Source organism: Sus scrofa, chromosome 17 (assembly GCF_054392235.1).
Source record: "Sus scrofa isolate SSC_HxYL_T2T_F1_AM1 chromosome 17, Sscrofa_HxYL_maternal_Yorkshire_Landrace_v2.0, whole genome shotgun sequence".
NCBI classification, from domain to species: Eukaryota; Metazoa; Chordata; class Mammalia; order Artiodactyla; family Suidae; genus Sus; species Sus scrofa.
In genome coordinates this window covers 51,294,777-51,868,358 of record NC_139399.1, presented here as the reverse complement: position 1 = coordinate 51,868,358, position 573,582 = coordinate 51,294,777, and the positions used below count along the sequence as shown (strand labels likewise).

The following is a 573,582-nucleotide window of genomic DNA, read 5'->3' as shown; positions in this document are numbered from 1 at the left end:
TTTTTCATCTTTTTAAAATTCTTATGTATATTTTGATTTTTGATTGATTGATTGATTGATTGTCTTTTTGTCTTTTTAGGGCTGCACCTGCAGCATATGGAGGCTCCCAGGCTAGGGGTCTAATCGGAGCCACAGCCGCTGGCCTACGCCACAGCCACAGCAACTTGGGATCTGAGCCACATCTTTGACCTACACCATGGCTCACAGCAACACTGGATCCTTAACCCACTGAGCACGGCCAGGGATCAAACCCACAACCTCATGGTTCCTAGTCGGATTCATTTCTGTTGTGCTACAACGGGAACTTCTTAAATTTTTTTAATTCAGTGAATTTTTTTTAGAGTTTTCAGCCATCATCAGAACCTAATTTTAGGAGTTCCTGCTGTGTTGCAACAGGATTGGGGTCATTTTAGGAGCCCTGGGATTTCAGGTTCAATCTCCGGCCTGGCACAGTGGGTTAAGGATCTGGCATTGCCATAGCTGTGGCTTAGGTCACAGCTGCAGCTCAGATCTGATCCCTGGCCTGGAAACTCCATATGCCATGTGGTGGCCAAAACAAATAAAAAGAGAGAACCTAATTTTAGAACATCTAAAACCCCCAGTCCTTCCCTCCCTGCAACCTGTCTCCTTTGGTAATCATAAGTTTTTCAAAGTATGTGAGTCTGTTTCTCTTCTGCAAATAAGTTCATTTGTATCCATTTTTTAGATTCCACATGTAAGTGATAGCATATGATGTCTGTGTCTCACTGTCTGATTAACTTTACTTAGCATGATAATTTCTAGGTCCATCCATGTTGCTGCAAATGCCATTATTTCATTATTTTTTATGGCTGAGTAATACTCCATTGTATATATATACCACAACTTCTTAATCTACTCCTCTGTTGATGGAGGAGTTGCTTCCATGCCACAGTGAACATGGGGGGGCATGTATCTTTGCAAGTCATGATTTTCTCCAGATTGATGCCCAGTGTGTAATGGTTTTGTTTGATTTTTATTTTTTATTTACTAGGATAATACCATAAACTTGTATAATCTTTGTTTTGATGTTGCTAGTGAGATGATTAAAGGGACTGAAGATAGGGAGATAGGATTCACATTTTGCCAACATCTGCACCAAAACCATTAGTTTTGGGTGTTTTTCATTGTTTTCTTTTAATCACTATCTTTAAACATCTATCTCCAACTCAGTTCTCTGTGCTGAACTAATACGGGCATCAAGTAAAAGTTGGATTAACTGTGCAGATGAACTCTCTGAAGTAACGTCCATGTTTTCAGTATTGTACTTTGGGGAAGAGGATTGAATCCTGTGGCAAGGCCTGGATTGGAAGCCTTTCTGAAGTGTTGTTCCCCAAGTGGCTGGTGGTTCCCGGGCTGGGCTCCCTTGATGCGTGAATGTCTGTGAAGGCGGTAATTGGCATCAGGAGTCATTTTAAATCATTCTGAATTTGGGGATTACGCCAACACACTGTGGCAGTAATTGATTGTTTCCTGCTAAGACTTTGATGGACATTTTATAAGGTTTAATTTTAAAATGAAAAGATAAGTTATTTTGAAATAATTCAGTTTGTTCAGTAGGTAAAAGATTTCAATACCTGGAATCCATGAGGGCAAAGTAATAAAAGACTCATAATAGTACCATGCTGTGACGGGGACTTTTCTCCTCACACGCAAAGCAAGCTCTGAGTAACTAACTCTCCATTCTAGCAGAGGCAGCTGGCAATAGAGCTGGGAGAAAAGTTTGAGAAAGTCTTTCAGTTTAGTACCTTAGTACTGTAAGTTCCTATGTAAAAAGCAAAAAAGTTACCTACTTTCGTAATACAAACTTCGGAAAGTAAAGATGTATAAACTCTTGGCTGAGGAAGTTGTGTAGAAGACAAGGGGAGAGAGCGCTTTGGGGCTGAGGCCTCTTGTTGGTTATACCTGACAGTTTTCCTGCATGGATGGTATGTATGTATGGTTTATATGTTGGAAGAGTCCTGCATGTCCTAAATACGTCTTAGATGCTTTCTTTAAAGTGGATATATGGATGTATGTTTTATTATAAAAGCAAGTTGTGTTTTGTTACTAAAAACAGGTACTTTGAGCCTCTAAAATCTCGTTTCTTTTGGGTTTGGTTTTTTTTTTTTTTCTGACCTGTACATTAGTTTGTTCTAACTCTGAAAGCTGGAAGAGCAAAAATTATAAAGATAAGACTGCTTTGATCCAGCCTCAAGTGCCATTAAATGGTGAGCATGTTAGGCATTTGTGTTATTTAGAACTCTCTTGGTTACAAGTGTCATAAACCCAACTTGAATTAAGTTAAAAACAACAGCAACAAATGGATTCACTTGTTTAAGGAATCAGAACCAGGAGCTACAGTTGAGGATTCCACAGAGGTCTGTCTCACAGCCTTCCTGTGCCTCTTTGGGCATCCGGTCCAACCTTGACACCTGCTTTCATTCTCAGGGTTGAGCTGTGCCTGCCTGCAACTGTAGGTTCATAGCCTAGCGGCTTTATGACCTAGAAGGAAAACAATTCACTTTCCCACCCACTTCTGCCAGAAATCAGTCTTTTTTTTTTTTTTTTTTTTTTTTTGCTTTTTAGGGCCACACTCTCAGCATGTGGAGATTCCTGGCTAGGGGTCCAGTTGGAGCTACAGCTGCCAGCCTACGCCACTAGCAATGCCAGATCTGAGCTGTGTCTGTGACCTATACCACAGCTCATGGCAACACCAGATCCTTAACCCACTGTGTGAGGTCAGGGATCAAACCTGCAACTTCATGGTTCCTAGTCAGATTCATTTCCGCTGCACCATGGTGAGAACTCCCAGTGTTTTATTTATTTATTTATTTATGTATTTATGTATTTATTTACTCTAAGGAAGGAGTCCCAAGTTGACTTCTCTGGGCCAGTGTGTCCATCCCTGGACCAATCTCAGTGGTAAAAAGACTAGAATACTGTAGCGCAGCCTGACCTTCTGCTGACTCTCATGGCTTGAAGGATCATGGTATTGGTTATCAGCAAAAAGACGCTGAACACACACAGTATTCACTTCAGTTATGGAATAGATATATATCAGAATAATTTATATTTATGTGTATTTATGTTTTTTTCCTCAACCTTTGAAAATGAGTCACAAATATGCCTTTTTTTATCCCTAAATGTTCCACTGTGTCTTTCCTAAGAGCAAGGCCATTTACTTATATAACCACTGTCTCGTTACTGCTTTTGCTTGTGTGCAACTAACAAGCAGTCTGTGGAGAGATACTTTAAGATCAGACAAATATCCTGTTCCCCTTCAAATTGTTCTCTCCCTAGATTTAGCATTCCTTAATGATTCTGGACTGTACCTATCTTTGCTGCAGTGGTTACAGAATGACTTCCAACTCTACCACTTCCTCTGTATTTCCTGTTTGGATTCTGTAGCAAGCACAAGCTTTCCCTTCTCCCTCGTTTATTCATTATTTATCTGTAATCTATCGTTGGTATGGATTCCTCTTGTTTTCCGTGGCTTATAATTCGTTACTGAGCTTAATTACTTTGGTGCTCAGATGGCCCCAGTTTTGACCAATGAGAGTTCTTCATTCTGATGCCTGTGCCTTTTCGACATGCTGCCTTCATTTTGTTGAGCACTCCCTTTACCTTCTGATGTAACAAGGTGTTTCAGGCTGAGCTTATAACTTCCCCATCTTGGAATCAGCTATTTTTATAAGGAACTTCAGTATTAGAAACCAAAATCTGAGTGTGTGTGTGTGCACATTGCGAATGTAGCATCTTTGCTTTTCGGCTCATTCAGTTGTCAAAACGAGGGGGCAAGTATAAAATAGTCATCCATTCAGCAAATGTTTATCATGCGACTGCAGAGGATCCCAGGTACTGTGTAATTTCCTGCGTGGTGTCACTTTTAATGACTAACTTTGGTGAGAGGTCAGAGTTTGACTACCTTAAGCAAAGAACCGTTGAGGTACTTAGGAGTGTAGAAAAGAGATTTTATTAGCTAGGAGGGCCAGAAAGGGCTTACTAAAGGAGATGTTGCCATCTCAGCAGGGCTTGCAGGGCGGACGAATTTGCCCATTTCCACCTCTCTTAGGAGGCATCCATCTATTGCCATGGCTGCGGCTCTAGGTGGTCTGTGGGAATTTTATCCTTGTAACCTCCTCAAGGGCTGGGGCAGTGTTGTTTTCATTTTTGAAGTCCTGGTCCTCACTCCAAATCTTATACAGAGACCATACTCAGTGGAGGAAGATGATGGATTAGGGAGATGGCTCTTCCCAGGAGATTGGAATTGGATGATTCTGAGTATCTGTGAAGCAATTCAACTTCCTAGAGAAGACATTTAGATGAAACTGAGGTTTTTGGAGATGTCCATATTATTTTATTTTACTTTAATCATATCTATAGTAGTTATGATAGTATAAAAAAAAGTGAATTCTAGATCAACTCATATAGATAGTTCTTCCCGTATTTATGGGAAAAAACTTTTTTTGGCCTTTCCCTCTTTTCAGTTGTCAGAATCAACTTTTTAATGATTTTTTTTTCCATTATAGCTGGTTTACAGTGTTCTGTCAATTTTTTGTCATACAGCAAGGTGACCCAGTCACACATACATATATACATTCCTTTTTCTCACATTATCCTGCTCCATCATAAGTGACTAGATATAGTTCCCAGTGCTATACATCTCATTGCTTATCCATTCCAAAGGCAATAGTTTGCATCTATTAACCCCAGATTCCCAATCCATCCCGCACCCTCCCCCTCTGGGAACAAACTCTTCTGGATTTTCCATTAAAACCTGTCCTGGTCCATGAATTGCAGGATGTGCTCTCCTAAATTAAATCACATGAGGAATCTTAGTTTTAAAAACTGCCCAACAGTTTTAATTCTGAATTTCTCCTTGTAGCAAGGAGCAAGGACCAACCCCTGTGGAGAAAAAGAAGAAAGGAAAAAGGAAAAGTGAAACCACAGTGGAGAGTTTAGAGCTGGATCAGGGCCTGCCGAACCCATCCCTGCGGAGTCCTGAGGAATCCACTGAGTCTGCAGACAGCCAGGTACAGGTGTGCCCGGGACCCCTGGGGGGCATTAGGGCTGCAGGGCGGGGTCTTGCCGACACTGATCCTGTTGCTCCTCTCTCGTGTCTGTAGCCTGCATCCCCTGCACACAGACCTGGGCTGGGCTGTCACTGTGTTAGTGGGTGAGCACCAAAAGACCATAGGCATTTTCTCTAGCATCCTGATCCTTATGCTAAAACATCCTCGGTGTTTTCGTCCTCCTTGGAAAGTAACATGATATTAGGCCACAGAGAGAGTGAATGTGGAAAGTGGAATTGTGAACCAGGCTAGGTAAGGCTCAGAGGTCCTGTTTTGCCATGTAGGTACTGTATTTAGGGCTCAGAGTACCGGGCCAGTCTGCACAAGAACGTTTTCATAATCCCAGATACTGGAAAAGCTAGGGATGTGTTCATCATGCCAAAACAATAAGGAAATTTTGTCCAAACTTGGAAACAAGGAGTTGCCCACCTAAGTGAGATGTCTAAAAGCACACCAAAGTGTGCTCATGACGTTAGTAGGAATCTTCTGAGTTGAGGCAACCTCTCTTGGACTTGACTTCTAATATTGAAAGTGCTCTTTCCTCTGATATCCACAGCAGTTTATCTGGGCTGAGCTATTGCAAGGGGACCCTTTAGAATAAGACCCAGTAACTGCGTATTAAGACTCATCTGGACCCTCGTAGATTTCTAGGTGAACTTCATTGTAGTAATAAGTAGTATTGTTGGGGGTGTCAGAGCAGAGACCCCCTTTCACTGCCTGTAAACTTGGGTTTGTGGCTTTTAAGTATCCTGACTGGCAGAAGAGCAAGTACATCGGGCTGATGGGAATTGGCATGGGCTGAAGTGTTTCTAGCATGGTAATCTGCTTGTGGGTTTGGGGGAGAGCTTTTAATGTGGACCCTCCATGTAAAGGTAAACACCGTAGAGGTGACGTAGTGAAGAAATGAGGGGAGCACAGAGAGAAGCCCAGGAAATAGCTTTAGATGGTAAGGGAGGTGAGGTTTGGCTTTTAGTTTTGTTTCCTGAGGTTTAAGGATTTAAGAGTAAGCTAGCTGGTGAATGGTTTCTAGAAGTATTTCTACTGCTAGGATAGCACGTGTACATAGAGATGAACCATGTGATTTCTGTATGAGGAAAGCCACTAGGTTGCTTTGTTGCGGAATGTTATCTCTGAAAGGTCACAAGCTTCTTAATTATAGATGAGTCCTTAAAGGATGAGTCACAAATCTTATTTTGTCACACTTAGGATGTTCCTTGCATTTCAAAGGATGTTAGGAGATTCTCAGAGTAAGTCCTAATAAAATTGGTGCTATATACTTGTTTAAGAGTACATATTAAGTATTGTGGATTTGGCAAACAAACAAAAAACACTATTAAATCATTGTCAAAAATTCAGAGCTTCTAGCTGTTCTGGCTTCTTTAGACCATACCTTCTTCTCAGTGGGGTCCTGGTGACACAGATCCCCTCCCTCAGCTGGGTCCCATTTCAAGTGAATCTAGTTCTTAAAATAGTTGTGTTTAGAGAAGATTCTTCTTGTCAGGTTAGAGAGAGCTCCTTGGAGTGTGAGTGAGTGGCGGTGAGGGTATCCTTGTACAAGCTTTTCCCTCTGACTCACAGGGCGTCTCTCTGGCGGGTGTGTTTGTCCTGCAGAAACGACGCTCGGGGCGGCAAGTGAAGCGCAGAAAGTACAACGAGGACCTGGACTTCAAAGTGGTGGATGATGACGGGGAGACCATCGCCGTCCTCGGGGCCGGCCGCGCGTCCGCCCTCTCAGCTTCCACACTGGCTTGGCAGGCGGAGGTACAGCCTTTAGGTTGGACTGATGGCCTTAGCTGAACAGTTGTTTTAACTACTCGATGGAGTTGTGCTGTGGGTCTTTTTTTATTTGTTTTTTTGGCCACACTTGCGGCATGCTGAAGTTCCCCAGCCAGGGATCGAACCTGTGCCACTACAGTAACCAGAGCCACAGCAGTGACAACGCCAGATCCTTAACCCTCTGAGACACCAGGGAATTCCCTGTGGCTCTTTTTTTTTGGAGCATAAGTTAGATCATTTTAATTGCTGGCTATATTCTTCAAGTGGCTCTCTATTGCACGAAAGTTTAGGCCACTTGCTGTGCCCAGCAGGACCCTCTGTTATCATATTCTCCATAAGTCACCAAATTAATTTTCAGATAAATGATGTTTCACCATCTCTCTTGTTACTCTACAGCCAAATAACTTGCCTTCTTTAATGCCTTGAATTAGCCATTCTTTCCCACCCACCACCTTTGCCTGTATAGTCCCTGTTGCCTGGGATGCTCTTTATCCACATGCTTTTTATGACAAAGTAGATCCTGCTCCTCCTCTTAATGATTCTTTATTTCACTCCTGTATTCCTTTCATAGCACTTACTACAACTTAGAATTGTGTTTTGATTTCTTATTTCATTTTGTTTGTTTTTCCCATTAGAATGTAAAAGTCTAATACTTAGTAAATAGTTATTCAACAAAATGGAATGGAATCACATGAACTAGTAATTATAATTGGACTTGGTTACAGCTGTGTATTGAGAATCCATTAGGAAGCCTAGGATACAAGGATGAGTGTCAAGACATGGTCCCTGCCTCCAGGGAGTTTTGTCCGGGAGAAGGGGCACATGGCTGGGCCGATATTGTGGTAAGTGCACTCTTGGGAGTGTGTGCTGGAGACAGTGGCTGCACAGGAGGAGAAGTGGATAGGAAAGGAAGGTCAGGGTTTTAGGAGAAGCTTTTGTGACACGAACTACGGCTCCATAGCCGGAGTGGTACCGGAGGTTGTGGTGTGACAAATTGCTGAGCTCAGTTGGGGTCTGACTTGAGGAATAGTAGGAAGAGTTAAATTATGCAGGGCCTTGGGTGTCAGCTAATTACTTGGCCTTTACACTGTGGATTGAACGAGGGGCAGGGGACATCAATGGTTTCAGTGGCACGCTGCCCATATATATGCAGTTTAGGAATTTCCACTGTGGGGAAAAGGGCAGCATTAGGACCTGGTACCCAGATGCTAGAAAGGAAGAGGAGTAAATGTTACAAAGGAGGAAGTCTGTGCCAAGGAGCTTACCGAGGAGAAATTAAAAGCAAAAGAAGAAGCAGTCTGTGCACGTTGGAGGGCCCTCATTGCCAGCTGCACTTTCTGGGACATAAGCTGTCTGTTACGGGGTTACTGTGGCTGACTTGGCAGAATTCACATTCTGCAAGTGTAGCAATAGCACAAATACCTGTCCTTTCCCCTGGACACCAGTGTGCCTTTCCAGAGCTGATAATGCTCTATCTGTGTAAACCACCTTGCTGCCAGCTTAAAGCATTTTCACATGTCCTTTTACTCTGTGTTTGCATGGGAAGTAGCTAGGAGCAGGGGCCGTGGACCCTAATTTAACCATCAAGAAAGAAACAAGCATGAAACGATCCGGGTCAGAGGGTGATATAGCAGCGGTTGATCAGTGACTAGCCTGTGAGAGTTGCTTTCAGGTCTCTGTCAAGGATTATCCAACTAATGAATAGAACACTTAATAGGAACAATAATTTGATGTATTGTCATTGCAGTACCTTTCAAGCAAATAGTTATGAATAGCCTTTGCAAGATTGCTGTGAGGTGATAGAATTATATTGCTTGACAATGGGTTTTCCTCCCTTGGAGATGTTATGGTTGGTTTGGTAGTTAAAACACTGTAAGAGATTTTATTTTCTCCTAGTAGCCATTTGGCCCAAATCATTAACCATATTTCAGTTGTTGTTATGACGTCCCCCCCGGTACCTGAAGGGCAGCATTAGCTGATCAGACAGAAATAATTTGGTAAATTGCTATGTATCTTAGCAAGGCTCTTTTTATCCTCTTCCGGGTATAGCAAAGAGAACGTTTATATGTGTTGAAACATAAGCTAGAATCTGAATTTGCATTAATTATGCCTCAAAAATTATAGAAATTTAAGCAAGAGGCCGGATATGTAGTTTTGATGTTGATGTTCAGAAAGGCAGCCATGTGGGTCCAACCTCCACACCGCAGGACAGACTGGACAACCTACGAGGGGTCAAGCGGGCTTCACCGTTCTCCCCTTACATCTGTTTTACATGGTGGGTTTACGGGGGTGGGGGTGGATACTGAACAAAAATTTCCCAGGCTAACGCAAAGCTTGAAAATCAGGGCAGTCTTCCAAGAGTCCAGTGCACAGAAAATCAGTGGAAGAAAATGAGGCCTTTTCTTCTGTCCTTCTTCCAAGGCCCTTTGGGAGGGTGTCTGCCCACTTGCTGGCATTAGCTTGGGGCAGAGAAGGGTGTTCAGTCAGCACCAGAAAGGCCTGGCTGCTACCTCCCTGCATTCCTATGCAGTGTCTTATCAGCTTGCTCAGTCCACTTGTACAGCTGCTGGCCTGGTCCCAGCCCCAAATTGCAGTCTCAGCAGTGGATACCTAGTGGTGAGTTGCTAGAAACATCTTTACACATGATTCATTCTAGCTCAGGACTGGCAGATTAGCACGGCCCTGCTTTGGAGTCAAGAGTCTCCTGGCTGGGATATGGGGTGAGGGGTGGAGATAGATTTCCATCCTAACTGACTCTTTGCTTTCTTATTCTTTGTCAAACTGATGTCAATGCATAGAATGAAAACAGGCTTTCACAGTGTGGTCCATTTACAGTCTATAGATTGTTATAAGAATGTCTCAGTTTTTGCCTGCTACAGTTTGTGTGGTTTGTATGATTTTGCCTTTGAGATACAACGACTTGAACTTGAATGAGTTATCAACTCACTGTGCTCTCCTGTGCCTCCTGTGTCTTTGCGGGCAGTACCCGCCACTTTGTGTGGTGTTTTCCTGTGCCTCGTGGGCCAGCTCAGTTGTTAACTTCCCCCGGGAAGCTCCCTGAGCTTCTGTCTCCCCCAGCACTCTAAGGTGTAAGGTGTTTCACTTTGTCCCTGTTCTTAAACACCTGCCAGTTGTTTGTTTCCTTCTTCTAAGCCATGAACTATATGCTTGTAATCTTGTTGTCATTTTTGGTTTTTTTGTTTCTTTTTTGTTTTAATGAGGCATGAAAAAATTTCAGTAAAGTAAAATTTATGTTAACCCCCAGGGACTGTTCCAATGTTAAGTCCCTATGGCACTTCCTTCCTCTGTTTTATGGTGTATTTATTATTCCTAAAGTCACCCGGAACCCTCACACCACTAGGTTGACAGCCTGTGACTGTTCAGATGTGTCAGTGCCTCTGCCATGCTGTTCTGAATATCTCCCCAGATTGTTCCCTCTGTCAGATTGTAAACTTTTGCAAAGCAAGTGTCACTTTTTAATTTGTCATAATTTCCACCTGACATGGGTAGTACTTTATGTTGGATAGTAGCTAACAGAAAAACTTGCATTCAGTTGAACTATCATGTATTTATATAATGCGTGAATAATGAATGGATATGCTTAAAACTTACCATGCAAACAGGTATGATTTTTAACTTCTGGATTATAAAGACAAGAATGAGGTATTTTTCTTTGTTCTCGGGCTCTTGATTTCTCCAGCTCTTCATACCAGCATGTTTTCCCTGCTGGTATTTATCTGCTCTCACTCCAGCTCTGACACCAGCAGGCAGGCTCCTGGGCAGGTGCTCCTGGCTGGTGTTGCTCTTGCCCTGTACCAGCCAGTGTGACTCAGTGCTTAGGCTCCCATTCCCTTGGCCTGGAAGGAGGGTTTTCATTCTTCCCATTTCTTCATTGGCCACACCACTGCTTCCCACCCCGTGCCCTTCCTCACATTGTCCCCTGTCTTTGTTTCCCTTGGTTTCTGTTGCCACGCATTGAGACCAATGTTCATACCACTGCAGTTCGCACTTTCATTGTCCCCCCCCCCACCCCCCCCCCGTCTCTGTTCTTCCCAATCTAGTACTAGACTCATTTCCCCCAGAATACCGGAGAAGTTGCTGGTTTTTCTCAGTGTTCTGCTCAAGAATCTTCCATGGGTACGACTTAACTCCTGTTTTAGATGAAAACTGGTGCCTGATTTTTTAAGGAGTGTGACTGCTACCACCTGTCTCCCCTCACTCACCCCACTCCTTGTTCCAGGCAGTGCCTTATTCGATTGGGCACATCTGCATCTGCTTCCCCTGCACTTGTGCTTTCATCCTTCCGGTGCATGTCAGCACTCCATGCTGCTCATGGTCCTCTTCTTTAGGGTGCAGCTTAAAACCTCAGTATTATGTGGAGTTCTCGTCATGGCTCAGCAGAAACAAATCTGACTAGAATCCTTGAGGACACAGATTCAATCCCTGGTCTCACTCAGTGGATTAAGGAACTGGCGTTGCTGTGAGCTGGGATGTAGGTCACAGACACAGTTTGCATCTGGCATTGCTGTGGCTGTGGTGTGGGCTGGTGGCTACAGCTCCAATTTGACCCCTAGCCTGGGATCTTCCATACGCCACGGGTGCAGCCCTAAAAAGACAAAATAAAATAAAATAAAACCTCAGTATTATGTGAAATCCAAGCTATTCTTACTTTCTACACTCTTGCTGGACTTACAGTTACTGTCACAGATTAGAATTTACCCCATGACACTTCTAAGAAAGAAATGTTTTATTTATTTATTTTCTTTTTAGGGCCACACCTGTGGCATATGCAAGTTCCCAGGCTGGGGTCAAATCAGAGCTACAGCTGCCAGCTTACACCACAGCCACAGCAACACCAGATCCAAGCTGTGCCTTTCAGCCCGCATCACAGCTCACAGCAACCCTGGATCCTTAAGCCACTGAGCATGGCCAGGGATCAAACCCGCATCCTCATGGATGCTAGTTGTGTTCATTACCACTGAACCACAATGGGAACTCCTGTTTAATTTTGTTTTCACTGAGTGGAAGCCCTTGAGACTGGACACCTTGTCCGATGCTACTTTTGTCTTCTCTATTTCATTTGGTAAATACTTGGTGTTTTGAAGTGAACTGCTTCTTGCTAGAGCCTCTCCTTGTGGCTAGCTGAATAGACGTAGATCAGGCGGTTGGGTGAGGTTAGGGGTCACATGGGTTGAAAATTTTTGAAGTTTTCCCTAAGGAAAAAAAAACATTCAGGATTTAGTGAGTTTCTGACATGAAAGTGAATGAATTAAAATGGTCTTCTTTGAAGGATAATTTGAGAAAATTCCAAGCAGTTGAGACCAGATGGCTGTTATGGAAGCGTGTTTGGCAAGCAGATTTAGTTTCTCTCTGTGTGTATCTGTATACACTGAGTGTTTATACACACATGATCATGCTTATGCACAATCTCTGTGTAGAAAAAAAATCCTGATTTTCCAGTTTTCTTCCTACTTTGATGTGCATTTTGGAAACACTACTCTTTTCCCCCCTTTTATTAGGATAGAGTAAAAACTCCTTGTCAGTATTTTGATGATAACCATTTATTTATTTATTTATTTTTCTTTTTAGGGCCGCACCCACAGCAAATGGAGGTTCCCAGGCTAGGGGTCAAATTGGAGCTACAGCTGCCAGCTTATGCCACAGCCATAGCAATGCCAGATCCAAGCCTCATCTGCAACCTACACCACAGCTCACGGCAATGCCAGATTCCTAACCCATTGAGCAAGGCCAGGGATCAAACCCACCAACTCATGGTTCCTAGTTGGATTTGTTTCTGCTGCACCACTAAGGAAACTCTGATTTTTTTTTTTTTTTTTTTTGATTCTAGTGTTATCCCCTATTCTTTAGTGCCAAAAAAGTTAATTGAAATTTTATTTCAAATTCCTTAATTTTCACTTGGAAAATTTCTATAGCAAAAAGAGCTTTAAGCCCTCCATCCTTTTAATCCTCAGAGTAAAGTCGTGTGTTTTTTTCATCCATGTGTTAACATTTCCTTGGATTTGGTCCTAGTTTAAAACCGAAGAGCAATCAGAATGCTACTATCATCAGAAACCATCTTTTTCTGCTCTTTGTGATGGATAAAAAATAAGAGGCTATTTGAAGCAGTCTGCTGGTGAGGAGAGATGGTTGTTCTTTCAGCGTGGGTGCACTATGTGAACGCTTGCTTGCTGGGCTGGGTTAGACAGACTTGGGCATAGTAGGAAAGGTACTCGGCAGTTAGGAAAGTTTAATGCTAACAGACATCCAGCTGGGGTGTCACTTCCTTTCCAAAGCCTCTCCTGATCTGCCCAGGTGCTCTGGCTTCTGCGTTCCCATTGCACTTGCTTTATACTGCTGTTGCCACGTACTGCAAAATCTCTTCTGCTGTGTGCCCAGGACTGTTCTGAGAGCTGGAGATAACATCAAGGAAGGAAAAGAAGCGGCAAAAGCCCCTGCCCTCCTGGAGGGAGCCTTCAGCAAAGGGAGAGTAGGCCTGCAGCAAACACATAACTGATCTCTTCCTCCAGATAGTTGCCAGATTTTGAAACTATGTGGAATGGAAGTCCAAAGGGATAAGCTCAGAACTTCCAAAGGTAGAAAGAATGAGGGAGAGGCTGGTAATCCACCTAAAAATAATACAGTTGTATATGTCAATAGTGGTAAGTGCTACGAAAGAAAAAATCGGAATAGGAATGCTACAGAATTCAGGTAATAAGGACTGCAGCTGCAAGTTGGGTGGCCAGGGTTGGTCTCACAAAGGTAATATTCGATTCAAGAATTGCAGGAAGTAAAGGATAGCGAGGGAGTCATGTAGGGGAGAGGGCGTTTCAGGCAGGGGGGGTAGCAAAGTCCCTGGAGACCTGAAAGGTAACAGGGGAGATGAAAGGCTGGGTACACATCCCCTTGGCTTTTGAAGACTTTGGAAGATCTCTAGTTTTACACTGAGTTAAAAGGGAAACGTTTTAAACAGTTTAAACAAAAGAATGAGTTAATAAAAATGGCCATTCTGAATGTGGTATTGAAAATAGACTAGTGGGACAGGAGTGCAAATGGAGACTAGAGGAGGTGGTTGGAAATAATCTGCTTGACAGATGAAGGTGGTTTAGACCATGGTCGAAGCAGTGGAGGTGGTGAGAAATGGCTGGATTCTGGACATAGTTTGAAGGCAAAGCCGACAAGATTTCTTGGCTGATGAGATACGGTGTTGGAAAGAAAAGAGAGGAGTCAGGATTACAAGAGCTTTGGTTGGAACACCCAGGGGGGTAGAGTTCCCTTTATCTCAATTGAGGGAAAACTGTAGGTAGAAGGGGCAGGGTAGGGTGTTGGCTAAGAGACCAGGAGTTTAGTTTGTGGGTATTTTAAAAAGGGTAAAGTATCCCTTGAGATACTCAAGTAGAAGTGGCAAGTAATGATTAGATAATTGAGTCTGTAATCATGGGAGAGGTTCTAAGCTTGATAAATAAATATGGCAGGCATCCCAATGTAGCCAGTATTTAAAAACCCGATACTGGACGAGATCACAGAGAGAATGAATATAGATGGAAAAGAAAAGGAAACCCCACAACCAGGCCCTAGGGAGCTCCAGAAAAAAGAGTTAGCATTGGAGACTTTCTATTTTCAGGTATGATATAGTAGGGCATGGCAGGCCAACAAGAGGACAAAAATAAATAAGTAAATATATATATATATGACAAATTGCGAAGGAAAATAGTTTTAAAACATCATTATATCACTGTGGAAGCAACAAGAATTAGATGAACCAAAATTCCAGACAGTGAAGGCTCCTCCTAGTTGAACTGACAGTTGCTGACTGTTTCTTCTTGGGAGGAATCCTGGCAGTTTTGAGCGTGAGCTGAGGATCAGGCTGGGCCCATACAGAGACTGTTCTGGGTTAGAGAAACTGTCTGACCCCGGTGGTGATTGATTATACAGTGCTGGCGGAATGATTGGAAACTAAAGGAATCCCCAAAGCAAGGAGCTTTCCCCCAGGAGATGTTGCTGATTTCTGGGGTTGCCTGAGAAATTAGTGGCTCAGCCAAGAAGGCAGATTGAAATCTCACCATCTCTTGCTACTTAGATAAAATCTCACTAAAAGGATGGGTCTCCTGTGCAAAAAAAACAAAAAACAAAAAACCAAAAAACAGATTCTCTGTTAAGAGAGATTTTTTTTTTTTTTTGGTCTTTTTAGGGCCGAATCCGTGGCATATGGAAGTTTCCAGGCTACAGGTTGAATCGGAGCTGCAGCTGCTGGCCTACGCCACGGCCACAGAAACATGGGATCTGAGCCGTGTCTGCGACCTACACCACAGCTCACAGCAATACCAGAACCCCGACCCACTGAGCAAGGCCAGGGATCAAACCAATAACCTCATGGATACTAGTCAGATTCATTTCTGCTGCGTCACAATGGGAACTCCCGTTAAGAGAGATTTTTTTTTTAACCTGCTTGGGATTGGAGACTTCAGGATTCAGGAGTAAAAAGACTGGCCAGACTCACAGCCCATGACCTTGCACATTCATACTTGAGGAACAGATAAAACAAGACAGACCAATCCCTGATGGACCAAAGGGACCCATTCTCTCTCTCTGTTTGTCTAAGAGAAAATAGGAAACACTTGTAGTGGAAGATATTGTATAGAGCTGCTGTAATTCTTATTCACAGTATCCATCATATGGTAAAAATATATTAGGTATCCAAAAAAGCTGAGAAATGGACTAAGTCAAGAGAATAAGCATATTAATAGAAGCAGACCCCAGATGATCAAGATAATAGAGTTAGCAGAAAAGGACTTTAAAATAACTATGATTAATATGTTAAAGAAAATAGAGGAAAAGATGGGCAAAATAAGTTTTAAAGAATTCCAACAGATAATTGATCTTTAAAGAGAATCAAATTAACACTCTAGAGGGAAAGTTTCAGTTTATAAAATTCAGAACATAGTGGCCCAGTCTAAAAGCAGATTAGATACAGCAGAAAATAAGATTAGTGACTTTGAAGACAGAGCAATAGAAAATCTCTAAACTGACACAAAAAGAGAATGGGAAGAACAGAGCAAAGTATAAATGCATCAAAAGACATTTGAAATGCAATGAAAAGGTGTAACATATGTTTGATTAGTCCTGACAAGGAGGAGAGGGTGGATCAGGGGAGTGTTTGTAGAGAAAGTGAATGGTCAAGAATTCCCATAAACTGGTGGAAGATACCAAGCAGCGTGTTCGATGTCAGGTAACCCCCAAGCAGGAAAAGTGCAAAGAAGACAACCAGGAGTTCCCTGTGCTGTGGCACCGTGGGATCGGTGGCATCGTGGGAACTCCGGGATACAGGTTCAGTCCTTGGCCCGGCACAGTAGGTTAAGGATCTGTCATTGCCACAGCTGCAGCTTGGATCTGACCCCTGCCCCATGAATTCCATATGCCGTGGGGAGGCCAAAAAAGAAAAAGAAACAAAACCATACCTGGGTATATCTTAAACTGTAGAAAACCAAATACTAAAAGGACATCTTAAAAGCCAGGAGATAAAACTTGACAGCTAGTATTAAATTATGAAAATGGACTGCTTTCCCTCTAAATTTGGGAGTTAAAAAAAAAAGATTCCATTATTCTCTCTCTCCCTCTTTTTTTTTTTTTTTTTTTTTTTTTTTTCTTTCTGCTTTTTAGGGCCACACGTGCAGCTCATGGAAGTTCCCACGGTCGAATCAGAGCTGCAGCTGCCACCCTACACCATAGCTCACAGTAATCCTAGATCCTTAACCCACTGAGTGATGTCAGGGATTGAACCTGTGTCCTCATGGTTACTAGTCAGGCTTGTTACTGCTGAGCCGCAATGGAAACTTCTATTCTCATTTATATTCAGAAGTACACTGGAAATCCTTGCAACTGCACTAAGGAAAAAGAAGAAATACAGGCATGCCTCATTTTATTTTATTTTTTTATGACTTTTATTTTTTCCATTACAGTTGATTTACAGTGTTCTGTCAATTTCTACTGTACAGCAAAGTGACCCAGTCATACATATATACATACGTTCTTTTTCTTACATTATCCTCCATCATGTTCCATCACAAGGGACTAGATGTAGTTCCCGGTGCTATACAGCAAGATCTCATTGTTATCCACTCCAAATGTAACAGTTTGCATCTATTCACCCCAGACTCCCAGTGCATCCTACTCCCTCCCCCTTGGCAACCACAAGTCTCTTCTCCAAGTCCATGAGTTTCTTTTCTGTAGAAGTGTTCATTTGTGCCGTATATTATATTCCAGATAGAAGCATTCCTCATTTTATTGTTCTTGCTTCACAGATACTGCATTTTTTTTTAATTGAAGATTTGTGGTAATCCCATCCTGAATGAAAGTATTGGCACCATTTACAGAATGCCCCTCCCAAAATCTATTTATCTTTATAAACTAGCAGTATCAAATCAGGAAAGGAAAATTGTAGAATGTCATTTTTGATTGTGTCAAGGTATCAGCTCTCCTGGAATAAGTCTCAAAATCTTAACAAGCCCTCTCTATATGAGAAACATTACTGGAATAAATTTTTAAAAACCTAAAAAATGGAGTGACATATGACATAACATGTATTCAGTATTGTTAAGATGTCTATAATTCAATTCCAGTTAAATCTAAGCAGGTGGTTTTTTTGGTGAAAATTGATGATGGAAACAGAGAAGACCTAAGTTAGCCAAGACAGTCTTGAAGGAAGAACTAAGCTGCAAGACTTACTATAATCCAGACTTTGTAATCAAGCTACAGTAATGAAGACAAGGTAGTGTTGCCATAAGAGCAAATAGACCAGTGGCACAAAATAGAGCTTTATGTCCTGCCTGGCATGGCTTGGACTTCGATGCTTGAAATATGCCCAGTCCGAGTTGAGACGTCCAGTCAGTGTCAGGTACACAATGGAGTTTAAAGCCTTGGTATGAAAAAAGAATGTAAACTATTTCATTAATAGTTCTATATTAATTCCATATTGAAATAATATTTTGGATATACTGGTTTAAATATTGTTAAAATCAAGTCCATCTATGTTTTAATGTGGCTACAAGAAACCTTTTTGAAACTACGTATGTGGCTTAATGAATGACTTTGGTAGCAGCAAAGATTCCTTAAACAGGACACAAAATACTTAAGAGAAAAGATAGATAAGGTAGATTATATAAAACTTCTGTCCATCAGAAGACACATTTATAGATTGTAGACGATCTATTTTTTTTTTTTTTTTTTTTTTTTTTTTTTGTCTTTTTGCCTTTTCTAGGGCCGCTCCCACGGCATATGAAGGTTCCCAGGCTAGGGGTCCAATTGGAGCTGTAGCCACCGGCCTACATCAGAGCCACAGCAATGCCAGATCCAAGCCGGGATCGAACCCGAAACCTCATGGTTCCTAGTCAGATTCGTTAACCACTGCGCCACGATGAGAACTCCCACATTTATAGATTGAAAAGGCAAACCATAGATTAATAGAAAATGTTTGTGTGTGTCGTGACAGAGGACTCTTATTCAGAAATATATAAAGATGTATTTTAAACTCTTGCAATCATAAAGAACTGCAAATCAGAAAAAACGGCGGTTTTTAAAATAAGCAAATGACTTGAGCGTTCCCATTGGAGCTCATGGGTTAAGGACCTGACATCTCTGTGAAGATACCTGGTGTTGCTGTTGCTGTGGTGCAGGGCCACAGCTGCAGCTCCAGTTCGACCCCTAGCCTGGAAACTTCCATATGCGACAGGTTCAACCATAAAAAGAAAAAAATAACAATATTAAAATAAAATTGGCAAATGACTTGAAGCTTCGCAGTGAGGATATCCACATGGCTAATAAGCATATAAAAGGAGGCTCAGCATCTTCAGTTACCAGGGAAAGTGAATGTGGATTTAAAAAGTACTACACAGTAATACGGAAGATGAAGCACACACTATATGATTCCATTTACTTGCAGCTTAATAAGAGTCAAAATTCAATGGTAATAGAAGTCTCAACAGTGGTTACTTACAGTGGGGGTGTGAGGGTCTTCTAGAATGTTGAAGATGTTATATGACTTGGTCTCAGGTGTTCTGAACACGTGTATGTAAAACTTTGGCAGTTGTACACTTGATCTCTGCCTGCTATGTCTGCACCATCCCTCAGTCACTTAAAGTGTTATGTTAGCATGTCCAGCAGTTCCTTGATGATGAAGACTACAGCTCATTCATTTCTGTGAGAGCATTGCATAAACACTAAACACAATAAGTAATGGGGAAGACATTTAGGAAGGAAAGTAGGAAGTTGGGAAGGAAATTGGTTCACTAATCTATTTTTTTTTTAAGCCAGCCCCTGTTCCTTTGCTCACTGCCTACCTGTCTTAGTTAGTTTGTTGGCTGCATGCTTAGGGTAGTGGTTTTACTTCTCAGGAAAGTACATCTAGTGAGGCCCTTTGCTGCTAACCACGCAGACAGTAGAAAATAAATCTGGGTATGTGGAAGGGGGGGACTTTTAAATTACATGATGCAGGTTAAGAATCACCATCTCAGAGGTCCTTGGCAGCCTAGTGGGTTAAGCATCTAGCGTTGTCTCTGCTATGGTAAGGGTTTGATTCCTTGCCTGGGAACTTTGTGTGCTGCAGTTACGGCCAAAAAAAAAAAAAAGAGAGAGAGAGAGAGAGTTGCTGTCTCCAGTCGGTGACCCTAGTGAGTTTGATGCTTTATTTCCTTGAGCATTTCTGTCTGTCTCTCTTTTCCCTGTTATTTGGCATTTAGCCAGTCATTGATCACTCACTGTTGCCTGGCCTTTTTAAGGTATCTCACGGCACCAGTGAGTGAAACAGATAAGGAACCCTGCCCTCACAGTGCTTCCATGCTGGGCAACCCACAGTAAACTGCCTCCTCCTTCTTTTCTTCTCTGTGCATAGGAATCAAGCAGAATGAGTGTGCTTACAAGAAAATGGAAGCTTAGGGTGTATTCCCACCTTCTCTGTATTGTATAGCAGGCCCAGTTCACTGATCTTGTTGAGCACTGAGAAGAGCCTTGTCATTTTGGATTAATATTACGGTGCCATGTGTCTAGGAGGACATAATAAATATTTGAAGCCTTTGGGAGCATCTGTCAGCACCTGCTGATTTCCATACTTCTTTTCTACCATCTGCCCTACTCATCTTTTTCTTACTATCACTTTTCTGGGAAAACATTGATTTAAGTTCTTAGAAAAAGATGTTTTCCGTAATGGCCTGACTTTGGAACAGTTGAGCCTTAGAATGGGGTAGACCGAAGGCAGTGATAAGCAGTAAAATCATTGTTGGAAAGTTTTTCTTAGGAAGCCAAATAGTTTTTTTGAGAGTTAAGGTTGTATTGATGAGTGTTCTTTTCGTATATGCTTCTGAGTCTCATAGTGTGATAAACACTAGATCTGAAAGGTTGATTGTGTGTATGAAGCCACTGAAATAAAATTGCTCAAATAAAGTCCTAGAAAGAACATCTAAACGTGACTCAATGCATCCTTTTTTAAGTTAGTTGTTTTTTGTTTTTTAAGTTGTTTTTTAAAAATGTATTAGAGTACAATTGGTTTACAGTGTTGTGCCAGTTTCTGCTATACAGCAAAGTGACTCAATCATATATATCTATATCTGTATCTATATCTATACTTTATTTTTTATGTTCTTTTCCATCATGGTCTATCCTAGGAAATTGGATATAGTTCCCTGTGCTATACAATAGAACGTTGTTTATCCATTCTAAATGTAATAGTTTGCATCTAACCCCAAACTCCCAGTCTATCCCTCTTGCTGGTTTTTATTATTTATTTATTTATTTATTTATTTGTCTTTTTGCTATTTCTTTGGGCCACTCCCGTGGCATATGGAGGTTCCCAGGCTAGGGGTCCAATCGGAACTGTAGCCCGCCTACGCCAGGGCCACAGCAACATGGGATCCGAGCCGCGTCTGCAACCTACACCACAGCTCACGGCAACGCCGGATCGTTAACCCACTGAGCAAGGGCAGGGACCGAACCCACAACCTCATGGTTCCTAGTCGGATTCGTTAACCACTGCGCCACGACAGGAACTCCTCTCGCTGGTTTTTAAATGCAGGTTTGGGGTTTTTGTTTGTTTGTTTTGTTTTGTTTTGGCTGTGTTTGAGGCATGCGGAAATTCTTAGGTCAAGGATTAGAACCTGAGCCACAGCAGTAACAGTGCCAGATCCTTAACCACCACACCAGCAGGGACCTCCTCAAATTTTTTTTTTTTTTCCCCAAGCAAATATGCTGTAGAAAGATTTCATGGAGATAGGCACCTAGAAAGGTTGATAGGCATCTAGGGTAGAAAGGAAGGAGTTACTTTGTTTCCAGTTAGGATTTGTAGTCAAAGGATGATCAGTGAAACAAAGCCATCTCCAGGTACAGAGGGGAAAGAAAGATGGTACAATTTAGTAGAAAATACTTGTACCTTGCATTTGCATAGTGCTTACCGTCCGAAAAGTATTTTCTGTTCCATTTTATCTTCCCAATAACCCACTGAGAAATGTGTCTTTGCCTCCTGTTTTAACAGACTGGAACTAAAGAGGTGTTAATTGATTTACCCAGAGTCAATAGCTGGTAGGAATTGAGGCCCTCTGATTCTAAAGGCCTCAGACTCTTTTATGTTGTGCCTTTTTGAAAATTTTATGCCACAACATGTCAGCAGTTTTGGCAGAGAAGGGAAGTCTTAGGACCAGTTTTAGTGAGGCTGGAGGCAAGTATGAGAGCAGGCATCTGAAAAACAGAGTAAGATCTCTAGTCACGTGGGAGGGGAAGGCAATCAGGTTGTGCCCAGAGGTTAGCATGTGGGTGACCCTTTGGTCGCTCTGCGGGCTGAGAGGAAGGGGCCTCAGTTCTCAAAGATGACCTCTTGGATGAAGTAGTACCTATTCTTCTAGAATTATTTCATAGCTTCTGTGGTGCCAGGAACTCACTCTCTTTTTAACCTCCATCTCCAGGAGCCTCCAGAAGATGACGCAAATATCATTGAGAAGATCTTGGCATCTAAAACTGTCCAGGAGGTTGGTGGCTGATGTTTCTGGCTCTTATATCACTAGCACAGATTATACCCTCTGTGAAGAGATATTTGGTGAGACAGCCTGGAATAGTCATTCTTAGCTGAATGACAGCCAGGCAAGGGCACTGTTTGGCTAGTTTGACACTTATTTTTACCTCCAATGGAAGATTTTAGGACATAAAATTCTTTTTTTTTTTTTTTTTGTCTTTTTAGGGCTGCACCCATGGCATATGGAGGTTCCCAGGCTAGGGATTTCATCGGAGCTACAGCTGCCCACCACATCCACAGCCACAGCCACAACTCAGGATCTGAGACACATTTTTGACCTACACTGCAGCTCATGGCAATGCTGGATCCTTAACCCACTGAGTGAGGCCAGGGATCAAACCCGAAACCTCATGGTTCCTAGTCAGATTTGTTTCTGCTGCACCACAGTGGGAAGGAACTCCCAGGACATGAAATTCTTAAATATTTGAGTATGGCTCAAACCAGTTTTTTCCCTTCATTATGATTCTAGCAAAAGGTATTTATCCCTCAATTGTTCTAGACTATTGAAAGTTATCAGAGGGCCAAGAGGAAAAAACGGGAAAAGACTCCCAACGAAAACATCTTTTCCTTTAAACACCTCAGGGCCGTCGTAGGGATCCTCTAGAGAAAAGTCCTGGAGTGAAAGAGTATGTTGGTGCCAGTGAAAGCATAGTTTTATCTTTGCTTCCAGTATTTGTGGAAGTAAATTTCCTTGCTTTGACAGGGAACACCACTGGTGTTCGTGGGGGACGGTTGGGGGGATGCCAGAAATGCATGTTGTCATTTCTGCCCTAGGCTGTGGTCCGCCAGCTCTCTGAGCCCTGGCCCAGTTTGGCTTTATCAGCTGAATGCTCTCCCAGCCTGACCTTGGAAGGACACCCGGAGGACCATTTTTTCACCTTATTTAGCCAGCTGTGTTTTCAGCCTTTAGAAAACCTGCTCAGTAGCCATCAGAAAATGACCTGGGAAAATGAAAATACCCTTGAGAAATACATTCTAAAACCAGGAAGAACTGTTGATTTACCTGTTTTCTTTTGGGCACCAATGGTGATCTGTGGGGATCTCGGCTGATAACTGCTTGCCTTTGGTTACAGGTTCACCCAGGAGAACCCCCATTCGACTTGGAGCTGTTCTACGTCAAGTATAGAAATTTGTACGTCTGTTTAATGTTTTATTTGTATTTGGATTTTATATGAATAAAACTTGTTTCCTTCATCACATCCTTATCTTCTGTATTTTCCAAGAATGGCCCCTAAGGCATGACCCACAGACCTTGATTGACTCGAGTTCACTTTAGGCAACAGTGCTCAACTTTGGCTACACATAGGCACCTGGAGAGCTTTTAAAAACCACTGAAGCGCTTGCTGCCCTCAAGTATGCTGCCCAGTTGGCTCATACTCTGGGAGTAGTTCCCAAGGATTGGTATGTTTTAACAACTCCCTCTGCAGTTCCCACTTGCACCCAGAGTGGAGAACCACGGTTCTCTAGCCTATACGTTCTTCCCCTCTTCATTTTTCTTTCTTTCTCGGCTGTGTGCCCTCCTTTACTAATGTGTATGAAGGATAGCTTGCCTGTACCTGCCCTCCCCCTGCTCTGAGACAGTTTCTGTAGAAGCTACAGAGTGACCAGTTGCTTGGAATTGCTGTATTGTTTTGTTTTGTTTCCTGTTTTTGTCCTGGAGGGCGAGGCCCTTCTAAGCCCAGTCTCCAGCAGTTTCACAAGCCACTCCACTGCTGCTGTGTTAGATGGTCATCCTGGTTATTGAAACACTTTAAAGCTTGATGATCTGCAGGTTATGCCCTTGTCTCACGATTTATGTGTCTTTGGATAGTTCCTACTTACACTGTAAATGGGCCACAATGGAGGAGCTCGAAAAGGATCCTCGCATCGCACAGAAGATCAAGCGATTTAGGAATAAACAAGCCCAGATGAAGCACATTTTTACTGAGGTGAAGCAATATTTACTAATTGCTGCTTTTCTTGCAGTATTAAATGCTTGGTTTAAGTTTCTTCAAGTTGAAGTCCCATGTAGCTCTGTCATCAAGTCAGGTTGCTGAGTGTGCACTGGTTTGTGACTAAACTTGTCCAGATTTAAGCCAAAGAAAACAAATTTCCACTAAGGAATAAGGATCAACCTTATAAACTGACAGCTCTAAGAATGTGCATTTTGGTCAGAGTACCTGTAAATAGCCAGGGCAAAAGGAATGTGCACATCGTTCTTTCATTTCTTCCTCCCACCCTCTCTTACTAGGGCAATTCCAAAAAGACGTAAAGATTGAATGTAAAAAAGAAAAAAAAGTAAAATGTTAGAAAATAAGTAAATGTGTAAGCTTGGGAGTTCTTAAGCGTGGTACCTATAGCAAGAGGAGAAGGATTGATGGATTTGGACTTGAGAGTATTTGTAGTGTTCTGCAGAAACAGAAATGCCATAAAGAAACCTTAAAAGTACATAATTGGAAATATGTATATGTCACTAATGCAAACAGACATACCAGGCATATGTCCTTCTTATCTGGTATGGAAGCTGCCTTATTTGCATATAAACACATTGTACGTGCACACACACACACACACATATATATGACATGTAGCTTTAATGATAGACATGCTCTTATAATTCAAAAAGATAAATATAGTCCCAAGTAGAAAAAATGGACAGTTAACAGGGCATTCAGAAAAGAAGGGGGATATTAGTCACTAACGATACAAAAGTATAGTCAATTTCACTAGCAAAGAAATGCAGATAAAAACAGGAATCTTCTGGAGTTCCTATTGTGGCACAGTGGAAACGAATCCGACTAGTAACCATGAGGTTACAGGTTCAATCCCTGGCCTTGCTCAGTGGGTTAAGGGTCCGGCGCTGCTGTGAGCTGTGTATAGGTCACAGACACAGATTGGAACCCGCGTGGCTATAGCTGTAGCATGGGCTGGAGGCTTCAGCTCCGATTCGGCCTCTAGCCTGGGAACCTCCATATGCCGCAGGTGTGACCCTAAAAAGCAAATATTAAATAAAACGGGAATCTTTTTTTTTTTTTTTTAAAGCCATTTTTTTATCTATTGCTGGTGAAGTAGGGAAGAGACACTGTCCTACATCACTGTTTAGGAGCATAAGTTAGGGTGACCTGTCAGGAGAGCAGCACGACAACAAACTTCAAATGTCTCAATATTTTCGTATCCTTTGTTCCAGCAGTTCTAACTCCATCATTTATTTTAAGGACATTTTCGAGTCTTTGTGTGAAGACTTACTATGATAAACAGTTGTTGGTATTGGCAAAAAGTTGAAAACAAACCAAATAGGTAATAGACATTTGTTAAATGATGATATATTTCACAGACTGCGATATAGTACAGCTAATGAAGACAATATTGGAGGACAGTTATTAATGATACAAGAAGAAGCTGAGTGTTAGAACACTCAGCTTTTTCTTAGAACACTAAACTCTTGTTAGTTGAGGATGCCAAGCTCTTACAGTGTACGAAACAGTTTCCGTTTAGGGGGTGGTGCAGGAGAAAAGAATCATCGTAATAATGCATAGAAAACGTCTGAATGTACATGAAAGTGCTGACATGATTTTTTGCAGTTGATGGGATCGTGGGTGATTTCTGTTTTTTCTTAAACCTGTAATTTTTCAATTTTATGCATAATAACTTAAGAAGAAAGCAATGCAGGGAGTTCCCGTTGTGGCTCGGTGATTAACGAACCCAACTAGTATCCATGAGGATGCGGGTTCGATCCCTGGCTTTGCTCAGTGGGTTAAGGATCTAGTATTGCCGTGAGCTGTGGTGGAGGTCGTGGATCATGGCTCGGATCCCACGTTGCTGTGGCTGTGGTGAAGGCCAGCAGCTGTAGCTCTGATTCAACCCCTAGCCTGGAAACCTCCATATGTAACAAGTGCGGCCCTAAAAAGACAAAAAAAGAAAAAAGCAATACAAATTATTTTTTAAATGTAGTTACAAATACTAGACCTTAAGTGTGCTCTCAGATGCCATCAAGTTACGGGAAATTGCTACACATACTTATGAATTCATTGTTCATATCATACTCCTCCGCAAGAGACAAAAAATTACGATCATGTCAAACAATAAAGGGCCACATCAGCCTAACACCCAAAGTGGGGTCCTTTCTCTTTAGCCCTAAAGAGAAAGGACTCTTAGGGCTCTCTCCAGGGTGGCCGTAAAGCCCATGAGAGCTGTTTTCATAGAGCATCAGGGAAAGGAAGGACAAGAATTGGAACAACCATCCTGAAGCGCGCTGTTGGATACGCTCCCTCAGTTCTCGGAACATCTCATTCGCACCTCTATTTTAGCATGTATTTGCAGCCTAGCGACTTGTTTACATGTCTGTGTCTTCCATCTTGAGCCCTGCAAGACAGACAGGGCTGTGTGGGCCTCGTGTTTCTACCCGTGGTACTAGGTGCAGGGTCTGTGCTCAGCCACGCTTGGCTGTGCCAGGTAAGAGAGGGGGGTTGCCTTATGCCGCCCCTGCTCCAGACCTCTCAGCACTTTCTGCCGTCTTGGAATAAAGTCCAGAGTCCTTAACATAGCTTACAAAGCCCTGTGTGTCTAGTTTCTGATTTATTCCCACAGGAGTGATTTATTTTTTCCCCCTTGGTTGGGAGTAGAGAGAAAATTGCCTTAGAGTGTGTAGAAATAACACAGCATACTCTCACGGGCAGGAAAGGCTTTTGAGAAGATGGAGGCCATCGTGAAAGGAAGGAGGAGTAAGAGAAGGGAGTAGTTCCTGTAGCACCGTCTTCAGTCTTGACCCATCTGACGTTTTTGTGAATTAATGTGCATTAATGATACTGTTATGAAATAAATAATAGCCTCGTTTTGGGTAGAACTTGGTCATTCCCATTATTTGCAGCCGCTTTATGAGGTAGCCGGGGCACCTGTGAAGGAGAGTCAGGCTGGAAAGGCGGTGAGTTCCCACACTCCCTGGGGGTGGAGGCCTTCTCTTAGACCCTGACGCCAAAACCCCAGACCCAGTGCTGGGGGAATAAATGACAGGATCACAGTTTGGGTTTACCTGGTCAGGCAAGGGTGAATGAAGTGATAAGGGCAATAACTAAATGTCAGGTCATACATTGGTATTTTTTAAATCTTTACAGCTTTGGAGTGGGGAAAATGACTGCATAGCAGTTCTAGAGCGAAAAGCTCTTGTTCATTTAATTACAAGTCTGCTGTGAGCCAAGAGTAGGGTTGGGCTGCTTAAAAGGTACCACTAACCCTAGGTGGCACCATGGAACAGCCCTGCTGTGCCTTGCTTTTTTCATTCCTAAGTGTTATGTTGATGTGGGTACCAGGATTCCGTGAGGGACTTTGAAAAACCTGAGGGCACCTGAATGAGGACGCTAGCAGTGGTCGGGGGCCGAGGCGTGTCTGAGTGCTTGAGAGCAGAGGTAGAAAGTGGATGCACATGTTAGGAACCTGGGCTCTGGAACCACACCCCTAACACACACGCACACAGCTGGGTGGCCTTGCGCCAATTGCAGGAGCTCCTTCAGACTCAGTGTCCTCCGTTTTTGTAAAGCAGAACTCCTGATAGTATCCCCCTCACAGAACACCTGGGAGAATTAAATGACACAGTCTTGGTAGAAGTGCTTAGCATAGCGCCTGGCCCATTGTCATTATTCCACAAAGGTAAGCTCTCTGCATCACCAAAGGATCTAGAAACATGGCATCTGAGGAACACTGAACACCTGGGGTTAGGGAGGTGTTCAGATAGGGAAGAGATAGGCTTGGCCAGTGCTGCTGTGGAGGAAGCAGTTCACACCCATGAGTCACAGTTACAGGAGGAAAACCAGGCTGTAATTTAATAGTAATAATGATAGAGATTGTGACGCTGTGACTGAACAGGAGAGGTAGGTCTTGGCAGTGGGTTGGGTCTTAGAGGGCAAGAAACTCCTGATAAAAAAATTCCTGAACACAGGAATAATTGAATCAGGGTGGATTTGCTAGGGATGCTATAAAAAAGTATTCTCTATGTTGGTTAGAATTTAAAACCAGACAGCTCCTAAGGTGCCTTCCAGCTTAACAGGCAGTAAGAACATCCCTGCAGTTCAGGAGGAGAGCTGCTGGGCAAGAAAGACCTGGGTAAATGTTCCCATTCACATGGCTTTGCGACCTTGGTCACGTGCTCATTTTAACCTCTCAGAGGCGGTTTTCTCCTCTGTAAAGTGATTTAGAGCACTGACTATGCCATAGTTTTGAGGCTTAGGTGAAAACGCTTAGCATAACTCTGGACACACATTACATATTTCTAAATGCTGCTTATTGTTGTTTGGTGAGTATACTTTTTTTTTTTTTTGAAGTGTAGTATACTTAACAGTAAACCAGACGTGAGGGTACAGCTCAATGAATTTTTACAAAATAAACACTCCTGCGTAGCCTAGATCAGGACGCAGAATGTTATCTGTACTCCTCAAGCTTCCCTCATGCCGCCTTCCAATGTCAGCTGCTGTCGTTTTTCTTCTTTAATAAGAAGAACGAACTGTAATTCTGGGTTTTCAAAGCTTTTCTCCAGAAATCCTCCTTGTGCTGATTTTTGTGCTATGTAAGTTGTGGTTATTCCTTTAAATGTAGTCCTGAGAGGAGTTCCTTGTGGCACAGCAGGTTAAGGATCCGGTGCTGTCACTGTGGCAACTCAGGTTGCTGCTGTGGCAAGGGTTTGATCCCTGGCCCAGGAACTTGCACATGCAGGATTTGGGGACAGTGAAGAAATGTCAGCGAGGCGACTTATTTTCACATTTTCATTCTGTGTTTCCTATCAGGCCCGGAGTTGGGGGGGGGCGGTCACTTAGGAGAAAACTGTGGATGTTGGATTGGATGGAAGGCGTCCCTTCTTAACTCTTCTCTTCTGTCTGCCTCAGCCTGACGAAGACTTGTTCAACCCAGACTATGTGGAGGTCGATCGCATCTTGGAGGTGGCCCACACCAAGGATGCAGAAACAGGAGAGGTGCGTATTTGACTTTTTGACTCTCCTCAAGTGTCTTCCCTTCCTGCCTCATATTTTGGTTATTTTGTTAACATGTGGTCTTTGTTTTAATGGCATTTGTGTGCTGCATTGTAGGGAGGTTTTCACAGGTTCATCAGTGTAGGATCGACTCCTTTAATCTAGGAGAACGAACATAAGTTTCTCTCCTGTTTCCCACCAGGAAGTGACGCATTACCTGGTGAAGTGGTGCTCACTGCCTTATGAAGAAAGCACGTGGGAGCTGGAGGAAGACGTAGATCCTGCAAAAGTGAAAGAATTCGAATCTCTGCAAATTCTCCCTGAAATTAAGCATGTGGTAATGTGTCCATGTCACTGTTTGGTGCCTCTTGGATGGTGCAGTCTTAGGGACTTGGCGATTCTGCATGTCCACTGGGCTATGTGCTGAGCGGCTCCTATGATATATTAACCTTGGTCGTGCCTTTGAAACTGCAGTTCAGGGTGTGTTTATCCCCACATCACACTTTGCCAGCACTCAGGTCAGCATTAGGTCTGGGCTCTACTTTGATTTATGTGGCATCTAAGAAGCTTAGGCATGAGCCGTGATGTCTTGGTTTTTGGCTGTCATATGGAGACAGTAAGATAAAAGGTGTAAGAAATGCCTGGCTTGGGAAACAAGCTTAGTAAGTTGTTAGTATCTTTCTCATTTCCTATTTCTTATCTCTTGCTCCATCAGTAATCTCTTTTCTTTAGTTTTCTCCTTTTACTCAAATGGAATATTCTTAAAGGGAAGAACTATTCTTTATCAATCTCTGGGACTTTGTAGAGAAAACATAGGTTTTCAGTATATGTTTGTTGAATTGGTTTTTCTCTTTTTTTTGTTTTTTGTTTTTTGTTTTTTGTTTTTTGTTTTTAGGACCGCACCCATGACATATGGAAGTTCCCAAGCTAGGGGTTGAATTGGATCTGCAGTTGCCGGCCTCAGCCACAGCCACAGCCACAGCAATGCCAGATCAAAGCCGCATCTGCTACCTACATTGCAGCTCATAGCAACTGGATCCTTAACCCACTGAGTGGGGCTAGGGATTGAACCTGCATCCTCATGGATACTAGTCGGGTTCGTTACTGCTGAACCACAACAAGAACTCCTGGTTTGTTTTTCTGATTCTGGATTATTACCACAAAGCTGCCAAAAATGATCCAGGGTACCTGACAATTGGCTAGGGCCCAATTAAGATGAACTAACAAGAAGCAAAAGTTGTTAAGGAAGGTGACTGTGGACTGGAATGATCAGTTTCTATCGAAAAAAAGAAACAACACTTTTTCTATGAAAAACTCTTATTCTTTACTGTTGTTTTTACATCACTGGAATGTTTGGGTTCAGAAGGCAAGACCTTGACATTGAACTTAGATCCCTGTCGGAGTCTATCCAAAGGCAGTTTTCATTTTTGTTTTTTGGTTCTGAAGGTTATGGAGGTATCTTGGGATGAGAACTATGTTAGAAACCTATGTATTTTATAGTGCTTTGTCTACATGATTGATAAATAAATTTTTCTTTTAGCCCTGTCCTATAAGTATTGTCTGTTTTTAATTCACTTTGTCGGTCATTTACTGAGCATCTTCAGTAGGTTGATTCTTGTGTGAGATAGAGTAAGAAAGAAGGTGCAGACTCTGCCCCTTGAGCTCACAGGCTGATGGAAGAGGCATGTGTGTGCATGACAAATATGGCACCAGGCCAGTTGGGGCATGTGGCACAAAGCAGAGACAGACCAATGGGGGAGCAGAGAGTTGAGAGAGTTTCATTCTGAAGCTCCCTGTAAGTTATCACCTAGAAGTAATCAAGATTCTTACTCTCTCAGCCCAACTCCCAGTTATTTCTTCAGGTGGACTATATGCACTTGGCAAGAATATGAATTCAAGTGCTTTCAGTCAGTTTCACTCTTCCTCTCCTTTGTCCTTGTGCTACTCCTGTCTTCATCTCCAATGAGCTGTGACACCATTTCACACCTCTCTCTCGCGCGCTCTCTCTCGCTCTCTCGGTTTCTAGTTTATTTGTTCTCTCATTTAGAAGGTTATTTTTTCTCATTCTAAATTGGAATGGGAGCTAAAAATATAAAGTTGTCTTTTTATATTTTACGGAAAGGGCTAGCTCCAAATGATACTTTATCTGAGTAATTTTTAAACAGGGATTTTGTTCTGGGCCTTAAAGGGTAGAGATGACTGTCAGTCCTGATGTATAGGACATTTCATGCCTAAAAGCTTTTTGGTAAAAAGTAGTTGCTTGTAAGTTAGATATAGAATTTTGGGAAAGCAAGAAATGTATGTCCATAATGATTGTGCAAAGAGAGTAGCGGTCATTTAATAGACAGGACCCACCTTGGAGACGCCAAGAATCATTTCTCTTTTGAATTTAACAGTAGCTACTGAAGGTTGTGGGGCCCTGGGGTAAGTTGTTTCCTGTGGTTATACCAAGAGCCAACCACACAGGCATCAGGAAATCCTAGCTGATTTCAGGTCTAGTCCGTAGATGGCTAAAATCTCTGTTCAGTAGGTGATGTAAAAACTAAAACATTTAGCAGTGAAAGCCCAGAGGAGTGACTGAGTTAGAGTGATGCCTCTGCATCTGGAGTGTTACCAAGGCAGCAGAGTAGAAACCTGCGGTGAAATTCTGTCCTACAATATCTGTATTGCTAAGAGTGTACCACTTAAGTCACAAGAGGAGAGGAACATTCCAGAAAGTCCCCATCGTATCTAATAGAGTAGAGGGCCCAATTCTTGTGAGTCACATGGACTTCGGGATCCGGACTGAATGATTCTTGTAGGTTAAGAAGGATGTCATTTCTTTAAGGGAACAGAGCAAGAGATTTTATGTAGGAATATCTTTGCTTAAAAGTTTTCTCTTTAAAATGAATTATTTTGACATAATAAATTATTTTCTCTTTTATTTCTGAAAACACTTGTACCTATGTGCTGATACTAATACTCAACAGAGTTCTATTTCAAAGGTCTTAGCCTAGGCGTTCCCTGGTTAAGAGTTTGGCATTATCACTGCTGTGGGTCGGGTTTGTTCCCTGGCCCAGGCTCTTCCATGTGCCACAGGCATGGCCAAAGGGGCGGGGGGTGGGGGGGGGAGGCGGGAGCAGGGGCTTAGCCTCACTACAGCTGTAGTAATTTTGTAGGTAGATTTTGGTATGTAAGTTTCTGAAAGACCATGTGGACAGATTACGCTTATCTCCAAATATTAGTGATGTGATTGGGAATATCTTACTAAATTTTACATGCAAACGGCTTAGTTTTAATTAATAACGTAATTCAGAAGTACTCTTTATTGTAGTGTCCTAAAGAACTATCAAAGACTAAAATTGCTGTTGGAAAACCTGCATTCTCAAAATTCTTACTTATAACCACAGGGATAGCTAAGAATTTTTAATTTTTAAGACCTTAAAGTGTCACTTTAGGGGCTCAGTTTGTCTGTAAGCAAAATAATCAAGTCTATGTCTAAATAATATAAAACTAAAAATTTAACATTTCTCCAGTTTAGCTGAAATTCCAGTAGAATTTTAAGAGAACTTGAAATTGATTCTATACTTAAACAGGATACTAAGATAAAATGGCCAGGACATTTTTGAAAAATTATTTTTCATTAGCTATAAAGCTGTAGTATAAAGTGTGGTTTCTGTTGCAATGAGACATCTGGTAGAACAGTGAAGACTCTGGATATAGCCCCATGGATGTATTAGGGCCTAATAGATGATAAAAATGACGTTTTATCATAACCATAACCATCATAAACATCAATTACATTTTGAAATTGGTGTTTCATATGGAAAATGAAGTAATAAGATTGCTGTTTTGTTCATGGTGAATTTGAGGATTTACAACTTTGATTATACAGGTTTTTTGCTTTATGTATTGACTCTGGAAGCTAATGAACAAAATATTTGACTCACTGTGCTTTCCTGAGCTGATAGCACAGAGACAAATAACAAAAAGAAATTCTGCCTGTAGAAAAACAAAAAAAACCTGACTAATACCGGCTTGTAGGGAAATTAAAGTGTAAGTGGGAGTGATTTTTCCAAGAGTCTAAGTAAAGCAATATACCACTTACCAAGATATTAGGTGGCTCTGTTTCTCTTCTATGTTAATTGCTTGCAAATTCTATAGAGCTGTCATTAGTTTTCTCTGGGAAAATATAGAAAATACAGGGCCTGCTCATTAGTCAGAAGATGTGACTGCAGTTTGCTGCCAGCTCTAGGGCAGTGTTCGGCGGTGGATTTGCCACCCTCCTCATCGTTGCACTGTGTTCCTCTCCACGTTTTATGCCTGAAACATCATTCTCTATGTCTTGTGCCCTCTGCTTCCCTCCATAGGAGCGCCCTGCTTCAGACTCCTGGCAGAAACTTGAGAAGTCTCGAGAATATAAGAACAGTAACCAGCTCCGGGAGTACCAGCTAGAGGGGATGAACTGGCTTCTTTTTAACTGGTATAACAGGTGTGGAACCAGAACCAGTCTTGTCTTCAGGGATGGTTTTTCTACCAAATGTTTGTGCCTGGAGGGAGATTGTGGTTGGCCCGCTTGGAGTAGCACCGGCAGAGTGGTTAGGGTACAGCAGTTTGGTGACTTTGCACACAACGCATACCAGGACTTTATTTTTAATATCAGATTTGGTTTGGTTTCTCCAACCAAGAGGAATGATCTTTAGACGTCTTTGCACTTTTTTTCCTTTGCCGCTCTAACCAAAAGGTTAGGCTCAACCTAGATGAAACAAAATCCAAAAGATCCTTTAAAACTATTTTGTTTTGGAGTTCCCATCATGGCTCAGTGGTTAACGAATCCGACTGGGAACCATGAGGTTTCGGGTTCCATCCCTGGCCTCACTCAGTGGCTTAAGGATCCGGCGTTGCCATGAGCTGTGGTGTAAGTTGCAGACGCAGCTTGGATCCCGAGTTGCTGTGGCTCTGGTGGAGGCTGGCAGCTGTAGCTCCGATTAGACCCCTAGCCTGGGAACCTCCATATGCCGCGAGTGCAGCCCTATAAAGCAAAAGCAAAAAAAAAAAACTTTTTTGTTTTGTTTTGTGTTGTTTGGCCACACCTGTGGCATGTGGAATTTCTGGGGCCAGGGATTGAACCTGCACCATAGAAGTGACAGAGCCAGATCCTTAACCCGTTGAATTACCAGGGAACTCCTGAAACTGTTTACCTCCAAGTCTAGAAAAATTGGCTCTAAAAGGGAATGGATTCTACCCCCCAGCTCTGCTACTTGTTTATGAGCATGGGTGGCCCAGACTTGTCACACTCAGTTTTCACCTCTCTGCTTTAGTTCCTGTCCGAGTCTAGAGGAAACATTCTAGAGTATTACCCCCAGTACTGATTTTAAGGACAGCATGTAGTGGAAAACACAGCAAGCTGGAACTCTGGAGACCCCTGTCCCCACCTTCCCTCTGCTGCTTGTTCACAGTGTGGCTCAGGGCAGAGCTCTGCAAGCACTCCAGGTCTGGGATTGCCCTCCTACAGTGAGGAGCAGGCCTGGGCAGGGGCTACCCTCTTCAGAGCTCGCTGCAGTCTGGGGTTCTGGGTCACCGGAAGAGACCAGCATTTTTACTGATACAGAATTTGGTTAAACATTTGTCCTTTGATAACACAAGTGATAGACAATGAGAATCACATAACTTATGTTTCTGTTCTTGCTTGGCTTCCGTGAAGTTCATCAGGTACAGAAACTGGCCTAGGTTTGGGGCAGGATTTTTTTCTCCTTGTCTCAGTAACTTTTTTTTTTTTTTTTTAGGACCACACCTGCAGCATACGGAAGTTCCCAGGCTGGGGGTCGGGTTGGAGCTACAACTGCTGGGCACCACAGCCACAGCAACACCACATCCAAGCCACCTCTGTGACCTACACCACAGCTCGTGGCAGTGTTCATTAACCCACTGAGCGGGCCTGGGATCGAACCCACGTCTTCATGGATACTCGTCAGGTTCTTGCCTGCTGGGCCACAGTGGGTACTCCATCTCACTATCATTTTAATTATTAGTGTTTTTAGTTTATATTTAAATGGATCTATTTCACATATTTTCTCACAAGTTGCTATAGTTCCTTTTTGGGGAGATCGCCGAATCCTAACCACTGGACCACCAGGGAAGGTAATAGTTCCGTTTTGGAAGTAGGCAGGGAATGAATAATGGTAATAGAAACTTGCCTCAGTTGCATCTTTGGAAAATGCTGATAGAGGCCTCACTGATGACCTTACAGGCCATGGGATGCTTCTGAAATATCTTTTTCGTTATAACCTACCTCTGCCTCTCTCCTGTAATGATGATGAGTTATGTGTATTTCTTACTCTGCAGAAAAAACTGCATTTTGGCTGATGAGATGGGCCTGGGGAAAACCATCCAGTCCATCACATTCCTTTCAGAAATATTCCTCAGGGGAATCCACGGCCCTTTCCTCATCATCGCCCCGCTCTCCACCATCACCAACTGGGAGCGGGAGTTCCGGACATGGACAGAGATGAACGCCATCGTGTACCACGGCAGCCAGATCAGCAGGCAGATGATCCAGCAGTATGAGATGGTGTACAGAGACGCACAGGTGAGCCTGCCACGCATCCCAGAGGCCCGGTGACAGCCTGAAGTCATAGTTGAGGACAGCCTTTCTGTCCCTTGTCTTCCAGAGTTTAATACCCTGCCTTGGGTTTCTCTTGACTTATCGATAGTCCTGTGTTTCTTGAGACAGACTTCTTCCTGCTCCCTGGTCCTTTAATTTATGATAAAACAGAATCATAGGGCATGCTTTCTTCTCTGACATGTACCAGAGGCTCTTTTTAAGACACTGAAGGCTTAGCTTCTTGGTTGGCTTATGAAGTTGCTTTTACATGCAGAAGATTTTACCTGAATTGGTATGTGCTCAGTGAAGAAAGTCAGCAGAAGGATTCATCTGCAAAGGAAGAGTTCTCAGCCAGGGAATTCGGAGAGAGGGGAGGTTAACAGACTTGTTAGGAAAGGATAAAGAAAAAATAAATTGTAAAAAGCACAACAGAATTTTTTAAAATGTTTTTGTTAAGTTCAGTCACTTCACTGAGTATGCTTGTATGCTTGTCCAGAGCACTGGTTTTTGTAATTAAGTATGGTGAAAATTAAATGAACTCAAAGGTAGTGCTCTCCCTGGAGGTGTTACAGACAGCAGGAGGAGATGCTTGGAAGAAATTTAAGCTATACTCTAATGACCACAGCTGCTTTTTAAATGTGATGGCAACACTAAGGCTGAAAGACAAAGGTGTGTCCTGTCTGGTAGCACTTATCCCAGGTGAATCAGGATCATGACATTGAATCTCTGTTAGAACCCAAGTTACAAGGTAAATTGATTATACCTGCAAAGCAGCAAAGAGGATTTCCTTGGGCATTTATGCCATGCCTGATTTAGACCAACTCCTGGCTGGCAATGTGTGAATTAATACCCATCTGTTTCCTCACCACGGTAAGGAATAAGTAAGAAGCTTCCTGGCTCGGCCTTCTGTCCTGCCTCTCTGCCTAACTTCTGTGAGGGCACGTGCTCTCTTGCTTTTGTTCCATTGATGGAACTGGGTCTCTTCCCTTTTTCCTTCTCAGCGTCTCTCTTTTTTCAAATGAGGAAGACAGTGCTTATTGGCTTCTCACTAGGTCACAGCTTTAGTAGTACTGCCTCCTGCGGTCTAGCTGGGAACCCATTAGTGGGACTAGAGCCTCGCATAAAGCTCTGCCTTTGGTTGTGTCATCCTCAGGGAAACCCCCTGTCAGGAGTCTTCAAGTTCCATGTTGTCATTACAACATTTGAGATGATCCTGGCAGACTGCCCGGAGCTGAAGAAGATTCACTGGAGCTGTGTGATCATTGATGAAGCCCACAGATTGAAGAATAGGAACTGCAAGCTTCTGGAGGGCCTGAAGCTCATGGCCCTGGTGAGCGCTGGCAAGCTCTTTCAATAAACACAGGCCCCTTCCATTCATGGTGGAGCAAGGGTCCTTTAGCCATCTGCATGCGGCTTACTTGTGCACAGTCTGTGGACCCTAGATTTTCTTTCTGCCCTCGATAGCTCTGATAGTGCAGGACTCAGATTTTTTGGTTATGAACTTGGTCAACAATTTGGCCTTTACCACAAATTGATTCCCAGAGGGACCCAGGGGAATCTTAAATATCATGAGATTTGTGACTTGGAAATATAAGATATTTTGGCCAGTTTCCAGGCCCCTGGATGACCTGGTACCAAAAACAATGGCCTTTTACATTACTGCCTTGGCACAGTGCCCAGTGTGTGGTGGGCAGGCGCTCAATCACATCGAATGAATGAATGGTTGCTTTAATTAACAGGAAGTTGCTGCTGGACTCCGGGATATGAAAGGAAAGTTGATCTGTTTATTGGCTGTATACCTATGACATGTTGTCACCCTGTCTTGTCATAAATGCAAAGCAGAACTGCCCCAGATTGAGCCTGGCATGCCCTGGCTTCATTTTCCTACCCAGAGCTCCCTTTTGGCGGCTCAGGCCTTATCGCATGCTGTGAATCTGTGCAGGAACATAAGGTGCTGCTCACGGGGACGCCCCTGCAGAACTCGGTGGAGGAGCTCTTCAGTCTGCTCAACTTCCTGGAGCCGTCTCAGTTTCCCTCAGAGACTGCTTTCTTGGAGGAGTTTGGAGATCTGAAAACAGAGGAGCAGGTAACTAGGGGCCTGAGGATTTGAGGAGGCAATGTGATGATCACCTTCCCCATCCAGGGGAAAACCGATCACCTGGGGGACAGGATTTAGCGAGCTCTCACATCCCTGGTAAAATGAACACTGCCCACTTTACTTAATTTGTTTGTGTTGAGAGGGGTAAACTGATTGTTAGCAGTTCTTGTTACTCCAAAGGATAAATGGATCAACATCCCAAAACACCTTATATCTGGCCTCCTGCCTTCACTGATTTCATATGGAAGTTGAGTGGTTTTGTTCGTAGCTCTGGCCTCTGGAGCGTGCTTCCCTCCTCCTCTGCTCCCTCATCCTTCATCCTTCCTCCTCCATCATTAGCGGCATGTTTCCAGGCTCTTTTTCTTGAGTACAACAGAATACACAGGTAGTGAGGAAAGAAACGGCAGACATATACTAGAGTAGTTGGTAAGTCCAGTTTTGTCCAAATCAACTAAATTTCCTGTTTTCAGAGATCCAGTCCTGAGTCTAGCTTATTGGACTGTTTCAAAACCTGGTAGCATCATATTTATCTACTTCGGGTAGAAATCTCAACTGGACATTACAGAGATAAGGCAGACAAGTTTAAATGCCAAAAGAGGATCAATTAATAGAGTTGAAGACTTTAAAGGCGAGGAAGGTCACTCTGGGAAATAGGAAAGACTTCAGGGAGGGAGTAGGATTTGAGAATTGACTTTTAAGGGTGAGTCAGTTTCCAATAGATGGAGATAGAGATGGTGACTACTTTCATAGGAAAAAAAATCGTAATGAGTGGAATTTATTCAGTAGTAGGGAATCATCTGGTTGAGCTGGAAAAAGGATGGATGAATTGTGTAGTACGAAGCCGGAGGAGTTTAGTATTACATTGTGGGAAGATCTTAAAAGACAAGTTGAAGAATTTGGTAGGTATTAGAGAAGCAATGGAAGCCTTTGACTACAACAATGACATAATTAGTTCTGCTAAATTAATCCAGCAATGGTGTGAGAGTAGGTTGGGACAGAGAATTTGGAAACTGAAAAGGTTTGGGAATTTCACTAACAGATGTTGAGAGTACACTCTGTGGTTCCAGTCTGTTTGTTTCTACTTCTGTGGCGAGTCAGACTTTGAGAGCAGTGAATAATCAAACTTAATTCCACTTCTTGACATTTGCAGTATCTATTGATCTTTCAAAAGCCAGCTCCAGCCTTCTCTCCATTTTTGGACCATGAGAAATGCATCCTCTTCTCCCATTGCACTTATTTTGTGGTATGCATTTTTTCTTCTTCCTAGACAATGACCTCCTTGAGGACAAGGCCCACACCTTCTCCAAAGTTGTGTTTGTTGTATTGACCAGCACAGTGTCTGGCATATAGTAAGCTCTAAATGATTCAAGGTATGAACCAAGTGAAGGGCAAAGGCTGAACCCAGCATGTGGCAGATTGGCATTTGTCCCTGTCTTTAACAATTTCCTAGCTGTGTCTTCCCTCTTTGGGCTCTTAGATAGGAATTCTGTATCCATTTGGGGGATTACATTCCTAAGTACCACGGTTGGTAAAATAAAGTGCTCATTAAATGGGTTAGATTTAAAATTGGGGTTGGTTAGGAGAAAACCACAAACATGGCACCAAATACTTTAAACCAGAGTAAATGAAAATTCTGTAAATCACTTCATATTTTATCAGGAAGCATGGGTAAGCCCACAACTTATTTATGCAGAACCTACCCCTTTTAAAATTTTTCAGCAGCTCTTTATGACTTGAACCTTGATGTTCAGCCCTTTCCCATCAGGATTAATCTTACTGGCATGGTGTTTCAGCTCAGGGTTAACCCAGGTGCCTTGACGTCCAGTCCCTTCTCTGCCCTCTCTTTGGGAGAGTGAGCAAGTCACCTTGCCGGTGCAGTCAAGTGTGGAGAGGTCTGCTGTCCAGGCCTGGGCTCTTAGGAGAGGAACAGACAAACCATAGCGAAGAACACGGCCAGGCTCAGAGCGCCCCTGAAGTGACAGCTTGCATGATGGGGGGGTGTCCCCTTACCACATTAACTGTACATATTGCTACCCCCAGCCATGTTTGTTGCCGATGTTATTTAGATGTAGGAGGAATCCGTCTCCAGATTGCCTCTGCTTCTTTTTATTTTAAATTGAGGTGTAAATGACGTGTAACATTATACTGCTTTCCGATGTATGTCAGAGTGATTCAGGACATGTAGTGTATATTGTAACGTGATCACCACGTCCATCACCACACACAGATAAATATTTTTTTCTAGTGATGAGAGCTCTCATGATTTACTTTCTTAGCAACTTTCAAATATACAATATCGTATCATTAACTACCGTCAGCTTGTTGTGTATTATTACATCCCCAGGACGTATTTATTTTGTGACTGAAAGTTTGTACCTTCTGACCACCTTCATCCATTTTGCCCACCCCCAGATTCCCTCTGCTGCTTCCCTTGTTCTTTCAGCATATACATCTTCCCTCGGTAACATATCATTCATACCTCCTAACATGACGTAAATACGCTCAGGTAGTTGCTGCACATGTGTGCATGTTAGAGAGAGGTTTGTTCTCTCCATCCTGGAGAAGAGGACCTGTCTTTGGATCTTTCTCCCTTTTTATCTTGGAAGGTCTCCACACAGGTTCTCAGAAATTCCTTGCAAATTAAAACCAGCTCCCTTTTTTTTTGTTTCAGTTCTGTTACAAGCTCCTCACGTTCAGGAGTCAGTCAAGACCTTTCATTTAGTCTCCTCCCACAGTACTGTGATTAGATGCTCAAGGGATGGTAGTGAAGGTTGGAATCCCCTGTAACCATTGTGGACTCAAGATCAGGGCAGGTAGTCAGGTCTCATTTTTCCTGGACAGGTGAAGAAACTGCAGTCTATCCTAAAACCAATGATGCTTCGGCGGCTGAAAGATGACGTGGAAAAGAACCTTGCTCCCAAACAAGAGACGATCATCGAAGTAGAGCTGACTAATATCCAGAAAAAGTACTACCGCGCCATCCTGGAGAAGAACTTCTCCTTCCTGACCAAGGGGGCCAATCAGCACAACATGCCCAATCTCATCAACACCATGATGGAGCTGAGGAAGTGCTGTAACCACCCCTACCTGATCAACGGTGAGTGGGGACACGGTGGCAGCGCAGGCCCCACGTCAGCCTCCCAGTAGCCCACGACCTTGCGTACTGAGTTCCCGTGAAATGCTAGGGTGTGTGTTGTGATGTTTTTACAGAGCATCAAACTAGGGTTCAGAGAGGTTGATGGATCTGCGTCAGCAGCCCAGCCAGTGAGCACACAGAACCCCATCTTGAGCCTGCCTCTGCCAAGTCTGCCCATCAGGAGACGGATGTCCTTTGTCTACTTGCGGTCTAGTCCACACTTTCCACTTTGGGGCAGGGAGATGTGTTACTTCATTGAATAAAAGAGATTGAAACTCTCCAATAAATTAGTTTACTAAGTGAAAAAGGTTTTTTTTAATCTTTTTTGATAAAATCGTAAATCAGAATGTGGCTTGGATTTTGCTGATGGCTGGTTTTTATGTTGAGAGGTACATCTTTCTGTCAGCTTTCTGTGAGGGTTTCTTTCTTTCTTAAAAAAATTTTTCTCTTAAAGTATGGTGGTCTCCTTACTTGCGTGAGTCATCCAGGTACTTCACAGGAAAGAAAATCCCCTTCATTCTCGTCAGGACAGCCCTGCCTCGACTGTAGAGCCCTCTGCAGAGGGCACAGGCCAGGGAGGCACATGCAACATTGCTTCATGGGACTGTTGGTTCGGGACCTAACACTTCACGTCCTCGGTTCTGTCAAGCCGGGAGTAGCTTTTGACCTTAGTGTTTGTTCAAGGAATAGTTTTGTTCCATACTTTTTCAGGAGCAGAAGAGAAAATTCTGGAAGACTTCCGGAAAACCCACAGCCCCGATGCCCCCGACTTTCAGCTGCAGGCCATGATTCAAGCAGCGGGGAAGCTCGTGCTGATTGATAAGCTGCTCCCTAAGCTGATTGCTGGTGGCCACAAAGTTCTCATCTTCTCCCAGATGGTGCGCTGTCTCGATATCCTGGAAGATTACCTCATCCAGAGAAGGTGAGGCTTGTGTCACAGCTGTACATCAAATGCCGCAGGCAGTGCCTTTTCTATGATGCCTTTTTGATTCGTTCAGAAATGATGTTTTAACAGCAACAAAGCATTAAACAATAGAGAAAAGGAATCTTCTTTTAAAGAATTACTTAAATTCAGAATTAAATTCTATGACCAAGTATACCCAAGTTTAACTCTATAGAGTGGAATTTTCTCTCTTGGAGCCCTTGCTTTGATTAAAAACGAAAATTTACATGTTTATTTATATTCTCTTTTGTTGGAAGAAACAGAATTGAGTAGCATTATATAAGGTTAAGAAAATATTTACTGTTTTCCCCCCTTAATGATGAGAAAATACATTCTGGAAAGCATCACTATTTCAAGTTGCTGATAACACCCAGGAAAAAAAAATTAGGGATGTTTTATGTCCTTTCTCAACAAATCCTCTACACTAGCTATGGCATCCCAATTTATTTTCTTGTTTGTACCCCTATAATCCCTTGAAACTAAGTTCCATTCCTCATGCAGGTGAGAGCCTGGGGGTTATGTGGGTTATTGGCTTTCTGTGTGGGTATTGCATTTGTTACATTATACACTGCGCTTTGCATTTCTATTCATGGGGATATGTTAATGACCTGAAGATGGCAAATGGATTTTTAAAATTTATTCCTAATGCTAAAAGACTTTTAAGATCATAGAAACTATTAGCCAAGGCATGGCTAAGTTTAAAGGACATCTTTATTTTTATATAATCAGCATTGCAAATCTCAGTTTTGTTGAATGTCCTGATCCTTGAGGATTCTGTTGGTACTTATAACATGTAATTTATACAAAAAGTATTAAAAGAAATGACCAATTTAACTATGGGTTATGCTGACATTTAACATTACATAAATCTCCAGAATTGGATTAAGCAATAAAGAATTTCTCAGAGCCCTGCAGTAGGGATCTTTAGGTAAAGAATTCTTAAGACTTACATTATTTTTTTCTTTGAGGAATATATCTGAACTAGAAAGCAATTTCATATTTCATAAATTCACCATAGATGATTGCCAGGACACTTGCTTCTCATACAGATATATTTCACTCTTCAAAGTATACGTAACAACTAGTTTGCAGTTTTTTTAAAGATCCGCCAAAATGAGTAATAGTGTAATTCACAGATTTTTGCTAAGTATAGATGTCTTTATTTAGCTCCCTTATATGCTGTTTTTCTTTATCATTTATTGCTCATTTTCTTTTCAAATTATCTAAATATTATAGTGTCTGTTCAAAATAAGGACACATGATAATACCACCACCTGCTCAAAACTCCCATTACTACTTAGGTGTTTATGTTTTTCGTCTTTTTTGTTCTTTGTGCATACATGTATTTGCTTTGTTGTTGATATGTTTGAATTGGAATCATATTCTACTTTCTACCTTGTAACTCACCTTTTCACTTAATATGAAATTTTTTTCTTTATTTTTCTATAACAATTTTAATGATCTGGATGAATACTGTCTTAAAGGTTGTTCCACTTTTTCAGCATTTTAAGGAACTCTGAATATCACTTTGCATATCATTGAGAATGTTTCCAGATATTTCTAAGGATTTATGTAAGGATAAATTCTGATGTACATTTTTAGAAGTATTTGATACGTATTTCCAGAACATCCTATAGAAAGACTTTTTTTACCATGTCTTTTAATGGTGTATTGAGAATGCTTTTCTCCCCAAAACTCTTAACAACACTGTTTTTGCCTTTTAGTCTTTGCTAATTCAGTAAGCCAAAGTTATGGCCTTTTAGTTTAATTTGTATTTCTGATCATGAATGACAATGAATATATTTCATATTTACTAGCTGTTTGTATTTCCTTTTTGTGCATTGCTTATTTATGTTCTTTATTTTCTGTTGCTCTTTGCTTTTTTGTTTATTAAATTATAAGAACTGCTTGTTTACATAAGAATATGGTGTGACTGGAATTCCCGTGGTGCAGCGGAAATGAATCCGACTAGGAACCTTGAGGTTGCAGGTTTGATCCCTGGCCTCTCTCAGTGGGTTAAGGATCTTGTGTTGCCATGAGCTGTGGTGTAAGTCATAGACTTGGCTCTTACCTGGCATTACTGTGGCTGTGATGTAGGCTGGCAGCTGTAGCTTCCATTAGACCCCTCAAAATGCTATAGGTGTGACCCTAAAAAGACAAAAAAAGACAAAAAAAAAAAAAAAAAAGAATACGGTGTGACTATTTCCCCAGTGTTGTTTTTGACTTTTTCTTTATGGCTATGGGTTTGTTTGTTTATTTTATTTTTAGATTTTGTTATTGTTGTCGTTGTTGTCTTTTCTCGAGCCGCTCCCGCAGCATATGGAGGTTCCCAGGCTGGGGGTCTAATCGGAGCTGTTGCTGTAATCACAGTAAGGTAGGATCCAAGCCGCGTCTGCGACCCACACCACACAGCTCACGGCAACGCCGGATCCTTAACCCACTGAGCAAGGCCTGGGATCGAACCCGCAACCTCATGGTTCCCAGTCTGCTTCGTTAACCACTGCGCCACAACGGGAACTCCCTTATTTTTAGAATTTTTAAATTTGATCATAGTCAAATCTCTCAGTCTTAAAAAGCTTTAAATAAACTTAAGTGCTTATTTATGCTTAAGTTTAGGCTTAATGCTTTAATTAATATGCTTAAAAATGCTTCCCCCACCTCTCAACCTTGCAGTCATATAAATATTAAGCATTTTCTTTTAACTCTTTTATGGCTTCTTCACCCTACCTCTGTATCCAACAGGGTCTTCTGACCTTAGTATCATCATTACTTTTCTCTTTTTAATTTGTTTTTTTATCTTCATCAGAATTTTACATGCACATAATTTAAGAAGCCAAATTATACTATTAGACCTTTGAAAAAGAGCATTTCCAGTTACCACCACACCCCCCCAGTTTCCCCCTGCATGAAACATTTGCTTTAAACTCTTTATGCTATTTCTTTTGGTATTTCTAGTTATATCTCTAAATAATGTTAGTAGTTGTAATTTTTTTTTTTTTTTTTTTTTTTAGTTTTAAATGTTATCTGTCCTTTACTACAGAAGATGAATATTCCCTTCTTCCACTGCTCCTCATAAGTACCACATATGAAACTCCTGACGTCCATTTTCCCAACATGCTGTGTAGTACTTTGGGTTAAATTAATCCTCAGGGTTCATTATGACTTATTTAAATGCTGTTACTGCTCAGCCATGTAGTGTGCTGTTTATCATTTCTTTCTTGTACAGTTTTTATTTTTCCTAAAGCTAAAAATATTTTCTTTCTATTTTTCTATATACTTATTATAATTCAGCTCCAAAATTTACTCTTGTCTAGATCTCCTCTTGTTCGGTCCCAGCACCTCAGTTTCCTGTCTGAGCCATCTCTCCTGGGACCTTCTGTCTATCCCTCTCTGGCCAGTTGCCATCTGTGATCTCCCTTCCTTCATCACACTGACAAGTTTCTTTTGCCTTCTCTTTTGAATCAAATCTTGTTGGTGGATCTCATGTACCTCTTCTGGGAGCTTCTGAGAAAAGGTGAAGGGTAAGTAAGTTTAGAGACTTTGTCAGTTTACTCTCATTCTCGAGAGCAATAGTTTGGTGAAGTTTGAGATTCTAGGTTAAAATTTTCCCACAAAATTTTGAAGGTGTTAGTCCATTGACTTCTAGCTTCCACGATTGTTTGGAAGTTCAAAGCCCTTCTGATTCCTAGTCTGTTGGGGGGGGGGGGGAGGATTTTTTTTTTTTTTTTTAAGAAGCTTTGATTGATCCTTTTTGTCCCTGTGCTGTGAAATTTTACAGTGAACTGGGTTTCATATACTGTCTGTTGAACCGGAGGCTGAGTAGGTCTTTCCCATCTGAAATCTATGTTCCTTCTATGTTTCTTTGTATTTTATCTTCCTTATTTCTTTCTGTTTTGCCTTCTCTTTGTGGAACAGCTGTTACTTGTATGTCAAATCTTCTAGACTGATCACGTAATTTTCTCTTTTCTCTACTTCCCCTCTCATTATATTTTGCTCTACCTCTGGTAGAGTTCCTTTACTCTGTCTTTCAGCTTTAACCCCTAGACTCTCATTATGTAATTGTTTTTAATTTCCTAGTTTTCTTCTGTAATTTTTCAGTTTTTATAGTACTCAGCCAGTTATCACACAGGTGTAGTGTCTTCTCTTTCTGAGATCAATCATGATAGATTTTTTTCAGTCTTCCTACAGTGTCTGTTTTCTCTATCAAATTTTTTCTTTTTGCTTGTTTATGTTTCTGTCTTTCATATTAGAATTCTGAGTTGCCTTCCCCTCCCCTTCAGCACTTCGAAGTGAGTGGGTTTTTTGGTCTTTTTAGGGCCACACTTGCGGCATATGGAAGTTCCCAGGCTAGGGGTCAAACTGGAGCTGTAGCTGCCAGCCTACACCACAGCCACAGCAGTGGAGAATCCGAGCCATGTCTATAACCTACACCACAGCTCATGGCAATGCCAGCTCCTTAACCCACTGAGCGAGGCCAGGGATCAAACCCTCACCCTCATGGATACTAGTCAGGTTCATTACTGCTGAGCCACAACAGAAACTCCTGAAGTAAGTGTTATTCCACTGTGTTCTTGTCCCCATGGTTTCTGATGAGACGTTTCACATTTAAGTGGCTCTTCCCCTGTATAAAATAAGTTATTTTGGAGTTCTCATCCGTGGCACAGCGGAAACAAATCTGACTAGCATCCATGAGGTTGCAGGTTCAGTCCCTGGCCTCACTCAGTCGGTTAAGGATCCAGTGTTGCCGTGAGCTGTGCTGTAGGTCGCAGATGAGGCTCACATCTGGCTTTGCTGTGGCTGTGGTGTAGGCTGGCAGCCATAGCTCCAATAGACCTCTGGCCTGGGAACCTCCATGTGCTGTGGGTACAGCCCTAAAAAGCAAGCAAGCAAACAAACAAAAAGTATTATTTTACTCTATCAGGATTTTCTTTTAATTTTTGATTTGCTGCAGTTTGACTGTGATGTGTAAAATTCATCTTGTGCAGAGTTCACTGACCTTAAATTTGTATATGTACATCCTTTGTCAGATTTGGGAAGCTTTTGATCAATATTTCTTGATTTCTTTTTTTTTCCATTTGCTCTGTTTTCTTGTTTCTCTGTGAGACTCCAATCACCCGTATGTTTGACCTTTAGATATTATCTCACAAGTCCATAGGCTCTGGGGTTTTTTTAGTCCTTTTTCCTCTCCCTTCTTTTGATTTGTTTATCTTCAGGTTTTGCTGACTCTTTTGTCTGTCATTTCCATCATGCTTATCAAGCCTATCTACTGCTTGCTTTATTTTAGATATTGTTTTTTAGTTGTAAGATTTCCGTTTGCTTCTAAGTATGTTTTGTTTCTCTGCTATGATTTCCTATCTTTTCATTCATTGTATACATTACTTCCTTGAATATAATTTTAAGAGCTGCTTTAAAGTTCCATCTGATAATTAAGATATCTTAGGTTTGATATCTCTTGTCTTTTCCTTTGAGAATGTGTCAGATTTTTCCACTTTCTTTGTATATTACATAATTTTGGGTTACCCCTGGATATTATGAATATTTTGTTATGAAAATTCAGGATTTTTTTTTTATTGCTGTGAAGATGTTAATGCTTTTTATATGGAGGCAGTTGACTAGGTGAGACTCGAAATGCAAATTGTCCATGTCTAGGATAGGTGGCAGCTCCAGTGGCAGCTCCGGCTGCTTTAAGTGTGCCACAGCATGTGTGAATAGTCAGAGGTCAACAAGAGCCTTAGATAGGGTTATACCCAGAGTTTGGGGTTCACCGTCTCTGCCTCTACTTTCTGGAGATCCCCTCTCACCCTCTGGCAATTCTGGTTGCCCCAGATTTCTTCCCTTGGTGCTTCTGGTCAGAAAAACAGTGGCTTCTTATCAAGATTTATAACTGCCCTCAAACTTTGCCATAACTGTGGCTTCCCCTCTGGGGAAATCCCCACCACAGTTTTCTGGTGCTCTCCAAAATCTGCCTGTTTTCCTTAACTCTGGAGTGTCATCAGGTGGGTTTTTCTGTTCATTTGTTTTGTTTCGTATTTTGCCCAGATTTTGTGGTGGTTATCTCCTGGAGACTTGGTGTGTTAAGACCTTGCCCCTCCGCACCAGAAGCAAAGCCTTTGTGTTTCAGGTCAGAGGCTTTCATCTAATGTTTGGTTTTGGCTGCCAGATGGTAGGCACTACCTAGAGGTTAGAACCTAGGGATCGAACCAGCATTCTCACGGATACTAGTCGGGTTCATTACCGCTGAGTCACAACGGGAACTTCTCTCTTCTCTTTTTTAGTACAGTACCTCTGCCTTTATCTGTGTGGCATCTCCTAGGGTAGAGACAGGTATATATTTTTTATCCTTTCAAGGCAGGGGTGAATGGCCTATAGGCTAGTAGATACTTCAACAAATACTCAACTAGTAAGTTCCCTTGTTTTTAGACTCTTTGTACCCCCATTTTCAGGGGTATCTGGTGCCACCAGTGCCTAATTCCCTTGGGATATTCTGCTGTACTGAATTAGGTTATTTCTCACCTGGGATCTGGTTTCTCCAGATAAGATACCACTTGGTGTACTTTGCAACTTCCAGAATCTTATTATGGCTTCTCCTGTTCTGTTTATAGGTTTACTTGGGGGAGGGCATTATTATGCGTTTAAAAAAAAAAAATCCCTTTGGAGTTTCCATCATGGCACAGCGGAAACGAATCCACTTAGTAACCGTGAGGTTGCAGGTTTGATCCCTGGCCTCGCTCAGTGGGTTAAGGATCCAGCATTGCTGTGAGCTGTGGTGTAGGTTGCAGGTGCCACTCGGATCTGATGTTGCTGTGGCTGTGGCATAGGCCAGCAGCTGTAGCTCCGATTGGACCCCTAGCCTGGGAACCTCCATATGCTGCGGGTGCGGCCCTAAAAAGCAAGAAGCAAAAAAAAAAAAAAAAAAAAAAATTCCTTTTCCTGTCATTTTGTTAGACATTTGAGGAGATAAAAGAATGAAGTGTGCATGTTAACTCATAATCTTAAGCTGGATTTCTTTCTTTCTTTTTTTTTTTTTATATTTTGGTCTTCAATCTTTCTATAATTTTGGTAAATGGCATATAATGGGGGGGTCTAATTTAATTTATTTCCAAATATGTCTGATTTTCTGTTAATTAAATAGCAGTCCATCTTTCTCCCATTCATGTAAAACACTGTCCATAAAATATACTAAAATATTACATATGCTGGGTATGTAGTAACCTTTCTATTCTTCTGATCAATATTTCTGTTCCTTTGCTCATATATTATTGTAGGTGGACTTCAGAATTCTTGAGAATTATTTCTTTTCTTTTTTTTTTTTTGTCTTTTTTTTGTCTTTTGTTGTTGTTGTTGCTATTTCTTGGGCCACTCCCGCGGCATATGGAGGTTCCCAGGCTAGGGGTTGAATCGGAGCTGTAGCCACCGGCCTACGCCAGAGCCACAGCCACGTGGGATCCGAGCCGCGTCTGCAACCTACACCACAGCTCACGGCAACGCCGGATCGTTAACCCACTGAGCAAGGGCAGGGACCGAACCCGCAACCTCATGGTTCCTAGTCGGATTCGTTAACCACTGCGCCACGACGGGAACTCCGAGAATTATTTCTTTTTAATCTCTCCCTGACTTACTCCAGTTCTCACTACAAGAAAAAAAAAGATATATAGATAGATAGATAGATAGATAGATAGATATGTATGTGTACACACACATTTACATATCAGTGTTTATCTATGTGTACTTACATACATCTGGTGGGATTTTGATTGGCTTTTATGCACCTCAGGTTGGATTGACATCCTTGTGCAGCTGAAGAACGTGGTACTGCTTATTCAGGTCTTTTCTATACACTGTTGATGCAGTAAATATAAGATGCCAACCTTGTGCTTGGACCTCTGTGGGTGTTAGGGACATGGTGACCAAACCAACATGACTCCTTGAGTCATGTTGCCAAGTCCTGCATATTTCTTATTGGGGTTAATTGTAAATATTTTATATGTTTATGGGGATTGTGAATGTAATTTTTTTCCCCTACTCTTTATGTTTTCCAGCTGGTTATTGCTGGGAGACGAGAAGTTTGTTCATTTCCCTTCAGGCCTTGTGAGGTCAGCATCTTGTTGTGCCAAAAACGTGTCATTTCACCCCCGCCCTCCCCACCAAAGCACCCAGAGGTTTTCCAGAGTGCCACCTGCTTCTCGTTGATATTTGACAGTGACTCAGAACTACATTTCAGTGAACCACATCAACTCCTAGGGATTCTGTTCAGAATACAGTTGACGCAGGGTTAATTGCTGCACTGACGTTTGGTGTGGAAAATTTCATGATGTCTGATTTCCTCATTCAGACTTACTAGCCCTCAAGATTTTCTTTGTTCTTGAGCCTTGTTGCCATACCTGCTGTCAGTTTGGTTTGGGTCCCATTTAATTTCATGCCATCCTCATACAGGGGTGAGGGCATAGCCAGAGGATCTGGCTCAGAAGCGAGGGGAGTGAGGAACAGTTTTAAATGCACTGTCAAATCACTGGCTTTTTATTTTAGTTTTGCGTTCTTCGAAGGCCCTCCCTCAAAACCGAGTAAGTGCTAGAAATGAGGATTGACATTCCAGTCGTCCTGCACGGTTTCTCAGAGTATGTTCTAGTATAGCTGGCCAAACACTATCTAATTTTATGGGAGTTATTTCCCTAGATGGTTGCCAAGCTATATCATCGCTATTTATTGGTTTCTCCTCCTCCTCAACACTAAGCGTATTCCCTGTCTCACTCAGATCCATGGGCATCTGGCTCCTCTCTGACGGTTTAGGGGTATCTTGTCAAAGAATGCTGAGTCCCCTGTGCCTACAGCGCTAATTGCTCACATGTGTGGTGGTGGGGTGGTGGCAGCTATTGTTTAATTGAATCTCAACCCTGTCTTATGACTCCAGATCCTGTGCTGCTCCTACTGCATCACATATGTGGCCAAACTTCTGGGAATGACTCAGTACAGATGCTCGGTGCACTGATCCGTTTCCGTTCTCACCTCCTACTAGAGTTACAGGTGTCCTAGGTTTACCAGTGTCTCTTATTTACCTTTACTTTTCTCTTTTAAGTTTTTAGGGAAGTCTTTCTACTGCATTGAAATGTAGGGTACGATATGAAGGCCACACAGCCAGCTGGTTAAGAGTGTGGACTTTGAGTCAAATGGATCTCACTTACCAGCTAGGTGACTGCACAAATTATTTTTGCTGGTGAGGGTTTTTTGTTTCGCTTTTGTTTTTGAGGTTTTCTCAGGTGTAAAAGGGGGAACTACCTCGTAGGATTATTGTGAGAAGTGAATGTGATGATGATACATAGCATGTATCACAGTGGCTGGCACAGAGTGTGACACTTAAGAACTTGTTGCTAATATTGCTGTGGCTCTTATTAAAAATAATGACAATTAAAGCTAATTGCTTCGCAGTGTTATGGAATTCAACATATGACCCTTAGCCTTTAGCTTATGACACAAAATTTTCTTAGTCTGCCTTCATGACAGTCCTGTCACCACCACTGGTTTTATTTGCCACTTGGTATCATGTATTGCATTAGAAAAGAAGAAATGAAAAATCTGCAGTAATAGTTCCAGGTGTGGGTGCCCTGTAGCCTTCGAAAGGCAAGACAGTCTTGTCAGCTTTGGTTGTTGGCTTTGTACATGGCCCTTATGATCCTGAGCTGGTCTGGTGTCCCTGCCTGCGTTTCCTTGGGTGATTTGTTCATGTGGATTTTTCTTTTCCTCAAGGAAGTCAGGATTATATTGCCAGATTTAATTATCTAGATTCACCCCCATCCAGAGTCATCTTCCAGAGAATCTATCCTTAGGCTCTTACTAGTTGTTTATCTGAATTTTTACAGATCTGACTTCCCGGATTCTGGGCTGCTGAGGTTTTTGTCAGGATTTGTATTCTTGGCCATTAGGGGGTCCAGGGTGACTTGGTCCTTTTCTCACATGGGTCCTGTTACTTCTGCTTTACCAACCAGTGCTCACTTTTCGGTTGAGATTGGGCCCAGGATAACATCCCCTTATTAATTTGTTTTTTGTTGGGGGTGGGGCGAGGGGCGTGCAAAGATGAGGGAATGAGACTCAGCAGCCTTCCGGATTGGTCGTCTGATTTAATTCTGTGCTAATTACAGGATTGCCATCATAAAGGTACCTTCTGTGTTTTCTCATTGGAGGGACAGATGGTGATAGGCTCCTGTAGCAGTTTCATTTCCTGTTCTCTTTTCTTTTACCTTCTCCTCCGTCATGCCTTCCTCCCTTCTTTCTTAACTGTCCACTGAGGTACGTCTTCTTAATGACATCCAGCTTTGCTTCATCGCTTTATTTTCCTCTAAAAATTCTGGATTCTCACCAAGCCAGCACTGCGCAGAAACCTTTCTTGTGATTGCTCCGTACTTGCTTGGAAATGTATTGTCCAGAAGACCTTGAATTCAGCTGTAAACTTGGAGGTTTTGCTGTCTGCCTCTAAAGCTTTTGAGGAACTAGTGTTAGGCTGGAAAGGACCAACTCAGACATAGAAAGACTGCCTGTAAGGATAGTCTTCTTCCCATTTTCAGTTTATTCAAAAATAGATGGAGCCTGATTTGAACTCTGATTCTGTGTTATGAGCTTTACCCAAAGTAGATAGTTGAGGCTTTTATTTGCTTTTCCCTGGTCTTATGATTAGATTCAGTGCAAGAAAACGGGGAAAAACTTGAGAGTAAGTTGCCTGGGCAGTGGGGGTCGATATTTTCTGTTTACAGGTCCTCTCCTCTTCCTTAGTTTGTAGCTGGTTTTTTTGTTTTGGTTTGGTTTTTGTTTGTTTTGAGAGGGGGGATATTTTGCAGTGCAGTTTTAGGTGTCCGCCCTGCCGCGTATGTAGAGGGGGGATTCCGTCTAGACTGCTAGCATTTGGTCCATATTTAGAGGTGAGGGGTATAAGGCCATCCGTCAACAGCTCCCTGCGTTGTTTCCTGTTCTCCACTGAAGTCATGATTAACACCTGGGCTTTCGTTCGTTTGGGTCCCCTCAGATACACCTATGAGCGAATTGATGGGCGAGTACGGGGAAACCTGCGCCAGGCAGCCATCGACCGGTTCTGTAAGCCAGACTCAGACCGCTTTGTCTTTCTTCTGTGCACCCGAGCGGGAGGCCTGGGGATCAATCTCACAGCTGCCGATACCTGCATCATATTTGATTCAGACTGGAACCCACAAAATGACTTGCAGGTAACCATTAGGATGATTGCTGTTTGCCTTAGCTGTCCCTCAATCCAAGAACATCATGACAGGGCCCGGCTTGGCTACAGAGAGTGTCTGCCATGCTCATGTTATTGCTGTGGTGTTGGCCAGATGGCAGGCTCAGGGCCCCGGTCACCAGGTACAACTGAATAAGAAGTAAACATCAAGCCTTCCCGCTAATCAGAGTGGATCTTTCCTTTACTGTAAATCTAATGGAATTTCACAGTGGCAGCCTCCAAATGTAGACGAGAACTATACTTTATTGTTATTATCAGATATAAAGAAAGAGACTAAGCCTGACTAATTCTCTAATTCTCAGTATATGGATTGATTCTGGCATTTTCACTCACTTTGTTTGTGCGTTGGGTATAAGTCACACAGAACATGAGATGACCCAGAAGAGAGGGGAAGTCCCCTGGTGTGGTGGGGGTGACTGAGGCCGCCTTACAAGTTTGTCTGCTCTCCACTTAATGCAGCACATTGGAGTGAACTTGTGCCCAGTTAAGTATATTTACAGGTTAAATTTGCTAGCTTTAACCAAACTGAAAAACAGTAGCTTTGAAAGATTACTGCAGAGATTGGAGTTAATATATGTTAAAAGCAGACATAAACAAAGAAATGACAGACCTGAAACTTCTGGTTCAGAATTCCTCATCAACCCAGTTTGAAAGTAAAAACAATGACACGCCTGCCAGATTGCACAATCAGTCAGTCCAGGGAGTTCCTGTGTGGTGCAGCGGATTAAGGATCTGCCGTTGTCACTGCTGTGACACAGGTTCAGTCCCTGGCCGGGGAACTTCCACATGCCGCAGGCACAGCCAGGGAAGAAAAAAATCCAAAAGATTCTAACTTGTCAAAAAGGCTACTTTAGAATACAGATTTGCATCCATTATTATTAATGATGAGCTTCATTCCAAGAGTGTATTGGAGCTTGGGATATCTGCTAACACTCGGAGTGCGAGTGGGCTATGGGGGCCTCAGAACCTTTGTCATGATACAAGTGATTGATGAGAGAAGTCTGAAGCCTGCTGTTTCACAGAACTGAGGAGGTGTTCGGGGATGCTGCCAGGGCAGGGGTGCAGGGAAGGGAGCTAAGGTGATGGGTGTCCGGGCTTCTTCCCTGCCCACCACATCCCATAGACTCATTCTGCTTTGTCTTTTTCGTGTAACAAGTTTCCAAATAACATTATATTTGACAAAAACTGTCTACTAGTTGAAAAAGTAGTGCTCTAAATTATTATGTTGGTGACAAATGGGTAAAACTCAGGGAAAAATATCATTTTAAAGCAAATTCTGTGGCACTGTGTTCAAAATCCAGCTTGAAAAATCAGTGGCTATGACTAGCTCACCATCAGACCTTTCTGCTGGTGATGGGATATTTGGGTCAAAGATGAGTTGCTAGATATAATGAATAACTAATTTTTAAAGGAATTGGTGTACACTCAACACCAGAGTAATAATAATAAGGAGAAACTAATAGCTGATCAAGTCACCAGGAAGAAACTAATTAGGAGAGTGATGGAGATCAGGGGTTGGGAAGCTACTGCCAATGGGCTCACCCCCTGATTACCCCCGATCTTTAAATAGTTTTATTGGAACCCAACCACACCCCTTTGTCCACATATTATCTCCAGCTGCTTTCCTGTCACAGTGGCAGAGGTGAGAGTTGCAACAGAGACCATAGCCCACAACATGTGGAATATTTGCTGTTGTAGAAGATGCTGGCCAATCCTTCTGCAGATGGTGTCTTAAGTCATAAGTTCCTGACAGCTGTAAAGTTCTGTGCTCTTTGGCAGTGCTCACCTGACTCTGAGGCTTGTTACCTGAGACATTGGTGGTACGAGAAACTAAAATTGGGTGGCCATTTGGATGCCATGTTTGCTGGGCATGCCTGAAGGAATTCCCAGGAGGAAAGTTGGAAATGTGGGGCTGGCATTTAGACACAGGTCAAGGCCAGAGGCACGGATTTTGGAATCATCACGCTTCCCCTAGTGAAATCTAGACGTTGAGTAGGTGCAGTGCCAAGAAATGGAAAGAAAGAATGAGAATCCTGAAGGAGAAGATGAAGTCATCCAAGGTCATCGAGTTGTATGTGTACCAGCCAGATGGGGGGGCGGGGCTTCCCAGAATTAGGGTCTGAGGGAAGGGGAGAAGCCTGGGAATGGTTGGTTGGTTGGTTTATTTAATTGGAGTATAGTGGATTCACAACATTGTGTTAATTTTAATGCCCACTGCTAGGGGACTGGCAGGAGATAAACAGGGGAGTAGCAGTGAAGTCCAGACTGAAATGGGATGGTGTGAGGGTTTTGTACTGAGTCGGTTTCTGCCCTTCCTCTAGTGCTCAGCCTCAGTGGAGAAACATAGACCATCAGCCCTCGGGGTGAGTCAGGGTGGGCACTTGTACCAAGAACATAGCAGAAGAAAAAGGAGTGGCAGTAGCGGTGGCCGTGATAATGGCAGCCCCAGGCCAAGTTAGAGTTAGAGCTCCTCATCTTTTGGCTGCTTTTTGGGTTATTTTTATTTATGGCTTTGTAACTTAGAGAGAACTCCTTTATTTTATTTATTTATTTATTTATTTATTTATTTTTACTTTGTTTTTGCCCTAACTTCAGGAAAAAAAACTTTTCCAAATATATAACTCTGTGAGATATATATTTGAACTTATTCTAAAATGTTTCAATGATTAAGAAAGTGATAGCTCTTAATTTTTTGTGAGAATTCTTTTTATATATGTTTATTTTCTCAAATAAAAGTGTTAAAATTGAGGAGTTCCCATTGTGGCTTAGTGGAAACAAATCTGACTAGCATCCACAGGGACACAGCTTCAATCCCTGGCCTTGCTCATTGGGTTAAGGATCTGGTGTTGCTGTGGCTGTGGTGTGGGCTGGTGGCTGCAGCTCCGATTCAACCCCTAGCCTGGGAATCTGCATATGCTATAGGTGCAGCCCTAAAGAGAACTCCTTTATTTTTGAGATGGCTGACTAGACTAGGTAGAAATGAAAGAATTAGGAAGAATAGAATAATTTTAGGGCAGGGAATTGGGTCTGCGGTTATGGTGGAGTGGAATTTGTGAGCTGTTCAGAGTTGTCACGGAGATGGAGCAAGGTTCTGTGGGGAGGCGAGCACGAGGGCTGGACTCCCCACCAAGCACACGCTTTCCCCAGCAATTGCCCCTCCTTCACCACATGCCGTGAACGTGATATAGAAGACAGAGTCTGGAGACTAGGGCCCTGAGACCATTACGTGGTGCAGAAGACTGCAGCCGAATCAGCTGTGAAAGTTGGTGAACTGCATTCCTGTCCTTAACAGCAGAAAACTTAACCAGACCCGTTGCCTGGTACTGTCCTTGCCAGTTGCTTAGGTCAGGCTGACTTACACACAGCCTTTCACACATATGCACATATGCTAATTTTTTGGTAACCAGCCAAGACTTTCAGTCCTCTGTGATTCTTCGTGGTTATTGAAGAACCGCAACTCCTGTTTTGATGGAAGATGCCCATATCTTCTTTGGAAATTGGGCCTGGCATAGCATATTCGTCTGTGAGTGGATTGGAGCACATACTATCTGCTTCAACATCAGGGCCACAGAAGGCGAGTCCCATCATGAACATAGTCTTACCTTTACCCTGGTGGAGTTTTCCCATAGCGCCTGAGGTCGAGTTCAGATGGTAGAAAATTAAGTGCTCACTCTGATTGCAGGCAGCCTGGACAGATCTGATTCAGTCCATGCTTATTTGGAGTTGAGACTGCCTGGGGAAGCAGGGACGGCCAGGACAGTGCTTCTTGCTGGATCCTGGGCAAACCCCCTCAGAGCCTCAACAGGGAAGCCGCCCATATTCGGGGGAGGCTGGGCACGGCTGACAAGCTGCAGACAAGCCAGCTTCCGTGGCTGTGGAACAGAGCTCCGCCCTGAAAGTCAGCTGCAAGTCAGCAGTGTTACCTTTTCTGGTGCTTTTTAAAGTTCATTCATTCAGCCTTCTGATCATTTTGCTGGAGTTCTCTGTCCTTTGGGGACAGGATTAAGAGAGGCTCAGGACTTGGCTAGAGAAATATACATGTATTTTAAAAATCTAAGTCTTCGTAAAACAAATGACATTGACTGTCACCCTCTGTTTTCTTTGGGCTTGTTAGAATCCGAGTCTAATAATTACATTTCCTCTCCCATGCCTCAATCCGAACCAATTAAGAAATAGACACAGGAATGCAAAGGATCAAAGCATCGGCTTTGATAAACTGTGATGGTGGATTAGCAGATAGCTTGACCTATAGCCAGAATTAGCCTCCCTTGGGCTCCTGCACAGGCACACCCTCAGCCTTGCCCACGCAGAACTGCTGGCAGTCATCTGCTGGCAGATGCTGTTCTAGGAAGCCTGCGGTAACAGAGGGGGACTCCCTGTCCTCCGCAAGGGGAGGGATGAGTCTGCGGGAGCTCAGACCTGGTGTCCTGCTTTCACTGATCAGGTCAGTCCTTCCTTTGGAGCAGAGAGGGAGGGGGATGGAGAGACCCTGCGGTGTCCCTGCCTGGGAGCAGCCGGTCCATCCCGAAGCAAGAGGACAGAGAACTAGGTGTCCCGCTCTGGTATCTACTCCATCAGCCCTTCCCAGATCCTCCTCCCCTCTCCAGAAGAGTGAAGGCACAGGTTCCAGAGGGTCCAGGACAGGAACTGGGCACTGCTTAGGGACAACGAAGAAGAAAGGTGATGCTGCAGGACCTGCACAACACTGTCTTGCTGTGCAGGCTGTGGGTAAACCAACCTAGGGTCCCTTTATGAGGGAGAGCTCCCTGGAGGCATCAGGGGAGTCCTGTGTTGTCTCTCACACCTTGCACATCTGTGTCAGCGTCAAAGGGTGTGAAAAAATCAAGCTTTGCCTTCCTCCAGAGGCTCAGCTGTGATTCAGTCCTAGACCGTCAGCTGCAGCAGGTTTTGTGTAGATGTCCTGTAGTACCTGTAACTCCTGAGGCCGAGAAATGGCAGAGGGTGCTGACAGTAGCCTGAGAAAGGAGAATAGCAGTGAAAAACTGGTCTCTTACTTCCCTCTCAGAGGAAGCCACCCCTGTTGCCATCTCTGAGTGTAGGGTGGCCTGAGGGGATAGCAGAGGCCACTAGGCAACAGTGGGAGGGCTGCCAGCTCCCCTCCCTTCTGTGGATAATGTCCCGGAGGAGAATGCAGAATGCCTGTGCAGAGGATTCTGGAGGGGAGGAGGGAACCCCGCACACTCTGCTCTGAGAAAGGAGACGTGCCACTTCCCCTGCCACCACCATCTCCTAGCTCTGCCTATTCCTTGGGGGCATGTACGCCTGGAGCTTGGAGGACTAAACTGTTGAGTTACTCTTCGCTGCTGGAAGAAAGTAAGACTCTGTGACTGCCCACTCCATAATGTGGCCCCGGCATTCAGCGAATGAATGTGTCGAGCGCTGTTCAAAGTGCTGGAGACGCAGCAGTGAGCGAGACCCATGGTTTGTGCTCTCGTGGACCCTTCATTTCAGTGGGGGAGGAAGACAATAAACAAGGAAAAGTGAGTGAGATCACCCCAGACAGCAGTGCTTCTGTGAGGAGTAAAGCAGAGTAAGAGGATAAGATGGATTGGGGAGTTCCCGTCGTGGCGCAGTGGTTAACAAATCCAACTAGGAACCATGAGGTTGCAGGTTCGGTCCCTGCCCTTGCTCAGTGGGTTAACGATCCGGCGTTGCCGTGAGCTGTGGTGTAGGTTGCAGACGCGGCTCGGATCCCGCGTTGCTGTGGCTCTGGCGTAGGCCGGTGGCTACAGCTCTGATTCGACCCCTAACCTGGGAACCTCCATATGCCTCGGGAGCGGCCCAGGAAATAGCAACAACAACAACAAAAAAGACAAAAAAAAAAAGACGGATTGGGCACCCTGATTTAGAGGGTGGTCGAGGAAGGCTTCTTTAACAGGGTGACATCTAGGCAGAGACCGACATGATGGGGAGGGGTCTTAAGCTATGGAATCAGTAGGAAGAAGGTTCCAGACGGGGAGCAGAAAGTGTGTCTGCCTGGAGTGGGAATGAGCGTCAGTGGCACATCTGAAGCATGTGGGATGGGGCTTATGTACAGCATCGGCCCCTCTGTTTCTCACTCTCTGTTCCATTTCCCTTTGCCCATGCTGTCCACTCCTTCCTGTTCTCAGCCAGCCCGTGACTGACTTCCTGACAGATTTACTGAGCCCCAGACAGCAGGCCAGGCCCCGGGGAAACAAAAGTACTCAGGACTTTTGAGTCACACTGTGGAAATACAGTGCAAGGAGCAGATTCTGCGCCCTTTCCCCGAAGTGTTAGATGGTAAGAGGCGAAGATACCTTTCCCCCAGGAGTAAATGTGGAGCTGGACGTCCCAGATGCCACAGTTGGCCTTTGAAGGAGATGGTTGAGGGAGGGTAGCTTCCCACTGTCCCCCGACTCAGCTGCATTGAGAGCCCCTGATCCCTCTTCTACATGAGGAGGTGGCCTGCGGGTACAGACCCTTCGACACAGGAGAGATGTAAAATTGCTGGGCTTGAAGTAAAATACTTGTGCAGAGAAAACGAACTGGGAAACTATGCTAGCATGCTAGAAGTGGTTGGATTCAGGTAGGGCTATAGGTAATTTTTTTTTTCTTTTTATGGCCACACCTGTGGTTTATGGAAGTTCCCAGGCTAGGGGTTGAATCAGAGCTGCATCCGAGGCCTAAGACATGGCCACAGTAATGCCAAATCCGAGCTGCATCTGTGACCAATGCCACAGCTTGCGGCAATGCTGGATCCTTAACCCATAAAGCAAGGCCAGGGATCAAACCTGCTTCCTCACAGACACGGTATCAGGTTCTTAACACTGAGCCACAGCAGGAACTCCTAGATAATTTTTTTCATCTCACTGACTCTGTAGATTTTCGCTGAGGTACAAATAGTTTTAACCTCTTAAAGGAAATGTACCTTTAAAATGTAGTAGAAGAGCTAATCCTTTGAAAAAGTGGTGTCAGAGTCAGGAGAAGAGTCAAGGTTATGCCTGGTTCTTTGTACCGGCTGTTTAATTTTCACATGATTGTAAAGACATGGTGTAAGGTTTTTGCCAACATCTGGGCTTAGACCTGACAGTTCTGAATTGAGGGCTGGAATCAGTTGGAAGTCTGTCACTGCTTGGATACTTCCTGTTGCTTCCCATTGCACTCACTGGGATCTATACCTGTTTCTCAAAAGTTTTCTGGATATTACTATTTGTTTCTCGTAGTCTTTTGTTCACCTCCAGTGTATTAAAAAGTAAAGAAGAAACTGTGTGCCTACAAGTCATGTGGGAGAGCATAGGAGCTCTGTGATTCCCCCTGGCTGGGGGCCGGGGCCAGGGGCGGGGGGCACCCCACAGCCTGCTTGTGGCCTGAGTCCAGAGGTTGTGTTTATACATTGGCTCACGTGTCTTGTTTGGACTTCATCTCAGTTGCCGCCTTAGTTCCGAATGTTCCTCTCCCTACGACATTTGTGTGTGTGTGTGAGTTCAGGTTAGGAAATAACGAATATGACTAATTGAGAGTTGACTGTAAAATGAGGACTGTCTTAAATGTGGCAGGACTCATCCTTTTATCCTTCAGGTAAGTCTTCTTGGCAGAGTGTATGTTTTTCTCCTGGGACCATGTATTTTTTATTTATTTATTCATTTATTTTAGGCATATGGAGGTTCCCAGGCTAGGGGCTGAATTGGAGCTGCAGCTGCCGGCCCACACCACAGCCACAGCAACGCCAGATCCAAGCCACATCTACAACCTACACCACAGCTCGGGGCAACGCCAGATCCTTAACCCACTGAGCAAGGCCAGGGATCGGACCTGCATCCTCATGGATGCTGGTCGGGTTCATTAACTGCCGAGCCACAATGGGATTTCCTCCTGGGACCATTTGGCTGCTTGTGACCCCCGCTCACCCCCACCCCCAGCAGAGGTTGGTTTTTCTCACCTAATGGGAAGTCCAGAGATAGGTGTCCCTGGACTAGTGAGGTGGCTTCCCAGTTTCATGAGAGTCTCAGGTTCCTTCTGTCTTTCTGCTCCACTGTCCTCCGTGAGTGTGCTTTACAAATTCTCTTGGCTCCAAGACAGATACATCAGACCCCAGGTGGGAAAAATAAGGAAGGCAGGCGTGATGCTCTTTTCAGGAGAGCAGAGGGCCTCAGGATAGCCCTGGAGCTGCTCGTCCATGTCACTGTTGGGAACTGTATTACCTTGCCAGCCCTGGGAGGCTGGAGATGGTTTCAGTTGAATACATTGCTGCCCTCGTATAAGAATCAGGGTTCTAGTATTGAGAACAAGTGGGGATGTGGATTTCAAGGGGGTGATAAGGTAGTGGTGTCAGCAGCTCTCCGCTATTAGACTTTTACTCTGGACGTTTCTTAAAGTCCCTCTTGTAATTTGCCCTCAACACCAGATAAGCCAAAAGAAGAAAATCAGCGTCGGTACCTAATTGCCACCTACTGTCGCTGCTTTATAGGTTCCACAATCCATGTTACTTACCTTGATCACTTGCTTTGTTTATCAGAACTACCCACTGGATTTTCTTCTAATAATAGAGATGTCCTACCACTAAAGAGAGTAAAAGAAGGTGTGGCAACTAATTATAACAGCCAAAAAATGGAGTTCCTGTCGTGGCTCAGGGGAAACAAATCTGGCTAGTATCATGAGGATGCAGGTTCGATTCTTGGACTCTCCCAGTGGATTAAGGATCCAGTGCTGCCATGAGCTGTGGTGTAGGTCACAGGTGCAGCTTGGATCTGGCATTGCTGTGGCTGTGGTATAGCCTGGGAGCTGAGGCATGCAGCCCTAAAAAAAAAAGAAAAGAAAAAGAAAGAAAAAAGAAAAAGAAAAAAAAATAGCCAAAAACTGAACAACTTGGTTGATAAGAGAGAATGAGCGATATCTCTACATACTGCTGTGGAATCATCTCCTGAATATATTGTTGGGTGGGAAAAATCTGTATAGTATGTTAGCATTTATTTAAAGAGGCTGGATGCCTATGTCTGTCGCTTGTCTCCCCTTCCCCAACCCCGGAAACAAAAGCCTTCATTTAAAACGGTTACTTATTCGGGCAGATGGTGAGGAAACAAGGAAGTAATAGGAGTAGAAGCTAGTTTTTCTGAATATGCCTGTTTGTATTTTTTGACTTTGGAACGATCCTAAATATTTTACACCATTGTAAAACAATATTTTAAAACTTGTTATTCTGAAATCACTTAAAACTTTTTAAAAGTTGAAAAATAGTGCAGAGTTCTAGGATCCTTTGCCCAGTTTCCCTTAATGTTAACACTTTATAGCCATTGTATAATTACGGGAACCAGTATGGTATGGAAACATCGATACAACACTGATCTATAGATCCTGTTCATATTCCTTCAGTTTCCTACAGATGTTGTTTTTCTGGCCTGGGATCCAGTTCAGGGTCTCTCATTTCTCTTAGAAGACTCCTTAGTTTTTTCCAGTCTGTGACAGCTCCTATCTCTCCTTGTCTTTTGTGACCTCGACACCTTTGAAGGGTACTGACCAGCTGTTTTGTAGAATGTTTCTCACTTTGTTTGCCTGATGCTTTTCTCATGACCAGGTTTTATGCATTTGGGTTAAGAATATCAGAGAAGTAATGTTATATCCTTCTCATGGGGTATATGATGTCAGTATGTCTTATTCCTCGTGATGTTAACCTTGATTACTTGGTTGAGGTGGTGTCTGCCAGGTGTCTGCCAGGTTCTTCCTCTATAAGATAACTTTAAACTTTGTCAGTACCTTGGGAGGAGATATTTTGAGGTGCTGTAAGTACCTGTTTCGTATCATACTTTTGCCTATTAGTGTTAGTTAGCATCCATCAGTGGTTCTTGCTACCACAGTGTTCAGCTAGTGGTAATTTTCTATTTCAGTCATTCCTTCTACATTTATGAATTGGAATCCCACTGTAAAGAACAGCTGTCCTTTGTCCCTCATTTATTTATTATCTACGTTAGTATATACTCCTGGATATTTATTTTATTTTATGGGTTATAATCCATTACTCTCATTGTTTACTTTGCTGTTCGGATTTGGTCATTGGAATGCCTTTCAGGTTGGCTCTTCTGTCCCTTTGACATGCTCCCATCAGTTTTGAGCACTTCCTTACACTCTGGCACTATGAGACATTCAGGTTCATGTTCTTTTTTCGACTTCTCCAAGGCTCACTGGTTCCTTTCAGTTGAGAGTGGCATTTAGAAACCAAGGTCTGGCTACTGGGTGTGCCCACTGCTGCTGGAGGATAACTGCCTCTAAACTCCCTGAGCGGACAGAACTCGTAAATATATGTGTGTCCATGTCACACAGTTTCTCGTACTGCATATCTGCGTTTATGCCACATCCCTCCCTCCGTAGTGAGATTTCTGATACCAATTCAACACCACAAGGGTCCTTCTGGCCTTCTCATTTCTTCTGTACATGTACCTCCTTTGTCTGGCTATGAGAAGTCTGGGTCTTGTTATTATAACACAGTATATGTTTTCATTTGTTCAGTCTTAGTACATACATAAAAAAGTTTTAGAATTACTAACCCACATTCTGTGAAAAATAAATTCATCGGTGTATAGAATACTATACTAAAGCATTTTTTAGATCATCAGTCTTAAAGTCCATGATCAAAATGTCATTTTCCAAAGTTACTTGAGTTTAGTTTTTTTCTTTCCCATCCCTTTCATTCTGGTTAAATTAATGTGGGAAAAATCAATCCCTAAAACTCAAAAGCAAAATGAAACAGTTGAATCTAGCTGTATGTGAAATGGACGCATAACCCCAAGAGAGAAATTATTTCAAATATCAGCCGTGTTTAATTTTTTAATATCTTCATTGTGATATAATTTTAGTTTGCAGCTCCAATATACCCTTTATCCAAATTCACCAACTTTGTACACTTTGCCTCATTTACTTTATCATTTTTACCCTTTCTAGCTCTCTCTCCTGTCTGAGTATATATGTATAAATACATACCCACACACACCCCTTTCTCTCTGGGCCATTTGAGAGTAAGTAGTCCCCTAAGTGCTTTAGTGTGTACTTCCTGAGAGCAAGGAATACATATATAACCTAATAATATATACGAGTCCTAATATAACCATGGTTCAGTTCTCAGAATCAAGACATAAGAATTGTATCCAGTCCACGGTCCACATTCAGATTTTGTCATTTCCTTAAACATCCTCAATAGCTCTTAGTCCCCTAGTCCTCAGATGCAAACCAGGATCACCCACTGCATTCAGTTCTCAATCTCTTTGGTCTCCTTTAATGGATCAACCCCTTGATCTTTCTTTTTCTTTCATGACCTTGATGTCTTTGAGAAGTACAGGCTGGTGGTTTTATAGATTGTCGCTTGTTTTGTATTTCCACAAGATTGGGTTCAGGTTTAGTCATTCTGCAAAGTGATGGGTCCTCCTTAATGTATCACATCGAGAAACATGACGTCCATTTGTTGATAATAAGCACTTTGAGCTTAGTTAGTGGTATATGCCAGATTTCTCCACTATGAAGTTGCTGTTTTTCCCTTTGAAATTAATAAGGAAGTTTGGAGAGATACCTTGCGACTTTGTAAATATTCTTTCCCTCATCAGAGTTTCACCCACTGGTTTTAGTTTCCATTAATCATATTTGCCTGGATCAGTCATCACTGAGATGGTTGCAGAGTGGTGATTTTCTAACTCTTTGTTATTTACTTTCTACTATAAGGAAGAGTTTAGTTTCCCCTTTTCTCCCATTAGTTTATTTGTGTTACTATGTACTCATTGGTTCTTCTTTTATTCAGTAGGTTATGTTCCATTACTCTGTTTATTTGGATGTTCAGGTAATTCTGGACCCAGCCAGCGGAAACCTCTTCAAGTTTGAGTTGTTGTTTTGAGGTGTCTCCATCATTCTTTGAGTACTTTCTGATGTTCTGGCACAGTCTTATGCTCATCCTCTACTTTGACTACCCTGGCCTTCGAATTAATCATTTCTCTAACATGTCTTATTCTTTCTTATGGAAAATGGAAATCAGAAACCCAGATCTGAGTGCTGCTCTATGTTCTCTGCTGCTGGCATGCTTTTGCTCCTAAGCCCTCTCAGTGGATATAGCTAGAATACATACACAGGGAATCTCAATATTCATATGTAAAAACATACATTCATATGTGTATGTGTGTATATACACACATGTGTTAACAGAAACGTATAAACATAAATACACACATAGCTATATCTATTTCTGTGTCTGTATGTATGCATGATTATAAACACACCTGTGCCCTAACCACTGATACTTCCAATCCATTCTAACACCGCTGTTAGTCTAGTTTTTCTTCTTTCCATATTTGTAACTTCCTTCTTCAACAGTGAAAACCCTGACTCCTCTTACCTTCAGTGTGTTTATTCATTTGCTCAATCCTGGATTACACAAAAAGTGTTCTAGGAGTTCCTGTGGTGGCTCATCGAAAACAAATCTGACTAGTATCCATGAGGATGCAAGTCCAATCCCTGGCTTCGCTCAGGGGGTTAAGGATCTGGTATTGCCATGAGCTGTGGTGTAGGTCGAAGACACAGCTTGGGTCTGACGTTGCTGTGGCTGTGTAGGCCAGTGGCTTCAGCTCCAATTCTACCCCTAGCCTGGGAACCTCCGTATGCCACGGGTATGGCCCCAAAAAAGACCAAAAAAAAGAAAAAGAAAAAGTGTTTCTGGAACTGCAAATCCTGCCACTGTGAAAAAGAAACCTATCTGTAGGTGTGTATTTAAAACACTAATTTATACATGCTTAGTGGGCTATAACCCTGGGTGAGGACATAAATCTTACATTGTTTTCAATAGTTATGTTTGGGGGGGGATCATAGTGGTACTGTTTTTCTGAGACGATTGTGTATATTGTGGAATCAATCAAATGAGTAATGATATTGGCATGGTTGAGGACTGAACTTTTCAGCATGGTTAAAAAGAGATACAGATGTGTGGTTAATGAAGTTAGAATCCCGTAGTCCCAAGTTTGAATTACAAATATCAGGATGATCTCATCATGTGTTTGGTCTCATATGTGCACATGATCCTGCACACCACACACACAGCAAACACTTCTACTTTTGCCCACTGAATGGGCTTCGGAGCAGTGAGCATGCCTAGAGCACCCAGACCATTGTCTCTAACTGCATTTCCCACTGAAGGAAGCTCTTGGACTCCTTGAAAAAAATGAGCGAGTCCAGGTCTGGGCAGGAAATATACAGTGGGAACGTGAATCAGGTCATACAGAAAGCAAGGGAGCTGTCAAAGACTGCAGGTCTTTGCTATAATGTACAAACCTAAGTACAGGCAGTTCCATATCTTTATCCATGTGTTATATATGAACTAATGCAAACTGACACCTCCAAATATAATGCCAGAGTTTACTGTAGTCTTCTCCTTTTCCATATTCGATTGAATCATGTTAAAAAAAAAACAAAACTCAGCAGCCAAACCGAAGAGGCTCCCTTGGACCATATTTGAACAGTATTAAGAATAATAACAGCAATGTGGGAGTTCCCGCCATGGCGCAGTGGTTAACGAATCCAACTAGGAACCATGAGGTTGCGGGTTTGATCCCTGCCCTTGCTCAGTGATCCTTGCTAAGGATCCGGCGTTGCCGTGAGCTGTGGTGTGGGTCGCGGACACGGCTCGGATCCCGCGTTGCTGTGGCTCTGGCGTAGGCTGGCAGCTGCAGCTCCGATTGGACCCCTAGCCTGGAAACCTCCCGTATGCCACAGGAGCGGCCCAAGAAATGGCAAAAAGACAAAAAAAAAAAAAAGAATAATAACAACAATGTAATAAAAGGTAACACATTTTTTTTTTTCTTTTTTGACTGCGCCCGGCGCATTTGGAAGTTCCCCAGACAGGGAACAGCTGCAGTAATGCAATGCTCATCAATTTGAAAGAAAAACAGCCAGACGTCATGTGCTTTTTTGATGGAAATTTGTACACTACCTATGAAATACACTTGCCAAAAGTAAAATCTTAACCTCAAGGTATAACTCTAATATAGAGGAGATACAGAAAACAAGTGAACCTATTCAGAGATGCACCAAAAAACAGGCGGCAAAATGTAGACTGTGAGAAACCATAGAAAAGATGCTTGGTCTCTTCAACAAATTGGTTGTATTTGAAAAAAGGAGAGATCAAAGGCAGGGAGTACCTGAGGACCACAAGAGACATGAGACATATGAACCAATTATAATGCATCTGCTTTATTTGGATCCTGATGCAAACAAGCAAACTTAGAAATGTACATATGAGACAAGCAAGGGAAATTGGAACACTGACTCAATCGTCCTTAATATTAATTTTTTGAAGTACAGCAATGGTAATATGTTTTACAAGAGTCCTTATAATTAGAAATACATATTGGAATGTGTGAGGAGGAGACAACATGATGCTTAGGGTTTGCTTCATGATAATCTCGGAGGGCAGAGGCATAGCAGAGATGCAGCAAGAGTGACTGGGAGACAAAAGAGACTACTTTTGTCTGTGTGTGAAAATTTTGATAGTACAATGAAAAAACTTAAAAAGTGGTGCTGCTTGCTGTGAGACGTTTCTCCAAAGAGCAGGCCAGCATCCTGGAATGAGTTCCTGCACTGAGACCACAAGCTGGGAAGGGTGGGAGGCCAGGTCCTTCTCATCACTTTATCCCAGCACACAGCAGTCACTCACTAAGTAATAGGCAATGAAATGAGTGTCCTTGAAAGGGCAGCTGGCATTTGGGTGAATTCTATTCCAAAACCAGTGCCATGACTCATAACCGTACGAGCCAGCTACTCACACCACATGCAATGCAGCATTTCCCTGTTCCTTGGGCTGCCGCCATTGTATCTGCTGACATGCCGTGTATGGTCCTCCTTCCTGCCCAGGCCCAGGCCCGATGTCACCGGATAGGCCAGAGTAAAGCCGTGAAGGTGTACCGCCTCATCACTCGGAACTCCTACGAGCGGGAGATGTTTGACAAGGCCAGCCTGAAGCTGGGCCTGGACAAGGCTGTCCTTCAGGACATCAACCGAAAGGGCAGCACCAACGGAGTGAGTACCCAGAACCTGCTCCAGGGCCTGAAGAAGAGTTTATCCCTGCCCAGCCACTCTCATTCTTCACTTTCACGGCTTTTGCTACGTGCAGTCAGACCTCGTATCTTTGGTGGAGAATTCCCTGCAGTAGAGGGTAGCCCAGGTCAGGTCTCTGCATTTTATAGGTGCATAAAGGAAACCTGTAGGAGCAGTGAGGTGGTTGGATTGCCTGACCTGCAGTAACATTTCAGTGACGTTTAGACATTGCCCTTTGGAAATCAGTGGATCTTAATAGTCTTAACTCTATCTGTTGTCACCATGCTTCATCTCATACTCCAGACTTTGAGCTCCCTGAAGATGAGCTATTTTATTTCGCTCAATGCCCCAATAGTGACTGGCATATTAAAGATGTTTGGTGCATAATAGTTGGTAAATAAATGAACGAATAAATTATCAGCTTGAAACATGGCAGTTAATAAAATCTTTTTTCCCCTTCTAGAGGGGATAAAAATTGTTGCTAAGATTCCTAAGTCATATTAGACTATAGGCAAACAAAGCAGAATATCTCTCTCTTCGAAGTGGGTTATCTTTCATCTGGATGTTCTGCATCCTCTTAGCTATGCGTATGTTGCTAAGTATAATACTTCAAGTTACCCGTGCTGGGAGTCACGGAATTCCCGCTTCTGATTGATATAAAGAGAACCAGATTCTTAATTAGAACCAGGAAAGGGTGTTTTGAACTCCCATTTCCTGTTTTCAACAAGCAATTGAGAAGATCACACTTGGCCTGGGAGCATTTCTTTAGTTAAGAAATGACATCATTTCCAATACTAATGTATTTATTTAATAATGAATAAATCATTATTCTTTAGCTTGTTTGGTACATCTAGAGGTTTTTAAAGATAGAGACTCAAACTAAAACATTAAATATATTCTCTTCAGGGTGCATGGTTTTAATGGTTTGTGACATTTGATAATAACCCATATCCTGAGGAACGTTAGGGCCGCTGGGTCATGTGCTGGGTTTTATCCAGAGCTCCCAGTGATTGTCTGCCTGCCCTCCCCAGAGTTCTCGCTCTCTTTTTATTTTATTTTATTTTATTTTTTGCTTTTTAGGGCCCCGCCCACAGCATGTGGAAGTTCCCAGGCTAGGGGTCGAATGGGAGCTACAGCTGCCGACCTACGCCGCAGCCACAGCAACATCAGACCCGAGCCGCGTCTGTGACCTACACCACAGCTCACGGCAGTGCCGGATCCTTAACCCCCTGAGCGAAGCCAGGGATGGAACCTGCATCCTCACGGTTCCTGGTCGGATTCGTTAATCACTGAGCCATGAAGGGAGCTCCCCCAGAGTTCGCTTGAGTGTCTTTATCTGGGTTTTCATTTTCTAAGGCTTGTTGTCCATGTCTTTATTTTTCCGATGTGCAGTTTATGGAGGAACTGTGTAGTGAATCATGAAGGTCAGATTTGAGGCTGTTTTTCTCCTGTGCATTTGCCACTTTGTGAGTAGCCTTTGGTGACCTGTCCAGGTACAGCAGCTTTCAAAAATGGAGGTAGAGGACTTGCTCCGGAAAGGTGCATATGGTGCCTTAATGGACGAGGAAGACGAAGGCTCCAAGTTCTGTGAAGAAGACATAGACCAGATTCTGCAGAGGCGAACACACACCATCACCATCCAGTCTGAAGGCAAAGGATCCACTTTCGCCAAGGTATAGAGCCTTCTCTGCAGAGCCCACGGGGGTGGCTGTGAAAGAATATCCTCTCTTCTTTGACTCTCATTAGCCAGGCTCCTGTTTCTCTACATGCAAAACCTTGAGATTGGCTACATTTCTGTTCCATGTGCACTCTAAAGATTCTTAGAAGGTTCTTAGAAGAGGCCTGAATAATGGATCAGAAATAAACGAAATCACTGCTCCGAATCCTCAGAGCTGATCTTCAGCAGTCAGGTTGGATTCTTGGGTTTGCAGTTTGCCTCCACTGTTGGCACAGACTGACCCCAAACCCTCAAATTGCTGTCTTGGATTCCTTGCCGAGCACTCCTTGATCGGTGTCAGAGAATGAAATTCCAGTGACCACTCCATGCCTCAGTCAAGCAAGCATTTTGTTCATTTCATGAGACGAGATTTTACTCAAGATTCCCAGTTTCTAGTCTAGGTGCCTCTTTCCTCTGCCCACCAGGTCACTGGATTTAGAATTCAGCTTAGCAGCCCCCCGACCAGGTCACTTTTGGGCTTCCCTGGCCATGGGCTCTGTGAGCTTCATGACCTGTCGGATTAAATCACCTGTTTGATGACTTATGGGGGAAGGGAGGCTTTTTCAGGAGGATATTTTGTGCTTTAGAGGTATAGCTCATCTCTGTACACCTCGTACTGCCCAACCCAGGGCCTTCCTCAGAGCGGACACGTGGTAACTGGTGAATTGAGAGGAAAATTATATCCAGAGACGTTTTAAGAATCAGTGCTTTCATGAGCAACTGGACATACGTTACCATTGTCTTCAGGGGTTGTCCTCATGCTTCCAAGTTCAAGTTACAAAAAGTGATCCTGTAGGTTGAAACTGTAATTTCCTCACCCAGCCTTTAAAATAGAATTTTAAAAGAATAGCTTTGAGATTTTCGCTTTCATTTGGAGGCTCCGTTAGGGGTTTTGATTTTGAATACAGGTAGTTCCTATGCCTGAGTCTCTGTATGTGTGAGGTCACACAGGTGTTTAAGTGATTTCTCCTGTGTTCAAGCACAGTTTATTGGTTCTTCTTCACAGGCTAGCTTTGTGGCTTCAGGAAACAGAACGGATATTTCCTTAGATGACCCAAACTTTTGGCAGAAATGGGCTAAAATAGCTGAACTGGACACTGAAGCAAAGAGTGAAAAGGTACAGCATTGAGAATATTTTATTTCACTGAACATTTCATTGATGTCTTTTGGGACCATAATTCCTAGCTCAAATCATCATTTACTCCTGAGCCTTAGTTCTTAAATGAGATGCCATGTATAACCCACTTTAAAGCATGCCGGACTCTTAGATCTTGATAAATGTTAACTGTTATAATTTAAAGTGACCTAATGGGGCATACAATCTGCTGAGTGTCTGGGAGATTCGACAAAGATAATTATAACTGAAACTGACCAAATAGGTCAGGGTCAGCCTTCTGACCGAAGGCAGTATTCCATCCTTGGCATGTGACTGTTTTACCTCTGTTTCAACACTTCCCATGAAAGGAACCTTAACTCGGAGGAATATTAGAGGGGAAAGTATGATGAAGGAAAGTTTGTTGGGTTCACCTCCATTCTTTTAGTATCTTGAATTTTTCTACTTCTGAACACAAGAAAGAGAATGGCCTTGGAATAAAAGCAAATTTGCACCCTGGCTCTGCCACTAATTAGCTGAATGCCTTTGGGCTTGGCCCCTGACCTTACAGAGAGGTTAGAGAGGGCATGTGGATGAAGGGGGTGCTGATGCCCACTTTGCGGAGCTGGTGGTACCATGTGAAAATAGCTGCCCAGCCCGTTGTGAGGCACCCCTTCCCTCCTTCTCTGACCCTGTCACCTCCCTTCGGGCTGTGCATATCCTTTCTCCATCTTGAGTGAGCATTGACCTCTCATGGGCCCATAGACCCCGAAGGCAGTCGCTGAGTACATCTGTCTGATTCAGTCCCCAGCATCCAGTCTTCACCCTTCTCTAGAGTTGCCAGAGGATGCTTAATCCACCCTCTTTTCTCCTAATAGAAGGATTCTGCAGTCCCTTTAGTAACCCGTGTCTACTGTTTTACAGTGTCGCAATCAGAAAGTTACTCTGTGCAGGACAGTAGGCTGGAGGGGGAAGAAAAACCTCTTGCCCTGTAGACAGTACGAGGCAGTCAGAGCATGTAAGGGGGTGGGAGTGGGGTCAGGTGATCAGAGCAGGGGTGACACTAGACATTTATCTGGGCTGCATAGGGGAGTATTCTTAGCTGAGCTTTGGGTCTAAGAGGTAGGGGAAGGGGCGAGAAGCATGAAATGATGGAGTCCAGGAAGTGATGGTTGTAGCCGGGGAGCCCCCAGCATGGGTGAGTTTCCAGAGCCAGAGAGATCTTTTCCAGAAAAGACAAAAGGTTAGTGGTGCCATAGGAGACAGAACATGAAGCAGCAGTAATTTGTGTTCATCTTCAGAAAGTCGCTGAGCAGATGGAATTCTCCGACTCTGCTGTCTCCAGAGCACAGGCTGCCTGGCATGCTGGGCAGAACAGCTGGGCTGCGAGAACTCCAGTCTTTCTTGGCAAGAACCGGCTGCCCCTTGGGGCTCTGGGACATCTTGCCTGCCCAGGCCCCTGTTAGGAAGACTGCAGAACCAGCAGGTGGGGGCAGCCAGCACTGGGGGTGGGGGAGCACACCAACTCCAGCAGGTCCTGGAGAACCCCCCTCTGCCTGCTGTGGACACAGCAGGTATGCAGGGAAGGGCCTCTCCTGCTGGAGGATGAGACAGGGGTGAGCTTCCCAAATGCCTCCTGAGGAAGGGCAGCAGGGTGGCCTGTGCGTTGTAATCAGGGGAAAGACCAGGGGCTTTCTCCCCCAGCAGTCTTCTTTGTTTCTAGGAAAGCTTGGTGATCGACCGTCCACGCGTGAGGAAGCAGACCAAACACTATAACTCTTTTGAGGAGGATGAACTCATGGAGTTTTCAGAGTTGGACAGTGACTCTGATGAGAGGCCCACAAGGTCCAGGCGCCTCAATGACAAAACCAGGCGCTACCTCCGGGCTGAGTGCTTCCGGGTGGAGAAGAACCTGCTCATCTTTGGGTGGGTGTTGGCTTTGCCGCTTCGTTCTTGTTGTCACTGTTTTCCCCACTGGTTTGCTGTCCCTGAGACTGGTCCGGTGTGTTCTCCTTTCACTTCGGGTTTGGGCTGATGGAGGGTCTGCTAGGGGAAGAGAGAACTGTGCTTTCTTCCTGTCCCCCCCGCCCCGACCACAGTCCCTACACTCTGCTGCCATGCTGTAGCCGTGCCATGATTTTCTCAGATGCTTGTCACAGCAAATCTCTGTTACTAATTTGCTGCCTGGTACTGATTTCCTGCCTTTTCCCCCCAAGGACATAGAAGGAATCAGCGCAACAGATGTTACCATTAAGGCATGATTCGTGCAGGGCCCTGGCTCTGGTTGAAGTAGGTTTAGCTTCTGGGAGCTCACCATTGCTTTCCAATACTGCAGCTGGACTGTGTTTTAATTCCAGATTTACTCCTTGCTCCAAATATTTTCTTCCTTTCCTTCTTAACATTCTAGTGGCCGTGTGAAAGTCTCAGTGTCCAATGTCCAGATCACCCTAGTCCTCCAGGGTCTTTCGGGACAAAGCCCTTGGGGGACGGGAAGCACTCTCAGTTCCTGCTTGTCCTGCGGGGTTGAGGGCACGCCTGGCCCTTCCTCCCGCTGATGCCCTCCTGTATCCCCCTCTCAGCTGGGGCCGGTGGAAGGATATCCTGACTCATGGGCGATTCAAGTGGCATCTGAATGAGAAGGACATGGAGATGATTTGCCGAGCCCTGCTGGTGTACTGTGTCAAGCACTACAAGGGGGATGAGAAGATCAAGAGTTTCATTTGGGAATTGATCACACCTACTAAAGACGGGCAGGCCCAGACGCTGCAGAACCACTCAGGTGAGGGCTGGCAGGCCTGTTCCTGAGGAGCGCAAAGCCCTCAGACCTCGTTCCGTCTTCCCGTGTTGATCCATGTTGCTGTGCTTTGGGGACTTCTTTCTCAGGTCAGAATGTGACCTGTGGGAAACGATGAGGGTTCTCGCCTTTCTCCTTCAGAATCGTCCCGCGTTACCTGAGTTGGTTTAAGTGCAGTTGGGCCCTCTTGAAGTTCCCCACATGCCAGTCCTGCTACTGACCTGGGTGTCACAGGGCTCCTCCTCTGATTTGGGGGCTCAGACGATGTGCTCTGTGGCTTGCCTTTTGCATCTCCATGTCCTGTGCATTTTCTTGTGCTGCTGTGCTCTGTGCTAGGCCACAGCTCACCTTCATGTCTCAGATGGAGTGCTCCTTTCTCCCCACTAGGGTGTGAGTTCCCCAGGGCATAGGCACTCATACAGCCTTCTCGATCCTGTGGGGTGCTTGGTAGATTTTTACTGCCTGCCGATTGGTCCTGGGATTTCAGGTGTGACTCCAGCATCACTGGGGGGGTTGCTGAGGAGTGGGGCCCATCATCCTGAGCCCCGATGCGCAGCCAGGCTGCCCCTTTGCCACCCTAGCCCAGCTCGGTTCTGATCCCGTGGTTAAGCCACATTGACTCACCTACCTGCCCTTCTGCCTCAGGGTTGTCCGCCCCAGTCCCCCGAGGGAGGAAGGGGAAGAAAACCAAGAACCAGCTGCTGCTCCCAGAGTTGAAGAACGCAGACTGGCTGGCCACCTGTAACCCCGAGGTGGTCCTGCATGACGATGGCTATAAGAAGCACCTCAAACAGCACTGCAACAAGTGAGTGTGCCCATCATTCCTGGTGGCAGCGCTTTCTGGGACCCCCCAAGGGGGGGGTGGGGGTGGCTGTGGGAAGCCACTTGATGCCCCTGTACCACCCTGCAGGGTCTGGAGAGGCAGGCTGTGTGCTCTCAGCTGGGTCAGGATTCATTGCGTTGAAGCCTATCTCCTTTCCCAATCTCTCTTGTCCTCCAGCAGTTTGTACAGGATCTTCTGACCTCATAGTCAAAATCCACTGAGGACACTAGTGATTTGACTGCCGGCTCTCCTTTTCCTTCCTTCCTTCCTCTAACCCTGAGGGCACATTAGCAAGAGCATAAGGTTGGCCTTGGTGGCCACTACTCTCAGCTTTGATATTCATGGCCTCTCGATGTTTGGTGGACATGCATTTGAGATAGTATTCTTTATATCCCAAGGCTGGCTGGGGTGGATGGGGCCAAGACAAAGGAAAAAGTGATAGAAAGTGAAACTGTTCTTGTGAAGGTTAATTTTGGGGAGTTAGGGTACCTAGCCTCAAAACAACCACAAGTTTGCACATGGATATTGCATCACTATACAATGTATCAGTTAGAAATAAAAGTCCCTTGGAAACCATCTAACCCAGCTTCCTAGGCCATGTAAGAGTTACACCTCCCCAGCATTCCTGATAGGCAATGAGAAGGCCTCCGCTTGGAGTTCCCCACTGGCTCAGCAGGTTAAAGGATCCAGTGTTGTCAATTGCTATGGCTCAGGTTGCTGCTGTGGTGTGGGTTTGATCTCTGGCCCAGAAACTTCCACATGCTGTGGGTGTGGCAAAAAAAAAAAAAAAAAAAAGGCATTTGCTTGCATATCTTTGGTTATAAAGAATTTGTCATGCTACAAATTAAGATTTTTTTTTATGTCTTCCTCCCCAGTACCAACCTAATAGTTCTATAGTTGTGGTTTTTCCTTTTTCCTTTACAGATAAAGCCAGATTCTTTCACTTCATCCTTCCAAATATTGAGGCTAGGTCTCATGCTCAAGACTGTAATAAAAACTTCCTCATACAAAGTATAAGGTCCTTGGGGACAGTAGAGTTCAAGCTGAGACTTAAAGGGCACTTACCATTGGAGTTCCCGTCGTGGCGCAGTCGTTAACAAATCTGACCAGGAACCATGAGGCTGCGGGTTCAATCCCTGGCCTTGCTCAGTGGGTTAACGATCCGGCATTGCTGTGAGCTGTGGTGTAGGTCGCAGACACGGCTCGGATCCTGCGTTGCTGTGGCTCTGGCGTAGGCTGGTGGCTACAGCTCCGATTCGACCCCTAGTTTGGGAACCTCCATATGCCGAGGGAGGAAAGGAAAAAAAAAGCTCTTACCGTTGACAGTAGAACCTGGCTGGAGCAGGGCCAATAGCATGTTCACTGTGACAGAATCCAAGCCCCTGTGTGAGAGCAGAAAGAGGAGTCTGGCTAGGTACAAGGGCTTGTTCATGGCAGACGAGGTACACAGGTGCACTGAGAATTCTGTTGCTAGTGCTAGTTGCCATATTTCTTGAACAAGTGAGATGTGAGGAAAAGTGAAATGGGGTGGGACGGGGGGAGTTAATCTGGTAACAGCTCGCAAGATTGAGTAAGCGTTTACCTGGACCTGAGTAGCCAAGTTCTGCCGTAATAAGTATTAATCATGATGACCTGGCTTAGGGTGCTGTCGAATTTCAGGGAAAGGGTTAAATAAGAGAAAATAAGAGACACTGTGATTAAAGGAAAATCCATCATGTGTGATAAGGAGTCAAGAGCAGTTAACTCCATGGTCATAAACCTCCAAGGCTGGGAGAATGGCGGAGCCTGTGGCCATGACAGAATCAAAAACATTGTATTCACTAAACATTGAACAGCTAGATGGAGGAGGAGTTTCACCTAATTAAGTTACAGCAGCATTTGGCTGTGGCATCCCCAGCTGCAGATGTGGGTCTGAAGCCCTAGAAATAGGCTGAGCTGGAAAGGTTGATAGAGAACTTCCCTTGACACCTGCACAGATGATCACAGATGGTGAGCAGAACCGCTTGTGACCTTTGAGGAGTTCCTTAACATTTTTAACCACAGCCAAGACTTTCCTGAGTGCAAGCCCCATCCAGGGAATCAAGGAATAATGCAGTAGAGCACCTCTCCGGGGTCAAAGGAGCTGACTTGTTTATTATCCTGAGCCTAGTGGAGACCACTGTCCTCTTTAGTTCTCGCTCAGAAGGACCTGGAGACTCAGAGCCAACAGGGCTCTGGCAGCCCCTCCCATGCAGCGTGCGAGATCCCTGGGCAGTATCCTGACAGGGGGCACCCCAGCCTCGGCTTGAGCCTTCTTCCTAGGGATGACTAGCCTGTCATTTCTCAGCAAGGCTCATTTATTTACCAGGTGATCCTAATTAATTGTCCTTCTGTATATTGAATCTAAAATCTGCTTCCTGGAAACTTCCACCTTTTGATCTTGGGACCTGGTTCTGTCCTGAGATACAGTGGAGAACCAGCAGAATTTCTTCAGTATAACTGGACTGTGAGCTTCTAGAATTGTGAGCCCTGTTAATTAGCAAATTTAGCTGCCCCAATATCACATGAGGATCAGGACGGGCTCTGGAGTTAGGATTGTCTAGACTTAAATCCTGGTCTCCTTACTTACCTGCAGGTAATTTTTTTTTTTTTTTTTTTTTTTTTTTTTTTTTATGAGCAGTGAACATTTCTTTCTCATAGTTTTGGAGATGGGAAGGCCAGGGTCGTGGCACTGGGAGAGTTGATATCTGGGGAGGACTCTGCCTCCTTGTAAATGGTGTCTTCTTGACATCACCTCGCCTGTTACAAGGCTGAATTATTTTTAAAATGAGGATATTAATAGTTCCTACTTAGCATTGTTATGAGGAGCAAATACATTGTTAAGTGAGCTTATACATGCTGGCACATAAGTACGCAAAGCATTTAAAAAGCAGCTGTTTCTGGAGTTCCCATTGTGGCACAGCGGCAACAAATCCAACCTAGTATCCATGAGGACAAGGGTTTGATCCCTGGCCTTGCTCAGTTGGTTAAGGATCCATCGTTGCTGTGAGCTGTGGTATAGGTCGCAGACATGGCTCGGACCCCGTGCTGCTGTGGCTGTGATGTAGGCCGGCAGCTGTAGCTCCATTTCAACCCCTAGCCTGGTAACCTCTGTATGCCACATGGGTGGCCCTAAAAAGTCAAAAAAGTGGGGGGGGGCATTTGCTTCAAATCTAAACTCTAAGGAGTCATGGGCAGTCAAATACCAGGGGGCCTTCTGGGGAGAAGTTCTGCTTCCTGATCTGGAGACTGGGTACTGGGTGTATATGTTCAGCATGTGGAAATTAATCCAGCATACATGTAGGCAAAGTGTGCTTTCTGCAAGTATATGTCATATCAAGAAAATGATTTTTAGAAAAAGAAGATGAAAGAAAAAGTAACACTGCCACTCAAAATATTACTAGGTTTTGTTTGGCTAAAGTTAAGGGTGTTACAGACCAGCTCCAGCTCTCCTTCCCTGTGAGCTCAGATGCCACCTGGGTTGTTGTCTCAGTCTGGGAGGACGAGACTCTAAGAGGAGCTGTCCATTGGTCCTCATTTGTTTGCTTCTCACTTAGGAAACAAGTAAATACCATGGGCTTTCAGTTCTCTTCTCTTGTACTATGGATATTGCCGAATATCAACACATTGACTTCTCTTTCGAGAAATAGAAACAGCACTATCTTACATCTTCTGGAAACCTTCTTCTGATTGAGATAAGATATAAGCAGGGAGGAATCCTGTACCTAAGATACTGTTTTTCTAGTTCTTACTAAGAGGCTATCAGCTACTGCCAGCCAGGTAGAAGGATCAGCTACCATTGCAAATTCTTAGAGTTCTCATTCTCTGAGCCTTGAAAGAACATCTCGAATATGAGTATGAGATGAGGAATGGTATGCCACACAAGTAAGGGCACTTTCTGATTTTTTTTTTCCCCCCAGGGCCGTTCCTGTGGCATATGGAAGTTCCTAGACTAGGAGCCTAATTGGAGCTGAAGCTGCCAGCCTACATCACAACCACAACAATGCAGGATGTGAGCTGTGCCTGCGACCTACACCACAGCTCATAGCAATGCCAGTTCCTTAACCCACTGAGCGGGGCCAGGGATTGAACCTGCTTCCTCATGGATACCAGTTGGGTTCATTCCTACTGAGCCGCAACAGGAGCTCTGGTTCTTTCCTATCTAAAAGTTCTAGCTTTTGTATTGCCGCCTACAACTGGAGCCCACAGTGGTACTTTCTAGCCAGGGCTGAGAAATGATGCTTTTTCAGAGGCCTCCACCCTTCATTATTGACACCTGTCATACATGTGTTAAAAAATATTTTGTCAGGAGTTTCCATGGTTGCCCACCAAATACTTAATTGGCTCCTGTCAGACATGTTGAGGTTTTCCCGTGGAGCCTGAGTGTGGAATCACAGTGACCTGAGCACCTCAGGAGAGAAGATGTGATCACTCCCCAGCAGTACGGCCGTGAAAAATACCTTTCAGTATGCCCGTAACCATGAACAAGTCAAACTCTGCAAACAGCACCATTCAGCAGACTTCACTCATAAGCAAACTAGGAAGCCTCTCGGAAGGCAGCTGGGTCTGAGAGGGGGTTTTTGTGGCCATGTTGAACGGGGTGAGTACAAGTACTTTTTTAAGGACCGGGAGTAATGCTGTTTCTGCTGCCGCCCCTCTCAGGGTGACCTTCACAGAGGCCTGATGAGATGATACATTTTCTTGTGCGAAATGGGAATAATCACAAGAATACCTGGGGTTTGGTTTTTCCAGTGCTTCCCCCGATGTTACTTCATTGCCATGATGACATGCAGTGCCCAGAATCCCCCAGCTCGCGGGCTCTAATGAGTTTCATTTCTGTGTTCATCTTTCATAGGGTACTTTTGCGAGTCCGGATGCTTTACTACCTAAAAGCTGAAATACTGGGGGAAGCAGCTGATAAAGCATTTGAAGGAACTCCCGCCAGGTAAAACACATCAACCTTGGCTCCCAGTGTTAAAGAATTGCCACGAAGTGCCTGTTGATGGCATTGGACAAACCTGCCTGTTTCCAGAAGCCAGTGTTCCCTCCCGCCCAGGATCAGTTACTGGCCGAGCAGGCAGGTGGAGTAAGGATGGCTCAGCCAGGTCATCTACAGGTGAAGTAAAGGAGAAAACAGTTGCTTCAAAACACAGCTCTTATGGGAGTTCCCGTCATGGCTCAGCAGTTAGCGAACCCAACTAGCATCCATGAGGATGCAGGTTCAATCCCTAGCCTTCATCAGTGGGTTAAGAATCCAGTGTTGCCATAAGCTGTGGTGTAGGCACAGACTCGGCTTGGACCCCGCATTGCCGTGGCCCTGGTGTAGGCTGGCAGCTGCAGCTCCGATTGGACCTCTAGCCTGGGAACCTCCATATGCCGCAGGTGTGGCCCTAAAAAGACAAAAAAAAAAAAAAAAAACCACACACACACACACAGCTCTTAGGAGTTCCCACGGCGGCACAACGGGATCAGTGGCGTTTTTGGAGCTCTGGGACGCAGATTTGATCCCTGGCCCAGCCCAGTGGGTTATAGGAGCCTGTGTTGCTGCAGCTGTGGCTTAGACAAATGGGGCTCAGATCTGATCCCTGGCCCTGGAGCTCCATATGCTGCAGGGCGGCCAAAAAAGAAAAAGAGGGGAAAAAAAAAAAAACACCACAGCTCTTAATGAGGTTCTTGGTTGGTTCCCCAAACCCCATAGCTTTGTAAAATTGCTTTTGAAGTGGTCAATTCTCGGAGTTGCTGTCTTGGCACAGCGGAAAAGAATCCAACTAGGAACCATGAGGTTGTGGGATCGATCCCTAGCCTTGCTCAGTGGGTTAAGGATCCAGTGTTGCTGAGAGTTGTGGTGTAGATCTCAGACACGGCTCAGATCTGGCATTGCTGTAGCTTCGAGTGGACCCCTAGCCTGGGAACCTCCATATGCCACAGGTGCAGCCCTAAAAAGCAAAAAAAACAAAACAAAACAAAATGGTCATTTCTCTACCTTAACTAATCATTGTAGGGTGGATATTAATGACTTTGATACGCTTGACCCAGTAGTTGCAGAATGAAAGCTTTACTTAGAACCGCACTCTTGGCCTTCAGTCCTCTTCTACCTTTGAGTGGTTCTTTTTTATTTGCCTGTTGTATTACTAATACCTCGTCACCTGTTTGATGTGTTGTGCCTTAGTTTTGTAAGTGGCTATTTCCAAAGCTCTAGAATCCTGTGGGAATATCCCAAGATTTGAGGGAATGAGGCTGCCAAGCCCCCAGTTACCGCCTGATTGAGTTGTCAGGATCACAGTTTACCCGAGTGAGCTCCCCAGGCAGCCTTCTGCCCCTTCCCCACATCAGCAGTTTGCTCCCCCCCTATACAGCGCTGGTCGTTCCCAGAGGACGCCGGGAGTGTTAGTGTTTGAACTTTGCTTTGAGATTTCCTGGGGCTGCGGTTTCTTGCTCTCTCTTTCCGTTGGGCAGTGCTAATGGCTTTCGTGGTCACAGGAGCACTAAAGGAGAGAGGTGAAGGGCAGCCGCAGTCCTTGCTTTGGGGCATTTTGTAATCAGGACCAGTCATCACAGTGACTGTCGCTACCTGATATGCTTTTGGTAGTTACTGTGGGCATTTCTGGTAGGAGTGGGGGAGGTTGAGTGTTTTGGTAAAAAGGTTCGGATTGTGAGTCATAAACGCAGCAGAATTCAAGCTGATCATTTGTATCAGCTGGTACCTGGCAGAAGTAATCTACCTGAATCTACTTATTCCCCCCGCCATGCGCTTCCTTAGATAGGGAGACATGGAAGTTAGTAGAAAACGTGGAGAATAAGTCCATTGCCCTCCCTCATCCCTCCTGTCCTCTGCCTGCCTCAGTCTTAGCTCTCACCCATCCTGATCAGGTTAAAGGCCTTATTGTGGAGAAATTTCCACGAGGAATGAATAACGGTTCATCTCCAAAAAAGTTGGTCTGCCCAGGGCATCATGTGGGCGGAGCAGTGGGCCCTTCAAGTCTAGCCAGATAGGGAGCACTGCCTGGGGAGGTGGGACCAGGGAACCCATCCCACAGAGAGAGCCAGGGCTGGCAAGGGGCAGTCAGCCTGTGCTCCAAAAAGAAGAGCCCGATGGAAGAAGAGACTTGAGATGTTGCAGAGGAGCCACCCAGGAAGCTGGGAGGTGGGAGAGGGGAGCCATCCAGGTGGATGTTCTGCCCCAGACCTCAGAGCCTTCAAAGGGTAAGGACCATGTTTAAATAAAGCCAGTAAGCTATGGCCCCATGAGAGCTCTCGGAACATGGACAGAAACTCAGAGAGGGGCTGACGGCAGGGCCGTGATTCCCTGCATGTCTGCTTCCTAGGGTGAGCTGTCTTTATCCCTTTGTCCAGGAGAAGTGCAATTTATGGTCAGTTTGACCCAGCAGACCATTAGCAGACCATTGTCAGGAAGTCCCTCCTGTTGGCCTTTTATGCTCCGAAAGGCTCTCTTTGTGTTCTTGAGACCAGCTTCTTCTCAAATGGTGTTTGAGATCTCCACGTGTTGACCCAGGACGATTCAGGCACCCTTCAGTACTAATTCAGTCTCTCAGGGGATGTGCTGCCTTTACATAACCCGTATGATTGTAGGCTTTTGCTGCAGCTGTCGGCTGAAGGGACATAGTAGAACCACCCTCCACATGTAGATGCCACGGCTCCACCCAGACTGACGGGCAGCAGGTCCTCCAAGAGGTGCTTTCCAGCTTCTGCTTCACTTAGTCTTAGTGGAGCCCGGACATCAAGTATATCTGCTGAAATAGCTCCCTCTGCGCACCTGCTGCAAAGCCCTGGTTAAGAGGCCTTAGCCCCCAGCTACCTGAGTCCTCCCATATGGTGTCACTGCAGCCTCTACATGTGCAACTAGATGTGGCTTAAGACCAGGTTCAGGCCAGTAGCTCTTGGGTTGTTTTCCTTCCGTGTTGAAGGAACTCTGAGTCCGTGCCCTTTCTTCCACAGGGAGCTGGAAGTGCCTCTGCCCGACATTGACTATGTGGAGATCCCAGCAGATTGGTGGGATGCGGAGGCCGATAAGTCACTTCTGATTGGCGTGTTCAAACACGGTGAGTGTGTCATGAATGTTTTCTCTCTGCTGAGAAACTCCATAGGCCTGTTGCTCATCTCTCTTAGAAAGTGGAGCTTCATGTCTGTCCTCTCAGAGATTTGGCCAGATAATGTGTGAGTCGTGAAAATACAGCCAGTGAAAGGGTGGCCACAAAGGGTTTGTTTGGTGTGTATCTTCCTCACTAGCCTGTCATACCTGGGATCTCCCTGCTCTCGCTCACGTCTGTAGTCCCAGCATCTGGCCTGGTGCCTGTCATGTGGTAGGCCCCAGGCCAAGAAATTGAGTGAAGGCATAAACAAATGGGGAAAATGTTGGTTTTAGCATTTCACATGTATGCAGAATTCTAAGGTCATTCTAGCTGATCTGCATATTCCTAGCGTGTATCTTTTGCTATGTTAGTATAAAAATTTAAGAATAGAAGATGGCATAGACATTTAAAAAAAAAAAAAAGGTAACCTGGAGAGTAAAGGGGACTGAGGGAGGGGTTTTTTTGTTTGTTTGTTTGTTTTGTCTTTTGTCTTTTTAGGGCCTCACTTGAGGCATATGGAAGTTCCCAGGCTAGAGGTCTAATTGGAGCTACAGCTGCCAGCCTATGCCACAGCCACAGCCATGCAAGATCTGAGCTGCATCTGTGACCTACACCACAGCTCACAGCAACACCGGATTGATCCTTAACTCACTGAGTGAGGCCAGGGATTGAACCCACAACTTCATGGTTCCTAGTCGGATTTGTTTCCACTGCGCCACGATGAGAACTCCCGAGAGAGGTTTTTGAGTAGCTTGGAAAAACTGAAATAAATGCCCTGTTTTTTTCACTTCTGGCCCTGTTTTAAACACCCGCCCTTGCATTCAGCCAGCTGTTGAAATGAATAGTGGCAGCCAGATAACGGTCACTGTAGAGTACCTGACACACACCTTCCCTGCCAGGGGAATTAGCCACAATTTTGAACCAGAGAGCAGGGTTTAAAGTGGGGAGCATTAGGAGCTCCTGTCGTGGCTCAGTGGTTAACTTACCCGACTAAGATCCATGAGGTTGTGTGTTCGATCCCTGGCCTCACTCAGTGAGTTAAGGATTGATTCGGTGTTTCTGTGAGCTGTGGTGTAGGTGGCAGATGTGGCTCGGATCTGGCATTGCTGTGGCTGTGGCTGTGGCTGTGGCCAGCAGCTATAGCTCCAGTTTGACCCCTAGCCTGGGAACCTCCATGTGCTGAGGGTGCGGCCCTTAAAAAAAAAAAAAAAGACAAATAAATAAATAAAGTGGGGAGAATGAGGTGTACCTGGCTTTCACTGTCAGCTCTGCTACTTACTAAAATGTGACCTTGGGCAAGTCATAAACTTCTCTGACCCATTTCCTTGCCTGTACACTGGGGAGACCATCCAGACAACCTTCCTGGGGGGGTTGTTTGAAGATTAAATGAGACAGTGTGTGTGGGCAGCTTAGTGCATAATGGGTGCTTGGTGCTGGTCCACTGTCACTTAGAAGGTTCACTTTGGAACATATTCCCTGTGGGTAGAATTCTTCAGCATTTGCAAGCCAGCCAGCTGTATTTACATAACAGCCATGCCTGTCCCTATTTTAATGAGGAACCCCTTCAAAGCATAGCTTCTGGTGTTAGAAATGCAAACTTTGGGAGGCCTGGTGCTGTTGAGAGCCCTTTGTCAAATCACTGGGGTTGGGAGAGTCAGATCAAGATGGCAGAGTGGGAGGTTCCCCCTCATGGCTCAGTGGTCAACGAATCTGACTAGCGTCCATGAGGACGCAGGTTCAATCCCTGTCCTTACTCAGTAAGTTAAGGATCCAGCATTGCTGTGAGCTGTAGTGTAGGTTGCAGACGAGGCTCAGATCTTGCGTTGTTATGGCTGTGGCGTAGGCCAGCAGTTGCAGCTCTGATTCCACCCCTAGCCTGGGGACCTCCATATGCCATGGGTGTGGCCCTAAAAAAACAAAACAAAACAAAACAAAACAAAAAACGATGGCAGATTGGGACAGTCCTGATAAGAAGAACCTGATAGAAGAGGAACCATCCCCGGCAGCTGGGAGGAGGGAGAAGGGAGCCATCCAGGTGAATGAATTATGGCAACAGTGTTAAACCACTTAGCTGAACTTGAAAGAAATAAAGGAAAATCCCCAGATGAGAGGTCACTTCAAGCCAGAGCTGAAAGCTCAGGGGCTGCTATGACAGCAAACCAGGGGAACTAGGTTTTTAATAATCTCACAGAAATGGGAGACATGGCCTCGTGCCCCCATGACCACACAGAAATGGGAAGCAGGCCCCTTTGGGAAAGGAGGGCAAGAGAAGGCCCCTTGGCCCAGGCAAGCAGAGCTGGAAGAACATACCTCCGGGAGATGAAGAAGGGGAGCCATGAGGGAGAAGGTGAGATGAAGGCAGAATGAGGTGGACCCCTAAGGGAGAAGACGAGACACCACCAAGATGGTCTCTGCAGCCCAGACAAACCAAACCAAAACCTGGGAGGCAAAGGCAGTATCGTACAAAACCTTTAAGGCCAGAGCATAATTTGGGATGAAGAGGGTCATTACTCAGTGATGGTAGGTGTCACTCACCATCAGTCCTGAGTGTAGCCTCAGAGGGTGCTCAGGAGGACAGGCCCAGAGGCCCAAGCCCCCTTCTGTCCCGTGACAGGCAGGCTAACACGGGCTCCATGCCTGCTGGTGCTGGGATCCCTCCTCACGGTTTAGGCTAGTGGGAGTAATCGATGCATCTCTCTTAGTCTCACATCAGAAGTGGTAGAGGGTCAGTCACATGAGGTCTGAGCTGACTTCCAAACCTAAAACTCTGCTGTTCTGTAGCAGTTGGGGGGGCAGGGGGAGGTATAAGTTGATAATTTCTGAGCACCCCTGTGAGACCCTAAGCTCATACATCACCCATTCCATTCAGACCCTCCCTGATCTCCAGTTGAGGTGAGCTCAGATATTCAGAGTCAGGGCTGAGGGGCAGGTGCCAGTAGAGTGCCGTGTGCAGTGCCTGGAGTGCCTGGTCGTCGTGTATGATGAGCTGAGAGGGCACACTCTGAAGATGGGGGAAACCCGGCCTCTGTGCCCTGTGCTGGGTGAGCTGTGTTAAGCCACACATGCAGACTAGTGCACTTTTGGATTGGACCAGACCCTTGTGGTGGGAACAGGAATACTGGAGTCAAACCTGGGTAGGTTGGACAGATGCCTGTGGTTGGCTTTATGGGCCCATCCTCCTTGGTGTCTCGCAGAGTCCAAATCAGATCCTTCTCCTGGCTGGGTGCTCCCATCAGATAGTCCATGGGCCCAGGCTTAGCCCTGTCCTCATCCGGGTAACACACCTGATGCCCCATGTAACAGCCCTCGCCACAGGATAAGCAAACCCACAAGGCCTATCTTACCAGGTGATAAACTCCCAGACACCCAGCAGCCGGTGGAGATGTGGCATTTTCAGAGAGCCAGACCGTCTGGTTTCAAGCCTCCATCAGGGGCTGTCTCTGCCTTGTCCCCGTGCCCTGGAGGCATAAGTAAGAGCTGTCATGATGCAGCCATACTCTTTGTTAAGAAACACACAACTCTTCATTGTCCAAGGTTTTGTGGATCTTTTAGTCCAGCCCATACGCAGCCTGCTAACCACCCTGTTTAGATCAGGGGGCTTTAGCCTGCTCCAGTTAATTCCAGTTCCAGTTAGTTCCAGCTCTGAGCTGACTGCCCGGGGAAGACTTGACTGAGTCTTTGGTTGGGGCTTCTGCTTATGGCAGGACGGGCCCTGCAGCAAACCTGTTCTGAAGGATGCTCTTGACCGCTTTTAATCGCGGTAAGAGACCACCACCCCTCCAGCACAGCTTGGATTCACGAAATGTTCATCATGATACATATTTTAGTATTTCTGTTCATATTCCTCCAGAGGGGCTTTCAGACTAAGTGGAAAGAGGCGGGCAGCCTATGCCACCTGTCGTTCCACCCTCTATGTCTTTGTGTTGCTGTTAACAGCTCCTACTACCCTCTGTTCAGGACAGTTGTTCAGGTTTTCTCAGGAACCAAATCAGTCACTTCCTCGCCTCCAGCTTCGTAGCTGGTTGAGAAATAGAAGCACAGAACCTGTCTAGACTTCAGACCCACACATGACAAGAAGTCTGCAGAAAGCAACTCACCAGGTGGTGGATACCTGGGGGAAGTGGCGTGCTTCACGGTCTGGCACAGCGTGCGTGAAGGCAGGACAGGCACGGCCGGTTAACCTCCGTCATAGTAGAGGGTCCGCGGAGGAAGCACTTGCCACCTCAGCTGTCAGATAAAGCACCCTCGTTCCAGGGGGAGGGGCAGGTGGGGACACAGCGGGCATTTCCTCAGGCCAGCAGGAGCCTAGAGGACATCTCAGTTCTGCTGTGAGCTGAGGCAGGACATGGGGGAGAGTGAGAATGGTTCTTCCTACAGCGATTATTGGGGGAGAATTTGAGCCAAATGGACACACCCAGTCCATTGTTTGTTGAGTGTATACAGTGTCAGGCCCTGTGCTGGGAACCGAATATATAATGATGAGTGAAAACAGATACAGATTCTGTTCCTAGGGAGTCCATGTTCTCATGAGACTTCAGTAATCAAATAATTGCCCTAAGGAATAAGTGAATAAAGAACATAAGGTGCCACAGTTTCTCCTGCCATATGCCTCGTGCAGGCAGCACCTGTCGTGGAGATGGCAGACGAGTCACTTTGGATTAAAAGATGAAGTACCTGCAGTTCCTCAGAGAAAGTAACAGGTGCTGCCTGCACACGAAGGCTAGAGCAGCATCAGTGGTGGTATTGGAACCAAATCCAGCATGAAAGTGAAATACTCAACCAAGTAAAATTGTCATTAGCAGCCAAGCCAGTTCTCATTTTAGACACAGCATCTTTCATCACCTGTGACAGGGGCTCTCCATGTGTATCACAGAGCCAGAAATTGACTTTGTTACGAGCAACATGGAAAAAGGGTTTTAGGATCATGAAGGAGTTTCCTTCAAAGTAGTTTGATATGACAGGAGATGTGAGCAAACTCTTCTGTCCCATTACAGGATTACATTAGGTTCAATAAAATAATAACAGATTCTCATGCATGGCTTTATCAAATTAAAGTAATGTTTTTTCATTGTTCCGCCTTCCTTTTTGAGATCTGGGTCAGAAATCCTCCATCGGTTTTGACTGGGGTGTGGTGAGGGGCAGTTCCAATTCCTGAGCAGTGGTGTAGGGTTTCATACTGGTTTTGAGACTATAGAAGCAACAGGTCCATTTTAATCCAGTTGACAATCACAGTGGTCTTTATATTTCATCCTTTGCGTCCATCACTCTGCTTCCCTTTTTAACACTTGGGATAAAAGTGGACTATAAGAAAACTAGGCCCATTCAGAAGATGACAGGGTAACAGAGTGTCCAGAGTTGGGCATGGTGGTCTGGGGAAAAAGTTGCAAAACTACCCTGCCTAATTCCCTCGCTGTCCAAAGAAAACAAACAAGTGGGAATTGTCCCTGTATCTTGTGTCTTCACAGACACAGAATATTTACATCAGCTTTCATTTTTTGTCACTACTCAGAGGTGTCCACTTTAGCTTAAGGATCTTCCCCTGACAGGAAATCTTCCAGAATCCAATTATTCTCAAATAAGTATTGTTTGTTTGCTTAATGAGGAAAACAGAATGACCGTCCAGGGTGTAAGGCAGATTCCGTGAGTTCTGCTGTGACCTCTCTTGTTTCCCATTGCCCTGGTCAGGTTACGAGAGGTACAACGCCATGCGAGCGGACCCGGCTCTTTGCTTCCTGGAGAAGGTTGGGATGCCGGATGAGAAGTCCCTTTCTGCAGAGCAGGGTGTCACGGATGGGACCTCGGACATTCCCGAAAGGTGAGAAGACATACCCCACCACGAGTCTCTGACCACCTCCCCTCCACCCAGAAATCTCAGTCTTCCTCATGGTCTGGCATCTCCCCGAGCCACCCCCCAAAATTGCTGCTTTGGTTACATCCTGTGATGCCACAGGCCTTTCCTTTGACTTCTAAACACTTTGAACCAAATGTCAGTTCCTGTCCTTCATCGGTTCCCCCAGCTGCCCACCGTCTTGCCCCCCTCCTTCACCAGGCTCGTCTGGTCAGTGGATTCTCAAGGAAGAATTCAGGCCTCTCATAGCTTCTCTTACTTGACAGAAATTTAGGAAAAGACACAGCCAGTTCAGGCTTCCTGACCTTGAAATGCCTCATGAAATCCCAGCATCATCTAAGGATTGCATTGTTCATGTGTGAGGTAGATTTGGGAGCCACGGCTCGATGGCGTGGCATTCAGTCTTATTAGTCCATTGTGTGCAGAAAAGTAGGGAAGTATCCACACTTTGTCTGAGTTTAATTTACTTTTGGCATAACCCCCAAATTCATAAATTCATAGGAAAGCTAAATAAATAGCCAAAAGCTGTGGTTTTCTAAAATACATACATGTTCGGAAAATATTGCATGTATCTCTTAGCTTGTGTTTGGTAAGCTTTTGGCCTAATCTTCTCCCCCATAGTAGCAGATACTACTTCTCATTGCCTTGGGCCATGGGGCAGGCCTGGGCATGAGGGCATACACTACCCAGAGCCCCTAACCACCTGTAGCTGAGGAAAGGGTGAAATGCATTTTCCATCTGTCCTTACCCACTAAGGAACACTTCAGCTGCCATAGCATTCTCTGCCTCAAGGTCTTTCAGATAATCAAATGCTCAAGGGATTGGGGTTCCCTAACATTGGAGTCGCTGGGTCAGGAAAAACACTACCTGAGGGAGGTCCCTGAATGTGTCATTAAGCTTATATTTTTGTCAGTGGCTTTCCTTTCTGCAGTTAAGCTGTGAAGGTAGGAGGCTCCTCCTGCCCCTAGGACCCGAGCAGCAAAGAGGAGAATATTTGAGACAATAATCCTTCAAGGTTGATTTTAAAAGGAATCGTGAAAAACACACGGGCATCAACACACGGGATAAGCTCACGAGAGAGAAGATGTTAGGCAGCTAACCTACAGGCCAGCAGCTGCTGGTCCAGGGGGCAGAACGTCCTTCCGCAGGCACCGCAGAGCTCCCTTTCTGGGACATGACTGCTGCCAGATGTGAGTGACTGTGTGCAAAGACTTACTGTGAGATCTGGGGGCTGGCACACCAGGGCTCTCGGTTTGCACAGCCTCAGACTCTTATTTTTTTTATTTATTTTTTATTTTTTTGTCTTTTTGCCTTTTCTAGGGCTGCTTCTGCGGCATATGGAGGTTCCCAGGCTAGGGATCTAATCGGAGCTCTAGTCTCTGGCCTACGCCACAGCCACAGCAACGAGGGATCCTACACCACAGCTCACGGCAATGCCAAATCCTTAACCCACTGAGCGAAGCCAGGGATGGAACCCGAAACCTCATGGTTCCTAGTCGGATTCGTTAACCATTGAGCCACAACGGGAACTCCCGCCTCAGACTCTTTTAAAGTCTGTTCTTTTATCACAGCCACAAAGTTCCCAGATAATTCTTGATAGGCAGAATTACTTTTTTAAAGACGTTGTTGACCAATGTCATTGTTGAACAGCCAGCCCCTGAATTTGCCAGAATAAATCATAGTCCCAAACCAGAGTCTCCGGTGAGTCGAAGTCCTTGCTCCTAGAAGTTATAACACTGGAGAAACCAAGATTTTGAGGCCTGTGGGGAAAGGGATCTGCTGATATTCTCTTCAGTCACTGATCCAGGAAGTTTTCTTTCAAGCATCCTGGTTGCATGCAAAATAGCTCCTATTTTTATTTTTTTATTTTATTTTTATTTTTTAAAATTTTTATTTAGAGGCAACATGGATAAAGAAGACAATACAGAAGACAAGGTGGATGGCCTCCAGAAACAAATGGTGAGTCGCACGTGCTATGTGGGGAATCCCCACCATCTTTAACATCAAGGGAAGAAACCCCCATCTTGGTGTCGTGGTCTTGGGAAGCTTGATTGCATTACATTTTCCACAGTGTTTTATTGTGAAAATTGTAGGCTCACAGATTGTTTTGCAGTTTCATTCTATTGCAACTTTTGATCTTGAGGTCACTGTAGATTATAGATGGAATTATAAGATTCAACACAGAGTGAGCCCATGTACCTTTTCTCCTGTTTTCCACCATGGAAACATCTTGCAAAACTCTGGTACGGTGTCATAGCCAGGATGCTGACTTTGATGGAGTCAAGACCCAGGACGTTTCCATGACCACAAAGATCCGTCATGTTGCCCCTTTACAGCCACATCTCCGTCCCTCCCTCACTCCCTTCAAATTTTTAATTCCTGACAACCTCTAACCTATTCTCCGTTTCTATGGTTTTGTCATGTTAAGAATATTACCTAAATGGAGTCATATAATATGTAACCTTTGGGGATTGGCTTTTGTCACTTAATATAAGTCCCTGTTGATTGATGGAGATTGCTCTCTGTTATCAGTAATTCATTTCTTTTTATCACGGAGTAGTTTTTCACTATTCATCTGTTGAAAGATATCTGGTTTCTTCCCAATTTTTTGCTACTGCAAAAACCTCTGTAACATTTGCATACAGATGTTGTGTAAACGTATATTTCCATTTCTCTGGGATAAATGTCCAGAAGTACATTTGCTGAGTTGTATGGTAGTTACATGTTTGGTATTTGCAAGAAACTGAGCATCTGTTTTCTAGAGTGGCTGTACCGTTTTACATTCCCACCAGCATCAGTAAAAGATCTCCTTTTTCCTCATCCTCACTGGCTTTTGGTTGTTGCCGATAATTTTTAATTGAGCCATTCTGATTGGTGTGTAATGGTAACTCATGGCTTTAATTTGCATTTCCCTAACATCTTTATATGTGCTTAATTGCCATATGTGTACCTTGTCAGTGACAGTTTCTTCATGTCCTTAACCCATTTTCTAATTGCGTTCTTTCTCTGTTTTACTGTTGGACAGTTCTTTATTTAGTCCAGATACCAAACTTTTGTCACATACATAATACCTTCTCCCAGCCCATAGTTTTTTATCCTCTTCCCCTTGTTTTTCACAGAACATTGTTAATTTTGATGAAGTGAAACTTACCAGTTTTTCCTTTTATGGATCACATTTTTAGTGTCGAATCCAAAAATTCCGCCTATCTGTAGATCTTGAAGATTTTCTTCATTTTTTTCTGAATTTTCATAGTTACGCATTATAAGTCTGTGATCTATTTTAAGTTAATTTTCATTAAATGGAGAGAATTACATTGAGGTTCTTTTCTTTTCTTTTCTTTTTTAACCTGTCTGATTGTTCTGAAACCACTTATTTTAAAAAACTGGAGTTCCTTCATGGCTCGGTGGGTTGAAGATCCAGTGTTGTCACTGCTGTGGCTCTGGTTACAGCTGTAATGTGGGTTTGATCCCTGGCCTGGAGGCTTTCACATGCTGTGGAAAATGTCAAAAAAAAACCCAATAATAATTAAATTAAAATTTTAAAACAATGTTTTAAATAAAAAGCTGTCTTTACTCCATTGATTCATTTTTGATCCTTGGGCAAAAAATCAGTTGGACATATTTGTGCGGATCTATTTCTGGGTTCTCTACTCTGTTGCTTTGCTCATAGCATATACTAGTATCAGTTACGATAGTTATAAGTCTTAAGATTGGGTAGACTGAGTCTTCCCATTTCTTTTTCAAAATTGATTTAGCCTTTCTTTTTTTTTTTTTTTTTTTTTTTTGTCTTTTTGCCTTTTCTAGGGCCACTTCCCTCAGCATATGGAGGTTCCCAGTCTAGGGGTCGAATCGGAGCCCTAACCACCGGCCTATGTCAGAACCACAGCAACCCGGGATCCAAGCCACGTCTGCAACCTACACCACAGCTCACAGCAATGCTGGATCCTTAACCCACTGAGAGAGGGCAGGGATTGAACCCACAACCTCATGGTTCCTAGTTGGATTCATTAACCACTGCGCCACGACAGGAACTCCTGATTTAGCCTTTCTTGTTCCTTTGCCTTTCCATATAAGTTTTAGAATAATCTTATCCATATCTACAAAAATTCTTGCTGGAATTTTTATAGGAATTGCGTTAAACCCATTTATCACTTTGGGGAGAATTGACATTTTTACTATATTGATTTTTCACTGTATTGAAGCTTACTGTATAGCTTTCTGTTTATTTTGATCTTAGATTTCTTTCATGACAGTTTTGTAGCTTTTCAGCAAAGAAGCCCTGTACATGTTAGTAGATTTACATCTAAGTACTTCATGTTCTTTGAAGTGATTGTAAATGATGTTATATTATGTTTATCTTGTATCCTGCAAACTTGCTGAACTCAGTTACTAGTTCGAAGAGATTTTTTTTAGGCTTCTTGAGATTTTTTTTTTTTTTTTTTTTTTTTTGTCTTTTTGCCATTTCTTGGGCCGCTCCCGCGGCATATGGAGGTTCCCAGGCTAGGGGTCCAATCGGAGCTATAGCTGCCGGCCTATGCCAGAGCCACAGCAATGCAGGATCTGAGCCGCGTCTGCAACCCACACCACAGCTCATGGCAACACCGGATCCTTAACCCACTGAGCAAGGCCAGGGATCAAACCCGCAACCTCATGGTTCCTAGTCAGATTTGTTAACCACTGAGCCACGACGGGAACTCCCTTCATGAGATTTTTTTACATCAATAATCATGTCGCCTACAAATAGGGATAGTTTTATTTCTATTTGATCTATAGTCAGAAAGACTGTAGAAGAAAAAATTCAGTCTTTAATCATTAAGTGTTATGTTAGCCCTAGGCTTTTTGTAGATGTTCTTTATCAAAGATGAAAACCGGAGTTCCTGTTATGGCTCAGTGGGTTACGAACCTGACTAGTATCCATTAATATCTCTGGCCTCGCTCAGTGGGTTAAGGATCCCACGTTGCCTCAAAGTGCTGCAGACGCAACTTGGATCTGGTGTTGCTGTGGCTGTATCTTAGGCCAGCAGCTGTGGCTTATTCAACCCCTAGCCTGGGAACTTTCATATGCCGTGGGCGTGGCCCTAAAAAGACAAAGAGTAAGAGAGAGATGAAAACATTCCCCTCTGTTCCTAGTTTTCTAAGACGTTAATATGAATGGATATTGAATTTTGTCAAATATATTTTTGTACTTCTTGGAGTTCCCGTCATGGTTCCGTGGTTAACGAATCCGACTAGGAACCATGAGGTTGCAGGTTCGATCCCTGCCCTTGTTCAGTGGGTCAAGGATCCGGCGTTGCCGTGAGCTGTGGTGTGGGTTGCAGACGCAGCTTGGATCCTGCGTTGCTGTGGCTGTGGCGTAGGCCAGCGGCTACAGCTCCGATTGGACCCCTAGCCTGGGAACCTCCATATGCCACGGGAGTGGCCCAAGAAACGGCAAAAAGACCAAAAAATAAAATAAATAGGAGTTCCCGTCGTGGCGCAGTGGTTAACGAATCCAACTAGGAACCATGAGGTTGCGGGTTTGGTCCCTGCCCTTGTTAAGGATCCGGCATTGCCGTGAGCTGTGGTGTAGGTTGCAGACGCGGCTCGGATCCCGCGTTGCTGTGGCTCTGGCATAGGCTGGCAGCTCTAGCTCCGATTAGACCGCTAGCCTGGGAACCTCCATATGCCGCGGGAGCGGCCCAAGAAATAGCAAAAAGACAAAAAAATAATAATAATAAAAATAAATAAATAAATAAATAAAACAAATATATTTTTGTACTTCTTAATATGATCATGTGACTCTTCTTATTTAGCTTATAAATACGGTAGATTACATTCATTTCAAATATTGAACCAACCTTGCATCCCTGGATAAATTGGGATGAACTCTACTTGGTCATGGTATATAAATCTTATTGTTGAATTCTGTTTGTTAGTATTTGTTAAGAATTTTTATAGGTATATTCATGAGAGCTGTTGGTCTGTAGTTGTCTTTCTTTATTAAAAATAAAGAAAGCTGAGCTCCAATTCAACCCCTAGCCTGGGTTGTGGCCCTAAAAAGCAAAAAAAGAAAAAAAAAAAAAAACTTTTTATTTTTTTTCTCCAATTTTTAATACTTTTTTTATGTAACCATGAACAGTTTATTGGCTTCCTAAAATCTGTTTACCCATTTAGAAAACATCTCTTTACATGCAAATATTACTGTGGAAAACTCTTAAAGACTAACCCATGCCCAATATGAAACATAATTTTTTACCAAAAAAGCCAGTTTGGCAGCTGGGACTTTCATCCCTGATAGGAAGTAATGAGGCCCTCAACCCCACCCGTGGTGTCGGCAAAGACCATGTGGACACCTGAACTTTCATACCTGCCCAATGGTAATGAAAAGCGTAGTTTTGGAAGTCCTAGGCATAGCAATTGGAAGAAGAAGAAATAAAAGGAATCCAAGTTGGAAAAGAGGTACAACTGTCATTGTTTACACATGACATGGTATTACACATAGAAAATCCTAGAGATACAACTACTAGAGCTCATCAGTGAATATTGTAAAGTTTCAGGATATAAAATTAATAAACAGAAATTTCTACATTTCTATACACTAACAATGAAAGATCAGAAAGAGAAATCAAGAAAATAATCCCATTTACCATCTCAACAAAAAGAATAAAATATCTGGGAATAAGCCTACCTAAGGAGGCAAAAGACCTAAAGAAAACTCTAAGACGGTGATGAAAGAAATCAAAGATGATACAAACAGATGAAAAGATAAACCATGTTCTTGGATTAGAAGAATCAATACTGTCAAAATGACTATACTACCCAAGCAATTACAGATTCAATGCAATCCCTATCAAATTACCAACTTCTGCAGAACTAGAACAAAAAATTTTTCAGTCTCAGAGATCTCGGCACTGAAGTGGAGGTGATGGCAGAATTGGTAAAAATAGCCCAAGTTTCCTGATGGTAGTATCAGACTCCTTTTTTTAATTCATCTAGGAAATTAATGCCTTTATTACTTATTTTGCCCCCATCCTTAAAACCTGGGCTATAGAATATAATCAAAAGTAGAAGGATTAGGGTGTTGTTTCTTTCAGATCTTGAGGTAAATAGATTATAAACAGATTAATCTTGACTTCTAGTCCATATGCTAAAATAACAAACGTGGAGGGACAGCCAGCATCTGAACTAGGCCTGCTGTGCCCCCTGTTGTCTCCCACCCCCTGTCCTGTGCTGAAGACACTGGTTGGGTGTTCGCTTCTCCCAGTTCTGTTCTCGGGCAGCTCAGCAGCAGGGCTAAAGAAGCCCAAAGATCCTTTCATCCATAACCGGGATAATTCCTCTACATTAAACAGACCTGGGCATAGGAAGGGGAGTGGTTGGTTGATGGAGAAGCTCAGCACTGCAGGGACCCTAAGGCATGTCTGCATGGCCTCCGTGTTCTGTCCTTTCTGCAGCATCACTGTTGGGGTCATTCCAGGCAGGTTTAGGTACTTCCAGGAATGGGAGGGGGACGTGCTCCTTCCAAGGACGCCCGTGTCATCTCTGGGCGACACTTCCTCATACTAACCCAGAAATCTCGCTCCATGGATTCTGTCTAGATTTAAGATCCCGCAGAGGACAGAACTTCTTTCTTTCCTCTCTGATAGGATTTAAAATTTTTGAGTCCAGCTAACTAGCTACCTTAATCTCTTTAAATCTCTTGTCAGGTGAAATATCCATGGTTTTTCTGCCTTTCTTCAAATCACGTCATCCCCAGACCCCTCGCTTCTCTTGTGTCTTCCAGAGCTCACTGAGCTGTTGTCTTAAAAGGTGACGGTCAGGGGGGTCAGAGAAGCCTAGAATGTTAGCATCAGAAGGGACATTGGAGATGATCTAGTCTAGTCCTTTCCCCCACCCTTTCTCTGTTTTAATGCTGTCAAAAAATGCACAACCTAAAAATTGAGAATTATATTTTATTTGGTGGTGGACTTGGCTGATGACGTAAGCCTGGGAGACAGCCTCTCAGATAGCTCATGGGGACTCTTCCAAAGAGGTTAGGGAGGAGCCAGGCTATATAGGGGGCTTTGCTGATAAACCAGATAGTTAGAACATCAAAAGATTACTGTTAATTAAAGCAGAACAGATATTTCAAGTTAATGAATTTAGTGCCTTTCTGTGTATGTGGAGATGCCTTCATCAGGGCTCATTGAAATCATTCCTTGGATATGCACCTGAGCTATCTAGGGCCAGTATCCTGTTTTTCTCCATCCTGAATCCTCTCAGGGTGCACAGTCAGGTGGCTACAGTGGCTGATGGCTTGATGGCTGCAACATCCTTCGTTTATTGATATGGCAGGTGACTTTTTTGTCCACAGTACTTTTGATTGGTAAACAGTTCACAGATTTCAGATACAGCTGCAGTCAGTGAACCTACAGAGACCTTCCAAGGCAGTTGGTTTGAAAGGTTTTTTTGTTTGGAATGGTCTGGAGCCAAGAGTTGTAAAGGAATTATCATTCTCTATCAAACCTATATAGGGAGATGAATGTCTTTCAACAGAAATAGTAACAAGTATCTGTGTCCTCGTGTTGCCATCAGCAGGTCTTGTCCCTGCTCTGGGCAGGTCCTCTTCCAGGTGCTCCCTGAAGTGGGAGGTCTGTAAAAAGAAGATGAAGTCATACCCGAAGTCAGCCAGGGAGAAACTCCTGTAGGAAAATTTGATGCTTAAAATGGTCAGATCCCATTGTAGGAAAATCAGGACCTGAACAATGACTCTATTCTTGCAAGTTGAGAATTTGAGAGTCTCTCAGCCCAAGTAGTGATTGATGTTCGAGTATAGATGGAATACATCCAGGCTTGCAAAGCACCTCTTACTCTTAGCCCCATTCTAGAGAAAAGGAAGTTCAAGTAGTTTTAATGAGCTACAAAAAAAAGCCATACTAGCCAGAGGACGCAAGAGTGGCTCCTCCTTGCGCAGATCTTTTTCTAAATCCTGTAGTTTTTTCATAATAAAATCTCTGAATTTTATGTCTATGACAGTTGATGTGTATCTACTTTCTACATGAAAGTTATGGAGGTAGTAGGAGACTTGATTATCCTGCAAAAAGAAAAGTGCTGCAGGATCTTTCTCACTGGCTTTTATATATCCTGTTACCTCTGCAAAGAGAGGTCTAATGTCCTGGAGATCTCCATTTCCTTCAACCTGGAACACAAACTTCACCTGGCGGATTCTTTCCCCTGTCTGATTAGGGTCTGGCAGAGTTGGTGACTTTCTTGGTTTCCAACTGTGTTTTAGGAGCACTCATCACACTGCATGGCTAGTGTGTAATTCTGTCTTTCATAACCACCAGAGTGTGGGCTCTACAATGATAAGGATTTCATCTTTTCCATTGTTGGAGCTCCTGAGCGCAGCAGTTCCTGGCAAACAAATGTAGGAAGGCAGCTCTCCCTCTCTCTGTCGGCCTTAGGGTTTTATAACAGCTTGGAGGAAGTTGCCTGGGTCTGTAGGTCTCGGTCTGTGCTGTTGCTGCCACTCATACCCAGACCAAAGAGGAGGGCAGCCAGGCCTGGAGGACCAGCCACCTGCAAGGGAGATCGGCTGTTTTCAGATGAGGAAACAGCCCTAAGCATGGAGCTAAGTTACTCTTAGTGACTAACAGTGATGGATTCAGCCTTGTGTGTCTTCGCTCACCAGAGGCAACATAACACTGTGATTAGAGCTTCTCGCCCAGAGTTAGACCTTCTAGGTTTGAATTCCATCTTCACCACTGAGTAACTGTATGTAATATTAGATGAGATTACCAACTTCCCATTCTGCAGTGTCCTTCTGTTTAAAATGGGTCATTTAGTCATTGAGCATAAAAAAATGAAAAATGCATACAGAGGACTCGGTACAGTATCTGGCAGTTTACTTACCTGGGTCTCAATAGACTTTTGTTGTTATTGTTCCTGTTTGATTGCGTCCTGAAGCCATACTCGGAGAACACACTCCAGTTGAAAGAGAGAAATGGTGATCGGTCATCGAGCCGTTGGGCCTGTGTCTGCATCTCCTCAGTCCCAGCTGCCATATGGTGGGCATTCGCTTTGTGCCAGCATTTGGTTGAACACTTGGCGTAATCAACTTATTTGTGCCTCACAATCACCTTGCAAAGTACTTTTATGTGTTATCTCCCTTCTGCAAATGAAGTAAGCTTGAGAGATTGAAAACTTGCCAAAGGCCAAAGAACAGGCATGCTCACAATGGAGAAATTGCAAGTTCGAGCAGTTTATTGCCTCTGCTTTGACATTCTTCCAGTCAGCACCCTGTGGGACCCTTCACTCTGAAATGATTGAGTCATACCTCTTTTGAGATGAACGCTTCCTTCGGATTGATTCACATAGGCAGAAGCTAGGATACTGAGTGTTCAGCTGCATGCTACAGAGGCAGGCCTTTCCGTGTGTTTCTTACAGTGTTGGTCTGTCACTGCTGTAGCACATCACACATGTTAAATTGGTTATTTGATGTAAGGTTACAGCATCTTTTTCACTTGGATTCCTGGTAAGCCTGGCGGTCTTCTCCTTTCTGTCATTGCTGGAGAGGGGACATACCTCCAAGAGAGGACAGGAGACAGAAAGGTACTTACTGACACCAGAATCTTTCCTTACTTGAGAGTTTGCCCAAAGCCAACAGAAACTGTTTGGGAGACTGGAAAGGAAGCCTGCATGTTGTGTGTGTCTGCCTTGCATCAGGCCAGGAGCCACCCCTGTGGGTTTGAGGTGTGGTGATGCCCACGTCAGCCACCCATACATCAGAAGGAGCACAGTGGCCCTGGCACCTGACTCCTGCCTTTTACAGGCTATAGAACATTTCTCAGTCTGAAGGTGTCTATAACTATGACTTTCAGCCTTCAAAAGGTCTTCATGGATATTGTGAGGATACTCAAAACTGTTCTCTGGAGTTCCCGTCACGGCGCAGTGGTTAACGAATCCGACTAGGAACCATGAGGTTGCGGGTTCGGTCCCTGACCTTGCTCAGTGGCTTAAGGGTCCGGCGTGGCGTGAGCTGTGGTGTAGGTCGCAGACGCGGCTCGGATCCCTCATTGCTGTGGCTCTGGCGTAGGCCGGTGGCTATAGCTCCGACTCGACCCCTAGCCTGGGAACTTCCATATGCCGCGGGAGTGGCCCAAGAAATAGCAAAAAGACCAAAAAAAAGAAAATAATTATCTTCTCTATGGCAGGAAAAGATAGGGTGTGGTTGGTTGGTCTTTGCTTATTTTTAAGGTACCTAAGTAGTAGGAAATGAAATGATGGCATATTCAAGTGCCACTTTAAGATTGGAATGGTTTCCACTCTTCACTGACATCTTATGGTAGGAAACAGTTGTGGCCAAAGAAGAGAGATTAAACTAGTGTTTTCCAATTCTAAATATGTTTTACTCTCTAAGACAGATTTTCACCCAGGACTGTCTTTTGGATAGCTTAGTGGTTAAGAGTGCAGGCTCTCATCAGACTACTGTGTTTGAAACCCAGCTCTGCCCCTTGATAGCTGTATGACCTTGGCAAGTTACAGAACTTCCCAGGGCATGTTCTCTGTGTCTGTAAAGTGGGGATAGTAATTCTTTTTACCTGGTAAAGCAGTTCAAATAACTAAAGAAGATAAGCCATGTAAAGGGCTTTGCACAGTAATGCAGTTCTTGGTAATGTCCACTATTATCCCTAGTCTAATAAGGAAAAAACACATTGTGAAAATGCTCCCCTGCTCCTCTTTGCCTTTTCAGGGTTTTCTCTTTCAGGTCCTTCCACGGTACTGGGGGCCCAAGAGAGTGGTTTGAATTTTAACTATTGCCAGTCTTAGGTGTGTGTCCATCCCACCTGTACTGGGTGACTGCTCTCCTGTGCTGTGTGTTCAGTTCTCTGTGCAGGACCAGACAGTAAATATCTCAGGCCTGAGGGCAAATAGAGTCTCTAACACAGTTTCTCCTTCGCTTCCTTCTCCCTTCACTCTTCCTCCTCCTCTTCTTCCCTGTAAAAATGTAAAAACCATTCTTCGCTTGAGGGCCACACAGAAACAAGCTATAGGCTGCAGGTTGTTTCCCCTTCCTCTGATCTGACCCTGTGCCTGCTGTGGCCAAAGTCACGTATCCTGGGGTTATTCTCACCTGTCATTCAGCTCAAAAGATGCTAGTCAGAGAAACAGTGTCAGGTGGAAGGGTGGGTGAAGTACATGGAGGGGAATTAAAAGGTACAAACTTCCAGTTATAAAATGAGTACGTCGTGGGGATGTGATGTACTGCGTAGGGAATTTAGTCAGTAATACTGGAATAACTGTGGTGACAGATGGTAACTGCCCCCGCGGTGGTGGTGGTGGTGGTGATCATTTTGTAATGTATAAAGATACTGAATCACTGCCTTGTACACCTGAACTGAATGTAATGTTGTAAGTCAACTGTACTTTGGTAAAAGTACAAAGTTTTTATGTTGAAAATGAAATCCAGTTGAAGACTAGCACTATCTCTTCCACATGCTTTATGAATAAGGAGCTTTTAAAGTTCCATTCCTGAGGCCAAGAGAGGGTTCCTTAATCCATTAGAGCCAGCTTGACAAATACTCCAACTTGGATAAGCTCTGTGCCTGTAATATTACTCCAGATTCTGGAGCCTCCGTTTGTGATTTTAATTTTAAATTCTGGAGTTTTGCACCATCAGGTCTCACGTCTGGAGCAGTCATGTTTTAGGAAAACAGCATCCATTACTATGAAGTAAACGCAGCATAATGAACTTGAGCATGACATTTTTCTCACAGCAAAAATCCAAAAATGCGGGCACATGCTTTGTGAAATGACAGTATTAGATGGCGGGTAAAGCAAATATTTAAATTAACAACTGAAATAGTGCATGTGAAATGTAGTTGCCGGGGAGAGCATGCCAGTTCATCATTCTTCAAGCTAATGCTCTATAGGCAGAATCACTTCAAGCAATTGGGGGCGGGGGGAATGCTTATTTTAAATGTACTGCTTTCTGGCTCTCTTAAGACTGGGGGTAAGTAAGCTTCATCTATCAGGGACCGTCTCGATCTTTGAGATGTTCCTGGGCAGGAGATGTCTCTTGTGCATCTCTCCTCTTCCTGTAGAGGGGCTGGCTGTCTGCGCTGGTTTCTTCTGAGTTGCAGTTTTGCTGATGGATTGGCTTCATTTATCCCTAGGAGAGTTCCAGTGATGGAGTTGATGGCCTTTTTGGTGAAAAGAAGGATGACAGCCGGGCAGGTGAGACTGTGTCCTTCTGAAGGCAAAGAAAAGTAAGGTCCCCATTTGTATAGTTATCCTGGAGTTCATGTGTAATTAAAAAAAAAAAAAATCTGTTTTTAAGGAGACTCTTTTTAAAAGTCTCTTAAGTTAATCGTCATCAAACTCTGCCGCGGTCACCTATGGAGCTATAACATGGCCCTGGCTCACTTCCTCCACCCAACATTGAAGTTCAAAGAGAAATGAGGTCAGAGTGGAGGCTGAGAGAAAAAGAAGTCATGGTTTCACTGATGCTTTTCTTTTTAAAGGAAAATTGGGGGTATTTGGCTTGCTTTTTTGTTTGTTTTTCTGAACTCAGACTGAATGGGGGCTTTGGCATTTGAAGGCCCAGCTACACAGAAACCTGTAGTCTAAATGGAGAGGGCCACAGAGGGTCCGCTTATTCCGATGCCTTAGAGCAAGGTCCTGGAATTGGTTCTGCCCCCGCAGACGGGCACGTTTGAATTTGAGGGTGAACAGAGCCAGCCATACCTAAAGCTGCTTCTCAAGCAGAATTGCAGCCCTTGTAAGCTCTGCCTGGTTCCCAGGCTGATTATTAAGCAGCAGCTACTTCCATTAAGTTACCGAATCAACTTTAGTTTTATTTACACATAGTGGAACAACCACCACTGCAAAATCAGTCACCTTTGTTTTAGTTCTGTTTGTAAATACTAATATCTTCACTGATGTTTGAAGCCCAGGATGGCTCCGACCCAGACAAATCGCCCTGGCCAGTTCCATCTGCCCTCACAGCCCGTCTCCGACGCCTAGTCACTGTCTACCAGCGCTGTAACCGCAAGGAGCTCTGCCGACCTGAAATCCTGGGCCCAGGAAACCAAGGATACTGGGTCCAGGAAGAGATGTTCCGGAGAACCTCAGAGATGGATCTCATCAACAAGGAAGCTCAGAAGAGGTAAAAGCCAGTGGCCAAAAGGGCGTGCTGAGCTGCCCACTGGGTAAAGGTGACAAAGGGAATGCTGACAGCTGGAGTGCAGGTGTATCTGATGTTCTCATATGAATTCAGGTTATCTCCAGAACCTATTAATTCCAGCCTCCAACTGCAGGGGTAGCGTCACTCTGACCGGGGGTCTGGAGAGCTCCAGGACACCCTCTGTTCACAGTTTCCATACTTGAGAGATTTTCCAACTTGACCCTCTGCCCTAAGTGGGACCCCAGTCACTGGGGATGTGGTATAAACACCACACTGGCATGTATCAGGTCCTGTTCTTTTAGTAGCAAAGTGCAGTGTGTGCATTGACACGGTCTTATTGTAGCCATCGGTCCTCATCAAGCCTTGGAGAGAAATAAGTACCATGAAATGCCACCCCAGAAGGAAGGAGTTACGTACCCATCTGAGGGTTAAACTAAAAACAGCTGCCGAGGCCAGCATAGGCTAGGCATGGCTCCATGAGCAAAGCTACAGTTCTTTGAGCCTTTATGGCTCTCCATCCTTTTGATGTACAATCCGGCGAATTAAAAGGACACCACATAGTGAACTCAATTACTTTTGTACACGCCTGGCTTTATGAAATTTGGCAGTTGAGGGAGATTTCTCCCACCTAGCCCCAAAGAGAAGAACCAGAGCCCCTTCTTTCCTGCTTCTCACTCTCCCACTGACCCCCTCACCCCACTCTTAGCCAACACCCTCTTGGGGTAGAGTACCGTGCCCATGAGCCCCTGGTAAAGACTGGTGGTATATAATAATCCAGGTCCCTTAAGTTATTATCTCAGTCCTACAGGATATAAAATCTAGAGGCCTGGAGTTCCCATCATGGCTCAGTGGTTAACGAATCCAACTAGGAACTATGAGGTTGCGGGTTCGATCCCTGGCCTTGCTCAGTGGGTTAAGGATCTGGCGTTGCCATGGTGCAGGTAGCAGATTCGGCTCAGATCCCACTTTGCTGTGGCTCTGGCGTAGGCTGGCGGCTACAGCTCCAATTTGACCCCTAGCCTGATAACCCCCATGTGCTGTGGGAGCGGCCCAAGAAATGGCAAAAAGACAAAAAAATAAAATAAAAATATAAAATAAAAAAAAAATAAAATCTAGAGGCCTTTCTGTCCTAAAAAAGATGCATTGTGGGAATGTTCCCACAAGACTAGGAAGAAAGCCAGTGTGAGGTGGCGGTCGATTCCCCTCTTTGGACCAGTTTCTCCGTCTGTAAAATGAAGGATGTGAATTTAATGGTCTGAAAAGTCCCTATAGGATTCTCTGGTTCTGTGTTGTCCTACAGGGGGGAAAATAAGGCAGAATATTTAAGCTTATGTAGTATTTTTAAATTAAAATCTTTATCTCCCACAAGAGGAAATGAAGTAGATAATTTCTAAAATTGATGTACAAATCAAGTACAAACACATCATTTAGAAATGGAGAGGTAAATTCCAGAAAAAAAAAGTTGGAAGTGGCAGTAGGATGATGGGCTGTTTTGTTAGAAGCCACTCTGCCGAACTTAAATAAACCCCAAGACAGACCGGCTCTCTCCTCTCTTGACTTCATGGGATCTCCAGGTAGGCACTCAGTAAGTAGTTGTTGGCTTTTTGTAACAGCCACAAAAAAGGAAGCAGCTCACTCTCCCTTTCTGGTTGAACACAAGGTGGACCAGGAGAGAGCAAGCGGACTTCTGCAGAGCAGTATCCTCCTTCGGTGTCGTTTATGATCAAGAGAAGAAAACCTTCGACTGGACTCAGTTTCGCATCATCTCCCGTTTGGACAAGAAGTCGGACGAGAGCCTGGAGCACTATTTCCACAGCTTTGTGGCCATGTGCCGCACCGTCTGCCGTCTGCCAGCGTGGAAGGATGGTGGTGAGGAACCTCTCTGTCACTTTATCCCAGGTGGGACAAGGAGAGAACCTGCTTAAGTTCAAGGTACAGAGTTACTTTAGGTGTCACTATAGCTGTGGAGCCTACGTGAAGAATTCAAGTAAAGGCAGTGGGTTTTGGCAGGCCCTAGTGGCCTAGTGGGTTTAAGGATCCGGCATTGTCACTGCTAGGGCGTGGGTTCAGTTCCTGGCCCTGGAACTTCTGCATGCTGCAGGCACAGACAAAAAAAAAAAAAAAAAAAAAGGCAAGTGGGTTTTTATATATCTATGAACTTCTAATTGAATCCACCCTCATAAAAATCTCTCTCCTAAAAATGATGTATCTCCAAAAATTGAAATTTAGATTAAAATGTCACAAATATCAACAAACTACTATTACTTACCTTTTCCAATGTGTGCTTTTTAAGTCTCAGAAATGTATTCTCCTGTGAGCTTTGCACCTTCCTTAGATAAAATCTCAACTGTTTTCTTATGTGTGGACTTGACCTGTGGCAAATAAGTGGCTGTCATGTTTTTAAACATCCCATGCTCCTATAGAGAGCCCTTCTGAGCAGTTTCTTCTTGGTTGGAATTTGCAGCAGCTTCCTCCTAGTCCCTCTTCTGCCTCGTTCTAATAGATGAACTCGCTCTGGACCATATGACTAGGACACCTGAAACAGTCATTGAGCCCACTCGGGGTGGGTTCTGGGCTGGCAGCAGCACGTACACCTACCCCTGTGTGGCCCATTTAGGCTGTTTTCATTAAAAGCAGGCAGCTGCATAGGGAAAGATCTGGACCTTGGAGTCAGGCTGACAAGACCTGGGCTAGAATCCTGGTTCTGCCACCTTGAGTAAGTTAGCTTATCTGAGCCTCCTTCCTCATCCTCGAACAGCAGTGCTGATGGTATAGCACAGAGTTTTTGTGAGAACTGAATAGCATACATAAAGTACCTGGTAGAACATGCTTACTGACGGGGGACTAATATTTCCAGAACCGGGTTCTCACGCCCTTCCTTCACCCTCACTGAGTCTGTCTTTGTTTCATAAACACCGTCCAAAAGCTTTTCATTTTAGCAAGGCTACACATTTAAGGCCGCCTTGCTGAGGACCCAGGGGGTTAAGCTGTGGGATGACAGGTGCAGGGGCTCAGGTGGGCAGGAAGCGCAGGAGGGCCTCCTTAGTGACAGGCTCTATGCTTACTTCTCCAGGCCCTCCCGATCCCAGCATCTACGTTGAACCCATCACTGAAGAACGGGCCGCGAGAACCCTGTACCGCATTGAACTGTTACGGAAGATTCGGGAGCAGGTGCTGAAGTGCCCTCAGCTGCACGAGCGCCTGCAGCTCTGCAGGCCCAGCCTCTACCTCCCCGTCTGGTGGGAGTGCGGGAAGCACGATCGGGACCTGCTGATCGGCACTGCCAAGCACGGGCTGAGCCGCACGGACTATTACATCATGACTGACCCCCAGCTGTCCTTCCTGGACGCCTACAGAAACTATGCCCAGCACAAAAGAACCGACGCCCAGGCGCCAGAAAGTCTCTGTTGCCTTTACCAGACCAACTCCAAACTATATGAATCTCTTACGTATACTCAAATGAGCAGGACTTCTGAGTCCCTTGAAAATGAACCTGAGAATCTAGTGAAACTCGAAGGTAGGGATGATCATCTTGGTCTGCCCAGGAACAGCTTATCTGACATGACTTGTGAAAACTTTATTTCTAAAGTTCAGGATGTCATTTCCATCACCCATGAGGAAAGTCTGCTGCCTGAGTCCTTGGAGAGCATGATGTATGGCAGGAAGGCTCTGGGCCAGGGGCCAGGCCCTTTTCAGGAGAGCCCAGGTACCAGTGCGGAGTCCAGACAAGAAGCTTTGGCCATCTCGGCAAGCAAAGATGGGAACTGCCAGCCCGGTGGCCATGAGGCAGATATAGCCTCAGGCCCCTCTTTTATGGATACTTTAGAAGCAGGAGTTGCTCAGATGAACATTAAAAATGGAAAACATTTGTTGATGTCTCTCTCAAAGGAAGGGGAACTCTGCTGCAGCGAGGCAGGGCAGAGACCTGAAAGCATTGGGCAGCTGGAGCCCAAATGCTTAGCCTCCCCTTCCTTGGATCAAGGAAGTGAGAGCGGGTTTGTAGACATGTGCAATCTGAGTGTCTGTGACTCCAAAAGAAACCTGTCATCAGATCAGCAGTTAATTGATTTATTAGAAAACAAAAGTTTAGAAAGTAAATTGATTTTGAGTCAGAACCACAGTGATGAGGAGGAGGAAGAGGAGGAAAACGAGGAGGAAAACCTAGACCTGGTCACCAGCATGCGGGAGAGGCCGGAGGTGTCACCTCTCACCGAGCCCGCTGCTCACAGGGCAGGAGAGAAGAGCCGCGGCTTCCTTGCAGACGAAGCCAAGAAAGCAAGCCTGGAGGCCAGGAGCCAGCACCCTGGGCCGCAGGGCACTTTTCTCCCTGCAGCCTGTCAGTGTCACTGCAAACACACGGAGAGGTGGATGCATGGCCTGGAGAGCGACGAGTTTGAAGTAGAGAAACCCCCGGGTTATAACCCAGACCCGTACAGAAGCAAAGCCAGCAGTGTCACAACGGAGGGTGAGCCCCCTGCCGTCCCCTCAGAGCTGTTTCAGGTGAAGCATGAACTTCTAAAAGAACCCTGGAAGGAAAGTGCAGAAGGAAAGCAAGGGTTTCCTGCGTATCCCGAAGGGAATGAGCTCAAGTTGGAAGATATGGATTTTGAGAGTAAAGATGATTATGATAGAGACGGAAACTGCCAGAGTCAAGGTACAGTGGGTAGGATCTTATATTTTGGATAAGCCAGTTCTCACAAGACAGGGCAAGTGAATGGAGGATGTTAAGAGTTTTACAGCTTCTGGGGAGTTCCCACTGTGTTTCAGTGGGTTAAAAACCCAAATAGTATCCACGACGATGCAGGTTTGATCCCTGGGCTCACTCAGTGGGTTAAAGGATCTAGCATTGCTGTGATCTGTGGTGTAGGTTGCAGATGCAGCTCGGATCCTGCATTGCTGTGGCTGTTTCAGAGGCCGGCAGCTGCAGCTCCGATTTGGCCCCTAGCCTGGGAATTTCCATTTGCCACGGATGTGGCCCTTAAAAAAAAAGAGAGAGGGAGAGTTTTATACATGCTGAAATGGGCCTTCTGACACTCACCATGCATTTAGAACCAAAGGTCTCAGGTCTTGCTCTGAAAATGAGAAGAACGGCTTGACTGATCATTCCAGAAAATCGAAGGTGATTATAGACGTGGTAGCCCCTTTGCTGCGTCAGCTGTGTGGTCTGGGCCTGGGCTGTGTGCTATCACTTGATGGATGCCAGGTGCGGCATCAAGGGGAAGCAGTTAGTTCTTCCACTAGGTAAGGTGCTTCAAACTGGGTAAAAGAGAACAGCCTGGGAGTGTCAGGAACTTGTAAGTTAATATAGGTGCAGTTAATTTTTTAGGAATGCTACAAAAATACAAATCAATGTGTCCTTTATTAATTTAAGCAAAGATAGTGCCATTTATCCACATTGTCGTCAAAGCCCTGTAGTGTAATGTCGGTACATTGAGCTGAGAGTTCTTTTAGTAACTCAACAGAGAAAAGAATTACCAAATTACAAGCAACTCAACAAAAATAATAGATTTGATCCTTTTTTAAAAATTAATTTCAGCGCTTTATTTTCTTTATTTTAATAAATGTTATTGGACGGAGCATAGGTGAGATGAAATCTTGGATAAGGGTTCAAGGTAGAAGGGACTGAAATGTTGAGGATCTCGGTGACCCGGAGGTGTGTCTGTACCTTTCAAGGATCTGAATACAGTGGTTGGAGATCCTGAGCAACAACAAATGGTCTTTCACTTTTTCACTGTGTTTTCCTGTCTTCAGGCCCAAAAGGGCGTATTAGGGTGAACAAAAAAACAGTTCTCTTTATCCTGGGAAATGCAGACAGTCAGGTAGCACAGGGTGTAGAAGAGCGTGGCTGAGGGAGAGCCGCCCCAGCGCCTGGGTCCCTTGGTGGCCGTGCTGGCCTTGCTACGCAGGGGAAGGCAGCAGGGAACTGCCTAAGTTCTGGTGAGCGTCGTGCACACTCAAGGTTGGGGGGCTCCCATGTACCAGTGCTTTTCAAGGGGCTTTTGCAGACCCCACAAGGGGTCTGCCACACAGGAGATGCGGAATAGGTGGGGCGGAGAGGGTTCGCCCTATTTCTGAGACTAGAAACCCACAGCTGAAGCAGCAGCAATTGGCACGGCTGTCATGTCCAGCCCCCTGGTCTCCTGGCTCCTCTTCCAGGGTTTTCTCACTCACATTCTGCTTTTCTCTTAAAACTTAAATTCAGCTTCTCTGCTTATGTATAACTTTCAGTGGCGCTCCCCACAGGATCTAGAATGAAATTTGAATTTTCTGCCATGGCCTACAGAGCTTGGCGTGACTAGGTGATCCTGCCCTCCAGCCTCCTCTTTGTCCCTGTCCTGGGCTGTCCCTTTCCTCTGCGTGTCCAGAGCACCCTTCCCCCGCTGCCTCCTCATCTTCCTAGGTGGTCTTTCTGTCAAGAGGCCCTGTGTACCAGCCTGTGCTCCTATCAGTGGGTTCCCTCTCATCCCCCACCCTGGCACCTGGTTTCTTTCCCTTTGTAGCCCTCCCCCGGTTTGTAATTGTAACTCTTCACTTATTCTTAGTGCGTTTTCCTGTCTTTCCCTCCTGAAGCTGTAGGAGCCTTACAGCATCTGTGCCTGGTTATCCTTGAATCCTCTGGCCTAAAAGGCCCTGCGCCTGCCAGCCCCCCAGGAGACATGTTGCTCAGTCAAAAGTGCTATCTGCACATTTATTTATTTCAGAGGTGGACATTCCTTGTCATTTCATCACGGAGAGGTTCACAACTTCTCTGGGGTGTTGCACTGTGCTCAGTTCACTCCCTGTCGTCACCGTTAAGCGGATCTTTGCAGTTTTCATTTCACAGTGATAACAGGCCTTCACCACTGAAGAGTGAAAGAATGAGTCGCATTTCCGTTTCTTCCCATCAGTGAAGTAATTTAAATGTTGTAGGTTTCTTTGCAACATTTTTTGCGGAAATGGGGTCCATTTTACCTCGTTGTCAGTTTCAGGACTTTTCATCCTTCCTCATTAATATCAGCCACTTGCTGTGTTCCCGTTCCTGGATTGTCCCTTCGAATGTACCAGAGTATAATTTTTGCACTCCTCGTCCACTACAGCAAACGTGAAGCTTCTTTGTGGTCGTTAAACTTTGTTGTTGTTGTTTGTGAATATAAATGCCTAAATGAGTAGCCCTGGAGAAAAATCTGCCTGTATGGCTGAACTGATACAGTTCTCCTAGAAATAGAAGCCATGGTAATTAGGGAATCTGGGGTTGGTAGATGCAAACTGTTACATTTAGAATGGATAAGCAATGAGGGTCTACTATACAGCACAGGGATCTATGTCCAATCTCTTGGTATAGAACATGATGGAAGATATTGTGGGGAAACGAATGTATATATATGTGTGTGTGCATGTGTTTGACTGGGTCATTATACTTTAAAAATAAATTATAATTTTATACTTTATAAATTTATAGCAGAAATTAGCAGTAACTCTGCGACTCCACTATAATTTTTTAAAAAATCAATTTAAAATAAATCAGTGCTGAGTTCTCCTGGGGTGCAGCAGGCTGCAGATCAGATCAGCCATCCTGATCTTTCAGATCAGTTACCTCCCAGGTGCCAAATTCATTTTTGTCGCTTTTCTTCCCAGATTATCCAGGGAAATACTCTGAGGAAGAGAGCAAGAGCTCAGCCTCGGGCATCGCGGGAGACCTCGGGGAGGACCTCCAGGAGGTGCGGGCTCCCACCATCGCTCAGCTGCTCCAGGAGAAAACCCTCTACTCCTTCTCCGAGTGGCCAAAGGTACCTCCCAGAACCGGCCTTCTCCACCCCAAGCATCCTCAGCTTTGCATTCTTTACTTTAAACCACTTAGGATAGGTCTGAGTAACAGGCGCAGAGAGGTATTAGTTATGTGCCGTTAAAGGTTTATGCACCTAATGAGACCATAAGACAAAAGTGTTCACTTGTCTTCATATTTACAGTGCTGTGGCTTTAACCGACATTGTCCAGACTGTAGCATTTATTTTAAGACTTGTGAAGTGAGTACATTTGTCTGTGCCCTTTGCTAATCAACTCCTTCTGGTTAGAAAACTTGCCACTTGATTTCAAGGGACTTTGTGAATTTGGGTAACTTGGTACTTATTCCCCTGAGCTTTCGTTCTTTTTTATAGGATCGTGTGATCATCAACCGCCTCGATAATATCTGCCACCTGGTGTTAAAGGGAAAGTGGCCCTCCACCCAGCAGTACGAGCCCTCGGCCATGCTGCCCACCCCTGTGTTAACCAGCAGTGCTGGTTCCCGGAGCAGCCTCTCGGAGCCAGAGGCCACAGAACACAGCTTCAGCAATGGCGCAGCGTTGGTGGCCCAGATGCAAAAGGTAAGGCCGCAAGAATGCTGGTGACCTTGAAACAAGGAAGGGGGACACTGTACTTGATTGAGTCATTCATTCAACAAATGCTTACTGAGTGGGTAGGATTTTTTTTTTAAATAAAGCAATGGTGTTAATGGAGCCATCTAGATTTTATCCAGTAGGCAGAAGAGGCTATTAAAGGTTTTGGAGGGGGATGTGCTTGATGAAAGTACATCAGCAGCTCAGCTGGGGTGGTGTGCAAGTTCATGAGGGAGGAGGGTCCGGAAGGAGGTGAACCTCAGGGGCTGGGAGGCAGGTGGGCATCTGAGAGAGCGATTAGGTCCTAGACTAGCCCACTGGCCGAGTGGATCCAAAGAAGAGAGGGAATTGCCAGGCGTGGCGTGAAACGGATGAATGCGTGAGGAAAGGGAGGCGTGGATGGGTTGGGATGTTCAGCACTTGGGCAACTGAAAGTAGTGGCAGCAGATGGAAATTAAGGAAATCAAAGCAGGAAAGAGTGCTCTAAACTCACACCTAAAACTCAAGTTTGAGGGACATGATCACACCAGCTCTCACTCTCAGCCGTGCGTTGGACTCCACTGGAGACCTTGAAAAGCTATAGATTCTGGAGTTCCCACTGTGACTCAGCTGGTTAAGAATCCAACTAGTATCCGTGAGGATGCAGGTTTGATCCCTGGCCTTGCTCAGTGGGTTAAGGATCCAGCATCAACACAAGCTGCAGCATAGGTCCCAGATGCAGTCCAGATGCGGCACTGCTGTGGCTGTGGTGTAGGCACTTCCATATGCCATGGGTGCGGCCCTAAAAAGGAAAGCTACAGATTCAGAATTCTTTTTTTTTTTTTTTTAGGGCCACACCCGCAGCGTATGGAAGTTCCCAGGCTAGCGGTCAAATCAGAGCTGTAGCCGCCAGCCACAGCCACAGCCACAGCCACAGTAATAGTAATGCCAGATCCGAGCTTCGTCTTCAACCTACACCACAGCTCACAGCAATGTCGGATCCTTAACCCACTGAGCGAGGGCCAGGGATTGAACCTGCGTCCTCATGGATACTAGTCAGATTTATTTCCGCTGAGCAATGGGAATTCCTGGGAATTGTTTTTAAACTTTTCAATTGATTCAGAGGTACCGCTGAGGCTGAGATTCCTTACACCAAAGTCTTTTAACAAACTGCCCAGGTAATTTAGCACTAAAGTTTGAGAAGGCTTGAGTTAGAAGATCTTCTAAGAAGCTGATTATGAGGCCTAAGGAACTTGGGCCTGGAGAAAGAGCAGACAGTCAGCCACAGAGTTGGATCTCAAACCTCTCCTGTGTGTTCGCAGGAGAGCTTCTTGGCTCCGGTTTTCGCAAAGGATGAACAGAAGCACCGGCGTCCTTATGAGTTTGAGGTGGAGAGGGAGGCAAAGACTCGGAGCCTGGAGCAGTTCTCTGCCCCCCATGGGCACCCCCCCATTGTCCTCAACGGCTGGCATGGAGAGTCAGCCATCGACCTGTCCTGCACGTCGGAGGGGTCCCCAGGAGCCACACCCCCTTTCCCAGTGAGCGCCAGCACCCCTAAGATGGGGGCTATCGGCTCGCTTCAAGGAGCCCTTGGCATGGACTTGTCTGGGATTCTGCAGGCTGGCCTCATCCATCCAGTGACCGGACAGATCGTCAACGGAAGCCTCAGGAGAGACGATGCTGCCACGAGGAGGCGGAGAGGGCGACGGAAACCTGTTGACGGAGGGGTGGACCTCATCTTCCTGAAGGAGCAGACACTTCAGGCGGGAATCTTGGTGGGTATATGAGGCCATTAGGTACAGCTGGCGACCGCTGTACACTGAACAGCAAACTCCTCTTCCTCAGACACAACGATTTTTCATTTGTAAATCTCTTATCCCTATTTCGGTTGTCCTACTTACCTTTTGTTGTCAACAGTTGCTCTCAACTTTTCTAGAAATAAATAGGTATTAGTCCATCGAGGACTCTTAACCCACACGCAGCCCAGAAAGACGAGCCAGGAGTCTCTTCTTTTCAGAAAGCAGCAGCCCAGCTCCAGTGTCTCGGAAGAGCGCCTGGGGAGCGAACGAGCAAAGCCAACAGCAATCATTACATGTGGCGGCTGTGCTCCAGGTCGGCGGGCTTTCCAGGAGCTGGGATTTGGGAGCAGGAACAGGAGTCGGGGAGTTCTGAACGTTAACCCTTGATCACCGAGCCCCACTTGGCTCCTCTGTAAAGTGCGGTCGCAGCATCTCCCTGTGAGGGTCACCGAGATTCACTAAGACGTTCTCAGCTCAGAGATCTTCATAAAACAGGAAAGGTCAGAAGCTGCACACCTGGCCGGAGAGGCCCTCCGACGTTGCTTCATGTGTCGGGGGTTTCTGACTTTTCTCTGTATTTTGGTTTTTTCCATTTACTGAATTTTGAGCTCCAAAACAGGAATCATATTTACCGTTTTCTTATTTTAAAGGGAATAATAACGAACAGTATTTATCGAGTGCTTCATATGTGCCAGGCACCGTGGTCAGAGTTTGACCTGATGGTCCTGTATGTTTTTCACAACAACCCTGCAAGGTGTTGTTACTATTCCCATTTTGTAGATGAGGAAACAGAGGCTCACAAGCATTAAATACTTTGCCCAAGATTGTGCACGTAGTAGATGGCAGATCGGGACACCAAACCAAGGACTTGATTCTCTAGAGCCGGAGAGCAATGCTGTGTTATCTGGTGTATGTCTCCCTCTTCAGCTTCCTCTGTAATTTAGGAAGCTAAAATGTTAGGTTCTTTCCCAGTCCAATTCTGTTAAGTCTCTGTTTTTTAATTTGTTTTTTGGTGGTGGCGTGTAGCGGCTCGATGTGGGATCTCAGTTCCCAGATCAGGGATTAAACCCAAGTTGCAGTGGTGAAAGTTCTGAGTCCTAACCACTAGACCACCCAGGGAACTCCCCAATCTTTCAGGTCTTTAAGAAGCCTGTCTCATTGTTTCAGAGGGGCAAAGCCATATTTCCTGTAATGATTGTAGAGTTCCAGTAGAAGGAGTGAACTTTCTTTCCTTGGGCCTGCAAGTATTTTGGAACACATGTTATGCAGACGTTTATTTTGCACCAACAGTGTACTTTATCAGTAGACCCAATACCTGGACAAGGGCCAGTAGGGCAGGCGTTTGCAGTGTGGAGCAAGGACCAAGTGAGTCGGATGCCATGTGGCGTTCTCTGTTGTGTGAATACCTGTGAAGAGGGCCGTGGGGGAGCAGGAGTGGAGTGGCCCATGTGGCCGGGACTGTCAGTGACAGTGACAAAAGCAGCAACGTGGAACCTGAGCCGATGAGATGGCATGAAAGTCTAGGACGTAGACGAGAGGGGAGAGGAGCAGCCCTGTGGAGGGGACCCCCGACGTGGACAAGAGATTGCGTGGGGGATTGCTGTTCAGGTGCAGGCGGGTAACAGCCTGGGGACAGATTCAAAGGGCCTCCGCGTTGCCCTTTGAGAAACTAGCTTTTGTTCTGTCATGACGAGCTGCACATGCTTGTTTTCCCTTTGCCCAGGAGGTCCACGAAGACCCAGGGCAGACTCCCCTGAGCACCTCACACCCCCCTGAAGGGCCAGTGCCTGCCACGTCGACCCCGGAGCCAGCCCCGGCAGCCGGCAGCCAGGCCGAGAAGGCCATGCCCGGCAGGAGCCTGCTGGACTGGCTGCGGCAGCAGGCCGACTACTCCTTGGAAGTTCCTGGCTTCGGCGCAGTAAGTGTGTGTCGGGCTGCAGAGACCCCCCATTTACTTCCCGCCGGCCGGTGCCGCTTTGACAAGGAGGATGCTGAGGAAGACTGGGGCCTAGCAAGTCCGAGAAAGCTGTGTCTGCCAAGAATGTCATTTTAAAGTGGAGGGAAAAAAGTTTTAAATTCTGATTAAGTTTTCCAGTAACAGAAATTACATCCCACGTCAGAAATGCTGTGCCAGAAAGTAGACATGCAACATCTTAAGACGATAGAACTTGCCTAAGCTCAGACCTCTCTTCCCTCCAGAATTACCACATCCATAAGCTCACAGAGAATTCTTTGGGTTGCGTAAGTGCTGCCACTTCATGAAAACGTTCCTGTATATTCCTTCAAGTTAATGGTGGTATGTTAGTTCTAGTTACTGCTTTGGGATTTTTCCTCAACTCCTTTTACCGCCTCTGCAGATGAGGAATCTGAGCACTGGAGTCTTCTCGTTTTTCTTTTCTCATTTGCTTGTCCACTCCACCACCATCTTTGTCCTGGGTTCATCTCATTAGTAAGATAAGGAGGTGGAAAGCCCACCAGAAAAGGAGAACGCATTCACAGAGGCACAGCCTCCAAAGACAGACGAAACCCACCAGGGAGGTAGCAGTGAAGAGAATGATTCAGAGGGGAGGGCTAGGGATTAAGCTGTACCCAGAGACACTGGTGGGTCAGCCAGGCGCTCTAGGCTAGGCTGGAGGGCCGGGAGGCCCCCACCGGAGGCCTGTTCTCCAGCTTGCTTCAAGGAGAGAGCCTAGGTGAGGGCCGGGTGGCTGTTTCCTTCAGCCTAACCCGATGGGTCCTGTGCAGAGGGCCGTGAATGAGAGAACAGCAGAAGCGACTGAAAGGCACTGTCCTCATCAGAAGAATCAGAGGCAGAATGTTCTTGTAATGTTGGTTTCCATTTACCTCCTAGAATTTTTCAGACAAACCAAAGCAGAGGAGGCCACGCTGTAAGGAACCTGGAAAGTTAGACGTCAGCTGCCTGAGCGGGGAAGAAAGGGTTCCTGCTGTCCCCAAGGAGCCAGGCCTGAGGGTAAGGAACAGGGACAACCGGCTGGACCCCAGCCTTGCAGCAGCTCCGGCTGGGGCGGGGGAGGGAGGTAGCTGCGCAGCCTTCTTCCTGAGAGGGCAGGGGCAGCACGGGAGGCTGCCAAGTAGTGATGAGGGGTGATGGGTGTTCTGACCAGCAGTGTGACTTCTGTGACATTTGTGTTCAGTCTTTACCTCTGAAACTTTTGGTTTAAGTTGTACTTAAACCATCCTCAAAGCTTAATCCCCTGCCCCTTCCCCCCCGCAATTTTAGAGAGTTCAGGGAAAATTACCTTTAACTCTTATCAGGAGTCTGTTTCCAGTGTTTTACAAACTGTGCTATTGGAAATTTTCATTTTCCAACCTAAGTTTCTCTGGCTACCATTTAAGACATTTCCTCCTAGTCTGTCCTCGCTGGCAATGAAAAACAGCTGACTCCAAGCACTGCCCTTTTCCTATTATAGAATCATGAGCCTGGAAGAGACTTCAAAGACATCTGCAGATACTTGTAGTAGAAGGAATCTGAGTTAATTATAGTTTACAGATGACTACAAATTTGGACTAGAAAACTCACAACCTCTAGGGGGCGGTAATAACATTTCAACCAGAAAATGTGTTGAGCTTGGGCAAATGATACACAAATGTGCTTTTAACCTCCTTGAAGTGCCTTCTGCCCAAATAGGGTGCTTCTAAAGAGCCTCGTGGGGATCTGCCCTTCCTGGGTTGTCCTTGAAGCTCGCTGGCTGTCCTGAACTCCTTCCTCAGTCCTCTGCCAGCTCCAGCTTTCCTGGGTATGAACTCCCTCCTTGGTGGGATTTCCTGGATGCGGTTTCTTTTTTTAGCTCCAAGAGACCACCCACCCTAGTCATTTCCTCCTTGGGCAGAAAGAAGTTGTTACTTAATGTTCTCAAGGAGCTTGTTTCTGATTTGGCCCCTGGAGGATTGCTCTTCTAGCAGCTCGGCAAACATGACCGCCCTCGTACTGCTGCAGCCACTCAGGGATGGAGGTGGAGCCGGGCTACTTTTGAGAAAGTTTGGCGTGATGGAAAAGCTGTCCTCTCTTGCTTTATTCTCCGCAACACACCACCACCGCCCTCAGACGCAGTTACACAGTCCAGGCTGGTTGCACATTGGTTCCCATCACTCTGTCTTGGCCCCTGCACATGGCCTGCCCGCGCTGTCCCTTTGTCATAGCACACAGGGTCACGCTGGTCGTCCAGGAGAGCCCTCCAGTTCTTACTTGGTTGAGTCTCTGAGCTCTTGGTGTAGTGACTTGTCAGAAAAACCACAGGGTTTCCCCCTTGGCTTCCCATTTCTTACAACACCTCGAACAATTTCCCTCACACTCTCTAGAAATTAACGTTCATCACCCCCTCCCCCCAGAGATGCTGATCCTTTGCCAGAAAACTCATTTGTGAGCTGTTCTCGCAAGCCAGCTTCTTACCAGAGCTGGGCTTTCCCTCCTTTGTTAAGTAAACACAACAACAAGAAGCCCTGCCTTGGGAAGGCATGGAACCGCTTGTCCTCCTGGTCCTCGGGACTGTGCAGCCTTCCCGCGTCCCCTCAGCCGTGTCTCCCAAGGTCCCTCCACCCCCACCCCCCCCAGGACCAGAGCCTCTGAGGTGTGCTGCACTCCTTGTCTCTCTTAGAGACCCTAGCATTTCTTCTAGAAACACATCCGGATCCCACAAGGAACTTCTGCCTTCCTTCAGCCCCTTCTGCATGTGTGCGCTGGAGCTCGGCTGGCAAGTCCCAGAGACTTAGCATCGCACAGGCCACAGTCAGGCTCAGGGATTCAGCTTTAAGAAGGCCCAGGACATGTGGTTGCTCATTATTAAGTGTGTGTATGCACACACACATGCCTCATGTATGTTATGTGTGAAATTAGATTTGTTTTATGTACTTGGGTGTGGGGTGTTTGGGGGGCTTGTTTCTTAGCCATTTGGCGGTGAGTTGCAGAGGTGTCGTGTCATCCCTACAGAAGTACTTCAGCTGTGACTCCTGAGAATGTTTTCCCACATAACCAGTACCGTTCTCGCACACGTCAATATGAATAACATCTTGTAGCTAGCCCACGTTCGTATTTCCTCACTTGTCCCCAAAATGTCTTTCAGAGCTAGTTTCTGTTGTGTTCGTTTTTAGGAGTTTAACCCGGGATCCACATGCTGCATGTAGTTGTTAGGTCTCTTTCCATTCAGGGGTATTCGTTGGCTGAACCTGCTCATCTTCCCGGGAGGAGTAAGGAGATTTCGGTTGCCACCTCCTTCTCCACCTCTACCCAGGAGTGAGGTTTCAGAGCTGGAATCGCAGGCCTTGGAATCAATGCTGCCATGAATTGGTGAAGAAGGCTGTCCTTGGGTCGGAGTGCCCAAGCAGTCCCCTGGAAGGGCAGACCTGCCCCCAGTGTTGCTGAGTGTCTTCCTCTCCTTCCCTTCCATCCCCTTGCCCTCCCCCAGCCTCCCCTGGGAGAGGAAGCAGGTTTGTTCCCAGGGAGTAATTACCAGGAGGGAGAGCTGCCAAAGCCCAGCTTGGCCGCTGTGTGTGGTCGCCGAGCTGGCGGGGTGGGGGCACCTGCCGGGGCGGGGCAGCCATGGGCCAGCTAGAGTGACTGCCTCCCACACGAGCAGTGGGGCAAACCTCCTCTGCCAGCCTGCCACGCTCTCCACCGTGGAGGAACCCCTGCTCTTCACCCCAGGGGCCTTTCTGCTGCCACTCTCCCCTCTGAAGGGGAGGAGGCGGCCAGCCTGGGCCTGCTGGGAAGTTCCCAGGTCTGCACGGGCCCGGTGTTGTCTGCATCGGTGGTTCCAGACAAGGGCGGAAACGTCCTGATGCCTGAGGAGCACGACCTGAAGTCGACGAGCAGGACCACGGGGACCAAAGGCTGCCTGGAGTGAGCGCTCCAGCTCCAGATGCCCTGATGAGCTCAAGAGAAAGTATGCTGAAGAATGTCTGCCTTGTAGTAGAGAGTTTGAAAAGAAGATGAAGGCATCGTTCCTCAGGCTGGCGTTTCTTTTCTCCCCAACAGAAAGACTTCTGAAATTGAACGTGCCCTCCCACTGGAAAGGGAAGGGGGGAGTTAGGACAGAGCAGTTGGAGGTCGCAAGGAGAAAGACACACCTGGGCCCTGTCCCTGGCTCTTGGCTATGGCTGTGCTGCAGGGAAGAGGGCTTGGGAAGCCTTGTGGTCAAGTTGTGGTGACTGTAACCGGGCCCCAGGCTGAGGATGTGCCCAGCCGGGGCCTGAGGCTGTGGACTCCCCAGAATGAGGTGCTCTGCACTAGTGGGCCAAGATAGACTGGTAGGAAGTGGTGCCATTGGCCTGGCCCCGATCCGTCACATCTGACTGTCTCTCCAGAAGCAGGAGCCAGGCGGGAGTTGTTACCAGTCATCATCCCCAGTCCCAAGCAGCAGCTGCCCGGCACCCTGCTGAGCCAAGCTAGCTTGGCAAAGTACTGGTGGCCTCTCGGGAGTGGGAGTAAGACGGGTGGGCTGGGGCCACAGGGCCTGGGCTCTCACGCCGCCTCTGTCCCTGACCAGCTGTCCCTCAGGGCATGTTCTGCCCCCCTCGGCTTGGCGGAGAGAAGGCAGACTGAACACGACAGTACCAGAGGTTCCTCCCCTTCAGCTTTGCTAAACCAAGGCTTTTTGAAAAGTGTTTTCTTCTTTTTCCAGAGTTGAGCGTCCTAAAGCTTTTTTCCCACGATGACCTGGCTTTTCTTTACTATCCTTTGGGAAATTGAAGGGCAGGTATAGGACCTCAAAACTAACATTATTTCTGGGGAACTGAGAACATTCAAGTGCACGTTTTTCACGTATCCGTGACCCTGTGAACTGCCTGTAAAACAGCTGTGATAATAGCACTGACCCTGTAGGGTTGGGGTGACAACTGAGATCCCGAACGTGGAGCCCAGTGTGCGGGGTCTGCTCTGTGCAGATGCTTCTCTAGTGGCCGCATCAGCCCTGCTGCTCTTCTCACGGCCCAGGAAGCAGCGGTTCCTCGTTTCTGAGCCCACCACACGCATGTGTACACTGCTAGCTAACTGGAACCCGTGTCGCCCGCTAACCTGTCTCTGTGCCCGCCCCTTCAGCAAAGATCTGTGGGATCATTTAAGAGTTGGACTTAGGTACCGTTGTCCTTTCGCACCAAAACTCCGACAGGTGAACTGAGCTGTCCCAAGTCCCACCGCTGGGGGTTCCAGAGTCAGGACAGAGATTCAGGTCTTCTGCTTCCAGACCCCATCTTCCTGCTCTGCTTTGTGGCTCCAGTTAAAAACCTTCCTGTGTCAGGAGGGAGGCGAACGTGGGGATCTGGCTGAGGGCTCGCAGCCACAAGTCTCAGCTGCTGGCCTCAGCAGCACTTGCGCTAAAATCGATGAAACTGAGAAGACAAATGGCCCTGCACAAGGATACCATTTGAACTAGTGAAGCGATTTTTTTTTTTTTTTTGCATTTTGTATTTTGTACTTGAAGCTAATATAATGGTACATCAGTTATCCCTCAATAAAAAGTCTCTACTGAGAGCTAAGGCCTCTAGCCAGTTCCAGCACAGAGGGCAGATCGGCCTGTGCGCTGTGAGCTACTTGGGGGCTTTAGGCTGTCATCCTCGGGAAAGGAGACCTTTGGGGTGCAGCCCCAGGAGGCAGGAGGGGCCACTCCAGAGTCCCTAGCTGTTTGCTCACCTGCCATCCAATAACTTGCAACATCCCGTGTCTCTTTGTTCTTTTTCAGGGGTTTCTCCCAGAAAACAAGTTCAATCACACCCTGCCTGAGCCTGTTCTCCGAGACGCGGGCCCCCGCCGCAGGGGCAGGCGGCCCCGGAGCGAGCTCCTAAAGGCTCCCGCCCTCGTGGCGGACTCCCCCTCTGGAATGGGGCCTCTGTTCATGAACGGACTGATCGCCGGGATGGACCTGGTCGGACTTCAGAACATGAGAAACATGCCAGGCATCCCCCTCACGGGGCTGGTGGGGTTCCCGGCTGGCTTTGCCGCCATGCCCACGGGCGAGGAGGTCAAGGGCACGTTGAGCATGCTGCCCATGGTGCTGCCGGGAATGGCCACCGTGCCCCAGATGTTTGGGGTCGGGGGGCTCCTCAATGCCCCCATGGCCACCACCTGCACTTCGACTGCACCCGCACCTCTGTCAAGCACAACAAAGAGTGGCACGTCGGTGGCCGAAAAGACTGCAGAAGACAAGCCCAGCGGCCACGATGTAAAAACGGACACGTTAGCTGACGACAAGCCTGGTCCTAGTCCGTTTTCCGACCAGTCCGAACCTGCAATAACTGCGAGCAGTCCTGTGGCTTTTAACCCGTTTCTCATCCCAGGAATGTCCCCCGGACTCATTTACCCATCTATGTTTCTCTCCCCTGGCATGGGCATGGCTCTGCCAGCCATGCAGCAGGCCAGACACTCTGAGGTGGTGGGTCTGGAGAGCCAGAAGAGGAAGAGGAAGAGAACAAAGGGGGACAATGCGAGCCCCAACCCGGAGCCTGCCCCCGGGGCCGAGAGGGAGCCGGGCAGTGACCAGAGCTGCCCCGAACCCAGGGCCTCTGTGCCCCCAGATAGAGACCACGTGGCACAGGCCAGGGAAGGGGGCCCCCAAGACTCAAATGGCGACACCAATTAGAACTTTTTCATTGAAGAAATTATTGTGACTTGTAAGTTTCTTATCCCATAAAGGTTTGTTACTTCCCTCACTTCACTGTCATAAGAACCTGTGTTTCCATGAGTAATATTACCTGCCTGATTTCCTGTCTGAGAACTGTGGTAACAGATGTTCATAGCCACGTCATCAGCTAAGTGTCGTTGACCTAGTGTAGGAGGCACAGAGTCCTCACTCTGTTATCCAGTCCTTCATTCCAGCAGCCGTAGTTAGTACAGGCGTGGGGACACGCCCTACCCCTTCTCTTCCAAGTTTCCCACTTATTTGAGGAGGAAAAATGGCAAAAGAAAGCCGTCTAGGGATTTCGTCTAGGGCCGAAGAAGAGAGAGCAGCTCTTTTTTCCAAGAGCTGTGTTGAATGGGAAGAATGTAATGGGGGAACCAAAAAGCACAGAAAAAGGAAGTACTGGTGCATATTTTTCAGTTGAAATATTTCCCTGTTTTATCATGATTACTAAGTGAGTAGGATAGGCAGAAGTATATAACTAATGGTTGAAACTGCATATATTCATTTCTTTCTAAAACAAACCTTACTGGTAGTAACACGACTTCCCCCTTTGTGGGTTTTCAGACACCTGCAGCCAGAAGAAATACGGACAAGGCATTTCACACACACGCATCCTCCCCTCCTGAGGTAAAAGGGGATTCTCAGTACACGCCTTGAGTTGTTGTGGTGATTGATGGGCGAGCGAGGGGCTCGACCCCGAAGAGCTGCCCACAGGGAAGCACGAAACTAGCACCCTGCCCCCACCTCATCCTCCTCAGAGCTGCCCTGGCCACTCAAGGGGCCTCGTGGGTTTCTTTGCATTTCCTTCACCCAGACGCAGTGCAAGAAAATAGTCACTCAACACTACACTCGCCAGGGCCTCCTGTCAGGGTTGTTTGAGGCAGTCAGGCCATGTGTGTGCCCCCTTTTAGAATGTGACTGTGAAGTTTTTTTCTCCTCTCTGGATTTTTGTCTATTCGGTTTATATGTTACAGTTGGACCCAGATCCCAGATTATCAAGTTAGCGGAGGAGACTACGTTGCAGATAAACATTATTCCCTCTTCCTCCGCCCCCCAGGCTGGGAGAACCCTGCAGGCCGAGCCGCACTCACCCGCTTCCCTGCATCCTCCCACTCTTGGGCCCTCCCCTCTGAGGGTCTCACTCTTCATCCACGGTTCACACTCTGAAACTTGAAATAAGCTCGTGGTTCAGAACTCGGGGGCAAGGGCGCGGGGCTGTGCAGGAAATGTTGGAAGTGTTACTAGTACCAGTTTCACGTTTTGTTGTCACAATTTACTGTATTTTTTTATTTTTTCTGTTACAGTTTTGCTATAATTTATCAGAAGGTCCAAAAGTTTGACATAACTATTTCAGTTTGCATTATTTATTTATGATGCTTTTGTCAATGTCTTTTATACATTTGGAATTATAAATTATGTAAATGTTAAAATGAGCATCTCAAAGAAGTCTGTTAAATCTTGGCCGGGAAAAAAGAAAAAAAAAATCAATCAGCTGTATTTTCAAAAAGTGGCGTCCCAGTTTTATGAATCAGAGTTATAAATCAGAAATTCTATAAACTGATCATATAAGAAAAAAGAATCCAATAATCGAACATATCCTAATATTTAATGACATCTTGTAGCATAGGTGGTCTCTAATGCTGACAACAGATTTCTTAGAAATGCTGCTCTCTCTATTTAACTAACATTTTGTTCAGTTTTGCCTCCAGTGGAAGCAGAAAGGGTTTTTTCAGCTGTTAAATCCTAAAAATCAATATAATTTATTTATGTAAAAAAAAAATCACTCAATTGATATATTTTTGAACCTTTTAAGTACTAATTTTCTTTTTATCAAGTAGAAAAAAAAATGTATTTGCCCTAAATCCTTAAAATACAAATGCTATAAAAATTCATGTATCTTGAAAGCCTTACTGCAAATGAGTATTATAGACATCCAGCAGAGCCTGGGTTTTCTTTGTTGTCGTTGTTGTTGTTTTGTATGGAAAAGCTGCTTTCCCCAGGTTCCACTTAGAACCTCCCGTAGGTCACAGGGTTCAATATGGATTTGATTTGAAAACCCACCAGCATGCTGAATCCCTTGTTATATCTTATCGAACCTGTATGTTAACCCTCTGGGTGTTTAGGCTTCTATTTGACTGCTATTGTGTCCCTGTTTGCAAAATGAAAATGACACTCTGTGGATTATTTGCTCTGTAAGGCATAAGTGCTTCTTATGATTTTTTTGACGTTTCCAAGAGCAAAAGCCAAATTTAAACTCTTCAGCAAACTCGAGCCTTTTCATCTAATTCCATTCACTCACAGCCATAACTTTTCTTGATCATTCTTCACCCCATGTCTTACATAATAAATTGTCTGTGGTCTTGATCCTGGATTTAAAAAAAAAAAAAAAAAAGTTTAAAAGTCACATTTGTCCTTGAGGAATTCAGTGGCACTCGGATGTCTCCTGCTGCCTGGGCATTTTGTGATTTCATCCTCTGCACACAGGGATCCACTGTCTTTCCTAGGTGCCCAGTTCATGCTGGGCACCCTGTTGGGGGCCTGTGAAATAGAGATTCATGAGGGTTGACTTGACTTAGCTCTTGATCTGCCAGAACACCCGGTTAAAACAGACGCCGTAGAATAGGGCACAGTACAGTGCCTGCTCCCTAGACGTGGGACCTGAACGCATGCATCTTATGCCTCCACTTCTTAGGCCCCGTTCGAGAAGTCACACTCAGATCACACACCTGGAGCTTTGGGGGAGGAGGTTCTGTGGGTTGAAACAGGCCCCCAAACACAGGAATGCCTCAGTAGCTGAGGCTTAAGGCTTGTTAAGAATTTTGTGGTCCTTAGCTTTAGGAAGCATCGCTTCCTCAAGCCCTAGCTGGGCCATGTCAGAAGGTATCAACAAGGCTGGCAGGAAAGCACTAGAGTCTCAGTGAGACCGAGCAGGGGCCCACCAGCCTCACCCTTGCTGGGTCCCCACGAAGTACCAGTAGATGGTGGATGAACGGCCTGGACGATGGCTGGGGCATGGTTCCGTAAGGCTTTACAGACCTCTGCTGCGGTTTTTCAAGTAAGGGTGTACTGCCACCTTTGTAGCTCTTTAGTCTTGGGAAGACTTCCTTCTGCATAGAAGAATAATTTGTGCAAAATAAGCAGAAAAGAGCCTCAGTTTCACTCTTGACCTCAAATCCTGCCCCAGTAGATTCTCCCTCCCCGTATGAGGGTGGGAGAGTACAGTCAGTCACGTACATGGGGCTAGCGTTTTAGTGTTCTGTGTGCGTTTGCCATGAGTGACCTCATTTGTCCTCAGAGCATCTTGGTTGCTGGGTAGAGGGATGCTGGCATCCAGTCCGCCTAAGGAAAGCCAATGCAGAGGCTGCAAAGCTCTCATCCGTCACAGAGAACAGAGCTGGGGTTGCCCCACCCCCTGGCCCCACCAGCCTGAAGCCAAGACACTCCAGCCTTTGTGATACTAGTCCAGGACCCTGCAGCCTCAGAGACCAGATACGACTGAATTGCACTTGGAAAAATTGGCACTGGGAAAAACAGAACAGTTGTGTCACACCCCCTGGAAAACTTGATGCCTAATTTATTTATACCTTAAAATGGTTTTTTGCAAGAATTACTGTTCCTTTGCCCAGTCTAGAAACCACAAAAGGATCTCTTTCTTGGGTCAGCAGTGGGGCTCACCCAGCCCAGTGACAAGCACCTTGGTTCTGAAGCCCAGTCTCTGAGGGACAGGGGCATGAGGGCAGAAACTCAGGACACATGGCTTGCGCTGCCGAGTGGCTGGCATTGTGACCACTTCGTGAGCCACATTCAGCAGAGTATCTGTGGGATAAGAGAGGAAATAAGGCAAAGGGGTGAACTTAGTACTGCCTCCTGCAAGGAAGTTGTTCCACGAGATGGGTTTGGAATTGACGAGTTGGTGCTTTGGAGCTGGTCTGGTGTCTGAGCTGTGGCTCAGGCCTTGGCCAAGGCCAAGAGGAAAAAGGGAGGAACTAGGACGAGGGTGTGCAGGGAAAGTGAAGAGCTGTGGCTCCCCTGATGGGGGGGGTTGGTTAGGATCGGCATGCCCACCTTCTCTAAGCCTCTCAGTCTCCTCATCTGTACACAGGGATCATTATAACTTGAACCTCGGGGGTGGCTGATGGGGTTGACTGAAACAATCAGTGTCAAGTGCTTAAAACTGCTTGTTATATTTGAGTCTTATTTCTTGACTCCTTCTAAACAGCTGGTGAGGTGAGCATTGCCAGTCCTGGAAGGAAGAGGTAGTCCAGTCAGGGATGAGGCGAGGAATCAAGGGTGAGGAAGACCTCGCTCCAAACCCTGAGGCAAGTACAGAGTGGATCTGGGGTTGGACTCAGAGCATTGCCAAAACAGGTCTTCTGACTGGCTCTCTCCCCATGACCCTACCTGCAGGAAAGCAGGGACCTTTCACGCAGGCGCATTGGTCAGAGGGAGCTACAGAGACAGGAGGCTGTTGTGGGGCTGGGGGACAGGGCAACTCTTGGATCTGTGAGGCCTCCCTCAGGGCAGGGTTGCCAGATTAAAGAGAAAAAAGACACCCAGTTAAATTTTAACTTCCGATAAGTTCATATTCTTGGTATTAGTATATTCCATGCAACATTGGATACATAATTATACAACAATTTTTTGGCTTATCCAGATTTTTAAGTTCCAGCATCCTGTCTTCTCTGGTTCCTTAAGGTAATAACACACATTTCCTAGGAATGTCCTTGAGTGCGGCTTGTCCTCTTTGCTTTATGGCCATATTCCCAATCCCCACAATGACTGAGGTTAGACCCATTTTAGAGATGAGAAAACAGAGACCCAAAGAGGCTAAATAATACCCAGGTCACCCAGCAGATAAATGGCAGGGCTGGGATTTGGGGACCCAGCAGGACTGCTTCCAGAGCCATGAACTCCAATAATGGAGTCAGGGTGGGTCTCTGGTCTGATGCCTAGAGTAGGCTGCCCCTCTCAGCTTTGTGAAACAGCAGTAAACAGATGATGAGGAAGGGGAATGGGGCTCTTCTAGCCATTGCTGCCCCCCGGGTTATAGCAGTGGCCCTGAGGCCAGAGGAGCCTGGTAGCCCAGAGAAGAAGGTATTTCTTTCCCATCCTGCTGTGCAAGCCGAGGGGCAGTCTAGGTGCTCAGACTCCTCAGCCGGGGGCCAAGAGGAAAGGGAATCTGAGAAGGTGGGAGAGGAGGATGGCGGGGGTTGGGTAACTGCTCAGCTAGAAGGGCCTGGGGGAGTGGACAGGAAGTCCCCCAAGACAGAGGAGAGGGACAACTTGCAAACGGCGTCAGCTCCAAAGGCCAGAGCCTCCGTTCAGCCCAAGGCTTAAGTAAGGGTCTGGAAGTGAACTAGAAACCCCAACTGAGAGTTCTGACCCAGCTTTTTCGTGCTAAAACTGCTCACCTCTCCTCCTAGGGTGCTGAGGATTGTCGTCCTGGGTGCTGAGGAACTGCCAGAAAGGGGGAGGTGGCAGTTCTGGCTGGGACCTCCCTCCACCAGCACGGCCCAGCCCCATGCCCCCTTCACGGTCCCTGGCGCCGCCTCCCGGCGCCCGCTCTGCAGACCCCTATGCCCGGCCTCCACAAACAGGATCTCTTCCCAAATGTGTTCTCCAGACCAGGACGAGGCCCAGGTGGCTGTCACCTCTTTCAGTGACACAGTGACTGAGTGGAAGCACAGGAATTTAGAGGTGAGTCTGACTCCAAGCCCACGAGCCCCACATGCTGTCCTGGAGTGTACAGCCCATAAGCCAAGAGAGCTTTTACATTTTTTAATAATGGAAAAGTCCAAAGAATGATATTTCACAACCCGTGAAAACCATACCAAATTCAGATTTCAGAGGCCACGAACAGTTTTATTAGAGCCTAGCCACGTCCCTTTATGTATTGTCTGCGGCTGCATCTGCCCCACAACAGCGGGGCTGAATGGCTGTTCCAGAGCCACCGTGGCCTGTAAAGCTGAAAATATTTGCTCTCTGGCCCTTTACAGAAAAAGTTTTGCAGACCCCTGCCCAAGAGCATCCATTGTATTCTCAGATTCAGCACAAACACTGAGTCATTTAAAATATTTGTGTGTTCATTCAAACATAGTTTTGTGTAAATACGAACCATACACGAGCCTAAAAGAGTGACATCTACTTCTGAGATAAAACAGACCTCAAAGAAGCCCGGAACTTTGGGCTTCAAACCCCCAGGGCATCCTTTCACGTCAGAGGAAAATTTGGAGCCCCCTGCCCTGCCCTCTCCGCCCCATGTCCTGTTTGGGGCAAAGAAGAAGGGAGCCAGAGGACAGATGTGACGCTGCGAGCAATAAAGAGGCAAGTTTTGGAGAAAGGAGTGTTCGGAGGAGTCAGCAGAGGGAGACTCATGACGTGGGTTTAAGGACCAGGAGGTTAACACCCGCCCCCTGGGCCTTAGGAAGGGGCCTTGGAGATGATGCTCAGTCAGGGGCTCTGGGCTGGCTCCGTGCTGGGCGGGCAGAAGGTGGGCCTGACGGGTAAGCCAGCATGGGTCACGGTCCCTCCTGGAGCTCAGGCAACAGGAAGGCCAGGTGTGGGGGCTGAGTGGCTGGGAGCCCCTCCACCCCGGGGTGAGGGGGCCCCGGCCAAGGCCGACTGGCAGCCACATCCTGGAAGCCAAGTTCAGAGGAAACAAGAGAGAGCGCTGGGACCGAGTCTATGTGGGGACACGTGAGTTCCGATCACACACCCTCCCACGCTGTACCTACGAGCAGCCGGCACACCTCATCAGGCTCAGACCTGTGGCCAGCTCGACCCCCATTTGATGGAGTGCTGGTGAACTGGCCTCCCAAAGGCACTGGGCCTTTGGGACACTGCCTGGGGACTTCCAGTCCCTCCTGCTGTGTGCCAGTCTGGGCTGCGCTCTGGGACACAGATCCCATCAGGCACCACCCTGCTGTGGGGGACCTCGGAGTCTAGTTGCAGGCAGGACAGCCCAACAGAACTACTGGATCTGCTGGATGTTGCCCTCTCCTGACTCAGCACCAGGCAGACAGACGGGAGACACTGAATGGATGGCTGCCCTGCATCCCAGTCTCCTGCCAGCGTGGACCGTGCTGGGGGATCTGGGAGCAGGAGCGGTGGAGCTGCTGTTGGCCTCTGAGCAGCCGTGGCCGATGGCAGGAGTGTGGGACATGGGAGGCAGGGAGTGCCCCAGGTTTCAGGGAAGGAAACCTCGACAGCTGAAGTCTGACATCAACGCTAGTGGGCAAAATTGTAGGACGAGTTTTAAAGATGTGCCAAGGGTGTGTCTAGAGCAAATCAAGCCATACTCACCTCTGTGCTTTTGGGGGGAACGACTGGTGGGTGAAGAGAACTGTCCTGGGTGTTCTTCACAGTGATGGCAAAATGGAGCACCGGGGGCATTTGTCCTGACCTGAATGGCCAGACCCAAAGGGAACTAAGTCACAGGAACCTGTCTCTCTGGGGAGACCTCAGTGGCTCATGGGCCCTTTTTTTTTTCAATATATAGCAGTGGTGAGGCAGGTGACATACATGAGTGGCACAGGCTAGATTTAAGGCAACACATTTAAGATCTAAGACTTAAGGCAGGTTTGAGACATGGCAACTAGGAACCTCTTGCCTTGCCTAAAATGTGCAGCTGCTCCCTGCTCTAGCCAGTCGATGCCACACAGGAATGTGGGCTCTGTATTACCCAATGCCCTGATTTTTTTTTCCTTTTTTTTGTTTTTTTTTTGTTTGTTTTAAGGCCACACCCACAACATATAGAAGTTTCCAGGTTAGGGGTCAAATTGGAGCTGTAGCTGCCGGCCTACACCACGGCCATAGCAATGCTGGATCTGAGCCACATCTGCGACTTAACACCACAGCTCGCAGCAGTGCCAGATCCTTAACCCACTGAGCAAAGCCAGGGATTGAACCCACTTTCTCATGGATACTAGTCATGTTCGTTACCACTGAGCCACAATGGGAATTCCACCCTGATTTTTTCTTTCAACAGAGGATGAAAATTCAGATATTTATGTAAAATCCCCAGATTCTTAAATGTATGCAATGAAGTCAAATTTTCACAAAATCCAGGAAGCAGACACATCCAGGGGGCAGGCTGAATCCAGGGCACTGGGAACAAGTCTGTGACTTGAGTGACCGCAGAGCCGTGGGCGTTGTCAGGTCCCCGGTACAGCCAGCAGGTGATGTGAGAAAACAAAATCAAGAAGCATTTTAAGGGAGGTGACTCTCCTGTCCCCCAGGGGGGTATTCAGCTGGCTCGCAAAGCAGAACACTAGGCAAAGCTCTGGAGTGCAGGTCCGTGCAGTGCTGGTGGCTAGCGGCCCCCAAAGGGGTGAGTTCTCCTGGAATGTCCAGGGAGGCAGTGTAGTCCCACGTGGGGGCGACACTGGGCACTGGCTAACATCAGATGCCTGCCCCTGCCACCCCCGACCCCCAGGACTGAAGCAGCTGAGCAAAATCTCAGTCTCCTCCCTAGGCCCGGGAGCTAGGGTCCTGGCTGGGTGTGGGGACCTGCTGTGTTGACACTTGAGCCTCACCCTTCTCTGTCCCCAGCACATGAGGGTTCCCGAGACTCTTCAGGGGCTTACAAAGAGTGAGTAATGTCACCTGTGGCCACCCAGCATGTGTGAGTGGGGGAGGGGTCCAGGCAGAGGGGGCGGGCAGCGACTAGACTGTGTCGGTGTTAAGCCTCCTTCCAAGCCCTGACCAAGAGGAAGCCAAACCAGGAGAACTAGACACTGCTTCCACACACACACACACACCCCCATCCCCGCTCCAGCTCTGGTCCAGGCTTTTCCATTCATAGATCCCAAACTTTCCAAGCTGGCAAAGAGCCAGAGGGGCTGCCAAAGCCCCAGCGAGTGCCTTCAGCCAGGCCTGGGCAGGATGTGCAGACCTGTCAGGTGGGTTATAGAGGCCTGAGGGAAGCCCCCAACCCCGGGGACCTCTGGTTGGAAGACCCTCCCACTCTCACCGCAGTGTCCTGTTGTCGGACTTCCCCATCAGGAAGCAAGATGCGGGTACACCGGGCACGGCCCTCAACCGGGTCCTCCTAGCGTGGGTGTGTCTGAGAGAGACGGGGAGCGCTGGCAGCCGGCAGCCCGTGAACAAGAGCTCTTGCTCGGCCACCTCCTTCCTTTCCCCAGTCATTCGGGGAGAGTTGGCGAGGCAGCCCCCGCCCCATGAACCAGGGGCCGGGGAAGGTTTGGGGCCTCCTCCAACAGCTCTCTCAGTGCACAACCCAGCACCCCAAACAGGCCCCAGGAGCGGCGGCCACCTTCCACTGCCCGATGCCACTGGCCCAGCCGCCCCAGGCCTTTTGAGGAGTTTTAGGAGTTAGGAGATTAAACATCCATAAACATCCATCCAAAGCGGAACTGCCTCTGCCGAGTCAGCTGTGGGGCACCGCGTTCTTCAAATCTGCCCTTGTGCTTTTTGGTTCGCGGTTATTCTCTGTGCCCTTCGTTCTCCCTTTCGTGCTCAGCCAGTCAGCGGGTCTGTGCACACCTCTCAGGAGGAGACAGGACAACAAGCAGAAAAAGAAAAGGCAAGAATCTCTGCCTGGCTTTTGAGTAGCAAAAGCAGCCCCTGGCCTGGAAACCACCTGACAGGTGAGAGCAAAGCTTCCCAGTACTGTCCCTCCCTGCATCTAGAAGATTCCTGAGGGGATGAGGAGGGGAGGTTGATGGGAACCATGAGGATTAGGCCAAAGGAGCCAGCCTGTCTGATCCCAGCCCAGGAGCTTCTGGAATCCAGTCCACCCCGCAAATGTCTGGGGTCCTCCCTGGGGGCCCATGGCCTTGCCCTCTGATGTGACTATGGCAGCAGCAGCCACATGTCTCCATGGACAGACAGTAAGAGTGGCTGCCACAGGTGCCTTGAGCTTCACTCAGGTATGATCTTCTTGCCCCATTGGACAACCCGCTTTTCAACACCCAGGACCCCCAAGGCCCCTGCGCCTTGAGAGGCCGGAGCCCCCAGTCATGGGGGGAGAGCAGTGCAGAAAGCTTTGGTGCTTTGTGAGCCCGGGAGACGAGGGCCCTGCAGCCCAAGTCAGGTGGGTGCTCAGAGAGGCTTTGGGCTCTCTGCAGGCCAAGAGGGAGGTGCAGCCAGGCCCGCGAGCCTGGGAGAGAGGGGGGCACGCCCACCTCCCTGAAGGTGGCTGGACTCGGCCTCATCCACAGAAGGGTCACCGGGGTAGCAGGATGCCCAGAAGGGACTCAGTTCCTAAATGGCCTGGGGCACCCCTGTGGGTCTCGCCTTCCCTGTGCGTCTCTCCTTCCCTGTGCTCGGTGGGATTCCTGTGGTCCCTGCCAGCTCTGCCACCCTGGGCATGAGACCCTGAAATGCCGTGGCCCTCTCCCTGGGGGTGGAGGGTCCGCAGACTGAGTTCAGCCTCAGGACTCAGGGACCCCTGTCTGGCTGAAGCTCAGCGGATTGGCACTTCCATTTCCTCTTGGAGCATGGAGCGGGGGTCCTTAGCCCCCTCGGCAGGGTCCCCAACTTCCTGTTAGGCTATTCCCCACAAGTCTTTTTATAAAGAGTTCGGCTGGGATCCAGGGAACTTTGGGAAAATATGTATAGGCCAAGCCAAGCTGTTCTAACCTGTCTTCCTCCCAGAGCTGAAAGGGGCCAGGTTGTTCCTAGACGAATGCAGAGGCGTGTGCTGTGTATACAGAAATAGGCACCAGTACATATACCAAGGCTGCAGAGACGAGAGCAGACATGTTCATGCATACGGAGCCACACAAACACGTATGCGCATGCACACGCACACAAAGGATGCAGATTGAGAAAGGCCAAGCCAAACCCAGGGTGGGTGGGAGAGGGTCTGACCATCGTGACAAACCAGATCACGCGCACCCAGCGTGCATGTGCTCGTACACACACACACACCCTGGGGGGAACCACTTCCTTCATAGGAGCTTTTGGATTCAGGGCAACATGCAATCAGGACCTCATGCTTGGAAAGAAAGCGCCTTTGTGTGCTGGGAACAGGGCTTCGGGAGCAGCTGCAGCAACTCCAGGATAAGGGCCAGGCCCATTCCCTGCCCCAGGGAGGAAGGCCAGGCGGGGCCAGGGTGGGGGGGGTTGGGAGTGGGGCTGCCAGCAGGCCCTGCACCAGCCCTGGGACACTGTCTCTGGCAGGCTGCACAGGGCCCAGAGAGCCACTCTGACCCCCGGCCCTGGTCTGGCCTCGCCTCTGCCCCCAGGCCTGGTACTACACTGACCCAGACTGAAGCTTGGCCCTGGCCTTGGGCTCCACGCCCGCCTCATGCCAGTGGCCTTGCTTTTTTTCTCCCCCTGCAGAGTGAAAAAAAAGGTCAGGCTCTCGAATTAGAATGACTTGAAGTTGTGACTCTCACCAGCAGGGTGACTTTGAGATGTACCTAACTTTGTGAGCGCTAAATCTAAGCTCTTATTATAGTGCTCAGAGCCTGGAGGCAAACCACCCTCCCTGTAGCATGATCTCCAGGCCTGGTGCGGCTGGCAGAGCACCATGCTGGCTCCCATTGCTCTGGCCCAGAGAGGAAGGCAGAACCCAGGCCTAGTCCCGGAAGCTGCCACCTCTGAGCTCCTTCCCCCCTCTGCCCTCCCACTCTTGGGGTCCTTGCCGCAGCCCACAGAGGCCTGGTGCCCCTCTGAGCCCCCTCATCATGCTCTGAAGGTGCCTCCCCCTCCTTCCTGCTCCCCAGGCCCAGCCTGCCCTCTGCTCTCTCCAAACTGGGCCCTCTGCAGGCTGAGCCTCCAGCAGAAACAGCCCTGTGTTCTAATTCAGGAGGATTCAGCTCCGGGAGAGCCACCAGAGCTCAGAACCATCTCCAGACACTGTGCCAGGACTGTCTCCAGTCTTTCAGTCAATAGATAATTAATTGAAGGTCTGCTATGTGCCAGATGCTAGTTTAGATGCTGGACATACAGCAGTGAGCAAATAGACAAAAACCTCTGGTCTTGTGGCGTTCCCGAAGTGGCTCAGCAGGTTACAAACCCAACTAGGATCCATGAGGAGCAGGTTTGATCCATGGCCTTGCTCGGCGGGTTAAGGATCTGGCATTGTTGTGGCTGCTGTATAGGCCAGCAGCCATGCCTTCTATTAGACCCCTAACCTGGAAACTTCCATATGCCATGAAAAACAACCAACCAACCAACCAAACCAAACAAACAAACACAGACACCTCTGCCCTTGTGGGCTCGGGTCCCAGTTACTGTAGCACACGCTGTTGCAACACATGGTCCCCCATATCTGCCCCGAGAGCTGTAATCATCCTGCGGACCCAAATTGCACGTCCTTCCTGTGTCACCAGAAAATTTGGGAACGTCATTTTCATAGCTCTTTCTCCCCACATAGGTATCTCAAGGGCAAGGATGTACCTGGCAGCATGACTGGTATGAGGCCATCATTGCCAGACTCAGCAGTGGCTTCCAGGAGTCCAAGTGCATTCAGCTACCACTGCCCTCTCGTGCGTTTTTCTTTTGCTCTAACTCTAATTTGGCACCTCTCTTCCAATGTATTTTATTATGTATAATTACATAATAGTCAAAGGATTTGTGTCCCTATTGTTAATAAAACTGTTCTGTTTTAGGAAATGACTGACCTTGAAGCTTGACTAGCCTCGTGTGGGCATGTCAGGTCAAGTGCTCTGCTCTGCCACCCTTGGTATGATTCATCTATTCCTGGAGTATTAGTTGAATATCTGCCCTGTGGCAGACCAAGAGCAGGGGAGCAGGAGCCCAGGGAGACCCCTATCTAGAGAAGCCCATCACCTTACAGGGGGACCATGACAGGTAAGCAGAAAAGTGCAATTCGGTGGATGGAATGATGAGTCTGTGCTGCAGGAGCCTGAAGGGAGATCCTTGGGAGGCTGGGTGGATCCAAGGTGATTTTGTAGAAGTGGGGATACTGAGCTGACTTCAAGGAGCAGTTGGATTTTTTTCCAGTGGAAATGAGAGACACGTGAGCCAGACAGGGATCAGCATTTGCAAAAGTCATGGAAATGGGAAGTGCCCAAAGTGTGTGAAGGAATGGGGAAATGTCAGATGCGCCCGTCAGGGCAGGTGTGTGTCAGTCTGGGCTGGAGAAGAAGCTGGCACCTGATAGGACTGTGTGTGCCAGGGAGACTGGGAAACCCCTGCCACATGGAGGGCACCCAACCTGGTCCTGGAGAGGCCCACAGGGTTCTCCCCCTTCCTATTTGGAATCTTCTGGCTCAGCCACGCCATCCCCACCTCCAGCCACCCTAGGAAACTCAGGTTTCACTGTGGTCAGATTCTGTCTATTCTTGGCTTAGATTTTTAAAAATTATGGGCAGGAATTTTTTAAAGAGCTCTTTATATTTTGAAATTCTCAATTCTTTGTTACACAGCTATCTTGTCCCCCCCCCCTTTTTTTTTCAGTTTGGCCTTTATTTTATTTTGTTTTGATGGAAAGAAACCATACATATTTTTGTTGTCTAATCCAGCCATCTGTTCATTTCATGCATCTTAGAAAATTATTTCCTATCCTAAAATTATACATGAATTAGGATTAACGGCTAACATTTAAATCTGTGAACCATCTGAGGTTTATTTTGGTGTAAGGTAGAAATCTATTTTTTCCAACTTGTTAGCCAGTTGTCTAGTCTCGTTTGGTGAGTAATCCATCATTTCTGCACTGGTTTGTTTATCTTGTTCATAATTCATTTCCCCTCTTCTCGATTTTTAGTCATACTTGCATCTAAAAACTTAAAAAAAAAATTTTTTTTTTTAATTTTAAAAAAAGAGGAGGAGGGACCTGCTGTTGTGGCGCAGCAGAAACCCGAATCGACTAGGAACCATGAGATTGCGGGTTCGATCCCTGGCCTCGCTAAGTGAGTTAAGGATACGAGTTGCTGTGAGCTGTGGTGTAGGTCGCAGACTCCACTGGATCTGGAGTGGCTGTGGCGTAGGCTGCCAGCTGTGGCTCCAATTGGACCCCTAGCCTGGGAACCTCCATATGCCATGGGTGCGGCCCTAAAAAAAGCATAAATAAATAAATAAATGAAAAAAGAGGAGGAGGAGGTAGAGTAGTCCCAACATCCTGAAAATGTGTGCAGTAGAAGTGAGAGCCCTTCCCTGGGCTCACTAGTTTGTTATATATCATTATTATTAGCTTTATAACTCTTATTATAATTCTCTTTAATGCAGAGATGGACAAAAGAGAAAATCCAAAAGGAATCGAAATCTCTAGATAACATACACTGACATAAAATTATGTTGACATTTTAAAAATAGGAACACGCATGCGCGCGCCCCCGGCCGCCATCACCTTGCTGCGCCGGGCCTGGGCGCTCGGCCCAAAAGCGCGGTCTTTTCGCTGGTGCCCGACAGGAATGGGGCTCACGGTCCCGGGGACACCGGCGCAGGTCGTCCCTCTGGGATGCCGGCTTGGGCTCAGTGGGGACCGCATCCCGCCCTCCCAGAGGCGAGCGCCCAGGGCCGCCCGGCTGGCGCCGCGGGGGCTGCGGCTGATTGTGGGGGCTGCGGCTGATTGTGGGGGTGACGGGCTGATTTTTGTTCTCTCCCCACGCCTCACACCCACCAGGAGGCCTGTTCTCACAACTCCCAGAAATGAATGCGTGTGGGAGAGGGTGTGGGAGGTGGTGGGGCCTCGAAGTGAGAGCTTCCTTTCCATCCCGCAGACGGGGAGGGGCCCGGATGCCTGCGCTCTGGTGCCACAGCGTTAGTCCCCAGCCAGGCGCCCCAGGTGTGCTTGATGGACGAGGGATGACAGGCGTCTCCATAACACAGGAGCTGTCCGCCTCCCAAAGGAAGGACGTCCCCACAGCGGCACCACACCAGGGGACCTCGAGGACATCATGCCCGTGAAGGGAGCTGGTCAGGGAAGGACCAGTCCTGTGTGATTCCAGGTGTATGAGGGCCCTGCAGCCATCAGGTCACAGAGACGACAAGGTAGGATGGTGTGCACCTGGGGCTGAGGGTCGGGTCCGGGAATTCGTTTCTAATGGGGGTCAGGGTCAGGTTTTCAAGAAGAAAGGACTTCTGGAGAAGACGTCTTTGCCCTGAGCTGTGGTGTAGGTTGCAGACGCGGCTCGGATCTGGCATTGCTGTGGCTGTGGCATAGGCCAGCAGCTGCAGCTCCAATTAGACTCCTAGCCTGGGAACCTCCATATGCCACCAGTGCAACCCTAAAAAGACAAAAAGACCAAAAAAAAAAAAAAAAAAGAAGAAAAATGGTTAAGATGGGGAGTTCCCTGCTGGCCTAGTGGGTGAACGATCCAGCGTTATCTTTGCTGTGGCTCTGGTCACTGCTGTGGCTCGGGTTCAGTTCCTGGCTCTGGAAACTTCCACATGATGCAGGCAGGGCCAGAAAGAAAGAAAAAAAAAGTTAAATTAAGATGGCAAATTTAAAGGCTAAGATGGTAAAATTCAGTATTTTACCACCACTGAATTTTTTTCTTCTCAGACCATGTAATTCAAGCTTTAAAGGTTATAAACATTTTTAAAAAAAGAAGTAAAAAGTGCATTATAAGATTGGAAAATTCAAACAATCCTGAAAGATACAAAATGAAAAATCAACACCTCTCTCACTGTCTCCCCTTCACCCTAAAGGTCACCAGTGAACATGCTTTATTGCTTGAGTTTGAAATGCACTTCTTCACCGCATTTCACCTTCATTTGACGGGTCTATTTCTGGACTTTCAGTTTTCTCTGCCATTCATCTCTTTGCTATTCTGGTGCTGGTACCGTGCCGTTTAAAGTGTTAGCGTTTTACCATATGTCCTAACAGCTGGGCAGGTAAGGCTTCCTTTACTGTTTTTTATACGCGGGGATGTCCCCATTGTCTCGGTCCCTTGGGGCTGCTGTAACAAAGTACCTTGGACCAGGTGGCTCCAACAGCAGACGTTTATTTCTCTCAGTTCTGGAGGCTGGGTGGCGGCGTGGTCCGGTTCTGGTGGGGGCCCTCCTCCAGGCAGGCAGTCTGCCAACTTCTCAGTCTTTCCTCCCAAAGCAGAAAGAGGACAAAGGAGCTCCCTGGGGGACCTTCCATGAGGGCGCTGATCCTGCATGTGAGGGCTCTGACCTCCGTTCCCATCATCTCCCAAAGTCCCCACCTCACACCATCACACAGGGGACAGGATTTCGACACTTGAAATTGGGGTGGAAGTGGGACACAAACATTCAGTCTGTAACAATAGCTAATCTCCACTTATTTTCCATGTCAACTTTATATTGTCCCCCTCTCCTGCATTTATAGAAAATTGGTTGGACTTGCATTATTTATTTATTTATTTATTTATTTTGTCTTTTTGTCTTTTCCGGAGCTGCTCCCACGGCATATGGAGGTTCCCAGGCTAGGGGTCTAATCAGAGCTGTAGCCACCGGCCTACGCCAGAGCTACAGCAATGCAGGATCTGAGCCACGTCTGCGACCTACACCACAGCTCATGGCAACGCCGGATCCTTAACCCACTGAGCAAGGCCAGGGATCGAACCCGCAACCTCATGGTTCCTAGCTGGATTCGTTAACCACTGCGCCACGATGGGAACTCCTGGACTTGCATTATTTTTATGAGTTAATTTGGGGCTGGTTATCTTCTTTGTGGTCCTAACCATTCCTGTCTTAAGGGCATGACTGTCTCCTGGGGCGACATCAAGGTCCTGTGGTCTTTTTTGTTCAGGGTCTTGAACATCCCTCCTCAGGGCACCTTAACCTTAATCCCCGGGATGCTAAAAGGACCAGGGGCTTGGTTGCTGTGCTCCCACACCTGAGGGCCTTCATGTAGAAGATGGAGTGGACATGCTGGGCAGGACTCCAGGGATGGACCTTAGAGGTCACGCAGAGGCCGCCTTTGGCTCCACAAAGGGAAGCGTGTTCTGTCTATTGGAGCTGCAGGGCCACGGAACAAGGAACAAGCCGCCAGGGAAGGTGGGGAGTGCTCCACTGATGGCACTTTTCCAGCGTTCCAGGGAAACCGTCGCCTCTGCTGCCCAAAGGCTTGCTGGCTTGGTGGGGGCCCTGGGGGACCCTTCCACTCTAACCAAAAGCCAAAAGGTCCAAGGCTTCCCACTGGCCGCTCTGTGCCCTTTGCCTCACTTCACAGTTCACAGTGACCCTTCGTGATGGGATGGTGTGAATCCACTTCACCTCCAAGGACAGCGGGGCTCAGCAAGGGTGAGAGACCTAGCCAAGGTCACCCAGCAGCACTTGTGCACCTTGGATTCCCAAGCACACGCGCCCTCACGCTGCCTTCCCATGATCGTCGCCTGGGAGCCCTTCCTCAGGCTGGCCAGGGCTGACCAGTAGGAGGTGGATCGCCCTCGCTATCCCACTCCCAGTTGAGGGCAGCTGCTGGGCAGGTGAGTGGCCCAGTGGGCAGCCAGAAGGCCCTGCCAGCTCCTCTCCTGTGCCTGGTCCCACACGTAAGTCTGACTCTCTCCCCCAGGCCGCCCTCAGCTTGGCTCACAGTGTCCTCAGGGGGCCAGTGGGCTTCTTGATTCCAGGCTGCACATCTGGAAGTTGATGCTATTAAAACAAACCCCATTATATAACAAACGGACATCTGGAACCCGTTAACGCCGAGTTTTTAGAAAAAGAAATTGTTTTGGATGTGCTCTCTCCTAAGAATGTGGCAAGGAGCCCTCACCCGGGCTGTCCAGGAACCTAGAGGCCAGGCAGCCTCTCCTGGGCCCATTTCTCAAGGTATCTCAGGCCAGGCCCAAGGTGGGCCCCAGCAGAGGCAAGCTTTCCCCACCGGACAGGCAGCTTCATCATCTCCTGGGGGCTACACCTTCGAAGGCCCCGTCCACTGTCATTCGAATATTTATTCGGCACTTATGGGCCTACTGTGTGTGCGAACGCCACATCATTGACATCCCTACCCCAGGACCCCCACCAGCCTAAATACTCCACCACAGCTCAGTCTCTTTGAGTTCTACACAGCCATGCTTCAACAGCTCTGCACCTCGGCTTCCTTGAACACAGGGACTGGACACCCTGGTAGTCCCTGGAACTCCTTAGAACCCTCCCTAGATTGTCTTCCTATCCTTCCTCCTCGGACATAGGCATACTGGGGCCAAACCATTACGGGGGCACTAACCCACAAATGATTGCCATAGGGTCGTGGTGGTTCCCTCCACAAGTGGACCTTGATCTAGCAGTGGACAAGCTTTATGAGAAATGTCTGGCTAACGTTTTCAAGTGGAAATTTTATTTTTATTTTTTATTTTTTTTTGTCTCTTGTCTATTTAGGGACACACCCACATGGAGGTTCCCAGGCTAGGGGTCGAATTGGAGCTACAGCTGCCAGCCTACACCACAGCCACAGCAACACCGGATCTAAGCTGCATTTGCGACCTACACAACAGCTCACAGCAATGCCAGATCCTGAACCCACTGAGCGGGGCCAGGGATCGAACTCCAGTCCTCATGGATACTAGTCGGGTTAGTTAACCACTCACTGAGCCATGACAGGACCTCCTGGAAATTTTATTTTATTTATTTATTTTGTCTTTTTGTCTTTTCTAGGGCCGCACCCACGGCATATGGAGGTTCCCAGGCTAGGGGTCTAATCAGAGCTGCAGCTGCCAGCCTACACCACAGTCACAGCAACGTGGGATCCGAGCCTCCTCTGTGACCTACACCACAGCTTACAGCAACATTGGATCCTTAACCCACTGAGTGAGGCCAAGGATCGAACCCCCAACCTCATGGTTCCTAGTTGGATTCATTAACCACTGCGCCACGATGGGAACTCCTGGAAATTTTACTTTTAAAGTATTTTTTCCCCAGCATTTTGTGATGAAAAATTTCAAACATACCAAAAAATTGAAAGAATTGTGCAGTGAACATCAAACATAAAAGCACCACCAGCCAGATTCTGCAGTTGTTAGCATGCTGCTGTATTTTTCCATCTATTCTCTCATCAGTCAGAGTCTGTGGACAAATCACTACATTTCTCCCCTAAACACTGTGCTTGTGTATCTTTAGCTAGACATCAATCAATATCTGTTTCTGGTTTTCTTTGGGGGTGAAATGGAGATACAATGAAATGAATAAGTCTTAAAACTTGTAAGATTCCAGTGAGTTTGACAAACACAAATGCAGTTACTGCTGTTACTGTATGCTTTTCACTCCCAACCCCAGAATGTTAACTATGGCTCTTCCCGGTCAGTCCCCACCAACCACTCCTTCAAGAGGCAACCACTCTTGAGGTATTTTCACCATAGGTTAGGTGTTAATGGGCTAAACTATGTTCTCCCCAAATTCATATGTTGATGTGCTAACCCTAGCACCTCAGAATGTGGCTCTCTTTGGAGGTGGGACCTTTAAAGAGGTGATGAAGGTAAAATGAGGTCATACGGGTGGGCCCTATTCCGGTGTCACTGGTGCCCTTGTGAGAAGGGATTAAGGGCACAGCTATACACATGCATGGAGAGAAGACCACATGAGGACACAGGGAAGATGGCCATCTAGAAGCCAAGGAGAGAGGCCTCAGAAGAAACCAACCATGCCCACACCTTGATCTTGGACTTCTAGCCCCCAAAACTGTGAGAAAATAAAGTTCCATTGTTGAAGCCTCCCAGCCTATGGCAGTGCTAGCAAACTAATATGTCAGGTTTGCCTTTTCTAGAATTTCATACACTACATATTCTTTTGTGTCTGCCTTATTTTACTCAGCATAAGACTTTGGGGATTCATCTAGGTTACTACAAGAGTTGGTACTATTTTCTTTTTAATTACTGTGTAGTATTCCATTATAGAAACATACCATATTTTGCTTAGCCAGGACAATTTTCTTTCTTTCTTTCTTTCTTTTTTTCCTTTTTAATTTTAGAACCACACCCATAGCATATGGAAGTTCCCAGGCTAGGGGTAGAATCGGAGCTGTAGCTGCCAGTCTGTGCCACAGCCACAGCAATGCCAGATCCAAGCCGAGTCTGCAACCTACACCACAGCTCAAGGCAATGCCCGATCCTTAACCCACTGAGTGGGGCTAGGGATCAAACCTATGTCCTCGTGGATACTAGTCAGATTCACTGAGCCACAGTGGGAATGGGACAATTTATTTATTTACTTACTTACTTTTGTCTTTTGTACTTCTAGAGCTACACCCACAGCATATGGAGGTTCCCAGGCTAGGGGTAGAATCGGAGCTGTAGCTGCCAGCCTATGCCACAGCCACAGCAATACCAAATCCGAGCCGCATCTGCAACCTACACCACAGGTCATGGCAATGCCTCATCCTTAACCCACTAAGAAAGGCCAGGGATCAAACCCGCAACCTCATCATTCCTAGTTGGATTTGTTTCCTCCATGGCATGATGGGAACGCCTATTTTTTAATTAATATTTTTACTTTTTTAGGGCTACACCTGCAGCGTATGGAAGTTCCCAGGCTAGGGTCGGATCAGATCATACCTATAGCTGCCAGCCTAGGCCATGGCCACAGCAATGCCGGAATTGAGCCACCTCTGTGGCCTACACCACAGCTCACGGCAAGGCCGGATCCCTGACCCACTGAGCAAGGCCAGGGACCGAACCCACATCCTCATGGATACTAGTCGAATTCATTTCTGCTGTGCCACAATGGGAACTCCCGATAATTTATTTTTTAATGACAGAGGAACTGCTGTACAATATTTCACTCTAATGTATGTTCTTTATGTCATCCAGCACAGAGAAGACATTCTGCAGCTAGCCCTACTCAGCAGGGAGCTGTAGAACTACGTGCAAATGTCTAATCATATTGAAACATATATAAAACACATTTGCACTTTCCGAAGTGAAAAGTTCTTAGAGATGAGATTAAAGAAACAATGCATCATTTTTTTAACACCATTATCTACACTTTTATTAGCTAGAACTAAAAGGACCGCCATAATTCTGTTTCTTCTAATTTATAGCACTTAAACTACGCCCCCCCCCCCAAAAAAAAGCAGTATGCATTATTGGAAAGCCACTGTTGCCATGTCAGAATTCTGAATATAAGATTCTACATTTGGGAGTTCCCGTTGTGGCACAGCAGAAATGAATCTGACTAGTAACCATGAGGATGCAGGTTCCATCCCTGGCCTTGCTCAGTGGGTCAGGGATCCGGTGTTGCCATGAGCTGTGGTGTAGGTCGCAGATGTGGCTCAAATCCCGAATTGCTGTGGCTGTGGCATAGGCCAGTAGCTGTAGCTCCGATTTGACCCCTAGCCTAAGAACTTCCGTATGCTGCATGCGTGGCCCTAAAAAAATAAATTAAAAAATACAATAATAATAATAATAATAGTTCTGTGGGTCAGTTGGGTGGTTCTTCTGGTATGGGCCAGTGCTGGATTGCTCTTATAGATAGCTGGTTATCAGTTGAGTTGGCCAGAGGATGGAGTGCCTTCTTTCTAGGAGGGCATCATTTTAATCTCAGAACACAGACGAATCCATCCAGAATGCAGTTCACCTGTTTGGTTAATGACACTGGCTTTGGTGCTGGAGGCTCTGGATTTGAGTCTTACTTGCTGTGTGATGTTGGACAAATCACTCAACCTCTCTGAGCCTCCCTTTACTCACCCTAGAAGTGAGGTTAATGATCCCATCCCTAAGGGTTGCTTGGCGACTGAATGAACTAATGAGTTTAGGGTGTTCTCAGCAGCTGGAAAGAGTAAGGACTCAGGAAGTGCTCCCCGTTGTGCTTTGTCCCATTCAACAGCCATCAGAGCTGGGACTGTCTCACAATAAGGCAGAAAAAGTGGGTTTCTAGGCCACAAAGGGTAGAAAATGAGCTGCATGCACTGCCATGTCTAATAGCTGAGACCAAGGAGCAGGGTGGTGAAGACCACATCAAATCAACGAGCCACCAGGATGGAGTAGGCTGATGCAATCCCTGCAGAAGTGGTGCTTTCTGAGTTTCAGAAACATGCTCTGAACTGTGGGGTGCAGACCGCTTCCAGTCTGCATGCGTCTTACACATGTTTGGCCGTTTCTCTTCCTCATTTTATTCTATCTGAATGGGGCAGTTCAGAACTTTGTTTCGCTTGGTCGTGATTCTTTCTAGGAAAGTGTCCATTTAAATCTGATAATCCAGAAACCTATCCTTTATAATAGATGGTAATTGAATATTTTTCTTCTGACCCAGTAGGAGAAACACATAATCCAAATTGCTGTCATTTTATTTTATTTTATTTCAGAAGCTTTTTTCCCCCTCCTGAAAAAAAATACTTTTCAACTTTAACGTCCTTAGGAATTGTTTTTTTGGCATAAGTTATCCACTCTGTCCCAAGTGGCTTTGATAGGTTCATAATTCCTCTCAGATGATGATCTTTTTTGGCTTTTAAAGACAAAGAAAATGTCCATAGTTTCACTCTGAAGCTCTTGAGAAGAAATTCCTGGGATGCTTACCATGTGCTAAAGAAATTTTAAATTAAAAAGATCAATTCGGATTTGGAAACAAGGCTATCAGTTGGACCCACTGAGCACCTGCAGGATGAGAAGAATCATCTATTACAACTTCCTGTGGCCTAGTGGCATCTGAATATGGTCTGTAACCGTTGCAGGTGTTTTAAAGAAATCCCCTTTCGGAGTTCCCCTTGTGAGTCAGTGGTAATGAACCCAGCTGGTAGCCATGAGGACTCGGGTTCGATCCCTGGCCCCACTCAGTGGGTTAAGGATCCAGTGTTGCCATGAGCTGTGGTGTAGGTCACAGAGGCGGCTTTGATCTGGTGTGGCTGTGCCTGTGGGGTAGGCCTGTAGCTACAGCTCTGATTTGATCCCCAGCCTGGGAACTTCCATATGCCGTGAGTGCGGCTCTAAAAAGACCAAAAAAGAAAAAGAAAAAAGAAATCCCCTTCCTCTTGCATGTTTCATCAGCGCCCTGCTTCCAAAGGCTTGGAAAACTCTTTCGGTACATACAGCGTCTTGAGCCCGAGACAGAACTGAGAGCCCTTGAGATCCTTTCCTTTTCTCACAAAACCTGGTCATCAGAGACCCCAGAGGTGCTCAGCCCAACCCAAACCTCCTTCCATAGTGCTCAGTGTTCACACATTCTGCCTGTTCCGTCATAGGCTGAGTGGGGCATTTTATTCAATTCCACTCGGTTGCTTTTTTTTCTTTTTTGCTGATGTATTTTTATAACCCCGCACAAGATGATTGATCGACTTCATCTCTTCAGCATCCCTGAAACCTGAGACCCTCTCTTTAATTAAACCTCCTGGAGGAGGCCCAGCCTCCTTCCCAATTCCAAATGTGCTACTACAGCAGATCTTGAAGGGCAGCCGGCAGCCAGGCCTGGCTGGGTGGGCAGGGCCTCTGCACTGGGCGCGCTGGCTCCCTCCAGGCCGGAACGTAAGGACCCACAGCAGATTGAGCCTTGGGTGAGAATCAGGTCTGCTCTGTTCAAGGTGAGGGCTTGGTGCAGGGATCCACCAGAGAGCAGAGGTCAGCAGCCTTGAGCGGTCCTGGCAGGACCTGCAGAATCCCCTACCCCTAACCCCGCACTCTGTCCCTGGGAGATGGCGGCACAGAGCACTCCCTCAGCCAGCCTATCTGTTGAGCCACAGGGGTGATCAGAACTGCAACAAGGCACGAGGATAAACTTCCTTCTTATTTCTGCTTTTGCTGCATCCTGTCCACTTGAGTATGTTGTGTTTTCATTTTTGTTGTCTCAAGATACTTTTTAAAAAATTCCGTTTTGGTTTCCTGTTTGACCCAATGGTTGTTCAAGAGTGAGTGTGTCATTCAATTTCCACGAATTTGTGACTTTTTGTTTTCTGACTGTTACTGCTTTCTAGTTTCATTCCATTGTGGTCAGAAAAGATGCTTGGAACCATTTCAGATGAATGAATAAAGATGTGTTCTGGGGAGTTCCCGTCGTGGCTCCTCGATAACAAACCCGACTTATATCCATGAGGACATGGGTTTGATCCCTGGCCTTGTTCAGTGGGTTAAGGATCTGGCATTGCTGTGGCTGTGGTGTAGGCCAGCAGCTGCAGCTCCACATTCAGCCCCTAGCCTGGGAACCTCCATGTGCCACAGGTGCGGCCCTAAAAAGACAGAAGAAAAAAAAGAAGGTATAGTCTATTCATACCATAGAATATTACTCAACCTTTAAAAAGAAGGAAATCCTGCCTTTTGAGACTTGGTTGAACCTGGCGGGTATTCTGCTAAGTGACATAACCCAGGCAGAGAAAGACAAATACTGTATGACCTCACTTATATGTGGAGTGTAAAAAAAGTTGAACTAGGCAAAGCAGAGAATAGAGCGGTGGTTGCCATGGGCTGGGGGGCAGTGGGAAGATGGTGGTGGAATAGCACCAAGTTTGTTACGCAGGATGAATACATTCTGGAGATGGAATGTACAACAGTGTAGTTATAATGAAGAATACTGTGGTATATACTTGGAATTCACTAAAAGAGTTGCCCTTAAGTGTTCTCACCACCTCCAACAGCCAAAGACCATGTGAAGTCATGGTCGTGTTAATTAGCTTGATTTTGGTCATCATTTCACAATGTATACATGTATCCAAAGTCACGTCGTACACCTCAAGTATACAGTTTTTGTCTACCAGTTCTATCTCTGTAAAGTGGGGGGAAATATAGAACTTACATTTATATTGAAGTTCGGGGGGATTGGGACAACAAAGGGAAAACAAGAGCCACCTAAAGGAAACAAGCCACCAGGTGTATCTGCAGTTCACTCAGAACCATGGGAGGAGGGATTCCCGTTGTGGCCCAGCAGAAACGAATCTGACTAGTATCCACGAGGACACAGGTTCGATCCCTGACCTTGCTCAGCAGGCCAGGTGTTGGTGTTGCCATGAACTGTGGTGTAAGTCACAGACACGACTCAGATCTGGCATTGCTGTGGCTGTGGCGTGGGCTGGTGGCTATAGCTCCGATTCGACCCCTAGCCTGGGAGCCTCCATATTTCTCGAGTGTGGCCCTAAAAAGCAAAAAAAAAAAAAAAAAATCAGATGTGAAAGAAAATACTTCCCTGAACTAGGAAGCGTGGTTTTAAATTTAAAATGGATTGAAGGGAGTTCCCTTCATGGTGCAGGGGAAATGAATCCGACTAGGAACCATGAGGTTTCAGGTTTGATCCCTGGCCTCACTCAGTGGGTTAAGGATCTGGTGTTGCCTTAGCTGTGGTGTAGGTTGCAGATGTGGCTCAGATCTGGCGTTGCTGTGGCTGTGGTGTAGGCTGGCAGCTACAGCTTCTATTCGACCCCTAGCCTAGGAACTTCCACGTGCCACATGTGGCCCTAAAAAGACAAAAAGACAATGAATGAATAAATAAATAAATAAAGATGGGTTGGAGGAAAAGCTGGAGACCTGGGAAACCAAATGGAGGAGAGAACGCAAAACCCAAAGCAAAAATCTCGATCAGAAACCACGCAGGGAAAACCAAGAGCCTAGGAGGAGAGAGACCCAGAAGACATCAGATGGGAATAATACAAGCCTAGAAGGAAAAAAGCAACACACGGAAGAGAAGCCATAATTTTAAAACGAGAAAGAAATTTTCCGTGGTTTGAAGAAAGACTTGGGTTTGAAAGGGCTCGTGGAGTTCCAGGCAAGAATGATGGAAAAAACCAGACATCTAGGCATAGCCTGGGAAGATTCCTGAATTCCATGATTAAAAGGAAAACTCTTAAGAGCTTCCCAAATGAGAGAACAAGAGACCAGACTGAAACCACACATCTCATTCGCAAAGTTAGAAAAGAGAAAAGCATCCTGTGCCAGCCAAGGTGCCCTTCACAGATGCCAAATAGAAGACTTACAGAAGTCCAGAATCTTCCTGGACCCCCTGGAAAACATGGAAAATGCCTGAGAATGGGATCTAATCAGTAAAAATGGAGTCTGTTTGGAGACAAGGGAGGTGAAGAGGAAGCCATCCGTTGTGGCCAAGAACTCACCAGTTTATGTGTAGTAAGCCCCAAATGGATAATGGTGATGAGATGGAATTTGTAATGGAACCACTCACTAAGTTTTGGTTTTTTTTCTAAATAAGTTTTTCTTTTTTTAAAGAGATGCCATAAAACCTATTGCTAGCCTACAACTGAAATTACTAAATTATCTTGGCAAAAGGAGTTAAGGAGGCAGAAAAGGGCCAGCAAAAGCATTTGTAATAGCTCTTATTGGGTTGGAGAGAAGGAAGAAGGAAAAAGAGACCCTGGATGGGAGGAATTGATTGGTGCCTTGTCGACATGTAATAGAAAGGTTTTTTTAAATTATTATGAAAACCAGAAAAGGGAAGGTCACTAGTGGAAGGCAACATAGAGTAAAGCTTCCAAAATGAGAAGGAAAAAGAGGAACAACCGGTATCTATTGTCAATTGTTCCATCCTTTCCTTCTTTTTTTTTTTTTTCTTAAATTAGAAAAAAATTTATTATGGAAACTTCTAAGCACACACTGCAAGAAAGGGAACAACACCAGGAGTCTCCATGGACCCAACACTGGGGTTCAGTACTTTTTTCTTTTTTAAAGCTGGGGAGATAGTATTACAACCCCTGCGACATTTCGGTTTTTATTTTTCTCAGCAGTTTATTTAGAATTTGCACATTTTGTAGAAATCATCACTCCTCTTCACTGATCAAAAGATTTCGTCTCCTTTAGTTCTTACTCTGATCTCCAACAACTCCAAAAATACACCATCAGAAAAAGATGTGGAGTTTCCACTGTGGCTCAGTGGGTTAAGAACCCAACATAGTGCCCGTGAGGATGTGGGTTTGATGATCCGGTGTTGCCATGGCTGTATCATAGGCCTGCATCTGCTCTGATTCAACCACTAACCCAGAAATTTCCATATCCATATGCTGCAGGTGTGGCTGAAAGAAAAAAAGAAAGAGGAGTTCCCGTCTTAGTGCAGTGGAAACGAATCTGACTAGGAACCATGAGGCTGCGTGTTCGATCCGTGGCCTTGCTCAGTGCGTTAAGGATCCGGCGTTGCCGTGAGCTGTGGTGTAGGTCGCAGACTCAGCTTGGATCCTGTGTTGCTGTGGCTCTGGCGTAGGCTGGCAGCTGTAGCTCTCCTTAGACCCCTAGCCTGGAAACCTCCATATGCCGTGGGTGTGGCCCTGAAAAGACAAAAAAGAAAGAAAGAAGAAAAAGATTTACAAGGCATAATCCTGGTAAACATGTTAGCTTCTCCAAGATTGGCTTTTTTGCGGTAGAAACTGGCAAACACAAAACGCTAGATATTTCTGATTACCAGGACTCTTAACAATCCTATGGTTTGCACAAAACATGTGCTTTTTTGTTTTGTTTTGTTTTGTTGATAGGCTGTATTACTCAGCGTTTACCTTCAACTCCGTAAGTGACCCCTGGCTTGGAATGGTGTCAGTCACTTGATTTTAGTGCCAGGTGTTAATGATTCTGGAAAAATCTGTACCATCTCTTAACTCCTTGGATAGCCTCAGTTCCCTGATGGAAAATGACAATAGACTGTACTTAAATAATCACAATTACTAAGAAAGAAACCACAGCCAACTTTGGTCAAGACGTCAAAAACTGAAGAATAGTGAGACATGTTTGCAACCATAGAGAGAGACAAGCTGGGCAGGTGCGCAGGCTGATGACACCGGCTGGGTAGAAAGGGCCACAGAAATGCCAGCATCAGTTAAGGTGTTCCCTAACATTCATATTTCCCTTTGTTTTTTTCTTTACTCTCACCCTGAAAATGTGTGCTTTTTTTTTTCTTTTAGAGTGACACAAAGCGAATAGCAGAGCCATGTTTAATAATTTACACTTATTTCAGATAATTTTTGAAGGTGCTGTCATGTTTCTGCCAATTCTAAATTTGTTCTCCTCGGGGACCTGGGTGGGGGAGCACCCAATCCTTATGCCCTCAGGTCCCTCCTCTCCCTCCCCAGATCTGCACACAGCCCTGGATAAGCCTGATAAGCTGAGGTTTGGCACCCAGCCTGCAGCCATGGAGGGCTGTGCTCAGTGGGAAGTCATTGGGGCCTGGCAGCCACCACACACTCTGTGGTCCAGTCTCTCCAGGGCCCCTTCCCTGCAGCCCTTCCTCAAACCTGCACTTCTCCGTGGCGCCGGCTACACATCCCTCCATCCTCGCCCCAGATCCCGAGAGAGAACCTCACCCTTCAGCACAAGAAGCCCCTCCTCCTCCTCCATTGCACCTGCAGGCTCTCAGCTTCCCACGTCTTCTCATCCTCCTCCTCCTTCCATCCTCCCACTTGGGCCTGGGTCCCATCCCTTTAGGGGCCTGGCCTCCCTCTCTCTGGCTCCTTCCCCTCACCTTGAAACAGGCTCAGCTCTTCCAGCCTTCTCTGGACCTTCTCTGGACTCATTCATCCTCTGCCTTTGTCCTCCCCCACCTTCCTGCCATAGACACTGTCCCCTCTCCTCACCACCTTCTCCCTGTTTCAGCCCCACTAGGTCCAGGCCGAGGGCCCCACTGCCCTCTTCCTTGGTCATAAATCAAGTCCTGTGGCTTCTCTGAGTCTCTTCCCTGGTCTCAGCTGGCACCTCTCCCCACCCCCACCCGGGGTCCTTCTGCTCCTCTTACTACACCCTCCTCATCTCCTTCACTGACTCTTCCTCGGTTTTCACCATAAACCTCCCGGCTTTCTTTCCGTACCACACAGACCCTTTTGGGGAGGGATCTCCTCATTGCCACAGTCTTAACTTTGGCCAGTGAGTTCTCTTCTCTCCAGCTTTAGACAAACCAGGTAGGGCAGGTTATGAACCTTCACTTTGTTTCATTATGAGAACCTTTTTTGAGGGTGGGAGTCTTCATTTCCCCAGTATTCGGAGCCATCAGCTCATTCCAGGGAGGGTGGCCATCTCCCATCCCCTCCTGGGAGAGCCACCCACCTGGCAATGGGTAATCGAGGCTCTTCCTGATTATGGGGAATAGAGAAGGAGGTTTGAGGAGGAGAGAGAGAGGGCTGGTGCACAGGCGGCCTGGAGAGATCGAGGGGAGAAGGAAAAGGATGGGGACACAGGGACCCGAAGCAGAAAGGGTAGGCGGTGGTTTGCCAGGCTGGAGGAACAAGGGGTGGCTGATGGGAGGCATCTCACCCTCATGACCTCTGACCTGCTCCCCTTCCCCCTTATCTGGGAGGAGCGAGGCCCCTGGGACCACTGATTGGCACTTCCCTGTGGATCCTGCGGGAATCCTAGACACCAGTGGAATGGTGTGTAGGACTGGCCTCCTGACCTAGCCCTAGAGGCCCACGCTGAGCACACGCAGCCCCACTGCCCCTCCACCCCTGCTGGGAAGAGGCAATGGACAAATGGGACACCCAGCTCCTCCAGGGTACCTGACCTGGCTTCCCTCCACACTGTGTCTTCCCCCTCCCTGTTCCAACAGAAAGGACCCCTGAGCTGGACACCTGGAGTCATCCTGGAGCCCAGCCCCTGGAAGTCATCAGTTCTCCTTCTAACCTTCCTGGACACTCTCCTTCCCATCCATCCTCGCCTACACAGCAGCAGCTCTGGCCTGCACCGTCAGTGGGTGCCCTGTCCCCCTCCCCTCTTCCATCCAGGGTCTCTGTGAGGGGACAGAGGGAGGCATGGGAGGAGGAGGTGTGAGGGAAGGGGGCTGCGATTGTAGACATGTTCAGTAATTGGCAGACAGACAGCGTGGGTAGTGATGAGATGCAGGCTGCGGGGGAGGAGGCTGCCCTGACCCAGCCCAGCCCCCAAAGTGGGGGAGGGGAGGGAGGGATAAAGTCCCACCGTGGGAGCCTCCTGCCGGCCCTTTCCCAAAGGAATTGGGGCTGCCGGCCAACGCCAGTGCAGCCAGGAATGTGGGAGCCCCCGGCTGCAGAGTCGTGACCTGGGGAAGGTCCCATGGGTCACATGGTGGGTGGCAAGAGCAGGTGGGTGGGCTGCTCTGTCTGGGGGTCAGAGAGGTCAGGCCCTGGCTGGAAGCCATTTGAATAGATGCCAAATGTATTTCCTAGTGCTAAGTGTGAAATGGGCAGGGAGACAGCCTGGGACCCTGCCAGGGTGCGGGCCCATGACTCTGACCTTGGCCCTGACCCATCTCTCTAGCAGCTCCTGGAAGCCTGGCAGCTCTCCCTCCAAATGCCTGTCCGTTCTCATCCTCAGCATCTCTTGCCTGGATCCCTGGCCTCCCCAGTTGCACCTGCCGCATGGCTACAAAGGGACCCATGGTTCATGTTCATCCATTCAGCAAACACAGGGAGGAAGGGGCCCCTGCATCAAGGACTGTCAGTCGGGAAGGGAGCTCGAGGCAGAAAGATGACAGCATCCAAGAGAAGTGGCAGGTGAGTAGATCACGGGGACAAAGACCAAGTATCTCCCTGCACCACCCCCAAGTCCTTGGCCTGCATGTGGAAGCACCCCCTCCTGCAGAGCTCCACTCTCACTGCTTCTCTTGCCCCTCTCCCCTCTCCAGGCCCCTTTCCTGACCCCCCCGTGGGGCCCCTCCCAGCTCTTAGCCACCTCTCCCCCCAGTCCCCGATGCCTTGAGCACAGAGTCTCAGCCCACCTGCCTGTGCTTCCAGCAGGGAGTGAGTGCCCAGCAGACGTCCTGGAGAATTAAGGAATTCAGGCAGAGCAGGTTTGAGATAAGGGCAGTGTCTGGGTAGAGGTCAGGTTCTGCCCATCCAAGCGTGAGTTTCCATGGCAATGACCACCACCCATCCCCCACTTGGTGAGGGTAGCCCCCTCCTCCCTGCCCTGGCGTGGCCGCTCTGCACCCGCCCATCGTGCCTGCCTCCTCTGTCCCCAGCGGTAATCCTGTGTAGTTTTTACTCTGGTGCCCATGAATAGAAGAGAGAGAAGGCGAGTCCCTCCCAGGGCCTTGCACCCGCCCCTTCTGTGGGAGCAGCTCCTAGGCTGCTGATGGCTGGCACTGGGCCAGCTGTGCCACCCACTCTCATCAGCACCCACCTTCACCCAGGCCTCCTGCTCAGGATGGCCTGGCTGTGGCTGCCCTGTGGCCAGCATGGGGGATGCTGACCCCTGCCCTGCACAGCTTGTTGCACCCTCCTCTCTCCCCACACCTGACAGCACGTGGTCACCCAGCCCCATCCTGACATTTTCTCTGGCATTTGGTCTGCCTGGCACCTTCCAGAATCCTTCCCACCTCCATACCCTGCAGAGCAGCTGCTAACACCACTCAGCTCCCTGTCCTGAAAGCCTCTGGGATTCACTTCCTATCCCCCCACTCCTTCTTCCATGCCTGTTGTTGATCATTGCAGGGGCTGCCTCCCAGGCCCTGCTCCAAGCTGTGGCAGCCAAGGGATATTTTTGGGGATACCTCTATATGTGTCATTCCCCTGCTGAAAAGCCCAGACTCTTTAGGGGGTATTCAAAAGAGTATCCCCTCTTTTCTGACCCCACCAAACTCTTTGGTGGCCAGGCACCTGCTGAAGCTCTGTAGGATTCTCCAGACCCCCAGGCTGTCTCCTGTCCCCATGGCTTGCACGTGCTGTGGCCACCACCTGGCTGCTTTTTCTCTCTTCTTTGAACTCTAGTGGTACCTGTCTGTGGTGACGTCTCCGACCCTGTCTCCAACTCTGGTCACTTCGTCCTCTGTGACCCCATGCCGCCCTGTGGTCCTTGACCTTAGTGAGCATCACAGTTTTTGTTTGTTTGTTTGTGTTTTTGTCTTTTTAGGGCTGCACCTGCGGCTAGGGGTTGAATTGGAACTGTAGCTGCTGGGCTACACCACAGCCACAGCAATGTGGGATCCAAGCAGTGCCTGTGACCTACACCACAGCTCATGGCAACACCAGATCCGTAACCCACTGATGGAGGCCAGGGATTGAACCTACGTCCTCATGGATGCTAGTCAGATTCATTTCCACTGAGCCATGATGGGAACTTCGAGCACCACATTCTTATCCCTCTCTGATTGCAGGGTTGTCTCCCTGTCTTGGGTTGGGTTTCCCAGAAGCAGAGCTGGAAACAGGGATTCAGGAACATGCGATTTATTAAGGGAGCGCTCAGGAGAGATACAGGTGAGAGGAAGGAGGGAAGCAGGAGAGGAAAGGGGCAGAGCAAGAACGGGATCTCAGGTGGAGTCTAGATGTGGCCAAGCCAGGGGGAGCTCGGGATCTAACCACGCCGGAGCTGTCCCCTTGAGGCAGGGAGGCTGGCTGCTTGCTTCCCTGTATCAGCCAGTGGGAGGGTTTGGGACTTCCCAGGGCAGGTGGCCCTCACCAGCCAAGGGCAGGGCAGTCTGCAGGAGGGGCTGCTATGGGCATTAGAGCAAGGTGGGGGGTGGTAAGCTAAGCACACTGACCGGACACAGGGTCTGGCAGGGTACTGCCAGCATCCACCACATCCCTGTCAGGTGGGACCGTTGACAGAGTCTAAAAATGGGAAGTATGTGGATTCTTGGCCCATCTAGCCCTGACCCTCCCCAAGCCCACAGCTGTGCTGTTGCCCTTGAAGACCCTGCTTTTCAAAGAATCCCAGCCGTCCACCACCCAGGGAAGGACTCTGAGCCTGGCCCCAGGCCATGCAGATGAGACCTTTAGCTGATGTTCTCAATTAGTCCTTGTGGTCAGCCGTTTTACAGATGAGAAGACAGAGGCTCAGCAGGGTGAGGTGACTCCATGAAGGTCATGGAACTTGTCACTGGAGGTCTGATCGACTCCCTGTCTGGTTCCTTCACCCCCAGTGTATGAAGGGATGAAGGGCCTCGGAACTGAGCCCCTCCTACCTACCATAAGACACTGTCAAGTCCTGGGTCATCTCCCAGCCCCACAGCCTGGCTCAGCCAAACTCAGGGTCCCCAAGGGCCACATCTGGCATTTGCAGTGGTCAGGAGGCCCATGCATGTATTTGCATGTGATTTGCATAATGGCTGCATCTGGTTTGCATGTGTCCATGCTGAGGCCTCATCGGCGCTGCACAATTTTTAAGTTGCTTCTAAGCAACTCCCACTCAATGAAAGTTATCACCTGGGCTCATCAGTTTCCCTGATGTCTGGACTCTCAGGCCCTCACCTTGGGGCTGCCCGTCTACCCACTCCAGGGTGCCGAAGAGGCCACGCTTCTGCCCAGCTGGCAGCAGTCACTCCAAACCCCTGCCCTAGAAGCGCGTGTGGATTTGATAGTAACCTCTTTTGATGGTGTGAGTGTAGTCAAGGTGCTACTTGGGCTCTGAGTGCACTGATGTTTATGTGGCCAAGTGAGGGGACACAGGCAGGGCCTTGCTGCACAGCACTTGCCGGGGTACCCCCTGTGCAGAGAGGCTGAGCTGCGCCAGGTGGCTCAGGGAGGTGGGTGTGCTTCTCCCAGCAGTGGGGCCTCCCCTGTGATGGGAAGGACTTGTGCCAGAAAGCCAGCAGTTTCAGTGCTTTCTATCTCTGTCTCTTTCAGGAGAAAACGTCTCAATGATCTTACACAGTAGGGCCTCAGTCAAAAAGGAGAGCACATCCTGGGGTGACTGTGGAGCCTGGAGAGGCGACAGGGACCACCTTGGGTTCTCAGAAGCACAGGGAGGCAGGGAGGGGCTGCCGCAGGTGACTGGGACACCAAGCACTGGAGCTCCAGGTGAGCTCACCATCTGTCTTCCTGAGACCCATTCTCTGTTTCAAGGAGCCAGTTCTTCCTTCTTCCCCAGGGAGCCCAGGGAGGAAAGAGGGATGCTGGAGTCCAGCAGATCTGCCCACTCATGACCCCCCCCAATGGACTCTAAAGGCAAGATCTCACTCATTCCTGTCCAGGGTTATCTTGTCACCCCAATGACATCCTCCATTCTCCCAGAAGAGAGAGGTGGCACGTCTGTCACCAGAGGCTAGTGAAAGTTGGGGGAGATATGCTTCTGCGTGTGTGTCTGGAAGTGGAGAGGAATAGATAGGGTGTGTCTGGATGTGGCCCTGCGTGTTCCCATGAACAGAAAGTGTGACCCTGTGTGTGCCCCTCAGCCCGTCTCCATCCAGGTGTGGAAGGTCCAGTCTGAGAAGGGAGGACATGAGTGCCTTCCTCCCTTGCCTCTGGCCTCCCTAGGTTTCCTGTCTGCAGCTCCAAAGTGGCCTCATCATCTGCGGGGGAGACCCCAGTCCCTGGTTGGATACAGCCAAGAGCCCAAGCATCTCCCCACCCATGTCCTCCTCCCCTGCCAGGATGGGGCCCCAGTGCTGGCTCCCCAAACCTTTGCAATTAGAGAGGGAGCATGGTGTTTGATGTCAGCCACCTGGGGAAGGGGGGAGAGGGCTCCATCTGTCCTTTCAGCCCCTTGTTATGTAGGCTTTTCCAAGTTCAGACAAGGTCCAGCCTCCTCCCTCTGAGTTGTGGGTCCCACATCTGGGCTGAGGAAGGGAGTGAGAGGAAGGGGTGGGACCCCTTGGAAAAGGATCACAGCCTCTAGGGCAGGGGGCGGGGGGAGTTCTTCCCAGAGCCGGCTGGGCAGTGCTGCCAGGCAGTCAGAACCCAGTTTAGCGTGAAGAGCAGGCTCTGCTCACCCCCCACTTTGATAGCTCTTGCTTTCTCAGAAGTGGAAATTCAATGCTTACAAAGATCGTGTTATGGATACTGTGTATCTTGCCCGGCAAGATGGATGTCTTTGTTAAAGGCTGGAGCACATTTGGTGGCTTTGTGGCTGTGGATGAAAGGCTGTCTTGGACAGGCATCATTTGCTGGGATCAGAAACCCATTCAAGGAGCTCAAGTGAAGTGGGTTATTGGAAGCAGACAGAGGAAGCCAGTCACCAAATGAACTCAGCACATTTCTCCCTGAGTATACAGTCCCTCTACTCCACCCCACTCTCCTCCTGAGAGCTTTTCCTCTGCTTCCCCATAGCTCCTGCAGAGCTGTGGCTTTGGCATGCCCTGGTCTGTCCTCTCACTACCCCTCAGGGACCTGCCATGAATGGAGTTCCCCCCAAATTCATGTCCACCTAGAACCTCAGAATGTGACCTGATTTGGAAAAGGATCTTTGCAGATGTAATTACTTAAGATGAGGTCATTCTGGATTAGAATAGCCCTTAAACTCAATGACAGGTGTCCTCATAAGAGAAAATTACCCAGAGACACACAGACAATGGCCACGTGAGAAGGCCACAAAGAGACACAAGAGAGAACGGCACATGAAGACAGAAGTGGACATTGGGAGATGCAGCTACAAGCCAAAGAGTGACAGGGCTGCCAGGAGCCACCAGAAGCTGGAAGAGACAAGGAAGGATTTTTCCCTGGAGGGAAGTGTGGCCCAGCTGATACCTTGATTTCAGACTTCAAGCCTCTAGGACTGTGGGAGAATACATTTCTGGGCGGTTTTGTTTATTTTTTGTTTTGGCCACGCCCATGGCATGCAGAAGTTCTCAGGCCAGGGATCAAACCCATGCCACTACTGTAACCAGAGCCACAGCAGTGACAATGCCAGATCCTTAACGCACTGAGCCATGGGGGAACTCCACTTTGTTGTTTTAAGCCACTGAATCTGTGGTAATTCATTACAGCCGCCCTGGGAAACAAATACAGCTTCCACCTGGAGCCCAGACCACCATCAGCCTCTGTGTTCCAATTCCAGATCCCAGAGAGGGAACAGCTGGCCTGCTTGGCTCAGGTGCGTGCCCCCAGGACCCACAAACCAGCATAGCATCGCTTTTCCCAAGAGGTGTGAATTCACGTCTCAAAGTCCTGTTGGGGGATGGGGGGCTTTCCAGGTGTGCCTCAGCATCCCGCGCCTTCTGCACACCTTGGGTAAAGACACAGATGGCTGTGGTCACCTGCGTAGGAAAGTGCTCCTTGGTAGGATGGCAGAATCGGGATTCAAAAGGCTTCTTGCAGTTTAGCCAGTCAACAAGATGGTACTGAGTGAGGATGACTGTGAGGATCAACTCAGCTTCCAGGAGTCAGTTTCACAAGGGAAATGTGAAGGAAGCCTTACCTTAGCTGCCTGTGAGAAAGACCTAAAGGTTTTCTTTGACCAGACACTGAAAGTGAACCAGTGCTTCCGTCCAGCCGGTTAAGAGCTTTAGTTACACAAAGAGAAGCAGAGCATCCTTGGCTGGGTTGAGAGGTGACTGGCCTTGGGGGCTGGGTGCAGCCAAGACCTGAGAGAGATGAGAGTGACTGCACCAGGAAACAGAAGGACAGCCTGGCTGCTGGACTGGGTGACAGAGGGGGCAGGAAGGGGTTCAGATGCCCTGGGAGGGGCCGGCAGAGTTATCAGCTGTCCTGGGCACCTGGGAACAGTGATGCTGCAAGGAAGCAGAGCTAGCCAACAGGGACCGTCTGGGGCCTATTCCAAGGAGGTGGCTACAGAGGTGTTGCCCCAACTCCAGAACCCTGGATCGTGCCCCCCCGGGCGCACACGGCTTTTAAGACCAGAGTGTCCCGCAGGTGGGCAGCTCTTAGAAAGCCCCATGCTCAGGCCTGCCCCAAGGGTCTGACGACAGTAGTGGACGCATGTATTGGGGGACCTCCCGGGGCGCGACGGCCTGCGCCCCTCCACTCCGGGGCTGCTCTTGTCTTAACCTCTTGCTCTCGGGCGGCCCCTCGGGCGTCAGCCCTGAGCTGGGGCGGGGGGCTGGCGGCGGTGAGGGGGCCGGCGGAACAGAGCGACGCGGCCCCAAGTTTATGCTAATCCGCGCAGAGCCCGCCTCCCGCCTCCCCTCGGCGGCCCCAGCCGCGAGCAGCGCCGGCCACTCGGCGGGACGCAGCAGCCGTGAAGCGCCAGGCGGCCGGGCCAGCGAGCTCCGGGGGCCGCGACCGGCGGCGGGACCCGGGCGGGCGAGCGGTGGGGCGGCGAGCCGACACCCGGCGGGGGCCCCGCGCGGGGCCAGGTGGAGACCCGGGGGCCGCAATGGGCCGCCGCCGCCTGCCGGTCTGGCTGTGCGCCGTCGCGGCGCTGCTCTCGGGGGCGCAGGCCAAGGGCACCCCGCTCCTCGCGCGGCCCGTGCAGCCCGGTGCCTCCCGCTACAGCCTCTACACGACGGGATGGCGTCCTCGGCTGCGCCCGGGGCCGCACAAGTAAGCGGGCCATGCCCCGGGCGGGAAGCGGGAGGGATCGGCCCAGGCGGCGCTCCCACCTGCCCCGGCCGCACGCGGGGGCACCGGGCACCCGAGGCCGAGCCCCCGCCGGGGCGGGCTCCCCACGCTCCGGGGGGCTGCGGGACTGGCGAAGGAAAATAAGCCGAGGGGAGCCGGCGCGGCGGCTGGGGTCCTGGCAGTGCCCGCGGAAACCTTTCCAGCGAAGTAACATTTTCCAGCTGCGCTGTGTGCAGACTCCCGGCGCAGCGGACCAGGTGGAGGGAGGGCGGGCGGTCTGCGCACGGAACACGCGGGGCCACCCCCATCCCACGCCAGGCGTTTCCTCTCTCCCTGGCCAGGGCCAGGTAGGCGATGGAGCTGTGTGCCCAGCGGCTCGCCATCCTCCACGGTCACCCTGGACCCCGCAACCCTTTGGGAGCCCCAACTTGGCTGGGCCGCAGAGCCGGTGGGGGCTCCTGGGTCCTGGACCCGTGTTGTGGCTCCAGAGCCAGATTGCAGTAGGTGGTACACTTATGCCAGGCAGCCACCTCCCCAGCCCAGGCCAGTGAGAGAGGCTACAGGCCCTCCCCTGCCTTAGCGTCTAGTCTTCAGTAGCTTCAGGTGAGTTTGGGGCCCTGCCTGGGCTGCTAACTGAATTTGAACTCTAGCTGAGTTTGAGGGCTATTCTAGGAGTGTACCCAGTTTGGGGCCCTGCCTGGGCTGCTAACTGAATTTGAACTCTAGCTGAGTTTGAAGGCTATTCTAGGAGGAGTGTACCCTAACCCTAACCCTAACCCTCAGTCAGCCTGGGCGTGTCAGAGCAGGCTTCCTGGAGGAAGTGGTACAAAAAGTGACCTGCGAGCAGGGAACCAAGAGCCATGGCCTGGGCTGGAAAACTACAAGGTGGGATGCATTCCCCAGGAGTCAGTCAGGGGAGGAGGGATGAGATGTGTGGTCTCAAAGGCACTAAGTTGGGATCTGAGAAGATTCCATGTCGAGATAAGGAGCTGGGCAGCCCATGAGGGAGTTAGAGAAGGGTGAGGAATGTGGCAAGGCTCTTGGGGGGAACCTAGGGGAGGCTTTTTCTCTAGGCAGGGCGAGCAGAGGTAAGACCTCAAGAAGGGCAGCTGCTCTGGGCTCCTGGTTCAGTATAGCACTTACAGTGACCAACCCACTGGGGAGCCTGGGATCAGGAGACCAGCAGTGGGGTTGGACCCCAGGAACAAGAAGGGGTAGAGGAGAGATGGGAGTCTGGTCTCTTGCCAAGGCCCACAGTTGGTGGAGGGAAGGAGCCAAAGCCTCGGTGGGCCTGGCACAGGTCAGATATTCCAAGGATGCCATTCCCCCCGCAGGGCCCTCTGTGCGTATGTTGTGCACAGGAATGTGACCTGTGTCCTACAGGAGGGAGCAGAGAGCTACATAAAGGCTGAATATCGGCAGTGCAGATGGGGGCCCAAGTGCCCCGGGACAGTCACGTGAGTACACCCCTCATCCCACCAACTTAGGATCCCTGGGCACAAGCCCCCAGCCTTCCTTCAGCTGAGAGTAGCAGCCAGCTCCACAACTCCTTGGACTTCAGAGCGCCGAACGCTGTCACCATACAGGCCGGATGGAGGGGGCTGGGGAGAAGCCAGGGCAGGCTCAGGTTGGAGCCCACGGGGGAACAGGGGAGGGTTCCTGGGGGAGAAGCACACAAGGCAAGAAGGAAGCAGCAGAGGCAAAGGGAGCAGAGGAGAAAAAGCAGAGGAGAGCAGAGGGTCAGAGTTATGATGGCTGATCTCAAAGGGGGCCCTGGGTCAACCCAGGGAGGGTGGTGGCGATCATGGAGAAGGCAGACCAAGGCAGAGAGGACAGAAGCCAGATGTGGGGGCTTTAGCTAGAAAGCTGGGGGTTCTCTGCGGGCGTGTGCTATCACACATAGGTGCAATGCACAGGTCTGTACTTGGAAATATTCAAACGCGTATGTGAAAACAAACGTTTTTGCTCCCATGTGTCAGTGGGCGAACAGGTACACAGCTGAAGAGGTGAGAGAGTGCCAGCGGTGGGTGCTGCCCTGCGCCCCTGGGCCTTGCCCACTGTGCTCACAATCAGAGGTGCCCTTCAGCCAGCCTCTGGGCCCAGGGCTGAATTCCCAGAGGAGGCCAGGGAGGAGGGGCCCCCAAGTAGGGAGCGTGAAGGGCTGCCTCCCCCAGCTCCAGCACGGTCCCCTCATCCACCCAGTGGAAAAGGGCTGGGGTTTCATGAGGATTTTTCAAGGGACCATCAGTGGCAGAGTGGAATTTCTCTTCTTTCTTTTTTCTTTTCTTTTTCCTTTTTTTTTTTTTGGCTGCCCCACAGCATATGGAGTTCCCAGGCCAGGGATCAGATCTGAGCCACAGTTGCAACCTAAGCCACAGCTGCGGCAACACCAGGTCCTTAACCCATCATCCCGAGCCAGGGATTGAACCTGCATCCCAGCGCTTCCAAGATGCTGCCAATCCCATTGTGCCACAGTGGGAACTCCCAGAGTGAAACTTCTGATGGTAGTCTGAGCCAGAGGGGGTCCAAGTGGTCTTGGGAGTCTTGGGCTAAGTTCCCACTAGCCTTTTCCCCAAGCAAACAGGATGGGGCAGGACTTCTCTCTGCTCCCTTCCCCAGCCCATCTCTGAGCCTCTGCAGGGCCTGCTTCCACCCCACCTCCCTGTCACCTTAAGCACAGAAAAAGGAAAAATGCTGATGGTGTGGTTACAGGAGGAGACATCTAGACCTTAGACCTTCTGCCAGTGTCTGAAAGTGGCCCTGAACCCCAGCCAGGGGCCAGGGTCACCTGCCAGGAGGCAGGAGCCTCAGGCCACAGGTGCAGAGCCCTGCCCTCTTCTCATCCCTGGCCCAGGTACCGCACAGTGTTCAGACCCAAATACAAGGTGGGCTACAAGACGGTGACGGACCTCGCCTGGCGTTGCTGCCCTGGCCTCACTGGAGAAGGCTGCCCCGAGCACCTCGCGGATCACGGGGCCACCCCACCTCAGCCGGCGCCCGAGCCCCAGATTCCCTCAGGGCAGGTGGGCCCAGGCCCCAGGCCCCTTCCTTCCAGCAGAGTGGCCCCCAGCCCCCATGGTGAGTGTGCCCGTGGAGACCCTTGCCAAGGGATGGGACTTCCGGGGATTGATCTAGGCTGATCCAGGCTGGCTGCTTGAGCAGGGCTGGAGGGTGAAGCCCCCAGAGCCCCTCCCACAGCTGAGGAGGCAAGGTCCCCAGCAGGGCTGGCTTGGGACAAAAAGTCTCAGGCGGCCCAGCAACAGGACAGGCTGAGAGGGCCAGGCCAGTGATGCCCTGGGGTACTCTCCTCTTTCCCAGGACGGAAAGCCCCGGGGCTGTTTGGCGAACGGCTGGAACGCCTGGAGGCTGATGTCCAGCGCCTGGCACAAGCATATGGTACCCTCAGTGGCCTAGTGGCCAGCCATGAAGACCCCAATAAGAAGACTGGTGGCCCCAGGGTCCCTGCCACCCCCGTGGGCTTTGGAGTCATCCCCGAGGGATTTGTGAACCCTGGAGAGACAACTGGAGGACTGCTCACACCTCCCCTGCACGAGATCTTGAGCAAAGTCACAGAGGTGAGCAACACACTTCGGACCAAGGTGCAGCTGCTGGACGAGGTGCACGGATTGGCCCTTGGCCACGAGGCTCACCTGCAGCGGCTGAGGGAGGCCCCCCCATCTCCGCTCACCTCCCTGGCACTGCTGGACGAATATGTGGACCGACGGCTGCACCGGCTCTGGGGGAGCCTACTGGATGGCTTCGAGCAGAAGCTGCAGGGCGTCCAGAGCGCGTGCGATCTGCGGGTGCAGGAGGTGCGGCAGCAGTGCGAGGAGGGCCAGGCGGCCAGCCGGAGGCTGCATCAGAGCCTGGACGGCCGGGAGCTGGCCTTGCGCAGGGAGCTCTCACAGCTGGGTACTCGGCTGCAGGGCCTGAGTGTGGCTGGTGGGGGCAGCTGCTGTGGTCAGCTGGCCTTGCTCAGTGCCCGCATGGACAGCCTTGAGAGGAACCTGCAGGTGGTGACCGAGGCCCAGAGGGGACACAGCCCCCCCAGCAGGGATGACCTCACGCGGCTCTCTGCTGCCATGCTCGAGGGGGGTGTGGCTGGGCTGCTGGAGGGCTTAGAGACCATCAATGGGACAGAGGGTGGAGCCAGAGGCTGCTGTCGGGGGATGGGGGAGGGGGGCTGGGGTGTGCGGGGCTACCAGGCCATGCTGGAAGAGCGTGTGCAGAGGCTGGAGGAACGCCTGGTGACACTGGCTGGGGACCTGAGCCATGACAGCGCCCCCCCAGGCAGGTCAGCTCGGCCCCTCGTACAGACGGAGCTGGCCGTGCTGGAGCAACGGCTGGTTTCACTGGAGACTTCGTGTACACCCAGTACCACCTCAGCCATCCTGGACAACCTCGTGGCCGAGGTGAAGGCCTGGCAGAGCCGGAGCGAGGCCCTCCTGCGTCAGGTGGCAAGCCACGCAATCCTGCTCCAGCAGCTCAATGGCACCGTGGCTGAGGTCCAGGGGCAGCTGGCAGAAGCGACGGGCAGCTCCCTCCAAGGCGAGATCACCCTGCTCAAGGTCAATCTGAACTCTGTGAGCAAGTCACTCACGGGCCTCAGTGACTCTGTCAGCCAGTACTCAGATGCCTTCTTGGCTGCCAACACATCCCTGGATGAGCGGGAACGCAAGGTGGAAGCCGAGGTCCAAGCCATCCAGGAGCAGGTCAGCAGCCAAGGTTCTCAGCTACGGGCTGGCCACAGGCAGGTTCTGAGCCTGCGGGGGGAGCTGGAGCAACTCAAGGCTGGTGTGGCCAGTGTGGCTGGCGGGCTCAGCCGCTGCCAGGACACAGCCCAGGCACTCCAGCACGCAGTGGGCCACTTCGACCAGAGGGTGGCCCGAGTGGAAGGTGCCTGTGGGAGGCTGGGCCTGCTGGCTGCAGGCCTGGACAGCTTGCCAGCCGACTCACTTGGGCCCAGGGAGGGCCTGTGGGGTCACGTGGACCAGCTGAACCGCACGCTGACACAGCACGCCAAGGACATCGCCCGCCTCCGGGATGACCTGCTGGACTGCCAGGCCCAGCTGGCCGAGCAGGTGCGGCCAGGGCAGGCCGACTAGGTGGGCTGGACAGGACCCAAGCCCCAGGTCCTGCCAACCCTGGGGCCCTCCCCCAGAGCCCAGCCTTGCCCAGCAGGGCCTCCCAGCCTCCCCTGGCCAGCGTGGATGCCACTGCCGAGGGCCCCGAAGGAAGTCTTGGTCCAGCTCCACCCAACTGTCTAGGCACCAACATCCACACTCAATGCTGCACCAGCTGGACAATTCAAGATAGCGGTCAAGGCCAGTACTTCATGCCTGAAGGCTGAGGGGGGGGGGGCGAGGGGCAGGCTCTTAGAGACCTCGTGATCCATAGTCTGCAAATTGCTTTTCTGCAGACACAACAGCCAGCACCCTTGCAAAGACCTTCAAATCCCTTCTCTGACAGCAGCCTTTGCCTGTGGACAAGAGCCCCAAGCCCATGGAGGGTTCCAGTTTCCCTGTCCCCTGGCTTCACTTCTCAGCCGTCTGGGCTCACTTTCTTCAGGAAGGCGGTGCCCACTGGCACTGCCCTCCTCCTGGCAGCTTCACGGATGCTGTTTCTGCACCAAGGACCAGGGGTTTCCACCACCCCACGGGTCCTTCAGGACTGAACGGAAACACAAGGACTCAGTGAAGAGTTTGTTCCTTTGGATCTTCCCCCCAGGCGAGTGCCGGGGCTGCCATGGATGCTCAGAGGAAAGGACGGGGACCATACGATCTGCTTGGAGACCCTACCCTTTTTCTTTCCTTCCCCAAGGATGTTTTTAGGGTACTCCGGTCCCCACGCAGTCCTCTCCTTTCCATCTGGGGGGAAAGCTGCTTCTTCCCCCCACCCCCAGGTTAGGGCCTCTCTCCTAGAGGGCAGCCCTTGTGTACGTCGTGGCCAGAACGAGGCCAGATCCTGGGCAGGAGGCCACAGCTGGAGGAAAAGGGCTCCAGGCCTAGTTTCCAACATCCTTGGAAAACCCCAGCCCTGCCTGGATGTTCACAGAGTGGTGAGAAATTCAGGTACGACAACATGAGGACACAAGTGTTTGTCCGGCCTGCACACTTCCCAGAGACCCATCCCAGCCGAGGCTCCTGGCCTCCGGTTCCCCACGACAGCACGGGCTCTCCTGCGCTGTGGTGCAGGTCCCCGCAGCCTGGCCTTCTGGGTTCTCAGCATTTGGGAGCCTGCCCTCCACTTCAGTGCTGGTGGGGAGGGCAGGCCTGGATTAAAGCTTGTAGCCTGTCCAAAGGTTCTTTCTTACCCCGAGACGGTGGGAGGGGTGTCGGCACTTCTTCCCACAGCATCTTGGGCAAGAGCTCATTCAGCAGCTGGGCAGGCAGTGAACGGATCAGCAAGGGAGTCAGGGAAGGTCAGTGCCCATCTGCCCAGGCAGGGTTTGGGATTGGATCTCAGCAGAGGTGCAGAGAGGAGGTGGGTGACAGTTGAGTGGGGCTGAGCCAAATGGGAGCCACACTCCAGTCTGGTGCTGCCTGGGAACCTGCTCTTCCCAGATGGTGGAGGGGGCCTGGAGCATCTGGGGTTGGGATGTGCTGATATCAAGGCACAAGCACGGGGCAGCCATGACGTCTGGCTCCAGAGCTGCGGGCAGGGGCGAGGGCTGCGTAGGGCCCAGCTTCAGAGGGTACGGTCCAGGCTCCCCAAAGGGGAGTGCCTTCCCACAGCTTCCACAAGCCCTTTCCTAGGTGTACAGGACTAAAGCCTTGTAGAGGCCTCCTTCCTCTTTCTGTCCCATCAGGAGTTAAGGCAGGTCCCGGGGTGACAGGGACAGAGACAATAAGGGTACAGAGAACTCTGCAAGGACACAGTCATTTAATGGCTGAGGCCTGGAGAAGCTGTCCCAGCCCCCGCAGCTCAGCTGGCAAAAGCAGGGGACAAGAGAGGCTACGACTTAGGCCTGAAGCCCCCTCCTCCCCTTTGGTGAGTTGGCCTCCAACCGCCAGGCCCTGGGATGTGCAGTTTGTTCTGGGCTAGCGGCAGGGGGCGGGGGGCAGGGGGAGGGCAGGCAGGGCAGGTTCAGGCCAAGGCATCGAGGTCCACAGGGGCCAAGGGCTTCCGCCAGTAGCAAAAATTGCTGTATTCAGGGTTGGCCAGGTCTGCGCTGGGGCCACGGGCTACAGGCGGGAAGAGGAGTTCGACCACATCGCTAAGCCGCTCATACCTACGGGCAGAAGGCACCAGACTGAGAGCCTGAGCTTCCACCAGGCCGCAGCCTCCATCACAGCAGGTGGAGACTGCATTCTGCCTGGGAGCCCTGGATCAGGGAGGGGGGCCGGGGCAGGGGGGAGGGGAGCCAGGCTGGGGTACGTGGCAGGGCTGGGCCTCACGTGGACTTGTGGTTCTTCAGGAGCTCCTGGCTGAGTTCTCCCCGGGGGTTGACCGTGAAGATGCGGGATGTAGGCAGGCCAACCTGGCGGTAGGCAGTGACATCCTGCAAGGGACAAGGAGAGGTCGGTGGGTGGGGAGATGGGGAGGAGGTGGCTCAGCCCCCGGGGAGGGACACTCACATTGGGTCTGTTCCCAAAGGCAGCGTAGAAGGGCTGTTCCTGGGGCAGAAAGAGCTGCTGGATGTCACTCAGGCAGGCGATCTTGAATACCTCTGGCTTCTTCTCAATCACCTCCCTGTAGCAGCCGGGGCCGTGGGCAGGGAGGGGGTTAGTGACCAGAGGACGGCAGGGTCAGGTGACAGAGGCACAGGGTCTGACCCAGAGGACACTGGAGTCAGGCCTGGCGCTGGCCCGGCCTGGCCTGGGCTGGAAGTGGGACTGTGCTCCCTGCCCCTAGTGTGGGCTCACATGGTGTGGGGGTGGTTACCTGTGCAGGGCGGAGAAGAGGCTGCTGGGAGACAGCAGGATGGGGCCCTCAGGGAGGCTGCAGCCCCGCTCGCTCACCCACTGCAGGTACCCCTTGGTGAGGTCAGCCATGCCGATGGCCCGGGCCGAGCAGTACAGGAACTTGTACCCGTTTCTGGGGGCAGGCACAAGGGCAGCACAGAGCCTTCAGAGACCAGCCACTCCCCCCTGCCTGTGTGGCTTTGGCCAGTTCAGCCCAACCCTGGGGCCTCTGCAGGGAAAGGACTTAGGAAAAGAGCTGGGCCAGGCCTGAGAGGTGGAAGGAGAATGAACAGTCCTGAGGCCCAGGTGGATCAGGAGGGATGAGAACTCGGGCAAGTCTGCAGGCTTGGGCTACAACAGGAAGGCCAGCAGTTGGACTCAGAGCCCAACCATAGCTCTGACTGGGTCTCAGCACTCCAGGTTCCTTCCCCGGGCTCCTTCCCTGCAGGTCCCCAACCCTGGCTTCCCGGGGCTGAGACCAGGATGGCCTGAGACATCCGGTCACCCCCTCCCTGGGGGTCCTGGCCCAGCCCAGCCCAGGCACTCACAGGTGGATTTTGTGGAAGAGGCTAGTGATGCCCTGGTGTGTCCAGTCTTTCCCCAGCTGGGGCAGGATGTGTCCCAGAGCGTCAGACCTAGAGCCACAGGTCAGGGGTCACTTGGTCCTCGTGCTCTGTGGGTGTGGCCCAAGGGGGCCTAGCCTTCCACCCCCAAGATGGCCCATGGGGAGGGGATGACCTCTCTCCCTGTCCCCTCTCCCCCAGGCCTCCCCTCCCCTCATGGCCCACCCGGCCTCACTTGGTGATGGTGCCATCGATGTCAGAGATGACCACCTTGTCGTCCCACTTCCACAGGTAGATGGTGGCTCTACAGCGGCAGGTGCCCTGGTACTGGGTGGTCACGCTGAAGACCACTTCATTGGCACCTTCTTGCAGGTTCAGGCGCCGCTGGGGCCAGACATGGGGGAACTATGATCTGCCACAGCCAGACTCTGTCCACCCCCAGAGACAGCCACATGGGCAGAGGTACCACAAGGAGGAAGTCAGGGCTGCTGGTGGGACCTGCCCGGTGCCAGGCACAGAAGCTTTGAGATGAAGGTCACGGACAAGGCCTGGCCCATGACCCCTGCCCAGGTCTCTCAGGTCACCCTCACGGCCTGCACTGCTCTTGGCAGGGAGACACGCCACTCCATAAAGGGGGCCCTGTGGGGACCTTCACAAGGAGCGAGGGTACCTGTGACATTGCCCTGAAGAAAGACCCAGCCCCGTCCTTAGTCTATAGAGAAGGATCAGGACAGTTCTTAGCCACGGCCTGTGACCTGGCTGACCCTGAGCTGGGGGTGATCCCCAGGGTACCACACAGATGGCAGCTACTCTGTGCCAAGCTGGCCAGACCCTCCTGGGCATCTCCCTGACCACAGAGTCACACTCAGGAAGAAAACATTCTTATTACAGGACCCACCGTTACTGAGCTCAAAGATGTGACTCGGGGGCCTGGGGTCGCCAAAATCTGAGTGGCTGTCATCAGCGTTTGATTCCTGCAGCTTCCAAAGGCAGACCCGGAGCCAGCCAACCCACTACAGGTAGATATTTTAAGATGATGTTGGAGGGGCTTTGCCAATAAAAGCATCCAGCGGAGGATAGGCTGGCATTTGAAGAAGTGGCACAGAAAGCTGTCCCTGGAGGATTCCAGCAGGACTGTAGGGTGGCTGCCAAGGGGATGGAGTCTGGGCTTTCGTGAACACAAGCCATTCCTTAGCCGGGCCCTGGGGGCCTCTAGGATAGAAGCATCTCAGCTCCTCCGACTCCACCCCCCATAAGCACCACACTCACACACTTACGATCTGACTGGAGGAGAGACGGAGGGACTTCTTGTAGGCAGGACTGTGGGCTGGCGGTGAAGCGGGCAGGGAGGGGGCCTCCAGGATGATGGGGCTGTCGAGGACATCGTCCTCACTGCTCGGGGCTCCGGGCTTCTCCCTGCAGGTAGCCGGGCTCTGAGGCCACCTCTCCCAGAGGAGGCCTTCACCCCTCACCCAGGCCACAGGGCTTGGCCCTGCCCCTCTAGGGACCTCTCCTTCGAGGTGCCACCATTCGGGGGGTGGCTGCAGACATCAGGATACAGGCCAGTGTGCCACACCCAGAAAGGTGACCCAGTATCTGCTTGGGAGATACTGGCCTGAGAAACTACAAGTGCATCTTGGCCAAGATGCTGTGGGAGCAGCCAGCCCGTCCTTGATCACCCCCACCCAACCCTGGACATTCTGGGCCACTTCAGATATGAAAGAGGGAAGCAAGGTGGGTGCGCCCTGGTGAGAGGAGATGCCCTACTCCTCCTCCATGTGGCAGCCACCTGTCTAGGCCAGGAGTCCGGGTGTCTGTTCCAGCTCTGCCATCTCCCAGCTGTGGGACCTTTGGTGTATCTAGGTTTTCTCATCTGCGAAATGGGGCAATTTCCCAGGAGGCATGTAGAAGGACTTGTGGGAGACAACCATGGCAGAGGAGGGATCTGGCTCCACCTGGGCCCCCAGACTCCAGCTCCAGCTGCAGAACCCCAGCCAGGAAGCCCAACTTACACCCGCTGCTCCCTTGCTGTGGTTTTCTCGCTCTGGGCGCTGCCCTGTGGGAAGAAAAGACACCTAGTGAACTGCGCATCATGCCTGTGCTGTCCTCGCTCTGTGACCGTGACCACCTACCTCCTTGGCCGGCAAGTCCCTGCGTCGCCAGGAAAACCACCACCGCCCTCCCTTCCGGGGCATCTTCTCCTTTTCCAGCTTGTCCACGGTGCTCTGTGGGGAGATAAGAGCCATGGCATTTTCCCTATACCACACAAACCCACCTTATATCGCCCTTGGGACCCCCGTGAACCCAGAGTCTAGGACTGACCCTAGACCAAGGTGCTATCAACATCTGGAGGCTAAAGAAGACTACTCCCCCCCACCTTGGGATGCTGAGCAATGACTCAAGGAGATAAGCATGGGTGGCTAAAGGCCACTCCACCCCAGCCCCGACCCCCTGGCTCTAGCCCAGCCTTGGCCTGGCATCCAGATCTTGTTGATCAGTCTCCCTGCTCCAGTAACTGTGGTACTTTGGGAGTTTCTCAAGATCTGATTCTCCCTGCACAATGCCACCAAGTAGCAGCAGGGGCAGTCTCCATCAGTACCACTCTCAACCTCCAAGACCAACACAAGCAATTCCTAAGGTCAGTGATCTATCCCAAGAACAGCCTCCCTCCCTGCATGTTACCATCACTGTCTGGTGGGGACACCATGGCCCTATGAAAAATTCCCATTGGATCTGTGCTAGATAACCCCAGGAGAGCCCGGGGCCCATCTAGGAGACATATCAGCTTCCTGCAAACACAGAATGGAGACCCCACATCAGGAGGATAACAGCCAGGGTGTCCGCTTGGGCTAGGATCAGGCTGGGGGAGTTTCCCAGGGGCCCTAAGTGGTGGGTCTGTCTAAGGTGACGAGAGCCAAGCAGGAGGGGACCCTCTCCCTTCCCACAGGCTCTGGATCCTAACTCAGTCCCAGAACCAGCCAGAGGACAGAGCTGAGCATCACCAAAAGGGAGACACCAGCTGCCAGCACCCGGTGAGTGATGTTCTTTGGGCAAAGCCTAACCCAGCCAATAACAATGGGCTGTACCGGGGTGGGGTCCTGGATGGCTGGGGCAGGAGCAGGTCAGCCCTGCACAGGGTGAGGTTCTGGGAGGGACAGAGGCCAGAGGCTGGACCATTCCACCTCTGAGCATCTGTACATGCTATTCCCCACCCCTCACCTACTCATCCTTCAGACCCCTGCCCAGCAGCACCTGGTCAGCAAACTCCCTATTAGAGCCTCTTAAGGCACCTTAGACCTCTCCTTCCCAATCCTCACAGTTGAAGTGCATGTTCATTTGGCTAAGTCTTTGATAAACTCTCTTCCTTTGAGGGCATGACTGTCCCCAGGCTGGGCCTGGCACACAGTAGGTACTCAACAAATGTGCACTGATAAAGCAAAAGTACCCGCAGCCCAGCCTGGAGAGGGTCTCAGGTGAGGGGTGGGACCGCCATCTTCCAAGATCCAGAAACCTCCTGTTGAAGGCACGTCATTGTCACGTTTATCCCCCTCCTTTGAAGTAAAGTCCAAATCCAATCCAAATGGGTTCAGCCATGCCAGGAAACTGGGGGATGGGTGGGGCTTCATCCTCACAGTCTGGGGCAAGCCTTCAGGGGAGCTCAGTCTCTTCTCCCAGAGTGGGTTCCACAGCCGGTCAGCCCCAGGCCGTCTCTGCCCACCCTCCACTTCCTTGCCAAGGGCCCTCCCCCCCCCAAGGCTATGGCTACTTCCCCTAGAGGCCCAGGGGTGCTCTAGCCATTACCTTGGGCAAGTTTTTCTGGAAGGCTTGCAGGGAGAGGATCATGGGGGCGGCTACAGCCCAGTTGTAATGCCTGGAGAGACAGGTGGGGTGTTAGGGCAGTGGAGGGTGGGGAAACCCAGTGGCTGCCAACGGCCCTGCCCCAGGACCCACTTCTCATTGATCTTCACCACCAGGTTCGGGTCGTCCAGGAGGCCAGGGTTTTGGGCCAGGTCCAGGTAGGAGACAACGTGCTGGTTGAACCTCTCTGGGTACAGAGGCAGAGGGCGAGAGGTGAGGTCGACACATCCCACATGACCTGCTGCCCTGGTCCCTCCTGGCTTCCCTACCCTCTGCCACTTGGGTCTTTGACTTAGCAGGGCTCTTCGCTCCCTAGGGCTCTGACACTGCTGATCTCCCCGCACCCCGGCACTTGCCATCCTGCATCCACAGCAGCTTGGCATCAAGCATCTGCCTCACAGGGTCTTGGGGATGCCCAGCGCTTGCGGGCCAGGGCCCAGCCTCACACACACTTCCACTGCTCCGACCTCTGGCGTCTCCCTCCCCTCTCCCGTCCCCTGCTCAGGGCCAGGCCTGAGAAGGCAGAGGCCATAGTCAAGCATACCCACGGAGATGTCCCCGCTGTCAGCCAGGCCCCCACAGAGGGACAGCACCACTGTGTCCACTGTGTCCACTGTGTCTGGAGAGGGTTCTGGCTCCTGCTGGGGGCTGCCATCCCCCAGGGACTTCTGGCTGCCAGGTTCACTCCAACTCCTGGCCCCCAGCCCACAGTCGCTAGGGACAGAGGGGCCAAACAGTGACATGAATACAAGGAGGCTGGGAGGAAGGGTCCCAACCCTCCCAGACCCCTGAGCGCCAGTCTGTGGCCCCACAGGCTCCAATCCTGACACTCTGGCATCCAGAACCCGGGCACCTCTGCGGGAAGTAGAGGGCTGCGTTCTCAGAGTCCAGGGAGGGCAAGTCATCCAGGTAGATGTCACTGGGGCCCAGGTGCTGGCTTCTCTTCAGGGAGCCTGAGGGCAGAGGAGGGAAGACCTGTAGACCTAACATGTGCTCTGTATCATGAGCGTACACCACCCCTTCCCTTCAGCGACCCAAGGCAGCACTGTCCAGTAGAACTTTCTGCAACGCTACCAAGGTCCTACGTCTGCACTGTCCAATATAGTGGCTGCCGGTCACATGTACTTAAAATATGGTGTGAGGAGAAATGGAATTTCAAATGTTATTTAATTTGAATCCATTTAAATTTAATTTTAAATAGCCACATCTAGCTGGAGATGCCCCACTGGACAGTGCAGACTGGTGCCTTCCCATGATCTTAAGATAAAGCCCAGGTCACAAGCCAGGGATGACCAGCCTCTGCTATCTTGCCGGCTTCCTCTTCCAATCCTTTCCCCAGCCTCACTCAAGACACAGCAGCTGCTCGGTTCCCCTCTCCCTTCTCACGGCCTTGACATGTGCTGCTCCCTCTGCCTAGAATTCTCTTCCCCTGGTCCCCACTCAGCCAGCCAAGTGGCTCTTTGTGGTCCACACCTCAACTCAGGCATCACCTGCTCCGAGAGGCCTTTTCTGGTCACATGATTTAAATTGCCCCCAAGTCCCCACATCACGCTCTTCCTGGTTGATGCGGGTGTCATCTGTCTGTCACCGGACTGTGAGTGCCATGAAGGCGGGGGCCAGGCAACGCCTGGCACACAGTAGGTGCTCAAAATGGGCTTGAAATCTCAGAGTCTAGCCAGGGGAGAACATGAGGCCAGGGGAGCGGTGGGAGGGGTCCAGCCGTCACTCACCTTTCCTCCCAGAGGTGCCTTCTGGCCGCCCAGTGGGAGGGGGGGCTTCCAAGGCAGCCCAGCTCCATGATTTAGAGGCAGGAGGGTGGCCGGTGTCCCTGGAACTCTGAATCTTGGTTTCCTCTCCCTCAGGGGTGGGGAGAGGAGGATCCACCAGAGTGGGCGCCCCCATGTCAGGCTGAGGAAGGCCAGTGCCGGCCCCTGTTTGCAGGATTGGGGGTCCTGCAGGGTCCACGCCAACCACAGAGGCAGAGGGAGAGGGGATGCTGAGCACCCCCTGAGGAGGAGAGGCTGTCCTAGAGCTGCCATCAGGGACCATCGAGGATGCAGGCCACTCTGCTTTGCCCACCTGCAATCAAATAAATGGCCAAAGATGTGGGCGGTGCAGGGCCTGCCTCCCACGGCTTCGGGGAGTTGCCCCAAGTCTCAGTCACTGGGGTCCTAACGCCTGAAAGGTGGGGATGAGGGGTTGACACGGGAACTCACCTTAGGTAGCCTCCCCCAGGCCCACTGCATGTGAGACTCAGCTCTCATGGAGCTGGGTTCTGGGCTCCGCAGCTCCAGCTCCGAGTCACTCTTAGGGGATGTTAGCCCACTTGACGAGAGGCTGCAGGGAACAAGAACTGAGAGACACCTGATCCAGCCTGCCACCCCCTGCTGCCCACCCCAGCCTAGGAAAAAATTTTTTTGCAACACATATTTATGCTTGTGTGGAGTATATAAAAAATAAATAAATATATAAAGAATTCCTATAAGTCAACACTAAGAAAGCAATCCAGTAAAAAAAAAAAAAAAAAAAGTGGGACGTTCCCATTGTGGTTCAGCAGGTTAACACCTGCCATAGTATCCATGAGGATGCAGATTCCATCCCTGGCCTTGCCCAGTGGGTTAAGGATCTGGGATTGCGACAAGCTGCAGTGTAGGTCACAGATGCGGCCTAGATCCAGTGTTGCCGTGGCTGTGGCGTAGGCTGGCAGCTGCAGCTCAGGTTCAACCCCTAGCCCAGGAACATCCATATGCCACAGGTGGGCCCTAAAAAAAAAAGGGGGTGGCAAGATTGTGACTTTTTTTCTTTTGTCTTTTAGGGTCACACCCGTGGCATATGGAAGTTCCCAGGCTAGGGGTCGAATCAGAGCTACAGCTGCTGGCCTACACCTCAGCCACAGCAATGCCAGATCCAAGCCTCGCCTGTGACGTATACCACAGCTTATAGAAATGCCAGATCCTTAACCCACTGAGCAAGGCTAGGGATCGAACCTGCATCCTCATGGACACTAGTCTGATTTGTTTCTACTGAGCCATAATGGGAACTCCCCAAGGTTGTGACTTCTTAATGGGCCTAGGGTTTCCATTAAGAGTGATGAAAAGGTTTAGAATTAAATAAGGGGTGATGGTTGTACAACATCATGAATATACTAAATGCCACTGCATTGTGACCTTTGAAATAGTTAACATGCTAGATTTTTTATTATGTGTATTTTACCACAATTTAAAAAAATGGGCAAGACTTGAATAAACTTTACAAAAAAGATATAGAGTTCCCTGGTGGTGCAACGGGTTAAGGATCTGGAATTGAAACTGCAGTGGCCTGGGTCAATCCCTGGCCCAGGAACTTCCCCATGCCATGGGCCAAAAAAAAAAAAAAAGATATACAAATGGCTGGTAAATATGTACTATGTCATTATTCATGATAAAAATGTAAAAGAAGACCACCCTAAGACCTTGGCCTTGAGTCTCTGCCTGCAGCCCACCTGGATGCTCACCTGGCCTGGGGGGCCCACTCGCCATCCGAGTAGGGGTAGATGTCTTTGGGCTGCGTTGAGAATTCTCCTTCCAGCTGGACATTGCTGAGGAGCCACAGGGAAATAAATGGTCACTGACAGGACAGGGAAGGGCATGGAAGCCTGGACATCAGGGGCTTGAGGAAGTAAAGCAACTAAAGCCCAGAGAGGTCAAGGACCTTGCCCAAGGTCACAGAGCATCAGCAGAGGAAACCATGTGTGAACCCCACTTCAGGTTGAATCCCATACCCTCAAACCCCACCTGGTCCCTGTATATCCTGGGGGCTCCGGCCTCGGCTTTTCCAGCAGGGACGGCTCACTCTCAGCGCCTGCCTCCAGCTCCTCTGAACTAGAATCAGCTGCCATGTCCTCTTTCCGCCTGGGTTTCCTCCTGCGACGCTTCTTCTTCCGCCCAGTAGAGGCCATGGCGATGCTGGCCTCAGGCTCACTGGCTGTGCCCAGCGGGGAGTTGGAAGGGAACTCAGACAGGCCCCCCCAGGGGATGGGTGATGTGCACAGGCAGGGGGGCACATGTTCCTGTGGGACAGACCAGGGGCAGGGCTGAGGGGACAATAGGGGCCTGGAAGACAGGCATGGAGGCTGGACAGAGGCTGTGGCGACATGGCCTTGCAACTGCTGCTGGCCTCAAGGCGCCCTAACGGGGATAAAGCAGCCTCAGGCCCAGGAGTGTATGTGCACAGTAAGCGAGCATGCCACATGAGCCACACCATCCAGACACCTGGGCATCGGCCTCTCAGCTCCTCTGCCCACACACCCACCACAGCAGACACCTACTTGCCCTTTAAGACTCAGCCAGGTGTCACCTCCTCCAGGAAGCTTGCCCTGACTTTCCTCAACCTCAGTTCCCACCCGCTTCACTGCAATGACCAAATACTTCCATCATCTCTTGTTTACAAGTCTGTCTCCCAGGCTAGTCAGGAGCCTTTTTTCAAGGCAGGGGTCACCCTTCATCCAGGTCCACCGCACAGTGTCTGACATACAGTAGGGACTCAATTAAAGCTTGTCAAACAGTTTCCACACCTCTGCTGGCTTATGCTGGGCCTGCCTCCCTTCTGTACACACCCCTCTGTCCCTCCCCTGCCCACACGCTTCCACCTCCCAGCTGCCCTGAGGCAGGACCAGATCGAGAACAAGTCTTTTTTTTTTTTTTTTTTGTCTTTTTGCCATTTCTTGGGCCACTCCTGTGGCATATGGAGGTTCCCAGGCTAGGGATCTAATCGGAGCTATAGCCACTGTCCTACACCAGAACCACAGCAACACGGGATCCAAGCCGCGTCTGCGACTTACACCACAGCTCATGGCAATGCCGGATCCTTAACCCACTGAGCAAGGCCAGGGATCAAACCCACAACCTCATGGTTCCTAGTCGGATTCATTAACCACTGAGCCATGACGGGATCTCCGAGAACAAGCCATCTTCTGCTTTCCAGTCCCAGCCATTGCTCAGCGCCCTACTCCTCTCCAGGGAAGGCCTCTCTTTCACCCTTTAGGGACCCAGCTCGAGCATCCTCTTCTGAGAAAACTTCCCCAAGAGCAGTCAGCCCTTCCTAGCCCCTACCCCCCCAGCAGCACATCTCCGCCAGCATGTCACGGGTGCTGGAGGGCCAGCCTTGCCTGCAGACCTTTGTTGGTGGGGGACTCCCTGCAGTAGGGACCGTGACCAACCCCATGGTCCTGCCCTGGGGGAGGTGCACTAATGAAGGAACAGGGCCAGAGGCACTTACCTCATCGCTGTCCAGCTCCTGGACGAAGAAGGCCTCCCCACTGTCCCCCAGCTTCATGTGCAAGTCCACGGGCTCCCCGTTGATCTCAATGTCTACCTGTAACGGGGTGTGGCGGGGTGGGCGTCCCCTCTGTTGGTCCTCACTCCCATGCTCCAGTCCATCCACTGGCTTCCCAGCTGGTCCTGGAGACCCAGGCTCTCTGCTGCCCCAGAGCACTGCGCTCTCTGGAACTCTCTCCCCCGCAGACCTTGGGGTGTCCTGCTGCTCCCCACTCTGAGGGTCTCTGCTCACCATCTGTATATTCTTGTTGATACCATGATTTCTGTGTTGTTCTCTCTTCCACAGCCCATAAGAATGAGAACATGATCTGTCTTGTCACTGATGTGTCCCCCAACCCCCAGGAGAGTGCCCAAATGTTTGTGGATGACATGAACAACAGTAAGAGATGCTGCTTGCTGGGGGGCACTTAATGTGTGTGATATCTGCCTTGTTCAGTCTTCACAGCAACCCCTGGCAGTAGCTGCTGTCATCGTCCCCGCTTTATAGATGAGGTTAAGTCATTCTCTGGGAAGTAGCCAAGTGAGGCTGTGAACCCAGCAGGTCTGAGTCCAAACCCAAGCTCTCAACCACTTAGCTACACTGTCTCTTGCAAGCTTACATTCTCCTATTAGGATTCTGGCAAGTTCACAATCACCCCAGTGTGAAGGGAACTTGGGCCACCAAACCTCCAGCCACACACCGTCAGTGCTAACAAAAACCTGTCATGTTCGCCTGAGCCCAGTGAAGACAGGGCTAGTTTCTCTTTTTTATTTTTTTTCTGTTTTAGGGCTGTACCTGTGGCATGTGGAAATTCCCAGGCTAGGGGCCGAATTGGAGCTGCAGCTGCCAGCCTACACCACAGCCACAGCAACGTGGGATCCGAGCTGCGTCTGCAACCTACACCACAGCTCAGATCCTTAACCCACTGAGTGAGCCAGGGATCGAACCTGCATCTTCATGGATACTCGTTGGATTTGTTTCCGCTGCACCACGACAACTCCAGGGCCAGTTTCTTAAGGAGAGGAACTCATTTTTGAGTATCACCCACATGCCTGGCCTTGGGATAGCGTTATTCACCAGGCAAATGAGCCTATCCATTTATGTGAAGCAGCTAAGACTGCACAGGCAAGACCTTGGTAAGCTGGAGCCTGGTCCCATGGCCCCAGGGCAGGAAGAAGCACCCCTATTCCCACCCCGTGCTGCTTCCGGGGGAAAATAGGGACCCTTCTGGACCAGAGCCCCCAAACCAACCTTCTAAGAAAATGCAAAAGAAGGGAAGCCTGTCCAGAGGACCTGACCCCACCCCCAGAGAGGTCGGGGTCCTCTCCCGGGACTGCAGTGGCTGCCCTGGCTTCAGCAGCCCACCCTACAGGGGCTCTCTCCCAGTCACCACTCACCACCTTCTCCCGAGAGCGCAGGACGCCCAGCTTCCCGAAACGCACGTGGAAGGGTGAGCATCGGAAGGAGCCGTCCACCTGCTTCACCACCAGCACATCAATGCCCCCACTCAGAGTGGCCGGGTTCAGGCCCCGATAGAGTCCCTTCACTGTCCCAAACACTGTCTCCGCCAGCTGCCCCACGTAGTTCATGGCTGTGCTGGGAAACGGAGGCAGTGCTGGGACCAAGGCCTGGCCCCACCACCCTCCGAGGGGAGGCTCCATGGCCTGAGGCCTGACCCTCCCAGGGCCCCAGACTCACGGTGCGTGGTCCTCGGTACGCCTCCACAGACGGGCAGCAGTGATGCGGGCGGAGGAGTACCTGTGGATGCAGGTTCTAATCCAGTCTAATCTTGGACAGCCACCTCCCTTCTCCAGGTGCCGACGCCTGCATCTGTCAAATCAGGGCACTGAGTAAGGCAACCCCCAGCACCGTGAGCCTCTAAATGCCATGAGTAATGACAATGACCATGGTGCTCAGTGGCACGGCTCATTTCATCCTCCCCACAACCTGTGAGGCTGGCTGGGAGGGTGGCATTATCCCTGTTTATGGACAAGCCAGCTGAGGCTCAGAGGGGTGGAGTGACTAGCCCGAGATCTCACAATTAGTCAGGAGAGGAGGCAGGATTGGCACCCAGGCCTGTGTGATTGCAGAGCCCTCAGTGGGAACCACTGGGATGGCCCAGTTGGGGGAACAGGGAGTTGGAGGGTGCAGCAAGGGGCAGCCTGAAGCTAGATCATGCCCAGGGCCCTGCTGGGTAATAGGCGACAGTCCTGAAAGCTGATCTCTTTCCAGGAAGTGGAAAGGAGGGAGCCTCTCTTTCCATCTGAGAAATGGGTTCAGCTGTCTTGCTGCCTCCTGGTCCTAGGAGTTGGGAGGGGCCTTGCTGGGCCTTGGTGGCTGATCTGTGGGGGGAACCTAAAGCTCTGCCCACCTCTCAGCTGCTTGACATAGGGCATCCCCTATAGGTGGACCCAAACTCCAAAGCCCTTCTCAGTTTCCCTGAGATGTGTGGGAAGCCCATCCATGGCCACAACATGACCCCAGTGTCTCTAGGTCATAGTTCTCAGCCCCGACTCCCACTCCCAGACCTGCATTCAGGCCTTGGACTGGCCCCTGGTTCATCAAAGCTGTTCCTACTTCCCCAAGCCAGACAGACCAGTCCCTCCAGCTCTCCCACACCAGGCAGAGCCCTGGGTGAGCCAGAGGCAGCTGGGTGAGTCAGAGGCAGGAGGCTGTAGCAGCTGCAGAGAAGAACCAGGGCCATGATGAGAGCCACCTCTGTGCTAGCATGCTGCCACCCCGCCAGTTCCGGCTCATCGCCCCTTCCCTGTGGGCCATTCTACTGCCCCTCTGGCTTCCAGGACCCAGGCTGTCCCACAGGAGCACTTCCCTCTGCTCCAGCACCAGAACTGCTGGAGGTCTGCCTGCCACACAAGATCACCCCCCAAAGAAGTCAAGTGACTTGTCCAAACCCTATTAAGATGATGGGGGGAGGGAGCGATGACTCATAGCCTGGTTTCCTGACTCCATACCACGCTTCCTTCCACTCCATGGGCCCCAAAGCACACCACAGTTGTCTTCAGAGAGGGCCGCCCAGCCGCAGCCCACCTCTACACAGTCTTGTAACGCCTCACCACTCAAATGCGGTCCAGGGCCCAGCATCACCTGGGAGCTGGTTAGAAACAGAGCTTGGAGTTGTGGCTTAGCCAATTAAGAATCTGACTAGTATCCACAAGGATGCAGGTTCGATCCCTGGCTTCACTTAGTGGGTTAAGGATCTGGTGTTGCCTCAAGCTTCAGCATAAGTTGCAGATGGAGCTCAGATCTGGTGTTGCTGTGGCTGTGGTATAGGCTGGCGGCTACAGCTCTGATTTGATCCCTAGCCTGGGAACCTCCATATGCTGTAGGTGCGGCCCTAAAAAGCAAACCCCCCCCAAAACAGAGAGTTTCAAAATGTAAGGTCTCATGAGAATTGCTAAATGGGATAAAATAGAACTCTTTGGATCCCTAAAATGTCACTCAGATTGAATAAATCTTTTATCTGCAAAGCACCTGCTATGTGCCAGGTGAAAATTCCTACTTTGGTTTCTCCATCCCACCCAAGTCTGAATATGGGTCTGAGGAGACAGACCAACTGACAAGGAGAGATGTGTGGTGGGCAGGGCTTTAGACCATTGTGCCCAGGAAATGCAGAGAAGATTCCAGAAGCTTCTGGGGATAAAGGAGCAAGCATAGGAGGGGCACCCTAGATGTGGGGACAAAGATCTGCCCAGTTGGATTCCCAAGCCTGAGCTCTCTGCCCTGCTGAGGGCCAAAGAACTGGTGGTGGGCAGGTGGGGAGGCAAGTGCGGGGTGGGGGGCAGGCTCAGCTTCCCCTCATCCAGAGTTTCTCAGTTTCAGCATCACTGCTGTCTGGGGCTGGATAATTCTTTGTTGCGGGGTTGGCGGCAAGTGCTGTAAAATGTTTAGCAGCCTTCCTGGTCTACCCGCTAGTGGCCAAGTAGCACCCTCTCTCCAGCTGTGACCACCACATCGTCTCCAAACTTTGTCGAATGTCCCCTGGGGGACAAAACTGCCCCCATGTGAGAGCCACTGAAGTAGAAAGGGCTGAAGGGCAGAGGTGGAACCTGGGTCCTACTCTGTTCTACCCATGGAATGTCCTCAGGCAAGGTAACTTGCCGGCCCCAGCTTCCCCTTCTAGGAAACAAGGCCAGGACTCCTCAGATCCTTCTCAGCTCTGCTGTCATGGAAGCCAAGAATTCATTCCTCCGCTTGTTCTCCCCCCTCAGCAAGTGGAGGCCCCCATCTCTGCCTGCTCAGCATTTGGGTGGGGAGGTGGGAAGGGAACTCCTGTGAGCCAAGCCTGGGCTCCTCCCCTCTACCTGTGCCCATCCCTGAAGGCGTCGCCCATCCCAGGACCAGCTCTGCCTCCTCAGTCTGCTCCAGAGGGAGGCGAGCTCTGCTTGGCTCCCCTATGGTGCCTTTCACCCCCAAACTAACATGTCTAGAATCTAACACCTCATCTTTTCCTGGGGGACCTGGTCAGGTGAATTCCTCCAAGGATTCAGGGATACCCTCCCTCCCAAGCCCTCTGCATCCTGTTCCCCAATTTCCTGCTCATCCAGCCCCTCCTCTCACCTTCTGCTGTCCTAGGGCAATGCTTTATTACCAATGCCCACATCCTGGGTGGCAGCGGACTGTCCGGATTCTTTTTTGCTTTTAGGGCCACACTTGCCGCTTACAGAAGTTCCCAGGCTAAGGGTCGAATCGGAACTCTAGCCACCGGCCTGCGCCACAGCCACAGCCACAGGCACATGGTTTCCAAGCCATGTCTGTGACCTACACCACAGCTCACAGCAATGCCGGATCCCTAACCCCGTGAGCTAGGACAGGGGTCAAACCTCATGAATACTAGTCGGGTTTGTTAATGGCTGCACCACGACAGGAACTCCCAACTGTCTGGATTCTAATCCCTTCTCTGACATTAGCTGTGACCTTGGGCAAGTCACTTCACTTCTCTAAGCCTGGGTTTCAGCCTCTGAAATGGGGATAACATAAGGGGTGCATGAGTAATTGAGGACATAATGTGTGTAAAGCAGCGGCACACAGTCAATGCCCACCCGCACCGCCCATCAGGAGCAGCATTATTCTTGGAATCTTTACAGCCCCACTCACACAGGCTAGTCCTGAGGGCACTACAGGTCAGACTCCAGTGCACTGCCCCTGCCCTACCTTGACCATTTAGACTTCTTAACTTGGCATTCAAGGCCCTGCACCCAATGCCTGTTTGCTCCAGACAGGCCTCACAGTCCACTCTGGGTGCATCCACACACCTCCCAGGCCTGCAGACAACCCCACCACAGGGAAGGTGGAACAAGCTGCCCTGGATGTGAGGCCTCAGCCTTTCTGGGCTCCCAGATTCAGGGAGGGGTATGGGTGCGGCCCTCTATCTAGGACCAGAGAGGGGAGCAGCAGGAAAAGCCCTGCCATGGTCCTGGAAGGGAGAACGCTCCACCCAGGATTGTCAGCACCCTTCACCGCTGCTGCGTCTGCCCTGTCCAGTCTCCCGGCAGGAGACTGCAACTGAGGACATTCAGTAGCAGAGAGGATGGGTGTCTTCCCCAAAGTCACAGTCAGCCTGGGGTGAAGCTGGGGTGATACTCTTCTTTCCTTTTTTTTTTTTTTTTTTTTTTTTTTGGTCTTTTTGTCTTTTTAGGGCCACACCTACAGCATGTGGAGGTTCCCAGGCTAGGGGTCGAATCAGAACTACAGCTGCTGGCCTACACCACAACCACAGCAAAGCAGGATCAGAGCCACATCCGCGACGTACACCACAGCTCACCACATCGCTGGATCTTTAACCCCCGGAGCGATACCAGGGACCGAACCTGTGTCCTCATGGATACTAGTCAGATTCGTTTCTACAGAGCCAGGACGGAACTCCGATACTTTTCTTCTCAGAGGTTTTCACATGGCATTTTCTCCTGATCCCACATTCTGAATGTCCGGGGGCCTCGCAGCCACTGGGTAGGGGAGAGGGGTGAAGTCAGGCCGGCCCCTCCACCCTGGAGCTCCCTTCTGATGGCTAGATCAGGTCCGGGCCTGGCAGGGCAGATGGGCGGGGCAGGGGAGGGGTACTTCGTCTCTGGCCCTGGTTGGGCCCTACCTGGGGAGCTGCCCACTGGACCTCCGGACCCCGAGCCGCGGCCTCTACCTGAGTGCACAGGGTCAGCGCGTAAGTGTCTTCGGCACTGCCCTCACCAGGCACTTCCGGCTCCTCTCGGACTGGGTGAGATCCCGGTTCCGCCCCTTCCATGAGCCAAGGGCGGCCTCCGCTGGTCCCAATCCGTCTAGACTCCACCCTCCGAAGAGAGCCCGCCCCGCCCAGTCCCCCCTCCCCCTCGCCGCCGGCCTGGGACGCCCTTTCACCTATAGAAGCTGGGGCCCCGCCAGGCCCCGGGCCCCGCCCACTCCGGCTCGGGCTCCAGCCGGCCGCGCCCCAGCGTTCCTGGACGGAAAGTCTCAGAGGCCTGTCGCCGGCCCCACCTCCGGGAGCGGCGGGAAAGCGGGGACTTTCGAAAGCTACAGACCAAAGAAAGCCTCCTCGGCTTTGCGGGAAATTCTTTCCCCAGTCTAAGTCGACTTTCGGCAAGGGAGAGCCACCTTGCAGGATTTTCGAAAGTACATGGAATGACTTTGTGAGGCACCTGGCGCTCCAATGTCCCCTCCTGGGAGCAGCTTTGACACCCAACCCCACCTCCCAAGCTGGACTGGACCCCGTATCATACACTCACATATCCCATGTGGAATTTCATATTTGTTTGAATAACTGTTTGGTTATTGTCTGCCTCTTTGAATTTGTACTCCCTGAGAGCTGGTTGCGTTCATCTTACACCCCAGCGTCCAGTTCAGTGCCTAACATACAGCAGGAGCTCAATAAATGCCCACTCTCCATTCCATCCAGCGAATCACACTGGTAGAGTGGAAGCGGGGGCAATACTTCCATCGGCCAGATGAGGGCAGGCGATGACCAGTCTTCTGGCTCAGCTGAGCAGCCTCTCTGCTGGCAGGCGCCAGGAGGGGAACAGGTGAGCCCCGACGCGGGAAGATTTGAAGAATCGATGGGCCCACAAACCACGTGTGTGGCTTGGGCCAGGGGACGGTTTTATCCTTTGGATCTATGGCTCGCGGCTTGTCCCGGATCAAAGGCGTCTCCAGAAACCTGTAAGGATATAGTCTCTGCTAAGAGGATGATGTGAGAAAGGTCAGGAGGTGAGGGAGTTTGCAGTAAAAGAGGGAGGGATCCCAGGAAAAGTTTAGAGGGTTGGGGCACAATCAATGGCAAAGAACCAGGCTTAGAAAGTACTGGGTGATGGGGAGTACTGGGTGGTGGAAAGGTGGCTGCTATTGTTCTGTGACTCAGGATGACAAGACCTGGCTGGAAGTGACAGTCCTCAGGGGTCCTTGCTTTAGCAAAAGTCATATGGTGTCAGTCCTGAAGCCAGGCGGTGTCTGGCTGGTATCTCAGAAGAGCCTGTTGGGAGTAGAGCTATCTCAAGGGGCCAGAGGGCAGAGCCATGCCACTAACGTGGCTGTGGAAGCATGTTGTATATGACCACGATTATTCAATGGCAAAACACCAGAAACATCAGGAATGCCTCCAGGGAGCCTGGGAAGGAAGGATCAGAGTTTATGGCTGCAGATGCTGCAGTAACTCTACCACTTTGAGCCTCAGTTTCCTCATCTGTAAGATGGAGATAAAAATCTACCTTGCAGGATTGTATTGTGAGGATCAAATAGGATGAACGAAATCAGTGGCTCTCAACCTTGACTGCACATTGAAATCACATGCCCTTGGCAAATATTGATGCCTGGGTACGGAAATTAAAAAAAAAAATTCTCCACGTGATTGTAATGTGCAGCCAAGGCTGAGAACTCTGGAGCTAAATAAAACTGAACACAGCGCAGGGCACACACTCGGTGTTCAACTGTTTATCACATTAAGAAAAATGGAGCACAAGTTGTTTTTATTGATTAGAGAAAAAAAAGTTGATATAAAGGTTTTTGCAGACATTGGATTTCTGACAGGCTTGTTTCCGGAACGATGCATCATCTGGGATTTGATGATTCTGGGGGTGGGGAAGGCAGAAGCAGCCTCTGGTAGTATGACTTGTCCTAACACCCAACTGCGATGAACGAGGCAGGGAACCACCCTGTTCTAGCTTGTGGTTTATGTCACCATCTCCAAGGTGTCCACTGAGCATGGAAGCAGCATGAGCGCTTGTGTCTGTCCATTTCTGGGGTTAAGGATAGAGGCAATGTTCTCTTCTCCCTTGATACTCTCCACTGCTTGTTTTTTGAAGAACCCATCAGTGTAGGTGGCACCTCCTTCTTTATGGAACTTGGTCGCCATATGTGCTTTAAGTCACAGACCCAAGGATTATTCACTGTGCTCCACTACTTTCTTGCTGGGTAAAAACTGGCATGAAGTGGGAGGACCCTGAAGCTGTGACCACTTGTCATGGGCAGCACTGGGGGCTCCGATGAAGGTGGGGAGAGAGGCAGAGGAAACCGCACTTGCTGCCTCCAGGATCCAGGCTTTGGGTTGGGCCCTGGGCAGTTGATGTTTGGCCAGGATGGTCAGATTTAGCAAATAAAGGATGCCCAATTAAACTAGAATTGTAGATAAATAGCAAAAAAAATTTTAGTGTAAGCTGTCCCATGCAATATTTAGAATATACTAAGAAATTGTTCATTAACATCTGAAATTCCAATTTAACTGGATATCTTTTTTTTTTTTTTTTTTTTTTTTAATTTGTTAGAGCTGGTGTCCCCGTGCCTGGCCAAACAGCCAAGGAGGACCCAGCACATGGGGTTTGCTGCTGGCCACAGCCTCCTGCCTAATGTTGCCACATTCAGCTTCCACTTGTCACTGCCCTGCTCCAGAACTATGTGTGGCTCCTAGATGCTTCCAGAGAGCAGTGTGGACTCCCTGGCTGCTGTGCTGGGCCTTGCTCTTCTGCCAGGCCAGCTGCCCTGCTTGGGCCTTTTCCCACCTCTGTCCCTGCTCGTGTTTTCCCTGCCTGGAATGTCTCCTGCTCACTCCCGGTAACAATTGCAAACACTTACTGAGCACCTACTGGGTGCAGGCAACATGCTGTGTTTTTCATCTGCATTGTCTCATTAGATTATCACAAAACCTAGCACAGTAGGGACAGTAGTTATCCTATTTTGCCAATGAAGAAGCTGATGCTCTAAGATACGATTTTTTAATTTTCATTTTTATTTTATTTATTTATTGTCTTTCTAGGGCCGCAGCCACAGCATATGGAAGTTCCCAGGCTAGGGGTCTAATCGAAGCTGCAACTGCCAGCCTACACCTCAGCCACAGCAACATGGGATCTGAGCCATGTCTGTGACCTACACGACAGCTCACTGCAATGCCGGATCCTTAACCCACCTAGTGTGGCCAAGAATTGAACCCATGTCCTCATGGATACTCATTACAGCTGAGCCACCATGGGAACTGCCTGTGAGTCTTTTTTTTTAATTAAAGTGTAGTTGATTTACAATATTGTGTTGGTTTCAGGTGTACAACAAAGCAATTCTGTTATATATCTTTTTTCAGATTCTTTTCCATTATAGGGAATTACAAGATATTGAATATAATATCCCTGTGCTATACAGTAAATCCTTTTTGTTTGTTTTATACATAGTAGTGTGTATCTGTTAATCCTATACTCCTAATTTATCCTTCTCCCCCCCTTTCCCCTTTGGTAACCATAGTTTGGTTATGTTAACCTTGAGTTTTCTGTGTCTGTGAATCTGTTTCTGTTTTGTAAATAAGTTCATTTGTGTTGTTTTTTAGATTCCATATATAAGCGATATATAATATATCTTTGTCTATGTAACTTACTTTACTTGGGATGATAATCTCTAGGTCCATCCATGTTGCTGCAAATTGAAATATTTCATTCTTTCTCATGGTTGAGTAGTATTCATTGTATTTGTGTATTTCATCTTCTTTATCCATTCATCTGTTGGTGGAGACTTAGGTTGCTTCCGTGTCTTGGCTATTGAAAATGTTGCTGCAGTGAACCTTGGGGTGCACATATCTTTTCAAATTGGAGTTTTCAGAGTTTCTGTCGTGGCGCAGCGGAAACGAGTCCAATGCATACATGAGGTTGAGGGTTCGATCCCTGGCCTTGCTCAGTGGGTTAAGGATCCGGTGATACCATGAGCTGTGATGTAGGTCGCAGACATGACTCAGATCTGGCATTGCTGTGGCTCTTGTGTAGGCTGGCAGCAGCAGCTCCAATTTGACCCCTAGCCTGGGAACCTCCATATGCCATGGGGGCAGCCCTAGAAAAGACAAAAGACAAAAAAAAAAAAAAAAAAGAACTGGAGTTTTCATTTTTTCTGGATATATGTCCAGGAGTGGGATTGCTGGATAATATAGTAATTCTGTTTTTAGTTTTGGGGGATTTTTGGTCCACACCTGTGGCATGTGGAAGATCCCTGGCCAGGGATTGAATCTGTGCTGTAGCTGTGACCTGAGCCCCTGCAGAGATAATGCTGGATCCTTAATCTACTGTGCCACAAGGAAACTCCCTATTTTTAGTTTTTTGAGCAATGTCTATACTATTTTCCAGAGTGGCTGTACCAATTTACATTGCTACCAACAGTGTAGGAGGGTTCCCTTTTCACCACACCTTCTCCAGCATTTGTTATTTGTAGTCTTTTTGATGATGGCCATTCTAACCGGTGTGAGGTGGTAAATCATTGTAGTTCTGGTTTGCATTTCTCTAATAATTAGTGGTGTTGAATATCTTTTCATGTGCCTGTTGGCCATCTGTATATCATCTTTAGAGATGTGTCTGTTTAGACCTTCTGCCTGTTTTTTGATTGAGTTGTTTGGTTTTTTGTTGTTGAGTTATATGTGCTCTTTGTATATTTTGGAAATCAAGCTCTGCATCATTTGCAAGTATTTTCTCTTAGTCCACGGGTTATAAGTCATGATTCTTCAAGTGTGGTCCCTGGGCCAGCAGCTGCAACATCACCTGGGAACTTTTTAGAAATGCATATTTTCAGGCCCCGCTCTAGACCTACTGAATCAGAAACTCTGGAGATGGAGCCCAGCAGTCTGTATTTTAATAAGCTCCCTTTTGTGGCACTGAAGTGTCTCTGATGCTTGCTCTAGTTTGTGACCTGCTGCTCTAAGAGATGAACTAACTGCAGAAGCCTGCCGTCCAGGTAGAGGTATAGGAAATGGTAGAGGACCACCGGACAGGACGCCTGTGATCATTCTGAGTACCATGCCTGGGCCAGGCTCTGGAGATACTGCAGCAACCCCGTAGTCTAGGTGGGGGGAGGGGGAAGGGGAGGAAGAAGAGGGAGGAAGGAGAAGAACAGACAGGCAGTCAGGCAATTGTGATGTAAGATGACTGGACTGGGGGGGCCGAGCCCACAAGCCCACAGCAGGATGGGAGGGTCAAGGAATGCTTTCCAGAGTAGATCTCTATCTAAGCCTGAAAAATAGGTTGGAATTAGATGAAGAAGGGTGGGAACAGTGTTCCAAGTGTAAGGACTAGTTTGTAGAAAGGCCATGCGGAGCTACCTGGGGGTGGTTCTGTCTTGATGATGGAAGATGAGACAAGGTGAGTAGGGAGCAGGGGAGGAATCAGATTGTGTGTGTGGAGGGGGGAGGGTATTCTGCCCTCAAAGCAAAGTTAGAAGCTTTAGTGGGCCATGAGAAAAAGCCTCTGGCTTCCGTGTAGAGCAGGTACTAAGGAAGATTGTGGTGGGCAGGGCGGAGAAGAAACCCGGGGGTGTCAGGCCTTCTTTTGCCCCTAGATCCAGGCTGCCTCTGCCCTCCAAGGCAGCTGCAGAGACTCAACCCCCAATCAGAGCTTTGGGCAGGTGGTGGTTCCAAGGCCCGGCTTGCAGCTTCCAAGGCCAGCTCCTTTCTAGCCTAGGAGGTGGGGCTGGCGAAACAGCCCCTCCGACCCCGCCCACCACTACCGGCCCGGCCCCCGGTGGTCCCGCCCTCCACCGCCGGCCCCGCCCCCAGCCCAGCTCCCCCCTCCCAGCTGTCGGCTGGAGGAACAGGCCTTGGGCCACTGACGTGGGTCGCTTTTCTCTTCCTTGTTCTTTTCCCCTGGTGATGTGGCTAAGGCTGCAGTGCTGCTGGGGCCTCTTCCAGCCTTTAAGGGACAGGCTCTGAACGTGGTCAGGGATCCCTAGGCTGAAGGGCAGGAGAACTTCCGGTGCTGTCCCCTACTTCTGCCAACCAAGCTGTTGGTGCCAGACAAGGACTGACTTGGCCTGGCCAGGTTATCTAGCAGTGTGGGCTGCGGCCAGGCAGCTTCTGGCTCCAACTGTCCTTCCCAGAAAAACGTCAGTTTGACTGAGCCCCTTTGGAATCTATTTGCAGTTTCTAGCCTAAGAATACTGACAGATCATGAACCACTCTATGAAATCGAGCTTTCTCTGTGTTCTAAGATCCCTGCAAGACTTACCAACTGTCCCATGGGCTGAACCTTGAGCAGGGGACCTCCTGTTCTTCCTCTTTTTATTTAGATCTTCATTCCAGCCCTACCCCCTCTACCTAGCATCCAGAAATCATATCTCAGGCTTTGCAATTCCAGGAAGCTCTAGCATGGATGTTCAAAATATTTAAATGTTGTTCACAAATAGAATGATAATAGATGTTCAAAAATACTGTTTAGAGATCATTTGATGCTGGGCCTTGACTTATCTATAGATGGAGTATATATCATAAATAGAATGATCATAGATGTTCAAAAATATTGTTTAGAGATCATTTGATGCTGGGCCTTGACTTATCTATAGATGGAGTATATACAGGAGGGCCAGGGGCAGTCTACGTGGGTGGAAGTGATGAGTGAAGCCACCACTGGAGAGGACACTGGAGAGAGACAGTGAGTGCAAGGACATGGCCTATCTGGCTTCGAATATAGGGCAAAGTTGTGGGTCTTGAGGAGCCACTGATGGTTGTTGAGCAGAAGAGTGATACAGTATTGCTAGTCACCATGCTTGATCCTTTGTAAATGCTGTATGCGCGTCCTGCCCGCTTGTTCTCTCAACCTGGTCAGTGCTTCCTCCCCCATCCATATGGTTAGTTCCTTTGTTGGATTCCAGCTCCATTGTTCCTTCCTCGGGGAAACCTTTAGTGGCAGACAGACTCTAAGGTAACCCCTTGTATCCCTGCCTCCTAGTTTTCATGCCTTTGTGTGAGTGGGATGTGTGACGTGCTTTTAACCAATAGAATATGGCAAAGGTGATGGGATGTCACCTCCCGTGGTACGTTGCATCATACCAAAGTCTTGCTAGGAAATTCCCGTTGTGGCTCAGTATTAATGACCCCGACTAGTATCCATGAGGATGCAGGTTTGATCCCTGGCCTCGCTCAGTGGGTTAAGGATCCGGCATTGCCATGAGCTGTGGTGTAGGTTGAAGATACAGCTCAGATTGGATCCTTGCTGTGGCTGTGGTGTAGGCCAACAGCTGTAGCTCTGATTCAACCCCTAGTCTGGGTTGACTTCTATATGCCACAGGTGCAGCCCTAAAAAGCAAAAAAAAAAAAAAAGTCTTGCTCTTGCTAGAAGACTAGCTCTGGAGACTCTCCCTGCTGACTTGATAAAGTCAACAGCCATGTTGAGGAAGCAAACATGGCAAGGAGCTCTGGGTGGCTTCTAGAAGCTAATAATCAGCAAGAAGCCGGGGTCCTCAGTCCCACAGCCACAAGGAAATGAATCCTGCTAACAGCCTGAGGGGGGCTTGGGAGTGATTCCTCCCGACTTGAGCCTCCAGATGAGAATGCAGTCCAGCTGTCACCTTGATTACAGCCTCGTGGGTCCCTAAGGCAAAGACCCAAACTAAGCCACGCTCAGACACCTGATTCACAGAAACTGAGATAATCAGTGTGTGTTGTTTAAAGCCCTAGGTTGGTAGTCGTTTGTTACACAGCAATAGCTAACTTATACACCTTCTGGCTAGATTAAATTTCCCTTACTTAGTCTCTCCTAATGTCATGTGCTTTTTCATTTTACTCTTTTATGTGACACTTTATATATACCATTTGAGGAATGCTATGTCTTCATCACTACACCCCAGAGCCACACTTGGCACCTGGCACTTAGAACAAGACCCATAAGAAGTAGTTTCATGTGTTAGTGAGTGGATGCTCATACTTAATCTTGACTCAACCTAGTGAAGTGGGAATTATTGTCACATATGAAGAAAAAGAAACCAATTAATAATGTATACTCAAGTAAGTGAATAAAATGTTATTATTTTATACTTAATAAAATTTTGGTTGTGTATGCCACTCTATCCTAATTTGGAGTATGACTAAAGAGTAAATCATTTGGGAGCAGGGTATAGATTGCATGGTATGAGATCCTTCCTGGAGCATTGCATTTTCTGAAAAAGCACAACTCTGCAAAAGAGTTTCTGGGCTCCTTTGGTTTTCCCAAAGCCTTCTCTTAAGCCTGACTTAAATCATTCATCTGAAATCCTTGCCCTTTCACTGTCCCTTTCTAGCAGTGATAGGCCCTCATCTTCTAATACTTTGTGTGATTCTACCTGTCCTCAGCATCACTCATTGACTTCATAAATTCTACATTTATGAACTTCTACAAAATTGCACTTTTATTTTGCACTCCACTTGTGCTGTACTTTCATTTTGCACTCCACTTGTGCTGTACTCTCCAGGACATCAGAGCCATCCTCCAGCAGGGTGTCAGTTCTGGTTAGATCTCTGCTCAGGACCCTCCCACCACACACACCCTCCCCTGACTCTGCAGCTTCCACAGTCACCTCCCCTCAGATTTTTAAGCACACTAGGCAAAATCCCCCAGGCCCTGGAGTTTTCCTCTGCTCAGAAGGCTCTTTCCCCACATGACTCACTCCCTTACCAGCCTCAGGACCACTCAGCTGTCACCTTTCTACTGTGACCACTCCCATCCAATTTTCCCTGTTCTGATCTTTTCCAGTGGCACTAACCACATGCTATACAACTGACTTATTCCTGATATTTGATGTTTGTCTGTTTCCCCCTATGAGAACGCAGACCCCATGAAGATAAGACACTTGATCTGTCTCCACCAATGGGGTGTGGCATGAAGTAGGTCTCCAGTAAAGAAGAGTGGGTGAGAGTGTCCACATTGTTAATGATCTTGTCTTTTCCTGCAAGTCTCCATCCTTTGCTTCTGGCTTGTCTCCCTCTGGCCTCTCTCTCCAGTGCCCTGTTCCCTATGCAGATGATAGGACTTGTTGCCAGTACCTACCTGACTCAATAGGGCCTTCCTGGGTTGGGGGGGGTGTGTGTGTTTGGGTCTTGCTCTGTCTCTGCCTTGTCTCCCATTGGTGTGAAATACTAAATTCCAGATTTTTCAATGTCTTTTTTTTTTCTGTCTTTTTAGGACCACACCCGCAGCATATGGAGGTTCCCAGGCTAGAGATCAAATCAGAGCTGTAGCCACTGGCCTACGCCACAGCCACAGCAATGCAAGACCCAAGCCTTGTCTGCAACCATCACCACAGCTCATAGCAACACCAGATCCTTAACCCACTGAGTGAGGCTGGGGATTGAACCTGTGTCTTCATGGATGCTAATCAGGTTTGTTTCCATTGAGCCACCATTGGTACTCTGATTTTTCAATGTCTTTACTTTTTTTTTTTTTTTTTTTTTTTTTTTAATGGCTGAACCTGCAGCATGTGGAAGTTTACAGGCTAGGGGTTGAAATGGAGCTGCAGCTGCCAACCTATGCTGCAGTCACAGCAATGCCATCTGAGCCGCATTTGTGACCTATGCTGAAGCTTGTGGCAAGGCCGTGTCCTTAACTCACTGAGCAAGTCCAGTGACTGAACCCACATTTTCATGGATACTAGCCAGGTTCTTAACCCGCTGAGCCAGAATAGGAACTCCAGATTTTTCAGTGTCTTTATTTGTTTATTTATTTATTTTTTAGGGCTGCACCGGCAGCATTTGGGAGTTCCCAGACTAGGAGTCTAATTGGAGCTGCAGCTCCTGGCCTACATCACAGCCACAGCAATGCTAGGTCCAAGCTGTATCTGTGACCTACACCACAGCTAATGGCAACGCTGGATCCTTAACCCGCTGAGGAGGGCCAGGGATCGAACCCGTGTCCTCATGGATACTAGTCAGGTTTGTTACTGCTAAGCCACAATGGGAACTCCACAATGTCTTTAAAAGGTAGAAAATTAAAGAGGAATGAGCGAGGAGAAAAGAGATGATGAGGGAAGCCATGGGAGAGGGTGGAAGGGAGAAGATAGTCACGGATTTTCCTGGGGTCCCCGCCCAGTCCGATTTTCAAGCAGTTTGAGGAGCAGCCAGCAGTGAGGGCTGCGTGCCACATACTCTGAACTGGAGGCCACGTATTCTGAACTGCGTGCCACGTATTCTGAACTGGGGAGGGCATGTATCACGAGCTGGGTGCCACGTATCACGAGCTGGGGACCATGTAGCAGAAGCAGTCCTGTTGAGTCATGGACACAGCCACACTGCTTTGTAAAGCCTGGTGTGTGGAGTATTTTTGTTTTTTACAACACAGCTGTCTGTGTAATGACTTCCTTCCCTCGGCCTTGTTCAGCGAGGTGTCCCTGGGCGACCAGCTGAGTCACCACATTCCTTGCAGCTTAAAACACTGGCCCAAGCACAGGAGCCTGGTTCCTCCACGTAGGTGGGACCTTTGAAGGCTGCCTGGGAGTGACGTGGAAAGACAGGCCACAGAGCTCCCATCTCTTACCTGCACCTCTCCCCAAAACATGATTTAAAACACAAGTGAAAATAGAAATTCCATCTGTTAAACACTAGGGAATGGCCACAGCCATGTGTCACAGTCTGAAAAATTATTTGTCGGCAACCATGAAGTCAGTACCAAACTGAGTGGCAGAGGATGGGGGGGGGGCACCAGGAATTGATATCCATGCCCTCTGTCTGATGCAGTGTGAAGGGTCAGAAATCCAAGTGCAGAGACTGGGAACTCTCATGCCCAGTTGGCAGGAATGGAAGCTTGCTCAACCCCTTTGTAAAATAAGCAAAATAAGCAGGCAGTTTTCAGTAAAATGTGTAGGGGGCACATAGTTAGCAGTCTTACTCCTTGAAATGTGTTTTAAAGAAAGTTTGCTCAGGAGTTCCCATTGTGGCTCAGCAGTAACAAGCCTGACTAGTATCCATGAGGATGTGGGTTCCATCCCTGGCCTCGATCCGTGGGTTAAGGATCCAGCCTTTCTGTGAGCTGTGGTGTAGGTCACAGAAGCAGCTCAGATCCTATGTGGCTGTGGCTGAGGCTGTGGCTATCAACTGTAGCTCTGATTTGACCCCTAGCCTGGGAGCTTCCATATGCTGCAAGTGTGGCCCTAAAAAGCAAAAAAAAAAAAAAAAACAAACAAACAAACAAAAAAAAAACAAACAAAAAAACAAAAAAAGAAAAAGAAAAAAGAAAAGTTTGCTCAGATATATACAGAGGTAAGGAGGTTATTTATGATAGCCTTGTTCATGGCATAGGTGAATAGGAGGCAGAGTGCTAAAGAAATGAGTTAGGCAGTTCACTTCCTAGCTCAGCAGTTAATGAACCCGACTAAGATCCATGAGGACATGGGTTCAATCCCTGGCCTTGCTCAGTGGGTTAAGGATCTGGTGCTACTGTGAGTTGTGGTGTAGGTTGCAGATGTGGCTCAGATCTCGAGTTGCTGTGGCTGTGGCTGTGGCCGGCAGCTGTAGCTCCAACTCGACCCCTAGCCTGAGAACCTCCATATGCTGCAGGTGTGGCCCTAAAAAGACAAAAAGACCAAAAATAAAAAAAAAAATGAGTTAGTAAACCATGGATGCAGAGTATGAAGTAGATTTGTGTATATTAAAATGAACAGATGTTGAACACCTGTAAAGTCAGAAAAAGGTTCAGCAGCGTGTGTAACATGATTCCATGGTCAGAAATAAACAAAAAAATGCTTAGGTACCCTGAAAACATCTGAAAGAACGTATACCAAACTAAATTAAATTTGTTATTGGGCATCTTGCAAAAACTGCATCGCCCCATTGCACCTGAAACCCCGGAAATTTCCCCCCATACCTGTTAGACCATATCGTGGCTTCTGGATGCCCAGTGAAGGTTTTTGTTTTGTTTTGTTTTGTTTTTTGCTTTTTAGGGCCGCACCTGTGGCACATTAAGGTTCCCAGGCTAGGGGTCCAGTTGGAGCTACAGCTGCTGGCCTACACCACAGCCACAGGAACTCGGGATCTGAGCTATGTCTAACCTGAACCACAGCTCACAGCAATGCCAAATCCTTAACCCACTGAACAAGGCCAGGGATCAAACCTGCAACCTCATGGTTACTAGCTGGATTTGTTTCTGCTGCGCCACAATGGGAACTTCCCCAGTGAAAACTGAACACACTGGAAAATTGTCATTAGAGTCCCCTAACTTTGAGTGACTTTAGTAAAATGTCACTGAGGCCGTCACAATTGACTGATGCTCTCGTTCTCTGTCCTCACATAAGAGCTGTGTCGGTAACTTCCATCAGCTCACCTCCAGATCATTTTCTTTTGTCATCTCTCAAACTAGGAGATATTCCAGCAGTGAGCTGATTGTGGCTGGGGGCAAAAGAGTGATGCCTTAACTTGTTTTCAAACCCATCTTTTAGTACCGCTCTTTGTATACTCATAAGAATAGGAGTGGAGGAAGATTGTAGGGGCAGGGGCATGTTTAGTTTGGTCTGGTTATGGGTTTTATATAAAGGCCATCACTTTACTGTGTACTCTTTTGTGTCTGTGTTCTTTCATTCCACCTTATGTATTTGAGGCTTCTATGTTGTTGCATGCCCCTTTTCATTCACTTTTAGTGCAGTTTATAGCATTCCATTGAGTGAATATACCACAATTTATTTATGCCTTCAACTACTAATTGGCATTTAGGTTGTTTCCAGCTTGGGGCTATTATAAATAATGCTGCTGCAAACATTTTAGTGTATATCTACTGCTCTACCTGAGCATGTATTTCTCTAAGGTATATGCTTTGCATTGGAATTGCTGGGTTATTGGTATGCCTACGCTTAATTCTAAAAACTAATGCCAGACTATTTTCCAGAATGATTATGCAAGTAAATCCCCCCCCCCGGCAATACATAAGATCACTCTTTCTAATTCACCAGCTGTTCTCAACAGCAATTGGTACTATCAGACTTTGTACTTTTAGCCATCTAATGGGTCTATAATAGTTGCTCACTCTGGTTCATTTTCCTGATTACTAAGGAGGCTAAGCACCTTTCATATATTCATATATTTGGATTTTCTTCCTTCCTTTTTTTTGTTTTAAGGGCCGCACCTGTGGCACATGGAGGTTCCCAGGCTAGGGGTCTAATTGGAGCTACAGCTGCTGGCCTACGCCACAGTCACAGCAACTCCAGATCCAAACAGTGCCTCCATCCCACACCATGGCTCATGGCAACGCCAGATCCTTAACCCACTGAGGGAGGCCATGGCTGGAACCAGCAACTTCATGGTTCCTAGTCAGATTGGTTTCCGCTGAGCCACAACGGAAACTCCTGGATTTTCTTGATGTGAAGAGACTGTTCTTGCCCATTTTTCTATTGGGCCGTCTTTTCATTATTTATTTATTGTAGGGTTTTTTTTTTTTTTGTGAATTCTGGATATAAAGCCTTTGTCAGTCATTTGCATTGCAAAATCTTTTTCCTCTGTGGCTTTCTTCTTCACTCTGCTAATAATATTTCTTGATGAACAGGAGGTCTTAATTGTAAAGAAGTCCAATTTATCAGTCTTTCCTTTGTGGTTAGTGCTTTTTCTATCTTGTTTGAGAAAATCCTTTCTACCTTAAGGTCATGAAAATATTAGTGTGTGTTATCTTCTAAGGCTGTGTTGTTTTACCTTACTCCAATAGAAATTGGTTTTGTGGTTTATTGGATAAATGAAGTTAATAACATATCCTGTGTATATATACCCATTCATTCAAGAAATGTTTATTGAGTTCCTTCTGTGTGTCAGGCCATGTTTATTGTTTTACTTTTTATTTTTAGGTCCATAATCCATTATAAGTTGGCTTTTGAGTGTGGTGTGAGATAGGGTTCCAATGTCACTTTTCCCAGATGAATATTAAATTGACTCAACACTATTTATTCCAAAGATCATTACCCCCCACTGTTCTCCAATGCTATCTTTATCATTCGTCTTTTTTTTTTTTTTTTTTTTTTTTGGCGGGAGAGTTATCTCTCTTTTGTCCATTAGTTTTTGTCTACGCTTGTGCCAGTACCATACTGTCTTAATTACTAGAGCTTTATTATGCATCATATTAGCTAGCTTATAGAGTAAATCTTCCTACCTATATTTCTTCAAGAGTACCTTAGCTGTTCTTGGCTTTCTGAAATTTCACATACATTTTACATTAAAATCATCTTGTTATAGTCTATATGTAAATCAACTGGGATTTCTTTGAATCCACAGACCAATTAGAGAGAATGAGAGCTTTATATATTGAGTCTTCTAAACTGTTAACATGGTATTTTTCTCCATTATTCATTTATTCTGGAATATCTATTAAAATGTTTGTGGTTTTCCTTTATAGAGGTCTTACATATCTTTTGTAAGATCCATCTGTAGGTACTTGCTATTTTTTTTTCCTATTTAAAACTATTGGGACCATTCTTTTTTAAAACTCTTTTCTGATACTTACTGGGATGTAGAAATAAGGTCAATTTTGGTATATTGATTTTGCTACCCAGAAGAGGGCCTTCCTCAGAACTTGACCATGGTAGCACCCTAATCTCAGACTTCCTGCCTCTAAAACTGTGAGAAATAATTTTCCATTGTTTATAAGCTAACCTTTCTGTGGTGTTTTGTTACAGCAGCCAGATGAAGACAGTCATTTATTAGTTCTAAAAGTTTGAGATTGCTTAGGATTTCCTAGCTATACAATCATGTCCTCTTTGAATAAAGATAGTTTTCTTTCTTTCTTTCCTGTCTTTATGACTTTTTTTTGTTTTCTTGCTAGGACATCTAGTCAGATGTTGACTGGAAGTTTAGGGAGGTGTTAGCCGATATCCTTGCTCTGTTCCTGATGTTAAGGAGGAGAATGTTCAATATTTTACCATCAAGGATGATGTTAGCTCGAGGTTCCCTACACACACACACACACACACACACACACACACACACACACACACACACACACACACACACAGTACCCTGTATCAGTTTGAGGAAGTTCTTTCCTATTCCTAGGTTACTGTGAGTTTTTATGGTGAGTAGATGGTAAATTTTATCAAATGTTTTTTCAGCATCTATTCACATAATCAAATTCTTTTTCCTTTTATGCTATGAATGAGGTTGATCATTTAAAACATATTAAACCAATTTGGATTCCTGGGATAAACTGCACTTGATTGTGACTGGTTATCCTTTTTATTTATTTTTGGATTTGATTTGGCTAACATTTTGTTAAAAGCTGTTGCCTTTATGGTCATTCCAGATATTGGTGTGTGATATTTTCTCTCTGTCATGTTCTTATAATGTTTTGGTAGTAGGATTATGCAAAATCCTTGTAAATAAGTTAGGAAGTATTCCTTCTATTTTCTGAGAAGATTTGAATAATATAGGTATTTTTGCTTATTTAAATGTTAGCTAGAATATTTCTATTCTTTTATCTTTTAAAACTAAATGTCTTTAAAGTGTGTCTCTTATAAACATCATATAGTTGAGTGTTGTTTTTTGTTTAAATTCAGCCTATCAATCTTTTTATTTAGAATATTTAATATGCTTACATTTAACATAATTACAGATATGGTTCCAAATTATGTATATCTATAATCTTATTTCTCTTCTATTGTCCTACTGGGTTTTGTTCCTGTTTTCCTCTTTTTCTTCCTTCTTTGGATCAGTATTTTTTTATTATTCCATTTTGTCTTCTGTATTATTTCTTTTAATTGTCGTAAAATACACATAACACAAAATTTACCGTTGTAACCATTTTTAAATGTACAGTTTACTAGTTTTAAGTACATTCATATTTTTGTGCAACAAATCTCCAGAATTCTTTTCATCTTGCAAAACTGCAACAATATATCCATTAAATAATAACTTTCCATTCATCCTTCCCCAGAGTCCCTGACAACTACCATTCTACTTTCTATTGCTATGAATTTGACCAATTTCTACTATATAGCAAAGTGACCCAGTCATACATACATACATATATATACACATACACATATATATATATATACACACACACACACACACATATATATATTCTTTTTTAATATTCTTTTCCATCATGGTCTATCCCAGGAGATTGGATATCATTCCCAGTAGGACCTTGTTTGTCTAAAGCAGTGTGTTTGTATTCTGAAAAAAACCTCTTAGGTCCATACAAATGTTGCTTGGGCTGTGGAGCTCATATTTCTCCCATCAGCACTATGACATTTGAAGAACATTTGTTAAGAAAATTTTGTTTTCTTCCTTCTTCATTAGCTGTTGTGCTTCCTTTTCCCTTTTCTTCCTTTGTTTCTTTATCTTCTGCAGCCTAAGAACATCTTCGGCTTGCCAGACCACATCTTCTTCCTCCCATGCGTTGGTATTTTCCTGCCAGGTATCCAAGTCGCCTAATTCAGGAGACCGATGAGTAAAAGGTATCTTTGTGAAGTCAATAATCTACTGGTAAAACCTGTGCTACCAACTGGGATGCTAAAAGGTCATGCTTCTCTCTTCCTAATGATTTTCTGCGTTTTCCTTTTAGCCGATGGCATGTCTTTAAAAGAGTCAGGTTCCAGTTGTTCTAAGCATTTTGTTTGTTGCCACATTCCCATTTCCTCCTTCAGTCTTTACCCTTGTGGATGCGTCTTCATCCCAGAGGCCCACTCTTCAACAGCTGTCCGTTGAGGAACTGATGAGTTATCCACTGTAGTTGGCAAAGTTATTCAGGCTCCCCTTAAACTCAGTCCCCAGCCAGATCTGCAAATTCATCTCTTCAGAAATGAGAATACTGTTGCTAGGCAAGTACTAACTTTTAAATAACTGAAAACTGTGAGATAGCCATCATGGCCATTGTGGAACCCAAAACTTGTCCCTTCTCCCTGCCCACCCAGCAAAGGCTCTGATGAAATTACTTTTATCTTAGACGAGTTTGATATGTCTTTGATTTTCTGTGTTTTTGTTGTGTTGTCTAAGTGTAAACTTATTTTTATTTACCCCAATTTGAATTTATTTGGCTTCTTCAACCCATGACTTGATGCCTTGCATAAATTCTAGAAAATTCTCAGGCATTATCTTTTCAGTGATTGCTTCTGTCTCATGTTCTCTCTTTTCCCTTTCTGGGACTCCAGTGGGAAATGTATGTTAAACCCCATGGAATCCTCGGTGTCTATTACTTTCTCCTATATTTTCTATCTTTTCGTCTCTCTGTATTTCATGCTGGGTGTTTTTTCTTTTGCATAATGTTCATGGGCCTCTGCATTACTTCCACCTTTTCACTATTGTGACTAGTGCTGCTATGAAAATGGGTGTACAAATGTCTATTTGAATTCCCGCTTTCAATTCTCTGGGGAATATTCTCAGAGGTAAAATATCTGGATCGTATGCTAATTCTATGTTTAATGTTTGGAAGGACCATCATACTGTTTTTCATAGCAGCTGCTCCATTCTACATTCTCATCAATAGTGCACAAGGGTTCCAATTTCTCTACATCTATCCCAAACTTCTTTTCATTTTCTTTTATTTCTTGTTTAGATAATAACCATTCTGATGGCTGTGAAGGGGTATCTAATGATTTTGATTTGTCTAAGCTCAATTTTTATTTCCTTGAATTTAGTAAGCTTGGTTGTTTTTGTCTGTCTGATAATTTCCTGTATTTGGTGTCCCTGTGACTTTGTTTCTTTGTTGTTTTACTCATTTCCTCTTTTTTGGTTGCACCTATGACATTCGGCATATGGAAGTTCTGGGGCCAGGGTTTGAATGTGAGCTGTAGCTGTGACCTATGCCACAGCTGCTGCCATGCCAGATCCTTAACCCACTGTGCTGGGCCAGGGGTCAAACCAGCCACAGAGACCACACCACCTGCTGCACCACAGTGAGAACTCCTCTTTTTTTTTTTTTTTTTTTTTTTAATAAACAACAGACATTTACTTTTCATGGTTCTGGAGGCTGAGAAGTCTAAGATCAAGGCACTGACAGATTCAGTGTCTGGTGAGAAACTGCTTTCAGATGTCTTCTTGTATCTTCACATGATGGGAAGAGGCAGTGAGCTCTTAAAGCCCTCTTTTATAAGGGTGTTAATTCTGGAGTTCCCATTGTGGCTCAGCGGTAACAAACTAGTTTCCATGAGGACGCGGGTTTGACCCCTGGCCTCTCAGTGGTTTAAGGATCCGGCACTGTTCTTGAGCTGCGGTGTAGGTCACAGACTCAGCTCAGATCCAGCGTTGCTATGGTTGTGGTGTAAGCTGGCAGCTAGAGCTCTGATTCAGCCCCTAGCTTGGGAATTTTACTGTATGCCATGGCTATGGCCCTAAAAAGACAAAAAATAAATAAAAATTTTAAAAAGGGGCCTTAATCCCATTTATGAAGGCTCCCCCTTCATTCCTTGTTTCCTCTTAGGGTGTTTTATCTTCTTATGTGTCTGGCTGTATTTGATTTTGCATTTAAGCATTGTAGTACATTTAAAAAAATTGTTTGTAGAAACAGTTTTATGGTTCGGATGATGTAAACTTCTTCCAAAGAAATTAAAAAAAATTTTTTTTTCTTTGCTAGCTCCTTGGGAATGCTAAGGGTCCAGAATCCCTTTAATCTGTCTTCAGAGTTTGTCACTATCAATACTACTCAAATGACTTGAAACCAGACTGCATCTGTGAAAGGAATGGATCACTTCCAGTTCACGTCTTCTCTTAAAGTTCTTCAGGATCCTAGAGTAAAGTGTAAAGAGTTTCATTGTCTGGGGACTTGCAGGTCCCCCTGAGGGGTCTGGAGAAGGGATGGGCTGTTGTTGGATTCATCAGTCTGATTGGTCAGAAGGCAGCATGTTGAATCTTAGTACTGTGATCCAGTGCAGGAAAAGGAGGGGGCAGGCTGGGCCAGACTAGGGCTAGGGAAAGGGAACCAGCCAGAGATGGGCTGTCCTGGCTGAGGTGGTATAAGACACAGGGTCCACCAGGTGGAAGAGAAGATGGGAGAAGCCAGGACCGTAGAGAAGCTGAGACTGTGACTTGAGTCAAGGCCTCTGTTCACCTGGGCCAGAAGCAGGGTCTCTTCTCTTGCCCTGGACAGCTTGGCTGGCCAATGTCTCCTCCAGACCAACTGATGCCCACTTGTATAGCTGGGGCTGAGCCTGGACCCTCTGGGTAACTTCATTACTGTTATCCATTCTTAGCCCCCCAACCCGATCTGCACCCAGCATTTTGTCCCTACTTAGATCACTTCAATAGAGCCCTTTATTGAAGGGCTCTTAGGATACAACTCAAACTATCGCCAGGATCTTCAAGGCCCTGCATGATCTGGCCACTGGCCTCCTCTCCAGCCTCGTCTCCTCCCATGACCTATCTCATTGTCTGTGTTCCTTCTTCCCCTGTGTTTAAACCACCATGTACTGCCACAGGGCCTAGGCATGCGCTGTTCCCTCTATAGGGAGCACTTTTCTTTCCCATATGGACTAAATGTATGTGTACCCACAAAATTCATATGCTGAAGCCTGACTCCCTGAGTGGTTATATTTGGAGTAAGGAAGTAATTAAAGTTAAATGAGATCATGAGGGTGGAGTCCTGATCCAGTGGAATTGTGTCTTTATAAGAAGAGATACCAGAAAATTCACTCTCCTTCTCTCCCCATGCACATATATAAGGACACAGCAAAAAAGTAGCCATCTGCAAGGCAGGATGAGAGTTCTCACCAGAAATTGAATTGGCAGGAAACTTGATCTTAGACTTCAAGTCTCAAGAATTCTGAGAAGGAGTTCCTGCTGTGGCACAGTGGGTTGAGAACCTGGCTGCAGGAGTTCCCGTCATGGCACAGTAGAAACGAATCTGACTAGGAACCATGAGGTTACAGGTTTGATCCCTGGCCTCACTCAGTGGGTTAAGGATCCCATGTTGCCATGAGCTGTGTGTAGGCCACAGGTGTGGCTTGGATTCAGCGTTGCTGTGGCTATGGCATAGGCCAGCATCTGTAGCTCCAATTAGACCCTTAGCCTGGGAACTTCCATATGCCGCAGGTGGGGCCCTAAAAAGAAAAAAAAAAAAGGAATTATGATTGCAGTGATTCGGGTTGCTGTGGAGGTACCGTTTTGATCTCTGGTCCAGCACAGTGGATTAAAGGATCTGGTGTTGCTGCAGCTGTGGTGTAGGTTGCGGCTGTGGCTTGGATTCGATTCCTGGCCTGGGAACTTTCCTAGGCTGTGGGTACAGCCATAATACTTAAAAAAAAAAAAAAAAAAAAAGAGAGAGAGAGAGAAAGAGAATGTGAGAATATTGATTTCTGCTGTTCAAGCCACCTAGTCTATGGTATTTTGTTACGGCAGCCTAAGCAGATTAGTTTAAGCCCTCTTTCTCCCATTAGATCTCACACTAACTATTTCCCTTAACATCTTTGAACCAAAGCCTCCTATTTCTGGACCTCATGGTACCACGCACTATGAAAGATTTATGGTTTTGGTTATTTGACCCATGTCCACCTGACTTACCGGACTATAAATTGCATAAAGGTCTCTGGTTTTATTTGGGGCTGCATACCCAGAACCTGACACACAGCCAGGTACATAATAGGCGCACAATACATACATACTGGGAAAGTGTGTGGTGGGTGGGGACAGACAGTGTCTTGAGCTGGGAGGGGTTTATGGCCATTCAAGTTCATCTCTGATCTAGCAGCATCCTTCTAGCACTCTCTAGTGACAAAGCCTAACATTGTGCAACTGACGAAAGAGAAACATTGACAGAATTCAGCTCCAGTATCACAAAAGAAGGCAAGGAAGCGTGGATTTAGAGCAAAGAGGCAATAAGCTGGCACAATTGGATTTGGAACTTTAAAAGATTGCTGGGTCTTCTGTTTTAAGCTTTGAGTGCTTATCATGCATCAGACACCATGTTAATAGCAACATGTGGATTATCTCATTCAACTCTCATCACAGCCTTAGGGGGTTAAGTCAGTTACTCAAGTTCATACAACAAGTAAGTCAGGGAAAATGATTCAAACCCAGGAATTCTGGATTTAAATCCTACTTACTTATATGCTATATTACACTCACTGCCTCGGGGATTCTTTTCACTCCAGACTTTATAAAGGCAACATGAGGATTAATGGAGAGGACCCTCTCCATGAAATGAACTGCGTGCTGCCAAGTAAGCTAAGGGGTCTGTCACTATCCTGGGCCTATGGGATTTTTCTCCTTCTAATCCTCAATTCAGAGCTAGTTACTGCTCTTTCTCTGTGCTCTTCCTGCATTGTGATGTTATCCTTGACACGGAGCTGGCATATACATCACATAGAATTTTTACCTTCTCTTCCTGCCATCGTTCAAAGCTCAGACTCTTTCACACCTGTGATTTTGTGGCTCTGGCTGCTACTCAGAGCCGTGCAGTGAATAGCCATCATTGGAATGCTTTTGATTTCAGGTAATAGAAAAATCCAATTCAAATTAGAATCAATAAGAAAAGGAATGTATTGATTTATGTGAATTGATTGGTAGATGGGATTCAGATCAGCCTTGCTTGGCACGCCACCTGTTTCTCTTTCATTCTTTCCATGTTTCCCTGTTCCAGGTGTTGGCTTCATCTTTATGTTCTGCTCATTGTCACAGAATAGCTATTAGCAGCACATGGCTCCTCACTAACATCCAGGGAGGCAGTGAAGGTTTTACCCAGTTACTGTAAAGAGGTAAACACTGACTACTGATAGACGTAGGCCTGGAGAAGAGGTCTATTCCTGAAGCGATCAATACAAGATATATGAGATTACTTCAGGTGACAGGCCATTGAATGGTGTCCATCACACCCAAACTGTCTCAAGGCTGTACAGTGAGGAGTGAGATAGATTAGAGGTGAGGGAGATGCATCTGTCAGAGATAGGCTATGATTTGCTTTGGTAACAAACAAGCCAGCCCTGATCTTGTTTTCATAACAGCAAAGGTTAATTTCTTGCTCATCCTATGTATCTGCTTGGGTCACTATTCCAGGTTTTCTCACTCCGGGACCCAGACTGATGGAGCTGTCACCACCTCAAGCGTTGTCTAGTGCTGTTGCCGAGGGAAAGAGAATACAGAAAATAGCTCTTAAAGTTTGGGCTTGAGAGTAATGAATTTTTATTCACATACTATTGACCAAAGTAAGTCACACGGCCGATCCCAACTCTAAGCTATAAGGAAGCACAATCCTATCACATGCCTGGGAAGCAAACCAGAAATAGTTGGTGGCTTAGCATTAATGTCAACTCCCACAGATGGCTAATGGAGACCGCCCCAGTTTTTGTCTACTTTTTGTTGGGAAAAAAACTTCCTGTTTTTTTGTTTGTTTTATTTGCCACATGTGCAGCATACGGAAGTTCCTAGGCTAGGGGTCAAGTTGGAGCGGCAGCTGCTGGCCTATATCATAGCAACACTGGATCCTTAACCCACTGAGCGGGGCCAGGGATCCAACCTGCATCTTCACAGACACTATGTTGGGTTCTTTGGGAACTCTAAAACTTCCTGTTTTGATTGCTACATTAAAAAAAGAGACTTCCCAACTGTGCAGAAATCAGGAATTCAATAATCATTACCTGAGTCCCTATCAAATGTCTCCCAAGGATTTTGCCATTAAGTGGAGTCAACGGTTCTGTGAGGGACTTCTGTCAAGATATCTCCTCAGCTCAAAACGATTCCCCTTTTTGTGGTCTTGGTCAGCAGAGGTGGGTTCCTGGTGGACTGCATGACCTGTCAGCTGGCCTCACTTCTGGGGGTGGGAAGCACCTGACTCAGGCTGGGTCAGTGAGAGCCTCTTTTCTGAGATCTTGGAATTGGGATAATTAGGGGGGTTTCAGTCTATCTCTGGGCAACTGGAATTATATTATGTCTTTGGGAGTGGTTGGGAGATAGATTTCCCATTGGAAGCAGAGGAAACAAGTTTGCAGGGAGAGTCTTTTTTGTTTGTTTGTTTTTGTTTTTTGCTTTTTAGGGCCACACTCTCGGCATATGGAGATTCCCAGGCTAGGGGGTCTAATTGGAGCTACAGCTGCCAGCCTATGCCACAGCCACAGCAACGCCAGATCCGAGCCTTATCTGTGATCTACACAAGAGCTCAGGGCAACACAGGATCCTTAACCCACTGAGCGAGGCCAGGGATCGCACCCGTGACCTCATGGTTCCTAGTAGGATTTGTTCACCACAGTGGGAACTCCTGCAAGGAGAGTCGTACTGGAAACCCTTGTTCTGCTCTCATCCCATCCAAAAGTCTAGTTGGGTTCTTACTGTTGTCTTGGGAATCCTCCCCCATTCTCCCAGAAGCCTTAAGATAAATTCCCCTCTTGTTTTTCTTAAACTGGGTGGATGGGTTACTGGTACTTGCAGCCAGAAAACTCCTATTACATGTGTTTTGCCTCTGCAACCAGCCACAAAAAGTCACAGATGTAGCCCATTCCAAGAAAATAGTGGTCGGGTTGTAATTCTATTGCATCAGCTATACTTCTGGCAGTTTCTTTTCTGCTTGAGAAAGCGCATCAGAATGTGAGTGAGTGCAGGGGATATTATTATGCGGTTCACCTGGAATTTGTTTAAAAACATATATATCTTGTCCACATCCATGGCATGTGGAAGTTCCCCAGCCAGGGATCAAGCCCACACCACAGATGCAACCAGAGCCACAGCAGTGACAACGTTGGATCCTTAACCCAATGAGCCACGAGGGAACTCCAAAAATATTTTTTTTTAAAGGAAAATGATTTGTCTTCCTGGATAAACATTACTTGCCACATACCTTCCAACACTGGTATTAAGTGCATGCTGTTTCCTCTGCCCGGAGTCTTCTTCTCATCAACTCATTAGACCCAGCCCCAATGTCACCTCCTCTGGGAAGCCTTTCCACACTCACCTGTATTGTATTAATGATGTCCTTCTGCTTCCCAAAGCAGTTGACACCTACGTTTAGTGTTACCTATTTTTTTCCAGGATTATTTCTTTATGCATCTGGCTCCTCTGAAATACTGAGTTCCTCAGTGGTTAGAGAGAGTCTTGTTTATCTCTGTATCCTACAGTGCTGGCTCCGAATAGATGTTCAAAAAAGTTTGTTGACTAAATGAAGCTAAATCAGAGCAATGTGGAGTTCCTGCCATGGTGCAGCAGGTTAAGGATTCTGTGTTGCTGAAGCTGTGATCACAGCTGTGGCTCAGATTTGGTTCCTGACCTGGGAACTTTCATATGCCACAGGTACTGGGAGAAAAAAAATCAGAGTAATGTATTCCATATCCAGGTGTCCCTCAGTGTCTGTAGTGGTGTTGGTTCCTGGATATGCTGCAAATATGCAAATCCATGGATGCTCAAGTCCCATAGTCAGCTCTCAGTACTCCTGGTTCCACATCCTCAAATTTAACCAACCTCAGATCATGTAGTACTGTAATATGTCTTTACTGAGAAATATCCATGACATGTGCAGTTCAAACCTGTGTTAAGGGTCAACAATATATATTCTCTTATTCATTCAAGAAATATTTATTAAATACCTAAGCATGCTGCAGATGAGTAACACAAAGTCCTTTACAGATGCTATTCAGCTCATAAGGGCTATGAGGAAAAGGAAAGCAAGATGATGGGAGAGAGTGATGGAGGTCAGGACTTGACATTTTAATAGAGTGTTTTGGGAAAGCTTCTGGGAGGTGACTTTTGGGTAGAAATGTGGATTAAGGGCACATGCCTTTCTGGTGTCTGGGGGGAGAAACACCACATGCAAAGGTCCTGAGGTAGGAGTGAGCCTACATGTTTGAGGAGCAGGAAGGAGGCTAGTGTGGCTGGAAAGGATTGAGGGGGGTCAAGTGAAGAGAGATACAGTTAGAGGTGGGAGAGCAAAGAGGGGGAGGAGATCACATAGGATCTTGGAGGCTCCTGAAAAATTTTTTTTGTCTTTTGCTCTGAGTGAGATGCAAAACCATTGGAGGCTTTAGAGAAGGAGAGAAGTAGGTTTTGACTTAGGTTTTAATGGAATCTCTCTGGCTGCTTGAGAAAAGCTCTATGAGAGCACTTTAGAAGTTATTGCAATATTCTAGAACAGGGATGATGAGGGCTGAATTGAGGGTATTTTAAAGGGAGGGTTGACAGACTTTGCTACTGAATCACCTGTGGGATATGAGAGGAAGAGAGGAGTCATGATGACCCCAAGTTTGGCCCAAGCCACCAAAAGGATGGAATTAAACTTAAGTGAGTTGGGGATGACTGAGAGAGGGGCAAGTTCCACAGTTTGGCTTTGGACATGTCAAGCTTGACATGTGGCTCAGCACTAATGTACACTGGTTTTCAGGATATGAAAGTTATAACCAACCTGAAGTTAAAGTCAGTTTTACTTATTGAATACCAGGCACGGTGCAGAAAGTTGCACATGTGCTGTCATTGAAGCCTTTTCAATCATTCCTATTGGCTTATTTTTATGGATGAGAGATTAAATAGCATGACCAAAGTCACTCAGCCAAATAGTAATCTGCCAGAATAATGCAGATCTGGGATTCCAACCCAGGTATGCCTGACTGGAGAGCAGTTGTTGTTTATTAATCACTAGATTCTAAAGGTAGGGACCACTTTCTGAGCACATGTGCTACAGACTTGGGCTCCACAACAAAACAGGTGCCTGGAACGTGTGACAAAAACTCACAAAAGGGCCACCCTCATCGCAGGCGTTACAGGTTACACAATAGAAGCTGTGGAAGAAAAAAAAAAAAAAAAAAAAGCAGTTTTATTGTACTTGAGGAGGACTGACGCTTGAAAGCTCTCAAGTACCCAAAGAGTTAAGGTTAAGAAAGCAGTCATTGGAAGCTGTTGTTTAGAAACAGAAAGAAAAATACGGTGAAGTGTTGGTGGGATAAAAGAAAAAGTAACTGGCAGGCGATGCTCGTTGGGAAACACTGCAAGTGGGAGGAGAGGGGCCGGGCAATGGCCAGGGTCCCTGCCCTGCCAGCATCCTATTGAAAGTGCAGCCTGGCGTGGCCTTCCTTAGGTGGTCCTCGGAGGATATGGAATACAAAAGCCGGGAACCTCCGGGGCCACAGCATCCACCCCCTTTCCCCTACTTCTCCGCCCCCTTCAGCCTCCACGCGGGGAACAGCGGGAGCGACGCCCGCGCATGCGCACGGGGTAAGGTCCTCTCTGCGACGTCAGGGGGCTTGCGCCCGCACTAAAGCCCCGCCCCCCGGGCGCCAGAGGCGACCTGGGCGGGGGGCCTCGGGCCACGCCCCCAGCCGAGCCGAGCGGTGCCGAGCGGAACCGAGCGCCTCCGAGCGAGGCCGAGCCGAGCCGAGCGGCCGGGAGTCGGTTGGTGCAGCTGCGTCCCCGCCGCCCAGCAGTCCGCGGCTCCGGCGTCGCCGCCGCTGCCGCCTCCGCGGGGCCTGCGCTGGCCGGCCAGCCGCCCGGAGGGAGCCCGGAGCTCAGGGAGAGTGGCCCGGCCGTGGGCGCCGCCGCCGCCGCCGCTGCCAGGTGAGCGCCCGCCGCGGCCCGCCGGCCCCGTGTGCCCCCGCGGCTGTCAGTCCCCGTGTGTGTGCCTGTGTGGGTGTGTGTGTGTGTGTGTCTCCGCCTGTCAGCCCCCTGTGTCTGCGCGGGCTACTCCCGCCACGCCTGGACCCCGGCCCTCCCCGCACTGTCCGCCACCCCCTCCCGCCCGTTGCCCCGGGTCTTTCTGTCAGCAGCCAGCACCCCCTGGCTGGGAGGCTCCGCCCCTTCCCCCCGAAGCCCCGCCCTCCGCCTCATCTGTCATCACCCCCCCCCCCCCCCAACTAGCTACAGGCTCCAGCGCCCTGGAGGCGTGAGGGTGCCGCGGCTCCCGGGGGTCCGAGTATCCCCTACCGGCCACTCAGTTGCAACGAGAGGGTTGTGGCGGGGCAGTGAGTGTCCGTCGATGCCCGCCAGACCATGTGAGGGTGCGTGTCCGCCTGTGTGCCGGTGTGAGCACCGCGTGTGAGCCTCAGAGCCGGGAGGGGGTCGCGGGGCGGGGGGCTGCCTGACAGGCGTGGGGCGGAGATGCCAGACGGCCAAGAGCCACTTGCTCCAACTCTCGCGGGTCCCCTGCGTCCTGCGGGGATGGGGCAGCCCCTGTCTCTAGTCCGCTCGGCCAGGGAGGCAGCTGAACGGGAACTCAAACCTTTCGGGGTACAGTAGACTCCTCCATCCTGGGACCCTCATTTGCCCACGCGAAGGCAGTGAACCTGTTCTCCGGCTTCCCAGATGCGCGTGGCACGTGAGCCGAGTTTGGGACTTGTTAAGCCTTCCCAGCTTGGGATTTCCATTCAGGGAAGCCTGTCGGAAGTGATTGAGGAGTGGGTGGGATGTGGAGCTTAGGTGGAAAGTGTTTTGAGAGCTTGACTCATTTTGAGTTGCGTGGTTTGCATTTCTGAGCAGTGATTGCCCTGGGCTTTTGCCCGGTGAGAAACTGTTATGTGATTGGGATGGGGGTGGGGGTGGTGGAGGGAAGGCGTACTCCTTTCTGTTTTTATCTGTGTCATGTGAACGTATAGTATATTTATTCATGAGACCTCCACACATCCTCATTTTTTAAAAAAAGATTACAGTAGTTTCCACTTATACATGTTCTTATATGCTATTATCTTGATGTTCTTTATTTGCAGTAACTTCGTATTGCAGTATTTCAAAACTAAGAGAAAATGCGTCCTAAAACAATTGGTATTTTGCCGAATAATTCTCAACTGTGGGGAAAGAGCCAAAGGCGCACTTCATTAGCTGGAACAACTTATTCGGGCTTAATTTGTTTCTAAGAGACACACAGTGGAAAAATCCAGAAGCAGCATAGTAGTAGGGAAGAGTGTTAGGAAATTAATGAAAAGGGCCCTTCTATTGCTGCCTTGGAAAGATGGTATCAAAGTTGCTGTAGAGGACAGAGCTAGTATGTAATGATAAACATATTAACCAAGTTGGTTTGGTGACCTTGATACATGGCGCAGTGCTTGATTTGTACAGTGCTTCGTAGCAGGAAAACATTGTATGGAAAACAGGGTAATTTTTTAGGAGAAAATGGTCCCCATTTTTTTTTCTCGTTTTAAGTGAGATTTCAGACTAGAGTAGTGGCATGATGGGAGTGAATTTTTTCTTTTGTAAGATAACATCAAAAATTACAAAAGTAACTCATGTTTAAGGCAGAAAACTAGACTAAGAAAAGCATAGGAAAAAACCATGATCCTACAAATTATAGTAAACCATGGCTTATTATTTATCCCCTTAGTTTTTGTTCCCATATGTATTTTTTTCTTATAGAAATGCTACTGTACTATAAGATTGTTTTACTGTCTGCTTTTTTACAGTTGTACATAGATTATGAGAGCTGTGTCTTGTTTTTATTTATTTTTTTGTCTTTTTGCTATTTCTTTGGGCCGCTCCCGCGGCATATGGAGGTTCCCAGGCTAGGGGTCCATTCGGAGCTGTAGCCACTGGCCGACGCCAGAGCCACAGCAACGCGGGATCCAAGCCGCGTCTGCAACCTACACCACAGCTCGCGGCAACGCCGGATCGTTAACCCACTGAGCAAGGGCAGGGACTGAACCCGCAACCTCATGGTTCCTAGTCGGATTCGTTAACCACTGCGCCACGGTGGGAACGCCTGTGTCTTGTTTTTATAAGAATTCATTACTTTTCTGATCCATTAAAAAAAAAAAAGTTTAGATCCTTTGCTTAGAGTGCTCCAATGGCTTCTCAGCTAAAAGTGACATCTTCCTTGCCGTGGCCTACAAGGCTCCCTCCCTGTTTTCACTTCCAGCCTTGTGGGACAGATCTCTTTGCTGCCCCTTAAAAATTCCAAACATACACCATCCTCATTGCCTTTGCATTTGCTGTTGTGTCCTGTTGGAACTCTGTTCCTTGGATACCATGGTTCTTGCCTCAGGTCTCTATTCAGATGTAACCCTATAAGGCTTTTCACTGACCACTCTGTGTAAGATACACCCCATTCCCCTGTCCTCCTTAACTAACTTTTCTTTAGAGCACTCACCAGCACTTGGTAAATCCATATTTATTTGTTGGTTTATTGTTTCTTTCCCATTAGTCTTGAAGTGTGAGGCTTTTCTCATTGATGTATCTTTAGGGCCCAGAACAGCACCTGACACATTATGGGCACTTAATCAATCTTTGTGGAATGACCAAATGACTGAATGCTCATTATGCATCCATTCCTGCTCCCTTCCTGCTAGCCTTGTAGGCTTTTAGGTAGCTAGATCACGATGTGGGATAACAGTGCTGTAAAAGTCAGGGTAGTCCTCTCCTGTATATATCTGAGAAGAATTTACAAAGTGAGGCTTATGATCTTAAAAAAAAAAATTATAGTCTTGGTTTAACTTGAACAGTGAGGGAAGGAACACTTTTGGCAAATGTTGCTGACTTTACTCCTTATGCACTATCTCTTGTGTTATATTGGAAATCCTTGAAAGATAGAAAGTATCCCAGTTGTGTTTACAGCTATGATTCAATTTGGTAGTTCTCAGTGATAGTATTAGCCTCAAGAGCATAGTGAGTTTTTTTATGTCAACAGATATGCAGAGATATAATTACAATTTTAATGCATTTTCGTTTGAGGAGTACCTGTTCTATTTACTTAATTTCCTGGCAATTTTATCCTTTTCAACTCTCTGCTTATCAGCTATTGGATGGCCTAGTAGGTAACTTAGGTTTTTGTTTTTTTTTTTTAACATTTTAAAATAAATCCTTGCTCTCTTGAGCGTTTTACAACTCTCACATGACTCCTGAACTGTTTGAAAGTACGTTTCATTTTTCAGGATGGAATGATATCTGTGGTAAAACATATAATTGCATGTTCATTATAAGGAAGGAAGAATTTGTATACTGGGGTAGAATTTTTGCAGAGCGAATATAGTGTGAGTGTAAGCTTTTTAGAGGCTTGAATTTCAAGTAGGCAACTTTTAATTTTAGGGAGTTTTTGAAAAAGAATCCTTGCTTTTTGCTCTAAAGGAAAAGAATTCCTTTGAACACAATCCAGACCTTCAAAAACTTTTTTCTTATGGCCCAAATATATGAGAACTTGGGGAAAAATCCTAAATGAAAATCTGTATTCTTTTAACGGCCTAAAGGGAATGTGTTAAAAATTCATTTTTATTCGTTCCACAGGCAGTTATCGGAGCTTGTGGTTGGGGCCGCAGTTCTGTGTGTTTTTCTATGGGCTATATCACCACATTTAGTTTTAGATTACTGACCTGATTTGTCATTATTTCTTCTCTTTTCTTGCTTGGCTACCTCCCTTCTCTCATCTTACTCTCTTCCTAAATGGTCTCTTCCATTCCCAGGACTTGATTACCCTCTGGATGCAGATAACTTCCTTGGTTACACCTCTCTCCAGGACTTTTCTTTGGTTCTAGGCTTGGATTTTAATTTTTTAATTTATTTTTTCACTGTGGCCCATGGCATTTGGAAGCTCCCAAGCTAGGGGTGGAAACCACGCCATAGCAGTGACCTGAACCACAGCAGTGACAATGCCAGATCCTTAACCACCAGGCCACCAGGGAACTCCTAAAGCTTCATTTTTAATTTATTTTTATTTATTTATTTATTTATTTGTTTGTCTTTTTTTTTGCCTTTTCTAGGGCCACACCTGCGGCATATGGAGGTTCCCAGGCTAGGGGTCGAATTGGAGCTGTAGCTGCCAAGCCTATGCTAGAGCCACAGCAATTTGGGATCCGAGCCGAGTCTGCAACCTACACCACAGCTCACAGCAACACCAGATCCTTAACCCACTGAGCAAGGCCAGGGATTGAACCCACAACCTCATGGTTCTTAGATTCGTTAACCACTGAGCCACGATGGGAACTCCTAAAGCTGCATTTTTTAGCTCTCACCTCCCTGCTATCTCTATCTGCAGGCTCACAGTGATTTCAAATTTCACATGTCCAAAATTGATCACTCAAACTTCCAGCTTTGTATTCCTCAATCTTGACCCTTTTCCCTCCCCACTCCACCCTTCCCTGTCTCAATGGCATTATTGTCCATTCATTGTTTAGCCAGAGACCTGAAAGTCAACCTTGATTTTTCCTGATTCCTCACCCCCTATCCAGACCATCAGCATGGCCTGTTGGCCTGGCCTCCAGGGTACTTCAAAGCCTTTCTTCCTTGCATCCTTCTAATCCAGCCACCATCCTCTCTCAGCTGGATGACTGTCCCTGCCTCTTACCTGGTCTCCTAGCATCCACCGCTACCTTCTTCTTTTTTTTTTTTTTTTTTTTTTTTTGTCTTTTTGCTATTTCTTGGGCCGCTCCTGCGGCATATGGAGATTCCCAGGCTAGGGGTCGAATCGGAGCGATAGCCTCCGGCCTACACCAGAGCCACAGCAACGCGGGATCCGAGCCGCGTCTGCGACCTACACCACAGCTCATGGCAACGCCGGATCCTTAACCCACTGAGCAAGGGCAGGGACCGAACCCGCAACCTCATGGTTCCTAGTCGGATTCGTTAACCACTGCGCCACGACGGGAACTCCCCACCGCTACCTTCTTTAACCCTTTCTCCCCACAGCAGCCAGTGTGCCTACCAGACCACATCACCCACCCACCCCTGCGCACTTTGCAGCTTCCCACTGCCTCGGACCCACATCCACAGTTACTCAGGTGCTGGCTTCTGCCTCCTTCCTGTCCTCTGCTCCCCACTCACCTTGCTCCTGCCAGGTGGGAGCACGGTTGGTTCCTTACAAAGCCAAGTTCTTCTCCTCTTCAGTACAGCCCTTCCCTCTGCCTGACACTCTTCTCCCAACTCTTCCAGTAGAAGGTCCTTCTCCAACATCTGGTCTCAGCTAAAATGTCCCTCCTCAGAGGGGTCCCTTCCCTGATCACCCCTTTGTGGTAGCTTCCCATTGTACCCCACTCAGTACATGTACATTTCCTGCTTAGCACTTCACCAAAATTCAAGGTATTTCATTAACATCTTGGTTTTCATCATACAGTCTACTGGGGAACTATCGTCTTCTTTCCTAGTAGACTGCAAGATCAAGAAGACAGCCTTGGCCTGTTTATGGTCCAGTCCTGGCCCAGTGCTCTGCCTAGACTCCACTAGGTGCAGGTCCCCAGTACTTTTTGGATAATAATAATTATTATAATTTAACCTCTTTTGAGCCTATGTGCCAGGTCCATGGCTATGTGTGTTTACACTTTAAATCTCTTGGAGAACCTATTAAGGGGTGATGGTTAATACATTATCATTTGTCTTTGTTATTTTGAGACAATTGAGCTTCAAGAAGTAATTTTTTTTTTTTTTTTGGTCTTTTCTAGGGCTGCACCTGCGGCATATGGAGGTTCTCAGGCTAGGGGTCTAATCGGAGCTGTAGCCGCTGGCCTATAGCACAGCCATAGCAACATGGGATCCGAGCTGCATCTGCAACCTACACCACAGCTCACAGCAATGCCGGTTCCTTAATCCACTGAGTGAGGCCAGGGATCAAATCTGCAACCTCATGGTTCCTAGTCGGATTCGTTAACCACTGAGCCATGATGGGAACTCCCTCAAGAAGTAATTTTTAAACTTACGTATCTAAGAAAATGGTAGAGCTAGAATTTGGATTTATATGATCTGACTGTAGAATATTCCCTTTTACACATTACTGCCTTCTCATACGAATGTAGGAATAGCTGAATGAATGTGGAATATGCTATAATGTTAATATTGGATAGTTCCTCATGTTTATGCTTCTGAGCATATGCTAGAGTATAAAAAACAGTGCTTGGATTAGGCTGGTGCATTTCCTGTGAAGTTTCTGTTAATAACCACTATACCAAAGCACATAGATTAGTGTGCTTTTGGGCTCTGTGTTTTAATTTTACCTCTGCCACTTTCTGGCTGCAAGCCCTTGGGCAAATTCTTTAACATGTCTAAATCTGTTTTTTCCCCCCATAAATGGAGAAAAATAATAATTCTTATCTCAGAGGGTCATTGTGAGTAGCATAATTGTATACAAAAAACAGTGACTGTTAGCTATCAATGTTATAAGGAGAAAAAAAAAAAGTTAGGAAAAGCCCTTTAGTTCCATCAACAAACTAGAGCTTAGTTTGTTGTTAAGAGTAGAAGATACTCTGTGGCTCATTGGGTTAAGGGCCCAATGCTGTCTCTGTGAGGATGGGGTTTGATCTCTGGCCTTGCTCAGTAGGTTAAGGATCCAGCATTGCCACAAGCTGCAGCATAGGTCACAGATGCAGATTGGATCTGGTTTTACCCTGGTTGTGGCTGGGGTGGCAGCTGCAGCTCTGATTTGACCCCTAGCCTCGGAACCTCCATATTCTGCTGGTGTGGCCATAAAAAGGGAAAAAGGGGGAAAAAAGAGTGAATGATAGACCGTAACTAATATTATTGTTTCACTGACTCTGGTTTTGAGTTTATAAAAATTATTAGAGAATTAACTCTTTGGCTTGGGATTTATAATCATTCTATTGATAAATGGCAACTTTATGTTTGTTTTTAAACTTGTTAAATGCTTATAGGTAAGATAGCTTTGTTTTCCTCTTCATTTTAAACTACTCCCAATCTTAAGAAGATTCTTAGGGTAGAGTGATCTTTTGAGAGGTGAGGGTTTTTTTGTTTGTTTGTTTGTTTGTTTTTTGCCTGTTTACCGCAAAGGTACTCACCACCATTACTGCTTACTTCAGTAATGATTATCACCACGGAGCGATCCTCAAATAACCAAGCAAACGCCAGGCCCAGTGTGGGCACGGACGGGCTTGGCAGCCTTCACGGTGGAATATCTGGGCACAGTTGGATTTTCTTTTGGGATAGTTTATGAGCAAGTACTAGTCTGGTCACTTCCATCATTTCTGTGAAATAGAGGGTGAGGTTGTCTGCTAAGAGTAAGTGGGAAGAGGTCAGAGAGAAAATAAGATTTCACATGCAGTGTGGTCAGGAAGAGGAAGGGTGAATTTGGGGCAGTGACTGTGACCTCTTGGCAGTCTGCAGGGCTCTGTTGAGGTGGGAGACCAGGGATTGAACAGCACGCCAGGAGCCTTCAGCTCTCTGGCTTTAGGTGCTAAGAAGGCATGTGGTTAGGCTGAGCCAGGGTCGCGGTGTGCTGAGGGTGAGCAGCAGGAGGACAGCGGAGCAGAGGAACTGATGGTATTGGCCAGGGAGTGATTAACGTGAGTGGTTAAGGGGGTCTCTGCTGGACTTGGAGGAGAAGGGGACCAGAGGTGTTGATGAAATCAAGCAATGGTGTGCTGGAGCGATGGAGTGGTAGGAGGATGTGGTTAGGGTTTTTTTTTTTTTTTTTTCCTTTTTTGGCTACCCTACAGCATATGGAGTTTGTGGGCCAGGGATGGGATCCGAGCCGCATTTGTGACCTAAGCTGCAGCTGTGGAAATGCCAGATCCTTAATCCACTGTGCAGGCTGGGGATCAAACCTGTGTCCCAGTGTTTCCAAGACACCATCGATCCCTTTATGCCACAGTGGGAACTGGAGGATGTGGTTAGGGAGGTACATGTGAGTGAAAGATTTCAGATCTGGGGCAGTTAATTACTGGACATGACAGGCTCCACAGACGTATGTGGCTGAAGTGAAGCAAACTCGTGAAGATGAGTGAAGTCAAGGAGGTCAGGAGCAGACTGGAGCGTTGTCTGGGTCATCCATGTGGTTATCCAAGCCATCAAAAGGATGGCAGGACATTTGGGGTGGAGAGAAGGAAGGTGTGCCAAGTCTTTGGTGAATGATGTACCAGCAGTGAAAGGAGGTGTGATGGCCAACCTACAGGAATCTCCGAAGGTCAGAGTATTTTTGCCCGAGGGCAGTGGAAGAGCAGTGCCCTGGAAGCTTTTTTGCTTGCAACGTCTCTTTGGAAGAAATTGGCTTTGGGCCAGGTTCACTATGCTTCTGAAGGAATCCCAATTCCAAGAGGGCAGCATGGATGACATGTAGTATGGGAAATCTTCTGAGGGTCTGTGGTAAGAATATAGATTCCAGGGCTCCACCCCAGTCCACTGAATCTAATTAGAATTTCTAGGAGAGGGGACTGAGAATGTGTATTTTAACACCCCCCCCAAATTCTTTAGAATTAGGGAGGTTTGGGAATGCGGCTATAGTGGATAAGAACATAGGGTCTGGAGGCTGACTGCCTGGGTCGGAAGTGAGGCTGGTGACTCTTGAGAGCTTGCCTTTCTGAGTCTGACTTCAGAAGCTCTGAATTAAAAGACCCTCCATTAGAGGCAAACACCCTGATGAAAGCAAGGAGAGATTGCTGGTGATGACAGAGACAAAAATGCTCTACAGAATAATTCAAAGTACAGTGATATGGGGACATTCATGAGGAAACAGACTTGTTTGCCCCAGTGGTCTCTGAATACATTAATCACAATTACTGTTCTGGTCATCAGGAATAGGTCAAATTATAGTTTGGTTAGCTCAGAAAGGTGGAGAAGGAAATAATACAATTTAATTTATAAGCTTGCATGTTTTAGTGCTTTGATTATGAGTAAAATTACCTTATGTGACACAGCTCTGTCTCTGAAGATACTGGATTAAAAAACCTTTTACTCTGTGACAAGCCAGAGATACGAGCAGTTATTATCCTGGAGGGGCTGCGTACATGACCAGATGCTTAATGCCATGATACCAGCAGCCCCACCACCCCATTCTCCCTATTTTCATGAAGAAAATTCTGTTCCTTTCCATGACAAGGAAGAGGAATCCAAAAAGAGATTAGCTGCTGGGGAGGGAACTTAGAGGTTGCCATGCTTGTATGACTCCTTGTCTGACCCTGTTGTAAGGAGGGCTTGAGTTTAAATTGAGTGTTTAGAATATTAAACTATACTTACTGCCTGGTTTGTCAAGCCCAGACACCACTGCTATGGGAAAACAATATTGTCAGCCCTGCTAGAAGTGGCTGCTTTAGGACCTTCAGCTAAAACTTGGGTGGCTCTATCATGTGCTGTATTTCTTAATTCCTTGTAGCACTGTCGGTACTGAGGAGACTGGCTTTCAAACTGATGAACTGGGTGCCAGACATGGCACAGCATCTTGGCTATATCCCTGCCACTTAGCGCTTTCCACGTGGTCTCATCTCCCTGGTGAACTGCAGGCAGCCATTTCAATGCACATTTTGAGATTTAGAAAGTGTGGCAATGGAGGTTTAGCAATGCCAGCTCCACCAGAACTTTCTGTTTGCAAGTTGAGACTTTTAAAAAGTAATATCCTTAAAAAAAATAAAACAGGAATTGAGAGTATTTTTCTCTTGTAGAAAAACATTTTCTTCTAAAGCTGAGAAATACTGAACAGAGGCCAAAGAAGATTTTTAATGATACTACCATGCTATCTAGTATCACACTTTCCTACCCTCCAGAGCCTTGAAGCCTCTGCAGTGTCATGGTGTCATTTATAGTGTCTGAATTACTAGGAGTATTCAGCCTGTGAAGTGTATGCCTGCTTTGAACTAGGCACCTTGGGGTTGAAAAAAAAGGTCTCTGGTTTCAAGGAACTTACTTTTTCTTAAGTTATATGAGGTTGCATTTAAATCTCTAACCTCAGAGTTCCTGCTGTGGCACAGTGGGTCGATCCCTGGCCCTGCATAGTGGTTTAAGGATCTGGCATTGTTGCAGCTTTGGCGTAGGTCGAAGCTCCGGCTCAGATTTGATCCCTGGCCTGAGAATTTCCATATGCCTCAGGTGTGGCTGAAAAAGAAAAAAAAAAAAAAAAACAAAAAACCTCTAACCTCAAGCAGACCATGCAGTGTGCTGTGAAGGAGGTATAATCAAAATGTGGGATTATAGATAAAAAGAGAGCTTATTTCTGGTTTGGGTGGAAGTGGCAAGAGGGAATATATGTAATCAGTCTGGATCTTGAAGGTTAGGTAGAGTTTTAAACTTTTTTTTTTTTTTAATTCTCTGTTTACTATGGTATCATTTAATTTAGCAAAACTATAGAGATATTTTGGTGCCTAATGAATTAGCTTTTGGTTATCCAAATGACTCACTCATCCTGAATGCCTCGGGCTATAATTATTTTGGATAACTTATGTCTCTGTAACGTATGAAGTACTAAGGAATGTATGGTAGAGAAGGGCTTTTATGGAAGCCGTTAAAGATAATCTTGGGATCATAGCAGACATCTCAAATCCCCAAGGAAATGGAAGCACAGTGCTGTGGTGGTGAATAGAAAACCAGACTGGTAGGGGAAGGCATAGGTCTGGGTGTGTGGTTTAGGCTCTGGGGGAGGATGGAGCCCTGAGTGATACTGGTGAGGACTTGGTGGGAAAGGAGAAGTCGGCCCATTAGGAGTCACTGTCTCGTTTCTGAGTATCCTCGGGAAAGGTGGGCAGGGAGGGTTGGAGAGCCCTGTAGGATGGGACCTTAATGAATCCAAGGCTGCCAGCTCCTCCTGGTTCTCCCCTGCTCTAGTGTGGCTGAGCACACCGTGTTTTCCCGGAAGGCTGTGAGGCCATGCCCAGAATTCCTTTTCCTGCCCTGAGCCTCTGTGGTCCTTGTTACTGGGCTTGTCCTGCCTCAGACCTGTGTCTTCCTGCCATAGCGTGGATTCTGTCTTGTTGATGTGTATCCCTCTGTGTGAATCCTCACTCCTTTAGCAAGCCCTCTTCTTGCCATGCTAAGTTAGTGATGGCTGAGCTGTTGTACCAGCCTTGCAAATGGTTATATTATGCCCAAGACTTTGCAGTTTTTACTTTCCCATGTGAAGCCTCCATTTTCCGTCTTCTACTTCCTCCATCAAGCCAACATTTAATTTTCTAGGAAGCTGGAAAAATATACAATCCTGGGGCCCTGGCTCAGAAATCTGATCCCCTTGGGAATCAACATATACAGGTTTGATAAGATAATGTTTCCTTTTTTGTTTATTCCTAATAATGCCGATAACATCTTAAAAGCCAAGGTATTTGGCAATACCATATGCTCCATTCTACCATGCAGGTGACTAAAGTAACTCTAAGAAAATGAATTCAGTTGCTCACCAATAATGTACTTATTGTGTGTCTGCTGTGTGTCAGGTACTGTGCTAGACACCAGTGGGGAGCAAGTCAGACATGGCCTCTTTCTCTGGCCTCATGCCACAGACAGTCTGGTGGCTCCATGGCCAGGAGGCCATGATAGATTTGCAAATTCACGGTAAGCCCGAGGCAGGAAGGCCCGGTGTTTAGTCCTGCTTTTGCCTTTTATCAGTTACACGACCTTAGGTGTTTGCATCTCTTCTATCAACTGGAATAAACCTTTTAAAAAGGTTTTGTAGCGCTTAAATGACAGTACCTCAATAAGAGTTTTAAAAAGGTTAAATTACTGTATATGCAAATATAGGTGGAATAAATCAGCCCCTGCCTCATTCAATAGCAATAGCTAGTGGGGGTTTTCCACTACTCTGTGGCTTCAGAGAATCACTAAAATCAGTATTTGGACTATGTGTTATTAATATTTCACTGTTATAATGTTTATTAATAATAAATAAGAAAACCAGGAGTTCCCGTCATGGTGCAGCAGAAACGAATCTGACTAGGAATCATGAGGTTGAGGATTCTATCCCTGGCCTCACTCAGTGGGTTAAGGATCCGGCGTTGCCGTGGCTGTGGTGTAGCTCGCAGGCGTGGCTCGGATCTGGCATTGCTGTGGCTATGGTGTAGGCCGGCGGCTACAGCTCCAATTAGACCCCTAGCCTGGGAACCTCCATATGCTGCAAATGTGGCCGTCAAAATACAAAAAGACAAAAAGACAAAAAAAAAGAAAGAATGAAAACCAGCTCTTTTTTGGTACCTGGGGTTAATATAGGCTACTTAGTCAACCCTAAGGAACTGTACATTTAATACGTATTGGCATTATTTTAGAAAGCAGTGCTTCTAGATATTTATTATATAACCAGAAATTTATTACTACTGTGATAGTGCTAATAATCTAATATATACTATGGAATTATAGTACAGTAAGAAAAAATGTATTTGAATAGTAATTATAAAATAAAAAGTATCCTTTGTAAGTAGAAGCTGTTTTTGGTTTTTGCAGATTTGGGTAAATAGTTTTGACCTGCATGGGTCCTCTTTGGTTCTGACCTGTTGTTTTTATGGTCCCTCCTACCTGCTTATCACAGAAGAACTAAGACCTTCCATTATAGCAACGTAGACAAGACCCTTAGTCTTTCTGAGCCTCAATTTACTCATAAAATGTGGCCTTTTTCTTGGCCATGCCAACTTCACAGGGTTGTTGAGACATTCCTGTTGGAGTGGATGTGAAGGTTCCCATTCAGTTGTAGGTCAGGTAATTCTGGCCAATGAATGCCCCAGAAGGGCTATGTTTTGGTTTACAGCACAGCCCTTGTTCAAGTTTCCTGATCCTTCCTTACCATAATTCAGTGCCCTCTACATCCTTTTGTCCCCTTCTCATTTAGTAGCATTTCTCTTTATACCCAGTTGGCCATTAGCCAATGTTTATTGAGTTCTGCTGTGTGTTAGGCATTGTGTAGCATACTGTGGATGCAGAGGTGAGAAGACTAGACCCGGATTCCAGAGTGCCTGTTTGAGTCCAAGACTGCAGGTCAGCTCTTGCCTGCATTTCTAGCCTGCTGGTCCTCTCTACAGATTTCAGAGTTGCCATCCCCTATAATCATGTGAACCAGTTCCTTAAAATAAATCTCTTAATTTACTTTTGTGTACACACACACACACACAAACACACACACACACTCTATTGGTTCTGTTTCTCTGGAAAACCCAAACTGATATGGTACTCAACAATGCTTGTCATTATCAGTGTAGGAAGAGGAGGAGCAAGTGTGGTAAAAGCAAGCTGCATAGTGTGGCTTTAGCCACACTGAATTTGAGGTGCCCATGGAATCCACATGGAGATATGGCAGGTAGATGTAGCCAGGGTGTGGAGCGCTCACATGAGTGGTCTGGACTGCAGATATATAGGTTTGGAAGTCACTCATATGTAGCTGTCAATTACAATTGTGTTTGTGGATGATTTCAAACAGAGTAGAGCTTGTTTCGTTTTGTTTTTTGTTTTTGTCTTTTTGTCTTTTCAGGGCTGCACCCAAGGCACATGGAGGTTCCCAGGCTAGGGGTCTAATTGGAGCTGCAGCTGCTGACCTATACCACAGCCACAGCAACTCAGGATCCGAGCTGCGTCTGCAACCTACACCACAGCTCACGGCAACACCAGATCCTTAACCCACTGAGTGAGGCCAGGGGTTGAACCTGCAAGCTCATGGTTCCTAATGAGATTCATTTCTGCTGCGCCACGATGGAAACGCAAAACAGAATAGAGCTTGTAAGGTAAGAGGAGGGTTCCAGATGGAACCCTAGGAAACACTAACATTTAGGGGAGAGGTAGAGGAAGAGGAGCCAGTAAAGAAAACCAAGAAGGAGTAGATGGAGAAGAAGGTCAGGAGAGAGCAGGTCTTGTCGATCAAGGTGGGGGAGAATTTCAAGAAGGAGGGAATGCAGTGCTATCAAGTGCCATAAAATCATCGAGAGAAATGTCGGCACCTGTCCACTGAACCTCACTCTTAGGAGGTGTCATTAGCAGTGACTGTTTCAGGGAAGTGCCCATCGTGGCTCAGCGGTTCATGAACCCCACTAGTGTCCATGAGGATGTGGGTTTGATCCCTGGCCTCGCTCAGTGATCCGGCATTGCTGTGAGCTGTGGTGTAGGTTGCAGATGTGGCTTAGATCCCATGTTGCTCTGGCTGTGGCCTAGGCCAGCAGCTGTAGCTCCAGTTCAGCCCCTAGCCTGGGGACCTCCATATGCCTCAGGTGCAGCCCTAAAAAGCAAAAAAAAAAAAAAGGAAAGGACTGTCTCAGCGTCATAATTCATCACCCAGGGTGATGACCTGGGCTGATGAAGTGGAGATGCCTGTTTGCTGCTGCTACTTTGAGGAGCTCAGTTAGAAAGTCTGAGGAGAAGGAGCGGTGGGCTTCCTGAGGAAAGGATGATTTTAGGATGGGCAGGGTTCTAGCATGTTCAGAGGCAGAAGAGACAGAGCTGGAGGAAAGGAAGAAGGCAGAGATTCAAGGGAGAGAAAGGATGACTGATTAAGTTCTCCTCCATAGATAGAGGGACATGCACAGGGGTGGTTGTAGCATTACGGGGCGGGGGGCTGCCTCTTCCACTTGGCGTGGAAAGGGGAAGGGCCATTTGGGGATGCAGAGCTGTAGAAGCTGGGATGCTGGAAGTTTTGCCCTCATAAAAGCTTTTCTTTGTGAAGTAGACCTTGGGCAACAACTGACAGCTAAGGGAAGATGGTGAAGAGAGATGAAGGTTTAAAATTACTGCTGTGGGGCTTCAAAGTGGAGGCTGGTTATTGTTCCCCCTTGTCTACTGAATGAAAGTTACAGGCCACAGTCTGCCTTGAGCCAGTTCTGCCAGACTACCTGTCTTTTGTTTTATTCCAGCCCCCTTGTGTACTTCAGCCATGAGTATCTCTGTTGCAGCCGTAGAGTTTGGCTTTGACCCATGATGCAGCAGGGGAAATGCCACTGCACTTGAGTCAGGAGTCCTGGGGTCCAGCATGGCTCCTCCATTGGCTAGTGATGAGACTTTGGACATACTTTAACTTCTCTAAGTCTGCTTATTCATTTGAAAATGGTTAATTATAAGAATACCAATCATAAATGATGATAATGATGGTTGTTGGATGAGAAAACTTAATCTTCAAGTATTTTGAAGAGGATAAATAAGGAGCTGGTGTCATCAGGCTATGAGTAATCCTAGGTCCAGGTGCTTGTGTAGACTTTCCTCTTTACCACTGAAATCCTTTCTCCTTCTCTCCAGCTATCTAAATTCAGCCTATATTACATAGAGAAACAGTAGCTCCTGTAACAGATAAACTTTGCTGAAATCTCGGTGGCTTAAAACATTTTCATGCTCATTTCACATCCAGTCAGCCATGAGGGTGGAGGGGGCCCAGACTGGTGGCTGCCCTGTCTTCTTCACACCAGGGCAGGGTTCCCAGCTTGCCCTGGGTATCGGCGTCCAGGCAGTGGGGTTGGGGAGAGAAATTAGATGGTTGGGAGGCTTCAGTGCATCAGCCCTAGGATGGGAGCTGGTAACAAAGGCCAAAGGAGAGGTGGTTGAGAGGAGGCATTTACTGGATGGAAGATAAATTTGGGGTATGTGGGTTTCAATGTGCACAGAAGGGTGGAGGGGGCTGAGAATAGTGAGGCAGGACTGGTGGAACCTAGAGCAGAAGAGGCAGCAGGAAAGCATTGTACACTTGAAATGGGGGGCAAGGTGGTCCGATTTATAGTTTCAAACAACCACTCTGGCTGTTGCCTGGAGAATGGGTGGAAGGGAGACCACAGGGTATATTGGATGCAGTGGGTGAGGAAAAAGGAGGAATTCAAGATGGGGGTGAGCCTGGAGCTCAGAGCAGATGTTCAGGCTGGCAAAGAAAATTTGATCCTGTGTTTCCTGTTAGCTCCCTCCCTGTTCTCAGGCAAGCTTCTGCGAGTAGCCTTATCCACAGTCTCTGCTTCCTCACCTCCTCAACTCAACTCTCTGTGCCCTGGCCACTGTCACTGCCACTTCCCTGAAATGTCTCGGGCAAAGGGCACTCATGGCCTTTTATGATTAGCCAAGTCCAGGCCTTTGACCCTTACCCACTTTGACTTGCATCCAGTCACACTGTGAGCCATTCCTGCCTTGAAGTGCCCCTTAGCCCTGTGTCTCTCTGGCCTCTTTGTGGTCCCCAAGTCCTTAGGCCAGTCCTGAAATGAAAGCATTACACAGGCTTCTGACCTTGGATTTGCTCTGTGCCTCTCAGAATAGAAGGATCCCTTTCCACTCGCATCACGACAGTGCTTACTTGCCTTTCAGCTTCGTCTCAGGTGCTCCCTCCTCCAGGAAGCCGTCCCTGACTCCTCAGGTTAGGTTAGATGCCACTTCTCCTCCTTTCCATTTCTCCTGGAACATAAAGTGGATATGGTAGCACTTAGTGCCCTGCTTGTTTGTCTCCCCAGTCTAATAGTGCTGGAAGGATAGGATTACAACAAAATAGACTGTGATCTAGGACACAGATTGCTTTATCCAGTTCAGGTGAAAGCCACACTTTATATCTACACCTGATTGTATGTCCTTTGTAGAACATTCATTTCTCACTGAGTCTGAGGGCCCTGAATTCTGGTATAATGTCTACTGTGAACAGAAGGAATTCATTTAACTCAAAAGAATTAGTAATTGTCTCCATCTTCTGAAAGGAAAAAAATATGAGAATTTAAGAATATGAATTGCCTCAGGAGTTCCTGTCGTGGCTCAGTGGAAATGAATCTGACTAGCATCCATGAGGATGCAAGTTTGATCCCTGACCTCGCTCAGTGGGTTAAGGATCTGGCATTGCTGTGAGCTGTGGTGTGGGCTGGTGGGTGCAGCTCCAATTCAGCCCCTAGCCTGGGAACCTCCATATGCTGCAAGTGTGGCCCGACAAAAAGACAAAAAAAAAAAAAAAAAAAAAAGTATCAGTTGCTTCAGAAGCGCTTCCAAAGACCTGAATTGCCTCGTAACTTAGTTCTGCACTCCCTTGCTTCTACCCCTACACCTGTTTCTGGGTTTGACTTTACAGTTGCCTCCACGGTGATGAGCACTAACGTTCTTCTGGGCTCAGTTGTGATTGCTTTTGACGGCAGCAAATGGGCAGAATGAAAGATAAGTTTCTGCCTTTATATCCTTCCCTCTTACTAGCCGAGAATGAAAGAGAAGAGATGGGTAGAGACAGAAAAGTATACACGTCACACATCTGGCATTTCAGTAAGATTCTTGGTGGTTAATGGCACTAAACTCTTATGTTTCTCTTTCTTTTTTCTACCCTTTTGGATTCTTTCTTTTTTGTCTTTCTCTCAGTTCCAAACCCACTTTATCTTTTTTGGCAGGTGGAACAAAGAAAAGAAAATGTTGAATCACTTTCTTCCCAGGGGCTTGATTTTTAGAATCTTAAAAAAAAAAAAAAAATTCCTCCAGTGTTTAGTTTTCTGAGCTTAACAGAGCAAAAACAGAGCTGCCTTTGACTAAATGGAACTCTTAGCTTCATTACTTAAAATAATGCTGCAGGTTGTACTGGTGCCTTTTGGATGTAGTATTGAGCTCATTATTTTCTAAGAAAAAAAAAGCACTATGGGATTGTTTTTTATTTTTAACTGTAGAATAAGACTGCGTAAGTAAATGTGGGTAATAATGGACTGAGTTTGAGCTCCCATGTTACTCTCTCGAGGCGGTTTGCTGTTATCAGGATGAGAAATGCTGGCATACCTGAGCCCCACTCTATTGATTCCCACTTATGTTCATTTCTGCTGTCCAAACAAGGTACTAGAATTACAGATGCTCGGGTAGAAAGGGCATAGGGCTTTCCAATGTGCCCACTGGTGGGATGCCAGCTCCCCTTCTTATGTGGGGGACCTCTCGGTTAGCCTGAGAACATTCCTCCTCATGGGAAGCAGTAATCTTTGACCCTTTGGATTTTCTTAGTGAGTCTTTTCACCACATACAGCGTGTCCAGTCCTCTAAGTATTTGGAGACAGCTCTCCTCCCTTTCATTGCCTGAGCCCTTCTCTGTAGATGGTGGATTCCTGGTTTTTTCACATGGAACCTCCTTCCTTATTCTACATGTTGTGATCCTAATAGAGCATCCCAAGGTTTTGTTAGCTTTCTCCTGGTGGCTCAGTCTCTTGTTGAACTTACTCTCAGCTGAAACCCACCCTCGTGGAACCCACCTCTGAGTGGAGGTTCTAAAATGTCTATTTAATGGAGTATTTTTTATCTCTGTGGTCTATGTAAGAGTAAAGCATTTTGTTACATTTGATAATGTTGTAATATACTTTGCCTTAAAAGAAAACAAAGGCTTTTAAGTCCTAGGGTGCAGGTAAAATGCCAGTAAGGCCATGGAATTTGATTTCTAGCCAGAGTAGGCTTGAGCAAGTTCACTTGGGTCCGATAATAAAGGCTGGCATTGACTGTGCCCTCACAGCATGCCAGCCACTGTGCCAGGGATTGTTACACGTATCATTTAGTTTTAACACTCAAAACAACCTTAGTTAATAATGATATCATTAACAGTAAATACTCTTATTGACCTCATCTTAATGATGAAGAAATGGAGTCTTAGAAAAGTTGGGACTTGCCACATGTGTCACATATTGTAGTGTGACCCAGATCTTGAGCCCTTCTTGTGCCACTACCCTGCTTCTTTGATACCTTTTGGCTGGGTAAAGCTCTGTGTACAACTCCTTTCTCTTGTGCCTCATGTTTAGCATTCTGGTCTTCTTAATTATAAAGTAAATTAAAAAAAAAAGAATTGGGAGTTCCCTCGTGGCACAGTGGGTTAAGGGTCTGGTGTAGCTGCTGTGGCTCAGATTGCTGCTGTGGTGAGGGTTTGACCCCTAGCCTAGGAACTTCTGCATATGGTGGGTGTGGTCAAAAAAATAAGTAAAAAGAAAGAGTCGGATGATTCTTTGTAATTCACCAGGGCACCTAGAAGAGAGCTTTGCTGGGTGCTGACCGGAAAACTGAAGTCCTTAGTTCTGTTTCTCCAGACCCAAGAAAAAGAGATCAAACCTCTATGAGTTCTTTAGTCTTGGAATGACTAGGGCCACTTCAGCCCCCTTAAGTCCATCTTCAACCAGTAGAAGTCTAATACCATCATGGTGGGCCAGGGCTAAACCTTTGATTGGCCTTTGGGCAGCTGGCTGGCACAGACCAAATGGGAGAGGATGTCTATTATAGGTATACTGGCAGCCAGGATTGAGTACAGGTTTCTGATAGCTGGCTCAGTTGTGGTTCTGCTTTATACACTTAGCCTCTGTGAGCCTCAGTGTCTTCTTTCCTGGGAGTTGGGAGGAAGAGAAATGGTTGAGGTAGGGGGAGTTGGCTACTCTGCATTCTTTTTCCACTCTCTCAGAGGCTACCATAGCCCTTTTTGGTGTTGGAGAGTCAGTTTCTATGCCTTATTTCCCAGTTCCACACTTGAGACAGAGGTGTGGTTGGAAGGATGGGTCTCTGGGAGGCTGCTGCCCCCTTTCTCAGTCCCTAAGAAATTGTTGGATTGGACACGATTTTAAACTTGGGGAAAAAACGGAACTCTTTACTGAACCTAAAGATCAGTATGCCTAGAACCTTCTCCCAGTTCACAGGGTCCCAAAGGTTTTAGAAACTATTGATTCCCCTGTGGTCGGAGGAGAGTGGCTCAGTTGAAGGACGACCTCAGGCCTGTTGGGGAAGTACAGGCTGGTCTGGTCAGCCTGGTATCAGAATCGTCAGGTCTGCCTGTGTGTGCATCTCAGCCTGAGATGAACTCTGGAACTGCGCATTCTCCCTGTGATTCACAGTATAAAGGCTGTAGACAGGACTTTATCAGTCAGAGTCCCAACAGGAAAACCTGGTATACTCAATTTAGGATAATTATGGGAGAGTTAAAGAGGTGTGGATAGGATGTAGAGGAAGTCTCAAGGGACAGAGCAGGAACCTGGAGTTACGGTAGTGGGGTAATACACCCCTAGTTGCAGTGCAGCAAGTGGTTGGAGTGGTTATCAGAAGGCAGAAGATTGTCATTTAGAAGAGGCCACCTTGAGGGCAGCAGTGACTTTTGATTGAGGGATACAGCCAGCAGAAGTAGAATATTCGAGGGAATTCTTATTGTGGCTCAGAGGTAACAAATTTACTAGTGTTCATAAGGATGTGGGTTCCATCCCTGGCCTTGCTCAGTGGGTTAAGGATCCGGTGTTGCCATGAGCTGTGGTGTAGGTCACAGACACGGCTCCGATCCCATGTTGCTGTAGCTGTGGTGTAGGCTGGCAGCTGCAACTCCGATTGGACCCCTAGCCTGGAAACTTCTGTATGCTGCAACTGCGGCCCTAATAAAAAGACAAAAAAGAAAAAAAGAAGTGGAATATTCAAATTCCTAACCACATCCCTTCCTCACCCTCACCCCCACTCTGTGCCCTTCCCCGACCTCTTTCTGGGACTCAGTGCTTGACAGACCCAATTAGAAGTCTAGGGCACCGGGGCTGTTGATGTGATCCACAAAGATCAGCCTGCAGGGGCAGGAACAAGGTAGAGAAGGGTAGAGAGTGCATCTGGAGAGGATTAGAAAGATATTAGACCCAAAGACCAGGCAGTTTCATAATGGACTGAACATGCATGTATGCATGCATGTGTGTGTGTGCATATGTGTGTGTGTGTGTGTGTGTGCGTGTGCGAGAGCACACGTACACGCTTGTGTAGGTGTAGTAGACGGTGGGGAAAAAAGACAAGATAAACATTCTTGAGCATCACTGTGTGCTAGGGACTTTCTCATGACCCAATCGCCCTGTGGGGTGAGCAGAAATATATCTGTGTTATAGATGTGGGAAACTTGAACCCAGCTCTCTTGGCCCTAAGTTGGCTCGGTCCTGGTGATCCCTGTGGTGACAGCTGGTAGCCAGATAGCCCTAACTTGTGACTTTCTCTGAACCCATCCCAGAAAGCCACAGTTCATGGCATTTCTGGGAGAACCAGGGGGAACTGTAAAAGAGCTGCTGTATATTTTTTTTCCTTCACATCTATGAACTTGAAGAGGAGGAAAAAAACTCAACTTGGCATGAACGATGTTAACTGAGATCAAATAAGGTGAAAAGCAAAATAGAATCCAGAAATTTAGTTTTGCTTTTACCCGAAGTTCACGGGCGGCTGCTGTACAAAGTCCTTTTTACTTGCCACAAAATGTTAAGCACTTTTCGTAACATCGATCTCATTGTCTTTTACTTTTTGGTGGTTTATGAAAAAATAGCTTTATGAAAGATAACCATTAAGAATACAGCTGCAGCAGCTCAAGTTGCAGTGGTGGTGCAGGTTCGATTCCCAGCCCAGTGCAGTGGGTTAAAGGATCTGTCTTTGCCACAGCTGCAGCTCAGACTCAGTCCCTGGCCCAGGGAACTTCCTTATGATGTGGGTGTGGCCATTTAAAAAGAAAAAAGACAAAGGTCCACTTGAACATTAAGATCAAATTAGTGTCACTTTTGTGATTTCACTTTTTGCTAATGTACAAATTGTGACACTTATGAAATAAAATTATTTTGGTTCCTGATACATTCATTGTAAAATTATTTATTGGACAGTCAACGGTGAAACAAAATTTAAGTTAAAAAAAGAGGGATCCTAGTAACTTAGAAAATAAGCTTTTTTTCTAGTTTTTATTATATGCGTGATAAATTTTACATAGCTAGAATTGTGCAAGTTCATATTATTTTCTTGTCATTATGAACATTTTCCCATGTTGCTATATAATCTTCACATTTATTTATAATTTATCAGTTTACCTTAAACATTCTCCTGTTTGTTGGATATTATTTATTTCCCCTGCTTTACACCATAAAAAGATTGGTAGTTTTGTTGAACATTTTAAGCGGTTTCTTTCTTTCTTTTTTTTTTTTTTTTTTTTTTTTTTTTTTTGTCTTTTTGCTATTTGTTGGGCCGCTCCTGCGGCATATGGAGGTTCCCAGGCTAGGGGTCGAATTGGAGCTGTAGCCACTGGCCTACGCCAGAGCCACAGCAACGCTGGATCCGAGCTGCATCTGCAACCTACACCACAGCTCATGGCATCGCTGGATCGTTAACCCGCTGAACAAGGGCAAGGATCGAACCCGCAACCTCATGGTTCCGAGTCAGATTCGTTAACCACTGCGCCACCGCGGGAACTCCCAAGTGGTTTCTTTATAAACATTGTTCACTTGAGCGAATGCCTGTCGTGTCTCAGTGGTAACATACCCGACTAGTATCCATGAGGTTGCGGGTATAATCCCTGGCCTGGCTCAGTGGGTTAAGGATCTGGCGTTGCTGTGTCTATGGCATAGGCCAGCAGCTACAGCTCTGATTCAGCCCCTACAGCTCTGATATGCCATGGGTGCAACACTAAAAAGACAAACAAAAAAAACACCTCACAACAAAAAACATCGTTCACTTGAATCATTGTGCATCTAGTTTCTTCCCTCTTTTGTTCTTTCTGGGAGAGGGAAAGGAATTGTTTTTTTAGAGTAACTTCTCAGAAGTGGGATGAGCAACCCTGAAGGTCTATCAAGGAACATTAAATATAGTAGTTTTAGGGGTTGCCGAGAGAAACAAGATTACAATTAAAATGAGTCATTAAACAGAGTTGTTGCTTAAAATGTTAATGTGGATTTTTATTAAATCCTAGGTTTAAAAAACTACTTCTAAAAGAGAAATTAAATACCACTTACATTTACATACAAAATTTAGCTGAAACCCTAAGTTGTGACTAAGTTTTAAAAAATGTGTTCTTGGCTAAATTGAATATAGTGTAATTCTGAACAGATCTTGTATTTGATTAATGATATGGCCCTCGTTATCCTGCAACCCTGGAATATTCTGCTCAGCCCCGGGGGGCATGGCCCCTTCCATCTGTGTATCCTTTAGGAGCTGGAGCCCCCCGCCAGAGGGGCTGCCTTGTATGGTGCCCTTGCCCTTCCAGTTGCCATCCATCTGTCACAGTGCTGCCTTCTGGAACAACAGACAAGTTTCTTCCACTGGTCGGGAAACTTTAGAGAATCGGAGAGCAGTTCTGGTTTTCGCTCTCTGTCCTTAGCTACTGGCATAGTGCCTGGCACATAGCAGATGCTCAAAAACACATTCACAGAATGAAATGCCTTGAGACAATCCTTCAAATGTGTGAATGAAACCACAATGTCCCCACTTAGTCGCCTCTTCTTCGAATTTAATGTCCCCCAGGTCAGCCATTCCTCATGAAAGACTCTCCAGATCCTTTTCCCTCCCGTTCAGGTCAGGTTCTCATTGTTGTCTGTGGCCACAGTTTGCTGTCAGTCACACACGGTTAGAGTGGGGCCAGATGCACAGTCTGTTCTCCAGAAGTAGTCTGATTCCCAGTAATACGGTCAAGTGTGTGTTACTTTTTTCCTTAGGAAATCTCTGGTTGCTTATATCTTTTCATGTGATCTTTTCTGCTGTCAAGCCTGGCCTCTTCCAAGAGGAGCTTGTGCAGTTGAGTGTTTGCTTCTAGATTAGTGTCACTTGAAATTTGATGAGGGCTCTTCAGTATCTTTATGTGAGTCATCAGTAAAAGGGAGGAACAGGGGAGGCCCACGCAGAAACCTTCCTCCAAATTGACAGTAATCCCCTAATCCCATGCATTTTCAAACTGTGGTGTGCATACAAATAACCTGGGGATTTGGTTAAAAAGAAGATTCTGGCTCAGTGGGTCTGGGTGCAGCCCGAGACTCCATCTCTCTAACAGATCGCCAAGTGATGCTGTTGCTGTGGCTCCATCAGGTCATGCTTTGTGCAGCAAGGCTGAGTTTGGGGGAAGAGTCATTAATAAGAAAAAAATCCTTCTGTGTTTGGATGGCTGTGCTGTACCCCAGCAGATACTCTGTGTTGCAGACGCTTGACCCCATACTCAGAGGTTCATTTCCTACCTCACTAAGTAAATGAAGAAAATAAGAGTGCCACTGTTTTGCCAGCTTCCAAGTGGGGTGTGCCTCTCTGTGCATGTTTGCTTGGACCCTTTATTCCATCCCGACAAGCTGTTATCCAACACATTGGGTATCTTTTCAAGTTTCTTATCGTTTGGACACTTCACAAAGTGCTCATGTAAACTGAGCATTTAAAAAAATATATTCTTGGAGCTCCTGTTGTGGTTCAGTGGTAATGAACCTGACTAGTATCCATGAGAATGCAGGTTCGATCCCTGGCCCCACTTAGTGGGTTAAAGGATCCAGCGTCGTGAGCTTGGATCCCCTCGTGGCCTGTGGCATAAGGCTGGCCAGCTGCAGCTCCGATTCGACCCCTAGCCTATGAACTTCCATGTGCCGTGGGTGCGGCCCTAAAAAAAAATTATTATTAATATGGTATACTTTCATGTACCAGAAAGTAACCCAAAGAGAAACTAAAGGGATATTTAGTTTTTAAGCATTAGTTATAAAATACAGTGTTACTGATAAACTTTTTTGATGAATATTATGGAGCATCCAATTTTTTTTTTTTTTTTTACTCTATTGGAATTTGGAGAAAATGGAAGCATTGTTGAAATTACATTCCTAAACTGAAAGATCCTCATGTAGCTGGCAGCCTTTCAGTAATAGATTAGCAAGTGAGTTCTGTAGAACACAGGGTGGGGAGATCACGAGTACCTGATCACCCCTTTTTCTCCAAGCTTCTAACCTCTTAGCTTAGGGGACAGGTATGTTTCCTTTGCCTTTTGTACAAGGCAGGTAACACTGTGACCAAGACTTTTTTGGTCATTTCAAAGGATGATTATTATGTTAAATTTTATAGAACAAAGTATTTATAATTATTTTCTAGAGTGTATCGTGACCTGGTCAGAAGGGCCTGTCTCTGTATTAGGGATTCCCGACCTCTTTGTGAGCTATTTCCTCAAAGCCATGGGATTAGACTAAAGCTCTTGAAAGAGAAGTTTTGCTTTGCATCATTCTGCAGCCCTAGGCCTGGGGGCCTTTTTTGCTCGGAGTTTGTGCTTGGAAACTGCCTAGCACTCTCCTTCCCTGAGCAGGCCTCTGGGATGCACTGTGCTGTGGGGGAGGATGTCAGAGTCACTTTCAAAGTGCACCCTACCCAGTGCCTTAGTTGTGGCCTGGTTGGTGCAATTATTACAGCACACACAGGCACGCATATGCTCATGGAGTCCTACAGTCCCTTAAATTGTACTTGTGTTGGCCACTTTTTCCTGCCCCCCCCATGGAACAAAAGAAATTTTATTTTTTATTAAAGTATACTTGATTTACAGTGTTTCAGGTATACAGCAATATGATTCAGTTATATATACATATATACTTTTTCAGATTCTTTTCCATCACAGTTATTACAAGATACTGAATATAGTTCCCGGTGCTGTATAGTAGGTCCTTTTTGTTTACCTATTTTATGTATGGTACCGTGAATCTGTTAATTCCCAATTTATGCCTCCCCCTCACCTTTTCCTTCTTTCAATACAGTAGCTGTAGCCACCACCCTGAAAGGTATGCAGCCCACTGGATATTGAAAACCCCTCTCTCCTTGCACCCTCAAAGCCCTTAAGCCCCAACTTCATCACTTGAGCCGATGGGGGAGAGGTAAGGAGTGACATGTTGCTGCTGTAGTTTACTCATTAATTTCCTCCCTTTCCGTAAAGGTTTTTCAAGATCAGTTGGATACCTCCCTGTTCTTTGAGTAGCTCACATGCAGGCCCAGGAGCAGTAACAATTATGCCTTCCCTTTAACAAATTTTATTACAGTAATTTTTAGATATGTATTCCAAACCTCCCTGAACCCATCATATAACCTCAACATCTTACTAATCTTTTCATTTGTTGCCACCCCTCGTCATCCTCTTCCCTACCCACTGCCAGACGTGATCTTTCCCCTAGCTCCCCATCTTCTGCTCTTGTGAAGCAAATTCCAGATATCCCATCATTTCACCTTTCATACTTCAGTATGTAAATTTTGTCAAACTGTTTTTATTGAAGTATAATATACATAAAGAAAAACGAATTAAAGTGTAGAAGTTGGTGAGTTTTTACAAACCGAATGGTCATATATAACCAGCGTCCAGATGAAGAAACAGAACATTGCTGGCACCAAGCAGTGGACTTTCCTGGATAAGTTCAGTGTTAATCTCCAGCTTGTCCTTTACTAAACATTCTGAACCTATTCTCATGCATAATTGAAGTTTTTATAATATGTCCACAGTTTAATTAAATAAATATAAGTTTTCATTCCAAATATATAAAACACAATTCGACTTTGATTTTGAAAAAGGTATTATTAGCTAATTACTTCACCACTGTTGATTAATGTGTTTAGAAAATTTTGATGCCGAAGAACTAAAGGCAGTGTCTTTCAGTCATATACCCAAAGTCGAATCCTATAACTGGACATTAAATTAGGAAATCCCAATCACAGGAGAAAGACAACAGCAGCAAAAATAAAGCCACAACATTGGTAATAATTAGACTACTTTATTTTCAGTGAAAAATAAGCACATTCAATTCAGGCTGAAAAGTAATGACTTGAATGCAATAAAAATGACTGAATAATAGTACTTTTAAAAATCCAGAATCACAGTGCCATTAATGTGCCTAAAAGTAGCAACAAATTCTTTTATATCATCCTTTACTCAGTATACTAAAATTTTCCTTATTGCTCAAAAATGTCGTTTTTTTTAAGATAAATGTTTAGTTGATGGCTCTTATAAAAATTGTTGTAGGTTTAGAAGTATATTTCTTTATCTTCTGTTGTTTTTCACATTACCACTGCTTTCCTATAATGCTTATGCTCTGTGCTTGCTAAGTTATTAACAAAGACAGGTGTAGTATTTCTGTCATAATCATCGCATCTTTGGTTAGAAGAGAAGATGTTTTAAAAACTGATCCAGCCAACCTCCCCAAACATGGTTTAGTACAACACCAGCTTACAGACACTGCTATAGCCCTTCTTCTGCAAAGTCATTTGTATTAGTCTGGTTTTGCCTTTCTCTAGCAGCATTTCTTATCAACTTCTACACGTTCTTAAAATTTTATGTGAATTCTCATCTCTTATCTTTCCTTTTTCTTGAGGTTATGTGACTCCCCCTCTCAGTAGTAGAGGGAGCACTATAAGGGGGGAAAGAAGCCTGGGTTCAGATCCCAGTTCTGCCACTTACTGTGTGACCCAAGGCAGTGTATTTAACCCCCCAATTATTTGTAACATGTTTACTTTCTTTTCACTGGCCTGTATCAAATAATACCACAAGTTGTTTAAAATATCCAAAAGCTCCCCAAATTTGTTGGCAGGGAGAAAGCAGATTATTGAGTCACTGCTTATCTTCCCAAATTACAATTTAGGGAGCATTGCCTAAGGAGCCAGGATGGGAGGCCCCTAGATACAAAAAGTGGGAGAGGAGACCCAGGAAGGGAGATGGTAACTAATTTTTACTGAGTGCCTATAATTATTTTTCCCACATGCTCATCTGGACCTTGCAGCTGCCCTGGCAATTTTATTTTATTTATTAATTTTTTTTTTTGCTTTTTAGGGCTGCACCCACAGCATATGGAGGTTCCCAGGCTAGGGGTTGAATCGGAGCTGTAGCCACTGGCCTATGCCAGAGCCACAGCAACGCAGGATCCTAGCTGCGTCTGCAACCTACACCACAGCTCATGGCAATGCCAGATCCTTAACCCACTGAGTGAGGCCAGGGATAGAATCCACAACCTCATGGTTCCTAGTCAGATTCGTTTCCACTGCGCCATGATGGGAACTCCTGCCTGGCGATTTTATTATCAGAGTAGCATTGCCTCTGCCAGAGTAGCCAAGTAGTTAAGAGCAACAGTCTGGGTTGAAATTCCTTCCTTGCCACTGTGTGACCTAAGGCAGGTCCCTTGGCCTCTCTGTGTCTGATTCGTAATCAGTAACATGGAGGTAATGAGCATCTGTTTCATAAGGTGTTAGTGAGGATTAGGTGGAGTAAGTGTGTAAGGTGCCAAGCACAGTGCTTGGTATGTAATTAGCAGTCAAGAAAGCAAACTGCTCTTTATCCCTCCCTTCTTTTTAGACTTAGCAGTCTTTTCAAAGGAAAGCTGTGGAGTTTTTGTAGCTATAATAGAACTTTGTCAAATGTATGAGTGCTTTCCTTTCACACTGGTCATGAAACTCTCTTGTTTTACTCCAGTGTTGCCTTTGCCTCAAAATGTGATTGGATTTCTTATTATTAATTTTTAGTCTGTATGTATCTTTACACCAAAATTACTAGTAGGATAAAGGTAAATACTTCACAAACTTTTATTGACTACCTACTGCTAGATCCTAGGATAATAGCAGTGAACAAGTAAGCTAGGGTTATTTCTCTATGGCATTTGTAATCTAGGGGCAAAAAGCTTTCACCAGCTTGGATTGTGTAAAAAATATGATAGCACTGAATGACATTGTTAAAACTGGGGAAAAGAAAAATGTAAATTTTAGAGTATTTTGTAGATATATTCAGTACTTTTTTTGGAAGAAGATCACATCCATGATATAGTACCCAAAGGAAGACAGATGCCTTCTTTATGAATAAAACGATGTACTAAGGGAGACATGGATCTCTATCCGTACAATGATGTAGCCAGCCCTTTAAATTCAAATTTGGAATAAAACAAGGAGCTCCTTTATTTCTTCTCTGTTTGGCTGTGACTTTGGAGCCACTCATTCATCCATTTGAAATTGGAAGCACAGTTACATTAAACACAATTGAAACTAAGTTATCATCCACCAGTGTCCTGGTGATAATTGAAAATGGTTATGCACTCAAGAATATTTGTTAAGTTCCATTGGTAGCATGTCTATAAAGTGTATTGATTTCTTAAAACTTTCCAAATATGTGTGTTCATTCAATTCTGACACCTTAATGTTAAATAATTGCAATACATATATAAGTAAAATAAATAAATGAAGAATCCTGAAATTCATAGGGGCCGTAATTTGGGATAACCGAAGATAATTTAGAATAGTCACCCTTACAGTGCAAAAATGCCTTCAGCCTGTGCCCAGCATTTCTGCTGAGGGAGAATGTTTAACAGTAGACCAGGGATCATGGGCATATAATAGAAGGTGGGAATTTGTCTGTTGTAAGACAGGAGTGGTAGTTACCTACGGGAAATGTTTGAGCCCTGTCTGTAAGCACTCCCCGCCCCACCCCACCCCCCGCCCCAAATATCCTTCTGGCCAGCTAAAATTTGTCTGCCGCAACCCAGTTTCTGCCTGTGGGCCTCCAGTTTGTAGCCCTTCCAATAAACTTTGGCATTGGCTAGAGAAACATCCCAAGATCTTTTTAATTTTCTACATTCGTATTACCGTTATAGCCTATGGTTTTAGCCATGTATTCAGCTAGCTAATATTTACTAAGTATCTGTTGTGTACCAGTCACTGTTGTAGGCAAAAGGTATGATAGCACTGAGCAAAAAGTAACTACTATCATGGAGATTTCAAGTTTATGAGTGAGTGGCTCTAAAGTTGCTGTCAAACATGAAATAAAGGAAATGGATCAAGTTTGAGGGAGATAATTGTGGCCTGAGATGGTGAGCATGGGAGGCTGTGGGCCATCCGAGAACAGATATCTGGTGGGCAGCTGGGTCGGTAGTTTAGAGAGAGCTGGCTTTGGGGATTGTTGGTATGAAAGGTGGGACTTAAAACAGTGAGAGCAGAGAAGGTCAGTAAGGGAAAGTGAGCGGTCTCAGAGGAGAGGGTCTAGGATGGCGTGATGCTTGGTGTCTTGTAAGTACCAAGTACATGTCTTTGAATTCATTTATTTGATCAATAGCATTGTTTCTTTTGAAGTAATTATATAATAAGCATTTCTTATTTGGTAATTATAACATTATGAAGCAAGTATAATTTCCTTGTTACTTTGGGGAAACCTATTACAAAGGTTTGAGAGGTGGAGGTTTTTATGTAATAAACTTCCCTTTTTTTTCCTTTTTAGATTTATATAAGTAATTCACAAACTTGTAATAGCTAAAAAATACAAAAGTAAGGAGAATAAAGTTTGTCCCTTTTACCTCTTTCCTCACCCTTTTTCCACCCAAGACTTTTCAATGACTTTCCATGTACTGTTTCTGAGAGAAGCTGCATCTGAACAGTGTGTAGGTAGATTGGAGAACACAATTCCTCATGTGTGTCTCTGACTCACAGTGACCATAGATGAGTTATATTCATGTTCATTGACTGTCTCTCCAGGAGATGTACTTGCCCTTGCCCTAAGTGGTGGGTGACTTTGCCTTTACCGGAAGTCATTCAACCGCATCGTTAGTGGATAGCTGGAGTTCCTTCCACATTATGGACTTTCAGAAGCTCTCTTACAGCTGGACAGGTGAAGGTTGGGGGAAAATCTCATTGCTAGGGTATAGAAAATCAGTGATGTGTGAACACGTGCATATGTATGTGCATAGGTGCGCACACACACACACACACACACACACGAGTACCCAGATGGATACTTAAAGAGTTGTGAAGTATCTTTGGTGATGCACTGAATCTTTGGTGTTATTACCTGTACCAGTCTCTAGCGGATCAAAATAACTGTATTTAGGAAATGTTAGTGAGTAGTAGTCATGACACTGTCGATTTTGATTAGGTTCTTTACTTGCCCAGTTTTACTGCATATTATGGACGTAGGTTTCTAGAGTGGATATTTGGCCGTCATTTAGAGGTGATCTCATTAGAGGCAGTAGGAGCCTAAATTGTCTAATCTCCGTGGCATTGCCTCCACAGTGTTAAATATGCATAAAAATAGGTGCTTGAGCGGGACTGTTACTTGGTGGAGAGGATGAGAAGAGAAATTATCTAATAGCCTTTAGTTTTTTATAGTGTATCACAGCACCTAAAATTTAAATGAAAAATTAGTCTAGAGCGAAAGCACTGAAGGGGTATTTAGTATTTTTTTTTGACAACTTACGGATCTCTGGTCTTTCCCATCTTGTAAAATAGTACCTTCATGGACTTATTTGGTAAAGTCAGAAACCTGGGACTTATCCTGAGCAACTGTGTCCCTCACGCCCGCTCCACCAAAAGGCCTGCTGGTTCCACCTCCAGCACACAGAAAACACATCTCTACTGCCAGCAGCCTAATGCAGGCCGCTGTCAGCGCTGCCAAGACTTCCGCAGTCGGCGTCTGCCTTCTCTTTCAGCTTCTTCTCTTGCCTCTCCCCCATGTATTCTACACTTAGCCAGAGAGATCTTTTTGGAACATAAATTGAGTGTGAATTTACTTCCCTGTTTAAAACTCTTTAAATGGCGTCCCTTTGCACTTAGGATAAAAATTTTAAATCCCCAGCCTGGTCTGCAAGGTGTGTGTGACATAGCCTTGAAATCCCTAACATTTTCTTGAGCCTTCTCACCCCCTTTTAGTACCATCCGTCCACTTCCTGGAGACAGGTTATCCTTTTATTTGAATGTGACTTTCTCTGTAGACATCAAAAATAGCATTTATGTTTCCTCCACAAATAAGAAGAGACTTTATGTCTGCTTCTCCTTTCCTGTCCTTTTGGTTCCTAGATTTTTTTTTCAAAGTTTCTGATTAATTTTCCATATTATGCTTGTTTTCTTTCAAGAATTCTTATTAGTAGTTGCATTGCCCTTCACATTTTGAGCAATAATTGTTGAGATTTCCAAGTTTTACTTATTTCTTTGATCAACACTGCTTCTTGTTTCTCAACTTGACTTTTATTTCTTGAACTTACATTAAATTTCGCTAAGGTACAACTTTGAGTCTCTTCTCCTACCTCTTCCCCCTCCAAAAGACATGAGTGGTGAACTTGATGGCGCTCCTGAATACCCCAAAATATCTTCATTTTGCCTTCATACTTAAATGATGGTTTTAGGGGGATATAGAATTCTAAGTTTAAAGTGATTTTTCTGGAGTTCCCATTGTGGCTCAGTGGGTTAAGAACCCGACTAGTATACATGAGGATGCGGGTTTGATCCCTGGCCTCACTCAGTGGGTTAAGGATATGACATTGCTGCAAGCCGCAGCATAGGTCACGGATGCGGATCTGATGTGGCGTTGCTGTGGCCGTGGCCGAGGCCTAGGCCTGCAGCTGCAGCTACAATTTGACCCCTAGCCTGGGAATTTCCATATGCTGCAGGTGTAGCCCTGAAAGGAAAAAGGAAAAAAAAATTTTTTTTTCTTTCACAACTGTAGAAATTGCTTCATTTGTGTTTTAGCATCGTATTATAGATGAGAAGTCTGGGGCGAATCCACTTTTCCTTTTGTCATGGTAAGCACCCCTGACACCTTACCCCACCTTAGATCGCCAGGGTCTCTTTACTTTTGCAATTAAAACGTTTCACCAATTTGTATTTAGGGGTTTCTTTTTGCAGTGTTGTTATAAACCATTGGCAGATCCTTTTACCCTAGTACTCAGTTCCTTCTTCATCTCAGAGAAATTGGGTCCTGTTCTTTCTTTGGTAATTTACCCCCCTCCATCATCTCCCTTTTGAAAAATTAGATATTTATTGTCTATATATATAGGATCATCTAGATTTGTTCTCTTTCCCTCCCCCTCCCAAGTATTTCTTACTCCTTGTTTTGGGGGAATTTATCAGTTCAGTCTTCCAGATCACTGCTCTTATCTTTGGTCATGCTCCTTTTGCTCTTCAGGGATTTGCTAATGAAGGATTTAAAAAGTAATTTTGTTTGTGGTTTTGGTTTTTTACCCTTCACTAGTAACTTTTAGTATTGCTTCCCCCTTCCCACTTTAGTATCTTTATAGATCTTTGAAATGGTATCTTCATAGATTTTTCAGAGAATGCTAAGATTACTTTGTTTCCTTTGTTAATTAACCCTGTTTCCTGTGGGCTTGGTTCCTCTATTCAATTTGGTGCCCCCTTTCAATATGTTGTGTTTTTTTTTTTTTAAGTGTTTTATTCTTAGTTGGTTTGTTCACATTTCTAAATAAAGACCAGAGGTTTTCAGTCCTAAGGGTGCATTAAATTATCTGGAGAGCATTTAAGTACAAATGCCTAGCTCCTTGTTCCCTCTATAAATGCTAATTTAATTGGATTAAGGTGGATAGGCAATTGATATTTTCATTTTTTTGATTAAGGTATAATTGGCATGTAACATTATGTTTCAGAAGTTTCAGGTGTACAATAGGATGGTTTGATATGTGTAGACATTGTGAAATGATCACTAAAAGAAGTCTGGTTAATATTCATTGTCATACTTTGTTACTCTAGTGATTAGGACTTTTAAGATTACTCTCTTAGCAACTTTAAAAAATGTGCAATACAGTATTAACAATAATGACTATGCTGTACATATCTATCTTGTAAGTACATTAGTGACTAGTTTATTTGCAACTGGAAGTTTGTATCTTTTGACCTCCTTCACCAGTTTCACCCTCCTGCCTCTGGCAACCACCAGTCTGGCTTCTATTTCTATGAGCTTGGTGTTTGTTGTTGTTGTTTAGATTCCACATATAAGTGAGATCATGTGGTATTTGTCTTTCTTTGATTTATTTCACTTAGCATGATCCCTTCAAGTTTCATCCATATTGTCACGAATGGCAAAATTTCACTCTTTTTTAGTGATTGAATAATGTTCTGTTACGTAAATATACACATTCTCTTTATCCATTCATCCATAGACTGGCACATAGGTGGTTCCCTCAGTGTTCTATATAATGGGGAATGGATATATCTTTTCGAGCTATGTTTTCATTTTCTTGGGATAAGTATCCAGAAGTGGAATTGCTGGATCATATGGTAGTTCTATTTTTAGTTTCTTGAGGAATGTCCGTACTGTTTTCCATAGTGACTGTACCAGTGTACATTCCCACCAGCATACAGGGTTTCCTTTTCTCCACACTCTCACCAATTCTTGTTATTTCTTGTCTTTTTGATAATAAACATTCTAATGGGTGTGGAATGATATCTCGTTGTGATTTTGATTTGCATCTCCCTGATGTCTGTGATGTTGAGCATCTTTTCATGTACCTATTGGCCATCTGTATGTCAACTGATATTTGTTTAAAAGCTCCCCGTATGGTTCCGATGTGCTGTCTGGGTTGAGACCCTTGGTTGTATGATCAGAGCAGTGACTGTACTGAGTCCTCTCAGCACAACTGAGAATTATGCTTTCAGGAGTAAATTCAGAATACAGGAGCCCTGTTTCCTGCTAAGGGCCGGGATATCCTTCCAGGGTTCTGGGTGAGTGTGTGTCATGTGGGTCTTCTCATTTGCAGTGGTATTTCTTCACTTTCAGGTCCTGGCACTTAGGTGGGTGGTCTGACACCCACTGCTTTCACCCCGTGACTTTATTATGAAGAGCTGTTCTCACAGCTTAGCTTTTCTGAGAACAATGGAGGATGTACTGTTTCATAGGCCTTAATTATTCCCTTGGCCTTCTTCCGTTTCCATATCCAGTTCCCACTATTTCTTTTCTTTTCTTTTTTTTTTTTTTTTTTTTTGCTTTTTAGGGCTGCATCTGTGACATATGGAGGTTCCCAGGCTGGTGGTTGAATTGAAGCTACAGCTGCTGACCTACACTGCAGCTCACGGCAATGTCAGATCCTTAACCCACTGAGTGAGGCCAGGGATTGAACTCACAACCTCATGGTTCCTAGTCGGATTCATTTCTGCTGTGCCATGACAGGAACTCTCAGTTTCCACTATTTCTGAATTTGGTTTTGTTTCCCACCACACATTTTAAAAAGTTTTTTTGTTTCCCTACACACATTTTTAAAAGTCTCTTCTTTTGCTTGATGCAAGTCCCTGTACATGGTTAGCCCTGCCTTGTTCAGTTCTGATGGCTATTTTTGGGGGGCCCAGAATTCCTTGCTTTTCTCCTAATGGCATATTTCCTATTTATCCTGTGCTGCTGTGAACTTATTCTTACTTTTATATTTTTATAATATATATTCTTACTGTTATAACAAATAATTAACTAGTCTTTTATAGTGACATTTTAAGGGAGGAGAGAATTACTTCTAATACTCTGGTATTTGTCATACCAGAAGTCCCAACACTTTTTGGTTACCTCTGAAAAGTGTCAGATATCCAAAGAATTTAGCATATTGTTCATAGAAGAGGAGCTATAGTCAGTTTAAACAAATGAAAAATGATTCAATCCATTAGTGAAAACTGCTGTAATATACTGGAGTTCCTGTCATGGTACAGGGAAAATGAGTCTGACCAGGAACCATGAGGTTGGGGGTTCAATCCCTGGCCTTGCTCAGTGGATTAAGGATCCGGTGTTGCTGTGAGCTCTGGTGGAGGCTGGCAGCTGTAGCTCCGATTAGACCCCTAGCCTGGGAACTTCCATATGCCATGGGTGCAGCCCTAAAAAAATAAAAAAAATAAATAAAGTTGTAAGTTACCCTTCGCACATATTAAATTAGCAAAGTGCATTTTAGGGGTGTGTGTGGTGGGTGGTGTGCTAGGGAGCTAATGAGGAATGGGGAGTGTGTGTAGGTGAGAGAGACAGAGAAAGAATTTAATGGCAGCAAGGGTGTAAAAGTACAGATATCCTTCTATATTGCTTGTGGCATGCAAATTGATACAACTCTCAATGCACTTTGGCAATATGGGTCTTTTTAAAAGTTCATACTCTTTGACCCAGGGATTAAAATATTGGCAGTCTATCCCAAGGAAATAATCATAGGTTAAGACAATAATTTACATACAGATTTGTTTATTTCCATGTTATCAAGTAAAAAAAAAAAAAAAAAGCAAAGGTACATGTTCAGGTGTCTGGCACTGAGCAGTTATTGAATTATGGTATATTTATGCAGCTGACAAAATTCTACAGACAAAATGAAGCTAACAAAAATAAATGTTTAGGAAGACTTTAATGACATAGGGAAAATGCTCATGTAGTTTATAGTGATACTAAGTGAAAAAAAATATACTCTGAAACAGACTTACCCGGAATATCAATTCTATAAGAAAAACAAATATACAAAGAAAAGTGAAAATTTATGGTAGTGATTGTTTTTATGATTTGCCTCATGTGAGTTTCCCCCCCATGGTCTTATAATCTTCTTTGTTTTCCACATTTCAGCAGTAAGTATATTGTAATCAGGAAAAATAATATTATTTTTTGAAATTGACAAGCTGTCTCACAGAGAAATAAGAATGGCCAATAATCACATGAAGCTAGTTTCAGCAGTAACAAAAAAATGCAAAGAATACTCAATGTCATGGAAAGTGTTTGTTACATATATTAATGTAAAAAAATAGTGACAATATGTATACTATGATCCCAATTTCGTTAAAATTGTGTGTATTAAAATGTTGACAGTACTTTGAATTGTGACTTTTAATTTTCTTCTTTATGCTTATGACTGGGATTATGTGAGTTTTTTCCCCCTATAGTCTTTTGTATTTTCCAGTTTTCCTATGTTGAATGTGTATTGCTCTTACCATCAGGGGAAATTTTTTTCATACATTAAAAAATATCAAATTGGTCTTTCCATCCTCTGTACTATACTTTATGCTCTGAAAACATGCTTAAAATATTTAACTTGGATATTAGAGTAAGAGAAATTTGAGGTAATCCTTTACATAATTCAGTTCTAAGAATGAAATGAATACATTGATATAAATTTCATGTTACTTTAAATAGATTTATCTTTGTCTATAGGTGTATATTTGAGAAATTTGAATATCTTGCCTCTTAGAATGGTAACCACATAGGTGCAATATGATGGAAAACTGTCTTTTTGCTATTTCTTTTTTTCTTTTTAGGGCCAAATCTGCGTGCGGCATACAGAAGTCCCAAGCTAGGGGTCAAATTGGAGCTATAGCTGCCAGTGTACGCCACAGCCACAGCACCCCCAGATCTGAGCCATATCTGTAGCCTACATCACAGCTCATGGCAATGCTGGATCCTTAACCCACTGAGTGAGCCAAGGATGGAACCTGCATCCTCATGGATACTAGTTCGGTTCTTAACCCACTGAGCCACAACAGGAACTCCTCTTTTTTCTATTTTTAATAAAGACTTTTGAATTTTTCATTTCTAAAAATTGAGATATAACTTACATACAGCAAAATGTGCAGATTTTAACTGTATAGTTTAGAAAGATTGACCAAATGTTTATACTCATGTAAATACCACCTCAACAATGCATGGAACATTTTCGTCACTCCAGAAAATTTCCCTCATGCTCCCTTCTTGTCAGTCTTCACACTGGAAGGTAAGTTCTATTCTGATTTTTACCACCATACGTTAATTTTGGTTCTTCTAGAACTCCATATAAATAGAATCATATAGTACATTCCCTTTTATGTCTAGCTTCTTTTGCTCAACATGATTTTGAGATTTTTCTGTGTTATATGTATCAGAAACATTTTTTTAATTGCTAAGTAGTATTCTATTGTATGAACATCACCGTTTGTTTATCCATTCTCATATTGACAGATGTGTAGGATGTGTCCCATTTGGACTATTTTAAAATCAGGGATGCTATTTGTATAACTGAACCATAACCCCCTGCTTCTTTTTTTTTTTTTTTTTTTTTTTTTTGCTATTTCTTGGGCCGCTCCCGCGGCATATGGGGGTTCCCAGGCTAGGGGTCCAATCGGAGCTGTAGCCACCGGCCTACGCCAGAGCCACAGCAACGCAGGATCCGAGCCGTGTCTGCAACCTACACCACAGCTCACGGCAACGCCGGATCGTTAACGCAGTGAGCAAGGGCAGGGACCGAACCCGCAACCTCATGGTTCCTAGTCGGATTCGTTAACCACTGTGCCACGACGGGAACTCCCCTTGCTTCTTTTTTTTAGATGAGCAGTGCTTGCAAATCAGGACTTGTTTCTAGGAGCTTGTAACTAAGACCACCACAGAGAAATCAGGGAGTTCCCACTGTGGCTTAGTGGTAACGAGCCTGACTAGTATCCATGAGGATGCAGGTTCAGTCCCTGGCCTTGCTTAGTGGATTAAGGATCCAGTGTTGCCATAAGCTGTGGTGTAGGTCACCGATGTGGCTCAGATCCCGCGTTGCTGTGGCTGTGGCGTAGACTGGCAGTTGCAGCTCTGATTCGACCCCTAGCCTGGGCATTTTCATATGCTGCGGGTGTGGCCCTAAAACGCAAAAAAAAAAAAAAAAAAAAGGGAACAAAGAAATCAGAGAACAAAACTATCTCTGGCCTGCCAAGACCAGGGCAGATGCCTCAGGAATTTAGCCAGCTGCTGTGCACAGAATGGCAGGCCTGCAAATTAACGAAAGCTCTCTTTACAGAAAGAAAAAGAAAAAGCTAAGCAGTGACAGAACTCAGGGCACCCAATTGGGGACCAAGAGAGCCATTGCTGCATTAGATCCAAATCACAGCAGTTGTTTGAGGTTGCTCCAGATACTGAGTGTCAACTGCCCCAAGAGATGGGGAGGGACACCCCCTTACCCCAGCCGGCCCCGTAGCAAGTGTTGCCTGAGTACCCATCTGGGCTCCCTTCTGCTGGTGCTTCTGGAGCAAGGGAGCCGGGATGACCTGAAGCCCTTGCTCTGCGGTCCCTGACTGCTCTTCCAATAGAGCTGCATAAAAAAACCACAGCCTGGAGTTCCCGTCGTGGCTCAGTGGTTAACGAATATGACTAAAAACCATGAGGTTGCGGGTTCAATCCCTGGCCTCACTCAGTGGGTTAAGGATATGGCGTTGCTGTGAGCTGTGGTGTATGTAGGTCGCAGATGTGGCTCGGATCCTGTGTTGCTGTGGCTCTGGCATAGGCTGGCGGCTACAGCTCCGATTAGATCCCTAGCCTGGGAACCTCCATATGCCGAGGGTGCGGCCTTGGAAAAAGACAAAAACAAACAAACAAAAAAACCCCACAGCCTCTTGGGGCATGTGCTTTGATACTAGACCGAAGTGGCTGTCACACATTCAGGTATTCAGCATTCTTCTTTTTTTTTCTTTTTAGGGCCACATCTGCAGCATATGGAAGTTCCCAGGTCAGACGTCCAATCTGAGCTGCATCTGCGACCTACACCACAGCTCATGGCAACGCCGGATGCCCAACCCACTGAGCAAGGCCAGGGATCGAACCTGCAACTTCATGGGTTCTAGTTGGGTTCGTAACCCACTGAGCCACAATGGGAACTCCCGGTATTCAGCATTCTTAAACAAGAGCAGAAACTACAAATTCTGGGTCTGAGAAGCCCAGGATGTCTCTCTGTGACAGAAGAAGGCACAAGCACCCTCTTCCCTCTTTTCATTCCTTAGAGCTCATTCCTATCTGTCCTACCACCAGCCAAGCACAATATGGCCTTTATTCCATTTCCTCAGGCACTGACCCTTTATCCCACCTTTCCCCCAAATCTCAACAGAGTTCAGATTAACCGAGTGCAGATAGAACTGACGAGTATGGAGGAGGTGTAGTTATTCAGTGGGTAGAAAGTGCTCTTAGAGGATGGGAGATGGTGTGGGCCCTGAAGACAGGACCCTCGTTAAGCAGTGGCAGGACCAAAGGAGAGTGTGCCCTCTCCACCTGCCACATCATAAGGGCTTTCCAGTTCTAGAAGAATTTGTGGCAATACTTGTGCCAGGAGAGTGAATCTACCATGGGTGTTATACTGACCATCTTTGCTGATAACTGTACCAAAAGGATCCCTGACCCTCAGCAGTGGCAGCAAGAAAGCTGTCTATTCCATGTACCCTTTAGGTCAGCTTTCCCCTCCCCGGACTGTTTTTGTGTGTTACCTCACTGCGTCAGGTTCTGACCTGCTCATCCCGCCCCTGTTTCTTGCCCAGGTCTATTTTTTTCCTTGTTTCTTTATTTTTTGCCCTCTTCAGTTTAACCTTTCTGGTTAAAATCTAAAATAAACCAAACAAACATCAGACCTTCTAACTTTGCATTAGATGACATCCCTGCCAAGGCGCTGACCCTGAGCACCTGCCAGAAGATATTTTTATTGCCTTTGGTTTCATTATAGATTGCAAACTACATGAAATTGGATTTCTTTTTCTCAGGATTTGGTTGCTAGTTGTTTATTCCAACACCAGATGGTATTTTCTGATTGAAGTTATTTATAAACAGTTTGATTCTCAAAGTCTTTTTTGATGTTACTGGATTACGTTGGGCCATGAGTCCAGTGTGACCTGTATGTGGAGAGGAGGTATAGACCGAAGCTTTGAAAAGCTGACACCAAACATGGGAACTGAAGCAATCACTGCCTCTCAGGCTAATATTCTATTGGTTTTAAGATGACTTTTACTTTTGGGGACCTATAATTTTCTTGAGATTGCTAGTCTTAGGAAAAACCAGTTATTTTCCCTGGGTTACTATATCGTCTCAAGTTCTAATTTTGATGTAAGTGCAAAGAATGGATTGTGTCCAGTCCAAGTTACAGTTATAACTTCAAACAATCGTCTTCTCATAGTCGTTAGCAAACATTTTTTAGAGGAAAGACTTTTAAGGACTTCCTTCTCTCCCTTCCAATTATAGTTGATACAGTAAGCTCTAACTCACCAAATGTGTTTGAGTACAATCTGGTACAACAGCTGATGTTTTGTAATCAGTTTTTTTTTTTTTTTTGTGGGGGGCGGATTTGAACTATATGAAGGAAAGTTCATGATCTCATTCTGTGAAGTCAGTTTACTCTTATCAATGGACATGTAAGATTCATGTGTCAGTTCCTCTCCTAGGAACTAAAGATGATGAAAATTAACTATAAATCAAGGAAATGAAAAGCCTTGAGTTCTGACCTTTTTTTTTTTTTTAATAAACAAAAGCAAACAGTGAGACCCTGAATAATTGACATTCCATCTCTGAATATGAATGTTGGGGTCTCCACAGCAAATATAAGCTTTGTATTTGTGACTACTCCAGGGTGTACTTAGTAGATTACCTAGAGATACAGGCAACTAAAGGAAGTTATGGCAATTCCTTAGCAAAGACGTTTTAAGGTAACTTAAAATTATTTCATAGGATATCTTTCCCATGTCCATGAATAGAAAGACTTGATATAAAAATGGTGTGATCTACCTGGTGTGATCTACATATTTAGTGCAAAATCCTGGCAGCCTTTTTTGCATAAATGGATATTTTTTTTTTGCCTCATATTTGAAGGGTTTATTTCTTTTTTGCTCTGGGATATGGATATGTGCACGCACATTTTAATGAATACTCTTTGTGCACAAAAATGACAGTATCTGCATAAAAGCACATACAGTTTTGATAAAATTACTGCCACAATGAAATCCACGTTTATTTCCTCCCTTCCAACTTTTAAAATTTAACTCTTTTTTTCATTTATTTATACATATATTTTTTTCTACTGTACAGCATGATGACCCAGTTACACATACATGTGTACATTCTTTTTCCTCACATTATGCGTTCCATCGTAAGTGACGAGACAGAGTTCCCAGTGCTACACAGCAGGATCCCATTGCTGATCCCATCCTGAAGGCAACATTCTGCATGTATTTACCCCAAACTCCCAGTCCCTCCCACTCCCTCCTTCTCCCCCTTGGCAGCCAAAAGTCTATTCTCCAAGTCCATGATTTTCTTTGTGGAAGGGTTCCTTTGTGCCATATATTAGATTCCAGATATAAGTGATATCATATGGTATTTGACTTTCTCTTTCTGACTGACTTCACTCAGGATGAGAGTCTCTAGTTCCATCCATGTTGCTGCAAATGGCATTGTTTTGTTCTTTTTTATGGCTGAGTAGTATTCCATTATGTATATATACCACATCTTTCTAATCCAATCATCTATCAGTGGAGATTTGGGTTGATTCCATGTCTTGGCTATTGTGAATAGTGCTGCAAAGAACTTGCAGGTGCATGTGTCTTTTTTAAGGAGAGTTTTGTCTGGATATATGCCCAAGAGTGGGATTGCTGGGTCATACAGTAGTTCTATGTATAGTTTTCTACATACTATTCTCCATACTGTTCTCCATAGTGGTTGTACCAGCTTATATTCCCACCAGCAGTGCAGGAGGGTTCCCTTTTCTCCACACCCCTTCCAGCATTTATTATTTGTGGACTTATTAATGATGGCCATTCTGACTGGTGTGAGGTGGTATCTCATGGTAATTTTGATTTGCACAGAAATGGATCTTGTTGATCTTAACAACAAGAAAGATACAGTTGGATGACTCCTGCTTTCCAATTTTAAAAAAGCTAAATTATTGTGGTACTGTCATAAAGATGGACAACATAAGCCAATGGAATGGATTCAAAGTTCAGTGATAAACCCGCACAGCTATAGTCAGTTGATTTTTTTTTTTCTTTTTAGGGCCACACTGTTGCATATGGAAGTTCCTGGACTGGAATAGGAACAGAGCTGCATTCTGCAGCCTATGCCATGGCTTGTGGCATTGCTGGATCCTTAAACCCACTGAGTAAGACCAGGGATCAAACCTGCATCCTCATGGATACTAGTCAGGTTCTTAACCTGCTGAACCCCAACAAAACTTCTTTAGTCAATTGATTTCTGACAAGGGTACCAAGTCCATTAAATGGGAGAAAGGACAATCTCTTCAACAGATGTTACTGGGACAACTAGATATCCATGTGCAAAAGAATGAAGTTAGATTCCAACCTCACACCATATACTAATATTAACTCAAAAAGAATTTAAAAAAAAGAAGAATAAAAAGGAGTTCTTGTCGTGGCACAGCAGAAACAAATCCGACTAGGAACCATGAGGTTGTGTGTTCGATCCCTGGCCTTGCTCAGTGGATAAGGATCCAGCGTTGCCGTGAGCTGGGTGTAGGTTGCAGATACAGCTCGGATTCTGCCTTGCTGTGGCTCTGGCGTAGGCTGGCAGCTGTAGCTTCAATTGGACCCCTAGCCTGGGAACCTCCATATGCTGCAGGTGCGGCCCTAAAAAGCAAAAAAAAAAAAAAAAAAAAAAAAAGAATCAAAGACCTAATTGTAAGAGCCAAAACTCTTTGAAGAAAACATAAAGATACATCTTCATGACCTTGGATTTGGTAATAGGTTCTTAGAAATTATACAATGTCATGAGCAACAAAAGAGAAAATATATACATAGACTTTATCAAAATGTACAACTTTTGTGCATCAAAGGATATTATTAAGAACATGGAAAGAATCTACAGAATGGGAGAAAATATGCAATTTTGATAATGGCCTAGTATCCACAATATATTAAAAAAATGCAGCTCAATAGCAAAAAGACAAATAGCCCAGTTAAAATATGGGCAAAGACTTCATTGAACATTTATCCAAAGAAAATGTACAAATGGCCAACAATCATGTGAAAAGAGGTTCAACAACAGTGGTCATTAAGAAATGCAAACCAAAACCATAATGAGATACTACTTCACACCCACAGGGATGGCTATTATTTGAAAGCACACCAAACAGAAAATATGAAGTGCTGGTAAGGATGTTGCAACCCATGTGCTTTGCCAGTGAGAATGTAAAATGGTGTGAGCACTGTGGAAAACAGTTTAGCAGTTCCTCAGAAAGTTACGTATGGAATTACTGTATGACCCAGAAATTCTCCTTCTGGGTATATACCCCAAGTAATTGAAGACCGCTATTAAAACAAGTACTTGTACACAAATGTTTATAGCAGCACTATTCATAGTAGCCAAAAGGTAGAAACAACCCAAATATCCATCAGTGGATGAATGGGTGAATAAGATGTGCTATATCCACACAATGGAGTATTTTTAGCCATAAAAAAGAATAAAGTTCTGATGCACGCTACAGTGTAGAAGCACCTGAAAACATCATGCTAAGTGAAAGGAGGCAGATGCGGAAATCCCAAATTGTGTGATTGCATTTATATGAAATATCCAGAATAGATCAATTCATGGAGACAGAAAGCTTATTAGTGGTCACCTGAGGCTGGAGCATGGGGAATGGTAGTGACTGCTTAATGAGTATGAGTTTTCATTTTGGATGACTAAATGTTTTGGAACTAGATAGAGGTGATGGTTGTACAACATTGTGAATACACTAAATACCACTGAATTGTACACTTTAAAATGGTTAATTTTATGTTATGTGAAATTTACCTCAAATTTTTAAAATTACATCATACGGTTTTTGTGATCTCATAAATAACTGTGGCTTTGCTGTCATAGTTACCTTGTGACTGTTGGAACCTATGTGCTTTATTTATAGCATTAGTACATTGGGACGTTCTTTCCAGCTGTGGACAAGAAGACTCGAAGACAGGTGATCCCATGTGGGTTTCTCCCTAGAAAAACAATTAAGGAATAGTTTTGCTTTTTAATTTTCACTTGTGGAAGCTGGTAAAACTACCTTGAGTGGGCCCTTTGTAGTTTTAAAATGTGATCTGGATCTCTTTTTTAATTTGAAAAAGCATGTTTAAAATAACTTATTTGGAGATGGAACAGCTTTTGGTTTTATGAAAATTAGGAGTAATTTTTAAAGAATGTAAGATAATACAGATAGAATTACAGTAAGGGAGTTCCCATCGTGGCTTAGCAGAAACAAATCTGACTAGTATCCATGAGGACACAGGTTCAATCCCTGACTTTGCTCAGAGGGTTAAGGATCTAGTGTTGCCGTGAGCTGTGGTATAGGTAGCAGACATGGCTCGGATCTAGCGTTGCTGTGGCTGTGGTATAGGCCAGTAGCTACAGCTCCAATTCGACCCCTAGCCTGGGAACCTCCGTATGTCTCAGGTGCAGCCCTAAAAAGACCCTCCCCCCAAAAAAAAGAATTACAGTAAGATTTTTCTGATGCTTTCCTATGTTGCACTGCTAGAGAATTTTTTTAACACTTTCAAAAACTATCACAAGTGCTTTTTATTGTCAGTGGATTTGGCGTTAGGAATAAGAAATTTCTGCTTTCAGATCAAGCATACCTTATGCAGAAACTGAAAACCTGGAGTTCTCGTCGTGGTGCAGCAGAAACAAATCCGACTAGGAACCATGAGGTCGTGGGTTCGACCCCGGCCTCACTCAGTGGGTTAAGGATCTGACATTGCTATGAGCTGTGGGGTAGGTCACAGACAAGGCTAGGATCTGGAGTTGCTGTGGCTGTGGCATAGGCTAGTGGCTGTAGCTCCCATTAGACCTCTAGCCTGGGAATCTACACATGCTGTGGGAGCAGCCCTAAAAAAAAACCCAAAAAAACTAAAAACCTCATTTTCTTCTTCTAATGTTATACATATTTTGTTTTTTGAAGGAGGGTCTTTAGGTTAGATTCTGACAAAAGATCTGAGCTTGAGGAGAGCGTCTTGCTCAAAAGTAGAAGTGCTTTGCCTGTGGTCACGAAGCTTTCCTTTGTGATTGGAGTGGATGCTTCTGCCCTTATGTTGTGTGTGGACTTGTCTTTCTAGCAGATGTTATTTATGCTTATGTTTTGTTGTCTTGCACACTCCCACCTGATTCCTCTTATGACCCAAAACATGCCATCCAGGCTAAGAGTTTGTAGACATGAAACAAAGCAAAGTGGTTCGTAGTGGATTGGATGGTGCCATTAACATCAGGTCCCAATCAACTGAACTAGAGAGTAGAAGAATAAATGCTTTGCTTGTGTCAGGGATTGCATTTTTAAAGTTAGAAGGGATCTGGTAAGCATGACGAGATACCTGGGATAAATGTAATGAAGCAGTAGGTATGTGTAAGTATTTAGCTGAAAATCATGATGGCTGCTGCTTTCCATAAAATTAGGCAGAGTTCCTTTTTGTGATGTTCATTGAATAATTTTTTTAATTAAGAAAAGGCCAGGTTTTTTTTTTAAGTTGTGGAGAATTTAATGTTTTTAATAAATTATTAACTAGAACAGTTTTCCAACAAGAGCGAGTTTGACATTGAGCTACTATACCATGAGGGCAGCAGAAGAAAGAAAAATAAGTGGACAACAGCTTCCTGCAGGACCATGTGTGCCCAGGACCCCCACCTGTGAACAGTGGCATATAGCAGGTTTCCTGACACAGTTTTCTTAACCTTTCTGTGCCTTAGTTTTCTCTTCTGGGCAATTAGAATAATAGAATCTCCCTCATAAAGTTGTTATAAAGATGGAGTTAATTTATTTAAAGCCCTTAGGACAGTGCCTGACACAGAGTGAAAGCTTGGTGGGAGTATGTTAAAGATGAAAGAAGGAAGGTAAAAGATCTAGGAGCTTCTCTGGAGAGGGGTGGTTTTTGGAGGGGCACCCTGTAATCCTAACTCTCTCTAGTGTACCCAGCACCATCAAAGTTCTGACTCCCTCTGGGGCAGTCGCTTAGGGCCATTTTACTGTGAATGGGCGTCTTCACCCCAAAAAAATGCTTCGGGAAAGAAAGAGCCCCAAAGCCGTGGTTTTTCAGCTGCTTCCCAAGTAATCACACAAAGCATTTTTGGTGGTCTGTTGAAAACATAATAGTTACTGTCTCATTCATTTGCGAAGAGTTAACTGTGTGCCCATCCTTGGAACTGGGTAGAATGAGCCATAAGGGCAAGGGTCAGAGACAAAGATGAAGATAATGTAGCTCCTTGGCCTGGACCTCACAGTTCAGACCACTTTTCGTGCTTCTAGAATCCATGTCAGGAAACCCCCAGGGCTTTGAATCGAAGAGCATCAGAAAATAGCACATCCTTGATGATGTGCATCCTTGAAATTTTAAGGCCACATGTCAGTTAATTTTATCATTTCTGCTAAGCATCTTAAACTTAGCTAGGGGAGAGAGATGGAAACTCATTGATGAAAGACTATTCAAAATACAGATTTTAATGAATCATTTTGTCCTGATATATTATCAGAGATGATCATTTGCTTTTTTTTCCTTTTTTGTATTTTTCAGTTTTTACTAGCATTTTAAATCATTTTAAACTGCTAGTGTGTATTTTAATGACCTTTTTACTCTCGCCACCTGCTTATTTTTTCCCTGTTTGTGTAAAGTTCTGGTGAAAATGAAATAGGAAAGGAGATTGATGAAATTGGATAACTCAGCTTTCTAGAATATATTTTACCTCTTTTCTCGTGAAGTGAGGATTTGCTGCTTCTTTTATAGGACTGGATTGCAGCTGCAGAAGCAACAGCAAGTGAACCTTTAAAGATGCACATGGGGCTGCATAAAGAGAAGAGAGAAACTGGAGAGACCAAGGAAGTGAGGACAAAGTATATTTCCTGGGTAAATAGTGCGCTTCTGGATTTTAAGTCTCTTGCTATATCAGTTACCATCACTTTGTCATGCCTCAATCTTTATAGCCATATTTAGTCTTTGTACTGCTGTTAAACATTATTTTCTCCTTCCTTGGTTTTTACTGCTGAGCTCTTTGATCAAATATTTCTTTTTTGGATTAATCTAAACTATATTAAATATACAGTATGTGATTTGTGAGGTCGCTTTTTGGGAGGCAAGTTATTCAACCTTTTTTATTTTTTATTTTTCTTATAGTTGATTTACAATGTTGTGCCAATTTCTGCTGTACAGCAAAGTGACTCAGTTATATAGTCACTTTGTATATATCCCAGGAGATTGGTTATAGTTCCCTGTGCTGTAGAGTAGGACGTTATTGTTTATCCATTCTAAATGTGATAGTTTGCATCTACTAACTCCAAACTCCCAGTCCATCCCACTGTCTTCCCCCTCCCCGCCGTCAGCCACAAGTCTGTTCTCTATGTCCATGAGTCTGTTTCTATTTTGTACATAGGTTCATTTGTGCCGTTATTTTAGATTCCACGTGTAAGTGGTATCATACAGTATTTGTCTTTCTCTTTTTGCCTTAACTTCACTGAGTATGATAATCTCTAAGTCCATCCATGTTGCTGCAAATGGCATTATTTTGTTCTTTATTGTGACTGAGTAGTATTCCTTGTGTGTATCTACTACATCTTCTTAATCCATTCATCCGTTGATGGGCCTTTAGGTTGTTCTATGTCTTGGTTATTGCGAATAGTGCTGCTGTGAACGTAGGAGTGCATGTATTTTTTTGACTTACAGTTTTGTCCAGATATATGGCCAGGAGTGGGATTGTTGGATCAGATGGTAATTCTACTTTTGGTTTTCTGAGGAACCTCTGTACTATTTTCCATAGTGGTTGTATCTTAGGTTGACCATTGGGTATCATAAAAATAGAGTCATTTGTTGTGTCTCTCTGATGTGCAGGCTTAGTTCAAGGTCAGCTTTTAATCTGAGTGCAAAACATATACTTCTGCTTTATTAAATGACCAACTTAAAAAACTAGAACACTAGTTTGAATGCCAGTTATCCAAGCCAAGTTCTCAGGGCCCAAGATGAATGGTACTGCCCCCTGGAATTTTTCAGTGTTAAATAAACTTAATACTAAAGACAAAGCCAACTGGCAAATAATCAGTGTAAATAGACATAGCCTCTCTTGATGAAATAGATGTGCTCTTATAAAATTATATACTCATATGTGTATTATTTGGGAACTCTATTTATCCTCTTACTGAGCCATTCACAAACTTAGACTTTGAGGGGTTTTGTTGTTATTGTTAAAGTTTTTTAAATTAAAGAAATCTGTTATATTATCTGTCATTATAAAGTTAAGAACTGGAGTTTCTTCTGTGGTGCAACAGGATCGGCAGTGTCTCTGGAGCACTGGGGTGCACATTGGCTCCCCAGCCCGGCATAGTGTGCTAAGGATCTGGCGTTGCTGCAGCTGCAGCGTAGGTTGCAACTGTGTCTTGGATCTGATCCTTGCCCAGGAACTCTATATGCCATGGGACGGCCAAAAAAGAAACAAAAAAGTTAAGATTCTTTTTTTTTTGTCTTTTTAGGGCTGCTCCCACGGCATATGGAGGTTCCCAGGCTAGGAGTCCAATCGGAGCTACAGCTTCTAGCCGACACCACAGCTGCAGCAACATGGGATCTGAGCAAAGTTTGTGACCTACACCTCAGCTCATGGTAACACTGGATCCTTAACCCACTGAGCAAGGCCAGGGGTCAAACCTGCAACCTCATGGAACTTTCTGGGAAGAAAGGGGGGTAAATAGTGTCAGAGTCATTGACGGTGTATAGTGGAAGTTCTGTGCACAGCAGCCTGATGTAGACAGCTCCATGGTAACATCAGTCCCTCTCCACAAGCCTGGGCTCCAGCGCATGGCAATTTCCCTACAGGTGTCACTTGGGAACTTCCTGCCTTATGGTGGATAGCAGCAGGGCTACTATTGGATAGAAGATTTATTCCAGTTTTCTCATTCTTTAACTTTGAGTTGAAAGATGGAGTGAAAGATTGTGTATCAATCTTCTAAACTGAAAATGGCATAAGACAAGTTTATTACAGGTGAACTTATACACGTATTTTCTAGTGCTCACCTTCTCACCAACTCTGCTGTCATACTGGTCTTTCTGTTCTTTGCTCAGTCCTGAAATAGTCTCCCAAATAGCCACGTGACTCCTGCCCTCCTCCTTCACGTCTCTGCTGTGGGGGCAAAGTTAATGCAAAGGGCAAAGCCAGGTTGGACTAGGCAGGAATTTTCTGTAACGTCAGTCTCTGCACCCACTCTCTGGACACACTAAGCTGTCTTGCCTGAGACCAGCTCATCTCCTTTCTCCCACTCCACTCCTTCTCCGTATCTAGTATGGTTTTGTTTATTTTACATATCATACTTTTCCTCTTATACCTTTAGCATCTTTTAAAATTAACTATGTCTCATTTCTTCCTTGTATACTGTTGACATAGTATACATTTGGTTTTAAATAGATTCTCTCAGAAGGGTTTAAAAGTATACTTTTATCGTTATAGTATATTAAAATTAAGGATATTGGAGTTGGAGTTTAAAATGGATTTTTGATATCTGATAACATGACACAATTTAAAATTTTAACCTATTCCTAGATTAGGAGTAACACTGTTATTTTCTTTAAAATTTTTTAACATGAATTTTACGTAAGCTTCATTTATAGTTTCTTCTTTTCATTTTCTTTAGCCAGTTTTAGATCGGGTTAATAGAATAAAGTAGATAACCTATATCTTGACCTATTTTAGGCACGTTTTCTATAATGTGAGTTGTTTGTTTTTGGAGAGTTTGAAATGTTCCACTAACAAACCATCAGAGACTAGTTGCTTTGGGGAGATGTGGTTATTTATTCTTATAGATGTTGGTCTAGTTAAGTATTTTATTTTTTGCCAGCATTAAAATTTTACATTTTTGGGAGTTCCCGTCGTGGCACAGTGGTTAACGAATCCGACTGGGAACCATGAGGTTGCGGGTTCGGTCACTGCCCTTGCTCAGTGGGTTAACGATCCGGCGTTGCCGTGAGCTGTGGTGTAGGTTGCAGACGCGGCTCTGGCGTAGGCCGGTGGCTACAGCTCCGATTCAACCCCTAGCCTGGGAATCTCCATATGCCGCGGGAGCGGCCCAAGAAATAGCAACAACAACAACAAAAAAGACAAAAGACAAAGAAAAAAAAAATTTTACGTTTTTAATGGAAAACCCATCTATTTTGTTTTATTCAAAGTTATTAACACATATGTAATAGTTCCCTATGATTTTATTGCTTCTTTTATATTTTCGGTTTCATGCCTTTCCTCTTTTTTTTTTTTTTTTTTTTTGTAACTGAATTTACTAGTAGTACCACTGTTAGTCTTTTCACAAAGAGAGTCAAGGATCTGGAGTTGTCACTGCTGTGGCTCGGGTAGCTTTTGTGGGGCAGGTTCGATCCCTGGCTTAGAAACTTCCACATGCTGTGAATGCAGCCAAAAAAGGTACAGAAGGAGGTAGGGAAAAGTCATTTTCTTCCTCGCTCCTTATCCTTAAGCAGTAAACCCCCCTCTCATAAGCAGCACCTCCTGCCAGTTTCTTACGGGTCCTTCCAAAGCATTTTGGTTCTTGGTTTCAAAATATCTAGTTCTTTTTTAAGAAAAGTTCATCTCAGTGTTTTTTAGTTGCTTCTCAAGGTTATTAATTGCATTTTAAAGTTTTTATTTTTGTTTTGACGGTACTTAAAGCAACGGTTGTCGTCCTCTATTCTTTTTTTTCCATAGTCTATAAATTTCTTGTGCAGTGATTTTGTTATATTTTCTAATTTATTATTATTATTTCAGAGCTTATCTTTTGTAAGCTTATCTTTTATAAGAGTATTGTTGGGTTTTGTCTTCTGTTGAACCAGACTTGATTCTAAAACTTATATATGTGAATTTAGCCTCTTTAATTTGTGATTGCTTTTGCACGTATTATGTTTTATACATGTACTTTAGATCCTTTTTTTAAAAATTTTTTTTATTTAGGGCAACACCTGTGGCATATGGAAGTTGATCCCAGGCTAGGGGTCAAATTGGAGATGCAGCTGCCACAGCCATAGCAACACCTGATCTAAGTTGCATCTGCTACCTACACGGTAGCTTGAGGCAACACTGGATCCTTAATGCACTGAGCAAGGCCAGGGATTGAACCTGCATCCTCATAGATACTAGTTGAATTCTTAACCTGCTGAGAACTCCTCTACATATAATTTGTATCTTAATTTTCGTATTGCCTAGTTGCCCCTTTTCTATTCTACTTTCTGTTTTATGGAATGTTCTTTTCTTCTTTTTAACCTTAAAACAAAATTTAAAGGTGAGCAATTCTCTTAGTGCTAAAAATAACATTTGTTCCTATATTTATTTACTATCAGCAAAGCAAAAACAGGAACTTTCCTTTCTTCCATATAAGGAGACTCAGTTCTCCCTGTTTTTCCATCTCCTCTTCCTACTCCTCATCTACCCTCATTATTTTTACTCTTCAATTTTACATTTGTTCTATGAGGTGCACTAATTCTTCTTGGGCTTCAGTCTGGTATTTTGCTATTCTTGATTAAGTTAGTTAACAACCACCCTCGCTCTGAGCTGACAGACACTGTGCTAGGCAAGGAGATACAAAGATAAAGGCAATTCCAGGAGTTCCCATGTGGCTCAGCAGAAATGAATCTGACTAGTATCCATGAGGATACAGGTTCGATCCTTGGCCTCGCTCAGTGGGTTAAGGATCTGGCATTGCTATGAGCTGTGGTGTAGGTTGCAGACGCGGCTCAGATCTGGTGTTGTGGTGGCTATGATGTAGGCTGGCAGCTGCAGCTCCCATTTGACCCCTAGCCTGAGAACCTATATGCCACGGGTGTGGCCCTAGAAAACAAAAACTAAAACAAACAAACAAAGACAAAAGCTGTTCTGACCTTGTCTTCAAGGTCCCTTTCTGGATGCGGAGGTGGCATGCATGCAAACCAATAGTGGCAAAAGGTGTGATGTATGTCAGGTGTCCCGGAGACACAGGGAGGGAGGGCATATGTTTGGTGAGTCAGTACAGGCACCTTGGGAGCTGAGTGTTACTGTGCCCATAGGGCTTTGGGGAATAGGGGACAAGGTTAATGGGCGAAAGCCTGAAGGTACCCAGATGGCAGGAGATGAGACTGGACCAAGGGGTGTTGTGGTCAGATTGCGAAGCACCTCAAATACCAGACCAACAAGTTTCAGTTTGTATCCTGTGGCTGTACCTCTAAGGGGGGTGGGGTACGATGTTCAAGTTTGTTTTTAGGAAGGTAACTCTGTTCAGTGAAGCATGGACTGCAGGGTAAAGTCAGGTAAGCAGCTGTGGCAGTCATCCAGGTAAGAGATGATGAGAACTTGAACAAGGTAACAGAGTGGTGATGGAGAAGATGAGGTGTTTTGAAGCAAAATCTAAAAATACTTGTGCCTGACACAAGTGAGACTGGAATTAGAAGACTGGATTTAGAGGGTTGTCTTGTTTGTTGTTTGTTAGTTTGTCTGTCTTAGGGAAGGTAATAATAGATGCTGGAAATATTGACTAAGTTATATCGTGGGGTAAAGATTGTGGAAGGGGGTGCAGCGATTAATTTGGAGAGAGAGCATTTTTAGATGCTTTGAATTTAAGAAACCGTCAAGTGATCTAGGAACATATACCTAGGAGCAATTGGAAATATGCATCAGAACTTCAGCTGAGACGTAGGGGCCAGAGATAAAGGTTGTAGAGATGTACTTGCTCCAAGGAAGTGGTCAAAGCCATGAATAAAGTTCACCCAGGTAGAGCATGTAGCCAGAAAAAAGGGTTTAGGTTGGCCTCTTGGCCAAGGCCAGTCTTTATGTGCAGGAAATCAAAATGTACTGAGCACTGTAATACATGTCCAGCATGGAGTGGTGGGAGCTCTTTCAGATGGCTGACTTTATCTTCTTAACAGCCCTGTGTATGGAAATTATTACTCCCCTCCTTTCCGGGCCAGGAAACTAAGGCCCTCAAGGCGTTGTTACTAAGCTAGTAAGTGGGATCGCACACCAGGCCTGGGTGCCAAGCCAATGCTGGAAGAAGAGATGGGGAGAATCAGGCAAGAGTGGTGTGGAAGAGACGATCTCCTGCAAGGGCAGCGGCCCTTAGTGGCCATTCGCTCAGAAGTCCAGTAGAACAGGAGAGGCTTAGCCACTGGTGTGCTCAGTGAGAAAACTGATAGTGGTCCCACTATGCTCTGTCCACCGAGTCAGCTCACACAGGAGCCAGAGGAGCGGAGGAAATGCAGACAGCACTGTGGACTGCCACTCTTGGAGACATCTTGGTGGTGGGGGGTGACAAGGGCACCTGGCTGGGGGGGTTGACAATCATTTTGTTTGTTTATGACAGCATGAAGTATTCTGATTCACTCATCTTTTTTCCTTCGAGGTCTCCTGTCTTAAATGGCCTTGTCTCTGAGCTTCTGTTACTTAAAAAAAAAACAACCAAGTAACTCTGCCGGCCTTCCTTTCTCATAACCTGCTTGTTTGACATGTTTACTCGGAGTCCTTTTCTACACATTGTTTTCAGATGTTTCCAGGCTGTTGTCTTAGTAACTGGCTTTGGTTGCTAATTATGTATGAATTCCTGAGAGCCCCTTCTTGTTTCTTCTTTTCATTCTGGAAGTGGTTTTCTTCTGTCATTTGAATCTTTTGTTCAATTCAGTTTTCTCCAGAACTTGAACTCATGGGCTGTGTCTCTCTTCCAGACAATAACTTGTTCTTGCACTCTCTGATGACAGGAGAGCGTTAGTGCTAAGAGTGTGAGCCCTGAACTGGGCTTGCCTGGGGTCAAATCCTGGCTCTGCCAACTACTAGCTGAGTGATCTCGAGCAAGTTCCTTTGTGAAACTGCTTCGTGTCTCATTTTCCTCATCTGAAAATTGGAGACAATAATAATACCTCCTGGCAAGGGCTGTGGTGAGAGTTAAAAGAACTAGTGCATATAAAGTGCTTAGAATGGACAGTGTATAATGCTAGTCGTGTGTTCCACCATTTTCAGCTGTTCTTGTTGTTATTATTCTGAGGGGAAGCAGCGGGAGAGGTGACCTTTTCCTGATTGTTGTTTGAACCGCAAAAATCAGCGATAAATTTACAGACTCTTGGAGCCTCACCTGATAAACTATAAGTAGACACATCCTGGGAACCAGGTAGCATTCCTTCAGGTTGTTAAAGCGTTTAGCAGGGAACAAACACTTTGAACAGTGGTCTGGATGAGGCACCTAGAGTCGCAGATGTCCCCTGTGTGGCCTCATCTTCCCCATGGCAGCATTTAGCTGACTTCCCTTAAATACAGGCCATAAAGTTCTTACTTGTACCTTACTGAATAGTTCTCCCTCAAAAGCGTTATTTAATTTTGTGTGTCCCCTCAGCAAAGACAAATGCTGGTCAAATCACACAAAATTAAGTCACTTTCCTTAAGTCCATGGTGGGGCTGGGACTTAATTAAAATCCCATGGTGGCATTTGCATCGTGGCTCAGTGGGTTAAGAACCCAACTGGTATCCATGAGGATTCGGGTTTGATCCCTGGCCTCACTCAGTGTTTTAAAGATCAGGCATCCACACAAGCTGTGGTGTAGGTCACAGATGCGGCTTGGATCTGTCTGTGTGGCCCTAAAAAGAAGAAGAAGAAAAAAAGCCCATGCTATCTGACTCCGTGGTATTAAAAGAAGGAAAAGTGTTCACTAATACGTACATTAAACTGTCTGTAGGGCCATCTTAGTTTAGGCTGCTCTAACAAAATAGGGGGGGGCTTATAAACAGCAGATATTTATTTCTCCCTGTTCTGGAGGCTGGACATTGCGATCGAGGTGGCAGCGTGGTTGGGTTCTGGTGAGGGCCCTCCTCTGGGTTGTGCATGACCTTGTTGTTGTTGTGTCCTCATATGGTCGACAGAGGTGAGAGAGCTTGCTTGGGCCTCTTTTTAGGAGGGCACTAATCCCACTCCTGAGGGTTGCCCTGCGACAACCCGATTATCTCCCAAAGGCCCCACATCCTAGTACCATCACATTGGAGGTTAGAATTTTACCATGAATTTGGAGGTGAGGGAGGACACGAACCTTCAGTTCGTAGTAAGTATCATTCTCTAAAGCTGTGATTATGAACGCTCCATATCTTTTGACAATGGAGATGTGCTATTTTTACAAGAAAAATCTCATTGAACTAACAAGAAAGTAATAACAAAGTGCTTACATGACAGACATAGGGAATGAGGGAGCCAGTGACCCTTTAAGAACCTGTTGCCAGAATTTGCATGGTCTCAAATATTTATTTACTAGGCAAGAAAAGATAGAAAGATAGTGACTTTACATTGGAGAAACCGCCTTAGCCAAGTGGTCATGGTCAGCAGCAGCAGTGGTAAGACAGCCTGAACCCCATGTGTGATAAGATGCGCCAAGAAGAATACACCCCCATTTCTGTGGTATTTCTGCCCAAAATGCAGAACCTCAGTGTAATCATGAGAGGACATCAGGTGAACCCAAATCAAGGGACATTCAACCAAATAACTGATTAATACTCTTGAAAAGTGTCAAGGACATGAATAATAAGACCCAGGAACTGTCGCAGACCATGGGAAACTAAGAGATAATGAAGAAACGCCATGGGGATCCTGGATAGGATTCTGGGACAGAAAAGGACATTAGTAGGAAAAAAAACGTGTGCAGTTGGAATAAGATCTTCATTTTAGTTACTGGTATTGTGCTGATGTTGACGCCCTGGTTCTGTTCGGTTTCTGTGGTTATATAAGATTAGGGGAAGCTGGGTCAGGGATATAGGGAAACTGTTCTATTTTTGCAACTTTTCTATGAGTCTAAAATTAGCTCAAAATTTAAAATTTAAAAGTTTTCTCCCTATCTCATTTTTCCTTTTTTTAAAATGATTTTTATTTTTTCCTTCATAGCTGGTTTACAGTGTTCTGTCAAGTCATTTTTCTTTTAAGTAAAAAGCCAACATGGAATAGAGAAACTGTTTGGTCCTGGATAGAAACTGGCTTCAGAATAGGAAAGAAAGCATAGAGTTAAGTCCCCTTCTCTGAGTGGGTACATGCTAATGGTGACCTTCTACAGTGTTGCCTCTAGGCTCATCCCAAATATGTTGAATTTCCTAGACTTTTCTAAAGGGTGTAGTGGTAAAAAGCTATGCTGATGGGAGATTTTTCTTAAAATTTTATGAGGCTAAGTTGATAGAAAATTAGACAATGCAAGAAACTGCACTTAAGGAAAAAGGAAAAAAAAATCTAAACCATGCGTGGATATCACTTAGTACCCTGGGGTTCTCTGAGGATAGTGCTCAGTGTTTGCTGCTGAGGCCTAAATGCCTGAAAACTGGTACATGTCCAGGCAGAGACGACCAGACCCACGTGATCCTCTGGAGACATATGGAGATGAAAGTCCCTCTTCCGTCATTAGAGAGGCCAAATTAAAGCCCTATAAACAGAAAAATCTTAAAAGCAAGGGGTTTATGACATGTTCGAATGAAGAGTGTTGCAAAGGGACAACAGATTGGGAGTCTGCATGGAGCCTGGGAAAGATTTGGAGGGTTGGGCTCGGTCTGAGTACATCTTGCTCTGTCCACAGGAGACAAGATGCCACGTTGGCCTGAGGCAGACATTCTGGTTGCTTCAAAGCTGGGCTTGCTTCATACATATGTAGGTTGAAAACCTTAGAAGGGCTAAATTTGTTCCTCAGGCAGTGACCTGATTGGGGATTCTGTTTCCCAGATGCCTTGATGTTAGGAAAGACAATTGGGTACATTTCAGGAGCAGTGGGGCTCCTGGAAAGCTATAGCCCCTCTGAAATGGGGTAGGGGTGGGATCTAGTGTGTCTCCATTGAGTTTGGTTGGTATTAAGCCACTTCTGCCCCACCTAATTAAGAATTTAATAATCTCAGTAAACTGAAAAACCCCATCCTATTTCTGAACTTACAAAGCTGGGGACTAGATCATTTACTTATTCAGTCAGTAAATACTTTGTGAGCACCCATTACAGGCCAAGCACTGTATCGAGCCCTGAGAGCACAGCAGGGAGCAAGGCAGTCATGCTTCTCATAGAGCCAGCTGACCAGATTGTTCCTCTGAGCCTGAACCAGCCACACTCAGAGGTGCCTCCACTAAAAGGGCGTAGTTTTTACACCAAGATAAAAGTTTGCCCATATATAATCCTAGAATTTTTAAACCTTGTTATGCGTAGTTTATGTTAAGTATGAAGTGAAAGGTATTTTTCATGTATGTGTCATATATTTGATTTACATGATTTGGAAACAGCATTTGGTGCCTTTAATCATAACACCTTCCCCCTCCCCTGGCCACTCCCCTCAGGTTACGATGTTGAAGACACTTTGGTAAGGCTTAGTGGGTTTGCTCAGTGCCCACGGCCATCAGAAATGTGTTTACTAAGGCAGAGCAGCTCCACGAGGCACAGCGTGGCCAGCTGGCAGCATCCAAAGAGAGCTGGCCCTACTCTGCTGCTGCTTGGACTTTTCTCCCTTCCTGAATTTAATTTCTTGGGTCACATTCCAAATGGACCCTCAAAGCAATGAACCAGTTAGAGTGGTGCTAACTGACTGACTCCTCAGTGCTCTCAGTAAGCTCTTCCCCAGCTCTCCCTGCTTAGGCTCAGGGCCTTCTTATGGAGTAGAGATGCCTTGAATTGGTAAAAATATTATTGTATTCTGTATAAAGAGTGCAGTGGATAAATGATGAGCTGTATTTGTCATTTATCAGATAGAAAAATCAAGGAATTGTTTTTGAAGTGTCACCTCTCCTAACCCTGGAAAACATGAATGAATGGTCATTTTTTCAAAGTCCTTTTGCAGAACAAAGTCCACATTCATTAGTAGAGCTTTCTGCCATCTGACTCCAGTCTCTTCTCAGTCTCAAATCTTTTAACCTGGCTCTGCCTATCTTTTAGTAAGTTCTAGTAGGCTCTCTGACCATGTGCCTTCATATTACCAACCTTTTCCCCTTCTCTGCCTTCAGGTCCCAAATCATCAGATGCCACCCGCTTGAGGTCTTCCTCGGTTTTCCTCAGTCATTATTATCAGTCTGTTTTCTGTATCACAAGCCCCTAGAAGCACATCCCCTATGGCACACATCACCCACCACTCTACCATGCTTCTGTTGACATAGCTTTCTCCTCTCCTGGATTATCAACTCCTTGAGGGGTCAGGGACTTATGCGTTCATCTTCCTGTTCTCTAAGTATCTGGCATAGTGAGTCTGCTAACTTCGACTGAATGCTTACACTACTCCACCCACTGTGTAAGCACTTTGTATCTACTATCACCTTGAAAGAGAACACTTATCATCCCCTTTTCACAGGCTAGGAAACTGAGGCACAGAAAAGTTAAGAATTTTTCCCAAAACCTCAAAATGGTAGAGTGGGGATTTGAACCCAGGCTGTTAGGAGTCAGGGCTTCTAGCCACTACTTGATGCTGAAATAAGACAGTATAATGTCCGTGCTCTTTACTGTACACAATGCTGGCATAATAATAGCTAGCTTTTATCAAGGACCAGCTGCAAGGCAGGTACTAAGCTAAGTGTTGTATGTTTATCATCTTAATCCTCATAAAAATCCCATGAGGCTCATGTAGGTATTATTCTAGAGATAAGCAGACAGATTCAGAGAGCCTGAGGTCAAGCAGTTTGTCTAGATGGTACTATGCTGTGTGCCTAGAAAGTGTTCACAGGGAAATGGATGAATAAAAACTGGGAGGGTTCGGGAGGAGAACTAATGTGTAAGGAGTGCCTTCCATTTTTTCCCATAGTATGTTTTCCCAAAATTTTGTTATGAAAAATTAAAAACATATTGCACAACAGAAAGGATTTTACAGGGAGCAGCCATACACCCCCCCAGCAGGTTTGACCATGAACAGTTTCCTCTGTGCTTCCTCTCCCTCTACCCAGCTGTCTGTCCATCGTATTTTTTATGCATTCCCCCTCAGTGCTTTGGCATCCATATCACTAAGTAGAGGTCATTATTTGTTTATAGTTTTTTATTTTGAGGTAAGATTTGTACATTTCATTTTAGTTAAATTTTAACTGTACATTTGCTGAGTTTTAACAAATGCATATGCCTGTATAACCTGAACCTCAGCCAAGGTATCATTACCTGGAAAGTTGCCTCATGTCTGTTCCCAGTCAGTGCCCACCGCTACCTCCCAGAGGAGAGTCTACTGTTTTTATGTTGTATTTTTATATGCCTTTTTTGGTTCCAAAAGAATTTAAGGTGACTCATTTAGGTCCATAAAAACATACAACATAAATCATAAATGAGAAGTGGTTGAAAAGAAGAAACTAAGGAATGTTAAATGGATCCAAGAGAGCACCTGTGATATTCCAGGCACTTTTATAAGTAATACATTATTTAATTGTTGCCAGAGGCATGCATGCTTATTTGCATTTTATAGGTGAAGAAGCTGCAGAATTATGTGACTGATAATAGGGACACTCTTTGACTCTAGAGTCCATGCTTTTACCACTCTAGCCCCCCCAAAAGTAAGACAACAGATACAACAAAACTTATTTAGAAAGTTATTGTGGTCTCCAATACATGCTCAAATATTTGTAAAATTTTGTTACCTGATTTTGTTACGTGTAGTTTACCTCTGGGAGATGGCAGTGGGTGGGGGTGAAATAGTCCTACAGTGTTTGTAAAGTCCTGTAAGGTCAAGGCTGGCTTTGAGTTATCCTGTATGGTTCGAGAGATGAGATTCCATGTCCTCAGAGAAAAAAGGCAACTTTTCCAGAATTAGTGGTAACAGTAGGAAGTCTTGAAGGGGTCCCATAGACTGTTAAATCAGGCCCTAACAATGTCAACAAGGAAGCATCTTATATGTGAAGGAGACTTGGTCAGAGCTTTCAACTTTGACTCTGAGGCGTTCTCATTGTGGTTTGTGGGTTAAGAACCCAACATAGTGTCTCTGAGGTTGCAGGTTCAGTCCCCAACCTTGCTCAGTGGGTTAAGGATCTGGTATTGCGGCAAGCTACGGCATAGGTCACAGATGTGGCTTGGATCCAATGTTGCTGTGGCTGTGGACTAGGCCCACAGCTGGAGCTCCCATTCAGCCCCTAACCTGGGAACTTACATATGCTGCAGGTGTGACCATAAAAAGAAAACAACAACAACAACAACTTTGACTTTGAAAGGGCTCTTCTTAGTTGGGTTAAGAAAGAGTAAAGGTAATCTTTGGTAAAAGAATTATAAATAGGGAATCTTAGAAATCATTATATTTGCTGCCTCTTGCACTCCATGTTGAATCTCCTTTATAATAATAGATTGGGTATACAGGTAAAGCCTAAGGAAGAATTGAGGTTTACTTTGAGTTTTCTTATTCGAAATGCCCGAAAAAATGATTGGGTCTCTTATAGTAGGAAGCTTATCACAGGACTCCTAGATAAAGTGAGAGAGAGTCTTTGAAAAAGAAAGGAAGACGGTGTTAAATCGTTACCGACTTGGCAATATCAAATAGAAGGATTTCCTCTTCTGTACTGTGGCCCCCAGCCAGTGGGATGATCCGCGTGTTAGGCCTGTTGGTCTCTGTGGACCAAGACATGCTTGTGTGGCCTTGGGTGGTGGTGTGAGGAAACACAGGACCCAGCTCAGCAGTCAGGCCCATGGAGACCTAGGGCAGTGAGTCTGGAGACTGCTGGAATGAGGCAGGTTTCCAAGAGTCCTGCTCTGCTGTCCACACTGCCCCTCCCTTACCTATCAGCCTCCCACCCCGCCACCCAGTCCCCTGGATGCCATGCCCAAAGCTTACAGAAAGAACACTTTCTGAGTCTTTCAGGCCTCCTGCCCTGTACCTCTGGTCCTGTGGGGAGCAGGAGAGGGAGGGACGGCCAACTCTCCAGTACAAAGAGCCACGTTCATGGTGGTTGCCAATGATAAATATTAGTTCTTCCTCCCAGGCAGTAACACAGTTATCTTAATAGACCTCTTTAATTGAAGAGAATTTTAAAATAATGTCTTCTGATTTTAAAAGCCATTCATTCTTATGGTAAGAATCTGAAAAATATGAGAAAGCGTAAAGAAAACAATTGAGATTCCTGTTAGTGATACCCTGATAGGCATTCTTTTTAGGCATTTATTTATAAACTCTTTACATACATTGTGAAGGCATGTTATATATACATTTTGTACCTTGCTTTGAAAGTATTTGCTTATCATGTCTTATAAAATGTCATACTCTAAACATTTTCCTGTATCATTAAATTTATTTGTAAGCATAATTTAAAATATTGATATTCCATCTATTCTATGGACAGCCCTCTTTTTTCAGCCTACTGATTTCATTGAATTTGAAGTGAGTTTCGCATGAGCAGCAATTGTAGTTTTATCAATTCTGCCAGTTTCTACTTTTTTTTTTTTTTTTGTCTTTTTGTCTTTTTGCCATTTCTTGGGCTGCTCCCGCGGCATATGGAGATTCCCAGGCTAGGGATTGAATCGGAGCTGTAGCCACCGGCCTACTCCAGAGCCACAGCAACACAGGATCCGAGCTGCGTCTGCAACTTAAACTACAGCTCACAGCAACACCGGATCCTTAACCCACTAAGCAAGGCCAGGAATCGAACCTGCAACCTCATGGTTCCTAGTCGGATTTGTTTCCACTGCGCCACGAGAACTCCAGTTTATACTTTTTTATTGGTGTATTTAGACCATTTGCATTTAAGGTAATTATTAATGTATTAGGGTTTTAATCTGCCATTTTATTATTTGTTTTGCTTCCTGTTTCTCTTTTCTTGCCCTTCTTTGGGTTATTTGAACATTTTTAAGGATTTTATCTTACTTGTGTTTTTGATTTTTTTTTTTTTTTTGGTCTTTTTAGGGCTGCACCCACAGCATATGGAGGTTCCCAGGCTAGGGGTCCAATCCAAGCTGTAACCTCCGGCCTACACCACAGCCACAGCAACGTGGCATTTGAGCTACGTCTGAGACCTAGTCCACAGCTCAAGGCAACACTGGATCCTTAACCCACTGAATGAGACCAGGGATCGAACCTGCATCCTCATGGATGCTAGTCGGGTTTGTTAACCGCTGAGCCATGACGGGAACTCCTTACTTGTGTTTTTGAATGTATCTTTTTGTATCATTTTCTTAGCAATTGCTGTATTACAGTATATATGTATTTGACTTATAACAGTCTGTTGGTATCAACATTTCACCACTTTGAAATGTGGAAACCTTACTTCTATCAAGCTCCTTTAATCCCCCTTTAAAATATAATTATCTTGAGCAGCAGATGGTATTATGATTTTTGTTTCAGTCATTAAATATAAAACTCATGAGGATAGTCTATTATATGTACTCATTTTCCTTTATCCTTTTTTTTTTTTTTTTTGGCTTTTTAGGGCACCTGTGGCAGATGAAGCTTCCCAGGCTAGGGATCAAATCAGAGCTATAGCCGCTGGCCTACACCATAGCCACAGCAATGCCAGATCCAAGCCACGTCTGTGACCTACACCACAGCTCAGAGAAACTCCGGATTCTTAACCCACTGAGTGAGGCCAGGGATGGAACCTGCATCCTCATGGGTACTAGTCAGATTCGATTCCGCTGAGGCATGCAGGAACTCCTCATTTTCTTTATTCTTAACTAATGCTCCAAGATTTCCTCTTTTATCATTTCCTTTCTCTTTGAGGAACTTCCTTCCTTTCTTCCTTTAACTTCCTTCCTTCCTTAATTCTTTAAGAGTAGATCATCTAGCTATGCATTCTTTTGGTTTTCTGTAGTCTGAGAATGTCTTTCCCCCTCCAATCTTAAAGTATAGTTTGCCCAGATATAGAATTCATGGTTGACAGTTCTTTTCTTTCTGCATTGAAAATGTTGTGCTACTTCCTTCTGGCTTCCATGGTTTCAAATGAGAAATCTGTTGTCATTTGAATTAGTGTTTTCTTATAGACAATGTGTTGTTTTTCCCTGTTTTCAAGGGTTTTTCTTTGTCTTTAATGATCAGAATCTTAGTTATCATTTGTCTTGTCACAGATTTCCTTGAGTTTATTTATTTGAGAATTTCCCAGTTTCTTGAATCTGTAGGTTTGTGTCTTTTACCAGGTCTGCGACATTCTCACCCATTATCTTTTTGAATAGTCTTTCAGCCCATCTCTTTTTATTCTCCCTCTGGGAGTCTGATAATATGAACATTGGATCTTTTGTTATCGTTCATTCGTTTTCAATCTATCTTCTCTCTTTTGTTCATATTAAGTTCTGTTGACCTGTCTTCAAGTTCATTGATTTTGTCTTCTGTCATCTCTATTATAAAGTCCATCTAGCAGTTTTTGTTTCTATCAGTGTATCTTTCAGTTTTATAATTTTTATTTGGTTCTTTTTTTTAACATCTATTTCTTTGATGAGATTTTCTATTCTTTTGTTTGTTTAAAGAGAATTCGTAATTGCATGTTGCAGCATTTTTGTGATGGCTGCTTGAAAATCCTTTGTAAGTTGATTCCAACATCAGTTTCATCTTGGTGTTGGTGTCAGTTTATTGTCTTTTCTCACTCAAGTTTGATTTTCCTGGTTGTTGGTAAAAAAGGAATTTCTATTCTGTCATGGACATTTTGTCTGTTTTGTTAGAAGACCTATTTGAATCTTTTTTTTTTTTTTTTTTTTTTTACTAGGAAGTCACTCTCTTTAGGTTTAGAACACAGTTCAGGATCTACTTTTGTGGGCTCTGGTTTCAATGACAATTTTCTTTTCAGAACCTTTGCTGTTACTGTCTTGGTGTTCTTGGTTTATCTGGTGCAGCCTGGGGCTCCCCCCTGGACCCTGCTGGTACAGTCAGGTTTCTCCAGGCCATGCTGCCTAGTGCTACCAGGTGGGAGAAGGGAGTCTGCTGGGATAAAGAGTACTTCCTGGGGGCCCTGCAGAGAGGGAGAACATTTTCCCAGATTGCTTTATTATCAGTGGATTCCTTATCTAATTCTCCTTGTTGGTGCTGTCAGCTGGCCAGCTGTTGTCAGCAGAACTCCTGTTGTGTCATAGGGAAGGATGAGCTTACCTAAGTTGCCTTCTGTTGCCAGGCTGGGGCTTGGAAAACACTGGGCTTGGGCCACCTTCTTGAATGGGAAGTCATAAGATGCCCTGCTGCTGTGTTGCTTTTCCAGTCCTAGGTTCCCCAACCTGTTCACCTTCTTTTTCCCACCTTTCCGATTTCTCCTTTGGCTGCCTTTCGTGTTATTTCCAGGGGTTATAGTTGTACTTCACAAAGAAGCTGGGGGAGAAATGGTTTATGGCATCTTGTCCAGGACCTTGACAGTATTCTTTTTAAACATTTGTCTTTTGGATGATTAGGTCATTTTACATGCTGGGTATAGACATGACCAAGAAGGCTGGGGGCGGGGGGCACTTCCAACAGCCTTGAAATCTGAAAGATTTCCTTATTCCGCAAACCCATGGGTCTGGGCCTGGTTGGTCGCCCAGTACAGGCAGTTATTCATCTGTCTTCCGCTTGCTTGGCTGTGATGTCAGCTCTTCGTGTCTACTTTAAAAGGCAGGCATTTCTTGTTGTTGTTATGCTCATTGAATAATGCAGTAGTTTGTCACACTTCTAGCATGATTAAAACAGATAAACTATGGCCTTTGTAGAGGGTTTTTCTCAGCCTCTCCTTTTGGTTTATTTAGTTTCTCTTTTGACAAAGATTTTGTATTAAATTCAGCCATGCAGATTGTATTTGTGATTTAACTATGAGATGTGAATATTTATATTTCATGGTTGTAAAACAGTGGCCAAGTTTTTTCATAAATTAGTGGGAAAAAGTTTCTGACATTTTTCTACTTGCAAATGAGGAATTTGAGGTCATCTCAGTTCTTCCACAGTAAATGTGTCTTAAAAAAAAAAATCAGAGTGGGAAATCCTTTGTATTGGAAGCCATGGGTCCCTTTGTATAGTTTACAATAATAGTTTTGAACAAATAATTTCAGGTTAAAATTGCATACTATTTATTCCCACCCATTTCCTTTATTGGCTGTGACACACAGGAATTACGCCCATTGCTTGACTAACCTTTCTGACCTTTTGTTACTTGGCTATAAATTGACTTGGGTCTTTTGCAAAAACACTGTCAGGGGGGAAAAATCTTTTTGTTAGAACCCAGCCAATTCCTGCTTCAGTGCAGAACAGTTTGTTCTCCTGAAGAAATGAGCCAGTTCAGTGAACAGAAAAACATAGCCATGAACTGGCATCGCCGAAACCTGCAAACACGATTGCCCACGATCATTCCACAGAGCAAGGGAACTTTATAAAAGAATGAGGCTGTGGGGAGAAAAATATAGTTTGGAGTTCCGTGGGCTTTAGGTAAATGTAATTGACTTGTTAGAGTTGTAACCACATAAAAAGGGATCCTTTTTCTGAGCTCTGGCAGCCACCACCATTTTACCATTTTAAATGAGAATGTTGTCGAATTCTCGCTCTGCCTGCTCTCATGGTCTCAGGCTGCTCTGGTAGCTCACAGCCCCTGTGTTTTCGGGGGCTCTTCCCACCAGGTTGGAAGCTTTTTCTGTCTAACATTATAAACATTTCCTGAGTGACTGCTCTGTGCAAGACCGAGTCCTGGGTTCACCCCCAGGGAAGACATTTATAGTGGTCTAGTGAATTACAAGAAAACATGAAAAACAATTCCAGTGTGGCAGGTGCAGTTACAGGAAAAGACACAAGACTCTGAGTACTTGACAGACTGTCACAGAAGTGGGGCCTTTTGAGTGAAGTTTGAAGACTGCCTAGGAGTTAGCCAAGTAGATGAGAGGAGCAGGGAATTCTGGGCAGAGAGGAGTGGGTAGAGGTGAGGAGTGATGGGACAGCATTAGGGGTTCCGGGTACTGTACGTAGAATTGCCCGGCTATAAAGTGTGAGGAGAGAAAGGAGTGGTGGCCAGTGAAACTGGAGACGGACAGGGACTGGATAACGTGTCTCAGATGCCATGTGTAGCAGTTCGGAGTTTGTACACTAGGCTGTGGGGGCACTGTAAGGGCTTTGAAGCCTGGAGCTGGCCTGGGCAGAGTTGGAGGGGGAAGACTCAGGTTGCAAGGAACCATGAGCTCAGGAAGGGTGAGTTGGGCCAGACTAAGAGAGGACCATGACACCAGGCTCCAGTGGACAGACTTTCTCCTGCAGGGGATCACTGAGGACAGTGATGTACCTGTCTAAAGGTGAGTAGGGGACGGGGGAGGCTGCGTGTGTGCGTGCAGGTAGCATAGGTCACCAAAGTCACTGCAATGGTCTGCTGGTGACAGGGGGGTGCTCAGAACTTGAGCAGAGGGCCACCTTGCTGATGCAGGAAGTGAGGAAGGAGGCAGGAAGCCTGAGACATCTGCTAGCTGTAACATGCCTGTCAAGGATGCTTTTACATAAGCTAGTTCATTTAGTTTTCACTGTGAAGCTTACAGTGTATGCGCTGATACCATTCCCATTTTACAAAAGACAACTGAGGTTTGGGAGGTTAAATATGTCACCCAAGACCCAAGTGACCTGCACTAGGAGGTCACTGAGTCAGGGTTGGAACTTGGGTTTATCTGACTGACTCCCACCATAGTGACAAGCCATCTTGTTCGTTTTTTTGTTTGTTTGTTTGTTTGTTTTTGGTCTTTTTATCTTTTCTAGGACCCCATCCTCAGCATATGAAGACTCCCAGGCTAGGGGTCAAATTGGAAGTGTAGCCACCAGCCTACGCCATAGCCACAGTAACACCAGATCCAGGCCGTGTCTGTAACCAACACCACAGCTCACAGCAATGCCAGATCCTTAACCCACTGAGCAAGGCCAGGGATCGAACCTGCAACCTGATGGTTCTTAGTTGGTTTTGTTAACCACTGAGCCATGATGGGAACTCTGTGACAGGCCATCTTGAATAGCACTTGTTGGAACTGAGCCGCCCAGTGTTTGCAAGTCTCAAAATCTCTAGAAACACTCAATAAGAGCAATGCCCATAAATAATAGCTCTGCTGATGCTTAGATTTTAGTGTTAATATAATTAGTATTTTGAAAGCCTGTTTTTCTTCTTGACCTGTCATCTCATGAAAACATTAGATCATAATTTTATGTCTTTTTTTTTTTTTTTTTTTTGTCTTTTTGTTGTTGTTGTTGTTGTTGCTATTTCTTGGGCCGCTCCCGCGGCATATGGAGATTCCCAGGCTAGGGGTTGAATCGGAGCTGTAGCCACCGGCCTACGCCAGAGCCACCGCAACGCGGGATCCGAGCCGCGTCTGCAACCTACACCACAGCTCACGGCAACGCCGGATCATTAACCCACTGAGCAAGGGCAGGGATCGAACCCGCAACCTCATGGTTCCTAGTCGGATTTGTTAACCACTGCGCCACGACGGGAACTCCATAATTTTATGTCTTAAAATCTCACCACTATGGAAGAATTGGTCTGGAGGAAGGCCCAACTAATTTGGCGAAAAGTGCAAAGGACTGAATATACATAAAGAAATGTAATTTTTAAAGTTCAAATGAGTATGTGTTATAACAATTCATATTAGAATAACAAACCATGGCCTTCAGTAATTAGAGACTCTTTTAGAACCAACACGAAGTTCATATGGTGATTTTTAGTAACTATATGCTTTTAAAGGTCTCAGAAAATATTTTTCAGGTAAGTTTAGTATAGCTGAAGAAGGCATTTACTAAGCAAAACCTGTCTTCAATCAAGTCCCAGGACAGTTGAGTGATTCTGTGAAGAAATACTCATTCCGTAGTCATGAGGTCAAGGATTCCAGGGTTAGGGCTTAGGAGGCAGATGAGCAAAATCAAAAACAAACCTGGCCTACTCTGTATCCATTAATGGATCGGCCCCTAATTACCAAAGGGTAACATTGTCCCATCTGGGGTTGGAGGCCTGAAAAGGGAAACACTGCCCCACCTGGGATTGGCACCTAGGAGTGCCAACATCAAGACTGTGATGAGAGGATGTTGCAAGCTGTCTGTTCGTCCTCTCATTTTCACCCTTCCTTTGCTTCTTGAAGTAGAACCAGAAATAAAGACTGTTTTTGAGGGAGAAAAATGCTGGAAATGTGGGAAAAGTATCTAAATCTTAAGCCAATTCTGTATTATTATTTTGCGTCATCACTAGTAAAAGAAAATTTGCTGAATTTTTAAGAAAAAAAATTAATATCTAATGTGACCGAGCTGTGGAACTCAGCATGCCCCTCTGCCAAAACCGAGATTATATATAGCACAGGAAAGGAAAGAGCCCCGCTTTCCTCCCGTGGCCGCGAGCAGAGCAGGAGCAGCACTTACGTAACAGGGTGTGCGCTGCGTCTGCCCTCGGCTCACACAGCGGGGCCTCGGTGGTGGCAGGCTCTTTGTTTGCCTCTGCATTAACTCTTGCCTGCTTCCTCTGTAACGGGGGCCTGTGCCTGGCACGTAAGGAAATGCCGGAGACACGGAACCAGAACAGGCCCTTATGGTCTTAGTCTAGTGGAGCAGATGGGCAGGTGAGGGGCCAAGAGGCTGTGGGTCCTGAGGCCAAGGGGAGGCACGGCATGGGGAACCTGCCAACCTGGCCTGGTCGTCCCGAGAGGCCCTCCCAGTGAAATCCCTCGCCTCCCCACCCTGTGCTTTGCTCTGCTGTAAAAAGGCCGTAATGCCTTTACTGTTTGTAGGTATTTTATGCTGCTGTGAAAGCTGAATGTGCCTCACCCTTGGTGGACATTTTGTAAATAGTCGTTTCTCTGCCTCTTTCCGCTCTGCAAACCCCCAGACCCTGTTCTGCCTGGTTTTCATTTCACTGAGAAACATGGCCCACTATTTGAACTCTGTCAGTGTCTCTCTCTTGAACCTCAGAATTTGCATCTTCACCCCCCTTCTCCTTGCTTCTTCCTGTCTCCCAGGATATGTATTCCAGTTCCTTTCTGCTTTTCCTGGGCAAGTGCGGTCCAAGGCTGAGAGGTGCAGGAGTGGGGATGGCCAGTGAAGGGAAGGATGATGCCTCGGTCGCAGACACATCACAGCTCACTCTCCTTCTCATCCAGGTCCCTTAGAGCCTCTCAGATAAGCTTGGGGTTTCCAGGCTCCTGTAGCATTTCCCCTGTCTTCCTCTCTTGCTTCAGTTCACTGAAAGGAGTAAAGAGCCCTTTGCAAGCTGTCAAGTCTAAAATCCTTTCTTTCCTCCTGCAAATGTTCTTCTCTCAGCAGGGTCCTGCTGAGCATCCTTCAAAGGGGCCTCATCCTGGGGTCCTGCTTGGCTCCATTTGTCCTGATGTTGTTAGAGTCTGTATTTGAAGGGGTTGATGAGAGGACACTCGGGCACACATCTGTCCCCTTTCCTGTCTGGTTCGTGGCCTCCCCTTTCTGCTCTGCTCCTCCCCAGACCCCATATCCAGCCAGGCCCCAGTTGCTGGCACACTGCCATCTGAAGCAGTGGTTCTCAACAGTGGACACTTGGCAGCGTCTGGAGACTTTTTTGATTGTCACAAGGAGGCAGGGTGGAGGTGCTACTGGCACCTAGTGGGTGAAGCTCTAAATATCCTATAATGCAGTCCCCTGAACAAAGAATTATCTGGTCTAAAATGTTAACACCAAGGTTAAGAAGCCCTGATCAAAGGGGTTTCCCACACGAGTCCCTTTCTTTGTGCTTGCCTGCCTCCATGTCTGCACTTGTAGGGGTTTTTGTTAATCTCCAAAGCTGCTCCTCCCCAGTGGGTGGCCTCACCTCTCTGGGGTCTTCCCTCACTCCTCTTCAGTCAGAGCTGGTCTCTGCTCTGTCCATGAAACTGCTTGTGTCCATTCACTGAACACTTCATGCCTTTGGCCTTCTATGAGCCCCCTTCAACATGATTTATTCTTTCTCTTTTGAAAGCAAAATAAGAGCTTGGCTATCATGAGGATGACCATGCAAATCCCAGTTTATATAATAGTAATATTCCAAGGCCCCAAAGCTTGCACAACATGCAGTGAACCCTGGACTTGGCATCAAGATATCTGGTCTGGTCCCCAGCTATCCTCTTCCATCTCTGTGACCACAGACATAACTTCCCTGAGCTCTGGCTTCCATGCAGGTATGGGAGAGACAACATCCATGTCCTAGGATCGTTGAAGCTGTGAGGGTATGTGAGCTTAGAACCGGCTACACAATGATCAGTCAGATATAGGCTGAAACTGAAAATGATTCCAGGGTCCCAGATGTGACCAGGAGACGAAATTGTTTCCCATTGCCTTGATAGCAGCGATCTTAATTCCAGATCGCAGTTCACCATTACTCCTTACGTAAGAATGAGCGGATGCCCCGCAGCACATCCTTTTCGCGGCACAAGTACTAGAGTATTGGTTCTCTCCCCTCATCCCATATTCTTCTGACTGCCTTTGTTTTAGAAGTTGATGTTCCTCCCTCTCTTGGAACACTGGGGCCCTAGAACCGTACTCTGGAGGTTGGGGGGTCTGTCCTGCCCCGAGGTACCCAGAAGCCAGTGGCCTTGTGAAGGGGTTGCTGAAGCATGAAAGGGACACTGCATCCATCCATTCACTCCCACCACTTTCTGGTACACGGAGACCAGCACAGAGGAAGTAGTTCAGACATTATGTTACGTTTACTTTTTGCCACAGTGCTAAGCGGTTAGTGACACCTGATCTCGTGGGTTTTAAAGGCAGTTTCCATATACCCATTAGGATTAGGATTATAAAAAATCATGTGAATATTCAACAGTGGAGATAACATCTAGTATTTGCCCAAAGTGTTTCAAACATAACCTCTCAATATATGGCCTTATCTCTAGAATAGAGGAGAAATCTTTGCATATCAAGAAAAGAACTGATTCAGTCCCTGGAGATAGCTATGAAATGTCCTGATGCTGCACCAATGGTGTTGGCCTTCCTTTTTTATCAGTGGCTGAAGAAATATTACATGAGGTGGCTGTGGGTCCAAGGCTGGGAGACAGGTGGTATCTTAGCAGCTGGGCGTTGGCATCGGCAGGACTCCCACAGCTGTTGGCAGCAGCACATGATGCCCACACACCATGTCCCTTCTCAGCTCTGTGTCCCAGGACCCGGCTCTCCTCTCTGATGGGCTGTCTTGTACTGTTCACGCTTAGGGATGTTTGTGCTTTGGGTTAAGTGTGTAGCTTTGGAAGCAGGAAGACCTAGGTTTGAGTCCCAGCTGTCACCTGCTGCTTGTGTGACCTGAGTCAAGTTACTTATCCATTTAACTTTGGTTTCCCACTTTGGGAAATCAGTAGCTGAAACTTAGCTCATAGGATTATCACGAGGATTAAAATAAATGAGGAAATAAATGTAAAGAGCAGTTAGCACAGTGCCTGATGTATAGTAATTTTACACAGCCGGTGATGGGAGTGCTGGTGGTTCTCCTTGAGGGCAGAGATGTGGCTTTGGATCCTCCCATGTCCAACATGTTTCTTAGCACAGAACTGAGTGTCTAGTAGCACTCAAATATTTTTAAAATTTAAAATATATACATGCAGGAGTTCCCGTCATGGTGCAGTGGAAACAAATCCAACTAGGAACCATGAGGTTGCAGGTTCGATCCCTGGCATTGCTCAGTAGGTTCAGGATCTGGTGTTACTGTGAGCTGTGGTGTAGGTTGCAGACGTGGCTCGGATCTGGCGTTGCTGCAGCTGTGGCATAGGCCAGTGGTACAGCTCTGATTAGACCCCTAGCCTCCTTGGAACCTCCATATGCCGTGGGTGTGGCCCTAAAGGGACAAAAAGACAAAAAAAAAATATGTATATATATATATATACATGCAAACACACTCTCAGGGGATAATCTGATAAGGACAATAACTTGAAAAACTCTGGAGGTCGTACTTTTAGTGCTTTGGCTAATGTATAAGGAGTCTAAGACAAGTCAGTCTCTACTCTTTGCAGTCAGATCATTTGAAGGGAAGCACCTGGACCATTTCATCTCAGCCCCCTGCCGAAATAACTTCACTTGACTTTGATTTACTGCCATGTCCTCTGCCTTCTGGAGGATGGACGTAGGAATGGCCTGTCTCAGAGTTCCCTTTGTGGTACAGCAGGATCAGCGGCTGCCTCTTGGGAGCGTTGGGATGCATATTCAGTCCCTGGCCCGGCACAGTGCATTAAGGATCTGGCGTTGCCACAACTGCAGCTTAGGTTGTGACTGTGACTCTGATTTGATCCCTGGCCTGGGAGCTCCACATGCTGCAGGGCAGCCAAAAAAAAAAAAAAAAAAAAAAAAAAATAATAGGGCCTGTTATCTTTCCACACATAGTCTGCTCCCTTACATGAAGTTCTGAGACATGGTTCTCCTTGAGTTTACTCCAAGATATTTTGTCTCTATATAGGAATAAATGCTCATCTTGTTAAATGATAAAGTGACTCCGAAGTGCACTTTCATGTTTGCCCTCAATGTTGGAGATCTGAGGGGCATTCAATACCAGGTGAGGTGTAGGGAATGTTGTCTCCATTTCTCCCCCATCTCTTCTGCCTCCCCACTTCCTTCCATAGCAAACTGCATTCGTTTCTGTCTTTGGATTGGTCCCCCTCAGCTCCAGGGGAGGGCCTGGATTGTTTCAGCCCCACCAGGTGGCCCCTTACCTCTCACTGCAGTGATTAGTCAGTGTCGGGCGGGGCTGTGGGGGGCAGTTAGTTCAGTGCTGGACATGTGTCCCAGGTCAGGCCGTCAGTGTGTTTGCCGAGGACTTTGGGAAGAAGGCTCTCCTCAGGGTTTTGAGAGGTCTTCCCATAGCTAGCCCTCCCTCCATCCTTCTGGATGGTGCAGAGGTGTGAAGCCTAGGACTGCTATAGCCATCTTGCCGTGATTAGGGAAGCTACCCCGAGGACATGGCTAACTAGAGAGAAAGAACAGGCTCTTGCTTTCATCATAGAGCAACTGAGTCAAATGCAACCTCCAGACTTTCCACGTACGTGTGGCAGTCAGCCCCCTTTCTTATGAAAGCCATTGTGTATTTGGGTTTTGTTACTTGTGCCTAAGAATCCAAATAGTACTCGGTAGATAAATTTCCTTCTGTTTTGCATATATTAGTGATTCTGACATGTGAACCAAGATAACTACCTTGGAGGCGAGCAGCTGGGGTTGGAGGGCTCCATTTGGGCAAAGCATGAATTGCTTACATATTTCTGTAAATTAAATTTCTTGTCTATATGTTAGTATTTTTCAAACTCATCTGAAAGCCTTAATTAATGAAATATAAATTTAGATAGAACTACTAAATTTATAGGTTTTTGTCATATGTTTTCACAATGAACAGATGTTAAAAGTGCCATGTAAATGTCTACAGACATGTTTTTTGGTAGAGAAACCATCACTTAGATAAGTGTTTCCTCCTCCCTACCCCTTTTCCTTTCTCCTTTTTCATCTCTCTCTCTCTCTCTCCCCTTCCTTCCCTTTCTCTCTCTCTTTTTCTAGCTCTTTCTCTAAATCTTTTATCACTCAATTTTCCTTCTGTTTTAATTTTTTTTTTTTTTTTGCCACACCCTCAGGCATGTGGGAGTTCCCAGGCCAGGGATTGAACCCACACCATAGCAGTGGCTTGAACTGCTCCAGTGACAATGCTGGATCCTTAAGCCCCTGTTCCACAAGGGAACACCCACCTTCTGTTCTCATTAGTTTTCTCAGTGTCTGTTAGAAATTGTTGAGATGTAAGTTGGAATTATTTTGTTTAGATGTCAGCATTAAGGTTGAGCTTAACTGTTCAGGCCCTGCACCTACGAGTTCCATACAGATAAAATGACTGGGCATTGAGTGCTTCAGTATCAAGGGACCTAAGCAATCATTTGGGTATTAGATGGGAACATTTGTAATTACAGCCCCCTGATTTTTGCTAGTAAAGCAGAATGCTGCAGGCAAACTCCTATAATTGGTGTATTCGGTAGATGCCCACTAGGTATATCACCATCGCTAAAGCTGAGTGGTCTAGCATTGAGCCCTTACCTTGGAGATCTTGCCGTTCCTTGGAGAGAAAAGCTGTATGTACACCAGGTACTATATGAGCCAGGGCTACTTTTATAGAGGAATATATCAGTAGACCATTCTGAAACCTCTTTCGTAGAATTACTCTACCAAAAGAGTAATTTGGAACCTGTGTTTAATAAATGCCTGTTAGTGCTGTTACAAAATATGCTGTTTGCTAATAAAACCTATTGCTTAAATGCCCTTTTCTTTCCCTTATCTATTCTACCACTGAGCCCTGATCATTAATCTCAGCTTTTTTAAAAAAGCAATCCACGGAGTTCCCGTCATGGTGCAGTGGTTAACGAATCCGACTAGGAACCATGAGGTCGCGGGTTCGGTCCCTGCCCTTGCTCAGTGGGTTAACGATCCGGCGTTGCCGTGAGCTGTGGTGTAGGTTGCAGACGCGGCTCGGATCCCGCGTTGCGGTGGCTCTGGCGTAGGCCGGTGGCTACAGCTCCGATTGGACCCCTAGCCTGGGAACCTCCATATGCCGCGGAAGCGGCCCAAGAGATAGCAACAACAACAACAACAACAACAACAACATCAAAAAGACAAAAAGACAAAAAATAAAAAAATAAATAAAAAAAAAAGCAATCCATAGCAGTTTTTTTTTTTTTGCCATAGAACCATAATTCTAACACCCGTCCTAGCTATGTACACACAGAATTTGCTGTAAGTAAATCATTACAAAAATTCATAATTATAACTCTTATGGAAAAGAGGCTGCTGTTGGCCTCACATAGGTATAAGCAAGCTGAGTGCCCTTTCTTTCTCTACTTTGAATTAAGTATAGCAGAATGTAAGGGAAAGAAACTTATCATAAGGACAACCTTGAATTATCTTCCTAGTTTGTTCAAAACAAAGCTTGCCAACTCTGATATTCCATGTCTGCAGTGACAGAGGCTTGCTGAGCTCCCAGTAGTTCTAGAATGTCCGTGGGAAGACTAGGCCAGGACAGCCAGCTGGCCATTGGAACCCTTATTCTAAGACGGTGCTGCCACTTTCTTGTGACACTGGAGTCAGAAGCAAAAGGGGCTTGCTGCCAGCAACCCAAAGGGCTGTATTCAGGCAGTGACCTATTTTTACACCATAATCGGGTTGGGTTTCTCTTTTTCCCTCGCGAGGCAGTAATCTCACATTCTTCTGAGTGCGAGGGAAGCCAGTTCCCTGTCACCTCTCTGGCTTGGTGGCTTTTCTGTGTGACAGAGGCCACTCTTAAGTGGGGACATGGATGTATACTCCTTTTCCTTAGTCTCAGGGTCGGGGTTAACGTATGAGGATAAAATGAAAGAATAGGAAAGCCTGAACCTGGTAGGGATGGATAGCTTATGAGGAAGAACAGGACAGGGTGGACCACGTAGGGGAGGGTGTTGGGACGATAGGACCAGGGCTCTGCCCTGTTAAGTCCTGTCATGCATATGAACTAATTATGCAGTTTATTCATCCAGTTTTGTTTGAGCTGCGTATGTGCTGAGTGACAGAGCTTAGTGATAAAAAGATGACAGCTCTTGCCTCAGCCACGGTCTTGTCGGAGGAAGCTTGCACCCACAGTGACAGTGCATTGTCACCAGTGCTGTAAGGGAGGTGGGCCCAGGGCAAGGCTGCTGACTCTCTGGGAAGGAGGGGGACTGAGAAGGGCGTCAGAGGAATTCCTGCTTGAACTTTCCAGCCAGACTCCTTGCCTTCCATGCTCTCCACTCCAGCCCATTCATACCTCCATCAGGCTGGTGTCTGGTCGGCGTCATTTTTGTTTGTTTGTTGCCTTTTGGGGATGTGCCTTGTGTAGTGACTGGGGGTCAGGTCGTTTGGGTGCAATTCTCCAGTCTCCTCAGGGAGACCTTGGGACAGGAGGAAAAGTGTGTTTCAGGGCTCCATTCTCCCAATGGTGACATGCCTGGGGACCATGTTTTGTTTTGTTTTGCTTAGGCCTTGAGATCTTTACATCCAGAATGATCCATGCTCAGATCTCTTCTGGCTGGACAGTGCCCTTTAAGACCTGTTGCCACAGGGTGCAGGTTCTTCCCTGATGTCCTGAGGAACACCCAGATCGTACTTGTCTGGTGTTTCCGTTGCCTTTTTTCTTTGTTCTGTTAGCACTTACAGCTTTGAGCTCCAACTGTTTACACATGTATTTATCCTTCTCCCCCACTGGACTGTGTATTTCAAACATAGGTCCTGCGTTTTATTCATCTGGGACTCAACAGCTGCTTAGCAGTAGTGAGTCACATGAATGAAGTATATGTGTCATGTAATGAGGTTTCAGCTGGCACCACGATGGCTAAAGACATGGAGAGGACCACTAAATATCCTTGACTGATTCTCAGACTTCTCGAGCTTTTAGAATGTCTTGTACTCAACAATAAAGCGAAAGGATATGGAGAACGTTTTAGAGCATATGGCCTAGGAGGATGTAAGAAGTGGCCTGTTGGCATTCAGGAGACAAAGAAGGATTGGAGAGGAAGGGCCGTATATACCATGGCCAAGCAGGGGGCATGTTGAACATCCAATCCAGGCGTTCCCTAACTTTTGTAGTGCTCTTGAATGCAGGGCAGATTTCAAATGGTGTGGTAGTCAACATCGTCATGCCTCAGCTTCAGATGTTCATGAACCAGCTCATGTATCAGTCTGGATTTGGCCTACAAGGGTGATGGGGATATAGCTAAGTTTAGTGTTCACGGAAGTTGAGGTTGCCTGTGTAAGAGCCTTGCTGGTACCAAAGGAGCAGGTGCTTCATAAAGATGGATGTCGCGATTAAATGAACATTAGGACCAGCCTGGTATAAGCTCCTCTTGACTCTATCATGATTTAGACCTTATATTTTGAGAAATACTGATATATGGCAAGAATATTCCTAAATTAAAAGACAGTTATGTACACCAGAGGGTGCTGTGCTTCAATTTTTGTGTTTTTCTTTTCTCTTCCTGTGGTGGTGTTACATGATTCATTTGATGATTAGCCAGTTAAGGATTTGCCCTCAACAAAGGATTGCTGAAGGCTGAACAAACCCTGCCCACTCGCTACTTTCTTAGCACCATAAAGACTGTAGCACACACTCCCTGGGTCTGCTGTGCTCCCTGCTAGTTCTTACCCATTAAGTTCTTTCTTTAAAACTAGACAACTTTTCTTACGCTGCAGCAAAGGTCCGTTTCCAGTGTTCTTTCTTTGGTGGAGATGGTGACCATCTGGTCACCATCATCTGTGTAGTAACAGTGATTGAAGGCGGTTCTTAAGTCACCCTTCAGCCTTTTCTCTTGTCGAGGCAACATTGTCTCTGTTCCTGTGGCCATTACCCATAAATCTCCTTTTCCAACCCTTTAATCATCTTGGTGGCTTTCTTTGGAAACGACATCAAAGGCTCCGTTTCAGGGCCTTTATTATGGTGGGGTCTGGGCTGTCAGCTAATGGATACGGAATGCAGTTGTTTTAACCGTTCAGTTTCCATAGCTAGCCCCACATTTCCGGTCCAATGAGAATCCACTAACCACTAGCAGCGAGTTTACCATCTCTTAATTGTGACATACTTTATAACTATTATCATGGTATTGATGTGACCTAAACAAATTTTGACTTGTGAATAATTCTAGCTATTGGTGGATATACTTTTGCACCTGGTTTGTTGCATTTAAGATACTTTTCTGAGCTGTCTGATGGTTAAGTGGGTACGTTGTCTCTTTTTGGAGGATAATCTGAATTTTGCTGTTTCCTTCATTTATTCACTGAACAGCTGTGAGTGCCTACTGAGTTTCTGGCTTTGTGATAGGAATTGGAGCCCCAGAGATCAACAGAACATGGTCCCTAACTTCAAGGAGCTCAAATCCAAAGGGAAAATCAGGCACATAGTCAAAGAAATGTACAATATAAAGTGCAAAGTGCCGTGAAAGCTGACTTAGGGGTGGGGGAAAAATGTAATTGTAATGTATACATGTAAGGATAACCTGACCTCCTTGCTGTACAGTGGGAAAATTAAAAAAAAAAAAGCTGACTTAGGTGCAGTGGAAGTTTACAGAGGCCTCACTGAACATGTCATATTTGAACTGGGTCTGAACATAAATTAGTCTTCAGGGAGAAGGAAGTTAAAGAAGGCTCTAGTGAGGAGATTCTAGCAGATGTAGAAGCAGGGAGGCTGCCATGTTGGGGTTCAGTGAACCTGGTATGGCCAGGCAGTAACCTGAGTGGCTGGAGAGGCAGGGGAGTGTCAGACTTGGAAAAACTTGCCTCAGGCAAGCTAACAGGTATCCAACAGAAACATAATGTGAGCTGCATATTTCATTCTAAAATTCTAGGAGCAACATTTTAAAAAATAAACAAGACATGAGCTATCAAGCTTTGAAAGACATGGAGGAAACTTAAATGCATACTACTAGGTGACAGAAGCCTATCCCAAAAGAATGCATAGTATATGATTTCAACTATATGACATTCTAGGAAAGGCAAAACTATGGAGACAGTAAAAAGATCAGTGATTGCCAGGGGTTGGGGTCAGGAGGGATAATAGGATTTTGAGGGCAGTGAAACTATTCTGTAGGGTACTCTAATGGTTGATACATGTCATTATAAATTTGTTCAAACCCATAGATGTACGCCATCAAGAGTGAGCCATAGGGAGTGCCTGTTGTGGCCCAGTGGGTTAAGGATCCAGTGTTGCTACAGCTATGGCTCAGATTTGATCCCTGGCCTGGGAACTTCCATATGCTGTGGGTGCAGCTGAAAAAGAAAAAAAAGAGAGTGAACTGTAATGTAAATATGGATTTTGGGTGATAATGATGTGTCCTTGTAACTTCTTCAGTTGTAACAAAAGTACCATCTGCTAGGGGTATTGATAATGAGAGAGGCTGTGTATGTGTGGGGCTGATAGAGAAATCTCTACACCTTCCACTCAGCTTTCTCTGAACCTAAAACTGCTCTTAAAAAACTGCTGACGGAGTTCCCTTCTGGTGTAGTGAATTAAAGATCCAGTGTTGTCACTGCAACAGCTTGGGTCTCTGCTGTGGCACAGATTCAATCCCTGGCCCAGGAACTTCCACATGCCACAGGTGCAGGCAAAAAAAAAGAAAAAAAAAACTATTAAAATTAATAAACAACCACCTGAATTTGTTATTTAACCAAATCTATCAAAAATATTAATAATCCTATGTGTAATTAATATAAAGGTTGTTAATGAGATATGTCACTTTTCTAAATACCAAGTCTTTGAGATGCAGCCTGAACTTTCCACTGTGGTGCATCTCCATAGCCACGTTCCAAGTACTCACTAGGCACATGTGGCCAGTGGCTGCTGTGTTGGACAGAGCAGGTCTCAAGAATTGAAACCTGAGCTTCCCTGATTCAGAAACGTCAATTCTCAACCACACTGCTCTCCTGCTCCCTAAGCCTGTAATGATAAACACAAAGGAGGGGAGCTTGCAGACCCACTTAATTCCACGGCATCAGCTGTTGCCCTCCACGCTGCCTAGTGGCCCAAGCTGAGAGCATTTAGAGCATCACTAAGAGAACTATAATATGAGCCACATGTGCAATTTTTTTTTTTTTAATCTTTTAAAGGCCATACCTGGAGCATATGGAAGTTCCCAGGATAGAGATCAAATTGGAACTACAGCTCCCGGCCTATGCCACAGCCACTGCCATGCCAGATCCAAGCCATGTCTGTGACCTACACCACAGATCTGGCAATGCCAGATCTTTAGCCCATTGAGCGAGCCCAGGGATCAGACCTGTGTCCTCATGGATACTAGACGAGTTCATTGCTGCTGAGTCACAATGGGAACGCCATACATGTGTAATTTAAAATGTTTTAGGAACCACACTGAAAAAGTAAAAAGAAACAGATAAAATTAATTTTGAGACTATATTTAACCCAATATATCAAAAATATTGTTTCAGTATGTGTTTAATATTGCAATTATTAATGGAGACATACAGACCAATGGAAGAAAATGGAAAGTCCAGAAATAAACCCTCACACATGTGGTCAAATGCTTTTTTTTTTTTAATTTTTATTTTCCCACTGTACAGCAAGGGGGTCAGGTTATCCTTACATGTATACATTACAATTATATTTTTTCCCCCACCCTTTCTTCTGTTGCAACATGAGTATCTAGACAAAGTTCTCAATGCTATTCAGCAGGTCAAATGCTTTTGACAAGCGTGCCAAGACCATTCAATAGGAAAAGAACAGTCTTTTCAACAAATGATGCTGGCAGAATTGGATATCAATATGTAAAAGAATGATGTTGGACCCTTACTATAATACCATGTACAAAAATTAATTTAAAATGGATCAAAGGCCTCAGGAGTTCCCACTGTGGCTCAGCAGGTTAAGAACCTGACTAGTATTCATGAGGATGTGGGTTCCATCCCTGGCCTCGCTCAGTGGATTAAGGATCCAGCATTGCAGCAGGCTTCAGTGTAGGTTATAGATGTTTCTTGGATCTGGCATTGCTATGGCTGTGGTGTAGGCCTTCAGCTGCAGCTCTAATCTGACCCCTAGCCTGGGAACTTCCATATGTCGTAGGTGCAGCTGTAAAAAGAAAAGGAAAGGAAAAAAAAAGGATCAAAGACCTGCACTTAAGAACTAAAACTATGAAACTCTTAGAAGAAAACATAGGAGGAAAGCTTTATGACAGTGGATTCAACAGAGATTTCTTAGATACAATACCAAAAGCTTAGATAACAAAAGAAAAAATAGATAGATTGTATTGGATCGTTATCTCATTATAAAATGAACTAAACTTTAATTTTTAAAAGTGTAAAAAAAAAAGTTGGAGTTCCCATCATGGCGCAGTGGAAATGAATCTGACTAAGAACCATGAGGTTGTGGGTTCGATCCCCGGCCTCGCTCAATGGGTTAAGGATCTGGCGTTGCCATGAGCTGTGGTGTAGGCCAGACCCCTAGCCTGGGAACCTCCATATGCCACGGGTTCGGCCCTTAAAATGACGAACAAACAAACAAACAAAATTAAAAACTCTGTACTTCAAAGGACACATTCAGCGGAGTAGGGAGGCCAGCCTATGGAATGGAAGAAAATATTTGCAGGTCATTTATCTGATAAGGGGTTAATATCCAGAGTATATAAACTCCTGCAACTCAACAGCAGAAACATAACCCGATTTTAAAACAGGCAGAAGGGAGTTCCCGTTGTGGCCCTGCGGAAACACATTTGACTAGTATCCATAAGGATGTGGGTTCGATCCCTGGCCTCTATTAATGCGTCAGGAATGCGGTGTTGCTGTGAGCTGTGGCGCAGACACAGCTCGGATCTGGCATTGCAGTGGGTGTGGTGTAGGCTGGCAGGTACAGCCCTGAAAAGCAAAATAAATAAATAAAAATAATACAGTAAAAAGGCATTTCTCCAAAAAAGTTATGCAAATGACTAATAAGCACCTGAAAATATACTCAACATCACTGTTCATTAGGGAAATGCAAATCAAAACAACAAGATACCACTTCACACCTCTTAGGATGGCCACTATCAAGAACCCCTGAAGGAGTTCCCATCGTAGCTCAGCAAAAACAAATCTGACTGGCATCCATGAGGATGCAGGTTTGATCCCGGCCTCGTTCAGTAGGTTAAGGATCTGGCATTGCTGTGAGCTGTGGTGTAGGTCATAGACACTGCGTGGATCCTGTTTTGCTGTGGCTGTGGTGTAGGCCAGCAGCTGTAGCTCCAGTTCAACCCCTGGCCTGGGAACCTCTATATGCCGCAGGTGTGGCCCTGAAAAGACCAAAAAAAAAAAAAAAAACAAAACTCCTGAAAATAACAAATGCCAGCTTGGATGTAGAGTGATTAGAGTTTTTGTCACTGTTGGTAGGAAAAGAAAATGATGCAGACACTATGGAAAACAATATGGTACTTACTCACATAGTTGAGCATATAATTATCATGTGATCCAGCAATTCTACTTCTGGGTATATACCCAAAAGAATTGAAAGGAAGGATGCAAAGAGATATTTGTATACCCTGTGCATAGCACCATTATTTACAATAGCCAAAAGATGGAAGCAACTCAAGTGTTCATGGAAGGATGAGTGGATAAATGAAATATATTATATACATACAAGGGAATATTATTCACCCTTACAAGGAAGAAAATTCTGACACATGCTACAAGATGGATGAACTTCGAAGACTAAACTATGTTAACTGAACGAAGCCAGTTGCAAAAGGACAAATATTGTGTGATTCTACTGTCTGTCTTTTTTTAGGGCTGCACCCGTGGCATATGGAGGTTTCCAGGCTAGGGGTCAAATCGGAGCTACAGCCACAGAAATGCCAGATCCGAGCCGAGTCTGTGACCTACACATAGCTCATGGCAACACCAAATGCTTAACCTGCTGAGTGAGGCCAGATATTGAACCTGCAACCTCATGGTTCCTAGTCGGATTCGTTTCCCCTGCGCCATGATGGGAACTCCAGGAAAACGTAATTATAATTTAATGGGTACAGAATTTTTGTTTTGCAAGTTGAAAAGAATTCTGAAGATGGATGGTGATCATGGCTATACAACAGTGTGAATGTACTTAATGCCCCTGAATTGTACATGTAAAAATGGTTACAATCGTAGATTTTACATTATGTGTAAAGATATACTTTTTTCCCTTATTTTATCACAATAGTTAAAAAAAAAAAAAAACCCTCCTTCTAAAAAAGGTGTAGTTACTTCTGAGACCATAGACATTTCAGGTAAGAAAAGAGAAAAAGAAGGCAGACATGAGTAAAGGGACTAAGACAAATAAGAAATTACCAAAAATATGTAAGCATGTTAATATAAAAACGTAATTTAAAAGTGGTTTAAAAGATACTCTGTCAGCATTTGTTCTGTCTCTGCTTTAAGGAAACCTGTTCTAATAAAAAAATTATTAATGAATTATTTTACATTCCTTTCCTCACTGAATCTTCAAATTCAGTGCGTATTTCACTCTTACAGTCCATCTCAATTTTGGGCACGCCACAGTTGAAGTTCTGAGTAGCCACATCTGGCCGGTGGCTAAAGTGTCAGACAACATGTGTGTGGAATCTTCTGATTGGAAGTAAGAAGCCCAGAGAAATTCTTTAAACCAAAGAGTGGCATGAGCAGATTTGTGGTTTTAGATGTTGTGTCTGGCGGCAGGGTTAGAGGTGGACGGAGGGGGAGAGAGGGCTAAGGGCTGGGAGCCTGAAGGGTCATTGCAGGGCTCCAGACTGAATTGTGGTGAAAGATAGGAGGGTGACAGCAATAGCCATTGTTTATGGGGCTCTTGCTAGTGCCATGCATGGTGTTGCACCCCTTATCCCCATATCTTCATTTTTGTAACAACTCTGAAAGACCTAGATTATTTTCTCAGCTTGCAGAGGAGGAAGGGAGACATTGGAGGCACGAGCACCTGCTCACAGGTGGCAGAAACAGGACATGAACCCGGCCTGTCTGGCTCTAGAGTTGATACTTAACCACTGGACTGTCTTGCAAGGATGGACTGTCTTGCAAGAGGTCAGATCTGAAACATTCTTCCATTTATAAGATTTGCTGGCAGCCAGATAAGCGAAAGATGGGAGAGGGCTGCATGAAGGATACAAAAGGAATTTGGAGTCAGATCTCTTGCTTAGAAATCTGGATGGATGATGAGACGTGAGATGAAGGATCTAGGCAGTGGAACATGGTGGTTGAAATTTTTGTTTTGCTTGTTTTGTTCTGAGGGGTGAATGCCAAGGTAAGGGGAGATAGAAACTGTGTGTAGTTGAAAAAATCTACAAGGACTAGTAGCAGTTGGAAGTGATAGATTTGGAGCTTGGCAAATAGTCTGTGGCTCGCAGGGACAATTTGGAAGTCACTCATGTATACGAGGCTGCTCCCTTGTGGAGAGCTTGTGGAGGCATGGGCTTGAATCTCCTTTGGGTCCTGAATGATTTTGAGAATCTCTGGGGAGTCATTTGACTGGTGACCCTAGTGCAAGTAGTTTGGGGAGAATAGAAGGAGGGAACAGAGCCTGCAGAGTGCCAGAGACTGACTGAGCAGGGAAGCTGAGTGAGTGTGGTGGTGGGAGCTGGCTGTGCAGGGCAGGGGCACCGGGGAGAGCCCGTTAATGGATGATCTCTATTCTTAGGAAAGTTAAGTGGTATTTTTAAGTTAAAACTTTAACTTTTAAGTTAAAGTCAGATTAGCTTTTGTTCTCCAAGATTATCATAGAACTAGTGCCACCATGTAATATTAAACCATCCTTTTGTTTAAAAACAGATAAACAAATATCACTTGTACCAGATTTATGATGGCAGGCTCATCGCATCAGTTCTCATATACACCATCAAGAGAAGTTCTCAGAAACTTCTGATTTAATAGCTCCTGAAAGCTCATGGGGAAAAAAGTTTACTAGTTTGCAACACAAGCTACACCTCCCCAGACCCTCTCCTGAGTGTAACCAGTGTAGAGTGTGTGTGTGTGTGTGTGTGTCAGTTTGTACTTATGTATCGTGGGAAGAGGGTTGAGGATGAAAAGGGAGCTATGTGTACTTTATTATTTCCAGTTTAACAATGATTGTGAATAAATAGTTATAGGAATTTTATATTTTGCACAATCACAGCCACTCCTACTTTCATAATATGTGATTGAGGAGTTCCCATTGTGGCTCAGTGGTTAACGAATCCAGCTAGGAACCATGAGGATGCGGGTTCGATCCCTGGCCTTGCTCAGTGGGTTAAGGATCCAGCATTACTGTGAGCTGTGGTGTAGGTTGCAGATGCGGCTGAGATCCTGCGTTGCTGTGGCTCTGGTGTAGGCCGGTGGCTACAGCTCCGATTAGACCCCTAGCCTGGGAATCTCCATATGCCACGGGAGCGGTCCTAGAAAAGGCAAAAAGGCAAAAAAAAAAAAAAAAAAAAAAGCATCATAATATGTGATTGACTTTACTGCTTTATAGACTAGAGAAAGTTCAGGTGCTGAGGCCTATTGCTCCTCCTTACCCCTGAGTGACCTTGACGGAGCCAAGTGCCCCCAGAAGGCCCCTAATGTGTCTTCCATCTGGCACTCAACAACTCTGTTCTGCTGCCCCTCAGGATGGTAATAGGAAAGTGACCATGATCCTGAAGAGTTACGAGGAAATGTGGAACTTTCTTGATCAAATCCAGTTGGCCTCTTTGGTTGGACATCATAAATTTGGAAGTGGGTTTGCATAGAAATACCCTGGCTCCAAGTCCCAAGGCTGTTAAACCCAATGAATGGTATTTAATCTTACCTGTCAAGGGAAACTAATAACTTCCTGATGAGATATTAACAACATTCAGAGCATTACTCCTGCAGCAAACATTATTAAAGCTGTCCTGGGCCAAGTGAGGCTACGCCACAGCCACACACTGTCCCAGGACCTGCAGCTCCGTTCTGCTCAGGCCTGGGGCAGGGCTCTGCTCTGGATGAGGGACCTGGAGATTTTCCAGTAGAGGGAAAATGAAAGCCTTAATAGCATCCCTCCCTTCTTGACAAAGATATTAATTCAAATTTTGACCTTTTGAATTTACTTAAAAATAGAGGGACCTGGAGGACATCAGAAAGGACTAGGGAGTGAACTTGGGACAGAGATAACTTGATGACAAGAGCAGAAAGTGGTGTGGCTCCACTGACAGGATTGGGTTGTGAAGAGTTAAAAAAAAAAAAAAAAGCCATGTATATGCTAAAGAATTGAAAGCAGGGTCTCTAAGAGGTATTGGCACATCCATGTTCACATGAAGCAGCGCTTTCATGGTAGCCAAAAGGTGGAAACAACCACATGTCTATCAACAGATAAATGGATAAAAAAAATACGGTCTGGGAGTTCTCACTGTGGCACAGTGGGATTAGTGGTGTCTCTGGAATGCTGGGACACAGATTTGATCCCTGCCCCAGCACAGTGGGTTAAAGATCCCATGTTGTTGCAACTGTGGCTCAGATCTGATCCCTTAGCCTAGGAACTTCATATGCTGCAGAGCAACTAAAAAGGGAAAAAAAATGTGGTCTGTACACACAGTGGAATATTATTCAGCCTTAAAAAAGGAAGGGGATCCTGTCACACGGGACAACATGGGTGAATCTTGAGGACTTAATACTAAGTGAAATAAGCCAGTCACAGAAACACAAATACTGCATGGTTCCACACAGTCAAACCCTTAGGAAATAGAGTGGTGGTGGCCAGGGGCTGGGGGAAGGGGAAAGGGGGCCCAGTGTTGTTCAATGGATAGTTTCAATTTTGCAAGATGAAAAGAGGACTGGAGATCCATTATGCAACAATCTATGTCTGGTTAATCCTATTGTACACATAAGTATTAAAGACAGTATATTTTATGTGTTGTTTACCACAATTTTTTTTAAAGCACACAGGATAAAATAGTAGATGTACCTTTCGCTATGATGGTTAATTGTCATCCTTCAGTGGCCAGCCTGAGTGGAAGTGGTAGAATAAGGGCAGTCACAATTGCTGGGTAACTGTGCTTTATGGAGTGCTTACTATGTACCAGGCAGCATGCTAAATCCTTTGCGTTTTGCTTATCAATTCACAGAATATCGTGTCAGCTCTATGAGGTAAGTATTGTCTCCATGTTACCAGTGAGGAATCAGATTGTGAGGAATGAAGTCATTTGCCCAGGAGTACACAGATTATAGTGTTAGGGCTCTGGACGCACACCCAGCTCTGTCTGATATTAGAGTTCTTCACCCCATTCTCAGCTCCCATTTATTTATCTCTTTCCTCACTGGAAGTCATTATTGGTACCAGGCACCATGCAGGTGCTGAGGACACTGTGGGTTTAGGCCCTGACTTTATGAGCTTACAGCCTAGTTGGGGTGAGAGCAGTAACCAGGAAAAGAAGTGAATGAAAGCCAGTGACACATTATGATAAATGCTGTGAAAGAAGCAGCAAGACTGCTGTGCTAGAGTACTATTCAACCTGGAGGTTGGGGGGCAACTCAGACGTTTAAAACGAGTGTTCAGAGAAGATCTCACAGGTGGTGATGTCTGGGAAAAACCTGCTGTCACCACCCAGGCCCTCTGTGGGATCACACAGCTGTGATCCATGTGGCATGGCTATAATAAAGGACAAGACTAAAAAAAAAAAAAAAAAAAAAAAAAAAATGAAAAAAGGAGTTCCCGTCGTGGCGCAGTGGTTAACAAATCCGACTAGGAACCATGAGGTTGCGGGTTCGATCCCTGGCCTTGCTCAGTGGGTTAACGATCCGGCGTTGCCGTGAGCTGTGGTGTGGGTCGCAGACGTGGCTCGGATCCCACGTTGCTGTGGCTCTGGTGTAGGCTGGTGGCTACAGCTCTGATTCAACCCCTAGCCTGGGAACCTCCATATGCCACAGGAGCAGCCCAAGAAATGACAAAAAGACAAAAAAAAAGAAAAAAGGACAAGACACCAAAACATTTTCTCCTTAGGATGAGAAGGTGGGGTGAGGGGAGAGGGAACAGGATGAAGGCAGTCCAAAGATGCAGACTTTGAGTTATGAGATAAATAAGTACTAGAGATGTAAAAAACAACGTGATACGTATAATTAACACTGCTGTAGTTACATATGAAAGTTGTTAGCAGTAAATCCTAGGAGTTCATATCTCAAGGGAAATTTTTTTCCTATTTCTTTAAGGTTATATCTATATGAGATAATGAATGTTCACTAAGCTTGTTGTGGTCTTCATGTCATACTGCAGGAAGATCAAATCATTATGCTGTACACCTTAAACTTACACGGTGCTGTATGTCAGATGAAACTGGCAGGAAAAAAAAAAAGAAAAGATGGAAAAGTAGAATTCAGAAGGGAAGAAAGCCCAGAACTGCTCTGTCAAAATTGTAAAATATGTACCCAGATGGCCTCGTGATGAAAGAATCTCAGTCCTGCCAAGCTCTAGCAATGTTCTCTTGTCCCACTGGGTCACTTCACCTCTCTAGGCCTCAAATTCCTCATCTGTGTGGGGAGAAAAAGAAAACAGAACTTCTCCCTGATAGATTCTGGTGTAGGAGCAGTGGTAGTAGAATGATGAAAACACTGCCTTGTTTAAATATCTTCTGGTTGGGCTAAATCCTGAATGCTTGTTTGGTTCAAACTGCCACATATTGAGAGAGACATGGAGAAATTACATTGTGTTCCAAAAGCAGGTGACTAGAGAGAGTGGGTTGGTTTTGAGATAAAAATGATGAGCATTTTCAACCCCATGAAAGGCTGATGTATAAAGAGAGTTAATAGTCACAAAGTGAAGAATGTTGACTTGTTCTCTGTCCCCTCCCAGGCCATGGAGATGCTCAAATGGAGGCTGGATAGCAGGTTGCTGTAGGAATTTTTTGTTTGGGAAAGATGTTGCTCTGCATATCTTGTCCGATTCCACCGTCTTGGATGTTTTGAAGTTACTTTAGAACTGTGGCTTTAGGCTAGAGGCAGACAGATTATATTTAGTTGTGGGTATTGTACTTCGTTGTAGGTGAGGTGCCTGTGTGCACTACTACAGAAGTTACATCCAAAGCCCATCTGTATCTGTTAGAAGGTTGGAGTGAGAAGGACCCTCCACAGTGTTGGACCCCAGGCACATATCCTGGCATCTGGGCCAGCTAACCCCACTAGCCACTCACTTTTTCACTTGCTGCTCTTTGTAACAACTCACATACTTTTATATATTTATTCAAATTTCAATCTTTTGTTTTGAATATTTAGTACATTCACATTGTTCAGAGTTTAAAGTGGTTCACAGGTAAAGGCTTCTCTGTCTCCTCCCTCCCCTCCCCAGAGGCAACCAACCACTGTTACTAGTTGCTCATGTTCAGATCTAGAGAAATTTTAAGTGCATGTGTAAATAAGCACAATGTTTTTCATTTACACATTGCTTTTTTGTTTGTCTTTTTAGGGCTGCACCCCCAGCATATGGGGGTTCCCAGACTAGGGGTCAAATTGGAGCTGTAGCTGCCAGCCTAAGCCACAGCCACAGCAACGCCAGATCTGAGCCATGTCTGCAGCCTACACCACAGCTCATGGCAGCACTGGATCTTTAACCCACTGAACAAGGCCAGGGATTGAACCTGCATCCTCATGGATACTAGTTGGGTTTGTTAACCACTGAGCCATGATGAGAACTGCACTTTGCTTTTTAATAGCCAATCCGTGTCAAGATCATCACAGCAGTGGAAACAGTGAGTCCTCATTCTGTTCACAGGGGCGCATTATTCCCTTTCCCTGTTTGTGGACAATTAGGTTATTTCCAGCCCTTTATCATTGCAGTGTGGACTGTGGATCACCTTATATGTACGTCACTGCACTCATGGACAAACATATCTGTAGGCTACATTCCTGGAGGCAGACTTGCTGAATCAAAGGAAATGAGCATTTGTAATTTTGTCAGCTATTGTCGAACATTCTTAGTAGAGGTTTTACCAGTTCTCACTCTTGCAAGAGCGTGTGAGAGTGCCTTATTTCCTCACCCCCTTGCCAACTCAGTACCTCGTCAGTCATTTTGAGCTTTTCCAAACTAAGTGAAAGAAGGAGAATTAGAGTGGTTTTAATTAGTATTGCTCTTACTCTGGGTGAAATCGAGCATCCTTTCTGGAGCATAAGATCTTGCTGGGCTTTGTAGTGGGGCCATTGAAGAGAGTCAGCAGAGCAGACTGAGCCTGGAAGGAGGGGGAGCTCTGCCCACAGGGACAGCCAGAGAGTTCATGTCTAGATGCATATTCCTGAGAGGGTCAAACATGCCCACTGGCCTGCATGTTCTTTAGCCTATAAAGTCTTGAGCCCACACTGAAAAAATTCAATTAAAATAAAACCAGTGTCATTCAGAAGTGAAAACACATCTAGAACAAACCATTTACTCTTTTGCTTTTTAAAATTTTTAGTTTTAAAATTAATAATTTACTTTTATACTTGAAACAACATTTGGGTTCAAGTACATTTCAGTGTATGTAACATGTTTTAACTTTGGAAGGTGCAGGTTCTGACTACCTGGTTTTCAGGGTTTCCTCGGTTTGTCCCCAGCCTCTCCCTGTCCCCACCTCCTCACCCTCCCACCCCTCACCCCTCTTTATGTGGTTTCTCTGTGGGTTTGAGCAGATTTTAGCAGAGATCAGAGTCTTTTCCCTGGGAACACTGGCCTTGCACAGCCTCCCTGCTCATTAGCAGCCTGACCCATTGGTCCTCTGAAATCCTATGACCAAACCAGCTTAATCCAGTTTTTCACCTGGAAAGGGACTTTCCAGTCTCAGCACAGATTGGCTTTGGCTTTTCGCAATGAGCTTCCTGTCTTGGTTGACGGCAACACCAGCCTTCCTGTTGCTTAGATCAAAAACCTGGGAGTCATCCTTGATTCCTGTGAATACGATGTTCACACGCAGCTCTCCTTTCAAAATGTGTCCAGAGTCCAGCCGCATCTCCTTAACCTCCATCTCTACCGTCCTGGTCCGGGCCATTGTCATCTCTTGCCTGGACTGCTGCCATACCCTCCGGACAGGTTTCCTGCTTTCCTCTTGTTTTTCCCTCAGTCTGTTCTCAGCACAGCCAGCAGGTGTCCTGTGGGACACAAGTCGGATCACGTCAGCCCTTTGCTCCAAGTCCTCTCGGGCACTGCCCATCTCAGAGAAACCCAAGTCGTCCACATGGCTCTGCACAGCCCTCACCACCTTGACCCTGTCTTGACTCCCACTCAGCTGTTCTTTGAACAGGCCAGGCACATTCCCACCTCCAGGTCCTTGCACGACCCAAAGCATTGCCGTTTGCTGGCCAGAGAGCAAACAGCGAAACAAAGCATGCACTTTCTCTTGAAGCTTCCCCTAGAGAGGACACGTTTGCTTACATTTCATTGTTTACACCCATCTGCAGGTGGGCAGGGAAATCCAGTGTGTTCAGAAAGCAAGCAAGCCCCGGACCACAGGTGAATAGCCTAATAACCACAGAGAACGACTGGCTTCTTCATACAGCAATGGCGTCTTTTCAAAAATCCTTATATACCCAGTTCCTAGCACAGAGTCCTGAGAACATTGTAAGTTCTCAAAGATTTTTGAGTGACAAAATCAATTTAGTGAGTGAAAGCTTCAAGAAGGCAACTTGGGAGGTGCTTATTACTACGAGGAATCATTTCTAACATCTTTCTAACCCCAGTAGGTGCTGACCTCTGGGTCGATGGAGATATTCAAGCGCAGACTAGACTAACCACCTGATAGGACTGGGTGGTTAGCCATCCTGACCACAGTAGTGATACTTACAAGATGATTCATGCAAAGATGAGCAATTGAAATATGTCGTCTCTGAAGTCCCTTTAATTCGGAGGCCACTGTATTTTTTATCATCATCGCCTTTCTGAGTTTGAGAAAGAATGAATTCCTATTTGCTGCAGAGGTGATAACACCTGAGGGGAGCTGGCCGTTTCTGTTGGTGACTAGACAGAAACAGGAACTGTTTGTTGGGGGAAGTAAGTGCAGAGCTCTGGCCCTGAGCCCTCTGCTGGATGGTGATTACTAAATGCAGAAAGTATTGTGACCCTTAAGTAGCCAGAGAGAGAAATTAGGCCAGTTCCGGGCTTAATGTGGCTTTGACACTTGAGTACTAGGGCATAAAAACAGACTTCAGTTCTTTTGTTTCAGCAGAAATCTGACAATTCCAGCCAGCAGATCTTCTGGGCTGCCAAGGTCCTGCCCACACACATTCCTGAAGATGGACAGTCTCTCTTGTGTTCTTTTTGTTGTAGATTCCTGCTGACTAACTTCAGTCAAATTAGTTAGGCCCACTGTGACAGAGTTCTCTAGTCATACACGAGAGTAGGCTCATGGTAGCCCTGTCTAGCTGTCCTAATTTTTAAAAATTACAACACTGGACAGATTCAGCTTGTAAAAATCTTAGAGCCCTCATAAGAAGGCTCAAAATTATGTAATTAATAATGTAAATAGGAGTTCCCATTGTGGCTCAGCTGGTTAAAAACCTGATGTAGTCTCCATGAGGATACAGGTTCAATTCCTGGCTTTGCTCAGTGGGTCAAGGAACCAGTGTTGCTGCAAGCTGCAGCATGAGTTGCAGACGTGGCTCAGATCTGGTATAGCTGTGGCTCTGGTGTAGGCCAGCAGCTGCAGCTCCTATTTGACCCCTAGCCTGGGAACTTCCATATGTTGAAGGTGTAGCCATAAAAAGAAAAAATATATAATAAAAATAATGTAAAATAATTAAAGGTAGTGGGTTTATTATTCATTTGGTATTCAGAGTGAATGTGGCCTAAAAAAGAACAGGAGAGTTAAAGAGTCAGAACATCAGGCTCATGTACAAATCTGCGTGTGACTTTGGTCTGTCACCTCCTCTTTTTTGCTGATAGCCCTTCAATGCTGTGGGGGAAGGGGCAGTAATAACCATCTCTGGAGGCTATTGGAATGGATCAGGAGAGATAAAAGTGCTTTGAGAGAGAATTGAAGTGAATCCAGTTTCCTGGCTGGTCATGGAATTTTCTCAGACTTTCTAGCATAGCAGTGGCGCCATCAGTGCAAATTGATCCATGTGTGGTATTATCTTATACTTCAGAAGTCTTCTTGAGATGGAACTCAGTGGTTTAATTCAGAGTTTATGGCAGTGGTTCACAGTACGAGCCACTGCCACCACTGGGATCACTCGATTCGTGCCAAACAGTAATCTAAAAGGTATTTGCATATTCTTTCATTTATAGCTTGGACTGAGTTCACAATAAGAACCTGCTGGGTGTTGTTTTGTTTGTACATCTAGCCCCCATACAACTTTTTGACACTTCCAAGGTATGGAATTCACTAATTTTCTTCAGCTATTGTGTGCAACTTCATACAAATATATAATTTTTAGGATGTTTGTAACTAGGACTATTTTCAAGGGTGAAAACTCCAAATTTCCAAGGATTCTGCCTCAAATTGCGCCCTTATGAATTTCAGGATGTCAAAGGTCCAACGAAATGGTCAAATCCATTGATGGCTTGAAATTGATATTTGAAAACGAGTGGTCAGATTCCCTCCACTTCTCCCTGGCAGTTTTATTTTTTTCTTCTTATGGCCACATCTGTGGCATATGAAAGTTCCTGGGCCAGGGGTCAAATTGGAGCTGCAGCTGCTGGCCTATGCCATAGCCACAGCAACGCGGGATCCAAGCCACATCTGTGACCTATACCGCAGCTTTCGGCAATGCCAGATCCTTAACCCACTACTGAGCAAGGCCCAGGATTGAACCCACATCCCATGGCAGTTATTTATTTCAGTCGAATGGTTCCACAAGGCAAGTTTGCCGAGTAAATGACAAGATAGTGGCAAAAATTCGGGGGTCCATTTTGACAAGGCCTCGGCAACTGTGGGTGTATCAAGACCCCTCCCCATACCCCCTCTTGTACCACTTGTGTACCAGATGGTTCCTGGCACACTGAAACCTCTCAGCTGAAAGTGAGTGATTCTGTATGCACAACCATTTTATATGCTGGCTACCCTGCTTTCATGGTTTGTTGCTCACTGGCACTATTAATTTTATTTAGTTTAATCCTTACTGCTGTTTTTAAAATTAAAAGCCACACATGATGGTAACAAATTTAAGCAAGATAGAAAGCATAAAGTTAAAAAAAAAGTAAATGCTGTTCTTCATGATGGTTATTACTGTTTAATGGGTCAGTGTTTATCCTTTGTTCTTCTAAATTCTGTTCATATTCAAATAAATACTAGTCTACATAGATTGTTCGTTATACAGTGAAATCATATTTTGTTATGCAATATATTTCATATTTTATTATTTAAATATGTCTTGGAGATATATTTACATCAGTACACATAGGTCTTAATCCTTTTTGATGGCTGCATTTCATCTCCTAGTACGTATGTTCTGGTTTTTGCTTCATCACTATTTTACTAACAGACATTGTTAATGCTAAGAAATGATGATGTAAATAACCTTATTAATATTGCTGTGATCATGTGCGTGTATTTCTTCTTCTTTTTCGTCTTTTGTCTTTTTAGGGCCACACCCGAGGCATATGGAGGTTGCCAGGCTAGGGGTCAAATCAGCTGCCAGTCTACACCACAGCTCATGGCAACGGTGGATCCTTAACCCACTGAGCAAGGCCAAGGATTGAACCCATGTTCTCATGGACACTAGTTGGGTTTGTTAACCACTGAGCCACAACGGGAACTCCCATTTGCATGTATTTCAATACTTCACAGTCTTTATGGGTTCTTAGAAGTGAAACGGCTAGATAAAAGAATGTGCTTTTAAAATGCTGATGACTCTTGCTAAATTGACCTTCATAAAAATTTTACCAGTGTATGCTCTCTCCAATGAGGCATGAATTTTATATGGTCTGTCTTTCCAATTTTTGCCAATCTGTGAGGAAGGGGAAAAATCACATTTTTGATTTAATTTCGGTTCCCTGATTACTGGTGAGGTTGAGCCTCTTTCCTAGTTTATAGCTTGTATATTTTGCATGTTCATTTTCTTTGCCCCTTCATCTATATTTGTCTTATACACTGTAAACATTATTTATAATATGTTTTATAAATTTTCTTCCAGTGTGCACCTGTGTTTAAACCGTATTAATGATTTTCTTTAGAATTCAAAAGTTTGTAATATCTATATAGTCAAATCAATCAACCTTTTCTTTTGTGGTTTTTGAGTCTTGCACAGAAAGAACTTTAAAATGTTTAGTACAACTGAAAAACTTCTCTTGTTTTTTTTCTAACAAGTTTGTAATTTTGCTTGTTATATTTCTCTGAAAAATATTATTCTTTATAATATTAGTAGGTAGGGATTGAACTCAGTTGTCCTACAAGTTACTCATTTGTCTCTCTTTCTCAACTGACTTAAAAATAGCACAGCTTCATGTTCTGAAAATCCCATATATTTGGAGTGTATCTAGATGACCCATACATCCATTTATCAATTACTATGGTGATAATGCATTATTTTAATTATTCTAGCTTTAAAATGTTTTAATGTAAAACCAAGTTCCTCTAAATAGTTCTGTCTCAGAACTTTTAATGCTATTTTGTAGTTTTTTTTCCTTCCAGAGGAATTTTGGATTCAGCTTTTCAAATTCCATCAAAAATCGTGATGCATTTCTCCCAACATTTTTAAAATAAAATGTTTCAAACCTACAGAAAAATCAAAAGATTTTATAGTGAACATTTATACTCATCATTGAGATTTTACCCTTAATATTTTACGGTACTCACTTTACCTGATGGCATTTTGATTGTAATTATAATTCTTCTGAATTTAGAGATTAATCTAGAGTGAACTGACATCTATATAATACCAAATCTTTATCTCAGGAATATGCTGTGACTCTCCATTTAGGTCTTTTTTCTAGTTCTTACTAAAACTTTATAGTTATTGTCATACAGATTTTGCACATGTCTTATAAAGTTTATTTAAAAATTTTTTAAAAAGTAAGGTATATGGAGTTCCCGTCATGGCTCAGTGGTCAACAAACCCGACTAATACCTCTGAGGAGGCAGGTTTGATCCCTGGCCTCACTCAGTGGGTTAAGGATCTGGCGTTGCCGTGAGCTGTGGTGTGGGTTGCAGACATGGCTCAGATCTCGTGTTGCTATGACTCTGGTGTAGGCCAGCAGCTGCAGCTCCGATTTGATCCCTTGCCTGGGACCCTCCATATGCTGTGGGTACAGCCCTAAAAAGACCAAAAACTAAAATGAAATAAAATAAAATAAAATAAAATTGAGGTATAGTTGATTTATAATATTGTATTAGTTTCAGATATAGAACATAGTGAGTCAGTATTTTTATAGATTATACTCCATTTAAAGTTATTACAACATAATGGCTATACTTCCCTGTGCTGTACAATATATCCTTGTTTCTTTTTTATATAGTAGTTTGTACCTCTTAATCTCAAACTCTTATCTTGCCCCTCCCTCCTTTGCTTTCCCCACTGGTAGCCACTAGTTCTCTGGACCTGTGATTCTGTTTCTGTTTTCTTTTTTTTTTTTTCTTTTTGCTATTTCTTTGGGCCGCTCCCGCGGCATATGGACGTTCCTAGGCTAGGGGTCGAATCAGAGCTGTAGCCACCGGCCTACACCACAGCCACAGCAACGCAGGATCCGAGCCGCGTCTGCAACCTACACCACAGCTCACGGCAACGCCAGGTCCTTAACCCACTGAGCAAAGGCAGGGACCGAACCCGCAACCTCATGGTTCCTAGTCGGATTTGTTAACCACTGCGCAACGATGGGAACTCCTGTTTCTGTTTTCTTATATACAGTTGTTTGTTTTATTTTTTAGATTCTACATATAAGTAATAAAGCAGAGTATTTGTCTTTCCCTGTCTGGCTTATTTCACTAAGCATAGTACCATCTAGGTCTGTCTACATTGTTGCAAATAGCAGAATTTCATTCCTTTTTATGGCTTAGTTACATTCTATTGTGTGTATATGTACCACATCTTCTTTATCCCTTTATCTGTTGATGGATACTTATGTGGCTTCAATATTTCGGCAATTGTAAATAATGCTGCTATGAACTTTGGGGTGTATGTATCTTTCCAAATTAGTGTTTTCATTTTATTTGGACATATACCCAGAAGTGGAATTGCTGGATCATATGGTAGTTTTGGTTTTAGTTTTTTGAGGAGCATCCATACTGTCTTCCATAGTGACTGCACCAATTTACATTCCTACCAGCTGTACAAGGGTCCCTTTTCTCCACATCCTCACCCACATTTGTTACTTGTATACTTAGAGATGATAGCTATTTTGACAAGTGTTAGATGTAAATTTTTTGTTATGTGTTTTTTATCACAATAAGAAATGAGTGTGTCATCCTATTAAATTCTGTTTTGGTTTCTCTCTTTGAGTTTATTAATGAAATTAATTATTTTTAGAGTTTTCCCAGTATTAAAACATCCTTACAGTCTTGGTGTAAACCACAGCTTCCTCTGTGACAGATGATGAACAGCCAATTTCCTTGATATATAGAGAATTCTTAAAAATCTTTAGAAAAAGGAAAAATAATTACGAAATATCAGGGACATATGAAAAGATTCTCAGCCATACCATTAAAGAAATGGAAGTTGGGAGTTGCTGTTGTGGCACAGTGGAAATAAATCCGACTAGTATCCATGAGGATTTGGGTTCGATCCATGGCCTTGCTCAGTGGGTTAAGGATCCGGTGTTGCCATGAGCTGTGGTGTAGGTCACAGACTCGGCTCGGATCCCACATTGCTGTGGCTGTGGTGTAGGCCAGCAGCTGTAGCTCCGATTCAACCCCTAGCCTGGGAACGGAACCTCAGGTGCAGCCATAGAAACAAACAAACAAAAAAAAAAGGCAAGTTAAAACAGTAGTGACCAGGAGTTCCTGCTGTGGTGCAATGGGATCAGCCACTTCTCTGCAGCTCTGGGACTCAGGTTTGATACCCAGCTTGGCACAGTGGGTTAAGGATCTGATGTTGGCCACAGCAGTAGCATAGGTCACAGCTGTGGCTCAGATCTGATCCCTGGCCTGGGAATTCCATATGCCGAGAAGCAGCTAAAAGAGAAAAAAGAAACAAACCCCAATAGTGGCCAGTTTTCTGTTTTGTTTTGTTTTTTTATCTTTTTAGGGCCTCACCTGTGGCATATGGAGGTTCCCAGGCTAGGGGTCGAATCAGAGCTATAGCTTCCATCCTATACCACAGCCACAGCAACACAGGATCCGAGCTACATCTGTGACCTACACCACGGTTCACAGCAACGCCGGATCCTTAATGCACTGAGTGAAGCCAGGGATCAAACTTGCATCTTCATGGATCCTAGTCGGGAATCATTAACCGCTGAGCCATGAAGGGAACTTCTTGTGGCCAGTGTTTTATGTATGTATTAGCACAAACTGAAAGTAGTAATAACTAACACACATTGACACTAAGGTTACAACATTCTTTGGTGATAGGCGTGAAAATCAGTACCACCTATTTGGAGAGCAATTTTGTATTTTACTGACAGTATTTTAAATGCCAAAGCAATTCTACTTAAAAGAAATTCAGAATTTCAGATATTTTTAAATGCACAAAAGTATTCGCAGGAATAGCCAAACTATTGTTTGTGATAGTTTAAAAAATTGGAGAAATGAAATTGTCTGTTAACAACTAGATTGGTTACCTAAATTCTGATGCATCCATGAGTTAGAACACTGTTTAAAAGAGTGAGCTAAACTGTAGGTTCTGACATGGAAAGATGTTGAAATTATACTGTGGGAAGAAAAGAGAGGAACAGAACAGAATGTGAAAATACAACTCCATTTTGGTTTTTTAAAAAATTGGTTATAATAACTGAAGTATGCCTAGAAAACATCCTAAATGATGGGCACTAGATTACTAACAGTGGCTATTTCTGGGGAGAATAGGGAGGATTTTCACTTCATTACTTCTGAGAGAAACTTCTACGTTGAGCATTATTTGACATAGAAAGAAAAAGAGATAAATTTCAATGTAAATCTGTATTTCTAATGATTAAAAAGAAAAGGGAGGAGGTCCTGTCATAGCTCAGTTCTTAACAAACCATGAGGATGCGGGTTCAATCCCTGGCCTCGGTCAGTGGGTTAAGGATCCAGCATTGCTGTGAGCTGGGATGTAGCTCGCAGATGTGGCTCAGATCCCAAGTTGCTCTGGCTGTGTAAGCTGGCAGCTGTAGCTCCGATTTGACGCCTAGCCTGGGAACCTCCATATGCTGCGCTTACGGCCCTAAAAAGACAAAAGATAAAAAACAACAACAACAACAACAAAAAAAAAAAAAAAAAAAGAAGAAGAAGAAGAAGAAGAAAAGTGAATGTGCTTGTAAATTTTTATTTCGGAATGAGACTTACATGTGATCTATTGGAGTTGAGATTTACATGTGATCTATTATGCCACATGACCAACTTTTAAATATGTTTCATGAATGTTCTTAGAAGAGTATGAAGTTGATTACTGTAGAATATTCAAGACTATCCATATCCGCCAAATCACCCTCATTATGGCAGTCTCATTCTTTACATCCTTTCTTGTTGTCTACTTGAGCTTTCAAAACTGTGAGCAGTATATTATTCAAATCTCTCACTCTGATTATGTTTCCGTAACTGTCAGCTTCTCCCATTATTCTGTTTTCATTGATAAATTGTGGCTTGGATGTCCAGTAGGGTCCCAGCTCGGCCACCATAACACTTAGAAGTGAGTCTGTTGATGGTCACCTTTCTAAATATTTGAATTCTTCTTTTGGACTCTTATTGTCCTTACAGTTCTTTCCTCAGAATTAAAATAGCAACAGAAAGTTCCTGACTTATCTATAATTTAAACCTAAACACTCTAAGAATTTGATCAACAAACTCATGCATTTCTTAGACCCCACATGTGTGGTATTTTGTAGTGTTGAAGTACAGCGACTGTTAGCTGCAGCTTTGCTAATTTAGTGAATTGAGCAATTCTGTTTCCAAAGAGATTTAAGTTATATACTTTCATTCTTATTTCCTCATTAAAAAAAAAAATCCACTTACAAGACAGAAACTTCCGAGACAGGCTGTAGAAAGGGTGGTACAGAGAATGATGAGCCTGCAGTGGCAGTCCTTTCCTGTGCATCTATCTCTTTGGCAGCACACAACCTCACATTTACATCAGCTCACCTCACCCATGGCTTAACTTAGCCTACAGTGTGTTTCCACACAGTAATTAATGCCTCACTTGTCAGACATGGTCCGTGCGTGTCTTCTGGATGAACGGTTTTCTAAGTAGAGCTTTATCCTTTAAGCACTGATTTTATTGGATACCCTTTTTTAAAATGTACGACAGAGTTCCCTTTGTGGCTCAGCAGTAACGAACCAAACTAGAATCTATGAGGATGTGGGTTCAGTCCTTGGCCTCACTCAGTGGGCTAAGGGTCTGGCATTGCTGTGAGCTGGGTATAGGTTGCAGATGCAGCGTGGATCTGGCGTTGCTGTAGCTGTGGTGTATAGGCTGGCAGCTGTAGCTCTGATTTGACCCCTAGCCTGGGAACTTTCATATGCCGCAGGTGCAGCCCTAAAAAAAAGTGTGGCAAATAGACAAACCTCAACTTCCTAAGTGGGTAATGTTGCTGAAGATAGCCCCCTGGTAAGCATCCAGGTGGTGAATGTATGGATGTTCACTGTAAAATTCAACTTTCATGCAAACTTTGTTGTATGTTTGGAAATTTTCCTAGTAAACACTGGTAGGAAACACAGCTTGGGAGAGTCTTACAGCCCTTGTTCTAGCAGTGTTTTGGTTACTTAAGAGAGCTCACTGTGTGGCATGGTGAAGGAGACAGGCTCCACAGCCAGATTGCCAGCCTCTGCTGCCTCCTAGCTGTGTGCCCTGTAGGTGGTGACTGCACTTCTCTGAGTCTTGTCTTTCTTTCCTGTAAAACGGGAATGATGATAGTTGTTCCTCTGGGGTTTGTTGTGAAGGTGAAATGAAAGGGTGTGGATAAAAGCACTTGGTGTAGCATTAAACACTTAACCACCTTTGGCCATTGCTCCTGCTACCCCCATCACCACTTGTGTAATCGCCTTCATCGTGGATGACTGACCCACTCAGAGAATGGGTAGCCGTCATGCTCCCCTTGGTCATTGATTTGAAAGACAGTTTGAGACTATCTTGAGACGTAATTTCGAATGACATTGGGACCATCTCTCAAAGGCAAATCCATCTTCATGTTGTCCCTTCTCAGCCTTAGTAAATAAAATGCCAGGACATAGTGTAACTCTTCCTCAGTGGAGCCCAGTCCCCATCGCAGATGTCAGCTCCAGCCTCATCTCAGGTGTCTCAGCTCTGCTGGTGCCCGGCCTCCTGGGGAGCACGTGCTTGCTTCCTTAGCGGGCAGGTCTGCCATTCTCTTCTCTCTCTCTCCTGGATCCTGAGGTTCATAGCCACTGCCATTCACCTTTCCCCAGGGCAGAAGATAGAAAGAACAAGGCAAATGAGGAGGTCTCCCAGGCACCTGTGTGGGACCTTTGATGTGAGAGTGATGACCCTCCTCTCCAGACCTGAGTGAGGAACTGAGAGCTGGACTTGCTGTCCTCCACCTTTCTTGGGTTTCACCTTTCTTAGGTTTTTAGTGTACTGGCAGTTTTGTGCAGCCGTCACCACTACCTAATTTGAGGATGTTTTCATCACTACAAAAAGAAACCTTGTCCCTGCTAGCAGTCGGTCCCTGTACCCCTCCCTCAGCCCTTGGCAAACACTAATCTCTTTTCTGTCACCATGGATGTCCCTATGCTGGGTGTTGCATACAGATGCAGTCACATCATGTGTGGCATTTGGGGTCTGCCTTCATGGTGTTTCTATCCATGCCGTGGTGTGTCAGTACTGCACGCCTCTCTCTGGCTGAACAGTAGTCCGCTATATAGACATTCCACATTGGGTTTATTCAGTCACCCGTCGGTGGCCATTGAGGTGGTTTCTACTTTTTGGCTATTACTATGATGATGTGAATATTTGTGTGGACATATTTTCACTTCTATTGTGTATATACCTGGGAGTGGAACTACTGGGTCTTATGGTAACTCTCTGTTTAACTTTTTGAGGAACTGCCACGCTGTTTTCTAAAGTGCAGCGGTGGCTGCACCATTTTACATTCCCACCAGCAATGTATGGGGGCTCTGATTTCCCCGCCTCCTCCCCTGTGTGTTGTCTGTCACTGTCATATAGCTGTCCTGGTGGGTGTGAATTGGTATCTCATGGTGGTTTTGATATGTATTTGCCTAATGCCTAATAATGTTGTGCCCTTGTTTATATGCTTATGTATGTTAATCTATTCAAACCCTTTACCTATTTTTAATTTTTTTTGTCTTTTTATTATTGAGTTATAAGCTCCTTGTCAGGTATGTGTTTTGCACATACTTTCTCCATTCTGTGGCTTGTCTTTTTCACGTTCTTGATGGTGAAATCAAGAAAATTTTGATGAAATCTAATTTACATTTTTTTTTTTTTTTGGTCACTTGCACTTTCAGATATTCTCTTTGATGTCATTAGTGACATCTGAAAATCTGATTTGCTCACTGGAAACATAACTGTACTATTCTTAGTTTTCTAGACTTGAAATCTAATTGAAAAAAAAAAATGGAGTTCCCCTTGTGGCTCAGTGGTTAACGAATCTGACTAGCAACCTTGAGGACGTAGGTTCGATCCCTGGCCTCGCTCAGTGGGTTAAGGATCTGGCATTGCTATGAGCTGTGGTTTAAGTCACAGACATGGCTTGGATCCCATGCTGCCGTGGCCGTGGTATAGGCTGGCAGCTACAGCTCTGATTCGACCCTTAGCCTGGGAACTTCCATATGCCACGGGTGCGGCCCTAAAAAGCAAAAAAAAGAAATCTAATCAGGGACAAAGCACTTGATTTAAAATGTTTATCAGTAATATACAGAAGAGCTTAGAGATGTTGATACTCACTGAGCTGGTGAATCCATTTCTGTGCATTTAGCTTCAGATAATGATTTGACAGAAGAAATGCATCCTATATGCCCAGCAGTCATTTCACGTATGAGAGTGGGATGCTGGAAGCCTGTTGATAGTAGAGGACAATGAGTTAAGTCCTTAATGGTACAGTATTAGACAGCTGTTGAATACTGCAATTATGAAGCTTACTTAATGACACTTTATGATGAAGTGTTTAGTGAAAAAAACCAAAATATAGGTGTGTGCCCCTTAATTATTTAAAATATGTGTAGAATATTTGACCTAGATGGAAAGTATATAAAAGTATAGGTGGTTTTCTTAAATTTTGTTTAATATTGACATTTTTATTTTTGCAATTAAAAATTAAGTTTAAAAGTGCATGACATTTCACATCAGTGGGGAAAATGGTAACAAGTGGATACACCTGGGTATATGTTTATCCTTTTCTCACCCTGACTGTCTTTTTAATAGTAATTATTTTCTATCATCATGATCATAAGAATGTCTTAAAAAAATAACAGAAAAAACTGTTTGCTGTGTTTATTTACTAAGAATTTGAATAGAGGAGTTCCTGTTGTGGCTCAGAAGTAACAAATCCAACTAGTATCCTTGAGGACATTGGTTTGATCCCTGTCCTTGCTCAGGGGGTTAAGGATCTGGCAGTGCCGTGAGCTGTGGTGTAAGTCATAGACGTGGCTAAGAGCCCATGTTGCTGTGGCTCTGGCATAGGCCAGGAGCTGTACCTCAGATTCGACCCCCCAGCCTGGAAACTTCCGATTGCCACAGGTATGGCCCTAAAAAGAAAAAACAAAAAAAATTTAAATAGAGATATTTTAATTTTCTTTATATTTTTCTACCAAATCCAAACACTGATGATAGCATGATTCTGGCATTAGAATTACTATTATTTTAGGATTATCAGCATTACAGTTTGCTAAAAAAAGGTAATAACAACTGCGGTGCTGTTAGGTTAATAACAGAGATCATAAAAACACTTTTCTCCTGACATCTCATGAAAGAATGATTATTATAAGTGTCTTGTATGTAAATAAATCAATCATCCCAGCTTTCGAAATAAATTTCAAATGGAACAAAGATTTAAGGGTTTGTTTTGCTTTGTTTTTAAAGACCAATAGAAGCACCGAAAGAAATAAAAAGTAAGCCTAATCAAGGTCATGTGTAGCCCACACTCCCAGGGTGAGGCCACACGTGGAGTTGCTGCCCCCGAGAGAGATGTACGATTGCTGGGCCACAAGCTGCTGACTCTCTGACCTCGCACTTCGCTTGAGCATCAGCAGTCCAGGCACAGCCAGTAACTGTGAGGTGATCTCTCTTCCACAGCCTGGAACGGGGTCGGGGGGACGACAGGTCCCCACAGCCTGGCTCTTGTAGCAGCAGCGCCCCGTCCCCAGGACACAGACAGCATCGGACTTGGCCTCTGGGCCTGGCTCGGGAGAGGCAGAGGCGGCGTCCCGTCCTCCTGTGTGGGAAGGCTGTGAAAAGAAAGCCCTTGTTGGCCCAAACATTTAAACAAGAATTACACTGGGTTCTTTTGTTCTCCCTCTGATATGGTCACAATTCATTTGGAGGTCCAGAAGCAGTTATTTTTATTGTTGTTTTTGAATCTGTTTTACTTTATGCAAGGACCCAGAGGGAAACACAAAGCAAAAACACTTGGTTGGAGTTCCCGTTATGGCTCAGTGGATTAAGAACATCATGTCCACGAGGATATGGGTTCAATCCCTGGCCTCGCTCAGTGGGTTGAGGAACCTGCATTGCTGCAAGCTGGGGCATGGGTCGAGATTGTGGCTCGGATCCGGCACTGCTGTGGCTGTGCTGTAGGCTGGCAGCTGCAGCTCCGATTCAACCCCCAGTCTGGGAACCTCCATATGCTGCAGGTGCGGCTGTGAAGAGAAAAAAACCAAACACACGACTGAAGTCTGTCCAGTAGTGTTGGAACAACCCCGTGTCATTCTTCAGGGCACTGTTTTGTGAGTGTTTGGGGAGCTCCTGACCCAGGCATCACATCCAAGCCATTGTAGGATTCCTTGTGACAAGTCCTGGATGATGGCGGGCAAGCAGTGGAGGATGGGAATCTGGGAAATAGCTCGAGAGAGCCTCACCATTTTTTCCTCCCTCTTCAGGTTTGACAGGAAAAACTTGCTTTCTGCAAACAACTGAAAACACCGCCCTTGGAAGTTGTTTCTTTGGTCCTCATGGAGCAGCTGGAACCTGTGCTGTGAGGCCTCCAAAGGGACGAGCTGTCGCCCACTGACCACTTAGCGCCACTGTCACCATGGCCAGCAAGAGGAAGTCCACAACCCCGTGCATGATCCCTGTGAAGACTGTGGTGCTGCAGGATGCCAGCACCGAGGCTCCACCCGCAGAGGCTGTGCCCGAGGGGCCCCCGCAGGAGCCGGCCCCAGAAGCACCAGCCACTGGCAGCGAGGCCGCCCAGGGTGCCAGTAGTCCTGATGGCGCCACGCTGGCCAATGGGCACCGGAGCGCCTTGGATGGCTACTCGTTTGCCTGTAAATACTGTGACTTCAGATCCCAGGACATAACCCAGTTTGTGGGACATCTGAACTCAGAGCACACAGACTTTAACAAAGACCCAACTTTTGTATGCACCGAATGCAGTTTTCTGGCAAAAACCCCCGAAGGGCTTTCTCTGCACAATGCCAAGTGCCACTCGGGGGAAGCCAGCTTTGTGTGGAATGTGGCCAAGCCAGACAATCATGCAATCGTGGAGCAGAGCCTCCCTGAGAACAGCAGCCCTCCCGACCCCCTGGGGGAGCCCAGCGTGGAAGGGACCGATGGACAGGCTGAAATCATCATCACCAAAACTCCAATCATGAAGATAATGAAAGGCAAAGCTGAAGCCAAAAAAATTCACACGCTCAAGGAGAACGTCCCCAGTCAGCCCACCGGGGAGGCCTCATCAAACCCTTCTGCTGGGGACACGGAGGTGAAAGAGGGGGACCAAGCCTTTGTCAACGGGGCGGCCCCTGTCAGCCAGGCCTCTACCAACTCTGCAAAACCCCCCCACGTGGCCAACGGGCCCCTGCTGGGGACAGTGCCAGTGCTGCCCGCGGGCATCGCCCAGTTTCTCTCCCTCCAGCAGCCAGCCCCGCACACCCAGCACCATGCCCACCAGCCCCTGCCCACGGCCAAGTCCCTGCCCAAGGTGATGATCCCCCTGAGCAGCATCCCCACGTACAACGCGGCCATGGACTCCAACAGCTTCCTGAAGAACTCTTTCCACAAGTTCCCCTACCCAACCAAAGCCGAGCTCTGCTACCTGACTGTGGTCACCAAGTACCCGGAAGAGCAGCTCAAGATCTGGTTCACCGCCCAGAGGCTGAAGCAGGGGATCAGCTGGTCCCCGGAGGAGATTGAGGACGCCCGGAAGAAGATGTTCAACACGGTCATCCAGTCTGTCCCTCAGCCCACGATCACCGTCCTCAACACCCCGCTGGTCGCCAGTGCCGGCAACGTCCAACATCTCATCCAGGCCGCTCTGCCGGGCCACGTGGTGGGCCAGCCAGAGGGCACAGCCGGGGGACTTCTGGTCACTCAGCCACTGATGGCCAATGGGTTGCAGGCACCTAGCTCGTCCCTCCCGCTGGCAGTCACATCTGTCCCCAAGCCGCCCTCTGTTGCGCCCATCAACACTGTGTGTTCAAATACAACATCGGCCGTGAAGGTGGTGAACGCAGCCCAGTCCCTCCTCACAGCGTGCCCCAGCATCACCTCCCAGGCCTTCCTCGATGCCAGCATCTACAAAAACAAGAAATCGCATGAACAGCTGTCAGCTCTGAAAGGGAGCTTCTGCCGGAACCAGTTCCCAGGACAGAGCGAAGTTGAGCACCTGACCAAAGTGACCGGCCTCAGCACCAGAGAGGTGCGGAAGTGGTTCAGTGACCGCAGGTACCACTGCCGGAACCTGAAAGGCTCCAGGGCCGGGCTGCCCGGAGAGCACGGCTCCCTCCTCGTCGACTCCGGGCCGGAGGTGGCCTTCTCCCCATCGTCCAAGGCCCCAGAGGTGACCTGCGTCCCGACAGCAGCCACCCTGGCCACCCCCCCTTCTGCCAAGAGACAGTCCTGGCACCAGACCCCTGATTTCACACCAACCAAATACAAGGAGCGAGCCCCTGAGCAGCTCAGAGCCCTGGAGAGCAGTTTTGCACAAAACCCCCTTCCTCTTGATGAGGAACTGGACCGCCTCAGGACCGAGACCAAAATGACCCGCAGAGAGATTGATGGCTGGTTTTCAGAGAGACGGAAAAAGGTGAGCGCCGAAGAGGCCAAGAAGGCCGAGGAGGGTGCCTCCCAGGGGGAGGAGGAGGCCGCCGAGGAGCAGGGGGAGGAGGGCTCGGCCGGTGACCTGAAGGTCCCAGGTGAAAGTGGCTCCCCGGAAGTGCTCGGCAGCCACTCGCTGGCAGAACGCAAAGTCAGCCCCATCAAAATCAATCTCAAGAACCTGCGGGTCACAGAGGCCAATGGCAAGAGCGAGCTTCTGGGGCTGGGCACCTGCGAGCCCGAGGACGACGTGCCCAGCAAGCTGGCGGAGCAGCCCTCGGGCAAGGTGAGCTGCAAGAAGACAGCCCAGCAGCGGCACCTGCTGCGGCAGCTCTTCGTGCAGACGCAGTGGCCCAGCAACCAGGACTATGACTCCATCATGGCCCAGACGGGCCTGCCGCGGCCCGAGGTGGTGCGCTGGTTCGGGGACAGCAGGTACGCCCTGAAGAATGGCCAGCTCAAGTGGTACGAAGACTATAAGCGGGGCAACTTCCCCCCCGGGCTGCTGGTCATCGCCCCAAACAACCGGGAGCTGCTGCAAGACTATTATGTGACCCACAAGATGCTGTACGAGGCGGACCTGCAGGGCCTCTGCGACAAGACCCAGATGAGCGCCCAGCAGGTCAAGCAGTGGTTTGCTGAGAAGATGGGCGAGGAGACCCGGGCCGTGGCCGACACGGCCAGTGAGAGCCAGGGTCCCGGCGCTGGCGACCCTGCGATGGTCCACAGAGGGATGGGCGACACCTATTTGGAGGTGTCCGAAAACAGTGAGTCGTGGGAGCCCGGTGCCCCTGAGGCCAGCTCTGAACCCTTTGACACACCAAGTCCCCAAGCTGGACCTCAGCTGGGTAAGGGGCCCTTGCGGCTGTGCTGTCCTCTGTGGGTATGGGAGGCACCGGTGGCAGGTACTGAATCTAGTGCCAGGGCATCTCCAATTTCCAAGGCTGTCTGGCAGGAGGAGCCATCAGAGCGCCATACGGCCATGGGCTGAGAGCTGGCTTTTTATCACTTTCCATGTTGGTTAATCTGTGCACAGGGGGGCACAGTGAACCCACAAAGGCCCACACCTCTCTAGCCATTCCTTAGCCCAAGGAGAATAGGTCAGAATGTCATCTGAACCGGACAGAGCCACAACCACTGCATAGGAGAGAGAAGGCACCTCTGAGGAGATTCAGCCCAAACTGGTGAACAGAAGCAGAGAATGCCTTTAACTGACCTGAGATACGTGAAGTGGTTTTTCTTTTTTTCCCAGTGATGAAAACCCTGTAGTTTGCATTTCTCTTATTCTTCCTGGTGTAGATAGAGGTAGTGAAGGACTGGCTTCCCTCTTATAATGGAATCGAAAGCTTGAATTTTTTACTTAGTTTCTCTGGATCATGGCATTAGTACTTCAAAGAAAGTTTTAGAAAATTATTTTTATTGAAGACAGTTGGAAGCCTCAGACACGTCACGTATCGGTGTTGATTTTCTTCAGTCTTGATCCCTGCGTCCCCACCCTCCTCACTAGTGGCCTCACCACAGACTGGCCGGGAGCCATGTGACCTGGCTCTTCACAAGAGGCTGCGGAAGCCGAGGAAGGATCTGGATTCCCAGATTCTCTGATTCGTGGGCCTTTAGAGGTTGGTTCCCGGGCCGGGCTTTTCTGGACTTGACCTTGTGCCCTCCAGGCCGCCATGAGTTAGTGAGGTTGCCACAGGGAGCATCATGGGCACCAGCGAACAGATTTGAGCTCACAGGGCTGGTTGCCTTGGCACCATCTGCAGCACTAGGCCTGCCCCATGGGATGTGCCCACCCTTGGCTTTGGCTTTGCCAGGAAAACGGCGGGCAATTTTGGGGAATTAGAACCAATTTATTTAGTTTTTTTTTTTTTAATTGGAATTCTACTGAATTATATTCCTGTGGCTGGAAATAGGGTGGTGGCTACTCAACATTGTGAATGTATTGAATGCCACTCAATTGTATGCTTAAAATGGCTAAAATGCCAGGTTTTATGTATATTTGAGCACAATTCAGAATGCTGACCTGAAGTTGAGATGAATGGGCTTGGATCACCAGCCCTGGCTCCCTTTAGCTGGTTAATCCAACGCTAAGTGAAGAGCTGGTGTCCTAGGTGGGATGGAGCAGGAGAGGCAGGGGGCAGTCATGACATCATGGCACTGTCCTCTCCTGGCCGAGGCGGCTACCCCTGGGGCACGGGGAGGCCTGGTCTCTCTGTCTGTAGTTGCTTTCTCAGCCAGCCTCAAGGCATGGGACTCAGCTGTAAGCTCCGCAGGTGAGGGCCCTCCAGGCAGCCCCACTGACGTTGTCTTTAGGATTGGAAGTTGTAAATGAAGTGAAGCCAGTAGGACACACATCAGAAAGTGGACCAAGCCACCCTTGTAGCAGAACAGTGTGTTCTGGAGCGCTGGGAGGGAGCGGGAGGGCCAAGGCAGCTGAGGTCAGGACTCCAGTGGCCACCACGAGGGTTGGCGCCAGAGGAGACAGGTTGCTGCCCCAGCTTGAGGCCCGGGCTCAGCCAACATCCCATCCTTAACCCACGTGCCTTCTCCCCCTTCCCTCAGGCTGGGGAGTCGGGCAGGGCTGGTGGGAGGCAGGCCTGGGGAGTTAAGGCGTCCCCAGATGGGGAGGACGGGCTGTCCTGGCCATGCAAGTGGAGGTGACAGGCTGTGTTTTCTCCTCAGAAACAGACTGAAGGGGAGCCGATGGCCGTGAAGGACTGGCCAGTCTTGGAGGCTGCCTGCCGCATGGAAGGGCCAGGCCCCACTCTCTGCTGCCACAGGCCATTGCCTCGCCCAGCCACCAGCCTGCGTGGGGCTCCCTGAGGCCTCCACGCAGCCCGAGCCCGTGCCACCTGGGCTGCCACCGCCCAGCCAGCGGGGAGAAGCATCGTCAGTTCTTCCGCCCACAATGTAGGACCTTTCCTTTGCCTTCCAGTGGATAAATAGTTCAGATTTCATATTCATAGACACAGAATCAAGTTTTTAACATATAAATCTGCCTATACACATTTAATAAAACATCAGATTGTAAACACTTTCATCACATAGAAACTTCGGTTAGCAAAGCAGTGGATGGTCTTGGCCATCATCTCTGGAAAGGCCCCGAGTCTGTTCTCTGGAGGCCACGGGGCCGTGTGTTCCCGCACTGTCCTTGCTGGGGTGGGGCTTACCACACGCTCAGAACCACACCTGCAACCTTTGGGGGCCCCCTTTTGCTCCTCAAGGAAGGCAGCACCTTCGGAGAGATCTCTGCTACCCTAAGCGGTGACCAGCAGCGTTTGATAGCAGGCTCGCTGTGGCCTAGGGGTAGTCAGTGCAGAACCTGCAGTTTAAAACACGGACCGGCTGTGTGATTAGTGTTTGATGCTCACCACTCTCTTAAGTTGTTACAGTAACTCTGCTTTTTCATGGCAGTTTGAATCATGGACCATAATCATCAATCAGATCAACTAAAGAAACAGTTGCTGTTAAGCTGAATGTACTGAGCTATGCGCCACTTTTTTTTTTTTTTTTTTTTTTTTTTCCCCTTCAATCTAGGTGTGTTGAAAATGAGAGGAAAATGGACAAAACAGGGGTAGGGGCTGAGAGTGAAAGCGCCCAGCCAGAGCCGTGGCTCTGGCCACTGGGGCTTTCGCAGTCCCCAGCCACACTCACCTCAAAGCCACCTCTGGTTTGGGAAGGAAGACCCTTGCTGGCCTGGTTAGAGCGAGAGCTGGCAGGATTCGGGGACCTCTCGGAACTCAGAGCTGGGATGGTCTGCAGCACGAAGGCCTGCGTGCGGGGCTCCCAGCAGGACACGCGGGGGGTGTGCTGGATGGACACCGCTGGACTGGTCCTGTGAGGTTGTTTTCAAGTTGTGTATTTATCTCCCCAAGCTCGGAAACAAGATCTCTGTCTCCTCTGGCCTAACTCTCATATCCGTTTTTTTAACTGAGAAAAATCACAGGAAAAGGTGCCTTTGAAACACTGGGAAACTGGCTTACGAGCTGTGCTAGATGGTAAATCCCTGTCACCCCAAGACCGGCTGCTCTGAGAGCAGCTGCTCAAGAGTGGGGCTGACAAAGGATGCATCGCCTCCCAGAAACCACCTGCTTCCCAAGTGCCAGGGCCTCCGGGGCGTGTTCCTCCCAGGCCCAGGCTGGTGGGCTGCACAAGAGACCCCAGAGGAGGCAAGAAATCCCCAGGCGAGTGAGGCACGGTCCCTCTCCCCGCTCCCAGGAACTGCACCGGGCAGGGCGCCTGGCGGGCTTGGCTCTGAGCGCAGAGATGGTGGTCGCACCTCCTGCCTCCGGGAGAGGCTTTCTTGGGAAGCCAGAAGCCCTTGAATGGTTCCACATTGTTCTTCCAAAGTGTCTTCTGCTCACCCTGTTGTCCCAGCAAGGACCACCTCCTCTTTGTTTCAAACAGGTGACTTGTGAGTGCTTGGCAGTTTTGCAGCCTGCTCTTGTATCCTTTCCATTTTCAGTGGGAGGCTATTGAGCCCCAAGGCCTCTTCGGAGTTGCCAGGAGTGGCGGCAAGTGATTGCCTTCCCTGAGAGAACAGACACCGGGAATTTTTCCTGTAGTGATTGTGTACATGCAGACTGATCTACATACACGTCTACAGTGCAGACACTCGCTTGATACTTTCCTTGTGAAATGTGCCCCTGAGGTGCACACTCGAGGCCCTCAGTGGCACGTGGGTGTTGGGGAAAGTAGTCTGTGTTGAAGGGAAGCCTGGTCTGCCCGGCCCCGCAGGAAACCATCTCCGCCCCTGCCGGGTCACTCCCAGAGCCCTCCGTGCCCTCGCCGAGGGGCTGTGTCTTTAGAGAGGATGTTCCTGGTTATTTTATTTGTATTCACATTATTTACAACTCGAACAGCAAAGCAGAAAAAATAAATTGCATGGTGGACAAGTTCATGCAGGACATAGCGACTCAACCTTGGCCCCAGCTCATCCTAAGAAGGCGGAAAAGTCACAGTGCTGCCCATGGGCAGGCTTTCCTCACAGATGCCCTGCCTGAGAGCCAGGCCATCCCCCAGTGGCACGACTGTCCAGGTAAGGAGCCCGCAGGCTGGACGGACCCTCCTCCTTCCCGTGCTCTCGGACCCAAGCGAATAAGTGGGCTTTGGGCCTCATGCTTGAAGGAATCAGGTGATCACAGGAGATGGAGACAAATGGTTGGGTCATCAAGCAGGTGTCTAAAGGGACGTTGCAACACAGCCAAGTGGACACAGGGACGTACCCACAGCGGCCAGAATCGGGGGCACCGGAGCGAGGTGGGGATGTGGGACGGCCACAGCCGGCCCTGTAGCCGGGCAGGTCGCCACGGGTCTGCAGCCCCCCCGAGGGTTAAGCAGTGATGTCGCCTTGGGCAGAGGGCAGGCTGTGGGCTGCGGAGTCGAGGAAGGGAGGGTGGTGGTCTCTCCCGAAGAAAAAGGCTTGTTTTATAAGGTGACTAATCTTCCCCCTTCTCTGTGTGCACTTGGACTCATCAGAGATGGTGAAATATGTCAGTGTTTCTTGTTGCCTGTGTCTTGTACATGTTTGGCTTATTATTATATTTTTTACATGGGTCGTAGATCCAGTTTTAATCGGTGAGCCAGATCACCCTTCTGATAAAGGAAACCTGGGTTTATGACAATATACTTTGCATACTTCGATGACTTATTTTCATTCTTGACTGTTAAGGAGCTTTTTGACTTGGGAGATGGGCTCTTGTTTTCTAAAGTCTCGGGTTACTGAAGCGGAAAGCCTGGCTAGAGGACTCGTGGGCACCTTGGGGTGGGTGACCCTGTGCGACTTGAACTCCTTTCACAGCCAGGAGCCCAGCAGTTGTCTGGGTGGACCAAAGCCCCTTGAACCGAGGCCCTGCCTTGCTGTCTGGAAGCAAAAGTGGGAGGTGGGCAAGAGTGGGGAGGGCCCTTGCCAGCTCCCCCATGTACTCATGGCCCTGGGAGGCTGTCCCACCAGGAAGGTCCAGCGTGTTCTCCAGGCTGAAATGTGGCTGCTGCGGGCTTTATCCTGCTCAGCCGCCCTATGCCAGGCTGCCCGCCTCGGGGGCTGGCATCAGCCTCTCGGTGCACATCCTCCCCCACAGCTCCCTGCTCGTGCCACCCTGTCTTGGGCCCTTTGCCTCTTGTCTTCCCGTCCTCCTCTTGGACCAAATTCCCTGGGTTAGAGCGGCTTTGTCCGTTCAAACATCACAGCCCAAGTGGATAAAGGCATTTCGCAGGAGAGAGGAACCAGCCAAGAAGAAAATCTTAAACAAACCAAACCTGGAGCTTGCGCTTTTCCTAAAGTTTTTTCTCTCCTTTTTCCTTGCTCGGACTCTCATCTGGGGCAGGTTATCAGTTTGACTCACCTTTTGTATTACTCTTGAAGTCTCCTGTATTCCATTGATGGGCAAGGCCAGATGTGTGTGGGAGGAGAAAGCCTTTAGTCTTCTAGACACGCGGAAGTGCCCTCGGCCAGCCCTCCCAGGCTGAAGCCAGCAGCTTGCCAGGGTCAGGAGAGCAGCGGGGCTCCGTCCTCCCCCTCCCCCTGGAGCCCCACCTCCACCCCAGGCCTTCCCCAGGAGCACAGGCCCGGCCAGCCTTCCTGCCCCGGCTTTGGGGGGCCGTCTCCACATGGCTGGGGGAGCACCTCCCCTCACAGAAGCTCCAACAGCTGAAAAGTGTGGAATGTGGATGGTGCCCTCCCTGAGTGAGGCTTGAGTCTGGGGTGCCCACCTTCCTGTTTTCCGTGGCCCGTGGATGAGTAGCAGAGCTATGTGACCTCTGGACAATGGGCTAGATGCTGGTTTGGGCCGAGTGAGTGGATGGTGGCAGCAGTGGTTTTGGTGTCGCTGGGCTTGCTGCCCAGCCTGGCTCCAGGTCTAGGTGGACCCCTCGGGCATTGGTATGTCCCCAGTGTCACACTGGGGATGGCGGCAGGTGGGTGGCCGGGCCTCGCTCGGGGGGAAGAGCACAGCCTGCTCTTTGGTCCTTTAGTCCTGAGCTCCATTCTGTGTCCTGCCTGTAAACCTGGGCCCTCCTTCGAGGGGATGCCCGGTCCTACAAGAGATTGGTACCTGACAGCCTGGATCCAGCAGGACCAACCATCCTACTGCCCCGCATTGTGGAGCGGGGCAGAGACCCGGAGCCAGGGTGCACGAGGCAGGTGCTGCTTCCCCTGCAGACAAGGGTGGCCAAGCCCCTGCTGCCTCCATCCTCAAGTCTGTATGTGGTTTGCTGGGTGGCGAGGCGTCACGGCGAATGTGTAGTTACCGCTTTGCCCTTACAGGCCCCAGGCCTTCACAGCCCTCAGACCGGGGTCACCTTCCCTTGGGCTCGCGTCTGTCCTGCTGTCCACTCGGGGCAAGTGGGGAGCCAGGGACCTGAGAGGAGTCTGAGCATCTAGCTGCCATCACCAGGGCTTCTTCCTTCCAGAGCCTGGCTCTGCTGCACATGTGCAGGGGCCCTCCAGTGCGTTGATGGAAGGCGCTCCTTGGCTCCGGCTCTGACGTCTGTTCCTTTCCTTGGTAAGCGGAGGATTCGAAGGCACCGGATGGGACTGGAGCGGGAACGTCTAGGGCAAGGGCTGCTCAGGTGGCAGCGTGTATAGAGAGCTCCAGGGACTTGGTTGTTCCGAGTCACCCCACAGTGAGGGCAGGCATCCCCCACATGGTGTCTCCTAGTCCTGTAATTTGTGTTCACTTGTCCCCGGATCCTGCCTGTCAGCTGTCATGTCCCGTGGTTTGCTGCGCCTGTGGCCAGGAGAGCTAGTGCCACCCTCAGTGGATGCAGCCTGGTTGGCAAGCTGCTGGGTGATGCCAGGTGACCCTGGGGGTGCAGGGAGAAGAGGTCGCCCCCAGGAGGTGGGTTCCCTCCCTGCTGCACCACTTTGTTGAGTGTGCCACGAGGGCTGGCTGCGCCGTGTGGCTGTTGAGAGAGCGCTACCCCCCCGCCCCCAATCTTCGTTGAAAGTGTCCTGAGCAGCCTTGGTGCTGTCGGGAGGTTTTGTCTGATGTGCTGGTTCCTGGTTTTCTGCCACCCATTCACGGTCTGGTCCTCAGCACAGACCCTTTGTTCCCCAGGGAGGGCGGCTGTGGCAGGGAGGCTGGGGAGGGTGAGAGCAGCTTGCTCGCGGGCGCCTCCATCCCCTGGAGACGCCAAAGCCATGGATCTTCTTGGTGCTAAGAGGCCACTGCCCTGTTTCTGTCTGTCCAGAGGGCTCTTCCTCCTTCCATGGCCGGTAACTGAGTGTGAGACCAAACAGAGGCACAGGCACCCTTTGACTGTCACCAGGCCTGGGTGGACGGGGACTTTTCACCTTGGGGAGATGTCGGTAATGAGAGGAGGGAGTTTGCCTCCGGCCCGAGGCTGTGCCGGGCGGGAGGAGTGGGCTGCCCTCTCCGGCTGCGTCTCCAGGCCTCACAAGGTCCCCTGTGGGGATGCTGCTATTTCTATGATGCAAATTGCACATTTCCTAGATTTTGTATCTATGGATTTGGATAAGGGAGGGGAACAGGGACAAACTGCTTGTACAATTTGAAATGGGCCGAAATGGTACTTTAAATCTTTTGATTGCTCCTAAATAAAAACGTAAATACATTTCTTATCTGCTGCCTTTATTTTGGGGGCGGGGGATCAGAAAAAAAGCTAAAGCACACCTCCTGATCTGTTCGGTGGGAATGCGTGACAACTCGGGAGGACGAGTGGGGAAGTCTCCCCCTGGGCAGTCCAGGAAGGTTCCATTCGCCGGGTCACCGGAGTGCCTCCTCCAGAAAGAAGTGCACGTAGCGGAGATTATGCTGAACAGAGGGAAACTGAGTCAGCCCTGGAGCCATAAGGCAGCTGGTAAGAGGACACTTTTTCCTGGGTGGGAAGTACCAATAAGCAGGGCTCGTCATTTGTTAAGGAGAGGTTGGCAACTATGCCTAAGGACCAGGATTAAAGCCCAACTTTTTTTTTTTTTTTTTTTTTTTTTTTTGTCTTTTTGCCTTTTCTAGGGTCACTCCTACAGCATACGGAGGTTCTCAGGCTAGGGGTCAAATCCGAGCTGTTGCTGCCGGCCTACGCCAGAGCCACAGCAACGTGGGATCTGAGCCGCGTCTGTGACCTACACCACAGCTCATGGCAACGCCAGATTCCTAACCCACTGAGCAAGGCCAGGGATCAAACCCGCAACCTCATGGTTCCTAGTTGGATTCATTAACCACTGAGCCACAGTGGGAACTCCCAAGCCCAGCTTCTAATATTCAGATGATTGAAATTCTGTTGGGTGATCGTGCTAGAAGAGCCCCTTGAAATAAAGCAAGTCCTTGGGAACCGGTCAACTGACCCCGTGGTTGCTGCAGCCTCTGGCAGCAGCTTGCTTAGGTCCTAGCTGTGGGCGGAGTGGGCGGTAGTGGCCTCCAGACCTACTGAGGACTCTTGGGCTGAGACAGGACAGTTGAAAAGGGAAGGACGACCTCATTCTGTTCCAAAGCTAGTTTGTGGGTGACCAGACACCACTTAAGAGTTGTTTCTCCCCCAGCAGAACTAACATGGTGAGATGATGAGCTCAAGTTGAAAGACCCGTGAGTTTCTTCTAGCCCCAGGCCTGGCCTTGGGTGATGAGGTCCAGGAGGTGCCTGGTCCAGAGAGAGGCGTTGCCCTCACCGCTCAGGACCACAGGTCTTTGTTAAGGGCAGTGTCCTCAGCTGAGGTCAGAAACTGCTCCTGCCTTTTCCCCACAGGGTGGCCTGTGGAGTGGGGGTTCTGGACCTGAGACCTGTGCACACATGTCCCTGGATGAAGGTCAAGGCCTAGCCCTTTGAACTCGTCCTGGTGGGCCGGGCAGCAGGGGCAGTTCCTGTTGGTGGTGACAGAGGCCCTGCAAGGAGCCAGTCCCTCCCCTCGCCTCTGCCCCCCGGTACCACGGACCTCCTCCCTGTCCTGCCCTTTTGCTTCCTTCTGTCCAAATCAGCAGCTCTGGACCTGGACCACGCATTCAGGTCACCTGGAGAGCTTTTGAAAAACTCTTGGAGTTCCCATCGTGGCTCAGTGGTTAATGAACCCGGTTAGCATCCATGAGGACACGGATTCGATCCCTGGCCTCGCTCAGTGGGTTAAGATTTGGCATTGCTGTGGCTGTGGGGTAGGCTGGCAGTTGCAGCTCCAATTCGTCCGATTTGACCCCTAGCCTGGGAACCTTCATATTCCGCGGGTGCGGCCCTGAAAAAGACAAAAAAAAAAAAAAAAAAAAAACCAAAAACCAAAAAACAACACTCATAAGGCCCAGACCACCAACACCGTGTTCTTCAGAAGCTTCCCGGGTGATGCATGACCCAGTGGATGGGAGGTGGTGCCAGCCCAAGCCATCACACCGCGGGGACATGGACTGTGTGTGTGGTGAGGCAGGCCACTACCCACCAGGGGCCAGTTCATTTTGTCCCACGTGAGGGTCTTCCCCCGACCCCCACCTCCCCGCTGGGCTTCTTGGGTCATTCAGTTGTCAGGTCTGGAGGAATCTGAGGTGAAACTGTCCTGTGAACTTGCTCGAATTTGCTGTCATGTTTTTTACCAGGAAAAAAGGATCAGGATGCTTCCAGTGAAAGGCAAAGGCAGAGTCACAGGAGCACCCAGAGGAGGAATGTCCCAGGTCTGTGAGGCTGCCTTAGAGACAGCAGAGCCAGTTACAGGAGGGAATGTCCCGTTCAGGATGCACGTGATCAGCACCCACGGCGAGGAAGTCTCGCAACAGCAGATGGCCCACCCCACAGCCAGTGCAGAACCTCTTCCCTGGCCGACCGGGACTCTAGGAAGACGTGGGTCAGAAGAGCCTAGTTAACGCCACCCTTGGCACCCAGACCCCCCTCCTCCGGGTTGGACCACGAAGCTCTAGGAAGAAAGCCCCGGGACCAGCAAGAACCTGAGCAGTGGGGCTCCGGTTGATCGAATTCTGTGGTCCCACGTCTCCAAGTGGCTGGGGTTCAGGGGCCTACATGGACCAGGATGAGGCCAAATCCGAGAACTCAGGCAGTGGACGTCTTGGTCTGACTTTTCACACAGGAGAGGGATGCCTCTGACTGACAACTCTCTCAGCAATTCGAAATCTGTCTTGGGCTTGTCTCCAAAGACATCTTGGTCTCTCTAAAGCCAGTGACCATCCTTTTGACCTGCACTGTCACACCAGGGTGGTGTGACAGGGACCCTTTTAAGAACCGAGCATGCTTGTGTCCCTTCAATGGCAGATCTCAGGCTTCCTGGGCTGGCTTATTGTGCCTGTCCCCACTCATCCATCAGGCAGGCAATGGTTTGCCTGTACGGCATGATTTTTGATCCACGTCAGCAGAGACCACAACAAAATTAGCCACAGGCAACTAAGAGTGGCACCCAGAAACCTACATTTGAATGCTTCGAGTCTTAGTCTGTGTTTGGCTATGCCCGCAGCATGCGCAAGTTCCTGAGCTGGGGATCACAGCTGTGCCGTAGCAGCAACCCGAGCTGCTGCAGGGACACCAGGTCCTTAACCGACCACGCCACAAGAGAACTCCACCACTTGTTTTTTTAAGGAGAGGTTTCTGTGGAACTGGAGAGGGACTCTGGTTCCTTCCTGCTCACCTTTAATCCCGGCTGGCCATGGCAACCTGGACTTGCTCACAGGCGGGCTGCCCCATCGGCAGACAAGCTGGAGGAGAGGGTGGCTCACGCCACTTCACAGCCTTGAGGAAGATCTGCTTGACCGGGAAGTTAACGGACACTCCCCACCCGCTTCTACTGCAGAACGACTCAGGCAAGCAACCCTTGTTAACGGGTTTCCCGATAGCACTTTCCCAAGCCTCCAAAAGAACGTATGGGTTCAAGGACACGAGGATGGTTTACTTGGCAATTAGGTCTTAGAAGGGCAGCAGAACTAGCAAGTGGCCCACGCTGAGCCCAGATGGGGGAAGAGACCTTGTGGGAGCTGCATGCTGGCTGTCCTGAGGCCCCTCCGTGCCCACGGCCCAGGCACCAGCCTCCGTCCTTGGAGGTGGGGCTGCCTGCCCGAGCCTCCCGGGTCTTTTCACCAGCTGGACAGAACCTGCCGTGCGCGCAGCAGCGTCCTGCAGCACCACGAGGCAAGCAACCAACTCCTGAAGCCCACTCCTGCCTGAGGGAAAGCACACCGAGTCCTCTCTGCCTTTGAGGAAACATGTCAGCAGCACCGGCTTTGCTCCTTCTCCCCCGCCCCGACTCTGCCCGATCCTGACAGCACTGGCAGTCCCAAATCAACCCGCCAGCACCGGGCAGCTGCCAGTGCCGGGCAGCCACCGCCGCCCTCCTCTCAGGGTGCCCCTCCAACGGTGCGGAGCAGGAGGAGCAAAACCTCAGCACAGTACCGTGGGAAGGAAGATGGACTGCTGTCTTTGAAAAAGTCCCTTTCGGGAGGAAAGCTCGTCCAGTAAAATTTAAAATTTTTAATAACATTTAAATTATAAACCAAACGTTGGCAACCATATATAGACATGTTTGCTATGGACAGCTGACTGTGAGGTCATACTTTCAAACACAACTTAAGAATTAGTTTAAATAAATCAATGTCTTCTCAGAAATTGTATAATTTCTGTCGGTTTACAATCCATGATATGGAAAATTTCATGTTAAATAATTTACCAGCTACCCTAAAAGTAAGCTATAGAAAACTGAATCACTATTAGGATTGAGTAATAACAAGGCTTTAACGGCTCAGTGGTTCTTCCGAAGAGTATATATAAATCTTGAAAAGGTAACACTGTTAGTTGAGCTGTAAAATCCATAAAAATAACAGTTCTGCCACAGTGCACAGAGAAGTTTGTTCATTTTGTTTCCCCAATCCCCCCACCAAGCAGCTTTCAGGTCAGAAGTGGAAGACATAGAAAATCATACATCCTACATGAAGGAATGAAGACAGTGAGAAACAGAGTGTGTGCAAAAAAGAAACTTTACAATTCCACACTGCAACGTCACGTATGTCTACGAACAGGACTGGACTGCTTCCACGAATACTGGAGATCCCCTCGGCCTCCTCGTGCAGTGTCGTCTGGCAGGCTCAGAGCCAAGGTCGTGGCTTTCGCTGCAACAGGGAACGAGGTCTTCGGTCTGAGCCGGGGTGGCAGCGGGGCTGCGGAGGGCGCCTTGCTGAGGGAGGACACGATGCTCGTGTGCAGGGGTTTCCTGAACGCACGGGGACAGTCCCCACTTGACCTCTGCCTCGATGACTGGCTTTTCCACTCCGGCCATGCCGGTGCCCATCATCCTGACCACGGTCTGGAGCTGTCATCTTGCTGCGGGTCTCGCTGCTGACATGGAAGGAGGCACTGCCCAGTTTTCAGCCCTGGGGCCCTCACACTCCCATGGCCCTGGGACACGCTGTCGCTGTCCTGGCTCCAAGCGGCAGCCCGGGGCTCGGCTTCCTCTGCTGGCCCCTCTCGGGGCAACCCAACGGCCCAGGACTGCCCAATACCACTATTTTTAACACGAGTCCCTGCGTGTGCCAGGCTGGGTAGTGCTCCTGACTGGGCGGCGTGCCCTTGTGCTGTGTCCTCCTCTCCAGGCAGGCCCTGTGCTCCTCCGCCCTGGCCCCAGGACCAGACTAAGGGGACATCTAGGCTCCCTCCCTGCCTGGCTGTCAGTTTAAAGCTACAGACTGTGTAAACTTTTGTTTCCCTCGCCCAGCAAGGCTGCTCCCCCTCCTCTCCTCTCAGGAATGTCAGCGGTTCCTCAGAGCCGCCTGTGCCGCTGGCTGAGGCCACCTCTCTCCCCCAGGAGCTGCGGCTGTGGTCCTGGCCCCACAGATGGACGGCTCCATCTCCGGAAGTCAGGGCCGTGTGTGCTTAAATGCGAGACACAGTACGTTTCTGCCTTCCCCGGAGCTGGGGCATGGAGGCCCAAAACAGGAATACATCTCATTAATGGCATGGTTTTCGTCTAGCGTTCACTGCTGGGACCCAGCCTCCAGGCGGCGGGGCCAGGAGGGCGGCCACGGCAGGCCGCTTCCCAAGAACCCAGTTCACGGCACTCTGCGGGGTGCTCGGCCCCGGCTGCTCTCTGCGAGGCTGGGGCACAGCTAGAGGCGGTTGTCTCCATTGACCCGAGTCCTTCGTGGGGCCCTGGATGGAAAGGAAGACTGTCCTTAGCGGCAGCAGCGGGCCCTGCGGCCAGCTGGGGGAGCCCCCGGACAGACGAAAGGGAGGTGCCGCCAGAGGGGGTCCAGACACTCCTTCCCGCCTCTCGGGCCCCTGCGTGCTCCAAGCCGGGCACTGGCCTCTCCACCCGCTCCTCACCTTCGCTCCCGACTGTCAAAATGGTCTGCGAGATGCTCCTGGGAGATGCGGAAGTCCTCAAACGGCTGCTGGTAGCGGGCTTCGAAGGAGCCCTCCCGGGCCCGGCCGTGTGCCGGCTGGCCAGAGATGTCGTAGCCCCGCTCCCGCAGGGACGTCCCCCCAAAGGGACTGAGGTCGCTGTTCTCCTGCTTCAACAGGGGCAGATGCACAGGGGTCGGCAGCTGCCCGGCCCCCGGAGCCCTGGGCCCGGCGCTCGCCCCGCCCGGCCAGTTACCTTGACGGGGAAAATGTCGAGCTTGATGAGCAGGGAGGCCAACTCCAGGTCCTCGCTGTAGTTGTTCTTCAAAGGCACCGCTCTGTATCCTGGGAGGAGGCCTGGCCCTCAGACCACGGGGAAGGCGGGCGAGGGCCCCCACCCCCAAGCCAGACTGGGGAGAACGACCCCCAGGAGGGGCTCTTACCCGTCTTCAGTCCCTTCACCGGGAAGGTGGCCTGAGCCAGGAAGTTCTGGTCGCTAAACATGTCTTCTTCATACACCACAAAGCGCAGGAAGGCAAATTCGGGGTTACTGATCTGGAAGTGGAAGAGCTTGGCCGGCCACACGGGGTTCAGTCCGTTGTCCACTGTGAAAGCAAAGGCAGAAGGCCTCAGGCCACCGCTAGGAGGGAACAGGGTCATGGGCGTGAGGGGCCTTTCGCACCCTGAGGGGGAGGCTCACCCACAAACTCTGTCTTCTGCTTGATGCTGTCATACTCTGCTCCGGCCACCTCAATCTCCACAAAAGGACACACAATGCCTCGGCCATTCTTCGGCAGATGCCGGGCCCCCAGCACCTGCAAGGCAGGCAAAGACTGGCTGGGACAGTCCTTCGGCCTCCCCCGGGGCCCGGCTGTGCAGTGGAGCAGTGCGCCCTCTGCTGGGCCCCAAGGACACTGCCCGTTAAGTCTTTCAAATCAGCAGGGCCCTAAGAGCCTCTGCGGCAAAAATTCAAGTTTTAGCTTTCACCACAAATTTCAAGTGAGCTTTTGCAATCTATTTCACATGAGATCCATGTATATTTTAACACAGAAAATTTAAATTATTTCCCCCAGGACAAAAAATGGAAATCTCTTCTCTGGGAAAACAAACATGTTCACCCTACACGATCCTCACTCCCCTCCGGCCCCTTCACCCTGAGCCCTGCAGCACCAAGCTGTCCACATCACAGCTTCTCACCAGGGTCATGGCAGCGCTCAGATGCTACACAGCCCTGGGGCTTCGGTGGGGGTCAGTCATTCTTACCCACGCCCCATCCTAGGCAGTGCCATCTGGCTTGTTCCTAGCTCCCCACTGGTACCAGCTTCCTGCCCGTCTCCTGCCTACCCCTGCCAGGCTACTGTGGCTTGGCCTTCCCGGACAGCCTGACTCCTTAGTGCCAAGAACTTGCCACATTTAGTCTGGCTGCCCCAGCCTGTGCCGCTCAGAACCCAGGATGCTTGTCACTCCTCAGAGGACAGTGACAACCTCCTCAGGCTCAAGGGCAGCCCAGTGCCCCCTCCTTCATTAACTCACACCCCAGCCTTGAGGCCTGAAACGAACGAACCCCAGCAGTGTCCCCTGCTCACCTCAACACAGATGGCGCACGGCTCCAGCCCGCGGAGGCTGCTCTTGTCGAAGGGGTCGAAGGCCTCGTCCCTCATGGTGCTTGGCTGCAGCACGTAGCCGCAGTGCCCGCCGGCCATGAAGAGAGCCTGGTTCATCTGCATCGGCTTGTCTGCAAGAGTCGGGTTACAGGGTGGACTCCAGCCCACCTGCCCCCCAGGGCCCCCACCCCTCGGGCCACCTCCTCACCTGGGGTCTGGAAGTTGAGGGCCACCAGCTGACTGCCACAGATCCACATGGGCAAGGGGTCATAATTGGAGGAGTCCAGCCGCTGGCCCTTGGGGTAGATGCGCGACAGCTGCAGCCGGTTGTACTGGAGGAACTTCTTGCCTTTGGCCTTGTTCACATACTTCTCAGCCTTGGTTTCCGGGAAGGACGACATGTCCCGGTAGCAGGCGCGTTCTGTGCCGATCTCTGCGCCAAAGAGGGAGAGGGCTTACGGGGCCCGTCCTCCCAGGTGCTGCTGGGGCTGCACCCGCACCCCACCTGGGCCAGAGCCTTACTCTCTTCATCGAAGGGAACAGGCCGGCAGTAGACGACGAGCTCAGAAAGCTCCAAGGCGATTTTCTTCCTCCGCTCCATCATCTTCCCCTCTGTGAGCTGATGACACACAGGCCCTGAGCCAGGCGGGAGACCTCCCCCCACCCCCCGGGAAAGGGGAGCCCCAGGTGCCCTGGGCACACCCACCTGCCCCTTCCAGACCCCATTCCCTGTCCTCAGTCACATCTCAGAACTGTCCCCTCTCTTCCTGCCCCCCGAGGACACATGCCCTGCCAGACTTAAGAGGGCACACCTGTGCTCCAGTAACACCCCAGGGTCCTGGCTGACTGTACCCCCAGCCATGCTCTGTGGCCACTTAGTACCCAGCCTCTCTGAGGAACAAAGGTTGCCTCCTGGTTTTCTTGTGACTTCACTGGGGACTCGGGTTTGGTCTTCTGTGTCCTAAGAACCTTCCTTCCACCTCTCCTGGCCCAGAAGCTCACCCTCAGTTCCCCTCACTCAACACAACCACCTGCTGGCCACAGCCAGACTTCAGCTTGGGAAGCCCACTCCTAAGTGCCCCCGGAAGGCCCATTTCCTTCCAGACGGGGGGACTCATTCTCCGACTCTTCCTTCCTTCCCAGACCCCAGGATCCATCCCTGCAACCACTTCCTCCTTCCAGGCTCCGCTCTTGACAAAATCCTTAGCACCCACCCCTCTTGGCCAAGCTTGAGCTGTCCTTGTCCCAAAGCAGCCCCAGGTGTGTACTGTAGTCCGAGCACCCGACCCCAAATGACAGGGGTGGCATCAAACAGGCACTCCCGCAGGCTGGCGCCTCCCCCTCAACCCCAGGCTCAGTGGACGAGCCTCCCTGCTCCCGAGGCTGCGCCCTGGCCTCCCACACTCTGTGATGCCCGCCCAGCCACTGCCTACACGGCTGCTGCCAAATCCCACGGGCGCTCTCAGGCTCTGCTCCGCAGCCCTCAACACATCAGACCCTGTGCCTCGCCGGCCCACCCTTCCCAGCCCCTCGTTCTCCACACCCACGTCCTCCAACGTCACGCCCTGTTCCTGTCCCACACCACGTTGCCCCTAAGCCCTGGGCACCCACTCCGGCTTCCAGCCCAGATTCATCCTCCACCTCTGCCCCTGTCATCTAACTGCCCGCTAAGCAGAGCCACCTGAGTGTCCCATGGGTGCCTCCAACTCAACACATCCTCAGCCTGCCACACCGCCAACCAGGCGTGAGTTTCCTCTGCTCCCAGCCTGGCGCAGGGGCTGCACACCCCAGGCTCCTGTGGTCTGAGGGCCACCAGCAGGCTCTCACCCTGGCATCCGCGGTCTGGGCCACCTCTCGGATCTTTTTCACCCAGTCCTGCAGCTCCTCCTGTGAGTCAGCAGCCACATCCAAGGACCAATGTGCCACCGACGCCATGCTGATGGAGAAGACGAAGAGCCTGTTGTTCTTGCCCTCAGGACGGATGGCTGGGAGGGAGAGAAGAGCAGAGCTGAGGACACATGTGCCTGGGTCCCACCCCACACCCCGGGCACTGGCTCCAATGAATTCTCTCCCCCCATGGGGAGGGGGTGCCGTCTGCCAGGCCCCTTTCACAACCGAGAATGGCTGCATCCCAGCACTAAGTCCCTGCCACCCTGACCACGTGCTGTGCCCCTCCCCACCCTGCTTCCAAGCCTGTGTCCCACCCCGGGACCCGCCGTCAGGTGGGACAGTCATCCACAGTGCCTGCAAGGGACGAGCAGGCAGGGGCCACAGCCAGGGGTGACAGAGGGAGCGGTGGTACCCAGGGATGGGGAGATCTCAGAATGAGAGCGGCCTCTGGGGGTCTGGCCTTCGTCCCTTTCCCTCAGGGCAGGAAGAGAGCCACCAGGGGCCTGACCCCAAGGGGCAGTGCACAAGAGAGCGAGCCGGGGGCTCACCTATCTGACAGGCTGGCACATCCAAGACCCCCCGCAGCAAGTCCCCCAGGGGGCTGTTCTCGTCCAAGTGCTGTGGGAGGCAAAGCAAGAGAGTCAGCCAGTCTGCTGTACACATGTGGGAGGGGCGTCTGTGCGTGTGAAACACACACCTGACACGGGTACGTGCGACCAAGGCTCCACGGGGCCTGAAGGGACCACCTACGAGGGGGCTGTGCGCACAGGCACCCCGATGCCACGTGTGCCGGGGATCTGCCCCACCCACACGGCTCTGCTCTCACCTCCCTCTCGGGCTCCAGGGCCGCAGGGCTGACCATCTCTTCCACGTAGTTGGACGGAAACCACAGCTGCTTCTTCCCACCATAGTCCCCCCGCCACCTGTGGAAGCCATAAAGGTGCTGACCCCCAGCCACCACCCCAAACTCCCGCGCAGGCCCATGGGCACCCAGGACCCCCGCCAGCACCAAGGCTCTCAACCCGGGGCCACCTCACCAGCCTCCCTCCTGCTTCTCCACGTTCTGGATGATGGCGCTCTTGGTGAAGGTCAGCTCGTCATCTCTCTGGGCCTTGTAGTCGAAGAGCGCTTTGACGGCACACTGCGGGGAGAGGCGCGCTGAGCACGGCGGACAGGCCCTCCCTGCTCCACCTGCGCACACGCGTGTGCCTGGGCTCGGCTGTCACTGCCGGAAACCCGCCCTCGTTGCAGTCCTGGCCCTGGGCCTGCGGGAAGCTCCATGGGGTCTGGGTGGAACCCTGAAGCCCCTGCCCCGGGCGTCAGGCTGGGAGGCTGGGAAGGGAGCGTCTGTGGGTGCTGAGTGCCTCCCCTGAGACCAGGGGACCTTGGGGTGTGGCTGGGACCCCGCCATTCCTCCTCTGCCAAGTAGGCAAGAGACTCCCGCAGGCTCCCGGGCTGCCGAGGAAAGGGGGTGAGGGCAGAACACAGCTCCTCGTCCCTCAGAAGAAAAGGCGAAGCGAGGAAGGTCCTGTCTGACAGACCCCCCCCTGGAGGTGTGGGGGCGGAGCGGCAAAAAATGACGTCTTCTGGCCAGCGTGCCCCCACCCTGTCCTGCTGCCGGCCCAGGAGGAAAGGGGGCTCACCCCAGGGGCAGTCGGGAAGAGTCAGGGCTGACCCCCAGGGACAAGGCCTGGGAGGGGTCAGCCCTGGGAGAGCTGCGGTTGCGCATCAACCGCATACCTCTCACCACCGCTCAGGCCTCGGAAAACCACAAACACCACTTCTCCACAAAGACCACAGGCGGCCCTGAGCAGAGAAATGCAATCCCCGAGCAGCTGGGGACCCTCCCCAGCTTCCTGTGCCCAGAGCACTAGGCTGTACCTTGAAAGTCGGCATAGGGTTGGCCTCCACGTAGAAGCCAGGGTTGCGGCCCTCATACAGGGCCCCGTAGTCAGGCTCCTGGAAACAGGACAGGACAGAGGACATTAACACCCAGCGAGGAAAGCTGGCTTCCTCACGAGACCCGTCGAGTCCGCCCCCACCGCTGACACCTGGTCCACTGGGCTGCCCCAACCTCACGCCTCAGCCCCTCTTTCCACATTCTCACCTCACTGCCCAGCCCACAGCCCAGCTCCTGAAGACCTGCCCTGCAGGCGAGGCGCACGGCATAGCCATGCAGGCGCCAGGACCCCCACCGCCACCCCAAGTGCTCCCAGCACACACCTCTCACCTCCCAGCCCCAGCGGGCGGCAGCCCTCTCCGTGGCCTTGTTGGCCACCTGGGCCCACTCGGACCAGAGTCTCCAGTGGACATACCTCCCACTCTGGACGCCTGCCTTCTCCCCGTGGCCACGACCCTGCCTTCTTTCCTCAGTGGTCTTCCACTGGGGCTCTGCCCGCCTCGACCACATCTCTGCGTGGAGCCTGTGCTCCCCGGCCTGGGCTCTCCCTGTGAGAGTGTGAAGACCTCCCTACCTGGCCCACTGTGGACACTCTAACTGAATGCCTGTCTCCACCTCTTCACTCCTAACTCATGCCTGTCCTGTGGACACCACCCAGAGACCACTCCCTCCTGGACACCTCCTGGCACCCTGTGTGCCCCCAGCTGGGCGAGCTAGCCCTCCCACAAGCTGCTGAAATGCCCTGGGCCTCTCCACTGCATCCATCCAATCACCCAAGGACCCTTAGGTGCACCCTGCCCGGCAGCAAGCCTGAGAATTTCTGGAGGACCACACAGGTCTCTCCGCGGCCTGCCAGGCACCCCCCCCCCCGCCACTGCCCCCAGCCACCAGGTCCTCACAGCTGTGCCGATCTTCTCCAATGCCTCCTCGTTGATGGGATAGCGCAGCTTCATCTTGCGGTACAGCGGGTGCTTCTCATAGTAGCTGACAAGATCCACGAGGCTGTCAAACTCCGAGTTGCCCAGCATCACAGTCTGGCCCTCCTGCTGGACACGGCAATGCTTGATCTTGCCCTCAGCCCTTGACAGAGACACAGCAGTCACACAGGGTCAGGACAGCTGGGACCAGGCGTGCTGGCACCACCCCCGGGGTCCCAGGGCGCCCCCTCACCGGAAGGAGATGGCGTAGGAGTTGGGCTCATTGCGTTTCCGCACCAGGAAGGCCCCGTCCCGGGGCACGCGCATCAGCATGTGCTCGGCCTGCGCTCTGGTCAGGCTCGCGTGGTACCACCTGTGGACGCCGGAGTCAGCCCTGGCCCCGCCCCCACCCACTCCCGGCCCCGCCCCGGCCCCGCCCTCACTCTTTGCTCTCGTGGGCGTTGGTCTGCGGGACCGGCTCAGAGAGGCGCATCTCAAACTCGTTGCAGCGCAGGGGCACCTGCTGGTAGTGTGTGATGAGGTCGTAGAGTGAGTCGAAGACGAGGTTGTCTGTCAGGAAGAACTTGGGGGTCCCAGCGTCCTGCCGGGAGTGGATCCGGCAGTGCTGGACTTTCCCGTTCCGCCTGAGGGGGACAGGGAGGCAGTGAGCAGCAGGCCGGCCCGACCACCCTCCACTCGCTGCGAGGCGCCCCGTCTCGGGGAGAAAGGCGAGCCCCACAGGGTCTTCACGTTGAGGAAGCCTGTGCGCCCACGGGCACCTGTGCCACGCTGCAGGGTGGCTGTTCCCAGGGGCGCCCTCTCCACATGTGCAGGCGCAGGGAGGCTTACCAGAAGGAGAGGGTGTAGTCACCCACGAAGGTCTCACTCTCGCGCACGAGGAAGGAGCCGTCCGGGGCTCCGGTCTCGATGCAGTACTCTGTGAGCAGGCGCTCGGCGATGTGCCGGCCGTCCCGCCCCGCCCCGAGCTTCCCGTGGAACCACTTCTCATTGGAATGCAGCTCTGTGCTGCTGCTCGCCTGCAGGGGGAGGGCGCTGGCAGAGACACTCCATGACCCTGACCCCAGCCCAGCCCCCGGCCCTGGGCCAGTCCCTCACCTCCTTGGGCTCCTCCTCATCCTCGTTGCCCTGGTCACTGCTGGTCTCCTCTGAGTAGTAGATCTTGCTGCTGGTCAGAACAAAGTAGTGGGGATACCACTCCTGGAAGAGAGGGGAGCCAGGCCTGTGGAGACAGCCCTCTCGCCACCCTGCCCCCGGCCCAGCCCGGCCCAGCCCTCACGTGGTTCACAGGGTCCTCCAGGTAGAGGATGCCGTTCTTGATGGAGTTGCTGATGTCGTTCTCAGAGTACATCACAGACGTAGGCACCTCCTCATACGCACTGCCCTCAGCCAGCTTCTTGTGCTGCAGGGGACAGGCCGGGACATGGCATGCCAGCCTGGGTCCCAGAGCCCCACCCCCTCACCCAGGCCCAGACTGACACCGGAGCAGAGGTGGGACCCACACAGCCCTACCTTTTTTTTTTTTTTGCTATTTTAGGGCCACACTCATGGCATATGGAGGTGCCCAGGCTAGGGGTCCAAATGGGGCTGCAGATGCCGGCCTACACCACAGCCACAACAACAGTAGGTTGTGTCTGCAACCTACACCACAGCTCACTGCAACACGGGATCCTTAACCCACTGATCGAGGCCAGAGATTGAACCCGCATCCTCATGGATCCTAGGTGGGTTCATTACCACTGCGCCACGACAGGAACGCCAGCCCTACCTTGATGAGGATCTTCCTCTTGAGCTGATTGGGTGAGGGGAGCCCGTCGGCCGCGATGTCCACGGGCTTGGTGAGGAGCGTGTCCCCGAGCACCTTCTTGAAATACTGGGCCATGTTCCTCTGCTGGGCAATGCTGCAGTGGTCCTCGATGGACAGGATGACCGGGTACCTAGTGCGTGATACAGACCCTGCCATTCTGCAGCGTCAAGGCTCACGTCCTCACCAAGAGACGAGCTGGGAGCCTAGGGGCTGAGGTCCTTTCCCCAGAGAGCCACCCCAGAGAAGAGGCGGGCCCTGCCACCGCAGGAGGAGGGGAGGGTTCACAGAGGCACTATGGGTGCAGCAGAAACCAAAGGCTGGGACTGTGGCCAACAGGCGTCCCCAGAGTTGGTCCAACCACGGAGGCTGTCCCAGCAGCAAAGAGAAACATCCCACACCCAAGGTCAGGAGAGGTGACAAGCAGCCTCCAAATTAGCCATGGGGGGTGGGGGGGGCTGGTGACCCCCTCAGTGAGGTGGGAGAGCCCCATGACTACAGGTTGGGAGGACTAACAGGAACTGCAGAGCGAGACACAGGGAGCACAGGCAATTCTCTGGGTTGGGAGGGGAAAGCAGTGGGCAGGACAATGGCCCAGGGCCCAGGGCTAAGGAAGTAATTTTGATGATGAGAAGAGCTTGACTGTGCACCACAGGCTGAGGAGAAGGCCTCAAGCAGAGGGTGGGCTAAGGATGCAGGAAGCACAGCTCTGGCAGGCCAGGCAGCAGGAGGTGGAAGGTGGGGTGCGGCCAGGAGAGAGCTGGAGCTGAGCCACCCCACTCACTCTGAGGCCACAAAGGCGTGCTCCTTGATGGTGTGCAGGACGTCTGAGAACTTGATCTTGGTGGTCAGAGTGTGTCCATGGTAAATGACCGGCATCCCGTCTGGGCCGTCCCAGCAGTCCACTGAGGAGCAAGGCGACCACAGTCACGCGGGCAGGCCTCCCCTTTCCCCCCCAAGGCCGGCCCCCACGCACACTCAATGCAGCGGCAGCCCATCCGCAGGCAGCGGGCGTAGGCTTCCAGGGAGGACTCGCTGGAGAACTGGTCCCCGGTCAGGTACCTGGACAGGGAAGCGGGGCAGGGCGGTCAGGCGAGCCCCAGCTCCTGAGGTCAGGCCAAGGGGGTCAAGCGGGCCACTCACGTGTTGTGAGAGGAGGAGATCCAGTAGTGGGAAAGGGGGTTGTTCATGGTGTCTGGGCACACGGCATCCAGCTGCGAGTTCCACACGCTGTTCTCCTTGGAGAACAGGAAGGTGACAAACTGCCCAGAAACAAATGTGGAGAGGAGAGAAGATGATGAGCCCCTGCCCTGGGCCACGGCACAGGGTGGTGCAGGAGAGGGTGCTCAGTCCAGGTGAGGGCACAGTGGACAGTGGGAAGGCCCCAGCGGGGCTCCGGTCAGCCCACCGGCTCCCTGATTCTGCGACAGGGAGTGAGAGGCAGGGCTCACCTCGTCCAGGAAGAAGTAAGTCTCCTCTATCTCTCGCAAGGGGTCTCGGAGGAAGCTGAGCATGAACTCCTGCACCTGGAGCCGGTCGACAGCCCACAGCTCCTGATGGGGAGGGAGGTCAGGGCACGTGAGAGGCCTCCAGCCAGCGGTGTGCCCAGCCCCCTCAGCCAGCACCCTGGCTCAACCCCAGCCCAGCCGTACCCCCTGGTACTCGAGGAGGAACTGCTGGAACTCAGGAAGGGACACCCGGCAGAGCTCTGGCCGCTCCCCTGCCCTGCAGGAAAGAAGACAAGCGCTTGGCAGACAGCTGGCTAGTGTGGGCCACAGACGACGAGGGGCCCCTTGGAGGGAGCGCACAGCTGCCCAGAACGGTCCAGCAGGGCTCAGCCACCACCCCCTGCCTCCCACCTGCATTAGGAATCAACCAGGGGAGGGACAATGGAGCCCTGGGAGAACCCCACCTCCCCACTTCAAACCCAACCTTAGGGTACTGGCTTCCAGGAAGGGGAGGTCCATCTGCAGGAGAAAGAACCGGGTCAGCGCAAAAGCCCCAGGAGGCCATGTGGGGAAGGGGCTCTCGGGAAGAAAGGCTGGGGCATCGGACAGGCAGGCCTCCTGAGGACAAAAGCTGGACAAACAGCTCCCCAACACCCCCAAGCAGGGCAGCAGGGCAGCAGGGCTGAGACAAGTGGGGCTGGGGTGGGAGGGCAGGGTGGGGCGCTCGGGACAGGTGGCTCAAGCACCGTCTTCTGGGCGCTGTACATGAGGCTGCGGTACAGTTGTGCAAACTGTCCGTAGGTGATGTCGCTGCTGCGCTGCTCCAGCTCCTGGAGGCAGAGCGGGACTTCCAATCAGGCCCGGGTCAGGGGGGCGGCACTGCCCACCTCCCCACCCGCCTGCATCCGGCCCGCAGGCCCTTACCGTCAGCCGCTCTCGGAGGAAGCGCATGTTGGGGACCCGGTAGTTGACCTGGGACAGCATGTTCTTCAGATCCTTGGCTGATATACTGAGGACAGGGAAAGGGGGACATCGACAGGGGCCTCACTACCCCCTCATGACCTCTGACCTGTGGGCTGAACCCACCTGGGGCTGAACAGGTAAACAACACTATTCTAGGATCTGGAGTCCTGGCAGTGAGGCTGGCTCAGAACTGTAGTGATCAGCGGAAGTCCCTTCCTTCCTCTGGGCCTCAGTTTCCTCATCTGAGCAAAGGAAGCCTATGATTGGCACAGAGGGGTGGCCAGGGGAGGGGAGCCCATCTGCAGGCCCCTCCCCTCCCCCAGGGATGGAGGGAGGCAGTCCCTCCAGGGCCCTCTGGAGCCCTGCGGAATGCCCTGTGAGAGCCAGCAGCTCAGTGCCCGGGTTGGGGGGCCTAGGAACTGGGGACTTCCTGGGGAGGAGGAGGAGGGTTATCCTCAGTCAAATCCGCTACTGGCCATGGGGGAAGCTCCCTAGGCCTGACAGGGAAGAAACCTACCTTATGGGAACTCTGCCCCAGGATGGGGCAGAACACACTTCTGGGCCTGGCAGCTGGATGAGAAAGATGGGGAAGGGGGGATCTTCTCTCCTACGAGGTGGTGGCTGGCACCCCTCGTCTTCGAAATCAAGGGCCTGGCAGACAGCACCCAATGCCCCCGACAGAGGGGTCCTATCGGCCAGCGCTGTTCAGCAAGCACTCGCCCAACCCGTCACCTAGGAGGTGGGCCAGTGGGGAGGGGGCCTCACTGGGCAGGCTGGGAAACCTGCTGCGTCACCAGGCTATCCTCCTGTGGACTCCTTGCCATCAGCACGACAAGCAGGTTGTCATCACTCCCCCTGAAACACCTGCCTGCCCTGCCTCCTTCGCCAGCTACTGCCCTTTCTCTGCTCCTCTTCATTGCAGCGCCTTAAAGTAGCTGCCCAGGCTCCTTTCATTCCCCGAGTCCCCCCCGCCCCACTCCTCCACTGCCTGCCACAAGATCACCAATGACCTCTGTACTGTCAGGTCCAAGGGGCACCTCTCAGTCCTCCCCCCCGGCCGTGACAAGGCCTGGCATAGCTGACCACTCCCAGTCCCGGGGCCTCCAAAGCTCTATACCCTCTGGTCTTCCTCTCACCTCTCCAGGGGCTGCTTCCATAGGCGAGCCCCTCACCTCCCCAATCCCCAGTGCTGGAGCCGCCTGGGCCTGGGATCAGTCACCCTCTTCCCCTTTTCTGGCTAGGCTTATCCCCAGGAACTCCAGCCTCGGGCCTTCTGAAATACACTGCCTACATGTTCCCCAGGTAACATCTCCAGCCCCAAGTTCTCCCCTGAACTCATGCTACCCAGCCACCAGCTCAGCATCTCCATTCGAGCAGCTAAGGGCACGACACCAAGGTGCTCGCACACCCCAAGGTGCTCCCCCCACAGCCTTCCCCACCTCAGTCATGGCAGCTCCATCTTTCCAGATGCTCAAGCCAGAAAGCTCACTGCCATCTTTCACTGGCCACCTCTCACAGCCCCAAACCAGTCTGTTAGGAAATCCTACTGGGCTCTGTCTTCAAAGTGTTGCCCAGCCCCAATTGAACCACTTCCTAACCCCAACCCCAAGCCAGGCCTCTTCACCCAGAGTGTTAGAGGTGCTTCCTGGCTGGGCTCTCCACCCCGCCCTGCCCCCGTGCGACTGAACTCAGGTCATATCACGCCTCTCTCCAACACCCTCTGTGCTGTCCATCTTTCTCCCAGCAACTGTCAGCAGTCCTGTCACCTGGTTTTTGTCCCCCACTTCTTCTCAGCCCCTCTGGCTGCCACACCACAGTCTCAAAGCTGTGAGCTTCCTGGAAGCCCCACCCCACCAGGACCCTCAGAGCCAGCTCTGCACGGCCTGTCTCCCACCTGCAGTGAGCCCTGGCCTCTGCCGCCAGCTTGCACCAAGGCCATCAGAGCTTTCCGCAAGAAGCTGCTTGTGCCAGACCACCTGCCCACCCCTGGCCGTGCTGAGGCAGGTCCTCCGGTTCTCCCGGCAATGCCTGGAGGCTGGGCGACTCTCCTGGCCGCCCCAAACCACCCCACTGGGCGAGAGCCAGAGCGCAGAACCTACCGATCCTCACGATTCCGGTCCACTGAGTAGAACTGCTTCCGCAGCCACCTGGAGGAAGAGAAGGCTGAAGCGAGGCCCAGGCTCGGGAGGAGACCAGCAGGCATGCCCTGGGCACAGAGGCCTGAGTCCCTGCCTGCTCCCTAGAGCCCTAACCCTGTTGGGCTGGTTCTTACCTCTCAATCTGCAGAGGCGTGGCCGCCTGCAGCGTGTCCTCCATCAGCCAAGTCAAGCCCTTGATCCACATGTTCACTTCGTCCTCAGAGGTAGCTGTGAGCAGAGGGCGGGGAGTTGAGCCTGGGCCGGGGGCCATTCCCCTTGAGCGCCCTCCCTCCTCCAGCCCCTGGGCACCCACCCTGCAGACTCAGGGTCTTCAGGCGGAATTCCATTCCATACAGGATGACAAAGCAGTGTGACTGGTCTGGTCGAAAAGCAGGATCCTCTTGGTATCGATCAAAGTCCCGGGAGGTCTTCCCTGGGCGGATCTCCTTGATTTCGCGAATGTCAACTAGGAAGGCAGGGAAGAGGCCAAGGCCGGGCTGGGGCTGCCAGGGTCAGCACTGAAATGAGGGCAGCCTGTCTCCCCACTCAATCCCACAGTCCCCTCAGGGAGGGACCACAAGGAGAGACACTCCCAGGGGGCAGACCCAAGACCACTCAGTCCCACTGAGCGGTGGAGGAAAGCTGGGCTGAGGCTAAGGGCAGAGTTCTGCAGAGAGCTGAGGGGTCTAGGCGAAAAGCTGTCTGGGGGAACAGGAAGCTCCAGCCCAGGAACCTTCCCTTGGTGACAATATAGGAGGGTCACTCTGACCTGGATGAGAGCTGGACTCAAGAAAGAGAAATGGGGACCCAAGGCCATTGTGTGAGGACCAGTTCTCGACACAAAAGTAAGCAAACCGAATGGTTAAGTTCAAGGGTAGGGCTGGGTCTCAGGTTGCACAGGAGGAAGACGGGATTGGGCCAAGAGAACCGTGCAGCCTGAGAGCCACCCTCGAGACACCCCTGAGCGGGTCTCAGCAAGAGCAGCAGCTGCCCTTGGACGGCTCCCACCCTGGCCTTCTGGGGCCCAGCTCACACAACACAGCCTGGGGAGGCACCCGGGCCAGAGCGGCAGATGACCAGCCTGGGGAGGCACCAACTCAGAGATGACACCGAGTGACTCATTTAACTTCTCTCCATCGGTTTTGCCATCTCTAGAACAAAGGGCGTGACGGAATTTCTCTAGAAGGCAGAACGGCAGAAGAGACCTGCCTGGGCCCTAGGGGTGGGCTGGCTGGGACCAGAATCCAGTCCACTGCACCTTACTTAGCTACGTGGCCTCAGCAGAGTGGCAACCGCTCTGACCCCACTGCTTCCACCGTGAGGCGCTGCTCAGCTCTAAGCCCTGACCTCCCAGAGTGCCCAACCCAGCAGGTGGCACTCCCCCTCTACTCCCCCATCAGTCTTCGGTCCACACGGGCAGTCTGAGCAGACGTGCAGGTTGTGACCCCAGGCGTGGAGAGGGCCCTGGCTGCACACTCACACTGTCCCCTGGTGGTGGCTGCGACCCTGCACAGAGGCCAGATAAAGAGATTTAGGGAGATCAACAAGGAGAGGCCTGGCTTAGCCACCAGAAATGACTGTGAGCTCCCTTTTGGCTCTTGAGCCTCTTCAAAGGCTCTCAACTCAGACTGGCCTGGAAGATGTGCAGCCAGGAGCAGTGCCCATGTGCCGCCTGGCTCGTCTCCATCCCCAGAGCCCTCCCAGGCCCAAGTGCCTACCACCCTGGCTGGAATGTCCTAAGGAGCCCAGTCCCTAGGCCCTCTTCCTGCCACAGCTGTGCGCCACCTATCCCAGGTCCAACAGCCCAGGGCCCTGGCCAAAACATCACCAGTTCGACCTGGGCCCTGCTCCTGTGCCCTCAGCAGCCCCTTCAGGCCTGGTCCTCCAGCTGAAAGCCCCTGCTTTCCTGCCAGCTGTCCTGCCCGCCAGTTCCCACCAGCCATCCTCCCTGAGCCTCTGAATCTAAGACATTGTTCTGATCCCTCCCGAGGATGCTCCTTCTCTGGCCTCCGAGCCCTTTTATGATGGGTCTCAGAGATTCACTGCCGCTTCTGCCCTCCTGTTGTCTCTGCTCCATCCAAACTAAGCTGGACCAAGAGCAAGTAGAGCTGTCTTTCCTGTCCCCCATTTTGCTCTGGTCCCCAGTGGGAAATTGTCTGCCTCCCAGGCTCCATTCTCTGCCATCAAAGACCCAACTTGGAATCTCCCTCCTGCCTAATCACACCCTTGACATCTCAGTATGTTAGTTCTTCATCTCCCCCAGGCCAGGCGGGGTGGTCCAGTGCTTGCTGAATGACTGAACAAACAAAGAAAAAAAGCAGACACACCAGCAGGGGGAGGGGTAGCAAAATGGGAGTCGAGTTTTCAAAATGAGGAGTTATGCTCAGGCAGAAACAGAGGGGGAGGGGGGAGACTGGGTCACAAAGACCCAGCCAAGAAGACAGGGTTCCTTCCCAAGGATGGAAGGAGGAGTCGAACAGGGGAAATGCCCAGATCAGAAACTGCAGAATAACCACAAACCCTGCCCTTTGAAACAGAAACCAGCATGCTTTTCCGGTGCAGAGCTGCTGTCAGCCCCCTCCCACACCTCTCACACAGTCATACAACCTCACACAACGCACACGGGCCAACATGGCCTGCGAGATCCACAGCCTGGGCCCTTCTACACAGCTGCCTGCCAGTCCACGACGCGGCTACCAGCTGGCAGGCAGCTACAGGGTCAGTCTGAAGCCCACTGCCAAGCCACCTGCAGCCACTCCATGCGTGGATGCCACACACACACACACACACACACACACACACACACAAAACACACTGCCAGCGGGTCCTAGGTGACCCTGTGGTCTCCTGCCCTGTGCTCTTGAGTAATTTCCACCGGGACTAGTCTGGAGGCAAATGAGGCCCCCACCCAAGACAGGGGCCAGGTAGGCAGAGAGCAGCTCTGGGCCAGGCGCCCATGTCTCCCAGGCTCCTGCTGGCCACACCAGGCCCCCTTGCACTTCACCTCACTGGAGATGCCAGCCTGGCCCTGATACCTCCAAGTCCATCAAGCCAACAGCAGGGCCTAAACAACACGACACCGGGGTGACAGGCTCTACCAGGTTCTTAAAAGCCGCATCCTGTACAACCTCCCACCTCCCCTCAACCCTCCTACCTCCCAGAATAAATACAGCAGCGTCCTCTTCTGAGAGCCAGGATGGGTCGCCCAGGGACTGCCATCAAGGGGAGAAGACTCCCTGGGACAGGCATGGCCTCGGCCCTAGTTTTGGGGAGTGGAGCCCCCTACCCCCCAGTATAGTCTGGGTCGGACCTGCAGCGGGACAGGAAGGTCAGGAAGAAAGACCCTCATTGGACCTGGGAGCTTGGGGAGGGGAGAACTTAGAGCTTAGAGAAGCTGGAGACCCATGACCTAGCAGTCATTCCCATGCAGAGCCACGGACAACATTCAAGGGACACAGGAAGAAGAAAAGCCAGCAGTACTGGGAGGTCCTGGGAAGTCCTGGCTAGGCCTGAGATGGGGGCACAGGGAGCTCTGAGGACACAGGCAGGATCCCACAGCCAGGGGCCCACCTGATGTGCAGCCCAAGTGAATAGGGCTTCGTTTATGACAAAGGCCCAGCGCCACGCTCACCCAAGCCCGAGAGGGCCTGGGTTCCACTGGCACACCCCAGCCAGCTCAGCCCACCCGAAGCCAGGGAGAGCTTATCCCTCCAAGGACCAGGTCCCCGAGGCCCACGCAGAGGCTCCCTGGCTTCAGGAGTGGCGTGGACATCACCACACCAAGCAAGGCCAGGGTGGACAGGGATAAGACGAGCTGCCTGGGCGGTGAGGGGCACACAGACTCTTGGGAAGAAGCGGACAGACCAGCCCTTCTCCAGAGGCTCTGGGCTAGTGAGGGACCACCTGGGCCAGGGACTGGCCTCACATGCCAGGCTGTCTCCTCCCCCTCCTCCAGGAAGTCTGCCCTGACCACCCCTTCCTGAAGGCTGCCCAGGCCTGGCAGAGGAGAACTACACAGATCTTAAGTTTTAGCTCCGTGGTCCTGGGCAGCCTCATGCTCCTTCAGCCTGTTTCCCAACTGTAAAATGGGGCTTCCTCCTACCTCACAGGGCTGCATAAGGGTCCTGCCGGGAGCTGGCGGTTCTAGGGAAGGCTGAAGCCCCTGCTGTGTGCCTAGTGCCATCGACCCAGGGCCCATCTGAGCCAGCAGCAGGGGAGATGACTGTGGCCACTGCCAGGGCTTGGCTGTAGGCAAGCCCAAACCCGGGCGAGGTAGAACTCGCCCACGGCAGCCTCAGCCCAAGGAAAAGAACCCAAGCAGCCATTTCCCCAGCTCCAAAAGGGGTGCCGCAGGGATGGGGCACTGGGGAAGGAGGGGCCCGTGGGGCCTCTGACTTCACCTCAGTGCACATGGACTTGCTCTAAGCCAGAGGCTGCTGCCTGAGCCTCAGCACCGGGCCTGCTGCACCCACAGTACCCCACCCACACATCTGCTGACACTCGCAGGCCCTGCACCCCCACCTCGCATACACTGGTACCAGAACAGGACACTGGTAGATCCAAAATCACAAAGTTTCAAATCCTGTTTCCAAGCATACAGCTCTGGCCTCGAGCAAGTCTCTCTCCTCTCAACCTAGCTTGTGGATAAAGTGAGGGCTTCAGTGGGAAGGAGGCCTCCCATAAACCCTTCACACGCAGACAGAGAACTATACACAGATATCCCCAAGAGAGGCAGCCTTGACCTGTACTGACAGCCCCAACCTCAGACTGGCTTTGTTCTGGTTTTTACGCAGAGGGAAACTTGCTCACTGCCTGGCACAGGGGCCAGCTCTAAGCAATGAGGCAGAGGGCCACAGGCTGAATTTGCAAAACCAAAGACCCTTGCTTCCCTCCTCCAGGCCCAGGGATAGACTCCCTTGCCTGAGGCCACAGAGATTAGAGCGGGGAACCTAGGTCAGCAGACCCAGGCCTGGAGAGCAACTGCCTTCAGGACAATCCAGTCACTTTCTTTAGGAGCCTCAGTTTCCTCACCTGAACCACAGAACTGAAGGTACTGCTGCTCTCAGAGCCAGCTTCGCCTCTCTGCTAGCACAGCAGGCCCCGTCCCCTGCCACGGCACCCAGCCTACTACTAGGTGGGGCGAGGAGACGGTGCTGTGAAGGGGACAAGCTCAACGGCAGCCAGCCTGGAGCCTAGGAAGGGGCAGAGGACAGTGACCATAGGGCCTGTCTGCACCAGGCTCCTCTGGAGGTAGGGCTGCTTCCTGTCTCAGAATCCTGCTCCCCACCCCTCTCAGACAGCGGGCCCTTCTCCTGTTCAGGGCCTGGGGACGACCACTGCGGGGCTGTGCACAGGCGCGGCATTCCTGTGCACCAGGCAGAGCCCCAGGACAACAGGAACCCCAGGGAAGAGAAAATGGGGGGCAAGGGGGGAAGCACTGACCCTTTTTCAGGGTTCCTTACTGAGCCTGGCCCCCGAGAGCCAGCCAAGCCTGCCCTGAGTATGGCAGGTCGTGGTAGGGAAACCCACAACCTTAAATCAGACCGGAGCTTCTCAGTCAGGAATCTGTGTCCTAGGATCCCCTGCCCTCAATGCAGCCACCTGCCAAACAGTTCTACACAGAAGTCTCCCAAAGCTATTGGCTCCTCCATGCATCAGGCCAGGAGAAAGTGCGCAGCAAAATCACTGGCAGGGTGGGCAGGAGGCACAGCCCCACCTCTGCACCTCCCTCATCTGCAAAATGGGATCACTGCACCTGGCACCTCCTTCACTGGCCTATGGCAAGGTGTCAAGGAGATAAGAGCCAGGAAAGTGATTGTGCTAGAAAGGGACAAGAGGACATACTGAAATTTAAACCCTCATATGATGAAGATACGACCAAGGAAACCACCAGCACCACCACAAAAAAAAAAAAAAAAAAAAAAAAAAAAAAAAAAAAAAAAAAAGGGGAAATGGTACATATCACAAATTTCTGGACATGAAAACAAATGTTCATTGAAATATTACCCTTAGGAGAATTTCCTCTTTAAAAAGTGCATAAGATAATTGTTGGAAACTGCAATAGAAATTAACAGTATAAAAATGCCTGTAAATACATTTTAACACCTTAAAAAAATGGTAACTCATAATGAATATGAAAGTTTTCAAAAAACATAGAGAGGAGTTCCCGTCGTGGCGCAGTGGTTAACAAATCTGACTAGGAACCATGAGGTTGCAGGTTCGATCCCTGGCCTCGCTCAGTGGGTTAAGGATCCGGCGTTGCCGTGAGCTGTGGTGTAGGTCGAAAACGCGGCTTGGATCCCGAGTTGCTATGGCTCTGGCATAGGCCAGTGGCAACACCTCCAACTGAACCCCTAGCCTGGGAACCTCCATATGCCACAGGTGCGGCCCTAGAAAAAACAAAAAATAAAATAAAATAAAAAATAAAAAAATCTAGAGAGCTTGAAAAAAGTAAGTGAGTACTACCTAGACAGGTCCCTCCCCCTGGGGCTTTTATTGTCCCCCCTCTGGGATATGGACGCCCAGCCCTCTTCAAAAGGGTCCAAGTCTAATCAAGGCCATGAGACCCATAGACCCCAGCCCCGCATCAGCTCCCGGCTCCTACCTCTGAGCCCCTGCATGTGCCAGGCCCACCTTCTCACTTACATCTCCATCAGGCCCGTGCCAGTGGCACACTTGGTGCTCTCCAACTCTGGACACACTGTCTAGTGCCTCCTGGTGTCAGGTCCACTGGCCTGTCTGCCTCTACTTTCCACTCCCCAAACCCAGATCCCTGGGGAGGCCTGAGAATGCTTACAGAGTGCTTAAAGCAGGAACAAATTCATGAGAGTTAGATTCCAGAGCTAATTATCTAAGAGGCCATAGATAATGCTCAAAGATGGTACCAGGGATGACTTCCTGGATGAAGGTGGTGCAGTGGGACAATAAAAGCTAAGGAATAACCACCAATATGCAAATGCAGTGGTCAGTGACGTGACCAAATGGACAGAAGAAAGAAGGACCAGGCACAGTTGGGGATGACGTGGCCCCTGGGGACCAGGGCAATCTGAGACTACTGGTAAGTTCCTGCACAAAGGTTCTTGCAACCAGTGGGAACCACTGGAAGCTAATGACCCTTTGGAGAAAACAAATGAGAAGAGGCAGAGCTCCCTGAGCAACATGCCCAGAAGATGCAAAAGAGCGGTCCCAGAGGTGGGGAGACTTGAACAGATCTTCCCCAAAATGCTCTCTCAATAACAGCTTCTCTACACACAGTTTGGGCCACACAGATGGGCCATTTCCAGCCCCCACTCCTCAACTCAGCCACCTCCTGCACCACTTTCTAAAGAAACTCCACACCCAGGACCCAAGGTAACACAAGTAGGGCTGAGCTGTCCCCCCCAGAGGATGCTGAGATGGAGATAGGAAGCCACAAAAGGAAGCAGTGGCAATCAGTTGATTCCTGGCTGTGCACCTCTGCTGCCCTACACAGGGAGCTCCGCTCTGCATCCCAGGGAGCCTGGACCAGCTGAGAACATACAGCTTTGAAGGAACACACAGGTTCACAGCTCCAAAGGAGAAGTATGGTGGGGGCCAGAGAGGAAACAAGACAGAACTGAGGCACAGGTGGGAAAGAAACCTGATGCAGCAGGGCCTGGGATGGCCAGCAATTTCCATGCAGGTGGCCTATTGCCCAGGACTGGAAGGCGTGAAACTCCCTCCCCTACCCCCGCCCTGCTCCACTTTCCAACTGAAAGTCAGGAGCAGCTCCCAGGGAGGAAGGTGAGAGCTGAGGGGTGGTAGCTCTCAACCTCCCATTTACAAAGGACGAGGATCCAGGCTCAGAAACCCAGGGTCACAGGTTCAAGCAGCAAAGAGAAGGTGAGGCTGGGGCTTATCTCCTTCCCACTCTTGTGCAGCAGCATCTTCAAACCAGACCAGCAGCGCACAGAGGACCAAACCCCTTCCCAGGATGCAACAGGGAAACCCTGGCCGCACACCCAGGGCAGAGCTCAGCACTTGATCCAGCTGGGGCTCATCCATCACTGTTTCCCAAACACCTGAAGAGCAGCTGGCCCCTCTCCCACCTTGATAAACAGGAAAATGCCAATCAGACAGCTGGATGGGGATCTGTGGGATCCTCCCACACAGGACCCTGCACCCCTACATCCTAACTGCTTCAGGTCACAGCTGTAAAGGATCCTTGCCAGTTCATGAATCATCTGGAGTTCAGATTCAAGGTGAAACTCCTCTTTGGAGCAATGAGGAAATGGAGGCTCCAAAGGGTCTCAGTGTGATTGGTGGTGGTTCATGATACAACTGGGGCCCTCTGCAGTGGTCCCACAGGGGCAGCCACCCCTGACATCGGGTTTGCAAAGAAAGAGCAGGGCAGCCCCAGCAAGCCTTCACACTGTCCAGGCAGGCGGCCCTCTTTCCTAGGATGTAAGACTAATCCCACCCATTTCAGAGGTGGGAACAGCATGCCCTGGCCTCAAAGGAAGGAAGGGCAAGGGGGCCCCGCCCAGGGGACTCAAAGCTGGGAGAGAGATGGGCAGCTGTCTGCTGGGCTTACTCTTTTATGCCATCACTGATTAAACGTGTACTAGGCATCTGTCCACTCCACGTCGGGCCCCGGGGTGGGTCCTGGGTAAACAGAGATCAATAAGGCTTTGGAGTTCCTGCCCCTGAGAAAGCCCCTGCCCGTGGAGGAAACAGATGGGGAAGCAGATAAACACAAGGTCCTGCAAAGAGTGGAACAACAGGGAGGTGTCTGTGGCTCTGAGAGCCAGAGAAAGTGAGCAGCTGGCCTCGGGAAGCCACGGACCACCCTGTCTGCAGGCGGCAGGTCTGGGGGGCCGCTCGACTCAGGTCCACCAGAGGGGATCACGGAGGCCAAGGCATCGATGCTGCAGTGTGGCTGTTTGGGGGAAAGGGGGTTCGGATGGATGAGGGGGCGGGAAGGGGGGCCTCTGCCAGCCGTCAACACCCGAGGGAACAGTGGCAGCGAGGACGAGGGGCTGGCCCCAGCCTCTCTGCCTGAGCCCAGAGGACTCTCCGGGCAGTCCTTTGCACACTGACCTCTGCTCGCCCGCAGGCCGGTGCTGCCCGAGTTCTTTCTAGATGTACTGGCTACAGAGGGGAGGCTGGGGGCCCAGGAGGGCCGAGTCCCGGGGTGTCCAGGATCTCGAAAGGCCCAATGAAATGCTCCCCATTCAGGCTGCCTGGGGAGCCAGAGTACTGAGCACAAGTCACTTCTCCAGCCTCCTCTCTCCTGACCCTCAGGGCCACCCGCACGTTGACTACACCTTCTCTCCTGCCGGAAGCTGTCCTTGACTTCCCACAACCTCTCCTGGTTTCCTGGTTCTTCTTGGGCTCCAGGGCTAGCCCCTCTACACTTGGACCTTTGTTGATGCCCAGGCCAACGTCCTCTCCTCTCCCGATGCTCCACCTGCTCCCCAGTCAGTGCCATCCGTGCCCACAGCTGTACTACCAACCGCAGACAATTCACAAACATAGCTCTAGCCTAGTCCCCAACTCTAAGCTCCAGACCCTTCAATACAAATTCCTACTTGCTGTCTCCCCCTGCTCACCTCAAAGTCAACCCCTCAAAACCAAACATGCTGACTTCTCTCCCCAAACCAGGCCTCTTGCCACACCTCTTAGGTCAGCTAACAGCATCACTTCCAAAGAGGTGCATAAACTGGACTCTTCAGAATCATCCTCAGCATCTTCTCTCAACACCCTCCAATCTAATTCTTGAACAAGTCCTACCGGCTTTACTTGTATGAGTCACAACCATAAGCACCAAGCACCCAGAGGAATGGGAACTGTGTATATTTCAGGCTATCTGACACCGGAGTGTGAGCTCCTTGAAGGCATGAACCATGCCCACTGGTGTCCGTGCCCCCGTGACTAGCAGGAAATGGACTGTGCTGGGGAAGAGAGAAAAAAAATCTGGGCCCTCCCTCCCGAAAGGAGACGATAAGGCCTCTGGCTGGGGTCAAGTGATGGGGCTGAGGTGGAAAGGGGTTGGCGTGGACCTTCCCCAGTGGAGCTTGCCAACCCCCATGCCATCTCACCACCCCGCCCTGGCTCCCCGCGGCTTCAGCTTCTGTGTTACTGCCACCACGGGCCCTGCTCACTCTTGGGGAGAGCCATGGGGCCAACCCCTAACCCCCAACAGTCAACCTTGACTAGGACGCCAAAGATGCTCTGAACAAAAATAGGGTCATGAACTCACAGGCCTGCTCACTCAGCCGCCCTCTTCCACACACCCACCCAGCTCCCCCAGTTTAGCGCTGCTTGGCCCTCAGCACCGGGCCACTCTCTTTGGGCCACACCAGCCCAAGCCAAGCCACTCTCCTGGGGAGCCAAGGCCCCGGTGTGTGACCCAGCCTCTGACCTCACTGCGTAAGGTGACAGGGAACACCCACTCACTGCCTCCCCAGGAAGCCCAGCTCCGATTCTTCGAAATCACCTGCCCTGCTGAGAGGGGCGGCCACCCTGGGGCTTCCCCTTCCTGATCTGAATTCCCGAGTTCCACCCTCTTAAGACAGCTCCTGGCCTCACCTCCCCTGGTGCTGAGAGCTGCCACCTCGCCTCCCATCCAGCCTGGAGTGTAGGCCCTTCCAGTGCAGGCCAGTTCTCTGGCCGGGGACCAGGTCACCCTCATGGGAACAGTCTGGGCCCCAGTGTGCTCACTGGAGGGTTCTTTCCCCCTATTCTGGTGCTGGCCTCAAGGCGCCCTGAGTGGTCCCTGGCAAAGCGATGTATGCTACCTTTCCTAACCGCCCTGGTGGAGTGAAGGGCTCCACAGTCCCAGTGAGGAACTGAGGAGTGAACACAGACACACCACACCGACTAGCACGAGGAGAGCTGCCTCCCAACAGCTGAGGATGAGCAGGAGGAAGGGGTCCCCAGAGCCTGAGAGAGGCCCCGTTGCCCCAGCTGCCCTCCTGCCCTCAGGGAGGCGGAGAAGGCTTTGGGACCTGTGGCCAACTCCTCCCCTCCTTCCTAAGGTTAGTCACTCCATGAACTTGGCCCACAGTCTCTGGGCCTGAGGCTGCAGTCACTCAATCCCCTGGGGTTAGAATTCACCCACCACACACCCACGGCTACACAGCCAGAGTCCCAGCACGGCCAGTGCCCTTCGGCCCCCATGGGTGAGGCCAAACTAAGGACACTGCGGACTGGGGGCACCCCTTAAACAACCACTTCCCTCAGGACATTTCAGCTCGGCCATATCCCCAGGTGTCCAGGAAAACAGGAAGCCAACCCCAACTTGAACGGCCCACCCCTGCCGAGTTAGAATTAGATCTCACACAAACAAGTGGCCAAGCTCTTCTCGGCCGAACTCCTCACCACTCTGGTCAGCTGTCCGCCGCTGGGGCCAGGAGCTTTGGTCGGGCCGCCCACTCCTTGCTCCCACGCACCTCAGAGCCTTCCTGCAGATCCTCTAACAAGGCCGGCATGCCAGCCAGTGGGGTAGGGACCCACAGGAGCAGGCTATTCCATCCCGAGCTCAGCGGACAGCATTTTAGGCACAACCGGCTCCTGCCGGCCCCGGGCTTTCAGGGCTTTCTGTATGTTCCAGATCACAAGTTTCCCAGGATTGAGGACAGGGTCACCTCCTCTTCTTGCTTCCTAACCCCAGCTGCCCTGTGCCAGGCCTGGCTCAGCAAGGGAGATGCCAGTCTCCTGCAGGAGAAAGCCCTGCCCCGTTTATTCTGCATCCTGAGTCTCGCTGAAGCCAGGGCCACCGGCCAACACCAGGAAGGGCCCGGAAGGAAGCAGCAGAGCCTATACACAAAGCCTACATGGGGCTATAAAAAGGAGCCCTCCCTGCTTCCCCCAGAATGGGCCCGGTTCCTGGGAGGTGACGAGTGGGGGGAGAGAGCTAGTCCTTGTGCTTGGGCACTCAGCCACTGCAGCCTCTCAAAGGCCCGCCACGCACCTCCTCAAGGGGAACGGTCTTCCCAGGAGGAGAGCGAGAACATCAAGGGCTGGGGCAGGAGTGCCAGAGGAGGCTCTCCGAGCTGCATCTCCTGGACCCTCAGCCTCCCCAAGCCACCGCCTGCATCCCTGCTGCCTCTCCCCCAGCACAGAGTATTCAGGGACCCCCCCCCCCAACATACACTCTCGGAAGGCCTTCCAGGCAGCCACAGGCCCCACTCCCCTGGAGGCCCCAGCACACCCAGCTGTGATGAGAGGCTCTAACGCTGGGGTGATGGCAGGAAGCTGTGGCCACGAGACACTAGGCTTGGGGGCAGCTCATGCAGGGATACGTGTGTTGGGGTGACGGTAGAGAGATGACAATTAGGCAAGGGCACAGCACTAACACCTCAGAGTCTGAACACAAAGCTCCCCATATCAAAGGCAGCCTCTTGACCTACACAGGCAGCGTTCTATCTGCCACGACAGCAGAGCCACCCACACTGCACCCTGTGCCCCATTCGTCCCCAGCCTCCTTCCTCCAAATCCCCTCCAGCCTAATCCACCCAGTGTGTTCAGGCTCCGCACCAGGCCAACCCAGAGCTGCCAAGGCCACTCTCCAGAAACAGTGGAGTGGCTTGCCACGACATACACACGCAGCCTACGGGAGAGGGGCCTCAGTATCTGCCTCTGCGATCAACACAGCACACCCTCACCTCTCCAGACTGACAGAGGGGCCTCAGGCTTGCTTCCTTCACAGCACCACTCCCGGACCCCATCATGAGCTTTTCTGTCTGGCTGTCTAGGTCCTTTCTGGCTGTGTGTACGCCTTAACCTTTCTGTTTACCACCAGACGTCACTGATGTGCCTGGCACATCAGTACATGCCAGAGTCCAAAGCCAGGGAAGCACAAGTGGCATCTCACTTGTTCAGTCTGCCTCACTTCTCAAGCTTTTTTTTTTTAAGAAAAGAGTAGCGATGGTGACATGGAAAGCATACTAGGCTACAGATCTACTGCCACAGTGAACAAGTGAGAGGCTGGAGTGATCACGTCCGGTCCCATGTGCCTAACGCAGGAGATGAGCCCACAATAACCACAGGAGGAACAATGCATGCACTTGTCATCAGGGTCCTGGAAAGGCCCTCTCAGGGCACCCAGAGCGCCGAGCCCCGGCTCCCATTCCCCTGGCAGATGCTCAGGGTGGTTGTCAGCATAACCCAGTAAGAGCAAGTCAGGCAGGGCTTGTCTTCACCTCCTGCGGCAGGGAGGGGGGCATCTCGATGGGGGGGCTGGCAAGATAAGGGCAGCAGGCGATCTCGAAGAAGGCACTGAGTCTTCTGTGTCCACAGATGGAAGTGTGGGCTGGCTGAATAGCACATGTGGCCTGAGGGCAAAGGAGAGACCAGACGGCACAGTCCACGTAAAGAAAAACAACACTGGTCCTACAGAACACCCACCTTACTGTCGCTTTCTCCAGGGTGCGGGGACAAGCTCAATGTTGCAGTGGGAATCAGGTATCTCAGGCTGTTCCCAGCACCACCACGAACTTGCTAGGTGCCCTCAGCCCTGGGGCCTGGTTTCCTTATCTGTAAAGGAGAGCTCAGCCTTCCCAACTCCTTCCAATCATGGAGCTGTGATGGCGCTCAAACAACACAATGGATGAGAAAATGCTTCATCAACTAAACGCACTATTCAAATACTCAATTTTTCCCCTGCCCCCGATTTCTGTATACAGACTCAGGGAGGGAACAAAGAAATAGGAAACAGACTTCTAGCCCCGGCTGGGAGAGCAGCCATGGCGGCCAGCTTGGTGGAAAGGCGGACTGCAGCTCTGTAGTTAGCTACGGTGAAAGCAAAGGAAACCGTTATTAAGCACCCACAAGTGGAGTTTCCAAGTGGCTCAGTGGCTTAAGGGTCTCATGTTGTCACTGCAGTGGCTTGGATCACTGCTGCAGCACGGGTTCAATCCCTGGCCCAGGAACTTCCTCATGCTGTGGGCATGGCCAAAAAAAAAAAAAAGTACCCACAAGTGCCACACGCTGTGCTGAGCACTCTCATATGCCATCTCATTTGACCACCATGAACATACAGCTCTGTGACGGAGAGTTAATTTTACAGCTGAAGATCAGTTTCAGACAGGTTATGGTAACTTGTACCCAAGGTCACAGGAAGAGGTGAGTCTCAGACCCAAATTTGGCTGATTCTGGCCACAGCTGCTAGAAGCCACCCCTCACCCTGGGCTCGGCCTAAAGTCTTATCACCTGTTAGCAGGCTGCTCTCAAAGATCCCCCAGGGAAGCATGGGCACCATGCTTCTCTGAACAAAGCACTCTGCCAGGAGCTCCAGAGCCCTGCCCTCCTCCTACCCCACCTCCCCTTCTCCTGGGACTCTCCTCCAAGTCCCCACTGACGTCTGCAGTTCTAAGGGTGGGGGTGGGGGGGTTCCTAGCCCCTCATTTGAGGCCTTTGCAACCTTAGGCCTTGCCTGCTCCACCTTAGCCACCTCCGGCTTCCTTGAAGCCACATCCCAAAGGAAAGGGCACACAGCGGAAAGAGATGCCGGGAGCTAACAGAGACGGACACCGACCTGGACAGGAGAGGCAGAGTCAGGCCCAGCCCACTGAGAGGCTGGCCTTAAAGCACTTCCTGGAGGACAGGGGTCTCCCGCCAACATGCTCAGACAGCATTTCTCTGGGTGAGCTTCTCAGAAATGAGCGTCGGAGACCTTCATGTGCTATCACTGCAGCTGCTCCCAGCCAACTGCCCTGAGGCCCCACAAAGGTCAGCAGCAGGAAAGAGTCCTGACGGCAGAGGAGCTGCTGAGAGCCTCCACAGAGGCCAGGTGGGCCTCCTTTTCTCTGAATCAAAGCACCTGGTGGCCAGGCACCAGCCCGCTCCTCACGACAGGCGCACTCGCTCCCTTCCATGCCAGGCCCTCCTGGGGGTCTTAAACTTCAGCTTCCTCCTCGTCAGAGCTCCCCTGCAGGAAGTGCTTACACGGTGCCACACTCCACGTGGGGCACTTTACAGATTCCCCCCGAACCCTCGCAAGACCCCCACGAGAAAAATGTGGTTTGTTACTAGCCCTCTTTTACAGACGAGGAGCCAATGCATAAAGTCGCATGCTCAGGGTCACAGGGCAAGCGAGCTGCGCAACAGGATTTTAACCTAGGCAGTCAGAGTTGAGGACCCGAATGCTCCACGGCCTCCCCCCTGCAGGCCCAGCCCTTCCCCTCCATCACCCCTGCATCCCGCCTGCCTCAGCGAGGAGGGTGCGCCATGCAAACTACAGTAACTCACTGGGACCCCTTCTCAGTTGCTCCCAGACAAACACAAAACAGTCCCGCTTCAGCCTCTGGTGTCAGGTGCTGCCCACAGGACAGAGCACAACACGCAAGGCAAGGCACCCTCCTTAGGCTGCCCCAGTCTCTCCTCTGCCACATGAAAGGCACCCCAACCCCTGCATGGTGAGAAGTACCTTCGTCAGGGCCCAGCAAGTTCCTCAACCACTCAAGGCCCAGCTCACAGGTCACCTCCCCTGTGAAGCCTTCCTGGCTGTCTCTTCTCAACCCCCAGCTTGCCAGGCACAGCTCGTTACTCTGCATTCCCAAAGCTCTCCGTACAGACCGTTATTATGGTACAAGACACATGGAGTTCTAATTACACATTCCCAAATCTGTCTCTTCCAAGAGTCTGGGAGTCTCTCAATGGCACGACCCATGTCTTATTTTTTTTTGAATCCTCAGTGTCTAGCACTGGGCAAACAGGAGATGGTCCCATGGTAATTTATGGAGCAAAGAAACATCCCTCCTTCCACAGGGCCACCCAAAACAAGGCTGATGGCTGAGATCTCTAACTGGTGACTCAGGCCTGTGCACCTGTGTGTGTGCAAGCTGGAGGGAGAAGCTGGGGGCCTCAGCTCTTCCAGGCATCTGTGAAGCAGGCCCCTTTCCCAGGTTCACAGGAAAGAAAAAGCCCCAGCTGGGGGGCCTGGCCAGGCTGGGCTGGAAACCCACACATCAGGGCAAGCCTGGGCTGCTGAGGAAACACTAAGAGCTCTGACTTCCCCTGGAAAAACTATAGTCAGACAGGAAGCACACAGGCGAGGATGGCTAGCTCTGGAGATCCGGACACGTGCTCTCGCCCCTCTCCCTCGGGAGCAAGCAGCCAGCACAAAGAAACTCCCTGATGATACAGGGCTGCCCTCCCTGGGCGCCTTGGGCCCAGCCTTGAGCTGGCCTTGTGGTCTGTCTCCTTAGCAGTCTGTCAGCCCCCGAGGTCAGGCCTCCATCACCTCCTTTCTGAGCCTGACTGCCCTGTCCAGGTGTTGCGCTTTCTTCTGCCACCCCCACCCCTGTCAGCAAAGGTACCACTGGGAACTGTCGCTGTTGGCCTTGGTTTTCCTGAAGGCAAGGGCCTCTTTTCATTCACCACCTATGGAGGCCTGGCCTCTTAATGAAAGAATCAAAGATGAAAGCCTAGGGCTCCAAAAGTCCCCACAGACGTGCTTGGCTGACACTCACAGCCCACCATGGAGCCAACAGCCAAGTCATTGTGCCCACAGTGACCCCGGGCTGAATATCTAAGCCAAGAAGGCACCAGAAGGAAAAGTGTGGGGCCAGAACCTAGAGAGGCTGAGGCGGTCTCTAAGGCGCACTCTGAGCAGGAAGGTTTTCCTCAGAGGAGCGGCAGAGCCCACCGTGACCAGGGGCCCACTCAGGCACGACCCAGGGCTTAGAGTCTTCTTGGGACTGGCCCGCCAGCCACCGACTGGAGACCTGGGTCCAGCCAGGCCTGTCACACAGCAGCACTGACAGAACTCACTCCTGACATTTCCACGTCCTCATCTGCAGAGTGAGGTGGTCCTCTGGACCACCCCCCAGGGCCCTTGAGAGGGTGAGCCAAGAAAACATGACGAAAAGTCTCTGTGGCACTCAGCAGGAAGTCTGTAATTGCTTTGTACTCATTTATGTTGGTATCTGTAACATAAAAGGCCAAACATCACCTGGTTCCTGTCACGCCACCACGACAGCCAGCACCAAGGCACCTCCCCACCCCTCTTTCAAGCCAAACTCCCACCCTAAAGTGAGCACCTGCCTGCCCCATCTCACAAGTGAGAGGTACAATGAGAGGAAAGAGAGCTGGGCCAGAAAGAGGGCCTGTCCGTGTGTGTTGTGCACTCTCACTGAACCCCAGTCTCTCCTCAGGGCCAGGGACACCCCGAGGGTCCCAGAAGTGTCTCTCTCTTTGGCCAGGTTCTAGGCACTGAGTGGTACCTTGGCAGGATTAGTAGGAAAAGGCCAGATACCTGGGGCATATGGGCAAGAGGCCAGGTGGTGAGAGACTTCACTGACAGTCCAAACATCCTCAGAGCCTGCAGAGGAGGCTGCAGGGATTGGAACCCACCAAGAAGATGCACCCATGAATGGGGAGAAGTGGAGCAGTTTCAGGGGGAGGAAGGGTCTGAACGCTACACGAGCGTCCACTAGCCTTTGCACCCAGACTCCCTCAATCTGGACCTCCAAACTCAAAGGGCCAGGGCCCCTTCTACATCCCCTGTCCATGCTCCAGGTCTCTCCAATCCCAGCTAACTGAGGAGATCACTGAATCTCTACCACTCTGGCTGACCCACCCTTGGGGGCTGAGGTCACCAGGTCCTCGGCACTCCTGCCTCCAACCCCAAAGACCTGGACTAGACTCTTGCCTCTCCACTTCCCTTCCTTCTAAGCCGGCCCCACCTTAAACAAGAAAGTCACACCCAGGAGTCAGATGTGCAAATCATCTCATACTTACTCAATTCAACATGGTAGGTGGGTAGCTGGGTCCTGGCAAAACAAAACCATTTCCTCCCCTTTCCGGGTAGTGATCTAAGTGAAATGTGAACTGGGTCCCCGTCCTTCTCCCTTCCTGTACCCTCACCCTCTTCTACCAACCACCACCCATTCCCAGTCTGCGGCAGTCGCAGACTGTTACTGTCATTATTAACACTTTAAACATTTACGATGAGTCGAGCACTATGCTAAGTATTTCACATATTCTCATTTAACCCCCACAGCAACCATATATAGTGGATATATCACTACTGCCGCTTCTCAGATGAGGAAACTAAGGCTCAAAGAAGTAACTGGTGGGGGGATCACAACTAATATATATATGCTTCAAATCCATATACATCAGTGGTTGCCTTCAACCACTGTGCTGCCCCTTACTGCCTGCTGGTCACACACACCGTCTGAAACGCAGCCTCTCATCCAGGAGTCTCCACTGGGAACCTCCAGCCCGAGCTACCAATTCAGGAGAGCCCAGGGTGCACCACAGAGGCACAGAAGGGCCGTGCCTGAAGTCTGATACCTGGGTGATGGTTCCAGGACCATCTCAGCTCTCTGAAGTGTCTGTCCTTCCTCCACTTTGGAATCCAGTCTCTCAAATCACTATAATTTTCTCCCAATGGCCAACAGGGCCGATGGGGACTGAAGTTTGGAAGTTCAGCCGCTGTGTTAGATCTGAGTTTGTGGTTGAGGATGGTGGCCTCACCACAAGACCTTCCTTCCTCCCAATCTCCTCAGCCATCCACACACATGCACACCGTACCCAAGGAGGTCTATAAGACCATCCCTGGTGGGGTGTCACTTCCTGAACCCCCTTCCTCCACATGGACCTAATTCTGAGCCTGACTCTAACACCGGTCCCTGGGGGGTTGGGGGGGGGTGGTTCCTAGCAGGAAGCAACCCACAGCCTGGGGTTGCAGACACATCATCTCTCACACTTGGAGGCAGGGGAATGGAGAGCAGAGCTGGGTGCCTATCTGGCCACAGCACAGGCACTCGTTTCATGGAATAACACTTTGAAAGACCTAGGGTTTTTTAAAATCTCCCAACCTCTCCTTCACAAAAGTAGCCAAGGTCAGGCTTGGGAAGGCAAAGAGGCAGGAAATCAAGAGTAGCCACTCTGGGCTCCCTGCAGCCATGGGGACCTGGGACGTAGGACACAAAGAACTGGACCACAAATTGGCTGCCTGCTCTTGAAGAGTACCTGACAGACGGCAGAGAAGCTGCCTTTCTGGGGCCCAAGCTCCTGAGAATGTGCTTCCAAGGCAAGGGGAGCCTGGCCCCTTTCCCTGCCCCGGCTTTGGGTGTCTGCCCACGCACACAGACCTCCAAAATTCAGCTTCAGGACAAAAGCAGCAGCAGGAAAAAGCAGCCAATGCCTCCTCTCAGGCTTTTCCAAACCAAACAGGACCACTTTCCTCCCTCTCCCCAAGAGGGAGATGAGTAGGCCTGGCTCCGCTCCAAAACCTGCCCTACCCCAACATCTCCCTAAGTTCTACTTATGGAACCCCCGGTTCCTTTGTAAATAGGAGTCCAGCCGGGAGGCCCACAGTTTCACCAAGAGCACTTTTTTTGAAGAAAGGGTGCATCTGGTCTGGCCCCAGCTTCTGGGCCTGGGTGGGGGACGCTGCCTTGGCTCCCCTTGCCTTGGCCGACACCACTCCCGGGATGTGGGGGGCCCGATGCCGGCCCCGCTGGTCTCCAACCGGCTAGGATTTTTAGGCCTCTCGGCAAAGCGCCTGGAACACTCCCCCCAGCTGGGGGAGGGGGTGTCCTGTCAGGTGACTGAGGACCCGGATGCCCCCCGCCCCCGGTGACCACCCGGGCCGAGGCGGGGGCGGGGCCCGGAGAGTGTGGGGGAGGGCCCGAAAGTTTGCCCAAGCCTCTCCAGCGGCGGGCCGAGGCGCGCGGGAGCTGGGCGCAGACCCTGGCTGCCCCCGCGCGCGCGCGCGCGCGCTCGGCGGGCCCCGGGGAGGGGGGCGCACTTACTGGCCCCCTCGATCTTGTCGGCGCCACGGCTCCACGTGATCTGCCGCGTCTCCAGCTTGACCTGGAAGGTCTTCCGTTCGGGCCGCTGCGACTTCTTGGAGTAGAACAAAGTCATGACGGTGCCCACCTCGAGGCTGCGGCAGAGGTGCAACACCTCGGCGTCCGAGGGTGCGCCCGGCCCGCAGCCATTGGCGCAGGGGGACGCGGCGCCCGCCATGGCTCCGGAGCTGGGGGCGGCACGGGCGGCGGCGGCGGCGCAGGCCGGGCGAGCGCGAGCAGGCGGCGGGGGCGGGCGCGAGCAGGCGGCGGAGGCGGCCGGCGAGCGGACCCCGGCGGCGGCTTCTGCGGGCGGAGACGGGGCGGAGCCTGAGTAGGGGGCGGGGCGGCCCTGCAGGCCCCGCCCCGGCCCGCGCGCCGGGAACAAAGGCGCCCGCGCGCCCGTGGGGAGGACCCCCGCTTGCTGCGCCTGCGCCCCGCGACCCCCGGACAGGCCCCGAGTAGGGGCACTGGGAGCAAAGGCAGCGCGGACGCTCGTGCCGCTCGCGGTCAACCAGCCGGTCCCTCCGTCCCGCAGAGCTTCCTTTCGCGGCCCCGGACACAGCCTTGCGGCCACGGCCGGCCCCGTCATGCACGGCAGCCTCGCTCCGGCTCGGCCGTCAGTCGCACACGCACAGACGGCTGCCTAGCCCACCGTCCCGCACAGGCCCAGCCGTGGCAGTTTCCTCAAGCCCGCTCCCGGAGCGCCGCCTGCGCAGCGACCGGGCGGAGAGGTGAGGGTGCGGAGCGCCCCCGGGGCCCGCCAGCCAAACCCAATACCTGGGCAGGCTGCCCAGCAGAGGGAACCAGGCCAGGCCGGGCCGCCTCACACCCGCGGCGGCGGCGGCGGCGGCGGCGGCGGCGGCGGCGGCAGCGGCGGCGGAGGCGGGTCCTCTACGCGCCCTCGGGGAGGGGCGGGGGCTGGGACGCCTGAAGATTGGTCGGCTGGCTCTGATGGACAGCAAGCCTGTCCCGCCCCTCCTTTTGGCAGCGCTGCACGGGACCGCGGGCGGCTTGCGAGACTGACCCGCGTTTGTCCCGCCCCTTCGGCCAGTGTGGCCTAGCGGGGCCCAGTCATTCGGGATAGCCCCCCTACGCAGGAGCACCCCCTCCAAAGTCTCCAGTGATCTTCGCCTCTGTCCCTTGCCTGGGCCAATACCTTCCCCACCCCAAGCTCAGTCTTCACGTGATAGGACGCAGGCTCAGGCCCTACCTTACCGCGCTTCTCCTGCAGATGCTCTCCGAAGCTTTGGTTTTCTTGGCCCCGTACCGCTTGTTTTCCTCCTCCTTCTCTGGCAGCTTCCTCTCGGCCTCAGGAGCTTCTCTTCCTCTGGGGTGGGTCCTGAGTCAGTTCCGAAGGCGACCTGACCCTTACCACGGCGTCACCCCCTACTCAACCCAGGTACCCTGGTGCCAAAGCTGTACCTCCCCTGCACCCACCTACCTAGTCCACGTCCCGACTTAACACAGACATCTCACCTCCCTCTTCAAATTGCTTATTCTCCTGTCTTCACTCTCTCAGAATATAGCATTAAGCTCTAAGATGCTTTGGAGTTACCCTTGATTCCTCTCTCTGCCCCAACCTCACAGCAACCCATCAAGTCTGGTTCACTCTGCACTCAAATATCTCCACTCCACCCACAAGGGCAAGGCCCATCTTCTCTCTTCCAGACTATGTACTCTTCTTGGTTTTGCCTGCATCTCATCTATTCTTTATGCTCTCCTCTTCAAAAGGAAATTAAATCATGGTTTCCTACCTCCAGCCTCAAACCGTCCATAGCTTCATAGCTTCCCGTTGTACACCAAATCCACTCTCCCCGCCTGGCCCAGCATGGTCTGGCTCCTTTCTGTCTCACTCACTGCATCTCTTACCACCTCCCCTCACTCCATCCTCCAGCCACAAGGCGTTTTGATGGTTATTTGAATAATTCTCTTTGTCTTCCTGCAGCCACTCCCTAGACTCACCCGTGCCATCCGCGTCACAGGACACCGCCCAAGCTAAAGACAACTTTGGTCACAGTGGAGTCTGTCTGACAGATGTTGAGCCAGGCAGAGCAGGACAACATACTGCATTTCAGAGGTGAGAGGCCCCAGCAGAGCACCCAGCTGATGCTAGAGAAAGATCCAGGCAACCAAGATTGTATGAGTGTGAGTGCATAAATAAGAGTGTGTACTCAGGCAGTCCACCCCACCGGGTGGTGACTGGGGCCTGGGGCTGCTTCGGACTTTGTCTTGCTGTAGTGGTAGTGTGTGTGTGTGTTTTGATCCCCTCAAGAGCGGCCCTCAAGAAGCTGGGAATTCAGTCTGAAGTTGAGATGTTTGTGCTAATAGTCTTCAGCCACTCTGCCACCCAAGGGGAGGTGGAGTCGGTGAGATGGACTGCCACCTAGTGACAAGGCCGTTAAAGTGGGAGGGAGGGAACAAAAGTTGACCCAAGCGTTACAAGTTACAAGGTTTACAGCACGTGGTCCCACCTGATCCTCATGATTACTCTTTAATCAGGGATTATTGTTCCCAATTTACCAGTGAGAAACTAAGATTCAGAGAAGTTCTGCAGCTTGCCCCAAGGCCACATAACTAACACATGAGGATTTGAACCTAAGCCTGTCTGACACCAGGCATTCTCTGTCTCACGGGAGAGCCACTGGCTTTTGTAGGCTGGTGGTCAGTAGCGAGTGAGCACAGAGGCTAGCTGGCGAATCAGCAAGGGTGAGGGGAGGCCTTGGGCGGGGCTGGCCCAGGGCACAGGAAACTTGAGTGCTGGACTTGAGTGCTCCCTGTGTGTGGCTGGGGCTGGCGGGGCTTGAAGTGGAGCTTGCCCCTGTCTGCAGCCTTGAGCTGCCATGTGCTAGGAGGCCTCAGTGCCATGAGTCAGGAACCCAAGAGAAACTCAGCAGCAGCCTTCCTGGAATTCACAGACATTAGACAGATAAGCACTATGTTATATAGGGACAATTGTGATGGAGACTATGGAGGGAAAGAAGGCTATGAGGTAAAACATTAGGGAGACCTACTTCACTGATGGAGTAGATAAATTTCTCCAGGACTCAGCAGAGGCTTAAAGGATGTGAGTAGATGGCTGGGCGAATTATTAGGGGTGGGTTGGAGAGAAATATTTTCCAGGCAGAGGTAACAGCATGTACAAAGGCCCTGAGGCCAGAAAGAGCTTAGTAAGTTTAGGAATAGAAAGAAGGCTAGAGTTTACTAAGTGAGGGGGAGCGTGGGAGGTGATGAGGTCAGGAAGACAGGAGGGGGCTGATTGGGTCCCTCCCTGCTTATCTGATCTTATCTGCTTTTCCAGAAGACCTCCTGAGTGCTTCAGCCCTCATTTACTTCATGGGCAGACTGAGGCAGCCTGTGGGTGGTGATACTTTTTAAAAAATCTCCATTTCTCCATTTCCTGAGAGCTTCCCGACATGTAACCCATGCTTCCTTGCTTTTGCTTTTGCTTTTGTCTCTGGGGCCGGGCCTCCAGGGGCTCCAGAAATCTCTGCCAACAGGAGCTCATGTTTTCAGTCTGCTGCCAGGCCCTTCATCAGGAAACAGGGCCCCATTTCCTCCTGGGACTTCTGAGCCAGCATGCCAGGCCTCAGGTGCCTCCCTCCGCCTGAGGAGGTTCAGGAAAAGCAGGGCGCTCTCGTGGAGGGTGTGACTGGTATGGGCTTCCCCCAGCTCAGCATATATATATGGATATGTGGGTGTTACTGGCAGTGCCTGCAGCTGCGCTGGCTGGGAGGGAGCAGCCCAGAACCCACACAAGGCAAACGCCTGTGACATCACCCGGGCTAGCCCTGCTCAGGCCTATTTCCGTCAACATTCGTGCTTCAGCATGCCCCGGCCTGCACCAGTACCTGTGCCTGGAGTGTGTCGGGAAGACCCAGCCCAGTTACCCCTCTGGCCTCTCTGGGCCTGGCCTCGCAGGTGTTTATTTAGCAAACCCTTAGTACAGCACTCAGCATAGAGTAAGTGCTGTGTGACGGCTTTCCCCCCAGTGGCTCATTTGCTCTTCGTTACAGCACTCTGAGATAAGTACTCTTGTTATCCTCATTTTCCAGAAGAAAAAATGGAGGGGTGGAGAGATTAATTTAGAGATACACTGATGGACACATTGCTGAGAGGTGGCAGCAAAAGGAGACCCAGAGTCCCTGCAGTGTGGCCTTCCACAGTGGTATGAACCTTTGATTGTGTTTTCTTACCCCTTCCATAACACCCATACCTGCTGTGTTTTCTGTTTTGAGTTATTTGGTTACCTGTTGTTACAGGTTGATTTCTCCGGGAAGCAGGCACTGTAACAGAGGTTAGTTTGCAGAATGGCTTTTCAGGAGTGCCCATGGGATCAACACTGGAAGAGAGGGAAGGAAACAGGAGGGGGTACGGGGAGAAATTAGGCTGGGATGCAGGCCCGATGACAGCCACAGCCAGCCCCCAGGGAGCTCTGTTGTTTGGTGCTGGCTTGCAATGGCTAGGCTTTCACAGCACCACCTCTGTCAGCCACTGAATGTGGGCTGTCCTGGGAAGAGCACAGCCTTGGCCAGACAGCCGTCTGAAGTTGAGGTGGTCTTAGGAGTTGGACAGGTCTCCCAGCAACAAGTGCTGCCTTGAAGGGGACTCTGAGTGGCCCTCCAGAAGCTATCTCCTTTCCAGTCTTTTAAGTATACTGACCGTTTCTTTTTCCTTTTTCTTTCTTTCTTTTTTTTTTTTTTAGGGCCGCACCTGTGGCATATGGAGGTTCCCAGACTAGGGGTCAAATCAGAGCTATAGCTGCTGGCTACAGCCACAGCCATGCAGGATCCGCGCCAAGTCTGTGACCTACATCACAGCTCACAGCGATGCTGGATCCTTAACCCACTGAGCGAGGCCAGGGATCAAACCTGCAACCTCATGGTTCCTAGTCAGATTCACTGACGCTGTGCCACGATGGGAACTCCCACTCTGTTTCTTAAAAGACGAAAAAAATACTGTGTTCTAGAAATGGCATATGCTGTTATAAGGAGGAAATAATGATGTGGTTAATATGGGTTACCCTGGTTGCTGTGGCTGAGAATCGAATGTCCGAAGCAAAACCTCTTTCTGTTCTGATAAACTGATTACTGGGGGGAGAAAGATTTCTCTGGGGTTAAGTTATAAAAGACGTCTCTCAAACAGATACTTACTTGATTGAAATAGTGGAGAATGTTCTCAGCAGAATAACAGCAAATGCTGACACAGTTCGTTGTTCCTTGCAATGACCTTGAGTGACTATAGAAGGTACACAAGTGAAGCCCCTTCTGCAGTGGGAGGCAGGCAGGTTTATAGACTTGCAGTGTGTAATCTGACCCACACATGAAACTATCCCTTTTTTTGAATTTTCATTCAGTGGCCTTCTATGTTAGATATCTGACCAGCCCATCTCACGGTTTGAGTCAGCCAGCCTGCATCTAAGCATACAGCTGGTGCTTACTAAGTCCTCACCGTAGTGCACCTTGAACTCCGTCACAACCTACGGCCTTGGCTCTTGAGCTCTGGTCTCCAATATCCATCCTTGGCCTCATCTTAGTCGCTGGGCCTCACACTTTTTAGGTTGCACCCTCCTGCTCACCTGGGATGTGCTCTCTGCCCCTTGAGAGCCTGTCAGTCAAGGCGGAACCAGGCTAGGACTCTGTTCTCTCTGCAGACCCTGTTTGCCCTTTGCTGATGGGCCCCTCTGGGGGGACCCAGATGTTGAGGCGGGGGAGCTGGATTCCAAACGTCCCTTCTTCAAGGAGGTAGCAGGGACACTGTAATTGCTTCGCTGGAGCCAGGGAAGGGGTGCACCTTTGCCAACCACTAGCACAGGCCAGGCCAGACCTGCTGTTTTTTCACTTTCTCTCCCTTTCTTCCACCAAACACTCCTGGTGCCTCCTCAGTGCAGTGAGACAGCAGAATGAATCAGACCAAGTTCCCACTCCAGTAGTGGAGGAAGAAATGCCGACAAATGTTTGTCGACAGGTGACAATTCAGTGTGATAAGGGCCCCTGGAGCACTGGGAAGGGACAGCTGACCTTACCTAGACCTGTTGGTGGCTGTGGGGACTGAACAAAGAGGGATATGCCTGAAGATACGCAACTCCAAACATAAGGCGAACTCTTCTTTTCACAATAAGGACACTCCAGGTGTTTTGTGGTTTTTTTGGCAACTAAAGTGTAAATATTTTTAGAGATGCATGATTCAGATGTCTACATGTAACTATTTAGTTATATATTTTAAACATGTTCTAAGTCATATTATTTAAAACACTATATTAACTTATGAGCATAGATTTTTTTTCTATTCTCACCTTTTCAGTAATAAACTATGTGCAGGTTTTTAACATAAATCTTTGACTTCTATGTAGTTGTCACCCCTAAGGCCCCCCCCACTCTTTTTTTTTCTGTCTTTTTAGGGCAGCACCCTCAGCATATGGAGGTTCCCAGGCTAGGGGTCAAATCAGAGCTATAGGTGCCGGCCTACACACAGCCACAGCAATGCAGGATCTGAGCCATGTCTCACGGCCCCACGGATCCTTAACCCACTGGGCAGAGGCCAGGGATCAAACCCTTGTCCTCATGGATACTAGTTGGGCTTGTTAACTTGCTACCGCTGAGCCACGTCGGAAACTCCTAGAGCCACTTTTTGAGTCATCTAATTTCTGAAAGCACATCATTTTCTAAGTTGAGGAGAAGCACTTTTGTAAAATCAACTTTATTGAGGAATAACGTGCATATAATTAAATGCACCCATTTCAAGTGTGAAGTTTGGTGACCTTTGACACCCATTTAAGACATAGACCATTTTCCTCACCCGAAAAGATTTCTGGTGCCCTTTTACAGTCAGTCTCCCCTGTCCCCAGCCAGCACTCACTAAGTCCACTTTCTGTCACTACAGATAGGTTTTGCCTAATCTGAAATTTTGTGTAAATGGAATCATAGAGTATGGACCCCTTGGGTCTACGTTCAGCATAATGTTTTAAGATTCATCCTTGGCTGCTGCAGAGAAAATACTTTTTGAATCAATATGTGATGCTATCACTGGAAATTTTAATCTGGGCATAGTTACCTTTTTGTATAACATTAAAACAGACTTCTTTTAATTTCTCCCATAGATATACATTAATGATCTGCATAATCACCACTTAAACTGTATTGCTTTTAAAATGGAGTTCCCATTGTGGTGCAGCGGAAACGAATCCGACTAGGAACCATGAGGTTGCAGGTTCGATCCCTGGCCTCACTCAGTGGGTTGGGGATCCAGGGTTGCTGTGAGCTGTGGTTGAAGACGCGGCTTGGATCTGGCGTGGCTATGGCTGTGGCTGTGGTGTAGGCCGGGAGCTGTAGCTCCGATTTAACCCCTAGCCTGGGAACCTTCATTTGCTGCGGGTGCGGCCCTAAAAAGCAAAATAAAATAAAAATTGTTATGGAAAATTTCACATGTATGTAAGTGGAGACAGTGAACATGTACCCATCAGCCGACTTTAGTTATGAACAGGTGGCCACTCTTGTTTTGTGTCAGACTCTACCCATTAACCCCTTCCATGTTATTTTGACACAAATCTTTATAATGTTATCTACAAATATTTCAGTGCTTTTCTAAAAGAGTCTCTAAAAAAAATATATATGTATATATATATACACACATATACACACACATAACTGCAGTACTATTTTCAATACCCAAAAAAAGCACCATATTGCTATTTAAAGTGATGTTGAAGAAGCCTGTTTACATGTAATACTTGGGATTATGAGAAATAATTACCGAGTCTGTGGTAAATTTCTTTGCCTCCTTGTTTACTGATTTTGTCAGGGGACTACATATAATCATCCAAAACTAGCTTGACTGAGGTCATTTCAGGATAATGTGTTTTCTCCAAAAAGTGCTTTTTGGTTCAAAACAAGTTGAGAGAACAACCCATTGTATGAGAGATTTTGTAAGGACTGAAATATAAACTTTCTGTTCTCAGAAGAAAAAAAAATTTTTTTAAGTGTTCTGTGGAGGAAATACCTATATTCAGTGTATACGGTATAAAGGGGGCGACTTCGGAGTTGTTGATCTACCGGATGTGGAGGTGCGAGAAAGAAAGGTGTGAAGGATGATGGCTGCCCTGGGTTCCACTTGGGGGACAGAATGAAGGGGGTGCCTTTCCCTGAGATGTGAAACCCAGCCCGCTGGGCTTGGAGTAGTAGGTACTGAGCTTGGTTCTAGAGACTTGAGACCGAGTAGCCCATGGACATGCCCGCCGAGCTGTAGTGGGCAGTTGGTGTCTGGCCCTCAGGGAAGGGGTCTAGGCTGGAGGTAGGAACGTGAGAGTCATCCTGTTCCAGTGTGAATGACATCAGCTGGGCTGAGAAGAGAACCGCAACAGTTAAAGACCTAAGAGAGGAGCTAACAGGCAAGCTACCGCCTTGAGAGAGAGGAGTAAAGCCGGGAGAGGGTGGCGCCATGGAAACCAGAGAAGAGTGCTCGCAGGCGGTGGCCATACACTGTAGGACCGCCTTTCTGTCAGATGTCCAGAAACGAGAGACATATGGAGAACATAGGTTAGTGGAGTTTGGAGGTGGGAATGGGGACGAGGGATCTTACTGAGGGTGGGGGGAGAGGGCTGAAGTTCTAAAACTGAGGAGTGGTGATGGCTGCACCATTCACTCAAGTTACAAAAAAACACTGTATACTCAAAATGGGTGGACTTTATGGTATGTAAAATATTACCAATAGAGTTGTTTACATAAAGAAAAGTGGTTGAGTGTCCAGAGCCACAGATAGTTGAAGTAGGATGCAGCAGCAGAGCCCGTTTAGTGGTTTGGTCACTCGTTCGTTGGTGACTGTGATCAGAGTGGAGGGGCAGCTGGAGGCAAGATGGGGCAGAAGCTGGTTGCAGTGGGTGGGGAAGGACCTGGAGGTGGAGATGAGTCATCCCAGGTGCTTGTTTGTGAAACGGAGAGACGGGGTGGGGGTGGGGGGTGGGGGGGGTGTGTGGCTGGAAAGGGCTGGGAGTTGTGGTTTCTTTTTTCATTTTTTTAAATGTGGCAGTGGCCTGAGGTAGACCTGACAGGAAGAACGGACGGATGGGACCTGCTGACCAGACATGGGGATGGGGGTGGGGGAGGAGCCAAGCAAGCACCCAGATGACTGGCTGGGGTAGCACATGGAGGTGATCTCCCTTTGCCCCCAGCTGGACTCCAGCATCACAAAAGGGGCTGACAGGAGGGAGCTGGTCAGATCCTGCCCATCTGGCCTCTGCTCCCAGACAAGGCTACAAAGTGGGAGGAGGGAACCTACCAGCCAGATGAAAATAGGCAAGGGCTGGGTCTCCTGACGCCATGCTCAAGCATCCTTCATGGCCCCTCACAGCTGGCCCTCACCTATGGAGTCTCTTCCCTCATCACAGTGGCCAGGTCTGTGGCTTCCATTCTCCCAGGATGTCCTTCACAACCATTCTTGACCAGCATCTAGTTGCCCTGCTCTTGCTCTTGGAAAAAGGAGGTTCTTTGCTGGGAAAGGTAGGCACAGTGTCCTGCTCATCAGTAAAATCTGCCTGTGAGACCTCCTATCCATGATTCCTCAATGTGGTCTAAGTCTTGTCTTCTGGTTGTGGCAGGTCCTGCTAAAGGGCATTGGAAGAGCCTTTCTGTTGCTGTTGCTCACATTCAGTGGTGTAGCCACCTCAGCACCACAGAACTCAAAGATACCTGGCTGCAGTCTCTTGTTCCAAAGCAATGATTGCTACATAACTTCCGTTATGGGGTGAAGGCTGCCTCCCTCACTTGCCAAAGAGATGCAGGCTGCCAAGGAGGACCCTTGAGGATTCTTCTATAGGGAGCCCAGCCCCAGGGAGTTCAGAGACCTTCAAGGTGATGGTTCTTTTTCCAGAATATCCTTGCACATGCTAGCAAGCTAGAAGGCTTAGGGCTACCAGCTCAGTGACCAATTCTGACCCCTTTGGCCTTCCTGCCCCCTGCTCCATTTGACCAGGAGACTCGACCTGAACTCCAGACTTACTTGTAACCTAAGATGGAAAAAAAGAACAATTTTTGTAGAGATGCTGGCCAGCTCGGATACCAGAGCACTGGGAAGTGCTCACAGAACTCCCTTCAGTCAACTCAAGAAATTTGCTCCATCTGAGAGAGCTTCTGGGGTCCAGTGTTCTAACTGGTACTGACCCTTAATTCCTGCCATCTTGACTGTAATCTCAGCCACATAAGCAAACCCAAAGTTCCCCACTGCTTTTGGCCAGCACACATGGGAAGTGTTCCACAATCTGCCTCTCAAATACACTTGCTCCAAGAACCTACTTTAGGCTCCAAATCTAGTTCTTGTACCCCACCTGTTCTTGCAGATGTTCTTATACCCACCCTCATTTCCCAGGCCTGCCTTGGTCTAAGGATGTGGCCCTCTGGCTCTCTCCCCTTGGACCCACACCCACGGCAGCAGGACCAAGGCAGCCCCTTCCAGGCCTGGCCCAGCCCCAGTTCCTGGGGAGGGAGGCACTGTGCTGACCAGAGCAGACAGGCCATATCCCACACCAAGTCCCAGGCCCAGAGCCCAACTTCTGGCCGAGCCCTGCGTAACAAAGAGGCAGACACCAAGTTTCCGTTAAGTTGTAGGAATTTATTTTAAATAACCTACAGTTGATTAAAAGGGAATTCATGATAAAAATAGAAGATACTTGAGGGAAGATGTGGGAAATGGACTCTGCACACACGCTATACTAACAATGCCTCTAAAACTAATGATTATAGCAAAAAATGTTTTCACATTAAAATTCTGCTTTTTATGTGTTTTCCCCCCATTTTTTACACAATTACAAAAGAAAAAAAATAAAAGCCCTAAAATCTTGATTTTTTTTTCCTTTTTTTTTTTGGACCAAATACTCATTTTCCTCTAAATTTATTGACCTGTGGAACTTTTTATACAATAAAATCTTTCAAGTGAAAGACTTGGGTTTAAAATGAAAAAAGATGGGTATCTGAAAGGGTACAGAGAATGCTCAGAACAAAGGATGATGGGAAAATGGTTTCAGTCACTGATTATTTCATTATCCTTAGACTCGCTCACCCCTCATCCCTCCCCAACCCCAATCTACACGATCTTTAAGATCAAGAAAAAGGTTTAAATATTTTAAAATAATTAAAAAGAAATAAAAATTCACATTTAAAAAGGAACACTCAAGTCAGGAAATATTTTCCCATCATGCTTTTCTGTTAACAGGTGTCTGAACCAAAACACTGCCAATGTCACAACTGCTTCAAGTTTAATGAAAATTGATTCCCATGACAATAGTGACAACTCTTAACAGGTGCGCTGGGTTTTTGTTCTACTTAATTTTAAATTCCTGAAATGGGGGAGAGGGGAGTTTAGGAATTCATTTCTATTAAAATATAGAAGTTATTGCAAAACCCTAACTGTAAAAACGCACCAATATAATCGGACTTCGTATACAGTAGCTAAGAGAATCCAAATGCTTCAGTGAAACAGTGAATTTGCCTGGTAGAACTCTGACAAATTCCCATCCACTTGACCCCTTGAAAATAAAAACAAAATTCAAAACAAATCATACAGCTAGAATTTTGATATCTGAAATATTTTTAAATAAGTTGTCCATAGGACAACTGGCTCAGCTCTCCCTTATAATATCTCCAGGTTTATCTTTTCTCAAAGATGTTGGTTTTTTAAGACTTGCTGCCTCTTTCCCTCAGGTGCGAGGGCAAGCGAGGCTCACAGTTTATCCATCTTCCCCAACCACACTGTTCCTTTCCACAGAACCCTGCCCCTTAAGACTGGCTAGAACTCATAGTCCTCGTCAGCCATGTCGATGGCCCAGGCAAACTTCTCCCGCTGGGTTTTGTTGTAAATTTTCTCAATTGGGACCCCCCATTTCTTGCACCTGCAAACAAAGGAGAGAGAAGGGGGATTAGTGTGTCTCAGGGAACAAGAGGCCAGATCCAGGGCTGGGGCTTGGATGTGACACCTTTTCCTTGACATCCATGTGAGGAGAATGAGAAGAATGTATCAGACATGTTTCTAAGCACTTCATGTACTCCACTCATTTAATTTCAACAAAGACCTCTAAAGCAGTGTTATAGATATACAAAAGAAAAAAATATGGCACAGGGGTTGAGTAATTTGCTTTCATTCTTATGAAGCTAGTGAGCATGCAGCTGAAAAGTGAGCCCAAACAGAGTGGCTCTAGAGGCCATGCTCTTAACCACTGCACTCTGTTGCCTCTCTAGCCAGCCAAACCTGGAGCACTAAAGAGGACAGAAAGGATACAAGAGCTGAGTGGAATACTTGGCCCAGAGGAGCAGGGCCGCAAGGGATGACTGCTTCTCCTAGGCCCAGAACCTAACAGCTCAAGTTAACTAATAAGCTTTTTTTTTAAAAAGCCATTTATTTTGGATGTTGTTTTATGAATGTGCGTGGAGGTAGGGAATGGGGGAGAAATAAGCAAACATCTGTACAAACTCTTTGTATAAGTTGCTCAGATCTGTATTCTCATTTTTGTTTTTCTTTTCTCCTCATTCCTACCTTTCTTCCTTCACTCGTAAAAAATTTTTCTTGAAAAGTTTAAGTGTAGATAGATGGGCTCTTTACTATTTTTCCTTCAATAGGGACTAAGAGAGTCTCCATTCTTGTCCCAAAGTTTCATAAGAGGTACCTGCCTTAACAGGTATAAACACTCCAGGGAGGCCTAACAGTACTGACCATTAGGCCTGTCCAGGATGTTCCAATGCATTTGTAGTGTGCACAGCAGAAGACACCTCTAGGTGCACAGCACAGGAATGGCACATGAAAGCTGACAATGCCCAGTACCCCCACCACCCTTCTCAAGCTAGCAGGTGGAGTTCAAGGGTACAGTGCTTACCAAGCCACGGTGATCCTTGGGTCCAGATAATTGAGTTTGGAGGTTCCCAAAGCAATTTGTTTATTTTCCTCTCGGTCTGTGGCCTGAACTTCGAGCTTCATCAGCTGCTCCTCCAGTCTCTGCACGGCCTTTTTCTTTGACTCTACCACCCTGGGAAGAAAGGAAGTTATCAAGAACTTGCTTCTGGATAGGAACACTGTAACCCCATGCTGCCAGTTAGGGGCAATAAAAGCAGAGAAGCCTCAGGTACAGAGATTTCTAAAAGACAACACCCAGAAACCTTAGAAAATCTGGGGCCTCTGGCTGATATTGTGCCCATTTTTCTCCCTCAACCAACCCCCATCTTCACACCACACTAGGCACATACTTCTTGGTCTTTGCATCCTTTAGGACCTTGGCATCAGCTTTAGCACTTTTCAGGTCTCTCCGCGCATCTGCTAGCTGTTCCTTCTTGGCATCAATCTGGGTGGGGAAGAACCACAGTAAGACTTAGGAATGAAATAAGCTGAGAGAGAAAAAAGAAGAGCTCCTGCAGAGAAGATGGAAGCTGGAAGCTGTCTCCACCAAGCAGGCTCTCTTTGTGGCCAGGTAAAAACACCCAGAGGTGGTTTCATGAAGGCACAGAGTAGACGCACAGCAGGTGCTGAATTCAGATGCTTTTTGGCCATTTCTGTTCTTCAGACACCTCTGAAGAAATAAGGTGTTTTTTTTGTTTGTTTTGTTTGTTTGTTTTTACAAGCAGTAACCCAGGGACCCCATTTAATCCAAAAGCTCAGGGAAAAGAACCCACTAGGACCAGGAATGTGGATGCTAATCTTTCAGAGAACATTTTGGTTTTAGATACTGGGAGGAAGGCTACAGATGACAGCTGTTTATCAAACGGATCTTGTGCCAGGTTGTAGCCTCCATCCAAGAACATTCGTAGGAGATACTCTTTATGAAGCTGAGACGGAGTCCTTATATCCACTGAGCCCAGCTCATTCCTCAGATTCTACCATCACTCTAAGAAGGAGCTGCCAACTTCTCAAGAAACTATCCAAGGGACTAGAAAATGGCAATTAAACGGTACCCAGTCGGAGTTCCCACTGTGGCTCATCGGGTTGAGAACCCGACATAGGGTCTGTGAGGATGCAAGTTCAATCCCTGGCCTTGCTCAGTGGATTAAGGCTCTGCTGTTGCCACAAGCTGCAGCATGGGTCGAAAATGCGGCTCAGAGCTAATGCTGCTGTGGCTGTGGATTAGGCCGGCAGCTGCAGCTCGGATTTGACCCTTAGCCAGGAAACTTTCATGTGCCGCAAGTGCAGCTGTAAAAAGGGGGAAGAAAAGGTACCCAGAAAGCCAAACAGCTTGGTTTAGTCTGTTCCAAGCCAATACATGGTACAGCCTGGCTGTAACATTCTGTTTTTAAAAGGGGAGAAAGCTGGGGTAGGAAGGAAATTAATATTTATCACTCAAAACAGATTTGAAAACTTTTTTTAGCTGTGAAGCTCTTTTTCCAAATGAAATCCCATGGAGACCTAGTCTTTAAAGGAAGAGTAAAGGGCAGTTATATCCTTTCTTGTGTGATAGAACTGGTACAAAGTTCTTAGTTGCTGCTTGAAGACAGCAAACTAGAGCCCCAAAGCAGTGAGCTTATGCCCCTGGGGGCAAGACAACCCCTGACCTGCTATCACCCTGCTAACCTCTAAGGTTAAGGGGAACTTCTGCAGAGTGACTACATGACTGACTCACACACACTGAGCTGTTGCTCTTTGCCTAGAATTGTCTGTTAGATTTACACACACAGCCTAAGATTGGAAACAGAGGCCACCATTGTGAGAGAATCATTAAATGCATTTTACTATGAATGGCTTACTTCCAACATCTATGTTGTCCAAAGTCAAGCTGAAGGAACTGATTCTATATACAAAAACATCACAGACACCACTAGCCAGATTCTTCTTGGGCTAGAAATGCAGCAAACCACAATCTTTTAACCATTTCTGTGAATGCTAAATTGGCAGGCTGTGTCAAATTCTCTCAAAGCATCAAAGACTCCATTGATTCACTTGGCAAACAGGGGCGTGTATTTGCTTTGTGGGCACACGGGAGAGGGTTCCTGGGCTTAGAGGGCTCGTCTGGCAGGCAGCCTGGGCTGTCCAAACAGTGGTTCCAGAGTGAGACCAACAAAAGGCCTCCTCATGCTCCAGGGAGAGATCTCCTGAATTAGGTAAAAAAACACCTGAATATTCATGCTTGTATTTCTGGCTTGCATAAGGAGAGCAAATGGTACCAGACAACCGCCATTTAAGGAGTGGCAACAAATGGACGTTGCTAGGATGGGCGGTCTGTACAGTTCTCTGCCTGCCAATCACATGGTCCAAGGATTTGGGATGTCTATGGACATGTTTATTTACTGTGGACATGTGCATCCCTTCAGGAAAGCCAGATGGTATCTGTAGCATGAACAGCAGGTTGTATGTCTGACCTCATGTACTACACCTGGGTATTTATATGGAGGAAATTTCAACTGAAGGAAAACAGTCTGGGCCTGAAAATGTGTAGTTACTCTTACTCTAGCAGTAGTTTATTTTTTTTGGCCATGCCCATGGCACATGGAAGTTCCCGGGCCAGGGATCAAACCCGTACCACAGCAGTGACCTGAACTACTGCAGTGACAATGCTGCATACTTAGCCCACTGTGCCACAAGGGAACTTCCTCCAGCAGTTTTTAAACTCCAGTTCAAGTATAGAATTCTGTGAACAGATGGAAAAGAATCAATCTGTAATTTAGTTTACCTTTAGTTGAAACTCATCATTTCTTTGGTTGTGAATGTGAGCAACCACCACTGTAATATCAGTAGTACTATGCTTTTGTCACCAATATTTTTATTTTATTTTTTGTCTTTTCTAAGGCCGCACCCGCAGCATATGGAGGTTCCCAAGCTAGGGGTCTAATCGGAGCTGTAGCTGCCGGCCTAGGCCAGAGCCACGGCAACTCGGGATCCAAGCCGCGCCTGCAACCTACACCACAGCTCATGGCAACGCCGGATCTGTAACCCACTGAGAAAGGCCAGGGATGGAACTTGCATGGTTCCCAGTTGGATTTGTTAACCACTGAGCCACAACGGGAACTCCAGATTTTGTCACCAATAGATGGTACATATATTTTCATATCATATTACAATTGTTGCTGAAATCAAAGTATCATTATTACTACCCTGACATTTACAATAATTATGAGACCCACCTAAGATTTTATTTAGTAAATTAGTGAGGAAGCACATCTATCACTTTATTGGGCTTTTGGTAAATACATTTTCAAAATAATTGATTTACTTTGTAATCCATGTGTCTGCTTTGTGGTGAAATAGCTGCAAATTCTCATTGTGGGTTAGTACATCAGAATGGATTAGTTTGCTAACACAGAAGTGATCATCATCAAATATTAAGTGCCTTGCAGCTTCAAAGCTCAGTACCAGGCAGAGTCAGAGGAAGGAAAGAGGCACATGGAAGAGGAACAGCATCTAGTTGTTTGCACCTAAGTCTCTCTTCTAGGTCAGCAGCTCTGGCACACAGCCGGTATTCAACAGATGTTTGATGATGAGCTATATAAAAATGTGATTCATGTGGCATGTGTAAAAATAAAAATAGTTATGCTAGGATTAGGGGAAATTAAACATCATTGTTTCATCATTTTTTCAATTTTAAACAATCCAGTTTGGATACAGTTAATAGTTCTGAGCTGTGGAAATGATTTGTAAAGATATCTTTGTATCTATTATCCTCATGTATAGAAGCAACAATTAGCAGTTATATCAAAGAAGGTACATCAAATTTAGCTTTTAAAAATTGGAAGTAGTCAATGTAGAACTTTTGTCCACAAAATAATAGACTTCCTGAACAATGAGTACTTGATACTCAGTATCTTAGAGGTAACTACTATCATATTTCCATTTTTTTATCTTTAGCATGAACCGTTCTTCTAGAATGGACCCAGAACTGGCCGTCTAATACCCCAGCTCAGAAGGGTGGAGTATAAATGCCCACAGCAGATACGGTTTTCTTCATTTTGCTATCCCGCCATCCAGATCCAAGATACCTTAGTCTGCAAGTTCATCATGGACTTCTCAAAAGTTTTTGGTGGTGCCCTCTGATGGTTACAAAGAATTGCAACAGCTCGGTTGGCACGGTTATAAGATAGGATCTTTGCTGGGATGTTTTCATCAGCTGTGAAGAAAGAAACATGGTAATAAAAGAGTCAGTGTGTATAACAAGAAATAATACCCAGTGCTTCATCCTCACTATTAACTGGTCCTCATCTAGCGCAGATGATCAGCTCAAGTTGGCACAAGGTCAGAATCTGAGTCAACAGAATCATCTGCTTGCCTCAGTGCTCCCCCATCTAACCACTCAAAGTAGCCTGAAGAAAATATGGCATTGGGACAGAGAAAGTGTATAGAGGAAAGTAAGACAAAGGCACTATAAATTTTACATTTTAAAACCACAAAGTACTGTATCTTTCAATAAGAAAAATAAAAAGTGTCATCCAAGAAGTGTTTTTGTGCCATATAGTATTCTTTATCCCTCTCTAAAATACCGTCAACAGGAGTTCCTGTCTGGTTCAGTGGTTAATGAACCCGACTAGGAACCATGAGGTTGCGCGTCCCACCCCTGGCCTCGCTCAGTGGGTTAAGGATCCGGTGTTGCCGTGAGCTGTGGTGTAGGTTGCAGACGGGCTCGGATCCCCATGTTGCTGTGGCTCTGGCATAGGTCGGCAGCAATAGCTCTGATTAGACCCGTAGCCTGGGAACCTCCATATGCCGCCGGTGTGGCCTTAGAAAAGACAAAAAATAAAATAAAATACCATCAACATACCCATCTTTGATGTTCTGAATACCATTTTTCTTTTCCTTTTTTTTTGGCCACAGCTGTTCCCAGGCCAGGGATCGAATTGATACCACAGCAGCAACCTGAGCCACAGCAGTGACAACTCTGGATCCTTAACTTACCCATTGAGCCACTAGGGAACCCCTGATTGCCACTTTCTAATACCATCTGAAATATTTCTAGAGGACAGTGGAAATTTAGCAGTGACTAGACTTCACGGAAGAAAGCTTGGAGATCTTGGTGGTACCATCTGCAGCTAGTTTTTAGGAGAATACTATCTATTCTAAAGGGGAAAAAAAGGACAGACACCTCAGGGAAGGGATTTGCCACTATGTTGTTTTAGTAACCATGACAACTTTACTCTTTCCAATTTAACAGAACATCACAGTACTGTATCTTCATTCTGTGAGCTTTAAAATCACAGATATAAAACACAAAATGCAGGTATTTTTAGAGCAGAGAGGAAGCCCCTGTCGGCAATCCATAAAACTAATCTAGAAGCTAGAGTAGAAATTTGGCAAGTAGCACTGTTCTACGTTTACACAACTAAGCCTTAGCCCTCTGTTAGAAGTGTGTGTGTGTGGGGGGGGGGGGGAATTTCCAGTCACAATGTCAAGGAGGAAAAGCAGAATTACAACTTAGCTGCATAAGATACTGGACAGCGTTAGTTAAGGCTGTGGGCCCTGTCTAGCCAAATAGTACTTACGAGCTGTGAGTTCCTTTAGCTGCTGTTGTAGCGTGATGGAAGCGTTGTATGTACGGAACACCTTGGCTGTCAAGCCCTCCATGAGATCCTGAAGATGCTTATTTAGAATACCAGTCTGGGGGAGACAAAGCAACAAAAGGCTTTTACCGATGGGATTTAGGTAAAAGCCATACCATCCTGGCCTTTCTGGCAAGCTCTAGATATTTATGCCAGTGCCATCACAACCTTGCCAAGCTCACTGCTCTGCCCCCCCCCCCCGGGGGGGGGTTGGTCAGGAAAAGGGAAAAGAATTCCAGAATACAGAGTATCTCCCTAAGAAGCACTCCAATCTTAAGCAGGCCAATAAAGCAAATGTACCTTCCCTATTAAGATCTCAGAGACTCTTTCCAATTTAACAGAACATCACAGTACTGTATCTTCATTCTGTGAGCTTTAAAATCACAGATATAAAACACAAAATGCAGGTATTTTTAGAGCAGAGAGGAAGCCCCTGTCGGCAATCCATAAAACTTGGGTCTCTGGCAAAGGTGGCTTAACATCCAGCCAAGGAACAGTTCTGCAGGAGCCAGAGGAGGATAACGGGCAGGGGTCACGCCCCACCTCCCACCCCCACCGGATCTTCAACCATGGATTTGCTGTGTGCCTGAGAGAGAGGGTATACAGGATGCCCCAGGACAGGCTGAGGGGAGAGCCCCAGGGACCCTCAGGAAGACCTCTCCTTTAAGGAGCTTGGGAGGCTCTGGCCGGGCCCCTCTGCAACCCTGTGCACTCTGTCCACTTACATTGAGTCTATCAAAAAGATCATCCTCAGGCTGTTTATTCTCCATAAATAGCTGTAAGTTCTTAAAAACCTAAAAGAAATAAGCAGAGCCTTATTATTATTTTTAAAACCTTTACTTTGAAAATAGTAATTATTATAAAATAATAATCACTTAACAAAAGCTAGCAAGCTAAAAAAGGAAAATAAAAAACAAACCCCACAAAGAACACCGTATCTTTTCCTCAGATTCACCTACCATTAACATTTTATCTCACTTCCTATCTGTGCAGTGCACATGTATACTTACTTCCTTCTACATCTATGTGTGTACATGCACAATTATTTGCTGTGAACCATTTCTGGGAACCTACATATATTATGGCCATTTACCCTTGAATATTTCATGTATTACCTAAGAACAGAGATACCCCCTTATACACATGGTATTTATCAGCTTTATAATTTTATATTGAGACATACTTTTATCTAATCTATTGCCCATATTCCAATTTTGTCAGTTGTCCCAATGATGTTCTTTACCTCCCCAGTATGGAATCCAATCTAAGTTCAGATATTTTGTCAGATCTCTTTAGCTTCATTTAATCTACAGCATTTCCACAGCCAGCAAAATCTAATTACTGACGAACCATCAGACTGCTGATGGGCTAGACTACTGGGGTCCTGGCACTCTGTAGGTCTCTAGTTTAAGCCCAATACTGCTGGGGAGACCGCAGTACTGCAGCACCCTCTTGAGCTATAGACTTAGAGATCCAGGGACTCAAGGGCTGAATCAGGAGTAGGGAGAAAGCTGAGGAAAGCTACAAGGCTGACATATGTGCATCATGACCAGAGGGTATTGAAGTGTGGTTAAATCATTAAAATAACATGATGGAATAAACCTTACATGCAATTTATGATGAGAATCAAGGACTAAAAGGAGGGACACAGGACACCAAACAATACCCCTTCCCTCTCTTTCAAGTCACTTTTTTCTAGTGTTCAGCAAAGCACAGAGCACAGGAAAAGCTGGCAAAAAAATGATTGTTGAATAATGGATGAAAAAACAGGCCAGGGAGCTCAGGCCATGTTAACTTACTCGTTTCTCAACGGGGACTTTGTTATAGTATCTGATTGAGTCCTTCCCAAGGAAGTCAAACTCTACCACATATTCCTGACCATCCAACTCTGGGTGCAGGTTAATGTGCTCCACACGAAGCGAGCAGCAACCCACAGTGTCCGCGGTTTCTCCTTCCTCCTTCTCATTGCCTGCTCGCAGAGCAAGCTGTCCAGGGAGGAAAGAAGGGAAAAAGAAAAAGATGAGCATGCAGAAACTTGAATCTCACAGGATCTCTAGGAAACTCTCCCCATTCTCTTTGGAGACAGAGCATCAGTCTGCAAGGGCCTGGGAACTCTGGATTTGCATTGCTTCTTCCCTTATGAAATGAATTATGGAGAATCAAGGACTTTTTTTGGGGGGGTGGGGGGCACATCTTTCACCTGTGAAAGTTCCTGGGCCAGGGATCTAACCCATGCCACAGCTGAGACCTGCAACACAGATGCAGGAACACTGGATCCTTAACCTGCTGCACCACAAGAGAACCTCAGGAAATACAGAAATCTAAGTTTCTCTTTACTCTGTCCTCTTAAATGGGGATGGAAGAAAGAACATTTTTTAAAAAAAAATTCTGGGCGATCAGGCTCAAAAAGCTAGTCTCTTAATTTTGCTTAATTTTTAAGACAATTCAGAACTTGTGTTAAAATAAACATACACAGTACAAAACTGGGGGAAAATATGAAATCTTTTTCTTCCAAAAGAGTGCTGAGAAACCATCTCCAGAGAACTGTCTTGCAAACTGCAGATGGGATACACTGGCAGATTGTTTAACCAATTTTAAGGGTTATAACCATCCTTTTTTAAAAACAAGAAACTGAAAAACACCAGAATTCACTGCTTATAAGCAAAGGCCAAGCATCATTTTGTGCAACTTTTGTTTCAGTTACACACCTACCAACACAAATATGTTTATGGGTGTTAGGTTGTGATATAAAATTTGGGGAGTGCCTCATGTCAGCAACAGTTTGAAAATGTCACAGTATTTCTGGCGCATTCAGATTCATGAAAATCCTATTAGGAAGACTATATCTAGACAGCAGCAGACACTGATCACCTTCCTCCATCTCTACCTTCCCTACTGGACCAGAGATGGGGTGAAGAGGACCACTGGGACCACGGGCTGTCACTGCTTCTCAGGGGTCTGGAGGCGTAAATGCTCCCTCCACCTTTGTTAAGCTGAACACGGTAGGTGACGTGACAGGAAGATGCTATCACCTTGTCAATGAAGTACAGGGCTACAGCTCTCTGCCGGACTTTCATCTCTTTGGACTTCCAGTCTTCTCTATACTGGTTCCGGATCTTGTCCACACACTTCTTCAGCCGCCGAGCAGTCTCATATTTCTGCCAGTCTTTCTCACCCTGCAAAGACCCAGCCCCAGAAGTAGAATGCTTAGGCATAGTGGAATAAAGACTTTGAACACCCAAGTTCAGAGCTCTGAGTCAAAGAGATGGAACTTGAATGTAAGATAAGCAAGGCATTTACTTGATGAGAACTCACACTGTGCCATTTCCCTGACAAGCAACTGTCTGATTGCTAAGAATTCGTTTTGTAAAATGTGTTATGTTCTTAAGAAAAGCACACATGACATGTCCCTAAAATTAAGTTCTCTCAACGCAAAGGATATAAACATCCCTATTCTCATATCAGCATCACAGCTTTGCTGCTGAATCTGTGACCCAAGAGCAGTTTTCTACTAGGACTAAATTTCGTTAAATTCAAGATAATCATTCACAGTTTGATAGCACTGTCAAGAAGCAGAACTGAAGATTACAACATGTAATTACTAAGGAACACAATGACTTCCAGGAACAGCCATAATTATTCACCATTTTAAAAAATTTGGCATTTAAAAATATTCCTGGTGAGATTGAGAGAAATACTGTTACTGGGAAGCCTTTTTTTTTTTTTTTTTTTTTAAACATTAGAGCTTTTTGTGGCAGGTTTAAAAACTGATTCTAAAGCCAATAAAAGGTTTTTAAAATGGTGTGAAAAAATAATCTAACTAACAGTGATGGGAGATTTCTATTACCTTGTTGAATGGAAACAGATTCACAAGCAAAGACTGATAATAAAGTCAAATGAGAAAGGAAAGGAAGAGGGGGAATCCAAGAAATCCCAAAGGGCAAGGGAGTATCACAAAGCCTGAGAGAGACCACATGACATGAACACAGAACAGAATTTAAGAACTCAAGAATCTCTGCTCTTAATTCCTCCAGCCAGCCCACAACCAAAGAGAGCTGCAGTGATTGCTACCTCTGACACAGACATGTGGTCCTTGAGGCATAAGAACCGTGGTCAAGGTAACTGGCCTTCTGAGCATGCAAGAGTGTGGGATACATGGAGCAATAAATGTCTTCTACTTCGAGCTCCTAACATTCAGAAATGAAAGCCTGCCTGGCTCTGCTAATGTGTCATCAGCACTCTTCCACAACTATATGTGGACTGGTTGCATGTACTTGTTTGGCTGCAAAACAAGAGGTTCAGTAACTACCTGTTGTTGTGGATGAGTGATTTAGTACCTGAGTGATACAGAAGAAACATCCAAGTTCTGTTTCCCAACAGTGGGAAGCTGAAAATTTCTCAGTGGTTTTTCTAAGCACGTTCTGACATTTAAGAGGGCGAATAAGTAAACAAGCTGTCCTCATGTACAAGTCAGTAATACATCTCCCTGACAACCGTTCTTCCACACACACGAAAGACTGGGCACGAAAGGCTCATCTTCTTCAGCAGTCTCCAGTTCATGAATGGGCTCTCTCCCATCACTCTGATGCCCACAGGTCTACCAAAGCCTGAGTTTCAGTCTTTGAAGTCCAGTAGGATTACATTTGCTCATTCCTTAGTCATACCAATGAAACAAAGTTTCAAAAACTGTCTAACAAACACGTCACTCACAGAGGATAACCACAGGACCAACTTTTCTTCACAGGTTGGCTAGGTTCCTGGCACAAGGATCCAGAATTCTCTCAAATACGGACATAGGTGGGGGGCAGTGGGAGAAGCCACCTCGTTGAGATCTAACACAGGAGGGCTGGCCTTTAGCAAGTATGCTTATACCTGCGGCCTTTAGTTTTCCTGAAGAGAATTTGGGGAGCGAATGGCAATCTGAATCCCAAATATACATAATTTAAACAAAAGACAATAAACTGACCCTATGTGTTTATACCACGTTTAAAAATCAAAATCCAACCAGCTTTCCATACATGCCCATTCTTAAACATGTTTATCTTATTAATTTTATAGGTCTTTATATATTCAAATTCTTTTCAGCTATAAGAGTATTTTCTTCCAATACTTCCTATTCAGTCTTTTATTCTGAATAAATCTTCTACAAAGATTTTATGTTATACAGATTTAAGAATACAGTATGATCAGTTCTGACAATCCATGAGCCATGTAACCTACACCCCATCAACATAAAGAATATTTCTATCATTCCAGAAAGTTCCCTTATAACCCTTCCCATTAATCACCAACTAAGCAACTACTGATCTTTTAATCTTATTTCTTTATTGTAGATTAGCTTTGCCTAATCTAAAATATTCTAAAAATGGAATCATAAAGTTTAGACTCCTGTGTCTGGCTTCTCAACACATTTTGAAGATTCATCCATGTTGTTTTATTTATCAGTAGTTCACTCCTTTTACTTTCACTCACACTCATACACATAAACATATATGGTACATTCTGTGTCTATGTTTAGTATGTTTGACTATATCGTAATGTGTTTATTCTGATGATAGACCCCTGGGACGTTTCCAATTTTGGAATCGCATAAATACAGCATAATGGGCATTGTTGTATGAGTCTTTTTGTGGACATGTTTTCATTTTATTTGGTGAAATAATACTTAGAACTGGAATTAGTATCTCAATCTCATTGTGGTTTAAATCTGCATTCCACTGATAATTAGTGATGTTTCTCAATCTTTCTCAGTGCTTATTTATTGGCCATTCCGCTATTTTTTTGTTTGTTTGTTTGTTTTTGGTCTTTTTAGGGCCATACCCACAGCATATGGAGGTTCCCTTCCAGGCTAGGGGGTCGAATAGGAGCTGTAGCTGCAGGCCTACAACACAGCCACAGTAACATCAGATCCGAGCCATGTTTGAGACCTACACCACAGCTCATGACCACCACCAGATCCTTAACCCATTAAGCAAGGCCAGGGATCAAACCTGTGTCCTCATGGATGCTAGTCAGATTCGTTTCTGCTGAACCATGATGGGAATTCCCCTTCCTCATTATCTTCTAAAGCATCTGTTCAAATCTTTTGCTCTTTTTTTATGGGAAGGTTTGTCTTTTTATTATTGAATGGTAGGAATTCTCTGTATATTTTGGATACAAGTCTTTTGCAGATAAACACATTGCAAATGTTTTTCTCTGGGTCTGTAACTTGTATATTTTATGTTTAGTGTCCTCTGGTGCACATACATTTTTAATTTTAATAAAGTCCACTTTATCAACTATTTATTGTTAGTGTTTGTGTCCTAAGAAACCTGCTCCAAGGTCATGAAGATGTTATACCATGATATCATCTAGAAGCTTTAATGTTCTAGTTCTTACACTTTAAAATTTAGAACTGTATATACTAAGAAGTCAGGTTCAGAATGTGATTTTTTTAAAAAAATAAGCATGTCTTATTTTCTCCTTCTAATACAACTTGCTAGAGTCATAGCTTCCCAAGACTATAAAGTTGTATAAAGACTTTTCCCTTCAATCCAGCCCTTTAATCCCCAGATGGTTACATTTAGAAGGTTGTAGGCACATACATCTTTGACACTCCAGAATTATAGGTTCTGAAGAGAGAAAATGCAGAAGTATGTATTTAGCACTGAGAATATTTTAGTGTGTTTTGTTGTTGTTTGTTTTGAAGATCAGAAGAGATTTACTGAATATACTGCTAAGGGAAGCAGTGGGCAGGACGAGAGAGTCTGTTTGCCTCCTATTTTAGTATGATTGAATGCAATGTGATAGCAATGATATCTGATATCATTTAAAAGAAAAATGGTAAATTTTGTTTGTGAAGTTAAGACTGGTTTGAAGAGTCTTACTTTAACTAAGGGCTACTTCCCCAGGTTATAAGACTAGATAATGCTTGGTAGGGGTTGGACTTAGCAGCTAAGTACCTACTACAAGCAGTTCCTTTTGTAACCTCTGGATCCATGGTTTTATCTGGGATCAGAGTTTTGTTGAAATTACAGGTTCCAGAAGGCTGGCTGTCAATTCCCTGCTATTTCACATTCTACAGGCACAAGGTACAGAGGGGAAGAGGAAGGGAATGGAAACACTTGCAAGAAGATGTCTGTACAATGGAAATCCTGGGGAAAAAAGCAGAACAAACCATGAGCATACAAAGATGTAAATGAGCTCCGAACAATCTTTTCAGTAGCTGGAGCATGTGTTACTGTGGCTCTAGAAAGTCCTGATCCTTTCAATGACCTGTGAGACTAGCAGCAGTGTCACCCTAGCTGTCACCATATGTAGGCAATCCAAGTTTCTAGAAAGAGAGCAAGGACAGGATACATCAAAGGGACACACTTCAGCTGTGCTTTTTTTTTTTTTTTTTTTTTTAAACCTTTGACCAATCTTTTTTTTTTTTAATTTTTTAAAATTAATTTTTTATTTTATTTTTTTTGCTTTTTAGGGCCACACCTTCAGCATATGCAGGTTCCCAGGCTAGGGGTCCAATCAGCTACAGCTGTCAGCCTACGACACAGCCACAGCAATGCAAGATCCAAGCAGCATCTGTGACCTACACCACAGCTCACTGCAATGCCGGATCCTTTACCCACTGAGCGAGGCCAGGGATTGAACCGGCAACCTTATGATTCCTAGTCGGATTCGTTTCTGCTGCGCCATGATGGGAACTCCAACTAACCAAAATTATTAAATTGTCAAAAATCTGTAAGTCACATCCTGTTGAAACTAAATTTCTTTTTTACTTCTTTCTTTTTCTTTTTTTTTCTTTTGCACACCCAAGGCATGTCGAAGTTCCTGGGCCAGGGACTAATTCCGCACCACAGCAGTGACCCCAAGCCGCTACAGAGACAATGCCCAATCCTCAACCTGCTGTGCCACAAGAGAACTCCATGAACTAAATTTTTTAATTGAGGAGAGATGGAGTAGAAATGTGTAACAATATTACCTGGGGGAAGTGAATGAGCAAAACACAAATAATAAGAACAAGCAAATAATCAGGAGAAATTGCTAAAGGCTGAAAAGAAAGGTGTAGAACAAAACTCCATGATGGTAGTAGTAGCCTCGCATAAGTTGGACCTAAAGTCCTCCATGAGGTAAAACCACCAATTACCACCCTTCACTCTTTATGACAAAAACACTTACTGTTTATAAACCTTTGGGTCAGATCAGGTCACTGAATCCATGCTTTAATCACTTTACTCCAAACATGTAGCAATGAAAGTGCTCCATACAAGAAAGGAATGACCTGAAGCCAGGGACTGTGTTAGTTTGGGCTGAGCTAGGCTAGAAGACTCCCTTCTAAGAAAGGAGAACTGAGCAGAGGAAAGCAAAGAGGAGCAAAAGGGAATGGTACACAGAAAAAAACTACCTCTCAGTCAAAAGGGCTTATAAACAAATTCCAAAATATATGAGGGAAATGGATTAGAAAAACAGTAATACATCAATTCACTTTAGGTAACATTTTATTTATTGATTTATCTATTTATTCATTCTTTTCAAGGGCCACACTTTCAGCATATGGAAATTTCCAGGCTAGGGGTTGAATTGGAGCTGCAGCTGCTGGCCTACATCACAGTCACAGCCACATCAATGCCAGATCTGAGCCATATCTGTGACCTACACCACAGCTCACAGCAATGCTGGATCCTTAACCCACTGAATGAGACCAGGGATAGAACCTGCATCCTCATGGATACAAGTTGGGTTTGTAACCTGCTGAGCCACAACAGGAACTCCACTCAGGTAACATTTTAAATAACAATCAGAGAAAGACTTTCAAGTAAATAAAATGTAACATCTACTCAAAAGGACAAAAAAAAAAAAAAATGCATTCTTCACTGGAGAAAAGATGGATTATGAGAATAGAAAATAAAGACACTTTCAGGTAAAAAGGGAAGAATATTCCACCTATGGAAACTCAAACAGTAAAGGGTATTTTCAACAAGTAAACCCAGGAAAAAGATATTGAGTACAGAAATTAATCAAATACTTGACTGTGACAACCAGCTGGCTAAAGAAAAGTTAACATTTAATGGATGATTATGTTTCTTAAAATAAAAAGTAAGACTTAAGAAATGTGAAGTGAAAGAACTGGAAATAAAGAATTCAAACCATTTCTATTTATAGATTATCAGTCTATATAGAAATTCCAAAAAACAGGCACGTTTTAAGAGTTCAGCAATGTTGTCAGACACAAAATCAATATTAAAAAAGCAACAGCATTACCACTCCAGTAATAACAAACAGAAATGTATTAGAAAAAATCTTTTTTCACTAGCACAAAAAACTTTAAGATTTCTATGAAAAAAGTATTTACAAAAGTGTAAAACCTTCGTGGAGAAAATTACAAAACAGTATTAAAGGATACATTCAAAGACATGAATTAATAGAGAGGTATAACATGTCCACAGATTGGAAGACAATAAAATAATCTCAATACTTCCCCCCATTAATCTATAAATTCAATGCAATCTTATAAAAAATCTCAATACTCTTCATTAGGACTTGACAAATTTATCTCAAAATTAATGTGAAATGGCAGAAAGCAAAGACAATTTCAAAGAACAAGACAAAAGAAACCTGTCCTACTCAAGAGTGGGGCTTTGTAAAGCTACAGTAGTTAAAACAGTAAGCTAATGACGAAGAAACAGACAAGTTAAACAAGACAGATCCCAGAAAGAGTATAATATGTTTGTAGAAATTTGGTATTTGGCAGAGAGGTAACATAACTAAAGAGTTCTATGAAAATTGATTATGCATTTGGAAAAAATATATTAGATCTCAACCCCATACTATACACAAAAATACACTGTAGTAGATCCAATATCCAAATATGAAAAGCAAAAACTCAGAAATGTTGGCAAGGATATGAAAGAAAGAGAGACTTGTGTGCAGTGTCTGGAGGATGGTGGTGATATAAACTGACTCAAGAACTTTAGAGAACAATTTGGAAATATCTAATAATCTTTAAGGGAACTTTTCATTCACTTACACAAGGAAAATGTGTTTATTCAAGATTGTAAAGCTTAACTGTCTCTTGACAAGAGAAGAGCTACTTTTTTACAGAATAGAATACCATGTAGCAAACAAAACAGATAAATTATAAGTGTATGTCAGGAAAATAAAACCTCAAAACCAAAGCTATGTGAAATAACAAGTTGCAGAATGACTTCAATAACGTATGCAATTTAAAATTAAACCCTGTGGGGAGTTCCTGTCGTGGCTCAGTGGTTAACAAATCCGACTAGGAACCATGAAGTTGCCGGTTCGATCCCTGGCCTTGCTCAGTGGGTTAAGGATCCAGCGTTGCCGTGAGCTGTGGTGTAGGTTGCAGATGCAGTTCAGATCCCATGTTGCTGTGGCTCTGGTGTAGGCCAGTGGCTACAGCTCCGATTAGATCCCTAGCCTGGGAACCTCCATATGCCGCGGGTGCGGCCCTAAAGAGACTAAATAAATAAATAAATGATAAAATTAAACCTTGTAAAATACTACTACATGTTGTTTATGCACACACAATATAATGTAAAAATGTGAAAACTACACTCAAGAATAAAAACATTCATTATAGTAATCTCCAGGGAAAGAGATGACTGGTACACAAAGGGCTTCAGCTATGTTTATCAGAATACTTTTTATGAAACAAAGCAACTGAAGAAATAAGACATGATATAAAGGTTTGACACAGCCAGATGGTGGGTAAATCAGTGTTCATTATATCTAGTATATTTGAAATATTTCACTAAAAATAAAACCCCTATTGCTTATATCTTACTATTTTTACCTAAGAAGAAAATGCTTCTCCTGCTGGCAACACAGTTAAAAACTTTAACACACTGTCAAAACCTTGACCTGTAAAGACATAGTCTGAGTGAGAAAGGCAGAAAGCTGAAGAAATCACATTTGTTTCTCCCTCAATAGTACTACTTGCCAAAACTTTAACCATTTTTCATGATTCAGGATCTGGGTATAAGGTATACAAGGCCTACATCTAGGTGGCTTTCTAGGTTTCCTACCATATCCACCACTCAGAAACCTGCACAAATCCCTACAGCACACAGAAGTTATCTGAATATTGTCTGAATAAATGGGCTGGCTTCCTGTTCTTGAGGTAGTCCACCCTGCTTATCTCATGAGGATCTCTCCTACTGTCAACTCTAACTTGGCCTGTAAAAGCACACAGTGTATTTTCAACCCTCGATGCCATCATCATGTTTAGGCCACTGACATTTCTTGCCTGGAGTACTGCAACCTACTGGTCTCCCTTCTTCCTTTTTGTGTCCAGTTCAGTCTCCACAGAGCAGCAGTCAGAATGATCAGCTATATCACAGATTTCTAAAACACAAATCTGAAATTATTTCTCTCTTTAAAATCCAGTGGCTTCCTACTGGATTTAGATAATATAAAAATTTTAAGACAGAGTCTGAAGATCTGGCCCACATCCCTCTCTCTAGTCTCCTCCCTATGCCTCTTTCTTGCTCATTATACCCCGACTATGGTGGCATTCCTTCAGTCCTCAAGATCATCAAGTTCCTTCTTACTTAGGGGATTTCAAAAGGCTATTTCCTTTGTCTGGAACGCCCATTCGCCATCCTTTCCATGGATAAATTTACTCATCCTCTAAGTTTCATATTAAATGTCACTTTCTCAGAAAGGCCTTTCCTAAGCCCCAGGAGCCAAAAGCCAGATCAAGTGCCCTCACATACTCTGAAGTGGTAATGAGTACTTTTCCTCTCTCTCTTTTTGGCCATGCCCATGGCATGGGGAAGTTCCTGGGCCAGAAATCAAACCCATGTCACATCAGTGACCTGAGCCACTGCAGTGACAATGCCAGATCCTTAACCCACTACACCACAAAGGAACTCCCCTAGTACTTTTCCTTTGCAGCATTTACAACAGTGTATATTTACTGATGTGACTCTGTATAATGCCTATAAATCTTGCTCAAGTGCGGTTATGCTCAAGACAATCCTCTATTCCAAGTCAATGGTTCTCCATCAAAAGCAGAGAATGGTCCAGTGGCTTTAGTGGCATTTAATAAGGCTGGCCACAGTTTGGTTCTGGAATACTACAGGAAGGCATCAGGAGGCTAAAGATAGAACCTGCACCACAGCAGTGCCAATGACAGATCCTTAGCCACTGGGCCACCAGGGAACTCCTTTTTTTGGTGGTAGAAAACACATAATATAAAATTTACCGTTAGTGATATTTAACATATTCACAGTGTTGTGCAACCATCACTTGATAATTCTTTCTGTCACACCTTTTCACAATCCTCCTCTCTGTCCATAATGATACATTTCTGTTTGAAATACCTCTCTGTAAGACTTAATTGTAACCAAATTTCCTTCATAAGGCTGTTCCTATTTATTCTGTAACTGCTGGGAATAACTGCTCCATTTATCTAAAGCATTTAATGTTTACTTTTCTCATACAACTGAATTCTTACCTGATTTGCCCAGCAGCCCATGAGGTCTAAAACCACTGTTTATCCACCTTGGTAACCCCTATAGCTTTGTGGTATTTCAGAAAAGAAATACAAGTTTTTTTTCAAAGGACTTGCCTTTTACTTGCCATGGGTTCTCTTTCTGCTTCTATACTTACTTTAAATGTTAAAAAGTGCCATTTTCCAACTGCACTGAAGAATATCCATAGGTGGGTATTTTTCATTAGGATCAGAATTATAAGCTAGAAAATGCACAGTTTAGTCTCCAAGAGACACAAAGCCTTTTGAGCTATGGCTTTTAAATCTTAACAAGTGTTTAATAAACTAATAAACCAAGATTAAGAGGGTCTTTAGTCCCAGTCTCCTGTGTGTAAAAAGCTAGTCTATCTAGAACTAATTCCTTGAGTGCTTGTTTCTTTGCTTTGTGGAGGCTATCTTTTTGCTGTTCACATTTCCATAGTTATCTGAAGGACTTGCCCAAGCAGGGTATGCCTACCATGCTAACAAGAACTGATTGTCTTTCCAAGACAATTTTCTCCTTTCAGTAATAGTACCGATAACTAGCGACATGCTGGTACACAGCAGTTTATGATACACTCACACATATGTTAACCCATTTGGTACTGGTGGAATTTATCCAAATGAAAACCTTAGGAAGAGAGAGTATAGTAGATAAGACTCTAGATTTTACCTCTTTGTGGATTTAGAGTAATTACATTCCCTGCTTCAGAGCCAAGAAAAGTGATGAAGAAGAAGAGAACTAGCTGTACAAGCCAATATATGTTTACCACGTTCTTCATCACACTCTGGCCACTGGACAGTAAGTAAGGTGAAAGTAAAGACTGTGTCTGTTTTGTTTACAAACATAATTCCTGGCACCCTGCACACTGTGCCAGGCTCATACTGGGATTTCAGTAAATAAGAGAGTGAAGAGATTTATTTATTTTTTGTCTTTTTGTCTTTTCTAGGGCAGCACCCACGGCGTATGGAGGGTCCCAGGCTAGGGGTCGAATCGGAGCTGTAGCCGCCAGACTACGCCAGAGCCACAGCAACTCGGGATCCAAGCCACATCTGCAACCTACACCACAGCTCAAAGCAACACCGATCCTTAACCCACTGGGAGAGTTCAAGAATCGAACCTGTAACCCATGGTTCCTAGTCAGATTCGTTAACCACTGAGCCATGACAGGAACTCCGAGATTTAACTTTATTATCTGCATCACTTTTCAATGTGATATAGAAAGTGGGTATGTCCTAGGAAGGTCACCGGATAATGCTGACTATGAACGTATTTGCCTTCTTTCTGTGGGAAGACTTCACAATTTGTCAAAGTGATCCTAGAAGCTAGGAACATTACATTTCAACAAAGGGAGACTACCAGCCCCACTAACTGGTGCTGCTCTTAAGAGAGCCCTTACCTTGATCCGTGAGCTAGGATTCAGCATGATGTATTTAATGGAACCTTGGATGTTCTCTGTCCAGGAGACTAGCCAAGTAACCTTGTTATCATGTCGGACCTCTTTCCATTTATGTCCTGGGGGAGGAGAAGGAACCTTGGCATCTCTGCAGAAATAAAGCAGGAGAGGAGTGAGATGAGAAGTAAGGAACAATTTCACCCTTCATAACCTGAAGTGGACAAATCTGCTGAGCAAGTGTTTCCAAGGTTCTTCCTCACCAGTCAATACAGGATAAACACTTGGAGAGCTGTATGTAAAAACACTGCGCTGCTCCAAATCATCCTCTGTAAAGTGAGAAAAATTCTCAACCAGAAAGAACAAGAGTTCCCACTGTGGCACAGAGGTTAACGAATCCAACTAGGAATGATGAGGTTGCGGGTTTGATCCCTGGCCTTGCTCAGTGGGTTAAGGATCCAGCGTTGCCATGAGCTATGGTGTAGGTCACAGACACAGCTTGGATCCCACGTTGCTGTGGCTCTGGCGTAGGCCGGTGGCTACAGCTCTGATTCGACCCCTAGCCTGGGAACCTCCATATGCCGCAGGTGTGGCCTTAGAAAAGACAAAAAGACAAAAAACAAACAAGCAAACAAAAACAAAACAGAAAGAACAAAGGAAGCCCTCCAGTTCATTTCTGGCCCAAAGAACGAACGGTGCTCACTTGCTACAGTTGATGATTATATCCTCAGGCATGATCCGTCTCTTTAGCATGCCCATTTTGGGGTGGTTGCCCCGGCCACGGAAAAGTCCAGGAGGTTCTATCTTGAAGTTGGCAATCCTCTCTCTGTGGTTATCCATAATACAGAAGCCATATTCTTTTAGTAATTTTTCATTCTCTTCTTTGATTTTCTGGAAGACAGCAATGAAGTACTCAAAAGGGATTTAAACTACTATTCTCAACTCATGTATTCTTAGCTCTTGTGCAGGAACAGGTCAAGGTAGAGAAAAGTATAAAAATTACTAAGAAACAAATTCAAATAAGGGAAAACCTAAGAGATTTTTCAAACTTGAGTACAATAAAATTCCCCCATGTGAATACCATTTCATATGGGGTTTCAAGCACAAACAAACCTGTTACGGACCCTTTCTTAGCATACTGGGTATATATATTTTATACTGTGATCTTTGCTTCAAAAAGGGAATGATTTGGAGCCTCCTTACCCTCTGTGACTCTTCCTTTATATTATACTCAGCAATTTAACTAAGTCCTGCTGACTTATGGGTAGAAACAGATCCCAACTTACTGGCAACAGATGTCCTTGGCAGGGGCTCTGACATGGCGATGATGCTTATAAAACCTCCCTAAAGTAGTTTTTAATTTGAAAAAAGCCCCTAAAGTGAAAAATAAGCCAAATTTCACTAATTTAGAATAATGAGAAGACTAAACTGAGACTGAAAAGTCTGATGCAAGTATCATTCTTATCCCTATAGTAACTCATAATTTTCTAAACTAAAGGTCAAACAGGCACCCTCAAACAATGAGCTATAGAAAAACAATGGCCTAAATTACATAAACCTGCAAGTTTAGTATCCTGAAACTACATGGCTTGGAAGTACAAAGAATTCCATAAAATCCTTAACGTTGGACCTCTGATTTTATTTTATTTTATTTTGTCTTTTTGTCTCTTTAGGGCCACACCCACAGCATATGAGGGTTCCCAGGCTAGGGGTCCAATCAGAGCTGTAACTGCTCTGTGGTGTAGCTGTAACTGCCTACACCATAGCTATAGCAACACAGGATCTGAGCCACGTCTGCAACCCCCACCACAGCTCACAGCAACAGTGGATTCTTAACCCACTGAGCGAGGCCAGGGATCAAACCCACGTCCTCATGGATGCTAGTCGGATGGCTAACCCCTGAGCCACGAGGAGAATTCCTGGACCTCTGATTTTAAAAAAGTCAAACTCCAGCCTTGATTCCTCTAGATCAGGAGATGGCAAACTTCTCTAAAGAGAAAATACTTTTAAGCTTGAGGGCCACACAGCCTTTGTTGTAATTATTCAACTCTGCCACTGTCCCATGAAAGCAGCCACAGATATGTTAACAAGTAGATGTGGCTGTGTTCCAATAAAACTTCTTAACAAAAATAAGCAGCCTATCTATAGTTTGCCTACCAGTATTCTAGAAGATAGTGACATCTCAGCTGGATACTAGAAAGATCCTTCAGGAATGAAGTCGGCCAAGGCTGGAAGATGAAGATGGATGAGCGTGGCTAGATTCCAAAGTAAAAGAGATCAAAGATCCTAGGTGTGTGGGTGTATAAATGTGGCCAACATCATTTTATCTGTCTTAAATCCCTAATATCCAGGAGCCACTATGGGTCAGATCTGCTGATCCTTAAAAACACTGTATTACTGGAGCTACTGGCTGGTTTTTAGGTCAGTAGAACACCAGGTTCTTATAATGAGCTATTAAACACAGTGCTTATTCACAATTTTCAGTCTGTCTAAACCTTAAGAAATTTTAGCCTTTCCTAGGTGAAGAATCCTAAATCTTTAGCATAGAGTCATGCAAAATTACTAAAATCAAAGCCGTTTTGTAAGCACCAAGAAGAAAATTAGTTAAGCTAATCACTACTCCAAAATTTTCCAGAGGTTTAAGAAATTCTGCAGTACCAGTTTCTCTTCCTTGCTCATCTGTTTCCGAGCTTCTGACTGGGCTTTGAAATACTGGCTCATCTGGGTAAAATCACATTTGCTTAGGTTGGTGATAATATTCTTCTCTTCATTGGTCATTTCCTAGTTTAAAAAAGTGGGGGAGACAGAAGAAGAAGGTAAATACACTAATAACCCCTCAGGTTTTTCTGCAGTTATAGCAAAACATCATGTTTTCAGTCAAAGGGTATCTGGAGAGGCAGTCAATTTAAACTGGTAAACCTTTCTTTTTTTCTTTTGTCTTTTTACGGCCACACCCACGGCATGTGGAAGTTCCCAGGCTAGGGACTGAATTGAAGCTGTAGCCGCTGGCCTATACCACAGCTGCAGCAACATAGGATCCAAGCCATGTTTCTACCTACACCACAGGTCACGCCACCAATGCCAGACCCTTAACCCACTGAGTAAGGCCAGGGATCCAACCCGAAACCTCATGGTTACTAGTCGGGTTCATTAATCACTGAGCCATGATGAGAACTCCAAAACTGGTAAATCTTTTTTAAAAAAGAAACAATTTTGGAGTTCCCATTGTTGCACAGTGGAAACAAATCCAATTAGTATCCATGATTGTGTGGGTCTGGTCCCTGCCCTCGCTCATGAGCTGTGGTGTATGTAGGTCAAAGATGCGGCTCAGATCCCACGTTGCTGTGGTTGTGGTGAAGGCCAGCAGCTGTAGCTTCAATTTGACCCCTAGCCTGGAACTTCCATATGCTGCAGGAGCAGCCCTAAAAACAAACAAACAAAAATCCCCCCCCAAAACAAACAAAAAACAAACAATTTTATTACTTTATTCTATTGTAAAATATGTATTTGAAAGAAAAACACTTAAAATAACTTAACATCGAAAATGGTAACTCTTATGTAGTTTCTTGGATTCCTCGACACACTGTCATAATCTCCTAAGCATATGAACACCACAGCTGGGGTAAGAAGAATGAATACCTTTCATTTTCGTCAAGAGAGAAATGTTCCCATATTCATTCTCTCTCAGAAAGATTATCCCTCCTCTGTTTACTTATTGAATCTTACTTCTAGAGCTATTCTGAAGATAAACTTCAGCTCAGTCTTTACTGACATTATCCAAATTAAGAATAATGACATTGTTTAAAACCACCTCAGTAGATAAAGGATAGTGGTTTCAAGAGCAGAAAGCACCTAAAGCTAATGAGCAAGAATCAAGAGGGAATGAGACAATACTAATGCACCTCTCTCTATGAGAGCAGACAGAGGGCTGTCTTGCACAGATAAACTTTCCTTTGCTCAACTGGAGCTGAGGTTTCCTGTTCAGTCTAATCTGAAAAACGACCCTCTTACAGCCCTAGAAGAGCCAGTAGGAAGGACATGTAGGTATTCCTGTTGGACAGAACTCTATTTGATATAGTAAATGACCAATGACAAAAAAAAATTAGACAACTTTTAATACAATAAAATCCATAAAACTCAAATTTTACCTCAGGGAATTTTGTCATAAAATTATAATTTATTACTTAGTAGTTGACCAACTGCTAGGAAACTAATTCATGGGCTACAATACCTTTCTCCAGTCTTTAAAGAAATTTTTCCTAAATATTTCTTTAGTAGTATATTCATGGTCGAGCATTTTTGCAAAGAACGTAGCTACTTCTTCTGCTTTGGGGCTCAGCTTCATGACTTTACCTAAAGAAAAAATGTTTCCAAAGAATGAGGTATAGTATTCATGTTCTGAATATAAATTCTGAAGCTCTGGAGACATCTTTAATAATGGTTTACCTTCCCAAAGTATATATATAAAGGTCTGGTAACACGTGGTAACAATGACAACAAAGACAGTAAACTGATTTATATCTACGTGTATGATTCTCCTTCTCTTTAGCAGATATTTACCTGGGTCATTCTCTGGAGACTATGCCAGTAAACTGTTCCCAGGAGCCTGCTCAGGACAGGGATGACCTGGGGGAGGCCCAGTCACTCTTCCTTTTCCTTTCAGCAAGCAGGGTCCTTTACACCTCTTCAATGGTTTTTAAAAATCAAATCCTCAGAGGGACTCCTGCCACTGCTAAGCTAAACAGCTTCTGTTCAAGAAGGGGAGGAAGGGATAGGGCAGGGAGTGGAAGAAAGGAATTGTGGGGAAAAGAAATAGGCATCTTTCTTCTTTAAAGTTAGGTGGGTGGAATATGAATAAAAAGTATATATTCATAGCAGGCAAGCCAGATATCCCATATGAAAAGTCTAGATAAGACCTTCCTCTAGAACCCTGCTACTCAAAGTATGGTTCATGGACCAGCAGTATTGACATCACATGGGGGTTTATTAGAAATGCAAAATCTCAGGCCCCACCCCAGACCTACTGAACCAGAAAGTGCCTTTTTTTTTTTTGGCCGTGCCCACGGCATGCGCAAGTTCCCAGGCCAGGGATTGAACCCATCCCATAGCAGTGACCCAAACCACTACAGTGACACACCAGATCCTTAACCCACTGCACTACAGGAGAACTCCCAGAAAGCGCATTTTAATGAGACCCCCCCAGGTAGCTCGTGTACACAGAGTTTGAGATGCTCTCTGCAACACAGGCTTTATCAGGTTGCCCCTTTCAGGGAAATGGGACTCATCTAAAACAAAGGGATGACTGGGCTTCTTGGCATTGTACATGTTTCTCCACTGTCTTACTATTACACAGGTACTAATTCACCAAAGATTTCACATTTATTATATAAAAGTAAAATTAACCAGAAATGCATTCATTTCAAAACTGAGAAGAACGGCTGGAAAGTTATCACTCTAATTATAGGGATATCAGGAACTAAAGACTCAAACTGAAGTTTTAGGGTAGACAGAAAGACCCTGTTTGAAATGCATTACTTTAAAAGGCCAACAGGTGGCGCTGCTTCCCCTCTCAACCTTCCAGCTCCTTCCAAAAAGGACACCATGGGGAGGAAGGGCTGGCTTTAAAGAGTTTCTTGCACTTCTTCAGAATTACCCCACTCAAGTCCGAATCGGTGTTGCCAGTTAAGTTGTAACATGCTTCTAACATAAAGGAAAACATTAAGTCACCAAGAATAAAATACATAAAGGCAAGAAAGAATGCAAACTACTTTGGGGTATGTTAAACTAAATATAAACAATATTTTAAAAAAGGAGTTCCCATCGTGGCTCAGTGGAAACGACTCTGACTAGGAACCATGAGGTTTTGGGTTCGATCCCTGGCCTTGCTCAGTGGGTTAAGGATCCCGTGTTGGTTGTGAGCCGTAGTCTAACACGGCTCAGATCTGATGTTGCTGTGCCTGTGGCATAGGCCGGCAGCTGTAGCTCTGACTGGATCCCTAGCCTGGGAACCTCCATATGCCGTGAATGTGGTCCTGAAAAGCCAAAAAAAAAAAAAAGAGAGAGAGAGAGACTCTTCAGGAAATTTTACTGAATTCTATCCCAATAGAGAAAGTACTTTTGATGCCTCCCATTTAAGATGAGCTGTCAAAGATGAAATGACAGCTCCCAGCAGTGGAAGGGTAGGAGGATAACTAGAAAGTTCCCGGCAATGGCAGTGTTTTGTGGAAAAGGCTGAATTCCAGGAAGAAACTGCTGAGTCAGAGCTGAAAATTGGAGGTTCTTGGAGGCCATTCACTGCTTCAGCCAGCTCGTGCCCCACATCTCCCTAAAAGGCACTAAGGAGTCTGAAGATTCTCTTCCCTAGAAAAGAGGCAGAACTGACAGTATCAACTTAGACTAAGTCAGATACAACTTCTTGACTTACTGCAGTCAATAATTAGTTTACCTAATTAAAGGGAAGAAACCCCAGAAAGATCAAATGAAAAAAATGCAAGAGCCCTAGAGCTAGAGTTCATATAATGGAACAAGAATGGAGCTCATACGATGGGCAAGAATGTGGGAAGGGACCATGGTGAGTAGCTCAAGTCTCGGCTTTCCACCTCAGAAAATAAAGAGAAACCAAAGGCTAAGGAAAGGAATCTAGCTTTCCTTCAAATAACTTTGGATCCCACAGTTAGTCTTTACCAGACTAGGGCTACAGAATACCACATTTCTTTCTATGATTAGCTAAGGTTCTTTCTCACCACTGGAGTTTTGGCTTTGAGTCACATTTTTACTGTCTCCAGGAATTACCCACTCTGAGGGCTGACAGTAGAGCTCTACTCTGTCCTGTGCTCTCCAATCAACTCAAGTCAGAATGTTTACATGATGCAAGCATTTGTCATGGAGGCTATAAGGTCCTGCTAGACTGCACACTCCATGGGAACAGGGATTTATTAGTTAGTATTGTCCACTGCTGGGTCTTCGTGTGTAAACACAGTCATAGTGAATACATAGTTTAAAAAAAACAAAAATTCCAGCTTGACAAGTTCGACACATCCCTGATTTGCAAGACCCAGACTTTCAGTATAAACTACTACCCTTGACTTATAAGCATCCATGGCCTGAGGCCAATGCTACGTGGACAGAGATATACCAAAACGCTCTGAATGTTCACCTACTGATGTTTTTCAGCAGTTCTCCTGGCTCAATGTTTCTCAAAGTTTTGGTCAGCAGACCCCTTAGTTCAGAAGCACCCAATACCACTCAACACCTACTAAATGGGCCCAGATCCACTGGGGACCTAAGGGTTTGAGGAATAATGCTTTAGCCATTTCTGGAGAAAACTCTTGGAATGAAGGAAATCAGTTGAGTATTACTATCTGCATGCTGCTATCTGCCTAATAAGGGAGCATCAAAGACTACTCTCAAAAATCTTCAACCCAAGGACAGAAACAGCAATGATAGTTAATAAACAGAAAATTCTGAGGGTTATAAGAGAACTAGGTAGGATTAGTTCTTCAAAGCAGCTAGTCAGACTTGACTGCACAAAGGGCAAAGCCATAGTGTTGTACTATGTAGAATGAGTGACAGACATCTACCAGTCCTACCTAGAGGTTGATGGCAGACTAATTCACAACCAAGTACGAAATACTGTTTTGAGTGATGAGCATCTTGTCCGCTTGTATTATATCACTAAATTACAATACTGCCATTCAAGTAAGGCTTTTTTAGTAACTTTTATGAAGAGTAGCTCCTTAGAAATGAAGTTCCATCAACAAAGACCTATTGTATAGCACAGGGTACTATACTTGATATTTTATAATAATCTATAAGGGAAAACTACATATATATAGATATATATGTGTATGTATATATAAACTGAATATATATATATAAACTGAATCACTTCCTGTACACCTGAAACTAACACAACACTGTAAATTTACTTCAATTAAGAAAGAAAGTTAGTTCAGAGAAAAACATCTAGCTTGTGGACCAAGTGCTATGTAGATGGACCCTTCTGAGACCATGTAAATAAGACATTAATAACCCCTTTCTCAGAGCACTTTTTCTGCACCAAATGGGTCTTTAAGAGTTAAGTAAATACCTGATGACTTTCCCCAAACCAAATGACAACAATAAAACAAAATGAAGTGAACAAAAAAGATTACACAGCACAAGATTTTTCCTCACTTTCTATTCCTAAATAGAGGAATTCTCTTTCCTTGGCCAAGAATCTGACAATCTTGGAACAACTCACCATCATAGTAAAACTTGACACTCTCTGGAAGAGGTTCATATGGTGGAGCAAATACAGGACCTTTATGTTCTAGGAATTTCCACTTGATGCCTTCAGGATAGCGCTCTTCTTCCCACCTTTAAAAAACAAAAGCACAATCTCATTTAGTGATTACTTCACCTAATACAGAGATCATTACCCATTAAATGTCAAAATAATTATCTGCTCAACTGACTACTGCTCTGGAGTGACTCTGGGCCCCACATTCAAGGCCTGGATCAAAATAACCAACATCCTTCACTTTGAAAAAGCCAATACTCACAACAAATAAGATGAAATACTCAGGTAAGCAGAGGAAAATATAATTCAACAGTTTAGTTCAAAGATATTGAGTACATGAGAACATTACTCAGCAATAAATAGGGGATATGGAAACAGAAACAGTTGTTTTATCACAATGGTACATAAGACAGAGGTATTATTTATACGGTTGATACATAGGAAAAGGCCTCCTGGGAATGGAGATCCCAGGTGAAAGTGTAGGGGAAACAACCCTTTGAGAAAGTACCCAATAAAACAGAAAGCTGGGAACACAAGTTCTTCAAGGCAAAGAACTTGAATACTTCCAAAAATCTACAAATGGCCAATAAGCATCTGAAGAAATGCTCAACATCACCAATTATTAGGAAAATATAAATCAAAACATTGAGTTGTGGTATACTGAGTTTTTTGGTTGACATATTTCAAAGTCTTTCTTTCTCTCTAGAATGAGAAAGACCTCTCACCACCACCATTTTGTTTTAAGAGTCAATTATCTTACAAGAATACTTAAAAATTTCAGATTTTTTTTTTTTTTTGGTCTTTTTAGGGCCACACCCGTGGCATATGGAGGTTCCCATGCTAGGGGTAGAATCCGAGTTGCTGGCCTATGCCAGAGCCACAGCAACACCAGATCTGAGCCGAGTCTGCAACCTACACCACAGCTCATGGCAACGCTGGATCCTTAATCCACTGAGCAAGGCCAGGGATTGAACCCACAATCTCATGGCTCCTAGTCGGATTCATTTCTGCTGCACGACGGGAACGCCTAAAAATTTCAGATTTTAACCTTATTTTTATTTTAAAATGAAAAGTCCTACAGTTCTATAGAATTATTCTGAAGGCCAATTACACATATTCTACTACTTGCTATCATCTTTCAACTCCAAAATTTAAGTTCAGAGGCATCAAATAAAAATTACATGTATCAAAACTGTGCTGTAATAACAGCATTACTATAAAACCAAGGTCAACATATATGGTCAAATAATTTTTGACAAGGGTACCAAGACCATTCAATGGAGAAAGAACAGTCTTTTCAACAAATGGTACTGGAGAAACTGGATATTCACATACCAAAGAATGAAATTGGGCCCTTACCTTACACAATATAAAAAAATGAACAGAAAATGTAACAAAAACTCAAATATAAGAGCTCCAACTATAAAACTCTTAGAAGAAAGCATAGGGCAAAAGCTTCATGACAACGGATTTAGAAACGAGTTTTTAGATATGACACCAAAAGCATGAGCAACAAGAGAAAAATAGATAAATTGAACTATGAAATTAAAAACTATGCATCAAAGGACACAGTATCAACAGAGTGAAGAGATAACCCAGTGAATAAGAGCAAATATTTGCAAAGCACATATCTGACAAGGGGTTACTATCTAGAATAAAGAACTACCATGACTCAACAACAACAAAAAATTAAAGAATAAGCAAGGAACTTGAATAGTTCCAAAAATCTACCCAATAAGCATCTGAAGAAATGCTCGACACCACCAATTTTTAGGAAAATGTAAATCAAAACCATGAGGTAACACTCTCACCTACAAGGATGGCTACTGATAAAAACAGAAACAAATCAGAAATAACAAGTATTGATGAAGATGTAGAGAAACTGGAACTCTTGTGCACTGATGGCGGGAATGTATGTGGGTACAGCTACTATGGAAAACAGGATGGCGGCTCTTCAAAAAGTCAGAATAAAACATAGAATGATCATATGCTCTAGAAATTCACTTTGGGGAATATATTCAAGAGAACTGAAAGCAAGTATTCAAACAAATACTTGCACAAATGTTCATAGCAGCACTATTCACAACTGCCAAGAGGTAGAAACCATCTAAGTATTCATTAACAGATGAATGAATAAGCAAAAAGTGGTCTATACATACAATGGAATATTATTCAACCTTAAAAAAGAAGGATATTCTGACATGCTAGACCATGAATCAATCTTGAGGACATTTTCTGAAGTGAAAAAATCCAGTCACAAAAGGCAAGATATTATGACTCCACTTATTCAAAGTACCTAGAGTAATCAAATTCAAAGACAGTAGAATGGTGGTTACCAAGGGCAAGAAGAAAAGGGGGAATGAAGGAGAGTTACTGTTGAAAAAAGTTTCAGTTTTGTAAGATAAAGAGAGTTCTGGCAATGGATGGTGGTGGGGATCACTGCACAACAATGTGAATGTACTTAATACCACTCAACTGCACACTCAAAGATGGTTGTGGTGGTAACTTTTATGTTTTTATACTTATCGCAATTAAAAATAAATTTTAAAAAAACTCTCAAAGTCAAGATTTAATGAAATCTTAGACCTGGAAGGCACTTTAAAGATCTTCTACAACCAAGCTACCACTACAGACATGAAACTGGCAGGATCTTCCAACCAGACGTTAACATGAAAAGGCTTGGATGCAAGAACCGAACCCACCCCCAGAGTCTATTATTCTTTAAACCAGAGAAAATATGCATGTACGTATGTACGCATGTGTGTAGGTATGCGAGAGCAACTGCAAGAGACCTGTTCAGAGTAGTCACAGAGTAACTGCACAAGGATCCACAACACCATGTTTTCCTTCAATCCTAGGACTTGGCTGCATTCTTCTCTTTGCCTCCAATGTTGTTTCATTAAGATCCCAGATTTTTTAATAATTCCTCCTCTTCCATTATGTTCATCCTGGGCGCTCACAGTAACTTTTTAACAATTTAAACAAATTCATAGATTCACTCAACGCTAAAAGCTCAGTTTAAAGAATGCTGAATCACAGGATCAACAACTACTACTACACAAATGAAGACAGCAGTGTCAGCCTTTAGGCCTCCATCAATGGTTCACCAACAAAATTAACAAAAACATGTACTTAATCACACTAAACGCCATTAATAAACTCCCCAGTTTCTAGATCTATTTGTGAAGACTCATTGGTTTAGGATAAAATAATAGCAATTATGCTCCAACAGGTCAGCCCTGATACAGAAGTATACTTAAAGCAGAGCTAAAACCCTATAAAGCTACAACGGGTTAACAGTTACAAAGAGGGGGAGCTGGATTAAATAGGTTTTTATAAATTAGCCTGAGCATACTGCCATCACTTGTAACACTGTTTCTATGGAGAAAATGTGACACAGTAAAGAAACCAACAGAGATCCCATTTTCCCATTCCCACAATTACCAAAGAGAGAGAAAAGACTCAAAGTTTGCTTGTTTTTGGCAGGATTAACAAGTCTACAGGCTTTCAGGGGAGGCAAAAGATCTGCTCATTTGCCAAACTGGTTATGGATACAATTTTTTAATGAAATAATAAGAGAAATAATAATAATGAGAGTATCTGCCATGTAAGATCCCTGACTAGGCTGTCAGTGACAGTCGCTGAGGACTGGACCACAGACTTCTACAGGCAAGCCTAAAGTGATGCAGGAAAGGGCAAGGGGTCAGTGAAGAGGCCAATCATTCCCATTCTCTACCTTCTAGAAACTTACCTTCACACACTGCACTTAAGAATGTACACCATTTAACATCCAGACTTGAGAAAAACACGCACTGGGAGTTCCCGTCGTGGCGCAGTGGAAACAAATCCAACTAGAAACCATGAGGTTTCGGGTTCGATCCCTGGCCTTGTTCAGTGGGTTAAGGATCCGGCACTGCCATGAGCTGTAGTATAGGTCCAGATGCAGCTCAGATCCTGAGTTGCTGTGGCTGTGGTGTAGGTCAGCAGCTGTACCTCCAATTAGACCCCTTGCCTGGGAACCTCCATATGCCACTGGTACAGCCCTAAAACGCAAAAAAAAAAAAAAAAAAAAAAAAAAAAAGCATGTACTGGAAGCTGCTGCAGATTGCTCTGCCCCAAACCTACCATCTTCAATTAAAGACCAGTCCCACTTAAACCAAAACAATAAAAACGTGTGGCAACACTGATAAGAATTTCAACCACAGAAGCAAAATTAGGTTATTAGACTCTTCAAGGGTACCTAATTCCCCACAGAGAAGGCTAAACCAGAAAAGAATACATCTGTTTCCAAGCCCAATAAGAGCCAAGGCTCCAAAGGAAGATGGAAGACAGCAAAGAGCTTGTGATGACAAAGAAATGAATTTGTTCATTCAATAAAGTTGGTGAGCACCCAACCACAGAGCCCAGAGAGACTTAGACTGATGAACTACTAACTCAACATTCCCAATAAAAACCCCTGATTTATACATGAAAAACACATGTTCTTTTGTTTTCTGACTCTGACCCTTGGAAAGGCCCAGGATTCCTCTGCTCCATATTTTTCCTTTTCTACACGTTCCTTTTTTTTTCTTCTTCTTCTTTTTGGGTCTTTCTGCCTTTTCTAGGGCCACTCCCTCAGCACATGGAGGTTCCCAGGCTAGGGGTCTAATCAGAGCTGTAGCCAACAGCCTACGCCAGAGCCACAGCAACGCAGGATCCGAGCCGCATCTGCAACCTACACCACAGCTTGAGGCGCTGGATCCTTAACCCACTGAGTGAGGGCAAGGATTGAACCTGCAACCTCATGGTTCCTAGTCGGATTCGTTAACCACTGAGCCACAATGGGAACTCCTACACATTCCTTTTAATCCCACATATGACCACACCAACAGTGCCAATCACACAGTTGTGCTGAGCATTTCTGCCACCACAGTTCTTCTGCTCCTTTCAGCCACCTCCCTGGTCACTGATGTTTCCCCTTGCCTCAGAGGTGCTGGTGAGATTACTGTTCTCAATGACAAAGCCGTAAGTACACACCAAATGTACATACCAATCTACAAATAGTGGTTACCTTAAAGCTAGAAAAGAAAAATGGGAAAGGGAGAAAAAAGGAAAGGGAACTATTTGGTGTTTTTTTTTCCCTTTTTTCCTTTTTACAGCCACACCTTCAGTGTAAGGAAGTTCCTGGGCTAGGGGTTGAATTGGAGCTGCAGCTGCAGACCTACAACACAGCCACAGCAATGTAAGATGCAAGTCACATCTATGACCTATGCCGCAGCTTGTGGCAATACGGGATCCTTAACCCACTGAGCAAGGCCAGGGATCGAACCTGCATTCTCATGAAGACTACATCAGGTTCTTAACCTGCTGAGCCACAATGGGAACACCGGAACTATCATTTTTTCCCTAATTCATAGGCCTCTGGATCATTGAAATTTTTTTTAACATAAATACAAATCATGTACTACTGATGTGGTAGCTAAATAATACAAAGTTTTAAGAAAAATCAGTATTAAAAATAGTTACTTCAAAACTCTACACCAAAAAAGTAGCCTGTTGGTGCTAAGCTTTCTTTCACAGAAGACTGAATCTTTACTCCCTGCAGTGAAGAACATCTGTTTTCTCATGTTTACAACCCTAGATATTTTGATACTTAATCTTTCCTAATATGAGACATTAAACAAAAAAAGATGTATCCTTTATTATTTTTCTTTGCCTCTTGTGAGGCTGACCATGTTTTAGGATGAGTACTAATCATTTATTTTCTGTAATGATGTGCCTTTTCCTCAGTTTTCTACTCTTTCATTATTTGTTTTAAATGACCTTCTTTCATACTATGAATCTTAGCCCATGGTTTTGCAAATATTTTCCTCTGGGGTTTTTTTTTTTTTTTTTTTTAATGGTATGAGTTTGCTCATTTACCATATAGAAGATTTTAATTTTATCAAAAACTTTTTTTCAGTTCAAACTAATTTCCCTTTTATTAAAGTTACATTATATGGTTTGGTACTCAAGAAAATAAATCTTTTCCTTATGGCTCTGGTTACATCTCTTGTTTCAAAGGTCTTCAATATTCTACAATTATTATAAAAATATTCCACGTTTTTTTGTGGAAGGTTACTTAAAAAAAAAAACAAAAAACAAATAGGCAAATTTCCCAACATGATTCATAAAATAATCCATCTTTTCCCTATCATTTTATATGCAACTTTCTTCATATGCTAAACTTCTATATATACATAGGACTTGTATAGCTCATTTTGTTCAATAGGGTGGGACCTAGTTTAGAGATTCAACAGGGTGAAAGCTAGTTAATGTTCCCCCTAGGACCTGGAAAACTTTTTTCAGAAGGTTATTCTAAAGAGATTCTTTTAAGTACTTCCCTCCTCCCCCAAATATCAGGCTATTAATTTTAATGACTTAATACACTTGCTTAATTAGGTTGTAGAATCAAAGAGCTGACATTTTAACCCAGTGCTAAAGTGTTACCATTTCCACTTCTGTTCCTCTTCTTTCTTCGGCTTCTTTTTCTTGCTATCTGGCTCAGGAACTTTTTTATCTTTATCTTTATCCTTATTCTTGGTTTTTTTCAATTTACCGTCCTACAAAGAAACATGGTGAGAAAGCACTTAAATAAGGACCAAGCACACGTCTTGAAGTAGTTTTGGGGGGCCATTAGGAAGAAAAACTGGCATCATGGAATATCAGAACTGGAGAGGTTCTTGTTCTTAAGTCCAATATTCTCAATTTGAAAGATAAACAAGAATTCACTGGTAATTTTCTCTAAAGCAATATTTCCTAAAACTCTCTGACCAATGATCATCTGAAAAAGTAGTTAAAAATACTCATTCCACAGGAGAAGAGCCTGGGAAATTTTTTTTAGTCTCAGCATAGTTCAGGACTGCTAGAGGGAATAATCCAGTCTTATCCTCACTTATTTTAAAATCTATTCATCTTTAAACCTCTTCTAATACCATCAACTAATGGGTACAGGAGACTTTTTATGTATTAGATACTTAATATACAATTTAAAAGGAAATTCCTGACTGAGTCTAGTCTAGTGTGGAGTACTTTATTACTACAGTTTGCATACACAAAGTCATGAAGATAACAAGCAAGTGTTTGGGAAGTCCTACAATGACTACAAGTTCCTACAGTGGTATTTCTTTGAACTGTGACCCTCGATGAGCTATCATGGTGGCACAGAAAAAGAATACCAAACATAAACAAGTATCATTCACCAATACAGGTGATCAGTCCCAAAACACACACACATACACACACACACACACGCAGACATAGAGACAAAGATGTGTTTTTTAAGAGGTGGGGGGTCCTGCTCAACAGAATCTAAACTCTTCTTAAGAATATTTTCCTTTGTCCTAACTATTCAATATAACTTGTCTTTATTCACCAAGTTTTATATAGCATATGGAGTTCCTGGGCCAGGGATCAGATCCAAGATGTGGCAACAGAGGATCCTTAACCCACTGTGCCAGACTGGGGATGGAAACTATATCCCAGACTCTACCGACATCTCTGCAGATGCTCCTAAAAAAGGTAGTTTTGAACCAATCTTAAAATCAGTTACAGAATGGCAGAACTTGAAAAAACTTTACGGACAGTTTGGTTTGGTCTTTCCAGGTATACTCAAGGAAATTCTGAAACAGAGGTTTTGTCACTTGCTCAAGATCTAAAAGCTTCTACTGACCATGATGAGAGCCCAAATTCACCAGAAAGATAATGGAATGTGACTCATGGGAGTGAATGAAATATATAAACATTCTAGGACTACATAAGATAGCAGTCAAGACAAACTCAAAGAAAGCAAATGGCCTTTAGTGTAGAAAGAAGGGGAAAGACCACACATACTTTAAAATAGGAATGGAGAATATAAATGTGTAAGTATGTCTGGGAGGAGAAAGTACTAGAGGATCCCATCAATTCAGATAATGTTTACTCTTTAGCTGAAACACACCACAGGAAAGGGGAATGTTTTTCAGTTAAGACATTCTCTGAACAGCTTCTGAACAGGCACGCAGATGGTCCCATCAGGAAACTATTGGCTACCCTTTATGTTTTCAAATCTTAAAATGGGATTACCAGTCACTAAGAGACTTCAGAACAATTCCCAAAAATGAAAAACACCACAGCCAGCAAGCGAGGTTTAATGACTGATCTTGCCATCTGGGGCAACCACCACAATATCGCTGGGTATTAATTCAGTCTTTCAGCCTGTATTTTTTCCTCCCCACTACAGGGAGAGGGTTGCTAGAACAATTAGACAAATGAAATCAACCATTCTTTTCCCCAAATGGTTTTAACATTTATTACTAATCTCTTACAAATCTAGAGAAAGTTTTATTTTACATAAATGCAATATGAACAGCACAGAGAGCTGAAGTTTTACATTTCTTTACTGACTAGTCTGTATGATAATCTACATGAAAGTGGAGTGACTACTATCCTCACTACTCAACACGTCATTCTGAATTCCTGGAGTCGGGTCTCATAAACTTGACCTTCTGCCAAGAACAGGCTAACTGTTAACTACAGTTCCCTAAAATCCAAGAACTGATCATCTCTCTATGGATCATCTATTCATTCATATTCTTAAAATGATTTCACTGAAGATCCTCCTTCTCCCTTCTTATGGAGCTAAAGGATCAGTGAAGTCCCACGGGAGGCAGGATAACATGGCAGCTAGTGTGCTGACTCTGGAATCGAACTACCTGGGATCAAATCCTGACTTTACCACTTAGTACCTGTGTGGCCTCAGGCAAATGATTCAACCTCTCCATACCAGTGTCTGCATGAATAAAATAGAGATAACAGAAGCAATATTTATCTCTAAGGGCTCCTATAAGTGTTAAATGAAATGATACCTATACGGTGTAAAGAATAGTACCCGGCACTGGGTAAGCATTTCAATATACTTAATTTGAATTAATAGTATTCTTGCTACTACTACAACAGATTATACCCTTAAGGCTCACTGCTTCTTATTATCGCCATCTTTACTGCTGGTACTTCAAGCTACTGACTTTACACCTATGAATCCATTTTGCCCAAGACAGTGGCTGATCTCAAATGCAACATAAAAGCTAAGAACTCACTCAATCCCTTCTTCTCTTAGAAGAGTGCAAGATTAAGACCCCTGTGAATTACCGTCATCTTTTTCTTGAATTACTTGCCCACAACTCTTTAGTACAAGAAACAGAAAGTGACAAAAGAAGGAACCATATTATTATATTTTAAATCTACCACAAGCATTAAATAGAACCCTTAGACAAGTACTTGAGTTGAAACTGAATTTTAAGGAAGGTTATAAGCCAGGAGAAGAAAGGAAAGAGGAAGAGCATGTGTGTTCCAGACAGAGGGAACAGCACATATTACATAAAGACCTGAAGTACAAAAGAATCTGGTGTGAAAAAGACACAAAGGAGGTCTGTAAGCCTGGAACAAGGTAAATTAGAGGAAGCAAAAGATGCAGGGGCCGGATAGGAAGGAGTTGCGGTAAAGAGCTTAGATTTCATCCTATGTCCACATGAGTGACAAGCAAGCTTTGTTAGATACAAGAAAACACTAAAAAACATTCTTAGGGAAAACTCTTTTGGGTTGTAAGCCAAAATATGATTTCTTGTTAATACTTCCCCTGTATGCATGAAGATGGCATAGTTTCTCCAAGAATATGTCAGCTGGCAGCAGAGACACCCAGGAAAGCTAAGAGAACTCTTAAAACTAACAGAGCAACTTAACATACTTAAGTCTTTAATTTTTCTTTCCAATATGACTAAGCTTTAATATAAATAAAACTAAAGTTTTCTTTCTCAGTTAAAAAAAAAATTTTCCCAGTGTTTTCTCTACAAGAGAGCAATAAATTCCTATTACCCATTTGCCTTCAAAAGTTGTTTTATGGAAAACCATTCCAAACTCAAGCCCCCAAGGGCCTAAGTCTCTTTACTAACCTCTTCTTCCTCCAGTTTGCGTTTCTTCTCTTTCTTGATATCTTCTGTTTTAATTTTCTTAGGCTTATAATCAGCACTAGAAGGAGAACATGAATATGCAGTTAACACAACTGTGACTCAGTAGTTCTCACCAACAGGACCTCCAAACTCCAAACTCTTCTTGGCAGCCTCCAAGGCAGGTGTGACTGCTATTATTCTTGGCTGGGCATTCTACAGTCAAGAACAAGAATGGACAAAGAAGGCCAGACAAGGACCAACAGTTAAAGCCCTCTACATAACAAAACAACTTGATACTACACACAGTCCTGGAAGGGAAGTAGAGAGTTACATACAGAAATAGACAACACTAGAAGGTAGAAATTAGGGAAGCAAACACAGTGCAACAATGGCTACCACAAAGTAATAACTGGCCTGAAAGGGGAGGAAAGAAATTCTCTATGAATTCTGAATATACACAAATGAGGTCACTAAGTAATTCCCTCCTCCCTTTCTACCCATTGTTTACCATAATTTTTGCAGATTCCTGGAACATAATAGATTCTCTAAGATTGAAAACACTGAAAAGTATTTAACCACACTGACTGGATCTAAGAGAAAGGTACCTATAAGCCTTAAATAACTGTTTAAGTAAGTACAATGTTATTACTTCTATACACTGAAACTTCACTTAGAGGTATCAACAAGCACAAATCCTAGGAAAAAACTGCTTTAACAATGAAAACTTATCTGTGGTAGATGATGATAAACCTAAAGTAACAAATTACTTAAACATTCTTCATGAATTCTGGATCTTTTTTTTTTCTGCTTTTTAGAGTTGCACCCATGGCATATAGAGGTTCTCAGGCTAAGGGTCTAATTGGAGCTACAGCTGCCAGCCTATACCACAGACCACGGCAATGCCAAATCCTTAACCCACTGAGCGAGGCCAGGGATTGAACCCACATCCTCAGGATTCCTAGTCGGATTTGTTTCTGCTGCACCACGACAGGAACTGTAAATTCTGGATTATTTGAAATTCCAACAATAAATATGCATTACCCTTTTAATAAGAAAAAATGAGAAAAATGTAAATATATATTTTCCTCAGGTACACTATTTAACAAACCTGACGTCTCATAATTCAAAGAGAAATCAGTCACCCAAGTCCACTGATCACAAATTCCTAGTAAGTAAAAATCAATGCATTTATTCTTGTATTGTAGAAATATACCTCACATTTATTCTCTAAACAGCTTTTTGTTTTCAAAAAATCCAAGTTTAAGAAATACTCACTCATCTTCGTCTCGAGGTCTCTTTAATGGCTTTATATCCTCTTTAGGAGGAGCAAAGTAGCCATCATCTTCAGGTTCATCTTTAATCCGTGGTGGACTAAAAAGAAAAAAACTGCTAGTTAATGAGTGCTGGAACATCTACATTATATCAAGTAATGTAAAGTAGGGAAAAGTAGATAATAAAAGAATAACAACATGTACATGTGGACATATTACCTAAGTTTTCCACTGAGAACTTTTTCTCAGTTAATTCTTTTTTTTTTTTTCTTTGCCAAACCAGCGGCACATTAAAGTTCCTGGGCCAGGGATCAAACCCATGCCATAGGGACAACCAAAGCCGCTGCAGTAACAACACCAGCTCCTAAACCCACTGTACCACAAGACAACTTCTCACTTAATTCTCACTACAACCCTGTGAAGGAGACAGTATCATCTTCATCTTAGAGATGAACAGGAGATATCAAGGTTTGGGGTTAGGACTCCTTTTTCTCCCTCAGTATTCTTTCCGCTACATCGTAGCTGTCTTCACCAGCACAATTCATACCAAAACAGAAACAAACCTAAATTGTTTCCTCATCTTATTTGAGGGGGTCTACTGTGTATCTGGCCCCATGAGCAAACTGAATTGATTATTCTTGTGCTCCAAAAGCTAAAATATAGCTTTCACAAAAAGAGGAATAAAAACGTACTTCCCAGACTTGATATTTTAAAGTCTTAAGGGAAAATAACCTTAGTTACAAGGGAAAATGGCCTACTTGATGTTACAAGAAAAGAAGGGCATGTGTTAAATGAAAGGCCCAAAACAAACCTAAATCATTCTAAGCCAAATCTATTCACTGTTCAAATTCCTCCTTCGGTTTACTTAATTTATACACAGAAGAAGACTTTTGCACTATTTTTAAGATTCTGCCTTCTGAGTATAAAAATCATTCTGTTAGATAACTATCTTGGATCAAAAAGAGGAGAGAACAAGTTAAAAAACCAATGGGACCAGCAATCACCACAGCCTGGGATCTTCCCTGGCCAGGCACATCTCATCATAATTTCACTGCTCAAAGCCAGAAGTATCTACAAAGCTAACTAACTCAGCATGGAGAATAAATGGCCTCCAGACATGAAGCCAACCATCTCTAAGAGGAGCAAAGGATAAGCATCCAGATTCAGCCATCTATTCATGGGGTTTCAATGCTGCCACCTCCTCACCCAAGCATGCTGTAACCCCTTGTTTGCAACTGAATTTGAATGTTTAAAGCGATTAGCTTTCCTCCCTTAGGTACACACACTCCCCAAATGCTGACCTCTACAGCTGTTTCTCCCCACCACGGAAATCAGTCACAGCCTCAAGGATCCAAAATCTCCAAAGGCTTTGCACCAAAAGGAAAGAAATACTGCCATCTACCCAAGAGTAAATGCTAGATACTAGTATTGCTATGAGTGAAGTTAAAAACACGTGGGAAGGTTTACTAGGCCTGAAGAAAGAATTTCTAAAACAAAACTGTTTGTTTGGAAAACTGTTCCATTCAGTCAATTATCTGGATTCTCTACAAAGGTGCACACACAGGCTAGTGAGCAGTCCAGAAAAGCGAACCCAGAAAGTCTGAAACTGAAGCAGGGATGACACACCAAGTCCAAAGAATCTATTCATATCTTAGTCTTAGCTTAATGAAAGTCCAAGGCAGTGTCTTGGCAGAAAACGGCTGCCTTGGTTTAAGTCCCTGTTTTGTCTAAGAAATCAGAACTCCTAGCTTACAGCTGTAATACTTGAATTTTATTATTCTGCATTCCTAGAACAGTTACAAAACATGCCTGAAGAGGGCATCTGCTTCTCCTGGTCTAAGGGACCCAAAGTACATGGTACAATTTTCAAAAACGTTCTCAAACGAGACAAAAAGTTCAAAGTTGCAGGGAAACAAAACTCTCAAAACACCTTGCCCTAGGCAATAATGCAAACACTTATAACAACTCCTAGTAAATCCATTCTACCATTCAGTGGAACAGGTAAGAATATATGATCATCACGTTCTAGTTTTTTAAAAGTAGAGGAGACATCCAGGCTTATTTTAGGGAGTTGAGGCTGATAAGGAAAACAGAATCAAAATGGCCCAAAAAAGTACAGGAAAAGTGACCTCTAGATTGTGTCCATTTTCCTCTCCCTCTGGAAAAGAGAACAAATTTTCACTCAAATTGACACCCACTCCTGAAGTGTAGATCAAGTAAGCTTCTATGTATGAGCCTCGGAGTGTTACTAAGGAGGAATTCAGAGTAGGAAACTAATTACTATGGACTGAATATCAAGTTTCTTTTGGGGGTAATAAGAATATTCTATATAAATGGAGGGTAGTGAAATACTAAAAACCAATTAAACTGAATACTTTAAAATGGTGTATTTGAAGTTCCTGTTGCAGCTCAGCGGGTTAAGGACTCAACGTTGTCTCTGTGAGGATTTGGGTTCAATCCCTGGCCTCACTCAGTGGGGCCATCCTAACCCATTAAGGATCCAGCACTGCTGAAAGCTGCAACGTAGGTTGCAGATACACCTCCAATTAGACCCCTGGCCCAGGAACTTCCCTATGCCTCAGGTGTGGCTGTAAAAGGGGGGAAAAAAGTGTATTTTACAGAATATAAATTATATCTCAATTTAAAAAAGCTTCTTCCTGGAGTTCCCGTTATGGTGCAGCAGAAAGGAATCTGATTAGAATCCATGAGGATGCAGGTTTGACCCCTGGCCTCTCTCAATGGGTAGGGAATTCGGGGTTGCCGTGAGCTGTGGTCTAGGTCATGGACGCAGCTTGGATCCCACATTTGCTGTGGCTGTGGTGCAGGCCAGCAGCTGTAGCTCTGATTCGACTCCTAGCCTGGGAACTTCCCATATGCCATAGGTGCAGCCCTAAAAAGCAAAAAATAAATAAATAAAAATAAAAAGCTTCTTCCCGCCAACCTTCTTCACTCAAAAGAACATTCTAGAAAATGTGTTGATTAGTCTCACTAAATGGCACTCTAGAAATGCTCACATTGGCTTAGACCAAGTCCTTTCACTGCCAACTTCCTTGAAAACCTGGAGATGGCCAGGTCGGTGCATTTTAGGTAAGCTCAGACAGCACTACAATATGGGCAGCTGGCTTCTGGGCACACAGAGAAAAAAAAGCCTAGGTAGCAGAGACGGCTTACCTAGAGAAACCATTTTCCTTCTCCTTTTTTATTTTTGCATCCCCAGAGGCTCTAATCTGAAAGATAAAACAGTAACTGATTAGTACCTTAAAAGGAATAAACCCGAAGAAGCCTCTCCCTTATTTGAGGCTATCTGGCCTTAGCTCTTTGGGTATCTTGATCCTAGACTGACTCTTCTTATTAGGAAAATTAAACAGGTGGATCAAGGGTCTTGGCGTGTTTCTAAAACTCTTTTTTTCCTACAATTTTTTCTGCGTGAGCTGTCTAATTTATTAAGAATGTTACCCTTCAAAATGGTGGCTTTTTGCCTTTAAATGATGGTAGGTCCCCTTCCCTCAATAAATACACTCCATCTCTCAGGGATTTTCTCTTGGCAGTACAGCCAGGAAATCAAAAACCAAAGCAAAACAAAAAGGAATACTTTACATCCCATCTTCTCTGATTTAGGCAAAGTATATTCGCATTTGCCTTCCTTCAATTTTCCAGATACTTTAGGTCCTTCAAAAATCTTCTCTCTTGCACGCATGCACATACATAGAGTATTGATGAAAGAATAAAAAAAAAAAAAACCCAGTCAAGTGGCTAACTCCAGAATGGGCAAGATAGAGGACTGAGTCAAGGGTGAAAGGGAGGTGTATTTTTCACTATTATTCCCTATTTTTATATTGTTTGAATTTACCAAGTCCAACCAGCATTACTTTTTCAGAAACTAAAATAAAAACTTTTTTAAAAAGTTCTATGCACAGTACTCATTCACAGCCAGATAAGCCTAACTAATTTAAGCAGGCTTGTGCTGGTTATAGCGGACCCCAAAACCACAAAAGGCACCGGCAACATTAAATTTTCTCTCAAAAAGAACTTTCATTCAACAGAGGACCAATGTGGCATTAAGCCCTCTCTCCAAAATAGAATTATTTCCCCATGAAAGAAAACTGACTCTTCCAGAAACCCTACACCCTTCAACTCATCCAGCTGCTATGTAAAGTAAGGTAATGATATGGATAGATTTGGTGCTGTGAAATACAGTGGTAAAGGACTTTGGTTTTAAGTCTTCCAGTTTAAGACTATGGTTGGCTCTAACGTCTCCTGACAGAGACCTTTTCATTCAAAGGCCAGAGTATCTTACTATGCAATGAAGGTACTACCATTACCTGCTTTTAAAGATAAACTAAATGAAAAGTACATCCCACACCTCCTCCTTCCCCACTACAAAGTTCTGTACCTTTTCTTCCTTTCGTTTTTCCTTATCTCTGTCTTTGTGTTTGTCTTTATGCTTTTCTGAACTTCCATCTTTGTGTTTGGTTTTCTCCTTCTCTTTGTGTTTCTTTTCAGAATCTTTATGTTCACTGTGAAAAATAAGATGCAACAGTTAGCCCAGAGTAAGGACCACAGGTTTCATTTCATAAAATTAACTCACAAGATACCCTGAGATAACAATGAACCACAGAAGCTTAGAACACTTCAAGTAAAAACTGTCCTGACAGAAGGTTTGAGTTGAGGTTCATGGCTACATCAGACTTTATCTTACTTAATGTTTTTATTTTTTTGAAGGAGCAAAGGAATCAGTAGAGAAACATAATCATTCTAAACATACCAAGACATTTTTTTTTACAGGACTAAGACTAAACAGCAAACCCACTGTACTTTCACAATATTCCACCGGCAGAAAACCATAATGAAAGTTCCAACTTGAGCATTCACATCTGATGTGAGAAGGTAAAAACAGTTCACCAAAAATCATTTGTTGGCTCAGTGCCAGGTTTAAAGACATATCACAAAGCCATGCCAGGGCTTTGTGCAGTGAGCAGCCCAACAGAGTTGATGTTTCCTGCCAGTTTTAACCTGGAAAAGCTAGTCACTTCTAGATGGAGCTTATAATCTTGCCTGGTCCTTTCCTCACAATGAGAAAAAACTCATCTAAAAACAAGGGAATGTACCGTGCTAAACGTTTAAACCTTTGCTTTCAAAGGAGTTTGAAGGCATACTGGTAGCACTGTAAAAAGGCACTGCTCCTCTGGAAAACGTGACATTACAAAACAAAAGCCATTAACATGTTCATACACTGGGATCTAGCTCCTGGAGATTTCTCTCTGGGAAAAACATTACAGAAAGATGTTCATTTTGATGCTTTCCATGACAAAAAAACAAACAAGAACAAACAACAAAAAACCACTAAGAAACCAGATACAGCCTTAGTAACTAACAAGAGGGGGAAACTGTGATATATCAAAGTTACATATCACAATTATCATTATGTAGCTATTATTCTATAATCAATGAGTCCTACAAATACACATGGAAAATGTTTGACACAAATTAAAAAAAGAAGAAAATATATAAAAGGAATATATACACATAACAAATGTGTGTATATCTTTATGGCCACACCCAAGGCATATGGGAGATTCTGGGGCAGGGACTGAATCTGAGATGCAGGTTTGACCCACAACAAAGCTGCAGCAACAGCAGATCCTTTAAACCACTGCACTGGGCCGGAGGTGGAACCTGCGCCTCCACAGTGACCCCAGTTGCTGTAGTTAGATTCTTAACCAACTACACCACGGCAGGAATGCCAAAAACAAAAAAAAGGAATATATTAAATGACAGCAGTTACAGAAGAACATGCATGTAGACCAAGACTAAAGAGCAAAAATCACAGGCTGTATTTTAAGGGGACAGAATACTGGATGATTTTTTTTTTTCTTCTTTTTTTTCAGTGCACTGGGCAGACAGTTTAGGAATCTTGCTCACTGAAGTAACCAATATATTCCGCAAGTTAACAAAAGGGAGCATGAATTCAAGTGCTATGAATTGGGGGTCCACTCTACACACAGAGTAGCTGACAGCAATCCCAGCTGACAGGAACAGTCAGGCATATAGGCAGCATTGGCTCTTGCCTTTCCCATCACAGACTTTGTTTTCCATATGTCGCATTTACCACCTTCAACCCAGAAAAAAATACATCTTACCAGCAATGAGCTATTCTAAAGGGATTTTGGCTACATCAAAAGCCAAAAATGAAGAAACAAATGATGACCAATTAGATTAGAGCCACAGAACCTGGATCGGGAAAGCACCTGCTGCAACTCATATCTCTGGGCACAGAAAGGAGCCCCAACTCAAGACAGGAGTTTGGAAAATAAACCAGCAGAAACACTATGAAATCCAGCTGGGAGACCTGGGGGACTAGTAGAAACAGGACTACAGATTTAGGGAAGACCCAGAACTATCACAGATGGAAAATAAAACAATGCCTTCTTTCGTTGGTTTATATCCTCCTCCATGTTGCTCTCATTACATTATTAAGATGTACCCTTTTAACTCCAGAGGGCTAAGCTTAGTTCTAGTGTGCCTGGAAGCACATGACGACTAACTTCTCCTACCTTGCCTTTTATTCTCAGCATTATTATAACATCATTCTCAGCTCAATGCGCTCGCGTAATCTTTTTATCAGAACGCATTTTACAAACAAATTTATCCTTTACTTTGCATAAAAATGACTACTGACTGCATTAACACTGTTACTTCCAGTTTTCATTAATCTTTAGCTTTAGAATGGTGAAAAACCAAAATTGCCAAGAGTGCAACTGATTCTTCAGGGGTCTACATGTATGAAATCGAAGGCCCATGGTTTTGATGCTACCAGCAAAATATCTGAGGTTACCATTCCATTATGCAAGCACTGAAGTTTTAGTTTTTAAACATTAACTATAAGAAGAATTAATGGTCAACTATAGGAGCTTCCACCTGCAAATAAAAACCTGTGGAACAATTACATTGAGATTATTAATGAATGGATGTACTTTTTCCCCTGAGAGTAAGGGAAAAGAAAAATCTAAGCTCTGTGCTTTCACATACAATTCAGTCCTCACAACACCCCTGTGAAGTAGGCTTTATTATCCCCTTAGATTGACTGAGAAACAGAGGAGCCAGTGGTCCAAAATTTTTTTTCCCCCACTTTTTAGGGCTGCACTAGCGGCATGTGGCAGTTCCCAGGCCAGAGGTCTAATCGGAGCTACATCTGCCGGCCATAGCCATAGCAACGAGGGGTCCGAGCTGCGTCTGCAACCTACACTACAGCTCATGGCAACGCCAGATCCTTAACCTAATGAGCAAGGCCAGGTATCGAACCCGCAACCTCATGGTTCCTAGTTGGAGTCACTTCTGCTGCACCAAGACGGAACTCCTGGTCCAATTCTTGTTCAAAGTTACAATGTTAGAAAGAAGGGAAGCTGGGATTTAAACTCGGTATTTCCATCTCCAAGTTGAGAGCACTTTCCACTAAATCAATACCATTACATTTCCATGAAGTTGCTATCTACCACCTAAGGTAGCCTGATGTTAAAAGACAAATGTGGAGTTCCTGTCGTGACAGAGTGAAAATGAATCCAACTAGGAACCATGAGGTTCCGGGTTCGATCTCTGGCCTCACTCAGTGGGTTAAGGATCTGGTGTTGCCATGAGCTGCAGACATTGCTTGGACCTGGCGTTGCTGTGGCTCTGGCATAAGCTGGCGGCAACAGCTCCAATTAGACCCCTAGCCTGGGAACCTCCATATGCCACTAGTGCAGCCGTAAAAAGCGGGAAAAAAAAGAGAGAGAGAGACAAATGCATGGCCAAATGCATGAGATTTGATGTATAAGGTCAAATTTTTATTTTGCCATCAAGCAGAAACTTTCTAGAATAGAGATCTAGAATATCTGAAATGATTTTTTTTTTTTTTTTTTTTTTTTTTTGGTCTTTTTGCCATTTCTTGGGCCGCTCCCGCAGCATATGGAGGTTCCCAGGCTAGGGGTCCAATCAGAGCTGCAGCCGCAAGCCTATGCCAGAGCCACAGCAACACAGGATCCGAGCCACGTCTGTGACCTACACCACAGCTCACGGAAACGCGGGATCGCCAACCCACTGAGCAAAGGCAGGGATCGAACCCTCAACCTCATGGTTCCTAGTCAGATTCGTTAACCACTGCGCCACTACAGGAATTCCAAGAATATCTGAAATGATTTAAAAAAAAAAGAAAGAAAGAAAGAAAACCCTTGGGATAGCTATTTCTCACTTTGTCCTCCCATGAAACTCTAAACTGCTGATTCAAGAACCTAAGTTTAGGAGTTCCCATCGTGGCTCAGTGGTTAACGAATCCAACTAGGAACCATGAGGTTGCGGGTTTGATCCCTGGCCTTGCTCAGTGGGTTAAGGATCCAGCACTGCTGTGAGCTGTGGTGCAGGTGGCAGACACAGCTCGGATCCCAGGTTGATGTGGCTGTGGCGTAGGCCAGCAGCTACAGCTTCGATTAGACCCCTAGCCTGGGAACCTCCATATGCCACGGGAGCGGCCCTAGAAAAGGCAAACAAACAAACAAGAACCCAAACCCTAAGTTTAGGAACATTCTATATTCCTTACTCCTTTAATGTTTTACCCCTCAACCTCTTTCTCAATGAAAGCAACTCTTAGAACATTAGTCTGTTTCCCTAGAAAACTGGCTTTCTGGCCTTCTGGCAATCACAGCATGGGTACCATAAGTATACACCTAGGCCTCCAATTTTCAGCTTTGCTATTCATTACCACATCAAACAGAGATCAGGGAAAAGAAGTTAACAAACGACATGGCAATGAGATAGTACCCAGACTACACGAGCTAACCAGAAAAAAGTCAATTCAGGAAATTCAAAGCTCCTGCTAGAGTTGTAACTCCTTTGCAGGCCACAATTAATCACAAAGACCAGAATGAGATGAAACTATCAACTTGACTTTCCAAAGGAAACTCACTCTCCTCTACTCCCTACTGCTAAGACATAAGAGAGCAAATTTGGATTTTTATAGTAAGTAAGCTCAGATGATGCGGAGTTAAGGAATGTCTTGTGGTACAAGTCATTCCACCGGGGACTGCTAGAAAATTTGAGTTTATGAGACCCTATTAGGTCTCTGAACACAATGCTAACATCCTATCTACTTGTGAGGTGCTATTCCTGTCCCTGTCTCCAGAAATAGACAGCAGAGCACCAAGAGTCCTACCCTGTGGTCCATAACCTCACACCAATAAGAGTCCTGCCAAAGAACAAGCCCTAGTGCCAGTCTTTCCTAGGAATCTACCTGAAGTAAGGAACAGATGTGCCTAGGGGTCAAAGTCCTATGATAAAGAAGCATGTCTAAGGCTGTGCTATAGAAGTTAGAAGCAGAATATGGTCAGTGGTAGAAAACACAGCCAATCTGGGATCAGTTAGGCTGACTCATCATCATTCAGGATTTCCTAACATGTACCTCTTTTTCCAAAAGACTTAAAACTGGTTTGACTTTCATAGTGGTTTAAAGTGCAGCACCTTTTCCACTGACGACAGTGAGATGATGGAAATTCTGATCAGCACAGAAAAGAAGTTCATACGTTGACTACCTGTTTTAAGAGATATTACCCATGTCTTTAAACTAACCTTGCAACTTCTCCATAGACAATAGACACAATATATCCAAATCACAAAATGAGGATTACCATATTGGCCAGTTAAGGGCAGCAGCACAGGTGACTGCAATATTGAAGAAATGTTAGTGGCGCTAAATAAGAAAAATAAACTAGAAAAAAGGCTTAATAAGGAAGGAACCCGACGACCTGAAGAACAAATACCTTTTAAGAATGAGTTTAGTCTGGGATACACTGAAGGCCAAAATACAGCTACTCAAGTGTTCATGCCTGTCTTATGCTTCAATTAGCTAAAACTCCACTAAGGAAAAAAGTAAACTACAATATTTCTGAAGCAATGATGGTAAAGGCTTTGGTCTGTGACTCCTGTTGGAGCTGAACTGACAACAGAGGGCTGACCTGGGTTCCCCTAAGGTACCAAGGCAGAAGGGTGGGAGAGAGGATGGAAGTCGGAAGCCAGGAGGGAAAAATATTTTCCTTCTGCCCCATGAAGACATTTGCTGCCTCTTTAGGGGGAAAAAAAAAAAAAAAAAAAACCTGTGTCTGAAATTCTGGGAAGCTAAGATGTTGATTATGGAAAACCATTTAAATTTGTTAAAGAAAACAAAAACAGTGGTCTACCTTCTATCACCAAGAAAAGCATTTAACAAATACTTGAAAAGTACTAAGGGCCAGACACTCTTCTATGCAACTTAATCCCCATATCAAAACTCTTGAGATAAGTACCTTGATTTTATCTTCATTTTACAGATGTGGCAACTGAGATAGCAGAAAAGTTAAATAACTTGCCCAAGGAAATACATCTAATGAGCAACACAACTAGGACTTAAAACTCTGGCAATCTGGCTCCTACTCAATATGCCCACTTCGGTACCTTATTTCCCAAACAAAGCAAAAATGAAACACTGCTAAGGGTAAAAGGAGCCTCTTTATCTTCTGAGAATAGGACCTAGCCATTAAGAGATCAAACTAATTCCAACTTTCTGCCCATTTCTCAAAGGCAGCAGACCCCTGCAGGGTGCAGCCCAGGGAGTCACAGAGTTTTCCTATAGGAGAGCCTAGAAAGCTTACAAGCTGTGGAAGGAGAAAATCCATGGCCCTTCAAAGGAAAGCAGACAAAGTTTAATGTTTGAGAGTTCCTGTTGTGGTGCAGTGGAAACAAATCCGACTAGTATCCATGAAGATACAGGTTCAATCCCTGGCCTTGCTCAGTAGGTTGGGGATCTGGTGTTGCCATGAGATGTGGTGTTGGTCGCAAATGCAGCTTGAATCCAGCATTCCTGTGGCTGTGGCAAAGGCCAACAATTGAAGCTCCAATTCAACCCCTAGCTTGGGAACTTCTATATGCTGCACCTGCAGCCCTAAAAAGCAAAAAAAAAAAAAAAAATTTAAATAATGTTTGCTGGAGTTCTCTGGTGGCTCAGTGGGTTAAGGATCTGGCATTGTCACTACTGTACATAGGTTTAATCCTCGGCCTGAGAGCTTCTGCGTGCCACAGGTGCAGCCAAAATAAAATAAAATAAGAAGTTTGTTAAATTAAAAATTCTAAGTGAATTCCTAAGTTGCCTCTTGTAAAAGAACACACAGCAGCTAGTTTCTGAAAGGCTCTAAGAAATGGAAATTTCTTAATGCTCATTATCATTATTGGTTACTGAACAAAATCACAAGAACTATTAAAACTTCTGAGTTGAATGGAATCTTAAAAGTCAGAGTCCTTTGCAGTCTAGAGAGTACAAAGGGATGTGCCTAAGGATGTCAAAGCCAATACATATCCTAAACCCCTGTTCTTACCCTAAGTTCTCTATCTCTATTAATAAGATAGTCACTCAATTATCCAAGCTGGGGAATCCTTTTTCTTAGATCCATCATTCCACTTGTGAGAAGTTCCTTTCTCAACTATTTTCAATGGCTTCTTGCTCCCTTTGGAATCAAGTGCCAGCTTCTTGAAATTTTATTTAACAGTTTTACCTTGAGCCACTGTGGGGAGGGGGCTCATTTTCTAACTCATCCTGTTAACCCAGACATCTACCTAACTGGATTTCTCCCAGAGCAAAGTATAGTATAATGCCTCCATATTTTGTTTATGCTTTTCTCACTCTCTGGAATGCTACTCTTTCTAGCCATCACTTTCCTTGTCAAGATCTTAAAAATCTTTCTCCATGGCTAGCTCAAATACCCTTTCCACTATGAAATCTTTAAAAAAAAAAAAAAAAAAAAGGCTAGGTCATTATAATAGGGCTAGATATCACTGAAAACTAGTACATCAAATTAAATGATATCAGTAGGTAACTAATACATTAGATTCAACTACCAAAACCAATAGCTTCAGTTAATCTGAGTGATATTCTGCCAGGCTTTGTGGTAATCATCATCTCAATTACTGAGTATGTTAGTTTCCAAAGAGCTTTTATCTGCATAATTACATTAAATTCTCCCCCAACAAACCTGAAAGCTTCACCAGACTAGTTCTGCTATCAACATTTAACCAAAGTGGAAAAAGAGGAGTTCCTACTGTGGGGCAATGGGTTAAGGATCTGGTTTTGCCATAGCTGTGGTGCAGGATCTGGCATTGCTGTGGCGATGGCATAGGCTGGTGGCTGCAGCTCTGATTCAACTCCTAGCCTGGGAACTTCCACATGCTACAGGTGTGGCCCTAAAAAAAAAGAAAGAAAAAATTGTTTAAAAAATGAAAAAAAATTGAAAGCATGTAAATAAGATGGGATCTCTTGAGAAGTAGGTCTAAACCCCATCTCATCTCAAAATGACTGGTTTCCCATTCTCTGACACTCCAGGTGTGCTGCACATGTTACTATCCAGTAGAAAGAGGCCTCCTGGATTTGGGTTCTCAGTGCAGCCTAATGAGAAATGACTAGAAATCTAGCAGAGAAGGAAGGGACACAGAAACGCATTTAGTGTAAAACTTATTTCCTCATAATAAATGGCCAAAAAATTAGGCAGGGTTGATAAGCAAAGTATTAAAATAAAATGAAGCATTTTGAAACAGAACATGCTAACTCTTAATTACTCTGGGCTTCATAGGTGACAAAACAATCCTCAAGACTTCCTTAATGTACTACAGAAGAAAAATGAAGAAAAACTCAAAACTAAAAGATCAGAAGTTACTTAAAAAGGAACATAGTGTACAGGATTTCACTGGACCATAACCAATATACTTGCTTGTTGCAAAGAGGTAGTGTGTCAGTAGAGGTCAAAACAGGAAGTATTTAAAAGTCCGCTTACAACACATCATCTGGTTAAACTGTCTTAAACTTACTCACATGTGAATTAGAGAGCCAGGGCTAGATTTAGTCATGTGTAAACAGAAACTCAGGCCAGGTTTTTCCAAAGCCTCTTGGCAAACAGGCTATTATTTTCTCAAGTATTCTGATTAGCAATGAAGAAAATATTAAAAGGCACAAAATTACATAGAGCATATTCCTAAATTTGCCTATGCTATAATCCTGAAAAAGTATGCTTTTAAAAGATGTACAAAATATCATCTCCTCACATTTGTGGAGCAGTTCACAGCTAAAGAGCTTTAATCCTTATCGACTCCCGGGGTGCCCTCTGAAGCCTGTATTAACACAAGGAAACTAAGGAAGATGAGAAAGCTCAGCTGAGGAATGTTGGGTAATCTAGTCAAGATCATATGAGACCAGAACAGACAGACCAGAAAGGAGGCCTTCTCCTAGACAAAGGGGGAAAAAAACCACTGTGGACTTCCCAAGAAAAATAATGCCAAAATTACATCATTTATTTTTAATAAGGAGATTTTGGTAAAGCAGGACAGGGCCAAATTTATGTCCTAAAGGCTTTCATGCCATTTCTACCTAATCTTTTCTCCCATCACAATTGCAAAGTAGGGTTAGTGAAGTATAAGATATGCCAGAGAAGAGGAGATTCATTTTTAAAAGCCTACGTTTTAAATATTAACTTTTTGGGAGTTCCTGGTAGCCTAGTGGCTAAGGATTCCACATTGTCATTGCTGTGGCTCAGGTTCAATCCCTGGCCAGGGAACTTCCACATGCTGTGGGCCCAACCAAAAAATTTAAAAAATAAAAAAATTTAAAGTCTTTTTGGACAGATTTCAAGTAACATAAAAATTAGTATTTCTTCATCTGATCTATAAGCATTTCCCTCAAATGATGAAGTTATTCACAGTCAAGATTACCTCATATTCTTCTGGCACCTCACATCAACTAGCATATCATAAACATGGCAAGCAAGATAAACAGCTATCCATCAACAGATGAATGAATTTTTTAAAATTTGGGAGACATGCAATGAAATATTATTGTTTTATAGTTTTTATTTATACACAATGGAATTCTGATATTCAACAAAATGGATAAAGCTTGGAAATATTATGCTAAGGGAAATGAGACAGACAAAAAAAGGCCAAATATTTAGATTCTACTTACATGAGGCATCAAGAATGGAAAATTTTGCAGACAGAAAGTGATGATGGCTGTACAATATGGTGGATGTACTTAATGCCACTTCAAAATGGCAAACTGTATGTCATGCATATTTCACCACAAACACACACAAACAAGTGTCTGCAATGTGTAATGGCCAAAGGGAACTATCCTATAGAATATTGAGAATATGTGAAAAGGAGAGAGAAGATGGTAACTGGTGCAACCACAGGCCAGCCACGCATTGATACATATATTACTAAGTACCACCTATCTGCCAAGTACCATACTAAGCCTTGAGGATGTAAAACGAACACAACAACCCTAACATTGCTCCCAAGGACCACAAGAGTCTAAAAGGACATTTTTTTTTTTTTTTTTTTACATAGACAAGAAATGATTACAGCACCACAACTTGGTAATTACTGTTAACAGGGATATATATTCAAGGTTCCAAAGAATACATAGAAGTGGCACTTAAAATGAGGGCGGTGGGCAGAAAGATACCTGAAAGAAGCAAACTCTAAGCTGCAACTAAAAGAACATTATTAAGAGTGCAACAGAATATTCCAGAATCAGCAACAGCATATTTTAAAACCTAGAAGTATTCAGAAGATGTGCTGTGTTTGAGGAGCTAAAAAGTTCAGGGAGACTAGAAATAGAACATGAGAAAGGTAAATGGCAAGAGAGGTAGAAGAAGAGAGCCAAAGACCGTTAGAGAATCAGTCTGAAGTGGAACAAGGAGATGAATATGGTCTATCTTGGCAGATGTTCCATATGTATCTCGCTGTTGAGTGTAACATTCTACAAATGTCAATTAAATTAGGTTAGTCGATGATCCTTATGATCATCCTGATGATTTTCCCTCTGATTATCCCATCAATTGAGAAAGAGGTAGTCAAATCTAACCAAAAACATGAATTACTTATTTCTCTTTGAAGTTCTATCAGTTTTCACTTTATACTCTTATATCAGTATATAAATATTTATAACTCTTACGTCCCCCTGATTAATTGCTCCCTTTTCACCATTATGAAATGAACTTCTTCATTTGTGGCAATATTCTTTGCTCTCAAATCTACTTTGGTAGATATTAATACAGGCTGACATCTGTAAACTGGAGAAGAAAAGATGCATGTGAACTGAGACTGGATTCAACTACTAAGATTAAATTCACCAAACTAATGAAAATGGAAACTAGATAATCAAGTAGTAAGAAATGAGTGTGTGTGGGAGGAGACCATAAGACTGGTAGATAATTCGTAAAGAAACATCCTCACTAGAGGAAATTAAATTATTTGAGTTATTTTAATGATTCATTAAGACTTGTTCATTTAAAACCTTCATTAAAAATATTTTAGGGAGTTCCCGTCATGGCTCAGAGGAAATGAATCTGACCAGTATCCATGAGGACACAGGTTCAATCCCTGGCCTCGCTGGGTTAAGGATCCAGCATTGCCATGAGCTGTGGTGTAGGTCACAGATGTGGCTCGAACCTGGTGTTGCTGTGGTGTAGGTCAGCAGCTACAGCTTCGATTTGACCCCTAGCCTGGGACCTCCATATGCCACAGGTGCGGCCCTAAAAAGCCAAAAATAAGTAAATAAATAAAAAAAACTTAACAATTCATTTAAAAAAAAAAAAAAAAAAACTTAGAAAGCAATTCTCACTTTACTTACGTACAAACAATAAGCCAACCTAATGAAGTACTTCTCAGAGACTCTAAGCTAGAGGCATTTGTTCCAATAAATGACAGAACTTTATGTTCCCTTCTAATAAAACGTAAGCCACTATGGGAATACTATACGGCTTTCTCACCAACAACTGTCTTTAACTCAAAATGTAAGTCTTCATTTTCAACAAGTCGTCCTATATTCAAAGATATCCTAAGTCTTTAGGCTTAACCATTTGTGTCCTACACAAAAAAAAAAAATGGAAGCAAAATGAACAGAAAATCACCTTTCTGATCACTCTTAGATATTAGAGGGCGGCACTACTGAGTTTTATTTATTTATTTATTTAGTCATGCTCACAGAATGCAGAAGTTCCTGGGCCAGGAAACAAACCTATGCAACAGCAATGACAATGCTGGATTCTTAACCTGCTAGGCCACCAGGGAACTCTCTGCTTTTCATTTATATTGGCAGTCACTGGCTTTTGTGAGAGGTGAACCCCTCTAATAAACTGAAAAAAGCTAGGAATGTTCTTTCCAGGAAAATCTCTATAGCAAACTTTTGCACATGATTTCAAGGGCTCACAGACCATAGAAGCCTAAGTTAAGAATTTTTAAATTTATACCCTTTAAAGTACAGGAAGAAGAAAAATATGTATCTATCAAGCCTGCAATTCAGTCACCTTTTATAAAAGCAAGCTCTCTGGACACATGATTAAATGCCATCATGTGTTAACGATTCACCATACTTGTTTTATACATCCTGATCTGAACAATGACATCCCTGGTACAGGCTGAATTATCAAGGCCATCCTTTTAGCAACTCTGGAATCAAAGCCTCCGCTTACTTCAATATCCATGCTATTTGCCTTTGGTTCAAGTTAAGGCATATTCCAGGTGAGCCAAGCCACAGTCAACCCATTGCTGAATGATGAGGGACTTGTTGGCTCAACTCTTACCTGTTGCTATGCTTGGACTTTTCTCGGTCCTTCTCCTTGTCCTTCTTGTGTTCTTTGTGCCGGTGTTCTCGATCTTTATGTTTATCTTTGTGTTTATGAGAATCTGCAACCATAAGAGATGAGTCAGTTAAGGAGTCATAAACTATCTCCCGCCCACCTACCTTGATAGGCTGGTCAAGATGGTAAATTTATGAGCAACTTGAGTTTCTGGGTGTATACTTCAACTTGCTTTCTAATTTTTTTCCCAAGATAAGTCATTTTCATAATTAAAAAAAATTTTTTTAAGCTACAAGGCTTATATTTTGCAAAGTACAGTATACTTATTAAAGTAGCAATATTAATTCACTAAAAAGCACTACATTTAAAGACAAAGAAAACCAAGTAAGAGATAAAATGAAAGTAATTCCACTTGAGAAAGAAAAATGCAGCTGGAGAAATCAGGCTCCCTGACTTCAAACTATACTACAAAGCTACAGTAATCAAAACAGTATGGTACTGGCACCAAAAAACAGACGTATAGATTAATGGAACAAGACAGAAAGCCCAGGAATAAACCCATGCATCTATGGTCGATTAACTTATGACAAAGAAGGCAAGAATATACAATAGAGAAAAGACGTCTCTTTAATAAGTGGTGCTGGGGAAAATGGACAGGTACTTATAAAAGAAAGAAATTAGAACATTCTCTAACACCAGATACAAAAACAAACTCAAAATTGATTAAAGGCCTAAATGTAAGACCAGATACTATAAAACCCCAGAGGAAAACAAAAGCAAACGACACTCTTTAACATAAACTGCAGGAGTATTTTTTTGGGTACGTCTCCTAGAGTACTGGGAATAAAAACAAAAATGAACAAATGGGACCTAAATAAACTTAAAAGCTTCTGCACAGCAAAAGAAACCATAAACAAAACACAAAGATAACCTACAGAATGGGAGAAAATATTTGGAAATGATGTGTTCAACAGGGCTTAATTTCCAAAATATACAAACAGCTCATACAGCTCAACATCAAAAAAACTCCCAATAACCCAATCAAAAATAGGCAGAAGAGCTACAGACATTTCTCCAAAGAAGACATACAGGCAGCCAACCAGCATATGAAAAATGTTCCACACTGCTAATTATCAGAGAAAGTAAATCAAAACTACAATAAAGTATCAATCACCTCGCTCCAGTTAGAATGGTCATCATCAGAAAATCTACAAATAATATATGCTGGAGAGGGTGTGGAGAAAAAAGAACCCTCCTACAGTGTTGGGGGAATGTAAACTGGTACAGCCACAATGGAATACAGAATGGAATTTTCTTAAAAAACTAAAAATAGAGTTACCATGTGATCCTGTAATCCCACTCCTGGGCATCTATAAGGAGAAAACTATAATTCGAAACGATCTATGCACTCCAATACTCATTGGAGCACTACTTACAATAGCTAAGACATGGAGGAAACCTAAATGTCCTTGACAGATGAAGAGATGAAGAAGATGAAGTGTATTTATCAGTCAGCCACAAAAAAGGATGAAATGCCATTTGCAGTAATATGGCTGGACCCAGAGATTATCAAAGTGAAGTAAGACAGGGAGAGAAAGACAAAAATCACATCACTTATATATGGTATCTTAAAAAAATGATACAAATGATACTTATTTACAAAACAGAAAAAGACTCAAAGAAAACAAATTTATGGTTACCAAAGAGGAAAGGGGGAAGGAATTAGGAGGATGGGATAACTCCTACACACACAACTATACATAAAATAGATAACCAACAAGGACCTACTGTAAAGCACAAAGAACTATACCCAATATTTTATAATAACCTATAGAGGAAAAGAATCTGAAAAAGAATACACACACACACACACACATATATAAATAACTGACTCACAGTACTAAACACCTGAAACTAACATGACATTGTACATCAACTATACTTGGATAAGAAATAAAGAAAAAGGAGTTCCAGTCATGGCTCAGTGGTACCAAAACCAACTAGTATCCATGAGGACATGGGTTTGATCCCTGGCCTTGCTCAGTGGGTTAAGGATCCGGTGTTGCTGTGAGCTGTGGTGTAGGTTTTAGGATGAGGTTTGGATCCAGCAACGCTGCTGCTGTGGCGTAGGTGGGCAGCTTCAACTCTGATTCGACCCCTAGCTGGGGAACTTCCATATGCCACAGGTGCAGCCCTAAAAACATACACAAAAAAATGGGAAGTAGAGAGGAGGGAAGAGGAGGGGTAGGGTGGGAAGGGAAGGGAAGAAATTAGTTCCAGGTAAATTTTAAATACTAGTCTGCCAATAACATCAATTTTTAAGGTCACAAAACGTCGAACCTGATTTTTAAAGTCAGGTCCCCAATTCTTTTAAAGCAATTGCTAACCCAAAAACATAAAACCAAAATGTCTGATAAGAAACTTAGAGCTTAGCTGAAAATTCCTCTAATGCAAATAATATGTAAGTCAAAGATCTGAACCCCAAGTGTCCCTAATTCAGAAAGAAGTTATTACATGTCTACTACATCCTCAAGTTGTGCTAGGTATGCTGTGACAGATACTCATATACAACAACTTATTCAAATATCTGAATGGCTATAGTATAGCTCCACAAGGCAAGCTGGGACTTCTGAAGAAAAGTGACAGAGACAAAATAGTCTCCTGAACACCAAAAAGTATGTAAACAAACTAAATTATCAACTGACAGGAAAACCACCATAGAGATGATCTCCACTAGGTAAACAGATAAATAACCTTTGAAGATGCATATGGAAGTACTTCTATGTGAATGATGTCTGGAATTAGCTTTAAAAATACTCTCAGGCAAAAAGATAAAATTGGGGTAGCGCAGGGATAGATAAAACAAGATCAGCAAGAGGATGATACGTAAGAGTTCATTATACTACTCTCTACCTAAATACGCTTAAGACTTTTCATAATAAAAAGTCGAGGAGTTCCTACTGTGATACAATTGCATCGAGAGTATCTCTGAAGTGGAAGGGACATGGGTTCAATCCCCAGCCTGGTGCAGTGCCGTAGCTATGGCGTAGGTTGCAACTCCAGCTCAGATTTGATCCCTGGCCTGGGAATGCCATATGCAGCAGGGTGGCCAAAAAAGAAAAAGAAAAAAAAAAAAAGCTAAACACCAAGCTTCATCCTTCCCATTCCTTATTTTTTTCTTATTATATAAGGTACAGCAAGGAGAAGACTAGCCTCATCCAAGAAAGGATTTGTGTTAAGGAGCAGTAAAAGATAAAGTCTGGTAGATAAAATTAACCCAAGAGTCAGGGTGTCCTACTCTCAGGATGACAAGGAGCCACTTCAGGCAGAAAAGGAACAAAATAAAAGACAAACTTAAGGAAGATTAATTGAAGGGCAGTGTGGGTAGAAGGTAAAAGCAAAATAACTAGCTAGTGTTTTTGAAGCAATCTAGAAAAAAGTGATAGCAAAAGGGCTAAGAAAGGAGAAAATGTAAAAGCATTTTGAAGAAATGGAAGTAGAATCCAGTTCCACGAACTCACTGTAGGTGTCATCAGTAAATGCAGGGGAAGAATCAAAGATTCAATGACTTTAGGTCAAGGTAACTAGGAGAATAAGGTGCCCCGCAAGAAGACAAAGGAAAGCTATGCAGAACAAAGATGAGGAGAACAAAAAGACTGAAGAAATGATGAAACTATCTGAAGTCATACTGTGTATAAGGTAACACTGGAACATCTAAAGATGTTGGTCTGAAGAGAAGCCAGTAAGTGAAAAAGTGAAGCCAATAAGATTACAATGATCCATATCTCCCACTGTGAAAATGTTTGTAGACAGCATACTAATGGACCTGAAGATTACTTGTAATACATACTCTTTCCCCTTAATGGGAAATAATCTAAGAATAGATATTGTTTAAACATTTTGGAGAAAGGATCTCAAGTACTTGTTAAATGCAAAAAGAAATGTGTTGAACTTGACTGAAAGATTAGAAATGAAAAGGTGCAAACCACAGCATATTAAATCACCAGAAAACCTCATTCACTGCGAATGTGGATCACCTAATAACCTCCTGATAACAAGTGCTTCAAATCCTAGCTTTCAAAAATTCAAGACAAAGATATGGGAGGAAGACCCCTAAAATAAGGCAGCGTAGAGAAGACAGAAGAGGTTAACAACTAATTCCTTTTTAACTTAAAAAGAGTTACTCCCTAAAGATAGATAAGTAAATTAATAGAGAGAGACAGAGAGAACTGGAATCAATATATTTAATTATTGTTTTGTTTTGTTTGTTTTTGCTCTTTAGGCCCCACCTTCGGCATATGGAATTTCCCAGGCTAGGGGTATGCCACAGCTACAACACCAGATCCGAGCCATGTCTGCAACCCACACCACAGCTCACAGCAATGCTGGATCCTTAACCCAATGAGCAAGACCAGGGATTGAACCCGCATTCTCTCAGATACTAGTAAGGTCTGTAACCCACTGAGCCATAATAGGAACTCCTAATTATTATTATCTAAGGTGTTCCTTGAAGTTTAACAAAGATTTTAAGTAGAGACTTCCAAAAAACAAAAGAGATAAGTATCAGTGTTTCCGCCTAAGGCAGAAATAGTTGTTGGATAGCATTTACACAATGACTTGATGGATAATGTTCACCCAAAAAAACAAAAAAAACAAAAACAAAAACAAAAACAAAAACAAAAAAAAACACCAAACAAAACCCAACAACCTTTTACAACTAGATGCAGAATTATACTCTGAGAGCTAACTCAATTTACAATCATTTTAAATATGTTCTTAAATCCAAATTATGCTGCTCAAGATTCATCAGACAGACTTTGCCCTCAAGGAGTTATAATCCAATAAGGTAATTATGATATGAACCCAAATAGCCATTGGCAAGCAAGAGAAAAGGGGCACTAATATAGGTGCTATCATGCTAGAGTACTTAAAAACACTGTGTCATTCAATTTTCTTACAACTTATGATAAATATTATTCCCACTTTACACAGGAGTAAGAGTTATCTCTTACTAAGGGTGCATTCTCCACAAGGGAGTACGCTTTACGAATCACCTCGTTTTTGCAGCTCTGCACAGTACTGATTTCATCAAATCTAATACACATTTTTGCCTCTTAACATCTCTGAAGAGGTGCATATGGTTTACATAAATCCCAGAGAGGGGGAATTTGGCAATATCTAACAAAACTAACTTACTCTCTTTTGACCCAGCAATCTGTATCTAGGAATTCAGCTTCAAGATACAATTTCAAGGCAGAAAATTTATGGTCTATGCATATGTGAGGGCAGAGAAAATTAGGTCAGCAGAGAAGAAACCTTTAATTTTAGACTTGCTGAAATGGATTAAAATCCTTTCCTACCCCCTCAAATTTCAAAATGTCAAGTGACTGACCTTAAAGTAAGTGTTTGTATGGAATCATGATGCTCCTATATTTAGAAAGGCAATAGACATTTTCCTAAATTTCTACACATTAAACATGTGGGCATCACTACCCTCAACTCTTCACGATGACAGAATTTTCTACTTATCTACGTTGCTGCTATTTTCCAGTAAGGGTAGTAAGGCAGTGGGATTATGGGCATTTCGAAAAAAAGTCTTAAGAATAAAAATAATGAATCTGGTTACCTGCCTCTTTTGTTTCCAATGTTTGAGCTACGTCTTCCAACAGACTTAAGAGGGAGTTAGAAAGGTAGGAGGAGAAAGGGCCTTCTTGACAGATGAGCCGTGAAGCCAACTATCTATTATTATTATTATTGTTACTGTTACTATTGTTATTGTTGCTGAAAAACATATCTTGTCATGATTGAGTAAAATTAAGTGACAGATACTTCCTGTCAGCTAGTAAATGGTAGCGTTGATTCTTGTCAGAATCATACTAGAAAATAAAGTCCCAGAGTTATACATTATGGGCCTCTTTAAACCATGTGTCCCAAAAGCTACTGCTTGTAGCTTTAGAGTCCTAACTCTCTGCTTAGACAGAAGGGAAACAAAATACTTAGGAACAAGAAACTTCAGTACCAAGTAAATCAGAAAAATTTTTTTTGTTGTTTGTTTTTGTCTTTTTAGGGCCGTACCCGCAGCATATGGAGGTTCCCAGGCTAGGGATCTAATCAGAGCTGTTGCTGCCGGACTACACCACAGCCATAGCAATGGCAGATCCAAGCCTCGTCTGCGACCTACACCACAGCTCACAGCAACGCCGGATCCTTAACCCAATGAACGAGGCCAGGGATCGAACCCGAAACCTCATGATTCCTAGTCGGATTCATTTCCGCTGCGCCAAGACGGGAACTCGGAATCCAGCAAAATTTCATCCAACTGTTATAAAGTATTTGAAAGCTGGTCTAGATGACAATGAAGCTGCAGGTTTGGAAACCAAGTACAGAGCCAGTCCCAAGTGACCAAATCAGTATCAAACGAGGCATAAGATGAAGAATTCACTCCTCACAGGGAAACCAGACACATATATACAAATTACATGAAAAAGGAAGCCAAGTCCACAAAACACTTGTTAAGTATGTGCAAGTATGTTGCAGTTAGCACAAAAGATCATGATTAAACCCTAATGATGATTAGAGATGTCACAGATGAGCACAGAATGTTGGAAACAGCCTCTGAAGGAAGCCAGAGGAACCAGATTGGTCCAACAGAGTGAAAAAGACCTGATTCAAATCCTTGTTCTACCACTGACTTGGTAATCCTGGTTAACAGTCACTTAGTTACTGGTCTATAAGAAGGTAACATAGGTTAGTGATTAAGAGCTTCAAATCTGGGGAGTTCCCATAGAGGCACAGCAGAAACAAATCCAACTAGGAACCGTGAGGTTGTGGGGTCAATACCTGGTTTCACTTCATTGGTTAAGGATTTGGTGTTGTGAGCTGTGGTGTAGGGTGAAGATGTGGCTCAGATACTGTGTTGCTGTGGTGCAGGCTGGCAGCTGTAGCTCTGATTCAACCCCTAGGCTGGGAACCTCCATACGATGTGGATGCAACCTCAAAAAAAAAAGGCTGCAAATCTGGGAGTTCCTCTGTGGCACAGTGGGTTAAAGATCTAGTGTTGTCATTGCTATGGCTCAGGTCCCTGCAGTGGTGCAGATATGATTCCTGGCCTGAGAACTTCTGTACCCTGTGGGTCCAGCCCCTGCCCCCCTAAAAGCTTCTCATCTGTTCGTCATTGACTTGATACCTAAAATCTTAGTAAACTTCCCTCTCTTACAGATAAAGAAACTGGGGCTCAAAAAATTTAAATGACTTTTAAAGATCATATTTCAAAATTCAATCAAAAATTCTTTGTGGAGTTCCCGTCGTGGCACAGTGGTTAACGAATCCGACTAGGAACCATGAGGTTGCCGGTTCGGTCCCTGCCCTTGCTCAGTGGGTTAACGATCCGGCGTGGCCGTGAGCTGTGGTGTAGGTTGCAGACGCGGCTCAGATCCCGCATTGCTGTGGCTCTGGCGTAGGCCAGTGGCTACAGCTCCAATTCGACCCCTAGCCTGGGAACCTCCATATGCCACGGAAGCGGCCCAAAGAAATAGCAAAAAGACAAAAAAAAAAAAAAAAAAAAAAAAAAAATTCTTTGTGTTTGGCTGTAATGGAATACCTGGCTATATCTCCCCGAAACTCCAAACATGGTGATAACTCTTAATAAGGTACAATTATTACTGAAACCCCTCTCCATGGTTAGTTTACATGAAACTGAAATGAACCTACCCAATCATTCCAAATAACTTAAAGTCTGGGTGTTACACATGCATTTAAGGCAGCAACCATGCCCATTCACTTTGCCTAACCAGCCAATGATGAATATAAGGCTGTCTGATATTCTTTCCTGAATGCAGCTCTGGAAAGAAAGCACTTATGAAAAAAGAAACTTTGGCCTGATCTAACAATCCTGAACCCAGAAGCCTAAAAAACCTACAGGTTTTAAGGGATACACTAATAACACCAGTTAACACCCATAGATAGAAATACATGTGTGAGTTTAGTGGCAATCAGCAGGTGGTTAATAGTGTTGTCAAGCCTATTCCATCCAGGGTCACTAATGCAACTACAATTCAACCCAAGCACATTTACACTTTCTTAAGAGAGTAAAGGCCAAGAAATTGGCAAAAATTACTGATCATTTTATCAACTATTCCATGATTGTCAAGGATTTTACAACTCCACCATTTTTCTAAATGATTAGGGTAATCAGACTGGGGCAGGAGAGAAGAGTCCTTTGCTTCCTTAAAAACAAAGACAGACTTTTCTGGTATAAATAACCCTTTGCCATGTTGAGGCAGACCTGTTTACCCCTACCGCTGACAACATGTTTTGAGACAGCAGTAGTTGTATGACATGATGGGCTCCTCCTCCAAAGATAGTTATGCGTGTGAAGGATGAGGTGGGGAAATGTCATTCAACCAAAAGCTGCCTTCCCTAAAGAGGACCTCAAAATACAACACTGTTGGCAGTTCCCATTGTGGTGCAGTGGAAACGAATCCAACTAGTATACGTGACCATGTGGGTTCGCTCCCTGGCCTCGCTCAGTGGGTTGGGGATCCAGCATCACCATGAACTGTGGTGCAGGTCACAGACGTGGCTCAGATCCCTGGTTGCTGTGGCTAAGGGGTAAGCCAATAGCTGCAGCTCTGATTTGATCCCTAGCCTGGGAACTTCCATTTGCCATGGGTATGGCCCTAAAAAAGCAAAAAAACAAAAAAACACCCAAAAAACACTGTCAAAGATAATCTCTGCTTGGAGTGTCCATCGTGGCACAGCAGAAATGAATCTGACTAGGAACCATGAGGTTGCAGGTTCGATACCTGGCCTTGCTCACTGGGCTAAGGATATGGCGTTGCTGTGAGCTATGGTGTAGGTCACAGATGCAGCTCCGATCCCAAGTTGCTGTGGCTGTGGCACAGGCCAGCAGCTGTAGCTCCGATTCGACCCCAGCCTGGGAACCTCCACATGCCTCTAGTGCAGCCGTAAAAAAAAAAAGCAAATAAATAAATAAATAAATAAAGATAACCTCTGCTTATCTCTGACACACAAATATATAGGGCATCAGAAAAGCAGACAGTGGATCTGAGTGAAAACACTGGGTGAAGAAATTCATTTTCTAGAGAATATATTTATCACCTGCTCATTTATTAAGTCACTTCTACTGGGATAAATTCTTGCATCTTCTCCTTTTTCCTTGACCTTCAAAAACCCATGGATACCACATTCCCAGAAGCTGCAGTTTAAACAGAATCCCCATTTCTACTTAACACTCTATATCCAGTACATTCAAACACTTTAAAAGACTGTTTTTGCCTAGGACAGATAAGAAGCTGGTCTCAATGATAAAGACTGGCATCCGGAGTGTGGTCAGTATCAGTGGTGTGTGAATCTCCTCAGGAACTTAATGCTAAACTAAAAGCAGGGGAAGGCTGAAAGTCTGTCACTGAAGTGGATGGGTTGAGGGGTGAAAGAATTCTACCCTTCCCTCTCCCCATCACAGCTGTTTAAATTCAGACTCTGCCAATGTTGGTCTAGTTTCAATCCAGGAAATCCAGGCTGTGATCCATCTTAATGGTGGCTGATTTCAAGTTGTAGCCTATGAAAGAGTCCTTATCATTATTTTACAGTGATTCTCATTGAGAACATTTCCAAAATTCCAGGGCATAGTTAATAGCTTTTCAAAGTATGCAGGACAGAGGCTGTTCCAGCTGAAAGTTCAAAGAGCTCTGGAATTTAAAAGAAAAATGTTGGGAGGATTCCAATCTAAAGAAAATCCTCCAAAATTCAAGAATGAGAGAAGGCACTAGAAACGTTTCTAATTTTTAAAGTCCAAATTATCATTTGTTCTCCCCAGATGTGTACTGTATATAAACAAGACCTTTTGTCATGAACAGACTTGTTCACTATTTAAACTAATGGAGTTTCCTCATAAGGGAACCGGGTACTCTCAAGCTAATAACATACACACAAAACAATTCCAGCTGAGAAGATAAAAGTATGAGTAGCTCTTCTCTCCTTAAAAAAGTTGGAGTTCATAATATTCATTCATGCAAATACTTAGCAGCCACTCTGTGTCAGGTATCGTTCTAGGTATGGGAATATAGCAGGAAACGATACCAAGTTTCTGGCCTTAAGAAGTCCATTAATAAGCATCGTAACCACCCCAAGGCTTCCCAACAGCACCAGCTTTAACGAGTAACTCTGAGAAGGGAGGGGACAATAGGGTCTCCATAACTACTCTAGTTTCCCAAGTTTCCCTGGACTTGGCCCCATGAAGTTCCAGAATCAGACTTTAATGCTGCAGCTAGAAAAGAAGTTATGGAGGCCAAGTCAAAGAAAGGGTCAAACAATCAGATAAAGACTGCCAAGTATTTTGTAAAGTACTTAAGTTTTTCTCCTCAATATTCAATATCTGGTAAAATTTCATCATCAGAAACTTAGTAGTACATTGCACTAAAAGACTAAGAGTTGCTCAAAGACAGAAGCCTAGCATTTTCCATTTTGTTTTTATCAGCTCTGTAACACAATTTCAAATTTCTAAAACCTATCACAACATTTTCCCAAATGTCCACGTTTAGAAGAAATGCCACAAACTGACTTTAAAACACTTACGAGAACCTATCTTTGTCCTAAACATCAGCAACTCTTTAAGATTAGTGGCCAGATGTTGTTCCATGTCCTTGCCATGGTAAAGACACAACATGAAACAGCCAACTGGTTTGCTTTAGTCCTCAATCCCATACAAAGGAAGGGTTAAATGATCATAGGATGTTTTCTCTCCAGTCCACTTCCGCATTTAAGCTGGACTCCTTTTATGCTTTTACAACACTACAATTACCTTCGTTTGTCTTTTCAGCCCTTTCCTGTAAGCACCTGTTTTATAACCTTCTCTCCCATCCTACTCCTTCCAATATGCTCCTTAAATTCAAGTTCATCTTCCTCTCTTCCTTCGGTTCTCATTCCCAGGGATCAATTGGTTATATTAAAAGTGTGCAGGAGTTCCCGTCGTGGCGCAGTGGTTAATGAATCCGACTAGTAACCATGAGGTTGTGGGTTCGGTCCCTGCCCTTGCTCAGTGGGTTAACGATCCGGCGTTGCCGTGAGCTGTGGTGTAGGTTGCAGACGCGGCTCGGATCCCGCGTTGCTGTGGCTCTGGCATAGGCCAGTGGCTACAGCTCCGATTCAACCCCTAGCCTGGGAACCTCCATATGCCGCGGGAGCGGCCCAAGAAATAGCAACAACAACAACAACAACAAAAAGACAAAAAGACAAAAAAAAAAAAAAGAAAAAAGTGTGCAACGTCATGACAGGGTCCTAAGTAATTTATTTCTCTGCTCTGGTCTCAGTTTTTTAATCTGTAAAGTGACTTCCAATGACCCCTTACACTTCCAATCCCAAGAATTCTATGACCTTTAAAATTTGTTTTAGTTCAAAGGAATTAGGATAAAAAGAAAAAAATTGTAAATGCTTGAGAGCAGTGGTTCTCAAACTTTCCTGTGTATGAGACCTGGGAATAAGATCATTCTCAGATATGCGTATTTTAACACAACCTCTCTGGGTGACTATAATCTAGAAACATATTTGGAAAAACGCTGCTCTGTTGTTTCTTAGTCCTTTGAGCAATGATTAATAACAAAAACCAGCCACCTGCCTATAACAATGGACATGCTATTGATTTTATTTTCAGTTTCTATTTTAATTGGGCCTCTCTGTTCCTTTAAAAGGCAGGCCCAAAGTGCTGAGTCAGTCTCTGGGATTTGGTTTTTTTTTTGTTTGTTTTTTGTTTTTTTTTTTAATTTACAGCTGAGAATATTGAGCCTCTACAATTGTCGAAGAAAGAGGTTTTCACCTGCCACTTTCCCAGTCCTTATCTGAGAGGAAGAAGGAAGAGTTACATCAGGGGTGCACAGCTACCCCAACTTAGATAAGTAGGGTCTAGTCAGGCCCTTTAGAATAAAATTCTTCTTTGATGATTGGACATCAGGATAGAGCCATGCTTAGTGAGAGGTTAACTTGAGTCCTGCCACTGGGACTCAGCTAGGAAGATAACTGACTAGAAAAGAGGTGAAATAAGACTTAAGGAAGCTGCACGGTCACAGTAAAACTTTTGACACTTGGCTTATACAGATTCCTTTGGGAGCCAAAGGCTACCGAGTTAGATGAAACAAGCTCTTCAAGGTTCCTGTGCTACATACAACCACCAGTCAGTCAGGTAAGCAACTGGCACTACTCACCAATCAAGAGGTAGCAAAACTTTTCTTTAGGGGACAGGTGAAAAAATAGTTCAGCCTTTGTGGCCCACATAACCTCTGTAGCAAATACTCAACTCTGTTACCATAACATAAAAGCAGCCACAGAGTAGCCATACCCATGGCATGAAGATGTTCCTGGGCCAGGGATCGAACTTGTGCCACAGTAGTGACAATGCCAGGTCCTTAACCTGCTGAACCACCAGGGAACTCCTAATATTCTTTTTTAAATCTGAAGTATAACTGACCTATTTTATCAGTTTCAGGTATATTTAATAATTTTTTAAAAACTTCCCCAACTAGTAAAAAATATTAAAACCATTCACAGTTCATGGCCCATACAAAAGGCGGCATAGTTTGCAGAACCCTACAATTACTTGATGGTGACTAGAAACTATCCTCAATACCCCCACAGAGAGAGTAATGCTGTTCTGAACCTTGGTCTGTAAGTGAAGAACATCCTCCCTGCTTCACCTAAGGCTTTCCTTTCCCCTGAATGATACCCATGCTCAGCCTGACTCCCAGTTCTCTCCTACCTTCAAACAGCCCATGAATGGCCATTAATCAACTTAACTTAAAAGTGGTTAAAAACTACTTGCTCTGCAAAACTAGACAAAGTCAGTCATATGAACAAGAACTCTGAAGGAGAGGCCAAGGCTGAACCCACTGCCAACTCTGCTTCTTAAGCAGCAAGCTAGTTATTTATCTCCCTTGAAGTGGGAACAACACCATACTTGTTCACACAACCCTAACCACCTCCAGTGAAACTTCTCAGTAAATAAGCAGATCAGAGACACTTCTAAAATAAAGGGGTGGGGGTTGTGTCTGTGTCAGGTTAATTCCTGGTTAACAAAAAAGATCCTTCTTCTTGAGTACTCCAAGAGATAAATAGAGGTTTTACTCATTTCTGGAGTAAGTGGCTCCAAGCACAGATGAACTGCTAACAAATAAATTCTCCAGGGGTCTTTGCTGCACAAGCAGGCAAGCATTCCTTAACAGGGAAACAATTACATATTAAAGTACAGCAGAGCCTACTAGTCAATGACATTAGTCTGGTAAGGATACACTGTAAATGAAGGCAAGTACTCCAAGAAATAAAAGTACTTGGTCTGATACTACATGGGTTACTCTACCACAACTCAGAATTCCCAGGAGGCAACTGGTCACCCCAGCTCCCCTTTACTTATTTTGTGTCATATTTAAGAAGAACTCAAGCTATGAGGAGTTCCTGCAATGGTTCAGGGGGCAACGAACCCAACCAGCATCCACGAGGATGTGGGTTTGATTCCTGGCCTTGCTCTGTGGGTTAAGAATCCGGCGTAGCCATGAACTGTGCTGCAGGTCGCAGACATGATTCAGATCCCTCATTGCTGTGGCTGTGGTGTTAGCCAGCAGCTGCAGCTCTGACTCGACCCCTAACCTGGGAACTTCCATATGCTGCAGGGCCTAAAAAGGAAAAACAAAACAAAACAAAAAAAGAACTCAAACTATGGCATCAGATGGGCCTAGATTAGCCTCCCAGCTCTGTGGCTTACTACTTACAAACTACATAGTCTTGAGCCTCAGTTTCTTCAAAAGTAAAGTGGAGATAGTAAAGGTTCAAAAAAATCAGCAATTTATTTTACGGCAATTCTACTTCATCTTCCCATTCCAAAAATAACTGATCATAATTTGAAGCTAAAGATGAAGGATACTGGATCTCTCCCTGGTCTTTCAGCAACTTACTATTTTCTGAGACCTCATATGGTCACTGTATGCCAATGGTCAAGGCTACAAAATCCTACTTTGTTCCATCAGACTAAGATTGTCTAGCTAGCTGTGGGCCAGATTACTTAGAAGTTAACACTCACTATGTTCACCATGAGCATGACAATGACCCCCGGTGCAGAAGCCAAGTTCTGATGTGCTTTTACTATAAGCAACACCTTGAATGAGTTAACCTCTTGGGCACTGATTGCTTGCCTGGACAATCTTAGATTCTATACCACTTATAGTCAGACATTTACTTACTACTGACTACAACTGAAAAAAACAGTTAACAAGAATTAACTTCTTGTTATAGCAATGTGCTAAAAATTTGCAATTTGAAATGAAGTTGTGGGCTAAAACCAACTATTTTAAAGGATAGTGATCAGTAAAGTATACACAGGTGTAATGTAGGTTAATCTATTTTGCTACCTACAAAATAAACGACCTATCCACAGGGTTTGCTAAGATATGAAAATTTATTCAATCCGAAGGACTTTAAATGTTTTTTTTTTAACTTTTTTTTTTCTTCTCATGTTATTTTAGTGATACTGTATTTCTCATTTTTGAAAGATGGTTCCTCCCTTCTTTTCTTTTCTTTTTTGTCTTTTTGCTTTTTCTAGGGCCACTCCCATGGCATATGGAGGTTCCCAGGCTAGGGGTCTAATCAGAGCTGTAGCTGCCAGCCTACGCCAGAGCCACAGCAACGCTGGATCCAAGCCACGTCTGCGACCTACACCACAGCTCACGGCAACACCGGATCGTCAACCCACTGAGCAAGGGCAGGGATCAAACCCGCAACCTCATGGCTCCTAGTCGGATTCATTAACCACTTCGCCATGACGGGAATTCCTAAGTGTTCATCTCTGTGTAGCACTAAAGGGGTCAAGGAAGATGGAAAGCTGTTTGAACTTTCCAATTGATTTAGTAAATTCAACTTCACTTACCAGTCATAAGTCCTCTTAGCACATCACCCAGGATAAGGCAATGTACACATACAGAAGAAAGTTTGTTACGCAAACTCATAACACAAATTCATACCTGTTTTGGCTTTTTAAAGTCCCAAGAGCCCCAACCACTCATATTCCAAGCAAAACCTAATGTTGAATCTCTGCGCTCTTATTTAAATTTAATCTAGAGTTGCGGGGGCCAGTATGAAGCCACTAGCCACATGTAGCAGCTTCATTCATTCATTCATTCATTTGCTCTTTAGGGCCACACCTGCAGGATATGGAAGTTCCCAGTCTAGGGTTTGAATTGGAGCTACAGCGGCTGGCCTATGCCACAGCCACAGCAACACAGGGTTCAAGCCATGTCTGCAACCTACACCATAGCTCATGGCAATGCCTGATCCTTAACCCACTGTGTGAGGCCAGGGATCAAACCTGCATCCTCACAGATACTAGCTGGGTTCATTGTCACTGAGCCACAATGGGAACTCCCCACATGTAGCTACTTTTAAATAAAATGAAATTTGAAAAGTAAGTTCTTCAGCCACACTAGCCACATTTCAAGCACTCAGTCTCACATGGCCAGAAGCTACCATGTGGAATGGCACAGATCTAGAACAATTTCCGTCATGAGAGAAAATTCTATTGGACAATGCTAACTGAAAATCTTGGATCCAGGTCAACACCTTCCTTTTACTAGCAGAGGAGCATGAGTGGGGCACTATGTGGTGTGATTTGCTCTTGTCACAGCTGACAAAGCCAGGACTGAGCCTTCCATTGTCCTAATTCCTCTCCTAGCATTCTCCATTCCATCAGCAACTCCCCTCTGCTGGAGCCCAGTCTGGGGCCTTTTCCCTACATGGCAAGACACTAACGCTGTGTAGTTCCTTGAGGTCAGCCAAAGTTTGCCTGGCTAAGCTGCCATCTGAAAAGCAGTCCACTTCTGTAGAGCTCCTGAAGAATCAGAGGTTCAATGAGTACTGCCCAGAGAACATTTCAATGAAGGTATTAGTCTACCGAGGTCTAAGTCAAATTAGAGCAGTTATTTTAAGCTTCAGAAGTATAGCAAGCAAATCCCATTTTACTAACTCATCTTTGTTCTCTAAATATAAGATAAAGTTGGAATTTTTTATTTTTACCTCTGAAAGTAATTAATAAGTATAAGATCCTTAAGATGGTTATTTGCATTTTACATACTCTTCTGTAGTGAATACTGTTTTCACAAGGACATCTCTGCGTTGAAAATGCTTCTCTTTTCCCAGGAGGCAAAACTTAAAAGGGAAAAAGGATTTGTCTAACCTGAAAATGTACCTTCTCAGGCCAGCTCAATTAGGACAGGCCCATTCCTGTAGGCTTGTCCTCTTTTGCTTCTGTTAAGTGGGCCCTGGGAACTAGTGAAAGTGGCTACAAACCTCCAGCCTTCGCTAGAACCTAAGCTGCCTATTCCCAATGGGCATGGGCCTGAAATGGCCCCAAGTCCGCACCTTATCTGGGCTACAAAGGTATCAAGTATGTGAATGTGTTGCTTCATGAATCCTATTACTAAATCAACCAAGGGGCCCTTTTTGTCTAGAATATCACTATTTACAGTGCTTGAAATGCACAGGTCATTCTCTGGGTAACTAGCTATAGAAAGTGTAAGCCTGAATAAATACATGTTCTTTAGAAGACTTTCAAGTGTTAATCATATAATTGGCTCTTTTTTATGCTCCCATGATGAATCACTCCAAATTCCTAACTATAAGGAAGTACAAGTATCGAAAAAGTATTGGGGCCCAGCCATAGGCCTTGTGAAAAAAACAAAAACAAGGAACACTAAGAGGTTGAATTACTACAAAACTAGTTATAGGCTTCAAATGAATCAGAACTGTGGTCTGTTCAAGGCCATCCAACTATCAAGAGTTGAACCCAAGTTTATCTAACTCTCTCACTGGTGAGATATGTACTTTGTCAGTTGTTTTTCATTCTTTCTAAAAATGTGAGGCTCAACAGGAGAAGGTGAACTTTAAAACCTCTATTCCACTGGATCTGAAACTTTAGTGTATTTACATCACCTGGCTGACTTGAAAAAAAACTAGATGCTAAAAGCCCTACTTCCAGAGTTTGAGCCAGTAGGTCTGGATGAGGCCCAAGAATTTTGCATTTTCAGCAAGTTCTCAGACAATACTGATGCTGATCAAGAAACCACACTTTGAAAATCACTTCTCAGAGTTCCCGTGTGGCTGAGCAGTTAACAAGCCCAACTAGTATCTATGAGGATGTGGGTTTGATCCCTGGCCTCTCTCAGTGGGTTAAGGATCCAGCATTGCCATGAGCTGTGGTGGAGGTCACAGACCCAGCTTGGATCCTGCATTGCTGTGGCTGCAGTGTTAGGCCAGTGGCTAACAGCTCCAATTTGACCCCCAGCCTGGGAGCTTCCATATGCTGCAGGTGGGGCCCTTAAAAAGCAAAAAGTAAAAATAACTTCTCTATTCAAATCTTCTCATTTCAATTAATGCCATCATTAACTAAAGACTCCTAATTTAATCTAAAGATAGTGACCTCCAGAGATTAGGTCCTCAGCATTCCATTAAACTATTCTCCACTTAAATGTCTAAAGCCCTGGCTTAATCATCCTAGGAATATTAGAATGAAAACAACCTCTTACTCTTTGTGCTCCCCTTAAGTCACCCAATCCAAAAGCTGACCTCAGGATCAAATAATGGATAACATGAAGTAGGAGAAAGGATTAGGATTCTGATGACACACATAATTAAACAGATGCAAAGGCGGTTAACCCTGCTATTTAAGTTCTCACTGAAAAGTAAAAAATATTTACTTAGAGTAGGATAAACATCAAGCTTTTATCATATTGGAAAACAGTATTCTGATCCCTTTTCAAAAATTCAGTAAATTTAATAGCTGGATAAATGGAGTACCTTAATCAACTGAAGCAAAACATGTCTTACCCAAACAAAACAGTTCGGATAGGTAAGTTTATCCCAAGGTGATTTATAGATCACCTGTAATCATTTCAAATTGTTAAAGATATATTTAAAACGCAGATCTCCCCATAGCACCACTACAGAATCAACTTCAAGGTATAGGGCTAGAAATACAAGTTTTTACCAAGCACTCCCAGGTGATTATTATGCAAATTAGCTTGAGAACAATGAAAACTTAGTGTAAAGTTCTCACTGTCTCTCACTTAAACTTCAACCTGTTGGTGGGCTAGGAGAGAGAAGGGAATCCCCTTTCATAACAAAACATTTGTTGAAAGCATCTGTATTGACCATACAGGATGAGACAGTGCTCTTGCCCACTTCCTAAGTAAACCATATAAATTTCTCCAGCCTAAAATGAAAAATTGGAAGAGGACAACAAATGCTCAATGAAAGCCACTGAAAAGAAGTTACTTCTGGCTTGGGGTTAAGTGTTGACTGCAGACAGATTTCACTAGAAAAGAAACTGAGTATCTATGACTATGACTTCAATATTGAAACAAGCCCTGAGATGTTTCTAACCCTAAGGAGTTTACAATACTTGGTGCATTCCTAAAAAGAGGTAGGAAAATGAAAACTATATACCTCACCCAATACTAAAGACCAAAGAGGCATTCCAGGGTAAAAAGGAATACTTCAACAGAACAAAGCATGATCAAAGACTTGTAGGAGAAGAGCACACATTGAACTTTATTTCTGGGAAAGAGTGTTGCTGCAGAAAGCCTTTAAAAAACAAATCAAGTTTTCAATAAATCCACTGAGCAAAATTATCTTCACTTTGTACAACAGCACCTACTGGCATGCATATTTACATATGTTCAGTCAATATGAATTCAGCTCATCTTGTCTATGCAAACACTTTTCACTATTTTCACTTGTGGATAAATGTCCTTATAATGCACAACTTTAAACTGTTCCCCTAAAAATCTGAGCTCAACACAAACACTTCCTGACATCTAAATTCTAAAAGTTAGCTCAATCCTAAATAAGTTCTGTAACATTCTCAGGACCACAGAGGGGACATTTTTAGTTTCTTGTTTAACCAACTAGAATGTATCTGCACAGAGAAAACAAGCACATTCCTGCTAATAGACAACTTTCCCGACATTTTGAGATTAAGGGGGTGCTAACATCTGTAAAAGATAATAAAGCTCTGTGGAAGTGCTAACTTTTCTATCACAATGCACTAAGGGAGCAAGAAGGTGATTTGATTTTTAAGAACAGAGTAATTAATTATGGTCAAATCATTACCAGCTGAACCTCCACTGAGCCCACCTCATCTGTCCTGGACTTCAGTACCCTAAGGGAGCTAACCGGGAGACTTTCTGAGCTGATACGTGCAGCCTCGGAGAGGTTTCAGCTTGGAAGTCAAGTTTGACAATCCAGCAGTTACAAAGACTAGCCAATTTGTGTTCCTCCTCCCCCTTTGTTTTAATTCCTGGTTAACTAGAACTGTAAAAAATTATGAAATAGAGGCTGAGGTGTGACCAATATGCAAAGAGGCTTGTTTCTTCATTTCTGATGTTAAAAATACAAAGAACTACGGATATGGCAACTATTTCTCCAAAAACACACTGACTGTTAAGAATACAGCAAGTCTAACATTCAGTCTTGATCACTTTTCTAGTGTTCAAATCACTGTATGTAACACTACTATGTGCTCTGAACTTTCCTCTCAGGAGTTTATCAGCTTTCAGGTATTGCTCACATCAGAACACTTCATGGGTTAGGAAGGAGTAACAACAATAATGTAATGTAAAATATAAAATCAGTTTCCTAGGACTTTAAATACTGACTCTAAATTCTAAGATTTCAACTCTTCAAATTTAAGATTTCAATTCTTCACAGTCTTTATTTCAGGAAATTCAGTTCAAGGATTTAAACTATTTGAAGCAAATACCTGAATTAGCTATTGGCACATGGGTCTCTCCTACAGATGGTGAACATTTCTAGTCACTCTGACAAATCTACCTGTTCAGGGAAAACTGCAAACCTGAAAATTCTCTAAAATTTATGCAACACAAGTATCTGACAAAAGAGAAAATGAGAAATATATAGAACATTAAACTTTTATTCTATCCCAGGTGAAAACATTTAATAAGCTTATATATAGGTATCCTAAAAAAATGTTTTTCTAGAATAGTTATCTAAGGTCTTAGATCTTTGGAAATCTAAGGTCTTAGGTTTCCATTTTTTTTAAGAGGGAAAAAAATCTCTTAGGATTTGGAAATAAATGAGGACATCATCCTTTTTCACTGATAGTGAACCATTAAACTGCCAGAAAGTACCTTCCATTCCCATTTATCCTAGTATGACAGGAGCCTTTGTACTGAGGCGCAATGAATAATATGGAATCTCAACAGAAGTAAACATAGACACCTAACAACTTACTAACTTCCAAGTGTTTGTTCTGAGAGCCATATGTGTTTATCCTTTTAATCTGTATCTAGAAGTTAATGCTATTTACTTTCTGAATGTTTGAATGAATGATATGGCAACTTCAAGTATCCATTTGTAATTAAACATGAAACCTTTAGCTTGCTATGTAAATATTTATTTATTTATTTATTTATTTATTTTTAGGGCCCCACCTGCAGCATATGGAAGTTCCCAGGCTAGGGGTCAAATCAAAGCTACAGCTGCTGGCCACACCAGATCTGAGCCTCACTGTCAATCTAAGCCACAGCTTGTGGCAACGCCGGATCCTTAACCCACTGAGCAAGGCCAGAGCTTGAACCTACATCCTCATGGATACTAGCTGGTTTCTTAACCCACTGAGCCACAACAAGAACTCCCTAAGTAGATCTTTAAATACTGCGCCATCCCAAGGGCAAAGAGAGATAAATTTTTCACTGCCAAAAGATTTTTAATTTAACTTATGAGAAACAAAGGGGTTTGTACACAGCCACAAAGCCAAGGCAAGTCAGTACCCTCCTGAGCCCACCCACTCATATCCACAGCAACAGTATCATATTCACGGCTCCCTAGTGACCCTTCCCTTTGGGTAAAATCTCACAGTACCCATATATTAAGATGTTCCCTTTGTACGAAAGACTAATGAGGAAATCTCTGAAAACACGCTTAGGTTTTGTTTTTGTTTTTTTTTAAAGGACTGACCAAGAACTCAAAATTTTGTTGTAAGTTTTTACCTTTCCTAAAGTGATCCTCACCTGCTATTTAGTCCTCAATCTTCTGAAGTTTACAGGCCAAGAACTAAGGCTCACAAATTAACTTGTTCAAAGACCCACTATTGAACAGAAGCTTAAGAGCTCAAATTGAAATGGCCTTTCCACTATATTACGGTTGCTTGATTTTTTTTTTTTTTTTTAAGTTGGGGAAACACCCAAGATCATTCACATTCTGAATCAGAGAAAAATGGTATAAGAGAAAGAGGCTCAAGCTCTAAAGACTTTCAAATCCAATCCTATTTTTGACACTCTCACATACAAGGGATAGCCAGGCAGTATCAATATTCACCTCTTTAAAATATATATATACTTGAAGAACTATACGTTCCTAAAACGTTTATATCTGAAGACTCTAGACCCAAGTCTAACTTCGATCCTCCAACATTATTTTGTCTGGCCTACCTTTAACTGAATATTAATCTTAAAATCTGCTCCTGTTGTGATGCTTCTCTGATAATCCCTGTGATCAATGGTGTAAGATCACTACTAAGGTCCATTTGGCTTAATTTAATGTACATTAGTGAACATATCCCTAACTGACTTTGGTTTAAGTAGCACTTCCAAATTAAAAATTCAAGGCAATTCAATAATCTGCAATAGCTAGACCTATAAGCCCATTACTAAAATTTCTGCTGACTTGATAATTTTTTTCCATGAAATCCTTCAAATGCCTATATTCATGCACAACTATTAGCATGGACTTTGCTACTTAAATTCTCATAGCTAAGTTTTATTATTAAGGCACTTATTTTCAAGAATTATTATTTCACAGTAATTGAGTTGGTCACTTTAAGCAACCATTTGAAATAAATGAAAAATTAAGGTAACTCTCAAGTGCTTTGAGTCTTCCCAGCTTAAAAATGTTTGGGGGGAAAAGTAAAACAGTATCTTTTGAAGTAACATGCTGACAGAAGACATACTGAGTTCTGTGATTTAAAAAAAAAAAATTACAAAAAATGAACTTTGCATTTCACTGATTAAATGCATCTAAAAGATAAATCTCTGAGTATCTGTTTTTTATTATTGAGGTATAAATATCATATAGGCTCTGGGTGGCTTTAATACAAAATCCATAATTAATTCTATTAAAGGGTTGAGAAATTAGCCACATCAATATACGTTCCTCTTTTTTTTTTTTTTTGTCTTTTGTTGTTGTTGTTGTTGTTGTTGTTGTTGTTGCTATTTCTTGGGCCACTCTCGCAGCATATGGAGGTTCCCAGGCTAGGGGTTGAATCGGAGCTGTAGCCACCGGCCTACGCCAGAGCCACAGCAACGCGGGATCCGAGCCGCGTCTGCAACCTACACCACAGCTCACGGCAACGCCGGATCGTTAACCCACTGAGCAAGGGCAGGGACCGAACCCGCAACCTCATGGTTCCTAGTCGGATTCGTTAACCACTGCACCACAACGGGAGCTCCCTTCCCTCTTTTCTAAGACCACCTTCTCTATTGCTGGAAGAAGTTCTTTCAGCAGTGACCACCCTGCCTTAGATTTATTTTTAGAAAAGTAGGAACAAGGTATACATCTAGCTCCAACTTAGCCCAAACCTAGATATAGATACACCATCTTTTATTTTACAGTGATTGCTTAATAGGCTATGCAGTTAATTAGGTAAAGACTCAACCAATTCTAGTTATGTGCCACTGTTCACTGTGTAAATATCAGAAAGATTTTTTAAAATGTTAAAAGAGAATACCAGTGAAGGAAAAAAAGAGCCACCAACTCATTACCTCAAACCTAACTCAAAATAAAGATCCACTTCAGAATAGAAGCTATCTGATCAAAGTTTAAATTTTAAAATATGGGCAGAGACACATTCATATACTCACAATTCTCAATAGCTTGTGAAGCATAGAAAAATCCTTGTTTATAGGAGTTCCCGGTGTGGCACAGCGGAAACGAATCCGACTAGGAACCATGAGGATGTGGTTCAATCCCTGGCCCCACTCAGTGGGTTAAGGATCTGGCATTGCCGTGAGCTGTGGTGTAGGTCGCAGACATGGCTCAGATCTGGTGTTGCTGTGGCTCTGGCATAGGCCAGCAGCTATAGCTCCAATTAGACCCCCAGCCTGGGAACCTCCATATGCCTTGGGTGCGGCCCTAAAAAGACAAAAGACAAAAAAAAAGAAAAAAAGAAAAAGAAAAACCTTGTTTATAGATGACAAAACAAAGTATAATGGCTAGGGTAGTGTCATGGTAATAAGAATAGAATCTTATCTACATTTTTCTGATTTCTCCTCCACATTTGTTTTACCACATTTGCACAGGAGCATGATATCTCCTCACAGCCTCCCTCCTTACTTACACCCTACTTCAATAGCAATCTGGCTGCAGCCTTACACTATAGCATTTCTTGAAGACCTAACATCCAGTTAAAAGGAGTCTAAGCTATGTCTACCAGCATATAATTAAGGGCAGGCTGTGACATCATATTAGAAGCTTACCAGATAAGCAGTGAGGTCCTCCTATACAGCACAGGGAACTATATCCAATCTCTTAGGATAGAACATGACAGAAGATAGTATGAGAAAAAGAATGTATACATATATGCATGACTGGGTCACTTTGCTATATAGCAGAAATTGGCACAACACTGTAAATCAACTATACATTAATTAAAAAAAGGGGGGGGGGGGAGTTCTCGTTGTGGCTTGGCAGGTTAAGAACCCGACTACTAACCATGAGATGTGGTTCGATCCCTGGCCTGGCTCGGGGTTAAGGATCCCGGGCTGCCATGAGCTGTGGTGTAGGTCAAAGACATGGCTTGGATCTGGTGTTGTTGTGGCTACGGTGTAGGCTGGCTGCAGCTCCGATTCAATCCCTAGCCTGGGAACCTCCATATACTTTGGGTGTGGCCTGAAAAAGATAAAAAATAAAATAAAATAAAATAAAATAAAATGGTAGATGAGAAGGTATTTAAAAAGAGAGAGAGCTGTAAAAATTCTTTTTTTGGTCTCCAGTTCTCCAACAAACCTATACTATTCCCATTAAATTCAGATTTAATGAATATAAAAACATAGTGTCTACCAATCACTCAAAATTAGTTCCCTTCCTCCCACTTCCCCTTCAGCTGCCAAGCAAGAGCTCAGAGAGCTGACTAAAAAGAAATAAAGGGGCTACCTTTTAGGAGCTGGCTAAGCAAACAGTCTTAACCAATGAGATCCCCTAATCCACTGATTCTGAAATCTGCTAGATCAGTCTTCTGCTCAACCAGTATTTTGCCTACAAAGCTTCATAAATCTGGGCATTCATATCTAGTAGCAAGTTTAAAATCTGAACTTTTACTAAATGGCAAAAGGGTACATTTCTAGCGTATTCTAGTGTAGGACTAACCTTCAACTTAAAACTTTTTTGATAAACTCCAAATAGCCAAGGATATCTCCTTCCAGAAAGGTTCCTGGCCTTTATCTTTCCTAGGCCATGTTGAGAAAAATTCCAAAAATGCTGGACCAAGGATTGGCTGATTTTTCTTTCCTTCTTATGGCCACACCTGTGGCACATGGAAGTTCCCGGACTAAGAGTCAAATTGGAGCTGCAGCTGCTGGCCTACACCACAGTCAAGGCAACACAACGTTGGATCCTTAACCCACTGAGCAAGGCCAGGAATCAAACTGGCATCCTCACAGAGACAAGTCGGGTCCTTAACCTACTGAGCCACAATGGGAACTCTATTTTTGTTGTTAAAATATAGGAAAATGTCAGAATACCCAGGGATCTATTAAACCTGTTATCAACAATAACAAAGACAAGTGAATTAAAGTCCTCGATTATGCTGACTGCTCTAACACCTTTTGTTAAAGAGTTTACCAAGGTGTGTCTCAGGAATGCTAATAAACTGAGTTCTGTGGTTCCTTAAATCCATAGAAACAAAGTTAACTTCAAAGACTTAGAGAGGAATTGGTAGACTGATAGAGATGCACTTCTATCCAAATGGGGAAGGCAGAAGGGAGATGAAAATAAAAATATTTACATTCAGAAAAATTCTCAAGAACAGTACAAAAAGGCTCAGTTGGCAGGGAGATAACTGAGTGGATCTAAAAATTTAAGACAACAAATTAAAAATAAATAACTACCAAAAAGAAATTTAAAACTTAGGTTGTCAACACCCCTTGGAGTTTCTTTTTTAATTAAAACTCAGAGACATAAATGACAGAAACATGTAATACAAAGTTTGATAGTGGGTGATCTAGCTTGATGATATTACAATCTGTATATCCTAGAGATAAGTACTTGAGTCACTTCTCTCCCAGTGTGAAAAGAATTTAGAATCTTTCTTAAACATAGAGAATAAATATCATGTTAAACAATATCTATGTACTGATAAATCATTTCAGCTATTAGTCATTTCCTATAACACTACCAAAAATACCATTAATGTGTAACAGATACTCCACTTGAAGCTTCTTCCTATCTAATAAAGCCAAGGCTACAGCCAATGTCACCACTCCCCATCTTTATCCACCTCCACGGTACCCAGGCCCTATGCTATCAACACAGAGCACGCTACATATTGCCAACACCTAGATAGGCAGGTTGTGGGGGAAGGGAAAAGGCTGGCAAAACACTAATTCTTCCATGCTGATGGCCTCTATTTTAGATTTCCTACTTCAGCTATTGGCCTGGAGCCATGGGGATGGAAAGCAGCCTCTCAAACTTCAGATTTACAAGGCACGGAAACAGAGAGAAAAGACCCGTTTCAACTATTACTAAAAGTTTAAACACAATCTAAAAGCTTCCTTTAAACATAGCAGCTCATTCACTACTTAAGGGCCAGTCAGGAACTTTTCCCATGCCAAATTTTTTACCTTAAGAAGCTGCTTGCCTAAATGCCCTCATTTTGCAAGGTTAATTATTTCAAAAATCATTAAGGAGCAGTCATATAATCTTAACCACAGGATATAGAAAAGTTAGTGAATTCTCTTCCATCTCCAAATGCAATGATGGACCACATTTCACTCTTTTGAGACAGTTTTTTATCTCAGGATCCCACACGAAATTCTCATTTCAAGCATTTTCACACCCTCATTCAAAAGTAAATAATTACATTTGAATCCATTTTTCTGAGTGAAACTAGAATTTTTTGGAGTTCAACAATTTCACATGGAGGGAGTTCCCATCGTGGCGCAGCGGAAACGAATCCGACTAGGAACCATGAGGTTTCAGGTTCAATCCCTAGCCTGGCTCAGGGGGTTGGGGATCCGGCATTGTGGTGAGCTGTGGTATAGGTCACAGACACAACTCGGATCTGGCGTTGCTGTGGCTGTGGTGTAGACCGGCGGCTGTAGCTCCGATTCGACCCCTAGCCTGGGAACTTCCATCTGCCTCGGGTTCAGCCTTAAAAACAAAAAAACCCCAATTTCACATGGAAAAGATGCAATCCTTCACAAAACACCTCTGGAGAAACAACTCTGGGTTTGAAGAAAATCAGTATTCTGTACCGGATGTATAGCAAAAGTTGTTCAAGAGCCACAACATACATATGCACTCATATCCAGCTACTATGAAATAACATGCACAACTGCAATATGTCTGAAGGCTCCAGAAATGAAATACATCTAGAAAGTACAACAGAATCATTTCCCATACTATTAGCAGCAACAGATAACTATTACTATAATTAACATACAACACAAACATATTTACAGATTCAGAAGGCAGACATTTTTTGCACCCCCCACCCAAGCTGAAAACAAACATAAAAGCCCCAATAGCCTAATTTTGGAATATAAGCTATAAGACATGTTAAGAATCTTTGGCACTTGCATAATGCATAAATGGATACTAACGCACTGAGCCACAGAACAGATTCATGAAACTCCCTTCAGATTCTCACAATTAACCCATTTTTATGCTGATGTTCAAGGGAAAAAGCCAGACTCAATTCTTCTTTTGTTACTACTGGCTAAAAAGAGATTTTGGAACTGACCCTGGGTTCCTATTTTCCATTTACTTTATCTTCTTACCAAAGACATGTATCAGTTGGTGACAGTAAGCAATATAATCTAGTTTTCACTTTTCAAACCATGATGTGTTTCTGATTTAGTAACTCCTGGATTTTCTTGTTTTACAGGGAACATTGATATCTGAAATCTAAAATTTGTTTGTGAGTTCTGACATGCTGGTAATCTAAAAAGCACATGCTGCCAAGCAACTCTGCTTCATCTATAAAGATACTATAGCAGTTCAGTAATTCTGAAAAGGTGCCCCGAAGAGTCTGGCTGCAGTGGAAGGAAAGACAACACTGGAGCCCAGTGCTTAAGTGTTTCCGGATGGAATAGAAAGACTTGCCAAATTTCATTTGAAGGTGGTGCCATCACAGTTTGGTTTTTAAAATGTGATGGGAATTTTCAGATAACCACATCATTAGCCTTCCTATCTCCCACCCCAACCAGTGCCTAACAGCACAGAAGTACAACTATCCCTTGGCATCAGAAACAATTTATATTTAATTCCACAATCCAGTTTGAATCCATTAAGCTAACTAAGATTAACACAAGATAATGCCAAAGGATGATCCTATACACTTCTCAGAACTATCACTAAGGAACTCAAGCATTCTACTTTACTCATGTCAAGGTGGGAAGAACCCTACAACTGCAGAGTAGATGGGCAAAAACTTCAAGCCCTTGAAATGGTAAAAGGACTACTAGCCCCCAACCTGATGTTACCATTATCAACTCTACAGACAGTTCATCAGTCTTCACAGTACTGTGATAATGACTCAGCCCCAGTTCAAGTAGTGCTACCAATACCTAGAAAGGAAGTCTTTTCTCATAGGTAGATGATGGTTTCTGCTCCCGAATCTCCCAGCAATTCTCTAAATATAAATACATTTCACAAATAACAGATTTTTTCCCAGCAGTTGAGTATGGGCCAAAATATTCTAATTTCTATATGCACACCAACAGTTTTAACTACTGTAAAGAATAAACTCCAAAGGCAAAAAAACCTTTTAGATCTTAGAGGATAAGGGCAGGCAAATGAGGGCTTTTTGTTTTAATATATGAACTGGCACAGTTAATCTGTAAGATGGGTTAGGTCCACTTAAAACCATGCTTAAGCAAACTCTTAATACAAAGATCAATAATAACTTGTCTGGGTATAATTAAACATTGATTTTTATTTTTTTTTAAACTCTTTCGTAGTTACATAAATCAATCACTAGTTATCAGTGTATTACTTAATAGAGAAAGCACACAGCTACTAATACTACATCTTTCTTCTAGACAATATTTACAAAGGTAATACTCCAGTGTCAGATCATTAGGGCAGTAGGGAAGCAGTTTAAGTGCTTATCCTCTTAAAAGAGCAGGTTTAGATAAAAAAACAAATGACAAACTATCAAATTCGTCCCTCTCGACTTTCTCAGCTCTGTAAGAAAGTAAAGATGTGCAGCTTTTAATTTCTTCCTACTAGAATCATACAGAGCATAGTGGCTAACCTTGTGAGCTTTGTAGTGTCCAACTCACTGCCCTTGGAAAGCTGGTAAATATACCCAAGTCTCAGTTTCCTTACTTATGGAAATGGAGATAATAGTACCTAACTCATAAGGGTTCTTCCAAGGATTAAATTAAACTAGTTAATCCATGAAAAGAGCTGAGATGCATGTCTGGAACAGTATATATTCAATAAATATGAACAATTATTGCTATTACAAGTGAAAAATTCTAAAAGTCAATATAACCAATTTACTCCAGTCTCTACCAAAAAATGGCACTAAAGATCAATAATTTACCTAGCCTACCATCATTCACATATACAATAGTTCCTCTGTATAATCTATGTGAGAACCACGGAGGTTAACTTTCTGAGAAAGGACAACACTTTGTTTCATTACTAGATACATTACCTACTCAGCCTAGTCTCAAAGTCAAAAGAACATTTATTTATTCTGTATTAAGATCCTACCTTCTTCCAAGAGAGGTCAAAAGGACATCCTCATCTGACACATCCTTTCTTTGCTTCCACATCCCAAAGAAACATATCTACACTCTGGCTTTCTGAACTGCAAGGGCCTCATCTCCCTCTTTTAAAACCCTGATAGGCTGACTGAACAGTTAGGAAATACTCTAACCCCTGACACTCAGCACCTAGTCTTGCACAACACCCAGCTACCTCCTCTGAGAAATTTCCCCACCCCCAGACTGAATGCCCTAGTCACCCAAAGCATTTCGGGTATACATATGCCCCAGCACCTACCTTATAATTAACTAATTATGTCTCCCCAGATAGACTGGATTGAAGGCAAGAACAGCAGTGTCCGGGCCAAAGATTCAACTTTAGTACTTAGCACAGTGCTGGGCACATCTCTCAGGTGCTCAAAAACTGTTACATTTTAACCAGATTCTCTCCTCTCCCCTAGTACTATCTCCTGCTGGATGCCCTACTCCAAAATCTGAACATAAGGCTGCTCTGCTCTCAGTAGAGCAGGCTAACACGATGGACTGCTGATTACAACATCAGAAAACCTACTCATCAGCTTCTCCCATTGGAGAGATTCCCGGAACCCAAACTCAACTGAGCAGAATTATGTATACCATCAGAATGGGTGGGAATTCCCAGCACACTACAGAGGGTGCCTTCTCCTCCAAAAGGATTGCTGAAAAGCTCACAGGGGAAGCTTTTCCTGGGGAATCTTCACTGAGCAACTGAACTGGAAATACTCAGAGTAAGTGCCTTGATTTGGCTGAAAAGGGTTCAAAAATATGAACATCTGGCAAAAGTCAGCTAGCTCTCAATTCCTGAAAAACAGTGGCTTCTGAAGAAGAATGAGCAGGAAGAATGGGTGCTGGCCACTCTTTGTTTCAATAAATAAAATCTTTTTTTTCTGACCCACAGCCCACAAGAAAAGGCCAGTACTCCAGGCCAGATGAGATGCTGAACAACCTTTCCTCCTGACAACCACATGAAACTGCGTTAGAAAAACACTGCTTTGGGAATCTCAGCCCCAATGAAAAGTTCTAGTCGGTGTTACTTTACTTAAAAAAAAAAAAAATCTATATGCCCAAGTCCAACATTGGATGGCCCACAGACAACTTGTAAACTTTCTGAAAGTAGATACCACTACCCTGGCAAAGAACACAACTTGGGGAAAGCAATCTCAAAAGGTGAAGAACTCCACAAAGGAGGGCTTTAGTTTTAGAGCCCTAATTCTAACCATCAAACATCTCACCGAAGGGGTGGGGGGATCAACAGTTGCTCAAGGGTATCTTTCATTCTGGAAGCAGAAAAGGAAACAAACAAGAAGCAGTAGGGGAATAACCCCTCAAATAAAGTTCTCTTTGGAAAAAAATAGTAACAATTCAGGCTCCCACCCTTCCCTCTGCTGAGGTCTGTGATTTATATGGCTTTGCTCTGCAGAAAGCTCTTTCTGGGCAGCTCAGGGAAGGAGCCGAGGGAGGGAGAGAAAGAGACACAAGCACAGAAAGGAGAGGAGAGAGAAAAAGAAAATGGCGCAGAGACTAAGTCCCGACTGTCGACAGGGCGACTTTCCCGGGAGGAATCCGGGCCCGGAAAGGCTGCCCGACGCCCGGTGACGGGCGACGCGGGGTCTCCGTTGCCCCCTCTTGGGAGGGCCGCGATATGGGGGCAGTGGGGTCCCCGGAAAGGGGGTCCAGAGGCGGCCCGATGGGAACAATGGGGCCGGTGAGCGAGAAGCCGGGACTTAGTCTCTGGGACGCCATGTCTGTCCTCTGCCCGGCTCGGGCCGGGCGGCCGGGGACCCGGGGTCGGGGAGGGGGCACACTCACCATTCAGTCGGAAATCCGCCTCGATCTGGGGAGAGAAAAGGAGGGACCGTGAAACAACAGGCACATTCACCCCGCGGCGGCCGGCGGGCGAGCGCGCGCGGCCGTGGGCCGGTCCCACCCTGCGCCCCCCGGGATGGAGGGGCCCCGGGAACGGCCGCCAGGGCCCGCCAGCCCCCCAAAATTGGAAGTTGGCGGCTTCCGCCCGGGGAGCCCATCGCCTCCGGCCGGCCGCCCCTACCCAGGGGTTCCGGCCTGTCAAAGCGGCCAGGCCGAGGCCGGGGCCTGCGCCGGGGGTCTTGGAGGGCCGGGGCGGCGCCGGGGACCCAGGCGGGTCGGGCAGGGCCGTACCTGGGAATCGTTGTGGAGATGGTCCCCACTCATGTCGGCAGGAGTGGCGAGTGCGGCGGGCGGCGAGGGGCGCCGAGGAGACGCAGACGGTCGCTACCGGCCTGTGCGGGTGGACAGGGGCTTCCGGAGGCTCCCGAAGGCTCCCGGAAGCGCGAGTAAACGTCGGCGGGGCGGGCCTGAGACTCCCGGTAAGGCTGAGGCGGCGACAGCGGCGGCGACGCTGACTGACTGCCGGGCGGGAGGCGAGAGCAGACCCCAGCAGTTGTGTAACAGCCTAAGTTCGCATTTCGGCTCACTGCGCCTGCGCGGCCGCTTTTAAATGAGACGTCGCTGACGTCAGAGACTCGCGGAAGGAGGCCGAGGGTTGTGGGGCCCGCCCCCTCGCACTTCCCAAGGAGGACCTGGCTTTGCATCGTAAGCCCCGCCCCTTAGTCCTCGCGCGCCGCTGTGATTTGCATGAGAAGTTGACTCCTCCCACGGCCGCACATCCTGAGCAGCCTTCTTTTCCTCTCCCAGCGCCTTTTCTCGGAAACCAGGCCCCTCCCCTAGGCTGTGCGCAGGCTCAGCCCGGACACCGCCTCCGGACCGGGGCCGGCCACTCGGCCACGTGGTGGGCCTTTAAAGGCCGCGGCGGGACCGCGCCAGGCCTGGTCCGTGCTTCTGTCTCGCTTTTTCCTCTTCTCGGAGATTCAGAAACCCTGGCGTTCAGGGCCCCTGAGCTCTCACCGGCTATTCCTCTCTCGTTAACCATACTCCGAGGCTATTTGATGGGAGGAGCTCCTTCCCCAGCCTTTGTCCAGGCTTTCCAATTCCTCGATTATTTCATGCTTTCTTAAAATTTATTTTATTTTTTTTCAGCCCACCAAAAGTCTGGTTTAGCTCCCGTTTTCAGTCGGGTACGTGTGGCCCTGGGTCTCAAGAGGCCTAATTTCATTAGTTCTTTCTTCAGACCTTCCTGAGCCAGGAATTGCGTTAAGAAAAAGGATAGGATAGGGACCAAAGAGAACCAGATCGCGGGGTGAACACGACCTGGCTCTGTGCCCTGCTGTATCCTTAGCGCGCAAAGAGGCCTAGGGGAGAGGAATTGGAGAGAGAACTGCCGCTTATGGAGCATCTACTCTGCTCTGATTTGACACAATAGCTCTTTGAGGTCGCCTATTTTACTAAAGTTTAATTGTGTCAGAGATAAGTGACCTACTAACTGCCTACTTGACATCTCCTTTTGGATACCTCACAAACTTCCCTAAACTCACCATCTTCCTCCACCACCCAGTTAGAAAAGCTCCACCCTGGACATCTTCCTTTTCTTTCTCATTCATCCAGCTGATTGCATGTTTTCAATCTTTCCCTTGGCCACACACCTGTCGAAGTCTGCATTATCTCTTGCTTGGATTATACTACATAATACATTCCTAACAGGGATCCCTGCTTCCCTTCTGGCCCTCTCACAAGTTGCTCTGCAACAGTAGCCAAAGTAATTTCTCTACACCAGATCTATTATCCCCTCCAACAGTACTTCTCATCTTAGTACAAAGTTCAAAGTTCTTTTTTTTTTTTTTTCTTCCTGGTCACACTCATGCATGCGGAAGTTCCCTGTCTGGGGATGAAACGTGCTACAATTGTAACCAGAGCCACAGCAATGACAACCCAGGATTCTTAACCCACTGGACCAAGAGAGAACTCCATAAACCAATCTAATTTTGAATTCTGCTCTTCTGTTGATTAGCTGTGTGACTTCAGGAAAGTTGTTTAACTTCTCTGAACCCCTATTTCCTCATCTGGACAATGGCGATAATGGTGAAAAAAATTTTTAATTAACATATAGTTGATTTACAATGTTCTGTAATGGTGGAATTTTAAGGTTTTGTTTTTTTTGTTTTCTTGTTTTTGTTTTTTTTTAAGTTGTTTGAGAATACAAGGCTACTAATTGATGAGTTTTGGATTCAAACTCAGGTCTGCTTGACTCCACAGCTATGCTCTTTCTCTCAAGCAAGCTACCAAAACCAGTTTCATCTTGCTTTCGGTGTCTTTCTTCATAGTCCTCCCATCTCGGAATTAATCCCAGGCCACCAGGTGAGGCGTGTGACTACTACCTGTTTGCTGCAGTCAGGCCAAAGTAACTCGAGGACTGCCTTAAGGAATAATAGCGCCTCCCACCACTACTCCTCCACCATCCCCTAAAGCCGGGGAAACTCTGCATGCATTTTCCAGGTACCTCCAAGGAAAATCTGGGTAGGCCTAAAAACACACACTCCAAAATGACACACCAAGCATGGTCCCTGTGCACAAATATGCAGGTATCTGGGTGTCTTGTCACAGGCTGCACTTCTTTGCCAACATACAAGGCTGGCAGTGCTCAGAGGGTGGTTGGCTTACCCAAGGCCACATGGCCATTCTCTGACTCCTGATACTTCAATCTGGTATCCCCAGGATATGGTCCACTAACCCTAGTACTTGGGGAGATTATAGGTAATACAGACATTTTAATTTTAAATCATTATGTAAATATTTCCATGTGTGTGAGGGAAAAAATTTTAACCACCACATCAAATCCATGATTTTAAGGATATCACTGTTTAGGATGAAGCTTTTTAAAAAGTTGGCCGGGGAGTTCCCATCGTGGCTCAGTGGAAATGAACCCGACTAGTATCCATGTGGACATGTGGACGTGGGTTCTATCCTTGGCCTTGCGCAGTAGGTTAAGGATCAAGCGTTGCTGTTGAGCTGCAGTGTAGGTTGCAGATGCAGCTCGGATCTGGCGTTGCTGTTGCTGTGGCATAGGCTGGCAGCTAGAGCTCCAATTTGATCTGTAGCCTGTGAACCTGCATATGTTGTGGGTGAGGCCCTAAAAAAAAAGGTTGATTGATTTAAATAAAAATAGCAAAGAATGGCACAAGGGAACACATAAGACAAACTCAGGAAAGGTCAGAGGGAAATAAACGAGGCCTGGGAAACACGGCTTTAACTCAAGACTGCTCACTCACAGACCATCCCAGACCATCAGCGGATGACAGCTGACGTTGTCAGCCTGTTTCCAGCATGTGCACTGTGAAAGGTGGATGATTCATCACTATTCCACTAAAAAAGAAGGGTTCTATACACAAATACAGACACTGTTACGATTGTAAGTTAAACAAGTCTTTTTCCACAAGACTTCTCAGTCATCCCTATACTGATACACATGTGAATCTTTTTTTTTTTTTTCTTTAAATGGGATCGAATCTGAAGACCTAGGCCACAGCTACAGCAACACCAGATCCTTCAACCCACTGCGCTGGGCCAGGGATCGAACCCGTACCTCCTCAGCGACCCCAACTGCTGCAGTCGGGTTCTTAATCCACTACACCACAGCAGGAACACCACACATATGAATCTTAAGAGGGACATGGCGTGCAGCGTCTTCAAAATGTGTATAAGCCCAGAAACCCTCCCCACCCCCGCCACCCACACACAGAGAATGCTTCTTAAGACTGGGCTCTTTGGAATGACTAGCCCTTAGGCCACCTGATCTAGATGGTCACCCAAGATCCAGCCCACACTCATTTGCTTCTCTCTTGGGATTGTTCTTATTACATTGGCCCAACTCTTGGATCCCAGAACTGAGCACATCTAGGGTTGTTTGAACAACTTCTGCCTTTCAGGGAAACTGTCCTTCTGCACAATGTACTTATGTACAAATAGGCTGTGGTCCCTCTGGCTACAGCTGTGCGACCCAAGCTGATCCAGGCCGAGTCACTCTAACCAGCTTCCTTGAGACTAGGGAACTAGGAAGGAGAAAGTGGTTTGGTCTCTTGTCTTGCAGAGGAATCTGTAGTATGTAAATCAGGGAGCTGCTCTACTGGTATTTTCTGCCAAAAGGACTGGAGAAAGCTAGGGAGAAGGAGGAGAGAAGGAAGAGAAGAGAAGGCCTTGACAGAGTTCAGGGGCCTAGTTCTTACTACCTCCTGAGGCCTTATGTCACCCCTATTCCTGTACCTTTAAATAATTTCCACCTTTTTGCTTACTGGAGCTCTGACTGGTCACTTAAGACCAAGAGCTCTGAGTTATACTCAGCAGTCTTAATCTATACTTGATTCCTGGGTACTCTCTAGGCCTCTGTTTTCTCTTTGGTCCTGGCCCTGGGACCCTCATGTTATGGTACCTGGATGTACCCCTGGCATTTGACCTTGGATCCTGGCACCGTCTAGTCTTTAGCAAATTCTTGTGCGGCAGTGTCTTCTTGTAGTTCTCCCTTCTCATGGGTGCCTTGCCTAAGGCCCTTTGAAGACTCGGACACATACAGAAAAGAACTTGCTTGAGACCCTAGAAAGGAGACTCAGGCTGGCAATCCCCGTAACAACCAGAAACACCCTTTGCCTGTTGGTAATGAAACAACACAGCAAATGTTAAACTTTGTAAAATAAAAAGAACACCAACAGAAAAGCTGGCAACCCTAGAGTCATAGCATGGGAAGACACACAGTAAGAACGTTGGCGCCTAGTCATGTGGCTCGGAGTCCACTTTCACATTCCTTCTCTGTCCTTTTGCCAGAAGACATCTTTTCTGTGATGAGTACATTTATTCATTCAACGTGTATTCCCTGAGAAATGAAGGAGTGGGGGCTGTGTTGTAGAGAGCTACTATGCTAAGCCTTGGGGATACAGGTATTAGTAGGACCTAATCCTCATGTTGGAGAAGTTCCTAGTTGATAACAAGGCAAACATATTCCCCAACTGTTACCATAAGGTACAAAGAATAACAGGGAAGTGATGGCCAGCTACCAGTTGCTATGGAAACACTGGGGGTGGGGGAGGCACATCCAATCCACCAGTGGTGACAGTGGGAGCAACATTAGGTAAAGCTTCCAGATGGATGCCATTCTCAAAAGATGAGGAAGGGCTGGCCTGTGGAAGAGAGGAGAAGGTAGTGCAGGAAGAAGAGACACCTGGGCAGAGGCAGAGTCATGGGCCTGAACAGCTTTGGGCAGGATGGAGGAGAGAGTACGTGGGAAGATAAACCAGAGAGGGAGGCTGGGCAGGTAGGGAGGTAGTGACAGTAGAACTACTGCAGGGTGAGCTATGATGGGATTTTGAGGAGGTGTGAGAACAACCATGGGCAGCAGGGAGGGGATGGTTTGGCAGAGCTGACACTGGAGACAGGCATGAGGACTGCTGCAAGTGTTTCAAAAGCACCATCAATCATGGCGGGCGGGGGAGGCGTTTGGAATAACTGTGAAGACACAGACCATGAAGGGGACAGCAGGATGTGGACCTGTGTCCAGGGTACAGCCCAAGGAGAACTTAGGACAGCAGCTGTCCCTGAGTCTCCTTCTCACAGTGTTTGCTGCTGGGATGCCCTGCTGCTACTCAGGTCCAGCTGCTTCCAAATGAGGAACCAGCAGGCTGGGGGAGGCAGAGACAAAAACTGGGACTCAGGGAAATCCTACAATTCCGAGAGCCCAAGAGAATCCCCAAGCTGATTCAGCATGACTCTCCAAGAAAATGGAACAGAGGACGTTCCCATTGTGGCTTAGTGGCTTAAGAACCCTACTAGTATCCATGAGGATGTAGGTTCAATCCCTGGCCTCACTCAATTGGGTTAAGGATCCAGTGTTGCCATAACCTGAGGTATAGGTTGCAGATGCAGCTTGGATCTGGTGTTGCTGTGGCTGTGGCATAGGCCAGTAGCGCAGCTTCAATTCAGCCCCTAGCCTGGAAACTTCCATATGCTGCAGGTGTGGCCCTAAAAAAAAAAAAAAAAATGTAACAGAGATGGCAGCCTCACTCAATACTAGCAGGTGACAGCTTAGCCAAGATAAGGTTTTGAAGATATCTACCTCCCCATGTCCCCAACAAGCCCTTCAAGTCCTCCACCCCATTCCTTCCACCTCCCCAGAGTCTGGCTCCCCCTGGCATCTTCGCTTCCTCCTGCATGGCAACTTCTTGCTCTCCACTCCCAGTTTTCCCTCTTGACCTTGTTAAAAATAATTTCTCACATTAACTGATTACTTACCATGTGCTCTGCTCCGGGATCAATGTTTCACATTTATGATCTTACTTCATCCTCACAATAACCTTTATGAAGCAGGTACTACTAGTTCTGTCATTTTACTGACCAGGAAACTGAGGCTTCAGAAGATTACGTTAACTTAGTCATATAGCTATTGAGTGGTGGGGCTGTGATTGGAACCCAAGCAGATTGATATGGAGCCCAGCCTCTAAATCCCTGTACTGCCTCCCAAGGTCCTTATGCCACTGTTGCCCTTGCCATGATGGAAATATTTGCAAAGGATAGTCCATACTGGCTGCCTTTTCTGCTTTATAGTCCCACCCCTTAAACACTGTTGATCTGACTTCCTTTCGAATCAGAGATCTCCTAGTTTGCAAATAGATTAGCCTTGTTCCCCTCCACCTTCTTGCACCACTCAGTGATGCTGGGCACATTTGTTTGGGTCCGTTCCATTTGGCTCCAATGACCATGAATTCTCTTGGTTTTCCTCCTACCTCTGCAAATGCCATATTTATGCCTCCTCCTCTTCTCCCAGCACAATGTAAGCATTCCTGAAGCTCTGTCATCTACTTTCTCCTCTCTATCCACCCTCCTCTCGAAAGCTTTACAGACTCCACACTGACTCTTATAGATAGCCTCTCAAGTGGGAATCTCTAGCCTTGACTTCTTTTTGTAGCTGCAGAAATGTTTACCCATCTGCCTAGTGTATGTGTCCCCTTGACGGTCCACATACTCCTCTGCTCCTGACCTTGACTTTTCCCCTGGATCTACCTTTCCCTTTGATGGTCCCTGCTTGTTAATAGTTCTACCCACTCCCCTCCCAGTCATGCAGGTTCAAATACTTGGAGCCTCTTGAATTGATCCTCTTTTCTCCATCCCACTAGTGGCCACTCTGTGGAGTCTGCTAAGACCTCCCTCTGTAATTATCTGACTCTCTTTCCCCCAGGGTCTTATGGCATCTGCTCCTTCCCTGGCTTATCTGCACCACACACACACACACACACACACACACACACACACACACACAAATACACAACTATGAGCCAGGTACCATGTCTGGTGCTGTTGCTTCAGACACAAATTAGACAAAGGGCCTCAGGCCTGGTAGGTGACAAACAAGAGGACAAGTCATTGCCACTTACTCTGATAAATGCTTTGGGAATTAAAGTGTGGTATATTTGCTATAGGAGCCCTTGAGACTTGCAGCCATGCTAGAATTGAGCAGTCAGGCAAAGGCTCCCCCATGGAAATGACATTCAGGCCTGCAAGTGGGAAGAGAAGCTAGCCAGTGAAGATTAGGGCAGATAGAGAAGCAAGGAACAGATGGAATAAAGACTTGGAAACTGGGTTGAGTACGGTGCATTTGGAGAACTACTGGTAATTCAGTATGGCTGGGGGTAGACCATGAGGAGGGATAGTGAGAGATGAGGCTGAATGGGTAAGCAAGTCCCAACTCATGTAGGGTGTTTTGTGTTGGTTAAGGAGTTGGCCATTTCTCCTGAGAGCAGTGGAGAGCCACTGCTGAGTTGTATGCGATGCAGGAACATAATCAGTATGCATTTTAGTAATTATCACCTACAATCTAGAAAACGGATTTGAAAAAAAAATTGTTTTAATTTTAAAAAAGGAAAAAAAGAAACTAAACAGAAAAAGAAAAAAAAGAAAGAAAATGGATTTGAAATAGTCAAGGCCAGAGGCTTGTTAGGCCACAGTTAAGAAGCTTGATGTCGTTACCCAGGCAAAAATGATGGTGATGATGGCCCAGATCCGCAGAAGAGCCTTGAGGATGGAGAAGAGGGTAAGCTTTTGAAGGATACTCATGACAGAGGGTTGATGTATCTGTGACTGATGACACATGGCAGAGAAAAGGAGGGTGGGGCATTGAGGATCTGGATGGTCATGGACAAAGGCAGGGAACACTTGGCGATGACCTGGCTTGAAAGAAAGATGATGAATTCAGCTCTGTACATTCGAGTTTGACGTAACTGTGGGTAGCCTGGTCAAGATGTCTGGTAGGCAGTTGGATACGTGGGTTTGGAGCTCAGGAGAGAGACCGGAAGTTGTTAGCCTTGAGGTGGTACCTGAAGTGACTAGACTAGATGAGCTCATCTGGGAGGGCCTGGAAGGAAAGCCTTATTTTAGGGATGGGCCTGTAAGAAGTGGAGGATAACAAGTTTAGACAAGCTGTACAAGAGATTTGAACATAGGAGGAATTCACAATGTATATATATATATACACACACACAGGAAGAGTATACACAATGCAGTAATTCACAATGTGTATATATATATATATATATATATATATATATATATATATATATATACACACACACACAGGAAGAGTAACACAATGCAGTAACCAGAGTAACCTGAGGTTAAGAGGAGTTTTGTTTGTTTGTCTGTCTGTCTGTTTTATGATGGACAAAACACACTTATATCTAATCCAGGAGACAGCCTTTTGATCATTCCATTCCTAGGACAGAGAGATGGCACAAATTGAGCTGATATGCTAGGAATTCTTGGTCAGATAAAAAGGCAGTTCCCTTTGGAAGAGACACCTCTCTTTGCTTCTCCAGAGCCACAGTCTACTTTACTTTTATCCCCCAGGGTTCTGGACCCTTTCCCCTGGAACTCGCTCAAGTATTGACTCAGAGAACTTGTTTTTCAGGATGGCTTATTCAGGTCCCCAGGAATATTCTCCTCTAAAAGGGTAGAGTCCAGCCCTGCAGGACCTATCTCTACCTGTCCAGGATTCAGCAGCAGGTGCCAGGGAAAGGGTTTGGCATTATAGACACCAGTTGTGGTGGTAGAGCTGGAGGAAGAAACCCAGAGCCCTGGGGGAGGGATGTTCCTCCTTGGATGCTACAATGTGGTTAAGATTTGCTAATGTTTCTTTTTATCTTTATTTATTTTTTCTTTTTATGGCAGCACCTGGGGCATATGGAAGTTTCCAGGCTGGGGGTGGAATTGAAGCTACAGCTGCCGGCCTATACCACAGCCATAGCAACGCCAGATCTGAGCCTCATTTGCACCCTATACCACAGCTCACAGCAATGCCGGATTCTTAACACACTGAACAAGGCCAGGGATTGAACCCGTATCCTCCTGGATACTAGCTGGGTTCTTAACCCACTGAGCCACAGTGGGAACTCCTGATTCTGCTAACATTTCTTTCTTTCCTTCTTTTCTTTCTAGAGCCTCACCCATGGCATATGGAAGTTCCCAGGCTAGGAGTGGAATCGGAGCTGTAGCTGCCAGCCTACACTACAGCCACAGCATGTGGGATCGGAGCCACGTCTGTGACCTATACCACAGCTTACAGCAACGCCAGATCCTTAACCCACTGAGTGAGGCACGGGATTAAATCCACGTCTTCATGGATACTAGTCAGTTTCGTTAACTTCTGAGCCACGACTGCTAATATTTCTTGATGTCCATAGGGCAGTAGTCCTGTAATGAATTAGACAGGGCCTCTACCTGAAGAACCCCACAGTCCGGATGAGGAGAGGAACAAGTAAACCATCAATTATGAGAGGGTGATCTAGGAACCTCATAAGAGAGCCCTCAGGGCTGCAAAGCCAGGCAGACCCTTCCATGGGAGCTTGACGGCAGAAAGTAAAGACTCCAAATCTTCCTACAGACCCAGAGCTAGCTGCCCTGTTATTTTGGGGAAATTAGCAACACAATCTATTTTAAACTGATTTTTTTTCCCCCTCAGACATGCCTCTTCCTGGTGGGCATGTGTATTCAAAACCCGGAGAGAGAACATTGGAGAAATATTGGCAAAAAACGTTACAGAATGTCCAAGTTGAGCCTGGGAACCCCCAATTAAAAGCAGATGAAGCCATCATTGCTGATGGTGGAAAATCCCTGGGCTCAATCCCCACACCCCCACTCTTGCAGCTTTAAACACAATACTGAGAAGCCCCAAGTTCCTATCTGTAATCAGGACCTTGCTCACCACCCGCCCCCACCACCCCGCCCCAGCCTCACACCTGTATATCCAGCCACTTACCCGATAGCTTTAGTTACATTTCCAGTGAGCTCTAAACACAACACCTCAACCATCCTTTTATCTTTCCTCCCAACCTGTCCCCCCCTTGCTCTTCCTCAGCACACTCAATGGCTTGGGCCAAGCCTTGGCTCTTTCTTTTGCCCACCTACCCCCAGCCCAATTCCAATCTGTCAGCAAATGCCATCGGCACCACCTTCAGATATCCAGAGGCTAAAGGTTTCTCTCCATTCCCTCTGCTTCCAGTTTAGCTCAAGCTTCCACTCTCCAGACTTGGGTTAAGGAAGGAACCTCCTAAGTGGTGTCCTAGACGCCATGCTTGTCTTCCCAGACATGCTCAGAACAAGTGATCTTTTAAAACACCGATGCTTTGGGAGTTCCCATTGTGGCTTAACAGGTTAAGAACCTGACTAGTATCCATGAGGATGTGGGTACCATCCCTGGCTTCGCTCAGTGGGTTAAGGATCGTACGCAAGCTGCAGCATAGGTCACAGATGTGGCTCAGATCCGGTGTGGCTGTGGCTGTGGTATAGGCTGGCAGCTGCAGCTCCGATCCAACCCCTAGACTGGGAACTTCCATATGCCATGGGTGCAGCTCTAAAAAGAAAAAAATATGACCCTAAAAAGCTTCCATATGCCACAGGTGCAGCCCTAAAAATAAATAAATAAATAAAATAAACAATAAAAAAACAATAAAACAGTGATCTTTTGTAAATGTGAGATCATGTCACTCCTTTTCTCAAATCTCTCCAGTGGCTCCCATCTCACTCAGGATAAAAGTCAAAGTCCTTACCATGGCCCCCAAGGCCTTCCCCTACCTGTCCCTGTCCCTGGTCCCCCAACCTCTCCTGCTAGTTCTCTCCACCTCCATCACTCCTCTCCCGCCTCTCTGGCCTCTGTACAATGCCCACCACATACCACTCACCCTCTGGCCTTAGCACCCTTAGGTTTGTGGATCTTTCTGAGGAACCTCCTTTCCTCAAGTAGCTCCATGGCCTATTTTCTCACTTCTTTCAGATCCTTACTAAAATATTCCTTTCAGTGAGTCTTTTCCTGACCTCTCTTTTATTTATTTATTTATTTATTTATTTATTTATTTTTGCTTTTTAGAGCCGCACCTGCAGCATCTGGAAGTTCCCAGGCTTGGGTCGAAACAAAGCTACAGCTGCTGGCCTATGCCACAGCCACAGCAACATGGGATCCAAGGTACATCTGTGACCTACACCGTAGCTCTTGGCAACTCCAGATCCTTAACTCACTGAGTGAGGCCAGTGATCGACTCCACAACGTCATGGTTCCTAGTCGGATTCGTTTCCGCTGCGCCACGGCAGGAACTCCTACCTCTCTATTTTAGATCACAACTCGCCCCCGGTTACTTCCCCCAGCTTTCATCCCTGCTTTGTCTCCAAGGCACTTGTCACCATTTAGCTTACTAAGTATTTTGCTTATTTGTTTATTGTTCATTTCCCCCTCAACCAGAATATAAGCTTGATGAAGGCAGGGATTTTTATCTATTTAGTTCAATGCCAATTTTTTTTTAATTTTTAAATATTTATTTATTTATTTAGCTTTTTAGGGCGACACCGGCAGCATATGGAAGTTCTCAGGCTAGGAGTCGAATTGAAGCTACAGCTACTGGCCTGCGCCACAGCCACAGCAACTCAGGATCCAAGCTGTGTCTGCAACCTATGCCATAGCTCTTGGCAATGCCAGATCCTTAACCCACTGAGTGAGGCCAGATATCAAATGGATCCTAGTTGGGTCATTAACCTCTGAGCCATGAAGGGAATTCCCCATGCTGAATTTTTAGCATCTATAGCACCAATTGGCACACATAGGGTGCTCAATTATGGGCTACAGGAAACTTTTTTTTTTTTTGCCTTTTAGGTCCACACCTGAGGCATATGGAAGTTCCCAGCCTAGGGGTTTAAACAGAGCTACAGCAGCCTGCCTATACCACAGCCGCAGCATTGCCAGATCCAAGCCACATCTGTGACCTATGCCACAGCTCATGGCAATGCCAGATCCTTAACCCACTGAGCAAGGCCAGAGATTGAACCCGCATCTTCATGGATACTAGTCAGGTTCATTACCACTGACCCACAGTAGGAACTCCTGGAAACTCCTTATAGTGGTGATAGGATTCCTATTTTGCAGATAAGGAGCCTGAAGCTTGGAGAAGTATGAGTGTCCTGCCTCTCTGTTCCCATAGAAACCTGGGCATGTTCCCAGCACCTAATCATTCTCCACTGTCATTGTCCATTTCCCCAACTAGATGTAAGACTTTGAGTCCATCTCTTACTCATCGTTGCAAAGCAAGCACCTAGTAGACAGTTGGGCACATAGTAGATGCTCAAGAAATATTTGTTATGTGACACAGACATGTGCACGCACGCACATGCACACAAACACCTTCACAATGCAAACATGTGCATGCATATATATATGCACAACACACATATATAAATAGTCAACTGGGAGTTCCCTGGTGGCCTAGTGGTTAAGGGTTTGGCATTGTCACTGCTGTGGCTCAAATTTAACCCCTAGCCTGGGAACTTCTGCATGCCATGGGCAGTACCTCCGCCCCGCCCCCGAAAAAATGTATATGCACAAACAGCAAACCAAAGCCTCATGTGAGCCGAGCACTGCACTGCTCACCACTGGAGTTCCAAACTTCCTTGCCTGCTGGAGTGGTCCAGGCCCACCATGAGCCCACTGCCTAGTTGGAAAGTCGAGATGGCATATATGCAAAGATAACTAGGACACACAAAAGAATCCAGAATCCCGTTTCTTCTTTCAAGAGAACAAGTCAGTATCCTAGATTCAAGAAAATAAAACCCATATGTATAACTGAATCACTTTGCTGTATACTTGAAACTAACATGACACTGCAAATTAACTATTCATCAATAAAAAATGTTTAAAAAGGAAAAAGAAAAGAAAAAAAGAAGTATTTGTTGCATAAATGAATAAATAAAATGGCCAAATTAGGCTACAAACCCACGATAGTCAGATAGCAAAGTTTCTGCTCACCCCACGCTACCCTGGAGGGGTCCCTAAAACAGCCCTGGAGCCAGTCGTTAAGAGTCTCTCCCCCGGCAGAGCTCTCTTCTTGAGAGCCAGAAGCATTTTAGATGGAGCACACTGCACACTGGCTGACAGTTTTTTCCCATCACATCAGGCAAACGGAAAGAATTTCTCCACTCAATCCCTTCACAGCTCCCCAGACACAAAGTCAAGGTCGGTCCACAGAGCTGTACACTTTAATCTCCCCATTTACTATCTCATCTACTCTTGTGGCTTGAAATGCCATTTAACACTAAGAAGTCCTAAGATCACACCTGTAATCAGGATCTTGCCCTCGCCGACTCCCATCTGCATTCCATCCCACTAATTTCCCCCAATCTTCAGCTGTTGGGTTGGGCTGCCTGCCCACCCATCCATTCACCCAGTCTTCAGCCAAACAGCCTCTGTGAGCCTTCTCTGGGTCACAGTGAGAACCAAGCTACCTCCCACCACCTTCACCCCATTTCCACTTTAAGTTGGCTTGTTTCTCTGAGTCTTCATCCCCACAAACTGTCTCTCCTTTGCCTCTTCTTTTCAGATTCTCCTCCATCCCCCCAACCCATCATAGGTCATGGGAGGTGGCTCACTCCATCCATGGATGATGGTGGTCCTCTTGTCTCCCCTGCTTCCTTGAGCCTTCAGTTCTCTACTCCAGTAATCCAATGGGGGCGGGGGGTGCACCTGCAGCATATGGAAGTTCCTGGGCTAATAGCTGCCAGCCTACACCACAGCCACAGCAACACCAGATCTGAGCCACATCTGTGACCTGCGCCGAAGCTTGTGGCAAAGCCAGATCCTTAACCCACTGAGTGAGGCCAGAGATCGAACCCACATCCTCGTGAACACTAGTCAGATTGTTAACCTGCTGAGCCGCAATGGGAACTCCCTAGATGAGTAATTCTTAAGCTACTGGGAGGGGTCCTAGACCCTTTGAGAAGCCAATGTGGGCTATGGGCCCTCTCCCCCAACACCACATGTGACTCTTTTTTCACATATACTCTTAAATTAGCATTTTGCATAGAAGTTCAAATGCATCCTAAATTAGAATCCCTCCTCTAAAGGGTCTCTCTTTTCCTTTTTCCCTCCCCTCTAGATTTCTGTGTTATTGTTGGCTCCAGCAATTCTGGTCTCCTTTCAGAATCCGAAGTGTCTCTGTACCGTATTATTAGCAATACTCTTATTGTTATGAACAGCAGCTACAAGATTTGCACAACCATTTTCACGCATCAGCTGATTTCATGCTCTCAACAACCCCAAGAGGAAGGAACTATTATTGTCCTATTTTTACAGATGAGAGAACTGCATGGTTATGTGTTTCGCCAACACCACATAGTTCTAAGTCCAGGCTTTTTTTCCCTCTGTTCCATGTTGTGTTGCCTATGGTAAATGATTTTTTTCTTTGAACTTCTTTATCTCCACTTCCTCAAAACCCACCTCTGTCCCCCCACCCACACGCCATGGTATATTGCCTGTTATCTTCACCTGCTGTTTTTTTACTGCCCCCATCTCTATCACCTGTCATGCATCTTCTTCTTCATCACCTCCCCCGCTACCCTGAAGCTCCCTCTTTCTCCCCCATCCATGTCTTCAACTGACCACAGGTGGCTTCTTTGCAGTTGCCTGAGCACGTGTGAGCCATGCCAGGGTTTCGTTTCCCCTTCCACTCTTAGCCCAGCTCTGCCAGCCTCTGTGATCCTTGCGGGCACTCCAGCCCCTCCTGACAGAAAGCCTTGGTGCTTCTGGGTCTACCATGCCTGAAATATGGGTAAAAGGAAAGGAGAAGACCCCCACCGTGCACCTACTTTGGGCCAGACCTCACGCTGGCCTCAGGGCACAGAATCCAACCTTTAAAGGCTCTAACTTCCAGGTTCTTCCAGGTATCCTACTGATGGGCGGTAGCTGGAGGCTCAAAGATGATTGGTCTGAATCCATCTGCTGCCTGTCCAGCGGGTTAGAAGCCCCTCTGCAGCTTGGCTAACCTTTAGCTGCCCTCTGAGCCAGCAAAACTACTGCTCAACCCCTACAGGAGAAACACCTGGCTGTTGGTTAACCTCTTCCTCTTCAGCTCAAATCTCAGAGCAGTCTGATAATTTTAGTTACGTTAATTGCCATCACACATCTGCTCTTAGGGTGATAAAGTAGTAGATCATCACAAAAGCAGTTTCTAAAACTATTTCCCAAAGTCTAACATACATACAGAAAAATGTACACATCAGTGTGCAGCTTGATGAATTTTCACCAGCTGAACACATCTGTATAACCTGTACCCCATCAAGAAACTGAATTTGGGGTTAAGGATCCAGCATTTCACTGCAGTGGCTTAGGTCACTGTTGTGGCACAGGTTTGATACCTGGCCCTGGAACTTCCTCATGCTATGGGCATGGCCAAAACAAACAACAAACAAACAGAATTTGCCAGCACCCCAAAACCCCCTGTGCTGTGAGCTTTCTTCTGTCCTTACCCCCAAAATAACCACTATTCTAATAACTTCTAATAGCACAGATTGGTTTTGCCTGGCTTTGTCCCACAAAAACAATTTTAAGAGAAACAGACCATCCTCTTGTCCACCCCCCTCCAGACATACACTTTGATGGATTGATTCCATTAGTCCTTGACCAGATGTTGACTGTGTATAAAATGGATTAAAACTCTGAATTAGGAGTTCCCGTCGTGGTGCAGCAGAAACGAATCCGACTAGGAACCATGAGGTTTCGGATTCAATCCTTGGCCTCCCTCAGTGGGTTAAGGATCTGGCATTGCCGTGAGCTGTGGTGTGGGTTGCAGACGTGGTTTAGATCTGGCATTGCTGTGGCTGTGGTATAGGCGGGGGGCTGTAGCTCTGATTCAACCCCTAGCCTGGGAACCTCCATATGCCGCAGGTGCGGCCCTAAAAAAGCAAAAACAAACAACAAACAAAAACCTCTGAATTTCTGGGGAAAAAAATCTGACTTAAACCAAGAACCTGTGACCTCAAAGGGGCTTTGGCTGTAAACTGACCCTCCACTGGGCCTCCAAGAATCACAGAGTGTGTTCTTAATAAAGGGCCCAGAACATGCCTGCACAGCTGATCACTTCCTCTCAAGTTCAAGTTCTTATGTCACTGCGGTTTTTTGCTTTCTGTCTTCGTAATTTTATTTGTTTAGTTCTGAAGGAGGGAAATTAGAGACTCTGGGGATGACCCTGCCACCCTCCCACCTCCCAGTGCCAGCCTTGATCTCTCCTAGATGGAGAAATCGCCCTCTCTTTAAAACTACCTCTTGCGTTTTCCTGGAAGACCTGGCAAGTTAGCTTTAAGCTGTTAAACACACGCACACATGCCCTCAAAGCTTTCTTGTTTGAGCTCAAATATGCCGCAATTTTTGCTTACTGATTCTAGCCCTGCCCTCTGCAGCCTCCCAGAATTAATTAGTCAATTCAATAATCAGGTTTGGGGTGTTTCCTGAGCACCAGGCTCAGAGGCCCTTGAGATGGGCTTCCTGGACCCTCAATTCTTCCCATGGGGATCTTGGGATTGACTGACTCAAGGATATGGCTAAACCAGCATTTACTAAAGAACATTCCACTGGACCCTAATCCCCAGAAATGCTTTATGAAAATAGAGCTTTGAGCTCAAAGGAGTTGGACAACTGCTCCACGCTCTCTGGTCTGTTTCTAGTATCACGTCTTATGTTAGCACAGATAAGACTCTGGGAGATCCAGAAGCATAAAAACTCTGTCTCACTTTGACAGTGTTTTGAAGATGCATATGACTTAGAATCCCTTTTTCTTCAAAATGTCTATGAGTACTTCTCAGAATTCAAGTTCTCAGAACAGGACACAGGCCAAGCAGCTTTAAACATCCTCCCCAAATGCACTAGCCTCCCCAAATGATACCGAGCACTTGAAATGTGGCTGCTCCTAACTGAGATGTGCTGTGAGTGTAAAACACATATCGGATTTCGAAGTCTAAGAAGCAAATCAAACATTAACAGTTTTCATATGGATTATATGTGAATAATACTCTTTTTGAAATATTCGGTCAAAATATATTATTAGAATTAATTTCATCTATTTCTTTTTACTTTTTAAAATGTGACTTTCAGGGGAGTTAACCTTGTGGTGCAGAGGAAATGAAACTGACTAGTATCCATGCGGATGTGGGTTCGATCCCTGGCCTTGCTCTGTGGGTCAGGAGGGATCTGGTATGGCCGGGAGCTGGGGTGTAGGTCAAAGAGGCAGCTTGGATCCCAAGTTGCTTTGGCTGAGGTGTAGGCCAGCAGCTGCAGCTCCGATTGGACCCCTAGCCTGGGAGATTTCATATGCAGTGGTTGTAGCCCTAAAAAGCAAAAAAAAAAAAAAAAAAAGATATTCAGGAGCATCCGCTGTGACACACGATGGGATCAACGGTGAAGCTTCTGCAGTGCCAGAACACAGGTTCGATCCCCAGCCAGGCACTGTGGGTTAAGGATCTGGTATTGCCATATCCGTGGGGTGGATTGTAACTGCAGCTTGGGTCTGATCCCTGGCCTGGGAACTTCATATTCCTTGGGTGCCACCAAAAAAAAAAAAAAAAAAAAAAACTTTCAGAAGATGTAGAGTAATGCATGTGGCATGCATTATATTTCCATTGGAGCAATGCTGCTCCCACATTCTGCTGTGAAGGCTTTGCTGACTGAAACAGGGGCATGTGAGTGGGGGGAGGGGTAGCCCAGTGGAGGAAAAGCAGGCGACCTCCGGATTCCTCGAAGGGGCAGTTCTCAAAGCTTCAAGAGAGTCTGGTCGCGAAGTGGCAACTAAACTGAGAGGTGAGAGAGAGGAGTTGGGCAGGGACAATAGTCTGGACCATGGCCTGGAACTGAAAGAGAAACTGAGTGTTCCAGGATGTCCCGTGCTTGGGGGGCAGAGGGAAGGGAGTGACCCAACATGAGACCAGAGTGGGCAGCAAGGACTGAGATTTAGGAAGCCTGTTAAACCCTTGTAAGTGGTTTCTCTTGAGGACACAGAAACACCACTGAAAGGTTTTCAGTTTGGTAAGACTAGGTAGATCTGAATTTTTAGGAACACTACCCTGATATTTAGATGGGGCATAGATGGGTGCAAGGATGAAACAGAGGAAAGAGGAGTTCCTGCTGGGGCTCAGCGGGTTAAGAACTCTTCTAGTATCCATGAGGATATGGATTCGATCCCTGGCTTTGCTCAGTGGATTAAGGATCGAGCATTGCTGTGAGCTGTGGTGTAGGTCACAGATTCTGCTCCCATCTGGCATTGCCATGGATCTGGTGTAGGCTGGCAGCTGCAGTTCCAATCGGATCCCTAGCCTGGGAACTTCCATATGCCACAGATGTGGCCCTAAAAAGAAAAAAAAATTTAATAAAAAAATAGAGGGAGAATGTGGACTCAGAAGCTATTGGAGTCGTCCAGGAGTGAGAAGTCTGGACTATGCCACCAACCCTGGAATTAAGGAAATCCACTGTCTGGCAAAAGAGTCAAAGATGGCACCACTGGTCTGGGCTACTTGAAGATGGGACCAGAGGAGGAGTTCCTGTTGTGGCGCAGCAGAAACAAATCTGACTACTATCCATGAGGCTGGGGGTTCAACATCCCTGGCCTCACTCAGTGGGTCGGGGATCCAGGGTTGCTGTGAGCTGTGGTGTAGGTGGCAGACATGGCTCGGGTCCCAAGTTTCTGTGGCTGTGGTGTAGGCCGGCAGCTGCAGCTCCAGTTCAGCTCCTAGCCTGGGAACTTCTATATGCCGTAAACGCGGCCCTAAAAAGCAAAAAAAAAAAAAAAAAAGATGGGACCAGGGGAGAGGGTGGAATCCAGGTTGATATCCTGGGGTGTTTTTTTTTTTTTTGCTTTTTAGGGCTATACCCGCAACATATGGAGGTTCCCAGGCTAGGGGTCGAATTGGAGCTACAGCTGCCCATCTACACCACAGCCACAGCAACACGGGGTCCGAGCCATGTCTGCGAAGACCTACACCATAGCTCAGAGCAATGCTAGATCCTTAATCCAGTGAGCAAGGCTAGGGATCAAACCAGCAACCTCATTGTTCCTAGTCGGATTTGTTTCCGTTGCGCCATGACAGGAACTCCCGACATCCTGAGTTTCAAGTATTGAGGCTGTGATGGGGAAAGAGAAGCCTGTTGGGGGGGAAGATGATGAGTTTAGGATCATTCTGGTTGAGGTTGGGAAGATCGGGGGGCATGCAAATGGAGATGACCAAGATGAGGGGAACATCCGGGTCTGGTTCTTGAAAGAAAGTTACAGGGTGGAGGTAGAGCTGGCAGGAAACCTCTCTCCCGTGAGCCTCAGGCTCCTCCTCTGCACAATGGGGACACGATCTACTTCCCAGCGATAGTGTGATGGTTAGAGAATGTAACAAGCTGAAGGCACCGGGCCTGACAGATGTACAGCAGGTGCTTAGGGAGTCTGGGTTCTTTGTTTCAGAAGGTCTACTGGCCACATTTCCTGAATGGTCAAACCCATCAAATTCTTTGCAGATACCACTTCCTCCTCCACTCCACATGGGACCCACATTTTTGTTTGTCCCTGGTGCAGTGATGGGGAGTTGTTGCTGAACACAGCTGTGGGGAGGGTGAGTGAAGGCCGTTTCCCCCTTCCCGGGTTACAGAGCAGAAAGGGAAAGGGCTGTGCAGTGGACAATTCTCAGGACCCAGAGATGAGAGCTAGGCTGCCTGCCCCAACCCTGCCACCAGCAAACAGAGAACCTTTGTCCTGTGGTAAGCCTCAGTTTCTCCACTGGCTTAAGGCTGGGTCTGCCCGCTGGGCCCTTGCCTGGTTCTGTCCCTGCCTTCCCCTGGCTCCCAGAGAGCCTCTTCCCTTTTCTTGACCCACCGAAGACATCACTTCCTTGAAGACTTGGCTCGCTGTGGGCCTCCTGGCGCCTCCTTCCTGGGGCTGAGGGCCAAAATCTTGACAAGATCAAGAAGAGGTTTTGGGGCTGGGCCAGGCTGGGAAAACAGGAAAGATGACGAACCCAACTCCCCTCCTCCTGGGGGCTGTTTATTCCAGTTTGCCCTCAGCTGAGTTTTCTGGACACACAGTAACCCTTGACATTTCATCCCGTGCCCAGCCGCTGGCCCCACGGTGCCTAATGAACCACTGGGTCATAGAGCTCACAGGCTTCTTCCCATGTCCCCTTGGCTGCCAGCACCGAACTCCTGGAAAGCTGGAAGGATGCAGGCCTGTCTTCACCGAGAGCTTGCCACGGTCCAGGGTTGGAACTGTCCTCTCCCACAAGCCTCTCCAGCTCCCCCGGGTAAGCAATATTTTTGCCATTTGCAGCCATGGAAACTGAGGCTCAGGAAAGTGACCCATGTCACCTAGCATGTTGGCCTTGAGTCGAGAAACAAAGAGGCCTGGAAGGGAGCAGGACACCTTCTCAATTAACAGCATGTTCTTTGCAGGCTGACGAACCTTGCTTCGTTGAAATTCTGACTCTGCAACTTCCTGCCTGTGGAATTCAGGCAAGTTCCTACTGGGACGCAGTGTGGGGTAGCGGTTAAAAAGCACAGGCCCTGGAATCAAATGTCAGTTCCGCCATCTGCTAGTTATGTGACCTTGGGCGAGTTCCTTTGCCTTTCTGCTCTGCCGTTTCCACAGCTGTAAAACTGGATAATAATAGCCCTGACTGTATAGACTTGTCATGCAGATTAAACGCGATAATCCATGTGGAACACTTAGCAGAGTGTCTGGCCCATGGGCCGGTTCCATTCGTGTCAGCTGTGCATGGATATGGACCTCACTGACTCGGGCTCCACCTGCTCCCCAGCCTGCCACCCTTCACCCTGGTAGCTCACTCAGCCCTTGCCGTGTGGTAGGTACTCGCTGGCCTGGTGGCTGGAGGAGTGGTTGGGAATTGACTCAGTGTTTCTGAAAGCAGGCTTCTGACACTGTGTGGGAGTAGGATTCTAAAGGAAGATTTTTAGGAGTTTCCCAACCACCCTGCAAGGGATTGCTTTCTGCACGCTAGTGTGAACTTTAAAATATTTCCACACGATTGTTTTGTTCTCTCTCTCCTTTTTTTTTGGCTTTTTAGGGCTGTGCTTGTGGCATATGGAAGTTCCCGGGCTAGGGATCGAATCAGAGCTGCAGCTGCTGGCCTACACCACAACCTTGGCAACACAGGATATTTAGTCCACTGAGCGAGGCCAGGGATCAAACCCATATCCTCATGGTTACTAGTCACACTCGCTATCACTAAGCCACAATGGGAACTCCTGGCTTTTTCTTTTCTGATTGCAGAAGCAACTTCTGTTCGTTGTGAACTGTTCAAAAGTGACACAGAGATATAAAGTGGAGAGTTAAAGTCCTGAGTAATCCTGCTTTGAAAGAAGTTGCCTGCTGTTTATCTGAGGCTCCCACTGTTTATCTGAGGCAGGCCTTTCCAGATTTTTCCTATGCTGCTGTGTGTCCCACTGCATGTTCAATACTGCAGGGCCCCCGCAGAAGTGGAGAGGACTGTTTGTACCTCAGGGGTGGGCATCGTTGGGGTGGGACACAGAAATTCACAGAACATTTAATCAGCAATTAAAGGCACCATCATACCGATGACTCATTCTCCCAGCACGCACTTAACCTCTGGGGCTCTGAGACCTGGAAATGATGAATCAAGGTCCCGTCTGGCTTTGGAGGGAGACCTGAGATTGAATTTCAGCCAGGAGACCCTCTAGTGCCCTTGTCCTGGATTATGCGCATGTCAACCAAGCCTCAGTGAGAGGGCAGAATGTGTGCTGGGGCCCCCACTGCCCAGAGAATAGCGTTCCCCACCCCATCATGCGCTGCGTGTTGGGAATCGAGCGGAAGGAGCCCGCCAGGCAGGACTCGCCATGGTTTCTGTGTCCTTGGGCAAACCGCTTCCCTTTTCTGAGCCTCAGGTTCCTCATCTGAAGCGTACGGAGAATCTTCCTACCTTGAAAGGCAGATTCCCCTATTCATTCATTCACTCACTCATTCATTCATTCATAGAAGATGGTATTTCCTAAGGGTGTTAAAGGATTACTCAATAAACAGCCATCTAGAAAAAAAAAAGAGTTGGGTTCGGTGGTAGATTGTATTATTGTTCAGCAAATATTTATTTCCCCCAGCCCTTCTGACTGTGGGAGGGATACACTTCCTTACTCTGTTGATATTGGACTTAGTCATGGGGCTTGTGTGGCCAGAAGAATATGTGTGGAAGTGACAGGGCCCAGCTCCAGGATACCCAGGGTCTCCATTCTCCCCTTTGGAGCAGCGGTCATCAGCCATGAGAACCGTGAGTCCAGACCGTGGGGGTTTCTTCAGCCTGGACTCAGAGTGAGAAAACATAGGAGGAAGCCCTGCACTCACCCCACTGCCTGGACCCCAGCCCAGCCCAGCCCTGACGACCCCCGCTGACCCGCAGACCCTGGGGTGAGAAATGAGTGTTTACTGCTGTAAGCATTCAGTTTGCGGGAGTTTTTTCCTTCTTCTTCCGGGTTTATTGAGATATAATTGACATACAGCGCTGTATAAGTTTTAGGTATAGAGCATAATGATTTGACCTACATGCATGACAAAATAATGACCACATAAGTTTAGTGAACATCCACTGTCTCATATATATATGTATATATATATTTCTTGTTTTGTCTTTTTAGGGCCATACCTGCGGCATATGGAAGTTCCCAGGCTAGGGATCCAAACAGAGCTAAAGCTGCCAGCCTCCACCACAGCCACAGCCACTCGGGATCCAAGCTGTGTCTGTGACCTATACCAAGCTCATGGCAACACCGGGTCCCCAACCCACTGAGTGAGGCCAGGGATTGAACCTGCATTCTCATGAATACTGTCGGATCTGCTTCCTCTGTGCCACAATAGGAACCCCCACCACCATCGAATATAGATGCAAAATGATAGAAGTAGGGAAAAAAATGTTTCCTGTGGTGAGAACTTTTAGGATTTGCTCTCTTAAATACTTGCATAGATAACATAGAGCAGTGTTAATTACATTTATCATGTTGTACATCCCTAGTCCTTATTTACCTTATACCTGGGAGTTTGTACCTTTTGGCCACCTTCATCCAATTGTGCCACCTCCCTTCCTCTGGTAACCACAAACCTGATCTCTTTTTTGATGAGACTGTTTATTTTTGAAGTATAATTGACCTACAATGCTATATGTTAGTTCCTGTTACACAACACACTGATTTGATGTTTCTATACATTTAAAAGTGCTCACATGATCATTTTGAAGTTATTTTTGTTTGTTTTTTGCTTTGGCTGCACCCACAGTATGCAGAAGTTCCTAAACAGGGATCAAACCTGTGCCACAGCAGTAACCAGAGCCACAGTAGTGACAATGCTGGATCCTTAACCCACTGAGCCACAAGGGAACACCTGAAGTTGTTTTTTTGTTTGTTTTTTGCTTTTTGTCTTTTTAGGGCCACACCTGTGGCATAGAGAAGTTCCTAGGCTAGGGGTCCAATTGGAGCTGCAGCTGCCAGCCTATGCCACAGCCATGGCAAAGCGGGATTCAAGCCACATCTGTGACCTACACCACAGCTTGCAGGAATGCCAGATCCTTAACCCACTGAGCAAGGCCAGGGAGCAAACCTGAATCCTCATGGATACTAGTTGGATTTGTTACAGCTAAGGCACAATGGGAACTCCTGAATTTGTTTTTTATACAGCATTGTTGCAGCACAATCTGGCTCATGTGCACCTCCACCTCGCTCCTTGTGCTGAGTGGGTCCACAGAAAGATTCTCTAATTGGACCATATTTGACCTGAGATCTGAATGTGAAGAGAGATCTAGCTGTGTGGCCATCATGGGGGAGGGACTCCAGGTAAAGGGAACAGCACCAGCATGGTCCTAAGGCTGGAGGAAACTTGGCCTTTTCAGCAATAGAATTAAAACCAATGGGATGGATTGTTTGATAAGAAAGTGAAAGGATGTCTGAGCCCCATATGTTCAATGGTTCTTTTCACATTTCCACTTGGGTGTCGCTCAGACACTTGAAACTCAAAGCATCAGATCCAAAGCTGAACTGCTGGTCTTCTCCCAGACCTGTCCTGCCTTTTTCATTTCCTCATCTCAGTCAATGGCACCACCCACCTACCTACCCAGTCCCCCAAGCCACAAGGCTGGACCTTGTCCTTAACTCTTCCCTCTCCCTGAACCCCCACATGCAGTCCCTCAAGTCCTAATATTCCACCTGCTTATTCTCTTATTTCTCCACCTCTCTCCACCTCCACTGGGACCACCCCTGTTAAAGCCACTATCATCTCTTGGTTAGATAACAACATCAGCCACCTCCCTGGCTTTCCTGCCTGCATTCTTAGCCTTTCACCAGTCAGTCCTCTACATGGAAGCCAGTAGTCTTATTTAAGAGCAAACCATCTCTCTATAAGTGAGTAGATAAAACAAGCTATGGTACATCTGTACAATGGAATATTATTCAGCAATAAAAAGGAATGAGCTAGTTTTGAAGATGGATGGTGATGATGTTTGCACAACAATGTGAACATATTTAATTCCATTGGAACTGCACACTTGGAAATGTTTAAAGTGATAAATTTTGTTATGTATATTTAACTCCCCCCATACACACCCACAAAAGGATAAGCTAGCAAGCCAAGAAAAAGCATGGAGTAAACTTCAGCGCATATTGCTAAGTGAAAGAAGCCAATCTTAAGAGGTTACACACTCTATGATTCCAACAATATAACGTTCTTGAAAAGATCAAGGTGGGGGGAGGAACAGGAGAGAAAAGAACAGTTCAAGCACAGGATATTGTTAAGGCAGCAAAACTATTCTGTAGGACACACTGTAATGGTGAACTCATGTTGTTAGGCATTTGTTAAAACCCAATGAACTGTACCGCACAAAGCATGAGCCCAAATGTAAACTGTAGACTTCAGTTAAAAAAACCCCACAGAGGCGTTCCTGTGTGCGGAAACAAATCTGACTAGGAACAATGAGGTTGCGGGTTCGATCTCTGGCCGCGTTCAGTGGGTTTGGGATCTGACGTGGCTGTGGCTGTGATGGAGGTTTGAAGCTGTAACTGTGATTCAACCCCTAGCCTGGGAACCTCCATATGCCATGGGTGTGGCCCTAGAAAGACAAACAAACAAACAAAAAACCCCACAGAAACAAAACCAAACAGATCGAGTTTCATGACGCCTCTTTTTAGACCTTCTAGTACCTGCCCCTCCAGCCTGGCCAGGAAGCTTCATTCCTCATCCCTCCCCCTGCTTACCCCTAGTCCTTCGTTAGAGCTCAGTTTAAAGGCCACCTCTTCAGAGACGACTTCCCTCATTCACCAGATTGGATCCACTCCTCCTTGTTTTACTTTTGCTTTAGAGTCTGTTCTTCAACTCTGCAGCCTTTGCACATTTGTAATTGGCGTTAATCATTTGTGTTTATTTGCATAACGGCCGCCTGGCACACCCCGTGAAGGTGGGTATGACCTGTCTCTCCTCACTATCTTATCTCTAGCACTGATCTAGTGCCTGGTACATAACACAGCTCAATATGTGTGTGGTTGAACACAGTTTGAAATAAAAGGTCACATATTGTACGATTCCATTTATATGAAATAACCAGTATAGGTAAATCCCTAGAGACCCAGTGCAGACTGGCGGTGGCCAGGGGCTGGGGAGAGAAGGAATGAGGAGTGATTGCTTAATGAGTATGGGGTTTCCTTTAAGGGGGATGAAAATGTTTGGGGGCTTGAAAGCATGGTGGTTGGATGGCATGGTGAATGTACTAAATGCCATTGAACTGTATATTTTATTTATTTATTTATCTTTTTAGAGCCGTGCCCGCCGCATATGGAGGTTCCCAGGCTAGGGGTCCAATTGGACCTGTAGCCGCCGGCCTATGCCACAGTCACAGCAATGCGGGATCCGAGCTGTGTCTGCGACCTACACTACTGCCCATGGCAACGCTGGATCCTTAACCCGCTGAGCAAGGTCAGGGATCGAACCCTCATCCTCATGAATGCTAGTCGGGTTTGTTAATGGCTGGGCCATGATGGGAATTCCTGAACTGTATATTTTAAAATGTCTCGGAGTTCCCGTTGTGGCTCAGTGGTTAACGAATCTGACTAGGAACCATAAGGTTGCGGGTTCGGTGCCTGCCCTTGCTCAGTGGGTTAAGGATCTGGCGTTGCCATGAGCTATGGTGTAGGTTGCAGATGCGGCTCAGATCCCGAGTTGCTGTGGCTCTGGCATAGGCTGGAAGCTACAGCTCCAATTCGACCCCTAGCCTGGGACCCTCCATAAACTGCGGGAGCGGCCCTAGAAAAGGCAAAAACAAAAAATAAAAAAAAGATAAAATGTCTCATTTTATGTTATGTGAATTTCACCTTAATTTTAAAAAAATGGTTTGAATTCAATGAATGTATTTCTTTCATTTTTGTCATATCTTAACACCTTTCTCGGGTTAGGACTGATAATTTTGGCCTCAGAGGTGGTTGTTTTTTGTTTTTTTTTAATAGCAGAAATGCAGAAAGAATAAAATGAAATGAATGTTAGCTTTTTCCCTTAATTTTTTTTCTTTTCATGGCTGCATCTGCGGCATATGGAAGTTCCCAGGCTAGGGGTCAAATTGGAGCTACAGCTGCCAGCCTACGCCACAGCCACGCAAATGCCAGAACCAAGCCATGTCTGTGACCTACACCACAGCTCACAGGAGCGCTGGATCCTTAACCCACTGATCAAGACCAGGGATCAAACCCTCGTCCTCATGGATACTAGTCAGGTTCATTACCGCTGAACCACGATGGGAACTCTTATTAAGGAAAATTTTAAGTGTATACAAAAATAGAGTATGTAACGAATCTCTTGTCACCCATCGTCTAGCTTCAATGGTTATCAATTCATGGATGGACTTATTATATACCCATCAACCTCCCTCCTCTACTGTATGAGTTTGATGCAACTATCACATACCATATAATTTTATCTGTAAACATTTCCTTGTGTCTCTTTAAAAGATAAGAGCTTTAAACATGTAACCACAGTACCATTATCACACCTACAAAACCAACAAATTCTTAATACTGTCAAATAACCCATCAGGGGTCAAATATGCCCACCTGTTGTACAGTTGTTTTTTCTTTTTAAACATATAGTGTTTAAATTGAGATGCAAACATGGAGTTCCCATTGTGGCTCAGTGGGTTAAGAACACAACAGCGTGTTGGTGAGGATGTGGGTTTGACCCCTGGCCTAGCTCAGTGGGTTAAGGATCCAGCGTTGCCATGAGCTGTGGTGCAGGTGGCAGATGTGCTTGAATCTGACGTTGCTGTGGCTGGCAGCTGTAGTTTTGATTGGCCCCTAGGTTGGGAACTCCATACGCTGCGGGTGAGGCCCTAAAAAGCAAAAAAAAAAAAAAAAAAAAAGAAAAGAAAAAAAATACAGGCACCCCTATGTTTATAGCAGTGCTATTCACAGTAGCCAAGATATAGAAACGGTCTAAATGTCCAACCAACAGAAAAGGAAATAAGGCATGTTCAGTCAAAAAAAGAGCAAAGTAATGCCATTCCAACAACATGGTTACAACTGCAGGTTATCATACTAAGTGAAGTACATCAGAAAAGAGAAAGGCAAATACCATGTGATATCACTTATAAGGGGAACCTAAAATATAACATAAATGAACCTATCTATGAAATAGAAGCAGACTCATGGACAAGGAGAACAGACTTGTGGTTGCCAAGGCGGAGGGAGCTGGGGGCGGAACGGAGTGGGAGGTTGGGGTTGGCAGATGTAAGCCAGTGTCCATGGAAGGGCTAAACAACGAGGTCCTACTGTGTAGCTCGGAGGACTGTATTCATTGTCCTCTGATAAACCATAAGGGAAAAGACTATTTTAAAAAAAAGAAGAGTGTGTGTGTGTGTGTGTGTGTGTGTGTGTGTGTGTAATTGAATCACTTTGTTGAAGTGATAAAATGATAAACCCCTGACCCCATTATTTCATGTGACTAGTATCTTGATAGAGTCAGGTTAAAGGCTTTTTAGCAGAAACACTTCACAGGTGAAGTACTGTATACCCCCACCAGGAGACACATCACCTACACGCATTTGTCTCTCTTTCAATGAAATTCCTAGCCATTGGTGATCATGGCTTAAACCCATTGTTTTGTTAAAGGTTGCAAAACCCAAGGTGCCAAAATTCTAATTCTTAAAGATTTTTTTTCGCTTATTAGCAAAAATATGTCTATCAAGAAAAACTTCCTCTAACCACTTTGTTGGTTTCAATGAGATCCAGTTCATACAGGAAAAGTAGAAAAAAATGGCTTGGTGCTTTCCCCTTATTTACCAATTTGCAAAATGTTGAGTTGCTTCCATAACACGCTTAAAGGGAATCCAGTGAGGTTTTCTTTTTCTTTTGCTCTTTCTCCTTCTAGTCTTCCTTCCCACCCCCGTCTCTTTCTCCGTCCCTCCCCTCTCCTCACCCAGGCCATATGGAGGTTCCCAGGCTAAGGTCTGATCAGAGCTGTATCCACCGGCTTACCCCACAGCCACAGCAACATCAGATCCGAGCCGCGTCTGCGACCTATACCACAGTTCACAGCAACGCCAGATCTGAAACCCACTGAGCAAGGCCAGGGATCAAACTCCCAACCTCATGGTTCCTAGTCTGATTCGTTTCCACTGCGCCATGATGGAAACTCCAACTTACGGATTTTAAACCTGCTTGATTTTAAACCTTATCAATGCTCAAATTGTCTCATCTTTGCCCAACCTGAGCCTCTTCAAATCGACTCCTTTTGACATGATCTGGTAGCTTACTTGCTTTCTGGAATGGCAAGATGTTCCAGGTTCATCTTGTGCATTTTTTTGGCCCTAGATTTGAAATGGCTATTTCTCCAAGGAGCCCTGGTTCTTGGGAAATGTTATTTAGATTTTTCACAATCTTTTCTCTAGGGTGCCATAGCTACTGCATTGGTATTTGTTTCTGGGTCTTTTCAGTCACTAGAGATAAAAAAAACTTGGAGGTCTTGAATTCACACTGATAGTTTCAAATTTAATTTAGATTACAGAATTTTTGCTTTGCTTTTTTGATTTCATATTTGGATTTCTTTTCTCTTATGTTGAGAGTCTTGGTTTCTAATGGCAATAACCCTAGATTTATCTGCTTTATCCTATAATATATAACATCGCAATTTTTACTGATAATATAATTACAGAAAACATTTTGAAGTTAAAAACCTTTTATTGGTTTGGGCAATTTTTGTCCTTTGAGTATATCTCTGTGGAATGTACAATCAGATTTCTGTATCTAAAGTTATTTGAAATAATTCCCCTCTGAGTGGTTACACTATCAATTTATTTATAGTTTGATACATCTGCTTCATTTTGTTTCCAAGTTTTAGGGAGTAGTTTATGTGAAATTCAATTTTGCTTTAATAATTACATGGAACAATAATATTGTTCCACAGCTAAATCTTCCAGATAAAGTATATTCAGGTGAGTCTAGATTTTATACTTGTTCCCTACACTCTGGTCTCTCCCTCTCTTTTAGGAAATCACTTTACTTTTTTTTGTTTTGTTTTTTCTTCTTTGATTTAAAAAATATATAAGCATATATGTGTGTATATATTTATATCCCCTCTTTCTTATGTAACTGGTAGCATACCATATCCCCTTCTTCTTTTTTTCCTTTGGCCTCATCTGAAGCAAGTGGAAATTCCAGGGCCAGGGATCAAACCCACGCCACAGCAGTGGTCTGAGCCACAGTAGTGATAATACCAGTTGCTTAACCCATTGAGCCATTAGGTAACTCCCCATATACATACACTTATTTCAGTATATATGTTCTGAAGTTCTATGTCTTTAACAATATGACTATATGTCTTTAATGATATATTCTAAAATTCACCCAATTACAATGTATAGAGATAGCATTCGTTTTCACAGCTGCATAGTACTCCATTTTGTAAGTGTACCATGATTTATTCACTTGATCCCTTGTTGATGGATGTTTGGGCAATTTCTAGCTATTTGCTATTACAAGAGTATGATAACAAAGGTCTTGTGCATTATTACTCTCAGGCTTTTGGCAGCATATTTTTGGGATAGATTCTTAGACATAAGATTGCTGGGTGATGCACATATAATATTGGTTTTCGAAGTCCTAGCTCACTTTCTGTGTGAGCTTTTTCACACTACTCTGTGCCTCAGTTTCTCATTAATGGTATTTACCTCAGGGAGTTATTGAGGAGACTAAATGGGCTAATTTTTTTTTTTTTTTCAGGGCTGCACCCATGGCATATGGAAGTTCGCAGGCCAGGGGTCAAATCAGAGCTGCAGCAGCCAGCCTACACCACAGCCACAGCAAAGTGGGATCCAAGCCGTGTCTGCGACCTACATCACAGCTCATGGAAACACTGGATCCTTAACCCACTGAGCGAGGCCAGGGATTGAACCTTCATCCTCGTAGATCCTTGTTGGGTTCATTAACCACTGAGCCATGAAGGGAACTCCCTGAGCTAATGCTTTTAAAGTTATTAGAATAAGCCTGGTTCATAGGAAGCGTTTGATAAATGTTAACAAGGGATGAGAAGTACACATGCATGTGGTGAAGGGGACAGTGGGTTTGATGCGGGGATGAGTTTTTGAGAAGAGATTCTACACCTGCCTCTTTGCCCCTGCAGGAGTGGTAGGAAGAGTGGAACCCAGAGAGGAAGCGTGGAGATTAAATGAATATAATATAGACAGATAGCTGGATGCCAGCCTGGATAGTGACCCCTCAGGCCCCCATTGTCACCCTCCCCCATGCATGGGTGCCAACTACATATTCTGACTAGTCCCGATGTACTTGGAAAGAAAAGAAAGAGGAAAGCTTCGCTTGACTGCATTTAACCTAAATCTCTGCCACAGGATGAACACTTGAGACAGACATGATATCAACGATAGAAAAGTCTGTTATTTTATTTATTTGTTCTACATGAACATATGGCCTGTGAAATTCATACCCATTACCGCCTGGTTATTGACTGATATCCTGAGACATAAGAAGCTGTGTAGGATGTAAGAAAACAGAAGGAGAGGGAGGGGGAAAAGAGACATAGTGAGCTGTGGCTTTGTTCACCTTGGCCGTGAGCCTAAGGCTGTGCTGTCCGATATGGGAGCTATTGGCCCATGTGGCTAGTGGCTACCATATTGGGGAACCTAGCTGTGGAAGATTTCCTTCATTGCAGAAACTTCCTTCACTGCAGTTGCTGATCTACTCTAGACTCTGATGGAAGAGCTTCTGTGGAGGTGTTGTTTGGATATGCCCGGGGCAGCAGGCCCTGGTGTTGAAGATCCCATCCTAGCACCCCCATCTCTAGTGCCACAGGAAATGGGCCAAAACTGGTCCTCTGAAGGTCCGTGGCAACCACCCACATACATGTGGCCATCCATGTCTGTGTCTCAGGCTCCTGTATCCTCTTCCCTCCTCCAGAAAGTATCTGCTTGCAGCTCTGGGTCTTCTTTTTTTTTTTTTTTTTTTTTTTGTCTTTTTCTAGGGACACACCCGTGGCATATGGAGGTTCCCAGACTAGGGCTCTAATCGGAGCTGTAGCCTCTGGTCTATGCCACAGCCACAGCAATGCAGGATCCGAGCCACGTCTGCCACCTACACCACAGCTTGCAGCAATGCCGGATCCTTAACCCACTGAGCAAGGCCAGGGATCGAACCCGCAACCTCGTGAGTCTTAGTCGGATTCGTTAACCACTGAGCCACAACAGGAACTCCTTGCAGCTCTTGGTCTTTATCCCTTTCCCTCCAGCCAGTTTCCCCCAAGTTATGCCCTATCATTTTCTCAGAATCCGAGCAGGCCCTGACTGGTCTATCTACCTTTCATCTTCTGCCAAGGCTGGGTGGAGGTGACGGGGGGGACTGCCTGGAGGTGGAGGCAAGCCAGAGACCCCCACCTGGTTCCCGCTTAGTCTCTGCTGGCTCATATTTCCTCTTCCTGTAAGTCAGGTCCCTGGGCCTATCAAAGGATGGTGTGGAAGCCAGCCCCTTCCTTCCTCCACTGTGTTTGCTTTTGAAAAAGGGGAAGTGGAACTGCCCCAGGGTCTGTGAGCTGGACTGACAACACCGTTCTTGTTCTCTGTTCCCCTACAATGCTCCTGGCTCCGAAACCTCCGGCTCTCGGTCCTACTCACTCGCCCACACCCACGCCACACAAAGCCTCATCAGAGGCTTCTTCAAGAATTGCAAGGTCTGGGAGCCAGCCACCCCAGACTCAGAAGAGGCCTCCCTGCTCTGTCCTGCTTGGTGCTGCAGGAGGACTGACCACCTCGTTGCTATCCCACTTCCATCCAACACGTATTTATTGGTCATCTACTCTGGGACAGACTCCGAGGACACCAGGGGCTGGAAGAGAGATGAGGCCCCAGCGCTTTGGGAGATACATCCTGGTAGGAAAAAGACCACAAACAGGAAAAGGGGGTCCTGGCTGAGGAGCTGTTTGGATTCTAAAACTAGCAGTTCTTCGGGGCTTAGAGGGAGTGATGCAGGGAGAGAGGAGGTGTGGGGATGATGTGAGCCCGGTGAAGACAGGGACCATGGCCCATGTGCCCTTGAATCCTCAGTGCCTGGTCCAGAGTAGGAGATCATTAAACACTGAATGAATGAGTGAATGGATGATATAATACTGACTGAGACAGAGGACAAAGCTGGGGGCTTGCTTTTTCTTAAAATTTAATTTCATTTTTCTTTTTAGGGCCTCATCTGTGGCATATGGAAGTTCCCGAGCTAGGGGTCAAAACGGAACTGTAGCTGCTGGCCCACGCCACAGCCACAGTGATGCCAGATCTGAGCCGCATCTTCGACCTATACCACTGCTCGCGGCAATGCCGGATCCTTAACCCACTGAATGAGACCAGAGATCGAACCTGTATCCTTATGGATACTAGTCAGATTCTTAACCTGCTGAGCCACAATGGAAACTCCTAAAATTTTTTATTGAAGTATAGTTGATTTACAATGTAGTTTAGTTTCAGGTGTATAGCAAAGCAATTATATACATATATATATATATATATATATATATATATATGCACACACACACACATATATATATTCTTACAAATATATACTTTTTTGAAAATTTAATTGAAGTGTAGTTGATTTATAATGTTGTGTTAATTTCTGCTGTGCAGCAAACTGACTCCGTTATACATATATATTCCTTTTTCATAGTCTTTTCCATTGTGGTTTACAAAGCTGGGGGCTCTGAGATGGCCTTACCTCTATGGTCCCCTCTACTGCCCACTGTTCCACGGGGCCTGGACCCCAGTCCCAGACAGGTCAGCTCTGCTCCACTTGGATTCGTCCTCTGATGTCTCCTAGTCATTCCCCACCCAGGTCCAGCTCGGGGCCACCGTGGTCTGGACAGCCCTATCCACCAGTCTCCCTACTTAGCAACTTGTTGAGTGGAGACATCAAGTGGTCAGACCCTGGAATGGCAGTGGTCAAGCCAAAGACTTGGAGGGACTGAGCCCTCAGGATGAATCCTGATCCAGTCACGGTGGGGTCTTGATCCTCTATCCACAGTGAAACTTATCCCGGCTGAGCCCACATTCCAGCCCTGGAAGGAGCTCTATCTCTGGTCATATCCTGAAACCCCATCTCTCCAAAGAGTACCCCTAGTTTAAAATTCATCTATAATGACCTGATGTCACTTAAAAAAACAAACAAACAAACAAAAAAAACCTCTCTTTTGTTTTTTTAGGACCACACCTGTGGCATATGGAGGTGCCCAGGCTAGGGCTCAAATTGGAGCTGTATTCACTGGCCTACACCACAGCCAGAGCAAAGCCAGATCTGAGCTGCATCTGCAAACTACACCACAGCTCACGACAACGCTGGATCCTTAACCCATTGAGGAAGGCCAGGGATAGAATCTGCATCCTCATGGATACTAGTCAGATTCTTTTCTGCTGAGCCATGATGGGAACTCCAAGAAAACAAACAAATAATCAAAAACACCCCCCCTTTTATTGAAGCATAACATACACTTAGAAAAGTGCCCAGAGCACAAGAATTTTCACAGGTCAAAGAACATCCAGGTAATCAACACCCATTGCCAGCCTCCCAGAACCCCTCACACACTCCCTTCCAGCCCCTCCCTCCCAGGTTAACCTCTCTCCTGCCTCCTAGCTGCATATATTAGTTTTGCCTATTTCTATACTTCTATATACAGTGGACCTTGAACAATTTGTGTTCAAACTTCTCTGGCCCACTTACATGTGGATTTTTTTTTCAATAAGTATAGTACTTGAGTTTTCTTTTCTTTTCTTTTTCTTTTTTTTTTTCTTTGTCCTTTTAGACTGCTCTTGTGGCATAGGGAGGTTCCCAGGCTAGGGGTCGAATCGAAGCCAGCCTACACCACAGCCACAGCAATGCAGGATCCTTAATCCACTGAGTGAGGCGAGGGATCAAACCCACAACCTCATAGTTCCTACTCGGATTCCTTTCCACTGAGCCATGACAGGAACTCCCCAAATTTTTTTTTAAAAAAGAAAACAAAACCAAAAACTAGGGCTTGAGTCCCGATTCTGTCCAAAGGGTTTCAGCTTCCTGCCTTGGGGGAGTGCTTCATTTTCGAGGCAGTGATAGCTGTGTGGGGATTTTTGACTGCCTGTGGGTTGCCAGCCCAACCCCCATGTTGTTCAAGGGTCAGCTGTATTGGATATTTTATTTTTTGTTTTGTTTTTCTGGCTGCACCCGTGGCATGTGGAAGTTCCTCGGCTAGGGATTAAACCTGAGCTGATGCAGTAACGACGCCAGATCCTTAACCTGCTGCACCGCAAGAGAACTCCAGGTCAATTATACTTGAAATCATACAGTATATACATTTTGATGTCTGGCTTCTTTTGCTCAACACTGTGTCGGTGAAATTCATCCATATTTCTGTGCATACTTATTGATAGTTCATACTCATTAGTGTTTATGTTTCACAAACCCACTGAGAATCTAGCCAAAGGGATTAAACTCAAGTCTGATCAAGTCTCTGGGTCCAGCTGCCAACTTGTAGGAAGCATGGAAGCAAACACTGACACATCTCCCAAATACATACCCTCATAAGGGACCACTTCATCACTTACCTGCTTATCCTTAGTAACCCTTAGCTGAACAGATGTTTTGAAGCACTTAACCTTGGAGGATTCCCTAGGAAGCCACTCTTATTACTAAACTGGCCTTCAGCCTTATACTGTGGGCCTTCATTAAGAAGGCTTATTAGAGGAGTTCCCTTGTTGCACAGCATGTTAAGGATCTGGCATTGTCACTGCAGAGGCTCTGCTTGCTGCCGTGATGCGGGTTCAATCCCTGGCCTGGGAATTGCTGCATGACCATGGGTACTGCCAAAAAAAGAAAGAAAAAAAAAACCCCAAAACAAAAAAACAAACAAAAAACTTATTAGAAACAGCCCTAGGAAACCAGTTGCAAGATTTATTGTCAGGATCTTGCCAAGGACAGTGTTCATTCATTTTGTCATGGCCTCTCCATGACAACCCCAGAATAAATTTCTTCCACAACCTAGTACTAGGAACAAGCATTTTCCTTGGGGGAACACTTTTGCTTTTAGCTGACAGGGCTTATGAATTGTGTGATGGATCTTGTTGCTCTTTTCACAGTGGTTGCTAAGAAGCTCAGAGCCAGATCTGTGGCCCAGGCTCCCCAGTGCCTAGGACCCTGAGCAGTGCTATCCACACTAACTTGACCAGTGGCTGCTCTCAGCTTTCCTTCTCCCATTCCTCTGTTTCTATTTCTCTACCTTCTTTTTTTTTTTTTTTTTTTTTTTTTTTTTACCTTTTCTAGAGCCGCTCCCGTGGCATATGGAGGTTCCCAGGCTAGGGGTCCAATTGGAGCTGCAGCTGCCGGCCTACACCACAGCCACAGCAACGTGGGATCCTTAACCCACGGCGCAAGGCCAGGGATGGAACCCACACCCTCTTGCTTCCTAGTGGGATTCGTTAACCACTGTGCCACGATGGGAACACCTTTTTTTTTTTTTTTTTTCTTTTTGCAGCCCCACCTGCAGCATATGGAAGTTCCCAGGCTAGGGATCGAATCAGAGCTGCAGCTTCTGGCCTACACCTCAGCCACAGCAACACCAGATGCAAGCTGCATCTCTGACTTAAGCCACAGCTTGCAGCAATGCTGGATCCTTAACCCCACTGATGGAGGCCAGGGATCAAACCTGCATCCTTATAGAGACTATTTTGGATTCTTAACCTGCTGAGCCACAGTGGGAACTCCACCTTTTCACTCTTGAATTGCCAGTTCTTAAGGGCTACAGGGAAGTGGCCACTTCAGGAACATGGACATAAGAGTAACAAGGTTGGCTTTGAGAGTTCCGTGCAAAGACCAGTCAAGTCTGTTTGGAGCAGAAAACTGCTAAGGCTCCAGATGGAGACAGGACGGCTCCCAGGCATGACATTTGCTGATACCCTGCGTTTGTCTGGTCACTGGTGAGCTCTCCAGTTCCCAGCACAGCCTCTTCTCACACTCCTGCCTGGGAATTAATAGACCAGGTTCCGATCTTGGCATGTGACCGACTTCCCCCTTCCGACTGTGAAGGTTGACCGCTTCCTATGTGTGTGTCTCCCGCAAGCACAGGCAACAATCAAGCTGTCACTAAAACAAGAGGAGATTTATGACTTTCAGCTAAAAGAACCGTTTTTACAGGAGGGATACTTGATGGGTCCCAGCTGTGGCGGCCTGCGCAGACTGGGGGCTGGAAGGTGTTCTGAGCACCTCTGCCTCGTGTTTCCTGCACCATATCCAACCCCGGAGTCCAGACCTGGAGCCAGCAAGTCAGATAAAGTGGGAGGGGGGAACGTGAATCTGGGACTCTAGGCTCTTCAGGGCTTTTTTTTTTTTTTGTTTGGGTCTGGTTTTTGCTTTTTGCAGAGCTGGAAGGCAGCTTTCCAAATGGTCCCTGTGAAGTTCCTGTTGTGGTTCAGTGGGTTAAGAGCCCGACATAGTGTCTATGAGGATGTGGGTTTGATTCCTGGCCTCGTTCAGTGGGTTAAGGATCTGGTACTGCCCCAAGCTGCAGTGTAGGTTGCAGATGCAGCTCGGATCCCTCATTACTCTTGCTGTGGCTGTGGTATAGGCTGTAGCTCTAGCCTTGATTCAATCCCTAGCCTGGGAACTTCCATATGCTGCAGGTGTGGCAATAAAAAAAAAAAAAAAAAAAAAAAAGTCCCTCGGCCATTTCTTTTTTGGGGGCCATTTCAGTTGGTAAAGAAATGACCTTTCTAATCACAAGTGAGCACAGAAGTGTGGCAAAATCTCTCCTGGCCTGGATTTCCCCAGCAGCCGAAGCTTGATACTGGCCACTGTCCCCTTATCCTTGGCTGTGCCCTTGGCTGGTATCAGAAGTGTATGTTGGGACCCCAGGGAGGCGAGCGTCATTTCTTCTCCAAACTCTAAAGGATCCAAAGGGATGCTCCACTTTTTTCCTTTATCTTCTGATGGGACATTTTGCCAAAATTTCTTTGGACTGAAAAATGGGGCTGATTTCTTGGTTCCAAGTGGCCCCAATAGGTGGAGCTGAGAAGAGAGAAATCATAGCACCTTAGGAGTTTATAACACTAGGCTCTTGTGCTAGGCCGAAAAATGCTGTGTGCCCCCCTCTCCCCTAGCAAGATGTCCCTGTTCTGGTCCCCAGACCCCATAAGTATGTTCTCTCACACGCACAAAAGATTTTGCAGATGTGATTAGGTTAAGGATCTTGAGATGGGAGATTATCTGGGATTATCCAGGTGAGCCCAGTGGAATCACAAGGTCCTGATAAGAGGTGGGCAGGGTCAAAGTCAGAGAAGATGTGAGAACAGGAAGCAATTACCGGCTTAAAGGTGAATGAGGGCCCTGGGCCATGGAATGCCGGCGGCTATAGAGGCTAGAAGAGGCAGGGAACCAGTTCTACCCTCCAGCCTCCAGAAGAAACAAAGCTCTGCTAACACCTTGATTTTAGTCCAGTTCTGACTTGCAGGACTATGATGCTATGTGTTGTTCAAGTGGTTAAGTTGTTACAGTAGCAACAGGAAAACTAATGCACGCACGCACGCGCGCGCGCACACACACGCACAGCATTTGAAACAGGGCTTGTGGCCTTTTCCCCATCTGGCTAAGTATATTCAACAACATAAAGAAAAGAAGTGTCCTTGGGGCTGGGGTTTGGTCTGGCAGAGCCTGGAACCAGGAGAACCCCTCCGGGTGTATACTGAGGACAGAGCAAGGTCAAAACCAGTGGACTTTGGTATCCTACCCTGATGGAGTAGATCTGGCCATCCTACCCTGATGCCACTGAATCCACTTCTGCTGGCTCTGATCCATTGGTGGGGTTCTGGGGAGGCGGCGGGGTGGGGGGGTGCTTTGCTCACAGAGAGAGGCTGTACTGGTCTGGCCAGTGAGAGGATGCTGACCCGCACTGATCACTGCATGTTCAAAGCAGACCCCCTTGTGCTCTGATGATAATATCAAATGGTCATTAACCTACTGTGTGCTGGTACTTTGATGGGTTAACTCACGGACTTCTCACTAGAACTGCATGAAGCCGGTTCTGCCGGGCTCCGGGCTGTGGACTTTGGAGTGGCCAGCCATCCCTGGGGTTTGGTCACCCATTCGTGGCTTTCTGCCAAGAGAGCCCTGGAGTGCCCCCAAGTCAGGATCGTACCCACTTCCATCCCTCTTTCCCAATGTCTGCAGCTGGGGTTCCTAAGAGCTGCCTTGAGTCCTTCTGGAACAACATGGAGATAAATAAACAAATAGACAATTAATTTAAAAATCTGAATGCAGGGGTTCCTGCTGTGGCGCAGCGGGTTAAGAATCCCACTGTGATGGCTCAGGTCATTGTGGAGGTGTGGGTTTCATCCCTGACCCGGCAGAGTGGGTTAAAGGATCCGGTGTTGCCTCAGCTGCAGCTCGGATTCAATCCCTGGCCCAGGAACTTCCATAGGCTGCAGGTGCAGCCATTTAAAAAAAAAAAATTTGACTGCTGACTGGCCACAAACTGGTCCTCTAATCCTAACTGCAGACTAAACTAGCTCTCTCCACCCCCTAACCTCTGACCCTGGCCCCATCCTGACCCCTAATCCTACACTGACTGAGTCCTAAACTTAAACTTCTCTCAGTCACAGGAATAACTCGCTGAGGGCTCAGTTCATGTCACACCCTATTCTAAAGGTTTTACATTTATTAGCAGGTTCAGTCTCCTCAATGACCCTGAGGACAGGCATTATTATAACTCCCATTTTAGAGCAAAAGGTGATATGCTTTTTTCTTTTTGGGAGTTCTGGGACCAAGAATTGAACCTGCATCACAGCAATGACCTGAGCCGCTGCAGTGACAATGCCGGATCTTTAAGCCTGCTGTGCCCCCAGGGGAACCCCAAAGATGATATATTTTTAAAGTATTGATTAAAATGATATATTAAATTCATTCACTTATTCATTCAACAAACATATGTTGTGCCTCTGCTTTCTACCTGGCTGAGTGTCAAATGCTGGGGTGACAGAAACCAGGGCAGACCAAGGAGGGCCCGAGCCTGCAGAGCTTCTTCCTCGTTGCACCCCCCCTGCAAGATGGGGTGGGGAGCAAGGCAGGGGAGCAAGCTGACCTCTTAGTTTCAGGCCAGGACCCTTTCCTAGAACCACCCTCCTCTCCAGGGGACAGAACACTCTGGGAGGTGTTGAGAAACAGAAGCGAAATTTCATCAGATGGTCAGGTGAGGTCAAAGGCATTTCCATGTCCAGAGTCTGAGGAGAGATAAGCTATGTGGGCACAGCTTCTGAGAACACCATATGGGCCCTGCACACATGGGGTGTGATGCGACCACACCCAGCTGGGTACCAAGACCCACAAATGTCCCTTACACATGCCCCCGGTGTCACTCCCACACACGGCAGGTGGATTCACAGCCAGGCTGTTTGAACTCAGCTGTTTGTCCAGCGACCAACTCCGCAGGTGTCAGCAACTGTCAAAAGAACAGATGAATCTCACTCGGGTTTCAGCCCAGCTGGTGGTTTAGCAGCTGGGTGGCTTTGGGCACACTGCGTTCCTCTCTGAGCTGTCTCTTTGTCATCCAACGAAAGGGAACAATGAGACCTACTAGGGTGGTTCATTCATTGTCATTTCAGTCTTTTTTAAGAAAATCTTTATTGTAAAGTAAAACCACACGAAATAAATATATAGCCTAATGAATCATCTTATGGTAAATATCTTTGTAACTATTTCCCAAGGTAATAAGTAGAAATTTGCAAGCTCAATCTACCCCATTTGTCTCCAGGTGGCCCTTTCCAATCGCATTCCCCTCCTATGAACAAGCAGTCTGACTTTTTGTTTGTTTGTTTGTTTTGTCTTTTTGCCTTTTCTAGGGCCGCTCCCGAGGCATATGGAGGTTCCCAGGCTAGGGGTCGAATTGGAACTGTAGTCGCCCGGCCTACACCAGAGCTACAGCAACTCGGGATCCGAGCCGTGTCTGCAACCTACACCACAGCTCACGGCAATGCTGGGTCCTTAACCCACTGAGCAAGGCCGGGGATCGAACCTGCAACCTCATGGCTCCTAGTCGGATTAGTTCGTTAACCACTGCACCACAACGGGAACTCCAGCAGTCTGACTTTTATAGTAATCATTTTCTTGCAATATTTTACCACTTAAGTGTGTATCCCCAGATACTGTTTAGACTTGCCCGTTAAAAAAAGACACATAGGAGCTCCTGTTGTGGCTCAGCTGGTTAAGAGCCCGGCCAGTATCCTTGAGGATGTGGGTTCAATCCCTGGCCTCGCCTAGTGGGTTAAGGGATCTGGCGTTGCCACAAGCTGCAGGGTAGGTTTCAGATGAGGCTCAGATCTGCCACTGCTGTGGCTGTGGCATAAGCTGGCAGCTGCAGCTCTGATTCAGCCCCTGACCTGGGAACCTTCATATGCCACAGATGTGGCTCTAAAAAGACAAAAAAAGGGTACATCTTTAATGTCTCCCTTTCAATCTAGAGGTGTCACTTGACCCTTTCTTTTCCTTACAAGCTATTTGTTGAGGGAACACCATTTGGCCCATAGAGTTTCCCAGTCTGGATTTTGCTGATCTTACCACATGGTGCTGTTCGGCATGTTCCTCTGTCCTCTGCTTGCTGGATGTTGGCGCTGGCTCTAGAGGCTTGGTCAGACCTGGGTTTAATCCCTTCAGCTGGCTTGTGTGGGCGTGTGTGCTTTCATCTCGTGCCTGGCTCATGCTGTTGGGTGGTTTCCCTTTCTATTTTAGCAGCTGTTGATCCTCTTATCATTCTGTCTCTGAATTCACTGGGGTTGCTTGTGGCAGCGTTCCTATCCTAGTCTTTCATTTAACCATGGAAAAGAGAGTTTTAGAAAGAGATGCTTCTCATTGACTTTTTGTTGCCCAGGGATGCAGGTCATAGAGGAAAGGCAGGACACATGCTAGAGTCTTTCCCTTTAGTCACCAGTTCTTTTTTTTCTTCTTCTTTTTAGGGCCACACCTGTGGCATGTGGAAGTTCCCAGGCTAGGTGCTGAATCAGAGCTGCAGCTGCTGGCCTGCACCACAGCCACAGCAATGCCAGATCTGAGCCACATCTGCAACCTACACCGGATCCTTAACCCACTGAGTGAGGCCAGGGATCGAACATGCATCCTCACAGACATTATGCTGGGTGCTTAACCTGCTGAGCCACAATGGGAGTTCCACATTCACTAGTTTTCAAGAGAATGAATTTGTTTTTTATTATCCTTGGAAGAAAACCAATTAATTAATTTCTTTTCAAGATCACTATGAACACTTGGATTTAAACATATTTGATGGGCTACAATAATTTACAAGTATTATTATTATTATTATTATTTGAAGCTCAACTTGTCCCATTCTATCATCCCATGCCAGGGAAACCTACCTCAAGCTGGCTCTTGAGTCCATTTTTTTTTTTTTTAGGGCCACATCTGTAGCATATGGACGTTCCTAGCCTAGGGGTCTAATCAGAGCTGTAGCTGCTGGCCTACGCCACAGCCATAGCAACACCATATCTTTAACCCACTGAGCGAGGCCAGGGACTGAACCTGCGTCCTCATGGATACTAGTCAGGTTCATTACCTCTGAGCCACAAGGGGAACTCCCTTGAGTCCTTTTGATACAACCCTCCTTGTGCCTGAGAGGTTTCTGACTTTTTGTATGACAAGAGGTACCAGATTCATCTTGCACATTTTCTGTTTCAGATGTGGAATCAGCCTTTCTCCAAGAAGGACTTTTATTTAAAATTAAAACAAAAAGGGAAATGATATTTCATGATCCACATGGTAGGGAAGCACACTGCTACTGGTTTGATTATGAAGAAATATGTTTTATCACACACACTCCTTAGCCAGAAACCCTGAGGAAAGAACCCAGCTTTCGGACTAATAATTCCGATTCCCATTCAGGATTTTTATTTAATCTTTTCTGCATCATATTTCTCCTTTTTTCCATACTGAGAATCACATTCTCGAGGACATAGGAGATGATAGAATTAGAATATTTCGCAATTACTTATGCCTTATTCCAAATTACACATACAGTAGTCTCAAAATGATGACAGTAATACCACCACCAACATAATTACTGGAAACGGTTAAAACACTTTTTTTTGTTGGAGTTCCCATTATGGCTCAACAGGTTAAGAGCCCAACTAGTAGCCATGAGGATGTGGGTTCGATCCCTGGTCTTGCTCAGTGGGTTAAGGATCCAGCATTGCTGCAAGCTGTGGTGTAGTCTGCGGATGCCACTCAGATGTGGCATTGCTGTGGCTGTGGTGTAGGCCAGAAGCTACAGCTCCAATTAGACCCTAGCCTGGGAATATCCATATGCTGCAGGTGTGGCCCTAAAAAGAGAAATTTTTTTTTCTTAATATATGTTCTTTCCATTCTCCATATTTTAATTGTGTTTTTTTTTTTTTTTTTTTTTTTTTTGTCTTCTGTCTTTTTAGAGCCGCATCTTTGGCATATGGAGGTTCCCAGGCTAAGGGTTGAATCAGAGCTGTAGCCGCTGGCCTCCACCACAGCCAGCAATGCAGGATCTGACATGCGTCTGTGACCTACACCGCAGCTCATGGCAACACCAGATCCTTGACCCACTGAGCAGGGCTAGGGATCAAACCCACATCCTCAGGGATACTAGTTGGGTTTGTTAACTTCTGAGCCGCGACGGGAACTCCCTCATTGTGGTCTCATAGATACACTGTCAGAGCACGTACTCAGTGCATGCAGTACTACCTCTTTTCAACTCTATTGATCTGAGCTGTCCCAGTAACAATATATTTAATGTTAACTGCCAGTCTTTCTTCCCCTCTTTCTAGTCATTTTGGTTGTTTGAAACAAGTTCTCTAGTAGATTCTTCAGGAAAGGCTCATGAGAACAATATTCCCTGAGTTCTTTTATGTTCATCATAATTTATCTGAGTCCATTTTACTTACAAATCAGTTTTGCTGGACATAAAATTATCATTTTTATTTTTTTGGCCATACTTGCAGCATTTGGAAATTCCTCTGCCAGGGACTGAACCTGTGCCAGAGTAGCAACCCGAGCTTCTGCAGTGACAACACTGGATCCTTAACCCCCCTGTGCCACAAGGGAACTCCTGGACATAAAATTTTTAACTTACATTTTCCTTTCTTGAATATCTTAAGTATATGACTTTGTTTTCTTCAGGCATAAAGGATTATTCTTGAAATGCATCATAATACTCTAATTTACTTTATAATTCAGTTATTCTCATTATCATGGCTATTATTTTATTATCTAGAAGCCTGAAGGATTTTTTCTCTTTCCTTGGAGTTCAGTCATTTTATTAGAATGTCTTGACTATGTCTGATTATGCAGGGTTGATATTTTCAGGTACACAGTATGCTCCTCTAATAGGTAATTTCAACTTAAAAAAATTTTCAGTAGGTTTTCTTGCTTAACAATTTTTCGTATTTGTTCTCTTGCTTTGGTTTTCTTTCTGGGACTTTTTTTTTTTTTTTTTTTTTTTTTTTGTCTTTTTGCTATTTCTTGGGCCGCTCCCGCGGCATATGGAGGTTCCCAGGCTAGGGGTCGAATCGGAGCTGTAGCTGCCAGCCTACGCCAGAGCCACAGCAACGCAGGATCCGAGCCGCGTCTGCGACCTACACCACAACTCACGGCAACGCCGGAACCCCGACCCACTGAGCAAGGGCAGGGACCGAACCCGCAACCTCATGGTTCCTAGTCGGATTCGTTAACCACTGCGCCACGACGGGAACTCCCTTTCTGGGACTTTTTATTATTTGTATGTTGGAACTTCTTTGCCTAATTTCAATATTTGTCACTTTCTCTAGAATTTTTTTTTTTTAAAACACCAACCTTTCTTCATTTATTGTCGACTTAAAATACTTGTTTTTCACCTTTTTCTTGTAAGACATGATCTTAAGGTTGGGTTAATTTGCTCTTGTGTTTCTTCTGGTTTAGCCTTCATTTCTTTCTTTTTTCTTTGGCTGCACCTGAAGCATATGAAATTCCTGGGCCAGGAATTGAATCCCAGCTGCTGCAATGCCAGGATCCTTACCCTACTATGAAAGTACCGCCACGCCTCCCCAGCCCCCCAGTGCCAACGCAAAGACCACACAGATCCTTCACCTGCTGTTCCACATTGGGAACTCCCTTAACCTTCATTTCTAAAAGGATTTCTTTCACTTGTATTTCTAATTCTTTCCTGAGTTCTGCCTTCTAATTAAGATGTTCTAATTCTACGAGTTCCCATCTTGGCTCAGTGGTTAGCGAATCCGCCTAGGTTGCGGGGATCCCTGGCCTTGCTCAGGGTTAAGGATCTGGCGTTACTGTGAGCTGTGGTGTAGGCCTGCAGCAACAGCTCCGATTCGACCCCTAGCCTGGGAACCTCCATAGGCCGCGGGAGCGGCTCTAGAAAAGGCAAAAAGACCAAAAGCAAAAACAAAAAAAGTTCTAATTCTAGTTTATGTTGTTCTTTCAGTCTTTCATACTTTAAAAAACGTGTCTGTTAGGTCATTTTGAAATAGAAGGTTATGGTTTTGATTTTGTCCTGAAGAAAGGTCTTGCTGGCATGTTTATGCTATTTCTAGGGATGCTATTTTGCTCCTGAGTCTTCTTTTGATTAAATTAACTTTGTATGAGACTTGACCTCCAGACTGCTCTGTTGCTTGTTTTTTGTTTTTTTGTTTTTCATTTTTGATCGCCCAGCGGCATCTGGCGCTCCCGGGCTAGGGATCGGGTCCAAGGCGCAGTCGCGACCTAAGCCGCAGCTGCGGCAACGCCAGAGCTTTAACCCACCATGCGGGGCTGGGGATTGAACCCACGTCCCAGAGCTCGTAAGACTCTGCTGTCCCGTTGTGCCGTAGCGGGAGCTCCTGTTGCTTGTTTTTAGGTGGAATTATTTTCCTTGAACTTGAAGGCAACGTTCTGTTTTGCATTTCTAACCCAGGGGCGGGGGAAGAAAGCCTCCCTTCCTCAAGTTTGCACGTGGAGACCCCTTTGCTTTCCGGGGTCTCCCTGAGCAATCTCCTTCCGCCACTTCCATCTGGATCGTCTTCCTTCCTCCTGATGGTCTTAATCAAGCCTCTATTTAGATCCGGCTCCAAGGATGTCCTTTTCATTGTGGAACCTTGTCCTGGAACGGAACCAAGCAGTTTTGCGTTTGTGGTCGGTCCTGAGGACCCTCGCCCTCTCTTCCTCTGGAAGTGAGAGAGACCCCTCCCAGGTTCAGTTGCTTTTCTCCGATTGTCCCTGCATGCTTTCCACTCAATACCATTGAATACCTGCCGGCTATTTGGGGGCTGTCCTCTTGTCAGGTCCAGCAGACACCCCCTGGCTTCCCTCTGAGGAGGCCAAGCCAGGAATCGCCTCGAGGGTGGAGGTGGGGGAGGGGGACTCCAAGGCAGCTGATAACACGTAGGCGGCTACCGGGTTGTGCTCCCCCACTCCTGTTACTTCGGTGTTCGTGAGGGTAACTTTACCACCTAATTTTGACACAAATGTTGTCCATGAGCTTTGCTTTTGCTAATTTGCCCTGTTTATTTTTGTGGATATTTGGAGAGATTAAAAACCGACGTGGACATGGTGCTCTCTCCCCAGCCAGTTTCCTACGCTTAATGCCAGGTCCCCTATAGGTACGCAGGAAAGATGAGATGAAAAAATAAACGTGTAAAAAAGTATGTAAGGTGTCGGCTTATCTTAAGCGTCCTGTAGAACAGCTGCTCCTCCCTTCTGCTGTTCTGCAGATAAGCCTGACGCTCTCATTGACTCAGCCGGCTTGCCTTCGGGTCCCTGCCGCTGCCTCAGAGGATGAGGCAGGAAGTAGTGCAGGCTCCCAAACTGGTTGCCCTGAAGCTGCGTGAGTCCCTGGACTTTGTCCCTTTGCCTTGCCCTGCTGGGACCCCCTTGGGCATTTCCTACTAGACTGGGTTTTTGGAGAAGAGAAGAGAAAGACCCTTTTTACATGGGCCACCCCTGGACCCCCAGAAAAGGCATGGTCCAGAGGTGAGAAGCCTGCTGTGAACTTGGCACGCCATCTGCTGGCTAGTTGTTTAATCGCAGAGAGAGGCAGCCTAAAGTCCAGAGATGGGAGCAGCAGGCCCACTCTCCTATTCCTGCGTACAAGGTGGGCAAATCCTTTCTCCCTCTGGTTGAATATGATGTACATTTGACCCTTGAACAACACAGGGTTGAACTACATGTGTCCACTTACACGCTGATTTTTTTCGCTAAATATATCCTACACGATTCGTGGTTGGTTGAATCTCTGAACGTGGAAGAGCCGACACTGAGGGTCAATTACACTATGTTAGGTGAGGATTTTCAACTCTACTGGGCCCACCTTGTTCAAGAATCAGCTGTATTTAGGAGTTCCCGTCGTGGCGCAGTGGTTAACGAATCCAACTAGGAGCCATGAGGTTGCGGGTTTGATCCCTGGCTGCGCTCAGCGGGTTAAGGATCTGGTGTTGCCGTGAGCTGTGGTATAGGTTGCAGATGCAGCTCAGATCCTGCGTTGCTGTGGCTCTGGTGTACCTGTCTGCCCTGATGAGACCCCTAGCTTGGGAATCTCCATATGCCACAGGAGCGGCCCTAGAAAAGGCAAAAAGACAAAAAAAAAAAAAAAAAGAATCAACTGTATTTATGTTGAAACAATGAAACTAAACGGAAATAAAGTGAAAGTTTTCCCACGACTTTTTTTTTTAAACATAAAAGAAAGGGTGTACTTTTTTTTTTTTTTTTTTTTAATAGGGCCACATGTGCGGCATATGGAAGTTCCCAGGCTAGAGGTCTAATTGGAACTACAGCTGCCAGCCACAGCCACAGCCGTAGCAACCCAGGATCTGAACCAAGTCTGTGAACTATTCCACAGCTCATGGCAACTCTGGATTCTTAACCCACTGAATGAGGCCAAGGATTGAACGTGTGTCTTCATGGATACTAGTCAGTCTTGTTACCACTGAGCCACAACGGGAACTTCTGAGGGTGTATTTACTCTTCAGGGGGCTGGGCTGTTCAGCCTTTCTGGCTCTTAAAAAGTGGTCCTGAGACCCTGGGTATTTATACTGGCAACGAGAGAAGAAAGAGCTCAGATTCTGCAGCCCCCCAAACTTGGCTTTGAATTCCACTTCATTAGTCACAGGCTGGGAGAGGTGTGCAAGTTAATTTACCTCTGATTTTGAATCTGTATGTGCTGGGCTGGATAATACCTACCCTTCCTGCTGCCCCCCGCCCCCCACCCCAAAAGATGTTCATGTTCTAATCCCTGGAATCGGTGAATATGTTAACTCTCGTGGAAAAAAAGGGCTTTGCTTGGAGTTCCCTTCCACTGCTGTGGTGCAGGTTCCATCCCTGGCCCAGGAATTTCTGCATCTGCTGGTGTGGCAAAAAAAAAAAAAAAAAAAAAAAAAAGGATTTTGCAGATACAATCAAGGTTGCAGACCTTGAGATGGGGAGATTATTCTGGATCATCTGGGTAAACCCAATCTAATCACAGGAGTCCTTAAAGGCATTTAGTCAGAGAGATGGGATAATTGCTGGCTTTGAAGACAAAGTGGGTCATGAGCCAAGGATTGCAGGCAGCCTCTAGAAGCTGGGAAAGGCAAGGAAATGAATTCTCCAGAGCCTCCAGAAGGATACAGCCCTGCAGACACCTTGATTTTAGCACGTGGGATCTGCCTTGGGCTTCTGACTTCCAGGACCATAAGAGCATAATCTGTGTTGTGTTACCTCTCGGTAATTTGTTACTGCAATGAGAGGGAAGGAACACATTGTAATGTGGGGTAATAATAGTACCTACTCTGTAGCTTGGTGGGGGGAATGAAATGAGATCACTGCGGGAAGTGCCTTGAAAATGGTAAAACACTTTACAGGTGTTTCGGGTTCTCTTCTGGGAAGACATCCAATTACTATATTTTTTACTTATTTCACAGTTCTTTTCTAAGAACTTTTCTACTATGTGCCAGGCACTGTGCTCAGGGCAGTGCTTACAGAGGTGAACTCTGGCTTCAGGCTTCAGGCTCAGGGCAGGGTCTCCAGAGTCATGGCTTACCCTTGCTCATCTTCTCATATTGGCTGGTCTGCCCTGTCCAGGTATCAGGGCACCAAGGGCCAGAATCCAGGCCAGAGACAGCATCTCAGGGGCCATCAGATGGATCTGTGCTGGTCTAGAGACATAGGGCCTCATGTGGGACTCCCCTTTGCTGAGGCAGAGTGTGTAGGGAGCTGGGGCCAGTGAGGTCAGCGCTGCCTGGAGTGGTGGACAGAGAAGGCAGGGCTTGGCATGTGGCCAGAGACCAATGACCCTTGGGTTCAGCTTCTTGGGGCCACAGGTGAAGGAAAGGACAGAGGCTGGGACAGGGGCTAGGGTGACATGATTGGGCTCTGGAGATTGTCTCTCTGCTGTACACAGGCCTGAGCTTCCTCATGTCACCTGCTGAGCTTTCCAGGCTTGCCTGGTAGCTCCATTGTGTACCTCCAGTGTGTTGTAATGGAACAGCCTTCTCTGAGGGCTCAGGAGATTCCTTGTGCCTTAGGTGACTGCAGTATTCTATCCAGTTGGAGGGGTTTTCTGATGGGGACAGGGGGACCCAGAGTGAGTCACACAGCTGAGACAGACAGAGGCACCCCAAGGCAGGGTGGGGATGCAGGTCTGAGGGTCCTAGTGGACCCCCAGGCCACCGAGAGCCTAGGGCCAGAGTGGGATCTGTGCTGCCACCTGGTGGCATATGTTGGAACTGCTGCTGGATCAGATGCCCTGTCTCTTGGGATTAGACTTTCTGCTCAGCTTATTTCTGGACAAGAGGGGGACCATAGGGAGTGCCCGGTGAGTGAATCTACGAGAGAAGGTAGTGAGACCTGGTCGCGAAGTCACTTTCACCATTCACTAGCCATAGTTCTGAGAATCAGAGGCAATTTCTGAAAAGGGGCTGATGAGAACTGAGGACCCCCCTTGCCCCGCCCCCTCACGCCCCTCCACCCCCCCTTCCATGGACTACAATGTCTGTGTCAGACTTGATGCTCTAGAAACCTCTCGTGGAGTTTACACATGCACCTGGAGCCAGGTGAAGGGGCCAGAGCACATGAAGCACGGCGCTGGTTAACTCAGGTTTTCCCGTAAAGCACCTCATAGACTGGGCAGCATGCACACTGTTGCAGCGCGCAAATGCTTGCGTGGAAAGGTAAGCCCCTCCTCCAAGGAGCCACCTGCCTCCAGATAATGTACGTCTTCACCCGGTGTTACCCTAGGGGTGCCACCTGCCTGAGACCTGCCAGCCTGAAGCCTACAGAGCTCTCAGCTGAAATCTTGAAATCAGGCTTGTAAAAGGTGGTCCTGTTTATGAAATGAGTGATTTAAAAAAAAACTCACATGGGAGTTCCTGTCATGGCTCAGTGGTTAACAAATCTGACCAGGAACCATGAAATTGCGGGTTCAATCCCTGGCCTTGTTGGCGTTGCCGTGAGCTGTGGTGTAGGTCGCAGAGACGGCTCGGATCCCGAGTTGCTGTGGCTCTGGTGTGGGCCAGCGGCTCGGCTCCAATTAGACCCCTAGCCTGGGAACCTCCATATGCCACGAGAGCGGCCCTAGAAAAGGCAAAAAGACAGAAAAAAAAAAAGAAAAGAAAAGAAAGAGAGAAAGACAAAAAAACCCAAAAAACCAAAAACCAAAAACCAAAAAAAACCTCACATCATTTAGAACCCTTTAAGTATGTCTTCTAAGAAGTTGTCCATCTTGGAAACATTATACCAAAAAGACAAAAAAAAAAAAAAAAAAAAAAAAAAAAAAAGGGAAGAAAGAAGGAAATCTACAGAAATGTGGGAAACATTTTAGCAAATGTGTTTCAGAAACTTAACCCGGCTTCAGTCAGGGTAAATGAACTAGTAAATGCATTTGTTTTCATATACATTTTTTATTAATAGAAATGTATTTTTTTTAGGAGTTCTTGTTGTGGCTCAGGTTAAGAACCCAACAGTGTCCATGAGGATACAAGTTTGATCCCTGGCCTTGCTCAGTGATTTAAATACCCGGCGATGCCAAAAGCTGCAGCATAGGTCAGATTCAATGTGGCTGTGGCATAGGCCTGCAGCTGCAGCTCTAATTTGACTCCCAGCCCAGGAATGTCCATATGCCACAGGTGTGGCTATTAAAAAGGGGGGAAAAAAAAAAGGAAACATTTTTCCCCACCCCCACCCAAATGATGGTGAAAGGTATTTAAAGGAATACAGACCCTCGCCTCAGGGGAACGCTGACATATGTACACTTCAAGAGGCATCTGCTTGGAGATAGTTGACTGTAGCACTGTTTGTAGGCATGACAATTGTTTTTTTGTTTTTGTTTTTGTTTTTTTTTTTTGTCTTTTTGCTATTTCTTGGGCCGCTCCCGTGGCATATGGAGGTTCCCAGGCTAGGGGTCGAATCAGAGCTGTAGCTGCCGGCCTACACCACTGCCACAGCAACGCGGGATCTGAGCCGCGTCTGCAACCTACACCACAGCTCATGGCAACGCTGGATCCTTAACCCACTGAGCAAGGGCAGGGACCGAACCTGCAACCTCATGGTTCCTAGTTGGATTCATTAACCACTGCGTCACCACGGGAACTTCTAGGCATGACAATTGGAAACAACTCAAAGGCCATCAGCAGGGCCGTGGATAGATAAATCACAGTGCATGTGGACAGCGTCAATGGCATGATGGCCTCCTTATTAAAATGAATCTGATATGCAAAGATCTGAAGAACGATGTGGAGTATTCAAGTTGCAAAATTACTCATGAATTACTCATGATTTTTTTTTTTTTTTTGGCCGTATCAGCAGCATGTGATAGTTTCCTGGGCCAGGGATCGAACTTGAGCCATAGCAGTGACCCGAGCTGCTGCAGTGGCAATGCCAGATCCTTAATCCGCTGTGCCACAAGGGAGCCCCTCTTTATGGATTCATATATGGGTAACAAAATAATGCCAACACAGATGGACAGGGAGTTCCCGTCATGGCTCAGCAGTAACAAACCTGACTAGTATCCATAAGGACGTGGGTTCGATCCCTGGCCTTATTCAGTAGGTTAAGGATCTGGCATTGCCGTGAGCTGTGTAGGCATAGATCACAGATGAGGCTTGGATCCCGAGTTGCTGTGGCTGTGGTGTAGGCTGGAGGCTACAGCTCTGTTTCAACCCCTAGCCTGGGAACTTCCATATGCCATGGGTATGGCCCTAAAAAGACAGAAAACAAAACAAAACAAAACAAAACAAAAAAACAAACCCCAACCAACCAGACAAACAAAACATGGATGGCTGCCACACTGCTTTCACTTGCTAATGAGCAAAGGATTGCTCAATGCCTGGGTAAGCCCTGCTCCTCTTCCAGATCTCAGCTCAAGGCATCACTTTTTCAGGGAAGATGCCCCCGCCCCCCAGGCCAGGGAGGCACCTACCCCCAGACCAGGGAGGCACCCTGATGTCCAGTCTCAGAACCCATACTTTTCCTTCAGGTCTTTTGTCACTGTTGTGTATTTACCCGTGTGATGATTTGGTTAATATCTGTCCTTCCCACAAGCTTGATTCAGGCAGGAACCTGATCGCCTTCTTCATCCCTAGCTCCTAATGCAGAATTTGTGATGTCTGTGCTCAAACGGGATAAGCTCTAGGGAGCTTTTAGGGGAGGTGCCTATTTCCTTTCTTACTGAATCCCCTAAGGCTTAGGCTCAGAATGTCTGAGCTCAAATCCCGGTTCTGCCCCTTGCTGGCTGTGTGACCTTGGGTAAGTAACTTTGAGTCTCTGAGCCTCAGTGTCCTCATCTATAAAAAGGATAATGATACTTTCTTAGAGGGTTGTCAGGATTCAATTACATAATGGAAGAAAACCGTTCATCAATAGTGCTTGGTATTGATTAGGACTTCGATTAGTATTTGTTAAATATCTAAATGCCTCAGTTGTGAGAAACACTTGGGGGCAAAGGGGGGAGGGGGAGCTGGAGGATGCCCTGGGTCTGGGCGAGGCGGGGGCAGCTGGGCCATCCCCCACATTACCACCAGGTGGCGCTGTGACCATTCACACCAGCGCTGCTTGCCCCCATCAGCGCGCTCAAAGCTTTCAGGTGGTTTCCAGCTTTCAGGTGGTTTCCAGCTTCCATGCATCCTGTTTGCAGGGCTCCAAGTGGCCATTGGCTCTAACTTCTCAGTGATGGGGATCTTACTGTTACCAGACTGGAGATCTTTGCAGGGCTGTCTGAGAGCCCCTGTCCTCTGGGTCTAGGCAGCAGGACCCCAGGAGACTGGGGAAGCCCAGGTCGAAAGGAGGGCGCAGACAAGGGTTGGGACTAGGGTGAGGCAAGCGAGGTGCCCAGGGTGCAGCATTTAAGGAGGTGCTCACTCTAGGGCTTGTGCACCTGTGGAGGCTGACCATCCTTGGTGGCCTCATAAGAACACCTTGGGGCTGGGCTGTGGGCCAGTCAGTCCACAGCCTCTGTGAGCTCTCAGCTGGTGCCAGGCTGCATGGTTAACTTACTCGTTTCTCTGAAGAACCCTAGTTAGGCAAGAACTATTATTAGTCATTTTTCACATAAGAAAATGGACACAGAGACAGATCAAGAAGATTGTTGTACTTAAAAAGTGGCAGAGCTGGGATGTGAACCCACACAGTTTGCTCTGAATGCCCCCTCTTTCTTTTTTTCCTTTTTTTTTTAGGGCCACACCCATGGCATATGGAAGTTCCTGGGCTAGGGGTTGAATTGGAGCCACAGCTGCCGGCCTACACCACAGCCACAGCAACCCCAGATCCAAGCTGCATCTACAACCTACACTACAGCCACAGCAACGCCAGATCCTTAACCCCCTGAGCAAAGCCGGGATCAAACCCACATCCTCATGGATACTAGTTAAGTTCTTAACCCAGTGAACCACAGCAGGAACTCCCTGAACAGCCCCTCTTGACCATTACCCACCTGCTCTGCTAATCTGTTATCTTTCCCTACAGCTACCAATCCCCGCTTCTGTCCAGTATTTATTTATGGATCTGTTGCTCTTTTCCAAGCACTGTGCCAGTGGGGCCCATGGAGGGCAAGGCTGAGCCCTGTCAGGTGGAGTCCTGGCTCGGCCATGTCCCTGTCTGTGATCTTGGACCAGTCATTTAACTTCCTGTGCCTCGGTGTCTTCCTTCTGAAATGGTACGAGGGTCTTGGCCTCTTGGATTCGTGGGGAGAATGGAGAGATTCACATCTGCAGAGAGAGCCTGGCCCATGTGGCACAGTGGGTGAAGAACCCAACTGCAGTGGCTCAGGTCACTGTGGAGGTACAAGTTCGATTCCTGGCCCAGCTCAGTGGGTTAAAGGAGCTGGCAGGTCCTTTAACCCATAGGTCGCAGCTGTGTCTCTGATTTATTTATTTATTTATGTCTTTTTAGGGCCACACCCGCACAATATGGAGCTTCCCAGGCTAGGGGTCAAATCAGAGCTGCAGCTGCTGGCCTACACCACAGCCATAGCAATGTAGGATCCGAGCCAAGTCTGCGACCCACACCACAGCTCATGGCAATGCCGGATCCTTAACCCACTGAGTGAGGCCAGGGATTGAACCTGCGTCCTCATGGATACGAGTCAGGTTCGTTAACCACTGAGCCACGACGGGAACTCCTGTGGCTTGGATTTAATCCCTGGCCTGGGGAACTTCCATATGCTGCGGGTGTGGCCATTAAAAAAAAAGTTGGAGGAAACTTTGCTTTCAATCCAAGGAATTCAGGAAGGAATCTCACTTCAAATGAAGGAAATCGTAGCTGAAATGTTAAAAAAACAAAAACAAACAAACAAAAAAACATTCCCACCTTCTCTCAAATTAAAAAAGGGGGGGGGGCGTCTTGGGAAGTGTCAGCTGCAGTCACCACGGGTGTCATCGCCCATCTCCTAGCTGCCAAGTGTTAGGGTGGGAGGGGAAGTGAGTCAGAACCCAGTGCTCCTGGCTTTGAATCTTGGCTTTGGCACCGTGACCGTCCCAGACACCCCGGCTGCGTGGTCTTTGAGATCTTCCCTCGGTACAATGGGAATGACTGATTCCAGCCTGGTGGCATCCTTGCGGTCATCGGATGAAGCAACAAGATTGAGTGCTGGGCACATAAGAGGGGCCTTTGTAAAATGTCATTTCCTGTCCTCAAGGGGGATTAAACGCCACATCAACCGGGGGTGCAGCACTTCTGGAATTTTGACGTCTCTCCTCCCAGCGAAGAGCCAGACCTGACAGGCTGCAGGAGTCCGTTTAATTCCTTGCTTCCCTCCTTTACTCCTGTTTGAACTCTCTTCCTTGAAGGGGGTGCATCTCTCAGCCTGTGCGTGGGACTCCACCTTGGAGGTCCTGTTGCCAGCAGCGGGCCACGTCTTAGACTCTTGTCACCCACTCAGGTGGAGGGTGAGTGGGGGACCGGGGCCTCCTTTCTGCAACCCAAGGCCTTCTGGGAAGCAGAAGGGCGTGGGGTGGAAAGGGCTGGGGGCTGGGAAGCCCCCTCCTCTAAGGTCTAGGGGTAACCTGGGTCCCCTGCTCGCCCCTCCCATGCCACTCCTGATGGCTCTGCTCCTGCCCAGAGATGAGAAGAGGGTGGTGGCCCTGCCCTGGGGATGCTGGGACTGAGGAGGGCCGAGTGCGGTGCCAGGGACCTGAGTGAGCACAGCTGGGCCACCCACTCTCGGGGGTCTCACCTGGCAGGGGGGCATCCTCTCTCCCCTTCCTCTAACTCCCTCAGAGTCCCGGAGCCTCATCTTAGGGTCACCCCAGACTTCTCCCCCCACCAGCTGGGTATCACTGACCCCTCCATCTCAGAGAAACTGAGCCTCACATCCTGGAAACTGAGGACGAGGCGTGACCAACCCAAGGTGGTGTGGTGGTAAGGAGGTGACAGAGCAGAGAAGGGGCTACGGACACCCAGCTCTGCCAGCCCATCCCCCACCCCCTCCACCCTCCTCTCTGCGTCCCTCCCCCGCCCCACGCTCCTCCAGCACTTAATTTTAATGGCCCTTTGATTGCGAGCCTCTTCTTAGGAGACCCTAATCATTATTAATGAATTTGGGCTGCTCCGGCAGGAGGAGCCAATGAGGCCGGCTGGCTGGTGGGGAGCTGGATCCACCAGGAGCCAGCCGCGGGCATCCCCCTGCGGGCCTCGGAGGAGAGCCCAGTTAAACCAGACCCCGGGGCTGGAAGGGGTTCCTGTCCATCCAGATCCCCGCGGCCCTTGCCTTGGAGAGGGTGTAGCTCACTGAAGACCAGGGGGTCAGCCTGGGAGCAGAGCCCCCGGACCAGCTGAGCCCCCTCATCCCGCAGCCTCCGGTGGCCTGGGGGTGGGGACCTGGGCACCTGCAGGCAAGACCCTCCTCTCACTCCACACGCTGGGCTGCTCCATCAGGAAGTCTCATGGGCCAGGTTTGGGTTTGTTTTCCAAAAATTGAAAGGAGAAAAACGGTCCCAGTGGGGAAACAAAACAGAAAACAACAAAGAACAAAATCTCTCTTAGGATCTTTCTGTTCTGAACCTTGTCCAGGCCCTGCCAACTTCCTGAGCTCCTTCGGCACCAGCCCCCTGGGGTCAGCTGGAGCTGGATCTGCCCCCACCCTCCTCCTGGGCCTTTGAACCAGCCCCAGATTGCTCTGAGCCTCAGGGTCCTGGGTGGTGGAACAGGCCTTACCTCACACCCCCTGGGTTTGGGGGGGATGGAGTAAGAGGGGGGAGTTGGATGCATTTTGCAAATGAGGCTTCCTGATGATAATTTGCTCACAGGCAGGAGACAGACACACTCACTCACACGCCCCCGCATCCCTAATGGGGCCTCCTCGGAAGGTGCTCCTGGTTTCTGGAGACGTGTGATTACTCAGTAGGCTCTGTGTAATTATTTAATCAAGCCTCGACCACGTCCTCAGCGTGGAGCTGGGCGGCTGACCAGACCCTGTTCCGCCTCCTCCCCCACGAGGCTAATCAGTTAGAGGTGCTGAGAGGGAGAAGGGGGCCAAGCTGGGGTCTGTTCTCTCTGTGTCACCGCTGGGCCGCGTGGGTAGGATGGCTGGAGGGAGGGCCGGGTCACCTTGGGGCTCGCCTGGGCTGAGCGCAGGGCGGGAGGAACCTGTGCGTGTGCGGTCCCCTTATTTTGCTTTTTTTTTTTTGTCTTCTTGCTACTTCTTGGGCCGCTCCCGCGGCATATGGAGGTTCCCAGGCTAGGGGTTGAATCGGAGCTGTAGCCACCGGCCTACGCCAGAGCCACAGCAACGCAGGACCCGAGCCACGTCTGCAACCTACACCACAGCTCACGGCAACGCTGGGTCCTTAACCCACTGAGCAAGGGCAGGGACCGAACCCGCAACCTCATGGTTCCTAGTCGGATTCTTTAACCACTGCGCCACGACGGGAACTCCTTATTTTGCTTTGAGGACAGTGAGGACCAGAGAGGAAAAGGCAGCACGGAGTTTCCACCGATCTGGCTTCTGGGGTCCCCTCCTCCCCCCTTCTCCCTGCTTCCCCTGTCTCTCCTTCCCTCCTCTCCTCCCTCTCCCTTCCCTCCTTCCTTTCTTTTTATGTTTATTTATTTATTTTTTGTCTTTTTAGGGCCGCACCCACAGCATATGGAGGTTCCCAGGCTAGAGTTGGAATCAGAGCTGTAGCTGCCGGGCTACACCACAGCCGCAGCAATGCCAGATCTGAGCTGGGTCTGCGACCTACACCACAGCTCACCGCAACGCTGGATCCTTAACGCACTGAGCGAGGCCGGGGTTGAACCTGCATCCTCAATGGATACTAGTCAGATTTGTTTCCAATGAGCCACGATGGGAGCTCCCTTCCTTCCTTTCTTTATTCCTCCCCCCTTCCCCTTCCTTCTTCCCCTCCCCCCTCCTTCCTTTTCTCTCCTCTCCCCTCTCTTTCCCCTGTTAGACAAGAAAGGGAGAAACGCATATGTCCTCATTGGCAAACATAATATAATAAGGTGGCAATCTCCCATGAGCCTCCTCTTCCTCAGCCACACTCCAGCCCTTCCCCAGAGGGGACTCTGGTCCCAGTCCAGAGGCTTGCCCGCCAGACATTCTCTGTGCACACACAAACTTACCCAAGTTCCTGCAGAAACGCGGGTTTTGGTGTTTGCTTTTGCTCACGTAAGCATCCCTCATGACCCGAGCATGGTTCTTCCTTGCAGGTTGCCCCCTGGGGACATTCGGCTACGTCTGGAGATGTATTTGATCGTCACAGCTGGTGGAGTGGGTGCTACTGGCAACCAGTGGGTGAAGGTCAGGACCCTGCTAAACATCCTTCAGTGCCCAAGGCAGCCCCCACGACAAAGACATATTGAGTCCAAAATGTCAAGACAGAGAGCCGAGGCGGAGAAACCCTAGTCTAGAATGTTCCTCAACTTGCTCTGTTTGTTGTTGTTTGTTTTAGTTTGCTTCTGTTTTTTTGCCATCCCCGTAGCATGAAGAAGTTCCTGGGCCAGGGATCAAACCTGAGCCACAGCAGTGACGACGCCTGATCCTTAACCTGCTGCACCACTAGGGAACTCTTCAACTTGCTCTTTTCTAAAAGCAGTACATCTTGGAAATCTTGACAGGTTAGTAAATATCTTCTCCTCCTTCCTTTTACTCCAGGGTAGTTTGTCTGTGTCGCCGTCTGCTTCCCTAGTTCTCCTCTGATAGACTCGGGGCTGCTTCTGCTCTTTCTGGGGTTAATGGAAATGGCGCTTTGGCGGATGCCCGTGTTCCTACACGTGCAAGACTGGAGCGTGTTCCTCCTTTGGATGCCTGGGAGCAGGATGGCTGCGTACACTTACTTTCAGTGTCAACACATAGGGCGCCGTGCTCTCCCACAAAGGCTGTGACATCTTACCTTCTGACTTTTCCTACCCCAAACCCGGTGTTTCAGGAAAGATGATGAAAAAGAAAAAGGTTGGAGTTCCTGTCGTGGCGCAGTGGTTAACGAATCCGACTAGGAACCAAGAGGTTGCAGGTTTGATCCCTGCCCTTGCTCAGTGGGTTAAGGATCAGGCGTTGCCATGAGCTGTGGTGTAGGTCGTAGACACACCTTGGATCCTGTGTTGCTGTGGCTCTGGCGTAGGCCGGTGGCTACAGCTCCGATTAGACCCCTAGTCTGGGAACCTCCATATGCCGCGGAAGCGGCACAAGAAGTAGCAAAAAGACAAAAAAAAAAAAAAAAAAAAAAAAAAAGAAAAGAAAAAGAAGAAGGTTGAACTTAGAGTGGTTATTTTCCCAAGAGGACTAAGGGAACTTGACCTTCAGAGAGGGGTGGGGGCCCAGCCATGACAGCCCCCAGACAGTCCTCTGTAGTGCAGCTGGTGAAGGACAGACTCAACCACCCCCACCACCCTGTGCAGCCCCTTGGGGGAAGGACAGGAACTAGGTGGGGGGCTCGAGTTTCACAGATAAAGCTCAGGAAGCTTGAGAGTCCCTCCCATCAGCTCTGAGAAGTCACATCTGCCTGGAGCCCCCACTGGAGCCCACAGGACCCAGAGGGGTACAGCGGACCCTGAGCGTCGTGGCAATTCCAGTCCATTGAACACCCTACCAGATGCCTCACGGCTCTGTGGCTGGGGTTGCCAGATTTTTCAGGACATCCATGCAGTATTTGGGACATTCTTTTTTTTTTTCTTCTTTTCTTTTTCTTTTTAGGGCTGCCCTCTTGGCATACGGAAGTTCCCAGGCTAGGGGTTGAAACAGAGCTGCAGCTGCCAGCCTACACCACAGCCACAGCAACACCTGATCTGAGCCGAACTGCGACCTACACCACAGCTCACAGCAATGCCAGATCCTTAACCCACTGAGTGAAGCCAGGGATGGAACCTGAATCCTCATTGGGTTGGTTTGGGTTGGGTTCCTTTTTTTTTTTTTTTTTTCCTAGGGCTGCACTCGTGGCATATGGAGGTTCCCAGGCTAGGGGTCTAATCCGAGCTGTAGCCGCCGGCCTACACCACAGCTCACAGTGACACAAGATCCTTAACCCACTAAGCGAGGCCAGGGATTGAACCCACAACCTCATGGTTCCTAGTCAGATTCGTTAACCATTGAGCCATGACGGGAACTCCTTGGGTTGGCTTCTTAGCTCAATGAGCCACCACGGGAACTCCCAGGGGACATTCTTGCACTAGAAAGTAGTTCATTGTTTATCTGTGATGCAAACTTACCCGGGTGTCCTGTGTTTTACCTACAACACTACCCACTACCCACTACCCGAAGCAGCAAGGAGGAGAAGAGGGGGACCTCTGGCAGTTTCCCATTAGCCTGGAATCTCCTTTTGGTCTTTCATCTTTTCCCTCCCCAAACCAGTCAGACCCTCTAGATCTGGGAGACCCCCTTTCCCTCCAGAGAACCAGGAGGAAGCTGAGGGGCAGAGCTGCCGGCACCTGGGACAAGGTAAGGAAGGAGTGCCTGGCAGGGTTGGGACAGCCCCTCCCTCCTTCCCCATCCCCCTTCTCATCAGCGTCTCGACACCCACCCTGGGAGAGCTGAGTCTCACTGCGTGTGTGAGTGGTGAGGCTGGATGAAGAGGGTGGGTGCGTGGGCGTGTCCAGGGCTGTGCTGCTGACCCCACCTCCCCCCACTGTCCATACTTAGAGCCAGCGGCCACGGCCAGTATAATTAGTTCATAAATCACTCCGAGTGATAAATAGAATGATAGATGCAGGTTTCACTTGATCACTTTTTTATTAAGGAGAAATAAATCAACACCACATTGTTGCTATAAACCTTTCAAACGGGCCAGATCCTGGCTGGTAGAAGCTGATTAACATGGCCACATGGAGGGACTGTTTGTAGCTGATCCCTGAGATCAATCAATCCCTGTCATTTTCCCTTGGAGGAGGGGACCGAACAGGTGCATGCAGAGGAAGGTGGGGCTGTGTGGATGGTGCGGCCGTGGGGGAGAGGGGGTGTGTCTTGAATCTGTGCCATCAGTTGGTTGAGTCTCATGGTGGTGGTGGAGGTGTCATCTTGTCCCGTCTCTGAGTCACAGTGTCCTCTCTGCCAGGAGGTGAACAGTGTTAGTTATAACCAGTGTAGTTAGTGTAGATAGTTGTTCTTAGCACCCGATAGAGCAGTGGGTACCAAACTGCTCCATCTTGGGACTCCTTTACATACCTAAAAATTTTGGAAGCCCTCGAAGAACTTTGGTTAGTGTGGGCAATCTCCATCAATATGGATTGTATTAGAAGTTAAAACAGCTAAATATTTATGAATCCCTTTTTAATAGCAATAACCTATTCTGTATCCATGCAAATCATGTCTTTAACAGAAAATAGCAATATTTTCCAGAACAAGAAAAAGACATGAGAAGAGTGGCATAGTTTTACCTTTATTTATTTATTTATTTATTTTTGTCTTTTTGCGTTTTCTAGGGCCGCTCTCGTGGCACATGGAGATTCCCAGGCTAGGGGTCTAATTGGAGCTGTAGCCACTGGCCTACACCAGAGCCACAGCAACATGGGATCCGAGCTGCGTCTGCATCCTTTACCACAGCTCATGGCAATGCCGGATCCTTAACCCACTGGGCAAGGCCAGGGATCGAACCTGCAACCTCATGGTTCCTAGTCAGATTCGTTAACCACTGCGCCACGACAGGAACTCCTTACCTTAATTTCTTTTGACATCAATTTATGTTGAATTTCTCTGAAAAGATTAAGGTGAATCAGAGACAGACAGTCTCACATCTCCTGCATTTGATCCGTTGCATTGTCCTGGTTCAAGTGTGTGAAAAAAATCTGGGAGTTCCCTTGTGGTGAAGGGGGTTGTCACTGCTGCTGTGGTGCAGGTTCCATCCCTGGCTTGGGAATTTCCGCATGCCATGGGCATAGCCAAAAAAAAATCTGGCCTCACTGAAATAGGCCCTTGGAAAGGAAGGAGTATTTTAATGGCCTTTTCAAGGAACTGTGGCTACTACAAATAGCTTCTGGAAAATCCCTCCATACTCTTGTGAGAGAAGGAGAATAAAAAGGCAAATCACATTTTAGTACTATGAAACTATTTAGACTTTGCGGAACTCCTGAAAGGATCCCAGGAACCCCTAAGGGTTCCCCAGGCCACACTTTGAGAACCACTGGGTTGACACCTGCATGGAGAATGGTTGGTTGCAGGGGTCATTGTCCTTTCCCTGGCCCATGTCACAGCAGGTCTTGGAGCATCTGCCTTCTTCTCCTCGGAAGGTGGCCCTTCCTTCAAGAAGATGGTGCTGGATGTCTTCCACGTGCCTCCTGGGCCTCTGTCCACTTTCCCCACCCTGCCTGGGCCCCGGGAAGTTGACCTGCAGACCGCATGGTGGCCCTCCTTGCCTTTGACTTCTGGATGGGCCCAAACAATGGGAAGTTCTGGCCGGAGACTGGAGCAGGGAGGAGAGTGAGGGCTGGGGCATTGATTTCTCTCCCTCCCTCTCTAACAGGTTGGTGACAAGAGCCACACCCGGTAGCCCCTCCTCCCTCCCTGTCTCAGGACCTGTTCTCCTTCCCCATCCCTGGGGCACACCACCATCCTGGTGGGCTTTTCTGTGTCCCACTCAACTTAAAAAAAATTAGACTTCCCTCAACTGCCATCTGCTTCCTGCGGGATTCCAACTGCTGTGCAATTTCAGGGGAAAACTCCCTGTTTTGGATGAAACTGGAGAAAATAAGCAGAATGAGGAGTGAGAATATCCCTCCCCGCCCCCAACTCGAGTGCCTGAGCTTGCTCCTATACAAGGCACCTTCCCAGGCTTCATTTCCTAATCTCCGAGGGAGGACCTCTGAGAAGCTGGGTGGGAATCCTATACCCACAAGCTCACAGAGGATAAACCTGCCAAGGCCACACAGGGCAGCAATGGCCTTGTAGTTGGTCCAGGTCACTCCTGTGACATACATCACGTCCAGGAGTTGTGTGGGTCTGGTAGAGGAGCTGTGCTTCCTCCTTGGCCCTCTAGCCCTGACTCTGTCCTTTCGAGGCCCCCCCCTTCTGAGCCCACTGCCTCATTTTCTACAGCCTCGTGAGTGCTCCTATGAGCCTCTCCGCCTCCTCCCAGCTGGGTGCTCCTTGGCTGGTGCTCTGCCTTTAGCTCTGTCCCAGAGGAACCTGAAGTTCCCTGTTTTTGACCAAGCCCCCTCTCTCTTCATAACATCATGCCTCTGGCCACGTTCTTTCTTCTTTCTGGTGGGCTCCTTCCAACTGCTCTCCCGGGACAAACATACTCATTTTTTTCTCTTGCAGAAAGCCACTTCTAACTGGCTTCTTCCCCAAAGAGCTAAGTCCTCCCTCCTAGGTGTTCCCATCACTCTGTGTACATCTTGGATGTGTCAGCATCGCCCTGTGTTATAGTACCTTCTCTTTCTCTTATTTCTCATGAGGCATCGCCTCCCCAAGTGTGTGTATCAGTTAGCTACTGCTGTGTAAAAAACCATTCCAAAACTTAATGACTTAACAACAACAATTCTTTATTAAACCTGTAATTCTCTGGGTCAGCTGATGGTTCTGCATATCCTGGTTGGGCTTGGCTGAGCAGTTCTGCTCCTGGCTAGGGCCCCCTCCCTGTCAGCTGATTGTTGGCTGATCTAGAATGGTCTTGGCTGAGATGACTCATTTTTATCCTCTGGGGTCTCTCATCCTCCAGCAGGCTAGGTCAAGCTGGTGTTTTGGTGGCTGAGCAGAGTTCTGAGGGAACAAGCAGAAGCATGCAAGGCTGATGGAAGCTTGAGCTCAGAACTGGCACAGTGTCACTTCCAGCATGTTTTATTGGGCAAAACAAGTTACAGCGTCATTCCAGCTTCAAAGTGTGGCAAAACGGACTTCATCTCTTGTTGAGAGGAGCTGCAAAGTCACACTGCAAGGGATGTATATACAGGGAGGGGAAAATTGGTACCACATTTGCAATAAATGTATTACAATTTTGGTTGGCCATACAATATTTGTTTTAAGTGCTATAAAACAGTCCCTGTATGATATGGTGCAGCAATATCACTGTATGAAACTCACAACATGTATTACTATTATTCAGTAATACCCTTTGTGGCATAGTTGAAATAAATATCTTTTATACAAACATGTGTAAAACAAACAAAAAGGAGTTCCTGCTGTGGCACAGTGGCTTAAGGATTGGCGTTGCCACGGCTATGGCATATGTCACAGCTGCAGCTTGGATTTGATCCCTGGCCTGGGAACTTCCATATGCCGCAAGTGTGGCCAAGCTAAAAAACAAAAAATTGGAGCCACATTTGCAATAAATCTGTTGAGAGATGAACGCTCCTAAAACTCCCATTGCAAATGGGTAATTTTTATAGACCAAACTCTTGACCATGGCCTTCAAGGCCCCACATGGACTTGCCCTGCCAACTTCTTCATCCTTAACCTGCACCACGCTCCATCCACATTGGCCTTTTGTTCAAAACCTTGCCCTTGCTGAGCATGCTCCAGCCACAGGGCCTTTGCATCTGCTGTTTTCTTTGATACATCCCTTCCGCATTAGTGTATCCTTTAATTAATCAATTCTTCCCTTTCTTTGCATTTCAGCCCAGACCTTTCCTGACTTTCTTGATTATGTTGAATCTTCCTCTTATAGGCTCTCGGCATTTATACTCTGCTTCTTACAGCTGCAATTTTTTGTTTGTTTGTTTGTTTGTTTTTTGGTAGCTCTGTGGCATATGGGTTCCTGGGCCAGGGATCAGATCCAAGCTGCAGTTGCAACCTACGCTGAAGCTTTGGCTACACCAGATCAAACCTGCATCCTGGCCCTGCAGAGAGGGTACTGATTCCCCTGAGCCACAGCAGGAACTCCTAGCTGCCCTTTTTCTATTTATATTTATTTAACAAGCACTCATACGTTGAGCTTACCACGTGCCAGGCATGGTTCCATGTATGTTGTAAATATTAAATCATCTTATCCTCAAGGCCATTATATGGTCAGTCTTAGTTTTATCCCCATTTTACAGATGAGGAGGCTGAGGTACCAAGGAACTTAGCCATAATCCCACACCTATTAAGTGATGGAGCAGGGATTCAAACTCAGGAAGTCTGGCTCCACTACCCCTCTGTCTTCCTCTCTCGTGACGACTTGATTCAAATCTGCTTCTCCAACCAGTGTGTGAACCCGATGAAGGCAGGGACCACATTCCTTTGCTCCTGTCTCACAGCCTTGGGGTCTAACACTGTGTCTGGCACACACTCAGTGCTCAAGATACGTTTGTGGAGTGAACAATCTGGAGACATCAGTTGCCTAAAGCCATGGATGAAGGGGATTTCTGCAGCCCCTTCGAGCTGCAGAATGGCGATGCTCTCTGCAGCCCTCACGCCTCCCCAGAGGGGTCCTTCCGTGCCCTGGGGATCCACCCCCAGCCCACAGCCTCCATTTCGCTGAAGCTCCAAACCCCAGGAGCCTCCTTTTTTCCTTCGCATCTCTGGCAGCTGCTTTCTCTGCGATGGCCCTGAGGACATTTCCACGGTGCCAGCTCCCTCCCGCTTTCCAGCCACCCCCAAGTGTGTGACCCTGCTAAGAGTGCAGTTTTCTCTCCCTCTCGCCCTCACTTTGATTTGATCAGGCCAAATCTGAAATGATGTGTGAAAGTAATGATATTTTGTAATTAAATCTCTGGTGACGGCCACCGCAATTTGTGCTACATGCATTGTTCATAAGGAAAAAACGCATCAATTCATTTTCTGACCGGCTACTCCAGGGACTGGCAATTAGGAGAAGCTCATCTCTCGTTGCCTCGCATATTAAAGAGCTACTGAAACGCAAAGAGAATTTGGGAGGTTGTTTTTTTTTTTTTTTTTTTTTTTCAACCTTCTAATAATGTTAGCTTAATTAGGGAGGCTCAGTGATAAAGGGAAAGTTTTGGATGACTTGAGCATATTGTGGTTGGGGGGAAAGAAAGAGCAGATAAAGGGAAATGGAGGCGTGGGGCAGACTGGGGAGGGCTAGGAGATGAGGAGTGTTCCATCCTGAAAGATTCGACTTTGCTGGACCACGGTGGGCAGTGGCTACAGACAAGAAGTCCCAGGGCTGACCGGGCCTCAAGTACTATTCCCTGAAGGTTCTGGCTGGACCTTTTCTTTTTGCAACCTATTTCTTTTTGTTTGTTTTTTAAAGTTGCACTTTCAGCATGTGGAAGGTCCCGGGTGAGGGGTTGAATCAGAGCTGCGGCTGCCAGCCTACACCACAGCCACGGTAATCTTGGATCCTTAACCCACTGAGTGAGTCCAGGGATCGAACCCACATCCTCACAGACACTATGTTGGGTTCTTAACTCTCTAAGCCACAAAGGGAACTCCCTGTAGCCTTATTCTTGCCATTAAGCCTTGGTATGTGTCTTTCTTACTCCCCCTTGCCCCCCCTCCAGCTCTTCCTTTAATCTGGTTATAGCTTTTGGCATCTGAACTGGACCAAGGTACCAAAAGATTGTTCCATCCTTTTTTTTTTTTTTTTTTTGAAGTAGGCCTTATTATTATTATTATTTTCTTTCTTTTTTGGCCACCCCACAGCATATGGAGTTCCTAGGTCAGGGATCAGATCCAAGCTATAGCTGCGACAATGCCGGATCTTTAACTCACTGTGCCGGGCCAGGGATTGAACTTGCCCCTCCGCAGCGACCTGAGCTGCTGTAATCAGGTTCTTAACCCCCGGACCACAGTGGGAACTCCAAGATGAACATGTTCTTGCCGTGTCCTCACAGGACAGGAGGGGCACGGGATCTCCCTGAGGTCTGTTTTATAAGGGTTCTAGTTCCATTCATGGGGCTCCACCCTTATGACCTAATTACTTCTCAAAGGCCCCTTCCCCTAATACCATCCCACTGGGGATTAGAGTCAACCCATGAATTTGGGAAGCAGAGGGAGGGACATAAACACATAGTCTATAGCAGGTAACCAGTAGCCACATGGCTGCCCAGCCCTTGAACTGTGGCTGGTACAACCGAGAAGCGGAACTTTATTGTAATTAGTTTTAGTTAATTTAAATGCAAAAAGCTATGTTTGGTTGGTGCTACCCTATTGGACAGCATAGCTCTAGACCCTAGGAGATCCTAGTGGGGACCCCAGCTATCCAAACCCATCAATTTCCAGCATGGTCACCAGCAACATCATGATTGAGTTGTCTTCTCCCTGGAAGCCCCTTTGCATCCCTCCTGTGATAGGCTCAGCGCCTATCATGGAACAAGTCTTCTACCAACACTTGTTAACTAAATACCTGCTGATGCCAAGGGCTTCACCTGCAGGATTTCAACGAGTCTTCTCAACTGTGCCGTGTAGTTGGTCCCATTGTATTCTCCCTCCTCCTTTTTTTTTTTTTACCTGTAAAAGAGAGACTCAGCAAGGCTGACCGACTTCTCCTGTCAGGCAGCTGGTAAACATCTGAGCCAGATTTGGAATCCATGTATCTCTGCTCCCAAAGTCTATACTCCTTCCTCCGCAGTGTGCTCAGGGGCCAGTTTGGGATGGATCTCCATGACGACCGCTGACCTGACAACTCCAAAGGTGTCATTCTTAGGGGCTGCCTTAATAGACATGGATTCAAATGCAACTTGTTTACTTGGGATGTGGAGACAACACAGGGAGTGAGGAAGTGAGACAGGGCGGGGAAGGCAGCCAATAGCAGCTGTGTGATCCTGCTACTTCCCACCGTGTGCCTGAGGCTTAATTCTGCTGGGAAGGGTGGGAGGCTGCATAGAACCTCACAAGGTTAGTCTACCCCAGGGGCGAGGGAGCTGGGGTGTTTATCCGCCAACTCTCATTGCTCCCTGGTTGAGAGATGCTCTGAGGGTGTAGGTTGCATTTCTGGCCTTCCATTCAAGTGGACACAGCAGACTTGATGGCCAGAGAAAATCACCAGGGAAAGAAGTGATAGTTGGCAGCAAAACCAGTATGTTGTAGAAGGTCCCTCACTCTTGCAAAGATCCTGGAGTCACCGCACTAGCCGTGTTTCATCAGAAGGGAAGGTTGTGGGTTTGGGGTCTGGGGTTCCAAAATTCTCTGACCCTCCTTAAAGATCCTGGGGTTGCCTTTTAAGGGGTTTAGCCATTACCAAAGCAGATGGGTGCTTTGCTGAGGATCTTTGAAAACTGGAATCTATTTGCAGTTCCTAAAGCAGGGCTGGGGATCTTTGCATATGTATAAAGAAAGTGTTTTCTAAAGCTCCTAATGGTGTAAATAAGGTTTAGGTGCTTGTTGAAACCTACTTTGCAAGCGTTCCCAAGGTCTTTAGAAATGCTTGTCAGCACATAAACAACTCATGGATTATAAATTATTCTTCTGTTTCATTAAAGCATGCCCCCCTAATCACTGATCACAGGCAACTCTTGGTTTGAATAACTATAAGCTCTTGAAAAAAATGTGGGTTTTGTGTATATTCAGTAATACAGGTTTGCTTCTAAAGCCAGCATGACCTCCCCATTCCAGATTCAAAAACATAAGCACTTTGACTATATCATCTTCACTGTTAAATTGTTCAGATGTAGTTTTCTTTCTAGGTTTTAATGGAGTCAGAAGCTATAGTTAAGGTGGACCAGACACTTCATCTTCTTACTTCTTGCTGCCCTCCGAATGGAAACTAATGTGTATTTAGCATCTCTTAAGTGCCCAGTCCTGGATTAGGCCATTTCATCCAGGCTGCAAACTTGCAATGAGTATTCGCACTGCCGTTTCGTGGAGAAGGCCAGGCTCTTTCCTGGGGAAATGGGCGGGAAGATTTCATGACATATCCACCGGGTGAATCAGTGGTTCTCAACCCCAAATGCACTGGAGAGTCACCTGGGCAGCTTTGAAAGCTGCTGATGATCAGGCAGCGCCCAGAGCAATGAAACCAAAGTGTCTTGGAGCAGCCCCTGGGGCAGGCTTTCCAGAGCTCCCCAGGTGTGATTCCCCAGGAGAACCGCAGCATCAGCAGGCACAGGGCCTCTCTCCCAGGGTTGAGTCCTAACATCCAGTGTGGTGGGAGTGACAAGGACACCTGAGCATGTGGACCTGGGTTTGAGTCTTGGCTCTGCTCCATGTTGTAGTTTTGGACAAGGTCCCTGGTCCCTGGGAGCCCCCCTTTGTGAACGAATGATCAGAATATTCATCATAATGAAAAGACCTGACTTGCAGGGTTCTTTAAGGATTTCATGGGATACCCAGACATTGGAGAGGCCCGAGTTCTCCTCCCATGAAGGGCCTTGGCGCCAACCTCTTCCAGCCTCATCCAGGGTGGTCTGGTCCTCCCTCCCCCGACCCTGGAAGCCTGTGGCTGACCCCACGTCCCAGTGCCGGCCACTTCTCTGGAAGCTGATGCCCGCGACGTGCTCAGCAGTGCCCGTCTACTCCTGAGGAGGATGGTATCGACATTTCAAAACAGTTTAATTATTCTGCGGCTGCCTGGCTATTAGCTGTGACAAGAGAGCTCAGGGCTATTTTTCAGCATTAATTTTCCATTTGAAATGAATTCCTTTTGGTTACACTTTTTAAATGTTTCTTTTAATTAGACGCAATTACTTCAGAAGAATTGCTTTTATTCCTCAGCCTGAGATCCCAGTGATAAAGTCGCTATCTGGCCCCACTGAACGGCCGGGACGGCTCATTTAGTCGCTGCACTAAAGTATATTGAACTAGGAAATTATACAGCGAATCAACTATTAATTCCTTTTATGATCGCTCACTCTAACATCTTGAATGAGATCTTCAGGGGGAAATTTAGTCACAAGAGGGATCATTGTTCTCCACCTCTAGCCTCAGGCCCAGAGTTGCGGGGTGAGGGGAGGGGGTCTGGCAACTGGGGGGCTGCCCTGGTGCTGGGTCTGACACAGGGGGCGGGATGACACAGGACTCCTGGCTGTTCTGGGGTCTGGGGTCTGGGAACAGTGAAGCCAAAGCCCCTTGGCCATGCTGGAGGGTGTACCCTCAGCTCCGTGCAACGGGGAGGGGGCTGTGGCCATGCAAAGGGGGAATACGAGCAATTTACTGGTTGCAGGTTTTGATTTCTTTGGGGGTTTGGTACTGGGAGTCAGTAGATGGCGCTCTTCCCTCTGTGTTGGTAACTCTGTCCCGGCTGATGGGAGGCCCTGGGAGAGCTTTCACAGCCAGGCTAGGAGCAACCCTTTCTTTAGGCTTTAGCCCAATCCACTCTTTACAGATGGGAAAACTGAGGCACGGAAGAGTGCACAGTCACAGGCAGATGAAGGCTGCACCAGATCTCTTGGGCCCCAGTCGAGTCTCTGAACATGGCCCCCGGGGTTTTCTTGGCATGGAAAGCCACCCTTCCAACTCTGGCTGGCTGATGGCTTCTGCTGGAGAGGGGTTTGTTGGTTAAGGTCACAGTTCTACTCGCCTAGGGCTACTTTGCCCCTGTGCACCTTAGATGCTGCCCTCCTAGCGTGCTGGATGTGGAAGGAATGGACAGAACCATGGGGAGCTCCTCAGCACTTGGAAAGCACAGGGCTGCGGGGGCTTGGGGGCAGGGTCGGGCAGAAGTGGGCCCAGATGCTGGCAGTGACTCTCTACGCCTCACTGGACAGCTGCTCTAAGCAAGGCAGTGGGGCGGTGATTGGAGAGATGAGAAAGGAAACACAGCCCCTGACCTCCAAATCGCAACATGGTGAATGTGTAGAATTTCTTTGAGAGGAGCTGGGCTTTGAGGGATGGTTAGGAGTTCGCAGGGAGAGGGTATTCTGGGTAGAGGGCACAGCAAATGCAAAGGCAGGTGTGAGGGTAAGAAGGTTGGTAGAGTGGCAGGAGAATGGCAGAAGGGCTACATGGAACTGCCCACCCTAAGCCTGTGCGCCATGCCTGCGAGTTTGGACTTTGTCCCGAGGGCAATGGGGAGCCACTGAAGGTTTTCAGCAGAGAGGAGACACAGTCAGATTTATGATTGTGACAGATTATGCTGGCTGCTCTATGGAGGATTTGAGACAGCAGGCTGGGCACCTCCCTGGGAGGCTTTCCCCGCTGTCCAGGAGAGAGGCAAACATGGCCTGAATTGGGACAGGCCTGGAGGCATCAAAAAAGGCAGGTGTGGTTTTGAGCAGAGCTGCCTTATGACTTTTGTTGACTTTGGACAGTTCTGCCTTTTGGGCCCCTTCCAAAATAACAGGTTTTTTTTTTTTTTTTTTTTTGTCCTAAAGCTTTCATCTTTTTCTGAGAGAAAAAAGTGAAACATTTTTGTTGTCTATTCTTCAAGTTAATTTTTTCCTGATTTAAAAAAAATTAAAAATACCGTATATACTATTCAGCCTTAAGAAAGAAGGAATTTCTGCACTACGTGACAACATGAATGAAACTTGAGGTCATTTTTTTTTTTTTTAGGACTGTACCCGAGACATATGGATGTTCCTGGGCTAGGGGTTGTATCAGAGCTGTAGCTGCCAGCCTAAACCATAGCCTCAGCAACACCAGATTCTTAACCCACTGTGTGAGGCCAGGGATCGAACCTGCATCCTCATGGATACTAGTCGGATTTGTTACCACTGAGCCAGGACCGGAACGCCCTTGGGGTCATTTTTGCTAAGCAAAATTAGCTAATTTAGACAAATACTGCATGGTTCCACTTATAGGAAGTATCTAAAATCATCAAATTCATAAAAAATCAGTGGTTGCCAGGGGCTGGGGGTGAGGAGGAAGAGTTACTCGTCGACAGGCATAAAGTTTCAGGTGACTACACCTTGCGTTTACACAATGTTATATGTCACATATAATTCAATAAAAGGCGTTTCGGTTAAGTAAGATGAATAAGGTCTGGAGATCTGCTATACGACGTTGTACCAAGAGTCGACAGTAATGTATTATACGCTTAAAAATGTGTGGAGAGGAGAGCAACTTTCTGTGGTGGGTGTTCTTACCACAATAAATGAAGAAGAAAAGGTTAAAACATTGCTGGGCATCTGTAAAATATCCTTGGCCTTAGGCATGGTGCTTCGGAGCCTGATGAAGAGGCCCGTGCTGGTTTGGAGGGAGAACAGATAGGATTTGGAACTTGGGTCTCCTGCTCTGTGGCTGAGAGAGGACGTGGGACCCTTCCCCTCCCCTTCCTCCTTCAGCCCCTGCCCACCACCTCCGTGCCCTGGAGGATGAGAATGAGGACAATGATTAACACTGCCTGAGGGAGTTGCCATTGTAGCTCAGCTGGTTATGAACCCGGCTAATATCCATGAGGACGTAGGTTCGATCCCTGGCCTCCCTCAGTGGGGTTAAGGGTCCAGCATTGCCGTGAGCTGTGGTGTAGGTCGCAGACAGGGCTCGGATCCCAAGGTGCTGTGTCTGTGCTGTAGGCCGGCAGCTGTAGCTCTCATTCGACTCCTAGCCTGGGACCTTCCGTATGCTGCAGGTGTGGCTCTAAAAACAAAACACCCACTGAGTGCTTACCAAGTCCAAAGCATTTCATATGCTCTATTTCATTTACTGCTTATTATAGCTCTTTGAGGTTGGGATGATTATTCATTTTAGGTGAGAAAGCTGATGCTCAGAGAAGGTGACTTGGCCTGGTGCGGAGTTCTTGCCCAGGGATCATCTGAACAGAATCTCTCTCAAGTTGTATCCGGGGGAGGAGAGGGTGGTCAGCGGAAGTCATGGTCATTACTCAGACCTGATTCTCTTCTGCCCCCAGTACCCTGCTATAGACTGAATGCTAGTGTCACCCCTCTCCCCAGTCTCCCTTGCTGCATCCCCAGTGTGATGGTATTTGAAGGTGGGGCCTCTGGGAGGGAACTGGGTCGTGAGGGTGGAGCCCTCATGAAGGAGTCAGTGCCCTTTTAAGGGGATGAAAGACCAGAGCTCTCTCTTCTCTCCACCACAGGAGGACACAAGAAGAAGGTGGCCATCTGTAAGCCAGGAAAAGTGCCCTCACCAAGATCCTGGCCAGGCTGGCACCCCGATCTTGGACTTTCAACCTCCATCACCGTGAAAAATACATGTTGTTTTTTTCAGCCACCCAGTCTACGGTGTTCTCTTATAGCAGCCTGAGCTAACCCAGATATACCCCTTTCTCCAGTCCTGGTCAGGATGTGCTGCCCCACAGGGCGCCATGGACCACCACTCAGAGCCCTGGGACCATGGCTGGATGAAGGGAGATGGCAGGTCCTTCCTGTGCACATTGAAGTGAGCCAGGTGTGGTGTTGTGAGGCCCACCAGCCATTTCCTGGGACATAGGACTTTCTTTCCCAAAATCAGGACAGTCCTGGGAGTTCCTGCCCTGGTTCAGTGGGTTAAGAGTCTGACTGCAAGGACTCCCGCTGTAGCACAACAGGACTGTCAATGTCTTGGGAGCTGCTGGGATGAGGGTTTGTTCCCCAGCCTAGCGCAATGGGTTGGGGATCCTGTGCTGATGCAGCTGCGGCTTGGGTTGAGACTGTGGTTCTGGTGCCTGACCCGGGAGCTCCATATACTGCAGGGTGGCCAAAAATGACGAAAGAAAGATGAAAGAAAGATGAAGGAAGGAAAGAAAGAAAGAAAGAAAGAAAGAAAGAAAGAAAGAAAGAAAGAAAGAAAGAAGGAAAGAAAGAAAAAGAAAAGATAGTAAGAGTCCAACTTGGAGTTCCTGTCGTGGCACAGCAGAAATGAATCCGACTAGGAACCATGAGGTGGTGGGTTCGATCCCTGGCCTCCCTCCGTGGGTTAAGGATATGGCGTGGTCATGAGCTGTGGTGTAAGTTGCAGATGAGGCTTGGATCTGGCATTGCTGTGGCTCTGGTGTAGGCCAGCAGCAACAGCTCTGATTAGACCCCTGGCCTGGTCTAATGCTGTGGGTGTGGCCCTGAAAAGACAAAAGACAAAAGACAGAAAAAAAAAAAAAAGAGTACAACTGCAGCAGCTCGGGTTGCTACAGAGGTGTGGGTTCATTCTCTGACCAGGCACAGTGGGTGAAAATTTTCCGCAGCTGTGAGTCCCTAGCTCCGGAACTTCCATATGCCTTGGGTGCAGCCACTAAGAAAAAAAAAAAAAAAAAAAAAAAAAAATCAGGACAGTCCTGGGCAAACTGTGTTGGTTGGTCACCCTAGGCTGTTTGTGTGTGATCGTAACACAGACCAGTCAAACATTTCTCCTGCTAAAGACACAGCCAGTTACTGCCTGGTCTTTGAATGACCTCCATCCTGTAGCATGTTTCCAGGGGAGCCAAACTGACTGGTTCAGCCACTTAGGACGGCTGGCTTGATTGGCTGATGAAAACATCTTTGGATGTAAGTAGCAGTCTTCCGAATATATTGGAGAATTACTGTTGAACTTGAGGTCACACACTTTTCAGTTTGAGCTCTATTTTTTCAGGCCACGTGGAGCTGAATTTTGTTGTCCCTTTGAACTCCACTTTCCGTCTAAATTTTGTTCCTGTGAGGAAATGTGTGTCAGCTCTGCGTGTCTTCAATTCCACAATTTCCAAAAAGTAAAAATGCGTGATTTGTATGAGGGCGGTGATGAGATGATTTTAAGCAGTTCAAAACCGATCAGATTTTTAAAACATTGAAAAAAACCCACAACGTTGTTTCAAATGAACATTAGAATTAAAAAGCAAGCATCTGGGCAGGAAAAAGGGATGGAGTGTTGAGAAAATCTTAGGATTTTAGGAGCACATTAAATGGAGCTATCGACCACGGATGGCTACGTGTGTGTGATTGATACCTGCGCTATTATTGTTTGGAAAAGGTAGAGGGGGGTGGGGCAGAAAGCAGTATTTCCTGGCTTTGCCTCTTAACAGGTGGGTGAAATCCTCAACCTCTCCAAGCCTTAGTTTCCTCATCTATAAAAGAGATGACCGTTGGGTTGTCTTGCGGACTAAACGAGATCATTCATGGAAAGTTCAGTTCTTGGCATATAGTAAGGCCTATGAGTAGAAACTAATTATTTTAATTTTTTTTTAATTTTAAAAAAACTTTAATTTTTTTTTTTTTAGGGCTGCTGTGGCATGTGGAAGTTTCCAGGCTAGGGCTTGAATCGGAGCTGCTGTTGCCAGCCTATCCCACAGCCACACCAACGTGAGATCCCACCAGCGTCTGTGACTTACACCATGGCTTGTGGCAACGCTGGACTCTTAACTCACTGAGCAGGGCCAGGGATCGAACTTGCTTCTTCATGGATACTAGTCAGGTTCATTGCTGCTGAGCCACAAGGGAACTCTTGTTTTTATTTTTATGGAAAAAAAAAAAAAAGACAAATGACCAGAATACATAGGAATTTGAGCAGTACTGCTCTCCACTTTTATACACAGAAGAGAGAGTAGCTAATATAAATTAATCTCATTCAAACAGAATTATAAGAAGCATAGTTGTGGATAATACTCTCAAAAAGCTCTGGGGAGGAGTTCCTGTTGTGGCTCATGGCGTTAAGAAACTGACAGAGTGTCCGTGAGGATGCACGTTCAATCTCTGGCCTGCTCCGTGGGTTAAGGATCTGGTGTTGCCACAAGCTGTGGCGTGGGTCGCAGACACAGCTCGGATCCTCTGGGGAAAGCAACTCTGGTGCCAGCACTTCAGAGCCCATCTCAGTTCTGCTTGCACATCAGTGTCACATGGGGAATTAAAAAACATCCTGATGCTCTGGCCCCACCCGTGGAGAGTCAGCTTTAATGTATCTGGAGTGGGGCCTGGGCATCGTCCCTGAATGCTCCCCTGGTGATTTTAATGGGCTGAGCACCACTGCCCTATGTAATCATAGATGTTTAACATCTGTCTGTCCCAAAAGGCTGGAAGCTTCCCCACAGCAGGGACTGTAAATACTTGTTGAATCAGAAGTGAGTGAATGAAGGAGGCTGTTTAAGCAAGTGTACTGGGAAGGAGGTGACAGCCTGGCTTGCCCATGACCCCTGACTGCTGGGGGCTGGCCAGCCCCAAAGAGGAAAAGCACTTCTGTGAGTGGGGTGGCTGAAGTATGCATGGGTAGCTCATAGAAAATCCATCAGTCGAGGCTGATAAACGTTGGCCCAGGGGACGATGAACAAGGCTGGAGAGAAGCCCTGAATGCCAGGTAGGGAGCTTGGACTCCTTCCACGGGTTACCTCTTCTGGGATCAGTACTTCCGTTCTCGCCCCTCCCCTCTTGGAGCTGAGCTTCAGGGTGGAGAAGGCTTGGTGTCAGTTTCTCCTACTGATGCCCATCCTGTCATCCACTGAAGCCAGGGCCCAAGAGGAAACCCACACTCCAGCCGGACTCCCGAGAGCATATGGGCCTTGGCAATCATAATAAGAGGAAGCCATCTTCCTCATTAATTGATTAATGTAATTAAAGAAAGATAAGTACGTCAATACCGACCACATTAAAGTTAATTTGTACAGGCAATTAGCTTTGCTCTCTCCTTCACGCTAACTGCCTCAGACGTGCTTGTTCCCCGGAGGGCATTAGTGGGTGCTAGATTTAAACCCTGCTCCCATGAACCCCATACTGGGCAACTTGGTGCCCAAAAGGAGTACCTGAGCCCCCCTGATGTGCATTAGCAACAAGCTCTGTGACCTTGAGAGCTGTCTCCTAACTTCTATGACACTCAGTTTTCTTGTCTGTCTAATGGGGATAATTACATTGATCTCAACCTGGAGATGTGTGTGCCAGGTCCAGGGGAGGAGTGGGGCGTCCTCTTTCCAGTGTCCTTCCAAAGACAGCCCCCTGGTGGCCAGCCTTGGGCATGCATTTGCACCAGACCCTTGGACAGAAGCACTCCTGGAAGGTCTCTGGGGACTTGGTGGCTCTGGTTCTCATCCCACCTTTCTCCTTTGTTGACCCTGTCTCAATCCTCACTTGCTCTCCAGGGGCTACCTTTCAGTCTTTCTGCCCCTCTCTCTATTTCTCTCTCTCCCCTCTCCACTCCCTCTGGGCCATGACACTCATCCCCAGGGAAACTCCCCATCTCTTTCTCCAACCCCCTGCAACTCTCTCTCTTGAGTTTTCCCACATCAGAGAATGGCACCTCCATCCCTCAAGGGCTCAAGCCAGGAACTTGGGGGTCACCCTTAACATATCTACTCCCTCACCAGCCCCACCCAATCCGTCCACAAGTCCCCTTAATTCTTGTAACAGTGTTATTGAGGTTTCATTGAAATACAATAAACCGCACATTTTTAAAGTGTGTAATTTGAAGATTTCACATGTGCGTGAGAACCATAAATACACTCGAGAATGAATACATCCTTCACTCCTGAAAGTTTCCTCATGTCCGTTTGCCATCCTCTGTCCTGCCCCTCCCTACATCTCTCCTCCCTCCCATCCCCAGGCAATCGCAGATCTGCTTTCTGTCCCTGAAGCTTCTTTTGCTTTTCTAGAATTTTATATTAATGGAATTATACAGTATGCATTCTTTTTTCTCTGGCTTCTTTCCCTCAGCTTACTTATTTTGAAACTCATCCATGATTTTGCATGGGTTGTTAATAGTTCATTTCTTGCAGACTAGTGTTCCATGGAATACCATGAATGTATCAGTTTTTGTTTATTCATTTACCTGTTGATAGATATTGGGGCTATTTCCAGTCTGGGGCTGTTACAGTTGAGGCTGCTCTGCGCATGCCCATACTAGCGTTTGCGTGGACATATGCTTTCCTTTCTCTTGGGCAAACACCCCAGGAGAGAAATGTCTGGATGACATGTTGGTATACATTTAACTTTTTTTTTTCTGTATACAATTTGATGAGTTTTTTTTTTAATTTTATTTTTAGGGCTGCACCTGTGGCACAGGAAATTCTCAGGCTAGGGGTCAAATCGGAGCTGCAGCTGTCAGCCTACGCCACAGCCAGAGCAACGCGAGAGCCAAGCCATGTCTGCGACCTACACCACAGCTCGAGGCAATGCCCACTGAGTAGGGCCAGGATACTCATTGGGTTCGTTACTGCTGAGCCACAACAGGAACTCCCTGGATCACCTTTTTTTGGTATTTTTTTCTCCATTGATTGCCTTGCATATTTGTAAATAAATAAATAAATAAATAAATCAGTTGACATGTATGTGTAGACCTACTTTTTGTTTGTTTGCTTTAGGGCCACACCACAGCATGGAGGTTCCCAGGGTAGGGTTTGAACTGGAACTACAGCTGCAGCAACACAGGATCTGAGCTGCACCCGTGACCTGCACCACAGCTTACGGCAGTGCCGTATCCTCAACCCACTGAGCGAGGCAAGAGATGGAACCAACAACCTCATGGTTACCAGTTGGATTCATTTCTGTTGTGCCACAATGGGAACTCTTGTGTAGGCCTATTTTTGAACGAGTAGTATTGATTTTACCTTCCAAATATCTCTCAAGTGACATCCCCTTTTCTCTATCTCCACAGTCACCTTCCTAATCTGGGCTGCCACTTGCCACCTGAATGACTACAGCAGCCACTGTCCTGGCTCCCTCTCCTCACTCTGGCCCCTGTGATCCATTCTCCACTCAACAGCTGGAAAGAATTTTGATCAGGTCACTGCCATGTTCAACACCCTTCATTGGCTTCCCTCTGCCTTGAACAAAACACCCACAAAATTTTGCCATGACCCACAGGTCTGCACAATCTTTTGTTCAGCTTCCTCTTTGATTTTGCCTCCTGCCACCATCTTTTCCATTGTGTTCCGTCTTTTTCTGAATTCTTGAAATGCATTCTGTTCCTTTTCACCTCAGGGCCTTTGCATATGCTGTTCCCACTGTTTTGAAGGCTCTCTTTCCCACTTTTGTACTCTTGAGTGTCTGAGAGGTAATCATTTTCCTGTTTAAATGTTCCTGGAGAGTTTGACTCTCTTCCCCTCTCCTACCTAAATCCAGTCTTTATGGCCTGTCTTCAAACTCATTATCTTCATGTCTGCATTGATTAGCTGTGTAATAACAAAGCACAGAATCTTGGAGTTCCCTTTGCGGCACAGCGGAAATGAATCTGACTGGGATCCACGAGGACTCAGGTTCTATTCCTGGCCTTGCTCAGTGGGTTAAGGTACCAGCATTGCCATGAGCTGTGGTGTAGATCACAGGCAAGGCTCGGAACTGGCGTTGCTATGGCTGTGGTGTAGGCCAGCAGCTATAGCTCCGATTGGACCCCTAGCCTGAGAACCTCCATATGCTGTGGGTGTGGCCCTAAAAAAAAAAAAAGCACAGAATCCTAGTGGCATTCAACAGTAAATATTTATTTCATTCACAAGATGCTGTCATCTACTTTTCATCCATTTCCTGGGATCATCAGGCCACCCAAGGTGTGTTCTCACAGCTATGGCTGAAGTGAAAGAGGATGAGCTCACTGTGCATGTGTCTTCCAAATTCCTATTATGCTCCTATTATGCCAAGACCACTCATATTGCATTGACTAAAGTAAGACTCAAATTGGCCGAAGGCCATGGGCAGGAGGGACTGCAAAGTTGTATGGCAGGTCTTGATCCAGAAAGGGGCGGAGAGGTGGAGCCAGTCATTCAGCCTCCCCCACATCATTTACTTGATCACATTGGATAATTAATGATGATGCGTGTCTTTATTTGAGTGCTTGTTAATTGTTTGTCTCCCCCTAGACTGTATATCCTTCGTGGAAAGGGCACTGCCTGGCCCATGTATGGCTGTATTCTGCAGTGCCTATCACGATACCTGGCATGTATCAGGTGATCAATATTGAAGTAATTGCTTGAATGAATGAATGAATAGACTTCGTTTCTTTCAGCCTCTTTTCCTTATCTGTAAAACTAGGATCATAATCTTCAGGGCCCGGTGTTGCTGGAAGGATTCCACGTCGGTGAGCGTTGTCATCGGGAAGGCCCTTAGGATTTGGTAGTTTAAGGTTCTCCTCAAGATGAGGGCCCCATCTTGACCCAGAGGACCTTACCCTCGCAGGGCCCAGCCCATCCCCCATCCCCGCTCACCAGGGAACACACTCTGGCTCCTTCTGTAGGGCAGTGAGTTGCCTCTAGAGTCCTGGAAGTCGGCACCCCCAGTCTGAGTGCTCCCAGGTCCCCCTGGAAAACTGATGTCTTGACCCCCATGAGAAGCATCTGTTCACATGGTCCAACTACCACATCTGAGTGGTCCTACCCTGCTCCCTCTGTACAGCCTGCAGACTTGCTGTGTGGGAGCATGAAGGATGTCCTTTTCGGTATCATCGGCATCTTCTGTCTGAATAGAGGGCATCTTTCTAGGACAGGAAGTGTCACATCTTTAAGGATGTCTTCTTCCCCCCCCTCCTCCCCCTCCCCACCCCGAACCTGCGGCATACGAAGTTCCCAGGCTAGGGGTCATATCGTGGCTGCAGCTGCCAGCCTACGCCACAGCCAGAGCAATGCCAGCTCTGAGCTGCACCTGCAACCTACACTACAGCTTGTGGCAACACTGGATCTTTTTTTTTTTTTTTGTCTTTTTTTTTGTTGTTGTTGCTATTTCTTGGGCCGCTTCTGCGGCATATGGAGGTTCCCAGGCTAGGGGTTGAATCGGAGCTGTAGCCACCGGCCTACACCAGAGCCACAGCAACGCGGGATCCGAGCCGCGTCTGCAACCTACACCACAGCTCACGGCAACGCCGGATCGTTAACCCACTGAGCAAGGGCAGGGACCGAACCCGAAACCTCATGGTTCCTAGTCAGATTCGTTAACCACTGCGCCACGACGGGAACTCCCCAACACTGGATCTTTAACCCACTGAGTGAGGCCAGGGATCAAACCTGCATCCCACGCGACAGCAACTGGGGCTGCTGTAGTGACAATGCTGGGTACTTAACCCACTGCATCACAAGGAGCTCCTCTTCTTTTTTTTTCAACCAACAAAAAGACCTAATTGGCTTTATTGAGATGCAATTTACAGACATAAAAATTTACCTATTTAAAGTATACAACTCAGTGGATTTTAAAGAGTTTTGAAACTATCGCCATACTCTGTTAGCAGAAAGAAATGCCTTACCCGTTAGCAGCTACTTTGTCAACGCTGCCCTGCATCTACTGAGGTAATCATGCCATTTTGGTCCCTTATTCTATTAGTATGGGGCACTACCTGACAGATATGTAGACCTTAACCAATGTGCCTAGGAGGGATTCTTAACTTTTTTGTGTGCTATGGACCATATGGCAAGCTGGTGATGCTTATGTATCCCTACTTAGCATAATGATACTCGATCATACTTTTGATTGAAGTTAAACCCATAGACTTACAAAGGAAACCAATTATACTGAAATAAAGTTCTCTCCAAGGACTCCTTGGGATTTGTGGACCTCAGGTTAAGATCTGCTTGAGCAGGGTTTCTCTTTTGTCTTTTTGTCTGTTGTTGTTGTTGTTGCTGTTGTTGCTATTTCTTGGGCCGCTCCCGCGGCATATGGAGGTTCCCAGGCTAGGGGTTGAATCGGAGCTGTAGCCACCGGCCTACGCCAGAGCCACAGCAACTCGGGATCCGAGCCGCGTCTGCAACCTACACCACAGCTCACGGCAACGCCGGATCGTTAACCCACTGAGCAAGGGCAGGGACCGAACCCGCAATCTCATGGTTCCTAGTCGGATTCGTTAACCACTGCGCCACGACGGGAACTCCTGAGCAGGGTTTCTCTACAGTCATGAATATTGACATTTTGGCCTGGAGACTCTTTTGCCGTGGGGGGTTATCCCGTGCATTGTAGGATGTTCAGCAGCATCCCTGGCTTCTACCCGGATGAGATGAGCACCCTCTTCCCCAGTCATGATAATCAAGTCTCTCCAGGCATTGGACCTATTCGGGGTGGGGTGGCAGGGAAGATAAAACCACTTCATGTCGAGTCCTGCTGTACTAGAGGATGGTGGAGCCACAGATGGAAGGAACTTGGGTCCGAGACTCACCATGGGGAGGGAAGCCGCCCACTGACCAGTGAAACCTGTACTGGACTATTACATGGGTGGGAAATAAACATTTATTGGGTTAAATCACTACGGTGTGGGAGAAGGAAGTGTACAATGGACAGCCATATACTCACCACCCAGATTCTACAATGAACATCTTGTCTATTTGTTTTATTACATATCTCTCCAGCTTGATGCATTTGTGTATTCATATATATTCATATATACACACATACACATTAACATAAGAATTATGTTTTGGGGAATTTCCATTGTGGTGCCGTGGTAACAAACCCAACTAGTATCCATGAGGACAAGGGTTTGATCCCTGGCCTCGCTCAGTGGGTTAAGGCTCCAGCGTTGCTGTGGCTGTGGTGTAGGCCGGCAGCTGCAACTCTGATTCAACTCCTAGATTGGGAACTTCCATATGCCACAGGAATGGCCCTAAAAAGCAAAAAGAAAAAAAAAAAGATTTATGTTCTGTATATTTCTGTATATATATGTGTGTGTATATATGTATTACACATATATAAGTGTGTGTGTATATATGTATTGTACATATAAAAGAGGGAGTTGGAAAGAAAGGCCAACATGAGCTCTCAGGAGCAGGACAAGACTGTAGCCAGGGCAGTGAGTTGAGAGAGAGGGAGTGGCTGTGGGGAGTGGAGTGTGTGTGGTTGGGGTGAAAATGTTCACGAACAAGACTTCGATCATAGGTGTGAACCTCGTGAGTGATCAACCCCCTCCAGGCACCAAAGGTCCACACTCTTCGCACAGTGGGGAGGCCTTTTCAAGTTGGATCCAGTTTGGAGGTTAATCTTCCCACCAAAAGAATGAGGCATCAAACCCCTTCCCTTGGTGACAGCTCAGCAGGCCAACACAAGGGACATATCAGAGGGAAGGAGGGGGAGAGACCTCATTCTTGGGCGGAAGTAACTGGAGGCAGGTCCTATTTAGCATCTGATGGAAGAGAAGGTTCTTGATTCTTTTGCCACGGAGAATAGTAATCACCAGAACTACAGAGATAGTGGTGAATGCTCTGCTAAGAGTGGGAACAATAAGCAAGTAATTGAAGCTGAGTCTGAGAATCTTCTGTTGGATGAAAAAAATTGAAGTTCAAAATCCCCAATCAAGATAAGGTCTGCTCCATGCAACAGCTGGGATGGGACTTCCACTAAGGAGCACAGATCATGGCCCTGGGGACGGCAAATAAGAGTCAGCCAAGTCCTGAACCAGGGTGGACGCTCTCTCGCCTCTCCTTGTTGGGAAGCCACCAGTTCTTTAACAAAGAAGAATGGGGCAATTAAACAAGAAAAATTCTGAGTATTTATTAAAGTTGTAGGATTTTTTTTTCTTTTTCTTTTTAGGGCTGCACCCATGGCATATGGAAGTTCCCAGGCTAGAGGTTGAATCAGAGCCTCAGCCGCTGGCCTACACCACAGCCACAGCAACACCAGATCTGAGCTGTGTCTGGGACCTACACCCCTCAGCTCAAGGCAACGCTGGATCCTTATCCCACTAAGCGGAGCCAGGGATCAAAACCCACATCCTCATGGATACTAGTTGGGTTTGTTACCACTGAGCCAAAAGGGGGGAACTCCAGGATTTGTAATTTAAGCTGTTGGCAGGCTTTTGAAGAACTTATTCAGGACAACTCTTCAAACTCCAAGTCCCTCCATTGCCCAGTAAAGTTCTGAATTAATGAAGCCTTCTAGGCATTGCTGTAGATCAACATCTCACAGTGCTCCTGGCCCACAGAAGAGTAGATCTGTAGGATGATAATCAGAGCTCCAAGGGAAACAAATTCTTTGGTTAAAAAGTGAGGGGTATGCTAGTTAGACAGATCCAACAGGGTTTTAATTTGCAGGACTGCTCAAGTTAGTCAACAAGTTCATGTGCATTGAGATCTCCATTTATGGGGTTCATGGGACACTTTTCCCTGAACTATGCTTATCTGTTGCCAACTCTCTGGGCAGATGGGCATCCACCCTGGTGGACCCCTGCTGGCAGATGCTGCTGCTCAAGGGGGGACAGACCAAATCAGCTGTTCCCCTTTGAAAATGATCCAGAAGCAGGCTCATTCTTGTCCAGGTGCAATCCCAGTTACGACAGGATGGAGGCCTTTCTAAGATGCTATGAGAGCCCAGAGGAAAGGGATTAACTCTCCTTGGGGAGGTCAGGGAAGACCACACTCTGGGAGTCAGGTTTGTTCTGGCTCTTGAACGATGAGTGAGCTTGTATAAGGCAAATGAGAGTGTGTGAGTAGGGGAGCATCCCTGACACAGAAAACAGCAGGTGCAAAGGTCCTGGGGTATGATGACTTTAGGAGAAGTGAGAAGTTCCGTGTGCTTTGAGAGGAATGGCTCCAGTGGCAGCATGTTAAGAAATGAAGGGAAATAGGCTAAAGTCAAACCATGAAGGGTCTTGGGTGTCAGGCCAAGAGGTTTGATTCTTGAAGAAGGGGAACTCACAGAGGCTTTAAAAAATTATTATTCATCAGTTAGAATGGGTTATACATATATACACACCGCAAACCAAACTGTGAACAAGATAAACAGTGAGGAATCAACCTCCTTTCCAATTTGCTCCCAGCCCCAGAGCCCTTTTCTCTCTACAGATCCAAGTGGTGCAAAATTGTCATCTTTCCAGGGGGATCCTCTGCATATATCAGTGAAGATGTCTGTGTGTCTGTATCCTTAAAAACCCCTCAAGAATAGCAGCATTCTAATCACACTGTTCAGCACTTTGCTTTTTTTCCACTTAACAATATATCTTGGAGATTGTTTCATATCCGTACATAAAGAGCTGCCTCATTCTTTTTTAACAGCCGTAAAGATCTCCAGTGTATGGATGTGCAGCAATTTATTTAAGCAGTCCCTCGTTGATGGACATTCAGGCTGTTTCCAATCTTCTGTTATTATAAACCACGCTGCAGTGAATAGCCTTGTACATCCCACTCTGCATACATATATGCAAGCATGTCTGTGGAATACATCCTAGAGCAGTAGGATTTATGGGTCAATGGGTACGTGCCCCAAACGTTTTGATGGAGTGTGCCAAACTGCCATCCATGGAGACTGTGCCAATTTACTCTCTCACCAGCCTTTTGCATTTTGACCTTTGTCCATCCAATAGGTAAAAACACGGTATCTCCTTGTGGGATTTTTTTTTTTTTTTGGCTTTTTAGGGTCACACCGCAGCCTATGGAGGTTCCCAGGCTAAGGGTCAAATCAAAGCTGCAGCTGCTGCCCTACACCACAGTCACAGCAATGCGGGATCCGAGCCAAGTCTGTGACCTATACCACAGCTCACAGCAAGGCTGGATCCTTAACCCACTGAGCAAAGCCAGGGATCAAGCCCAAATCCTCATGGATCCTAGTCGGGTTTGTTAACTGCTGAGCCATTAAGGAACTCCTCTCTTTGTGGTTTTCATCTGCATTTACCTTTTATTAAGACTAAGGTTGAGTATCTTTTTGTATACTCAGGCTGAATTTCCTAATCTGAGAACTGCTTGTTCATATCCTTTGCCCATTTTTTATTGGCCTTTTTTTTCTTATTGATTGTTAGGACATTGGTGTAGTGGTGTAACTCTTGCCTGCTGGTAAATTTCCTCCAGCCTCTGATGCACCCTGGTGGTTGTGCTGTGTGCCGGCAAATATTTCTTCTCTGAGCTGAGGGGTGGAGCTTTGGAGAATGGGGATTCTTCTTAGCTCTTTCATGGAGTCATGACTAATGGGGTAGAGCAATTCTGCTTCTTGGCAGAGGAGAAAACGCTTCCAGAAATCTCTGACGGGGGCAGAGCCCCTTCTCTCTGCTCTCCACCAACTCTTTCCTTTTCTCCCTGGCTCAATACTGCCCTTCCTCCCCACGTCTCAGGAGTCCTCTCTGCTCAGCTTCCCCTTTCCTAATATTAGCATAGGCACAGCCCTGCCCCTTCCCCCACCCCGGCCCCCGTCACAGGCAGTGATTATATAGCAAATTAACCACAAGCTGTTCTGTCCTCGTCCAGTGGCAGTTGGGGAGATGCTACTCTGAGTAATGACTTGTGTGGTTGATGCTCTCATCTGTAATTTGCGTGTGCAATAAATGCAGGAATAAAACCCCGATCCATATGAAAAAGGGACCAAGTAGAAGGAGAGGGGGTGGGGGGAAGAAATCATGAATTTTGTGGACTGCATCTTACAGTCTGGCTTCAATTTCCTCTTGAGTAATGCAGTCATTGCCTACATGTGATTGATGGCTGTGTTTGCCTAAAGGAAGGAGGCAGGCAGAGGGAGAGGCAGAGAGCAGGGCTTGACTCCCACCGTCTCCAAGTTTGTCTTTGAGAGTGGAACAGGTATTCTCTAAGCCTCAGTTTCCTCATCTATCAAATGGGGATAATAATAATAATATTGCTCTCCAATCAGGTGTGAAAGACCCTGGATTTCTGAACGTGGTGAATCTGTAGCAAATGTTCATTTTCTCCTCTCTTTCCCGTCTCTCCATCATATTAGGTGGGGGTTTTAAAATTAAACTTCTAATTTTGAGATAATTATTGATTCATACGCAGTTGTAAGAAGTCATAAAAAGAGTTTCTGAGTGTCCTTTCCCCATACTCCTCCAGTGACGACACCTTGTAAAACTATAGTACAATGTCACAACCAGGATGTTGACAGATAAAAATCACAGATCTTACTAATATTTCCCCACTTGTACTTGTATATGAGTGTACGTTTAGTTCTGTTTTTTGCCTCTTTTTTTTTTTTGGCAGAAACTGACAAAGTGATCTTAAAACTGTGTATGAAAGTGCAAAAAGTACTGTAAATTAGGGGAATGGATGGAAGAGTGGTGCCACACTCAGTCCTAAGAAACAGAGGAGGTCACAGAGTTCCCGCCACGGCTCAGTGGTTAACGAACCCGACTAGCATCCATGAGGACTCAGGTTCAATCCCTGGCATCCTCAGTGGGTTAAGGATCCAGTGTTGCTGTGCACTATGGTGTAGGTCACAGATGTGGCTTGGATCCTGCATTGCTTTAGGCCAGCGGCTACAGCTCTCATTGGACCCCTAGCCTGGGAACTTCCATATTCCTAAAAAAAAAAAAAAAAAAAAAAAAAAAGGGGAAAAAAGAAACAGAGGAGGTGGTATCAGGGAGGGCTGCCTGGATCTGGCAGGCTTTGAAGTTTTGTTGGATTTGGAGGAGCTGCTCTAGCTGTCTGCTGGAAGTGAAGTTGGTGGTTTAGCCCAAAACATGTGGGGAAGCATTCCAGATGATACCATGGGACCAGCACCTCTGTCCTCTCCTTTCCCCCGATCCTCATGTGAATCCCAGGGGACTAAGACTTGGCCCTCCAACTGCTATGAGTCTGAGACTTTCACCCAAGATTAGGCTGCCTCCTAGGCAGTCCCTCACTAGCATCTAGGCTTTTCATATAACAAAGGCAGAGCCTAAACTCCATGGAGGGTCTAGGGAACCTGGTATCTATTTTAGTGGGAATTTATTTCTTTTTCACTTAACATTAGTAAGCCAGTGGGGATTTTTTCTTTTCTTTTCTTTTCTTTTTTTTTTGCTTTTTAGGGACATACATGTGGCACATGGAAGTTCCCAGGCTAGGGGTAAAATCTGAGCTGCTGCTGCTGTGTCTGTGACCTACACCACACTCACAGCAACACCGGATCCTTAACCCACTGAGAAAGGCCAGGGATCGAACCTGTGTCCTCATGGATACTAGTTGCCTTCATTACTGCTGAGCCAGAACAGAAACTCCCAGTGGGGATTTTCTCTCTTTTTTTTTTTCCATATACAATTTAATGCTTTTTATTATAAAATTAATATCTCTTCCTAGGAAACGTGAAATATGTAGAAAGTATGAAAAAGAGAAGACAAATTACCTGCAAACCCACCACACACAGAACACGGCCGCTAACATTTGGGAAATATTCTTCCTATCTCATAACATTTCTGTGTGTGTATGTGTGTGTTTGAAAAAATTAGGATCACATGGTAAGTATAAATTTTGTACCTAATTTTTTTCACTTGATATATCATGATCATTTTCTCATGTCCTAAGTCTTACTTTATGAATGTAATTTTTTTTTTCCGTCTTTTTAGGGCCACACCCAAGGGATACAGAGGTTCCCAGCCTACCCGACAGCCACAGCAACACAGGATCCAAGCCACGTCTGTGACCTACACCACAGCTCACGGCAACGCCAGATCCTTAACCCACTGAGCGAGGCCAGGAATCGAACCCACGTCCTCAGGGATACTAGTCAGGTTTGTTAGCCACTGAACCATGCTGGGAACTCTTGTGAATGTAATTTTTAATGGCTGTGAAATAGTCTACTGTATGGATATACCATAATTCATTTAAACTGATCTTTTATTATTGGACACTGAAGTTTTCAATTTGTCATTATTATAAATAATATTATAATAAATATTTGGGAGCATACATTTTAGCACCTGTCTCTGATTAATTTCAGAGGATAAATTGCTTTAAGTGCAATTGGCATTTTTTATTAAAATTTTTTAAGTGTTTCATTTTGAAAAGTTAATACGTGTTCATGATGAAAAATATCCAAACGGTTCAAAAGGATGTTAACTAAAAAGTAAGTCTAATTTTCATCTTTTATTCCAGGTCCCTATATTCACTCCCCAGAGAAAATCAGCATAACCAGTTTCTTGTGCATAGCTCTGCAAGAACACAGATCTGGTGGTGAAAAATATGCATGCATCTCCTTTTTCTCACTATCCTTTAAACCTCTCTGGCATCTTCTTTTTGGAGATCATTCCTTATCACCATATGGTCTACAGCCATCCCATATTGTATTGTATTGAATTTTGTCTTTTTAGGGCCGCACCCGTGGCACGTGGAGGTTCCCAGGCTAGGGGTCCAATGGGAGCTATAGCTGTCAGCCTACACCACAGCCTGTGGCAACACCGAACCCTTAACTCACTGAGTGAGGCTGCAGATAGACTCTGGATGTTCTTGGATACTCATTGGGTCCTTAAACTGCTGAGCCACAACAGGAATTCTCTCTCTTTTTTTTTTTTTTTTTTTTTTTTGCCATCCCATATTTTAAAATTGTGTTTCTTTTCATGGCTGTACCATATTTATTTAAGAAGTTTATAGTGGTGGGCATGTGGTTTATTCATAAACTGTTGCTATAAAAAGAGTGCTTTTTTCTCCCTCGCCGCTTTTTAGGCCCACACAGGCCACATATGGATGTTCTCAGGCTAGGGGTCGAATTGGAGCTGTACCTGCTGGCCTACACCACAGCCACAGCAGCACAGAATCCAAGACGCATCTGTGACCTACACCACAGCTCATGGCAACGCCAGATCCTTAACCCACTGAGCAAGGCCAGGGATCGAACCTGTGTCCTCACGGATGCTAGTTAGATTTGTTAACTGCTGAGCCACAACAGGAACTCCTAAAAAAGAGTGCTTTAATGAATTATCTTGTACATACACACATCTTTGCACCATATTTGAGAATATTTGTGGAGTAAATACCAAAAGTGGATTTACACATTTAAAATTTGAATACAGGAGTTCCTGCCATGGAGCATTGGGTTAAGAATCTGACTACAGTGGCTGGGGTTTCTGCCAAGGTGCAGATTTGATCTGAGAATTAGTGCAGAGGGTTAAAGGATCTGGTGGTGTTGTAGCTGCAGCAAAGTTTGCATTTGTGGCTCGGATTCAATCCCTGGCCCAGCAACTTCCATGTGCCTTGGGTGTGGCCATAAAAAAGATTAAATAGAGGAGTCCTGCTGTGGCACAGTGGGTTAAGAATCTGACCGCAAAGGCTCAAGTTGATGCAGATGTGCAGGTTTGATCCCTGGCCTGGTGCAGTGGGTTAAAGAATTCCACGGTGCCACAGCTTTGAATACATAACTGCCAAAATGCCCTCCCAGCCTGAGCACCCATGCTTATGTTCCCTACAGCATTCAACGTCCCTTTCTCCTCCTCTTACCGATAGCATTTTGATCTTTGCTCATCTGACAGATAAAAAGAGGTTTAAAATTATGATTTTAATTTGTATCTGAGAGAAGCTGACCACTCTTTTCATGGATTTAAAAGCCATTTGTATTTCTTTTTCTGGGAACTCTGTTAATTTTTTTCAAGGCTAGTTTTCTATTTTTTCCCTTTATTGATTTGTGAAAGCCTCTCTATGTAATAGAAAAATTAGTTCTCTATTTTTTGTGGCTTCTATTTGTCCCTGAGTTAGTTACTTTTCATTTCTTTTTTTTTTTTTTTTCTGCTTTCCATGCAGGGAGTTAAAACATTTTCAGGTAGTTAAATCTCTCAATCTTTTCTTTTTTTTTTTCAGCAGCTCCTGGATCTTCTGTCCAGAAGGCAACTCCAAAAGACTTTTTCCATTCCGAAATTCCAAAAATTACCCCATATTTTTTTCAAGTACTGCTCTGATTTCATTTCTATGTTTAAGATGTTTGGTACATCTGCAATTTATTTTGGAATGAAGAGAGATGAAGACATCCAACTTGCTATTTTTCTAAGTGCCTCACCAGTTTTATTATTAATTGAGTAATCCAAGAATGGGTTATTTCTAAAGATGGGCTTGAGTCTATTTGAAGATCTCAGTGGCCATAGGAAGCCAGCATGGGGTCATCCAGGGCCAGCAGGTGAAACTCACTTGTTTGCCTTTTTGCAAAGGGATTCTGGGCAGGTGGGCGAGGGGTAGGTTGTAGCGAAGCATCTCTTAGGTTTTAACCCTACATCAAACAGAACACAGTGTGGAAGAATGCTATTGTTGAGAACTCTGAGTAACTGCTGTTTAAAAATTTGTTGTAATATTGTCTTCTTGAATCCTTCTATGGATGCTCTGAGAAACTACAAGAGATAGTCTTCTGGAATCCTCTGGCTCCATTACTGGAAGGGCTATTTTGTGGGCATTAACCCCTTAGTTTTCTGTGAGGGGTTTGCTTTTTGTTTTTGTTTTGATGAAAACATTTGTATGACTTATTTGCAAGATATTTCACAGTGGCGTTTCACAGTTAAAAAAGATGTGAAACAGAAGACCACTGTTGGTTACATATAAATAGAAGCACTGGGAAAAACACACCAATTTCCCCTATTACAACACATAAAAAAATCTGGTATAGGGAATGGGCACCTTGCAGCGCCTCATGTTTGAAAGTTTCCTGAGGCTCTTGCTCTCGCCAAATATGCTGCTCATCAGGAGAAGCTGCTTAATAAAATACAGGATTCTCGGGAGTTCCCGCGTGGCTCAGCGTTAACAAACCCGACTAGGAGCCATGAGGATGAGGGTTTGATCTCTGGCCTTGCTCAGTGGGTTAAGGATCTGGCGTTGCTGTGAGCTGTGGTGTAGGTCGCAGACGAGGCTCATATCTGGCATTGCTGTGGCTTTGGGGCAGGCTGGCAGCTACAGCTCCCATTCAAAGCCTAGCCTGGGAGCTTCCACAAAACAAAACAAACAAACAAAACCATAGGATTCTCAGTTATATTTGAATTTCAGATAAAAAAAGAATAATTCTTTAGTATGAGTATGTCCCAAATATTCCATATACGTACTGTATATCTGAAGTTCAATTTTTTCTTTTTTTTTTTTTTGCCACATGTATGTCATATAGAAGTTCCTGGGCCAGGGATGCATCCGAACCACAGCTGTGACCTACACCACAGCTGTGGCAACGCTGGATCCTTAGCCCCCTGCACTGGTCCGTTGATCCCAAGAGCTGCAGATCCTTAACCTGCTGTGCCCTAGCAGGAACTCCTTGAAGTACAAGTTTTACTGGGCATCTTGAATTTCTATTTGTTAAATCTAGTAACTCTACTCCAGGAGACATCTGACAATGTCTGGAGACCTTTTGGTTGTCCCACCTGAGGGGGGTGGTGGTGGTACAGGCATCTAGTGGGTAGAAACCAGCATGCTGCAGTGTCTAGGACAGACCCCTACAACAAGAATGATCCATCCCAAAACGTCAGTAGGGTCAGATGGAGAAACATTTTACCTGGCTTAACACATTTTCTTTCTTTTTTTATGTGGGGCATATTTTAATAGCACCATATAGTAGGGAAAATGCATAGAGTGTCTTCAGGTCCCAGTCTTCAGAGGATTCATAATCCAGTTGAGGACATAAGACATACACACATATAGAAAGATAGCCTAGACTTCAATGTGACCTAAGAACAATTTTTTAAAAGTTGACGAATTTGAAAATAACACGTATAGGACTGCAGATGAGGGCCCATAACTTGTGCAGGAGTGACTGGGAAAGATGTTTTTTTTTTTAATTACTTAAATGCATTTTATTACATTTATAGATGCACCACAATCCTCACATTTTCTCTAATTAAAAACTCTCTAGGATGAAATTTCCTTTAGAATCACAATTGAAGAAACCCTAAAAGTCCATTGAGGAACTGGCTTTTTTCATTCTTTTATTAATGACAGTAAGACCCAAGTAACTGATTTTGTTTCCTTATTCTCTTTTTGACTATTGGGAAACTCAGACCAAATTAAAGGTGCAAGAATAAAGACAGGGGATCTTACTTAATTTATTTTATTTTATTTTTTCCTTTTTAAGTCCGCAGGTGCAGCACATGGAAGTTCCCAGGCTAGGACTCAAATGGGAGCTACTGCTGCTGGCCTACACCACGGCCTCTGCAACACCAGATCTGAGCTGCGTCTGCCACCTATGCCACAGCTCACAGCAACACCAAATCCTTAACCCACTGAGGACTCAGGGATTGAACCTGTGTCCTCATGGATACTAGTTGGATTCATTTCCGCCGTGCCACAGTGGGAACTCCCCTTACTTTATATATATGTATGGTCTGTGCGTGTGTATATACACACATATACCTATCAAACATACACGTATCATAAAATTTTTTATCTTATTTTTTTCCTTCCAGTTTTATCCAGACATGGTTGACAAACAGCATGGTTCAAGTTTAAGGTGGACATCATGATGGTATGATTTCCACACATCATGAAGTGATTTCCACAATAAGTTTAGTGTACATCCGTTATCTCATATAGGTACATAGATGAATATGTAGCTGCACGTGTATTATCTTTTTTCCTTTTGGCCTTAATATTCTTGGCTGATTTGCATTTCCCTGGTCCTAATTCTTATTCTTTATTCATTTTTTTTGCCATGTCCTATAAATTACTCAAATCTCTGGTGGGATAAGCCATGAAACACACACACACAATATATATAAATATTTAAATGTGGAGTTCCCCAGATATTTGACAAGGCTCTTGCCCTGTGCCTCCTGGTACCAGGTGGACAAAGAGGAATGCCCAGTTTCTTCTTCAATATCCTGCAGGTCTCAGGAAACACCTCTGCTCTCTGGTTTCCTCTTTACCTTCAGGCCTTAGAATCCCTGTGGGGTTTGCTCTTGAAAATCAGAGCTGCCATGAAAGTGGACTTTGGGCCCCAGGTGAGTGCACACAGGCTTCCTCCAACTTGATCTTGGGAGGCAACGGAGGTCTTCTCGGCCGCCTGGCAAGAGAGGGGTCCTCAACCGAGGCCAAGCAGGCAGGACCGGCTGTGGAAGTCACTGCCACGGCCCACGTAGACACACAGTGGGAACGAGATTGCATCTTCCCCCGGACCAGCGAGATGTTATAAACATAATCAAAATGTAATAGAAACTTTTTGGAAATGCTGTTATGAGGAGAAAGCATCAATCTTGATGGAACTCCGCTCAACAGGCTTTGCGGAGCTAATCAATCATGGTCAGGACTTGGCCTCCCCATCTGTCTGCGCCGGGGACCGCGCAGAGCTCGCTGACTCCCCGGCTGGGGCTGCGTCCCCTCACCAGGCAATCCATCATGCTGCAGGGGGATGGCAGGAGGGGAATAATAGCACGCTAATAAACTAGGGGCTTTTTTCATTCCCAACTAATTTTTAGTAAATGAGCCCAATCCAGACGGAGTAGGAAAAAGAGCCCGAGGAGATGGTGCTTCCGAGATGCGCCTCGCTGGCTGGGGACAATGGCTCCTGGGCTCGGGGGGGGAGGTAAAGAGCCAGCCCAGGCCAGGGATAACTCTCAGTGTTCATCCACAGCAGCAATCGGCCCATGGAAGCACAGGGAAGAGTGAGGCCAGAACTACTCCCGGCTGGGTGTGGCCTTCTGGGGCCGGCACTGATGCTGAGGTCACAGTTACAAAACGTGCATCTGGATTGGGGCTTGAACTTACAAGGGAAGCCAGAAGTTAGAGTCAAAAGTCTTCAGCGTTGGGCTGGATGACAAGAAAGGAATCCAGAAGCCAGAAGCCCTGGAACAGGATGAAGATTAGAGAGCAAGATGGGCTTAGGTAGAGGCTGTGAATAATCAAAGCTTCAGGAGGTCCACTTTCATCCAGTAGTGACTGCCTTGGAGGGTGTACTCTCCAGGTACAGAGCAGGACAGGGCCCAGAATGGGATATGCTTAGAGGGGCCTGTGGTTTGGGAGACCACGTCTGTTTTGACTCATTCTTTTGTCTCGAGCACTTTGTTTAATGCATGGCAGGCACCTGGTATGCTCATAAATATTTGTTAAATGAATACATGAATGAGAATTGTCCCTGAGATAGAAGATATTGAAGATCTGTTTGGATAACTTCCTAAATCTTTCAAGTTCCTACTCTGAAATACATCTCATTCCCTGGTTTCCTCCCACCCAGGACCCAGTCTTGGACAGAAGGACAGTATGAAGAGGGTGTATATATTTGTAATTCATTGCTGTGTAACAAATTACTCCCAAACTAAGCGGCTTCGAGTAATAATAAATATCCATTAATTCTCACAGTGACCCACTGTGGATTGGGGACTCAGGAGCTGTTTTCTCTGGACTCTTCCCCATTCTGGTAAGTCTTTCTGGAGATGTGGTCATCAGTTTTGCAGCAGGAATTCATAGATTGTTGCCATTGTGTTGAAACTCCTCTCATCAAGAGTCTATTTCTTCTCCCCTTGAGACTGGGCTAAGTCTGTGATGCTTTTGATCAATAGAAGAGTGTGGAAAAATGAATGCTATGCCAGTTCTGGGTCAGGTTTTTTGTTTTTGTTTTTGTTTGTCTTTTTTAGGGACGCACCCTCAGCATATGGAGGTTCCCAGGCTAGGGGTGGAATTGGAGCTGGAGCCGCTGGCCACAGCCACAGCAACTCCAGATCTGGGCCACGTCTTCGACCTACACCACAGTTCACGGCAATGCTGGATCCTTAACCCCCTGAGGGAAGCCAGGGATCGAACCTGTGTCCTCATGGGTACTAGATTTGTTTCTGCTGAGCCATGATGGGAACTCCTAGTTTTTGTTTTTTCTTTTTAGGGCCACGCCCATGGCACATGGAAGTTCCCAGGCTAGGGGTCTAATTGGTGCCGCAGTTGCTGGCCTACACCACAGCCACAGCAACGCCAGATTTGAGCTATGTCTGTGAATTACACCACAGCTCTTGGCCACACTGGATCCTTGACCCACTGAACAAGGCCAGAGATTGACCCCGAATCCTCATGGATACTAGTTGGGTTCATTACCACTGAGCCACAAAGGGAACGCCCTGGGTCTAGTTTTTAAAGAATGGTATCTTCCACTTGTTCTCCTGGAGCCTGAGCTGCCATCTAATAAAAGCAACCATGATACTAGACATGCTTCACAGACACACCTTGAGGAGACATCAAGAAGTGGAGGTACCCAGCTGTGCCCAGCCTTCTAGTCCTTGCCAAGGTCCAGACATGTGAGTGATGCCATCTTAGACCCTCCAGATCACACCAGCTGAATAAATACCACCACATGACCATGGCCAATGCCACATGGAGCAGAAAAATGGACCAGGTGAACTTTGCCACAAAATCATGATACATAATAAAATGGTTGTTGTTTTAAGGCATTAAATATTGGAGTAGTTTGCTTTGCTCTGAGAGATAATTGAAATACCCTGAGTCCAAGGGAAAAAATCAAAGATCCTGGGTCATAGATGCTCCAGCTACACATTCTATATTTGAAACATTTCTGTAGAAATGTTTTCCCCCTAGACATCATTCAGTCTTTTGCTTCATTGTCTAGAGGGAGGAGTTCCCATCATGGCTCACTGGTTAAGGAACCCGACTAGCATCCATGAGGACATGGGTTTGATCCCTGGCCTTGCTCAGTGGGTTAAGGATCTGGCGTTGCTGTGAGCTGTGGGGTAGGTCGCAGATGTGGCTCAGATCCCACACTGCTGTGGCTGTGGTGTAGGCCAGCGGCCTCAGCTTGGATTGGATCCATAGCCTGGGAACCTCCATATACCATAAAAAGACAAAAAGATAAAAAAAAAATTATGTAGAGGGGCAGGACAATTATTAGCTCTGGGGTTAACCCCCTCTATCATGGGATGGCTATGGTTCTCCTCCCTTCTTCCTGCTCTCTGTCCACCCTCCCGTCCCTCGGCCTTTCTCTTTCTTTTCTTTCCTTCCAAATATTTATTGGAAAGAGAATGAAAACGTGGTTCCCAGAGGAAGTGTATTAATCAGGTTTTCAGAGAAACAGAACCAATAAGCTACATAGAGACATATGTAAGAGGAGATTTATCTCAGGAATTGGCTCTATAACATGTTTATGGAGGCCCAGAAGTCCCCCCACCTGCCATCTGCAAGCTGGAGAACCAAGAAAACCGGTGGCATAATTCAGTCTGAGGCCTAAGGCCTGAATTGAGGAGCTACTGGTATAAGTCTTGGTGTCTGAAGATCTTAGAACCAGAAGCTCTGATGTCCAGGAGAAGGTGGACCTCCCAGCTCAAGAAGAGAGAGAGAGAATCTGCTCTTCTTTTACCATTTTGTTTCAATTCAGGTCCTCTAACGGGCCAGCTGGGGCCTTCCCACCTTGGTGAGGGCGGATCTCAATCTACTGAATCAAAGGCTAAACTCTTCCGGAAACACTCTCACAAACTCACCCAGAAATGATGCTTCATCAGTTGTCCGGGCATCCTTTAGCCCAGTTGACATAACTTGTAAAACTAACCATCACAGGAGGTGATACCTGGGCTGGGTCTGGAGTGTAGGAGTTGAGCAAGTACCTGGCAAGGAGCTGGCATTGAGAGTGCGTGGAGTGGGGAGGTGTTGATGGTGGGGCATAAAGTGAGAGGGGAAGTGGTTGTGGCCACAGTAGCTTTTTTGTTTTTGTTTTTGTTTTGCTTTTCAGGGCTGCATCTGCAACACATGGAAGTTCCCAGGTTAGGGGTCAAATCATAGCTGCAGCTCCTGGCTTACACCACGGCCACAGCAACGCCAGATCTGAGCTGCATCTGTGACCTACTCCGCACAGCTTGTGGCAACACCAGATCTTTAACCCACTGATGGAGGACAGGAATTGAACCCACATCCTCATGGGTACTAGTCGGGTTCTTAATCCTGTGAACCATAAAGGGAACTCCCGCTGTAGGTCTCAATGCTGCCTAGGAGTTTAGACTTCATGGCCAGGTTGAGCAGGAAGAGATTTTCCTTTCAGAAGCCACCCTCTGGTTGCCCTGTAGGTGGTCAGTGTGGCAGCAGGGAGACTAGTTAAGAGGCTGGTAGTATGAGAGATGGTGGTAGCTTGGACCAAGGTAGAGGTGGTGGAGTTGCAGGGAAGTGGGTGGTTTGGAAAGCGTAATAGATTTACTGCATTACTTGAAAATATGTAATTCTTCTAGAAAAGACAAGAAAAGCAAATAAGATGGATGTACCGTCTATGAAGTGTCTGGCACGGGCAGTACCTAAGCTAGTAGCTTATGCAACAGAGGCAAACTTAGAGGATGTGTGAAGTAGACATTGTGAATGAGCTTGTGAGACTAAATTCGTGAGCTTGTGAGGCAGAATTCATAAGATGGGTTAAATATAGATAGTAAGAATGTTAGTAACCTGCCAATCATAAACTAAATGGCTTATATGATCACACAGACAAACAAGAGTGCCGTAATTAGAAATGAGTGTAAAGACCAACTCATGATTGTGCCACTTCCAGTCTGACAGCCAGGTCATCCCTAAATTGGTCACCCGCCGGTGTTACCATTCTGCTCCCACATATGGTGTGTCCAAAAGTACAATTAAAACCCATGTCTACTCAGAGGTCCATGGTCAAGCTGCAGCAGCATCTAGGCATAGGTGCTTAGCCTTGTCTCTTCAATAGATCACGTGTGTGATCGACCCCTGACACCTTCTATTTGTTGGACTCCTTTGCTCAAATCTTAACTCTGATCCTCTGAACCACACATCAGCAGGGCAGGCTGATGTGACAGACAGAGGACATAGGAACATTGCATTTCTCAGGGTTCCAGGGTCACTGGATCCTTTCACCCACCATACCCCATCCTTAATGTGCCGACCCACCTCACATCTTTTTTTCTTGAGTTTTTGCTTTGAGTCTTCATTGGTATAATGAACAGCAGGATTCGAGTATCTCAATTTAGTCTGTGAGCCTTCCTCTTCTGTGGTCTGTGAGTTGGTTGCCTGTGTCCTTGTGATGGGAGAAGGCAGATGTGTGGGACGAGGTGGGTTATCAAGGGCTTTCTCAGACTAAGAGCCTTCATCTCTATTTGGGAAATATGCGTTTAATGTACCCAGGGATGGAGGGCTCTGGGTGTGGGTGGGGCTGCAGGGGAGTATTTATCAGGAACCCCTACCTCAGCTCTGTGAGTCTGTATTATCCTGAAACAAGCCCAAGACTAACACATACTAACCAGACCTTCCCTTGTTTGTGCCCCCTCCACTCTCACTTGGATCATTGTCCCAGCCTTCTCAGCTTTCTGCCCATAGCCTGTGTCTTCAGCCCACCCTCCACCTAGACGTGTTATTCTGAAACACAGATCCAGGCCATGATGTGAAGTCCATGTGCTTGGAAGTAGGGAGGTCTTAGAGCATATGAATAGCATGAAGCAGGAAAGGGAAGTAACGTGCTTTGCATTAGTTAGTTTTTGCTGTGTAACAAATAATCCCAAACATTTATTTTAGGGCATCTAACTTTTAGTTAAACTTGACTGGGTCAAGCTGGACTCCAGGTTCCTGGTTGGGCTCAAATCTGCTGTGTCTTCATTTTGGGATCCATGCCGAAGGGTCAGCAGTTATCTGCGGCATGATCTTCACATGGCATGAAGCCAAGCCAAGCTATGCAAGCACACTTAAACTTCCTGCAGGCATCACACACCTCTGCTACCATTTCATTGGACAAAGCAGGTCACATGGCTAAGCCCAACATCAATAGGAATATTAGTCAACCTTAAAAAGGAAGGGGATTCTGACCCAGGCTAAAACATGGATGTGCTATGAGGATATTATCCTAAGTGAAATAAGAAAGACAAATACTGTATGTATGATTCTACTTATGAGAGGATCCTAGAGCAGTCAAATTCAAAGAGACTAAGTAGGATGGTGGTTGCTAGGAGTAAGGGGAGGGAGGAATGTGGAATTGCTGGTTAATTGATAAAGAGTTTCAGTTTTACAAGATGAAAAGTGTTCTGGAGTTTTGTGGCACAACAATGTGAATGTACTTACTATTAAACTATACAGATAGGAGTTCCTGTCGTGGCTCAGTGGTTAACGAATCCAACTAGGAACCATGAGGTTGTGGGTTCGATCCCTGGCCTTGCTCAGTGCGTTAAGGATCTGGCATTGCCGTGAGCTGTGGTGTAGGTTGCAGATACAGCTCAGATCCTGCGTGGCTGTGGCATAGACCAGCGGCTACAGCTCTGATTCAACCCCTAGCCTGGGAACCTCCATATGCCGCGGGAGCAGCCCTAGAAAAGGCAGAAAGACAAAAAAAAAAAAAACCAAAAAAACAAAAAACAAAAACACAACAAAACGAAAAACCAAAAAAGCTATACAGATAAAAATGGTTAAGTTGGTAAATTCTTTGGCTTTTTTAAAACAAGAACTTTAATTCCAATAAAAGATACAATTCAATTTAAACACCAAATGGTATAAAATAAGCACAAAAACAAAAGTAATACATTGTCCATAATCCCGCTACACAAGAATAGACAGTGTTAACCCCTGAAGTCCCTGCCAGACATTCCTCTGTACCTGAATATTCCATGGAAGCATGGGATATTTAACAGAAATAATGCTGCTATTCATGCTCTATTGTGACCAACTTTTTTCGAGCAAAATTGCCTCGTGGACTTGAGGTAGAGTCAATATGTCGAATCTCCATCATCATTTACAAATTTTATTTATTTATTTACGTTTCTTTTTTGGTCACCCTCGGCGTATGGAGTTCCCAGGCCAGGGATCAGATCTGAGCTGCAGTTGTGACCTATGCCACAGCTGTAGCAACACGGGATCCTTAACCTACTGTGCCGGGCCAGGGATCGAACCTGCATCCCAGCGCTCCAGAGAGGCCACCGATCCTGTTGCACCACAGCGGGAACTCCCTGATCATCGTTTTTAATGGCTGGATGGTATTCACTGTATTGTGTGCTCTAATTGTATCCGTTCATAATGCCATGTAACAAAACACCTCAAAACTCAGTAGGCTGAAGATGACAACCATTTATTACTGCTCGTAGGTGTTATCACGAAAATGTTTTTACCAGGGGACTGCTCTCAGGAGAAGGGAAGTTAAGGAGACATGATAGAGTAGATTAAGAAAGTTAACTCATGGAGTTCCTGCTGTGGCTCAGCATTTAGCGAATGTGGCTAGTATCCATGAGGATGTGCGTTCGATCCCTGGCCTCACCCAGTAGGTTGGGGATCTGGTGTTGCCCTGAGCTATGGTGTAGGTCAAAGATGCGGCTCAGATCCGGCATTGCCGTGGCTGTGGCATAGGCCCGCAGCTGTACCTCTGATTTGACCCCTAGCCTGAAAACTTCCATATGCCACGGGTGTGGCCCTAAAAAAAAAAAAAAAAGTTAACTCAAGCTGTGATAGGCAATGGATAGGCAAAAAATGCACTTTCGCATCTGCTGCATCTTAAAGCCTCTTTATAGACCATCCCTCCCTTGTCAATCAATCACTGGCTACAAACTGACAGGCCCTGTTTAGCCAATGGCAGTTCTCCAGAGAAGGGTGGAGGTGAAAGCAATTAGCAGCCAATATTGATAGCAGCCTGACAAAGGAGAAGGTGGTCAATTTTATGTGTATTTTACCATGATTAAAAATTAAAAATGCATAACACAGTCAGTGGCATGGGGAAGTACACCTCATCTGCAGTGGGAGGCTTTGCAAAGCTACAAGGCAAAGGCTATGGATGATTAATCCTGAGATACCACAGTAAGAATTGGGACCAGTAACCAACCCACCACATGCTCAGATTTGCATGGTGGGACAGCTTCTCTAGCAAAGGCTGTGGATGGTTCATCCTGATATACTGGAGTAAGAATTGGGACCAGTAATCAACCCCATGCTCAGATTTGCATGGAGGGACAACATCTCTAGCAATCACGGTGGGTGATGGACACTGACTCTCAGGGAAGAGGCCACAATCCAGGTAGGAGAGGGGGAGGCTTGAGCCAGGGCAGGGGCAGTGTAGATAGAGATGGGGTAAAAGATGTACTAATAGCCCTGTTTGTTGAGGACTTGCTGTATTTGAAACACCACGGCCATGGCTTTGCATCTCTCATTTCCTTCAAGCTTCCAACAACCTGATGACCCAGGTCTACGATGAACCTTAGTTTACAGAGGAGGTGAGGTTTTTTGGGGGGTGGGGGGAGAGGACATGTTTTGCTTCAGGATGCAAAATCCAGTAGGAACTCATACTGGCGCTGAAACCCACATCCGTCTACCTCCAGGACCCAAGTCTTTAATCACCATGCCTTATCATCTTGGGTGAGGGAGAGAGGCCTCTGACTTGACCGTCAAGTTGGGGTGACCAGTGTTTGGTGAACCCGCCAACTAAGGCGAAGCACCACGATTTTGAGATCAACTGGGGACAATGACGGGGGAGAGAAAAGCCGTGGGAGACTGCTTTTGAAAGGAAGAGGAAAACTCTTGACTCCAAAATAGCCACGTTTTCCCCCAGCCTTTCTTCCCTCCACTGTTTTCCTGTAACTTCTTCCAACCCCGACTGCCTGCCAGGGACAGAGAGAAGGGGAGGACGGGAATCCTCCAGGGGCCCGGGCTGCTGTTGGGCTCGCGATGTAGCCTGACAAATCAAGTGGGTAAAACCCATTAATTAGCAGTTTTGGAAACAGTTGCAAAGTTAATTATTCCGTTTTCTGATGAAAGAAAGCTAATTTTTGGCATTTACACCGACAGTGACATGAACTAACATTTTTCGAGTTGACATCCCTCAAGATAAATGATGCTGTGAGGCATTTGTGCAAACATCCTGACCCACGGCTCCCTGACGAAGACTGTCTGCGGTGGGTGCCTTCGCCACAGTTTTTGCCTGGCAAGTTTGGGAGGTGGGAGAGCCCAGGAAGGGGGCTTATGTTGGGGGGCGGGGAGTGAAGAGGAGAGAGCTGGTGACACAGAGATGAGTTAAAGCTGGAGAGAACATTTGCATATTCAGAAGGTTTTGCTGTAACCCATAGAGCAGGGAAGTGCCCTGACATCTCTGTCCATCTGTCTGTCTGACGGTCTGTTGGTGGTGAGATTCATACCCAGAGGAGGAACTTAGTTTTTCCAAGTGGTTGCTTCCGAATTTGGATCTTCTCCTGAATTTGCTTCTGAGTACCCGGCTCAAGCATCTAACACTTAGTTTGACATCACCAGTTGGCATCTTACAGGCATTTCCAACTCACTTTGTGCCAAAGGCGCATGCAGCTCCCCACTCCCCCCAAAGTTTTCCTTCCTCTCAGTCTTCCCCATTCAAGGCAACAACGCCGTCATTCACCCAAATGCTCAAGACAAAACCAATCCTAACAGACATCTCAAATGTTTCCCCGTCTCTCACTCAACCCCAACACCCACATTATCATTAAGATCTGCCAGTGATCCCTCCGCATCTCAGCCACACCTTCTCCTTCCCCTTCTACCACCACTAACTACCGCGGTTCAACCAACCACCGGCCCTTCTCCCTCAGGGCTAGCCTGTGGGACCATAAATGAGAGCCATACAGGAACGTTTACCTTTTCTCGACGTCACATTAATAAAACATGAACAGAAACAGGTGAATTTAATTTTTAAAATTAATGAAGCTTATGTTTTAGAACCGTTTTAGGTTCATGACAAAATTGAGAGCCAAGTGCAGAGATTTCCAGAGCCCCGCTGTCCCCACACAGGCATGCCCTTCCCCACCCAGGCATGCCCTTCCCCACCCTCAGCATTCCCCCAGTGGTGGTACTTTGGTTACAGCTGATGAACCCACATGGACACATCATCACGCAAAGTCAGTTCATAGTCTGCATTAAGGTTCCCTCGTTTTTTTTTTTTTTTCCTTTTTAGGGCCACAGGTGCGACATGTGGAAGTCCCTAAACTAGGAGTTGAATTGTGGCTACAGCCACCAGCCACAGCCACAGCAACACTGGATGAAAGCCAGATCTGCGACCTACACCAGAGCTCATGGTAATGCCAGATCCTTAACCCACTGAGCGAGGCCAGGGACTGAACCCACATCCTCATGGATACTAGTTGGGCACCACTGAGCCACAATGGGAGCTCCAAGGTTTGCTCTTGATGTTGTACATTCTATGGGTTTTGACAATTGTATGATGACTTGTACCCACCATTATCGTATCTGGAAAATAACTTCACTGCCCTAAAAATCACCTGTGCTCCACCTTTATCCTTCCACCTTCTTAACCCCTGGCAACCGCTGATCGTCTTACTGTCCCCAGCGTTCTGCCTTTTCCTGTGCAGGTTGACAGGATGTCCCCTCTCACGCTTGCCTCTGTCCAACCCACCCCCGCTGCGCAACCAGAGGCATCTCTCAAATATGCAAATTGGACCATGTCATTTCCCACCGGCCCTAGAATAAAAACAGAACTCCTCCCTTCCGCCTACAAGGTCTCGCGTGGTCTGGCCCCTGCCTGCTTGTCCATGCACTGCATGCCACTCTCCACGGCTCAGTACCTCCCCTGACCTTGGTTTACTTTTAGTTCTCCCAAGATGTCCTGCTGGGTGTCGCTGAAGTGTTCATTTCGAAGTGGGGAGTGGCCTGAGGTCCTCAGGCACCTTGCAGGCCAGGTGGTCCTGAGCATCCATGGGAGTCCCACTGCAGTGCGGTGGAGGGGAGTGGGTGGGCCAGGGCCTGCACACACCATTTCTGGCTGCTTCTCTCTCCAGAGTTGATTGAATCGTGTGCTCCGGGCAGCATCCTTCTTAACACAGGCAGATTAATTGGAAACAGATGTCAAGTGGTGGCAGTTAAATACCGGCATCTCACCAAATGTCAGCCCTTCCCCTGGGCCATGGCAGAGTCCTCGCTTCTCATCCTCATCAGAGAATTGGGAAAGAGTCTCTTAGACAGGCTGGTGGCACACTTAACCTCGAGAGTCTTTTCTCTCTTCTCAGAAACCTAAGGCAAATGACAATGCTGACAAGCAGAACCTGATCAATGAATTTATTTGTATCGGAGACCTACAGACCAAAAGTCCTCTCAGAACGGCTGACTCTCACTTATGATGGAGCATGATGGAGGATAATGTGAGAAAAATCATGTGTATATGTATGTGTGACTGGGTCACTTTGCTATACAGTAGAAAATGGACAGAACACTGTAAACCAGCTATAATGGAAAAAAATAAAAATCATTAAGAAAAGAACTCTGAGAATAACTGCAGAACCCTCAGACTGTAAAAGCTGGGGGGGGGGGGGCATAGTCTCTTCTCCTCACTTCAAAGAGGGGGTAAACTGAGGTCCAGAGCATAGATGGGCAGGACTTTTCCAATGTCACTCAGGGAGTTAGAGTCAAGGCCAGGGGTGGACCCACACGGAGAGACTATTTTCTGAAGGGCAAGTCTGATGCTACCTCTTTTGACGCCTCTGTGTTGCCTGTAGAATAAACCCGCACTCCTTGGCAGGGCTGCAGAGGTCGTTTATCCCTTCCCTTTGGCCTCTGCATCATCTTCCCAGCTCTCCCGGGTCAGGGACGTCCTGAATTTCTAAGCACGTCACCCTGATGTCTTTGCACACAATGTTTCCTCTGTCTCCTCCCCCATCCGGTAAACTCCTATTCACCCTTCACAACCCAACTTAGATGTTCCTTCCTCTCCGGAGTCCCCTCAACTCCTCTTCTGGGATCCCAAGCACAGAATGCATGTCATTGTAAATATTTGTATATTTCTCTGTCCCCCCAACACCTGTGTTTTATTTTATCTTTGCCTCCCTGGAGCTTGGCTCATGGCCTGGTACACAGTAGGTACTCAGTAAATATTTGTGACTTTGACTTTGCCAAAGCCAAAGGCCCCTTTCTTTGCTTTCTTACTCAGCTTTTCTGTAGTATCTGATGGTACTGATTCTTTCTTCCTGAGATGCTCCTTTCCTTAGCGCCCATGGTTCCTTCCTGCCTGGTTGTCCCTCCCACCTCTCTGCTATTCTGCCTCAGTCTCCTTTTTGGGTGTCCCCTCCTCTGTCCATCTCTTCTAGGCTGTGCTCGTTTGAAGATTTGACCTGGCCTTCTCCTGCCCTCCTCTGGAAAAGTTTTTTTGCTTGGCTTAAGCGTCTTGGAATTCAGGGCCTTTGCCTATGCTGTTCCCTCTCTCCGAGAAACTCTTCCCTTCATTTCCGGAATGACCAGCTTCTTTTCAACCTTCAGGTTTCAGCCCAAATGTCACGCTCTCGGGGAGTCGTCCCCTGACCAGCTGAACTCAGCCTGAGGCTGCGCCCTGAGCAGCTGGTAGGAGTGTTGGGTGGAGGGAAGGATGGAGGAGGGGTCAGGACCTGGGTAGAGTGGATGCTGGGGAAATGGAGCAGCAGGCATGTCTGGCTCGAGTGCTAACAGCTCCTCCTAAACCACGGGCTGGGCATCCCACCTCTCCTCAATCCAGAGGCAAGCAGGCCCCGGCATTCTGGGGTTATTAACTCTCCTCCGTAAACTTCCAGTGAGTGTGATAAAACACTCAGCAGAATGCAGCAAGAGCTCATAAAAGCGGGATTTAGTGCCATTTTATAGATGTCAGGGCTGACTTCCACACTCAAGCTAGTGTATATTTAAAATTCATGCCCAACTCACTGCCTTCAAGGGAGAGGGCATGAGGCCCAGGGGGAGGTGACACGGTTCCATGCTCCCTTTGCAGGTCTAGCGCACCTGGAAAGGGCACTGGCGTGAGGGGGCCCCCCCAACAGGGGTCAGGCCAAGCCAGACGGGGCCTCCCGCTACCCCCTTCTTAACAGGCTTCGGATCCAGACAGACCTGTGCTGGACTTCTGGCTCAGTGACCAGCCATCCCTGTTTGACCAGGACAGAGGTGTTTCTTGGGTTGTGGGATTGTCAATGCTAAAACCAGGAAAGTTTGGGCAAACCAGGATGAGTTGGTCATCCCAGACCTGGCTGTATTATTTCTTTGCTTTGTAGACCTGGGAAGATCACTTCCCTCTCTGAACCTCATTTTTCTCAGCTGTCAGTTAAGGAACAGTTACCCAAGGCCAGTGGAGTGGAACAAGTCACAGCTTTGTGTGTATGCAATGGCTGTCATCCAGTTCAGGAGTAATACATGATCGCATCAAGGTTTGGTGAGCTGTCATTGAATTGGAGCCTGCTCCAAAAGTGGACAGGGCCAGTAATATGGGCCAAAAAGCTGTAAACAATTCACCCTATCCTTAAAAAAAAAAAAAAAAAGAACAGTTAAATCTATTTTGTTAGTCAGGTTGATTAATGTAAGAGGCTATAACAGATAATTCCCAGATCTCTGAGGCTTACGCAGTACACGTTAGTCCTTGTAAGGGGTTAGGTGGCCCCTTACAGCCGTGATTCAGGGAGCCAGGTGCTTCCATGCTGTGGCTTTACCCTCTCCTAAGGCTGCCTTCTCTGCTGGATCCTCTGTATTAAGCCAGCAGAGATTGAGGCGTTAGAGGGATCTTTTAGGGTAGGGATCCCCATACTGCAGCCATGAGGCAAATGGAGTCTCTGGCCAGTTGTCAATAAAGTTTTATTGGAACAGGCACACCCTTTTGTTTGCATATTGTCAATGGTTGCTTTTGCTCTACAATGGCAGAGTTGATGAGCTGTGACCGAGGCTATAGGGTCTGCAAAACGTAACATATGAACTACCTGGCCTTTTACAGAAAGCTTTTGGTGACTTTGATTTTAGGGGGTAGGTTTTGAAGTGGTAACTGTCAGGTTGACCTACAGTCCACTGGCTAAAATTCAGTCTAATTATCCCAAAGTGGCTGCAAGGGAGGCTGGGAAATGTGGAGGAGCACACGGATATTAGCATATGCATAAATGGAGCCAGGTATACGGATCACTCACCGTCATTAGGAAGAGGCAATACAATCGTGCCTGGAGGGTTTTGCACATGGTGACTCTCTCATAATGACACTCATGCCTCCCCAGGTCTCAGAGATGTACCAAGTGGCTGGGCTGCAGGGCTCTGCGGGAGGATTCCCAACACCCCCACTCTAGAGGAGAAAGAATAACTAATTGTTCAGGTCTTGGTAACTCGAATGTGAGCTGATTCCTTTGATTTGAGTATAGGGGTCTGGCTATTTCCATGTGGCCAGCTGAGGCAGCTATCAGGAAGAACAGAGAGATGCTTATTTGAGCCCTAAACCTAAAGCCTCCCAGACACACACACACATTTTTTTCCTGCTGGACAAGCAGGGTAGCTGCAGTGTGTTGACCAGCCCTCAGGACATTGCCCAGGCTCAGTGTGACCTGGGGATTTGTGATCTAACTTCTGCTCACCCTCACGGTCCCTGTCCCCAGGCTTAATATCATTTAAAAAATGATGAGTTTGGAAAATTACAAAATATTTTCTATTGGCGTTCCCATCGTGGCGCAGTGGTTAATGAATCCGACTAGGAACCATGAGGTTGCAGGTTCGATCCCTGCCCTTGCTCAGTGGGTTGAGGATCCGGTGTTGCCGTGAGCTGTGGTGTAGGTTGCAGACCCGGCTCAGATCCCGCGTTGCTGTGGCTCTGGCGTAGGCTGGCGGCTATAGCTCAGATTCGACCCCTAGCCTGGGAACCGCCACATGCCACAGGAGCGGCCCAAGAAATGGCAAAAAGACCAAAAAAAAAAAAAAAAAAGAAATTCTATTAATCACAGTATATGAAAGATATATAACATTGAGCATATGTTATTAATACATTTTTTACTTGGGAGGGTAGCTGTGGTAAAATTTATTTAAAGCATCAGTAGAAGGTTAATTGGTAGTTAAGCTTGATATGTTAAAGTTTATTCGCTAATGTGAAATGACGGTGTTTCCTCACTAATAAAAACGAGGCGAGGCTCAGTTTAGTTTCAAGTTTGCTAAGTTTTCCCCCCTCTTTGTATTTGATTTTCAAGAGTTGAGATCCTGAATGCATAGATATGTGACATTGAAATCAAAGAGCAGAATTGACAAGAACTTTTTTTTTTGAATAATTGAAGATTTCTTTTTGTCATAGAAATCTAGAACTACTCATCAAAAGAGATGCCTGAATGTTTCATCCTAAGGGCATAGTCTAGATATAGAAATTAATCCTTCATGTAAAATAAAGTCAGATTCAGTAATACCAGGCGTTCCCGTTGTGGTTCAGTGGGTGAAGAAGCCGACATAGTCTCCATGAGGATGAGGGTTTGATCCCTGGCTTCGCTCAGTGGGTTAAGGATCCGATGTTGCTGCATGGTGCCTTGTACTTCGAACATGTGGCTTAGACCCGGTATTGCTGTGCCTGTGGCGTAGGCCTCAACTGCAGTGCTGATTTGACCTGTGGCCTGGGAACTTTCATGTGCTGCAGGTGCAGCCCTAAAAAGAAAAAAAAAAAAATTCAGCAATACCAGGCCCCCAATCATGACTGCAGTTGCAGAATGCCTGGCAGTGCCTATAAAAGCACCTGGTTATCAGTCTGGTGTTGCTGGGCCCTCTGTACCCACTCTCCGTCTGAGAAGCCTCGTGTGCGGGCCTGCCTCAAAGTTCTCATTTCCTCAGAAAGAGGAGGTGTTTTTGTCTGGACCATCCAGGACCACTCTGCCTGGTGCCTGTGCTCCAACTCACTGTTCTCAGCTCAGCTCAAGGATGATGCGGTCGTGACGGCTGACGGACTTCAGCAGAGCAGGGTCTGTCCTCGGTGGAGAGTCCACCTGTGGCAGCTTTGATGCTCTATCCCAACCCCTTTGGGACACTTCTTGCTGTGTATTTTTCTTTTCTTTCTCTCTTTCTTTCTTTTTTTATTTTTATTTTAATTTTTAAAATCTTTTTAGCACCGTAACCGAGGCATATAGAAGTTCCCAGGCTAGGGATCGAATTGGAGCTGCAGTTGCTGGCCTACGCCATGGTCACAGGAACCCGGGACCCAAGCCAGGTCTGTGACCTACACCACAGCTCTCGGCAATGCAGGATCCTCAACCCACTGAGCAAGGCCAGGGATCGAACCCGTATCCTCATGGATACTAGTCGGATTCATTTCTGCGGCGCTGCAACTGGAACACCTCTTGCTGTTCCATCACTATTCCCACCTTCTGCCCTGGAGGCCACTGGTTATGCTGTCAATGGCCAGCACTTGTGCCTCTTCTCCCCTTTGGAGGATTGCCCTTAGGCTACTGGAGCATGAATGGAGAACCAGAAGATTCCTGGGAATCTATGCTTTACACCCTCACTTCCACTCCTGAGCTCCCCGGCAGAATCAGGCTGACACTTTGTTCAGTGGGACTTCTACCTGCAATCACACCCTTGCCTGGCTTCTTCTCCTCCCACCTGCTTCTCTTTGTCCTTGACTGGTTTCTCCAGGGAGTACTTCTTTAAGTCACATGCACCCCAATGCTTGTCTCCATCTGCCCGTGTGGAACCTGACCTAAGACACGGACACTGACAGAGGGTAAGGGCTGCCTCTGCACAGAGTGTATGTTATCTGAGAGGCAGGCACCCAGCCATGGGGCAGGGGCGGGCGGAAGTAAAAGGCTCAGCCTCCCATCATGGAAAAATAGACAATGGAACCAAAAGGTTATGGTTATAGGCTTTGGTGTCAGACAGACCCATGTTGGTGTCCCAGCTCTGCCACACGCTTCCTGTGGCTTTGGATGATTTGCTTAACCTCTCTGGGTCTGAGTTTTCTCATCTGAAAATTAGGGATAATGGTCATACCTGCTCTGTGGGGTGGTCATGAGAATGAAGAAAGACCATGCGTGTAGGAGTTCTCTTGTGTCTCAGCGGATTGGGGATCTGGCGGTGTCACTACAGCAGGTTGGGTCACTGCTGTGGTGTGGGTTCGATCCCTGGCCCAGGAAATTCTGTGTGCTGCAGGTGCGGCCAAAGAAAAACAAATGCATGTAAAGTACAGAGTGGGTGCTGGCACATGGCAAGTACCTGGGAAGGGACAAATCAGGGCTGGAGGCTGGGGTAGGTAGGGGAGAGGCAAGACGTTGGGGAGGGAAGAGGTCGGAATCCGTCTCTGCAGGAGGAAGACGGAAGAAGAAGCGGATGGAGGAGGGGAGGGAAGAGAGCGCAGAGGAAGGGGGAGGGGAGGGGCAGAGGGAGCAAGGGTCCCTGACCGGGGGGCATTCAGGACAAGGGGACACGTGAGTGATGCCCAGTGACTTAAGAGAGAAGAAGCTGGCGGGCTGAAAGGGAGGGAGACAGAAAGCAGGGCTTTTCAATATGAGCATTCATGTCGCTGTGACAGCGGTCATTTATCACGCCCTGAATGGGAGTGCGGGGGCCCCACGCTGCCGCTAAAGGCTTCTGGTTAAAGTTCTACCTGAGTGTGAAAAGGCTGGAGCCTGGCCAAACAGCAGTGCTTGGCGCTTCCGGGGCTGCGGGGGTGGCCCCTCGGGGGGCCTGTCTGTTTGGAGCAGAAAGACTGGCACCAGAAGAGGGGCCAGGGGACAGGAAGATCCCGGGTGGGGGACCCCTCCAGCCATCCTTGGCCATTGAGGGAAGGAATCTTCCATAGCTGGGCCTGGAAAGGTCTGCTCTAGGCACGGAATCAGGTCCCCCCCCAAATCAATCTTGTGAGCCTGCCAGGGGTGGGGGTGGGGGGGTGGACGACCGCAAGCGGGTTGGGGGCACACTGGGGCAGGCGATGTTACTGGTGCCCAGCCCAAGCTTTTAAAAAAGGCATTATTTAGTGCTTACCATGTGTAGGTCATATACATATTTTTAAATTAGAATGACCATCCCTGTTTGCTGTCTGGGAGCTCAGAGTTTTTCCTGGGACGCCGATAGACTTTGAGTGTTAAGTCGGGATAGTTCTAGGCAAAGCAGGACAATTGGTTGCCCTCATATTAATTTGTTTGATTTCAAAGTAACTCTTGGAAAGAGCCACCCTGTTTACCTCCACTTAGAAATAAGGAAAAGAGTTCCCCTCATGGCTCAGCGGTTAATGAACCTGACTAGGATCCGTGAGGATGCGGGTTTGATCCCTGGCCTTGCTCAGTGGGTTAAGGATCCAGTGTTGCCGTGAGCTGTCGTGTAGGTCGCAGATATGGCTCGGATCTAGCATCGCTGCAGCTGTGGTGTAGGCTGGCAGCTGTATCTCTGATTGGACCCCTAGCCTGGGATCAAACCTTCATATGCCACGGGTGTGGCCCTAAAAAGCAGGGGAAAAAAGTAGATATAAGGAAAGAAGCAGGGAGAGCAATGCTGTTCCTGAGGCCACAAAGCCTGGGAGTGAGAGGGCCTGGGCCTGGAGTTAAGCAGACAGTGTCCAAGCGTGAGCTCCCCACCTCTCCCCTCTGCCTCCTGGAGCCTGGAGGCAACACCGGGGTGATGAATGTGATTCCCAGCAGAGAACCAGGATGATGGGAGCTGATGGGTTCATGGGTCTTCGGGACCCACTGTGTGAGATGGGCCTGTCCCCCCCTGCTATCTTGGTCTACCTGGTCCACAGAGAGGCAAAGAATGGCCGAGCCTGTCTGTCCTCAAGGTGCGCAGTGCTTTGAGGGTACGGGGCACTGGTGTTTGTCCAGGAACATAGCTAAGGACCCCTGAGGTCCTCGCCCAAACCCTCAGGCCAATGAGGACATACGCATTGGAACTTGAAGCCCAGGATGCTTGGGGGAGAGGCCCAACACCCCAGCCATGAGCAGCACTAGGGTGATGGCAGATGAGCAAGGGTGAAGCAGGGTTCCTGGGCAGGGACCCCTTTGGCCTGTGTTCCATCTTGGGTTGTGGGACAGCTCAACTGTCCCTGTGCCAGAGTGAGGATGCCAACCCAGAGCCTGTGAGTCACATCGGCTGTTGAGAGGCCATGTGGGAGCAAATTGAATTCTCCCACTTGAGGGAACTTGACATCTCTGTCCCGTGCACTGTGCTGATGGAGACTTTCCATGTAGGCAGTTTCTGGAGAGCCAGTTCGCTCCCAGCACTGCAGGCCGAGGTCTCAGGACTGGGAAAACAAGAGGAATGTGTGTGGATGCAGGGAGGGGTGGATGGAGGCTCTGGAGGGTCTCATTTCCACTGGGAACAGGCTAGCTTGGAGCATGGAACCACTAGCAGGTTCTCTGCTGCTCCACCCCGCCAAAGCCCAGCCACCGAGGCCTGGCTGATATGGGCTTCCACCCCAGGCTGGGACTCTTGTCTCCTGGGATCCCCTCTCAGCTCCTGCCAGAAGCTGTGGCTCCTTGGTCCATGCCGGTCCTGGCTGGCATGGACCTCACCTTTCCGTAGGATGGTGGGACCTTGCTGGGTTTGATCATCACATCTGGGGAGTCAAGAAGCCACATTAGAACATCCCAGAGTTGACTGATGGGGCACAGGTGATGAGAATACAGAGGTCTTGGGTGGCAGAGAGAAAGGCCATCAGAAGAAAGTATAAATGGCCTCGAGGACCAGGTGATGGGGGATGCAGAGAAACATGATGGAGGAGGCTGGAGGTGAGGCATCCATCAGGAACCCGGGGCCAGTGATGCTGCCCACGTCTTCCTTTCCTCCAGTGTTATCCCCTCGGACATGCACAGCGTGCTCACTGGCACCTACTGCTGCTTGCTCTGTGTTAGGCTCAGGGTACACAGGAGAAAATAGGATGCTCCGTGGAGCTTATATTCCCAGGCAGAAGACAGGCGTGAATCAACAAAATTACATATTGTGATTACTTCTGTGAAGTCGATAAATGGGATGCTGAGATAGTGAATGACAGAGGGATCTGGGAAGGCTTCCTGGAGGGGGTGACTGCTAAGTAGAG

General features: G+C 46.5%; 7 protein-coding genes, 5 long non-coding RNA genes and 1 pseudogene across 112 annotated transcripts in view; 8 read left to right on the top strand and 5 right to left on the bottom strand.

Moving 5' to 3' along the window:
• The window catches only part of CHD6 (chromodomain helicase DNA binding protein 6), a 216,833-nt gene extending 93,734 nt beyond the window's left edge, over nucleotides 1-123,099 (top strand). For 8 of the 25 annotated variants that reach the window (XM_021077870.2, XM_085003922.1, XM_085003927.1 and 5 more), the window contains 34 exons: nucleotides 4,886-5,039; nucleotides 6,684-6,833; nucleotides 21,791-21,853; nucleotides 22,971-23,029; nucleotides 23,708-23,825; nucleotides 28,749-28,835; nucleotides 29,035-29,169; nucleotides 33,182-33,303; nucleotides 35,157-35,400; nucleotides 36,569-36,745; nucleotides 37,358-37,501; nucleotides 40,355-40,610; nucleotides 41,361-41,571; nucleotides 52,604-52,799; nucleotides 67,685-67,849; nucleotides 69,361-69,540; nucleotides 70,591-70,701; nucleotides 72,401-72,603; nucleotides 73,257-73,456; nucleotides 74,117-74,276; nucleotides 79,168-79,257; nucleotides 82,269-82,372; nucleotides 88,088-88,217; nucleotides 90,149-90,209; nucleotides 101,384-101,444; nucleotides 102,159-102,375; nucleotides 104,054-104,262; nucleotides 105,467-107,047; nucleotides 110,008-110,159; nucleotides 110,529-110,735; nucleotides 112,049-112,501; nucleotides 114,249-114,443; nucleotides 115,377-115,496; nucleotides 120,220-123,099. In XM_021077870.2, the coding sequence (XP_020933529.2) occupies nucleotides 4,886-5,039; nucleotides 6,684-6,833; nucleotides 21,791-21,853; nucleotides 22,971-23,029; nucleotides 23,708-23,825; nucleotides 28,749-28,835; nucleotides 29,035-29,169; nucleotides 33,182-33,303; nucleotides 35,157-35,400; nucleotides 36,569-36,745; nucleotides 37,358-37,501; nucleotides 40,355-40,610; nucleotides 41,361-41,571; nucleotides 52,604-52,799; nucleotides 67,685-67,849; nucleotides 69,361-69,540; nucleotides 70,591-70,701; nucleotides 72,401-72,603; nucleotides 73,257-73,456; nucleotides 74,117-74,276; nucleotides 79,168-79,257; nucleotides 82,269-82,372; nucleotides 88,088-88,217; nucleotides 90,149-90,209; nucleotides 101,384-101,444; nucleotides 102,159-102,375; nucleotides 104,054-104,262; nucleotides 105,467-107,047; nucleotides 110,008-110,159; nucleotides 110,529-110,735; nucleotides 112,049-112,501; nucleotides 114,249-114,443; nucleotides 115,377-115,496; nucleotides 120,220-121,116 (7,612 nt within the window). In that variant the 3' untranslated portion in view covers nucleotides 121,117-123,099. The remainder of the gene's footprint in view (nucleotides 1-4,885; nucleotides 5,040-6,683; nucleotides 6,834-21,790; nucleotides 21,854-22,970; nucleotides 23,030-23,707; nucleotides 23,826-28,748; nucleotides 28,836-29,034; nucleotides 29,170-33,181; nucleotides 33,304-35,156; nucleotides 35,401-36,568; nucleotides 36,746-37,357; nucleotides 37,502-40,354; nucleotides 40,611-41,360; nucleotides 41,572-52,603; nucleotides 52,800-67,684; nucleotides 67,850-69,360; nucleotides 69,541-70,590; nucleotides 70,702-72,400; nucleotides 72,604-73,256; nucleotides 73,457-74,116; nucleotides 74,277-79,167; nucleotides 79,258-82,268; nucleotides 82,373-88,087; nucleotides 88,218-90,148; nucleotides 90,210-101,383; nucleotides 101,445-102,158; nucleotides 102,376-104,053; nucleotides 104,263-105,466; nucleotides 107,048-110,007; nucleotides 110,160-110,528; nucleotides 110,736-112,048; nucleotides 112,502-114,248; nucleotides 114,444-115,376; nucleotides 115,497-120,219) is intronic. The other 17 variants (XM_021077871.2, XM_085003926.1, XM_085003930.1 and 14 more) reach the window with 9 other exon arrangements.
• Nucleotides 12,462-20,294, top strand: LOC146395315 (uncharacterized). The gene is made up of 2 exons (XR_014832365.1): nucleotides 12,462-18,041; nucleotides 18,281-20,294. It is a non-coding gene; the product is annotated as an uncharacterized LOC146395315 (long non-coding RNA).
• Nucleotides 123,100-125,377: 2,278 nt separating the features above from the next.
• Nucleotides 125,378-153,064, top strand: LOC146395314 (uncharacterized). The gene is made up of 11 exons (XM_085003952.1): nucleotides 125,378-125,477; nucleotides 126,582-126,855; nucleotides 127,256-127,482; nucleotides 130,640-130,766; nucleotides 131,095-131,212; nucleotides 133,505-133,616; nucleotides 133,740-133,941; nucleotides 135,813-136,083; nucleotides 150,442-150,581; nucleotides 151,185-151,363; nucleotides 152,721-153,064. Exons 3-7 carry the CDS (start codon nucleotides 127,417-127,419, stop codon nucleotides 133,761-133,763), a joined length of 447 nt encoding a protein of 148 aa, XP_084860078.1. The 5' UTR covers nucleotides 125,378-125,477; nucleotides 126,582-126,855; nucleotides 127,256-127,416; the 3' UTR covers nucleotides 133,764-133,941; nucleotides 135,813-136,083; nucleotides 150,442-150,581; nucleotides 151,185-151,363; nucleotides 152,721-153,064.
• Nucleotides 153,065-157,684: 4,620 nt separating this feature from the next.
• EMILIN3 (elastin microfibril interfacer 3) lies at nucleotides 157,685-164,344 on the top strand. Its single transcript, XM_005672945.4, has 4 exons — nucleotides 157,685-158,026; nucleotides 159,379-159,501; nucleotides 160,899-161,122; nucleotides 161,363-164,344. The coding sequence occupies exons 1-4, from the start codon at nucleotides 157,860-157,862 to the stop codon at nucleotides 163,147-163,149; spliced, it is 2,301 nt and encodes a 766-aa protein (XP_005673002.3). The 5' UTR covers nucleotides 157,685-157,859; the 3' UTR covers nucleotides 163,150-164,344.
• Nucleotides 164,345-164,909: 565 nt separating this feature from the next.
• Nucleotides 164,910-181,873, bottom strand: LPIN3 (lipin 3). Of its 51 annotated transcripts, none has more exons than XR_014831747.1 (23): nucleotides 181,771-181,873; nucleotides 181,447-181,627; nucleotides 177,363-177,494; nucleotides 177,062-177,260; nucleotides 175,626-175,721; nucleotides 174,143-174,417; nucleotides 173,863-173,946; nucleotides 172,586-172,706; nucleotides 172,100-172,448; nucleotides 171,223-171,322; nucleotides 170,914-171,083; nucleotides 170,463-170,556; nucleotides 170,313-170,382; nucleotides 168,644-168,736; nucleotides 168,524-168,567; nucleotides 167,789-167,927; nucleotides 167,410-167,524; nucleotides 166,747-167,009; nucleotides 166,497-166,583; nucleotides 165,929-166,081; nucleotides 165,622-165,736; nucleotides 165,442-165,545; nucleotides 164,910-165,275 (listed from the first exon to the last, which is right to left on the bottom strand). XR_014831747.1 is itself a non-coding variant. In XM_085002710.1 (22 exons), exons 2-22 carry the CDS (start codon nucleotides 181,335-181,337, stop codon nucleotides 165,131-165,133), a joined length of 2,724 nt encoding a protein of 907 aa, XP_084858836.1. In that variant the 5' UTR covers nucleotides 181,338-181,627; nucleotides 181,771-181,873; the 3' UTR covers nucleotides 164,910-165,130.
• LOC146395313 (uncharacterized) lies at nucleotides 167,403-172,834 on the top strand. The gene is made up of 2 exons (XR_014832364.1): nucleotides 167,403-169,149; nucleotides 169,459-172,834. It is a non-coding gene; the product is annotated as an uncharacterized LOC146395313 (long non-coding RNA).
• Nucleotides 181,874-198,075: 16,202 nt separating the features above from the next.
• LOC100623201 (receptor-binding cancer antigen expressed on SiSo cells pseudogene) lies at nucleotides 198,076-201,014 on the bottom strand (annotated as a pseudogene).
• Nucleotides 201,015-208,107: 7,093 nt separating this feature from the next.
• On the top strand, nucleotides 208,108-327,426 carry ZHX3 (zinc fingers and homeoboxes 3). Of its 10 annotated transcripts, XR_014831737.1 has the most exons (6): nucleotides 208,934-208,959; nucleotides 255,169-255,288; nucleotides 312,730-315,735; nucleotides 317,570-319,925; nucleotides 323,502-323,707; nucleotides 325,419-327,426. XR_014831737.1 is itself a non-coding variant. In XM_085002680.1 (4 exons), exons 3-4 carry the CDS (start codon nucleotides 312,882-312,884, stop codon nucleotides 317,578-317,580), a joined length of 2,784 nt encoding a protein of 927 aa, XP_084858806.1. In that variant the 5' UTR covers nucleotides 208,108-208,290; nucleotides 255,169-255,288; nucleotides 312,730-312,881; the 3' UTR covers nucleotides 317,581-323,461.
• LOC146395312 (uncharacterized) lies at nucleotides 213,083-218,490 on the bottom strand. The gene is made up of 2 exons (XR_014832366.1): nucleotides 215,065-218,490; nucleotides 213,083-213,397 (listed from the first exon to the last, which is right to left on the bottom strand). It is a non-coding gene; the product is annotated as an uncharacterized LOC146395312 (long non-coding RNA).
• PLCG1 (phospholipase C gamma 1) lies at nucleotides 327,277-361,907 on the bottom strand. 14 transcript variants are annotated; one of them, XM_085003940.1, is made up of 33 exons: nucleotides 361,564-361,907; nucleotides 355,000-355,131; nucleotides 342,150-342,302; nucleotides 341,971-342,064; nucleotides 341,798-341,845; nucleotides 339,660-339,744; nucleotides 339,482-339,565; nucleotides 339,220-339,254; nucleotides 338,940-339,012; nucleotides 338,739-338,840; nucleotides 338,431-338,549; nucleotides 338,264-338,349; nucleotides 338,072-338,192; nucleotides 337,252-337,420; nucleotides 336,763-336,885; nucleotides 336,582-336,683; nucleotides 336,315-336,502; nucleotides 335,909-336,109; nucleotides 335,719-335,838; nucleotides 335,448-335,628; nucleotides 334,530-334,607; nucleotides 333,686-333,789; nucleotides 333,475-333,571; nucleotides 333,197-333,266; nucleotides 332,586-332,743; nucleotides 331,281-331,377; nucleotides 330,967-331,191; nucleotides 330,741-330,889; nucleotides 329,855-329,969; nucleotides 329,598-329,759; nucleotides 329,411-329,499; nucleotides 329,137-329,324; nucleotides 327,277-328,962 (listed from the first exon to the last, which is right to left on the bottom strand). In XM_085003940.1, the coding sequence occupies exons 1-33, from the start codon at nucleotides 361,778-361,780 to the stop codon at nucleotides 328,920-328,922; spliced, it is 4,008 nt and encodes a 1,335-aa protein (XP_084860066.1). In that variant the 5' UTR covers nucleotides 361,781-361,907; the 3' UTR covers nucleotides 327,277-328,919. The 14 variants fall into 14 exon arrangements, with proteins under 14 accessions (XP_084860066.1, XP_084860067.1, XP_084860071.1 ...); XM_085003941.1 differs by having other exon boundaries at nucleotides 329,137-329,321; XM_085003945.1 differs by lacking the exons at nucleotides 355,000-355,131; nucleotides 361,564-361,907 and adding exons at nucleotides 355,205-355,333; nucleotides 359,540-361,314.
• Nucleotides 361,908-361,950: 43 nt separating this feature from the next.
• LOC110257392 (uncharacterized) lies at nucleotides 361,951-378,990 on the top strand. Of its 2 annotated transcripts, none has more exons than NR_201459.1 (4): nucleotides 361,951-362,333; nucleotides 363,548-363,679; nucleotides 365,655-365,767; nucleotides 378,406-378,990. It is a non-coding gene; the product is annotated as an uncharacterized LOC110257392 (long non-coding RNA). The 2 variants fall into 2 exon arrangements; NR_201458.1 differs by lacking the exon at nucleotides 378,406-378,990 and adding an exon at nucleotides 371,192-372,429.
• TOP1 (DNA topoisomerase I) lies at nucleotides 372,181-461,565 on the bottom strand. 3 transcript variants are annotated; one of them, XM_021078395.2, is made up of 21 exons: nucleotides 461,277-461,565; nucleotides 460,929-460,953; nucleotides 430,084-430,186; nucleotides 417,846-417,969; nucleotides 416,624-416,679; nucleotides 413,457-413,552; nucleotides 412,185-412,260; nucleotides 408,706-408,818; nucleotides 402,199-402,314; nucleotides 398,188-398,309; nucleotides 396,615-396,737; nucleotides 394,660-394,847; nucleotides 393,963-394,107; nucleotides 383,120-383,263; nucleotides 381,887-382,072; nucleotides 380,813-380,881; nucleotides 380,031-380,145; nucleotides 378,537-378,664; nucleotides 374,823-374,917; nucleotides 374,456-374,605; nucleotides 372,181-373,477 (listed from the first exon to the last, which is right to left on the bottom strand). In XM_021078395.2, the coding sequence occupies exons 1-21, from the start codon at nucleotides 461,307-461,309 to the stop codon at nucleotides 373,375-373,377; spliced, it is 2,310 nt and encodes a 769-aa protein (XP_020934054.2). In that variant the 5' UTR covers nucleotides 461,310-461,565; the 3' UTR covers nucleotides 372,181-373,374. The 3 variants fall into 3 exon arrangements, 2 of the variants coding, with proteins under 2 accessions (XP_020934054.2, XP_084860077.1); XM_085003951.1 differs by lacking the exons at nucleotides 460,929-460,953; nucleotides 461,277-461,565 and adding an exon at nucleotides 459,088-459,173; XR_014832362.1 differs by lacking the exons at nucleotides 372,181-373,477; nucleotides 374,456-374,605; nucleotides 374,823-374,917; ... (3 more) ...; nucleotides 381,887-382,072; nucleotides 383,120-383,263 and adding an exon at nucleotides 388,547-390,345 and having other exon boundaries at nucleotides 393,738-394,107.
• A 19,936-nt stretch (nucleotides 461,566-481,501) lies between these two features.
• Nucleotides 481,502-526,533, top strand: LOC110257414 (uncharacterized). Of its 2 annotated transcripts, XR_014832709.1 has the most exons (5): nucleotides 510,546-510,649; nucleotides 518,974-519,064; nucleotides 519,246-519,381; nucleotides 521,111-521,197; nucleotides 525,727-526,533. It is a non-coding gene; the product is annotated as an uncharacterized LOC110257414 (long non-coding RNA). The 2 variants fall into 2 exon arrangements; XR_014832708.1 differs by lacking the exons at nucleotides 510,546-510,649; nucleotides 525,727-526,533 and adding an exon at nucleotides 481,502-481,607.
• Nucleotides 526,534-573,582: the final 47,049 nt, after the last annotated feature.

Excerpts from the sequence above, each read along its gene's own strand:
- PLCG1 (XM_085003940.1), bottom strand. The coding sequence starts at position 361,780 with ATGGCGGGCGCCGCGTCCCCCTGCGCCAATGGCTGCGGGCCGGGCGCA. Across the intron at positions 338,350-338,430 it reads ATCTCCTCCTCTCACAACAC|GTACCTGACCGGGGACCAGT; the intron begins GTGAGTGGCCCG and ends TTCCCTGTCCAG. Across the intron at positions 328,963-329,136 it reads TTTGACAGTCGGGAGCGAAG|GGCCCCACGAAGGACTCGGG; the intron begins GTGAGGAGCGGG and ends CTTTCCATCCAG.
- ZHX3 (XM_021077231.2), top strand. The coding sequence starts at position 312,882 with ATGGCCAGCAAGAGGAAGTCCACAACCCCGTGCATGATCCCTGTGAAG.
- LPIN3 (XM_085002710.1), bottom strand. Across the intron at positions 177,261-177,362 it reads CGTACCGAGGACCACGCACC|CACAGCCATGAACTACGTGG; the intron begins GTGAGTCTGGGG and ends TCCGTTTCCCAG. Across the intron at positions 165,737-165,928 it reads CTCTTCTCCGCCCTGCACAG|GGAGGTGATTGAGAAGAAGC; the intron begins GTAACCACCCCC and ends CGGCTGCTACAG.
- LOC146395314 (XM_085003952.1), top strand. The coding sequence starts at position 127,417 with ATGTCCTGTTTGGGGCAAAGAAGAAGGGAGCCAGAGGACAGATGTGAC. Across the intron at positions 130,767-131,094 it reads GCCTGGAAACCACCTGACAG|GACCCCCAAGGCCCCTGCGC; the intron begins GTGAGAGCAAAG and ends TTCAACACCCAG. Across the intron at positions 133,617-133,739 it reads TCAGCTACCACTGCCCTCTC|GAAATGACTGACCTTGAAGC; the intron begins GTGCGTTTTTCT and ends GTTCTGTTTTAG.
- TOP1 (XM_021078395.2), bottom strand. The coding sequence starts at position 461,309 with ATGAGTGGGGACCATCTCCACAACGATTCCCAG. Across the intron at positions 417,970-430,083 it reads AAGTCCAAGCATAGCAACAG|TGAACATAAAGATTCTGAAA; the intron begins GTAAGAGTTGAG and ends TATTTTTCACAG. Across the intron at positions 374,918-378,536 it reads TGATGAACTTGCAGACTAAG|ATTGATGCCAAGAAGGAACA; the intron begins GTATCTTGGATC and ends TTCCCCACCCAG.
- EMILIN3 (XM_005672945.4), top strand. The coding sequence starts at position 157,860 with ATGGGCCGCCGCCGCCTGCCGGTCTGGCTGTGCGCCGTCGCGGCGCTG. Across the intron at positions 158,027-159,378 it reads CTGCGCCCGGGGCCGCACAA|GGCCCTCTGTGCGTATGTTG; the intron begins GTAAGCGGGCCA and ends TTCCCCCCGCAG. Across the intron at positions 159,502-160,898 it reads AAGTGCCCCGGGACAGTCAC|GTACCGCACAGTGTTCAGAC; the intron begins GTGAGTACACCC and ends TCCCTGGCCCAG.